The 576,716-nt window shown below is 45.8% G+C and overlaps 2 protein-coding genes across 2 annotated transcripts; one reads left to right on the top strand and one right to left on the bottom strand.

The window, feature by feature from the left end:
• Positions 1–304,807: 304,807 nt before the first annotated feature.
• On the bottom strand, positions 304,808–570,841 carry LOC138567115 (muscarinic acetylcholine receptor M1-like). Its single transcript, XM_069644999.1, has 3 exons — positions 570,611–570,841; positions 381,885–383,649; positions 304,808–312,144 (listed from the first exon to the last, which is right to left on the bottom strand). The coding sequence occupies exon 2, from the start codon at positions 383,567–383,569 to the stop codon at positions 381,920–381,922; it is 1,650 nt and encodes a 549-aa protein (XP_069501100.1). The 5' UTR covers positions 383,570–383,649; positions 570,611–570,841; the 3' UTR covers positions 304,808–312,144; positions 381,885–381,919.
• LOC138567845 (basic salivary proline-rich protein 4-like) lies at positions 485,549–486,775 on the top strand. Its single transcript, XM_069646337.1, has one exon. It carries the CDS (start codon positions 485,549–485,551, stop codon positions 486,773–486,775), a length of 1,227 nt encoding a protein of 408 aa, XP_069502438.1.
• Positions 570,842–576,716: the final 5,875 nt, after the last annotated feature.

Raw genomic sequence — 576,716 nt, 5'->3', positions numbered from 1 at the left:
GGCGCCTTCGGCGCCAGGACTGGGGTCCAGAATGAGCCTGGCGCCGAAGGCGCCAGGACTGCGTCCAAAAGGCCCCAACTTGGGCCCGCTGAGACGTCCTTGGGGAAAATGATGTCTGCCTCTGTGGTTGCTGGGCTGGGCCTGGCTCCTTGGAGGTAGGCATCATGACAGTACCCCCCCACAAGGCCCCTCCCAAGGTTGTTTCCTCCGGGGGTTTTGGCTTGTTCGGGAATCTACGGTGGAACCTTCGTATTAATCGAGGTGCGTGAATATGGTTACTAGGCTCCCACGATCTCTCATGAGGTCCATAACCCTTCCAGTCAACAAGATAGAAGAGTTTTGACTTTAACATTTTGGAGTCTAAAATGTCTTTCACTTCGATTTCTAATTCCCCATCAATTTGAATAGGATCTGGAGGCTTGGACAGTTGGGTTCCTGGTTGTACCGGTTTCAAAAGTGATGCGTGAAAAACGGGATGAATACGCATGTTGGAAGGCAAATCCAGTTTAAAGGCCACTGGGTTGATTATGGCTTTGATGGGGTAAGGCCCAATGAATCTGGGATTGAAAGTTTGTGGGCCCTTGAGAGATAAATGTCTAGTTGCTAGCCAAACCTGGTCTCCTAATTGGTAAGGAGGTGTTTTCCTTTGGTGCAAATCAGCGTTTTCTTTGTACTTTTTCTTGGCTTGCTGTAAATGAGTTGTAGCTTCTTTGAAGGCTCGGGTTATTGTGGAATGCAGATGATTTACTGCGGGCATTTCCAGGGTCAGAGGTGGATCTAGGTCAGAGGTTCGAGGATGGTGACCATACAAAGTATAAAAAGGAGTTTGACCGGTTCCGGAATGCATAGAATTGTTGTATGCATATTCTGCGATCCAAAGAATGTCTTTCCAATTGTACTCGGATTGGTGCAACATGCACCGAAGATATTGCTCGAGAGTCTGATTTGTCCTCTCGGTTTGTCCGTCGGTCTGGGGGTGGTGGCTGGTGGATAATCGCACATCTATTTGTGCTAGTTGGCAACACTTCCTCCAAAAATGGGAAATGAATTGACTTCCACGATCTGAGACTAGTACGGAAGGGAAACCATGTATTCGAACTATATTCTCCAGGAATTCCTTGGCCAGGATGGAAGCTGAAGGCAATCATTTTAGAGGGATAAAGTGGGCCATTTTGGAGAACAGATCCACGATTACTAGGATAGTGTTGTAACCACCACACGGAGGCAGGTCCGTAATGAAGTCCATAGACAAGGTGTGCCAAGGTGCCGGTGGAATCTCCAAGGGTTGAAGTAGGCCGGGTGGCCTGTTCCTTTGACCTTTATTTTGGGCGCAAACTCCGCAAGACATCACAAAAGACTTTATGTCTTTTCTCCAAGAAGGCCACCAGAATTGGCGTTTGATCTTTTCTTCCGTTTTAGCGATACCATGGTGTCCTTCCATTAACGATTCATGATAATGAGCAATAACTAGTTCTTGCAATTCCTTACTTGGCAGAAATAACCGCTCTTGGAAGTACGGTAAGTTATCCTTAACGGTGAAGTGGGGACCCTTTTGAGTCCATTCCAGTAAGGCTGAAGGGTCAAAAAGTAGTTTGACTCAAGTTTCAACGTCCTCAATGGTTTGCAATGAAGTCAAACCTAAGATTCTTTGTTCAGGTATTATCGGCACAGGTTCTAAACACGAATTGGGTTCTTCCATGCCAATCCGGGATAAGGCGTCCGCTTTGCCATTCTTGCAGCCAGGGCGATAGGTAATTACAAAATCAAATTCTGCAAAGAATAAAGCCCATCGGAGTTGTCGTGAAGATTGGGCTTTGGCCGTCTTTAAATACTGCAAATTTCTGTGATCCGTAATTACAGTGATGGTGTGTCTTGCACCGAGGAGGTAATGACGCCAAGCCTTAAAAGCAGATGTAATGGCCAGTAACTCTTTGTCGGTAATTGCGTAATTAATTTCAGGAGCTGAGAATTTCCTGGACCAAAAGGCTACAGGGTGTAGCTGGTTAGTTTTCGAATCCCTTCGCGACAGGACAGCTCCCATGGCTAAACTGGATGCGTCAGTTTCAACAATATACGGGAGATCAGGACGCGGGTGCTTCAACACAGGTGCGGAAGTGAATTTGGACTTTAGGTCTTGAAAGGCTTGTTCGGCCTCTGGAGTCCATTCAAAATGTTTATTCTTACGTAAGAGAGCAGTAATGGGTTGGACTATTCGTGAAAACTCCGGGATGAATCTTCGATAGAAGTTGGCAAAGCCAAGCATACTCTGAACCCCTTTCACTGAACCGGGAGATGGCCATTTGAGGATGGCGTCCACCTTTCGTGAATCCATTCGAATTCCTTTAGGAGTCAGAACAAATCCGAGGAATTCAACCTCAGTGGTATGAAAGACACACTTTTCCAGCTTGGCAAATAGTTTGTGCTGGCGCAATTTCTCTAGAACTGCTCGAACATGTTTTCGATGATCTGACTCAGAAGATGAGTACACCAGGATGTCGTCGATGTATACGATGACACAAACATCGATAAGTTCTCGCAGAACATCGTTCATGAAGAATTGAAAAGCTGCAGGCGCGTTGCACAAACCGAAGGGCATAACCTGATATTCGAAGAGCCCGTATTTGGTGCGGAAAGCTGTCTTCCACTCGTCACCTTCTTTTATTCGCACTAGGTGATAAGCTCCCCGGAGATCTAACTTGGTGTGTATACGAGCATCTTTTACTTGATCAAGAAGTTCAGGGATCAGAGGCAGGGGATAACGATTCTTTATCGTTATCTGATTTAAAGCGCGGTAGTTAATACAAGTTCTAAGGTCTCCTTCTTTTTTAGGCACGAAGAACAAAGCGGAAGAGACCGGGGACTTTGATGGGCGAATAAAGCCATTGGCAAGGTACTGATCCAAATACTGACGCAAATGCTGGTTTTCAGGTTCAGTGAGAGCGTAAATCCTACTACACGGCAGTTGAGCATTGGGAACTAGATCGATCTGGCAATCGTAAGAACGATGAGGGGGTAGCGTGCTAGCCTGTTCTTTCTGAAAAACGTCCTGGTATTCAAGGTATTCTGCCGGTAGTTGAACAGTGGCGGGGGTTACTGTGGCTAAACCAATAGCTGGATTTCTAGGGTAACAAGTGGGACCACAATCTGGAAAAGTTATTCTCTTTGCTCGCCAGTCTATTCGAGGATTGTGTGTTTCTAACCAAGGAATTCCGAGGATTACTTGAAATTGTGGAGCCTTGATTATATCAAACACTATTGCTTCCCGATGTCCATCCTGACTCACAAGTGTCACTTCTGTGGTGGAATGCGTTACCGGCCCAGAGGCTATTTCGGTACCATCAACCGTAGTAATGACATCCTGGTTTATTTTTGGATGCAGAGGAAGGTTCATCCTGGAGGCCAATTCGCGGTCCACATAGTTTCCGATAGCTCCGCTGTCGACGTATGCTTTGATGGCATGCAACCGTTGGGGCTTTTTTGGATCCACAAGCACCATTGGCAAGACAAAATGCGAGGTCAGAGAGTTTGTTTTCAAGCTCGGCAAGCGGACCTCTACGCTTGTCGAGCCAGGTCGTTTCCCGAAACAGGTTCCATTAAGTTGTTGTCAGAGGCACCAACCACCTTCCTAGGAGGTTTTACCGGACAATCACGAAGAAAGTGACCGGAAGCCCCGCAATAGAGGCATAGTTGCTTTTGTCGCCTTCTCTCACGTTCCTTCTGAGTTAACGGCCCCTTAACTCCCCCTATTTGCATAGGTTCCGAAGCTTCGGTATTCCTGGGGTTTAGGAGGGTTCTGATCGGTACTCGGGTTTCAAACTTGGACCGATCTGCTTTCCTATTCTGAAGTCTGTGATCCAGTTGTACCACAAAGTCAATATATTCTGCGTAGCCTTGGGGTGGATTCACTACTTGGGCCAGAATGTCTTTTAGCTCTTCGCGCAGACCCCGGTGAAATAAAGTGATCCTTTTATTTTCAGGTCATCCGGTTTCCACCACCAGTCTGTTAAAGGAGGCTATATAAGACAAAAGATTTTGACTACCTTGTCGTAGAGATAGCAGTTCGTTGTCAAGGGCCTGTCCCTGCGAGTGTCGAGCGAACAACCTTTCCATGCTGGCCTGAAAGCCCTGAAAATCCTGGAGAATTGGATCGTTCTGGTTCACCAAGGGAACAGACCAATCGGCAGCACAGCCACTTAGGTACGATAACACGAAGGCCACTTTGGTCCTATCATCAGGGAAGGCTCCTGGTCTGCATATAAAATGTAAGCGACATTGGTTCATAAAAATGGCATATTTCTTTGGGTCCCCCGCAAAACATTCAGGCGGTGCTAAAGGCATGGATCCCGGCAGATTGATCTGAACAGGGTTACTCGAACCCAACGAAGTGGAAATTCCCCCGGGACTAGGTAAAGGAATTTGTCCAGCCTGACTCTGTAGCAATCGTTTGGCCAGGTCATCAGTTTGTTCCTTGGAGAGAATGAGTTCTCTTTTGAGGGCATTAGTCTCTTGGCGAGCTGAGTGTACCTCTGCCCTTAATTCCCCCAACAGCTGGGCCAGCTGGTCTGTCTCAGAAGTCTCCATAGCGCCCGGGTGGGAAATTGTGGGTAGGCTTCGCGTTCTGTTATGCTCACCTGACTCTCACGGAGGCGCTGGCCAGGATCGTGCTGCTGTGACCTCTTCTAAGGTGTTGCGCGGGGCTCAGAAGATGGACTGGACTGGACTCTCAACTCCTGCTTGTCCGGCTTGCAAAAGTATCCTTCTGTAGGCGAGAATAAGGGATTAACTGTCTGCGGGGAATGCTACCAGCCTCCCCCTTTCCCCTCTCACCCTCCTCAAAACCCTTCTGTGCTTCCCGTGGCGTCTCACCTTAGGGTCTTGAAGGGCGAGCTCTCCTTCCTGCTTCTGATGCAGGGGCCCGTTGGTATCCAGTTACTTCACTGGATTCTTGGTTTTATGAGAACCAAACTTGCTTGGCTTCCAGGTAAGTTCCTTGAAAGGTTCCCCTTTTGTCCTTGCATCAATATGCTAATGTCAATGTCTTTTTCCCCATAGGGGCCGGGGTACGGAATGCCGGGGAAAAGGCACCGACCCGAGATGCGAGGTGCAATCCCTGTAGAAATCAGGTAAGTCTTGATGAGCGTTTTTGGGTAATGTCTTTTCATTTGCTCATTGACGCTAATGTCTTTTTCCCCATAGGGGCCGGGGTCCGGAAACGCCTGGATGCGGCGCGGACCCGAAATGAAGAGGGAATGACCCAACAGGTAAGTCTTAACATGGAGGTTTAGGTTTCCTCATTCCCTTCTCTCTCTCACCTTTGCTCTTGTCTTTATCTCCCTAGGCGTGGAAGCGTGGCTGCGAATCCGGGTGATCGCTGCTGAACATGGAGGCGCCCTGTGAAGGTGAGTGGAATGCGGCGCTGCGGCGGTCGATGCGATGTGCTTTTAAATTAAGTGTCTTCCTTTGCAGGATCGTCGGCGAGCTGACTCCGGAATGCGGATCTTGCAGGTAAAGTCTTTTCCTTCTCCTATTCTCTCTTTCTCTTCCTTTGTAGGTGATCAGGATGCTGGCAGGCGTGGCAGAAGTCCGAATGCAGGAGCAAACACGGTGAGCGTCCAGCTGCTAGATGCAGAACAACGCGAAGCATGTGCTGCTCTTCGGGTGTGGTTTAAATATCCTGTGAAGTAGTTCCAGGTATGTATCCTTCCACTCAGGTATGTATTCTTCCTCAGACCACACCCGAGTGATAAAGTAGTCCAAAAGACAAAGTAGTCCCATTCAGTCCTCAAGAGGGCCTGGATGTAGCAGCACGGTCTGCTTCAGGTAAGTGCACATTAAAACACTTACACACATGTCTTGCTTTATGAACCTGGCGCCTAAGGCGCCAGGACTGGGGTCCAGAATGAACCTGGCGCCGAAGGCGCCAGGACTGCGTCCAAAAGGCCCCAACTTGGGCCCGCTGAGATGTCCTTGGGGAAAATGATGTCTGCCTCTGTGGTTGCTGGGCTGGGCCTGGCTCCTTGGAGGTAGGCATCATGACAAGAACCTGGAGGGGCTGGAAACACAAGGGAGGTGGGGGAAAACTTATCTTGGTTGCCCAGTCCTAAGATAGTCTTCATTTCCAGGCGGAATCCCATCAACACTGAGACCACACCAGGGAATCATTGGGAAGGGCACCAACGACCAACTGGCTGGGTGGCGTCCCCGTGAATACCAGGTGGGCGTAACAGAACACGAAGCCTTACATAAATAATCCACCTGGGCGCCATGGAAACATCAGAAAACGACCAATTGGCCCAATTGTTGGGGGACCTTCGTGCTGAGGTTCATTCAGCCCGACAAGAGACTAATGCACTCCGGAGAGGCCTAATAGTGACCAAGGAGCGCACCAACGAAATCAGCAGACAATTCTTGCAATCGCAGGCAGGGCAGACTCCTCTGCCTGGAGGAAATCCACTGATGCAAAATCCTATCTCACCATCTTATACCCCCACACCAGTACAGATCACGCTGCCTGGAACAGTTCCCCTGGCACCACCAGAAAGGTTTTCGGGTGACCCACGGCAATATGCAGCATCCATAAATCAGTGTCGCCTTCACTTCCTTTGTCGCCCTGGAGCATTTCCAAATGACAAAGCTCGGGTAGCTTTCATCCTATCATACTTGAGTGGAAGTGCAGCGGATTGGTCGGTGCCGTTGGTGACCCATAATGATCCGTTGTTACAGGTCTATGGGGGGTTCCAGAGAGAAATGGAAAAACTGTTTGCTCGCCATACCCAGGAACAAGCAGTGGATAACAAACTTTTATCCCTCCGGCAGGGGAACCAAGACTTGTTAACATAGATTGCGACTTTCAATAGCCTGGTTGCTGAAGCCAGATGGCCAGAAAACAAAAGAACCACGTTATTCCATCAAGGCTTATGAGGCGAATTAAAGAACGTCTTGGCCCAGGTAGTTGTTCCCCCCAGAGACTGTACCGAATTCATAAATCTAGTCATGCAGCTAGACCATTGGTTGCAGGACCGAAAAGCAGACCGGTCCAAAGCAGACTCTCGAGTAGTTTATGTTCGGCCAAAATACAATGCTTCACGGGGGCCAGACAACACAGTAGAACCCATGCAGATCGGAGGGATACGTCCTCCATTAACAAAACAAGAGCGGGATAAAAGAAGACATCAGCAACTTTGTTTGTATTGTGGAAAACCAGGACATTTTCTGAAAGACTGCCCAATAAAACCCCCAAGGAGAACAGTCGGGCCACAGAAAAGGATGAAGTTAAGGAATCGGAAAACTACCAAGCTCGGCAACCGTAGAGGTCAGTTTGTCGAGTGATGAGAAAGAGCCACTGACCTCACACTTTGCGATACCCGTGATCTTAATAAATCACTGACAATTATCAAAGATGCATGCCGTAGAAGCGTACATCTGCAGCAGAGCAGTTGGGAACTATATAGATCAAGAGTTGGCAGCAGAGATGGGGCTACCTTTGTGTTCTAAGTCTACCAGGGACAAGGTGACTATCGTGGATGGGACAGAAATCGCCTCCGGACCAGTAACCCAGTGCACAGGAGTAGTAATGCTGTGCCAGGATGGACATCGGGAGTGTATTTCGTTTGATCTTATAAAGGCACCTCAGTTTCGGTTGATACTAGGGATGCCATGGTTGGTTGCTCACAACCCTTTGATAGACTGGCAGGCATGGAAATTAACCTTCTCCAGCAACTGCTCCCTGAATTGCTACTCTCCTGACCCGGAACCCGACTCCTGTGTCTCCAAGACTTCCAATACTAGAGCCTCTACGCTGGGAGTAACTAATACTTTGCCAGATGAATATCGTGACTTTCAGGACGTATTCCAAAAAAGACCAGGCTAACACATTGCCGCCTCATATGCCTTATGTTTGTCAAATTGACTTTATTCCTGGGGCACAAATCCCTTGCGGCAGGATCTACGCTCTTACCAAACCAGAAAACCTTCACCTGAAATCCTATTTGGACCAGTACCTTGCAAATGGATTTATCCGCCCATCTAAGTCCCCAGCAGCCAGTCCTTTGTTCTTCATACCAAAAAAGGAAGGGGACTTGAGGACCTGTATTGATTACCACTCAATAAACCAGATAACCGTGAAGAACCGCTACCCCTTGCCTCTTATCCCAGAAATGCTAGACCAAAGTCAAAGATGCCCAGATCTATACCAAATTAGACCTTCGCAGAGACTTACCACCTGGTCCGGGTCAGAAGCGTAGATGAGTGGAAAACCGCTTTCCGTACCAAATATGGCTTGTTTGAATATCAAGTCATGCCTTTTGGCTTATGTAACGCTCCCGCAGCGTTTCAATATTTCATGAATGATGTCTTGAGAGAACTGATTGACGTTTGCGCCTTAGTGTACATTGATGACATCTTGGTCTACTCAGCCTCAAAACAAGATCATATCAGGCATGTTAGTTCAGTCCTCACCAAGCTCCGCTAACATTGTTTGTATGCAAAGCTGGAGAAATGTTTTTTTCACGTCACCGAAGTAGAATTCCTTGGTTTCATCCTTTCGCCAAAAGGCATCAGAATGGACGTACATAAGGTTGACACTATTCTAAAAAGGCCATCACCAACATCTCTGAAGGGGATACAGAACATGCTAGGCTTTGTGAACTTTTACTGCCGGTTTATCCCAGACTTCTCTCAGGTTGTGCACCTGATCACAGTACTGCTACGAAAAAGCAATAAAAAGTTTGCTTGGACTGAGGAAGCAGAAAGAGCCTTTCAGGAACTGAAACAAAGGTTCACCTCCGCTCCAATCCTGCGGCACCCGCGTCCAGACTGCCCTTATGTCGTAGAAACTGATGCTTCCAGTATGGCAATAGGAGCGGTCCTTTCACAGAGTGACCCAGAAACTGGCCAGCTGCATCCTGTTGCCTTTTGGTCAAAATAATTCTCACCCCCGGAAATTAATTACACTATGATGGACAAAGAACTCCTAGCCATCAAGTCCGCTTTCAAGGTGTGGCGACACTATCTTCTGGGAGCTAGACACACCATTACAGTGATCACAGACCACTGGAACCTGCAATATCTCAAAACAGCCAAAGCCCAGTCTTCACGCCAGTTACAGTGGGCCCTCTTCTTCGCCGAATATGACTACGTGATCACCTTTTGACCAGGGGTCAAGAATGGGAAAACTGACGCCTTATCTCGAATAGGCATCGATGAAACGGTGTATACAACTCCAGACCCGGTACCCATCATACCTGAAGACAAACTCTTGGGTATCAGCGTTATCACAAGCCGAATTACGACACAAAATTTGACAGTCAATGAACCCGGATGCTTTCCTCGCATGGCAAACTCAAGGAGAACAATATTGCATCAAGGGTCAGTTACCTTATTTTAGGGACCGGCTATATGTACCTGAGAAGGAGTTACAACATCATATCATTTCAGGTTATCATGACTCTCTGATCGAAGGACACCCTGGAATCGCTAAAACTTTAGCCAAGGTAAAAAAGAACTTTTGGTGGCCTACCTGGCGTAAGGACATTGTCCAGAATGTTCAGTCCTGTGGCGTCTGTGCACAAAATAAATCACAGAAACAGAAACCATCGGTTCTCCTAATACCACTGGACATCCCTCCCGCTCCATGGCACACTCTTTCCCTCGACTTTATCACTGATCTGCCACCGAGTCAAGGCTTTAACACCATTCTTGTAATCGTGGATTTGTTATCAAAGATGGCACATTTTATTCCTCTCAAGGGCCTCCCAGACACATCCACCCTAGCAGAAGTATTTCTGGAAAACATTGTCAAGCTGCATGGCTTTCCATCAGTTCTGGTCTCCAATCGAGGCATCCAATTTGTATCCAATTTTTGGAGAAAATGTTGCGCAATGGCACAGATTGATGTCCAGCTATCCACCAGTCACCACCCCCAGACAGACGGCCCAACCGAGAGGACCAACCAAACCCTCGAGCAGTATTTACGGTGCATGCTGCACCATGAATTGAGAGATTAGAAGGACTTACTGTGGATAGCCGAGTACACATATAACAACTCTGTACATTCTAGCACCGGCCAAACACCTTTTTACACCTTGTATGGCAGACATCCACGTACATCAGAACTTGACCTTCCTGCCAGCTTGGAAATGCCTGCAGTAAAGACTCTTCATACAACCATCACTCAGGCGTTCAGAAAGGCGAAGGAACATCTTATTCATGCTAAAGAAAAACAAAAGCACTTCGCCGACCAGCATCGGAAAAAGGCCCCAGACTATCAAGTAGGAGACCAGGTTTGGTTAGCCGCCAAATTCTTACCCATCAAAGGGACCTGGACCTTCAATCCTCGATATTTGGGACCCTATACCATCAAGGTAATTATCAACCCAGCAGCCGTCAAAATGGATTTACCACCTAATCTACAAATCCATCCGGTATTCCATATGTCCCTCTCAAAACCAATGCAACCCGGTACACAAATCAAGACACCACCTCAACCTATACTAATAGATGGAGAACCAGAATTAGAAGTCAAGGGCATCCTGGACTCTAAGTACTCTAGAGCCAAGTTGTACTATCTCGTTGACTGGAAGGGGTTTGGGCCTCAAGATAGATAGTGAGAACATCCATGCACCACGTCTGATCAAGACGTTTAATCAGAACTTCCCAACTAAACCTGGACCTGGCAGGAGACACACCTTGGGAGGGGCCTTTGGGGGGGAGTGATGTCACGACCCTCAGCCCTGTTCCCCACTGGCAAGCCCATTGGCCAGGTGGAATCAGGGCTCGAATCACTAATAAGGCCTGGCATCCACTTCTCAGGCCCTCTTGGGGCCAGTCCTGGCGCCTTTGGCACCAGGCTCATCATTCGGCCCTCTTCTTCGCCGAATATGACTATGTGATCACCTTTTGACCAGGAGTCAAGAATGGGAAAACTGACGCCTTATCTCGAATGGGCATCGATGAAAGGGTGTATACAACTCCAAACCCGGTACCATCATACCTGAAGACAAACTCTTGGGTATCACAACAGCGTTATCACAAGCCGAATTACGAAACAAAATTCGACAGTCAATGAACCCGGATGCTTTCCTCGCATGGCAAACTCAAGGAGAACAATATTGCATCAAGGGTCAGTTACCTTATTTTAGGGACCGGCTATATGTACCTGAGAAGGAGTTACAACAGCATATCATTTCAGGTTATCATGACTCTCTGATCGAAGGACACCCTGGAATCGCTAAAACTTTAGCCAAGGTAAAAAATAACTTTTGGTGGCCTACCTGGCGTAAGGACATTGTCCAGTATGTTCAGTCCTGTGGCGTCTGTGCACAAAGTAAATCACAGAAACAGAAACCATTGGTTCTCCTACAACCACTGGACATCCCTCCCGCTCCATGGCACACTCTTTCCCTCACCTTTATCACTGATCTGCCACCGAGTCAAGGCTTTAACACCATTCTTGAAATCGTGGATTTGTTCTCAAGGATGGTACATTTTATTCCTCTCAAGGGCCTCCCAGACGCATCCACCCTAGCAGAAGTATTTCTGGAAAACATTGTCAAGCTGCATGGCTTTCCATCAGTTCTGGTCTCCAATCGAGGCATCCAATTTGTATCCAATTTTTGGAGAAAATGTTGCGCAATGGCACAGATTGATGTCCAGCTATCCACCAGTCACCACCCCCAGACAGACGGCCCAACCGAGAGGACCAACCAAACCCTCGAGCAGTATTTACGGTGCATGCTGCACCATGAATTGAGAGATTAGAAGGACTTACTGTGGATAGCCGAGTACACATATAACAACTCCGTACATTCTAGCACCGGCCAAACACCTTTTTACACCTTGTATGGCAGACATCCACGTACATCAGAACTTGACCTTCCTGCCAGCTTGGAAATGCCTGCAGTAAAGACTCTTCATACAACCATCACTCAGGCGTTCAGAAAGGCGAAGGAACATCTTATTCATGCTAAAGAAAAACAAAAGCACTTCGCCGACCAGCATCGGAAAAAGGCCCCAGACTATCAAGTAGGAGACCAGGTTTGGTTAGCCGCCAAATTCTTACCCATCAAAGGGACCTGGACCTTCAATCCTCGATATTTGGGACCCTATACCATCAAGGTAATTATCAACCCAGCAGCCGTCAAAATGGATTCACCACCTAATCTACAAATCCATCCGGTATTCCATATGTCCCTCTCAAAACCAATGCAACCCGGTACACAAATCAAGACACCACCTCAACCTATACTAATAGATGGAGAACCAGAATTAGAAGTCAAGGGCATCCTGAACTCTAAGTACTCTAGAGCCAAGTTGTACTATCTCGTTGACTGGAAGGGGTTTGGGCCTCAAGATAGATAGTGAGAACATCCATGCACCACGTCTGATCAAGACGTTTAATCAGAACTTCCCAACTAAACCTGGACCTGGCAGGAGACACACCTTGGGAGGGGCCTTTGGGGGGGAGTGATGTCACGACCCTCAGCCCTGATCCCCACTGGCAAGCCCATTGGCCAGGTGGAATCAGGGCTCGAATCATTAATAAGGCCTGGCATCCACTTCTCAGGCCCTCTTGGGGCCAGTCCTGGCGCCTTTGGCACCAGGCTCATCATTCGGCCCTCTTCTTCGCCGAATATGACTACGTGATCACCTTTTGACCAGGGGTCAAGAATGGGAAAACTGACGCCTTATCTCGAATGGGCATCGATGAAACGGTGTATACAACTCCAAACCCGGTACCCATCATATCTGAAGACAAACTCTTGGGTATCACAACAGCGTTATCACAAGCCGAATTACGAAACAAAATTTGACAGTCAATGAACCCGGATGCTTCCCTCGCATGGCAAACTCAAGGAGAACAATATTGCATCAAGGGTCAGTTACCTTATTTTAGGGACCGGCTATATGTACCTGAGAAGGAGTTACAACAGCATATCATTTCAGGTTATCATGACTCTCTGATCGAAGGACACCCTGGAATCGCTAAAACTTTAGCCAAGGTAAAAAATAACTTTTGGTGGCCTACCTGGCGTAAGGACATTGTCCAGTATGTTCAGTCCTGTGGCGTCTGTGCACAAAATAAATCACAGAAACAGAAACCATTGGTTCTCCTACAACCACTGGACATCCGCCCGCTCCATGGCACACTCTTTCCCTCGACTTTATACTGATCTGCCACCGAGTCAAGGCTTTAACACCATTCTTGTAATCGTGGATTTGTTCTCAAAGATGGCACATTTTATTCCTCTCAAGGGCCTCCCGGACGCATCCACCCTAGCAGAAGTATTTCTGGAAAACATTGTCAAGCTGCATGGCTTTCCATCAGTTCTGGTCTCCAATCGAGGCAGCCAATTTGTATCCAATTTTTGGAGAAAATGTTGCGCAATGGCACAGATTGATGTCCAGCTATCCACCAGTCACCACCCCCAGACAGACGGCCCAACCGAGAGGACCAACCAAACCCTCGAGCAGTATTTACGGTGCATGCTGCACCATGAATTGAGAGATTAGAAGGACTTACTGTGGATAGCCGAGTACGCATATAACAACTCCGTACATTCTAGCACCGGCCAAACACCTTGTTACACCTTGTATGGCAGACATCCACGTACATCAGAACTTGACCTTCCTGCAAGCTTGGAAATGCCTGCAGTAAAGACTCTTCATACAACCATCACTCAGGCATTCAGAAAGGCGAAGGAACATCTTATTCATGCTAAAGAAAAACAAAAGCACTTCGCCGACCAGCATCGGAAAAAGTCCCCAGACTATCAAGTAGGAGACCAGGTTTGGTTAGCCGCCAAATTCTTACCCATCAGAGGGACCTGTACCTTCAATCCTCGATATTTGGGAGCCTATACCATCAAGGTAATTATCAACCCAGCAGTCGTCAAAATGGATTTACCACCTAATCTACAAATCCATCCAGTATTCCATATGTCTCTCTTAAAACCAATGCAACCCGGTACACAAATCAAGACACCACCTCAACCTATACTAATAGATGGAGAACCAGAATTCGAAGTCAAGGGCATCCTGGACTCTAAGTACTCTAGAGCCAAGTTGTACTATCTCGTTGACTGGAAGGGGTTTGGGCCTCAAGATAGATAGTGAGAACATCCATGCACCACGTCTGATCAAGATGTTTAATCAGAACTTCCCAACTAAACCTGGACCTGGCAGGAGACACACCTTGGGAGGGGCCTTTGGGGGGGGGGATGCTGTCACAACCCTCAGCCCTGATACCCACTGGCAAGCCCATTGGCCAGGTGGAATCAGGGCTCGAATCACTAATAAGGCCTGGCATCCACTTCTCAGGCCCTCTTGGGGCCAGTCCTGGCGCCTTTGGCACCAGGCTCATCATTCGGCCCTCTTCTTCGCCGAATATGACTATGTGATCACCTTTTGACCAGGAGTCAAGAATGGGAAAACTGACGCCTTATCTCGAATGGGCATCGATAAAACGGTGTATACAACTCCAAACCCGGTACCCATCATACCTGAAGACAAACTCTTGGGTATCACAACAGCGTTATCACAAGCCGAATTACGAAAAAAAATTCGACAGTCAATGAACCCGGATGCTTTCCTCGCATGGCAAACTCAAGGAGAACAATATTGCATCAAGGGTCAGTTACCTTATTTTAGGGACCGGCTATATGTACCTGAAAAGGAGTTACACCAGCATATCATTTCAGGTTATCATGACTCTCTGATCGAAGGACACCCTGGAATCGCTAAAACTTTAGCCAAGGTAAAAAAGAACTTTTGGTGGCCTACCTGGCGTAAAGACATTCTCCAGTATGTTCAGTCCTGTGGCGTCTGTGCACAAAATAAATCACAGAAACAGAAACCATCGGTTCTCCTACAACCACTGGACATCCCTCTCGCTCCATGGCACACTCTTTCCCTCGACTTTATCACTGATCTGCCACCGAGTCAAGGCTTTAACACCATTCTTGTAATCGTGGATTTGTTCTCAAAGATGGCACATTTTATTCCTCTCAAGGGCCTCCCGGACGCATCCACCCTAGCAGAAGTATTTCTGGAAAACATTGTCAAGCTGCATGGTTTTCCATCAGTTCTGGTCTCCAATCGAGGCAGCCAATTTGTATCCAATTTTTGGAGAAAATGTTGCGTAATGGCACAGATTGATGTCCAGCTATCCACCAGTCACCACCCCCAGACAGACGGCCCAACCGAGAGGACCAACCAAACCCTCGAGCAGTATTTACGGTGCATGCTGCACCATGAATTGAGAGATTAGAAGGACTTACTGTGGATAGCCGAGTACGCATATAACAACTCCGTACATTCTAGCACCGGCCAAACACCTTTTTACACCTTGTATGGCAGACATCCACGTACATCAGAACTTGACCTTCCTGCCAGCTTGGAAATGCCTGCAGTAAAGACTCTTCATACAACCATCACTCAGGCGTTCAGAGAGGCGAAGGAACATCTTATTCATGCTAAAGAAAAACAAAAGCACTTGGCCGACCAGCATCGGAAAAAGGCCCCAGACTATCAAGTAGGAGACCAGGTTTGGTTAGCCGCCAAATTCTTACCCATCAAAGGGACCTGGACCTTCAATCCTCGATATTTGGGACCCTATACCATCAAGGTAATTATCAATCCAGCAGCCGTCAAAATGGACTTACCACCTAATCTACAAATCCATCCGGTATTCCATATGTCCCTCTTAAAACCAATGCAACCCGGTACACAAATCAAGACACCACCTCAACCTATACTAATAGATGGAGAACCAGAATTCGAAGTCAAGGGCATCCTGGACTCTAAGTACTCTAGAGCCAAATTGTACTATCTCGTCGACTGGAAGGGGTTTGGGCCTCAAGATAGATAGTGAGAACATCCATGCACCACGTCTGATCAAGACGTTTAATCAGAACTTCCCAACTAAACCTGGACCTGGCAGGAGACACACCTTGGGACGGGCCTTTGGGGGGGAGTGCTGTCACGACCCTCAGCCCTGATCCCCACTGGCAAGCCCATTGGCCAGGTGGAATCAGGGCTCGAATCACTAATAAGGCCTGGCATCCATTTCTCAGGCCCTCTTGGGGCCAGTCCTGGCGCCTTTGGCACACGCTCATCAGTAAGGAAAGACATCTGCTTGCAGAACTACTTTATTTAGGCTTTCAGCCAACATGGAGGCATCCACATAGCTTGGTTCCTAGAACTAAAGTATGCGGTCTAGAGTTTTGGGTGTGGTGGCCAACTTTACGTGGACTACTTTACAGTGGCTATTTAAACCACACCCGAACAAGACAACACGCTTCGCGTTACTTTGCTTCTAGCAACGTGACGCTCACCGTGTCCAGCTTTCTCACAAGCCTGGTGAATTCCGACCTGTAGAACATCGTTAGCAGCAGAATTTTACCTGCATTCATCATCCTTCACTGCTCTCAGCTCCTGGGCAGCTCTGTTGATGGAGTTCACCGCCCGGATCGAAGGACCTGAGAAAAGGAGAAAGACATCATTAAAGGAAGTAGTGGAGACATTACAACCACAAAGCGCTTAAAGACTTACCTGGTTGGATGCTTTTCGGCCGGCATAGCTCCGTAACTCCATCTGCGCTGGGAACTCACCGCGACCTACGAAAAGAGAAAAGCACAGGTCAGTGAGGACAAGACATTGCTGCGCTACGTAAAGCGTCTCCTTACCGCATCATAGCGCTATAGCGCGCCATCATCTCCCGGTGAGAAACAGCATATCCAGTTCTCCAAACAGACACTCCGCGCTACTAGGGAGATAAAAAAAGAGACATTTAGAACAGAGAAAAGGTATGCAAGAATTACAACGCCATCAATCGCAATAAGACCTATCTGAAAGACACTACAAGGGCAGCAGTTAGTGAAGTAACTGGACCGCCCGCGCCTACAAAAGACAACGCGCCCCTACCCAGAGAGCAGGACGGAGAGCCCACTGATTCCGACAACAAGGTGAGAAGAGAACCTGGAGGGGCTGGAAACACGAGGGGGTGGGGGAAAACTTACCTTGGTCGCCCAGTCCTAATATAGTCTTCATTTCCAGGCGGAATCCCATCGACACCGAGACCACACCAGGGAATCATTGGGAAGGGCACCAACGACCAACTGGCTGGGTGGCGTCCCTGTGGATACCAGGTGCATGTAACAGTAGCTGCGGGGGCCACCAGGGACAAGACCTGGTGACCCCCACAATTACTGCTGGGGGGGGGGGTCACCGGGCCTTGTCCTGATGGTTCCCCCCTCATTTACAAAAAACAGAAATGCAGGGGTGGCCAGCTCAAAACCTGCTGACCACTGCAATTGTTTCTTTGGGGGATGGGTGGGTAGAGGGGGGGTTGCCGGCCTTACCCTGTCAGCCTCCCACATAATGTAAAAAAACTACATGCAGCTGGGGCAAGGCCTGGCGACACCTGTTACAGAGTTTTAAAATACAAAACCATATGGGATAATACCCGATTCTACAATTGGGGGGGGATCGCCGGGACTTGCCCTCGTGCACCCTGTATTGTTTTGTATATTTAAACTATTCGGCTCTGGCCGAATACTTGGACCAACATTTGCACCAAAATGCCAATCTAGCCACATAATGACACTTCTGCTTGCTTTATCAAAGACGCCCAATACACAATGTCATGCCACAGTAAGAAATGGCTAGACTAGCTGCATTAAAATGCCAGTCTAGTTACATATTACATAACACTTATAATGCTTGCTTTATCATAGATGCCTGGTAAAAATTACATGCCTGCCCTCTGGGCTCTGAGCACCTTGCGGAAACACAAAGGGCCTCTTTATGAGACTGGCGGTAACTGTGCCGGTATCATTTTTTCCTAGCGCCTGCGAATGGGCAATTACCGGGTGATTACGGCTGTGCCGGACCCAGTAATTGCCCATTTGCAGGCGCCGGAATAAAATGCTCCCCATTCCGACCTCCCCATTCCCATTGAGCCCATTAGGGCTCAATGGGAATGGGGAGGTCGGATGCACCTGCACCATTCAGAATGGTGCCAGTGCTTCCGACATGCTCTGCTCGCGGGAGCCAGGACGCCCGCTAGGTCAGACCTGGCGGGTGGGAAGGCACCCGCGAGTAGAACTTGTAGTTTGCCAGTCCGGTAACAATGGTACCAGCAAGCTTACTGGTATCATTATTACTGGACCGGCAAACTTATAATGAGGCCCAATGTCATTAAGTGTACATGCGAGGAGCTGGAAGGAGGCCCAAGGGGTGGGCATATTTTTTTTAGTAGGCATCTACCATAATAATACCATGCCTGCCCTCGACTCCCCTGAGTGCCTCGCAAGGGGAGCTGATTTTGACTGGTGGGGATCGGGGGATGTGCAACAACCCCCCTCCCACCATAATCAGCTCCACAGGCCAGTACAAAGACAGGTGCACACACATTCACACAACCTTCAAAGCAGCATGCACCCGCTCATTCACACGCACACCAATCATCATACAATCACTCAAACACACAACACAAGCATACACACACACATGCATACACATTTAAATTAACATACTTTCTGCCCCAGTCCTGAGGTTTCCTCCAAGTGCTCCACCTCCCATGTAGCACGAACAGGAACCAGGAAGCACTTCCGGGTTCATGCTCATATGTGCAAAAGCCGGAGCGCTGATGACGAAGTGCTCTGCTCCGTTTGTATGTGCGGGATGTGCAGGAGCGCCTCTCTCGTGAATACAAACATGCAGTTCCTAAGCCATCATCCCCAATCCCTGTCCCCAATGGGCCATGCAAGGTTGAGGAAGCAAAACACCCCCACCTTTGCATGGCTCATTGGATATGCGTGGCAGAGGAACAGAACTGTCAAACGGAAACCACGTTTTCCATTGACAGTTCAAGAAAGCCGGGGAGCTCTCCTTAATCTTCAAAAAGCAGCTGAGGGAGTGCTCAGTGTTTGCACTGGGCTGGCTCCCATGCTCCTCCATAATGGTGTGCCCTCATCCATTATGGAGAAGCCCCCACTGGTACACTGCCAATGAATGTATGCATAGGGTCAGTGTGGCTGGATATTAAATACTGTTGACTTTGAAGTCATGCACACAAACTGTACTATTGGTAATGCAGTGATTTTGAATACATTCAGGGATCAATAGACATACCCTACAGTAGAAGGCTCAGCAGGTTCAGTGACTATTGCTAAGATATGATTTATTTAAAACTGGCTGTATATCATGACTTTTTGCAATTTCTTATAAAAAAAAAGTGCTATAAAATATGTTCGACCAGTGGATGGGGTGGACTGGTAGCTTGCTTACATTCAGGGCCAGGGTGGGGGGGGATTTCTGCTGCCATAGTGAAATCAAAAGTTGCCACCCATGAGCCTACAGTGTAATGTCCTAATAATTGCTGTCAGCGCAATAGGAGCATTTATTTGTGATTAAGCAGTTTGACAAGCATATAACCGCTTTCGAAATATATCCTAAAACGCAAAGGAAGGGGCACAAAAATCACAATGAAGAGTGTGGCAGTCTGACAAAAAAATAAACACATTTTAAAGAAAACGAGTGCATGAAGCATGTTTCGACAAGTGTAAGCTGTATATTGGAAAACATTAGTGTGCTCAGAATCTAGGTAGCCTGCTTTTAACAGTGATGGCCTCCACCCCAGTGTTATTCATGGCCCATTGAGTCCCTTTCAGGCCAGAAGAAAAAATACAGGCTTAGCAAAGAAGCCTGCGGTCGTGCGAATGACGGCTGAGACAAGGAGCACCTTTAAGGCCCCTGGAAAGAGTTGTATGCGGGCGTGGGGAGGGAAGGGGATGCATTATCAATTAGGGGCGAGCAAAGCAACCAATGGGGGGCAATTGCCCCCCCCCCTTTGGACGCTTATTGTATTTCACCAAGGTGCTTCCAGGCATGCACCCACTTCCTTTTGCGGTTTGCTCTCGTCTCCCGGGTTCGTCCCGCTGGCTCAGTCTCATGACAGTCCCTTTCTTTAGCAACCATTAACCTGTGTGCATAGACATTTTAAATGTTCCCGCGTTGAGCAATGGTTGACTGATTGGTGCGATACCCGCAGGCGGTAAGAGTATTCTCCTCTGTATTCTGTTTTTCGTCTGGCACCTAGAATGTCTCTTTATAAATACTTAGTGCCTGATTCACAGATGCATTTTATAATGGTGCAATCCCATTGTAAAACACTCTGTGAATCAGGCCCATAATGTGTTGGGAAGTCTGAGTAATAAGGTAAAGAGACCACCAGGGGGCAGCAGCAGCACGCAAAAAGCCAGTGGATTTGATGTCAGTCGCACTCATTGCATAGGAACGACGAGGCACGTTTCTAAATTATTTTGTTGTATTTTGTTTTAGACACCGACTTAGTGTTACAAATGAGAGTTCGTAGGAGTAAAGCTGAGTCGTGGATTGAGTAAGTTTAGCTCGCAAACATGAACCGGCTTCAGAAAGACCACCCACAGAGCAAGACTTCCTCAACACAAATAACAGGTACAGTGTGTGCAGGAGCCATCTAATGAAAGGGTGTCTGGCGGGGGGAGAGGAGACACAATCACAAGGCAAGGCTTTTATTGTAAAGCCTGGAGCTGTCGCGTGCAAGCGAGAACTTCAGGCTTTACAAGCAAAAAAAAGCATAGCTTTTAATTGCGTCTTCGACCCCCTGCCAGATACCGCTTTCATTGGAGATGCAGGGATCATCACCCTTGGTGAGAGGGCGATGATCCCTGCATCTCCAGTAAGAGGGGTGCCTGGCAGGGGGTCAGCGCCGAAATGAATACAAGGGAACAGTTACTCTCCTTTTGCAGAATGAGCCGGGGTTCTAATGGGGGCGTGGCCTAACAGGCAGCACTCAGTGGAGGTATTTCCACCTAATTACGGCGCCGACCTCCTACTAGGCCACGCCCCGTAAAAGCCCCGGCTCGAGTGTGCAGGTCACTTAATGCACTGCACTTGCAATTACATATATTAAGCGGCCCCCCCACCCCCACCCCACATGTTTAACACTTTGCCTCTGGATGCAGCACAAGTTTGGATCATGCTTCACCAGGCCGCAGACTTGTTTCTGCACGAACAGCAGTACTGCAAGCTATCCAAACACACGGGGAACCAGAGGCGTAGCCAGGATTATCTAACAAGTGGGGCCTGGAGAAATTGGAGTAGGGCCCACCCCATGGGGAGTCTGCAGGGGGAAGTGTGCTTGCGCTGCCCATGGCTGAATGCGCAGGAGCGGTCAAGCGTAGAGTGGAAGCCCAAACCAATCGTGGAGGCTTCATGCCCCCCACATACCCCAGAGAATTTTTTTTATTATAAATAATGGGTTAAAATGACAGATTTTACAGTATTCTTTCTGTGACAGATAAGGTAAAAAGCCACAATGTTTAGGAGCGTTTTTGTAGGGTAGAACAATAAAACAAATTGCATGCTTGGTTACCAACAATGCACTGGAGCATTTTTGAACACGTTTTGATAATGCCTTTGTCCACTATAAATCAGTACTCTGCAAGGGTAACACACATTTTCATACTCATTGGGCCTCGTTCTAAGTTTGCCGGTCCGGAAACAACGGTGCCGGTAATCTCACTGGCACCGTTGTTTTTTGGACCGGCAAACTACGGGTTTGCCTGCCGGAGCCGCTGCGCCTGACAGGTCTGACCCTGCGGGCACAGCGGCCACAGCAGGCAAAGCCGTCACGGAAACACTGGCACCGTTAACAACGGTGCCGGTGCTTCTGTATCCCCAATCCCATAGAGTTCTACGGCCTAAGGGCAGTCAGTGACGGCCGAACAACCTTGACGACATGGGTTGGGGGGGGGGCAGTTTTCTGGCCGGCCTGCCTGGGCTGGTTTTATGAAATTTTTATTTATCTTTCTATGAACATTACAAGTAGTTAACCGCACCGCCCCGGCTGCCACCCAGTGCGCAGACAGCGTGTTACTCACTGACACTGTTCTGTTGGGGGCCTGTGGTGTCCCGTGAAGCACCCAGTGCTTCATCGCGGCACTGTGTGCATTTTATTGAACATCACTAGTGACATCAGAATATGGTTTTAATTTTTTGAATGTTTCCCTTTCACGCTCACGCTCGGTGCTCAAGCGTGGCGCCGCCCGCATGCAAAGAACCTCTGGGCTGGCCGGCCCTTGAAACTTGCAAGTTGCTTTTGCCCACGCCGCAGGCTGCGGCCGCACCAGCAGCCAGGATGGCGTTGGTTCGGATGCTATGCAGGGGGGGAGGGTGCGGAGGGGTTGGGTTGGCTGGGGCCATAGGGAGGGCGGGCAGCATAAATCATCGAAGCAAGGTAACACTCATTGTTGTTACCTTGCTTTGATTTGCAGCATGCATGCTGATTTGTGCATCATAAATTATCCAATTATGCAAACAACAACAAGAGCAAAGGACGGTCCGGACGGTGCTCGGTGCCGGGCTCCCGCTCCATCGGCTCACACAGACAACAAGTGTTTCTTTGCAATTGCAAGGACGTGTCTGTGTGAGATTCACTCCTGGCCTCCTGGGCTGCTGGAGGAGCCTAGAGCCTGGCTGCCTGCAGGGCTGCTATAACAAGGGGGTTGTCCTACCCTCTATGAGTTAAAGGAAATGCAAAAAGGAATGCAATGGAAACTGGTTATGGACCCTTATGAGTGCCCATGCAATTGGGGCAGCCATCGTGGGCAACAGCACACTCACTGTTGTTAAACACCAGACTCTTACTCATATGGAAAGTGTCAGCTTTTTATCATTCATTGGCTGATACTTTATCTTTATAAAGCTGTTAAGTATTTATATATACACATAGCAGTACATGATAACATTCCATAGTGTACAAACACCTAGCTGTAATACATTCAATGTTCCAGGTTTTACAAATGGCCTGCAGTGCCAACAGTACACTTGAATATTTAGCAGGTGGTTTGTTTAGTAGGTGAGATGTGCCAATATAGTTTAAGTGCAGAAAACACAGGGTGAAAAGATGCGGTTTGTGGGAGACGTTGTTAGTAAGTCTCCTGAGCCCAGCTAGTATGACCTCATATATGGTCTACGTCTGAGTAGAAATGTTAGTAGTATAGGTGCAGCATTCAATGCAGCCCGTAGGAGTTTCCGGGTCTGCGAGCTGCTGACGTTTCGGCAGAGATAGATGAAAGCCTTCTTCTGGGGCCAACAAAGTCAGGAAACACTGTGTTAAAGAGACAAAAAAAAGGGGGATAAAATCATGAGAGGGTGGTGTTAAAACAGCAGCAGAAGTGCTGGATAGGGTCAATGTAGAGTACAAAATACTAAGGACATGTCCTATCTAGTTCCAGAAAGCAAATCCACTCACCACTTAGCGTACTGGGAGTAGAAACAGATGAGTCAGGAGGATCTCATCGCAGGGCTGGCTGAGAAGGAGAAGTCACGATGTATATTCGTGGTGACGGATGCCGCTGGATGGGCGGAAAGCTCGTAGGGGATCGGGTGGAGGTTTCCTAAAGAGGGGACCGTGATCCAGCTGGATCCAAGGTGAAGCGTACCTGGGATGAACACAATAGGAGGGCCAAGGGTCATGGAGTGTCCCAAGGTACAACAAACATTTTTTTGTTTAGCAGAGTACGGAATGGGGACCCAGTGAGGCAGGGACCCATGAAAAATATTGGTGATGGAAGAAATAGCAAAGTTACCTGAGTATAGTATGGGAGTAAAACCCAATGAGAGTCATGTATGAAAACTCTTCTCCGAGTGGGATGAAGTCATGAAGGCTGGATGGCACAGGTCCGTGAAGAAAGAGCTTGCCCTCGGGAAAAGGGAAGAGGGAGAGGCAAGTTAGTTGGGTTTCCCTGCAAGCCCAGGGCGAGATATTAGCGAGGGTTAAAAATGTCTGGAGGTTGGCCAGGGAGAGGGATCTTACCTCTCAAGTTAGGGGCAAACAGAGGCAGGAGCGGCGTCCAGTAATGGCGCCTGTGCTGACTCCAGTGAGGGAGGGCAGCAAAGATGTAAAGGCGTGCGGGTGACGAGCGCGCATGCGCGCCGCAGTAGTGTCTCGTGAGGACGGGACACAGAGTAGTGGCTTGGGGCAGAAGTGCGCATGGGCAGGGGAGTGGTGTCTCCCTGCGGCATCGACTCCGCACTGGTCATAGAGTTGGTGCTGTGCGGCCGTTGTGTGGGGGGCTCGCGATCCTCCCAGGCAGTGCGGCAGTATAAAGCTCACCCGGTACGTTACTACGGGAAGCTAATGGACAGAGAGGCGGGGGTGCGCAGTGCATAAGTGGAGGTCCGGATCCCTGTTTGGAAGTGCACAGTCACGAATGGCCTTGTGGGTGGAGAGACCCATGCACGGTAAAAAGGGGGAGCATGGAGAAGAGAGCATCAAGGCGCTGTGCGAAGCTAGGAACAGCTGTATGCGGTCTGACGAGCCGGACGCTGTAGACCTGACCAGGCTCACTGGCTAGAGGTGCCGATGAGAAGTGTTACACATGTTAACCCAAACAAGCAAAAACACAGACATGTAAAACGATTCATGTGAGACCGGGGTCTCAGTGGTAACATCCAATATACATATTCACATGTATGCAGCTTCTGGCAGTATGTTGATGGTAATGTTAGGCTACAGAAACCATAGTGCATAACACATCATTTTATGTGCGAACTGGCAACTATACAAGCCACCACACAGAGTCTAGTGATGATGTCATGTGCCCAGTGGTTACATAAGTGTTAGGTTAGTAGATTAGGCAAAGTGGTAAGAAGACTGTGGTCCTGGACGGGACCGGGGGTCAGTTTGAATACCAATGGCTGACAGACAGATGAGGTACAATCTCCCAAGTTGGCGGTATAACCGACTAACATTCTGTTAATGAGGTGATTCAAGACGTATAGGAGTAGCAGCTAATTACTGTATCCCCACAGGGGGCGCGGTGATTGGGAGAGCGTAGAGAGAAAAGACTGTCAAGGTCAGGTATTAGAAGGGTCCTGGAGGAGCCTCTTTGAGGCCGTGGTCGTGGATTTGAGTTTGTGCATCCACCAGGCTTCTTTGTGATTCAGAGTGTTGCTGATGTTAGTTTTTGAATGCACTTTGTCCACCACCCACCATAAGAAGGAGTCTGGATTGTGACGGTATTCATTTAAATGATGTACCAGAGGGGCGGTGAGGGTCTTACATCGGATCCGTGATCTGTGCTCGCTGATGCGTTTGTGGACGGGTCTGGCAGTTTGCCCGACATATCGTAAGCCACAGGGGCACTGGATTACATAAATGACATTAGTGGATTTACAGTTGGAGAAGTGCCTGATTTTCCATTCTTTGCCTTCAATGTTGAAGGAATTGAGTTTCTTGGTTTGACTGCATGCGGGGCACTGGCCGCAGGGGTGGTGTCCAATAATCTCTCTCATGTCCCACAGTGTTGAGCGAGTCAGGGTTTTGTTTGTTTTGGCGCTGGTGAGCAATTCCTTGAGATTTTTAGACCTCCTGAGTGCCATCCATGGTTTCGGTTCCATAGGAAGATTGAGTTGAACGAGAGGCCAAAATTTAGAAATAAGAGATTTGAGTTTGGAGGTGGTTGAGCAAAAGGTGGTAACACAAGTCATAATACTCTCAGAGGTGGCGTTATTGGCTTTGGGTGTCAGGAGGGCTTCTCTAGGAGTAAATCTAGCTCTTTTGTGAGTGTTTTTTATGAGGTTTTTGGGGTATCCTCTTGAAATCAGTTTTTGTTGTAGTTCGTTGGAATGTTTTTGAAAATCATCCATTTGAGTGCAGTTATGGCGGATCCTCAAAAACTGTCCATATGGTAGGTTGTCTCGTAGGCTCTTGGGGTGGTGGCTGTTGTAATGCAGGACAGTATTGCGGTCCATAGCCTTTTTAAAGATAGAGCATTCTAATTTGTTGTTCTTTGGCATGATGGTAAGGTCCAAGAACTTCATTTTCTGGTTACTTTTATTGATGGTGAACTGGATTTCTGTAGTGCGTTGGTTCAACTATTGGAAGAATTGCATCAGGCTGCCGTCGTCCCCTTTCCAGAGGAAGATAATATCATCAATGTACCTGAACCACAAGTTCACAGAGTCGAGGTATGGGTTGGCGACATTGAGGACGTGTGTCAATTCAAATTCAGACATAAAGATGATGGCCATACTGGGTGCAAAAACTGCACCCATGGCAGTGCCACATGTTTGAAGGTAAAAGGTGTTGATGTACTCAAAGAAATTGTTGGTAAGGGCTATTGCAAGTAGTTCTATGATGAAGTTGATGGTCACCCGTCTCTGTGTCATGTGCTGTGTCAGGTGGTGCCAGATACATTCCAGTGCTTGTTGTTGCGGGATTGAGGTATAAAGACTCTTAATGTCTAAAGATACCAGGAGGTCCTCTGAGGGATTGAATGGCTGGTTTTCAAACCGGGTGATGCTATCCATAGTGTCTCTTAAATAAGTAGGGGTGCGCTGACTCATGGGTTTGAAGGGCTGGGCAAGTGGCGTGCACATGAAAGTTGCTTTCAACTTTGCATTGCAGGAAGCAAGCAACAAATTTGTTACACACCACTTTGCAAAGTTGAAAGCAACAATGGCCAATGAAAAGGCGGCACTAGCAGGCGAGACTCTGTGCCGCCACCAGCCCTCACAGCCCGGCAGGCCGCCCCTATATTTTGCTCTGACCCTGCTGCCCTGACACTAGCTGAGAACAGGTGCTACACAGAGAGGACTTGGGCAGGGCTGGAGAGAGCCTCTCAGCAATGCACAGAGACAGAAAGGAGGAGGAGGAGGGCCAGTGCCAGGAGTCCAGGACAGACTACAGTCGCAGCCAGATGAGACAAGGTCCTGTCCACAGCAGTTCATCAGGAGTCCCCAGACCATTGAGGACCAAAACACAGCAGAAAAAGCAGCAGCAGCCAGAGAGGGCCACCCGCTGCCCCACCAGCCAGCCAACGAGGGCACAGAGAGCGGCACTAGTCAGGCAGCCACCCTGACCCATGCCGGCAGCCGGCACAAGACAGGCCGCCCACACTTGGAAAGGTAAGCTGGGAAAAAATGCGTGCATGCATGTTGTGAATACAACGTACGCATGTGGTGTGTGCTGTGCGTCTGTGTGAATGCGTGTGTCTCTGAGTGATGTATTGCAACACAATGTGTGCGAGTGTATTTGTATTTGGTGGCGGCGGGTGAGGACTACACTGATAGCACTGAGCGCCCAGATGGCAGATGCCCACTGCCTGATTGCTGAGGCCTGGCCCGCACTCAATGAAACTCCCCCATAAGTAACATACCATATATTGGATGCTTTGTGTAGGCAGTATGATAGCGCCTACGCAGTATCGATCTCACAGGGCAATGTTGAAACAGATTGGGTGAAGCTAGGCAGCAGCAGGTGAAATGTTATGCAGCTTGCTTTTTCTGAATCTTCCGTACCAATGGCACATCAATTACCCTCGTGTTTCTGACCTACCAACCCTCTTTCCCACGCACAGCCCAGCTCAGCCTCGCCCACCGCCACCCCATAGACGCCAGGCGAGCTGCTGGAGTCTGGAGATGCAACTCTTTACGCTATTGGCTTTCAAGACACTTTCAAGACACGTATTTGAACAGCACTGTTTGGTAGTGCAGTTATTTTGAGTAGTGCAGGGGCAGCAGAGGCCATGCTTCCCGCAATCTGCCCACTCCATTCCCACTTCCGGGAGCACACATTTACATGCTTACAAAGGGGGAGTCTGCCCTGCTTTCGTTCTTCAGTTTACAGCTTGATTAGTATTCTGTCGGCAATGGCGAATGTGAACAATGCTTTCTTATCTCTGCCTGGAGCTCTCCATTGGATCATGCAATTGAAGACTTTTGTTTGAAGATGGGACAATATCCTAGCCTGAAAAGTAGATTGTAGATTGCTGCAGGCCAGACATGATGCGGCCACATTTGCACCACACCTGCAGATGAACTTAACTGGTCTGCTGTTAAATCTCAGTTACCAGTTCAATAGTATAATCCACTACAGAATAATTGCTCATTTTGTTATGGCCGATATGATAGCTCAATGGGTTGCGCACTTGCTCCTGTGATGTGTGTGTGATCTGCAGGTTGCAGGTTTGAATCCCAGCAAGGCCATCTCAGTCTTTCATCCTTCTGAGGTCGATAAATGAGTATCAACACAGGTTGGGTGATATTGTATGCAGATTTGTTCTATAAAAAAGAGCTTAAGTGTAAGTGCTATACGATAACATTATCATTTGGCCTTGGGCGTCTGCTTGCGTTCACAGTAATTTGACAATATGGATCTATACACACAGATATTAATGATACATATAGTGATCCATTCTTGTATGAAATGTATATCACATTAGTGAAATCTAAGCATATTTTTCGTAGTGTAGTGAACAATGCTCTTTGATGTGTTGTCAAGGGGTGGAAGGTCGTGTCTCAAGTAGAGATTTCTCGCTTCACTTATTTACGGTGCCACTGTCCAAGTGCAAGAAATGAAGGGGCCTCACCAAATCTTTTGCCCCGGGCCTCACCTCACCCTGCGACAGCCCTGCCCCAGTGATATTCATGGCCCATTGAGTCCCTTTCAGGCTAGAAGAAAGGATACAGGCTTGGCAAATAAGCCTGCAGACGAATGATGGCTGAGACAAGGAGCACCTTTAAGGCCCCTGGAAAGAGTTGTATGCGGGGGTGGGGAGGGAAGGGGATGCATTATCAATTAGGGGCGAGCAAAGCAGTCAATGGGGGGCAATTGCCCCCCCCCCTTTGGACGCTTATTGTATTTCACCAAGGTGCTTCCAGGCATGCACCCACTTCCTTTTGCGGTTTGCTCTCGTCTCCCGGGTTCGCCCCGCTGGCTCAGTCTCATGGCATGGCCCTTTCTTTAGCAACCATTAAGCTGTGTGCATAGACATTTTTAATTTTCCCGCGTTGACCCGCGTTGAGCAATGGTTGACTGATTGGTGCGATACCCGCAGGCGGTAAGAGTATTCTCCTCTGTATTCTGTTTTTCGTCTGGCGCCTAGAATGTCTCTTTATAAATACTTAGTGCCTGATTCACAGATGCATTTTATAATGGTGCAATCCCATTGGAAAACACTCTATGAATCAGGCCCATAATGTGTTGGGAAGTCTGAGTAATAAGGTAAAGAGACCACCAGGGGGCAGCAGGAGCATGCAAAAAGCCAGTGGAGTTGATGTTAGTCGGAGCAGGACGATTAGGCGTGGCCAGTTCGGCGCGGGCTGATTCGCCGCGACCGATTAAGCGCGGGAGCCAATTGGGCGCGCCCATTTTGGCGCGACCGATTTGGCGCTGCGACGTTTGGCCGCGGGGATGTTTTGGCGCGGGGTGGGGGTTACAGTATTTTTTTATGTGATTTGCGCAAATGATGTTTTGGCGCGGGGATGGGGTTGCAGTATTTTTTTACAGTATTTATTTTAAAGCACATGCTTTAGAGTATTTTTTATTGTGAATTGCCCGAATACTTTATTTTTTTTTCTGTATCAATTGTTCAATCATGGGACTTAAATATAAATGTTTTGCTGCCCAGGCACAAGGCCATTTTGGTGTTGTGGTTAAGTTCAAAGCCTCACAATCTTGCAGGCCATGGTTCGTGGCTGGGATAAAGCTTTTAATTTTATTCTATTTGAAAAAAAAATAATGTGATATTTTGCAAATAGAATAAAATTAAAAGCTTTAGCCCAGCCACGAACCATGGCCTGCAAGATTGTGAGGCTTGGAACTTAACCACAAGACCAAACTGGCCTTGTGCCTGAGAGAGCAAAAGTTGCATATTTAACTCGCATAATTGAATAGTCCAATAAAAAAAAAATAATGATAAAGCATTTGGGAAAATCACAATGAAAAATTCTACACTTCACGCCAGTCACTTGACCCCAAATTATTTTCAAATGCAACACGTTGTCAGGCACAGTTCCTGTCAACCTGCTGCATTTGAAAATAATTATGCTTTTAAATTTGGCGTGAGGGAGTTTAGATGCGGCTGCAATGTCGGCCACGTCCAAACGTCCCTCGCGCCAAATCGGCGGCGCCTGAAAGGCTCCCGCGCCAAACGGCCCGCGGCGAAACGGCCGCGCCAAAAGGGGGTGTACCCGATGTTAGTCGCACTCATTGCAAAGGAACGACGAGGGCACGTTTCTAAATTATTTTTGTTGTATTTTGACGAGGGCACGTTTCTAAATTATTTTTGTTGTATTTTGTTTTAGACACCGATTTAGTGCTAGAAATGAGAGTTCGTAGGAGTAAAGCTGAGTCGTGGATTGAGTAAGTTTAGCTCGCAAACATGAACCGGCTTCAGAAAGACCACCCACAGAGCAAGACTTCCTCAACACAAATAACAGGTACAGTGTGGGCAGGAGCCATCTAATGAAAGGGTGTCTGGCGGGGGGAGAGGAGACACAATCACAAGGCAAGGCTTTTATTGTAAAGCCTGGAGCTGTCGCGTGCAAGCGAGAACTTCAGGCTTTACAAGCAAAAAAAAGCATAGCTTTTAATTGCGTCTTCGACCCCCTGCCAGATACCGCTTTCATTGGAGATGCAGGGATCATCACCCTTGGTGAGAGGGCGATGATCCCTGCATCTCCAGTAAGAGGGGTGCCTGGCAGGGGGTCAGCGCCGAAATGAATACAAGGGAACAGTTACTGAATTGAATGGTGCCAGTTAGGCCGTGGCCCCTGCCCTTTTGCAGAATGAGCTGGGGTTCTAATGGGGCCGTGGCCTAACCCCTAGATGCCCCTAAATGCGCGGTAGGCCCAGAGGCAGTGCAGGGGAGACTGATCATGGAGCAGCCTGATATCCATACCTGCTGGACCTCTGGGTTTTCCCTGGAGACTCCAGGTTTTTAGCCTCTTCTCCGGGTCTCAGGGAAGAGCCTGGAGTCTCCGGGTTTTTGCTGTGGGTCCCGTCCAATCCTCCATCCGATTGGCTAAATCGGGTGGAGGTGTGGGCGGGACCAGTAAGAAGGCAGACTTGAGCGAAATAAACGTGGTAATACTGCTTTCAATCCGCTGTCATTAATGACACCGGATTGAAGCAGTATTACTGCGTTTCTTTTTTTTTTGTTCAGCTTTCATTCTTTTTGACCAGTTCGCCAGGGCTTAAGTTGAGGGAACATGGAACACACATGTGGACTGAGTCACGGGGATTGAACCACAGCCATCAGGTCTGCAGGCTGGACACGTCACCACTGCACTACATCATAACCCGATGACAAACAACTAAGATGAAATCTCCAATTTCCGTACTGCAAGTTCCAGGGAAAACCTTTGTATTGGTTCTTGGAGTTTAAAACATGCACACATGTTAACGTGTTAAAAACACCATTTGAAGAAAATATAGTCACTTGGTTTTGTGTGTGTATTGATTTTATGGCAGGCGTATGCCATTCGTCCTATGCAATTTGGGTGGTTATGAATAGCCAATTTAATGAAATGTATTGCATTCCACTGTAAAGTGCAAACTGCACATTTTGAGATGTGAGCGGGGTGTGTGGGCGGAGCCATGTGCAAAGGGGCGGAGTCTTGTGTGGCTGTGGGCGGGGCATACATCTCAGGGTTTTTGATTTTCAGAGAGAGAGAGAGAGAGAGAGAGAGAGAGAGATTAAAGCTGAGTTTCCAAAACTTTAGATGGTCTGGCTCAACCTTGAGAGCGGCAGGGAGGCCGTTCCTGCAGAGGACTGAGATATATCCCCCACTCTCTGCCTGGAGAAGCATCTGACTATCAGAGAGCTTGAGGTAGCTGAGTGAAGGGCTCGAGAAGGAAGGTAATTTGGAAGAGAGAGTTGGAGCGGGTGCAGGCCCCTGCTCCAGAAAGCCTTGTGGACGATGCAGAGGGTCTTGAACTTGATCCTTGCGGCCGTCGGGAGCCAGTGGAGAGATTTCAGGGCTGGAGCGATATGGTCCCTGGGCTTGAGGCCAAGGACAAGTCTTGCAGTCCTGTTCTGGATAAGTTGCAGAGGGGAGAGAGTAGAGGAAGGTGGGTTGCGCAAGAGGCTGTTACAGTAGTCCAGCCTAGAGAGAACCAGGGCTCTGGAGACAGTGAGCTTCTGGGGAAAGTGAGAAAAGGAAGAATACCTCTGAGGAGGTGCAGCTGGTAGTGGGCCTTCTTGGCAAGGTCCGTGATGTGAGGAGAGAGTGGAGTAGAAGATGACACCAAGGTTTTTTCCCTCACAGGATGGCGAAGGAAGAGGGCCCAAGGAGGGCAGCTAGAGTGATAGAGGGAAGGCGGGAGCAGGATACCCAATGAGAAGGATCTGTGTCTTACTGGCATTAAGGCATAGATCGCTGGAGGCGCACTAACCCTGAATCGCGGATAGGCAGTCAGGAATGAGTGAGAGAGAAGAGTAGGCTGAGGGGAGTCTGAAAGAGAGCTGAGTGTCATCCACATAACACTGAAAGTTACCAGAGATGGTAGAGATCAGGTGGGCCAAAGTGGCCAAGTAGACATTGAAGTGCCAGGGTGAGAGGCTAGAGCCTTGGGGAACACCACATGTGGAGAGAGAGGGGGTGGAGAGAAAGCAACTAAGTTGGACCTTGGAGGGACGGTCTAGGAGAAAGAAGGCCAACCACTCCGTTGCCTGACCCGTGATGCCCAATATCTCGCAGAATCGATTGATCAGGATGGCATGAATAACTGTGTCAAAAGCAGAGGAAAGATCAAGGAAGATGAGGGCAGAAGGAAGGCTAGAGTCAAGATTAGCGAGCAGGTCTTCACGAGTGTTCAGGAGAGCAGTTTACATGCATATGGCTGCTCTGAAGCCAGACTGATGGTCATGCAGACAATCAACAGATTCAGTGTGGAGAGTAAATTCGGAGATGGGCAGCTTTAACAGAAGTTTGCCCAGGAAAGGAGTGATGGAGATTGGGCGATAGTTTGCCAGACAGGTAGGATCAGCAGAAGGCTTTTTAAGTAAGGGTGCACAAGGGAGTGCTTGAGGAGAGAGGGGACAGATCTGGCTGGACTGAGGGTGTCAATGTGGTCCTTGATGGTCCTGGAGCAGCAGGGAAGCACCTGTTTGGATGCCACTTTCATAGATCAGACTTGTCTAGAAACATCGTCAGGTGTTGTCGGAAAGAGGAGGACGGAGGAGGAGAGCTAGAGGCACCCAGAGGTGGGCCGAGAGAGGTAGCGGGAGAGGAAGAGGAGACAAAGGACAGGATGTCCTGAGTTTCAGTGGTGAAGTGAGAAGCCAGAGCTGTAGGCCTAGGAGGAAACGGGAGAGGTGCAGACTGCAGCTGGATTGGCAGCTCCTTGCAAAATTTAAAGAGTTTGGCCGTGTCGATAGAGGCTGCAGAGATGCCGGCTTGGATGTGGGCTCTTTTCTTGGACAGGACAGAGTCTGTATTGCCTTTGGAGCAGGTGGCAGGCCAGTTTGTCAGAGGATGCACCTGAGGCCCTCCACTTCCTCTCAGCCACCCTGCACTTTTGTTTCCCGGTCGGAAGGTCAGAGTTATACCAATAGTTGCACTTGGAGGTAGCCTTCAGATGGATTCTCATGACAGTGGCAAGGACGTACAGCATGTTGGAGATGGAAAGATGCAGGTTAGAGGGGGCTGTGTCAGAGTGTGAGTCAGCTGCAGGCGTAGGAGGAGCAGAAAAAGTAGCATCAAAGGCATCCACTAACACACGCTTCATGGGTTGAGAAGGTAGGTGGCAGTGCTGGGGTAAGCTTAGCCTGAGGGATGGAGAGTTTGAGGTGAGAGGAGAGCAGAACATGGCCAGTCCAAGAGAGAGTAACGGTGAGAGGTTTAGTGAGGGGGATGTCTGAGGAGATGAGAACATCCAAGGTGGGTCCAGAAGAGTGTGTCGGAACAGAGGGTAGAACAGAAAAAGAGTGTCACAGAGGATGCAGAAGAGCCCAGTGCAGGGATTAGAAGCATCCAGGTGGATGTTGAGGTCTCAGAAGAGGAGAAGTTGAGAGGTAGAGGCAAGGAGAGAAGAGGAGAGGTCAGCCCACTCTGAGAGGAAGAGGGTGACCTGGCCAAGTGGCCTGTAGATGATGGCCACAGTCAGAGAGAGGCCAGGAGAGATAGAGAGCCTGCAGACCAGGCATTCAAAGGAGGATTAGGCCTGAGTAGGAATGACAGAAGCAGGGACCCACTCTGGAAAGATCAGAGCTACCCCACCCCCCGAGTCGGTTGTTTCTGGGTTCGGAGAGGATTCAGTAGCCATCTGGGAGGAGAGTGTCAAAACTTGTGATAAAGCTGGCCGTGAACCATGTCTCGGTGAGATTGAGGACATCCAAGTAAAGTTCTTCGAGAAGCTGGCAGATGTCTAAGGAGTGTTTGACAGCAGAGTGAGAGTTACGAGTAGAGACGTGGAGCAGGTTGCCACATTTGAAAGACTTCTGGGGTGGGGTACAGGCTTGAGGTACACCCAGCAGAGGTGGTAGAAGGGCCAGAGAGTGGGCGGAGTTGGTAGTAGGAGGTGGTATAGTAGCCAGGGAGGAGGAGGAAGGTGCCAGAGAGGTGGTGGAAGAAGGAGGTGGCAGAGGAGCAGGAGAGGTGCCAGAAGGAGTAGCAGGAGAAGGAAGGCACTTGATAAGATGCAGGAGATGCCTATCGAAAGGATGAGATTGTGCTGGGGCCCTGGACCAAGATGGTGCCATTTAGATAGACATTAATGATGGTCTTGGAGGATTGGAAGGAGGCAGAAACAATAAAAGTTACAGGGAGCTGCCCAGTGTTAAAATGACAGTTTTCAGCACTGGACAGCTCCCTGCAACATATTCATGTATTCGATGGACCAGTTTCGATGGATATGCACTTTGCAATAGAATAAATAGCATTTCGATGGATTTATTTTCGGTGCTTTTTTTTAATGGATTTAATTTTCGATGAAACATGTTCGAGGGAAAGACCATAAACCGAGTGGAAGAGAGCCTAATGGGACACAGTTAACAGTACAAGAGTAGCCACAGCAGGAGGGAACCTAGAAAGTGTGAGAGCCTAATGGGACAAAGTTTACAGTACAATAGTAGCCGCAATTGAAAAGGTGACCAAGACGGTTAGGTGGAAGTACACGCAAAGGCCGCAAAGTTTAATAGAGAGCAATAGTGGCTGCTCCCACTTCCCGCACCTTTCTTATCTTACGGTTGCTGATGGTCGATGGCTGCGCCATATGCTCCCACTCTGCACTGCTATCCCATCGTCGCCAAACACCTGCATTGCACAACACTGTGGCCTTGTCCAGCGAGGGCTCTGCCGCCGAGGCTCCAATCCTCAGTTCTTAAAGGTTTGGATGCGTGGACATAGGTGTAATGTATTACGTACGGATGGACAGCGTCTCTTGCGCACCTGCAAAGCACAACACTGTGGCCTTATCCTGCAAGGGCTTTGACGCAGAGGGTCTGATCCTCGGTTCTTAAAGGTTTGGATGCGTGGATGTAGGTGCAACGTATTACGTACCAATGGAGCAGCATCTCCTGTGCACCTGCGTCACACAACACTGTGGCCTTGTCCTGCGAGGGTGTTAGTCATAGTACCAGTCATGATACTACAACAAAGCATGTTTGTGCTGGCTTAGCAAATGTGTGCCAGTATACCCAAGTAAGAACATACTGTTGGCTTTGCTGTAATGCCAGTAAAAAAAATGTCCTTGTTGACTACACAAATTCCGCCCTCACCATATAAGAATACTCATGCTGCATTTTCCCCTTAACGCCAGTAAAAAAATGTCATGCCACAGTTAGAAAACATTGCCTTGATGGCTGCGCAAATGCTGCCAGTAAAAAAATGCTATGCCACACTAAGTTAACATGCCCGTCCCTCCCCAATGTAAGAACACACATCATGTTGCCTTTGTCCTTAATGCAAGTACAAAATTCCATGCCACTGTAGTACTCAGCCACCCCCACTGTGGTACCACCCTCAACTCCAACCCCTCCTTCATGTAATAACACTCAAGTTGGCTTAGCTTTGTCCAAAAACGCAAGCAAAACATGTCATGCACCTGTTAAAAAATGTTCATGCTTCATTGCCCCCTTGGGCCACAGCTTCATGTACGCCCACACACAGATACACACACGCACACACAATTATACAGACACGCATTCATGCACATTCACCCACCACTCTCACACCCATACAGATTCTCTTTGATTCACACGAGCACTCATAACATTCACCCAGCATTCTCATTTACGCGTGCCCTTGCACCCATGTACACAATTGACACTGCATTCCTAATAATCGTGCACTTTCACACACCCCTTGCATACATACATACATACATATGCCCACTTACACACCCCTGTTCCTGCATGCACACATACATTCATACATACATATAATCCTTGCACAAACAAATACACACAAATAAAACGTTTTCTTTTTTTCCCTTACCTGTTTCCCTCCGGACTCGGCGCACAACGTCACCTCAGCTGCTCCGTAAGCCTTCAGTGCTCGCCTGCAGATAGAAACCAGGATGCAGGGAGTAAGTACCTCCTGGTTCCTGACATGTGCAAATGAGCGGGAGAACTGCCCCTGCAGCTCAGCCTGAACAGTGACATCGGTAATTCCCACGCAGCGCTGCATTTACAGATTTTGGGTGGGACTTGTCCGCTGAGACCCTACCCTGTCGACGCCTCTGTGAAGCACACAGGCCAACAGATTCTTCGGCGATGGTTGCACGAGAAAATAGCAACTACACCCCCTTGTTGAAGGTTGGAATATCGTTGTGGCCTTGATCGCTTTTCCACAACACACTAAGCAATTCAAAGATACCCGGACGCGATAGCTTTAAAAAGCTCTGCAATGCATTTCTGGACTCTGGCAAAATGGCCGACTCAATGTGGCAGCGATCAGTCGTCCCCAAGGCTGGTAAACACAAGCTGGAATGCACGAGCAGCCGGCCTAGTGCTATGTTAAATCTGGGCTGGGAAAACGCTGACATACCAACTTTAGATGTTGTTTTTGGAGAGGGAGAACCAATTGAAGCGCATGGGAATTTAAGGGGCACGGTGGGTAACAACCACCAAAACATTGTGCTTTGAGAGGTATGCATGAGAATATGCTTGGCACAAAAGCCTGGTGTCAAAGAAAAGTCACAAACCGATGTCGTTGTACAAAGCATAAAAATGGGCACTACAATATATTACACCACAACTATAAATAAGGCAGTAAACTTAGATAGGACCCTCGACACACAGTTGCAGGGCTCTCCCTGTACCCCATTCCACAATCAGTGGAACGATGCAGTGCCGTAAAGAGCTTAATCAATGAGATCTAAAAATATGTCACCCTCTCAACCAGCACTGCCACCAATCTTGCCACTGGAGGTTCACCTCAGGCAACAAGCTCTACATCATACCTATACCCCACACACATATGGGGAGGGTCTCCTTGCTCTGCTCCATCATCACACTCAAGGGCCAAGCGATCCAATCTGTCAGTAATATAATCATGAATATATATTCCTGCCTCTCAAAAAAGCAAACCTCGACCTGTCAAACTTTTGTTCCTTTACCAACCTTCCATTTCTGGGAACACCATTAACAAACAAAAATGTCCCTAATACTGGTCGAACAAATAACCAGTGCCTATTACAGCACTACAAGTCTGGGTTAAAGCCTAGAAGTGATACTGAGGCACAGGAGTGTTGCTAGGTCTGGAAAAGATCCGGGGCTACTCTAATGTCTAATGTCGGGACTGTGGGGACACGGGGCAGCTAGCCTTTTGGTTGTAGCCCCTGAGGTTCTATCCAGGACTACAACCAAAAGACCCGAAGCTTTATATCCCCCAACCCACCTAGCAACGCCTCTGCTGAGACAACAACCATGGAGGTCGTACACAACGTCCTTCACGCCATGCACAAAGGGGACTCCTGCTTCTTCATCAGGCTCACTACTTCGGCAGCATTTGACACAGCTGACCCTGCAACTCATCTCACACTTCTCGCTATACGATGTGCTTCCCAGTTGTCGAGTCCAGTCACTTCCAGGGACCCCCAAAGCTCCATTATATCACCAGTCATCTTGCTTGCCATGTTTATTCAGACAATACTCTGCTATAACTAAAAGTCAGCTCTTGAAGACATCTCACTAGCTAAAATGCTACCTTTACACTTTTCAGTCCTGGCTGACAAACTCATCTTAATCAGAGTTGCTGAATGGAAGTGGCAGACCTTGGGCTCATCCTCTGACAAACTGGGCTGCCATATGCTCCAACGGCAATATCGCTTCTGTATCCACTCCAAGAAGCGGGCCCACATCCAAGCCTGCATCTCTGGAGCCTCTAATAACACTTCCAATCTTTTCAAAATCTGCAAGGAACTCACCAATCCACGTGCAGTCTCCACCTCTCTCCTTCCTCCCCAGGCTCTTTGCACTGCCTTGGCTTCCCACTTCACATACAAAACTCAGGACACTCTCCTCCACCCCATCACACCTGCTCCCTTGCCTCTCCTGGCCCCCCTCCTGCCACCCCCATACTCTCCTCCCGCCTGCCCATAGCACTGGATGAGGTCTCTAAAGTGATCCGCTCTATGAAGGCCTCCTCCAAACAGGTGCTCCTCCATTTAGAAGCATTAAGGAAAACATCTCCTCTCTCACCCTGGCTCTTGCTAACTTCTGTAACCACTCCTTCACCTCTGACTCTTTTCCTCTAGCCCCAAGCACTCCCTTGTGCACCCTCTCCTAAAAAAGCCGTCTGCTTTTTTAGACCCCTTCTGCTTTTTTAGACCCCTTCTGACCGGCCATTTATGACTCTATCTCCACTACCCCCCACTTCCTCGGCAAACTCTTGGAAAAGTTGGTCCTCCCCTAACTGACCCTCCACACTGATCTTGTTGGTTGCTTTCATGAACATCAATCTGGATTCTGGGCATCCAGAGGCAAGGAAACTGCTCTCCTGAACACTGTGAAACCATGCTCACAAATCTCAACTCAAACTCTCCTGCTGTTCTCATTCTCCTCGATCTCTTCTCTGCCTTTGACATGGTCAACCATTCCATCCTCAGAAAACGGCTCTGTGACACCCTTGGCATCACTGACCAGGCACTGGATTGGCTAACCTCTTTCCTCACTAATCGGGCCTCTCAGCTGCAACTGGGCCCTTTCCCCTCCACCCCCATCCTCTCTACCTGTGGGATCCCACAGGGCTCTATCCCATCGCCATGGCTCTTCAATATCTATCTCCCCTCTCTTGCTCATATGATCTCCTCCATCTCTCCTCATTTAGAATGCTATGCTGACCACACACAGCTTTCCTTCAAACTTCCCTCCACTCCCCACCCCCTCTTCCTTCTCTCTCATCCCTGTCTGTCCACCATTCAGGCATGGTGTGCAACGAATGATCTCTGTCTCAATGCCAATAAGATGGAGATCTGCATCATCGGGACCCCTGTGCCCTCTTTTCCTCCTCCCTCTGGCCACCTTCTTTGGACCCCCTACCCTCACCATCTTGTGAGGCCAAACACCTTGGGGTCATCTTCGCTCTCTCCTTCACCCCCACATCATGGACCTTACGAAAAAGTCCCACTTCCAGCTCCACCTCCTCAGAGGCATTCTTCCTTTCCTCACCTTCCCCCAGAAGCTCAATGTCACCAGAGCCCTTGTCCTCTCCAGGTTGGACTACTGCAACAGCCTCTTTCTCAAGCCCACTCCAGCTATTCCAGAATAGGGCTGCAAGACTTAGCCTTAGCCTCAAGCCCAGGGACTGTGTCTCTCCAGCCCTAAAATGTCTCCACTGGTTCCTGGTGGCTGCAACGATCAAATTCAAGACCCTCTGCATCATCCACAAGTCCTTCTGCGTTGGGCTAGGACCATGCTATCTTCAACTTTCTCTCTCTAGCCCTTCGCTCCTCTAATTCCAAATCTCTAACTGTTAAATGCTTCTCCAAGCAGAGAGCGGAGGATCGGTCTCTCTCTTCGGCTGTGCAGCCCTTTGCAACAGCCTTCCTGCCCTCTCAGTCTAGAGCCGGACTTCCTTAAGTTCTGGAAACTTCTCAAAACTCTGCTCTTCTCTACCTCCTTCCCTGCTAATCACCCAATGCCACTGTGACCGGTGGCCTGTTCCTCATGAACATCACAGGATCTCAGGCCCTTCCTCCCAGTCAATACCAGCACCCCCCCCACACTTAGCTGGAGGCTCTCCTCCTGTCTCCCCTTTGCACAGCCCTCCAACACTTGTCCACTCCTCTGCTCCCCCCTTCCATCCCCTTCCCCCGCACTTCTCTTCAATGCACTTGCACGGCCGAATGCCACAAGGCCTAGTAGGACCACTACTGTATATATATTACTGTTGTTTTTTGCCACTGTCATTATTTCTCCAATTCCCTTCCCATTTACCCTTGTGGTGCTTTGAAACAAATTTCTGTTGTATAAAGCACCTTACCAAAGCTCAATAAAATGAAATTAAATAAATGAACTTAACCTGACTAAATTAGGTTCATGCTCCTCCAGAAAAATGGCCATCCAATCATGATTTGAAACCGTGATTCTCAAATAGTCAATGCCGAAGTTAGCCCTGAGCAACAAATCTCTAGACTTCACTATCGATTCCAACCTCTCAAACATCAGGTCACCAAAAATCCCAAAATGACTTAGCAGCTATTAACAGTACTGTGCAAAATGAGTGCCTTTTTTGAAACAATGGATTTCATAACCATTGCACAACCCCTGGTTATATCACACTCCTTTAAAGCATTCTGTGCACAACCATCAATGCGCATCCAGAGTAATCGCTTACATCTCCCATATTTGGAGGGAGCTACACTGGCTACCAGTACCAGCCCAAATATGATTTTAGATAGCTTGTATCACTCAAAAAAGTATTTGACAACTGAGGGGCCAATCCACAAACAATAAACTTATCATAACTGGAGGCCAGAGCAATCCCAGAAGCCGCAACATTGTGTGCCTGGAAACCAAAAATATGTTGAAAAGAAAAATAATCAGGAGACAGGCCTTCAGTGTTATGTGCCAGCATTTGAAACCCCATTCCAACTCACATCTGCATGGAGCCATCAATCTTATAGTTGAGTGTCAAGGCAGAGGGATTAACACAGGACTCAAAGCCAAGGTATGTTTCAAAGGTTATATTAAGAACAACCGAAATATAGCATTAGAGTTAACTGAAATCACTTGAATTGATAATTGTTACATAAACACAAAGGCTGTGTCCCTTAGTCTCTCCCTCTATCCCCTAAACTCCACCATCCAGACAGGAAAAGCTTTAAGTGCCCGGAACTTCTTTCTTGGCCTGCTGTGATGCTTTTCTTGGCATTGGAAGGGCTTGTCAGGATGTCACACGTTTTTACTTGGATCCAGCTAAACCTGGCACCATGACCACTACTGCATTGGACCATCTGAATTTGTGCCAGGCACAGATCCTCTGTCAGGCCTGATCTGCCGGGAGTTCAGACCCCTACCACCATGGTTGTCACAGAAGCACCGGCACCTTTGGCAACAGTGCCGGGGCTTCCGTGTCCCCATTTCCATGGAGTCCTACATCCATGGAAATGGGGATTAACTCATACCATCGATGCTTGTGATATCCCGGTGGCACTGGGATATCAGCTGGCGGTAAGGGTGTTACGGGGTTGACACCAACCCCGTTATGAGGCCCATAGTCTTTATTTTCCTTTTCTTCTTTTTGCAATACATTGTTGCATATTGAATAAATATACCTGTTCTGAACAGTTTAACATTCCAAGGCAAACTATATGATTTGACACACATTAACCTTGCAACATACTGAATGAAAGCTTAAGGGCCTGCTTTCTGGTTTGAAACGCAGTGGTCATATTCACAGAGAAATCATGCTGTTGTCTGCATGTTGCGATGTATTTATGATCGGATTTTATGAGGCCACCTAGTTATAGTGAACAGGGGAACTCTGAGAGATTAGCCAAACATAATCAGGGCAAGCATGGAGAGTGGTCAAGGCTTAATCTTAGGCGAGTGTGAGTACGGTCAGGAGTCCACAATGAGTCTACACAGTGAAGCATACAATGATTCAATTTAGACAGGAAAGTACAAAAATACTATATTATAGGCACAAAAACACACACTAAAAATGATAAAAGCAGGTAGTAATATCACACAATACTCGATTATCAAACATAAATGTAGTCACCTTTAGGTTCTGCATTCAATGACTTAGACAACAAAAGGAAGGTATATAGTGATTCAGGAGAATTAAACCAGTTCAAAAGAATGATGCCCTAACTTCATAAATCCAACCCCTATGATGTATGGGGCATTGCGCCAAAAGTAAAAACACTTATTTTTATAAGAGGGGGCTGATGTAGGAAGAGTTCTTGTGGTGGTGAACTTGTTCCAGAAGAGATACCAACAAAGGTACAGGTAGGTACAATTATATCCCTATCTTTCGGATACAAATATTTAGATCTGACGATCAAAAAGCGATGGAATTAAATAACCAACATTTAATCTAAGGTTTATTCTAAGGAGAATAGGGAGAGGTGACTGCATTGCAATTACTTACTCGCTGTCCCCGATTTTTCCAGATTACTAGGTGGGTCGACTGAGGGTCGCTGGAGGTAGGTTTTCCCACCATTGGTTCCAGTGAGAGGTGCCCAGGAGCTGCAGGTGCAAGGATTCTTCTGGTAGGTTACAGGAGCAGAGTGCAACCCTTTGCGAAGATGAAATGCAGAAGGCACAGATGCAGACCTCTTCAGGACACTTCACCAGATGTGGGTAGGCGAGTTTCAGCGATGGCTAGAGCACACAGGTAACAGCAGGCATCTTTCCAGTTTTGAAGTTTTTCGCGGTTGAAGACCTTCCAGACCAGGATCCCTTGATGCTGGGACACTGAAAAACATCAGAAAGGCGACCTATGTCACAAACTGGTGTGATGATTCAGTAGTGATTCCTCCCAGAAACCTGGCCTGGGACCCTTCTCATGTGGCCAGGGAAAGGCAGACGCTTCCTTATACAGACCCTGGGGGTGGTGTACTGCGGGAGGATCACATGAGAGGGGGGGGACAGTCCAGGAAGATTGGGAAACCTCCCTGTTTAACTCGCCCCGTAATCCCACACTTTTGATGGTTATTTTCCAAACAGCCTATCAATCTATGGGAAATTGGTTACCCCTCCCTTACTATTCAACACACTAATGTGTCAACACCGTTTGCTTGCACTACTGCTTACCACATTGTAAGCACACAGCTGAAGAGAGAGAACAGATCATCATACATTTTTTTTTATTTAAAAAGACACTAAAAGTGTGTGGTAAGTTAACAAAGGATACTATACAATACACAACACTGAAGTTGTTTGTTCCGTTTTATTAATAAGGGGACAATGGAAAAGTAGCACTTTGGCATTTTCGGGTAATTCCTCTATCACTCGCATGAATAGCAAACACGGCAAAAGACTCTTGTTAAACCCTTAAACCTTGTAAACCTTATGTAGATGTGGTCGCATGTCTCTCATTAATAAGGAAAAAAGTTATGAAAGCCATTGTTGAACATTTAACCTTTTAAAAACATATGAAGAAGAGGTCACGTGCGTCTAATTTTGATTTTTAAAGGAAGCGTGAACTCTACCTCTTTATTCATGTGAATAATCATTACTTATAAAAGAAGTCAAGTGGTTAAACATTGTATCTGCAGTTGGAGAGAACAAGCATTGCCCACGCCAAGAGAATCCCCTTATTAAGACTGTAAGGAGTCAGTTACTTTTTCCTTTCAAACAGCAACAACTGTAGAAACCTGTTATACGTGTTTACATTATGAGTGATCACTTTGGTTTCCTCTACAGTACGATTCGTAATAAAGTATGAGCTGCGTGATGACGTTAGATGTTTACATCTGATGTCATCACACGGACGTAGTTAGATGTCATTCAGGAAGCTGCAGATACGCTTCCTTGCGGCGGCTCTCCATCTCCGAGTCTTTCTACTGAATCCGGCCCTCTGCTGTGCATCAGTACCCCTCAGGTAAACACTGCCCCTATCAGTCCATTTTATTTTTTATTTTTATTTTAAAAAAAATATTTTTATTGGATTTCAACTAGTAAATGCAGCATTAACGAAATTACAAACAGTTGATTTTTCTTAACATACACATTTTTCCTCACTTCGCCCCAACAATTCATCAGTATTGTAACATATATTAGCTTTGAGTGACAGTACTTAATTCAAACCATTAAAACTGCTAAATTCATTATATGTCTTCAATTAATTACAAGGGGGTGGTATGGGAAAGTAGCGAGAAGAAGGAAAAGAGAATAGCGAGAAAAGGAGAAAGAGGGCAAAAAGAAAAAAGGGGTTTTACAAAGTTAAATTCATTGGGTCAGTCTCTTGCACTAAAAACGCATAAACATAAGTTAATTGGAGCAACATCGCATATCATAAATTCATAAACATGACTCCATTGGGTCAGCACTGCACAATAAAAGTTCATAAAAGTAATACCAGCAGGTCAGCAGCCATACTAAGGGTTCATAAAGTGCTTCAGCAGTTGTGGCTGGAAGAACATCTGCTCTCTGTCAGAGACATATTCTAGGAAAGGGTACCAGGTTTTCTGGAACCTCGAGAGCTTTCCTTCCAATATGGCTGTTATTTTTTCTAGGCCCAATAGCTCCCATACTTTCATCCACCAATAGGCTGTCTGTGGGCCCTCAATCGATTTCCAGAATCGGGCTCTTGTGATGCGAGCAGCAGTAAGTAAATGCAAGATCAAAACTGCCTTATGCCCCGACATAGGGAAGGTCCCATTTTCCGATACATCTCCCAGTAAGACCACTCTCGGGTCCATAGGGAGCAGAGAGCCTGTGATGTCCTTAATTCTTGACCTGACCTCCAGCCAAAATGTTTGGATAACCGGACAATGCTACCACATATGAGCCATTTCATTTTCTAAATACTATTTTGATGGTGATTAGTTTATGTACCCTTCATCACGGGTCTCTTTCCATAAATTGATGATATGTAAGTTCACCACTTCTAACATGTAAACTGATAGAGATCTATTTGCTTTATAACCTGCAGATACAAGCATTATAATTGCAGAATCTTTTAACGTACCCACAAGTAACTACTCCTGATGAAGGAAATGGTATTTCCGAAACACGTTCAGTTTTTAATATGAACCACCTCTGACGAAATTGTACCATTATGAAAGTAATATTGTAATTTTGTTTTCACATTTGGAAGGTTGTTCACTCCATTTCTTTGAGTTAAATTAAAAATGATGTTTCAACCTCAACTCTATGTTGTATTAAATTGACTTGTTGCAATGTCTGCCAATAATTAAATTTAGAACCATTTGGGACTCTTATTTGTGAAAAACAAAATTCTTAACATATTTTATAACCACATAGGATTGATTTCCAATCCAACAATTACTATTTGAATTATACTTATCTATTGTTCGTTACCATACAATTGTTCGAGTGTGCAGGGGATGCGAGTGATCCACTGACCGTGGACACTTCCTATTCGTTGTACTTTGTTCATCGCAATCCAGTGCCAGGGTTGCGCTACTCTCCTCTGCACCTCACTAACCTAGTCAATTCCATCTAATTTTCAATACAGATAGGTGGGCATCCATACAACCCTTTCTAAGCAGTCTTTCTCAGAGCTAGAAACCAATCTAATCAATGCTGTGAGCCCAATAGAAATTCAACCTTGCCTAAGATACAGGTGTGCAAGCATTACCTGAAGCCAAATGTGTAGCACCAAGGCTTCTGGGTAATAACTTTGGCTAACAGTTGGTAGAGAGGTTAAAGCAAAGTTGGGGAAGGGAAACTTGCTGCACATAAATATTATTTGTAGTTGACACAGCCTATGTTGCCAGAGACTATAAGAGTAAGAGAGAAGTGGGTCCTTGAGGCAAAGTCAGGTTGTTGTAGCAAACAGACAAGAGAGGCAAAGAGGCTGCCTCTTTTGAAGAGTGATATTCAGAGGAAGAGTGTCTTGCCTATTTGAAGATGTTGACGCACCTTAAGGTCCATCTTGTCAGAACCTGTTTTGAATCACACAAGTACCCCTAGCAGTGTCCATAGGCAAAGAGGCCGCAGACCCTATCCCAGTGCCCATTGGAGTACCCCAGGCTCCTGTTTGTCGCCTACCCTCTATAACGCATACACCAAGCTCCTCTTCTCAGCGCTAGATGATTTGGGTGTCATCTACACCAACTTTGCTGATGACACCCAAATCCTCATCCCACTTACAGGGAATTACACCTAAGACACACTGACTATCAATAATATTTACGCCATCATACAAAACTGGATGGCTCTAAACAGCCTCTGCCTCAACGATGAGAAGACTGAGATTCTCATTGTGGGGTCACCGAGCAAAAAAGGCACTCTCCATCCAGACTTCTCCTCCATCAACATTGACAGAACCACTATCCCTGTACTTAAGCAAGTAAAATCTCTAGGAGTTTACTTGGATGCCAATCTTACAATGACCAAATACATCAGCACCCCCTCATCCACTACCTCATATACAGCCAAGCTAATCGCCCTTAGCTGCCAATTTCTAACCCCAACAAACTGCATCACCTTGGCTAGAGCACTGATTTTATCTAAACTTGACTACTGCAACGTACTGCGCCTCGGCACTTCCACTACCAATCTGAACAAACTGCAACTCATCCAAAATAAGGCATCACGAGCCGCATCAGGATTAAAGAACCATGACCATATCTCCTAGACTAGAAGAGACTCTCATTGGTTAAAGTCAGAATCATCTTCAAAACACTCTGCATCACTTTTAAATGTCTCCAGGAAAAAGCCCCTCTCTATCTAAACAATGCTATAGCCAAAGAAGAATCCACTAGAACTCTAAGATCTAACAAACAGCATCTGCTAGCGACACCCTGCTTCAGGAATACCAGAACTGGGGGGAGTAGCTTCCAATATTTAGCACCCAAACACTGGAATTCCCTCCCACTCAGCATCCAAAAAGAAGATTCCTTCCTGGCCTTTAAAAAACGGCTAAAAACATGGTTATTCAACCAATACCAATACACCTTAACCCTAAACTCTGTATATACTGCGGCACCTGCTGTCTGTATTACTGTACTGTTTTGTAAATATGTTTGTTCTTTTTAAGTATGCTATAATTTGCTCACTGACTAATGTTTAAACAAGCTGTCTGTAACCTCGCCGTGATACCTGAGGGTCTGGGCGTGTAACAAATGTAATAAATAAAATAAAAATAAATAAACTAAAGCTGTGGTGGTATTATAAAGTACTGAAGCTATAGTGGTACATTTGGTTGTCAGTAGATGCAAGACTTCAGTAGCCCAGGTGAAGTATAATACTATCAGACAAAGTAGAATGTCCTCATGGTTAACTCTAGTAGAATTGATGTTGAAGTAGAAGCAGCAGCACTGTGTAGTCATCCTGACAGATATACCTACTGTGAATCCTAATCTTGTGATTAACGACATTATAACTTTTAACCAAGACTTGTGTTCCACTAACATTTATGGAAGTTGTACTCTTTCTGAACTGTGTCAAGTCTTCTTGGATAACTGGAAGTGGTAGCAAAGCATTGTGGCTGGGAATAGCACTGATGCTATTGTGAGGAAGTGGAAAGTCTTTATTTCACGAAGAAGAAGAGCTTTGTTGTTGTTGGGACTTTGGTTAACACAACTTTACCTTGACATTGAAACTTCAAGAACTGAATTGAGACTTTTCTTCCTATTGGATTTTCTTGTTTCTTTTTGATGAACATTAGAACTGAATTTGCCTTGAATCTTGGGGTTGGGAGTACCACCCAGGTAACTAAAGGTTATCAGGAACCGAATGTCACGGTTGATGTTAATTGAATTGCCATATATTTTCTTGGAGCATTTTATGTTTAAATGTGTGGGCCGGTCATCCTGTGTTAGAGTGTTTCCCTTTATTTTTGTTAGGCAGGGAAATCCTTAGCAGAGTAGGGAGGCATTTAATTAAATTTTTAATTTAATAAAATACATGTTTTGAACAATCATCAAAAGGTTGTACGCCTCACATTGCTGACCCCCCCCCCCATGGGGTGTCAGAGTGGGATTGGAGTCAATTGATATACATTTGGGAACCCTCAAGTTTGAAAACCTTAGCAAAAGAGATTCTACTCCCACTATACCTACTGAACACTCTATTGGGTTTGATATTTAGAGCCGTACGGGAGAAGTGATTCAACCAGGGGAAAGAGCTTTGATCCCCACAGATTTAATACCTATTCCCCCTAAGGGTACTTATGTCCGCCTTCCCTCTGAGTCAGGCCTGGCCTGCTGGTATGGCCTAGACGTATTGGCTGGTGTAATTTACCTGGACTATAGAGGTGATGTTAAAGTGTTAATGCAAAATAATGGAAAGAAGGCCTACCAAATCAAAGTGGAGCAGAGGATAGCAACAGGTATATTAGAACATGCTCTATTGCCAAAGCCTGAAGAAATTAAGAATTTTGAAGAAACAGAAAGGGGAACTCAGGGGTTTGGACAGGCGGGTTCTCAACCAAAAGTACCAGTACATGTAGACAAGGAGTAAGAAATTATTCCTGACTTAGCTTTTGCCCAGCATTAAGATCCTTTGCTGGCAGAACCTTTTAGTCAAGCGAGGGGGAAGGTAGGAATTTATTTTCAAAAGAATAGGTTATGATAGAGAGGGGACATAGATCCCTCTGGTAAACCCAGAACTTAAATTGTGATACCTAGGAGTCATAAAGATATTGTAATGGAAATGGCTCATGCTCATTAGACTGGGGGACATTTGGGAATAAATAAGACACATGCCCAAATTGTGAACAGGTTTTATTGGCCCAGTATTTATGCCGGTATTGAAAAGCTCATGGGTACTTGTGAGCTTTGATAGAAGATCTGTACTAAAATGCCACTGCTTCCTCCTTTACAACCTTTACCTATATTTGATGTCCCGTTTTCCTGGATTGGGATGGACATATTAGGACCATTAAAAACATCAAAATTGAGTAATAAATATATGCTGGTTATTTTAGACTATGCAACCAGATACCCTGAAGCCATCCCTTTAAGGAATAATACCTTCCACCAAATCCTGAAGCATCTATTACCATTTTTCTCCTGAACTGGGTTTCCAAAAGATCTAGATAGCATCTTTTCATCAGACGAGGGAAGAAGGACCAATACTTTCTATCTTATAGAGAAGGATCAACAAATAAATGATTCACAAATCGGTATTGTTAACTTGCTTCTTTAATAGTCAATTTTCCAGAAATTATTTTTCTTTTCCATGTCCAGAAATTATTTCTTTTTGTTCACCTCTACACTTGTTTCACCACCTAAAATTCGGTGGATAATCAGGAGGATTTGAAATACGTATAATAATTGTTCAATATATCTTAAGATTTAAACTCTGGTAGAGTCTTCAGAACTTCTGTACTCGTTCTGTTCTTTTTGGTATGTCTTTTCAAAATTGAACTGATAGTGCGTTATAAATGCCCCATAATAGAGAAATAAGTCTGGATTCAATTGTCCAAGACACCATCTTGCACCGCATGGTTTCCCCTACTTAGAGAGTGGAAAGAACCTATGGAGAAAAATACCTTTATCATGCTAACGAGTCTTCTATCAGACGAGAACAAGGATAACCAGCTAATTTCCCCTGAATTATCACAAAATCAAAACAGGATTTATTGGACCTGTTACAGCAGTTCCCTGATGTGTTTAAACCTGAGCCTGGGAGAATGAAATGGAGAGTGAAATGAGTATGCAATTATATACACATACTGTGAAGGCATCATGAATGAGTGAGAGACAGACAACGAGATAGAAGTTTAACGTATACACTTTTAGTAACTAAAAAGGAGGGTTGGGAAAATGCCTAACTTGCCCTGCGCTAAGGTGGGATTTCCCCACATAAATGAAACTAATGATTGTATGTGTCAGGAAGTCCAAAGCAAATGTTTGCCTGTGTCCAAACCCTATACTTGCCCTCACGTCTAACTGAACACAATGTGTAGGGATGTCAGCATCAAATGATAAGTGTTCCAACCAATAGTTCAGAGCTTCTTCTAGTTCTTAAGTGGAAAATGGTTTTCCTATCCCCATGATTCCAATAGTTCACTTAACAACAAATTGCATTCCCCTGGCTTTCAAGTCTTCCAATGTTTCAAAACAACACAATTCCTTGGGATAGTTAATGTTCAAACATAACACAGTTCCCTGGGATATTTCCCCAGCTCTTCGTGTTTGGTTACTTGTCATCAATTTCAAGATCCGTTCATCAATCTCAGTTCACATAGGCTTTCTTTATTTAATCACAATGTGGCTTTTCCTTAGGTGGGCATAGTCAGTCTAAGTGCAGTTGTCGGACCACACGGTCCACTCATTACAGGTCACGCAACCGACACACCTTGCTTGATTCTGTTTCATAGGTTTCTTGCCACTGTTTCAGCTTCAAAATAAGGCTTGCCTCAATGCCATTTAATGCGCATTTATGCTAAACTAAAATTACAAATCACATTGCATGGAATAAGGGGAGCAGGGGCTGCGGGGTGTCCCCTGATTTGCTTGTTCGGTGTGAGTCAGGGGTTGCGGGGGACGATAAAGTAAGAAAAAAGGACCATGCAGCACCAGTTCCGAGCCACGTTAGCTGAAGGCAACTGACACCGCAGGGACAAAAGGGAGTAGGCGTCAAACACAGAAGTGTGCCACCGAAAGTTAAGTAGGGAGGGGTATGGGAGATAGGTTGGGGATGTCTATGTGAGCACTGTGCTGCGCCATAATGGAAGTCAGCATTTTCTTAGTCGACATTATGGGCGGCGCAGTGATCACATAGATCCATGAAAGCCAGTGAAGGTCGATGAGGGCCGGCGTGATGTGGTCGTATGTGCGCAGACCCTTGATGAGGCGTGCAGCCTTGTGTAGGACATTTCCCTGGGGCACAAGCGAGAGTGACGGGAGGCCTTTGAGGAGTGCATTGCCTTCACCAACCTCATGCCCAAGGTAGGTCACTGAATCCTGACCAATCTGGCACTTGTTAGCCTTTATGGTCAGGTGCGCCTGCTGGCGAGCCAGCAACACAATTTACAGGTGTCACACATGTCCTTTCCAATTGGGCCTGAAACTGCTATAGCATCCAGATGAGCCATGCAGAATTCATCCAACCCATTCAGGACATGGTTGACTAACCTATGAAACGTGGCAGGTGCATTCTTCAACCCAAAGGGTATTTCCCAGAACTGGTAACGTCCCTCAGGTGTTGAAAATGCAGTCTTCACCTTGGCATGCTCTGTCAGGGATATTTGCCAATACCCTAAAGTAAGGTCAAATGTACTAAGGCACTTGGAAGCACCTAGCTTGTCTACTAACTTGTCCGTTTGTGAAAGGTGATGAGCATCTGTCTTAGTGACAACGTTAGGAGCTCTGTAGTCCACACAGAATCTCAAATCAGACTTACCTGATTTTGGCACCAGATCCACAGGACTGGATCAAGGACTAATAGAGGGCAAAATAACCCTTAAATCCAATAGTATGTTGACTTCAGACTTTATATGGGATCTCACTTTGTCAGAGGTCCTATAGCTCCTACCTTCGGTAGGCCCACTGTCTGCAGTGTCAATGTCATTCTTGCACCAAGGTGTGAAGCCTGGAGTGAGTGAAAACAAGGGGAACACTGCCTCAGTAATGTGTTCACCTCACTGTGTTGCTGTGGAGTCAGATGAGGGGACAATTTGACACATTCAATGGAAAGGGGTGCCCTGGAATAGGTCAGGGAGAGATTCAGATGTCTCTGTTTCTGAAACTAGGAGCAGGGCTCCCATTTCATCTCTAATTACGGAATCTCTCAATCTAGTCATAGGAAACTCTATGGGCGCCTTTATAGGACTTACAAGGTCCACCGAATAGTTCAATGTACAGAGTCTTTCAACTTTGTAATGGCCAGGCCACAAACTCATAATCAGGTTTTCCAAAAACAAGTATAGAATAAGGCCCTCCTGCCTTTTCTGGGGCTCCCTAAGGGCTCCAATAATACTTTGGAGAGTCCCAGAAAATCTCCTAGACCAATTGATTGTGGGGGATATGAGGTTGACAAATGAGAAGTCACCTCATCTTCTTTCCACAGCACCTGGATATAACTGGATTGGAAGCTACCACTGAAAAAATGTGCAGTAAAGATAGAATTACAGACTTGGCAGCCATTAAGAGTGGTTTGGCTTCAGGATACCTTGTGGTGTGATCAAATCCACTAAGATAATCCTATTGGCCGAGGATATAAACAGATTCATATATCTAACAAAGTTAGGCTCTGTATCATCAAAACATGCACCCACTGCTGGTAGTGGTGCCAATGGATTTTGAATCCCTGTTCCACTTTTGTCAGATTGCTGATAAGAGCTGTAACTCCTGTAGTGGATTCCTACTAGGACCCCCATCTTGGGCCAGGATTGTATGGATGGCTGCACTGGAGTATCTTGATATCATAATACACTGCCAGCGGAACCTCATGCACCAACTGCAGGATGAAGGTCCACACATCGTGACGAACCACCAACCTTTCATGCACTCCTCTAAAGGGCTCTGTTGGCTTAAACACTATCAACCCACCTTCCTGTTGGGTTCTTTGCTTCATAGGGGGCTCAGCCTTCAATTGGAAGCAGGCCTTTCTCCATCGGCCTTTAAGTGATGGACTTTTCAGTTGGCCCTTACTAATTTCTTCCTTGTGGTCGTCCTCTTCGGCAAGTAAGCTTGGCAGTGAAGGAGACCCATGGGAATAAAGAGATTCTTTCCATGAAAGTCTTATTACATTTTAATATAGCAAAAGACAACCAATAGAGTAGAGACAAGCAATTCACAGCAAGTACAGAGAGTGTTTGAGGCCATTTACAACAATCACAAATTAAGCAGGTATAGATCATACCACCCCAGTTATGGACAGCCACAAGAACTAATCAACAAACAAATACATATATGGGCATCCTCTAAATAGCAAATGTCCTGGGCTGATCTGGACAACCACCCAGCCAATACAAAATAAATAAACCACCCTGACAGTACCATGGGGTTCTTGCATCAACTAACCTTCATCACAATCAGGGCCATGCACAGAGGGTATTCATCTGCACATGGAGGCACAACCTATCCTGGGGCAGAGGCAGACTGGTCGGGTGGCCACCTCAGAGCTCCTGCAGATCACGGGAAAATTTAGCAGATCCACTCCCAAATCAAACCATTGTAAATGCCACCATGTTTTGTGGCCTATGGTGCATCATGGGGAAGTCATTACTCTGCACAAAATCTATAAAGGGACGCCAAGTTTCAAGGTAGTTGGGCAATTCCCCCTTATTCTTAGCATCAATTTTGTCCATCGCTGATGAAAACCAGATCCTATCCCAGCCTTTTCGAACATCCGGGGGTGCGCTCCCTTTGCAACTGTGTGCCAGCGTAATCCGGGCTGCTACCAACAGATGCATAATAAGTCGAGCATACTACCAGTGATCTTATTAATCCCCCACGGGACCACATTGCCCAGCAGTATAGGTAAAGGATCTAACAGGAGATCTAGCCCCACTATGCTCTTAATGTGGGCCAAAAGGTATTTCCGCTGGATGAAATGGCATAACCACCACATGTGCAGGTGGGAGCCCCCTCCCTGACCGCAATGCCAGCACATGGGTGGAATGGAAGGGTGCATGTGATGGACACGTTTGGGGGTAGGGTACCACCGGGTGAAAAGTATGTAACTATTCTCACTGAGGAGCATACATCGAGATGACTTGGAGGCTGTAGTCCAAATTTTAAACCAAGAAAGTTGATCATTATTTTGCCCTATCTCAGACTCCCACTGACCCATATAAGTATGTGGGGGACCAAACCGGTTCCCATTAAGAATCCTGTATAGAGTGGAGATCTTCTGAGATGGGGGGGGGGTCCCCGATAGGCAGATCCTCAAATGCAGTGGTGTCCCTCTTCCCCCCCATTTGTCAGATGGGGTGCACTGAGCCACTGCTGCAGCTGAATGTACTGATACTTTGCTGCCTCTGGGAAGAGACAGTCCTGAAAAGGAAGTGCACGCCCATCCATAATAATAGTTGGCTGATCCTCTGCAGCCCACCCGCTGCCCACCCACTGCCTTCGGAGCACAGTCAGGTGTAAAGGCTGGATTTAATAGAACTGGCGTCAGGGGGGAGGGAGCCGGTTATAAATAATACCGCTTACTGGACAAGTCCCACATCCTCAGCAAAGTCATGGTGGCCGGTAGAAGCAAAATGGAATAGCACCTGGTTTTACAGGGAATCCAACATCACTCATGTAAAGGCACCTCCATCCCTTCATGCTCAATTCCAACCCAGTGCTTCTGCTACACGTCGGCACTAGAATCAAGAAAAGAGGAAAGCTGGGGGGGCATAATAGTAGTTTTCCAGGTCAGGCACCCCCAACCTTCCGTTGGACCTAGTAGCTAGCATGGTGTAACGGGAGACCCTAGCACACTTCTTAACCCAAATAAACTGAGAAACCTGCGCTTGCAGGTCCTTAAGGACCATCCTAGGGATGATCAGTGGAAGGGCCTGCCAGACATAGAGAAGCTTGGGCAAAAAAGACATTTTAACATTAGTAATTTTCACCAGCCAGGAGATCTCCTGTCAGGACCATCTCACCAAATCCTCCTTGACCTGTTTACATAAGAGGGGGATATTACTGCAAAACAAAAGTGAGTGAGCCTTATTGAGGTTAATTACTAATAATTTATAGAGTCTGGGCTCCATTGAAAATCATACTGTGACTTTAGGGGCACAACTACCCTTTCTGGTTCCGTTATGTTTATAATATACGACTTAAAATAATTTATTTTAAAGCCTGAGACCTGTCGAAATAACTCCAAATTAGAAGCTTTGTGAGGAAGGGATGTGGCAGAGCTATGCATTAAAAAAGCAAATCATCTGCATATAGGGCTAATTTATGATGGACCTGACCAAACTTCATGCCTGCTATCTCGTTGTGGGATCTAATAAGCAATGCAAATGGCCGCATTACTAGGGCAAAAACCAAATGGGACGGGGTGCAACCTTGACGGGTGCCTCGGGTTAGAAGTTTGGAGACGGCTCTCCAATTGGATCCTTTTAATTATTATAATTGTTCTTTTATAACACACTTAATACTAGAGACCAGTTTCTAAGCGTGAGACCGGGATTTGAACCTGGGTTGCCATGCATTGTCTTGCTTCCAAGACAAACGACTTGCCCCTGAGCTATCCTCCCGGCCCTGTAGTGGGATGTATATAGTTAGCCAAGACCCATTTCAGGAAGTTGGTCTCAAATCCAAATCCTTCCAACACCTTCATGGCATACGACCAGTCAACTCGGTCGAAAGCTTTTTCCCCATCAACTGTTAGCACTGTCAGGGAGGAATTGTGCTTCCGAGCCCACTCTATAGCGTCTATTGCTTTTTGGATGTTATCATGGGTTTGCCGACCGGGAATGAAGCCTGTCTGATCAATATGGATTAAAGACGGCAGAACCGGGCCCAGCCTATTAGCTAAGATTTTAGAGTAATTTCGAGCATCGTTATTAAGCAAGGCAATGGGTCTGTAAGAAGTGTATGCAGAAGGGTCCTTCACTGGTTTCAATAGTACAGATAGTGTCGAGTGCCCCCATAGATGGCATGAGCACCCCTCTAACCAAAAAGCTATTAAAGAGAGTAACCAGTTGTGGGACCAAAGAAGTGGCAAACTGCTTAAAGAAGGTGGCTGAAAACCCATCTGGGCCTGGGGCTTTATTCGCCGCTAGGCCCCTGATGACCTGCGGACCTCTTCAGGAGATATCAGGGCTTCCAGCCTCTCTCTATCCTGAACAGAGACCTGGGGGAGAGCTGCCTCCCATAGAAACGCTTGCTGGAGTGTTGGGTCAAGATCTTCTGCATGAAATAACTCCCCATAGAACTGGGAGAGGACATGGAATTTACCCGCCTCTGACGTATTGGATACCCCCACTTTATCCCTAAGTAAACAGATAGTATTGCAAGACTGGTGAGCTTTTTTGACATTGTTCCTTCTGTAACGATTTTCCGAGTCCTCCAGCTTATCCTGCATGGAGTGAACTCTGGCTTCCAGGATCCGCAGTTGTTGGCCGAGTTCGCCCTGGTAAAAAAACAAAGATTCCAAATCGCAGATGCATTGTTCATCGGCCTGTGAGGCCAGAACCAGGTCAGAGATGGACTTTTTGATTTCCTGCATAGAAGATTGCATATACTGCTCGAGGGAGAGGAGTAGGCACTGGATATCCGCTTCAGTAGCGGGGGCCTCAGCCGATCCCAGGCTCCAGGTCAGGAGAAGGAGGCACAAATGATGGGGTTCCCTTCGAGGACTGTAGCATGGCTTTGATGGAAGAGGAGCCTGTGCTGTGCTTATTCTTAGAGAAGCTCATCTTTTCGCTACTACGTAGGGCTACCTGGTGCAGGTGAACTGTGAAACTGTCAGCAGGGCCTGTGCAATGTAATTCTAAAATGTAACAGGCCCAATGGAACTCGGACCTAGCACTCACAGAGGAGCCCAGACCCCTAACGGGGGACCAAGAGTACAAAGAGAGCTGCACCAGATCACAACAGCATACCACTTGCTGAAACGAAGACAAATGAGGTGCAACAGGATAGGCTGGGTATCCCTGAAAAGGTCTGGGTGAGTGTCAAAGCAGTTACCACTGGGATCCACCTGCAGTCAATGAACAGAGTAGTCTGACCTACACAGGCACATATAGGAGACAAAATCCTTCGGCTGAAGAAGTAAGTAAGGGGAGGGAGGTGGCAGCACCTAATTGCGGGTATGAACCTGGGACCATGACTGGGCCCCTCAAATCATGCATCCTGGGCCCCCCAGAGGGGCTACCAAGTGCTAGCATACCAATCCGCTGTAGCATGGCTCCAGCTCCCTATGCCTCCCTCCCCCCCCCCCTTATAAAAACTGAAGTCCACAGGGGCTATAACAGGGCCACAATCCAGCCACTAGCGGCAAACCCTGGGGATAAATGATGGCCAGGGGCACTCGCAAGAGAAACGCCAATGAGCAGGAACTGCTCGCTTACCCGCCCTTGACCGCTGCAGAGTGCTCCAGAAAACCCTCTTCCTCACAGCAAAGAGCCGGGCCGATGGACACCTCAAGCAGACGGGAAACTGGCAGGTCTGCTACTGGCCCTAAACCCTCTGTACTGGGACACCAGAGCCTGTTCATAAGAAGTCGCCAACAAGGCAGCCGACCACACACTGTCGAGTTGCATCAGACCGCTCCGGTGGCCATGTCAGAGTCAGGGCTCAATGGCCTGCGCCGTGCCGTCCAGACAAAAGCTAAAAAATGATCACTGCAAAAGTAACATCAAACCCCACATCAGGTACAGGGGACCTTCAGCTGTATCATGCTGGGTCCCAGCAAGGGAATGGGTGGCAGGAATCATGTATGGTCACTGTGGTGGCGCAGGACCTTGGGAGATTCACGTCTCTATCGAGCTTCAGTCAGGCCATGCCCCCGTAAAGCGGATTTCAACCATTGGAATAAAGAGTTTCTGACAAACCCTCTTCCTCGTCAGGTTCAGGGATTTGGCAAACTACCTAAACCTCAGTTGTAGGTATGGCAGGGGGAATATTTTCTTTCCCTCTTTCTTTATGTTTTCTCTCTCCTTTAGCCTTAGATTTTACCTTTGGATCAGACTTGCCCTTAGAGCTGGCTAAGGCAGCCTGATTTTGAGACCTAGTGCTTGAAGGGTCTGTAGAGTGTCTCTCAGGATGTAAGCCTTGGAGTCTGATCTCTGGCAGAAGTCTTCTAGGAACTCTCCTTCTCACACTGACAGGTGCCCTATGCACTTCACTATTCACAGCTACAATGACAGGTATTACTGGTATTACTGGTCAATTGAGAGAGGGGCCCTCAATCAACTGGGTATTCACCAGAGGAGCTCTGGCAAGAGCCTCTGGGTTTACCATTGTGGAATCTACCACAGTTGGACTGGGACCACTGTTCCTAATAGTAGAGGCACTTACACCCTCTACCTGTACACTATCCTCAGGAAAATAATTTTAGGGATGAACAGATATGCATTACCAGGTTCCAAGGAAACTAAATCTACTTCAGATCCTTCACCATTGGGCAAGGTATCTAAAGAGAAGGATACCCCTGTGATTATCTCTTCTTTTTCATAAGAAAATGCCAGATTCACAGAGTGGACCCTCAAGGTCTCAACCTTATATCTGGGGTCCCCCTTCAGATGGTCACTTGCTCAACAGTTTACACAAGATTTGGATTTGTGTATGTAGGGAAGTTTAGAGTGCCTACTCTCAGGTTTGGGATAGTTAGTCCCATTACCCTTTACATGCTCATGTGACTTATTTCCCATATGAAAGGTTTTGTGGGCCTTATGGGAAGACGCTTTATCAGTAGACCCACCCTCATTCTCGTTTTGCTTTTTCCCCTCCTCATGCTTACCAGAAGCATGCTTGTCCTGATGGGACACTCTATGGGAAACCCAAAGATCAGCAGCAATGGCCAGCTTCTTAGGATCATATTTGTTTGAATTTGCTAAATGCTGCTTAAGATCAGGGGAACAAGAGGCAAAAATATGTTCCAGCATGACCAGGTTGATCATGCCATCAAAATTGGTTACTTTATGGCCATATACCTAGCCACCAGGTTTTCAAGGAATCTGTAACAAAAAACACCCAAGTATTATTATTTATTTTCTTGTACTCTCTGAACGCCTTTAAGTGTTGGACAGGAGTTTTCCCAAGCGTTAAGAGGAGAGCCTGCTTCAATTTATCAAAGCCTATAATGTCAGCTGTCGACATGTCCACAATAGCACTGCAGTCAGAATGGGGTAGACAATCTTATCAGGCTCACCTACCTCTTGCACCTCACAAGCATACTCAAATGTTGTTAGCCTATCAATAATATCATTTTGTCATCATACATACTGATGTGATGAATCTGATGATTCCATCACTCCTTTCTTTAAGGTAACCTTCCCTCATGTGGCCAGGGTGAGGCAGACACTTTCCGATCCAAACCCTGGAGGTGCCATATGAGGGAGGATCACATGAGGGGAGGTGATCATCGGGGGAGAGCATAGCACATTGTTGGAGGGAGACACATACTCCCCCTTTCCTTTTAGGGATGTTCCTTCCTTTCCCCAGACTCTGATGGCCTAATGCAATATCCTCCCTCAACACCTTACCAACTCGAACTCCAACATACCCCCACGTGACATAGGGAATAATGCATCCACAACTGGGACCTAGGAAGAGAGAGGGAGCAGTGATGATTACTCCCAATAGAGTCCAACATCCACTTCATCAGTATTGTGCTAAAACCAATCTGACAACTGGGACGAGGAAGAGGGTCAGAGCAATAAAGATGACTAGGACCAGCAAACCAATGCTGCGGTCTAGTCTTTGGAGATTGCTCCGACAGGCTAGGAACTTTAAATTCGATACAGCTGATGATGAGGTGTGGGCTGCAGGAGTAGATGCAGACCGTAATGCACACCGCCGGTCAGATCGCCAAGCAGGAGCACGCCACGGGAAACTGCGAGTAGGCGAGACCCGAGACCACACAAGGGAGCTGGATAGCAGAGAGGCTGCCACCACTGAGCAGGAAGCAGCAGGAGCCGTGCACAGGTGAATGAGACACAGAGAATGCACAGCAGCTAATGGGCTGCATGCTAAGCCATCGGAGTGTAGGAAACAAGCAAACGGGTTACCAGGGTGCTTAAAAGTGTATGCTGCATTGTACAAGGGACACAAGAGTCTCAAAACAAAGTGTATGAAGAACCAGAAATATATGTGAATTGTACCATGAACGGGTTACTAAACCCATATTTCCAGGAGGAAAGCAAAATTAAGGCAACAGTGAATATTAAAGAGAACTTGGTTGGACAAAGTCTGACAAATCAACATTGGGCAAACATTGTTTCATGGTCAAAAGGGAAAATAACCACATATAAGTCCTGGCAGGAGAGTATACCAGGCAAAGCCAAGTATATAAGAAAGATTGCAAACCAAACAATTTCAGAAGCGCATAAAAGTCCTGGCAGGAGAGTATACCAGGCAAAGCCAAGTGTATGAGAAAGGTTGTAAGTCAAGCAATTTCAAGAATGCCTTAAAATCCTGGTAGGTGAGTATCCCAGGCAAAGCCAAGTGTACTATAAGTTGAATGATTTTCAAGAATGTATGAAAGTCCTGGCAGGAGAGTATACTAGGTAGAGCTAAGTATTTGAGGAGGATTGCAAGTTAGCTACTGAAAGTCTATACAAAAGACCTGGCAAAGGATTACACCAGGCATAGTCAAGTGTGAAATTTATATTGTTAGAAGCATACAACCTCAAGGAAGACTCATGCCCTCGAGGTTGTCAGTTGTTGGACAAATTGGAAAATAACCTGGCAGGGGAGTATCTGAGGTAACCCGCAAGTCTGAGACTCGCACAAAAGTTGTGATTTAAAGGAAAACTCCAGGGAAGGCCCATGACCTTGGGATCCTGAACTGTCTTGGGTGTGAAGAGGAGCTTGGGGAATGAAACCACTGCCCCGAGAATTGTGAAGCATCCAATGAAAGGAACCGCCCTCTTGGTTTACCAGGAACTTGGTAATTCTTTTGTTTGTGAACGTTCATATTGGTGAATCTGGGGGAAGGGAGTAATCCCCTGGAACTTTGAACATTTTTGCATTTGGAACTCTTAGGTTGAAGGTGAAATTGAGATGGAGCAAGTGCAGGGGAAGGTGGAAGGGGAAAAGTGTGGGGGGCAAGAGGGAGGGGGAAAGGTGCAGGGGGAAGGGGGGCAGTGCAGTACATGTGATTGACAGTAAAAATAAATAGAATAAATAAAAGCAATAAGTAAAAGTGCGGCCAGCTAGTGGAAAGTGCAAGGGTAAATGCAGACAACAGGTGTCAAGTGCTGGTAGGGGGGCTGTAGGGATACAGAAAACAGTCCCTAAGTGTGGGGGATGCCAGGGAGGCAGTGCAGGTGTGCAACTGGTGGGGGAGGGGACCTGGGCCCGAGATCAGAAGGTAGCCAGGTGACCAGGGCAGTTTCAGGCAGGAATTCAGCAGGGGAGAGGAGGAGAGACAGCAGAAGCAAAGAGGGGGGCTTTGAGGTGCTTCCGGAACCGGAGATGGTTCTCTTCAAGTTTCAGGGAGGCAGGGAGGCTGTTCCAGAGGGAGGCCCCAGCCAAAAAAAGAGATCTACCACCAACTAGTTGCTTGGAGAAGCGACTGACCCTGAGAGAGTTGGAGGCGGATGATCAAAGAGCTCGAGAAGGAAGATATTTAGGAAGAGAGAGTTGAAGTTATTGAGGCCCCAGACCTCAGAAGGCCTTGTGAACAATGCAGAGAGTTTTGAACTTAATCCTCGCAGGTACTGGGAGCCAGTGCAGAGATTTCAGTCCTGGAGAGATACGATCCCTGGGCATGAGGCCAAGGACAAGTTTCATAGTCCTGCTCTGGATGAGTTGCGGAGGGCGCAGAGTAGATGCAGGCAGATTTAGAAAGAGCCTTTTTGCAGTAGTCCAGGCTAGAGAGAACCAGAGCTCTGGGGACAGTGAGCTTTTGGGGGAAGGAGAGGAAAGGAAGAATACCTCCGAGGAGATGCAGTTGGTGGTGTGACTTCTTAGAGACGTCAGAGATGTGAGGAGAGAAGGAGAGTGTGGAGTTGAAGATGACCTAGAGGTTTTTAGCCTCACAGGTGGGAGCATGAAGAGGGTCAAGAGAGGCCAGGCGGAGAGTGACAGGAAAGGAGGTAGCATGTGTGCCAATGAGGAGAATCTCGGCCTTACTGGCACTAAGGCAGAAATCATTGGCGGCACACTACTCCTGGATAGCAGAAAGTCGAGATGAGAGAAGTGGAAGAATTGGCAGAAGGGAGCATGAAAATTAGTTGAGTGTCATCCGCATAGCAATGCAGTGGGCAAGAAGTGCCAGGTATTGGTTGAACAGCCAGGGAGAGAGGTTAGAACCCTGGGGAACACCAGAGCTAGAGATAAAGATGGAGGAGAGGAAGGACTCAAGTTGGACCTGGGAGGGTCGATCAGAGAGGAAAGAGGTCCGCCAAGCCAGGGCCTGATCAGTGATGCACAGGTTATCACGTAGACGGTTGAGCAGGATGGCATGGTTGACCGTGTCAAAGGCAGAAGATAAATCAAGTAAGATAAGGACACAGGGTCTGTTGGAATTGAGGTTGGAGAGCAGGTCTTCACAGGTGTTCAGGAGAGCAGTTTCCGTGCTTCTGGCAGCTCTGAAGCCAGACTGATGGTCATGGAGACAACCAACAGATTCAGTGTGAAGATTAAGCTAGCAGATGGCCAGCTTTTCCAGGAGTTTGCCCAGGGAAGGAGTGATGGAGTAATTTTGGACAGCTTGACAAACGACAGACCCATTCGTTTTGGTTGAGGTAGGGATATACCTCTTAGAGTAGGGATAGTGAGATATTTTCCCAACCCCTTTGGATTTAACAAAAGTCTTTATCCCAAAACATACATTCTCTGTGTCCGTCTGTCATGATTCACTGTTTCCACCCTTTCTGGACTTCATGGTCCATCAAGCACCGCAATGTCGTGTCCGCTATTCTACCAACATGGCCGGCACCATTGAGAAGCCCGCTGTCTAGTGTTTTCGCAAGACCTGCCACTTCCTAGAAAACAGACATGCCCCCGCGGCTCTGCACGTCTCAACGCTCCTTTCCAAGTATCTGGCAAGCGCGTACCTTACTTTTCCCTCTACTCCTGTGCTAATTCCCTTTTCTTGTCAGCGGTTCCCTAGAATCCTTCCTGGTATCATTTGTGCTACTCCTCGCGCTACCGCCTGAGGAAACGTTCGTCCCTCTTCCCTCCCGGTCCTTCGGTCCTGCTCCATTCCGTACTCGCATTCTGCCTTCTGGTCACTGCGAGTACCTCGACTACTTCCTGGTTCCTAGACCCATCCTGGACTTTAGATCACTACTCACCTGATCTTCCTGGAATATTGAACGCTTACCATCTTTCGAGGCAGGTACAGAGTATACTTGCCCATACCTGTACAAGTCCCGAACGACCAGAAAGAAAGAAAGACCTCAGAGAAAGAAGACTTCAAAAGACAAACAGGTGAGACAAGAGACAGAGTGTGACACTGTGTCTCATTCCTGGCTCCTCACACTCAGCAGATCCTTAGGAAATCTAGGATAGGAAGAGGATACAGAACCACTGCCATGACCTCTGGAGGAGCCTTGAGACCCTTGTAGTCTGGCCAACTTCAACTGGTGATGCCTGTCTTTCTGTTTTTCAGTTCTGTCAAACTCCAGCTCAGCCATATTAAAATCTAACTCTTTCTGTCTGAGCCTGTGTTTCTCTCTTTTAAGTTCCAACAAGGAAAGTTGACAGGGAAACATTGGAAGATTCCCCTTCTTTTATATTTACAATAGTGGCAATTACCCCAAACCCATTTTTCTTCCAGAGGATGGGAATCCTCTGTCTACACACAACGTTTTAAAATGTTCTACTTTAGGTGCAGCAAGAATAGACACAGTGAATGTTTCCATATTTAGGCAACTGTATACCAACTACTAAGTTCAAATCACAGTGCTCTGTGTAAATATAATTATGATACTACACCAGTGGACAACACTGGGGTGCCCAAGACCTTATATTCACAGCTGAGCACCAATTTGCTAAGATGGATTTCTAGGATCTGGCCTGGTGGGCAGAATTTAGGAGGCTACCCTAGTTGTAGTGAACAGTGGAAATCCGAGAGGTTAGCCAAACCCAATCAAGGTAAGCCAGGACAGTGGTCAAGGCTCAGGCTCAGGAGAGTGGGGTCCACAATGAGCCAACACAGTGAAGCACACAATAATTCAATTTAGCCTGATACAAAAATACTAGATTTATTATAGGCACAAAAACACACACTATGAAATGAAATAAGCAGGTAGTAATACCACACAATACTCGATTATCAAACATATACACAGTCACCTTTAGGCTGTTAGAGATGCATTCAATGACTTAGACAACAATAGGAAGGTAAGTAGTGATGCAGTAGATGAAAGTTCCCAAGAATTATGCCCTAAGTTTATAAATCCAATCCCTAACATGTATGGGGCCTTGTGCCTACAAGTCACAAAGCTTGCTCTTAGGAGAGGGGACTGATGTAGGAAGAGTTGTTGCAGTGGTGAAAATGTTCCAGAAGATATTTCAACAAAGTTACAGGTAGGTAAACTAACAAGCTTTTAGATCTGATGATCAAAAAGTGATGGAATGGAATAACCAACGTTTATTCTAAGGAGAACAGGGGGAGGTGAAAGCTTTGCAATTACTTACCCCTCGATTCTGTTTTTCTCAGATGACTAGGTGGGTCTATTGGAGGTCGCCGGAGGTAGGTTTTCCCGCCGTTGGTTCCAGTGAGGGGTGCCCAGCAGCTGTGGGGGCAAGGATTCTTTCAGTAGGTTCCAGGGAGAAGGCAGGAGCAGAGTGCAACCCTTTTTAAAGAAGAAATGCAGAAGGCACAGATGCAGGCCTCTTCAGGACACTTCACCAGATGGGGGAAGGAGTGTTCCAGCAATGGCTACTGCACACAAGTGACAGCAAGACCGTCCAGAGCAGGATCCCTTGATGCTGGAATGCTGAAATTTAGGCAGGGGGGGTGACCTATGTCCCAAGCTCGTAAACACTGAAGTTCCGGCGACGAACATGGAACGGCGATGATTCTACCAAGGTAGCCCACGGGAGAGCTGGTCAGTCCACCTGGTGGTCTAGGGACAATTCCGACAGCTCATGGCAGCTGAATCCAGATTATGGTGACTTGACGTGGTGGTTAAAACTGGGACTCACGCTTTCTATCTGCCATGCAAAATCACTCTCGGTAACCACATATGGCTCGGAAGCCTGAGGTCATGTTCATGCTCACCCTACTCATTTAAAAGAACATTTTTCTTTTGGGTCTTTCTTTTGCCTGTCACAGGGTGCCCTGGTACATAGGAGCTTATTTTGATCAGGAAATGAGCACGAAGGTGCATGCAAACAACCTGGTTGCCTCCTCTGCCAATCATGGAGGATAGCTCAGCGGCAACGTGTTCGCCTTGGAAGCAAGATGACACGAAGCAACATAGGTTCGATCCCCTGGTCCGAGCTTAGAAACCTCTGGGGTTTTAAGCGCGTTATAAATACGCAACTAAGACAAAAACAATTACGCAACAAAAAAAAACCAATTCCTGTAACAGCGCCTCGATTCTCGCGAAATAAATAAATAAATAAAGCTGATGAGTCGACTGTGACCCTTCTTAAACAAGAAGAGCACTGCGATCATTTCCAGAGCTATTATTGGGACCAAACTGGCCTAATGCAGCATCCTGCTTCAGGGAAAAGGCAAGAGGGAAATATCTAAACTGCAAATCATCCAAAAAAGTGCAGCACCTGCGGTGGAAGGTATTGGGAAGAGAGAGCACAGCTCATAGGCCAGAAAAGTGATTCACTGGTTGCTGGTGGAAACACAGATCTCTTTCTGGTTTCTTACTCAGACACATACATCTCTGTTTGGTAACAGTCTGGACTACCTGTCAAAAAGACTTTCTTGGTTACCCAGGATCTTGAAATCCAACAACAAGTACTTACTGTCTGACACAAGAACGAAACTGACTGTGGTTGGCCAGAGTGCTTTTCAATGCGCAGCACCCAAACTCTGGAATGCTCGACCTCCAGATCTGAGAGGTTGTGACTCATTGACTTGCTTCATGCATGCCTTGAAAGCGACTCTATTTGCCTAAGCTAATTCCTGTTTCTTTTCATTAGCTCTTTGTTGCCTATTTCACAATGATTAAGATAATGTTGCGTGTTTTCTCTTAGTTGTCTATTCTGGCACTATATATACATTATAAATAATAATAATAACCTCTTAGTGGGTTCATATGAAGTAACTCATGCCTTATCACACACCATTATTAAACTCAGGAAATATGTACCAAAGTGGAGACGATGCATAGATGACATTTTAGTTGTTTGGACTGGACCTTTGGATGAATTAAAAGAATAAATGAAGACTCTGAATCAAAATTAATTCAACATAAAATTATTATGTACCTCAAGTCAGAATTTATTTCCACTTTTAGAGCAAGATTAATGTGAAGAAGGGGAAATTGCCAAAACATATAGAACGTAGACAGGTAAATTATGTGATTCATGTTTCCATTGGTCACAAGAGAAACAATCAGAAATAGAAACATTTAAATGCAGATTTTGAGTTACATGAAATGATGCAAAATGTATTGAAGAAGCAGTCATAAAGCCACTAGATTTAATAAACATGAACTAATAAGACCAAGTGACAAGGTGACAAACTTTACAGATATGGAATTGGTGAGATTTATTTCAGAATATTCGTTAGAGAGTTCTAGGTTGTAAAGGATTTTGTTTTTAACATTGACATTGAGAATACCCCTACTATTGTGCATCATAGGGCACCCATTATAAAGGCTATATTGAGTTGTAGTATTATGCAATTTTTATCAAGAACATACATGCTTATCACATAATCGTATTGTTTTTTTTAGCGATGTGGACAATGTGCAATGTGTTGTTCTGCAATGCATAAAGTTCAAATGTTTCATACTTACACCAACAAGAAGATTTTTATTAAGCCATTCATGAACTGGTATAGTACCTATGTAATATAAAGTCTATGCAGGGAGTTCTAAAATAGAGCTCAGAGTTAGAATAAGAGTACACAAGTATGTTATTCGTAACCATAACAACAGATATCCACTTACACAGAATTGGTATAAATAACATCAACATGCTAATAAGGACATTCGTTTTTTTGGTATAGAGAAAGTTTAGAAGATGGACAGAGGAAATAATTGTCAATTACCTCTGTGGTCAACAGTAGTGAGGAACCTTTTCAATTTGAGAGCAATCAAAGTAGGACTCAATTACGATTATGAGTTTAATTTTGTTTTTAGTATGATTCAGATTTGCATTTCCTCAATATACATGGTGCATTGAATACTAGAGAAAGTGTCACTGCATTCCAAAATTATTTATGCTTTATTTAAAGTACACATTTAGATTTGTGTAACAGTTCAATGAATAATTAACATAACACGTGTAGACACAAACTGTGAGAATTAATGTGACATGTGTTTGTGGTGTGTATCCCTTTTATGCTTATCTGTTAATAGAATATTATACATAAGAATAATTACTTAAATGATAAGTAGGATAATGTAAACACTGATGATCATTTAGACTCACTTTTGACAAAATCAAAGATTATTTTAAAACAAACTTAATGAATTTGCCCAATCAAGGGTAAATCAAGGGTAATTCGATCTTACAATGGATGTACATTTTGAGTAACAAGATCGTAATTTTTCAGTTTTTAATACACGTGTAATTCTAGATGGCTGAACATTTCTTTGGGAAGGAGATAGTCCATGCTAGTTCTCAATATTTATCTGTAAAAAAGAGCATGGACGAAAGATGGCTGAAATTATTTTGGACGTTTCTAATCTTCATGTGTAACAAAAGATAGTTGAATATTTTTGCCAAGTTTCTAAGAGAGAAAAGGGGTATGCCCTTAAGTGCAATTTATGATGGAGGAAGATTGCTTTGGGAGAAAATAGTCCTTTTTAGTTTTGAATGTTCATGAGCAAAAAATAAAATGGCCAAACTGTTTTGCCAAGGTTATAGACCTCTTTTAATTTTTGAAACTCATGTATGAAAGCATGCAGTACATGAGCCTGCATGTCAGCTTATATGTAGGTGGGACATCTTTTCTCCCTTTGCAGAGAAATTACAATGAAAGAGCAAACCTAATGAAGGTGGTAAACAGTTCACTGTTGTAGTTGTATGTCACTGAGGATTATTTTGTTGTAGTTGTAGGTCACTGTAGTTTTAGATCACTGAGGATTATTTCTCGTTAGACTTGCACTAACCATACTAAAATGGGCTAATATTTTTTGTTTAAGAGATACTGTTGTAGGCTACACTAACTACAAGTAAAAATAATATAACATCAAACAACAATATTGTTGATTACAGTAGGGCACACTGTACCAATGGAGGCAAGCAATGTAACAATAGGATACAATTTTGATATTATAACTCTCCTTTTCATGGTGATAGGGGGATCTTTATATTCCAGATTCCCTCAGTGAAAATAGAATTTCAAAAGCAAAATGTTTGAAATAAGAATGCGATTAACATTTACCAAAGTGTTAGGTTGAGTGGATGTGGTACATGATGTCTTGAATTTGTAAATTCCTCTATCAGGTTTGTAGACGAGCAGCTGAATGCCTCTTCAAGAAGTCCCGCCCCCATCTTGCCTATATGTTGGAAACCAGAAATCGTGACATGCACAGCACCAGTGATGGCGCCAATTCCATGAAGAGCCTTTGAGACAAGGTATCCATTCAGAAGACCCTATATGATGTATCCCCTTAGAGATGATAATCTCTTGGAGGAGATCCCCGAAGGAATATGAAGATGCGAGAAAGGGAAGCTGGTGACGTCACAAGAAGCAAGCATGATGCACTGGGAAGAGTGGTTGAAAGAGAATGCATAGACCTTATAGAATCTGATGACAAAGTAAATTATCGAATGCACTTTCATATGCGGAATAAAGATTGCACGTGTGAAGAACACTGCCGAAAATGCAAGCCATTTTATAATTGTACAGATGCAGCAACATAAGTAGACTAAGTAATGTTAGAAGCTAGCTATACGTAGGGAATAGACTGCGGGCGATTGTGCCATTATGTAGAATCTGGACATCGGTGTCACATATTTAGTAAGCTCAAACCCACAGAGTAAAGAAGGATCGAAAAGCTGTGTCGCAGCAAGAAAACAGCTTAAGATCACGGAAAGATCGAGAAGGCTGTCTGGCCTGGTGTCAAAGGCTGGAGCAGCCAAGAACTGGTTATCTATTCTTGAAGCACAGTGAACGTGAGAATTTGAATCAACCCTTGTTAAAATGCAAGGAAAGGCCACCATGAGTGCCAAGTTTATTTATTCAAGACAATTAAATGCTGCAAACCAGGTCAAAATACGGTCTCCAGTCATGTGAGATATGGATGGAAATAGAAATTGGGCATGCATCACCAGACAGATAAGAACGTGGTCATAGCCCCGTGTATTCTCAGGAGCAAAGATACTTTGCAAGGCCAAGTTCAAAAACAAACTGGCAGAATGCATGAACGATGAGAGATGTTGGCCTAATTGGGTGGGAAGACATGGTCAAGTCCACCCACTGACACCTGGGGTACCAGATTAAATGCTGCTAGTGAGCTGAATGTTACAGAAGGGCACGAGCGTGCCAACCAATTGTAGCGGGCCATATAACAAAGGGCCTTATAGTTTGAGAGCCAATAATATACTGTGTATCTAATAGCTGATGAAGATGACTTGCACTAGGGGTGGGCATACATTGTCCTCCTGACTGTAGAGACCCAATTACAACCCGTCCCTCTAAAGAAAGTACACTTAGATATTCTCCTTAAGCTAGGGTGACCAGATGTCTGGGTTTTCCCGGGACAGTCCGGGGAAATCACTCGACGTCCGGAGTTGCCAGGAGTTTTTTTCTTTTAAAAACCCTGTCTGGGGTTTCGGATATGGTCCCTTTTTTTGCCAGGACCCAATTTGAAATCCTGAAATCGTTCCCGGCACAAATCTTTTTGCGCGCCTTCCCCTATCGCAAATCTTTTTCCGCCCCTTCCCCTCCCCGGCGCTCTCCTCCAAAGAGGCGCAACAGGCCACTGACATAGAAGTAGGACTAAAGTTGTATGTATTTACCTTAGTCCTACTTCCATTTCGATGGGCCGTCCAGGTTTTTTAAAAAAAAAATCTGGTCACCCTACCTTAAACGAACCGCAACAACCCATAGGTTTTCTCAGTTAGCCACGCAGTATGACGTCACGTATGATGAGTTTTTACTACAAAAGTGTACTTTTTTGTGAAATGCTTGGAGAGAAAGCTGTACAACGTTCGTTGATGTCCGTTGTAACTCCCTGTTTTAGACAATTGAAAATAAAACCGATGAGACATTTTGCCAACTTCCTGAGTTTGTCTTATTATTTGGTGCAAGAGTTATTCTGCATTCCCAACCATGCGTGACATGCTATTTTGATTTAAGGGCCCCACAAGGGTTCACGTTATAATTGCACTGAGACCACCTAAACCTGTTAGAATCTGATAATAAAACATTAAAATATAACTGCTAATTCTAAAAAATCTAAATGTAATAATGGAATGAAACAATGTTTAATGAGTCAGAGATATTTTGGCAAGTTATTACTATATAAATGTTAATTTATTATCTTATATCTGACACATTTTCCTTTTTGATGTTAATTTTCCATTATTTTCTTCAATTAATTTATAAAGATTCTTTCAGGTAAAGATTGCAAACGTATTTTATTTTCAGATTTCTAATGTATTATTCTGATAAATATATGCCCTGACGAAGTACGGCGGCACAAAACGTGCAGGTGTAGGTACTGGATTTATATTTTGTTTATGAAAAGCAAGTATCTGCTTAGTTCAAGTTCTTTATTTAATTCTGATTTCTCCATTAACAAACAACAATATAAGTACAAAAACATACATAAAACTATAAAACTATTATGATTAGACGATGTGCAGGGCAATAGTCATCCTTAAAAGAGCTCTTGAGACAAAGTTGTATAGACTAAACAAAAAGCAGCCTCATTGCATTTCACAATTAAAGAAAGTGCGTCACGCTAAAACCTGATAACATAACATTTCAAAAATTGGTTTAAAAATTCCTTGTGTAGATTAGAATTACCTTTGCAAAGAAGTTAAAAATGGCCCAGACTCTCCACCATTCCTGTACTGTAATGACATCTATCCCTGTCTTGTCCAACACCCTCTGAGCCCTTAAGGGAAGGAAGCTCAATCTACACAACACCACCAACCTCCTGCATTCAGCAGATGTAATAAAACATATTTCGCCACCGCGAAGCAGAGTAACGTATAGATGTGCATAAAGGGCAAGCGAGGGCAGTGTGCTTGCTGTCCTCATACTCTGTTCCCTGTACATCCTTATTGTTTGTTTGTTTTATTCACATTTATATAGCGCACAACAGCCCGTGAGCATCGTGGCACTTGCTCTCTGTTTCACTGTGGTCACCCAGTAGGACAGGGAGGAATGATTAAAGGGGGCCCTACATGGAATACCCGAAGAGCCTATTAATGTACGCCCCTCCCTGTTCCATATATATGTTGAGGAAGCAAGAGGCCCTTCAATTTTTCTTCAAGTTAGGTATTTCTGTGCGGCCTAGACATACCTTAAGAAAGTTACAGGCAAATTTAAGTTTTGACCGTATCTCCATGCTGGAAATCCCTAGTTCAACTCGCAAGGCACTGTTGGGGGCACCTTGGGGAAGGCCAACTAGTTTTTTCAAAGTTCTGTTTTGGATCTTCTCCAGAGCTGGATAGTTCGAATAACCCCAAATCTCACTTCCATGTAACAGCTGCATGCGGACCTTAGCTTTATAAACACTAAGGCATTTATTCAGCATGCGGTCGCTGTACATGTAACAAAATCTAAACATCCCCCCAACCTTGCAGCAGCAGTCGCGGCCATGGCCTTTATATGTCTTGACAACATGTCTTGTTCTTGGTAAAAAAGAACACAGGGGTAGCAATATGTATCTACTATCTCGATTTTGTTACCCTTAAGTGCCCAAGAAAAATTGATTTCGGCCCTTCCCAAAAACCAGTACCATGGTTTTAGTCAAATTTAATGTCAAACATTGGCAGAAAAGTACTTCTCAGTGTAGGAGAGCCTGCGTTGGAGCCCCCTCGAGACACATCGATCAAAGCTGTGTCATCAGCATACAGAGTGCTCCATAAGAAGCAGTGTGCAATGATGGGGGGCTAGCTCTGGGCCTCAAAGCCTCGGGATTGAAATCTGAAAACATATATACATAAATAGCAGTGGGGCAACCCGGCTTTACCCCTCTATTTTTTCTAAAGATTCCTGACAGCCTTCCTGTGCACAAGGAGCGCACTGATGCATGCGTGTCCCTGTAGCAAAGATGCAATAAGTTCAGGAGTCCTGCCAGTATTTTAAGTGCAGCTAATTTTTCCAATAGCATGTGCCTTGGAATCGAGTCGAAGGCCTTTTCTAGGTCGATAAATGCGACAAATACCTTTCCACCTCTAATTGCACATTATTTATTTATCAGCATATTCAGCACAAGGCAAAGGTCAATTGTGGAGTATCCTCTTCTAAATCCTTCTTGGGACGATTTTTAAAAATGGGGAGAAATGGGCCATTCCTCTGTTGTCGATAACAAAAATTTGGAAAAAACGACGATAACGATAATGGTAAGAGTCATTAGTGAGCACCCATGAGCAGGGTAAAACCACAGAATAGCTTATTGCGTTAAAAATGTTAAATAAAATTGCGAACCACCAATCTGGAAAGCCTTTAATAATATCGGAGTGCATCCAATAGGGCCCGGCAGCTTTCCCAGAGGGAAGGGTTTTCAGAACTAGAGCCATCTCCTCGAGGCTAAACATGATTTCTTTGGCGCTCAGGTCATCAGTAGATTCTAAGGCCATATTGCCGGCATCGAAAAAGACTCCCTCAAAGTGGGAACCCATTCTTCAGGTGAGAGTTGGTTGATTCTACTTTCTCCTGAGGCTGCAAAACCCCTGGCCACCAACTTCCAGAATTGTTTACTGTTGTTAGACTCGACTGCTGGCTCAAATTGGTCCCACTGCTTAGGCTTTCTTTAAGTCTCATAAAGGCCCAAGCTGGCAATTCCTCTCTTGGCATGCTATAAAAATCATCCACCTGCATTCTTTATCAAACCATGGGGTGTCTCTGACTTGGGTGAGATGCAATCGTTTCGGACAGTCATTGGGGGTACGTCTTAAGTTAATGTGCCTCATTATGAGTGTGCGGGTGTGCTAATAAAGTGCAGGCATTACTGCATACCAGCACATTACCGCACCGGCATACTCCAAGTTTGGCGGTGGGGTGGCTGGATTTACCTGCAGCTCTGAACTGCCGGTAATTGTGGCACCCCACCACCAAAAAATGCTGGTAATACCGGCTACTCCCGCCCATGGAGCTCTATGGGACTCCATGGAACGGGGAGTGACTACCCTTACTGGCACTTGGAATCTGCGGGCAATTCCAGCAGACCAAGAGCTGGTAACGGAAGATCAGTTTGGTAGTATTTCGGTGGATTTACCACTGAAATACCACTGAACTTGTAATGAGGCCCATGTCTTCTATCAGCCTGTCATAGCATGATACCACAGATGGGCCTGACTCTAAGGCTTTCGACAATGGGTAATTGTGTGATCCATTTGAATTCCTCCAGACCCAATTTGTTGAATTGTGTAATACTGTCACTAGAAACTAAAGGGTCCAGTGCAGCATTTACTGTGCCTAAAGAATGTATCTTCAGTGGCAGTGAGAAATTATCGCTTTCAACCTGATCTAGTATTTCAAAGCGCGCTATTTGAGGAAATAAATAGCAGTCCAGTATGGTTTAGTCGATTATTGAATAGGAACCTCCTCTTTTAAATATGTTTTTTGGGGGTCAATCATCAAGGCCCCTACCTTAAGCTCTCTTAAGGTGTATGCCTTCAAAAGGGAACCCAAAGCCCGTGTCGGGAATGTGATTCTGAGCAGCGCATGTCAGGATCCTGCATGAGTCCTCTGCAATCTGCTCTCTTCCTCAGAGTTAAATGTCACCCCTAGTTGGCATTGAAATCGCCCATCAAAACAATATGCTCTCTGGAATCCAAAATCAGCAGCTGTTCAAACAATTTTAATTATTGTGAGCCCCTGTACCTTTAAAACACAAACGAGGCTCCAAGCGGGAAGCAGTGAATTGGAAGGAAGGTGAGGAGTCAGGGGGAAAAGCTCAGTTCCTTGTTGTACGTGTGAGGAGAAGGAGAATAAACTGAAGGCTCACTATAACCTGGTGTCGCGTCCTTACTGTGGCAAAGGCCATCAACTGGCGACAAAGGTTTCTTCTGTGCACCGGTCTCCGCACCTCCTCCAGCTCCGGGCAGGTCATACCACCGCGCCCGCGTCAGGCAAGGTGATCCCGCCTCCACCCTGTGCTCCTCAGTTCCAGGATGATCCCGCCCCATCCCAACATAGTTGGTGCAAACAGCGATCCACCTGTACACCTTCTCTGTGGCACTCCACCACACTAATATCCTGACTGAGAGCTGTCCCGCTCTAAGAAACTTGGTGCACCCAGCGATCCCGCTGTGCACCTGCTTTGCGGCAGTCCGCTGCACTACAATTCTGGCTGCCAGCGACTCTGCTGCCTCCAGCAGTGACCTGCCGCCCACGTGACCAGCGCTGCTGAGGCTGCCTGGCACAGCAATCCCGCCACAGACATAATCAAAGCAGCAGGAGCTACTCCATGCAACGATCCTGGGGAGGACACAAAGCACACAGCCTACCACAGGTTGGTCCAACTGCACTGAGAAGATACAAAGAACGGACCTACACAGGGACACCATGCAATGGACCATCACAGGGGTACTGCATACATGCCACCCCAAGCCTAACCCAAGTCTCCACTGCCACCTTCAGCACCGGAACCCAAGAGTGCTAGAGAGCCATCATAAGCAGCGCAAGTTTCTGCAGTCCGCCTCCCGGAGCGCAGGCCCTTACCATGCCACCCATCACAAAAGTGGCCCACTTCGAAAGCCACTTCTCTTTACACTGATGCCACAAAATGACAAAGGGCCAAGAAGGATTGAGTGGGTGGAGGACTTGAACCACTTTGTCAAAGCAGCCAGTGAAGATAAATCCCTTGCGCTCTGTACATGTTCATCAGACTAGTAGGAGGAGAGATTAAAAACATCGTAAGGACAATACCCCCAGAAGAGAAAAATGACTACACCTCCCTAATAAACGCCCTCCACAAAAAGCTGATCATTGAACCTAACAGTGACTATGAGCGGTATGTGTTTAACCAACGCACACAAAAACCAGAAGAGACCATCGATGAGTTCATCACACGCCTCCGGTTCAAAAGCGCTCACTGCCAATTTCACCTATTCTCTACAGACGAGGCAATAAGACTGTGAGTAATTGAAGGATGCACATCACCCACTTTCTGGAAACAACTACTCAAAAAGCCACTGACCATCAATGAAGTAAGTAAACTGGCCAGGATATTCGAGAGGGTTGATGAGCATGCCGCCTCTATCGAAGGTAGCTCAGGACCCAAATACGACAAAAATGAAACCATTGCAGTAATTCACCCCCAATCACAGAAACCGGGAGACCGAAGGATACCCAGGAGAAGACCGAACAGCCAGACACCTCCCAGGACACACAGACAATGCTACCATTGTGGTATAAACTTCCCGCACTCATGGACTTGCCTGGCCCTCACTCAAAAAATGTTCCAACTGTGGGAGAGAAGGACTCTTTCAATCTGTTTGCAGAGAAGGGAGGCCATTTCCCACACCTTGAACGAACAACCAACCAGTCTATCCCCACTGCCAACCTACCCACCAAGGTTCAACCCATCACACTATCAGGTCCCAAGAAGATATGTAAGGGTGCTGGAAGAATCACCACGCCGAGACCTAGCCCAGGGATTTGACCCACACGACCCATATTCCTGATGAATACCACGAGCCCCCACACCACTATCCGCACTGCGGGGAGCAACAACAGTACTACCAGAATGACTACGGTTCTGAATACAACCAGACAGTACTGAACGAATATGTTAACCTCATCCAAGATGATCGTGAGGCATAGGAAGCACAGAGAATCTCTGTCAACGTGGGGAACAGGCTCTACTGTTTCCTGATCGATTCGGGCATGACGGTGAACATTATGAAGGAACAAGAGTTCCTACAGATGCTGGAGAGATCGATACTCATGAAGAACAACACAAGGATATACCAGTGGGGTGTGGCACTGCCCTTCACTCAGTCGGTCAGTTCCGGCGAAGAATGACACACAATGGTCTAACACTTGACACCACGATCCATGTAAAAAGAAGCCCAACGAAAGTTCGCTGCTTACTCAGCTAGCACATGGCGAGCTGTCTTGGACTCATCGGCATCCAATTCCAGGAGGGCAAGGTGATCCAGTCAACCACAACAGCAGCAGACAACTGAGAGGCCATATGGGAGGGAGATGGCGGTATCACAAAAAAAGTCATGCAAACCAATTTTCCCGACCTATGCAAGGGGCTTGGAAAACTGAAAGGCATGCTGGTCAAGTGACATATCGATGAAAATATCTGCCCAGTACCTCAACACCCAAGCAGAGTAGGTTTCCTACTCCAGAATGCCGTCTCACAGGAGCTGGACCAGCTACTCCAAAATGAGATTAAAGAACCTGCCACTTACCCACACTGTGGGTCTCACCGCTAGTGATCGTCCCAAAGGGAGAAGGATGCATTAGACTCTGTGTCGACATGAGAATGGCCAACATCGCCATCCAGCAAGAACGACACCTAGGCCTATATATCGAGGACATGATAGTCCAGTTGAACAGAGTGACCACATTTTCCAAACTAGATCTTCTGCAGGGATACTACCAGCTCGAACTGCACCCGGGCTCAAGAGGTATCACCACATTTACACCACATGAGGGACTTTTTCGCTACCTCCGACTAAATTTTGACATCTCCTCAGCAGTGGAAACCTTCCAGGAAGCCATCAGGCAAGTCATCCGCCCGATCAAATCGGCGCTAAATTACTGCGGTGACATCCTAGTCTTCGGCACGTCGCAAGAAGAACACGATGCAGCCCTACTAGAAACCTGTGCTGCTCTGCACAATGCTGGTTTGACACTAAACCTGGAGAAATGAAGGTTCAGCAAGAAGAAACTAGGTTTTTCAGCCACATGTTTTCAGACAAGGGGGTGATGACCCTATACCCGGATAAGGTCAATACCATCACTGACCTACAAGCTCCAAACTAGGTGGCAGATGTGAGATCATTCCTCGGTATGGCCGGCTACTGCGCCAGATACATCCTACACTTTGCGACCCACACTGAACCTCTGAGAAGGCTACTACAAAAGGACACTGAATTTCTTTAGTGTGAGGAATGCCAAGCCGCCTTTGAAAACATTAAAAAAGGCACCTGCAGAAGCTCAATGACTTGCATATTTTGATCCCACGTGGCACCCGGAAATCATTGTAGATGCTAGCCTGTTAGGACTGGGTCACATCCTCGCCCAAACCAGCAGAGAATACACACATCTCGTGCACATAGTCGCACAGGTGAGCTGGGCCCTCTTACATATGGAGTCAGCCTACTCCCAAGCTGAAAAAGAAAGCCTCACTGCTGTCTGGGCATGCAAACACTTCCACAATTTCATCATTGGCAAGAGGTTCACTCTGGTGACCAGCCATCAGGTGCTACTCTCCCTATTCAGGAACCCTCACACAAAAATGACACCCAGGATCGAAAGGTGGGGTATTCGCCTGCAAGAATACGACTATACAATCATCCACAGACCAGGGAAGTGACCAAAATCCCTGCAGACTGCATCTCACACCACCCGATTGGCACCTCGACAAGAAAAGGAGACACAAAATATATCAACTACGTCGCAGCCAAGGCCCTACCACTTGCAATTTCGATGGATTTCATTGCAGCAGCGTCGGCAGCTGACCCATCCATGGCACTAGCGATCGCCTTCACGAACAACAAAAAGTGGAGGGACTACCGCCACGCTACAAAGATTCACCCGGGTCTGAGCAAAGATGAAATAGAGAGACTGGCAAAAGTACACAATGCACTCTATAGTGCTGAGGGGATGCAAGCTAGTCATCCCCACCACACTCAGAGCTGAAGTCATAAGAACAGCACATGAAGGACATCGGGACGCTGATAACACAAAGAAATATTTACGATGTAACATCTGGTTCCCATTCATGGACTCGCTAGTAGACAGCTGGGTGAAGAGCTGCTTACCATGCCAATTCACCACGAAGGCGGAAGTTCCCACATCACTACAAATCACACACATACCGGACCGACCGTGGGACAGAGTGACTGTCGATTTCTGTGGACCCAAGGATTCGGGAGACTACTTAATAGTATTAATTGATGAGTACTCGCGTTTCCACATTGTAAAGAAAGGGGAGACAACAGCATACCCCCAGGTGGCAGCTGTCTTCGACGAAGTACTAGTGAATGGGGCATACACTGCACAACCAAGTCAGACAATGGGCCCCCATTCAACGGGCATCATTTCACAGCATCCGCAAAACACATGGGTTTCACCCACCAAATAATCACGCCCATTTGGCCCCAAGTCAATGGGATGGCAGAGCGCTTCATAGCCTCTATCAAGAAGACCATCCAAAGGGCATACATTGAAGCTACGAACCCACATCCAGCCTTATATCAGATGCTCAGGGATTATCGAAATACATCCCATGAAGCCACCAACAAATCACTGGCAGAAATAATGATGCACTACAAGGTACACACCAGGATTATGAGAAACACTGACGATCAAGCGAGAGATGATGAAGTCATACTGAGAGACACTATCGAGAAAGAACAGGCCAAACGTGACACAGATGTCAGAAAGAGAGCCATTGTCCTGATCTTGATGGTCGTGCAGATTTATTGCACCTCCGTCCCCAAGTACCGCACAGGCAAGAACAACCTACTGCCTGTGCAGTCTTTGAGGCCACAGGTGTTGTAGCCGTCAGTCAGGAACCGGGAACACCGGAAGAACCCCAGACCACTGTAAGGCAAAAGCAATGTATAAGCAAACAGGGGGCAGTAGAATGTAAACTAAATACAGTTGGAATAAGGCTTACCCCGATAAATGACAGGAAAAACCCTCAAAACGATGAAGAGTAGTGAATTGGGGGCCAGGTGAATAGGGTTCAATCTGACTTGCAGGAAGGCAACACCCGGGATCAGGATGGTGAAGATCCAAAGGTAAAGGATGCAAAACACAGGAGCAACAGTTCCAAAGTTCCAAGGATACCAAGTCAAGGGAACGTTCCAAACGTGTCCAAGAGAGCAGTCCAAGGCCGTGCCTAATAGTACTTAGAATTCCAAGAAAGCCAAAACCAAATCCGTTGAGCAGTCCGAGGTCAAGTTATCCGAGGTCTTGAAGAGCTGTACCAGAATCCGAGGAGAGAGCAAAAGGCAGGTCCGTGAAACAGTCCGAAGTCGAAACGAGGATGAAGTCAGCAGGAGCAACAAGAAACGCCAAAACCTCACGTGAAACAGCTTTAAGGCACTGCTTCCGTGTTTTCGAGTGCTTGTGACTCATTCAGGGCTGTCACGTGAGGAAAAAACACTGGAACGTGCGGCGTGAGGAATGTCACGTGATTCGGGTCACGTGATGCAGTTCATCAGGGTTGTTGTGGGGCTCTCACCGTACGGTGCCAGAATGAAAGCCGGGGACGATGTCGGCGTCGAAAAAGTCTCCATGGCAACTGCCAACAAGCGGAGGCGTGAAAGACACCCGGACTGCCAGGCAGCGTTTTCATCCACCGACGCTGCTTCACTGTTTTAGTTGCCTCTGCAGGTGAGTGAGCGGGAGAGACCTTTGGGATGGGAAACCTAGGAGACGTGACAGCCATGCCCAAAGAGTTCCTGATTGGGAACGAAGGCTTGGTGAGACAGATAAAAAATAGGAAGACGGATGCAAGGTACTCGCCAAACCCCTTTAGACTAGTAGCTCCCAAAGGATCCATAGTGAACGCACAAAACGCAACACATGAAATAACAAGAATGGGTTGCAGTTCAAGCACCTCATCAAGAATGAAGAACCTATGGCACCCCCAGTGGATTGCGAGCCGAAAGCGAAGGAACCCTGTGATGACCTCTGGACACCCCCAGATGGAGGGGTGCAAACGCCACTGGACCTGCCCAGAGACTCAGAGGTAGCGAAGCCAAGTGGGACATGGGCTCGCCCGCCACGTGCCATAAGAAAGCCCATGCACCTACTGGAGAAATGCTAAACCCGGTCTCAGAACATTTGTTCGGGTGATGTTGTGAGCCCCTGCACCTTTAAGACACAAACAAGGCTCCAGACGGGAAGCGGGAGGATTAGAAGGAAAAGGGAGGATTCAGGGGGAAAAGCTCAGATCCTTGTTGTACGTGTGAGGAGAAGGAGAATAAAGTGAAGGCTCGCGATAACCGGTGTCACGTCCTTACTGTTGCAATGGCCAACATTAACAACTCTCTGTTGATAGTGAGACCGCTTCTAGGCAGAAGATAGATGTTAATTAGTCTGAGACTTAGGTCAAAACCCTGGCCCTTCAGTTGGCAGACCATAGTTTGGTCATGGTCAGTGGAGAGCCTCAGAAAATTGATTGGTATTGAGGAGGGAATCCACGTTGTCGGACACATTTCTATTGTTCGTTGAAAGAGAATATTGATTTCAAATGCTGGCTATATGTCAATTGTGGTTAAATAAAACCACGAGTTTCAAAGCGTACACGAGTCTCTAATTTGAAAACAGCAAGATGTAAGGGTGGGTCAGTAGGATCCTGGAATGTCTGCTTGTTTTCCCATGGTCTAAGGATACAGGGAATTGCATTGTACCTAGGTCAGAATCAGCAGATATAAAGCATAGAACAGGCCTGAGCAAAGTAGGCCACAATCGCCTAAGTTTGCTTTTCTTGTAGTGTATGTATTTAGACACCTCCTAAAAAATGTGCTATGGAGGCAGAACTCACAAACTCAGCCGATTCCTCTGCTCCAGAGACGCACACAGCCTTATCGGGAAACACCTGGGGCAATGTTCCCAGAAGGTCCTTAAATGTCCGCTCCTTCTGCTGCAGTTAGGACACCTTTGTGGCCATGGAAGCAGCGTAACTAATGGATACGCTCACCTCCCACCCATTCATGCCACCATTGAGCCATAAACACTTTCGAGTCATTTCTTAAAGAGACACGCACTAGAGAACAACCCCACCTAGCACCCCTAACCGACAGCCACACCCCATACAGCGCCTGTAGTTTTATGAAGCAGAACATCTAAGATGTTTCAGTGGGCATGTCGGTAGAAATGCCCAGTCTGACATGCAGTTCTTACATGGAGCTCAGTGGAGGAACAATTTACTTGGCTTCAAGTGTCTGTACCACATAATGACCCTGCAGTGGTTTTGAAGGAAGGACACTTTAACTTGACGTCACATGTCCATAACTCCCTGATCTGCTCTTCTAGATGGCCAGCTGTCAGACAGTACAAGATTGAGTTGCCCCTGTACAATCCGTGCCCGATCATCGCCAGGGACTAATTCTCAGTCTATTACTGAGATGTTCAACTTTTTCAAGAGTCATTCTGATTTTGAGGAAGACTTAGAAGTTAGTGAGTCTGCAAGACCCTTCATGGCTATCTAAAGCCAGAGCAATGCTGCCTCCCTGCATGGCAGAATGGTCCACTCCAGATAAAACATCAGACCAATGAAATTAACCGCTAGGAGTGACGCCACTGTCATTACAGGAGAAAAGAAAAGGGTAACCCTCGGAGTGCCCGAATGCAGCCCCTGCAAAGGAAAAAACACGTACAGGACAAGCAAAAATATGCTGCTCCTCTAGCCCCCAAGTTAAGGGGGGGGCTAGAGGCATCCGCGATGACAGAGGGAACTATAGAATCAGTTCAAGGCAGTTGACTCGAATAAATGAGGCCCGTGCATTGGCTTCCATTCCCTTACTAGAGCTATGGTGACAGACCGCTATCTCATTCCAAGCATCTCAGAATGTGCACTGAAGTTGAACAAGCCCCGCTTTTCTTAAAATTGGACAGGAGCAATGCACATCCCCGGATAGAATAGCATGTGGGTTCTGCCATCTCCAGACTGTTTGAAACCGGGGCTTTCATCTTCTGCCTCGCTCTTCAGTGAATGATGGAACATGTACACCATGAAACGTACAGCAGGTGGGGCGGTTTCAGGAGATATTCTCATACAAGGGGCAACAGAAGAAAGTCACAACGGTAGGGTAGAGGTAGGACGTGCAGCTAAAAGACAGGAGGCTGGCCAGGAACCTGTGAGGAAGTGGAAAGCTATGGATCAAGAAGAGGCTTAACTGGGATGCACTGTCTGTGTGGAAGGCATAACCAGGGCCCTCTTAAGCAATACCCGGGCCCTGGGCACAGACAGCTTTGCACCCACCCCTCTCTACTGGACCAAAGAAGTTGTGGATTCCAAAATATCTGGTCGTACCCACTCTTGTCGCTCTTACAACCCATAGGTTGGTATGCTGCCTTGCAGGGATCAAATAAGCCTGGTACACCTTTCAGTTCCCTCACCTTCTTCATCCTCACTGGAATCAGAATAAAGTACAAGTGGCATTTCAAGGGCATGCTTAGTAGTCTAGGATAAGGGTACGTGTGTTCCAGCATAGGGGCAGGACACATTTTAACAACAGTACACACAAATAAGGTTCATGGGCTGTAATATAAACAAAGCGCACAGATCACTGACTGTATGAAAAAGGTGCACATACCACAGAATAGGCAGATGACTCACATTAGCAGCCTTGTGGAATGTAAAAGTGCCCAGGATTGGCTACAGGAGACCACCTGGAAGCAACGGGAAAGGTGCACGTACCACAGAATAGAGTAGAAGCTACCAGGAAGAGGCATATTTCCATACATAGGCTGAGATAAGAAGAGGGTCAGGATTTCCAAGAGCTGTTGCCATCAGAGTGCAAAGAAAGCAGGGGTCAAGTCATAAAAATTAAAGTGGGGAGACTCATCAACAAACGCAATGGGGTGTGAAGTCGCCAGAAAATAGCATATCAAGGTGAAATATGCAAATTTAATTAAATTGCCTTTGCATAATCAACACACACACAGAACCAAGACAGGATATTTTCTTCTAATAGTGATTTTGAAAAAGTTAAAAGGGGTGCATGTTTTAAACTCCAAGAACCAATACAAATGTTTCCCTGGGACTTTCAGTACCGAAATGGGATATTTCACCTTTAGTTTAACATCCAATGTTTCTCTTTTAGCTGGGGGGGACTGAGTCCTCCCTCTGAATAAAGTGAGTGGACTCCGTCCCCCATGTGTACCCTCGAATTGAGCCCTGAAAGAAACAAATGGCTTTGGTGCAGGGGAGTTGCTAGGTCTGGAAAAGACCCGGGGCTAAGCTGATGTCGGTACTGTTGGGACTGGGGGCTAGCTAGCCTTTTGGCTGTAGCTCCTGAGATTCTATCCGGGGCTACAACCAAAAGATCAGGGGCTATAGCCCCCTTAGCCCCCCCCTAGCAACGCCCCTGCTTTGGTGTAATATATCAATGATCACTATTATTACATATGAAGCAACACTATAGCCAGCTAAACCATGAGTCAAGCGCATATCTTGAGAACAAAATCATACTTAAGGGCTGACAATTTTAAAATGTTTAGATACTGGCAATTTTGACAGGTTAGCAATATGAGATTAAATATGTTTCCCAGGATCACACAATGGCTAAGAGTTGAAACCGTGATTTGAACCCAATCTGCAATTTCTGTATGGTACCACTTTGTTTCCGATTTCCGATCATAGAGCATGGTGACATTTTTTGGGAATATTTGACTTTCATGAACTAAAATAATCCCATTTTTTAGAACTGATTTGCAAAGTACACAAATCACATAAACAAACATGACCCGTTTTGAAAAAAAAAACATTATAGAAGCATGTTATGCAAAAAATGAATAATTCTAGCTTTTTTGTCTCCATCATCAAGGAAAGCATAGAAGTACCATAATACTAATTGATCGGAGATAAAATATTTCATCTGGGCAGGCATTTCTTATGTATTTTCATGCTTTAACCCAATAAACAGACGTCTGGATTGTTATTTATGATGTGCAGAAGAGCCTTTCTTTGTGCAGAAGAGCCTTTTTTGTACAAAAAAGCGAATCCTTTTTTGTGTCATACAAGCAGACTTGAAAATATGCTCGCCAGAGGCTTGTGGCATTTGGACCGCTGTGTTCTGTCTAGGGTCCCCTTCTATTCAAATGGCCTACATAAAAAGAAAGATCAGTCAGTGGGCTAAATAATGCCAGCAAGATGTGAGAAAGCCAACGTTTTCATGGAAGACTATAAATTGACATACCGTGATATTAGATAATATGTCCGGGATCACTGTATCCTCTGCTGACAAAGCCAGGATAAAATCATGGACTCTTTGGGTCCCCAGCCTTCAATTGGCTTACCTAATCACTGTTCCCCACTAAACCTTTATACGCATCATTGTAGGTGGCTGCATAGGTTTTCCAACCCATGTCTGGAGGAATTGAATTCTAGACGTTCACCATACTGATGCTGTGCTAGTTTTTCAGCTACCACTATCTTGTGCTGTGGGGTGTAATCAAAGGCCCCCAAACCAATGGAAAGGAAGGGCCATGTGAAAAAGGCCCACGTGTCACTACCAAAGGAAAAGCAGCATTTTCATTTACAAAGGCATAAGAAATTCAAAGGTCCCTTCCACACGAAGAACAGGATTTTTAACACTGACACCAAAACGGCTTTGCATGTGTTTTTGCAGTTTAAAGCCAGACAAAAGAAAAATGTTCCACTGCCAACATAAAGATGTCATGGAAAAGACATGCTGCCTGTAAACAAGATGTAATGTATATTGTGCTTCAGATTCAAAATACCGGCAACCGCGGAAAAGAAAAACTTTGTTCTATGAGTCACATGAAGATTTCACTAGGCCCAAGACAAACCCTTTTGGCTTGTTGGTGGGCAAACTTCACAAAGAACTCCCCCATTGCAAGCCTGGTTTTTACATCCCCCAGCTATTTACAACTGCAATAAAGTGTGGCTGCTAAGATGTGTTGAAAATAGACTTTCCCTAGACTTGGTATCTTTTAAAGGGCAGTTCTGAACAGGCCAAATGCCCTACCCGGCTGCATCTCAGGTCTTTACAACTTCAGGCAACCAACTTCAAAGAGACTAATTAAAACACTGACCAAGAGAGAAAAATGGCTTGGAGGAAGGGAAGCTCATATTTGCACATATGAAGATTCCCTTTCTTTAAAAGGAATATTATAATGTTAGTCTTTTTCTCAGCAACCACAAGACACACTGATTACATGTATGTTTCATTTTTTAGATAATTTCCAGGCAATTTTGGTGATATAAAATTCATCCACCTGCGACTCATGGAAGTGGAGTGGCCATCTAAAACGGGTTTCTGGCTGTTTTTAACGTGTCCCAAATGTGAGAGTTGGCTTGCTTGTGGGTGTAAAATTAGGTATGTGAGGAATAAATTGCATGTTCCTAGTGATTATGCTTTTTGTAAAAACGGCGGAAAATTGTCAAACGGCCATGCAACATGGTGCGGACCCAGCTGTTTTATTAAATTCCTCCTGATTAGCTGAATCAGAAAATACATATATTGTGGCAGTTTTTAGTAAATCGCAAAGTTGCTTACAGATAATTATTTTTTGCCAAAAATGTGACATGAGAACCAATGGGAATTGCAAATGGAAGCTGCCATATGTCTGCACTAGAATCCTAAGCCAATCCTTAGAGAGGGGATAGATTTGGGAGGAGATAGAAGGGTAACTGTCCAATCCTATTTGAGAGAGCTCTTGCAGGGTACTACCCAAGATTGTAAACTTGATGGTGTCATCACTGCTATATTAAGTGGATGTACTATGAGAAAAGGAGAGAGCTGCTGAAACCTACCATCTGACAGCCTCAGATAATCACCAAAGGAGATTGCATTTAGGTAGAGCTGCCTGTTGCTAGGAAGGGCTATAAAAGCTCACTGGACTCCATGGTGAAGAGCTGGGGAGCATCCTTGAGAGTGGAGTGACCAGACCCTTGACCTGTCCTTCCAGATGGCTCTGACATGCAGCTGTCTTTTCTGAACTTTAAACAGAGGTTTTCTATATCAGTAGAATTGAATCCTTTGCAACCGAAAAGGCGGGTGATCTGCTGGCCTTAAATCCTTTACTTTTATAGCGGCTGGTGGGGGGGGTTAACTGTGTAGATCCTTAGCCAATTTAACTAAAACAATATTAATTTAGTTAATTCCCCTTGGCAGAACACCACAGGGTAATTTTTATTAAAATTAAAAGTTAAAGCTTTTTCACGGGGGGTACTGAAAACTATAGCCTGTAATTTAATTGGGCAATCTTTCTGTTCAGCTTCCCCCACACAGGTCTTTAGGTGGAGGGCGATCTGAAATCCAAAATGTTCCAATCATCCCAATTTTTGCTATCCAGCTTACCCAATACAGGCCTTTAAGTGGAGGGGGGGTCTGAAATCCAAAATTTCCAAATCATTTCAATTTTTCTGTCAGACTTCCCCAACATAGACCAAAGTAGGGGGCTCGGAAAAACAAACTGCTAAATCACCCTGCGTTTCTTTTAAAGTGAAAGTGTAGGTGAAATAATAATTGCCATATGTATTTTGACAAATTTGTAAAAGTAAACTGCTAGGCTTTAAGCATGCAGGAAAATTGAAATTGCACAGCATTGCATACGCAGTTGTTTTTTTGTTTATTGATCAGTTTAGTTATTTCTTCAATTGAAATACGTAGAAAGTAAAGAATTGTGATTTGTGTTCTTTTCAACCCACTTGTGTGATTTATTTATTTTGAGAGAGGTTTATTGTGTTGTGCCACGGATAAAGTGGTGTTTGAAGTTTTAGTGCAATTTCTTTTAACAGCTAATTCAAACAAATATCAATATATTTCCTGTATACTGGCCTGGTTCATGACTCATTGGTAGCTCGGGGGGAGGGATCCAAGGGGCAGGATATGAGGAAGAGCCAAGGCTGAATAAAAGAACAGACATTAACCGTTTATCGTGTGACAATTGAGGAGGGAAGGAACTCTCTGTGTTGAGGATGGCCTCTCAATAAACCGTTAAAGTGCAGTGAAGTTGTCTTGTAGCATGACAGGTGTTAATATCATCAAAGTATACATACACACAGGTTGATCAGCTTGAGACATAGGAAAGGCTGAGCCAGCCCTGTTGGTATATGGTACTGTGTATGATCCAAAGGGTTAGTCCCCTATATCAGCAGGAACTGGTGATAAAGTATTTGGTAATATGATCTGCCAGTCTCGGGAGGATAGCTCACAGGCAACATGCTCACCTTGGAAGCAAGATGACACGGAGCATCACAGGTTTGATCCCCAGGTCCGCGCTTAGAAACCTCTGGGTGTTAAGTGCATTATAAATAACCTATCATATCATTTGGACATAAATCTCTGTAAAGAGTGCTTAGCACACTGAGCTATCTTTTGAATATCACAGCACTCACACTTATCATTTCAAGTTTGGTTATTGCACTTGATCAATACATAGCCAACAAAAAGGTGAGAATGTGCCAGGAATGGTGCTGTAGTGAATGCATAAACTTGTTATACCACAGTGAACACAGAAAGCTTTGCAGGAATAATTCATCAAACCAGGATGTACTTGTCAACAGTTAGGCAGTAGGTTTAAAGCCTCAGCGGTATGCCACAAAATATATTAACTTTTGTTATTTTTGTTCTGTGAACAGTGGGCACTGACAACTTTGATCAGCCAGCCATGTGGGGCCCCCTCCAGGTTGACATGGTCCCTGGGCATCTGCCCCTTTTGCCCTCCCATAAAGGTGTCTCTGGGCATAACACCGAAATCTGACCTCACAGATGCAGTGGAGTAACTTTGCTGAAAATGTTGGGGGGGGGACATGACAACTGAAAGAAAGGGGCAGGGTGGAGGAATGGCGGAAAGGTGGCTCTGTGGGATAACACTAGACTACTACACCACAAGAGGACATTGCCGATGCTCTCTTATAACTTTCATAAGACTGGTGGCGTATCTTTAAAATTCAATTCTAAAGACACGTCAGTCTTCTGAAACTTATAACACCACAGTTGGTCTTTAGAATTCACTGCATTGACAACAGTAAAAAAGCCTGCAACTCCACTACCTAAAGAGGGTCTGCAAGAAGGCTGAAGGGAGATGGTGTTTGACTATTGCCACTCAAACAAGCATATGAACATAATACAAAATGGATGCCTGCACGATTTTAAAACAGCACATTAGGTTGCTTATTCTGATTTCATTAATTCATTGCAACATTCTGACTCATTAAAATTAAGGTATATTTTCCTGTGTTCAAATGACCCCAGGCACTAGCGTACTGAACGGGAGGCCAGACCGGGACATTGGTCAGTGGGACGCCACTCCCGTTCGGCACCTCAAAGAGGGTGCCCAACGGGAAATGTGTCCCACTGGCAGGACAATGTGTGCCAAGCAATTCCTGCTCAGCACGCTTATTGTCCTGGCAGCAGGACACCTTACCCTTTCTGAACGGTAGAGGTGTCCAGCTGCCAATACAATGTACCAAGGAGCGCCGGGAAGCATAGGGTCCTCACGTTTCTCTGCGTCAACAGAGCATTACACTGTGAGCCATTAGGCACTGATGGGAGGAAGGGGGAGGTTATTAGCAGTGACTTTGTACCTTCAAAAATGTGTATAGGAGGTGGTGAACAGAAGTGAGAAGGGTACATAATGTTGCATGCTTTATGAAATAATGCCTATGGCTTTAAAACCCAAGGGGGATTTGTTAGGCTCACGTTAATCTGCATGATACTATTGTGACTTTGCATGCAGGATGGGGACAATAAAAATAAAGCCATACTCTCATTCCTCAACCTAGTTTATGACAATGTATATAGTGTACAATTAGTTTACTATGAAAGGCTAGTTTATTATGTAGTGTGGTTTGCTTCCAAGGCACTGCTATAAATAATTATGTGTGCACATGAAATGTAAAGTAAAACCTTAATACATATCTATATCAACTAAACCTGGGAAGATGTGCACAGTTAAATTGTCCACATCCCAGTTTTACCATTTAACCAAAGTGTGTGATTGGCGTTACGGTATGAACGGAGCCGGTACGGCACCAGCACCGTTCATACTGTAACGCCATACTACGAGTTTTCCTCACGGGTGCCTGGCGAGCTGTGCGGCACCCGTTTGGGAAGCCAGCAGATGCACCGGCACCGTTATTAACGGTGCCGGTGCATCCATGCTCCTCATCCCCACTGTGCCCTATGGGGTAGAATGGGGATCGGGAGCCCGGCCATACCGCCACCTGCGAATGGGCAATTACCGGCCCATTCAACTCGTAATGGGCCGGTTATTGGCCAATCGTGGGTGGCGTGGCTGGTAGCGAGCACGGCGGTAGCCGTGACTGCCATACAGTCACGGCTACTGCCATGCTCGTAATGAGGCCCATTGTGTCTTATCTGAAGCTCTGTACATGATTCTGATTCACTTGAAAGCTTATGTTAATATATCATGGTATTATAATAAAAAAAAGCCTAATGACTATAGAGTTGCTCCAAATATAACAATAGTGCATTTTAGGTAGTTTGCACCACAAACTTATTTGCCACTTGGCTTACTCATGGCAACTTATTCTAAAGTCACTACCATGGTGCCTCCACGTATCGAAGACTGATGATGCTCCTCGCAATGTCCTTTTTCTGTGAAGTCACTTCTGTTGGTGCAATACGTATGCAAATTTGGAGGTTTCCATGTATTTTGCCCCAGAGCACCTGGACAGAGCTCTAATAGATGAGTTTGCTGCATCTGTAATGATCCTGCAGTTTTATTTTTTTATGTGTAAAAATGCCATCTGCCACTAATGTTACCCAGAAAGTAGGTTGAGGAGGGTGGGCAGTTTGGGTGTGTGAATAAGACTATTACACACACTGCATTTTGTGCCTCACCTCACCCCCCACTCTTGCAATGCTGGATACTCCCCTGACCCCAAATGTGATTGCCCAAAAGTGACCCCTCACTAGGATCACCCCGCAGCCCAGCCCTCCAACAAACATACACGCAGCTGAGCCCAGCTCAGCTCAGCATTATGTAATGAGACAGCGCAAGCCTGGCTGGGCACCACAGCCCGGCTTGTGCTATCCAATTACATGATCAATAAATGCGGCGGCCACAATGCAACCCCCCGGCCCCCCCACCAAAAGTTGGGGGGGACAAAAAGTAATGCCACCAAAGTTAGGGGGGACTTGTCCCCCTGTCCCCCCGTATAATTACACCCATGTGCAGATGCCACACGCAATGCCCCACATAGAATCAAGCCGAGTCTTTCCGAGTATTGCGTAAAATACGTGCAACTGCTCCAATAGAAAACGAGCGCAGAGGATTTCCCTATGGAAAGGCAAGCAGTCACACCAGTAATATGTGAACTGTATTTAACGCAATAAAGGGGGTAATTCATGGATTATTTGCGCCGAAAAAACGGGATTTGTGCGCCATTCTGCCCGCAAATCCCTATTTGGTAAACAGGGATTTGCGGGCAGAATGGCGAACAAATCCCGTTTTTTTCGGCGCAGATAATCCATGAATTACCCCCAAAGTGAGACACTGTGCGGCCCACTCGCCTTAAACCTCCGACCGCACTCTCACCCGGTATATGTCAAAGGCGGGCACAAGATGAGTGATGTTTGGAGGCCCCTTTCCGACAGCTGGAAAAACCTGCCTTCATATGTTAAAAAAGAAAAACGCATTCATCTTGTGCAGTTTAAGGTTTTACAATGCAAAAGGTTAGGGATACATGAGCTGTTTCTCACACGGCCATTTTCAGTTGGCACAGTTTCATATACTTGAGCGCGTACCCATTATTTTAGTGGGAAATTGTTGTATTCATCGGTACATGCCGATGAATCAGCCAGTCTGTTCTGTTTAGGTAATGGCCAGGGGCGAGGTCTCCATACTGTACAACCGCTTTTATCCTTTTTATTTTTTCTATTTTATTGTCTTGTATTTGTTAAATATAACCTTTAACATTTTAAACAAATACAAAAACGTAATTTCATCTTTTACATGCATTTCCATCATGAACCGCAATATACCATTAAAACAAATCACATTTCAGAAACACATATTAAAACAGTCCAATGCTTACAAGTACATTTAAATCCAAGTGGAAAATGATTCTAAGAACAATAACTTCAACATTTCTTCCCAAATATAATAAATCGTAAAATTCATAACCGAGTTTCTACCTTCGTATAAAAAAGACTTACATTTACCAGAATGGATAAAATTCATATCTTGTACCAATTTCATATAACCCTTTTCATAAATGGAGATTAGTGCAATACAGTCGGTCAAAGGTTGCCTGGAGGTCTCAAGTTCTTTCCCGCGTAGTCTACAAATCCGACCTTTAAGTGGCATGTTAAACCCCCCCTTGGACAACGAAGTTATATCTCTTTATCGTTCTTCGATTAGATTTAATTGTTGTTATTTTTGTATCGGATAAATTGATAATTCAGCCAAGATTTGTAGAATATAGTTCCAAAGCTGTGAGGTTATGCTGTGAACCCAACGCAGTTTGGTCGAGGCTTTCCGTGTTGTCTGTCTATGAGAGCCAGGCCATAGGCTGTGTTGAAATGCGTGGAGGATGGGTATTACAATTTTTAAAAGTTTCTTCAAGATCTGCAACATATATGCTACTGCAACATACATGTTAAACAGCGCCGGGGCTAGTGTACAGCTTTGTTTTAATCTGTAGTTAACGGACACCTCATTGCTTAATGTACCTTCCTGATCGGTTCGGATCTGTACCATATTCTCAGTGTAAAAAGATTTAACAAAATATAAAAGTGGGGGTGAAAATTACCTTTCACCATCTTCTTCCATAAAACCTGTCAGTTCACCATATCAAAGGCCTTAGTAAAATCAAAATAGTATACATAAAGTGCATTAGTCTTAGAGGATAAAGTGTGACGGATAAAGTGCGTTAAGGTACAAATGTTGGATAAAGGGTTCTTTGCTTCTGCTTTCTCTCCTCCTCTCCCCTGCTGAACTCCTGGCTGAAATTTAAACTGCACTGGTCACCCGACTACCCTCTGATCTCAGGCCCAGGTCCCCTCACCCGCCAGTTGCACACCTGCACTGCCTCCCTGGCAACCTCCTCACTTGTGGACTGTTTCTGTATCCCTACAGTCCACTAACTGCACTTGACACCTGATGTCTGCCCTCACCCTTGCACTTGCCACCAGCTGACCGCACCTTTTACTTATGGCTTTCTATTTATTCTATATTTTCTACTGTTGATCTCATGTACTGCACTGACCCCTCCCCCTTTCCCTTCAGCACCTTCCCCCTTTCCCCTTTCTCTGCACTTGCGCGATCTTAATGTCACCTGGCCTAGTAAGATCGTTGTCTCTGTCTTCCCTCTGTTCCCCCTCCCTTGCCTCATCGCGCCTTGAAACACTTGTGTATAGGCGCGTTATAAGTGCCATATTATATCATATCATAGCCCTTTCGGAAACCAGATAATTGATTATCAAAAATCTTCTTGTCATCAATCCACAAATGAATGAAGCCCAAGAGTAGTTTGCAAAAGATTTTGGCACTTGAATCGATCATAGCTAAGATTCTATAATTAGCTGGGGAGTCTCTTGAGCCTTTTTTGTAGATCAATATCAGCACTGACGTACTCCACAACTTAGGAAGTCAACCAGTGGTTCGAGGGGGCTTTGAGTCTTTTATAATGTTTTCAATTTTAACAAATTCATAAACGAGACTTAAAAAACCTGAGGCTTGAGTCATAATCAACTCAGTGATGATCAGCGACACAAAATGGAGCACTGCCCAATTTGGGCCCCATATAGTGCGTGGGTTCTCAACTAACTTAAGCTTGTGAGTAGTATTATTTTTAATAATGGAATACGATGTATGAACTCGAGGGCATTAGAGCGGTTCAGAAAGGGGCTGGCAGAGGTAGCATGCAAGTCCACAATTTCTATCTTATTTGAGTTGATGTTAGTAAAAATTGAATCAAAATCTATCATTGTATTATTAGAGTGATCAATTTCAACAAAAGAATTTGGTTGTTTGATTGCAACCTCCAACCATTCGGGTTCATCCCTTATCTCAGGGAGATCCGGGATGTTCCCAGGAAAGGACACCCTAGTTCTACCTGTTATTGTAGTACCAGAGCAGCTCTCATTACTATGGTTAACTCTAGTGTTTACGAGTGATGCAAAAAAAGTTGTCTCTAACTGACACCTGTTCACCCAAAGTTTCTATAGAGGGATCTTTATGTGGTGCTAATTTAAGAGCCGGGATGTATCCATGGGGTTTATTTTTCTGTTTGTTGTATTGGTCTATTTCAAATCTCTTGAAAGACTGCTGACATGTCATGTCTTTTGGGAAGCTTGAAGCTATTGCCTGTGAGGGGACCGTAGTATTTGTATTGTTTTTATTACCCACGGCTAAATTTGAAGAGATGTGTTTCTTCTTTTGATTGTGTTTCCTACTAGGCATATCAGAGCCTGTTCTATTAGCCGGCTTCAATGCTGTGTTTAAACTTTTATTACAATTAGCGGATAGGTTCTTAATTACGTCGGCCTGTGCCGCCGGCTTTTTAAATGTATCCAGGATCTGGGGTTTCCTTTTACTTGCAAATCCTGGGTGGTTATTACTAAGCAATTTACCACATTTTCATTAATACTTCTTGCTCTGTAAAAACCTTTGCAAGAGAAATCAAATCTAGCAAGCTCAGATTTTAAATACGGCTGGTCCATGTACATACTTTTGGACAACACAAATAAAGCATTTAATGTGGGCAGAAATTCCGACTCCATGCAAGGGTCTTCTATGCATGATGAATTGGAAGAAGAAGAACTCGTTTGGCGTTGGGGCGATGGTGCGTAAGCATTGCTGGCAATCACAACACAACTCGATTAGGCGATTTAGACAAATCCGTAGATGGAATAGTATGCTGGTTATGAGATTGTGGGCTTTGTTCCGGCACAGAGTTTATAACGTTTTGTGCATTTGACTCTGCCTGTAGGCTCATACATACATCCATCAATGAGTTGTCACATGTAGCGCTCGTTGGTTGGGTTATCTCAGCCCCAAAATTAGTAGAAACTACGGTGTTATCAACCAGGGCAAAATCCATTGTCACAGCCTTCATTGTGGGTTTTAGGAAAGGGGTGATCGTTCCTCGTTCACTTTCGCTAATTCCGTTTAGTTCACAGATAGAACCTCTGATGCCTACAACAATCGATTTAACTTGTTTTGTCGGTCTCCTATTCACCCTTTTTGCCAGATGCGAGTGGCAGTTAGAACACTACAACAAGCAGCACGATCAACAGAGCGTAATGAGTCATTTCGGTTGGTTGCTTGCATTTCCGATAAAGCCATCAAATCAAAGCTGCAGTTCAACACTGAAATGTTTGAAAGACATATAGGGCAAGGAGCATATATTCTGAGGCTCAAAAGCTCAAGACCCGCAGTCGCCTCTTATGTTGGTATTGATATAGGCCTCTTATCCGGCACTCTGTTACGTGAGATTACACCGCTTTGCATTAATTGGGTCTGGGTCAGCCCTGCACGCAGTCAGTCAAACTGTTGTGGCCAAGTACTACCACGTATCACCAGTGACCACAGTAACCACTTCGCTCCACTTCTCGTTGTAAATGTTACACACAAGTTTTTTATTTGCTTATGCCAAAGTCAGCCGAAGTTGGCTGACTTCGCTTTGGCAAGACCTGCACGGGATGCCACATGCTTCGAACTCAGAAATTGGTAGAAAGTGCCTTTTCTTGTATTGACCAGTGACCCGTGGGCAAGTCCTACTACAGATGTCAGGATTTTGGATGGTTCCAGTGCTGCTGGGGACTTTGCCTGCTGACGTAGTTGGGATGACAGAGCCAAATGGTGTTCCTGGTAAAGCTGCTTGTCAGTCCGGGTCTTGGGGCAGCAGGAAGAAAGAACAGAGCCTGGACCGCGATCCAAGTGGAATTTTCATCATTTTGGAACAGGGACCCATGACATGATACCTCCCAATTCCGGCCTCCACACTTCAAGGGCTGCCCAAGGGCATCCATGCTTGCACTAATTCTAGTACTTCTTCCATGGCATCCGAGCCTCCAGCACTGGAAAGCGTTTGCTACCACGCGCTTTCTTATTTCCCCCTTCTAGAGATGCGCTCCCTTACACACCATTACACACACAGGAGGAAAAACGGAGCCGAAGGGCACTGTCGCGCTGCCCTGGATGAGAAGGGCATTTTGCTTCAAAAACTGTACTGCAGACCCAACCTGGATATGAGGTGGGGCGTTTGCTCACGCCTCATAATTTGTAATAAGCCCAAACGAAAGACATCCTCGATTTCTCTCTAATTTTGCAATCCATATTCATTATAGTGCTTGTTCTTTTTCTTCCAATTACTCAAAGCAGATTTGAAAAGATTAAAGAATGCTCAAGTATGGTTTATTTGCATCAACGTGAGCCTATGCATGTTTCGTGTCACCGTGCACTTTATCAAGGCTTTCATTAGACCTGCCCATACATAGTCTTAAGGTTGGCCATGCGTGAGATGGCAGGTGACCCTTATATGTAGCTTCTTCAGGGCTCCATCGGCCATGCATTTTTCTGTCAAAGTGGGTGGACGTGTGCTTGCGCTTGTTTTGCGAGCTGTAGTGTCTGCAAATCTCTTTTGCGTAGTTAGAAGATGGTTTGCAAAAGATCAAGCACCATAATGAATATGGCGCGCGAAGCCAGAGTCTCGGTTAGGATGTTTTTTGTTTGTGCTTATTCTGCACACTCCACTATATCCCTGCTACCACAATTCCACTGTATACTGCCAGCTTCTTCGCTCTGTGTGTCTCTAGCCTATTTCTGCTTTTCTCTACCCTGTTGGTCTTTCTTCTTCCTCTACAGACTATGGTCTGCTTTCCCCAGGAGGGAGGCACAATACGCCATTTTTTCTGAGCCGTAAGACCACTACGGTCGTGATTGGTGTTGTAGAAAACTTTATAACATAACATAACATACACGATCAAACAATCACCATATTATAAGGATTTGGAAGAGTTCATTTAGTGCAACCTAGCAAAAGGAGGCAGCTGTGTGGTGCACAGATAATAAGATGGACTATGTTTCCTAATGCACATTCCAGTGGGAGATTTCCAGGATTAATGACTGAGGTTGTCTAACGTGAATCATCTTTAATGTCTTTCATCTGCGGGTGCAAATACTGCCCTGCGCACAAGAGTTGAAGGCAAAGTAAAACATGTCTGACAACTGCTCATAACATTCTCTGAATTCCAATTACGCACTCAATGAATTGCTTTGAAATATCTTTAAAAAAAACTCCAGCTGATCCAAAATAATGCCCCAAGAGCGGCCCTCAACATCCCTAGGAAAAGATCACATCACCACTGCAAGACGGAACGCCCGCTGGCTGCCACGGCAGGATCGAATCTCTTTCAAAACTCTCTCCTTGACGCACAAGTGCCAATCCAATTCAGCTCCTAAATCTCTGACTAATAAATGCACCAGAAACTAAACTAACAGACCAGGCTCACTTGTGAACTATTCCCAGATACAAACGACGGAAAGCAGGTGGTTGTAGCTTCCCTGTGGGAGCTGCCGAACCCTGGAACACTCTACCACTGTCACTTAGAGCTGGACCCTCCTTTTGGACCTTTAGAAAAAGCCTGAAAACGTGGCTTTTTGCACATGAGCGGTGATTTGCACCTACTGAAATCTCTGTGTATACTTACACTGCTCGGCATATCTATCCTACTTCTACATCTGTACTCGTATTCTCTTTCTATGATGTAACTGCGTTTGTCCATGTGGAAAGTGTAGTTATCTAATTCGCTGCTGCTGTAACTGTCAAGAATTGCGCCCAGGTGCCACAGGGTTAGGTGCACTATACAAACGCATAAATAAATAAAACTATATCAATGACAAGTATTGTGCCATGCTTATTGTGCAATTGATTCAGAGAATGTTTTGATTCTAATGTAAGCTGCAAGAGATGCTTTCGGATGCTGAATGTCTATCTTAAGCAGTGCTACAAAAGCCTTCCAGAGCTTGGGTCCAGCACAAATAATCCCTAACGTCCGATCGCACCTCTAGTTCAAGTTCTTATGAATTGCCGCTTTTTTAAAGCTCTGTCCTTGGCCAGCAAATGCATGCTTATAGTGACACAGCCTTTAGTTTGTGAGATTCATGGCCCATAAGGCATTATATGAGCATGACGTCAGCCCCATTAGCTTCAGTCTGTGGCAAACCTCTAGACAAACACTGAAGTTTGTAGCTGCAGATTATCACAGGACAGGTCTTTTGGCCCATGCACAGCAGAACAAAGAAGCGCATACAGTGGCCCGCGGAAACCCTGAATGACCACTTCAGATATTACGTTTTCTTTGTCAGAGTCACAGGGTTGGGGGAGCCCAAGATGTGGGGGGTCCATTGCATTTGAAAGGGGTGAAATGCCCTAACGCCGGGCTGCGTATAACCTTTAATGCACTTGTTTTGGGGTTTGGTGCTCCCTAATGCAAAGGAAAGCATCATCGCATCTGCATCCGAGACACTGTCAACTGCAAAAAAAAGGTGTTCTGTACCTAATCCAAAGATGAAGCTCTGTGTGATTGCATGCCTTTTCAAACAAATGTCTGGGGGGCGTGGCGTGCCTTCCTTCTTATGGTCCACAGAGCCTTACTGCTCTGCTGTGCTCTGGGGGTGGGAAGGCATTCACCCCAAGACTCTCCAGACAAGCTGCCAAGATCCCACAGAGTTTTCAGTCGGCCTCACAACATCTCAGAACAGCCACGAGGATTGCTTGCTATGAGTACAGTACATAATTGGTCATTAGAATACATTGCCAAAGCATGGCAGCACCGGTTGAAGACACCGCAGAGAAAGCCGAGGGTAGCTCAAACAAAACAATGTAGACGAACAGCACCACAGAAAATGTCGCCTTACTGAGTTTGAGAGAACCACACTGTGTGGGTGCCCAGGTGAGAGTTGTCTACCCACTCATTGCCACTATAGGCAAAGTTGCTTCAGGGACATTTTCTGACGTGGACTTGCTTTTCAGGAATGCAAAATATATACTGCTCACAGGGTGAACAGAGGAAACCTAGCAACAACGGAAAGGAACGGCTGGAATTGGGAATAACACTAGTGGACAGGGATTGAAAGCTATAGGGACATAGCCGTTCTGAGCTATGAGGAGAGCCACCATAGCAACAAGTGACTTACCACCCAACAAGCTATCCTACAGAATGCCGAGTGCATGGAAAGCTTATGGGGAAAGCTCAGTCTCGATTTCCACCTTGATGTAATTAAAGGATATTACTAGGAACATTGGAATATTGACATTCAATTCAAAAATTGGTCCAGTACATTACTCCTGATGAAAGTCCAATAATGAAGCTCTTTGGGGGCAGAAACATGTAGGGAACTTTTTAGACACACACATAAGGATACAAGATATGCAATATCAACGCATAGCTTAGTTTTGTGAACGTCCAGAAAGGCCTCAGTGTTAATTGAGATAATCCACATGTCCATTAAACACCTCTGCAGGCCTTTGACAGGAGTTTATTGCAGAAAGAGCGAAAACATGTTATGATTTTTTTTTATGTGTATGGGTTTTTAATGTTCCGCAATTTGAGAACACCAGTTCTGGTCGTTCTGCACGTTTATCTTGTTTCTCTGCATTGGTATTTAATTGTTTAAAAAGGACACTTCGGAGGAAGGACTTTTTTGGCCTGAAACTTGGGTCACAAACGCCAGAGCTCATCACACATTACATTTGGGTGACATCTCAAGGTTGTGCTTAAGAAAATGCACCCCACAGTGCAACAGAGCCGCACTGTACTATCCGGCGACCAACACATGCGCAGTGCGTGCTGTAAAAGGCAGCCTGCCGTTGACTGCAGTTTAAGGACAAAACACACGCGAAGCCGTAACTGTGCACCGACTCACAGCCAACACTTTAGCAGAGGCGAGTTTAGCTCAGCTGATGGGGGGGATATCGAGTGCACTGGAAACTGACACACGCATGGGTACGGCGCAACGAAGCAACAGGAAAGGAGGAAACAGTCATTTCACGAACAGCGTGCACTGGAAGCACACACAATACAAGGCGACAAAGCAGTGGCGCAGAAAGGGTTTGTCACGAGGGTATGGCCGACACTCACACCAACAGAGCCCAATGTGCATTTTGAGCCCAGCTAACCTGCGTACAGACCTTTTCCTGACAGCATATGAGGGCGGCTATTTTGATTCATGGATTATTTGCGAAGAAAAAAACGGGATTTGTGTGCCATTCTGCGCGAAAATCCCCATTTGTTAAACAGGGATTTGCGGGCAGAATGGCGCACAAATCCCGTTTTTTCGGCGCAAATAATCAATGAATCGGCACAATTGCTCAGCTTTTTTGTTGAAGCAAATGTTATGCATGACATACGGCATGCGTTGTCAATACATTACTACAACCATGCAACTTTATAACATAGGATCTTCTGGGATGTGTCTCAGTCTTGATAGTAGTACAACCCATTGGCCAGAGCCTCAATGTATCCATTGTCATGTCTGAAATAATCACCAATCCTGGATTTCAGCAGCATATTGCATTATGGTACTTGTTGTCCTGCATTTTCAAACTGCATGTGAATGCAAAGTGTTATGTGCTAACAATGCCAGGGCTTATAGTACGAGATTTGAGAGCTGTAGTTCAGCAAATATTTGGAAAAATAAGAGTTTGCATGTGGTATTTGGGTGAGAAATGTGGGCCGTGTTTAGTCTACATTTCTAGGTGTATAATGTTCATGTTAATCAGTTGTTTTGCATTCAGGGTACAGATATGCAGTAGTGAGAAAACATTTACCTATATGTGTATTTATGGGAGGTATATATCTTATGATATGTTAAGTTGACTTATACCGCATGCCGTAACCATTGGCATAGTCTCCAGGTGCTCACGTGGTTCTGTAAAAAGTGGGTTGCTTAGGTTAGTGGGGGATGAGAGAGTAGGATTAAGGTTGTGCTTTTCTGTTGGTGCTTGTAGAACCCGGAGGAACTGGCGTCTAGTGCGGGTCTGCTTTCCATGTGTGTTTGGATTGTGCACATTGTGGCTTTTGTGTCCGGATGAACTGCGTCCAGTGATTGGGTGTTTGCGGCAGCTCGTTTTGTTGGTGAGATGTGGGTTTTGTGTTCCAGTGGGATTAGAGTGATCCGAAGGATCGTGTGGTGTATGCTTGAGAGGAGTCGGAAGCGGGGGGGGGTTAGTAATTGGTAGGTTGTGTCCATTTTATTGTTGGTTCCGACTTTGTACTGTCATCGGCTTTTCTTGGGTCCCCATTGATATCGCTGGACGTGCCCATTATGTGCTGATTATTGTGAGTTGAAAAGCCATGTTTTCATTCCTTTTCTGAAGGTTTGGTGGTCTCCTGTCATTCTAATCTCCTTTGGGATTGTGTTCCATAGATTGCGAGAATGCAGTTCTGTCGAATTTCCTTTTTTCGTATTGTTTTGTTTCGATTTGGAGGTCGTCGCTTGCTCTTAGGTCTCTTCCTGGTTGGTAGCGGTTGATTTTGAAGGGTGGCAGGGACAGCAGACCTTGCGGGTTGGGCGGTTCCGGAGTGTAAAGCCACTACCGGAGGCAGTTCTTGATGGGCAACAGGAGTTTGCTTGAGGTTCAGAACAATACAGGCCAGGCACAGGTCAAAGTGGAAGCAGGGAAAAGGTGGAAACAGAGAAACCCCTAAAAGACCCTCCCCTTCGCAGCAACATGAAAGAACAGTATCTTGGTGAAGTAATGGCCCAGAAAACCAAATACAGAAGAGTACTATGGTGGCTTGTCGCCCTCGGGCTTTGGACCCCCCTGACCATGTCTATAGAGAAGTCCTGGCTATCAACAACACTCATTCGTGCATCACATGGGAAATATTTTCAGAGCAAGAGCTAAAAGGGCCCAAGCAGTGTGCCCACCAAGAGAATGGCGGTGGCATAAGGTAGAAGTGGCCGCTTAAGCAAAGCAGGGCACAGAACTGCACAGCGGGAGCACCGGGACATTGGCGACGGCGACCGCGGTAGCCGTAACCGGAGTGCAGCAGATAAGGTACACTCAGGTAAGATGTCTGCAGAGTTTGCAGGACTGCTTTTATTGACTGTATGGGGCTCCCGACTGTGTGCATTGTTTCACACTTGTTAGGCCAACAAAATTGTCAATGTATACAATTCGCGGTCATGCGGACACCGGTCTGCCTCACCTACAGTTCTATACAAAGTGTTCCCCATCGGGACCTTCTGCTCTGTATCAACTGCCTAGCCCTTTTTCTTCACCTCGTGTATTCCTCCGCGCGTGGAGAGGCAGACTGCTCAGTCTGGGCACCAAAAGAGGCCCTGGAAATAATGCTTAAAGTGGCCCTGTATTACCCATTTTCAGCAAGCCCCACGATTTTCCTATGAGAACATTTGGAAATAAAGTAGGTTAGCACACAATAGAGGCCCAGGGTGCAGAGGCCTGCCGGGAAACCCCCAGCTAGGCCAGCCCACCCTTGGCGCAGGATCACGTTAAACCTCAGACCTCCTGGGTCCCAGGGGGAAATCCCATTTCTCTGCAGTACTGCGTGCCTGCGTTTTGTGTTCGGCACCGTGCATGTGTGTCGAAAGGTTTCTGATTACAGGACAGACGGGCAAGCCGGTCTCCGCGCCTTTTATTCTGACTAAATAGGGGAAGAAAACACAAAATCAATGGGGAGCGCGCGCCTTGAAAGCCGAGGGCAAATTGGATCCGGCTCAAGGCCGCATGTAAACTTAAACCGCGTAAAATTAGATTTTGGGTCGAAAAAGAATTCTCCAGAGTTTCAGTTAAAAGGTAAATATAAATGGAATAAACCAAGTGGAACGGGCATGGCGTAGAACGGGGAGTGATGAGCCAAAACGCTGGGAGACGGACGACCACAGAGGGGAGAGGCACGCAGGTGGGTCATCAGCGGAGTGTGCCATCCCAGGTTAGCATGGAGGCCTATTTTTATTTCCACGCCTCGGTTGCAGGGTAGCTCTGTGGAGGCTCTGGGCATCTTGGGTGGTCCACCAAATTAATCTGTTCCACCTCATCTGCTGTAACCGTGCTGCTAGTCAGTGTTTCAAGGTGCATCAAGCGAGGAGGTGGGGGTAAGGGATGAGGAAGAGGGGATAACACAAAACGTTCTTAAAAGGTCTTGAAACATTTGGAATGTGCAAGTGCTGTAGCGTGAGAGCAGGGGAGGGGGGGGGGAGAAGTGCAGAAAGGGCGGAAGAAGGGAAGAAACACATGAAAAGCATTCTGACTAATTTGGCACTTGCAAGTGCTGAACTTAAAAAAGGGGTAGAGGGTGAGAAGGGGAGTGCACGAAGGGGAAAAGTGAGAGGTACAAATTAAATGCAAAACAAGTTAAAAGTATACATTAAGGAAAACCAGATATGCGATTATGACAAGCCAGTATGAGTGACCACAGCCTGGACAGGCCTTGCGTCATGGAATGAGGGGCTACATCAGGCATGCAGACGAACAATTATGGCAAGTAGGTCTGAGTGACAGCAGCCTGGAAAATCCTTGCCTCATGGAATGAGGGGCTACGTCAGGCATGCAGACAAGCAATTATGGCACGTAGGTATGAGTGACAGCAGCCTGGAAAAGCCTCGCCTCATAGAATGAGAGAGCACATCAGGCATGCAGGCGAACAATTATGGCAAGTAGGTATGAGTGACAGCAGCCTGGAAAAGCCTCAGCTCATGGAATGAGGGGCTACATCAGGCATGCAGACAAGCAATTATGGCACGTAGGTATGAGTGACAGCAGCCTGGAAAAGCCTCGCCTCATAGAATGAGAGAGCACATCAGGCATGCAGGCGAACAATTATGGCAAGTAGGTATGAGTGACAGCAGCCTGGAAAAGCCTCAGCTCATGGAATGAGGGGCTACATCAGGCATGCAGACAAGCAATTATGGCAAGTAGGTCTGAGTGACAGCAGCCTGGAAAATCCTCGCCTCATGGAATGAGGGGCTTCGTCAGGCATGCAGACAAGCAATTATGGCAAGTAGGTCTGAGTGACAGCAGCCTGGAAAGGCCTCGCCTCATGGAATTAGGGGCTACATCAGGCATGCAGACGAGCACTTATGACAGGCAGGTATGAGTGACAGCAGCCTGGAAAAGCCTTGCCTCATGGAATGAGGGGCTTCGTCAGGCATGCAGACAAGCAATTATGGCAAGTAGGTCTGAGTGACAGCAGCCTGGAAAGGCCTCGCCTCATGGAATTAGGGGCTACATCAGGCATGCAGACGAGCACTTATGACAGGCAGGTGTGCACACATTTGGTAAGCCCCGCCCTGTGGTGCAGGAGGCTGCATCACTTTTGCAGGTATGAGTAGGTAAGGATCAACCTTGGAGTGCCACACCTCAGGAGATGGCGGTTACATCACATTTGCAGGTGGAGTAGTCCAGGGCTGATCTTGTCAATCCAGTGATCGAGAGAAAAGGTTCAAACATTGCAGGTACAGCAGGGAGGCCGAGTTGTCATCAATGGGGAGCAGAAGGACACACAAGCCACAGAGGGGAGGGGGGCACACCGGTAGGCAGATAAAGGTAGGTGAAGCAGAATGAAGATACATCGGAAGACGGCCATCATGTGGTAACAAGGACACGAGTCGCGCACATTACGGGGAATACTGTGGGGTGCCAGGAGGAAGTAGGGGAGAGGGCAGTAGGCCGGCTCATTTGCACAGAGCTTCTAGTGCGTGTGTGAGAGTGAGCCACAGGGTCCTTCACGTGCGAGTGAAAGTTGTGCGTTCACGCGGTAGGAGCAAAGGAGACCGGACCGAAGAAGGACGCTGAGGGAACAAGGAGGAGGGGTGGGCAGCAAGGGCACATGCCCCAAAGGGAAATGGCCACATGTCATTCCGTGTGTCCTTCCCAATTGAAGAAAGAGCACAGCACACATAACCATGATTCTTTGATATGCCGAGAGAGCAGTTTCACAACAGTTTTGGCGAAGTATAAAAGAGGCGCACCTTTTATACCTAAGAATCCGTATTATAATATGAAAGTCAATATGAGCAATTTCAGACCTTTGCAATGAGAGATGTGTGTAGTCTGTGCTTGTGTGGTTGGACACACAGCGGTGTGATCAGAGTTCAAATCCGCCCGCAGCCCTTGAAGTGGGTGAGGTTATTCCTTGATAACGCATAGGGGGGGGAGGGTCGGCGAATGCCGTCTGTCCTTTGTAAAAAGGGCGCGGACGCTGTTCACCCGTGTGTTGCTACGTCTTTAGCGCTGTTGACAGCCAATCCCGCCTGTGATCCTGACATGTTAGCATGCTCATGTCAGGCATGGCATGCCGGCCAGAATCTGGAGTTCCGAGTTTGTCGCCCCTCTCTCCTGGCACTACGTGGCATTCGTGACACAGCTTTGGCAGAACACCATACCAGGTTCAGGGGCTGGCATTCGTCTCTAACTACCTTGTGGCACAGTGCTGTGCAGGGGGAGACTACAGTGCGCCTTGCTGTGCTGAGCAGCAGTGCAGGGCCAGTGAAACAGGCCTGAGGCATTTCCCCAAATTGAAACCCCCCTTGCCCATTGGAGGCCTTTTCACAGACTCGCCCTAACCTTTCTCTCTTCCCAAGCTAAGAAAACGAGGAGCACTTTAGATTCGTTTAAATGTATCCAAAATAAACGTGCTGTGTAGTGTGTTATAGGTAGGTAAGATATTTAAATAACAAGACATTGCTATTGTTAAAGAACAGTTCATTCACGCTACTCGGATGTAAACAGCCCCTCTTGCCCCCCCCACCAACCCCGCCCCAATCAGGTCCGGCCCTAGGTATGGCATTCTGTGCGGTTTCGCAGGGCCCCGCTGTCAGTGGGGCCCCAGGCCCCAGTGCATTGGGCGGACTTTTCTGTTTGAGTGAGGCCATGGTGTCGCCTCCCAACCCCCTGTGACGCTCTGGAGATACCCCCCACCCCTATGTCCACCCCCCCCACGCCCTCCCAGATGCTACAGGCCCCATATTGACTGCTTACCACTGTCTTCCAGCAGAGCTTTGAAAGTAGGTGCGATTAATAAGTCATGACTCATTTAAGAGACCATTGTTTTGGACAAGACGTTCCTAACGTTTCCTTGTTAAGAAATGCAAAGAGACATTTTTATTCTGCACACACAGCACCTGTTAGCTGCCTAACGCCCTCCTCCAGGCCAATTTAAAATAGAAAACACAAAACAGTTTCAATCCAGGTACATTGCTTCCAGAGCTGCTTGTTTAACACACCAGCACCCCTTGTTTTTGGTAGAATGTAACATTTTCATCACGTTATAAACGAAGCCTGCATTTGGGAAGTAGTTCAACGCATGCAGGAAGCTTTTTCACACATTAACTTTTGATAGGAGCCTTTAAGTCTTGAAAGTATATTTTCAAAAGGCCATGTTTGCTTTCTACTAAATTGCATTCTGGTATTTGTAGTCACCCATTCAAGATGGAGCAAATCATGTCACAATTCTACACTTTTTGCCCAACATATTTCTATAATGATGTATATATTTGTGTGAGTACTTACCATAGTTTGTGTACTTTTCCGGTCATCTTTATAAAACAGAGCATTGTAGCAAGGCACACATGGAAGTGAGGGGGTGGGGGGGAATGAGCGGTAAAGTGAGTCATGCGTGTTTGCCCAGGATGTGGCAACAGAGGTTGCAAGCTTGGAGACTGGAGGGGTTATTTGCCCTGGTTGTGGCCCTGTGCTGCTTTTCAGGGCCCAAAGAAAGGCACGCTTGCTCAAGTGTTGGGCTGCCAGGTTTTCACCAAGGGTGTCATGTTCCCAGTACAGACGCTTGCCCGCAAGTCCACAAAACTGTGTCATCAAAGCACAAGACTGGTATTGGGATTTTGTTTTCCAGGCATACTGGACGTCACCGTGCATTTGTCTCCTGACTTATCCGTGGCAACATATTTTTATTGTAACGTAACTTCCCAGGATACCTTTATGATATGAAGGGTTATTTATAACGCGCTTAATACCGAGAAGTTTCTAAGCGCGCACTCGGGGATCAAACCTGTATTACTCCGTGTCGTCTTGCTTCCAAGGCGAGCACGTTGCTGCTGAGCTATCCTGTGCGTTAAAGGCTGATTCTCTGGCGCCATTTTCTGTAATATCTCTGATGTCACTATTTAGGCAAGTAAGGTGGGCCTGCAGATCGCTCACCGCCAGGACCCCGCAAGCCCTAGCACCGGCCAGGCCCAACCCATCAAATGAGGTTATTGACCTCTGTCCCAGCTGTCCAGAAGATCCCAGAACCCTCTGATGCCAGGCTGACCTCTGTCTAGGAGCACGTCACTCAGCAGACTATTACGTGTTGCGTCACGCTTGTGCTTACCATGTGACGCCCACCCTAACATTTCATACATTTTCGCTAGGAACGTGATTCTGATGTTGGGGGCCACAGGAGTCCGGGGTGGCAGCAAGGCCAGTGGGGGAGAAGCTGCAGCATGGATGGGGGTGGGTGTAAGCGTGACAGGGTGTGTGGGCTTGTCGAGTGGAGGGTGGCGCTGGGGCTCTGGGTGTATACACTGGACATCTGTGCCAGACCCCTTCCCAGAAGGTTCTCCTCTTTACACCAGAGAGAAGGCCATATATGTTCAGAATTGTTCGCAATGAAAACAAACTTTTCATAACCATATGGTTTCTTAGCAAAATGTTATCAGCACGTGGGTGTGATTGATTACTTGGTAGGGGAGTTAGCATCTGTCATAAACTGTGTTTTGGGAATCAGGACATGGAAGGAAATCGACACGTTCCGGCTTCAGTTTTTGCTGGTTCTTGCGTCATATATTTTTCCCTAGTAATGGCAAGGGAACCTGCCTACACTGGGCCTTGTAAAGTAGCACAGCTGGGAACTTTGGGCATACAGCAATGACTGCGAGTCCGGGGCGTACATGGCTGGTAACAGTCTGCAGCCCGACCCTAGCCAGGACTGAGCCAAGTGAGGGGCCCACTATGGGTCGTTACCGGCTATTACACACCCCCTAAGAGGGGGTGGAGGGATAACTATTCGCACCCCAGGGTTTGCCCGAGGAGCAAATAGTCAACATTTTTTGTTTGTTTACAGGAGATGGTCACTGTGCGTATTGTGCAAGCCCAATCTCCCATAAAAAAACCAAGACAGCCACTGCCATTTCCAAGGTGGCGCTGCGGCCGGGAGGAGTGCCGGGATCGTGGGGGGAGGTTGTGGGGAAAGGGAACAGGATCTCTTTGGGGGTAAAAGGGAGGTTGGGTACGTGGGGAGGCACCCGGGAGAGGGCCTCGGGTGGCTGGAGAATGCGGGCGGTACACTGTGTGTTCTTGCCCGCATTGCCAGCCACCTGGTTGGCTGAGCGCCCTTCCCCAGGTGCGAACTTTGTGTGTTTTTTTTCTCCAATCTGTTGTAGTTTCGTGCAGCGGCATGAGAAACTTCAGGCATTTTTCTACAATCTGTGCTAGTCTCACGCTGCCACACAAGAACCTTATTTCAAATCTGCACTAGTTTTGCATTACGACACGAGAAACTTTGCATGTTTTTTTTTAACTGTGCTAGGTTTGCGCACAGGCAAAAAAAAAGTTTGCACAGTTTTTTGTTTAATTCCTGGTCCGTGTAGCGCAATGAGGCACTTTGTGCTGTTCTTTTTGATTTGTGCTAGGGTCTCGCAGCGGCATGAGAAACTTTGCACAGTTTTTTGTTCGATTTGTACTAGGTTCATGCAGCGGCACGTGAAACTTTGTTCCACTCTTTTTGATCTGTGCTAGGTTCGTGCAGCGGTACAAGAAAATGTGTGCGGCTCGTTTCGGTTAGCGAGAAGGCATGAGAAACTTTGTGCTGGTCTCTTCGATACTCAGGGGTGGTAGAACAGCAGATTACGGCAGATTTAGGTTGTGGGTTAGGGTTATGGGGCTGGCAGAATGGAATTTAACCATTTTGCACAGCCCCACACAGGAGAAGGTGGTTGTGGGACAGGATTCGGGACCAAAGTAAACACGAAAGCAAGGCATATTATGTGGAGGGGAGGAATTGGCATTCATGTATGATCTTTTAGCAGGTGACTAGACTAATTGTCTTGTTTGTGGGATGTTTCAGGGCTATCAAATTAGTGACTCCATGTCAATTGAACTCAACTGGGGTTTCCTTTGAACATCACTGTGTTCTGGTATGTTAATCAATTGAGAGAAACAAATACAACTCCCAGAATGCATTGCTCTGTTACACAAAAGCCTAGGACTGGAACCACATGCCCAGGTGAGATACGCCACCTTCCCAACCAATGCTCTTTACTGGGAGGCAAACACTGTTTGAGCTTTTATGGAAACAAGCAATAGTTGTACACATTATGTTTGGTGCTGCCCTTTCAGTTTGAGCAAAGGCACCAGGATTTGGACACATGAAAGGGTTGAAGGCTGAGGGGATTACACTCAAAGGGATTGATTCCTTTGTTTCGTGGTGTGTGTTTTAATTACTGTCCAAAAAAGTGCCAAGGTAGAAAACAATGATTGTAGCAACAATGAATGGCAAAGTAAACCATTTTGACATGCATCGAGTGAAAAGGGTGTCTTTCTTGCTGTTCTAGGTATTGAGATCACATGCTCATGTACATTCATGGTGCGCCTAGCATCACAATTGCACGCCCAAGTTATTATTTCATAGGTTTGGCTGGCACATACTAATATAAAATCTATTACTGGTTTTGCCCACATACCGTAAGGAACTCACATCATTGCCGGGTGTCAAATAAATGGGCAGCTTTTTCCATTCGACAAGCTCAACTAGCACACTTTGCCAGGCCCTTCAATATGTTGGCATTGCACTTGCATCACAGCATTACTTTTTGGTGATTTTTATAGGGCGTCGTGTAGATAGACCACTTTTAAACTCAGTATTAATCAGTGTTATTATTATCCACTGATGGGACTAGATTCATTGCATTTAGAATGAAGAAGGGCCTAGCTGGTGCCACCAGGGTTTCAAAACTAAGTTGCATGGCATTGCCCCATTCAGGAAACCAGCTGGTTGCACATGAGCTATCCATTCGCAGTGCAACTATTTGCCAGAAGTTAAGATTATAATCCCAGGAACGCACAACATTAGGTAGCTGTTGCCATCACATGCATGCCATTTCCTAGCTATCGCCATTGAGCTTAGTTTGCTGTTTTATTATCAATTATCTAAAACAGGGAGTTACAACGGCCATCAACGGACGTTCGCTCGAGTCTCTCAGTACATTTTACAAAAAAATCACAACTTTACACAAAAAATTCATCACAAGTGACATCCTACTACGTGGCGAATAAGAAACACCTACGAGGGGTTGTGATGGGCTCAAGGGGAACATCGAAGTATACTTTCTATAAGGGGTGAGGTTGTGATTGGGTGTCTACTGTCAGGTGGACAACTTGTGCCTATATGTACTGCAAGTCATCTTCAACACATATTAAGTATGCTGTATATCATTGGCTCTCAACCTATAAGGGCCTTTGTTATATGGCCCTCTACAATTTGTTGGCACGCTCGTGCCATGTCTGGAACATTAGCAGCACGTAAGCTCTTACCCAGATTCCAGGAGGTGGACATGACTTTACCTCCCCACCCAATTAGCCCAACGTCTATCATCACCCATGCCTTCTGCCATGAAGATTGTCTTTGAACTTGGCCTTGCAGTGTGTTCTTGTTTCTGGGAATATAAGGGCGTGTGAGCATGCACTATTGTAGTTCTGGAAGTCCATGCCCAACTCTATTTTCATCCTAGGCTCACGTGACAGAAGACCACGATTCAGACCAGTTTGCAGCATTTAAGTTTCTTAAATGAATAAAATTGGCATGCTTGGTGTTCTTTCTTTGCACCTTAACAAGGGATGATTCAGCTTCTCACGTTTTACTACCTTTGAGAATAGGTAACCAGTCTTGGCTTGTTTAAACTTTGGTACCAGGCCAGACAGACTCTCAACTCATGTCCACAATCTCAGTTAATTCTTTGCTGCGACACAGCTCGCGGCCTTTCCTCTCCATGGGTCCAGGCTTACTAATTCATGACATCGATGTTCGGCTTCTATACAATGGCGGCTCCGCCTGTAGTCTATTCACTACGTAAAGCCAGCTTCTAAGATCACTTAGTCTACTTGCGCTGCTGCATCTGTACAGTTATTGAACGGCTAGCATTTTCTGCAGTGCGTCACACACCTGCAATCTTCTTTTCGCATATGAAACTTTACTCGATTCTTAAATTCGTCATCAGTTTCTTAAGGTTCTATGCATTTTCTTCAGCCTGACTTCTTAGTGCATCACTCTCATCCGTCAGACGTCACTAGCTCCTCTTTTTCTCTTTTTCATATTTCTTCCGGGAGTTCCTCCCTCCGATTGTCATCTCTTCAGGAATACATCTGGTGTGGTTTCGTTAGTGGGTACCGTCTTTCGAATATTCTCTGTGGTATAGTCACAACTGCTGATGTCTAGTATGGCACAATATCAGGCTCCCAACATACTGGAAGTAGGGGGCGGGACTTCCTGCAGAGGCATTCAGCTGCTCCTCTACACCATCCTATACTCAGGTACTCTCATTAGATGCTCATGCACTCACACTGTTGGGCAAGTACTCTTCTACTTTGTACACCGATGATATGGCAACATAACCACTTCCCCTCCTATCCTGTCTATTTCTGTGGTCTTCGTAGTGCTTTGAAGTAGTTCCAACTCATTACTATTTCCCTTAATTTCTCACCCATCTCCCATTCCTCTGCTGGAGCATTTAGAACGGCTTCTGAGCACAGGGTTCACCAATCGAGGAGAGCTGTTGGCTCGTGTTACACTTTTAGATAATGGTGAATTTGTTGGAAAGAAATATGATGCAGCAACAACAGATGCTTTTGTGGAAGCATCATCTAGGAAAATGCCCTTCATTTAGGCAACAAATAACATCATGAGCTAGAAAATGAAGGCCTGTTTAAAATGTTGTATATGTTGCATACTTATTACTTTTAAGTACAAGTCAATAAAGCAGTATTTGAATTGCAATGCTTACATTATTTTGGAGAAGGAGTGCAGTGCGGGAGCGCAGTAGAGGCCTAACATGAAGGGGGCGTATTTTGGTGTACCGCCTTGGGCGCAATATTGTTTAGAAACTGCTCTGGCAAAGACAAACCAAAAGGACACATGAAATAATGTAGTGGTGGACTTGGAGGAGACATTGTGAAAAAGGCACCTTTTGACAAGAGACTTTGGGGCAACGCCACAAATCCGCAACCTAGAGCCAATGCCAGGCCTCTTTCAGTTTGTCCTCAGAAAGATGCATTTCCTGGAAAGAAGCCATTGCACTTCCCTGACACTGCACATGTGACAGCTGCTATTGCTGCTGGTCCTGCATCAGCAGAACTGCCTGCTATGGTTGAAGTGACCAAGGGGCGGACATGAAAGCTGGTTTTACTGCACTAGTTTCCACAGGCTGCTGTGGGTCTGCCCACAGCAGCCTGTGGAAAACTAGTAGTGCTGTGGAAACTAGTCCATCCAGAAAGATGGAATGTCCCTGCAGGGGTGGGGGTGAGATTGGCCAAATGAACCTTACAAAAAAGGGGCTCCTGAGCTGAGAGGAGAGACCACTTGAAGGGACACAATTCCAGTAGCAGATGGGGGTTATTTTGAGTCCCCTTCTAGGGCAGGGCCCTGCACAAATGCCCCTTGTACTTCCCCCATCCCCGCTTATCCGGCCCTGTACCACATACATCTGGACGAAATGGCACAGGTCAAAAAAACACAAGTGAACAGGGTCACTCCTACCCATTCAAACACCCCAATGGTCTACCATATAGTATAAAAAGACACACCTTCAGAATAGCTGTACATGTTTTTAATCGAAGGACGGGACCTATTGGTCTAATTGTACAGAAGACACAGCACATTCCAATGAACAGCAGACATGCGAAAAATGCGTGATGCTGACGCACATGAATCTTCGAGACACATGGGACTCGGATTTCAATACAAACATTCTAGTGAATACATTGTCTACTGTTATGTTAAAACACAACAGGGGTAAAAAGCTTAGAGTACATAAACATAACACAATGTTGAGAAGTTACAGATGTGGACAGTGCTAATGATGAGCAATGTAACTGAAATTGACAAAAGGTCTACACAGGAGTGTTTTGGCCCTAATAGGTTGCAGTATCAGCCTTTCTTGAGTGGGCCTTCATCAGGACGGATGAACTCGAAAGTTGGCGAGTTCTATGTGTGTATAGCCGTGTTGGTGCAACGACTAAGCACGGTCCCAGAAAGAGCGGAGCACCCGTAACATATCAGGTGATCTCTTAGGAAACTCCATAGTTTCAATTGAAGAGGTCCAATCTGTGTGCGCCACAGTGTGCCTTTAAACTGAGGAATTGAAAAAAGTGGCTCAATGTTGTTCTAGCGCCTCTTACACCGCGGGTTGAATGGCACCCTGTCTGTTCAGTAGACTGAGACTCGGTGGGGAAACAGGCTAGTCGTCCTGCATTAGTCCCCTTCTTGCAAGGGTCATAGTCCCTCAGCGTCAAGTTGTTTATGGATGCTGCGCTAAACTCCACCTTTTAGATCGGGCGTCCTAGAGAATTGCACGTGTTGATCGTGTTCTCCATGAACAGATCCCCCAGACGTGACTATCTGAGGCATTGTGTTGGACACAGGTTCTCCCTTATGGAGCCGTGCACTCACTGAGCAGCCTCCGTTTACTGCATTGACTCGCTAGACGCCGTCCACCACTCTCCTCCCGGCCACCCTGTGCAGCTGTACCCCTCCACTGTGCTCTGCGGTATCCTACCCCCGCTGCATAGCTGTTCTGTTGTTAACTCTGAAAAGCCCTCTGTTATGCATCCGCACTGTTGTATACCTCTGTAAAGCGCTCTGTTGCTTCGCGAAGCAAGGTCCGCGCTCAATAAATACCATAGTAATAATAATAATAATAATGATAAATAATCATGTAATATGAACTTCTTTCTCTTGGCAAATGATTATTTGGCCGGTGCACTTTCTTCAACTGGAAAAGACAAATGGAATGAAATGTGCACATTCCACTTCAGGATATGCTCTCTTCCTGTGATGTCATTGCTTATGTCAGAGTCCGTGCACTTTTTTTAGGACTTGAGTCCTGGATCTTGGATTCATGGAATGCAGGACACAGGACATGTTCTTCACAATCTACCTTTCCTTCCTCTGCCTGCATATCTCCTCCTCCTACTTGTCCCACCATCTTTTTGCGGATGATGCTCAAATCTTCTTCTCCCTCCCCTCGTTCGTCCCTGACCTCTCCCAGAGTCCTCCGGCCATCTCACCACCATTCATTACTGAATGGCACTTTGACGTCATGCTCCACTCCTTCCAGGATTCCGGCAGCAGCCGTGCCTATATTACAGGCACGGCTGTCCGCCAGGGTCGTAATGGGGCCCAATGTCTGCGTGGCATACTTTTAAGCGACCAGTTGGAGCAAGGACGGGTGATCGCCGGGTTAATCCTTCCAGCCTCTAGCTCAGCTCCTCTCCACCCTTTCCCAATTTCCTTTCCATCTGACATCCTCACAACCTCTCCTAAAGTATGCAACACTGGGGTTCCCCTCAATCACAATCTAATACTTCATCACTGCAACACCTCCACAGCTACTGCAGCCAGGATCAATCTCCTTATCACCCACAAATCCCCCCTCCTTACCCACCATTCTAAAAAAACTCTATCTTTCCTCTGGTCATCAGCCACCTTATTGCTGCCTCCCTCGCGGCTCCTTTCCCCCATTGACAAAATCCTCAATTTCACCCCCACACCCTGTACTATCTCTCCCGCTTCATTCTTTCTCGCCCTACCACCTTCCTGCCGGTTAGCTATCTATGCACAACCAGTCACTCTCAGATTGCTTTTTCTTGTCTTTAACTCTGTTCACATGCTAGCCCCCCTGACCTCCCCTGCAGCCTCCATTTCCCACCACGCCCCTCCTTGCACATTGCAACCTGCCACCTCTTCAGTCTGTCTGTCCCTTGCTTGATCTGGGACCCCTTCCTCTTTCGATCACGGGTGGACTGGCCCATAGGGAACTCTGGAGATTTCCCGGTGGGCCTCTGCAGCCTGGGCCTCTTTTGTATGGTAATTCCTATGAGAATGACAAATGTTCTCATAGGAAAACGGTTGGGTTTGCTGAACATGTGTAATATGGGACCACTTTCAACATTATTTACAGGGCCTCTTTTGGTTCCCAGTCCACCTTCTGCTTCCTTGCCACCTTCTCTGGAATTACCTTCCCCTGGCAGGTAAAAAACACCACCAACATTCAGACATTAACATATTCCCTCAGGCTCCACCACCTGCACCCTGACAGAACAACCGACCACTGTAACATCATAACCACCACTTCTTGAACCTTCCATCCATATCACCACTGCACTAACTGCAATACCTCCCTAGCCATCACAGTATTGGCTTGCTCCTTATTTGTCCACGGCCAATGTTTTGTTCTAACCCCTGTGACAATGAGGTCAAGAGCCAAATGTTCCCTGCTTGTTTGTTCCTTTGTAAGTCACCTGGCTGCAGGACCGCACAGTCCACTGTCTAACACTCCATGTTTCTGTTTGAAACACCATGTCCTCAATAAACACAAAATACAAATACACATCCAAACAGTATAGTAGTTAGGACACTCTTTGTGTCAACTTAAGGAGTGCCTGCAAAGAATCTGGTTATGATGTAATATGATGAGTCATTTATCGCGCATGTACACAACTGTTTCTAGGCGTGACAAGACAAGGTAGGGAAGACAGGGGGAAGTCAAAACGAACGATCTTACTAGGCCTTGTGTCATTCAGATCGTGCAAGTGCAGGGGGGAGGAGGGGAAGTGCAATCAGGGCAGCATTGCTCTACGTAAGTGCAGCCGGGGCAGCGCAGCGCTCGGTAAGTGCAGGAGGCAGGAACGCTTCTGGTGACCAGGCAACTCAACAGGTTACCTAACACACTCCCTCACCACTCTCCCAGCATAGTCCCAAACAATTCCAGTTAAAATGACAATTTCTAGAATGCCTCTTACTATGGACCCCGAGAAACACAGATTAAGTGGAGAGCCGGCCCTGGCAAGGCAAGAACAACTACCGGCAGCTGCAGAATGTGCTAGAATCTGGCTAGAAAAAAATGGAGTGTGCACAGTAAAAACTTGAAAAGGGAAATCTGTACATACAGTTGTAATGCTTTCAGGACCCACACGCGTCTCCTCTCAATGGCCGCCAGGCCTGGTTGCGCCAGCGTACCAGGGCTCTAGGGAGGTGCACTGTGAAGCACATGGGTGCAGCAGTCTCCTCACCTGAAACCTCTTTTTCTTAATTCCGGGAACATTTCCATAAAACATTACATGAAATAAGTTAAAACCGTTTGCCACGGACATTCACACAAAACACCATTACGATAAAATGAGCATTAGAAATGAACACCAAGGAATGATAAAAAAAACAGAAAAATTCACGGCAGGAATTAGCTATGTAGGTTGCATGCCTTAACAAGAAAGCCAGTTATGACAAAATCACACGGTTCTCTATGGGAGACGGGTCCATGGCGATAAACTATCGTTCGAGAATTAAAACGTTTAAACAGGGGTCCAGTCAAGATCGACGACTATGGCTCAGTTGGCGGCACCAGAATACGAGATGACGCACATCCACGGAAGAGGAGTTACACATCGGGCATGTTTTATTGTTGGATGTATGCCAATTGCTTGTGAAACTGATCAGTGGTAGGATTCCTAATAAGAACTTGGTGTAAATAGTCCTCTCTTGGGGCACCATAAGCCAGGTGAAATATTTTTCAAGCCCCAAATGAGTTTTCAATCTCATATATTGGTTAGCAATGCTCTCTGAAATTGATCCCCTAACAACCCGTTCTGGTAAGCGTTCTTCACAGAATTTATGATTGAGTCTTCGATCATCTCAGGGTGGCCCCAAAGGTGGCCCATCCCTATTGTTCTTAGTTTTGTGTCTACTTACGTGAACCAGGTCCAGGTTTTAGTACTGTTATCCTTTAGTACATTTAACATGGAACCTTGGCACACTGCCAGCTCTTCTTTACACCAACGTTAAAGCCAAACAAGTACTGGTTTAATCCCAATAGCATAGCCAACTCCCATTTCGCCGAATTCCAGTTTGAGGGGAATAGTAGGAGTCCCCTGAGGCAAGGACAGACGTTTCTTGAGGAATTTTTTTCGCTAATAACTGGATTGTTGACACATGAATGGCCCCATAGTTCGGCTGCGTACAGGCTACGACACGTCCATTCATCGGCAGGTTTTTCCCGCAGACAATTTTCCTGCCGATTTTTGGCTGAAGAAACTCATCGAAAAATATGGGGGCATGGGTAAAGGGATATAAGGGGCAGGGGTGTGGGAAATAGGTAGTAAATAACTGGGAAGGAGGGGAAAACGCAACTTATTAAAAACCCGATTACTTTTTTCAGCCAAAATTCAGTAGCAAAAAACTCAGCAAAAAAAACAAACCTGGTGATGGAATGACATAGAGTCCTGTATAGGGCGGATGGTCAAGACTGGGCCATGTAAACATCAAGAGTTGTTTCTATTACTCGGCCTTAAAATATTTTGGAGAAGTTAAGTGTGACTCCTGGGTATCATTTTAGTTTGATGGCAAATTTGACTAACTGATTTATCCATGTTAAAGCGCAGCCCCAGATAATCAAAATGTGCCACCTGCTCTATCGGTACATTATTTAATTTCATATAAATGGGTGGTGGGCGTTTTCCAATTGCATGTCATGACCTTAGTTGTATTTTCATTTATTATCAGTTCTTTGGATGTACAGAGATCAGTAAATAAGTTGAGGGCCTTGCTTAAACTAAATGGTGAAGTTGATAGGAGAACAGCGTCATCAGCGAAGAGAAGAATACTTATCTTGTCACAGTGTGTACGGGGGGGGCATCAGAGGTGTTGCTAGTTCTGGAAAAGACCCGGGGCTACGCTAATGTCGGAACTGTTGGGACTGGGGGCTAGCTAGCGTTTTGGCTGTAGCTTCTGAGATTCTATCCGGGGCTACAACCAAAAGACCAGGGGCTATAACCCCTTTAGCCCCCCCCCTAGCAACGCCTCTAAGGGGCATCGACGGAAGAATTTAGCAGCGATACAGCAATGTCATTGATAAAAAGGGAAAGCTACAAGGGGGCCATAACGCAGTCTTCTCGCACTCCTCTGCCTACTGGAAAAGTGTTTGTAAAATGGGGCCGTGTGGGACAAAAAACAAACGCCTCATTTCCCTCGATAGAGAGACTCACTAGTGTGTAGGAGTTCCTGCGGGATGCCCTGGCGTTCTAAGGATGACTATAGGAGGTCCCGCTTAACATTGTCGAACGCTGCTCAGAGGTCAACAAACACTGTATAGAGGGTAGAGTGTTTTTGCATGACACATTTTTGGATAACTAGGGCTAATCTGAAGGATTGTTCAATGGTTCCCATTCCTTTGTGAAAGCCCGCCTGTGCATGAGAGAGGACTCTATTATCAGTGTCCCACCGGCTTAACCTAATATCAAGAATCTTTGCATATGTTTTCACCAGGCAGTCAAGGAGGCAAATGGGATGATAGTGAGCTGGGTCGTTTTGGTCTCCCTTTTTAAAAATCAGTGTGATCTCAGCGTTTCTCCAAGATGTTGGAGGTTTTGATTTAGCTGCAAAGGAATTAAACACAACCACCAGTATCGGGATCCATACGGTAGATTCTTGTTTAGGTAGATCAATAGGTAAGGTACCCAGAATTTTTACTGAATGTTGCGAATTTAGGGCTAATTCATCTTCTTCGATTGAGAACTCCAGATGGTTAGATTGAGCAGGTTCTGCGATAATAACACGATTATCAATGTCAGTGATAGAAGAGGAAATGCTACAAATATCATTGAAATGTTCGAAGCAAACATTTTCTGGCAGGAACAATGTCGGGTGCACAGAAACATTAGCGCTCCCATACGTCACTCTTTCAAGAAACATGATTGATCGCCTGTTTGAGATCATTCCAAACCTGCCTAATGGCTTCTTTCTTTTTTTATTATGATCATATTTCGATATTTAGATCCTAGATCTTTCACCAGTTGTGAATTTGCCTCTCTATTCAGCTTTAAGACAACAAGGAGCTCTCTTTTAGCGTTCCTGCAGTCACTGTCATACTATGGGCCTCATTACATGTTTGCTGGTCCGGGAACTACGATACCGGTAAGCTTGCCGGTACCGTAGGTCCCGGACCAGCAAACTACGAGTTGTCCTCGCGGGTGCCTTTCTGCCCGCCAGGTCGGACCTGGCGGGCAGCGCGGCACCCGCGAGCAGAGCATACCACATGCACCATCACCATTTACGAATGGTGCTGGTGCATGCGGCTTCCACATTCCCATTGAGCCCCATGGGGCTCAAGTGGGAATGGGGAAGAATGTTTTCTGGTGCCCTGGAATGGGCAATTACCAGGTCCACCAGGGTTGTAATACCCTGGTAATTGACCATTCCAGGGCATCAGAAAAAAAACGACTCCGGTGGCAGCTGTGCCTGTATTACAGGCATGGCTGTCCACCAGGGTCGTAATGAGGCTGCGTAGCATTACTTTTAGGTGACCAGTTGGAGCAAGGACGGGTGATAGCCGGGTTAATGCTTACTACTACTTTCTCATAAAAGGATGTCACATCCATGCTACTAGATGGGTCGTGAAAGGCATTCTCATTCAGCAGGAGAAGTATTCTACCTTATAGCTCAGTGATATGCTATGATAAGTCATTTATAACGTGCCGGTACAGAAGTGTTTCTAGGCGTGACAAATGTTCTGCAGTTGTAGGTGACCATCTTAGTTTACTTTTATCGTTTGAGGAATAGATAACTGGAATTGGGACTGTACCGTCACCATTATGGACTCTGATAGTCAAAGTCGTCACTATTGGGCCATTATCACTTTCGTTTCATTCGAACCACATAAACTTCCTTCAGTAGGGCTCAGTTTGCTAGGTCAATCAGGCAAAAGTCGATATGGCTGGATATGATATCAGATCTAAACTTCAGGGAGGAGGGTGTATCCCCAGAGCTGCAGCCATTACCACAGTGCCTCTGAGCAGCGTTCGACAATGCCACCTTTTTTATCTACTCCTTGCCCTCTTAGCTGTGGAGTTCCGCAGGGTTCCTCCTTGTCTCTGATTCTCTTTAACATCTATATCTGGGCACTAGTCTGTCTCATCCGCTCCTTCGGCTTCAGGTGTTATTCTCATGCCGATGACACTCAGATCCTGATACGTTTAGATCTAGATCAGGCTGAGATGGCGTTGTGCCTGCGAAGATGTCTGACTCCCGTTGGTAAGTGGATGAACCATAACTGGCTCAAACTGAACAGAGATAAGACTGAGGTTCTGGTGGTGGGGTGTCCCCCTGATCCCTCATTCTGGGTGTCTTCTTTCTGGCCTGCATCCTTTGGTACCCTTCCCACCCTTACAGGGAAGGTGAAAAATCTAGGTGTAACACTATCGGCTTCTCTTTCTATGGAGATCCAGGTTGCTGCCGTCTGTCAAACAGGACACTTCCAGCTGAAAGTCCTGAAAAAAGTGCTCCATCTAATTTCTGAGCATCTTCCTCCTCCGGTGGTAGCAGCCTTTATACTATCCCGGCTGGACTACTGTTATTCTCTATATTTGGCTCAACCGAAATCTGGCTGCAAGAGTGGCCACTGGCTCCCCCTATGGAGCCCACATCTCTCCTCTTTTACGATCCCTCCATTGGCTTCCTGTGTATCAATGCATCAGGTTTAAGGCTCTGTGTATTGTTCCCCGGGATGTACATAACCTGGGAGCAGAGTTTCGTCGAGCTCCATTGTGTATCAATGCATCAGGTTTAAGGCTCTGTGTATTGTTCACCGGGCTGCACATAACCTGGGAGCAGAGTTTCTTCGAGCCAAGTTTGTGCGCTATTCTCCTAGCCGCCAGCTAAGTTCTGCAACTACCGACCTGCTTATCGTGCCACCTTATCAACGAGCACAGATAGGAGGTTGGGCCTTTTCCGTGGCTGCTGCTACTTTATGGAATGAGCTGCCACCTCCTATAAAGAAACTATCTGACCATCTAGCTTATAGGAAAGCAATTAATACACTTTTGTCTTAAAAAGAGCCCGTTTTTTTCTCTGTCTTCCTGATATGGATGGTTGCCTTCAATCCAGCGCCAAGATGCCCTCGGGTGACCGTTTGCACTTAAGAAATGCTATTAACATAACATAACAGTGCAAACCCTTTTCAGCGAACAAAGTCCCCAAGATAGTAGCATACCCATGGCATTCCTTGAAGGGTGGGATTTCCATTTTAGGAATTCCCCAGAGGTCATCCCCTTCATCGAAGACACCCCTTAGACAATTGAATGGTTCAAACGGGGCGTTAAAATCCCCCAGAAAACCAATCGTAGTTCTAGGGCCTCTGGTACATTGATTTTGAAAAGTGTGTATCAAAAATGTTAAGGATTGGATGGCATTTTCAGAAGATATGCATTGGTGTAGTCTAATATAAGCGTTGAAAAGTATAATTAGAAACTCATCTGGAAAAACTATTTTGAGAATTTGGATATCTGTATTATCTGTTTTGTTTTACTCAACTCTGGTGTTTAAATTTAACTTAACTCATGTTAGAAGACCCTCACTAGGGCATCCTCTGCCAACTTCAATGCTGGATTAATGAAACATGAGTAACCTGGTCCAGATATGATATAGGAGACATGACCTATGTTTCTTGTAAGCAAATTATACTAGTGCATTTCTGGAAGAGGTCAACATCTGGGTTTGGTAGCATGGACTGTAGTCCTGCTACATTCCCCAATAGTATTTTCAGATGTTTTTCCCCTGCGGGCAGTTCTGGATAGTTGTTTAAGTACAGCTAGGTACAAAGGAGGAGGACGGTCATTGTCAAATCTGTGGGGAGGGTCCATTAGCTTGTAGGGGCAATTGTGCAATAATATCCTTTCTCCTTGCAACGTTGTAGTGATTAGCCCATAGGAGGATATAACATGAGTTAATAGTCAGAGGGCTAAAGAGGATATAACATGAGTTAATCGTCAGACGGCTACGCAACTGGATCCTTGAACCTGACAGTGGCAATGTTATATGGTCAAGAAGAGACAATTCCTCAGCTAAATAACTGAAAGCCACAGTGAGTTCGGGCCATCTGTGTTGTCATTTTGGATTGAGATTCTCCTGGCCTGAACAATATTGTCACGGATGATTGCCAAGCATCCGCGTGAAGTCCCTAGTCAGTGAGCACATTTTTAATTAATGAGACACCGTTCTCAAACACACCCTTTCTTAGTTTAGGAACCTAGGCCATAAACACTGCTTTGCATGCAATCCGAGCAACTCGAGGGCTCGTACTGGTGGAGTTTTGCACGTAAGACCGAGATGAAGGGTAGGGCTTCTTGGCAACTAGATGGATTTATATTTCTTTAATGATTTAATCTTCGTTTTGGTAAAAGTGTGAGACGATTGGGATACTTAGAATTAACCAATAAAAATGGTTTAAGCGTGGGACCATGTGATCACATTACAGGTGTCTCTATGGTGACAAAATGGGTTTCAAAAGTTGGCATAATGCAATTAGTGCCCATGATAGAGCCTATAATCTGTTTGCAAGCTCCCGGTTCCAAAATTGCTGGGGCATCTGGTGGAGAAATAATATTACAGGTAGCGGGGCATCCTGCGTTCTGATCAAGGTTATTAGTAAGAATGTCGACATCTGTATGCAGGATAGATACTAAATCAGTTACTGATAAAAGTTGAGCTTTAAGATAATCGACTTCAGATGAAAGTTGCACAGGAGGATCATGGGTTCAAAATAGTACGTAAAGATTACATGATAATATAACCTTATCTTCCTTTTGAGATGTAAGTGAGATACTTGGATGGGATGCAGATGGTTTTGTGGTTTCTGTCGTAAGGCCAACATCATCCTGATTCCATAGCAACAACAGCGGATCGAAGCGACTTGAGCAGGGTATAAAGGAGTCGTTAACAAAATGAGTTTGATCAGGGCCGAGATTTACTGCAGCCTTACAATTTTTCAAACAAGAGTTAATACTGTCTGGTTAGGGTAATTGATTCAAGAAATGCACAGCAACCGGGGGCGGGGCCTCAGCAGCGGATACCGCCATGGACAAACTCTGGCACGGACTTCCTCCACTGAGCCAACTGCGGTGGGGCTCTAACCCTCTTTTTCACTGTAGTCAACCTTCCAACATGTAGAGGGGTGTACAGGCTGAGTGGCACGGCCTAGTCTAGAAGATCCAGAATAAAACAGCTTTGTTCAGTTCAGGCGGCCCCAGAACAAGTTTGAGTCGAGCGAGCGAAGGCTTCAGAGAGTCTCTTTCCTATACAAACTCAGTGTTCCTGGCTGAGGTACAGTCCACAATAGCTATATTTTGCAGGGTAGTTCCTCACCTTAAACATTTTGTCCCATCTGGGAATGTTCCAATTCCATGCGGCCGGGGAATTCCATCATTCTCCCATACCAGTAATGGGGAATTAATCCCTTTCATTGAGGAAGTGAAGAGCACATTAACCAAACCCTAATTTTTTCAATTTTCCATCTGCCTAATCCATCATACATTTCAAGTATGGCATGCTCACACCATAGTTTTCACTTGACCAAAAACTGAAAAGATTGATTTAGAATGAGACCTGTGTGACCGCACAGAGCGGTCGTTCTAAATCAAACTGTCAGCCCCTGCCGCACACGAGTCCATGCAGGGTCTGACAGTCTGACAGGTGAGTGTCTGTGTGTGTGTCTGCATGAGCGTTTGTCTGTGTGAGTGTTTGCGTGTACGAATGTGTGGGGACTTGGTGCATGTTGTGCTGGGAAGGGGTGGTGGGTGGGGAAAATAGTCTTTTTTGTGTTTGGTCATTAAAATGCAGTAATATCACATACAACCGACAGATGCACAACGAATATGTAGGAACACTGGTGACCAGAGGCCGGGACATGGAACCGAAACTGCCTGGTTTCCGTTTGGGATGAACTTCTTCATCACTCAGACATGGTCCATTTGTCTCTCCTGTTGATCATTGACCTATCAGCTGCCTTTGATACAGTGGACCACCACATCCTATTGTCCTGACTTTCATCAGGCGTACAGGTCAAGGCCCGTCTCTAGATTGGCTCTAGAGCTTCCTTTCACATAGCAAGCCATCAAGATCGGTTCCTTCAACGCAGCATCTGCTTTCATGCCACATGGACTTACTCAGGGCTCTTCCTTGTTGCCGCTTCTTTTTAATATTTACATTTCCCATCTATTGTCTGTTATTTGGAAATTCTACATTAATTTCCATTCATACGCTGATGACCTGCAGTTGTTTCCCGGCCTCTGGCCCTCACGAAAACATTTTCCATTTGCAGTCTTGCCTTTCCGAAATTAAACTCTGGTTGAACAACAATAAACTTCAATTGAATCCAGCAAATAAACCTCAATTGAATCCAGCAAAGACAGAGGATATGCTGTTGCGTCTGACGCACCTTTTGAAGGATCCATTGAGATGTACATCACTCAATGTTATGTTTCATCTCCTCACCAAATTTGCCAAGAAGATAAACAAGCATTGGCAATGCCAACAGTTTGGGCTTTTGTGTAGGCATGGGAAAGGCACTTGCCAGGCACACCTGTAGTGGTATTAACTGGCCATTGAAGGTAGCAGGTGCAAAATGGTGTGAGCACCAGGGCATCTAATAGCAGTGCCTGGGAAATGCCTAATACTTATACACAAGCCAAAACATTTGGCCTTACCAATGCTTGTTTTAACAGGACTTCAGTGAAGGACAGGCATAGAGCTCATAAATCGAATGGCTGAAGGCAGATCTGCTTGACATTTTAAAGCAGTAGCAGGTTTACAACTTCAATTAGCACCCTGTGATGGAAGCCAGCCAATCAGGTGGCTCGGAACGTGGGCTTGAACCCCGGTTAAAGCCCACATTCCATGCTGCCTGACGGCAGGCTCCCTCTGCTGCCATCTTCCCCCACCCTTTGTTCCCCTTTTTTTTCCCTTTTCCCACCCCTACTTACCTGTTTGTTGTGGCAGCAGGCCACCACCGCAGTTGTTTCCCTGCTTCTCCGGCCGCCATGGAAAGGGAAGGGGAGCTCCGAAGAGCCCCGCCGTCCCTTTCCATGGCAGCCATCTTGGAAAAGGAATTCATTCATTTAACGGGACGCCTTGGGCGTCCCGTTCAATTAATGAAATCCTTTTTTTTCAAAAGATGTTTTAGTACCCCGGTTACCGCTTTGGTAACCCGGGGTGTTAATGGCGTTAAGCACCCATTCCAGCCCCTGCAACGGGTGTTAGCATCCCGGGTCCCTCGTTTTAACTTGGGTCACCAGACCGTTAACCCCAATTCCGGCCATTGTAACGGGTGCTTAACACCACATTAAGTTATTAACTCTCAGCAGACTGCTTTGAAAAACACTGGCAGGCACTTTGAGTGCAATGTTTGATGGTAAGGCATGAATAAAGCAAGCTCAAAGAGTTCTGATGATGAGGTGTTTTGAGCAGGGAGGATCATGGGAATTGCCATAGTGATTAGCATGGCCATGGGCAGTCAATGGGTGGGCAAATAACCAAACAACACATACAAGCTTTGTGTCCCTCCTTAGGGCCGTCATTTCACCAAAATGCCAGGTATAGCGGAAGTGACATCACATGACCCTTTCCCTCTGATGACATCACAGGAAGTGATGCCATTTGACCCCCACGCCAAAGTGACGTCACAGGAAGGGATGGAACATGACCTTTCACCCCTTGACAAAACAGGAATGTGGCATTGCAGAGCATTGTACCTAAGTGCACTACGAAAAATATGGTTACGATATTTCTAATGTGATATACAGTTCATTCAAGAATGGATCACCATACGTATAGTTAATATCAGTGTGTATAGGCCCATATTACAAAATTACTGTGGATGCAACCAGACGTCCAAGGCCAAATGATAATGATGTGTTATTATATAGCACTTACCCTTAAGCTCTTTATATAGAACAACTATACATACAATATTGCCTAACCTGTGTTGGTACTCATTTATCGACCTCAGAAGGGAGAAAGGCTGAGTTGGCCTTGCCAGGATTTAAACCTGCAAACTGCAGATCACACACACACATCACAGCAGAGAGCGCTCAACACACTGAGCTATCTTACCACCTATAGTTATCTTACCGGCTATAGTACAATGAGCAATTACATGTCTGAATGTTCTCAAATAGAAAAAATAGAAAAAATAGAGATTAGAGTATACAGCTACCTCTCCCTTTTCTGTACAGGTCTAGTGGTACCTCTCACAAAACAGGTGTATATACCTGTCTGGAATAGATGGGTATATTATTTGTGAAGAGTGTATTCCTCCTGGGGTGGGAAGGAAATCTGTATTTTGTATCCTTGTACAAGGAAGGGAAAGTTGTCTTATTAGCATATATGAAGAACATCAGAAGTAAAAGGGATTTATAGTGAATTCAATTCACATCACCTGCCTTCAGCCGGAAACCAGTGGTCTAAGGCTTTAACAAGATCTTAGGATAATATCCATTCAGGATTATCTTGCCACCAGAACGGCATGGACCTACCACCTGACCCGTTTCCCCATCTGTTGAAATTATCTCCAGATATGTATAAGTGAAAGGGTTAGACTATTGAACTAGTTCCATGAACAGATTTTACTTTTCGTCCTGATGAAGGCCCCTACACACGAAAATAGGTTATCGCCTGGATGAGCAGATCACCTCAAGAAGGGCTGAAACACGTTGTGTCGACAACATTTCATAGATAACATACCATAGTGGGCAATCGAATCATTTCTTGCATAACAGCAGGTTAATGCGTTGGAAGAACCTCTTGTGTACAATAACTTTCACCTGTTTGCATCAGAAATCGGAAAACAGGAGTATTGAACATTGAATTTCCCTAGAAGCATGCCTTGTTAGATATACTATGTATAAATCATCTTAACATATCCCACTGATGATAAGAACACTCCTTTACTAACCCCAGACTGTTATAAGGGTTTCTATGTTCTCAAAGTCAGAAAGCAAATTGAACTCTGTCGTGGATACCATTACACTGGTAACTGAGATTTAACAGGAGGCCAGTTAATCTGCAGGTCCGTTGCAAAGCTGGCCACATGTCAAGGCTGCATGGATCTACTTTTCAGGCTTCAGAGGTTGGCAAAATACATACTATTGGGAGGGTTCATAACTGTGTATTAAAGAATTTAGAGAAGCGCAGGGAAAGCAGCGCACTCATTACCTCATAAATGCAAACAAACATCCTAAACAGCATGCCATCGAGATGGGAAAGATAGACATATTACAACAAAGCATGAATTGTGGCACTATGAAATCAAGGGCCACTTTATGTGCTATGGTCAAACATTTCTACACTGTACACAAGCTTTTAGGCACACAGATTTTGTCAAGTGACCGAGGACACAGAGATGGAATGTCTTGTGATGATCGTAACAAAGACAAGGGCAGAAACAACATGCTATAACTGCAACTTGTGAAAAGCAAAATACATTGGGTCTCATTACAAGTTTGCCGGTCCGGAGACAACAGTACCGGTAAGCTATTTTCCGGCGCCCAACAATTGGCAATTAGTAGGTCCACCGGGGCTGTAATGCCCCGGTAATTGCCCATTGCAGGGTTCTGGAAAATGCATGACTCCGGTGGCAGCCGTGCCGGTAATTACCGGCACAGCTACCACCAAACTCGTAATGACTCATATAGTCTGAAAGGGATGCTTATTCTACTCTAAATGCTTTTTGGAAGTTTTTGTCTGCATTGTGAATTTGAGATCAGTGACTCGCCCCCTGAAGTGTGCCTGAAATAAACCTTTATTGAGTCTAGCAATTATTATATAGAATTCCAGAAAAACTAATTATTTGTTATTCCTATTCTTTCTTATTTAGGGTCACTGCTGAAAGTCTTACACTTATGGAACCGCCTGTTTTTTTTTTTTTTAAAGAGGTCTGAACAAGAATACCAGCCACTTGTAGGTTTAGGAAGGGAGAACCCATGGGTAGCAAGGAAGATCTCAGGGGTTGCATAGCCACCCTCAAATGACATCCCTCTTTCTCCTCAAATGACATTTCTCTCTATGTGTACACTAATGCAATAGTTTCAGCTTATAGGTGTCACGTTTACATGCAATGGTTGAACGTTGCGTTCAGTACTTTGCTTTAAATTAACAATTTAATCTCCACGGCGGGTAGCATTTCATTTGCATTGTCCCACATGCTTGGCAGTTATTTTGTGCTCTTCTATCCTAGTGAAGGCAAGATGGTGGGCTGCCAGACCAAATCTACAGTTATCACACTCTAGTGATATTGCTTTTCACTAGCATTAATAGCCAATTTCCATTATTATTATCAATAATAATAATAATAATGATAATAATGATGATGACAATGATAATAATAATGTCTCATTCTGTGCCGAAGCGCCAAGGTCACATCAGCTTTGCAGGCCGGCATGGTGGCCTGCCCCCTCACCACCTGGGATATGCCGACCATGCCCCATCCTCAGCTGTTGAGCCCATCATCAGTCTGTGTGTGGGGAGTACAGGGCTGGCAGCTGCACCAGTGGGATTGTTTGTCGGGTGTTTCCTAGCAGAAATAGTTCCATCATGAATTATACACCCTTTTCTGCTCTGTGCAAGATGATTCTGGTGGCCATTAACCCTTTGACTACCCTTAGGACATATGCATACATTTGTAGAAAATGCCCCCGTTTTGCCCTTAGGAAGCATACATGTCCTAAATTAGGGTGGGATGCCACACCCCGCCTCTCCACCTCCCACCCAATGCCCCAGGCAGCGCAGTCAAAACTTTGGGTTTGGTCGCAGAAGTCTGAAAAAACTGTTTTGAGTGGGCACCACTAATTAATATTTTTTTGCACTATTATGTGGTCCTACACTGGTAACCCCACAAGCACTTGGGATTACTACTATGCAAAGAAGAATTCTGACCAATAATCTGCCAGCAACCGGGAAAACCCCTAAAGGCACTGCCTTGTTTGCTATTAATGAACTCTTAAGCTGTACATCATATCTTAACACTTCTGAATATCCACAATAAAGTGATTAGACCATGTAATCACATAAAAGAGAACAGGATATTATTGTGCGTAGAGCTGATGAATTTTGGGCAAGGTCCTTTTTGAAGGATCTGGAATAATCAAAGATGAGAAAACATAAGATTTCTACAGGAAATCAAAAACATTGGACAACCATAGATTATCAGAATCCAGTAGGCAGCCTGCATATGCATTGTGTTAATTGCCTAGTCTCCCTAACAGTCATCATACATCATCATGTATCTGCAAACCTGGGAGTTGTTCGCCCCTGCTGAGCGCTAAAAATGGAGATCCTGACGATTCATTCCTTATCTGTTCTCAAACGAAGCGTATATCAGTACTACTAGAAGAACCAACGTAATGAAAGTAAGTCACCAAAACAACCATGAAAATATTACCTTTTCAGAAGAAATATGCTTTGTAGTATTGACTTAATTGCATGACACTTCTTTCTCGACGGTTCTGCAACAAAACAAGGACTTAGTGCTACAGAGAATGTACCACACAACATGAGAATAGTGGCCCATTCATTCTGCTGGGACAACTCCATCCTATGGAATACCGACTTGTAAGAAAGCTTCTTGTAAGAGATGCGACCAGCTTCATGGTGGACATGTTGTCCTCTAACTTATCTCTGTGTAAACCGCCATTATATGGCTCCGAACAGAGCTGTAGTGTGGTGACTTCTTCACGCGATGATGTCAGAGTACAAACGTACGGAAAGTAATGTAATGAGGTAAATAACCAAGACTAGTTCATCACATGCAATTCTCTATATCTCGTCACTTGTGCCTTATCTAGATAGGAAGGGACAACCAGCCCCCATTTGGTGATGCGCATAATAGAGATTCTTTTTTCTATCAACAGATCAAAGCTGAGGAAGCCAGCACTTGTTATTCATGCGTGGAACTGTAAAGATGTAGGAATCCCATATGTGGAATCTATGTGAATTTAGATGCGATGTGGTATTGTAATTGGTTATTTAAAACACGCCTAATACCCAGAGGTTTCAAAGCGCAGACCCAGGGATCGAACCGGTGTTGCTCCAATGCAAGCATGTTGCCCCTGAGGTATCCTCCCTACCCTATAAAACAGGTATCTAAGATAAAGCCATGAATGTTTGTACACAAAATTTATACCAAAGACACAGTGTATTCATTAGACATGCAGATGTGCAAACCACTTAGGTAATGGGTTCTACTCTTTCAAATTCTTCTTTACAATCAAGTGTACAGACAATGACATTTAGCCTATGAAACTGTTCCAATTGTTTTCATTGTTCATCCCTCATGGGACGAGAGACTTAAAAGTCTCTATCCAGAAATATTCTCTTTGATTGAGAATTTTGCCAATGTCCGTTCCTCATGCTCCCTTTTTGATTACCTCCAAAATCTGAAATTTCATCTGTGACATTTGGTGTCCCATTTCCAGAAAATGATGTGCGACTGGTGATTTCATGTTCTTTGTGCGCAAACTAGATTGATGCTCATTCCACTGGATCTTAGCTTTTTTTGTAAATTTGCCAATGACTCACCTGGGCACGTGATGCAGTAAATAATTAAGCAATATGCCCCGAGCGGCGGGGGCATTACCGACTCAGGTAATGCCCCGGGGCCCATAGTTATAGGCCCCGAGTGCATGAAAAGTAAGGTCCATTAGCACCCTGGAAAGGGGCGCTGACCTATCAGGAAGCTCAGAATGCAGGCTGTGTTCTCTGGTATAAGTCTGCACTCCGAGCGGCCTGAGTGCTGCTAGCCAGTGTCCACTTCTCTACTCTGCTCCTACTCACCTTGCTTGATCCCACCTCACTTCTTAACACTTGTTTAGTTTCCTATGCGATTGCTAGCAGGGTTTAATTAAAAAAATGAAACCTTACCTTGCGATGTGCCGCTTCGCTGTATCGCATTGCTGCACCGTACTTGCTGAAGTCCATGTCCTTGTTGATGACTACAGACGTAACTTGGGCGGCGAGCCGTTACTGGCAGGGTAGGCCAGCCGCCCCGGTGTATATTGCCTCAGTACTGCCAGTCAGCTCGGCTAGGTTTCCGATTAACTGTAGCACTGCCTTTATTTTCACAGCGTGTCCCGGGCATTCATTTTTAGTGCTTTCTCCAGCAGCTCAATCACATACCTTCTAAGATCTTTTCCAAGAAAAGTAAAACGTTTCCGCTTGTCATGTCCAATCTTCGGAACATCCCAGGAGCTGCTGAGCCCCACAGATCCACCAATATGCAGTGCTGTCATCTAACTAATTCACCGGCTGAGGTTGGTACACCGCAGAGGGGTAGGGGAAGTTGATAAAATAACAAACTCAGACACTGGATCTCCAAACTCGTCCTGGTATCTGAATGGGTGAGAGATTACATTCAATGTTTATTTATCCTTCTGCTTCCTTTCCTAAAATATTTCTTTTCCAACCTTAAAAGATCAATTACCTGAAAACTCCTCTGCAATAGCTTTGAGGATTAAGCTCATCTCCTGAACCTGGAACACCACAGCTAAGGAACTGATTAACTATTCCCTGCTGAAGTCAGTGAAGATTCTAGATTCTCTGTGGGAGTTACTTTTCTGTAAGAACTTCTTTGTTTTATTTTAGCACCAAAGGTTCCCAGTCTTTTTCCTTAAATTCCCAAACTAGAAAACAACCTGAACTCCTAAATTATCTATTTAATGTGAAATGTTCTCCATTTCTAGAAAGAGTAAGAATGCTTGTTTTTATCAAAAAAAAAAAAACCTTTCAAAGAATCAGCTCTGCAATTTCTATGGTTTAAAACAAGTACAGAACCTTATCAGGTACTGACCACAATTTATGTCCATGGATTTGCCACAGTGTACAAGAGTCTAAACCTCAAAGTAGCGTCAAGAAGTGAACAATAGTTTAATCCCTAAACTATTCAATGTCTAAGTTTCATCTAAACGAAGCTTCACAGTTTTGAATACAATCTTCAGTACCCCACTATCGCTGCGCGCAGCACGCATTCAAAAAGGAAAACGAATCCTGTCAACATTGTTTTCATGTCACTCCCATGTCTCCGCGCACACCAAGCAGCAAACAAAAAGCAGAGAAAATATAAATACACTGCGCAGAAAAAATGAAATGCCATCCGCTCACCTCAGGTTGAAGAAAGCTGGGAGCCCTGACTGGGAAGCCACGACGCCGCATCACGAAACACTGCCTGGATTCCTCACCCCCATCGCCCTCTGTCGACCGCAATGCAGCTTCAGGCCTCTTCCGGTCTCCGAACGGGCAAATTCAGTCAGCCGTCTGAATAAAGGTACATATGAGATAACGTTACTGCACAGCCAGTTTAGATTCTTTCATCTCAACACACGCGCGCACAAAAAGTCAACCCTGCTATAACCTTAAAACACTGAACGTAATAACTGGTTTCACAATAGTCTCCCCAAAGCATTCTAAATACATTGTTCAGAAGAGACTTTCAAAATCTACAGCTCAAGAAAATGCAATTTAGCTTTTAATGAAAGGTCTTTTTAAATTGAATCTTCTTCTCTTCAGCAAACGGTGTCTTCCTTTAAACTTCCTCTTCCTTCTGAAATTATTTGTTTCTCTGGGGAACCTAGGCCTAAACTCAGGAACAAAAATAAAACATGACCTGCTCACAAGGAAACTAAAACGAAAGGCAGTGAGTTTAGAATGTTCTGCCTTGCCCTTTGTCTTTCCATCCTCCAATCACAAACCTTGTTCCTTTCCTCCATCTTGGCTAGGGAGCCCACCAGCACTCTGAACACCTAAGTCAAGGCCCAAACCAAACTCATTGGAAACTTACAGAAAGATTGTAAATAATTGATCTCCAATTGTAAAAAAGGTAGAGTAAAGAGAAAGTGATCTAATGTGCATGTAATCTTGTGCATGTCATTTTCCAGGGAACCTAACTATGGTTTAATGTGTGGGGGCGTGGCTAACCGCCATGTGAAGCGGACGTGCCCGTTGTGAGCTCCGGTGGATCTGATAAATGAACTGCGTTGATGCTGCAGAATTGAAGTAAAACTAATAAAAAGAGAACGTGGGAACCCTGCGGCTGTCAGAAAGATGGAACAACTGGACACAAAGGCGCATTGCAGGTGAGATACTTGCCGCGGAACACTGTAAGCTGACCCTGGCCCGGAGAAAATGGCGGTCAGGGTGGTATGAGATGGAGGTACCTGTGAGATTGCGCTGCCAACACCAGAGCAGAGCGAAACCTTGCACGGTACACAACATGCACCGTTTGGAAGCGCTGCCCCGTCACAGCTGTTCCAGCGAAGAAGACGCAATGCGGACGTCACCGTGGAGGGGCATGACTTGCTCGGATGCGGACCGTGTCGCCAAAGCCCTGTGCCCCTTGATCAGGGATGCAGATGGGGAGCCTCGGAGGTGGCAACTCAAGCCTGTAGTGAGAAAGTGAGGCAGAGACTCGACTACACGAGCATAAGCACCCGGGAGTGGGCCGGCAAGTGAGAAGGACCGGGCCCCTAGGAAGATCTGGGGGAGTGTCCGGTGCGTACCGAAGAGGGCGAGAAACACTGTCGGAGTGCAGGTTGACAGGACCCGGAACCAGCGGAACTAACGGAACAGCAAAATAAGAAGACACAATGCTGTAGGAGCCAGGCAATAGCCAACGGTAAGGAGAGGGGGCAGCTACGGACTACCTGGCCCTTAGGAGAGGTAGAGGCTTCGCTGGCAAATCTGTGGCCCAGTGGCGCAGCTAGGGACTAGAGATGGGCTCTGGGGCACCTCCCAGCGGCGCCATAGAACATGGGAGGAACATAATAGAAAGAATATAGTGCAGGGTAGGTCCTGTACACAGTTACAAGAGCTCATGGGCCGGAACGTGTCTCTGAGAGGAGAATGCTGGTAATAACAACCCGCAAGGAACAAATAACAGCATCCGAATTGGCTTTGAATATCACTAAGAGGAGGTACGACACGCAAGCTGAGTAAAGGGAGACTCCAAGACCATATTGCTATAGAGGCAGTCCCAGGACATCTAGTGAATTGAGGGGTAATCACTTGGCAACAAGTAAGTGCATTAGGCCCATGGAAACTGCACACTGCGCTTGCATAAACCCCCTCCGGGTCCGCTGCGGACCAATGTGGGTACTTCTCTCTGCCTTCTAAGACAGCACAACCACCGACACCAGATCTGAGTGCCGTACAGAGATGGGGAGCACCAGAAGGGAGGCAAGCCAAGATCCACTAGAGATCAGAAGGGTCCAGTAAGCTTCCCAATTGTCTTAAAATGAAGGAGGCGGTTAACAGTGACTACTAAAACGAACGCGCGCATAGACAAAGCTGCAAGATTAGACAAGCCAGGTGCCACGGATGTGATATTTGTGGCTAAATAATCGATAGGGATCTGGCACAGCCTAAGGCAAGTCCGACGGGAGGAGGTTGATACATAAACATAGGAAATAGCCGGGGAAAGTGGCCCCGAAGCAAAGTACGAACCAGACAGGCGACCAAACAAGATTGCAGTCCAGAGGACACGAAGTACAAGTTGGTCGGGAAGGGAGCCTACTGTATTAATGGCAGTTAGACATAATAAAGTCAAAGGCAAACAAACCACCATGGAGTCCTATGCTAAGAGCCAGGAGAGCTCAGCGAATGATAAGGGAAAAAATGGAGATGCAAGAGAAACGAAGGATCAGGAAGAAGCCGCTAACCATGGAAATCAACAAATCCTAAATGCCATCGCTGCGCTTCAGACCACATTAGAAGCCAAAATTGATGGGGTCAGGATAGATGTTGGTTTATTGAGCCAAGACGTGCGTGGACTGGCCCAAAGCACCAGAAAACTGGGGACGCAGGTACAGGAGAATACTACAAAATTAGTGCAAACGGCCACAGAAGTGGATGTACTGCAGCAAAAAGTCAAATTACTAGAGGAAAGGGCCGAAGACGCTGAGGGCAGAGATAGACTCGGCCTGCCAGAGGGAATGGAGGAGACAGATCCCACCAATTACATTGAAAACGTACTGCTACAGGAGCTAGGCCCGGAAAATCTAACACAAGGGTTCACCATAGAAAGGGCACACCGCTCCCTGGTAAAAAGACCTCCACCGGGATCACCACCCAGGCCCATCATAGCAAAGGTTCTTAATTACAAGGATAGAGAAACGATACTTGCCTTCTCCAGAAATGGTGGCAACATACAAAAGTCCTCCTCCAGGCTGGCGTTCTTCCCGGACTATACCTTTCAAACACAGAAAAGACGAGCACAATTTATCACAGCAAAGGAAACATTGAGAAAGGCAGGGCTTAAATACATGCTGAACTATCCTGCCTGACTCAAGATCCTATACAACGGGAAGGCCTTGTTATTCGACACACCTACGGACTTGATGGACAGTGTCCAGATAACAGCAACACAAACCTAAAGACACAAACGAGTTTGATGGCCCTTATTGCGATACCCACAGTGGTAGGAAGCCAGCCAGGAAGTACACGGATAAGAGCTTCATCCCTGCAGCACTAAGAAATGGTATATTACAGGAGCAACATGGTTTGGACACGAAAGACTTGCAACAAGAGCACACCGAGGATGGTCCCTTTGGTACCCCACATTCTTTGTTGAGCGTACAGTGTTGTACCCACCTGTTGCGCACCAAGAGCCCTGCCAGCCGGTGGGATTTCGAGGAGCGAAAGCGGGAAGAGTCTAAGCATACGACGCATCGCTGGACAATTTAAGTTTTGGGAAGTTATGTTACATGAGTTGGGAGGGAGGTGTTCATTAATGGGAATGGGGGAAGCAGGACAGATACAGAAGCAGTAAGCAACTAGCAAGAGAAGAGGTACCAAATGGGGCTACAGCTCCCACCGAATTTGACAAGTCATATATACAATGGTTGGGGACATAACGGTAATGACCTGGAATATCCGAGGTCTGAACAACTATGGCAAAAGACAGAGGGCCTCATTACACGGTAGGCGGTGGACCAAGGTGCTACAAGCACCTTGGTCCATGCCGGTAAAATACCGGCACCGCCTTGGAGGAAATGGGAATTACCGCCCTATTCCAAGGTTGGCGGGGCGGTAATTCCCCCTTCCCCCATTGCCCTTCCCCATTCCCATTTTTGCCCCATAGGGCATAATGGGAATGGGGAAGGTGCTAATTACGGTACCGCAAATTGTGGTACCGTAATTAGCACCCTGGTCCCTTTGCGGGTTGGTTTTTAACTCCTGCTAAAAAGCAGCCGTTAAAGTACCAACCCGCAAAGGGACCTCGTAGTAAGGCGGTAAGGGTTAACGGTCACTGGTACCATTACCGGTTACCGTTAACCCTTACCGCATTCGGTGTAAAGAGGCCCAGAGGGTTATCACATCCCTGAGAAGACATAAAGTAGGCACTGCAATGTTACAAGAAACGCACCTGAGCAAACCGAAACTGAAGAAAGTAGCTGAAAAATGGGGAGGGGTAGCTGTGGGCTCGAATTATTGGGCATATGCAAGAGGGGTACTTACGTGGATCGCTCCCTCAATCCCCTTCAACGTTCTGCACACTAAAACAGACAATGAGGGAAGAATGGTTATTTTAAATGGTCTGCTCGAAAACAGGGTAGAGCACATAGTAAACACCTATGCGCCTAATCATGATGCCACAATTTTCTTTGAGTCACTGGACACAAGACTGGGTCCATATAGGAATGGGGTCATGATGTGGGGAGGAGATTTTAATTGTACTATGAATCCAATAATAGACAGATCTGACCACAAATTTAGAAGACCGGCCCTTTGCCAGCCAAAGTCCTAAACACACTACTATCTCAATTTCAATTGGCAGATATTTGGAGGACTTTTCATAAAGATGAACGAGACAACTCCCATTACTCAGCCCCACACAGAGTAGATATCGGACTAGACTACTTGTTCAAATGTATGGAGCACATAACAGAGTTTGTAGGGACAAAATACTCACCAAGAGTACTCTCGGATCAATCCCCACTCTTGCACAAATGGGTTATTGCGGCTCCGAGACCCACTATCCCCAGCTGGAGACTCAGGAGTGCTGCACTGTTAGACACAGCATTTATGTCAGAAAATGCATGACAGAGTTTTTGGAGGTCAATGAACGAAGCGTAAACCAAATAAGTACAGTATGGGAATCACATAAGGTTGTGATGAGGGCAAGGTAGGCGGAGTTAAAAAATCCATAACCACTGACATAGATAATACGTCAATTAATAATAATAATAATAATAATAATAATGATGATGATAGCCATAATAATAATGTCACATCAGCTTTGCAGGCCGGCATGGTGGCCTGCCCCCTCACCACCTGGGATATGCCGACCATGCCCCATCCTCAGCTGTTGAGCCCATCATCAGTCTGTGTGTGGGGAGTACAGGGCTGGCAGCTGCACCAGTGGGATTGTTTGTCGGATGCTTCCTAGCAGAAATAGTTCCATCATGAATTATACACCCTTTTCTGCTCTGTGCAAGATGATTCTGGTGGCCATTAACCCTTTGACTACCCTTAGGACATATGCATACATTTGTGGCAAATGCCCCCGTTTTGCCCTTAGGAAGCATATATGTCCTAAATTAGGGTGGGATGCCACACCCCGCCTCTCCACCTCCCACCCAATGCCCCAGGCAGCGCAGTCAAAACTTTGGGTTTGGTCGCAGAAGTCTGAAAAAACTGTTTTGAGTGGGCACCACTAATTAATATTTTTTTGCACTATTATGTGGTCCTACACTGGTAACCCCACAAGCACTTGGGATTACTACTATGCAAAGAAGAATTCTGACCAATAATCTGCCAGCAACCAGGTGAACCCCTAAAGGCGCTGCCTTGTTTGCTATTAATGAACTCTTAAGCTGTACATCATATCTTAACACTTCTGAATATCCACAATAAAGTGATTAGACCATGTAATCACATAAAAGAGAACAGGATATTATTGTGCGTAGAGCCGATGCATTTCGGACAAGGTCCTTTCTGAAGGATCTGGAATAATCAAAGATGAGAAAACATAAGATTTCTACAGGAAATCAAAAACATTGGACAACCATAGATTATCAGAATCCAGTAGGCAGCCTGCATATGCATTGTGTTCATTGCCTAGTCTCCCTAACAGTCATCATACATCATCATGTATCTGCAAACCTGGGAGTTGTTCGCCCCTGCTGAGCGCTAAAAATGGAGATCCTGACGATTCATTCCTTATCTGTTCTCAAACGAAGCGTATATCAGTACTGCAAGAAGAACCAACGTAATGCAAGTAAGTCACCAAAACAACCATGACAATATTACCTTTTCAGAAGAAATATGCTTTGTAGTATTGACTTAATTGCATGACACTTCTTTCTCGACGGTTCTGCAACAAAACAAGGACTTAGTGCTACAGAGAATGTACCCCACAACATGAGAATAGTGGCCCATTCATTCTGCTGGGACAACTCCATCCTATAGAATACCGGCTTGTAAGAAAGCTTCTTGTAAGAGATGCGACCAGCTTCATGGTGGACATGTTGTCCTCTAACTTATCTCTGTGTAAACCGCCATTATATGGCTCCGAACAGAGCTGTAGTGTGGTGACTTCTTCACGCGATGATGTCAGAGTACAAAAGTACGGAAATTAATGTATGATATTATGACGAAATTGAAAATTCTCTACAAGGTAAACAGCTATTTTTACTACTGGACAAGATGGTGATATATTCCACACAAAAGAATAAATGCTTAATGTTCAGTAAATGCAAAAAGTGTCTTAACATCACCCATCTTAATCTTAATGAAGTAAATAACCAAGACTAGTTCATCACATGCAATTCTCTATATCTTGTCACTTGTGTCTTATCTAGATAGGAAGGGACAACCAGCCCCCATTTGGTGATGCGCATAATAGAGATTCTTTTTTCTATCAACAGATCAAAGCTGAGGAAGCCAGCACTTGTTATTCATACGTGGAACTGTAAAGATGTAGGAATCCCATATGTGGAATCTATGTGAATTTAGATGCGATGTGGTATTGTAATTGGTTATTTAAAACACACCTAATACCCAGAGGTTTCAAAGCGCAGACCCAGGGATCGAACCGGTGTTGCTCCAATGCAAGCATGTTGCCCCTGAGGTATCCTCCCTGCCCTATAAAACAGGTATCTAAGATAAAGCCATGAATGTTTGTACACAAATGTTAAACAACTGTAGACATGCAGGTGTGTAAACCACTTAGGTTCGGGTTCTAATCTGTCAAATTCTTCTTTACAATCAAGTATACAGACAATTACATTTAACCTATGAAACTGTTCCAATTGTTTTCATTGTTCATCCCTCCTGGGTTGAAAGACTTAAAAGTCTCTATCCAGAAACATTCTCTTTTTTTTGAGAATTTTGCCAATGTCCGTTCCTCATGCTCTCTTTTTGATCAGCTCTGAAATCTGAAATTTCATATGTGACATTCGGTGTCCCATTTCCAGAAAATGATGTGCGACTGGTGATTTCATGTTCTTTGTGCGCAAACTAGATTGATGCTCGTTCCACTGGATCTTAGCTTTTTTTGTTAATTGGCCAATGTAATATATTCCACATGGGCATTTGATGCAGTAAATAATATTTGAAGTATCACATGCTGCAAAATTTCTATTTCTTAGTCTTATTTGTTTGCCCACAGAACTCTGGCCATTGGTAGAATGGCGTTGGCAATCAATTTCTAAAATCTAATTTTCAGTCTAGTTCTCTGTAGTAACTGGGAGATCCCCAATCAATGACAATTCAATGTGAGACATTATCTATATGTCTCAAAGAATATTAAGGGGGCAGTCCCAAGGCAAGCAGTTGCCCAGATGAAAAGTAAGGTCCATTAGCACCCTGGAAAGGGGCGCTGACCTATCAGGAAGCTCGGAACACAGGCTGTATTCTCTGGTATAAGTCTGCACTCCGAGCAGCCCGAGTGCTGCTAGCCAGCGCCCACTTCTCTTCCCCGCTCCTGTCCCTCTTTAGTAAGCATATCCACTACCACCAAGATAGCTGAACATCCCTGATCTTTAGGGAGATCTACAAAGAAGTCCATGGAGATCGTATGCCAGGGATGGGGTGGAATGGGTAAAGGCTCTAAAAGACCCATCGGCCTACCAACTTCAGACTTTGCTAGCGCACAGACCTCACACGCTTTTACAAAATTGAAAGTATCCACCCCCATGGTATCCCACCAGAAATCCCTCCTGACCCATTCTAGAGTCTTTCTAAAACCAGGATGCCCTGACAAGACAGATTCATGGCATTCCATCAACACCCTTTCCCAAAGTTTCTCAGAGGATAGGAATAGTTTTGTATCCAGATAGGGTAATCCATCCTTAATCCTCCTAACCGGATCGTGTCGCATCCAACGTTCCATCTGTTCTTGAGTCCTACAACTTTGAATCTCCTTGGAAAGACTTCCATCATCAAAAGTTCCGGAAAAAAAAAAAGTTGTGGAGAAATCAGAGGCTGTTGATCAATCTCATTTTCTTGTTCACAACCAGGAAATTGACGGGATACTGCGTCTTCCTTCCCATTTAATCTTCTGGGCTTAAAGGTCACAACAAAATCATAATTAGTGAAAAACAAAGACCATCTCAACTGTTTAGGCGTTAATGCCTTTGTTGACTTCAAAAAAAGAAGATTACGATGGTCTGTCAAAACTGTCACAGTGTGTCTCGCTCCCTTGAGATAATGGCCCCATTCCTCAAAAGCTGACTTTATTGCCAAGAGCTCTCGGTCCATGATGGTATAGTTTACTTCAGTTGAAGAATGTTTTTGGGAGAAATACGCCACTGAATGCAATTGCCCGGTAGTCTCATGTCTTTGTGATAAACGGTTCCCATTACAAGATTAGAAGCATCAGCTTCCAAAAAGAATGGCTTAGAAGGGTCTGTATGAAGCAATATCGGACCTGAAGTAAAACGATCCGTGCAAGATCGAAATGCAATTCCCGCCTCCATACTCCAGACGAACCTTTCTTCTTTCTTGAGAAGTTTAGTAATAGGAGTTATGATCTGCGAGAAGCCTTCAATAAATCTTCTATAAAAGTTGGCAAAACCTAGAAAGCTCTGCACTTCATTCACTTTCGTTGGAGAAGGCCAGTCCTTAACTGCCTGGACCTTGTTCGAATCTATCTCCAGGCCTCTTGGTGAAATCACGAATCCAAGAAATTCCACAGTGTCAGTATGGAACAGACTTTTCTCCAATTTAGCAAACAAATGATTCTCTTTTAACTACTTACAAACTAACCTGACATGATCCTGATGTTGTTCGAGGTTCTGTGAATAGATTAAAATGTTGTCAATGTAGACAACGACAGAAATGTCTAAAAAATCACAGAGGACTTCATTAATGAAGTACTGGAATGCAGCTGGGGCATTGCAAATGCCAAAAGGCATCACCTGGTATTCATATAATCTGCATCGAGTCTTGAAAGCTGTCTCACATTGATCTCCTTCTTTTACCCTAACATGGTATGCTCCTCAGAGATCCAATTTAGAAAAAATGTCTGCCCCCTGAATCTGATCAAGCATTACAGAAATTAATGGAAGTGGGTATCGATTCTTTATGGTCACCTTGTTCAGAGCATGATAATCTATACAAGTTCTAAGAGTGCCCCCCTTCTCAGGGACGAAAAATAGAGGAGACGCTAGCAGGGATTGTGAGTTTCTGATGAACCCCTTAGCTAGATTTTCCACCAAATACTCTTTACGGTAATCATTCTCCTTCTCTGTCAAGGCGTATACTCTGCTACAAGGTAAATTAGCGCCAATTCAATCTTGCAATCAAAAGGCCTGGGAAGACGGTGTTCTCCAGCCACAGCTTCATTGAAAACATCTTTGAACTCTTTATAACACTCAGGTAACTCCCCAACAACTGCCCCAATACTGTGTGAGTGCAGCAGGGTGTCTACCTCCCCCAACCTCTTAACTACTGAGTCCTCTAGTTATGCAGGAGATAATCCACAAGGAACACCTGGAAATTAAACTGGTAGACCTATTAAACATCGATAACTGCGAATCTCGTATCCTTTGCCTATCAACAAACCGCAAAACAAACCTGAAATTCATATTGGTATACAGAGCACCAACCTACGATGCTACCTTCGTAGACACCTTCACGGAAGCAATCACCAACCAAGCCATCAAGCACAATCACCTGATTATCCTCGGGTGACTTCAACATCTGGTTCGATGAAGAAACCACAACCACCCAAAAATCTCTAGCCAGCCAATTAACAACAATCAAATTGCATCAACTAATCGAAGGAGCAACCCACACGGCAGGACATACAGTGGACGCAATCTTCGCCAACAAAAACTCATTACAACAGCGCCACCAATTCAGATCCTCTGGAGCAACCACCTCATCATTCCCTTCGTAATCACACTGGCCACACCAACAATCAAGCAGCAGGACAAGCCACCGATCATCATGAAAAGGAACTGGAGAACCATCAAAAACTGCAACTTAACTGAACTACTGGAAATCAGCAAACCACAAGCAACAACTATGGTTGAAGCTGACCTGGATAAAAAAAATAGAACTACTTCACAACTGGGTCATGACAACAATAGACGAGATCACCAAAGAGAAACCTCTTACCCCATCACACAAAAGAACAACGGCAAAATGGTTTACCCCACTACTCAGCGCCATGAAAAGGAAAAGACGAAAACTTGAACTACAATGGAGGATCAAAAACGACTGCGAAAAGAAATTCAAATCCCAGCAACATACCCGCTCATACAAAAAGGAAATACAAAAAGCAAAAAGGAAATACTACGACAGCAGAATCTTCAAAGCCCCAAACACCCAAATAAACTAAATAAAAAACCCACCTGGCTGCAACAACACTCCAAAACCATTGAGGAAACAATGCAATGACCTTGCAGACCATTTAAAAATCAAAATCATGACCATCCACCAGACCATACAAAGCAGACCATGCAACCGCAATATGCAACCCACCCAATCCGACGAAGAATGCCCGAATAGGAAAATAACAATAATTTCTCTAACCTTGTGCTTTTTTCTAAAAATATTCTTCAAAAGAAAGGAGTAGATCCGGGTCAAGGATCCCGGTCAATGTTGTAGTCTTGTCTAGAGATTCTGAGGGAGAACCCTTGTCTGTAAGAGGGGATAGACATAGGAAACGTCTATTGAGAAACCTAAATGTATACAGTAGAAAAAATAATAATAATGTGTATTCTCTTACACATTATTATTTTCCTATTGATGTTTTTCAAATCTCACTTCAGTCGCATGAGTATACAGATGATTCTGTATTGAGTACCATTGATTAGTTAAAATCCACCTCTACTCCCACCTAAATATAATGATATTACAAGGACTGACATGATGGTGTTTACTTTTTTTCTTTTTAGTTTGTACCTTGAATTATGCATATTGAGCTCAATTAATGCTCATACACATAGACTATATATCAACTGATGATTGTTGAAATGACTACTCTACAATGTTGTGGATTGAAGTAAAATTCGAATGTAAATATTGTACATATCTTTCTCTAGAAATATTGATTTGCCCCTGATGAAGAGTGTTGTACCACTCGAAACACGTTGGGCCACCCACAGCTTCGACATCAAGAATAAAAATGAAGATTGGTTCTTGTGACCTGATTGAATGTTTATTTCCTTAACCATTTGCTTCTTTGAAATTGATATAAAACAAAGGTTCCCTTTTTAGAAACATTTTTAAAATAACAATCTAATTGTTAGTCTGATATTATAATAGTGACTCACATTATAAGAAACAGTAGTCATTTACACAATAGATAAAGTATAATATTGTTAACCAGTTAAAGACAATATAAAAGGTCATACTCATACAATTACCACTCACGACAGGTTTCCCATTTCATGGTCAGTTTTGAGCCCAAAAAGGACACATCGCATTTTACAAATGTACTTAGATTCCAATTGTCTTACCTTGAGTTGTACGACAGCAGAATCTTCAAAGCCCCAAACACCCAAAAAGAACTCTTTAAAATCATAAACTAAATAAAAAACCCACCTGGCTGCAACAACACTCCAAAACCATTGAAGAAACAATGCAATGACCTTGCAGACCATTTAAAAAACAAAATCATGACCATCCAACAGACCATACAAAGCAGACCATGAGACCACAATATGCAACCCACCCAATCCGACGAAGAATGCCCGAACAAACTCTGAAGCTTCCCCCAAATATCAGTGGAGACATTCATCAAACTGGTAAACAAAAGTAACAAAACAGGTCCCCTCAAAGATCCGAACCCCCAGACATATACAAATCAATACTCTCACAAGGAACACCCATGGACTACTACAGAAACGTCTTCAACCAATCAATCTCAACAGGGAAAATGCCACAATCCTTCAAATTCAGCATACATCAAGCCGCTCCTCAAGGATACAGCAGGAAACGTGGAGGACCTCTCCAATTACAGACCTACCTCCAAAATCCTGTACCCAGCTAAACTGCTGGAAACATACATATATAGAACAACCCAAGAATTCATAGAAGAGCACCACCTATTGGTCCAGGCACACATTGGCTTTAGACCAATGAGAGGAACAGAAACAGCACTTCTCTCAATCTGGGATGATCTAAAGGCAAACGCAGACTCAGACAATAGTACTGCTTTGATACTTCTAGACCTTTCCGCAGCATTCAACACAGTTAATCACGATATCCTCATCATGAGATTGGGAGAATTGGAATCACAGACCGCGCCTTACTATGGCTCAAACACTCCCTAATAAACAGAACAGAAACCATATGGATCAAACCTTTCAAATCCAACCCAAGAGAATCCTCATACGGAGTACCACAAGGACCATCCTTCTCCCTGCTATATTCAACATCTACCTGTCACAACTAATTAAGATCATTAAAACACTGGGCCTCACCTGTTACAACTACGCTGATGACACACATATCGTCTGCAAAATACAAGACACACAAGAAGAAAACACAACATTAGAGAGTTGCCTTTGCGAAATCTACAACTGGATACGCTCGAACGACCCCAAACTCAACCAAGACAAAACAGAAATAATGATCATCCCAAAAAAAGGAGGAGACAACCACGACATCCCCTGGCCAACAGAACTTGGTACAATCCCAGCCCCATCAATGATTGTAAAAAAACCTGGGAGTCCTGATGGACAACAAACTTACTTTAGAGCCACAAGTAAACACTCTAATCAAGAAATGCTTCTTTCTCCTGCGAGCAGTAAAAAGGATCCTACCATTCCTGTCATTCGCCAACAAAACACTCACCGTCATCACTCTCGTCATGTCCAGAGTAGACTATGCCAATAGCCTATATCTGGGCATGCCAGAACGACTTCTAAAAAAACTCCAACGCATACAAAATGTGGCGGCCAGACTGCTCCTCAAACTAACTCGAAGAGAACACATGACACCAGTGCAGAAAATGCTACACTGGCTACCAATAAAACAGCAAATCAAGTTCAAATCAATGTTCATAATGCACAGAGCAATCCACGGCCAAGGCGCAGAGTTCCTAAGAGAAAAATAAACATAAACCGCACAACAAGGCCACTCAGATCCAGCAGCGACATCCGTTCGGAACCAAAACAATACAACAAAAGAAAATTCAGAGGATCCCCTTTCTCTCACCTTGCCCCAAAAACTTGGAACGAGCGACCAAAGAACATAGTTAAAACAAGAGATCACCTCCTATTCAGAAAACTCCTAAAATCTTGGCTCTTCACCCCATAACTAGAAAGAGTGTCTATGGGGGCAGCTGAAACAATGCTGAGAGAGGAAACCGATCGTCCCTATTTCCCTAAGCTACCGCCCATCAACTGAAGTAAGGGAAGAACAATCTACGGCATATCAACTAACTAATTGAAAGACAGATAAGCAAGAATCATACCAAAGAACGATCATGCAGAGATTGGGATGGAAGGGTAAGGGCGCTATGTCAATAACACCTTGGCCAACAAAGTAAACACAGGCAGCAATGGATCACTGACAGGAAATAGATAGGAAGGGAGTGGGTGATTGTAAAAATACAGCACCAATACCAGAGTGGGAGACAATACATGCCTCCACCAGGTACACAAAGGTTGGTAATAACACAGCTGGGAACTTGCCACACCATCACTCCGAACTATTAGACAGACAGGAAAGAAAAAGAGAAAGAATATGCCTACTCCATAGGACAACCGGATTCATAGAACAAGAATTATAAGGACTAAGAGACATATAACTCACTATCCCAAAAGCTCACATTTCTGCATTCTTAACTCACACAAAATTCCACACAACCACCCTCTCGCACAGCAAATTGCACGCACTTCTCCACACCGCAACAACAAACAAACAACATATAACTCGCACCAACAGCACACGAGGACTCACATCGATCCGATATTCACACCGAAGCTCAGCGCACAGTGAAAACCGAACTGAAGGTGCCAACAGGACATCACTTTCCTCACTTTCCTACTCCCTCTTCACCCGATTACCCCACACCCCCTGCCTTCTTTTTTGCAGATCCTCCCGAGCGCCTGGGGACTAATTCCATTGGTGACGGTGCACAGTACAAATACCTTTAACATTAACATTAACAATGAATTCTGTCTGTATTGTTGAGCTCCATACTCTTATCTTCTGGTTCAGGTGCTTGTCGTTTTCTGCAGGGATTCCAGTCACTTAATCCTGCCTGATTTCTAAAGGAATTACAACATATTTGTCAGACAGTGTGGTGTCAGCAGAGACCCTAAGAAGTTGAAATCTATTCTGTCTTCCACCAGGCCTCACTCTCAAAACATTTCCCCTATAGAAGGCCATTAATTCACGAGCTGGAATATGTGACCTACTTGGGACCCTGTGAGGCTAATGGCACAGTAAATGGAGTCTTGATTACACTATGCCAAGGGGTTCTTAGAGACAGTAGAAGGTGTCTTCCATTCATTGTGTTTCACATAGAAATTCTGCTGCCCATCACCATACACCCTAAATATTCTGCCACACACACATCTAGTAGGGTGTCTAAAGGAAAGGCTAGTCTGTCTGATGATTTAGGAGCTTAGAGGTGTGAGGGTAGTGTTATGTGGGGTGTTAGGACAAATTTAATTTATGTGTAATTTCCCCTCCATTTATGGACCCCCCCAAACTTTTTGGTTTTGTTTGGCTATCCTAACCTGACTTTTTCCAGTGGAGCCCAGCCTTTAGCTGAACTCCCCTGTGCTTTTGCACATTTGTTGTGGGGAAACTGACACATCCTTCATACTGTCAGTACTGGGAAGCATTGTTTCCCTTAGACTTTGACTATGTTGCTATTTCTTGGTAACTTTTTAACAGTGCACAGTGTACCTTCCAGTCCAGTGCGCTGGGTTCCCTTTTTGTTTTATTGCCCTAGACACCCTCGGAGGAATTTTTGGTGATTGCATGAGTGTGCCCGGGATGAACTGGGGCAGCAGTTACTTTTCATAATGTTTGACTTCTTTTTACTGAGTTAAACCGCGTTTACTGCATTTGGCTCAAGACTGCAGCTAGGTCCCAAAATGGACGAGCCACAAAGTCTTTTGTTCTTTCCCATGGCCATTTTGTCCCTTGCCTTCACCGAGGTCGAGTAACCCGGGTTTTGCTTATTTGGGCATGCAGCCTCCTGCAAAATACGATCTCTTTTGAGGGTTTCTGCCTGTCACTTATGCATGCCCAGGAAGAGGGCTGGAACTGTCTAGTTCCAATCCACACTACTGATGCCAGGATGTATGTGATTGGCCCACGTCTGGGATGCCTGCAAGAGTGCAGATCTTCTATTGGAAGTCCTCGATTTTGGCACAAAGGTAGTCTTAGATACGAGAAGAGTCTCTGCAACCATTCCAGGTCGATCAACTGTATTCTCACCAAACTACAGAAGGAGCAAAGTCTCCTGCACGAAGGAACAGACTCATAAGACCGCCAGAGACACTTTCGAAGGTTTTGGCACCCTTTGCCCTCTGCTGTCCCGTCAGACCCCTGCTTTCTTTTTCAATCAAGAAGGCCTGCCAAGGCGTTTTGCCCCTTTGGAGTAGTGGGAACAACTAATCTCTGAGCCCCCTTTTTACCCACTGAACGAGCCCCTTCATAAGTGTTCCTGTGCCATCCAGTGAACTGTCCAGCTCTACCTCAGGGTATCCGGCAGCTCCGCTGCCGTTGTGAGTGCAGACCTGAGACTTGGGACATCGCTTGCTTGTGGTCCCATGCATTCTCCTGCCAAATTCCACAGGCCTAGCTCCTCTGAGTCCTGAATTAGGAGAGTGCGTAACGCTGCTGGCATCCACGATTCCTGTGTCACTACCTGGTGGTGACGGTCGCTACAAATCTCATGCTGTTCTGCTCTCCTGTGCCCTGAAGCCAGCTGCATCAGAGTTATGCTCATACCTCCTTCAGAAGCTGAGGAAAGGCAACTGTCCCGTCACGGACGATCGTCCTCCACCGCAGCCGAGGAGAGACGGAGCACTGCGAAACTGCAGAACTCGGACCTACTAGCGACCTCGACTAAACTGGCGAAGTTTTGTATGGACTGTGCTGAGGGTCGGTGAGTACTTGCATAACTTACCGGTGGCCCCTGGCACAGCCGAGTGTTTTTACGCATGAGTATCCCTTAAAGGTATTCCAACTTGGCTGGGATAGACTGCGCTCCTTAGCTATTCTCACCACTTGAATACTGACTTGCCGCCAAGGGCAGGGCCTACTTGAATAGTGGGAACTTATTCTTCATTGCCTCAATCCCCTTCCTGACTTGCTACAGTCCTACAAAGAAGAACTGCTTTTTGTTCATCTGCGCGATCGTGCGTTTTTACGCACAACTGTACTGTTGAGCACAAGGCTCCACTCTTCTTAGGGTTGGAATCGATAGTTAGGGAACGAACTCAAGGATTACCTGTTGCCATCTGTGTACTAAACTTAACCCTTTCTTTACAGGTTGTGGTTGTAGCTTATAACTACATTGCATAAGGAAATGTGTTGTACATAAACTGTATAGAATAAGGATTTGAGTGATAACTGTTTTTCCCATTACTAAAGTTACTTGTGTTATTTGGTCCGGCCGACAATAAATGTATAGATATTTTTCATATACACTTGTCTAAGAGTAATTTGTGGTTTTGTTACTGTGTGTGCTCACTGTGGGCTTCCGATCACTCTCACCCCTCCTGAGACTTCGGGCCTCATCACGAGTTGGGCGGTAACGCCGGCGCAATTAGCGCCGGTGTTAATAGCCCTACCGCCAAATCCCCCGGCGCTAATAGCGCGGGATCACGGGTTTGGCGGAACGGGTATTGCCCAGTCCCCACTGAGCACATTCGGGAATTCCCCATTCCCCATTGGGCTCAATGAGGAATTTTTGCGTTCTTACCGCCAGCGGATTTCCCGCCGGTGGTAATAGCGCAAATTTACGGCAGATTTCCCCCCAGCTCAGAGCTGGGAAGAAATCTGACGAAGCCCTGATTTGGCGGACCCTTAAATCCGGCGGTTATAGCGCTCCCGCCAGATTTAAGGGTTACAGCCAAACTCGTGATGAGGCCCTTAGTCTTGACTGCGTACCAAGCTACCGAGATTGGTTTGGCTTGTCCAGAAGGTTCCCCTGTTGCACTAAACCTTTGCCCACCAGGTCAGAGTTTAGAAATCCATCTTAACATGGGGCTTTATAGATCTTCTCCTTGATCCATTTCTAATGTTTTCTTTAGGATCAAATGAAATTGACATTGCACGGCAGAATGGCACAGAAGACACACATGGCAGATGCTGCCTTGACCTTGACAACTAAACTATTGACAGAAATTGAAGAAGCTCCCAATAGCACCATGACCTTGATAGGGTGCCAACCAGCCCAAGGACATGGGGCAAAATACCAGCTCTCTGCACAGCAAGCAGAGGGTGAAAGTGATGTTCAGGTGAAGGAGATGCTGCACTAGCAATAAATACAGGTCCAACACGTGGCACAGATTGAAACTCCTAAGTGGGTTTGGTGACGTAAGAATAGCACTACAAAATGTGATGCAAATTAATGTCTCACTGAGCAACATTATCTTTACTTTATGAGAAGGAAGTTTCATTAAGAAATATGCATTACGTAGCCAAAGTCAGGTAACTTTGAAAAAGAATATTCACAACTGGTCCATAAATTTCATCCTAGCTGCTAGAACTGCTGCTCAGGCCTGAACGCAAGAGACACTAAGCGTGCTGTCTGCCAACCACTGCTGACCACACCCACCTCAGGCTTCCATTAAGGCACACTAGCAGCGTAAGCCAATCTATCTAGCCACCAGCAGTAGATGCAGCGAGAGCAAGTCATGTGACCTCACTTTTCCCACCTTCTTCATGCCATCCACTGCTGAACATGCCCACCCAGGCTTCCATTAAGGGATAACAGGGGCGTAGGTTGAGCCAGTCTCCAGCAGCTGATGTAGTGATAGCAGGTAATGTGACCCCGCTCTTCCTGTCTTTTACCTGCCATCCACCGCTGACCACACCTGCCTTGTCTTCCATCAAAGGGCACTAGAAGCGTGAGCTGATACTTCCACCAGCCGCACGAGACCTCTCTCTTACTGTTTCTGCCTTCTATCCCCTGCAGACCACGCCCTACTTGGGCTTCCATTAAGGAGCACCTCTCATGTTAGCGAATCTAGCCTCCAGCAGCAGATGCGTCTACCTCAGGTCACATAACCCTCACTCTTCCCGCTTTCTGCCTACCATCCACTGCTGATGTCACCCACCGCAGGCTTCCATTAAGGGACCCCGTGCAGAGTAAGATGATCCAGCCTCCAGCAGCAAACACGTCGAGAGCAGGTCACGTGACTTCGCTCATCCTACTGTCTGCCTGCAATCTAGTGCTGATCACACTCAACTCGGGCTTCCGCCAAGGGACACCAGTGGCGTATACCGATCTAGCCTCCCACAGCTAATGCAGTGAGAGCTGGTGCCATGATTGCACACTTCCTGCCTTCTGTCTGCCTTTCGCTGCTGACCTTACCCACCCCAGGCTTCATTTAAGCATTCTCCCTAAGGCATCTTCATTGCTGCAAGACCAGTAAACTGCCTGTTTGTGTCTGCATTGCCCTCACAAGGCCAGGGGCTGGAGACTCTGTACATTGCTACTAGTAAGACATAACCACGTGTCTCACACAAACCCATCTCATTCCCAAACTGTACAGGGACTGCCTGGGCACACACACACGTGTCCACTATGCACATCTAACCTAGCCAACCTTCTCCCAAACCACCTTGTCACTGCTTGCCCTTCCACCATGCTTGTACACGCTCTTTAATGCGGATTGCTGCCCACTCAGCCATCCTCCACAATGTAGACATTTTGTACTTGGCCACCACCAATAAACTATCTTGATTACCGAAACCTGGTTCACACCAACCACGTCTCTTGTCTTCGATGTTCTTCTCCCACTGGGATACAACATCCAACATGTTCGCTGGTCAGAGAAAACAGGGAGAGGAGTTGCAGTGATCCACAAAATCAACTGGCCTTGTATGATACACCATTAATCACCATTAGAGTCAGTGGAGATTCTCACTTGCCAATTTCTTCAGACACACACTGACCACTTGATCTATAGACCAGCGCACAGGTGTCCTACCATCCTAGTTAAGATTACAGATGTACTTTCTAAAGCTTCAGTCTTTCACGTGTGCAAAATCTTCCTCAGAGACTTCAAATTCTCCAGGACGCAAGCAACCAAAACATCAGAGATGCATTCCTGTCCCTGACAGAATCGCTGGACATAATCCAATATGTACTAGCCCCCACACATATTAGAGGTAATACCCTAGACCCCATCTCATCCTATCTCCCCCTCCCAAGATGCATAGACCCCATCATGGTTGACTGGACAGACCATGAGGCCATTCCATTTTCCTTATTACACTCCCTAACAGCCCACAATGGTCAGGATAAACACCTCAGGGTGGCATGGTGCTCCTTAAAAAACCTTCCGGTAGTGGCTGGATAACAGTTTCTTCCACCTATGCACCTCTGTCAACATCACCTTACTGTTACAAACATCTACTCAAACCTCATAGGAGGTGCTTCAGAAACATTGTGCCATTCTAAAATCAAACTTATTTGTTTTATTTTTTTTATTTTTTATTTTATTTGTATTTAGTTCCAATAGAACTTTAACAAAAAACTGAATCACAATTCACACATATATATATATATATATATATATATATATATATATATATATATATACAAATTACAAATTGCAGGTTACAAAATCCCAGAATCCTCAGGGAAATCCTAAAATAGATTTGCAAACAAGGAAACATACACTCATCAGCACTCATATATTGAATATCTTGCTTTGTTAGTATTTAGCCATACCCAATTAACCATAATATTACATTAAAATCAAACTCTCACGTCATTTGATGCTAAAAAGAAATCAGCTAAAATCAGCTAAAATCGTCTAAAAACGAATATCTAGATTCAATCGTATTACATGGTCGCAGCATTTCTGTTTTACACAATACATAAAGTTTATACCAATTATAAAACAGTATTAGACGTTGTAAAATATTAAGTAATGATAAAATAGTAAAATTTCCTAAAACTGTTCAGATAAAATTCAATAATAGCCCTCATGCATCAATTGCCATTGGGCAAGCGTTTTTTTAATAATACACCATAGTCGATACAGTGCGATGTGTACACTTTCAGTCTCAGTGTTGAGGCAGTCATTCCAAAATGCGTCTTCCCTTATCGACTTATAACCTGACTGAGTGGGAGGGTGAGAGAGGAACTGATTGGACCTGGGGGTTTCACCACTGCCTACCACTAGTGTTTCACCACTGTCTACCACTAGTGTGCACACTCTGCAAATCCTCTCCCAATGATGCCGGAGGGTCGGGATTCTAAAATTAACCTTGAAGGGCCTAGGTGTACCATCACATTGCCCACCCGACCTGTTACCCTCAGGCAATCTAGGGGTTAATAGGGTTGAGGGTAAGGAAGGCGAGGGGGGGCGTAGGAGGCCCAGACAGGGCTCACTTGTCCAGGAGACCGAGAAGGGACAAATAGCACCTAGTGCCATCACTCTGATCCCTGGAGATAACTAAAGGGGTTTTTGCGACTCTTGAGGAGATGCATGATGGAAGTAACCCCATGCCCCAGATGGAGGGCGGGTAGGCAGAGTAGACCTCTCCAAAACTCTACCCTGCGACTCTCTTAATTGAGGGCAAGGCTTAAGTGGCTTCCATCATTGATATCTCGGCACATAGCACCTCAAGTGCATTCTCCTCAGATACAGCTGCAATGTTAACAGAATCTTGGGACATCCAAGACACAGCGGAGACATCAGAGACCACGATCATATCTCTCGTAACTTCCAAGTCTGCAGTGTCAGGCCCCTCCATAGGATGCTTCAAATTCCTCACTGCAACTCCTACAGAGTAGTTGTCCGAGTCTACTGGATCATGGGCGGCAGCAGCTGTCATGATCTCTGCTTCCAAAAGGTCAGGGTTTTCCCAACTCCCTTGGAAGCAGATCCATAACCCAGGTTCCGAGGGCCAACCAGTCCCAATTGGGACCTTTTGGACCCAGTCCTGGCGCCAGTGGCACCAGGCTCATAAATGTGCCCAGTCCCAGCGCTGGAAGCGCCGGGCTCATAATGCTTGGGTGGACTTACCTGCAGCAGACCATGCTGCTTACTTGCCTGCCAGCTGAGCCTCTGATCCTCTTCTGTTTGGGACTACTTTTCCTGTTGGGTGGGGCAGGAGCCACTCCCTAGATTCAGAACACTGGAACTCTTCTGGAAAGCAGGAACTCTTTTCTTACCTAGGCGTGGCTGTGGAAGGAGACACCTAAGCACTACAGGAGACTATTTAAACCACACCCGGTGGATGAATCTTGCTTTGCGTTATTCTGCATCCCCTGCAGCAGAACGCTCATCGTGTCTTCTGCATCGGATCCTGGGCCTAAGGAAAAAGGCTTACCATCCTGAATCCAGTCTTCAGCAACACCTATAAAGACAAGAAAGAACAGGTTAGCATTCCGGCATCTGAAAGACAAAGGCTTACCTACTCTTCGTGCGCTCCGGAGGTCTTCACACTGCATTCCGGCATCTGAAAGACAAAAGCTTACCGACTCTTCGCACGCTCCGGAGGCCTTCGGCGCTGCATCCTGCATCTGAAAGACAAAACACAAGGTGCGTTTAAAGACATTGGGGAACTTTAATACTCACGTGCCATTACTCCTTTCCACATCAACCCCAGTGGGTATTCCGGCACCCTGCAGCCACTCCGAACTCGTACCTGCAAAATAAAAGACAGTTAGAGCGCATCGTGAAGCAGGCAACAAGCGCTTACTTACGTGCTTCCAGGCGCTTCTATTCATCATACGGACTCCATCTTCAACTCACTTCAGCCCGTCATCCGCCATCGCCGGAACCTGCAAAACAAGAGACATCATTGCTAAAGACTTTAAAGACAATAGAATTACTCGAAACTTACCGTTCGTGCAGTAAACGACGGACAGCAGTCCTCTGAAGTCAAGAGGCCTGCGCTACCGATCCAGTGAAGAAACTGGTTACAGCACCCTGCCCCGAGGCAGATGGAGAGCTCTGCATTCACTTACCTAAGGTGAGAGCGTTAACCTTTGGGGGTCTACAGGAGAGCAAAAAGGGAAGAGATAGGGACACCCCAATAACCCCAGTTCATTAATCCCATATTTTCTGTCTGCAGACATCTTACTCTTGAAGTCAGGCATTCAGTGCACAGAGGTCCAGCCCAAAGAGCCAACCGGGTGCTACACATCACCTTTGAAGATACGGTAGTCGCCCAGTCAAGACCGGCGCCTCTGCGAGAATCAGGTGAGCGTTACAGCAGCCTTCTGAGGGGGCATGGGGAGTGGGCAGAGGCACCCTACTGTGCTCCAGCAATTTAGACATGTTATGTAGGATCCGCTGGTCGGAGGCTACTACAGAGCACAAGGCAAACAGAGCTTCTACTTTGGCTATTACCTCAGCCGACAAGTCAGGAGGGGCGGCGTCCTAGCCAGTGCCCCTCAAAACAGGCAATTGTGAAGATACTAGAAGGGAACCACCTGAGCCCCCCGTCCCATCTTGAGGAGACACAAATGCCTCTAGGTAAGGGCTGGCTGACAAATGAAAAAACTGTGCAGCATCCCGCACCAACTGTTGCAGCGGACCCAAGGATTTCCGCCTTATAGTTTTGACTAGTGTCAGCAGGAACCCGTTATTGTCCAGTGAGTGGGCCGAACAGGAAAGTTGGAAATCAAAATCAGCCTTAGTGGTTGTTACCTCCATATGTGCAGGCACTGGTATCATACCTGGAACTGGTAGTTCGCTATTAGAGCAAATAGTTGTTGGAGGATTAAGATAACTCCCACATCCTGAGAAATACCCAGAAATCCAAGGCTGGGTATTGGTCACCATCCTCCCAGAAGGTCCCCCTTCTTTCTTTCCTTTTTTTTGATTTCGGTCCATCTCTCAGAGATTTCCTCGATTGCAAAGGGCTCTGGTCTCACTACCCCTTGTGTATAGCATCACTCTGCAAGCCCAGCATCCGTGTGGGCTTTGGCTTCATTTCCACTGTGGATACTGGTGACTCTAACACAGCAGACACACAGTGGGAGAGTCCTAGTTAACGCTGTGCAATGAGCCGCCAAATAGAAACTTTATATTAGTAGAAGGAAAGAATGATCCACGGCCACGTTCCCAACGTAAGTCTGCCCTTATACCAGTAGAAGTTAACACATTCAAAGTCTCACTTTAGTGCAGAACCATAGCCATGAAATTGCAGAGTAAAGCTGAATATAGCTTACTTTCGTGGCTGACCTTCTTCCGAGCGTTCAGAGCAGCACACAGACTTTCTCAACAGCTGCACCATCAATCGGCCGGGCAACGAAAAGGCAAGTGTACACTGATGGAGCCTCAGAGTCTGAAGCCATGGTAGTTGATAGGGTGTGGGCACTGCACCGCCTCTGAGCCGACGGGAACACAGGAACACACTGCAGCACACCGCTGCGCTCTGCCATTTGGGGAGGCTTTGCATGGCAAGCCGCCTCCTCCAATAGGAGCCACTGGAGACAGGCTCCGCTAAGCTTAAAATGTTCGAGTGACAAGACTGGAACACACTGCAGCACACTTCTGTACTCTGCCGTATGGGGAGGCTTTGGATGGTAAGCCGCCTCCTCCAATAGGAACCACTGTACAAAGACTCCTCAAAACTGAAAACGTTCCAGTGACAAGACGGTAACACACTGCAGCACACCACTGCTCTCCGCTGTATGGAGATGTTTTGAATGGTAAGCCGCCTCCTCCATTAGGAGTCACTGTAGACAGACTCCTCAATTCTGAAAACGTTCCAGTGACAAGGCGGGACCACACTGCAGCAAAACCAAACCATCCACTCCCTTGTAGTCAAGAGCTCTCTATCAACAAACAGTCCACTAGAGCTCTTGACAAATGCTGGCGCAAGGCTCACAAACCGGAAAGCCATCTATACCTCAAATCCTTACACTCCACATGGTTGACCATCAATGAAATCAAGGCTATTTATTGCATCATTAGGACAGCCTTTAACAGGAGCAAAGCCCTTTTCAAAGCAGTCAAACACTGCTTGAACCCCACACCAAGCCAAGAGGTACCACAATCTAGAAGATTGATGCCATCAGGCTCCACCTATATGGCCAAAATCCACTGACTCACCCTCCTTACATTGCACATTTGTAATTGTTTATTGTATTGTTTAAAGCGCAGACCTAGCTCGAGAGCAGCAGCACACTGTACAGTTTGTGGGTAGCAAGAGTTTGGTCTGGCATCTATTAACAGTATCATAGTACTGTGAGTTGTGGTCTGTGCATCCATTGGGATTAGTCCATGGTCAGGTGTTGCTGAAAAAGCCACATTTTGTGACATTTGCTTAGCTGGAGAATTGCTGGGACCTGCTGAGCCCATATTGGGAAACAGTTCCAGAGGTTGGGTGCGTGACAATTGAAGGATTGCTTGTGGGTCCTCTCTTTGCAAATGAGTTGTGGTTTGAGCTGCTTGGTCAATTTGCTGTGTAAGGGGCATATTCTACCAGACATGCAGAGCTTAACCACCAGGTATGCCCGGGGTGCTTCTCAAAACTGCTTCATAGATTATACATGCAGTCTTGAACAGTATCCTAGCTTGGAGAGGAAGCCAATGTAGTTAACGTAGGATGGGGGTGATTTGGTCGAATTCCCATGCACCCATAATAACAGATATTGCAGCGTGATGGACTGCTCTCAGGGGAGCCAAGTGAGCAGCTGGGAGCCCTAACAAAATGGCATAACCCCCATCAATGTGCGAGAACACAAGCTCCTGCACTACAGTCCAGAAGTCCTGCCGAGGAAGGGTTTGATTTTGAAAAGGGTGGACTTTTGGAGCCAGGCTGTTTGGGCCTTTTTGGCTATGTTTTTCTGGAGGACAGGCTTGAGCCATTGTTGAAGAAGTTGTGGTTTGGCGTGGGGACTGTTGAGGACACATTGGATCTTGAATGGGTTATGTTTGATGTAAGCAGTCGACATCCAGGACTGAATGATGGCTAGGTAATTGCGAAGATGACCAATATCCTATGGGCTTTTAACTCATATCTACAACTGAATATCGGCCATGTATTGGTTGATAGCTATACCAGGAACTTTGAGGAGTGTGCCCAGAGGCTCCATGTAAAGGTTAAAAAGGATCAGTGAGAGGATGAAGCCTTCGGGGGACTCCGCAGGAGACTGGGAGTTGGTTAGAAAGCAACCTATTTATGTGGATGGCATGCTGTCTGACTGCAAGGTAGGAGGTAAACCAATTCAAGACAGCACCAGAGAACCTCATGTTGTTGGCGAGGGTGGAGTGGAGGATGCTTTGATCGACGGTGTCGAATGCAGCCGAAAGGTCAACTAGGACGAGGAGACATGAATTGCCCTTATCCATGATTTGGAGGGCATCCTCCACCAACTGAATGGTGAATGTCTCGGTGCTACATTTGGCACAGAGACCTGACTGGTAGTCGTTTAGGAGGTGGAGTTGTTTGATTCTGGCAAGTAGTTGTGTAATAAATACTTTCAAGATTTTGCCAATAAACGGGAGGTTCGAATAGGCTCGTAGTTGACCAGATTGTCTGGGTCTAGGGTTGGATTTTTCAAAAGAGGTTGTGTGAGACCATCCTTGAGGGTGTCTGGGAATGTGCCTTCTGTGATGGAGGCATCAATGATGCTGGAGAGTGCGCTGAACGCTACGACCATCAGTTTAATGATGGAGGCCTGGATGATATTGTCAGAGTAGGAAGTAGATTTGAGCAAGGTGATTGTTTTTAGGAGATCTCAGGGAGAGATAGGAGAGAATTTGGTCCAAAGGGGCAGTGCATGTGCTAGGGAATAGTGGGAGATAATGTTGTGGGAGGTTGATTCGATGATCTGTTGGATTTTGTCTAATTTTTCTATGAAACAGTTGTTGATTCCATTGCTTTTTCAGAGTTTCTGGCACCTCAGGATCCGGTAAGGGTTTGATACAATGCTTTACTACTTCAAAGAGGGCTTTCCTCCTGTTAGAGATGGTTGCAATGGTGGTGGAGTATTAAGCATATTTGAGTTCAGTAATCAGCCACCTACAGTTGGTGCAGAGAGTTTTAAGGTTTGTGATATCACCAGGGTTACGGTTTTTGCGCCACCATTTCTCTAGGTCTCTGATTGAGCCTTTGTTGGAGGGGAGCTCATGCACCAAGGGGTAGATGGTTTGTTCTGAGCATGGCTAGTTTTGAGGTGGGCTTGAGTGTCTGCCAGTTTCAGAACAGAGTTGTTGAATAATTGTAGGTGGACTGAGGAAATCCCTCTTTTGGGGATGTCTTTTGTGGGGAGTGGTCGAATGCATGATCAACAGAGGGACGGTGGCGTGGTCACACAAGTCGGTGGGATAGGGTCTGTGCGGATGATAAGGGTGGATGATGTAAAGACTGAATCTAGGGTGTTGCCTTTGTTGTGTGTGGTAGTGCACAATTTGCTTAAGGTCCATGGACCAGGTTAGTGTAAAAAGCATGCTTTGGATGTGGTTGTTGGCGTGAGACTGTGGGACGTTAGAATCTCTAAGAAAGACATTATTAGTGTGTGCTGTGGAGAGTAATATTAAGTTGGAGATGTCAGCAATTAAAACGTCACTCCTGTGTGCTTGTCAGTAGATGAGGTGGAAGGTGATGGATTTCTTGTGAGATAAAGAGAATCTGTAGGAGAATGAGCTTGTTATGGGAGAGGGGATGATGGAGCATGGCCAATCGCTCCTGTGGATGATTGCCACTCTGCCTCGTTTTATTCCTGGCTAGTCAGCATGTTGGATGCAGTACCCTGGGGGTAGGAGGATGTTAAAAACATAGGGGGAGAATGGGGCAAACCATGTTTCGGGGATGAAGAGGACATCAAGGTTGTTGTATGTGATAAGGATTTTGATCTCTGTGGTGTGAGCGACTTCTGAGTGAGCATTGATCAGAATGAGGGGGCGTGTGGTCTGTGGGTGTTGCATGGGGGCAAGGGTGAAATTGATGAGGTTCACAAGGGTAGCTTGCCGGGTCTGTCCAGGACGCTTGGCCATTCGAACCGTAACAAGTCTTGGGATGGGCTGTAGAGGGAGGAGACACTTGGTGATTTCTTTTGGCAAGGAGTAGTAGTAGCAGCCATATTGTAGGTGAAATGCAGGACAGCAGGACTTGCCATAGATGGTCACGTGACCAGCAGCCTCCACAATACTGTCTGCCTGGTGCTGGATTGGAGTCCTTAAGCAGCTGCTAGGAAGGCACGAAACCTGGTAGTGGGCAGAGCAGCTGAGTGGCAGGACCTGGTTGCATGACCAGAAGTCTCCTCAATACTGTCTGCCTGGATCTAGCCTGGAGTCCTTGAGCCACTAAACTCTGGACCGATTTCTCACCTTTCACACCCAAGAACCTACCATGTGCACTTGCATCCTTAAAACCGACGACTGGCCGCCACCCTTAAACAATTTACCAGTCTTGCCCTAGTGGCTCATTTTAGGATAATGAACAACTCCCTCAGTAAGGGTACATTGCTATACATCCTAAAAAAGGGCTTATATGTCCACTCCTGAAAAGAAAAACATCCTTGACAAAGATGCCTAACAACCTCCAGCCAATTACAAGCCTCCTGTTTATTTGTAAATTCATTGAAGGAAATTGTTGATCAAGTCATTACAAAAATTGAGAATCTCAGTCTGCTTCAAGTTTACCAATCTGGGTTCCATCCAAAATGCAGCACTGAAACAGCCCTCATCCAATCGGTCATAGACACCCTTCACATTATTGATAAAGCCGACTCATGCCTGCTAGTCCTCATGGACTACTTGACTGTGTTCGACGATCACACATTACTCGCCCTCTTTGCATATTGGATGGGCTTCTATAGCACTGGTCTGAAATGGTTCACATCCTACCATCTGGCAGACACCAGGCTGTCCAGATGGGCTACCTCAGGTCAAAAACTATCATGTCACCTGTGGAGTTCCTCAGAGTTCTAGTCTTTCCCCTGTGATCTTTAACCTCTATATGGAACTTCTGGCATCAATCCTGGATGACCCCAACTTTGTCATACACCAGTACACAGATGATACACAGATTGACATAAAGGTCCAGGGCCCACAAGATATTGCTCACCTTCGCTCATGCCTTGAAATCATTCCATCGCGGGTGGCAAGTGCCTATTTAAAGCTAAATCCCACCAAGACTGAATTTATACTCACTGGCAACCCCTCCAAGCAAGAACCTACTCAAAGGTGACTGGAAGAAATGCACTTGGACGTGCTCATCCCTCAACTCACCCACTTAGCAAAATCCCTAGTCTTCACGTTGCATACCAATCTATCTTTAAAACAACATAGCGTAAAAAAGGCTCACACAGTTTGGTACTAGGTCTCCCTACTCTACACGATCAAGCCCTTCATCATCCCGAGGACTTTGGAATAGTGGTGCAGGGCCTATGATCTCACATATCAACAGGGGTTGCACCCTTCTCCAGGTTCCGAGCTACTTATATAGCCCCCCCTTAAAGTGGCCTACCAAGCTGCAGCTCACCTGATCACTGGCTATAAGAAATGTAACCACTTCACACTCACCTTGTGCAAATCATATTGGCTCTCCTTCCTGGCTGTAGCATCTGGTTCAAAACCATGTGTCCTCAGCTACAAAGCAATCACCACCGGTAACACAGCCTACCTGATGGCCAAACTAAAAAGATTGGGATGGCCAACTCGCATTAAGCAAAACAAAAGAGGTGATGGCTGTAAGGTTAAGAATTAATCTTAACCTCTGGCATCGCTATGGGCAATCCTCCACACCATCGTTCTTCACCTGCCAAGCCATTACAGAAAGGGGAAAGACCATATGCAAATCAGGATTGGTCCCACCCCATAATGGGCAGTCCAGCCCGAACTGCTAGGTCACATCCCCTCTGCATGAGACCACAAGCATCCCCAGACATGTTTCGGCCTCAACGCACAGCAAGACCATTACCAGACTGGAAACTAGACTGGGGTGCAAGGAGAAAACTAGGAAAGAGTCCTTCTCATGCTAAGTTCTGGTCCTCTGGTATGCCATCCCAATGGCAATCTGGACTGCTCCGTGTTTCCTTCAGTTTAGGAAAGAACTGAAGACCTGGCTCTTCCAACAACATCTTTGTGAAACAGAGATTCCACCTATCTTCTGCTCATCCCCATTTGTACGTTGTACAGTGATAAATATTACTAATGACACACTTCATATCAATAAGCATTTGGCATTAATTTGTGATAAAGGCATTGGTTACTCCCCCACCCTTGCTTAACATTAGATTGGTAATACGATTGGGTGCTTATGAGATTATGACCCCCACCTGCATAGGTGAACAAACCCCCATCTAAAACTTTGGATTCAGGCTACTCCATTAATCCTTGGGTACCGCAAGGTCCACTTTGACACCTTGCCAATTACCCTACAAAAAGGGGTCCTAATTAATTGTCGACCTATTTATACTCACCCACCAATGTGATTTCTGTGCTCTATGCCTTTCAGAATGGTCACCTCGCCCTTGGCTCTCCAGGCCCTTCTTGCAGCCAAGTATGATTCGGCCAGTCTCTGCCAGGACACTGCCCTAGATTTGAATTACGGTCTTGAAAAGGACTTCCTCGGCAGCTACACTGTTCTGCCACCCAGCCAATGATCCCCACCAGACACAGCCACACAGGACCCCCCTCACCCTCCAGCCAGCCAGAAGCAGCACCTCTCTCCCACCCCAGGAAGCTAGCCTCTCCTTCTTCCTTTCTCCCTATTTTAAATCTCTCATGCAGCATCTCCTTCTCTATAAATTGCTGTACATTTCTGTAAGATGTCTTTAAGATTTCTCCTCCTTCCATGGTGTCATCTGTCACCGTCCCCCTGTAGAGGAGGTCCCGAGCAAGACCTGCACTCCAGTCGCCCATTTTGAAGTACCAGAAACGTTCACAACGAGATATGTGACGTATGATGAGCAAATAAACCAGCAGAGAGCCGCAGTAGGGCTCTGCCCAGTGCCTATCAGAAGAATAATACTTATTGAAGCACTGATAACCGGACAACCATGGACAGTAAAGTATCCATTGAGGAAATCCTATCAGCAAATGAAACGAAATGAAGATTGCTTAAGTACTGTCCAGGAAGGAACCAAAAAGTCCTTAATGGAAGATGAATGGTGACGTCACGAGGGCCTGGAATGACGCACTCATAGAAGATATGATGACCCAAGGATGACACAAAGAGACGAAATGCCATACAAAAAGATATTGTGAAACTGAAAAAAGAGAATGTTGATGAAAGACAAAGGAACTTAAACTGTAAGCAGGATGAAGATATTCAACCCGATAACGCCTGTACATATGCTTGTAACCATTGGAAAGCAAAGAAACAGTGCGGCTTGCTATGCTAAGTAGAAGAATAAAGCGGCAAGCACCATTATACACAATCTACCTCAAAACAAAGCATGTTATATAAGTGCAAGTCCACTTTACACAAAAGCAGAATTAACTTAGGTTACTAGAGGTCAAACAGGACAGGATTTGTATTCCAGCTAAAACGAGAAAAGATGGCTGAATCGAAACTCAGCAGAAGCAACGTGTGCCAGGAAAAGCCAAGGTCAGACCAATAGAAGGAGCAAACAGTAGCTTCGCGGAATCGAAACCTAAAAACAGAACAGCCTATCTCAGGAAGGCCAAGATAAGAAGGCCCAGGCAGGTGGCAAGCCGAATAAGAATTAAATGTGCAAATAGAAGGAAAACTAGGCAGATTCACGGTGTGAGCAGCACGTGACCATCCGAGCAAGAAGAGGCACGGATTCACACCTATGCCTGGCTGTCACCCAGACAGAGATATCAAAACATTTCCTGACAAGAAGGTACAGTTTCAAGGCCGACCACAGCCAACTAATTGACATGTAGCCACTAAAGTAATGATTGATGGCAGGGAGGCTGGGTGAATCTTGGGGCATCCTGCACCTGGCTGACCATTCTGCATGCTGCTAAGTAAAGTGGAGATTTATGCATGGGGTTGATGCCAACCCAATCACAATGGATCAAATGATCTAGGGTCCTATAGTTAGTAGAACCAATGGGACGTCATACTTTTAGTGACGTCTACCGTAGTCATTTTTGAAGGAAGGGCTTAGACGCCCACCTGTTAGTGTTTATCCAATCCCTGCACTCTGTTACCATATACAGATATATTACCTATATTAAAGTTACCTTTTTCCAACCAATACAATTGCATGTTAACTTTTGAGTGTTACACGTCAGATTATGACGAGTTTTGGGTATAAATGTTATTGTTTGTATGAAGTTTTTGGGAGTTGAAGGGAGACGGGCTATCGCATCACTGTTGATTTCCATGTTTCCCCGTTTTTGCACTTGTCATTAAACGGACTCCCCTTTGCCAAACCATAGAGTTGTCCTTATTGATTGGTGTGGAGTAAGAAAACCTGCACCCCCATCCATCTCAAGGTGCAGCTATCGCATTTTAAAGTACTGCAGAGCAAACCCCGACTCTATGGGCCGGCCGGGGGTCTCTCCAGTACACTTGGTAGCAGAGATTTGATGGTTTATCAACTATCGAGTATTTGACTATACTAAGACACCTATTGGCCGTCCACATAAAGTAACTCTAGGTCTTCGGCAATATCACAAATCCTTTGCCATTCGGCTGAGTAGACCGTGAAGCTCCCCGTAGACAATGATAGTGTAAAAGAAGTCTGCCATAAGGGCCTGAAGGGACCCGTTTTCCCACATATCCCTTCCCATTCCTACAGACAGCTGAGCGAGCAAAAAACTGAAGACGGCGGTAACAAAGGCGGTGATCCAGAGGGTCCAGAGAGGAACCATGAGAAAGGTGAGTGAAGAAACAATTTAGTGCTTTGGCAAACAGTGTATGCCTTAGAACAAGTAAAGAGAAAAGGTAACAGAGGGAGGAGGGAAAACAAAATATAGTTAGAAGTAGAATAGACTGTATATATATATATATATATATATATATATATATATATATAAGGGGATAATGACTCAAGAGTAATAAAGGGTAAATGAGAGATTACCAGGGTTGACACCCGAGAATAGAGAGATTACCAGGGCGGACAACTGAGAAGTGAGAGGATTCGCCTTATTCCTGCGCTTTAATATAGCAGCCAGAAGAAACGTGTACCCAAAGTCCCACATAATGGGGAATGAATAGGCTACCACAACGTTTAAAGACGTCATGAAAGGGGTTTGTTTACACTCCATGAAGGGGTAATGATTAGAGGCAGAGATATTTGTGTCCAGCTGGCATCTGTCTAGTCTGTTAAGCGTCTGTTTTACATGTTTTCTGTCATGACGTCATATGTATTGAACATTTTCTTGAGGAAATTGACTTAAAATTTCATGTGATTTGATAGCTGAGACATAATCATACGTGAATTGATGTTTTTGAACAAATTGGAGGTATAAAAAGTTTTTCATAAATAAAATTTGGATTGGAGCTTGCGATATTTGGTGCTCGCTCACATTATTTGTAGTGTTGAATTTGCATGAACACATTGACACGTGTTATATAAGAGGAAAGGGAACACATTTAAGCATGGAAGACTTTACTCCATTAGCACACTTATGCAAGCAATTTCCAAAACACGCACCCAAGCTAAAGAAATATAGCACCGAGTGGGTTAAAGGTACCGCCCTCAAGATGTTTATGCCGTGGCTCCAAAATGGGTCTTTATCTAAAGCTGTCTTACAGCATATGATGACATATTTGCATGCCACATATACAGGCAAGAAGTTAGAAAAATGCTTTGATGTTCTCGAGTTGTGGAAAATGTATGAACAGGTAAAGGAGGAAGAGCCACCAGCAGATTGGATACTTAATATATGCACAGAGGGGGGGTGAGACGCCTACCGTGCCACCTGCCTCACCCGAAACAAAAATCGAAGAAACTAAGGATGAGAGATTATACCCGTTAAGGGAGCTCAAAGCAGCCATGGGGTACAGCAACCCCGCATATGAGTCACCTACACATAGTAGTGACGAGAATCAAGGGAGAGAAACGGACAAAATGATTGTCTCTGTAGTCCCAAGGGACAAGGGGAGACACGATGATGAAAGGAAAGATCAGGCACAGAAAAGTGCATCTTTCGATAAGGAGAGAGAAGGGAAGAGATGGAAAGGGAGCAAAGACAGAACTGATGAGATAGCATTCGCAAAAGACGAATGGATGGGAAGACAAATCTTATTGAAACTCGATGGGAAAGTAGGTTATGACGTGAGACAAAAAGAGAGGTTAGATGAGACACAGAGAAAGGAGAAAGAGAATGGAGTTAAGGGACGAAAGGATAAGAAGGAAAAACAGGCAAAGGCGAGAACAGCTATATCGCGAAGAGCAAGAAAAACAGCTCGATCGCAACCCAAGAGCAGCCTATGATCAAGACAGACAGAAACAGCAAAGGTTAGAAGAAGAGCAAAGGGAATGCGAAAAAAGGATAAAGAGACAAAGAGATGAGGAAATTCGAAGGGCAGATGAATGTAGAAATGAAAAGAGAAAGGAAGAAGCTAGGGTCAGAGAAGAGGCAAGGAAGCGCAAAGAATTTGATGACGATATTGAACATAAGCGAAGACAGAGAGCATGCGATCTCGAATATTTGCAGAGGGAAGTTAGAAAACCCAATCCAGTTTTAGACTGGGAAGACATTGAAGAATTCTTTCCTGCATATGATTCAGTACCAGACACGTCTAGGCCAAATATTGAAGATGACTTCGACACCAGAAGCATCGGGGAAACGATCGATAAAATATATGATGAAATGGGGCTAGAACAAATACCCCAAGGAGTGGGGGAAGACGAGTGCCTGGAGAGCACTCAGCTGTATGACACTGAGGATGTCACCCGAAGTAGTGGGAATAGGAAACAATGAAGACACAAAAAGTTGTGTGAATTGGGGACAAACCATGTCCGACTCCGAAAGGGCGGGGCGCAAGGAAAACGAGGAAGGGAGGCGGAGTGAAAGACGACTCCCAAGGGAAAGAGGGATGCGATGGTCAGACACTAGCGAGTCTGCACCGAGGGCATCAGAGTCAGCCACGCAGTCTGACTGACATGAAGGAGTACCTCATGGTCAGAGGGGGGTGTCTTCACCGCCCTATGTAGACAGGCTAAGGACATTGCCAGGTAGACGGCGATGCAGGAATATTACCCCTGCAATAGACAGGAGAACTATGTGAGAAGAGAAAGAGGGATATGCATTCCAATTTCAGCTACTAGAGAAGGGGGGAGTAAGACCACAATATATTCCATGGCCATACATGGTTTGAGAAAACTTGAAAAACAAGCTTCCAGTGCTGACATCGGGGGCCGGAAAGTGGATACATGAGTTGGAAAAAATGGCAGGAGGAAACACGCTAGCTATAGGGGACATTAAAGGTCTCCTGATCGCCATACTTGGTGAGAGAGCAGACGATGTGTGGGCACGAGCAGGCTACCCTGGCATAACCACAATTAACACCACGCATGATGGAGCGCCATTTAACAATTGTAGAGCAGAAGTGTGGAAAGCACTAGGAGTACTTTACCCAGATACTTCCGATATGGGAGCTATAATGACTCAAAAAATGAAGGATTTTGAAGATCCGTTAATTTACATACAGAATTTACAAGACGCGTGGGTGCTCAAAACGCATGAATCTTGGACGAAATCAATATCTGTGTTTTGCCATATATTGTGCCAAGGGTTGCCAGAACCGGTGCAGAAACAACTCAAGAAATTGGTAGGAGTTGAGGCTAAACCTTGGCCAGCAATACAGTTGACTGTCACACATTATTGTAGACTGTTGCAAGAAAAGAATCACAAAAAGGAAGCAACTCGAAATGTTGAGGAAGCAAAATTGGTGCAGAAGAAACTATCAAAGTAAGCTCTTTAAGGAGCCATGCTAACTAGCGCAGCTGAACAAAGCATGCAGCAGGTGGCTAGTCCACAGCAGAATAATCAGGGTAACGTAGGATTTTACCCACGGGGAAGAGGATTTAGGGGAAGAGGATGTCAGAGCAATCAGGGAGGTTTCCAAAATAATCAAGGAGGCTTTCAAAATATGCAAAATGGAAACCTGAATATGTGAAATGGGCAAATAATCCGACCACCGCCAGTTTGTTGGCTGTGTGGAATGACAGGGCATTTGGCGCGCCCATGCAGAAGTCAAGGCATGATGCAGAACGGCCAAGCAATGGGAGCAGCCACAGCGAATCCACCTGCAATTTTACAACAGGGCATTGCACAGGGCAGACCCAGAACCCTGGCAGGGGAAGTAAACATGGGAATGGGGAAAATCCACAAATGCACAGTGGGCCAAACTTGTATATGAACTACGACAGCTCACTGGGAACCATGATGTGTTCTATCCTATCAGTGATACCAGACCCTCATAGGGAACCTAGAGTGGATTTCGTTATAGGGGGTAAAGAATATTTCTTCCTAGTGGACACGGGTGCAACACACTCGTGCATACGTGAAGGCAAGTTTTCCTTGTCCGGCGAGGCCTTAGATACTCAGAGTTTTACAGGTTCTCACTGTCGAGATCCCTTTACAGACGCACTTCCAGTCTCCATAGAAGAGTGCGAAATGAATGTACCTTTATTATATTCACGTCAGACCTCAGTAAACATTTTGGGTCGAGACTTAATGACAGAGTTGAACATGACAATTTCGTTCACAGTGGGGGGCATAGTATGCTCCACTCCAGGAATGCACTATTCAAATGTATGCATATGGTTAGAGCATACTCAGGACACATAGCCATGAGGGCCATACCATTAGAGCCCGAAATTTTTGCATATGGCATGCGAGTGCTTATGGTGGGATAGCCAGGCTTTGCAGACAGGATCATGAGAACCCCTGATGAGTTTTTATTCAGACCAAGAATACCTATGCATGATGAGAAAGTACCAGTATTTCCCTTGATGATACACACATCTGCAGTGCGAGGGAAAGTGGTCTTGGTTGATGGTTACGAAGATAAAGGCAGACAATGGTGCACGATTATCGTCATCAAAGAAGGATATTGAGTAACTGACGTCACCGATGACGATTTGTTTGAAGAACAAGCAGACATGGGAGAGACAATGGTGGAAGTCTCACCTTTTGGGTAAAGATGATCAAAAGAGAAGTGCCTCAGAAAATGATGTTGTCGCTAAAATGTCCTGAATATTTTGATGATGATATAGCTAAAGTGCCTGTCTCAGTGTGGCCTACGGACCCTATGACGCAGGCCTCTTGAAGGGGGTGGGAGAAGTGAAAATTAAACCAAAACCAGGAGCAATTCTACCAAGAGCCTGACAATATACCATGTCCAGAGAGGAAAACAAAGGAATTTCTAAGACAATTTCTGCCATGATGGAGCAGGGCATCTTAGTGACGCCAGAGTCACCATGTAATATGGCAGTCTATCCTGTCAAGAAATCAAAGGAGGGGTCTTGGAGGCTAATTCAAAATCTTAGACCGATAAACAATATTGTTGAGGCCGAGTTCCCTTTAGACCGAACCCGGCTACAATATTATGCAATATACCCGTTGAGGCAAATTATTTCACAGTGATTGACTTGAAAAATGCATTTTTCTCAATCCTGTTGCACTGTGACTCACAAAATCTGACGTGATTCATGTTCAGACAAATGCGTCTGAAAAGCACAAGGCTGCCACAGGGATACTGTGAGTCTCCGTCTATTTTCAACAGAGTCCTGCAGATGGATTTGAGCAATATTGCACTAGAAAGTGTCGTTTTACAATATGTGGATGACATCCTAATTTGCAGCACCACAGAAGAGCAATGCAGGCATTATTCTGTTCAGCTACTGACTATACTGGCTGAAAAAGGTTATAAGGTTGACAAGGAAAAGTTACAATATTGTCCACAGGAAGTGCTGTACATAGGCCAGCTGATCTCACATGAAGGCAAGAAAGTGACCCCAGAAAGGGCTGAAGCCATATTGAACACGGCTAAGCCACACACAATAAAGCAAATGCAGAGCTTTCTAGGCCTGTGCAACTATGTTAGGGGATGGGTTTTCGATTACAGCTCTTATACTAAGCCTTTACTTCAGGCCCTAAAGAAGGCCCAAGTGACAAAAGAAAAGATTGAATGAACGGAAGCCATTAAGAAATGGTTTGCTGAACTCAAGAGAGCGATTTGTACAGCTCCAGTTCTTGGAATTCCCAACTATGCAGAGGAATTTTTACCTGTTTTCACACACAGATGGCAACGTCATGACGGCAGTGCTCGCTCAAAGAACCACCTTGGGGTAAAAAGCCCCTGGCATATTACAGTGGGAATCTGGACCCAGTAATGAGAGGTCATTTTCCCTGCAAACAAAGTTTAGCTGCAGAGTTCGCCATAGAGAAGGCAACAACCATTGTAATGGGATGCTCCATGACGTTGTACGTTGAGCACTCATTATTTGCCATTCTAGAGAAACCAAAGGGCACATTGACCTCTCAGAGAGCTTCTGCTTATGAAATGATCATACCAAACCCATCAATTAAAGCAGTCTGATGTAAGATAGTGAACCCAGCTATGTTTATAGCAGAGCCAGTCACGGAAGGAGACCGATACATGAATGCACGAATTATGAAGAATTCTATGATGAAATTCATAGGGTAAAAGAAAATGCCTTAGCAGGAGGAGAGATCGTCTTTATTGACCGGTCTTTGAGAATCGAACAACGTGATGGGCAAAGATATACAGGCGTCGCTGTAATGAAACACACAGCGAATGGAGAGTTTTGAGTGCTTCTTAGTGCACGAATACCATCTCATTATTCAGAACAGGCTGCAGAATTATTGGCGTTGATACTCGCCATTGAGAATCACGCAGATCAGGAAGTAACGTGTAGAGTGACTCCACCTATGTAACGTCAACAGTGCACGCAGGCTTAGTGCGCTGGAAAAGGAGGGGCTTTCTCTGAGCGGATGGCACGCCAGTGCAGCACGTAGCCTTATTGGACAGGCTGATTAAGGCACTACAGCTCCCAGTGGGCATAGCAGTCGTGAAATGCGCCACCCACACCAAACGCAGCTAATGGAACTCCAAGAGGAGGCGCCGCAGGATGAGAAAAACCTGTGGAAACGTCAAGGGTGTTCTTTAAACCCCTCTGACAGCTTGTGGTGACAAGACAGCACTGGTAAACCAGTAATGCCTGTAGCCCTATTAAAAATAGCATTGGAGCAGTTACATTACTCGGCGCATATGACAAAAGAGAATCTAGCAGCAACGCTCACGGAAGACTGGTTCATACCGAATTTAGCTGAGCATGTTGCATTTTTTATGGTGAACTGCATAATCTGCCAGCAATTCACCGCTGGGCACACATTAAAAGTTATGAGAGGAGTCATCCCCAGGCCAAATGGGCCTTTTCAGCACTTGCATGTCGATTACGTCGACATGATTCAAGTATGCAACGGGTACAGATACTTAATTGTTGTGGTGTGTCCATTCTCTAGATGAATAAAAGCAGGTCCATGTACACACACAAACTCTACCTGTGCGGCCACATTTTTAGTGAGGGAAGTGTTCCCAAGGTGGGGGGTGTGTGAGGTCATGAGATCAGATAATGGAGCCCACTTTGTTAATGCAGTCTTTGAGCAGATTAGCTTGCTGCTTGGTATAAAGCACAAGTTCTCGTCGGCGTATCATCCACAAGGTAATGGGATCTGAGAGAAACTCAACGCCTTGTTGAAAGAGAAAATAGCCAAATTGAAGCTTACTCTAGAGAGGGGATGGCTGCACTGCCTTCCACTGGCACTGTATGCACTTCGGAACCAACCTGGCTCCGACCATCCTCTTACACCACACGGGATAGCCACAGGAAGAAGAATGAGAACCCCCTGATACCCTGAGATAAAGCTAGATGTGATGCTCAGTCAACAGGAGAGGCATTAGGGTCTGAAATGCAAAACTATCTGAACTGCATGATATCTTGCCTTGCTTTAATTTCAGACCAGCTGCAGCAATGACGAAAAGGGTGCAGCGCAGCACAGAACACATAAGGAGACACTACATCAGACTCAGTTCAAGGTCTACGTGTTCCACTCGTCTTCCATGGAGACGCCGTCTTCGTGAGGAATCACACAAGGAAAAAGTGGGATGAGCCAAGGCTCAACGGACCGTTCACAGTTGTAGACGTTACTCTTTCTGCTGTCAAGCTACAAGGAAGAAGAACTTGGATCTTCCTGAGTGATATCAAGGCATACATCGGAGGAACCATCCTGTCTGCAACCCACCGCAAAGAGACAACAGACAAGAACCACAGTACATGCAGACGATATCCATGATGAGGAAGAAGGACGCATGACCAGCAAAGTAAAGGCAAAGAACTTTTGCAAGTTGTGGCTTAACCTGGACACTTCCTCTAAGCAAAAAAGGGGATAAGGACATAAAAAATGGACACTCTGTGCATCCTAGTTGCAGGGTGAAGAAGAAAATTGTTCATATAAGCCACAACATGTTTTGTTGATTTGAACTTTGAACTGAGGCACACTTAAGCCGTGATGAGAAAAAAAACCATGACAAATTCTGACCAAGGATATTTACATTGGAAACAGATACAGTATCCCGATTCATCGAAAAACCGAGACTTTGTTTGGAAGCACTTATGGTGTCCCACAGTAGAGACATCACAAAGGACGTGGTCATCTATTTCAACTTAGTGCTAAAATCGTACCCGTCACTCGTAGGGAGGCTCACCAGTGTCAGACTTTCTCCAAGATCCTGAAAATGAAAAAATAATAAGACAACTCCTTACTGTCATTGCTGAACAATTCATCATACTCCCTGAGTACAGCGAGAAATAAGCAAATGCTCCAAACACAGGCGGAAATAGATGAGCTCATGAACACACTGTTCTTTCCAGACCTTCCAGGATTTTGCGGCATGAAATGGCAAATTTTGCGGCATGAAATGGCAAATTTTGCAGCACAAATCTTTATTTATTGCAGCATTTTTGCAGGACATTTTATATTAACTGGAGGGCGTAAGATGGCCACATTGCAGGAAAGAATCAGAGTGCAATGCTACAAGAGAGCCAGGGTATCATTATTATGTATCTTTTGTATTAATTTAATAGGAAGAGTCCCAGATGTCTCTGGCTTGGCAGAACAGTGTTTCATTTGGCTACATTTTTGGTTTAATGTGCATGCTTATTTAATAGTATGAACTAAATTGATCATTATCAGTTGTAATGCTGAAAATATTCCCCTTCTAGGTTCTCCAATCCCCCTAACACCCACAAACCTCTCTCACCAACTCCCCATCACAACTTGCGTTCCTGAACCTCTCTGTCATACAAATACTTGCATGCGATGTCGCACTGTCAAGTCACAATTTGCCCTCCCCAGCCCCTGCCCCACTCCAAATCATACTCCCAACTCACACCTTACACTCTACAATTCCTCCCGCAATATACAGTCCTTCATTCTTTTGTGCTGCTTCTGCATCTTGCATCCTTTCTCCCATTCTATATCCCTCATCATTTTTCCCAATCTGCAGCTCATTGTCTCTTTCCGGCCAACCGCTTCCTCTCTGCTTTCTGGCTCACTGACCACACGCTCCCTCTACTTTCTGTACCTCTGCTCGCTCTCAGAATCCTGGCCCACTGCTTCCTCTGCTCTCTTGTGCACTGCTTCCTCCTCTGACCCACTACTCTCCCTCTGCTATCTTGCCTATCACTTCACATCTCACTCATCACTCTCCCTCTCTCTCCTTTCCCTCTCATAGTGTGCCATTATTTTTTTTTAAAGTAGATTTTGACCCATATCCTCAAAAATGGGGCATTTAAAAATAGAGCAAAGTATATGCTATTTTTAGGCGACCCATTTTTGTAAAATGAGCAGGTCACCTTATTCTCAAAGGTGACCGGCGCATTTCCACGGGCTTGAGCTATAGCGCAAATTGTGCATTGGCCAGCTGCCTTGCATAGGGTTCTGGGTTGTTTGACCGAAGTGTAATTATTTGCGGCAGAATTGACCGTAGTCCATTTCGCCGCAAATTGATTTGCTCTTCAGTCAAACAACCCAAAATGTACCTTTCACCACCAACCCACTCCCTTCCCTACTTAACTGCTTGGTCGCTGCCGCTTCCCCTGTAACTCTGCAGAGTTAGATCCGTCCTTCTAACGCAGGTCGGATCCGAATCCGCAGGGTCGCTTTTTAGTGACTTTCTTTTTTTTTTTCAGTCCCCCGCCTCCAATTTTGAGAAAGTGGGGGACACCCCTGCAACCCCCAAGCCCAGAAATACTGAACATGGGGAGCAGGTGACACCCCCGCAACACATGTTCGGTATTTATAAAAATCGATCGAATGGTACTGGCCGAAATAGGTCAAATTGTACCATTCAATCTATTTTTGTCAGTCAAAATGGGTAGTACCTTGAATAGAAGCGCTTTTCCAACAGTGTTCTGCAAGCTCCCAGTGCCTTTGACAGGGACAGGCCCTTCAGGGGCATGCCACTGTAAAATGCGGCCCAAAAACGCATTTTTCCCCCCCCGAGTCCCACCAGTCCCGACATTAGCTTAGCCCCCAACCTTTTCTAGACCTAGCAACATCCCTGCAGGGTTGCCTACAATTTCTGCACATTTAAAAGTGCATCTTGCTTGGAAATGTGGGATACGCTTTTAAGTTAACAGAAACGCCATCTGATTTGCTCAAAGAGGTGAAAAAGGACATCTGAATGGGCACGCATATAAAATGTGCCCATTCAGGTGTCCATTGTGGATTGGGCTGCTCTTTTTTTGGGCGCAAGTGATGAGATGTCACATTTCATTTCTTGCGTAAAAAAAAGTTTTGAGAACATGGCACCCTGAGTATTATTTTTTTAAACAGTAGATTTTGCAGATTAATTTTTTATAAAAAATAAATTTAAAAAAGCAGTTTTTGCACAAAACGGCCGTTTTTGCAGCATTTTGTGCAAAACGGCCATTTACACGGCATTTTGCAGGATCGCAAAATTGCTATATGCTGGGGGGTCTGCCTTTCGCATAATCGAAGACTGTCCAACTATTGTCGGGAGAACAACAGACACTCTCCCATTCCTTCGAGACCCAGCAAACACTGAACATTTAAGCCATCTTTTAAATAGGATCGTCATTTCGGTCACACTCCACGCTACTGGACCGTGCAGACATTGTTTACATCAAGGAAAAAACATATGATTCTGAATCTCAACGAAGACTGGACAGATGTCCTTGTCACCAGAAGACAGCAGATTCGCATACAACGTCTTCTTTCACCTCATTGAGAACTTTCCAGAGCTAGTGTGAAGACCAACCAATGTTGACGTACTTACATTTCTCGGAGATCCAGTAAAGTGTACTCAGCTAAACATGCTCCTGCATGCTCTTCTAGCTCAAATCAAAACTTCCAATCCCCATCGAGTCCTTAGAAGAAGACCGTAAAACTTTCCGCGAGGGACAGATCGAGGGAGCAGAGTCGAGAACTCCATTTGTTATGTTTGTTGGTATTTGTTCCCTATTTCTTCATACTGACCAGTGTCCAATATGTCCTCCAGACTGAAGCAGATTCGAGGAGTGGACTGGGAACTCACGTACCTTGAACATGCACAGTAAACGTGACTCACTGAATTATTATTTTAATCTATTTATTCCATAGTCTAGCAAAGGAACTGTATCCTGAAGTAAAAGACAATTGTCGCTCGCAAGAGGGCGGACACTTGTGAAGCACCTGACACTTCTGACACAGAACTCAAAGAAAGATATTGGGTGGGGGAACAACAAAATTGACATTGGCTAAATGATCGAGATGGGGGCCCAGAGCAGTAACCTGGTCCTCCCACAAGCAGAGAGACACCCCCGCTTCTCTGGAAGAACATGCTGTCGCCTGACGTATAAGGGCATAATGTACTTATGTATTATAATTGCCATTATCTTTCTGTCATTAACAATCAGAACTGCATTCTTTATTGGCGCACGAAGCAGTCCAATTTCGGTGCACCCACCTGATGATACATGCATGAAGCCCACAAGAGCACCCAGACCCTCTATAGTTATTCCAGTCCCTAGAAAATCTAATGGTAGAGTAAATGAACTTGAAATGAACGTGATTAATAATGATATGCACATACTTATGGTACAGAATGAGCAGAAAAGGCAGAGACAGGGTCGGCATGAAATGAATGAAGAAAAAACATTGACAACTACACACACACACACACTGAATGCACACGAAACAGGCCTAGTGTCAATGACCACAGAACCACAAACAAAAGCATCTGAGATGAGACTGCCTACCATAAAAACCTTCACAGGAGATAGTGGGAGGAAACAAGAAGAATTAAGAGAAAGATCAACAGAAGCAGTCATATCAGAAACCCTTAAGAAAACAGAAGCGGCCTCAGAAAAACTCTCCACAAGGACACAAATATAAGTAAACTTACTATTCCCATACATAGCCAGAGCGAGGATACGACAAGAGGAACTGAAGAACAAAACCGCAGAGACCGTATTACCCAGCATACATGTTCTAACACAAGGGACACGTACCAGACCTACAATACAACCATATACCGGACCGGTGTCAGGCTGGTTGGCATGGGCACTTGCAGGCAGCAGAGAAAAGATGCATGAGGACCGGGAAAGAGCTGCCTGACTCCTGTCCACTCAAATGGCACAGATGGAGAAGCCTGTACCATGAGCTAGGATGCCTGAGGATCCTCCAGCAAGAAAAAGCCATACAGAGGCATTTAGAGATGTAGTTATAGCAAACTACAGAAAAACCTTAAGAATCAAGAGAAGCATGCATGAAGATAACAATGAACTAAACGATTACCTGGATAGCACAGCACACTTAGGTAACAACATTTGGTACCAGAACATGAAGGAAAATGGAATACGAAGTTCAGAAGGAGAATGCTTTGTCTGTGCACTCCTACCATACAGCATGGGGAAGTCCAAGATCTTTGTGGCTGTAGAAATTGATGTCCAGACAGCACACTGTCTCTTAACCCATTTAACCTGCGGAGGACACCCCCGCAATCCCTATATTATTTTAAAGGGAGCGGGGGACACCCCGGCAACCCCCACTCCCACGTACCCCAAAAATTATACCCACTAATAATATTGCCTATAGCCGTTCCAGAAGACCACATATATGGGGATATTATTGGTGGGGATAATATTAGCTGATACCCCACAAACATCCACCACAAACCAAATCAAACTCAACTTCCTCTGCTCTGATTACTCCGTAAGCTCCCTTCACAAATGATCTGCTTACTCCTCAGGGAGATTCTTTGACCTTGTCTTCCACTCTTCCTCACTCCATATCTAATATCACAAATGACCCCTCCCCACCTGACTAATCTATTCTCTTTAACAGTACTGTTCCCACTCTCTCACCCTCCCATCTCCTCCATCCCCAAACGAACCTTCAAACCTGACTCCTTACGCCCTACAGAGGAGAAAACAGTTACCCCCTTCTCTCTTGCTCCTTCCCAGCCATTCACTGTTGAACAGGACTTTTCTTATTTTAATCTGGCTCTCTGTTCCCCTTTGGAACAGCAATATCCCAATTTCACCTTCACTCTACCTCTCGCACCCAACCCTGGATCACCCCGAGATCTGCCTCCAGAAGACGGAAATGCAGCGCCATGTTTGTTTACACAGCTTAAAATCACTGATGTGGGGAGAGAGAGAGACAGAGAGAGAGAGAGAGAGAGAGATGGAAGTCGAGAGCACATGAGGAATCCATTCTGGAAGAGGCCATGTAATAATATATTATACATGGCCCTCTGAGACCTCTTCACGTGGGAAGATAAAATACAGGGAGACATATGTTGCGGGGAAGGAGTGTCCATGAAGGGGTGGCCAGGAGTGGTAGAGGTGAAGGGGGCAATAGGAAAGGGTGAGGTTAGAAGAGAAACGGGGGTGTCAGTGAAATCCGTCATTGACTTAGATGGGAGCACAGTGAGAGAGGATCCCATGGGCACCCTGGCAGCCAGTCAGTGAGCTCTGAAGGTGGGCTTTATTATCCGGTATTAGCCCGTGTTCAGAGCTGGTTGACTGCAGCACAGTGTCTAGCTGCCTGTCTCCCCTGCTCTCCTGTACATGCACCCTTGATTCTTCCACTCCTCTCACCCAGCCGTGCCTTCGCCAACACACGATGGCCACCAGGAACATAGAAAGGGTTGCGTTCTAGTGCTCCTGTTGCCTTTTTTCATGGTAGGCATCTTTTTGGGATGCCGATAGTGATTATATATGCCTCTGCGGTCCAACCCGACTAGTAACTGCTTGGGAGACAGGCTTGGACTGGCCTATAGGGCAATAGGGCAATGCCAGAACCAAAAACATCAAATGCTAGTATGGGCCAGTTTTTTCTGTCAAGGTGGGCCACTTTGTAGGCCCATGTGGGCCAGTTTCATAAGTTACTTCACTATGTGGCTAGTAGTTTCGACCAGTGAAACAAAATAAATATTCTTTAAAATGCACAATTTGCATCACATTTTATAAAAAACCTCCAACTTGGGTTCTACTCAAACAGTCTGTCACAAGAGGAATGAATGGCCATTTGCAACTGTGGACCACTTTTTCATTGGTGCCCAAGACAATGTTATGCCCCAGTCCGACCATGCTGCTAGAGTGGCCCTTCAGTGCCCCTGCGTATTTAGGTAGCAGGATTATGGCAGATACTCTCAGGATCCAATGTACACACGTCATCGTTCCAGCGTCATCATCAGAATCATTGTGCATGTGTCCCTCGTGTTTGCTGTGTTACAAAGAACTTCCAGGGATACCACTTGCAGTTCCACTCACGCCCAGCGGAATGGTGGGAGAAGTCGGGGGCGCGCGGCCATGCTGTACCTCCTCCGCCAGTGCCCAACCACACAAGATAGCATACACTTTCCTTGGGTTTAAAATAGGCTGCAACCAGCCCATTTTTATTCATGTTACCGGCCATATTAATAGGGAGAGCAGCTCCCCTTAGAAGAAAGCACCTACTTCTGCCCCCAAGATGGTGGCCACTTAAATGGATGCCAAGGGGCGTCTCTGGTATCCTTCCCCATGCCTCCATTAAGTTCAGATTTTGCTTAGTGTAAATTGGCTTCTTTTGCTTAACAAGCCAATTTATGATTCAATTTGAACTTGCCAAACTATCTTTGTTCTGTTCCGTTCATTGGGCACATGGCACGTGACACAATAAGAGTTTACAGACACCAGTTCATGGTGCTGCTTGACCTTTCGGTTCTGGCAACTCAACTTGCCTGCTCTAGTAGGTAGCTAAATAGGAGCCTACCAACTCTGGTGGCGTAAATGTCCCCAGGCGCCTCAACTGGGACAGCCCTGCTCCTCTCCAGTTATGACAAGTGAACTCACAACTGAGCAATAGCTCCAATTAATGTAGGTGGGAGGGAAACCAAATCCTTCACCATACATCACCGCAAACAGACCTTGGTGGTACTCTATATCCCCTTGATGAATCTGGCACACGGTTATCATACTAACAAATTGGGTACTTTCCCTTATTTGTTGTTCACGGGGGATTCGTTTTCAATTGGGAAGCGTCTAATGCGGAAAAACAAAGGGGTTTGGAAAACTGATTACCCCTCTCGGTGCCCAAAAGTCTGTGATTGGGGACACCTTAGCAAAACCTTTAATAGACACCAATTAGTCAAAAACAGTTAAATATTTACCAACTCTTTCCACCATGAGACAAGTGTTTGAAAAAATACATAGTTTATTAGTTTTTGTTTACCTTAAAACATAACTTAATTTCTAAAAAAGTACAAACAGATCCCTCAGAAAATTCAGATGAAACATAGTGGGGATAGCGGGTGACACATATCATGTTTTTCCACAGTAAACCAATAATATAACATTGTTGTAACACAGGACCTAATACATAGAAAACCAGTTCTCTATTCCAACAGAAATATTTTGTCTATATGTATTCCTTAACTTTAGGAATGACAAAACTCTGAATCCCAACTATTAGTCACCACAATCTAAACTGAACTTGGGCAGACTGCCAATGGTCTACGAAAAGAGAGAAGAGACTAGCTAGTTGTGGTCTCTTTGATAGTCGACATGTTTCGGCCGTGGTGTTAATGGGGTGCAGTGCTCTTTATCCGAATATTTTGAAAATGTCTAAGGGCAAATGGGTTTCTGCCGCCCCTGTCCTTTTTGTCATACAAATGCTCCAGCATTTGGGCCGGCAGGCCGGTGCAAACGATGAGGATTCCTATGGAGTCATCGTCGTTTTTGGACCAGCATAAAGCCGGCGGACTCCATAGGAATCCGTTGTAAATGCCACCTGCCATGCGGACATGATAGGTGGCGTTTACTGAATTTGTACTGCAGAGTGTAAAAAGGGCAGCGTGCAAGCGTTTACGCCACCTTTTTTCACTCCCTTTTTGCAATCCGTTCAGCGGCGGGGGCCTGTCTGCACTAAAGTAAAAATATAGCAGGACCCCACCGCCGAATTATGGCTAATTTTCCATTACCCTTGGTTGGTAAAAAAAAAAGTGAGAAAGACACGTAATATATGCAATTTTGTGCCGCAAAATATTCCATGCTGCAATATCCTGGAGGGTCTGACTGTAATGCCTGTCCTAATACCTGCTTCTCTGATACACGGGAATGGCATGATTCTTTCCAGGTGGCGTGGGAGCACGGACTGGGATACGCTTTCCCACTGTGCATTCCAGCTCTGTCTGCAGAACCGTTTGCTTTAACGCTGTCACGTCATTTTCATGCTGGTGTTAAACCAAACCCTTGGAAAGGCCGCCGGCAGTCGTTCTTTGCAGGCGGCATTTACGCTTCTTTGCGGTGAGAAGTGTAAAACACACGTGCTAAGCTGGGCCCATCAGGTTGGACGCTTTTCTTTACAATTTGCAGTGAACATGTTTAGAATTTCACAGAGGTGGCTGCATTGCCCGGAGGTGCATACTTAGGTGCTCCCCACAATGCAATGCACATGCCCTTTCCGTTTCCGTGCCCTGCGTCCTCTTGCCCCACCTCTGCTTTCCCGGCCTGTCCAGAAGCCTTTCTATGTGCTCGCCAACACTCTTGGGCTCTTTCTGCTTTACTTCAGATCTGGCTTCTAGATTGTGGGGTTGCAGCAGCACCAAGCACTGGCTCTTCTGACTCTTGCGGGATGTTCCTGCCAGAGGCAGTTTTATATTCAGTAGGCCCCCGAACCCCCCTCACCCCGTTCCCTGACCCTATTTCCCCTCACTACCATTAACTTACCATTCCTTGTCCTTCATTTCCTTTGTCATGGTCCCTCTCCCTGGTCTCGTAACTCGTCTTCAACCCGATAACTTCTGCTTTCCATGTCACGCTCTCTCTCCCCTGATTCTCCTTTCACTTTCCCAACCTCTCCCTCACCTCTTCTTTCTTCCTATGTCCGTCCCTCTTTCTTTCTTTTCTCGGCCATCTCTCTTTCTCCAGACTCACTCTTTGTCTCTCTTCCTCTATGACCTGTCTCCCCTCCTTATCCGATCTCTCTTTTCCTCATTGCGTTTTCATTAGTCTCTACCTAATTGTCCTCTCTACCCATATCCCCTCTCGTTCCCTTTCATGCTCCCACCTTCTCTTCCACTCCTTATCCTTTACCCTGTAACTCCCCAGCACCCTTTCATATCCCAAGGGCTAGCTTTTGTCACTCGTCCCCTTTTTTTCTTTGGCCTGCCCACCTCCTGCTCTTGAACTCCCCCAGCCCTGCCCTGCTATCTTCTCTTCCTGCGGCATCAGTCACCCAGGTCTGACTCGCTCACCATTCCGCTATCCAGTTCATTGCTTACCTCTCTTACCCCCACCTTCCCCCACTACTCCCTTGATCTTCTTCTCGCTCTTCTCCCACCAGCTTGTTTACCCCGTGTACCACCTTTGCTGGCCACTCCTCTGCTTGTTCAGTCTTCCTCCTCATCTCACTTAATGCCTGAAACATGGTAACATAACATAACGCGTGTATTTGTAGAGCACGTGTTCACCCCCAGAGTGGCATATAGGCGCTATTGACAGAGAACAGGTGTTTATTGATACCCAACTTAATGGTACTCATTTTATCAACCTTGGAAAGGATGAAGGGCTGAGTGAACCTGCCGGGATTCAAACCTGTGACCATGAGGTCAAACACTGGCCCCTGTAGTGAATGCATTAGCCCACTGATCCACAGACATAGTAGCCATCCCTTTGTTAAAGCTTCCTACATTTGGGCGTGTCTCTCCTGCCTTATCTTTTTTTCCCTTTAACCTGGCATGTCTGCAACCAATCTCTAATAAGCCAAGTTAAAACAGCCTCCTCACTTGCTCATCCTAATAAGTGGCGCAAAGGCTCTTCAAGTACACACTCCAATGAGGGGCGGGAGCTACTTCACTTGCCCCCTCCCAAATGCTCAACCAATAGACGTGCAGCATGCAAAACAATTTCAAAGCATGTAACTTTCAAGGAAAAAAGCACCCAATATCCTTTGCTTTGGTCTCTCAATTTGCAGACAACACAGTGCACGAACTGGTCAAAACGTTAATTCAATCTTCAGTAAAACCTCCTTAGTACAAACATTAATAAAACACAAATGGCCTCTTGGCAAAATCGTCGGTATTGCATCTTTTATTAAAGGAATAGTGCATTCAAAAATGTCGTTGTAGTAACTTTGTATCTTGTTGTTATATTGTAAAGTGCTTTGGATTAAAGCGCTATATACATCCAATAAACATGAACTGCCTAATGAATGTAGTCTGCCAATTCAATAAATTTCTCGCACTTTTGGGAAATCAGAGTGTTCATCTTATGTGTCTTTCACTTTTAACTAAGAAACAATATTTCTCTGTGCCCCAAACCTTATGGATTGCATGTGGGTTCACTTTTGTAATGTGTGTAAACTTCAAAGGCCAAGTTCTTTGATCCATGAAGTCAATTTTGTACGGACAACTATGCCATAGGATACAGGATGCATTTTCAAGTAAGGTTTGTACACTTATCATGCTCATTTAAATACAGTATGTATGTTTCTCTTCCACAGGTTGTACAGGCTGGTGGCCTACCGTTCATTTACATGGTGGCTTTATGGGAGGCTTGGATTCCGCGTTCGATGTGTAATACCCGCCTGTGTCGTTGGAGCCATTCGCGTGATATTCCCTAGTGACAGCGGACAGTACAGGGAATTTTCACACTGTGCTGTAACCCGAAGTATACAATTTGTAGTATATTTGTGCCATCCATATCAGCAACAAAATAAAATACAAATGAGCTTTTATGAATAGTTGTTTACATTTTTCAGTGAATCAAGGACACGCTCAATTGTCTTTGATATGATATGATATGATTGATATGGCATTTATAACGCGCCTATAGGCAACATTTTCAAGGCGCGACGAGGCAAGGGAGCCGGAACAGAGGGAAGACAGGGACAACGATGTTACTAGGCCTGGTGACATTGAGATTGTGCAAGTGCAGGGGGGAGGGAAAAGTGCGGGCGGAACGAGGGAGGGGGCAGTGCAGTATTGGATAACAATAAAATAAATGAGACAATACATAAAATAAACAATAAATAAATAAGAGACAATTAATAAAAGTGCGGCCAGCTGGTGGCAAGTCTATGAGGGACATGAAAGAATGGTTGCTGCCCTTTTACGCTCACTTACTCCGCAACAATCCATCCCCCCTCCATTATAACCCACTACAGTACTGGGGGTGGGAACCGCCAAAGTGCCAAACACATGTACACTTAGAAGGTATCTTCCGCACAGGCCCCATTGTTCACATGGCCCCCCCAGACCCAGTGTCTCTGGGCTCCCCTCTCTTTCAGACCCTGCAATCCACATAAGTGTTTCTCTCATCAGCAGTGGTCCGGGCCGCATCTGCATGCCTCATGCCGATTCATCCCCCCTCCTGTATCAATGGCAGTTCGCACCTGTGGCCCTGCGCTCCCAAGGGGGCTGGCAGGGTGGGAACGGCGAAGGTGCTAAACACCATGTACACTTCAAAGGTATTTTCCGCACAAGGGCCATTGTTCACACGGCCCCCCAAGATGCAGTGTCTCCAGGCTCCCCTCACTGGCAGACCCCGCCCCTGCAATCCACATAGGTGTGTCTCCCTTCAGCAGTCTCCCGGGCCTCGTCTGCACGCCTCTTGCCTATCTATCCCCCCTCCACTATCAATGGCAGTTCGTACCTGTGTTTCATGATGCCTACCCCCGGGCATCAGGACCAAGGCCCTCAGCTCCGGGAGCAGGCATCCAGACATTTGTTTAAACCTCAGCAGCCGTGGCTAGAGGCTGTCTGGGTTCAGTCCTGGCGCCTTAGGCGCCAGGCTCATCATAGAAATCAGTCCTGGTGCCATAAGCGCCAGGTTCATAGACTTTACTTACCTGATGCAGACCATGCTGCGAAAGAGTCCAAGCCTACATGAGGCCTGGATGGGACTATTTTGTTACAGGGCCTATTTTTTACTCGTGCGTGGTTCTAGGGAACTTCTTACCTGGAACTACTTTGGAGGCTATTTAAACCACACCCGAACAGCAGCACATGCTTCACGTTATTCTGCATCCAGCAGCGTGACACTCACTGTGCCTGCAGCCAGCATCCAGTCTTCTGCCACGCCCGCGTGCCTGCAGCCAGTATCCAGTCTTCTGCCACGCCCGCCTCGAATCCGGAGCTCCTAGAATAAAGAAGAAGAAAAGGACAAGGTTAGAAAACAAACTTATTTCAAATTCCTCACCTAATTCCGGAACCATTTCATCTCCGGACCTGGAAAGTACATCAGTCCTGCATGCGTCGCTTCGCCAGCTCCAGCACGGCGCCATACTCACCAGTTCTCACAGCATCTTTCGATCCGGCACTGTCTCCATCATTTCTTCACCGTAATCCGGCACCTGGGGGACACAAGAAAAAACAAGGTGAGCCAAGGGAATCAACAAATACAACCTCTCACCACCACAGACTTACCTGATTTACCACCGGCGGTATTATTCCATAACTCTCCACATTTCCATATGCTGCATCTGTAAAGAGGGAGAAAAACAACACGTTAACGCATGCAATAGTTACTGGACAGCGTTGGGTAACACAGACTCTTACCTGAACGCCAGCAGCAGCTACAAGACCTTCTTCTCACAAACTCAGTTGCAATTTAAGGAAGGAAGGGGACAAGAGTGAACATCGGGCACATTGAACTCTTTGAACTTGATACTTACCAATCCCGCCAGGGACTACAGAGTCAATACTTACCGGAACTCTCCCAACGCCTTCAAACCAGTGAAGTAACTGGTATCTACGCGCCCCTGTAAGACACGCAGGATGGAGAGCTCATCTTTTACGAACATAAGGTGAGGTTACTAAGGGAATATCGGAGGTGATTAGTGGGGGAGCGCGAGATCAGTTGGGAGGCCATCACTAAAACCCACAGGTGGTTAATCCCTGTCTCCACTTGCAGGAAAATACTTCTTCGGGTCCAGCAGACAAGACTAGGCGGGCCAGTCCAGACAGTCATCTCTGCACTACGCATCACGTTGAAGGAGACCGCAGCTGTCTGGGTCCGATCGACACCCCTGTGGGGTCCAGGTGAGCGTAACACTGTGGCGCTGCACTCCCAAGGAGGCTGGCAGGGTGGGAATGGCCAAGGTGCCAAACACCATGTATACTTCAAAGGTATCTTCGGCAGGGGGACCATTGTTCACACGGCCCCCCCAGACCCAGTGTGTCCAGACTCCCCTGTTGCAGACCACACCAGAAACATGTTACGCATTCCGATACACACCTACTTTTCTAATCCTTTATAAACCCTTTGATATTTTGCCGGATAACATCTCTGAGCACCGGAAGGCAACTCTTTATCGTGCCACCTGTTCTCCTGGTACTCGCTCCTCTGCTTGCTGAATCCAATTTTTTTGTTAGTCAAGGTAAGGCATGTCAACTATTAACTTCACCTTATTCATCTATTTCTGATCTCAAATTTTCTATTGATTTCGACCGAATGTATCCAATAGTGTAATGTTCATTCATCTCAATGACTTTACCATTCTCTAATGTTTAAAGTGTATTGATGTCGATATGCAGCACATGTAATTAATGTCCATTGTAATAGAATGGCATCTTTCTTGCTTTCTTCCATCAATCTCATGCATACAGTACCATTTTCTTGTAATTATTTATATTTCTTTAATACAGATCTTATGGATTTTTCAAGAATGTCTGCTTGTATGGTTTTCGGTTGCCATTCTAGGAGCCATGTCAGAAGTCAGGGCACAGTCCTGCATACATTCCCAAGGAATATTGTTTTAATAAGCAGATGGGTTCGATAATGTTGTTTTGTGGCGGACAAGATTGAAAGTAGAGCACAGGATGTCTTGGAGGACGTGAGGTCCAATCGATTCCGCATCGGCAGCCTGTACTGTACAGACGATTTGTAATACCAATCGAAGTACACAAAAAAGCGTTGACCCAGAATTTCTCGGAACTTTCTTCCAAATGCAATTCCAACTCTATTGATACACACGCTGCCTCAGGTGAGCCCCTGATGATAAATTAGCTGTAGGTGGTGGGGTACTGAAAAGGTAACTTCATGAACGGATTGGTGTAAATATGTCTTACTAAAGTTTGCATATTTACCAGATTGTATTACATTTTCACTATACCACATTTTATTATACATCTGTGCCTGGTTTATGGAGCATCAAATGAAGTAATTATGACCATAGAAAACAATGCCATAGTGCCCTTCAAAAGAAGCATAATGTTTTCATAATCGGTTGCTTGACATGTCCATTTCTTTAGGAGAGCATGCTGACGGAAGCACAGACCCCCACAAGTGATGAAACCACCTATACGTCCAGTATACCAAGGGTGAGCCCTACAGACATGCAGAAGTTTATATTCCCGACAGTTGGATCTTCCCACATATCTAACACAAATCTAATTTTCCCTTGGACCACTTAATGACAATGCACTGAAAATGAAGGAGCAAGATTCTGCACCCATTTCTGTTCCGAAGTCAACAACAACTTCAAGCGCCTATCAGGTAATTTATTTCACTTTTCACTTACGAGAATGTTTTATGCTTGGAATTTCAAATAATATGAAAAAGTTTATGTATCCTGTCGGTTGTTTACACTAGGTGGTATTTATGGGTTTCTCTTTATATGTACCATTGTCTGCATCCCATTGTCTCAGTTCCATTTCACTGTTTTCATCCGTACTAAAACAAGTACTGTGTTACAAGGGGATGCCGGTACTTCGACTACAATCACATCGTCCTTTGCAGCTGGTCCAGAGTATGAGGTATGCATACTTACAGTTCCCTTGAATGAAAGAAAGTAAACTACATAGTATTCTATTAGACAGTGACACACATATAAACGTGCAGTGTTTCAAACTTTTATGATTTCAATTCTAACATTACACTTCCTCCTTAATGCAGAATACATTACAAAATGTTTCAGGGCAAAATTAGGATCAGTATGTTTTGCACGGTGATCCCTGATTAAGTATAATTGCCATCTTGGATGGCTATCAGGTGAAATTTGAAATGTATATTTTGACTAAATGCCGTACACTGTTTGCAAGGGTATGTATGTAAGCGCTGAGGGTGACGAAAGATTTTAATTTCCAATACGATTGATTTTTTTCTTTTATTGAAGATTCTATTCAAGGAATCCACACAAGGTGTGGAATTAGAAGTGGAGGCACATGGATCAGAGGTGAACATAAACCACTATTGGATACAATTGGACATCAAATAGCATTTGTAATTCATTTTTATATAGTCATTTTTCAAATTCAATCTAGTTGGTTCTGCTTGTAGATATTTAAATATGTTTGTTTGCGTGTAAATGAAATGTGCTTGATTTAAACCATATAAAAACATTATTTATTTCTGCTTGCTTGTGCGGTTGTGAAAGAGAAGATCACGGTTTCACAGAAAATCAAGAAAAAAGGGGAACTAACAAACAATTTCGTTTTCTAGGTGTGTTTTGGACTGGTGTTTTCTTCATAACTTGTTTTTGTATTTAAATGGCTATCTGCTGTATGTGTGCTATACATTGAACATGTTTTTACAACACATCTCCTAGAGGCCCAGAAGGATAAGAAGTATAAAGACACAAACAACAAATGAAACCAAAGATGTCGTCGCTTGCCAAACATATTTCACCATGGATCAACTATTATTTGAGGCACAGCATGGTGCATTCAATAAGCAGACTCATGATGCTTATGCCCAATGGCCTGAAACTGAATGCAATTTGACCGGCAAAGCCAGCAAAGTGTTCTTCGACCATTGCTACAATGTGAGAACTTGACAAGATGAAACTGAATATAATGAAGATGCATTTGAATTCCTCGCAGACGACTTGACACAATCTATCCCGTGAAAAAAAGGTCCACCCAATAAACATTCGATGTTGACGTTTCTCCAATTCATGTCCAAATAACACACGCTGAACTAGCAGACACTGAAGCTTCAACACAATTGACTGAGGAACTTGACTGAGGAACTTGCCAAAGATCTCAACCACAGTTTGCCTAGTTTGGGTGAATTATCCACCACAGTTGAGTCACAAACCACATTCATGCAGGGCGATTGGCTAATAAAGGATCCAAAATACATAATATTCAACAGCTGCCTGGTAGACATTATACTGATGCTGAAATGTGTCCATACATTGAGGGGGAAAATATGCGGGGAGCCATTGGTGAATGTGCCTCATGTATTACAAGGCGCAAAGCTGAAAATCCAAGCCAGCTCTGTCCACCTCCATGATACATTTTCATGATCTGCTCAATCGATGCTGGGCAAAGTGCCAGTTAGAAATCTACTATGTTCTTCAGCTTTACTTTTCAGTGACTTTAAGTAAGATGTCCAGTTTCTGTCAATTTGTGGGAGTTCAGTTCCTTGCTAAAAGCTAGTACTACAAATATCAAAGGGAATTCTTATTCCCTGCTATTAGGCAATCCTGTAAAATTGAACATTTGTCAATCGAAAGCACATTCTCTGGCAAATAGTTCTGGCTAGCTGGTGACAGACAGTGTGACAGGCCCGGATTTTCACCAAAGTACTGTACATACCACTTTCAAGACATGGAAAGTAAAAGAATTGTGAGGTCGGAGATTGTGCAGCTGTCCAAATGTACATCTTCTGTGGCCATGGAGAAACATGGTTTCATCAAATCCCTCGAACATCTTCAATCGAGGGGAATGCAAATACAGATGGGAAATATCCATTTGCATATCAGTCTTTGTCCCGGCCACATGGGCAGTCCAGCACTGAAATGCTATGGCAATTCCCTTCTGAACAAGAGTACCAACAGCAGCCCCATACACATGTTTCAGCCTTGTTGGGCCTCATCAGTGAGGTGGAGCTGTGCCTCTCTGAGCACAGTGAGCAGGGAGTCCACGCCTGGGTCCCCCTAAGGAATTTAGGGTCATCAACCCCAAGTTCGTTGCGAATATTATGTTATAATGCTGTCTATATGTTGTTCAATTTTCCCATCACTTTCCGTATCCCATTGGGAGCTATACATACTCCACAGCTCTAACCTCTAAAGCACATCGTAGACTCAAACTTTCCCCAATGTTTTCTGTGAGTTTCCATTGTTTGTGGTTTGTGTTCATTATTAGGTTTCACCCGGTACAGAATTACAGGGTAAATGAATACATTTGAAGAACGGCTACTAAAATATATTTTTATTCTGTTTTCTACACAGCTACATTCTACAGTTCTGCGAATGCCATAGTTTGCAGATACTAACAGATGGTTTCTTCAGCCAGCAGTGTCAGATACGCCTAAACAGATGGATTTCCATTACGTTGATGTGGTATGATCACCCGGGACCGATATGCCCTTTGGTGGTACCAGAGACAAGGAGCAACCTTTCATCGTTTACGGTCTAGCAAGAAGCTGATGCCGAAGCCTTGCGATTCAAGGTGCATTGAATGCGCATCTTCTCCTGAAAGGAACACCATGTGCCTCATGATAAAGTTTTGATACTCTAACCCAATGACATTCAAAAATTGGTGGTTAATCGAAATAAGCGGATGTTCTCGGAGTGTTTATTGTGAAATAAAAGCACATTATAAATTGCAGAGTATTGATGTTTCCTTTAAAAATAGTGCTTTCTATTTCAATTTGGGACACGCTGTGCTATGAGAGGATGTGTGTGTTGATATTCCGGGATCTGCGTCAACTGGCGTTAAGATGTAGGTGATGACTGGGCACGTTTGGCTACGCTGCCCACTAACATCATGAAAATAGGTGGAGAATATCTCTAAGAATAGTGATGTCAGCTTCAGGGGCGGGTGATAAGATTTAGTGCTGCAGGGGCACTTGAACTTAGGGCGATCGATCCATGGATAAGATTAGCTTAAGATAGCTGCGCCCGACTCGTTGATTTTACATGTGTAAATGTGAGGAAAACTAAGGTAAGCTGCATGGAAATGATTTTACGATCAATCTCAGTTTGCTTCAAACCACATGCCCGAACGCTCGGGACAATGACATTTTTGAGCGCACTTTTCCACTAACTGTGTTCTTAATCTTTTCTTTCCCAAATCTCAGGTCCACTGGCCACATTACACCTTTTCAACCTCGATTTTACTGTCAGCCAATGGGCAAATGTGTTTCCATTGCACAAATTACCTGATGGTGCTTTGGTATTTTATTCCTTTATAATACATGCAGCCGGCAATATCCGTATAAAAGCCTGGAAATAGTGTTCTTATTACAGGTTACAGGTTCTGATACCAAAGGATTTTTAGTGTTAATGTGTATTTTATGTTATGGGATTTTGTATGTTTGTATATGTATTTTGTATTTTTATATATGTGAAAAGTTCCTTTGGAACTGAAACACATTACATTTAAATAAACAAATAACATGACAGGTTAGTTAGGACATCACAACTGACCTGTAATAAGAAAATGACATCACAACCACTTTGTAATCAGTTATTACGCTTCACTTGTGATGTCACATTGCCTGCTGCTTGAGACAGCACAGCGCAGAATTTCAGCTGTCACTGCAGAACTTAAGTGCTTGTAGAATAGTTTTCTGTGACACTTTACAGACAGTAATTGACAAAGCACGTTTTATGGTAGATTGTTTAATTTGTGTACTTCTGGAGTTTAACACATCTGAGCAAGAATCAGCATGTTTTTACTTATTTTTAAAGCACAAAACGAAAAAAAAGTTTTTTAATTAATTTCTGTAAACTGCTCAAAATATTTTTCTGCAGCATTTTACGAGCTGCATGGTAGCTTTTTAAATCCACACACATTCTACATTAATTATATGAAACAGCAAATAGAAGATCTCTTTCATTAGATTAAGCAAGAGGCCAGGTACTAAAGGAGATGTCAGTGTGTGCTTATTATAAGGAATGAAATACCCCCTACGGTATTAATAATGATATTTGCAAGTTACCTGGGAGTTCCATGACCTTATAAAGGAACTCGGTCTTCAGCCTTGTTCCTCTATTTGGTCACGGTAGTCCTTGGTGACTTGCAATATCCCCACTTTTCCCTCTTCACCCTCTATTTCAATTCCTACCAAGTTCCCCAGTGGTCCAATGGTTTCACTCCCCTCTGCTTACAGAATAAGAGGGAAGACCCTGTGGTCTAGAAAGCATTTACTCCTCATTTCTGTAAATTCCCTGGAACGCTACTGTCCCCTATTCCCCACCTCTATCCAGGGACGTCATTTCACCAAAATGCCAGGGGTAGCAGAAGTGACATCACACGACCCTTGACCTCTGATGACATCACAGGAAGTGATGCCATCTGACCCCACTCCGAAGTGACATAACGGAAAGCGATGGAACACGACCTTTCACCACTTGACAAAACAGGAAGTGGAATCACATAGCTTTGTTTCTAATTACACTATGAAAAATATGGTTACAGTATCACTGTAAAGTGATATAAATTGCATACAATAATGGATCACTGTATGTATCGTTAATATCAATAATGGATCACTGTATGTATCGTTAATATCAGTGCGTATAGGCCCATATTACCAAATTACTGTGAATGCAAGCAGACCTACAAGGCCAAACGATAATGATGTGTTATTATATGGCACTTACGCATCATCATCATCAAACTCAGCAGGAAGAAAGGCTGAGTTGATCTTGCCGGGAGTAGAACCTGCACCTGCAGATCACACACACATTGCAGCAGCGAGCGCTATACCCACTGAGCTATCTTACCGACTATAGCTACAAGCCACAGTCCAATAGCCTCGATAAAAAAAACGTTTCAAAAACAAATATTTTGCCTTATTACTTTTGGGCCTACTCTGCGGCCTTTTCATTGCATTTTTTTGTCAAAGTCCCCTGGTGCTCCAGGTGGGCCTTGCTATACCCTGCCCCTTACCTTACTTACCACTTTTAATAATATATTGCTGACTCGTATATTTACAATAAAGATTGCCTTGCATTTATGGAAACTATGAATTTCCTGCCACCCACATTGTCATTGTTCTGTCAGGTGTGCTTTAAATGCTCCTGTCCCTTAGACTTATTTTCTGCAATCCTGCACTACTGTGTTGTCCTTTTGCAGCCACACTGTATAAACAGCATCCGAGCTTAATCAGGCCGTGCACCTGCGGTGCGATCCCGCCACTCAGTCTCGTGCTGTGGTTTGTTTTTCTTTCTTGTGAGTTTCCGCCTCTCGCCTTGTCGCACCAGATCTTAAGTGTATTGCCAACCCACTTCTGATATGCAGTCATACCTTGTTAGTTTGGGCAATTAGCCGGTGCTCGCGACATCTATAAGCGGAAACTATTGCATTAGAGTGCAGAGAGGGAGAGATGACATATGAGGAGGGACGCGCTTCTTCTAGACGATGTTAGGTTATTTGCACGGTTTCATGTGATATTAACAAATCCAATAATAACAAATACCTTTTTAATGAATTTAAAATAACGAACACATGTCACATTTGTGTTTGTTTTTTTAATTCGGGGGTGGGACCGCCCAAGCCCCTGGTTTCCCCAGCTTTATTACCCCACACCACCCCCTGCCCACCTGTGTTAATCCCTTAGCCCACCCCATATATACTTTAATCAAACCATACTAATCCTTATGACCATTTCTACCCAGTTCCTGCCCCTCCCCAACCTTGCCAAAACACGTTTCCATAGGATCTCTTTGATCTCACTTTAATCAAGCCTTACCATCAAATGCTGCACTAAAGTGCCTGCCAGTGTTTTTTCAAAGCAGTCCTGTTAGTGGTAATGACTTAATTGTAGTTGTAAATACGCTTCTGGTGTAATAACAAAGTCTTACCCAGGTCTGCCTTCAGCCACTCGATTTGTAAGCACTCTGCGTGTTCTTCACTGAAGTCCTCTTAAAAACCTGCACTGGCAAAGCCAACAGTTTTGGCTTTTGTACAAGCATTAGGCATTTGCGAGCCACTGCTATTATATGCCCAGATACTCACACCAACACCAACTCCATCAATTGCCAATTAATACTACTATGGCTGTGCCTGACAAGTGCCTTTACCATGCCTACACAAAATCCAAACTGTTGGCATTGCCATTGCTTGTTGCACTACTGTATTGCCATATGTAGACACCACCTGATGTGACTCACACCATAAACTTGATAAACTCGCGAGATGGACTTGGGGAACCTGCCTGAAGTTATATTCGCAGTCCAGGGTCCTGCTTCATGATATATAACCTTAGCCCCCTTAGAAGGTCAACAAGTGTTTTTGGTGTGAGAAAGTCTATGCTTGTTACATGTATTCTCCTGTAGGAGGCTGCTTTTGGATGGGTCTGGGCTGCTTGCAGGCCCATGTACACATTTATCCTCATGTTTTGCTCCGTGTACAGGATTTGCATGTAACCAACTGCGGGGGAAACGAAACAAAAAAGAGCCAAACAAAAAGAAAACAAAATGAAAAGGAAAAAAACGAAAAGGAACAAAATGAAATATCCCCCGGCGTGTGATGAACACGGGGGCCCTTCCTTCAAAAGTAAAAAAAAATGTCAAGGCCCGAGCCTCACAACGGAGGGTTGAACTGGTGTTCCGCTCAGCGCTGTGCCCAACAATCACTGCAGCGGCCTGGGCTCAAAGTGTGTTGCTCCCCCGACAGGGAGGGAAGCGCCCAAAGAGATAGATCACCACTGCTGGGAACACCTAGGGTGTGCCAATACCCTACCTACCCACATACTTACCCAGTCATAGCTACCCCCTTTTCTTTCCTGTGCTTAGGGTCTAGGTTGCTAGTGTACGTTTCAGTTATTTTTTGTAAATACTTTTTTGTGCACATTTGTGGATTATGTGAGGGGTCACAAATGTGAGACAGACAACTTTGTGAAGGTTTCTCAACAAATGCCATTTTATGATATTATAAGGGTGGATGAACGCCCCACTTTCCCCACCCTGACGAGGATTTCCCTGCCTAAAATAAACTAAAGGAAACAGTCTAACAAAGGATATCTGTCCCTCACACTTACGCATACAATAAATAAACATGGAAATACATGGCAGTTCAAAACAATTATGACTGAGTTCGTAATGTAACCACAGACTCTCGTCATAACCTGGCCGAATTCCCCTTCCCCAGGTTTAAACAGGATTCTGCTCCACAGTCCATGAAAAGAAAATAAGGAAATCCTGGTTTGCAACAAAAGTTCCAACACAGTTCTATGCAACTTCAACTTGTCAACAGAAAGTTCCAGCACAGAAACTAGAAGGCTTTCTTCTTCCTTGAACAAATTCTCACTTCATCAATAGCAACAATAATTGGCTTGGTCGGGATGATTTTCCAGAACGAACAAATTCCAAAGAAATATAGCTGCTCATTAACAGCCTTACAGAGCTCTTCCTTTAGCACCACGAGCAACATAAATGCTCTCTACAGGACCACTTTGTAGCACATCTTCAACTTCCACCTGGTTTACTTCCATGCCAGGCACACTACCTCAGTTCACACCCGGTTTACTCCCATATCAGGTTTACTTCTCCAAAGGGTTGCCATCTGGGTATACTCCCCTGCCCGAATAACGTTTCACAACAACTGTGTTTTTGTGGTTAAGATCAACTGACAAGAGGTTCACAACAGCTTCACAATATTCAACAAATTGCAGCCTCAGAACTTTCACCAATTCTTCAGGGAAAACTAGGTTCACAGTGGTGCTCTTTCATACTCTTCTAGAAATGATGCTCCTCTCCCTCTGGATAACCTTTCCTGAGCCTTTTTGCCACTCTTGTTTCTCCACTACACCAACAACCAAAGACTGACAGGGATACGGTTTCTTTCTGCTTCTCCCTTGGCTTTGGCAAGGTGAGTTTATACCAGCTTTCATTGTATGTTGTACAGAGTATGGGCAACAGGTTTCAAAGCTTGGGGATCTTTCATGAACCCCTTTCTGCTGTTGGCAATATTGGCTAGATTGCATTTGCATGGGTTTTAGTCTCTCATGGATTGGGCAATGCTTGTAGATCTTAACTCTTAACAAAGTCACCCCCTTGGGTTGCTGGGGTTTCCACAAACGCACACTTTTAAAGTTACAGTCATTTGGCCTTGTTAAAACATGTTTTGGCTGCTTTCACTAGTTCGAAATTCGAAATTACCTTCGGAATCACTTTCACTCCTATGCGAGTGCTGCTTCTGCTGCTTTTCAATAGTCCAGTATTCAAAACTGTTTTCTGTGTTCTTTCACTTATATGCAAGCGTTGCTCACTCGCCGAATGCCTGCCTGAGACACGCAAGGGAGGATGGAGCACTTTGGGGTTACTACCAACTTGTGAATTTACCGGGTAAAACATGCGCCTCCATTCCCCTCGCTGCTTGCAGGACTTCTGATTCTGTGGCGACTCGCGACCCGGCAAACTGCTTCTTTAAGTCTGCCTTTGTCCGCGCCACCTGCATTTGGAGCTCCTTTTGCTCCGGAGGCCCTCTGAGGCATGCCAACCACCAGAAAACACGTCGAGGGCCTCGGGTGCATGGCAGCCACTTGAAACCGCCTCCTGGGAAGGAAAACTTCCCTCTCCTTTGTTTCCCACTGCGCAGCCTCTGCAGAACGGGTCTCCAGCAGGCAAGCTTCTGTCCTGGAAGGTTCCCGCTGCGCGACCTCTGCACTTCAGATTCCGGGAGGCATAGACCCTCTCAAGACTGGCAGCTGATATCTGCCAAACAAGGGTCCCAGCATCTTTTCTCTCCTCCAGCTTCTGTCTAGGCTGCCTGCACAAACCACACTACTGCTGCTTCTTGATGCTACTGTTCTTCCCCTTCTCTCTTATGGCCTGCACCTGAGGGGGCCTATTAAGCCCCTAGTCCCCCTCAGATGTGGTCATTTGAATTAATGATTTGATTACACCTGCAACATTGCACCTCTTCAGCCCTCTTCCTCGTCCCAGTACTTAAGGAATTCTGGGACTTGAAGTCTCTAATGGCAAAGTTAGGTTTCTGAGATTGATTTTTACTTCTAAACGCACGTGTGTTCCTCACAATATTCTTTAAAGGAATTTCATAAGAATTAGTCACCAGGCCTGATTGACAAGGGAAAAGCAATTCTTTTAAGCTGTTATTATTCATAGACTTTCTTTCACTGTACCTTTGGGCATCAGAAAGGTCTCTAGCTTTACAAGTCCCTAGACTTTTGGAATGGTTTTCATTTCTCCCAAGGCCTAGTAGATTGTTTTCACCCCTATTTACAGGTGTATCTTATGGAGCAGTAAGATGGTTATTAATACAAGCCATTACATACTTTGGCATTGCTGAGCTCTCCTCTCTAAAGGAAGATAAATACTGTGTCTCATCCCACTGAGTCCTCTCATGCCTCTGAGTCTTTTCTCGTCCCAGGCGATCCTCCCACAGAACACCACCCCCAAGGTCAGGATCATAAAGGGCCTTATCACGACTTCGGCGGTAACCCTTAAATCCGGCGGTAGCGCTATTACCTCCGGATTTAAGGGTCCGCCGAATCAGGGCTTTGGCGGATTTCGCCCCAGCTCTGAGCTGGGGGGAAATCTGCTGAAAATTCACGCTATTACCGCCGGCGGGAAATCCGCCGGCGGTATTAGCGCGAAGATTCCCCATTGAGCCCAATGGGGAATGGGGCATTCCTGAATGGGCTCAGTGGGGAATGGGGACTTACATTACCGCCAAACTTGTGATCCGGCGCTATTAGCGTCGGGGTGTTTGGCGGTAGGGCTAATACCGCCCGCGCTAATACCGTTACCGTTACCGCCCAAGTCGTGATGAGGCCCAAAGTGTCTACTTTTCCCTGTCTACCTGGGAGGAGGCTTTTGGCAGGTAATTAGTGAGGAGTCCATAGGATTCATCACAATAGGCTGATTTGTACATATCGTTACAATCATTGTTTGTGATTTCTGCTAGATTTGCCACCACACCTGATAGACTGGCACTATCTTTATGGATCATGGTCAGGTAGTCAATTGGGATGAGGGTGAGCGGATTAAACCTGGACACTGCTTTATAACAGGTGACATCCCATGGCGTACACCACTCCAACAGGTTTTCAAGTTGACGGCATCCTTAGAGTCCTTCATTGACCTGGTCAAGTATCTGGGTGAAGTCTATGCCTAGTAGGGGCCAGTATCCTGGTCTGCTTTGGCCCCAAGGAAGTTGACCCTGAGACATTGCCGCTTCTCATCCACGGGGATGCCCAATAGTGTCCTATTCTCATTGAGACTTAAACACCTGGACATGTTTGCAGGCTAGCATGCCACCGATTCCTAGCCCAAGTCCTGCCTTGCCCAGCGTTGGGCCTGCTCATCGCGCAGCATGCACTATAGGTGCCATCATAGCTGCGCCTGCATGCACCCATAGTTAATCAGGGCTTAGTGCATGTGCCATTTCTATACCAGAGGATCAATGGTGGGTGCTTTCGAGGGCGTGTTGCACAACGCCATCATAACACCATCAGAGCATGGCCCTTACGTCCATCTGAGAACCTTCTGAGGGGAGCAACCTACCCTGTGCGGTGAAGAGGAATACCAGTTATGGGCAGATCAGATAACTAGATGATACACGACTGGAGAGCTCCTGATAGAGAGAAGAGGTAATGCATCATCAAGAGTCTGTGAGGTCCTGCCATGAGTCATTCAGGTGCTCTGTGCCATGCATCGAGACCCAAAAGCGAAGGACATCATGTACACATAGGCACAGAGCTAATGGTTAAGTACTATGCCCCCTGGATGAAGTCTTTGGTGTCACTGAGTCAGGCACAAAGCTAATGGTTAACTACTATGCCACCCGCCTCAAGGAGGGTGAGTGGCTCGCAGACCAAGCTGATTCTGCAACTGGCTTTCCAGTGGAAGGGGGTTGAGCCAAACAGCCTGAATCTGGTCAGGCTGCAACAAGTCATGCTTGGAGCAAAATCAGTGCCGCTGATGCATCTAAACCTACGACTCATAGAATGGACCCGGAAACCACCTTAAATTGATGTACTGGTATGGGATGTACATACTATGAAAGGAGAAATGGTGGACACATTGTACCGTCTATCTAGTCAACTGGTGTCTCCATACACAACCACAGAGCATGAACTGAGACATCCATTGGAGGAGTTGTGCCAGACCATCCAGGCGATGCAGCTGCAGAGGGTATCGGCCGGGAGAGGTAACACAACTGCTCTTCTGGCACACTCACGAGCCAAGGCCTCATTGAGCTTACCAACAGCAAACTGCACCGCTCCAGCCCTGGCAGTCTTTCCACGGTTATGGGCAGGAGGGCCACACCTTCAGTATGTGTACAAACCCACCATGGAGCACCGGAATCCTCGCAATTACTACGCTCTGACCAAGTAGAGATAGAGCACAACAGTTCTGCTCCATCAGATGGGCCCGAGGCTGCAATGATAACACCAGCAAGCAAGTCATCTAGGAACCTGCATCCGCCTGACCAACTAGTCCACCCGAGAGGAAGATCACCTGTAGTCAGGATATGACTGACCAGGATATGCCAGCACATTATGCATACACCCCATGTGCCAACAGGCATACTTGCAGAGGGAGATCCTGTCCAGAGCTCCACCTGATGGGCCTGTTGGAGATGTTCGAACTACCCAGTTCGGGCAGATCCCGATCCTGGCACACACCACTTTAATAACTCCTGGCAGAGTTGAACTCAATGAGGAGCAAAGCCCAAGACGTCTGGTGATGGAGTTACCAGAATGCAGGGAGCTCCCCGGTTGTTTACTGGGGGGAGCGCTGGCAGTTGTGACCCAGGTTGAGCAATTGAGAGGGGCCCCCCAATTGCTGCAATTCAACACCGGCTGCACCTGACATACGCCGGCCAGTCACATAAAATAACAGGGACTCCCTTACGCTGCTGCTGGGTGCTGGGATGTTTTTGGCATATGTATCCCATCTTACAGAAACTTTAGGCACCCCCAAACTTCCCACATGCTGCCCTGCCTGCCAGAAAACTGCAGCCAAGTAAGGACCTTAAGACAGCTTGGCCAAGCTGTTTCTCAAGTAAGGGTTTTTAAGTATAATGTTTACAGTGCACTGTATAAGGACTCTTTGTATTTATATTTAAGGACTACAGTTTTATATTTTTAAATAACTTTTTTTATATTTTTAAAGGACTCTTTTTATTATTTGTATACCTCTTTTCTTTTTAGTAATGCAGCTGCATAGGTATGGTAAAAGTGTCTTGTGATTTCACCCTTTTTGTAACCAAACTTTAAAAAACTGCTGGTGTACTTGGCAAAAAGAAATAACTAATCTACCAACTAAATAAACTGTACACCAGTATTTCATTGTCTGCCTTTCCTTTTGTGTGTTAACAGTTATTATTGCCCAGTGTTTATTCACTAGGAGATTGGAGAATCTTAACCTTTGCCTTCTCATGCCACATCCATTTCCCACGTAGGTGCACCAACGTGATCCAGAGCTGAGGTAAGCAGGGGTTGGGGCAGGTAAGAGACTAGTAAAGTAGTTAAAAGTGATATATAGGGTTATCAAAAGTACATTCCTGTGCCCTCCTACGCCTGTATCCCAATAAGTGGATTGGGGCCATCCGCCTGCTACATACATCTATTCACTGGTAACAGACTGTGGAGGCTGGTGGCACCTTTTACGTTGGAAGGCAATGGTGTAGTCCAAGTGTTTCACAAGGTGGGTGTGGTTGCCAAGCCCATGGGAGGTCCATGTGAACGAGGGCTATTATTTCATTAATTATAGGAGGTTGTGGGATGGAGAACTTGTTACGAGAGGCAGATGCCAAACGACTGGAGCGAAGACTAGTTGAGAGGGAATTAGGAGTACACGTATCCCTCAGTTTAGTACACAGGCTAACCAAGTGGTAGAAGGAGAGAAAAGGGATGGAGGAAAAAGGAAAGTAGAGTTGAGAGCAAAATGATGGTACCACCCCTCTCATGTCAATTCCTCAGCCCAGCAAGGTATAGATCCCCCACAGCACTCTGAATGCAGATGAGCCTGTCCCCTTTCCTAAACAAGACCAATGAAACCATGTAGGGTTTGCTTTGCGCCTCTCCCCACCCCTCCGACCCGAGGTTGACAGGGAGCTGGCTCCCCTGTCCTGACTGGAGGATATCCCCTCCCACACATTGTTCAAGCATCCTTCGGGCTTGAGAGGGTTCTTATATGTTATGTAATTTGTATTGGCCTGCTCCTGAAACCCAACCCAGGCCTCTATACTTTGTAAGGCGCTGGGACAATAGAGGGCCACAGAAAACATGACCTTTAATTGGACTCAGTCTATGAAACCATAAAGCTTTCTATGATATAGTTGACGTGTAAATATGTGTATACAATCCACACGAGTAAGACACATACCCACTCTAATAGAAAAGGTGGAGGCACAATAATGCTAATAAGATGCCATAACACATGTTGAAAAACGGAGCTCCAGACTCCAAATGGATTTGGGGGCTCAGGGGGGATGTAGAAACTCAGGAGGGCAGTAAACCCACAATCCGTCTTCACTATTCATATCTCACTGGTAGCCCTTAGAAAAAGGGCAAACAGGGTTGCAACTGAATGCTACATTGCACCCTTTTAAGAGTGCTTTTGGGAAAGGGTGACAACAAGGATGAAATCACCAGTGTGTTGAGCAGCAAAATCAAAGCCCACCCTCACTGCAAGACTAAGGCACCTGACACAGTTTCGTGTTCCTGATGAAAGCCATCTTGGACATTCTCTCTGGCTCTGGCAGGGCCCTATGGCATACTGGCTGTGGCAAATGGAATACTGCTCTGCAGGGAAACAACTATTCGTTGTCACTAACCTGCCTACTCAGATCCACACTACTACTAAACCAGCAATGATGCCAATCATAAAAGTAAAACAGACACAGCCCGAATGGTATATAACTTCTTTGACTTTTGTGGTAGGCTATACACTCAGGGGGGGGGTGTGTGAAGTGATAACAGTAGCAACACGAAAAGCAATAGTACATAGGCCCCAAAATAAAAGAATGCCCAATCAAGGCTCTGTCAAAATAAATATGCTTTAATTAAACAATCAACAATGCAAATACTAACTAGAACAACAGTAACAAAACCCCACCTCTGTGGAAAGAGCACAGAAATTGAAGAACCTGTGTGTAATAGCACTCTGGCTACTTGAGCAGGCAAACAGTTGCAACAATGTGGCTTAAAAACATATGCCTTCTCAAGGAAAGCTGCAAAAGGGGGCTTATCAGTCACTATTGTTCCACAAGGTGGACCAGGGTACAGTGCCTCTCCACTGTACATTGTTCTTTATCTTGGGTGGTTCGGCAGGGTCATTCCAGGCTTCGTTGTGGTGTTCTTGTGGATCAAATGGGTTCAAGATGTGGCAAGCCTTGTTGATCCAGGCAGTGAGTCTACATTGATTTGGCTTTGAAAGGGCACACTGAGCCTTTAGATGCTGTGTTCGATGTGTTGCGGTTTGAAGGGTCCAACATGTTCATATGAGCAGTTTGAGTTGATGTTCGTGGCGAGGCAAAGTCCTGATTGGTCAATGCTGTGCATAAAGAAGGCAAAGTCGAAGGCAGTGGTGTGGTGGTGTGTGGATGCAGCATTGAACCAGATTGAAGGTTGGAAACAGAGGTTCGAAGGTGCAGAAGAGTGTCAAAATCAGCAGTGCAAGTACTTGGATGGTTGAAAGGCATCCAACATAGTCAAATCAGTTCAAAGACGGTTCAAAGCAGTGAAATAGGACTCCAGGATGCTTTGGATTTCTCAGGTTGCTGTGAGTCCCACGCTAGGGGTGCTAAGACAAGGTGAGTCCTTGCTCTGCCTTCTCAGTCCATGGAGTTTGGTTGGCACCTACAGGTATTCTTTCACCTCCAGAGAGAAGCATGGTCACAGTGCAGCTGGTAGAGTGGAAGGCTTTGGTCCACATCCATTCACTGCCACTGTTTCCTGAGAGGGCCAGGGGACAGAGCTCTTGCATGTCTTGGATACATCTGTCTTCACTTCTACGGCAGAGGACTTTCAAATGAACTGCACTCCTAACTGCACTCCAGAGATGTCTTCTTCTCAGTGTACAGGAAAGAATGAAGTAGTGAGTGGCAGATCTCACCCTTCCTTATCAAGGAAAAATGTCACAGGGAATTAGACAAAATAATGCTTGCCATAAGAGGTCCAATCCCTGTCACTGTAACAAGTGGCCCTTTTCTTCTTGCCTCGTACCAAGAATGCCTTGTTTATCAGGAAATGGAGGGAACAGGAAGAAAAGACAGACTGACAGAAAAACAAAATGGTGGAATCTCAGGTCCACTTTATTCTTGGTGGCTACACTAAGTCCACCCCCTTCTCAGGCCTGCACTTCAAAGAGCCTTTGGAGTACAAACACCTGGTTTGAGGCTAGAATTTGTTATGTGAGGTCCCCTTTGAAAGCAGGGTTCTCAGGAGATCTCCTGGTGAGAGCTCATACTTGGGAGGGTGTTACCCTTCCTCATGGGGGAATCAAAGCATGAAAGTGTCCTTCCTATTCTCTCACTTGACAATAAATAAGTAATAAAACACTATTCATCACCCAAAAAGCCTTACACGGACAAGGAGAGGAATTCCCACAAGACAAGATTAGCCACCACCAGCCAAGGAGGGACCTAAGATCAAGCGACGAACTACAAAAAGAGATCAAACAGTATGAAAAAAAAGATGGACATTTGGAGGAACAGCATTCTTACGTCTAATTGCTAACCTTTGGAAGATCATGCCCAAAGAAATTAGAAACAGAGACGACCACATCACCTTCAGGAAATGACTCAAAACCTGGTTACTGAACAGATAATGACAAGCACAAAGGAGCATAAACAGCAAACACATTGCGGATAAAAAGAAACACACTTAGGAATGAGGTCACGGACAACAGCAGCAAAAATCAAAGAGGATCACAACACTGCACTGCCCCTCTTCCCTCAGCCACACCCAGCAACAAGAGTGATCAATGAAAAGAAGGTTGCACAATCAATAGTGAGATTTAGGGATAACACCCACATGCAATGTGTACACCAAGGTAAAATCAGATAAGTAAAGCATCAACTTAAGCATCACCCTAACTGGCACACCCACACAACTAGGACTGCCTGGTTCAGCACCTCTTCTTCAATTATTATAACACCACCTCCGTACACATTCAGCAGACCGTACAACAGGTCCACACCAAACTTCCATGACTAACCCAGACGAATAACTAGGAACACACTAGGTACAGCCAATCCTTGGCCACCAAACCTGCAGGGGAGGTGTACAGGAGGGCAGAGCATCCTCTGACGGGCCCATAGGTCAGAACTCACCCTCTAGTACCTGTAAGATAAGATAGCTGCACCTTGAGGAGGTTAGGGTACAGGATTCATTTACTCCGACACACTTTAATAAGGACAACTCAAAGGAATGGCAAAAGGAAGTCCGTTTAATGACAAGTACAAAAAACGGGGAAACAAATGGTAATCATCAATGGTGCGATTGCCTGTCTTGCTTCAACTCTCAACTTCTTCATTCAGACAGCAACTTTTATTTGCAAAATTCATCATCATTTGATGTGCAAAACTCATAAGTTTGTCATGCAATTTCTTTTGGTCGGAAAGGTAACTTAAGTATAGGTGCTATATCTGTACATGGTAACAAAGCATACGGATTGGATAATTCTTATCAAGTGAGCATCTACGCCCATCCCACTACATCACTCATGATAGACGCCACTACAACTACGAAGTCTTATTGCTTCTACAAGCTATAGGACCCTAGATTATTTGGTACATTGTGATTGGGTGGGTTACACCCCTAGACATAAATCTCCACTTTAATTAGCAGCATGCAGAATAGACACCAGATGCGGAGTGCCCCAAGATTCACCCTGCCTCCCTTCCATCAATCAGTACCTTTTGGGCTATCTGTCAATTAGTTGGCTGAGGATCGCCTCGAAACTGTAGTTCTTATCAGGAAATGTTATGGCCTCCTCGGGTTCTGGGTGACATCAGACGTTGGTATCTCTTTGCCCTTGGCTGGTCACGTATCTGTTCACCGTGAATCTGCTTCTTTTTCCTTCTTTTCGTATATTTGATTCTTTGTTCAGCCCAGCCACCTGCCTGGGGCCTCTTATCTCGACCTTCACTGGCTGGCAGTCATGCTCTGACGTTTTGAGTCTTCAGAGTAGCCGCTCTCCTCCCATCCTGGAGTTGACCACAAATTCCCAAGAATGAGCTACTTCTTGCTGAGTTTCGATTCCGCACTTCCCTTCTGGCTTTAGCTGGAATATGAATCTCGGCCTTGGTGGCCCCCTTGCAGCCTGGGCTTAGTTCTGCTTTACAAAATGGAGTCACATTCATATAGCGTGCTTCTTTGAGGTAGAGATATAATTGGCGCATGCCGCTCTATTCTTCTACTAAGCATTGCAAACAGTGTCGTTTACCTAGCTTCTTGCGTTCCAAGCCTATTTACATGCATTCAGTCAGTTGCACGATTCAATCCTGGGTACATTCTTTGTGCTGCAACGTGGTATCTTCTTATACGTTTGTCACATCATTATTCTTTTAGAGTTCGTCCTTGTGTACTTTCTTTTGCTTGTCGTTTTATTGTTGTCTGTACATCACGTCTAGGCTCTTATATCGTCACCAATTGCCTTCCATTAAGGTTCTGTGGGCCTCTTCGGGGACACTCTGTAAGTAGTCTTCGTATCGTGTCATCTGCTGGTATGGTTGTCTCAGTGGATACCTTGCAGCCCACGGTTGTCTGGTTATTGGTGTTTCAATATGTATACTTGTCCCTCTGATGGGAACTGGACAGAGCCCCACCGTGGCTCTCTGTTGATTCATTTGCTCCTCATATGTCACATATCTTGGCGAGTATGCTTCTGGCATTTCGACATGAGTGGCTGGAGTGCAGGCCATATTTGGGACCTCCTCTACACACACCCCTTTGGTCAGTTTATCAACCACTTCTTCTTCTTCCTTTAAATTATTCTTGCTTTGTTCTTCCACATCCACTTCTTCATCATCTGTGTTTGTACATGATGGTGTGAACGTGTGCATCTTTGGAGTCCATATTTTTATCACTCCTTTCAAACTTCCTGTTGTTTTTACCTGTTCGTCTTTGTTCCAGGTCATTAGCTGGCATTGCTCATTTGGGCTGCAGTAAATCCATTTCCCTTCATACCTTCTTCGTTTTCTGGGGTATGCAAACTTTGTTCCTTCTGGCGCAAATTCGCTGGCCTTCATGAAGTTTGTTATTTCTTCATCTGTTAGGTCTCTGAGCTTCCATCCCGGTTCCACATCGACCATAATTTTCATCCCAATGGCTTGCTTCGCCGTTTTCTGGCATTGTGTTACGATTATCTTGATAACACAGAATCGTAGTAGTATCATTACTAGCAGGGCTCCCATAATTTTGAATATGTCTGCCATCCATTGTGGGACCCATAGAAACAGTGTTCCAAACCAGCTGTCATCATCCACTACGTCAGTTTCCTTGATCATCTGATTCTGCAGATCTGCCAGCATACTTATGGCTTCTGTTAAGGTTCCATTTTCTTTATCATGTGAAGGTATAAACGTTTGTTTGTTTGTTTGTTATCTTATATTGCGCACCAGACCCAGGGGTAACCGGGCACATTTTATAAGACAACTCAAGGCTTAGTTACAGGATCACATGGCAGATAAGCAAACAGGAAAAATATAAAGTGATAATATACAAAATATACAGGAATAAACAACAGGCGAAAATGGGGATGCATGTATTTACAGTCCTAATCAGAAAACTCCTCGGGATTAAAGAAGTCTAGGCAGTGGAAGATCTATTGTGTGTCTGCATTTTTGATCCACGTTATGAGGTTGTGTCGGAAAGTGAGGTAGGGTTGATCAGTCTTCAGGGTGGGTGGTAGGGAGTTCCAGAGTTGAGCTGCTTTCACCTGAAAGCTGCAGCCACCAACTTTAGTCAGTTTGACTCTAGGTATAGATATGTTGTTGGAGTTAGCGGATCTGGTGAGTCTTGTTAGTTTTAATCGTGTGAATCTCGCAGAGAGGTACTGCGACGCGGCGTTGTTAAGGCATTTGTGGATCAGAGAGGCGACTTTTAGTTGGATTTTCTCCTGAGTAGAAAGCCAGTTATTGGCTCGTCTAAATTCGGTGATGTGGGCTCTCCTGGGAATACTAAGTGCTGCTCTAAGTGCATTGTTCTGCAAAATTTGAATTCTTTTGATGACTTCCTTATTACCCCCAATATAGAGCAAATTGCAGTAGTCCAGCTTTGATAACACGAGTGCTCTCGCGAGTATGATGCAGCTGTTGTTTGATAGGAAGGGTTTGCCTGCTCTTATCAATTTACAGGTGTAGGCAGTTGCAGAAGCTATCGCATTGACCTGCTTGTTGAAAGAGAGGGTGGAGTCCAGGTAGAAACCCAAAGTTTTTACCGCGTGGGCGGTTGTAATTAGGTTGTAGTCAATGTTAAAAGAGGAGTAGTTGGGGCCCAGTTTTTTGAGGGTGGGGGGTGTGCCCAGGATGATGATTTCAGTTTTGTCATCATTCAGGCATAGTCCGTGAGTGGCCATCCATGCCTGGATGATGAGATACACTCTGTTCAACAAGGCCAAATCCTTGTCGTAATCACCGGTAAGTGGTAGGAGAATCTGAGTATCATCTGCATAATTAGTGTAGGTGATACCAAGAAGGTCCAGATCATCGAAAAGGGGCTTAGTGAAGATGTTGTGGAGTGTAGGAGAAACACAGGATCCCTGGGGCACACCACATGTGATGGGGATGGGGTCTGCTGCCGCAGTGGTGGAGAAAACTCTCATCGTCCTGTTATTGAGGAAGGATTGGATCCAGTTTGTGGCTTCTTCTGAAAAGTGCGCAGCTATATCCAAGTGTCTACAAAGGACCTTGTGGTCAACAAGGTCAAATGCAGCTGATAAGTCCAGGAGGAGGAGTAAGGCTGGTTTGCCTTGATCCCTTAGGTCATCAATTTGCGCCTTTAGGTCTAAGAGGGCAGTTTCGGTCCCATGCTGGGGACGGAAGCCAGACTGCCATACTCCTAGTAAATTGTTGGTTTCAAGGTGTTTCTGTATTTGTGAGTATGCCACTTTATCTATAATTTTTAAGAGAAATGGCACAGTAGTGATTGGGTGGTAGTTTGTGGGTATGGCAGGGTCTAGCGTCTGTTTTTTAAGCAATGGGAGTACTCAGGATTCTTTTAGGTTACTAGGTATGGACCCTGTTGCGAATGAGGCGTTAATGAGTTTTGAGATAAAGGGAGCCAAGTCTCTAGCTGCGTCCTTTATCAGTTGGGCTGGACATTGATCCTCCTGGCAGTTAGATGGTTTGAGTGACAGTATGATTTTTTCTGTCTCAATAATAGATACTTTAGAGAACTTAAAGCAAGGATTGTTGATGTTATTTTTGGGAGGGGTGATAGCTGTTTTGGGCTTACTATCTAGACTGAGCGAGGCTTTTCTCGTGGCAATTTTAGATTGGAGAGTTGTCACTTTGTTAGCTAGGGCTTGCTGAATATTGGTGCACCATATTTTATCTTTGACGCAGTTGTCAGGCACTGGGATGGGGGATTCTATTTCCTTTAGGATAATGAAGAGTTCCTTCATGCTGGAGTTGGCTTGGGCTATTCTAGTGTTGTAGGTTTCCCGTTTAGCCAACAGTATTTCCTTTTTGTAGAGGGTAGATATGTCTCTCAGAGTGCTCTTATTTTCTTCCGATGGTTGTAGTTTCCATGCAACCTCACATTGTCTTTTTTTGGTACGAAGGGTTTTTAGATGGGGGGTGTACCAGGAGTTGAGGTGGGCTTTGGGTTTGCTACGTCTCATTTTGAATGGTGCAATTATGTCCAAGTCAGAGGACATAATTTTGTTGTACTCATTCACTAGAGTTTCAGGGTCCAGGTTATCTGGTAGTGAATTAAGTGTGGGGAGGATGAGCGGGAGTAGGTTATCTGGGGCGATGTTTTTCTTGTTCCTGGTCGGGATGGCTGGTGCTGGCTGGACTGCGGTAGACGTAGGTCTGACCGTTTCTAGAGCAAATGTTATAAGGTGGTGGTCTGTCCAGATTAGTGGGGAGATCGATAGGATGGGGGCATTACAGTTGTGGTCTGCCACCCAATCAAGTATTCTACCCTTGTTGTGGGTTGGGTGAAGTACTTTTTGTGAGAAGCCTAGTTCAGAGAGTAAGTTAGCCACTCTGCTTGCCTGTGGGTCATTTTGGTCATTGAAGCCTAGGTTAGGATCCCCTAGCAGGATGACTTGTGATGATTGTTTTAGGTTATGCGAAAGAATGGTGATGTCCTCCTCGAAGGTTCCAATAGGGCCTGGAGGTCTATAGATAAGGTGGATGGTGAGGGTTTGGGAATTGTTAATAGCAAATTTAGCTGTTAGGCTTTCGCAAGATTTAAAGTCATTCAAAGGAGCTAGCCTGGTGGATAAGTTGGATTTAACAACAAGGGCAATGCCACCTCCCCGGGCTTCACTTCTGTCTGCTCTTAGGATGGTGAAGCCATTGGGGATTGCTAACATGATGGCTGGTCCTGCGGCGGCATGTAGCCAGGATTCCGTGATGGCCAGGAAGTCAAGGTGTTCGGTCTGGATAAGATCAGCAATCTCAATGGCATGAGCGATCAAGGACCTAGCATTGATTAGTGCGCCTTTTATGTGTGGGATGGTGAATGGAGATGTGCATATCTTTTCGTGATAGAAGTGTGCATATGTGCATTCTGTGTCTTCAGGTTTAGGCTGTGTGGTCTTTCTATACCCCTATTAGGAGTGGGTTTGCTACGGTTGGATGCGGTCAGCGTTCTTGCGCGTGGTTCATAAAGTTTTGCAAGTCTGGCTCAGAGTCTAGCGTTTCTAGATATGGTGTTACATGGTTTAGATTCGAAGGTCCTATATTGTTGAGGTTCTATAGTTTGGTCATTACGACTCATCAATGGTTGGGGTTGAGTCTGCGTCATGGCAGGGGCGTGGGCTAAACGTTGAAGGGTAGTGTATTCAATGGTGGGAGCGAGTCTAAGTATGTAGGCTAGGAGTGTTGTTAATGTGAGGAGGGCGAATGTGGCTTGTAAGGTTTGCATCTTGTGACGTCACCGTGTAGGGGTAGGCAGTTCGAGCTAAAGTAAAGCTGTGTATTCCAGCCTAATCACGGTTAGAGCATGTTCGACTAAGACAGATAACTCAAGTATGGTAGGCGGCACCTAGGTTTGAGGAGATGGCAATTGACTAAAATACAAGGGCAGTACATTTGACTCAAAAGCAGTAGGCATCACATAGGTACAAGGTGGCTCAAAGCAATGGGTCAATTGACTTAGATGGAGCGCCTAAATTTGAGATAGTAGCAATTGGCTAAAAATAAATGCAGCTATCATAGGCAAGCTAAATGCAACTATCATGGGCAGGTTGAATGCAATTTTTAAAATACAGCTTTCAAAGGCATGCTAAATGCAACCATCATGGGCAGGTTAAATGCAATTTTTAAAATACAGCTTTCAAAGGCAGGCTGGGTGCGACTATCATGGGCGGGCTAAATGCAATTTTTAAAATACAGCTTTCGAAGGCAGGCTGGGTGCGACTATCATGGGCAGGCTAAATGCAATTTTTAAAATACAGCTTTCGAAGGCAGGCTGGGTGCGACTATCATGGGCAGGCTAAATGCAATTTTTAAAATACAGCTTTCGAAGGCAGGCTGGGTGCAACTATCATGGGCAGGCTAAATGCAATTTTTAAAATACAGCTTTCAAAGGCAGGCTGGGTGCAAATATCATGGGCAGGCTAAATGCAATTTTTAAAATACAGCTTTCAAAGGCAGGCTGGGTGCAACTATCATGGGCAGGCTAAATGCAATTTTTAAAATACAGCTTTCAAAGGCAGACTGGGTGCAACTATCATGGGCAGGCTAAATGCAATTTTTAAAATACAGCTTTCAAAGGCAGACTGGGTGCAACTATCATGGGCAGGCTAAATGCAAATGCAATTTTTAAAATACAGCTTTCAAAGGCAGGCAGGGTGCAACTATCAAAGGCAGGCAAAAATGCTGTTGTCAAGATACATTATAATGGCAGGCTAGCTGCCGCATTCAGAAGGCAATGCACCTTTAAAAGATTAAATGCATTTATCATGTGTAGCGCAGTAGCTGGTGGGGGCATATGCATGTGGAGCTGTGGGTCATACAGTGAGTATCCCTGAAAGGTGGTAGTGTAGCAGGTGAAAAAGATTAGTTAGCAGTCGGCATAGTTTGTGTGCAATTGACTGGAGTTTACTGCCCAGAGGGTCAGCTGGTATTACATATGCAGTAGCAGGTACTCAGCGTTCACATGTGGGTTACCTGTGGTATAGGAACACCGGTTGGATATGGTGCGCAGCAGGGGTCAGGTCCAGTAGATAGTATGGGTAGGTCCAGGAGCCTGGGGGCGTGATAGTGGTGAACAGGGCTGATAGGGTTCAGGCGTAATGTCCTGCCACAGCCTGCAGCTCGGTCAGCTCAGTCAGGAACTGGAGCCTTTACCCGACACCTTCTCACAGGGCCGGCTCACGCCTTCTGGTTCACTGATTGGCCTCTTGAAGGTAGAGGGAGCCAATCAGGTTCCGGTTGCAGATGATTAGGGCTGGTGGCTACAAACACGGATGGCTGGAGGGGGTGCAGGCACTCGAGGCAGCCATCTTGGAATGGCAGGTAGCCTCGTGTGTACAACAAAGGCCAAATGGCATCCGGTGCTTTCTAGGGGAGATGCAGCACCCCTCCAAAGCTTGCGGGCTGTATGGCGGCCTGTAGATGCCAGGGATCATGTCGCGGATGAAAATTAGCAAATGCCGCAGATTTTTGGCATTTTTCACCCACGCTGGGCTGGGAGCGAGTGGGGGAGCGGGTCCCTGCTTCCCTGCATGTGTCAGAGGTTGGGATTGCAGGGGGAAGCTCCTGTGAGTGGCCCAGAGCTCCTGCTCTGGGAGGAAGGGCTGCAACTAGGCTCAGTCAGGAACTGGAGCCTTTTCCCGACGCCTTCTCACGGGGCCGGCCAACGTGCAACATGATTCACCTCCATCCATTGCTGTAATCATGTCAAGTACATATCTATTCTGGAGGGTCATCAATCGGATTGCTCTCAGTTCTTCTTTGATTGCATTGAATGCTTTTATGGTAGTGTTGATGGTCTGCAATATCCCCCATCTGGTTATCTGCAACCATTTAGTATTTACTCCAACTTGGACGTGGGGCAAGAGCAGTGTTGTGAATACTGTTGAGGTGAGGCTAAACAGCCTGCGATCGTATGGGATTGCATGGAATGCTTCTTCTGATTTGGCAGAAAAGTAATTCTCTCTCTTCATCCGGGATACCAATGCTATAGATCTCCTCTTCCTTAGATGAGCATCTGCTTTCGGGAAACTGTCAATACTCAGGTCATTTTTCGGGATCACTAGTGCAGGAACGTGGACGTTCACTAGTGTGCATATGCCTCCCCAATTTTTCGGTAGTCTTATGTATGCCTTGGATCCACATGCCCAGTAATGGTCCATGATTACTGCGGTCCCTTGCGTCATTCCTAGGGCTTCAAAGATTCATCCGCTGTTTTGATTCTCTCCCTTCTTCCTTGTGCCATTGTTCTTAAAGCATCATTTCGGGCTTTCCAGTGGCATTATCGGCAGGGGTCCACTTCTATCTTCGACCCATGTTAGTAACTTCACCAATTTTGGCCATAGGGGTTTGCACAGTTTTTTAGAGTTTTCTATTGCTTCCTAACAGGCTCCATGGACCATCCATGCTCAGCATATCACTACTCCTGCTTCCCATCCGTCTGGGGAAAGCACTGTTCCCCAAATCTGCATCTGGCCTCTATTACTCCATATTTGTGCTTCTTTTGGCGTTTTCCATTGGCCGTTCAGTCTTGGGTTTATCTCCCATCTTGTTCCTGTTCCTTGTGCTTCTGGCTTTGCATAGCTAATCACGTGATTCCTGGTGTGAGCTCTGTTTCTTGTCTTGATGTCTTCGATATAGTCGTCTTCATCAGGGTATGCTGTCTCTGTTGCCCATATCAGTGAGGCATCTCTTCCCATGAATTGTCCTCTTGTGTTACACATTGCTACGTGTGATAAACAGTGTGCAGTCGGGACATCAATTTCTACAGCCACGAAGATCTTGGACTTTGCCATGCTGTACGGTAGGAGTGCGCATACGTAGCATTCTCCTTCAGCTTTTCTTCTTCCGTCCTCTTTCATGTGTTGGTACCAAATGTTGTTTCCTAGATGTGCTGTGCTGTCTAGGTAATCGTTTAGTTCATTATTGTCCTCATGTGGGTTTCTCTTGATTCTTAATGTCTTTTTGTAGTTAGCTAAAACTACATCTCTAAATGCATCTATGTGACTTTTTCTTGCTGGAGGATTCTCAGGCATGCTTGTTGGAGGAGCAGGCTTCATTACCTGTATCGCTGTGGTAGGAGAAGGTTTTGTGTGTCTCTGCTCCTCTTGCATTCTCCTGTAGGGCTCCTTTAACCACCATCTGTGTATCGTCTGTCTGGGCTCATCGTAGGCCTGGTGCTCGTAAACTGATGTGCTTGCTGCGATAATCACTGTGGTCCTATTTTTCAGCTCCTTATGCACTTCCTTTGCTCTGGCTATAAACGGGAACAAATGGTCTATCAGCATTTGTGTCTTTGCAGCGAATTCGTTTGTAGCAGTCTCTGTCTTCTTGAGTGCTTTGATATATATCCTTTTCAGTTGGCCTTTAGCTTGCTTCCTCTTGGTTGCTTCCACTATTTTCTGGAACTGGTTGTTCGGTAGGCAGTCTCTTATTTTCTGTCACCATCATTCGAGGGTCTGTAGCCATTGACACTTGCCCTTGCCTGTGTGCATTCAGTGTGTGTGTGTAGTGGTCATTGCTATGTTTTCATTCATTCCGTGCTGACCCTGTCTCCAGTTTTTCTCTTCATTCATTACCTCAAATGTGTATGAATCACTGCTAATTACATTTAATTTTAGGTTGTTTACTTTATCGCCAGTTTTTTTTAGGAATCGGAATGACTATATAGGGTCTGGGTGCTTTCATGGGATTCGTACATACATTATCTGGTGGATGCACTGAAATTGGAGTGCTTCGTGCACCAATAAAGAATATAGTTCTGATTGTTAATGATAGTAAAACAATAATAATCATTATACATATGCACATTATCGTTCGATAAGACAATTTGCAGCATTTTATTCCAGGGAAGTGGGGGCGCCCCTCTGCTTGTGGGAGGACTAGGTTACTGTTCTGGGCCCCCATTTCAATCATATCAATGGTTAAGGTTCTATAAAGATCTCTTCTTTTTATTTACTCCATTATGGTCTTTCAGGAGGTCTTGGACGTAGAGTGTCTTGTGCTTCGTAATAGTCCCCCCTCTCGAGGATGTTGATTGTCTCTGGTTGCGGGATGCCGTTCCCTTGCTAGACTATAGAAAAGGATTAGACTAGTCTCTTTGGTGAGTCATACTCATTGAGCATATTCAAAATAGGTCAATTCCCAGTCCACCCCCCCGAATTTGCCTTAGTCCGGAAGAAATGCTGGAATCTTGCTTAAATGCAACAAAGATAGAAAAAATTAGAAACAACAGAAAAATGGAAAAAATGGTAAAAAATGGAAAACCTGAAAAACTGGAAAAATTGTATCGTTCAAATCAAATCAAAAAAGGAAGTCAAATAACCGAAAAAATAAAAATAAAATAAAAAAATTAAAAATAAAAACAAAACAATTGGTGAAGTTCCCTTCCCTGCTCTTCTTGATCTGTCCCATGGCGGTAACATGAAGAACTGTGCCTCTTTTCCTGGATCTGTCCCTCGGTGGACGGTTTCACTGGAATCTCCTCAGGTATTCTCGCTGAACATTGGATAGCTCCACCTGGAGCATGATTCCGTGGAGGAGTGTGCCCATGTGTGCGACATTAGCTGGGTCTCTGAGGAAGGTGATGACGTCAACATCTGCAGGCCTTCCCACCATTTCTGGATAGTCAGTGACTAGATGGAACAGGACATTGTGCGCCAGGCGACTGTCCTAGGGTGACAGGGACATTTGTCCTGCTTGGCTGGGTTCTGGATCACAGGCCTTTCTTTTGACAAGAACAGTCTCGGCACTTTCCTGCTGCGTGGATTGCGTAATTTAGCTTGACCCACACTTGGTTCAGGTATTCATTGTTTCTTGGATATCTGAGGAATGTTAGGGTATCCGTGGTTCTCCCTACGAGTCCTGGGCATTCCTCTATGATGCGAAAGAAAAGGGTGTATGTCAGCTCATCAATGATCACTTGTGGTGGAAGCATCTGTGTCCTTATCACCGTACTCGGGCAGTACAATCAAGGCTTCCGCGATGACAGTCAGTAGTTGCCAGATTATTTTCTTGTTGGCTGGATCTTGGACAAAGTCTGTGATACTGGTAACTCTCCCTACAAGCGATGGATGTATCTCTTGCACTAACTGAAAACAGGACAGCACATCCCTTGTGATATTTCTGTTGGGGGATGTCATACGTTCTGCAAAGCAAAGTCTGGGTGTTGGTTGATTCAGATGACTGTGTGATGTTCTTAACTTTTGCTCTTAGTTCATCAAAGTCTCGCTTGCTGAAAATGTTTGGATATGGCTTGATTCAAAAGTTCGTATTATCAGTGTGATGTGGCTTAGATGTGCGATTCTCTTCTTTACCCTGCAACTAGAATGCACAGAGTGTTCGTTATGTCCTTATCCCCCTTTGCTTGGAGAAACTGTCCAGTTTTATGCCACAACTTGCATCCGGGTTCTTTGTCTTGATTTTCCTGCTCATGCGTCCTTCTTCCTCGTCATAGCTCTCGTCGCCACATGCTGAGGTTCTTCCCCGTTGTCTGTAGGTTCTTCGCGGTGGGGTGCAGCTAAGGGGATCTCACTGATATAAGGTTTAATGTCATTTAGGAAGATCCAATTTCTCCTGTCTTGCAGTTTCACCGCTGAGGGAGTGCAGTCCTCCACGATGAACGGGCCGTTGAATCTTGGCTCGTCCCACCTTTTCTTTGTTTGATTTCTCACAAGCACTGTATCACCAGGGAAGATGATTGGCGTACATAATCCTTGAGCTGTGTCTGTTTCAGCATCTCCCTCTGGATCTGGTGTTGTGCTGCACCCTTTTCGTCGTCGCTGAAGTTGGTCTGAAATGACAGCGAGGCTTGATGTCATGTAGTTCAGATACTCTGACAATTCGGTTCCCAGGACCTCTCGGGTAGACTGGGCATCACATCTAGCTCTATCTCGAGGGGTAAGGGGTAAGGGGGGTCCTCATTCTCCTTCTCGTGCGGCGTGAGATGATGGTCGGAGCCTGGTTGCTTCCGAAGTGCATACAATGCCAGTGGTAGACAGTGCAGCCATCCTTTCTTTAGAGAAAGCTTCAACTTGGCTATCCTCTCCTTTAGCAAGCCGTTGAGCCTCTCGTATATGCCATTTCCCTCTGGATGATACGCAGACGCGGACTTGTGCATTATACCAGGCAACAAGCTAATCTGTTCAAAAACTGTATTTACAAAATGAGCCCCATTATCTGATCTCATCACCTCACTCACCGCCCATCTAGGGAATACTTCCTTTACCAGGAATTTGGCAGCACAGGTTGAGTCTGGATGTGTACAGGGACCTGCTTCTATCCATCTAGAGAATGGACACACCACTACAATTAAGTACCTATACCCGTTACACACTTGAATCATGTCGACATAATCGATGTGCAAGTGCTAAAATGGCCCATTTGGCTGGGGAATGACTCCTCTCACTACTTTTAATGTGTGCCCAGCTGTGAACTGCTGGCAAATTATGCAGTTCACTATAAAAAATGCAACCTGCTCTGCTAAATTCGGCATGAACCAGTCTTCTGCGAGCGTTGCGGCTAGAATTTCTTTTGTTATATGGAACGGGTAGTGTAATTGTTCTAGTGATATATTTAGTAGGGCTACAGGCATTTCTGGTTTAACAGTTCTGTCTTGTCTCCACAATCCGTCCGAGGGGTTTAAAGAACACCCTCAACGTTTCCACTGGTTCTTTTCATCCTGTGGTCTCTCCCCTTGAAGCTCCATCAATTGAGTTTGCCCCATATTACTATAAGCCTCTGGAGTGACTCGAGTTATCATCATACGCTCATGGGTGCGTGCCACTTCTACTTCCACGATTGTCTCATTTTTGGATGCCATACGCTTGGCTTCCGTGTCTGCTGCGTGATTTCCACGTGACACGAAATCTGTCCCGTGAGTATGAGCGGTGCATTTCATGACCGCTATGCCCACTGGGAGCTGTAGTGCCTTGATCAGCCCGTCCAATAAGGCTGTGTGCTGCACTGGCGTGCCGTCTGCTCGGAGGTAGCCCCTCCTCTTCCAGCGCGCTAGTCCTGTGTGCACTGTGGACGTTACATAGGCAGAGTCACTGTACACCATTACTTCCTGGTCTGCATGATTCTCAATGGCGAGTATCAACGCCAATAATTCTGCAGCCTGTGCGGTATAATAAGATGGTATTCGTGCACTAACGAGTACTTGGAATACTCTGTTCGCTATGTGTTTTATTACGGCAACGCCCGTATATCTTTGTCCGTCTTCTTGGTCGATTCTAGAAGAACCGTCAATGAAAACGATCTCATCTCCCGCCAGGGCATTTTCTTTTACCCTGGGGATTTCATCATAGAATTCTTTGTAGTACGCGCAGTCATGTATCGACTCACCTTCAGTGATTGGTTCAGCTATGAACGTGGCTGGATTCACTGTTTTACATTGCACTATTTTGATCGATTGATTCAATATGATCACCTCATAGGCCGAGGCCCTTTGAGATCTCAATGTACCTTTTGGTTTCTCTAATATGGCAAATAATGAGTGTCCAACATGCAATGTCATCGAGCATCCGATTACAATGGTTGTTGCCTTCTCTATGGCGAACGCTGTGGCAGCTAAGCTTTGTTCGCATGGGAACTGGCCTCTTATTATTTACCCCAGATTCCCACTGTAATACGTCCATGGGCTTGTACCCCAACAAGGATTTTTGAGCGAGTACTGCCGTCATAACATTGCCATTCGTGTGCAAGAACAGGTAGAATTCCTCTGCATAATTAGGAATCCCGAGAACTGGAGCTGCTCAAATTGCTCTCTTTAGTTCTGTGAACCCCTCTTCCATCGCTTCAGTCCATTCAATTTGTTCTTTTGTCGCTCGGGCCTTCTTCAGGGCATGGAGCAAGGGCTTGGTATACGAACTGTAATCGAAGACCCATGCCCTAACATAGTTGCACAGGCCTAGGAAGCTCTGCATTTGTTTTATCGTGTGCGGCTTAGCCGTGTTCATGATAGCTTCAGCCCTTTCTGGGGTGATCCTTTTCCCCTCATGCGAGATTAGCTGGCCTATGTGCAGCACCTCTTGTTGACAATATTGTAACTTTTCCTTGTCAACCTTATATCCTTTTTCAGCCATTACAGTCAGAAGCTGGATAGAATCGCGCCTGCATTGTTCTTCAGTGGTGCTGCAGATCAGAATGTCATCCACATACTGCAAAACAGCACTGTCTACTGTAATGTTGCCTAGGTCCATTTGCAATACTCGGTTGAAAATGGATGGGGACTCACAGTACCCCTGCGGCAACCTCGTGCTTTTCAGACGCATTTGTCTGAACGTGAAAGGCGTCAGATCTTGTGAGTCACAGTGCAGCGGGATTGAGAAAAAAGCTTTTTTCAAATCAATCACTGTGAAGTATTTCGCCTCGATCAGTATTTTACACAAGATTGTAGATGGATTAGGGACTATAGGGAACTCGCCAATATCATTTAATGCTCTTAAATCTCGGATTAAACGCCACAACCCTCCCTTTGATTTCTTGACGGGGTAAATCACTGTATTGCATGGTTATTCTGACGTCACAAGGATGCCCTGCTCCATCATGGCAGAAATTGTCTTTGCAATCCCTTCATCCGCTTCTCTGGACATGGGATATTGTCGTGCCCTTGGTAAAATTGCTCCTAGTTTCAATTTAATTTTCACTTCTCCTGCTCCTTTCAGGAGTCCTACGTCATAGAGTCCTGTAGTCCGTACTGAGACGGGCATCTGGGCCATGTCGTCATCAAAGTATGCGGGGCGGATCAACGTCAACATCATTTTCTGTGGCACTTCTTGTTTGATCATTTTGACCCAAAATATGAGACTTACTTCCACCCTTGTCTCTTCTGAGTCAGGGTGTTCTTTGAACAGATCATCATCGGTGACGTCAGTTATCTCGGTACCCTTCTTCAATGGCGATAATTGCACACCATTGTCTGCCTTCATCATCGTACCCTTCGACCATTACTACCTTCCCTCGTACTGCTGCAATATGTATCGATAAGGGAAATACTTGCCCCTCTTCTTCATGCATAGGTATCCTTGGTCTGAATAGAAACTCATCAGGGGTTCTCATAGTTCTATCTGCAAGGCCTGGCAGTCCTGCCATAAGCACACACACGCCATATGCGAAGACTTCCGGTTCTAATGGTATAGGTCTTATGGCTATACATCCGGAGTACGCTCTGACCATTTTGCATTTGTTGGAATAATGCATTCCTGGAGTGGAGCATACTATGCCCTCCTCTGTGAATGATATAGTCATATTCAACTTTGTCATTAAATCTCGACCCAAAATGTTTACTGGGGTCTGGCGTGAATATAACAAGGGCACATTCATCTCACATTCCCCCCCAGAGACTGGGAGATTGTCCGTAAAGGGAACTCTACTGTGAGCTCTTGTAAAACTCTGAGTGTCTATGGCCTTGCCAGAAAAGGAAATCTTGCCTTCTGGTATGCACGAGCGTGTTGCACCCGTGTCAACTAAGAAGGAATATTCTTTCCCCCCTATGACAACATTTACCCTAGGTTCCCTGTTAGGTACTGTTGTCACTGATAGTATAGAGCACATCAGAGTTTCCTGTGAGCTGTCCTATTGTATATATAGGTGTGGTCCGTTATATACTTGTGGATTTCCCTCATTTCCAGGGTTGACTCCCACTCTGGAGTTAGTGCCCTGCGACATTTGCGGCGGTGCCTGTTGGGATTGCCCCTGTGGCAAATTCTCCATATTCGAGGGTTGACCCCTTTGCGGCGTACCTTGCTGCAAGCCTGGCACCTGCTGCTGCACTGCGTGATTCTGTGCACTGTCTTGTTGTGGGACAGCAGGCTGATTTACCATGCTTGTTCCCGTCCCTTGGCCATTCTGCCACATGCCTTGGCTTCTGCACATGCGTGCCACATGTCCAGTCCTTGCACACAGCCAGCACACTGGCGGTGGTCGGACCATCTGTCCATCTGGCGTAGCTGGACTGCCCATCTGCGCGTTCTGAAAGCCACCTTGATTATTCTAAAAACCTCCCTGATTACGCTGAAATCCTCCCTGATTACACTGCCATCCTCTTCCTCTAAATCCCCCACCCCTCGGGTAAAATCCTGAGCTACCCTGGTTATTCTGCAATGGTTCAGTCACTTGCTGCGCGCTTGGCTCAGCTGGGTTTGTCAGCATGGCTCCCTCGAGAGCATACTTTGAGAGTTTCTTTTACACCAGCTTCGCTTCCTCACCTTTACGAGTTGCCTCCTTTTTTCGTTTCTTTTCTTGCTTTTCTTGCAACAATCTACAGTAGTGTGCAATTGTCAACTGTATTTTGGCCCATGGTTTAGCTTCTACTCCTACCAATTTCTCAAGCTGTTTCTGCACCGGTGCTGGCAACCCTTGGCACAATATGTGGTAGAATACAGGGATAGATTTCATCCAAGATTCATGCGTTTCGAGAACCCACGCGTCTTGAAAATTCTGGATATAAATCAAGGGATCCTCTGACTCTTTCATTTTCTGAGTCATTATAGCTCCCATATTGGAAGTGTCTGGGTACAGCACTCACAGCGCTTGCCACACTGCTGCTCTACAGTTATTGAATGGTGCTCTGTCATGGGCAGTGTAAGTTATGGTTACCCCAGGGTACCCAGCCCGCTTCCATACATCGTTTGCTCTCTCACCCAGAATGGCGAACAGGAGACCTTTAATGTCCCCTATAGCCAACGTGACACGCCCCGTAATTTTTTCTAACTCGTGTATCCATTTCCCGGCTCCCGATGTCAGCATTGGAAGCTTGTTTTTTAAGTTCTCTCGATCCATGTGTGGCCATGGAATATATTGTGGTCTTGCGCCCCCCTTTTCTAGCAGCGGTAACTGAAATGTGCAGTCTTCCTTCTCTTTTCCCATAGCTCTCCTGTCTATCGCTGGGGTAACATTCCTGCATCATCGTCTACCTGGCAATGTCCTAAATCTGTCTATATAGGCAGGTGCTGGCTCCCCCCTCTGACCGCGGGGTATTCCCTCATGTCGGCCAGGCTGCGCAGAAAACCCTGATACCCCAGGTGCGGACTCGCTAGTGTATGACCATCGTACCCCTTGGTCCCTTGGGAGCCGCTTCTCGCATTGTCTCCCTTCTTCGTGTATCTAGTCCTCCATTTCCCCACTGTAGTCGGACGCTGATTGTTCCCAGTTCACGCAACTCCTTGCATCTGCTTCATTCTTACTAATTTCTAGCCTATCCAGGGCCTTCCCCTGCTCCCGCTACTTCGGGTGACATCCTCAGTGTCATACAGCCGAGTGCTTTCCAAGCGCTCATCTTCCCTTTCCCCTTGGGAAATCTGTTCCAGCCCCATTTCATCGTATATTTTATCAATCGTTTCCCCGATGCTTCTGGTGTCGAAGTCATCCTCAATATTTGTCCCACTCGTACCATGTACTGAGTCATTTGCAGGAAAGAATTCTTCTATGTCTTCCCACTCTACAACAGGATTGGGTTTTTTAACTTCCCGCTCCAAATATTCCAGATCCCGTGCCCTCTGTCTGCGTTTACGTTCTATTTCCTCATCTACTTCCTTGCGCGTCCTCGCTTCTTCACTAGCCTTATCTACTTCCCTCATCATGTCGTTTCTACGTTCCTTTGCCCTTCTAACTTCCTCCTCTTCTCTTTTCCTTACCCTCTTCTCATGTACTCTTTGCTCTTCTTCCAACCTTTGCTTATTCTGTCTGTACTGGTCATAGGCTGCCTTCTGTTTGCGATCGAGCTTTTTCTCTTGCTCTTCGTGATATATTAATTCTCGCTTCAGCCTATCCTTTCTTCTTATTCTTTCGTCCCTCATTTCCTTCTCCTTTTCTCTCTCCCTTCTTTGCGTCTCATCAGACTTCTCTCTCAGTCTCATATCATCACTTCCTTTTCCATCAAGTTTCAGCAATATCTGTCCTCCCATCCATTCGTCTTTTGCGAATGCTATCTCATCTGTTCTGTCTTTACTTCCTTTCCATTTCTTTCCCTCCCCCTCCTTAACGAGAGTGCACAACTCTGTGCCTGGTCCTTCCCTTCATCATCGCGTCTCTCCTTGTCCCTCGGGACTGCGGAGGCAAGTTTAATTTCCTGGCCCTTCTCTTTGATTTCGTCACTACTGTACGTAGGTGACTCATATGCGGGGTTGCTATACCCCGTGGCTGACTTTAGTTCTCTTAGTAGGTAGAGTCCCTCTGACTTACTTCCCTCGAAGACTGGCTCAGGTGGGGCTGGTGGCGCGGTAGGCATCTCACCCCCCTCCGTGCATAGGTTTAATATCCAGTCTGCGGGTGGTTCTTCCTCCTTTGCCTGTTCGAACATCTTCCAAAGTTCTAAAACAGCGAGGCGTTTCTCTAGCTTTTTGCATGTGGCATGTAGGTAAGTCGTCATGTGTTGTAAGACAGCTTTAGATAAGGACCCATTTTGTGGCGACGGCATAAACATCTTGTGGGCGGTACCCTTAACCCACTCAGTACTGTACTTTGTAAGCTTTGGTGCATGCTTGGGTAACTGCTTACACAGATGTGCAAGTGGGGTAACCTCCTCCATTCTCAATTTCGTTATCAACAATACCTATGCAGTTTTTTATCCTTCCAATAGTGTGAGCGAGCACCAATACGCAAGCTCCAATCCAGACTTTTCCCACCAAAATTCTTATATCATCAATTTACACAAGAACAGCAATTCATTGGCGATTCCCTCTTAGATACGGAATCGCGTAAAGCCCAAACTTCATCTCAAACAATCAATGATACAGTTCTTTATGTTTCACATATAACAGGACACATATGACAGACATTTCACAGACTAGACGGACACCAGCTGGATACACATATACCTGCCTTCTAATTAATACCCCGACATAGGGTTTAAACAAACTCCATTTGTGCGCCGTCTTTAATCGTCACCGTAGCCTAATCATCCCCGATTATGTGGGCTATGAGTTCACGTTTCTTCTGACCGCTGTATTAAAGCGCAGGAACAAGGCGAATCCTTACTGGTTTCTCTCTGGTGCCCTCCCAGGAACCTTACTTTTTCTCTCAGGTGTCCTCCCGGTAACCTTACTTTTTCTCTCGGGTGTCCTCCCGGTAACCTTACTTTTTCTTTATCATACTCGAGTCATTAACCCCTTATATATATATACAGTCTTCTCTACATCTAACTATTTTTATTTTTCTCCACCACCCTCCGTTACCTTTCCCTTACTTGTTTTGCCAAAGTAATGAGTTTATTGTTTCACTCACCGTTCGCATCTTTTCTTCTCTGGAACTTCGGGATCACCAGCCCCTCCGTCGTTAGCGCCTCTTGCTGCCCGTGGGAATGAGAAGGGTTATGCTTGGAAAGGCAGGTTCCTTCAGACCTACTGCAGATTTGATGGATTTACTTCTATCATTGTCCACGGGAAGCTTCTCAGTCTACTCAGCTGTACGGGCAAAGGACTCGTGATATTGCGGAAGGCCTAGAGTTACTTTGTGCCGTCGGTCTATGGGTGTCTTATTATTAATCAATCAATAGTTGATGGAACCATCCTCACGCTACCAAGTGTACAGGAGGGCAGAGCATCCTCTGATGGGCCCATAGGTCAGAACCCACCCTCTAGTACCTGTAAGACAAGATAGCTGCACCTTGAGGAGGTTAGGGTGCAGGATTCATTGACTCTCACACACTTCAATAAGGACAACTCAAAGGTTTGGCAAAGGGAAGTCTGTTTAATGACAAGTACAAAAAATGGGGAAACAAATGGTAATCTTCAATGGTGCAATCGCCTGTCTCGTTTCAACTCCCAACTTCTTCATTCAGACAGCAACTTTTATGGGCAAAATTCGCCATCATTTGATGTGCAAAACTCATAAGTTTGTAATGCAATTTCTATTGGTCGGAAAGGTAACTTGCATGCGGTTGGATAATTCTTATCGAGTGGACGTATACGCCCATCCCACTAAATCACTCATGATAGACGTCACTACAACTACAACGGCTTATTGGTTCTACAAACTATAGGGCCCTAGATTATTTGGTACATTGTGATTGGGTGGGTTACACCCCTAGACATAAATCTCCACACATACAGCATACAGAATAGACACCCAGAAGCAGAGTGCCCCAAGATTCACCCTGCCTCCCTTCCATCAATCAGTACATTTAGGGCTATGTGTCAATTAGTTGGATGAAGATGGCCTCAAAACTGTAGTTCTTATCAGGAAAAGTTATAGCATCCTCGGGTTCTGGGTGACATCATACGTTGGTACCTCTTTGCCCTTAGCTGGTCACGTGTCTGTTCACTGTGAATCTGCTTCTTTTTCCTTCTTTTCGTATATTTGATTCTTTGTTCAGCCCAACCACCTGCATGGAGCCTCTTATCTCGACCTTCACTGGCTGGCAGTCATGCTCTGACGTTTTGAGTCTTCAGAGTAGTCGATCTCCTCCCTTCCTGGAGTTGACCTCAAATTACCAAGCATGAGCTACTTCTTGCTGAGTTTTGATTCCGCTCTTCCCTTCTGGCTTTAGCTGGAATATGAATCTCGGCCTTGGTGGCCCCCTTGCAGCCTGGGCTTAGTTCTGCTTTACAAAGGGGAGCCACACTCATATAGCGTGCTTCTTTGAGGTAGAGATATAATTGGCGCATGCCGCTCTATTCTTCTACTAAGCATTGCAAGTATTGCCGTTTACCTAGCTTCTTGCGTTCCAAGACTATTTACATGCATTCAGTCAGTTGCACGATTCGATCCTGGGTACGTTCTCTGTACTGCAACGTGGTATCTTCTTATCCGTTTGTCACATAATTATTCTTTTACAGTTTGTCCCTGTGTACTTTCTTTTGCTCGTCGTTTTATGGTTGTAGCTAGGCTCTTATATTGTCACCAATTGCCTTCCATTAAGGTTCTGTGGGCCTCTTCGGGGACAGTCTGTATGTAGTCTTCGTATCGTGTCATCTGCTGGTATGGTTGTCTCAGTGGATACCTTGCAGCCCACGGTTGTCTGGTTATTGGTGCTTCAATAGGTATACATGTCCCTCTGATGGGTACTGGACAGAGCTCCACTGTGGCTCACTGTTGATTCATTTGCTCCTTATATGTCACATATCTTGGCGAGTAAGCTTCTGGCATTTCGACATGAGTGGCTGGAGTGCAGGCCATATTTGGGACCTCCTCTACAGAGGTCGGCCTCCAGGCCTGGAGTGGAGGCAAGATTGGCCAATGAAACACAACCAAAAATGTTGATAGATACCATTGAGCAGCAACCAAACACTTGCACAAGAGGCATCGTCAAACCAACCGACTTACTAACCCATTTCCCTCTTCACCTTTACTAACCCATATTCCTGCTCCTCCAACATAACAATGCCACTACGCATGACTAGAGGCTAGACACACTACACATAAATACAGAGAATGAATCTAATGTACGCACTCTACAAACCCTGAGACTCTGGAAACAAGACCAGAGGAAACCCCCTTCCACATAGTCCATAAATCCATCAACACCACAAAAATGCACACCAACACAATAAACTCATACACCTAACAGCTATCCGCGGCTCTGGACCCCTTATGGATACAACCAGTGTGCACACCACAAACCCCACCTTAACATCACAAAACACACACACTCATAAAAAACACTAGCACACATCTGAGGCACTGAGTTCTACCCATACGGTTACAGTGCACAGGGCCTCTCGAACCAACTCCCACACGCAAGACAATGCTCACAGATGCCAGTTCCTCCTGGTTCTGAACCTATCCATTCAGCCTACCTCCACTAACACACCCAGCCCTCGCGAACACCTGGAAACTGCCCTTGGGTGGTAGCGGTGCATGGTATAATTCAACATTACATAATATAACACTTGCTGAAATGAAGACAGACAGTCTTCCATGAATACACATTACCCAAACATGGCTGGGCTAGGGTCACAGGGCTGACACTGGTATGTTATCAAATTGGTGTGGCTTTAATAATGATGTGCTCTTATAAGTCACCATACCATAACTAGGATAACCAGATATGACTTATTCATGCGATTTTACCCTGCCAACAGACAGATAAGGCAACAAGTATTACATTTTGAATCAGAGGTGCAGAGGTTAAAATGCCACCTCTTCCTGCAGTGATTATGGGGCCAAAGCAGCTGTCAGGAATGCACATGCAGCCTTTGAACCTGCCCCTTACCACTGAAGAGCAGGTGCTGCAGTTGTCAGGATAAAGTTGTGAAGAGCCAGCGTTAAGTTCAACCTCCTATTTCCAAATGAGTGCTTCCAAATGGTCACTCTGAGATCCATACTTTCCTTTCTGCAGGAATTGGACTGCTTCTGCACTCTTAACTTGACACATGCATACTTTCATATATCCACATGGAAGCCCCACAGAAAATGTCTGAGGTTTGTCATAGGGATCTGAATTATATCCGGAGGAAAGCTCACGCGATAACCACTTGCTTCTGACATTGGGCAAGATTGCACTTTGCAAGATGGAATTCCAGCAGGGCCACTCAAGCACCGTTGAAACAGGTAATAATAATGGGTATTTTTATTGTGCTTAAAAGTTGGAAGAATCCAGCATGAAACACTACATTACAAAGCTGATATCTATTAATATTATTATTACTAGTGCTAGAGCCTTCCCTTTGGTCTGAGGTCTGTAACAGTTGTTTTCACGAAGGTGATGTTTGCAGTTGCGCCTCGGTAGTCGGGAATTTAATGTATACCCCTGGTGGTATGCTTGGCTGGTGAGCTCCCCCTTATCCCTCGGGATGTTGAACTCTATTCAGTGGTCTTTTTCCTGTAGTTCATACTACACTTTTCAACCAACATTCTGAAATCTTCTCATATTTCATCCATGCATCTCCCTATGCTTGCTCATGAAAGCATGCTGGCCTCCAGTTTGTTTTGCCCTTACAAGAATACATCCTCGGCTTGGCTTGAGGGTTCCAAAGGGCTCTCGTTTATCTTGCTGACAGTTTTGATCTATCAGTGGGGCTGTTGGGTGCCAAGGCAGAGCCTCATTACTCCAATTTCTCTGGTTGAAAGTGTAGTTATGGTTTGGATTACTTCTTGATCTATGTTATCTTGGCTCAGTAGAGATGGTTTCACAGGCTCAACGCTGTGATGGGCTGCGGGTAGCAGTCAAAAGGATTTGCAGTAATCGTAGCAAGCTTTTTGATCAGAGGATTGTCGTTCTGGCAGGAATTCCTGTTTAGCTGTGCTAGATGTTCATCCAACATGTCGATGCAAGACTCCCTGTGCAGGTCTGTTGTTCTCATAAAAAGTGGGGCTCCAGCTGGTATACTCAGGGCTTTGGTTTGCTCCGTTTGAAGAGTCCTCCGGTGTGTTTCTACACAGGTGCTCCACGCCAGAGGGGCATAAATCAGGGTGGGTCTAATAATCACATTGTAGCTATTGACTCCAAATACGAATGGACCCTGACTTCGAGAGTGGGTACAGCACTGCAAGCATGCTATAAGCATTCTGTTGTGTGTTTCAATGTGGATCCCCCAGGTGAGGTGCCATCCATAGTCATTCCCAGGTAACAGTGGCTGCTCTCCCATTTGATGTTCTCTCCACTAAGGCTGATGCGTGTGCTCTCTCATGATCTTTTTTGGTGAACCGCGTAGCAGTAGTCTTGCTGGTGTTCAGTGCAATCTGCCTGTCGCTGTACTATGTCGACATCCTGTCCAAGGATTTTTTTAATAACATATTTTATTGTTTTTTGTAAAAAGAAAAAACAAAAAACCAATACATGGTACATTATCGAACCCTCCTCGTGACCTATATGCGTACAGGACACATAGACATTAGTTTCCTGTGCTTCTCCACATTACTCGGTACTGCTACTCAAAATTCCCTCCTCTCTTCCCTGCCTCTTTTCACTTGCCCCAAATTTTAAGACATTTCTGGGGACATCCCAGAGACATGTAAACTTGTTCTTCCAGTAGCATACCAATATCCATATCTGATGACCATTTGCCGATTCTGGGTGTCTCTGGACTCCCTATAGCATTGAAATGTTCTGCTTTGCCATTATCAGACCAGTGGATAGGAACAGTTTTTCATGTAAGGTAAAGGACGTTTCATCCTATATTCGTAATATTATTACCTTTGGGCTTCCCTCTATCTCACTGTCCCCTGCCCGCCTTCCCAGGACCGAGTGCCAGGATCTACGTACCTAAGGGCATTTCCATAGTATGTGAACAAAGGCGCCTTCCGAGTTTTTACATTGCAAACCTTGTGGGTCCCTTTCTCTACCACATCTGTATAGGAGTGTGCGTGTATAATATGTTCTGGGTTATATTTTTTGATAGACCACCCGAAGCCTGCAGGATATTTCCACTTCATGTGCGGACATCAATGCCTCCATCCACTCCTCTACTTCCAAAGGCCCAATCTCTCCTGTCCAGGTATTTTTGAAGGTGTTTTCCCTGAAAGACCGTGAGATGACTGTGACGTCATCTGCATACAGGACCAGGTCTGTTTTGTGGAGATTTGTATGGATGTCATTGGTGAAGATGTTGAACAGGAATAGCACAATAATTGATCGCTGTGGCAGACCTGCTTCGATAGGGCATGTTGATGAGAGCTCTGCCAGCATGGTTATGTGGAAGGAGCGGTCATCAAAGTAACTTGCAATTAAGTTCACCAAATAGTTTGGAATTCCTAGGTTAATCATGTGCAGAAGTCATTTGTGCCATACTCGATCAAAGGCTTTGGCCATGTCCAAGAGACAATTCTGGTAGATTTGTGGATGTTGAATCCATGGGTAATTATGTCCACCACTCTTAGTAGCTGATGGTTCGTCACATGCTCTTTACGAAATCCAAATTGTTCATTGAGGAGAAGATTCCTTTCAGAAGCAAAGTTGCTGAGGCGGGCGAGCAGGGCCCTTTCCAAAAGCTTAGATAGCTCAGAGAGCAGGCTGATAGGGCGGTAGCTTGCAGGATCTCTCAGTGGTTTCCCAGGGTTTGGGAACACAATGACTCTGGCTTCTTTCCCGGGTTTGGGGAAGTGTTGAAGTGGCATGCATGCATTGAAGATTTCTGCAAGGCATTCCATTGCTGCAGGCGGGAGCACTTTGATTGCCACGTTGGTTATTCCATCACTCCCTGGTACCTTTATCATTTATCAGCTTCTCAGCAAGTACTGTTACTTCAGAGAATGTGCATTCCTCAATGCTCTCTGCTCCCATCTTCGATGGGCGCTCCGAGAGATGTTTGTTGACTTCTTTTTCCACATTTACCCTGCTTGCTTTATTTTGCATAGATGAAGCCTTGAGTGAATCTGTTAGCACCTCTGCCGTGTCTTTGTTGCTGCCTGCAAGGTGGGTCCGGCACTGGATGGGTGGACATGGTCCCTTCTTCCCTGTCAAGCGACGCGTCATCCTCCAACCTGAGTTGTCAGTTGAGACAAAATTAATTAAATTAAATCCCCAAAAGGGAATTAGGTTGCATACCTTTGTAGGTCCACGAAGGGGTTTCTCACCACGAAGGACAAGTTGTACATGGGCTCTATTTGCATTCAAGAGTGTGGCCTACAGTCTAATTGGATACCCATCTCAGACTACGCCAGGGAGGCTGTTGTGTTGGTCCCAGGAATATCATCTTTTACTGGAACATAACGTCAATTCTCAAGAGCCATATATCGCTAACAGAGCAGACTCTTTGTAGTATCAGTGTGAGTCAGCCCTGCGCCTCTTCAGGGCACACAGTCATTGCTCCACTCTGGACATGACTGTCCACATGAATAACCTAGAGCTGAAAGCTATAGTTTTGGCTTTAAATCACATGTGCATTCTTCAAAGAATGAGTGTTCACATTCAGATTAACAGCGCAACTGTTATGATGTACATGAAGAAGCAGAGAGTCATTCACTTGTGGCGCTTTGCCTTCTAGCAGATGGGCACTCAGTGACTCTCCCTAGGATCCACTTGGAAGTCTCCCTGGACTCCTAGCTGGACCAATGATCAAGCATGTCCACTCCCCTAAGGAACACAAACTGAACACTGTGCAGTCTTCCACCTGTTTCAATCTGGAAGCAAACAGGGCACATTTGTGATGATTTGGACTAGATCCCAACAGATGCACTGATGCCTGGATCTGTTGACATCTGGTCCAAATCCTCCCAAATGTGCTCTGTTTGCCTCCTGAACAGAACGTCTAGCAATCCTTTACAGATGTTTTGGAGTACAACTCCATTCAGCCCTAGCAAGTACAGTGAATGTGAGGGATCACGTGAGCTATATGTTTCAGACCTCACCTCTAGAAGAGGCCTTGCATCTGGACTGGAAAGAACTATTCATATATGCCTATGCCATGCCAAGATCACGGCGATGTTCAGGAGATCTTCAGGTTGGCACCTGGTTCTGTGGGCATCCCACAGGCCAGATTGACTTGACGGGTTTACACATGTGTTTCCTTCTGTTAGGAAGTCTCATACTGTTTGGAAACTGAATCTGGCTGTCTCAGCTTTCACACATAAGCTTTTTGAACTGATGGCCTCTGCACTTTCCAATTGGCTAGACTGGAGATTGGCCAGCTCAACCATTACCAAAGCACAGACTCTCTCTCTACGACGGCAACCCTTACACTATTGTCTACCAGCATAAACTGCATTTAGAACACACCACTTCCTTTTTTAACCAAATTTGATTTTGATGTCCCTGTTAATGACAGTATTTTCTTGTTGTTGTATAATGCTTCAGATTTCGGCATAATCTGCATACTCTGGATGTCTCTGGGACTCTCAAGATGCTCCTTCTATCATATAGGTAATTATTGTTTGCCTGATTGGTGCTGATTCTGTGGTCCACCTCTACCCGATCTACACTCAAACGGGTGGCTTTTCATAGCCATGGGGGCACAATTTCGTGTTGGGTGTTTTGCAGCACATATATTTAAATGGGGATAAGCCTGTGTTGGACTGTGTTGTGAATCTGTGTCACTATCGCCTGCATCACCGACCTTTTCGAGGCCAGCCTGTTCACCTATGCCCACTGCATGGTTCCCTAATGACTTTATTAACTACCCCATTCATTTGGGGTTAGTAAATGGCGTTTGTGCGGTGTTCTATGGCGTTGTCATTCAGATATCTTCTCATTTGCCCTGATGTAAATTGGATTTAAAGTGGACCCTGTTGTCGTTAACAGAATGTTGGGTAATCCCACCATCTTCAATAACTCATCTAAGAATTCTATATCCTTCCTTGTATCATTGTCGCTGGTAATAGTGAACTCTACCCACTGTGTTAATAGGTCTACTAACAGAATGCAATACATGGGAAACGCCCTGCCCGCTCTATGGACGGGGCTGACGAGGTCCATCCAGGATGGGGCAACAGTGACTCACAACCCTTTCTCACTCTGTTCGCAAAGGATACATTCTCTCACGGATCTTTTGATTTGAGTGTCACATCCTGGCCATCGACAGTCCCTACAGAAGTGCTCTTTTTGTCTTGGGTATTCCTTGATGACCTTTGTGGCCCAGACTCACAATGTGGTTGCACACCCCATTTGTGGAATGACTCTGTAGCTTCTTTTCAGGAGTTCCCCTTCTACGTAAAGCTTGTCCTTATTCTGCGATGCCGATTCTGAACCCAGTCTTTTCAATGTCACGTTGTTCAAAAAGTGTTCCTTCACTTTTTTGATGCTTTTAGACATAGCAGTGTCTTCCTGTTCCCACTCAGATTTTGAAATGGATTGTTCCATAGCAGTTTGCACTTGCTTTGTTTGATAGGCACTCTGTAGTCCAGTTCTTGATGCCAGGTGTGTATGCCACTATGAATGTGTGCTCTTACAATGCAGTTTCCCATTTCCTTATCTTTGTGGAGACTATTCCCAGGCCTTTCGTCATCTATGTTTGCTTCAAAGGCTTTTGATCTGTCTGTATTACAAAGGGCCTCATTATGACCCTGCTGGTCTGGAATTAATGTGCCAGTAATTCCATTTACCGGCACGTTTCTGGACCGGCAGAGTACAAATTTGCCAGTGGGGTGGCCTGATTTACCTCCAGCAAAGAGCTGGAGGTAAGTAAGGCCACACCACTGGCAAAAACCATCCTGTATCACCGGCCCGGTATTACTGGTACGGGGATTAACATATCCTTGCTGGCACCTGTAATCTGCCAGTAATTCCTGCAGATCGGGCACCGGAAACGGTATTACCATTTGGTGGTATCCCGCCGGATTTAAGTGAATACCATCAATGAATTGCCTGAATTTCTCTACAGCCAATCTTATCGCAAGCATTTGTTTTTTCGATAGTTGAGTATGACAGTTCGGCATCATTCAGTGGTCACGATGAAAATGCAATGGTAAAGTGCTTTCCATTCTCGATTTGAGGCAGGACTGTTCCCAGACCAACATTGATTGTATCTGTGACAATTTCTGGTCTGCTCCCTTGCTTTTCGTTCATGAGTGAGAGGGCTTGGGCTGCTACCATTTCGGCCTACTTAAACTCCCAATTGAATGCTTGTTTTCCATTTAGATGTTATTCCTTTTTATAATTCGTCTCAATGGACTTGCAGTATTGTCTACAAAGTTTGTCACAAATCAAGCCATTCCTAGGAATTATATTAATTGTTCCTTGTTCAGCAGGTGTTTTCTCTATGATATTGATAAGGTCTTGCCTAGGTTAAACACCCTTCTCTGGGATCACCTGCCTTAAGTGCTCTACTCATGCCTTAATGCCTTAAGTGGTCCCTATTCATCTTGCATTTTTCTTAACTGAGTGTCATGCCTTCTGTGGCTAATTTCTGCAGGACTCTCTTGAGTCTCTTGCATGTTCTTGGAGATCTTTTCTATATATCAAAATATAATCTTTACAAAATGGTAGACTTTTTTATTGAATAGTATGCACAAGATATTTTGTAATACTAAAGTGCCAGTCGTCAGGACAAATCTCATTTTGAGGGTACTGGTACAATCTCTCGAGTGTCATCAGGGCTATTAGATGGCACAAATCTTCATTTAGTTTGACCTGATGGTAGCCAGCCTCGAAATCTAGAGTTGAAAATGCATTTTCTGCACCCATGGTTGACAGTTGTTTACTTATGCTGGGTGATGGATGGTGGTGGGCGATGACCCACCTATTCAGAGCCCTGAGGTTGACGCACAGCCTTCGATTTCCTGTGGATTTTCTTCTTACCACCAATGGGGAAGCCTATACAGAGGTGTCAACTCTCTGTATCATTCTTTGCTTCTCGAGGTTCCCTAACTCTTTCTTCCCTCATTGTTATTGGGATGTTACTGTACGATGGGCTTTCATCTCGCTCATTCTCAAATTAGATGAAAGTACCCTTTAATGTACTTTAAGGCTTCTCTTATGGAGGTGCCTTCTCTGTCATTCCAACACATTACTATTTCCTTCTCATTTTGGTTCAATAACCCTTCCCTTCGTCTAATGATCCCAGCTGTGCCGAATTCTTAGATGTCGTCACTTCTCCACAAGGGGTTGCCACCTCCCATGAGATCTGGGCGGTGAGGCTGCTACCAGATAGTCCCCCTGGGGGTGGTACTCAGCAGGAGCATCTCATGGGGAGAGACTCTCCCTCTGGGGACAAGGACAAACATCTAGGGGAGACGTGGTACAATGCCCCTCATGCTCCACTCACTTCTTTTACCTCTCCTCAGTCCATGAGGCACACCTTACAATCCCTCACTTCCATACCACACACTTCCATGTGAGACTCACATATATGTGAGAATGGAAACCCTACAGTTACTTGGCCAAGGAAGAGAAGGGATGACTTAGTGAAGAATCTCCTTGACAGATACTGAGACAAGGAAGAGTAGGGATGACTTAATGAAGATCTCTTTGACAGGTACTGAGATGAGGAGGAGGTGCAAAACAAAGAAGAGTCCTCCTAAGAACTTGAATGAGCATTCCAGCTGTCATTGCTCATTCACCATAAAGAGGGAGGAAGGATGTACCTTTTTGTCAGACCCTCCCAGGAGGATCTGCAAGTCTGAAGGACGTCCAGTGTGAAAGAGAGAGGCTGTTGCAGACCAGGACGTGTTCGAAGGAGTCGAGGCATCCCTATCCAGTCCATCATGCCTGAGCCGACCAAGGAACTGGGAGAGCGGAAGTCCGCGTGGAAGCAGAGACCGGACCCTGCGGTTATTGCAAGACATGCAACTGGCCTGAGAGAAGTGATGCGGAGCCACTGCAGATGCTTTGGAAGCATCACAGGAGCGCTAGAAGCCGAACAGGATGTCGGAGAAGCACGCCACTGACGGAGAAGAACTGGCAGAGTCCCAGAAGGTACATGGGTCATTGGGATTGCGGAACGGGGCAAGAAAAACCTCAAACCTGGGGTCTAGGACCCAGATATATCCAAGGGGAATATCTTACACAATTGGCCATATGATAGCACCTAGCAGGAGAGTGAACCAGGTATATCAGGAACAGAACAAGATACAGAGGAGAAAACAGGGTCGGGGACCTACAACTTGAGGAGGAGATCCTCACTAGCCATCTTCTTTGTGGCAGTACCTGGCAGGCGAGTGAACCAAGTCTGCCCAGATGAAGCCCTTAAAAAATCTGGGTCTGGGACCTGCACCAACAAGTTTACATATGAGAAAGACCAGGGTAAAGGAGACATTCCCCCTGGCATTGTGAACTGTGAAAGTAAAGCCTAGAAAGACCAGGGGAAGGGAGTTTTTCACCCTATTGTCGTGAACTGTGAAAGTAAATCCAAGAAAGGCCAGGGGAAGGGAGTCATTCACCCTGGTGTTGTGAACTGTGAAAGTAAAGTCAAGAAAGGCCAGGGCAAGGAAGTCATTCCCCCTGGCTCTGTGAACTTTGAAAGTAAAAGCCAAGAGATTGTGGGAATGAAGCCAGGGAAGGGCAGGGGAAGGGAGTCATTGCCCTGGCATTGTGAAAGCGTGAAACCAAGTGAAAAGAGAGTCCAGGGGAAGGGAGTAATTTCCTGTGGCTTTGTGTGGGGAAAACACTGAGTGATTCTCCTGGTAATTGAGTTTAAACCAGTGATCCAGGGGAAAGAATCATTCCCATTGGAGGGAAGAAATAACGAACGTTTGATGCAAATCCAGCAATTCTTGTTTTGAAGTATTGAAGTCAGAGGAAGGGAGTCATTCTCCCTGGTGAGAAACTTGCAAGCAGAATTATGCCATCCAGTCCAAGAGGAGGGAGTCATTCTCCGGGACCAAGAACATTGGTAAGACTTTAATTTAGTTACAAGTGTTAGGGTCAGAGATAGGGACGTGTGACACAGGACAGTGGACTCTTTTTAGTTGCAAGAACATCCTGACAGATCCATTAGCATTTTTAGTGGAGGCAGGTAAACCCCTCTTAGAGTTAGGGAAAGTTAGGTTTTCTCTTAATTTTGATCTTAAATAAAAGTCTTTAGCAATCACTATGCTACGAGTGTGTCAATCTCCTCCTTCTGCACCCTTACACGCATAAGAGTGGGCTGGATCCTTTGTGCAATACAGATATCTTTCCCTATGCAGTCCTTCCTTAAAACTCTAGCTCAGCATGAAACCCTCCAAGTAGATGAATGCATGCTTCATTTTACAGAATGGGGTTGGTGTCTATTTTCCGTCCGATTTGTTGGCCAAATTTGTCTGCATAGTTCTTCTTTGGGAGCACTGAATACTTGGTTCCTGAATCAATCATCATTAGGATGGGTAATCAGTCGATGGGAATGATGACTCTGGGCTCATCTAAGTCATTGCGTCGTCCACCACAAACACATCCTCCTTTAGGTGCTAGCATATCCTAAAGTTGTGTCCAGAAACCATAGATTCCAGTTCATACAATTGAACATGATATACAGAATATACCTGACTCCCTGCAGACTGGCGAAAATCAATAGACAAACGAGATCCCACTGCCCACGGTGCAGAGCGGATGATGCAGACCTACTGCACACGTTCTGGGAATGCAACACGGTGCAATCTTTCTGGATGAAAATAAAGCAGACGTTTGAAAAAGCGGGCACTTTTAACTACCGGTGGTCCCCCGGGGAGTGCCTCCTAGGAATACACCCCAGACCAGCCAAACTTAAACACTGGGTCAGACTCATGGACTTAACTTGCATATTGGCTAAAAGACAAATTGCCATGGCGTGGAAAAAACCTGCAGGGCCAAACTACAATGTATGGCGTAACGAACTGGAAAGCTGGATCAACGCAGAAACAAGAGCATGGGAAGATAGTGTTGCTAGATCCACCAGCGAATCTAGCTCAACCCTGGAGATATGGAAAGAAATGACCAGCACCATGCTATATCCCTTAGATGATAAACCCCCATGAACAAAAACGAACTTAATCACACTGAACTGCAGGAATATGATACCCTCGATAGAGACATACACAGATTAGGCCGGGACCCCGGGGCTCCGGGATCCCCCCTTCCTGCTCCCGATTCCCCACCCTATTACCTACTAATAGTATGAGTGACGGACAATAAGACTTGGAGACAGTTGAACGTTGTTAAGTTAGTTGTTGTTTTTTGTTGAAAGAAAAAAAACGTTATTGTTTATTATGCAATACTGATAATCCTGGCACTGAAGGCACAGTCAGTTCGATAAGTGTAACTGTATGATACCAAATGCCAATAAACAGATTTGAAAATAAATAGGTCTTCACAAAACTCTTCTACCTAGTTCATCGTACTTGTAGATTTACAGCGCATTGCCATGTGTTTGCGGTTTCTAGCGTCCATGTAGGTGGCCAGTGAATTTGGACTGCTAGCCAGGTGTAGTGTGCTATCGGCCCAGAAATATCATTTTGTTACTTTCTGGTCATGGCGACCAATCTTGCTCCAGGACCTTAAGAGTGTATTCAAACTAAGCGTATTGCGCCTGTGAAAAGTGGGAGCTGAGCCTGTAGTTTGCAGTTCTAGCATATCCTCGTTGTCATTCGGTATCGCTTTTTGAGTTTTGGGCTCCTTGATTGGGCCTTACTGGATCTTCTTATGGTGGTTTGTGTACTACGCTTCCTGATGCGTGCCACCTCATTGAGGCGTGAGATACCATTGGACCACAGTTTCTTCCTTAACTTCCTATCCTTGCCCTCCAATGTAAATGTCCCCCTTAAGCATTCATCTGCCTGTTTTCCAGAGTTGTTTGTTCTGGCTGGACTCCTCCGAGCAGACTTCCCATCTTTTGGGCTCCACTTGAAAAAGTGTTGATGTTCCAATAGTGCTTGGACAGTTTCTTAAGCACTTCTTGTGTTCGTTGAGTCATGGGATACCTCTTCTGTTAGCTGAGGTAGGTCTTCGTAGCTCTCTGCCCAAGCAATGCATCAGGAGTGACTTTTTACTGTGTATTCCATAGTTTCCTGCACACAATGAAAGTGCGCAGTGTTCGAAAGCCTTCTTCAGTTTCACAAGTGGATTGCCAGTGGTAGGCAGAAAATGCCATGGAAACGCTTCTCTGCTCATCACAGCACTTGGCTGAAGAATGATGTGTGCGTCCCACGTTGTGTCCAGTGGTTGTTCATTGGCTTTTTGCACTGTTTTTTTTTTCTTTGCCTATGCAAATACCTTTATCCTTTTTTTTTCCAGTTGCAGAGTATTTCCTAACGCTGATGCTTATATTAGGCAAGTAACGGAAGCAGGGCTTTCGCCTCTTTATGGTGTCCCTTAGCAGAGTCAGAGGCAGCCTAACAGGCCTAGGAAAGCGTATCTTTATTTATTTAATGTTTGTAGGTCGCTGCTGCGTTCCCAAGCAACGTCCTTTCATTTTCCTGGGACTACAGTATTACGTCACGGTACACAAACATACACGTTAATAGTGTGCAGTCCCGTGTAGCCGACTTTCTGCCATTCCCTTTCTCCTCATTTTGGGTATCATCAAGAGTTGGACTCAATGGTGCATTTTCGGCACAATTACTGCGGCTGTAATTCCGCTGCGGTTATTGCGCTGAATATGGGAGGAAAGTCAGCAGATTTACCTTCAGCTCAGAGCTGAATCCTCCAACTTTCTGCCCATCTCAAAGTTGGGTGGTGCCGTAATGCGGCGGTAACGCTTTTACTGCTGCATTTTTACTGTACCACCCAACTCGTGATGAGGCCTGTGATGCCTTTACATTTTTTGTGCGCGCTGCCCAGTCCCTTTCTGGTGCCGCAGGGCAACGGCTTAATGTGGACTGCTTGCTGTAGGAGCTGCAGCGTCGCCTCAGCGTTAATCGGTTGGGGTCTTCTCGTTCTCATCAGTGGTCGAATTGGGTGGGAGCGGTTGGGAGCGGTGCATGGGCGTAATTTTAGGGGGGACAGGGGTGTTTGTCCCCCCCAACTTTCATGGCACACCATTTTGTCCCCATTCATTTGGTTGGGGCACCTGTTCTTCAGATGTCATGTCCCCCCCAACATTTTCAGCAAAGTTACTCCACTGGAGCGGTGCACCTCTGCTTTAAAAAGAAAACTGTTACTGTTCCCATATATATGTTGAACAGGAATCATGTGGCTGTGGAAAGTTATTGTTAACATTGTAACACACGTTAACAATAAAAAATTACGTTGTAGTTACAGGATGGACGCCAGAGGTAGGTTAAACAGTACTTGTTTAACCTACTTGTGCCATGGCCATGTCTCATTAACCGTTTTATCGCAGCCGAAAGAATCCACAGAAGAGGTCAATACCTGATTGGGCACACGTACAGTTTGGCTGGTAGACTGTTATGCATGGAGTGTGGTGTTGCATGTTGGGGGGCACATGCAGTAGTGAGCTTTTACATTGCTGCGAAGGAGGTCTCTTCAGCACGGAATCCTGCCAGTGAGATTTATGAATGCATTGTGATATGTTGGTGAAGCCAGCATGTTTTTTCGACAAGCCATTCTGAACTGACCTGAGAGTGTTGGGCCTCTTCCTTTGTTCTTGGCTTCAGCTCCACATTGGCACTGGGACTTTCCTAGCCCCATGCATAATTATTTTGCCTAAATAGGTTCAAGACAGGAATATGCTACGCTGTGGGTTTGGTGTACTTGCTCAGCCTCTTAGAAGTTTAGCAAAAGACAGACCCTTTTGTGGGTAGGCAAGCCTGACCAAAGCAGGCCCAACAAAGTAGAGGTTATTGTTCCATACTATGACCCAGGCTCCACCCAAAGATCTGTAGGGTGCAGGTTTTGATGTCCAGGTCACGGACATGCATCAGAATCATCATGGCCCCATGCATTCAGGGTGACCTGGTTGCGATTTGTCCTCAGCCACAGGTGTCAGGCCTTGTGAGGCAATGCAGTGCTGTCCTGCATAGTGGCATGGACTGCTCGTCCTCCTGTTTGAGGAGATTGACCTTTGCCCAAGGGGCTGAGACACGATACATGCTCACAGTTCTGTGATAATTTGGTTCGACCGGTCAAAGAAGCGTACTAGCTTTTTTGATCTTTGCCTTCTTTTGCCAAGCCAGCATGGATGCTGCATGCTGGCTGCTACATACTTACTCCCGTTCGCCTGGCCTTTGACTTGCTCCTGGTGTCCTTCAATGCAGCTGGTATCCTATGGATTTGGTCAATGTGGTGACTAAAGTTAATTCCTGAAGACATCCTCCAGGAGGTGGTCTCACCCCTTGGCCACTCAGGCCCATATTATAGTGTAAAGAAGGATCAAAGAGGCTTGGGGCAATCCGACTCTGGCAGGCTGCAACACACCAAAATCCTGCACGAGGAAATGGATCACATTCAGTGTCTGACCTCGGCACTCAGCAATTGTAATGCTATGGTGCTAATACCCCACAGTCTCTGAGATTGGTGGCCTGGGACATTATGTTTCCTTCTGAGTCCCGGCCTTCCACCCAATCGTCTTAAGCCTTCTGCCCCATCCAAGCACTTGCCTTTGGGCACCCACTGGCTTGTGTTCTCACAGGCCTGCACTTATTATTGGCAGGTGATCACTCTGTACCAAGCGATCTCTGCTATGCTGTTACTGCTGCACGCACCTGCCTCCTTCGCACTTGCCTCTGTGGAACTCCTAGCATTTACCCCCTTCCCGGTCTCTTCTCTCTCTCCCTGCACTTGCATGTTCTGAATGCTTACAAGGCCTAGTAGGACCACCCCTTTACTGTCCATCAGTTTGTTCTATTTGCCTTTGTTCTCGTGTCTCCCCCCCCCTTTGCCATGTGGGCACTTTGAAACACAATTTCTTGTTGTATAAGCGACTTACAAATGCACTATCAATAAATAAATAAATAAATAATAAAAAAACGTTTAAAAAAATGGTACCAACGTGGAAGAGTGAGAAAGCCTATGTGATAGTTGGAGTCAGCGTTAGGCCCACTTTTTCTTCTGAGAGTGTTGCTAGCCATTTTTCTGGAATCCGATCAAAATGAACGAATGACTTGTTTCATGTTATGTTGGCAGCAATTTACTTTTGAAGATGGGTTTCATGATTGGGCACCATTGCTGGCCCTGCGTTGGATATGTCCTTGGTTGCTGCAGTACATCTTGTTTGAGATAATTACTCAGGCACCTTTCCATCTAATGTTTCAGCATCCATACATGGAATTAGCTGTCAAAGAGGTATTGTGTGATTTTCAAAGGCATACCATGGACCTACTTACTTATGTAACTAAGTTTAAGCAGTTTGCCATAGAAAATCGATCACTTGAAAGGATGGGGAGCCCATTGTGTTGGAGAGGTCTCAATGAGAAAATTCAAATGAGTAGTCCAGAATCTCACGTCATCCTTCCCTACAGGGGTTGTTGACTGAGCTGGCAACGGAGATCAACTTTGTCCTGGTAGAAAGGGAAACCAAAAAGTAGAAGCGGCCGGTACCTGAAGCCTCTTACTCTCCCCATTGAAGGCTCAATAGGAGGAGAATTGTTGTGCACGTTTCTAAGGTGGCTAATGTTCTTGTTAGTGCCAGTTTGGTGCAATATTGGGTGAGTCTCTACTGAAGATTAGGGTAATAAAGAGGCCAGAGATGATGACTCTATAGAGCCCCACAAGGGCATTTGATGACGGATTTTGACTTTTATCCCATACATATGTCAGAAAGAGAGATCACCTGCTTACTTAATGAAGGATGGGTTTGGTGGTTCTCAATCAATCAATCAATCAATCACTCAACCAATCAATCAATCACTAACTTTTGGTGTAAAGCTCCATATGAGTACACAACACAAAGTACATACAATCACACATACACAAAAAAAGACCTCCTCAAAAAACACATGGAATATGTTAAAATACATCAGAATAGTATCAAAGTATAAACACCCTAAAAGAATAAAAAATACGGGCACATCTAAGACACAGAAAAAAATATAGAAATGGCCGACTGCAGTTTAAAATGTGTTACGCCTGGACCAGGCTATGTTTATGAACAAGTGTAAGGCCCATGACACATTTTCATCTGGAATACTTAGGAAAGTCATTAATGCAGGTTTACATTGTTGCTAATTCATCACGTTTAGTAGTGGTGATAAAGTTGTTTTTCTGACAATGATAAAAGGAGGACAAAGAACATGAAATTAACTCTTGATTCGATTACCTTTGGCATACAGGGCAAACTTTATTGACAACAGGCAACCAAGCAATTTCCTGTAACTTTAGTCAGTGTTAATACATTCAACCTGAGTTCTGTTTTAAAGGCTCACTTTTTTGCGGCCCAGCACCATGAAAAATAACTAGCAGCAGCTGTCAAGACAAGTCGTTGTAAGACAGGATACTTGCTTTCCTTTCGCCTCTCTCTTCGAATTGCTAATTGCTTCGGCATTTCATTAGCTAACACAGTCTACACATTGGAAGGCATCATGGCCGCCTCACTTAACTGCCAAGACAAATGATCAGAATGGGGAATCCCATCCACCTAGGACGAGCAATCTCGTCCTTAGCACTTAAGGGGAACGGAGAGAAGCCAAGGACAAGTATGGCCGAAGTTGCTCAGAGAGATTTCCCTAACGATTTCGCTCGTCAGATCTCGGTGACTGTTTTTACAAATTCCGCCCGTCGGATAACTGGGTTGACTATTGTTAGATCTTCCACAAAGTCAACACCAGTCTCCAGGTAAACTATGTATGCGGGTGCAGAGCTTGGTACACCCCAAAACACCTCAGTTGATAAATGACACATCCACAGACAGGTGACGCATTCATTGCAAAGGTGTGCACCTTGGCCTTAATAACAGAAAGTATTGGGTGACGAGGATGCGTCCCAAAGAATTTAGCATAACCTAAAAACACTCCTGCCAGCTTGACTCGCTAAAATATTCACGACTTCATGGGTGGGTCCCAACTTGAAGAATTTGAAATGATGATTTCCACAGAAGTAAATTCTGCAACCAGCTGCAATTTCCCACCATTTAGAAAGAAGCTTGTCCTTGCTATATTATTGCCCACGACCATGACCTTGGACTTTGAGCTATTTACCACTAGCCCTGATTTAGCAGATGAGCACCGTATGTATGTTCAGTAAACTTTGCAGTGGCCTTTGGACACGTGTCAGGAGCAGATAATCACCAGCATATGACAGAGCGGGGAAGATATTTTTTCATCCTAAAGGGTGTATATTTTGTCCCCATGATAATTTCAGATCACAAGGAGTGATGGTATATTTTTTGAAATGTAATGGAGCTAATACACAGCCCTGGGGTATCCCCACACCTGATGGAAATACTGACTGTCCATTCACCATTAAGTCCAAATCTGTCCATCACTTATAAAGTAGACCACAACAACCGTCTATCAACACAATCAAGTGCCAGGGATCAATACAATGATGCTAAATGCACACCTTTTCCCCTTTTCCAGGTGGTCATTTAGGATTTGCCAGTTCTTTTGTTGTTGGATCCTTCCTTAGGATAAGCTTTGTTTTGTCTTTTTGCTTTCAGGTTTCGGTGCTCTGGCTTTTTTTGGATTCTGGTGGATCTGGTGCACCTGGCATGCATGGGTGTCTCAGTAATGTCTAAACCTGGGATAGATATGGTGCATGTGGTTGATGGAAATATATTGGCTTCTAGGCTGGTGAATCCTCAGGGCAGACCCTTGGGAGTCAGATTAGGGGGGGCCATAAGAAAGTGCTTTCTTATGATCTGATTGCACCTCCAACCGTTCCCTTACTTTTGGGGATTTCTTGGCTGTAAAGACACAAGATATACATGTAATGGAGCGCCTTGTCTGTTATAACGCGGTCCCTTTTGCCACGAGAATTGTCTTTCTAGATCTCCACCGCAGTTTATGGTGATGCTCTGTTTAACACTGTTGCATCTAAGGCAATACCTAATGTTTCCAGTGCCCTATTTCAGTGAGTTCCAAACACCTGCATGTGGATTTATGGAGGTATGGATGCATGTACCCACAGGTATTAAGATTGTGACATCTGATTCTGGGATTTATTTAGCAGAACATTTTTAGAAAATATTAACAAATATTTGCAGTAAAACCTTCAAAATGGTTTAATTGTTCCAAAAGGAGATGTTTTACACTTCCTGCACACATGCAATAGTTGTATGCATTGATTGGTCCCTGACTTATAGTTCAGAATAAAAAGAAGCATGCTTGTGGGAATGTTTTTGAAATAACACACATATTAGATATACTACATATATACATACATATATTAATAACAAGAAACCTATTGATGGAATGATGGGGTGACTCCAAGTGTTGTGTCCATAGGCCAGAGGTGACTGGACGGCGCAGTTGCCTGCGCAGGCGTAGGAGCTGGTGTTGCAGGCAGATGACCCGATTGGTGCAAGGGCGCAAATATGCTGGACAGGGGAAGCAGGGGCCACATAGGAAGGCCAGCGATGTTCCGAAGGCAGATCAAGGATCCAGTGAACCTGGGCAGAAACTTTGAAAAGGCTCAGTCATGGGATAATGAAAAGCACATTCCTAAACAGCAAGCAGGGGTCCAGAGTTACTAATAGTGGGTGTTATGTATTAGTATCTGTTTTGTTAGATAATGGTATATGCTAGAATGGATAGAAATGAATATAGTATGTCGCAGTGGAATGTGGAGTGGGTTCGGGGAATCTAGAACGTGGGGAATGTATGAGTTCAGTTAGAGTTGGATATTAAAGGAATAAGTATTTATAAGACAGACTCTGGCGTATTCATATATTAACTGATGGTAAATACCTAACAATGGCGACGAGGGGAAATGCAACCGGTGAAAGAAAGGAACAAAGCTACTGAGGCAAGAAATAAAGAAACGGAACCAGAAATAAGCAGCAACAATAAGAAGGGACACGGAACGAGTGATAACGCTGTACCAAAAGGCAGACACTGAAGAATGAAATATCGTAAAACAAGAAAAGGAAATGGTAAGCCATACAAAGTGAGGTGATTGGTGTCGGAGCGAGCAATTAATTCAAATAATAGAGGACAATGCGTGCATGGAAATTATATACAAAGGGCTCTGCATCATTTGAAAAGAAAAAGAAGAGTTAACCGACTTACTTGTGTGGCGCGAGTGCTAACCTGAGTGAAGGGAGACATACCTCCATGCGCATGACGAATGCTTCTGTACGCATGAAATAGGAAGTAGGAAGCAGCGTCAGAGGAAAGGACCTAAAGACATCAGGAAAACGTGCTACCATTTTTTAAAAATACATTTATTGAGAGAAATTGTCACATCAACCCGGTACGGGTGAAAAGAAACAAACGAAGTGGTAAAGAAACTGAAACTGAATACATGGGAAATATATTAGAAAGAAACAACAAATGTTATTGTTGAGCATAAAAACAAATCAGACATAGGAAAAGGAAAGGAAAATAAAACGGAAAAGAGTAATCAAACAACAGTGACAAACAAGAAAGTACAACAATAATATTTCCAATACAAGACTGAAGTAGTAGGAAAACCATAAACCAAGAACAGTAATTAAACAATAGCAGTAAACAAATGTTTGCAACAATAAAAGTACAATTACAAATCTGAAACAACATAAAGTTATAGAACCACCTCAGAAAAGTTGAAGTGAAGTGTTGCACGACAAGGAAATAGGTAAACTGGAAAAATAAAAACAAGAAGAGTACAGTCAATACATTAACTACACAATCACAATTGTTTAACATGTCTTCTGAAAATGCAAGTGGTGACATAAGTTCACCTCAGGTCATCATGGAAACAGCCATGCCTGCAAATCCAACTGATTATTTACGCAGACCAAATCCATTCAACTTAGAACCAGCGGAAGATAAAGGACAGAGATGGCAAGAATGGCTGGATGAATTTGAGGAATGTTTAAGAGCATTTAGAAACCAAACTTGGTGGGGAAAGAAATGAAAACTATCATCAAAACAATACCTACGGAGGAAAAAGGAACATACCAACTTCTGGTAGCAGCAATTAATAGCCAGATTACAGTTCCGCCAAATCGGAACTATGAGAGATATATCTTCAACCAGTGCACACAAAGCCCACATGAAACCATAGCGCAATTTGCGCTGCACCTCCAGCGGAAAGCAACATATTATGACTTTACACATTTCAATAATGATGAGGCAATCAGGTTGAGAATTATTGAAGGTTGTGTATCATCTCAATTCAGAAAGCACTTACTAAAAAAATCCCTTCCATTAAAAGAGGTATTGGAATTGGCAAGAGTTTACGAGAGAGTCGACACACAAGCAGCGAATATGGAAAACCCAAAAAGATTAGACAACATTGCTGCCTTGAATCAAGGTCCAAATGCACAGTGACAAAGAAGATATTCTAATGTGTCAGCTGGGTTAATACCCCGTCAATAAGTATGGAACAACAATCGTAGAAACCCAATGGAAAGACAGTGCTACAAGTGTGGGTTTGAGTTCCCGCATAAAGGTCAGTGTCCTGCAATTCAGGTCATAAGATTCAACAACTGGGATTGGTTAGGGCTCTGGATAATATGCAAGTGGATGAAGTGAGAAAAGTGGAGCAGGAACAAATTAAAACCTCACAGTTATACCAAGGTCAAGGTCAGGAAGGAATGTCATACCGAGATCCATATGAGAACCCAACACTAGAAGAAGATGGCATGAATATGTGTATGAATAAAGAATACCCGGAATATCACAGGTACAGCAAAGAGTATGTGAGACTAATATATAAAATGTCAGATGGGAATGTAGCCATAAAAGTCACAGTGAGCCTAGGTGGACAGAACATACCATTTTTGATTGACACTGATGCTACAGTGAATGTGATGAGCGAAACGGCGCATGAGGGAATAGCTCAGTTATACTCATTGCAACCATCAAAGGCTAATATATTAATGGGGAGCAAAACAACCACTAACCTCAAAATGAAAATGTATTTGTGACTTGATTCATAAAAATAACTGCATACCAGTTGAAATACATGTCATAAGCAGGCCTGTGGAAGGGAGATGTCTCCTGAGTTGTAAGACTGCCACAAAACTAAAAATTATTAATGTCAACTACAATCAGTCAGAAATGATACAAGGAATGCCGTCACAATGTCACAATGTACTAACCATGATGAAAGGAATATTGGATTTGGAAAAACTGAAGGAAAAATTCCCTAATTTATTCAGTGGTGTAGGAAAGTTAAAAGGAGATGCAATACATCTACACATTGACCCCAAAGTTAATCCAGTTCCACAACATCCAAGAAGGACAGGGTTTCATCTCCAGGCGAAGGTGTTGCATGAACTGCAGCAACTGGTCACAAATGACATCATTGAAAGAGTGGAAGGAGGTCACACACCTTGGGTATCTCCGTTGGTATTGGTTCCAAAGGCAGATGGGTGTCTTTGTTTATGTGTAGACATGAGAATTCTCAATATAGCAATACAGAGAGTAAGACATCTAGGTCCTAATATTGAAGACATGATTATTCGATTAAATCAAGTAACAAGATTTACAAAACTGGATTTGAATCAAGGATATCATCAATTGGAAATTGACCCGGAATCCAGGCCCATAACCACATTCACTACCCATGATGGTTTATTTAGATATAAGAGGTTAAGTTTTGGCATATCATCTGCTAGAGAAATATTTCAAGAATCAATAAGGAAGGTTATAGCACCAGTAACAAATGCATTCAATTATAGTGACGATATACTCATTTATGGAATTGATCAGAAACAACATGATGAAGCATTAGAACTGGTAGGTGAGCTCTTACAGAAGAGTGGCTTAACTTTAAATGGATTTAAAAGTGTGATGTAAACAAACGAAGTCTGCGATTTTTTGGGCACATATTCTCAAAACAAGGAATAAAGGCAGACCCAGATAAGATGAATGTCATTCTTGGATTGGAGCCACCGCAGGATGTGACTGAATTAAGGTCATTTCTGGGAATGACTGGGTACTGTGCTTGATATGTGCCTGATTTTGCAACACTAACTGATCCTCTCAGACAATTGTTGAAAAAGGAGGTGGTATTTGTGTGGGATGAAAAATGTAATGAGAGTCAATTAAAAGAGAACTTGTCGACAGTTAGCTTACTTTAATCCAGATTGGGAAACTGAGATCATAGTGGATGCTAGTCCTGTGGGACTGGGGGCGATTCTAGCACAAGAGGAGCCAAGGAAGGAATGTGCACGTCACATTGTGACATATGCTAGTCGTGCTCTGAATAAGATTGAGCAAGCTTATTCGCAAGCGTGAAGGGACAGTTTAGCAGCCGTGTGGGCTTGCGAGACATTTCATCACTTTGTGGTTGGAAGACCGTTCACACTTGTTACGGACCATCAAGCTCTAATTTCACTGTTTGGGAATCCAAGGATCACGATGCCTCCGCGTAATGAGAGATGGGGAATACGATTGCAGGAGTATGACTATGTTATTGTACATAAGCCAGGAAAAGAGGCAAATCCGGCGGACTATTTCTCTCGACATCCGAGTGAAGAACCTGATGTAAAAAAGGCAAACGGAGGCAGAGGATTATGTGTCATATTTATCGTTCAATGCTTTGCCACCAGCGGTGTCCAAGGAAATGTTCATGGAAAAAAGTAGAAATTATCCTACAATGCAAGCAGCAGTTTGTCTCACCAGAAATGGCAAATGGAGGTGGCTAGGTAGAGTGCAAAATACTGAAGGAGGAGTGGATGTGGATATGAGGGATCTTCAAAGGTTGTAGGGAATAAGTAGGGAATTGACTGCAACGGATGATGGAATTCTTTTGAGAGGAAATAGGCTTGTAGCACCCAGAAGTTTGAGGAAAGATCTTGTGATGTTGGCACATGAAGGTCATCATGGAGTAGTAAATACAAAGAAGATATTAAGAAATCAAGTCTGGTTTCCTTACATGGATGTAATTATTGAAGATATTCTAAAAAATTGTTTTGTGTGCCAAGTGACTGCCTCAAAGAGTAATGTAATTCCTCTTCAAATTGTGCCATTACCTGAGGGTCCCTGGAAGAGTGGCTCTTGACTTGTATGGTCCCCTTGAAGAGGGAGGATATCTATTGGTGGCCTTGGATAAATATTCTCGGTTTCCGATAGTGAAACATGTGACGTCAACTGCATTTCATCAAGTAGCTGTGGTTTTGGATGAATTGTTCAGTGAGTGGGGTATTCCTAAGGTAGTAAAAACTGACAATGGGCCACCATTTCAAGGACATCAGTTTGGGAAATTTGCGGCACATTTGGGCTTCAATCATCAAAAGATTACACCATTATGGCTGCAAGCAAATGGCATGGTCGAGAGGTTTATGCTCGACTTGAAAATGGCCCAACAGAAGGCAATTGTGGACAATATGCCATTTCCACAAGCTGTTTCACAGATCCTACGGAGTTACCCGAATACCCTGCATTAAGTAACTGGATATTTGCCATCAGAGTTTATGATAAGGTACAAGCCTAGAACTAGACTTCCACAATTCGAGGACTATACCTTGGAGGAGGACAATCAGATTAGGGAGTGTGACAGAGTGAAAAGGAGAAGAGTCAAAGAATGGACTGATCAGAAAAGGAAAGCCAAAGAAACCAAATTGGAATGGGTGATGCTGTATTAGTGCAACAAAGGAAGTGCACAAAATTTGATTCAAGATATAGACCCATGATGTTAAGAGTAAAAAGGGTGAAAGGACCAATGGTCACAGCGGTTGGAGAAGATGACTGAGAATCACGAGAAATGCTTTGTTCTTTAGGAGACTGTTTCAAGAGGATCCTAGTAATGACTCTGAAAATGATGAAAGACCTGGTGGTGCATTAATGGATGATTCTATCTTGGATGATGCTGATATGGATTCAGAAGATGTCCCATGTGCTGATGTACATTCTGAACTTGTGTGTGGGGGTCCTGTTTCTGTGAGTTCACATTCTGGTAATTCTGGTGATGTTTCTGTCAGTTCAAATTCTGGTGAGCTAACTGGTTGTGAGAATTCTTATTCAAGAGACATGATCCTGAGAAGCCGTCTGTATAGGGTGTTTCGTAGACCAGATCAATTAATTGAACAAATGTAGTTTTGAATTCACCAATGTGTAAGTACAAATTTATATGATGTTTAAATACGTATAAGTGGTAAAGTTAGTAACATGTAAGTATGCAGTTAGATGATAAGCAAGGGGGGGTTGTTATATATTATTATCTGTTTTGTTAGGTTATGTTATATGTACAATGCATAGAAATGAATATAGTATGTCACAGTGGAATGTGGAGTGGGTTCGTGGAATCTAGAATGTGGGGAATGTATGAGCTCAGTTAGAATTGGATATTAAAGGAATAAGTATTAACAAGACGGGCTCCGGCTTATTCATATATTAACTGATGGTAAATACATAACAGTGGGACACCACAGAAGAAACTAGTAAAACGCAGGTCAAGGAGACAGGCCATGGTCAAGCAAAACCAGAAGACACGTAGGAAGGCAACAAACCAAAACACTACTCACGGATGGCCTTGGGAACAAATAGCTGGTATCACACATTTTTTTCCTGAGGAATTTCTGCATTCTGTGTGACGGCTTAATGCCATATGCGGCATTGTGAGGAGAGTGAAGGAAGATATTTGCACAGGACACAATATCCTAGGCGCCTTGGCAACCCCCAGGTTCCTGGTCTTCCTGGTCGTCACGTCCTGACGGCGTATGCGGGAATCCAGTGCTTAATTTGTGCCGGTGTTTGCCAGTGCCCAGTCCTAGCACTTATTTCCTCAGTTTGATTATACTGTGTTTTTTGGCAACTTTATCATTTTAATTCTCTTCAACAAGCACCAACAGTGAGCACTGGTCACAGTCTCTTCATCCTCGGCCGGCTCATCATTAATCATCAACATCATGACACAAGTGGCAGGACAGTGCTAGTTATCCCTGTTCATGGCTAGCAGTGAGCTGCAAGGTGACATTGCTGGTGACTTGTACTGGCCATGCCCTCACACTGCTCCACTCATCCTGCATAACAGTGCTGCAGCTCTGCTACAGTAATAACCAGCAACACTCCCACCACAGCAGTGTGGGCTAAGAACAAGGGGACAATCACCAGCCAACAGAACCATCACAAGGGCAATGCCAGGGAAAATACCTGTGCCTAAGAGTCGTGTCCGCCATAAGTGCTAACGTATACAAAAAGATTTTGCAGTATTTGACAGACAGGTTTGTCAGTAAGCTTACCGCAGCAGGAAAGCATGTTTGCCCTTTTTGTCTGTGGCAAGATGGACAACATTTCCCACTTGGCACTTACAGAATCCGAACTGTTAACAACGATGGTGTTTTTAAAGAAGCACTCAGATATTTGGATTAAACTAGTATGTTATGTTATTTTCTATTGATTGGTATTTAGAAATTGCACTTCTGATCTGGTTGGCACATCCTTCACCCACAATAGCTAGTGGAAGCTGCAGCTTTAACCCTACATATACCAGCACTTTGGGGAGCAGCTGTGGGTGGTGCCATCGGTGGGCAGCAAGTATCCGCCTGAGTGCTAGAAAATATTTGGGTCCTGGCACTTATTATTTTACAAATTAACCACTGACCAGACACTTCCATTCACTGTGGTGCGCCCAGGCGTTTTACTCTCTTTTACTAACATTATGGGCTTGGAAGCACTAACTTATGTTTCCAATACATTTTTGGTTACTGAGCAACAGAGCTAGCTCAAAAAGGCCCCAGGTGGTTGTGTTTTGGGTGGGGAATGGGTGGGAATGTCCATAAGGATTAGCAGGCCCATAAGCCGTCAGTAGGTGCGAAAGAGACAGCTAAAGGATGTGCGCCTGCTCACAGCCCTACCTCTCTCCAATCTGTACTCAAATGACAACACCTTTCGGTTATAGGTGGCACTCTAGCACCACCTAACCGTCAAAACTAAAAGGAGTGTGACAAAATAAAAATACTATTATAAAACAAACAAAGCGTATACATAGGAGCCGGGAGGTATTTAAAAAGAGGGCAAAGACAACGTTATCAAGGGGTTTTCAAAGCCTAATTAAAGCCAGAAACATTTGGAAAAGGTGAATATTACGATGCAGAGAATTCCAGAGTCATGGGGCAGCTGCTGAGAAAGGTCGTGAGAAAAAGAGGACCAATTTAAAAAAGGTCTCTTGTTTACAGAGATGTCGACTGTGAGGGATGCAAGTGCCTTAAGCAATCATTGATTTGTCAGATAAATAGCCATCTTGTCCCTTGCTAAGAGCTTTAAAAGTAAGCCAACAAATATTGAGCTGTTATCCAAAAGGAGAGGGAAAACTAGAAGAAGTGCACAAGTGTGGGAGTGATGCGACCGAGTCGCCAGCCTATCAGCAGTGTGGAGAACACCTTTATCTAGGTATTCAAAGGTGCTGTGACATCAGTAAAGGGAAATGGAACAAAGCTTCAAAGCAAGGTTTACATGCTACTGGAGCAGCCATCATTGTTTTCCACAGTGTAATCGGCAGTGGCCAGACCCAAAAAGACAGAATATAAAAGACTGAATGGGACATTTGGTCGAATTTCGGGCAAACGAAAATTTTGAATGCCTGGAAAATCCGTCCAAATGCCCCACCCGGTGGCATACTGCCCCACATGTTGTTCAATATAATGTCAGCAGGGGTTGCAGAGGTGTCACCCGCACCGTTCGCATAAAGTTAAAAAAAAAGGAAAGAAAAGGACCCTGCGATGGCGGTTCCCGATCACGGAGTGAACGGGAAGAGGCTTTGCAGGGACACGGCGAGTCGGCAGCACACAGTGGAGTGTGTTGCCGACGGGTAAGTTAGGGGGTGGGTGGTATCGGATTATCCGAAATGACTGCAGGAGACAATACTGAATGTTATTTTCAAACAGATAACATTCAGCCATTCCTTCCTCTGTCATTTTGGATACAGACGATTCACCCGAAGCTTGCCTCTAGAGGGGGCATCGCCTAGGACAGTTGGTGCCCTAAGGAGTAGCTGGAATACCATTATGGGGTGAATTTGGGATGTTTCACGGGTAGCGGGAATACACATATAAATAGAATTTTTTAAAAAAAATAGTAGAGTCTAGGCCCTGTCCAGGAAAAATTATTTTAGGAGGCAGGTTTTCAGATTTTCCTGAAAATCATGAGGAATGAGGTGCAGTGCAATTCTGGGGTAGAGAGTTCCAAAGTCCAGGGGCACGCCCCGAAAAGGATTGATATAGTGTAGTGTAGTATCTTATACATGTCATCCAGCTCATTATGCTTGTCATTTTCAAATGTGACGGAAAATGTTCGAAAAGCCAGTAAAAAAGTATGAAATGGCGTTTTTTTAAAAAACCTACATGGCATTTATTCCAATCAGTCCGATTGACAAAACCATGTCAAGTTCACCATGCCAGTGGCTCCAAGCCCCACACACCATTGACATGGAGGTGCTGCCTACGTAAAAGATTGCTTTTAATCGGAGGCACAATAAGGACGTTGGAAATCGAATTATAGAAATTGTACATGATTGTCTCGGGAGGACAGCTCAGGGGCAACACGCTCGCCTTGGAAGCAAGACAAAGCTGAGTAGGCCAGGTTTGATCCCTGGGTATTAACCGCGCTATAAATAACCCCCTACAATTTAAAATGTGTGCACAATATTTCCCTTTACTTAACGAAATCACGACCGCAATGTCCTGGGTAGTCCCTTGAAGATAGTGATGTCCAGCCCGAGCTTTTGATTGCTGCACAGCACAGACCCCAGGAACCTCCAGAATTGATGGGTGTGTCTGGCAGACTTTGGGCTAAGTCACTGCATGGCGCTTTGTGGTTCATTGTATGCTCTCGCCTTCAAACCCGCATCAAAATTACAAAATCACTTACCAAACATCTCTGCAAGAATTCAGCGACATGCCACCAGGCTGCCATATCCCCCATATTGAAGCTCTCCGAGCGATTCCTGGTCGCTTCACTGTAGACCAGTTATACCCAAACGACCAGTGATACCCAAACTTTTCATGCTGAGCCCCACTTGAGTAAAAATCTTTGCACTGGGGGCGCCCCCAAATGCCAAAAATGTTCATATTAGTTTTAGTGAAAAGCAGCCTCCGTCCCCCCATGGACATCCTCCATGAACCTCCTAGGTAGGCCAGCCTCACAGTTTGAAGACCACTGCTTGAGATTATACTCTACACTGGGAAAAAGATTCGCAAACACACTCTGGGGCTTGTGTTCATGGGGACATAACGTAGGAAACATGGGTAAAAGCCTTCCGTAAGGGTTTCGCCCATGTTTCTGATGTCAAGCCCCATTTTCATTCATTTGTATGGTGGAGAGTAGGGTCAGAAAGCAACTTGCATTTCCGCCACCTGCCTTCGTCTCCGCAAATGCTGGAGATCCCTATGGGGTCTGCCAACTTTATGCACCAGCATAAAGCAGGCGGACCCCATAGGGATAGATTATACACGCTCACTGCCATCCTCCTGGGTTTAATTGTAATTCTAAAAACTGCTTACCATGTGTGCATGGTAAGTAGTGTTCACAATGAAAATGAAATGCTCACCTGTCGGGCAGGGTTTAATTGTAATTGTGAGTGCCACTTGACACGCGAGCATGGCAAGCAGCGCTCACAATTCGAAGCAACTGCAAGCCAGGCAGCATTTACTGACTTTGCACAGCAGAGGGCAAAAGTGCAGGCAAAAAGGCGGTATACAGCGCTGTGCGCTGCCTTTTGGCCTGCACTTTGCTGTGTAAATGATAGCTGCCTACGTGTTTGTCAACACGCAATGGTTCCTCGCCGTCAAATTACGCATTTCAGGAACATGAGCTCCAATGGAGTTTTAAACAGCAGACGAACAGTCTGGCACATACTTTACATTAACATTGCAGCAGTGGAAGGGTAGAGAAGTGTCGTAAAATGTCAGCTGCAACAGTCATTGACGCGATAATTTGTGCCTTTGCGCCAAGAGAGTAAAGAATAGCTTTTTCTTCATTTGCCTGACTATAAAAATAGTTTCACAGGATAATTTGTGTAGGGATGTTAAGCGTGGCACCTGCCTTGTAAGTGCATTCCACGCCATTGCTTCTGAAGCCCCCTTGATTATAAATTGGTGTAATTGCTCATGTAAATGCGTTTCACTGCATTGTTAAATGTAATGTAACTAAATCAAATGTTTTTGACAGCAAGCTCATTTAAACTCACAATGAAATTGATGTCTGCCGAATGATTGACACTCAACGTATGTGCACATAGCAAGCAACCCCGCGATATGTATGCCACAGTGCATCCAGAGACGCCCGCGACAGGGCACGGGGGAGGGGGGCTTTCTTGAAGCTGGGAGCACTTGGAGCGGCCAATGGCAGCTCATGACGCTATGATTACTTACCATCCGCCTTCATTACATCTGGCCACTCACTCCCTTGCCACAAAGTCCATGAAGGCAATCTGTCTTCCCCTAGGTATTCTATCAAAGAATTCCCTCCCAGAAATATCTCTTTATTTGCAGGTCACCCATCTCCCATGATGCAAAGGGGATGACCTACCTATAATCCTCCCATACATACCCAAGGAAACAGGGAGATCAAGTACCCCCTGGGTGGGAGAGGTGGTCACAAGGACTGCGACGAGGAAGAGAGCGTCTTGGTGTAATGAAGATTACCGGTAAATAATCAGAGCATTGTCCCACGTCCTCCTTGCAGTCCATGAATTTGAAGTGTACAAAAAAGAACCTTCCCATCAAACTGCCAACCCATGATATGATCCACCATATGGTACATTATCCAGTGCACCTTTATCAGCCAAGCTTCCACGGGAGGGATGCCTCTAGAACTGAGAAAGCAGTCATAATCACTTCAGCCTGCCTGATGGCGCTTATGTAAAAAAATGAAGTTATCAATTGGTTGAACTAATTTATGTTTGAAGAAATCAGTCATGTTGTTAAAGTAATGTTTGTTTGTTTGTTTATTTATTTGTATAGCGCAAACCAGGCCCGGAGGCTACCGGAGGCATATCTTGAGAGCAATGGTTACATAGGTTGCAAACAGTGATTATATATCGAACAATAAATATAGCATAGAAATAGGCATAGGTAAGTAGTACAACGATACATAGTTTGTCGAATAGTACATCCATACATAAGTTGTTGCATCACGTTTTCAGAATGTAGCTTGGGCATTGGAAGTGACTAGCCAACATTTGGCTCTATGTTCGCAAAGGTTGAAGGAGGGGAGGTTTCTAATAGTCAAGGGGACAGCGTTCCACAATGTGGCTGCCAGGACTGGGAAGCTGGATCCACCAGCTGTTTGGAGCTTGTATCTAGGTATCAGTAGGCTCTGGTTCAGGGTAGATCTAAGTGAGCGAACTGGAGTGTACAGCGTGAATCGTGAGGAGAGATAGGTGGGGGCCAGGTTACTCATGCATTTGTAGGTTAGGGCAAAAGATTTTAGTGAGATCCTTTGGGTGACTGACAACCAATGAAGGTTCTTCCTGGTATCCGAAATGTGTGCAGATCTGGGGATGTTGAGGGCTGTCCTGATGGCGTTATTTTGTATGATCTGGAGCTTGTCTAGGTTACCCTGATTAGTGCCCTGGTACAATGCATTGCAGTAGTCCAGTTTGGACATGACCAGGGTCCTAGCAAGGGTAGTACAGTTGTGCGTGGAGAGAAAAGGGCGACATGCTGTGATCAGCTTGCAGGTATAGGTGGCGGCGGCCGCAAGAGCATTTGTTTGTCTGTGAAGGGAGAGGGTGGAATCGAGGTAGATTCCAAGTGTTTTGGTATCTTTGGAGACTTTTATTAGATTTCCATCGATGTTAAAGGAACTGAACATAAGGTTCAGCTTGTTTAGTCTTTGCTGAGTACCTAGGATGAGGAGCTCTGTCTTGTCATCATTGAGACAGAGCTCATGTTGGGCCATCCATGTTTGAATGACATGGTAAACGTCATTTAGGGCTTTTGAATCTACTGTGTAATCACCCGTGATGGGGATGAGTATCTGGGTGTCATCAGCATAATTTGTGTAGGTGACACCCAGATAGTCGAGCACATCAAATAAGGGTTTAGTAAATACATTATAGAGGGTAGGGGATACACACGATCCTTGGGGGACTCCGCAAGGGACTGGTGCAGGGTCAGCTGCGGAGGTGGGTGAGAATACCCTCATCTGTCTGTAATCCAGGAAGGATTGAATCCAGTTTGTGGCCATGTTGGAGAAGTGAGCTGCAGTTTTCAGGTGGTGACAGAGGATTTGGTGATTAACCAGATCAAAGGCAGCAGATAAGTCTAATAGTAGTAACAGGGCTAGTTTACCTTTGTCTTTGAGATCCTCAATTTGGGTTTTGAGATCGAGGAGGGCTGTCTCCATACCGTGCTTCGGTCTGAAGCCGGATTGTCTCGTGCCTAGTAGGTTGTTTGATTCCAGATAGTTCTGTATCTGAAGATAGGATGCTCTATCTAAGATTTTTAGCAGAAATAGGACCGTTGTGATGGGCCTGTAATTGGTTGGAACCTCCGGGTCTAAGGTTGGTTTTTTTAGGAGAGGAATAACCCAAGCATCCTTCAGGTTATTAGGGACCACTCCCGATTGAAAGGAGGCGTTGATAAAAGTGGTGATAAAACGAGCGAGGTCATGAGCCGACTCCTTAATGATCGGGGCTGGACAAGCGTCCCCTTGGCAGTTGGAAGGTTTTAAGTTGCAGATGATTTTTTCAACCTCCAGAACGGTGAGCGGTGTGAAGCTGAACGGCACCGGGGACTCAGGGGTAGTTATTTTAGGTGGCCTGGTATTGCTGAATATAGGGGTGTGGAGGGTATTTTGTTTGGCGTTGATTTTGGATTGCAAGGTGTATATTTTGTTAAGAAGGGCATTTTGTATATTGTTGCACCTTGGTGCATGTGTCCGGGGCAGATGAGGGAGATTATAACTCTTTGAGGATTTTGAATAATTCTCTAGTGTTCGATTCTGCCTGGGATATTCATGAATTGTAAGTCTCCTTTTTGGCTTGTAATATGGCCTCCTTGTAATTAAGAGAGGGGATTAGAAGGGAGGCTTTATTAGCTACGCTGGGGTGACTTTTCCAGAGGGCTTCGGCCTTGCGCTTTTCTTTGCGCAGAGCGTTGAGCTGCGGGGTGAACCAAGAGTTCAGGTGAGACTGTTGTTTGGCTTTGCGGATCTTTAGTGGAGCTATGCTCTCAATGGCATTGGTCATTAGGCTGTTATAAGTGTCTACTAAGACAGTGGGGTCCTTATCCTTGTGCTGTGCAGCAAGAGTGTTCAAGCAGATAAGAGGAAGCATTTTCTCCCTGGTGATATCTTTTTTATTTCTGGTAGGTATAGCGGGGGCTATGGTAGGTGTGGGCTGGGGGTTGGTGGCTGGCAGGAGGAAGGTAATAACATGATGGTCGGACCAGGCACAGGCATTGTTGGAAATGACATTGGTGTTACAGTTAAGGTCGGCTAGCCAGTCGAGTGTTCTACCTTTGATGTGTGTAGGATCATGAATGCGCTGCTAGAAGCCTAGGTTGGAAAGGGTGGTGTCTACTTCAGCGGCCATGTGGTCCTTGGGATCTGAGAGGCCTAGGTTGAGGTCGCCTAGTAGCAGTATCTGAGAGTTGGGCTTAGTATTAGTCGACAGGGTTGATGCAACATCATCAATGAACGAGCCCAGTGGGCCTGGAGGTCTGTATATAAGGTGGAGTGTTGCTGTGTTGGTAGGAGAGAGCGATAGTTTCACTGAGAGAGATTCTGCAGAACTAAGTTGTGTGTGGGGAGCAGCTATTTTGTCGCTGTGTATGAAAGCAACTCCTCCTCCTTTCGACAAGTTGCAATGGCGGTCGTTTCTAATAATGGTATAACCCTTGGGTAGGGATAGAGCGAGGAGTGGGCCAGAGGCGTCATGTAACCAGGTTTCGGTAATAGCTAGAAAGTCAAGGTTCTGGACAGTGATGAGGTCTGCAATGTCAAGGGCGTGAGCCGTGAGGGATCTTGCATTGATAAGGGCTCCCGTTTGTGCTTAGTTGGGTGAGGTGGAGAGTGGAGGACTAGGCGTTGCAGTTGAGTTGGGCAGTGGAAGGGCAGAGCGATTGTGCAGAATACAAGGTGGTCTTGGCAGTCTAGCTCTAAGTCTGCTATTCCTTTGTTGTAGAGTACATGGGATGTTTGGAGTGTGTTTGGTAGCAAAGTGCTTGAGCCAAAGGGCTGGGTCATTGAGGTAGGGGTTCGATGGAGGGTTGGGATGGTAGAGCATGGTTGAAGGGAGAATATGGAAGGTCTTAGTGTTGCTTGCACGGTAGCTGGCAGCAGTGCAAGCTGATAGTCCTAAAAGGACTGTGAATATAAGGTCAATGCTGACACAAGTTCTTAGCTGCATGTCGCAGCTTGTATTTCTCTAGGGACTGGGGATGTAATTAAACGGGCTCAGGACAAAGGGTATAAGGAGTTAAGGTGGCGCAACTAGGCAGCCAACAACAGTATAACTCAGGTCAATAGGCACAGTACAAGGACGTCTAGATTCGGACTGGAACAATTAGGCAGCCAACAGCAGTGCAAATCAGGTCAATAGGCACAGTACAGGGACATCTAGATTCGAAATGGCACAATTAGGAACCCAAACAATAATATGCTTATTGTTTGGGTTCATGTTATGCATAAGATTTGTGTTGCTTTGTTTTTTCTGTTTTATTGTGATAATACCTTGATCATGAATAGAAAGTTGTTTGATTATGAAAACAAACTTTTTTAGATTCTGTATCCACCGAATGTTGGGTGTTTACACACAGGTACGTAAATAATATAAAAAACACACATCTTTTTTTAACAAATGTATTAGTTTATATGAGGAAGATGAAGGTGCAATTCTAAATATTGATTTGTTCTTCCCCCTGGGGCCCATTCGTTAAACATAGGGGGCCAACTACATACACACAATAAGGTATAACGTTGTTTTCAATCTCGAACCCACTCCTGTATGCAGAGCTTGTAATTAAGCATTTAGAATGATCCAGCAGGCTTCAGAGGGTCTTAATGCTATTTACACCCAGGGTTGTCAATCCAGCAACCCAGGGTGCTGAAAGCATTGTATTTTGATTGAATGAACGGGACGCACCACTTATTAAAGCAAAATACTTTAGCAAGATGGCCGCCACAGAGCTGGTAGACGGAGCTCCATTTGGAGGCTCTCTTCCATTTCCATGGCGGCAAGCATGGACATCGGGAGGAGGCAGCAGCAGCGGCGATACCCACCGCCACTGCAGAAATCAGGTAAGTGGGGCAGAGGGGATTAAAAGAAGATGTCAAGTGAGGGTGGGAGGAAGATGGCAGGGTGGGGCAAGCAGCCAGCATGTTGCTTGGAATCCGGTAGATTCAGCCAGTGTTCCGAGTAAACCAAATTGGTTGCTCATCCTGCCCCAGGTGCTAATGATGCATGAAAGTGCCGGAGTAGCATAGGTGGCAGCCCTACAAATATCCACGACGGAAACACCTTTCTCTCCTGTTGAAGCAGCTGCCGCCTCTTGTGTGGATCTACCAGCAATGCCCTCATGAGAAGAAGCACATGACAGAAAGTAAGCCAGGGAGAACGTGTCCTCGACCCAGCGCCTTCAGAGTAAGGTATCTGTGAGGAATTCGACCATCCGCGCGGCGGGTGTGCCCCCGCCTGGACTTTTTTTTAAAGAAATTGGATGATAGGAGATCAACCTCGGAAAATATGTGGGGCTAATCTGCACACATTTTCCTATGCTCACTGCACAAGCACATTAGTCACGTGTACTCTGGGTGGACACAGCTTACAGATGCACTCCTCCTGTCATGTTCAGTTGGAATGCGACAGCCAGGAGTACATGAAAGCAGCAAGAGGAGGAGGGCAACACCTTCCACCTGACATGGCCAGACTAATCAAATATGAAAGGCTCCATGGATCCACCCTATCCTTTGTCCGTCTGCTGGTGGCAGCGCATACTGATGAGAGTTAATTGAAGCAGGCCTATGGGAGGCCTGGTCGGAGGACTGACATAGGACAGGATGCCCAACACCCTTTTAATATGCATCTGTGTCAACTTGAAGTCAGCTCCCACCCCTTAGCGTGAAGGGCAGTGAATGTCATGCTGGGACAACTGTTTACAGTACGCAACCCCAGCAGGGGGACCCCCTTTCAGAGGGAAAAAGTATGTGATGTGATGGAGACAGAATGTCTGTTCTCACCATAACTTCAAGGGAGACCTGCCCTGTGATCAGGAGCCACAGTGAGCTCAATTAACCATGGCTCTGCCCTGTCCTTTTGTGTAAGCACTGCAGATGGTGGCAGCAAGTAACATAATTAACATACTAATAGGGTATACTTCTTACAGGCCCACATGTGTCCTGGCTGCAGAGGCTTAACAAAAGACAGGAAAACCCCAACAACCTTTGATATGCACTGTGTCAACCTGAAGCCAGCTCCCGCCTCTCAGTATCAAGTACCTGTCATATCTGGGACTATGTGTTTACAGTAGGCAAACCCTGCAGCAGCACCCCATTCAGAACGTACGAGTATGTGCATTGATGGAGACAGAAAGTCTGTTCTCACCACAGCTCCAAGGGAGACCTGCCGCTTTCATCAGGAACCACAGAGATCTCCTTTAACTAGAGAGACCCTTTGATCCACAACAGACAGGAAGATGGGTGGGATTTAGTAGCACATGTTTTCTCCTCTTTACCTTTTCTGTTGCAAAGCACTCTGGTTATGACCTCACCCATAATATAAGATGGTTGGTGGGCACCCAGGATTGGTTCATTAAGGTAGGCTTAGTCTGCACCAATCACTGGGCAACATTTGGCTTTAAAAGAGGGCTGAGCACCTCTCTTGGCAGATCATCTGAAGACTTTGCAAGGAGTAAGAAGAAGGACTAATTTGGATCCTGGCTGAGGGGACAGTCTGCCTTAAAGCTTCCGCCAGTGAAGGAACACGTGTGTACAGGCACGTTATAAATGCCATATCATATCATATCATATCATATCATATCATATCAAGGAAGGCCATGATTTCCAAGAGGGAAGCAAGATCCCTCCCCTAAACATCTCCCTGGGAACAGAGGGAGATACTGAATCCAGAGGACCCTCCAGCAACTCCAGAACCGGTACCCAGTCAGCACACAGCGTGCCCTGCTAGGTTCTGCCAGCAAGCTAGGTGAGAAGTGCCAGAGAGTCTCTGAACCGCAATTGAAGTGCAAGTTTCAACTTCTTCCTACACCTTTGTTCTAAACCTAAACATTCCGGAACAGATTCTTTTTCAAATAAAAGTATAGGAACAGCAAAACATTTTAAAAAGTAGAGGAGCACCGCTCCCAAAGCTTCTGCCCACTTCGGCCACTGTTTGCCTCTCTTGCTGCGCTTGCAGCTGAGATTCTGAAAGTAGTCACTCGATCATCTCCCCAAAACCAGGGTAGAGTTTTTAAAAGGAAACAAAAAACTCTCTGGATGGGGGTATATGGAGGTAGGTGTAGAGTGCGTGATTCCGGGTTAGTCTCGACAAAACTGGTAACTCTCGCCACCCTACAGATGGCCTTGCCCATACACGGGCCATTGTAATACTCAACTGCTGCCAGTGCTTGGATTCCGAGCTCACAAGAGCTCCGCTCCAGATTCTTTTTGTTTTGCTGTGAAATTTAAGCGCATTAACATTAGCGGGCGACAGTGCCAGCAGCCAGTGGATCACTTTGAGTGGCTATTGTGTATTAAGCCGTGCAAATGGTGAGTGATTATAAATGGGAAGGATGCATAAAGCAGCATTCTGTGTCACAGGATGACTTAAATCAGGTTCCTTTTCTTCCACTGTGTTTCCTTGCAGAGGCAGACTTTTTCAGGCTCACATTAATCTGCATGCTGGCAATTTTAGACTTCCATTCAGGATACAGAAAATGAAGCATGCATCCTACTCTTGTTTGCACTTGCGCGATCTGAATGACACCTGGCCTAGTAGGATCGTTGTCTGTCTTCCCTCTGTTCCCCCGCCCTTGCCTCGTCGTGCCTCGAAACACTTGTGTATAGGCGCGTTATAAATGCCATATCATATCATATCATACTGCATTATCAGTTTGGGTTATTATGTCTTTTGTGCATGTATCAAGTCATCTCTCTAACATTGTTATTTTAGTCCTGTGTTTTTTTACAAGCCTGTCGGTTGCCTGCTATGACGCCACCCCTACCCTACCGCTTACTGCCTCTCCCCACTGTTTTGCGCACTGAGCCTTGGATAGTAAGTTGGTTGCGTGTCTCAAACATGCCAACGCTCCCGATTTAGGAGGGAGACTCCTGATTTTTCTGTGAAAAATCTTGTTATTTTTCACGGTCTCCCACCTAAAATAACTGTAGCCCCCAATGCATTCCTATGGGAAAATGTGGGGCTCCCGATTTCCATGTCGAAATCTCCCTCCAGGTGCGTCGGATTGGCATGTATGCGTGTCCGGTTATCTGGTTAGCATCAGTTAGCATTTAAATTCGAATTCTAAGGCGTGGCACAGAGACTTATTGTGCAGTTCACTCTTTTCTTTATTTTTCCAGCAGCAAGAACAATTTGTGTATTAAAGACAAAAATAACAAACTACTGCTCCCAAAACTTCTTTCCTTCAGCTCCTCCCCTTTCCAATGTGAAATCTACATTCACTTCCGTCCATTACTCCTCTTCCTCTTTTCTTGCTCCCCACACCGCCTCAGATAAGTATTTGCATCACTATTATTTTCTTTCATCTAGATGGACTTACTTGTTAAGTAATGGTGAACGTTTTTTATTGAACAGTGTTTAGTGTTGGATACCTGGCTACCAAATTACAGGCATGATTTCTGCTTTTCCGTGAAGTAGGTTAGCATACACAAGCCCAGTTGGCTGATGGCTAGCAGGGTCCACTGGCGCACCATAAGCCTTCTGTTCATTCTATGCAAAGGTTAGAGAAAAGGACCCACGGGAGCAACGATAACAAAAGAAGGACTGGAGTTCTCCTCAATAACAGATGGTGAAATGAAAGGGAAAAGGCAGAAGCTTACTAAAGTGGCAGAAAGGAATTAAGATTCCTGGGGAGCAGAGCGTGCTTCTTTTTTTACAGGAAACAGTGGCCTCTGCAGTAAATCTAATGTGGGATCGCAAGTAGATAATGCGGCAAGGTCTATATGGCAATCTTTCAGAAAGTTTTGGAGTGGATGCTTCTAATGCTGTATCAGAAGCCGTGACTAAATATAAGTAGGAGGTATTGAGGCAGTTAGTGGCGACATGGCACAAGCCTCAGAGCATAGAAAACATGCACAAAAAGGCAGGATATCGAGGTGAACCAGCAATTTGGTTCAGAGGGAATGACCCAGTCCAATTGCTCCAGGAATTATATGGTATTTATTTATTTGCTTATTTATAATGCGCCGAAGCCCGCAGGCATCAGGGCGCAACATTTAGACAGCAGACAAACATAAAGAGTCAACGGTGCAAAAGACAACAACAGAGATGGAACTCCTGCTCAAACCACAGGATTATTTAAAAATGGTGGTCTTCAGAACCTTGCGGAAGATACGGCTGTTGCCTTCTAATCTGATAGCAACAGGCAGGCTGTTACATGCTTTAGCCGCCTTTACAGGGAACGATCTACCTAGCCAATCCGAGCGTCTGAATGGTATGCTGGTGATCTGACCCAGGGTTTCCGAATGCGGAGATCTACCTGGTAATAACTGTGAGATGACAATGTTCAAGTATGATGGGGCAGACCCATTAAGACAGTGGATAATAGTCATAGATTTGAATATGGCACCAGGGCACCAGGTTTAGGAGACTTGGTATTGCCATGTTGTTCCCTGGAGGAGGGGGCAAACAGAATCTGTTGAAGAGAGTGAGGTTGGATACAGTTCTGGACTTGTCACCAGGGGTAGAGTGGTGGATGCTCCCCTATGGTCTCCCTAGTCAGTGTCCCTTATTCCTTGGACATTGATGATTTTGTGGATAATACACCTGGCCCAAGTAGCTATGGGTTTATCATCAACTGGGTGAACCCGTGTTCAATCTGATATAATTGACACACCTACATTCTTACAATTGGTTCCACCTGCCTCATGTGAAACAATTTGCCCATTATTGCCTAAAAAGCCAGTTAGATAATTCCCACAGAAAAAAGAAGTCACAGTGCTCTAAGCCTGCAGTGGCTGCCACACACCACCCATATAGGTGATCGTAAATCATCCATATTCTTCTCCGGTATGGGATAGACATTTCCAAAGGGGTGGACTGGGCCACCTGCCAGGACAGCCTGATAATTTCATGGGTCCTCTCCTGAAAATCTTAGATATGGCAATGGCATAAGAGGCAATAGTTATGGGTGATCCCCTGCATCCTGGCATAGTGAGTTGTAGGGCCCAGACGGTGTTGTGTTTTGTCAGAGACATGAATGGGTCAATTATATAAGAACGGAAGAAGGGGATACTGATGAAGGTGAACCCCAAGTTGATAGAACTGGCAGAAACCTAAGGGGTGAAAAGGACGTTGACCTAAAGGAAATCGGAAACATTTTGTCTACGTTTACATCTCTTGATAAGGCTCTATCATCTTTGAAGAGGTTGTTTCTAAGCCGGGTTTCGAACAGATTGGGCATAATCTCATAGACATCCTTGGGTCTAAGATAATGTGCAAGGGCTTTACATGGACTTCGTCACCTAGCCGATTCAAAACGTGTTGCCTCGTGCCTTCCAGTGCTCAAGACAACAGTCACAGGAGGTTTGGAAGGATATCCAACAGTTTTGAGACAAGAGAGCAATTCCGATTGACAAGGATACAAAGGAGAATTCCTACTGAATATTTTTTTCTAGTCAAAAAGGAGAACTGTTTTTCAACCTGATGTTTATGGACGGATTTGTGAAGAACAGACACTTGCAGATGGAGACGATTGCTGAGTTACAAGACGTGTTGAGGTCTGGCGATGCATGATAAGGCTCGCTGTCAAAGATGCTGACTGTTCTAATTGCCCAGGAACACAGATGGTTTTTGTCTTTTCACCTGCACAAGAGAGGATTTCAGTTCTATTTTTTGCCGTTTGGTTTGGCATCTGCTCCATGGTGTTTTAGAAAACTCTTGAGGCCGGTGTTTTGTTTTCTAAGAAGCACAGGTATTTGGTTGCTAATCTATTTGGGCATCTGGATTATGGCCCAAGATCTGGATACTACTAGTATGCATGGGAATATTACGATGCTACTGTTATTAGATCTAGGTTTTCTGGTTGATTGGATACATCTGTTAATCGTCCATTCTAAAAGCTAGTGTTCCTAGGGTTCATTCTCAATTGCAGGAAATCACCCTGCAGTTACCACAGCCCAGGATAGTGGCCATCAAGATAGAATTGAAAAGAGTTTTCGTAATACCAGTGCTAACTTTACATCACCTGGCATAGACTGTGAGTATCCTTTCAGCGTTCAACCAAGCAGGGGTGTTGTTAGGTCTGGAAAAGACAGGGGCTAAGCTAATGTTGGGACTGGTGGGATTCGGGGCTAGCTATAGCCTTTTGGTTGTAGCCCCTGAGCTTCTATCCGAGGCTACAACCCAAAGACCTGGGACTATAGCCCCTCATCCCCCCTAGCAATGCCTCTGCAACCAAGCAATATCTAAAGGCTCCCTACATTACAGGGCCATCCAGAGGTTGAAACTAACAACAGGTAAGGCAGTGTGAAGACTACTCAGATTGGGTCCAGCATAATTGGTGCCTCATACTTGTAGACTCCTGGAATGGAAGAGCAATGTTCAGTTCATCCCCAGGTGTGTCCTTAGCATACAGTCCCTGTCTCATCAGTTAGGGAGCGCAATGCAGTGGAGTTTCAACTGTAAGAAGGAAGTCTCAAGAGCATATCAGTTGTTTAGAAATACTTGCTGATACTGAAGGTTCATGTAGAATTCCTTCCTGGGAAAAACATTCTGTAGGCTGATTGGTGTTCATGAATTTGGAAGGAACTAGCAGTTTGGCAACAAACCGGGTTGTAGTTTCTCAGGCTCCTCCTGGCTAATTACACAGCTGCCTGAGTTTTTCAGTTAGAGGACGAAACCAGAGGCAGTGAAGACAGATGTCTTCTTTCAGGTGTGGCATCAAGGAGTTAATGAAGCTTTTCCTCCATTTGTTATGATCCAGAGATACAGAGGGCTCATGTAGTGTTGGTAACCCCTTATTGCCAAATCAAGCCTGGTTCCTGTTAGTGATGTAATTGTCCATGAATGTGCCTGTTCTTCTTATCCATAGGATGGATTTGTTGATGGGTGCTCAAGGAGAGCTTCATCCTTTAGCAATTCAGGGCGCGCTACAGCTGATGGTGTGGCAGATCTCAGATATAGATGGCTGGCAGTTGGTAGTTTGCGCACAGCTGCAGAGCTAGTGGACACGTCGTCGGCTCCCAGTACATGGCATACAGCATGAAGAGTTTTTGCAAGTTGGTGTGAGCAACAAGGTTGTAAGCCCATTCGCACAGGAGTGGTTCAAGTTGTCAATTGTTTGGCAGTGTTGGCAAAATCGTCACCGTATCGTACTGTGAACTTGTATCAGTCAGCTATACTGAATTATCATAATTTAGTCCATGGTCCTATGATTGGGCAAACCTCCTTGGTACAAAGCTTCCTGAGAAGGGTTATGATTGCAGTTCCAGTGTTACCAAGGTATTCCCAAATGTTTTGATCCTGGTCACACATTGAGTTCTTTTTCCTTAAGCACCTATTAGTGAAACTAGTAACTTTATTGTGTCTGATGGCCTTTCGCAGTGTGTCAGATGTGCAAGTTGTAGACATAAAAGATAGTATTTAAACCACCAGGGTGGTCATTTTGTGTTACAAAATGAATACCAAGTCGATACAACATTATGGAGCTCCCCTCATTTGCTGAGAATCTGGCATTGGGTGTGGTTGTCTAAAGTAGCGTGAGGTGTGTAACAACAGACTTGAAACCATCTCCCATTTCCCTTTTCTAATGAGTCTAATTTCCCCCAGGCCTTTCTAGGTTATTACCAGCCCCTTCCCTATCTTTCCAGTAAATCATCTCCCAGTAAATATCACTTTGGTACTGGGATGAGGAAGAGGCATCATGCACTGAAGAAAGACTGTTTGTTTGACAAGGAGCGGTCTAGTCTTTCTAAAACCTAATGTGACGCTGGCAACTTTAAAAGGGAAATGCGATGTCAAGAAGAGGACTTATTCGTCATTGGAACACGGTGGGACACAAGACGCGGAGACCCAGAGAAGCTACAGTAGTAGAGGAGTGGGAACCGTAGATAAGCCAAGCAGGACTCATGGGTAAGCCAGGTGAAGTGGAACTGGTATTGTGAAATGCTGCAGAGATGCCGGGAGCAGAGGGAAGCTTCCCGGGCATTTGCAACCACACACCAGCGAGGTCAGTGCTTAACGGTGCTCCAAGGAAGGCAGCGGGGTCAAGCAAAGTCCTTTGAAAGGGATCCCGAAGCTGTGGAAAGGTGTCACGAAGCAGCGAGAACCGATGGAGGTTTTCCAGTGCCGTATAGAGCCAACAGACAGGTGACTGGAAACCGGTGAGTCTGCCCAGAAGGTGCATGTTGATTGCACAAAGGAAGCTAGGAAAACTTGACTACATTAAAGTCAGAGTAAAGGGAGCAGAGAACTGTTAAAGAGGCAAATATAAAGAAGCCATTAAATTTAATGAAGAAACAGTTGAATAAATCTTGTCTAGAGCTAAATTAACATTGTCAAGAGGTAAACCAGCATTGCCAAGTGTCAAGCAAGCTTTGCCAAACGTCAAGCCGATATTATTAAGAATTACTGAAAGAATGGTTGCGAAAAGAAAACCTGTATACAAGAGTGAAGTACAATGAAACCAGGCAAAGAGCGCCAGACACTTTGATAAAGAGAATTGAAACAGTGAATACCTTTCCTAGCTGGAGAGTGTAATGGGAAATTTATGTTGCTCTTTGTAAGTAAAAGCTATTGAAAAAGTGAATGGTGACAAAACAAGCAGTGATCAAGAGGATGTGAAATGGGAATAAATCAAGCATCACTGTGAAGCGGAAACCGTGGCAAGGTGCCTATGAAGCAGACACAAGTAAGGTGTGTCGGTTGCGTGATCTGTAATGGGTGGACCGTATGGTCCAACAACTGCGCTTAGACCTTTTACACCCACCTGAGGAAAAGCCACCCAAGTCACCCACAAGATTGCGATTGAATAAAGGAAAGCCTGTGTGGACTGAAATTAAGGAACTGATCTATATAAAATTGTTGAAAGGTAACCAAGCCAGAAGAGCTGAGAAATATCCCAATGAATTGTGTTGTTTTGGAAAGCTGAGAAACTTGAAAGCTTGGGGAAGGGAAACTCTCCTTCTTTTTTTGTAACGTGAACTATCTTTAACCGTGAGGAAGGGAAATCCCCTTTTCCAACCAAGAGCTGGAAGAAGCTCGAACCTTTATTTGAACACTTCTCATTTTTAAGATGACATCACTGCACATTATATACAATTAGATGTGAGAGTAAGTATAGGTTTTGGACACAGACAGACATTTGCTTGGGACTTCCTGACACAGACTATCATTAGTTTTGTTTAGGTAAGGAAATCCCACCTTGGCATAGGGCAAGTTAGGCCTTTTTCCAACCCTCCTTTTGAGGTAATAAACGTTTATAGCCCAAACTGTATTCAGTTGTCTGTGTCTACTTCATGATGCCTTCGCAAATGGTGTCATGGTGGGATCAGGCTCGACCAATTCAAGTTGGTGAACCCTAAAGTTTGAGACGTTAAGTCCCAAAGCATCCGACCCCTCAGTAGCCACAGAACGTTCTAATGGGTTTGATATCTGCAGCAGTAGGGAAGAAAGTATTCCCCCAGGTGAAAGAAGACTAATGCCCACTTATCTGGTCTTGATTCCACCTCTACATACATACATCAGGTTGGCTCTCAAGTCAGGGTTAGCATGGAAATTTGAAAATGATGTGTTAGCCGGGGTACAGATCTAGTCTTCAGGGGGGACATAAAGGTGTTTCTACAAAACCATGGGAAATATCCTTTCAGATCCATCAGGGGGATACAATTGTACAGGGGGTGCTTGAATGAGCAGTGTTTCCTATAATACAGTAAGAGGTTGGGAAAGAAGCAATAGAACGAGTAACCTGAGGCTTCAGGGAAGCTGAAGAAACACCTGACACCCCACAAAAACCCAAGCTCAGAAGGGTTATAGAAGAAAAACCTGAAACTCTTCCCAACCAAGCCTTTGCACAAAGGAATGAGCCTTGTTAGCTGAAGCCTTCTTGCAAATCATACCAGAACGAGGGGGCCCTGAGAAAGGAGGACCCTTTTTTCTTTTAAATCATGGGTTGATGTACAGGGTAGACACCACTTCAGAGATCATTATGTAGAGAAACAGAGGGAGGGTGAGGCGCGCACTCTAGTTCCCAGTGTTGAATACCTGCTGCATTTCAAGTTGCTGTTCTCCTCCAAGCGCTTTCATGTCTCTAACAATCTTCGGGGAGGTTGTCTTTTCAGGTGTTACAGATTAGTCTCAATTGGTCTCAAGGAATTCTGGTAGCTGTAGTCTAGTTTGGTAACCAGGAACCAACTTCAGAGTTCATGGTTAGACCACAGTTGGTTTTTCCGAACAGTCACATACAGATTGCCCTGGAAATAGCCCAGCCCCACTGACGGGAGGTCACATAGGGCAGACAAAAACCCAGGAACAAATCCTCAATAAATTCTACTGCCCAGAATTCACGCAGATATTAAGACCTTTGTTCAGTCTTGCGCAATCTGCCAAAAGACTAGCGCCCATATGCCACCACCAGTACCCTTGCAACCACTCCCAATCATTGTAATGCCATTTTCTAGGATTGGCATGAATAGTATAGAACCGCTGGAAACATCTAAATTAGGGAACATGTATATACTTGTAATAGTAGACTAAGCCACTCCATATCCAGAAGCCTTTCCACTTAGGGCTAACACAACCCAGAAGATACTTGGTAATCTCTGGGTAAATTGAGAGAGACCTGGGCGAAAAGAGAGGTAGCCCCATCCCACTCTCCCAAACCGCCCATTCTCTTAAAGAACACATGACTGTGGTGAGAGCTTTAGTCAAAACACATATGGCCAAGGCACAAGAACAGCAGAACATTTCATACAATCAAAAGGTCACCTTAAAATCTTTCTCGGTAGGACAAAAGGCATTAGTGTTATTGTCAACCTCCAAGAATAAACTAATAACCAAATGGCACGGGCCTTATGAGGTGCTAGAGCATACAGGACCCTGTAACTACACAATTTCCCAAACAGACCACAGAGTGACAAACCAGGCATACCATTTCAATATTTTAAAAGATTAGAACGAAAACCCTACAGAGTCTGCTACCACAATCTTGTCATGTTTATTACCTGATGACTCTGATAGAAATATACTTATCCCTCTTGAACTTACTAATAACCAGAAACAAGATCTCTATGACCTCCTCCTCCAATTTACTGATGCATAGCCAGGAAGAGTGAAAGGAATCTATCACCACGTCCACACCCCTGAAGGCAAAGTGGTACACCTAAAACCTTATAGACTACACAAGGCAAGGAAAGTGACCATTATCCAGGAAGTGAAGCAGATGCTTGAAGCCAATATTATTGAACCGTATAATACTTCCTGGTCTTCCCCTATCATATTAGTGGCCAAACCTAATGGAAGCTGGAGGTTATGTATTGACTTCAGGAAAGTCAAAGCCATATCTGACTGTGATGCTGTCCCGATGGTCTGTATTGATGATCTCATTAATCGACTTGGTAATGCTGTCTATACCTCTATGATAGACCTTACCAAAGGCTATTGGCAGGCTTCATTCCATGGCACCGTAATGTCCTGTTTCTATGTTTTCTCCCTTGTCCCCTGTCTATGTCCCCCTGCCTTCGAACGTGGGCAGTGCCACGAGTGGGGGAATGCTCAAGTCAGAGCAAGAGTGGTCACAGAATAAAGAAGATTGCCTAACACTAGCTCTGTGTCCGTGCCGTCATTTGCCTTGTGACTATTATTATAAGATGACAACGGGTATGAGCCTGTGAGAACCTAACATTGCCCCGTGTGATCCTGAGGTGCGTTGTTACTGTGGCAGCATGCACAGGGCCGCGCTTAGCCAGCGGTGCCGGCAGGCCTTGCACGGTTTTGATCCTGTCCCTCCTCTGACGGCCTCACACTGGCTGGGTCTGTCTGCCATGCGTTGGAATTGGCAGATAGAGAGCACGTTGGTTGAGTGCCTCTCCCCGCTGCCTACGCACCTTGTGAAGAGCCTATTTACAGTGAATGCAGTGTTGCGTTCACAGCACGTTCTGAAGGCTAGCAGCCTAGGTCATCCGTGCTGGTTGATAGACTTTTTCACTACCCACAACACACTGCCAGTGGAGATCTGAGTAGGGCGGCCATATTTCACACTGGACACTGGACCACTGGGTGCTGAACATGTTAATTGGGCACACATACCTCACGCCACACGAAACTTGTTCGGTTTCATTCTTCCTTTTCTTCCTGTTTTGGTTTCCTTTACATGTTAAATATTCTTTTACACATCAGAGGTCTCTAGAATTTGGGTGATGGGATACTTGGCGGTTGATGTATTTGGTTTTAGCTTAATTTTCTGTTTACTTACATTCTGAGCTTTCTTATTTTAATTCCGTTTTTTATTGATTCTTCATTTTAATGCAACAGTAACACCTATTATATCACATCCACAGAGCTCCAACTTCCCTTGGGGTCCTGAAGAAGGCAGTGAAATACATCTTCTGACGACACGTCTTGTTTGTACAACCGTGGCACTAAATACATCAATACGGTAGTCAAAGTATTTGGGACGCAGACCTGGGATGTGTATCTGGTTCTAAAAAAATATTGTTTTATGTATCAGCCACGTGGTATTGGCATATATAGAGCTTGCTGAATATTAGTTAGATAGGGTCAGCAGTACAGGATTAGGACTGTGCATTTATGAACTAGATTGCCCTATATCCACAGCCTTTCCCGTGTTTGTAAAATCTCACTTCCACCTTCCCATAACAAATAAGATTTGTTTTGCTGGTTTTTGACATTCTGTTAACAAACATGCAATGTTATTGACTGTATTATCAGCCTGTCAACCTGCAATGTTAGGTGTGGGGTATAGGTTTCAAGTGGGGATTTATGGTTCTTGATATTTATTACACCCAAAAATGTGTTTGTTTTATCTGTGTAATTGAAAACAGATCAAATATATTTTTTGCATGCTATGTTTTTAAACCCATGGGCCTACCGAATAAATACTTGATTTTCTATATCAATTTGTGTGCCATCTAATAGATTCATCAACTGAATTGGTTCATTTAGGGCACCCCCTTTGTGTGTTAGATATTTCATATCAGGGCAACTCAATCCACAGGCCCAGTGGCAAGAAAGTAAACTTCATAAACGCGTGATTCAGAAGGCATCTACAAGGCATGATATCATCACAGCACTGTAAGTAAAGCATACAATACAGCAATCATGTTTGAGAGTGAAGACCCTAGCGTTGATGCCACCCTGTCCACACTTTCCCCTAGCCTGCTAAGAAGAGTGGACGACTCTTTGCAGCTACAGGCTGTCCCACCATTTTACATTTCAGACTTCAGCAGTCTGGCAACACACTGGAATAGATGGCTAAAAGAGTTATACATCTATATTGATGCTACTGGGGTAGGGGAAGAGCGACATTTGAGAGGAATACTCATGCATTCGCTAGGGACAATAATATGAGACATTGTATTTGAGATGCCAGAGTGTGCCACAGACACATTTACAGGAATAATTAACTCACTAAACACCTTTTTTGCTCCACACAGGTTGTTGATTACGAGAGACATATATTTCACACTTCCAATCAAGAGAAAGGTGAGACCTTGGATACATTTGTGATGAGATTACAAAGGAGAGTCAAATATTGTGATTTTGACAATTATTTAATGGATAAAACTCTAAAGTCACAAGTAATCGCAGGCTGTGAATCTGCTGAATTCTGGAAAAAATGACTGCAAAAAAACAGATCTTTTGAGGAAATTGTAATTCTCGCAAGGGCTGACATGGCAATTTCCATGCAGGCAGAGTCCCTGGGCACCATGTAGCGCCCATATGCCAGGCACAAGCGACAGACACATCAGTCAACAAGGAACAACGCAAATGTTACTGTTGTGGCTGCAATTTTCCTCATGTCGGCACATGTCCAGTGATTGGTCACTCGTGCAACGGCAGCAGAGGTGAACATCATTTTCAATCCATGTGCAAGAACATGAAATACATCCAGCAATCTGCAGACCGCAGAAGCTGTGGCAGAGGAGCAGATAGTCCTCATTCTAGAAAATGGCAGTCTCCCACCTCCAGGCCGAAGAACTCCGCAGACAGATGACAAGAGTCGCCGCGCAGGACCAGGAGATACACAGAAAAGGGAGATGAATACCGTAGAGAGTCCGCTCCAGAAGAACCAAGAAGAAAGTTGATGCTTCAAAAGATAAGATACATAGCAACCACACCCACACGTCAAGATGACTCTGATTCAAATTCGAGTGGTGATCGCAAGAGAGGATATGTTCATGCCATAGGAAATAAGACAGCAATAGAATATAGTCCAACGCTATTGCTTCAACTAAATGAAAGTGCACGAGAATTCCTAAATGACACATGTGCCATGGTCAACGTGATAAGTGAAGACACGTACTGAGGGCTCGGACACACTGTGAAACAGCAATCTCCTGACATTAATATATATACCCATGGATCTAACACACCACTAGAATGTAAAGGGATGTTTGAAACCTCCTGCTCATACAGAGACAAATCTACAAAGCTGGTCATTTATGTCGTCAAAGGTGAGGTACCAGGAGGTAGCATCCTCAGCTTCAAATCAGACATGCAAATGGGGTTGGTACACATGATGTATCAAATCATGTCAGCCTACACCACAAGACCCCTAAAGATGACACCATTGCCTTTGAAGATGTGGGGTGAAATGGCGGTTGACATGTTTGGGCCACTGACACATGGCAAATTCGTCTTGGTGGCGATCAATGAGATGTCTCGCTTTCTGGAGCTACATCTGGTCTCCGCCACCACTGCCCATGCTGTAATTCCAGCTCTGGACAAAATGTTGCTGACTATGGTGTTCCGTCAACAGTGAAGTCTGACAATGGCCCTTTTTTCAGAAGGCAAGAGTTTGCCGTGTTTGCGGAATATTCACGGTTCCAGCATCGCAGGATCACCCCACTATGGCCTTAGGCCAATGGCATTGTCAAACGGTTGATGGCCAACATCAACACAATCTTCAAGTATGCTCCATCACCCATGGGTCGTCTATGCAAGCCATTTGCATGCTGCTATGAGACTACGAGACTACCGAAACACATCACATTTTTCAACGGCAGAATGCCCTTCAGAACTGATGTTTGGCAGAGTAGTATGAACACAGCTGCCACAGGTAGCAGATTCAGTGAGCTGTCCCGACCTGGATCTGAAGGCTCGGTTAAGGGACAACGCAAGTAAAAGGAAAATTAAGAGGTCTGCAGATGGGATGAGAAGAGCCAAGGAATCGAATATACAAGTGGGTGACTCTGTGCTAGTACGTCAACCTCAAGGGCAGAAGGATGCTTTTGATATCAGTTTGTTGACTGTGACAGCAGTTCAAGGGTCCATGGTTTTGACTGAAGGTCCTGGTCATTCCATCACCAGAAACTCATCGTTCTTCAGGAAACTTGCAGAAGGTACGCTTGATCATGAAGAACCAGTTTATTCAATGAGTTCACAAGAGAGTTGTTCCGATTATATGAATGGTGACGTAGATACTGATGACAGTTGCAGTGGTGGAGATGGTGAAGTGACTGTGCCTCAGAGAGGAAATGGAATAGTGCGACATGTAATGATTTATGTAAGGGAGAGATGTAATGTCCTGTTTCTATGTTTTTTCCCACATCCCCTGTCTATGTCTACGCATCCTCGAATGTGGGCTGTGCCACGTGTGGGGGCCTGCTCAAGTCAGTGCAAGTGTGGTCACGGAATAAAGAAGATTGCCTGACACTAGCTCTGTGTCCGTGCCGTCATTTGCCTCGTGAATATTATTATAAATTGACAACGGGCATTACCCAGTGAGATCCTAACAGGCACTTCCTGTGATGGCATTCGAGTCAAAGGTCAGGTGAAGTTTTTACCACCCACCAGGCTGTGCCCACACTTTTCTAGTGACTATGAAAGGTTGAGTTCTGTGCAATAATAATTGCACCTTTAATTGAAATGTCAAGAGTCAATTCAGTTTGCTGTGCTTTCACTTATATTAAATGATGGGGCTTCTTTAAAACACCAGACATTGGAGAGGGCAATTCTAAACTTGAAGTAATGTGCTCTGAGCTTAGGATTCTTCAGTGCCATTGATTAAGTTACAATAAATGTGTGGAAAATATATGTCCAGATGGTCAAAGCCAACCCTCAACAAAAAGTGAATAGTTCACTTTCTCAAAGTGTTCCTAGTCATTGAGGTAGAACTCAGAAGTCACAGATAGCGAAAGGCTGCTCTTCTTGTTCCTTTTCTCTTAAGGAGAGAGAGTAAGTGCATGATCCTAGCTCCTGCATGCGACATCTTGTACATATTCCGCCTCGCAAGCACCCCGAATCTGACCAAAGACGCAACCAGCGATATATGGCAGTGAGTTAAACCCCCACAGATGAGAAGCGTTCACCCTGCAGTCAGAAAGCCTACAGGGCCAACTAAGCCTTCCATGTGTCCGGGGTTCCTAGTTATCATGTTTCACAGTCATAACGGAGAGACCATGTTCACCTGTGATTGTGGGATGAAAGTTAAGGGACCAATGCCAGCAAAATCAACTTGGAATTGTATGTGGAAAAAAGAAAATATTGAGAAACACACCCTCATGTGTTAAATAGTAAAGCTACGACTAGGCAAAGGTGTGACGAACAAGGCCCAAAAACCAGTTCTCTGGGATGTACTCAATCAGAAGGGCCTTCTTCAAGTTTTAGGCCTGTGCCATAACACAGGAGAAACATCCATGTGTACACCATTTGGTTCCCAGCAGATGTTAAAATGCTTGGGCTTTCTCCCTGAGTTTCTAAGGATAATCCAGAGGGGTGGTGGGGTAGGGTGGAGGGGAATCCCTTGATCTCTGTGCCCGGAGTGATGCTGCCCATCAGCCATAAGATGCCTGGGCTTGCATGGGGCACTCTTTCTCAGGGGAAAATTGCCTGGTATTTCGATGCCGCTCTGTCCTTGGTGGGACCATTCTGATAAACCAGTATGGATGTCTCTTTTGGTATGGCGTAGAAAAGGAACCGTGATTGCAGACACTTGCACAGATTGCAGGCACGAATATTCTCAAAATGGGGCGCTCTCACATTTCAGGCAAGGGTACCCTCCTACGTTACACTGTATGCAACCCAAAGTTTCTTAAGCTTGGCAACTGCTTGAGGAACCCCCAGCATTTTTCGCAAGAAGAATCTTACTACCGGTTGCAAGCATCTAACCTGGGATGGTGGCCACAGCAGAAGAGACTTTGGTGATAACACATGGGAAAGGTGACATCGCTCCACCACCACGAGTGCACACCCTGGCCGAGCCCTGCCTACCATCCCTTATCAGAGCCCTTTCCATGCCCAGCCCACACACCCCATTTGCCTTTTGAGCATGTGAGGCGGCATGCACAGTGGGTAGCTTCTTTGTCTTACCCCCTTTAGATTGTTCTTCAGTTCTGCTTTGCTCTCCAGCTGCCACAGCCAATGGAAGGAGGTTGGCCATACCATGGGAGTCACCTTCTTGCACCAACTCAACCAGCATGCCGGGGGCGTTGGGCAGAGGGGGTACACAGGGGTGTAGGAGACCCATAAAATCTGGGTGGGACAGGGGACACCTTGGCGACATTGTTTTTTTAAAAATGTATTCTATTTTAGTCAAAGAACTCGCCTTTTCACAAAATGAAAACAGCAGTACGTATTAAATTACATATATCATCACTATAAAACAAGAGAAAGGAAGGAAAGAAAACAAGAAAATTAAGAAATAGAAAAGCAGTTAAGAGTATAAAATCCTCCCAGCGATGGACCTTTAGCGAGATCTTTCATAATACTCTCACCTGCGCTTTAAGTGCAGATTCTTTATGGAGTTTCGCCAACCCATCCTATCCTATTCCACTTGAACCCTCAATGATGGAACATGAGTGTGCCCCTTTAGAGCAGTGTATGGGCTGCAATCATAACTCGGTACCAGGGTATTCACTGGATTTACATGGATAGCAGAACAAGTGCTGTTTTGAATATCAAGACTCTGCTTTATTTTTTTCTGGGTCCCCCAGATGGCTTATGGTGGCATCTATTAAAACTTGTTACAACTCATTATTCAGCTGGTGGTGGGTACCAAAAATGAAGTTGCATCCCTATTTTAAAACAAGCGTTGGCAACACCAACCATTTGAGCTTTAATGTAGGCATGAAAAAGGCCCTTACCAAGCACTGCCATAGTGGTATTAGATACCCACTGATGGTAGCAGCTGCGAAATGGTGCAAATACCTGAACATTTAATAGCAGTGCCTGGCAAATGCCTAATACGTACAGACAAGCAAACACTTGCCATTGCTGGTTTTTAGCAGGACTTCAGTGAAGGAAATGCATAGTGCTAATAGAGTGATTGATTTTTGATTGATTGATTGTTTATTTGTGTAGCGCCTATGCACAATGTGTTTCAAAATGCTTCAAAGGGGGCAGGGAGCCTGGGAGAAATACAGTTACATTCCTACAGGTCCTTGAAACAATAAAGAATGTGAAGAATAACTATCATAATCAGCCTGATGACATTTCAGATAGTGCAAGTGCAATGAACTATTAAGGAGAAAAGGAGTGGATGAAGGCATCCCTGGATAAGACATTTGTATTACACCAGTAGTATGTTCCCAGCTCCAATTAAGTTATTAACTACACAGGGCTTTGTAGTAAACATCCCTAAATTGGTGGCTTATCTAAACCATAACTGGCACTTTACATGCCCTTTATAGATAATTCTAGTGTTTTTTAAAGGAATAGGTTATGGCGTAAAATGAATCTGTGGCCTGCGTGGCATCCATCCACCAAAAATCCATGAAAGTTGCTAAAATAGCCCAAATAACATGATGCTGTGTCGCAAGGCAAGATGCCACGCACCCTGGCACCAGCTCCCACTACAGGACAGGTCAGAGGTGAATATATACCTCATTTAAGGTTAGTCCTGACTTCAGACCTGGGCTGCAGGTAGGATTGAGTGAAAAGGGAGTTGATGCAGGAGCAGCCTGCTGTGGCTGTCTCTTCCTTGAGAGGAACCAGACAGCAGCGCAGATGACGCTGGGGCAGTGGGAGAGCGCCAAGCCCGAGCTCCCACGTTCCCTCTAATAAATCCTCCCCATGCCGGCCTGCACCTGGGAGAGGGGGGCCACTTTGTGTATTATCAAGCCCAATCAATGTACAGACAGACATTGTGTAGTGTATATATCTGCAATTATTTCAACAAACGACTTCTAATCGTCCTCGTGCAGGCCTCTTGTACATGGATCAAGCGTTAGAAGAAGACGCATTTGTGACTGCACCCTATATCTGGGAACATGAGGCGAGGCACCATTCTTCCTTGTGCAAATCTCCCCTCTGTACCCTTCTCTACTCCACATTCTCATCTGCTGTACACCCTTTTCTCCCAAGTCCCTTCCCTGCACGCCACACCAAGTCACTCCTCTGGCACACTGCCCTCTGCACTTTCTCACTTGTATGTACGTCTCTCACATTTTCAAAACCCGAAGCACCTCCTATGCCATTTCTGCCCTACACCACTCTCCCTGTGTTCTGGTCTTTCCTGCTCCCCTCTCTCCCTTGCACACACTGGTCACCCTGTGCTGCAAACCATCCCCATCTTTCATCTGCACTGCGTTCTTGTTCCCATCTCTCCCCTCCCTTGCTCCTCTCTTTTTCTGTACTCTGTGCCCTTTCTAACATTTTTCACTTTGCAGTTCCACACTCTACTGCACCGCAGTCGCTTGCTTCCCATTCCCCCATGGCCATCACCCCCACAACTCTCATCTACACTTACTCAGCTCTTTCTCCTCAGTCTTCAGAGTACCCTCGATATCCTGGCTTGCATTTCACAGGTTTTCTCTTGCACGCCTTGCATGACCAACCACTCTATATAGCTTCTCAGAATAAGCTGAAACAGGCATGCCAGATCAATGACCTTAAAAGGGCCCATTGATACCTGCAAGCATTAACTCTTAAGAAATAGTCAGGAGCATGGATATTTGCAAGGGGGGACAGACACAGAAGTCACTAAATCCACATACTGCTGAGGCTCTACCCCCAAAATCTGATCGCACTGCAACCACTCAAATACGCTGACAGAAACAGCCAGGCTGAATAAAACAGGGTGAAGCTTAGACAAGACCTACAGAAGATTAGCGCTTTATTTATTTTAAGAGATGCACAGCATAGGCACCAACAAATGGTTTATTTCGGGCTGGGACAGAGTTCAGGTCTGTGCTGGTAATAGTTTGCCTTATGGACTATAATAGCACTTTGGTCATAGCGCTTCATGCTAGATGCTTTCAGCTTCTAGGCAATGTAATAACAGGTATTATTACCTTCATTTGAACAACACTGAATTTATGAAAGGTTAAGTGGACCCTGCTGCTGGGTTTGAACTAGCGAAATGCAGGTAGGCCTCATGTCAGAGACCAAACTTTAGGTGTGGTACCATCCAAATTTCCAGCAGGTGTGAGCTGGCGGGAAGATGTGGAGGGGTGTGCCTTAAGTGAGCCCTACTGATATTAGAGTATACATCAATTGTTTCCCCTTGCCTACCTTAGACATTACTTTGGAAAAGAACACACATCCCACGTAGCGGCCCTTCTTGAGATTGGCTCATCCTCATTTTACTTTATATGGTTTCATGAGGATTTCATATGCAATGTCAGGCTGATATCTCAGGCAGTGTCTGCACTTTGCAAGCCAGGGCTGGGGTACAGGGACATCTGGGAGAAAATTCAGTCTTCGCCAGATTGTGTGATCCTGGGCAAATCGTGTGACTCCCCCACTGTGCATTATTTTCTATATATGTTTACTTGGGATCACCTAGAAGTGACTCAGTTGGCAGTGTACACTATAACTAAATGCCTCAATCGTAAATGTTTTAACAGAGTTTCTTGTTGCTCCATGTATGCTAAGCATGTTGAGTGAGTGTGAAGAAGGACAAAGTGTCACAGCAATAGATGTCACCTCCAGCTGGGGGACCGGGTCTCATTTTGGGAAGCAGTTATAGATACATAGAATTTGTAATGTATTTTTGGAGAGAAACGTATCAGGTGCAGTCAACATGATCCAACTCTAAGGAAATAAACTAGAAACAATCTCAAAGTATCCTGACGGTTTAGGGGCACTAGTATAGTGTCAGCAGCAAAAATAATCGCCACGCCCTTCTCCTTAAAAAAGGCAATACATAGTATATTAAACAGTGTTGTGGCATTTGTATAGAAACTGCATGTACATGTCAATATATACCGGCTCCTATTGTGCACCCTTGATCCTCTGCTGTATAGGTGAATGGCCTCCGTATTTTTTTGTGTGAACTTGCAAGCCTGTGTTGGCCAATGATTGCAGCTTAAATGTGAGCCGTGGTTGCCCATCAGTAAGGAACGAACAAAGAGTCATTCCGAATGATGTTCCTCTTTGGCAGGGGCTTTGGCACACTTTCATGAATTGAAAAACATGAGGGCGGCACTGGCAGGGCCTCAGGTTTTTCAATTCAAGAAAGTGTGCCACTGCCAATGTCAGATATACAGTTTATAAACACGCGCGGAACATTGCAAAATGATCAGGGAATCCTGGTCTCTTAATGTTTCATTAAAACCTTAAGAAGCCAGGATTCCCTGATGAGTTTTGCAATGCACCACGCGTGTTTAGAAACTGTATATCTGCCATTGGCATATTGAATTGACCCCAAATAAATCCACTGCCAACGTCAGATATACAGTTTATAAATAAGAGGCAAGGATTCCCTATCAGTTTTGCAATGCGCTGCGCATGTATATCTGACATTGGCACAGCCACACATTCCCTCCAATAAACCCTCCCCATGCCGCCCTGCACCTCGGGGAGGAGAGGGTGGCACTTGACTAACTTACCTTACGGTAGCTGCTGCCTGCTCAGCCTGTTCTCACTCTGTCTCCCTCGATAACACACACACTGTCGTGAGCAGAGTCACTGCAGCATGCGTCGCTGCCTGGCTTCTCCTTTGTTCTGAAAAACGAAGGCTGAGGCTGCGCAGCAGTGTACTGCGCAGGCAGGGCACGTGCAGTTTGTTTGTTCCCCGGCCAGGGCACGTTCATTATGCACAGGCGCGGGGCAGCAGCAGAAGTTGCAGACAGTCAGTGTACTGTAAGCTTGCAAAAGTAAAACTAGACTCTACTTTAATTTTTGCAAGCTTACATGCAGTGGCTTAACACTACATTTGGGGGTCCCCATGCAAGCCATGCTGAGGAGGCCCCGTCCAGTTCGGCAACAAATCATGGGTCGAGCCACACTCTGGGCTGGCCTAGAGTACCATGCTTGTGCAATACGCACGAGCGTGCTGCTTAAAGGGTACGCTGCACACTGTGCTTCGAGCAGCATACATAGGTGTGTGTTTTAATGCATTAAACAGCACACTTTCTGAGAAAAATTGGCTAAAAAGCCAGAGCATTTGCAATTGTTTTGTAGGGTAACACCAGTCCAAAAATCAAATACATGCATGTCACCAACAGTGCACAGGAACATTGATGCTTTCATTAATGGAATGCTTTGCTATTAAAAATGACATGCTACAATGAAAACATGTCCAACTGGCTGTACAATGCAGACCCGTCTAGACACGTAATAACATATTACAGTAAAGCATGGCAGGCAACATTTAGACATACCTAGACTGGTTGCACCAAAATGGCAGTCAAAGCAATAACACTCATCATGGTTATTTTATCGCAGATGGACCTTATTGAAACTGACAACCAAGTAAAGAATCGAGTAAACTTTCATATGCAAAAAAGAAGATTGCATGTGTGTGACGCACTGCAGAAAATGCAAGTCATTAAATAACTGTACAGATGCAGCAATGCAAGTAGACTAAGTGATCTTAGAAGCAGGCTATACGTCGTGAATAGACTGCAGGTGCAGCCATCATTGTATAGAAACTGGACATCAGAGTCATGAATTTAGTAAGCTTGGACCCATGGAGAAGGAAAGCCAAGAACTGTGTCGCAGTAAGAATTAGCTGAGATCGTGGATATGAATGGCGAGGCTGTTTGCCCTGGTATCTAAGTCAAAGCAGTCAAGGCCAGTTATCTATTCATGACGGCAGTGAAAATGAGAAGCTGAATCATCCCTTGTTAAGGTGCAAAGAAAGAACACCAGGCGTGCCAAGTTTTATTCATTTAAAACATTTAAATGATGCAAAATGGTCCAAATCATGGTCTCCTGTCATGTGAGCCAAGGATGGAAATAGAGTTGAGCTTGGAGTTCTAGAACAGCGATAGTGCGTGCTCGCACTCCCTTATATTCCCATAGTCAAAAATACCCTGCAAGGCCAAGTTCAAAGACAGTCTTCATGTCAGAAGGCATGTGTGATGAGAAACGTTGGGCTAATTGGGTGGGGAGGTAAAGTAAAGTCCATCTCCTGGCACCTCGTTATGAGTTTATGTGCTGCTAAGTGAACCGAATTTTCCAGACATGGCACGAGTGTGCCAACCATTTGTAGAGGGTCATATAACAAAGGGCTTATTGTTTGAGAGCCAATGATATACTGTGTACTTAATAGTGTTGAAGATTACACATATTAGACAGTGGACATGCAATTATACACCCATCCCTTGTAGAAAGTATTCTTAGATGTTCCCCTTGAGCCTATCACCACTCTTATTTGCCATATAGTATGATGTCACTTATGACACATTTTTTGTATATAAATGTGTTTTTATGTGAAATGAGCCGAAAGATCGAGCAAACGTCTGTTGAAGTCCGCTGCAACTCCCTGTTTTAGACAATTGATATTAAAACAGCAAATTTTGCCATCTTCCTGAGTTGGTTCAATTATTTGGTGTCAGAGTTATTCTGCATCCCATCCATTGCATATGCGCTACCCAAAGGGCTCTAAGATCATGTGGTAGCACTGCGGATGGTTGAAAGATACAAACTAGTTTGTCTCCAGAGTTTCGGACGATCGGGCATCCTCCGCCACTAGTTGGAAGGTCGCAGGATTTCCTGTTGAGAGCGGCCGAATAGAAATAGACTTGCAAGAAGAACGGAGACAGTGGGCAGGTCCCCCTTTGACGAAATCCCTGACCTGTTTCCACAGGCGCTTTGCGGATGGAAGGCGAAGTGGTCGATTGGAGGAGGAGTCGATACCGAAGGCCTCGAGTCGATAAACAAACTACTGGTTTGTAGACTAGGGGGAATGGTAAATTAAGGGGATGGGGTTATGATCATTTTTGAGTAATGAGAAATATTGTGTGAAGAAGAATAGTGCCTAGAGTCCTAACTCAAAGCAGTTCAGAAGAAGACGTCTCACATCCCAACAGGGGTAGAGCAGAAAAATATAACGCATGAACAGGTTCATGTAAGGTGACGTCTCAAACCCTGAATAGGGTATTAAGTAAAGGTGAAAGAAAGGAAAAATGTGATCACTGTGTTTATTAATGTGTAAAGTCAACTACTCTGCATGTGTTTTTAATAGAAATATCGAAGAGCAATAAAAGTTGTGAAGTCATTGAGGAAAAAGTGTAGGAGCTATAGTGACTACCCTAGTGAAGTGGTTGGTACCAATCCGTAGGTAGAGATAGCTAATTGAGAAATTAGAAGCTTGAGTGGTGGTTGATGGAGCATGATCATATTTGTTGTTTTAAAGAGTTGAAAAAGTGGTGATATATGCAAAAGTATACAGGGTATTTCATAAGTATGGTAAGTATTGAGAGTCAATTGAGACTTGTCATTATGGGAGACACTCCTGTGATGCACTTATGCAAGCCACTGCCAAAGCACATGCCCAAGCTCAAACAGTATAGTGCGGATGGGTGAAAGGCATGGCAGATAAAATGTTCATGCCATGGCCACAAGGGGGATTGCCGTCAAAACTGTATTGCACGCTGTGTACACGGGGAAGAAATTCGAGAAAAGATTAGCAATTTTAGAGCTTTGGAAAATTTACCAGGAAGAGAGGGAAGATCTGCCAACTGAGAAGTGGATGTTTAGTCAGAGAAAGAAGGAAGGTGTTGAGCCCTCAGCTCCCCTTACCGCACCTGAAGGAAAAGGCGCTAGTACAGAATAAATAGGGTTATATCCTCTAAAGGAGCTGAAAGCAGAGACAGGGTATAGTAACCCAATATATGAACCTCCTGCCTATAGCAGCAATGATAGTCCAGATGAGAATAAGAGAAAAGAAGCGATCTGTAAAATCCTACAAGACAAAGAAGAAAAGAGTGAGCGATCAAATATATTGACAGAAATAGAAAGGGAAATTAAAAGATGGAAAGGAGAAAAGGACAAAGCTGATGAGGTAGAACTTGTGTAGAACAAATGGATGGGAGGACAGATATTACTTAAAATTGACGGAAAAAGCATTGGCGAAGTTAGGCAAAGAGAAGATAAGGATAAACAACAAAAAAAGGATAAAGAACGATAGAAGAGATTGAAAGAAGACGAACAGAAAAGAAAGAATAGGGAGTGAAAAGAACAGATGTATCAAGAGGAGCAAGAGAGAAAAGAAGAAAGGACAGAAGAACAAAGAAAATATGACAATAGACAGAGAGCGATAGAAGATAGGGACAGAAGAGAAAGGAAGAGAGAAGAAGAGGAAGCACAAGGACATAAGAATACAGAGATGAAGGGAGGAAGAGGAAAGAATGGAAGGAGTAAGGAGAGAAGAACAAAGGCAAGAGGAAGAAAGATTTAGAAAACAAAGGGAATTAGATGAAGAAATAGAACGGAGGAGAAGACAGCATGGTTTTGTATACCAGTGTCATTTGAAAAGAACCAGTAGGGCCAAACCCAGAAATACGATGGGATACAACAGAAGAGTTTCTTCCGATAAAGTAAGCAACATCAGGGGCAGCTAGAGTAGTATTGGAAGGAGAAAACTTTGATGCAGAAAGCATCAGGGAAAGGATCGATAAGGTCTATCAAGAATTAAAGGAAGGTAGCAACTATGAAAGTCTATGGAAGAGGGATCAATCCCTAGCATTTCAGTTACGGAGTGAAGAAGAAAATCTGTTCTGTCTCGAACATAGAGCATTGTCCTTAAGCAGACTGAACTTAGACAAAGGTGAAGGGGATGATAGTCACACTAGTTGGGGACAAGACATGTCATACGAAGAAAGAGAATCCATCCTCAAGGTAGGAGGAGGAAGAGTGTGCGTCCATGAGGGAAGCTTGCAATTAGATAAAGAAGTAAGATGGTCGGATCTGGAATTACCTAAGGATAGGACACCAGATCCCATAGCATATCCGAGGACAATCGTATAGTGAGAAGGGAGAATCGCCACCATATGTGAGCAGATTAAGGTCAATACCGGCACAGAGATGGACAGGGACTATCGTCCCTGCCATGGATAGACTAACGAAGGGAACCGACTGTGGGTTGGGATTTACACACTTTTCCTTATTGGAAAAAGGGGGAGCAAGACCACAGTATATCCCATGAACGCAGATGGAAAAGGATAATTTAAGGTGCAAGCTCTGAGTTTGACTTTGGCTGCCGGGAAATGGATATATGAGTTAGAAAAAATGACAGGAGGAAACACGCTGGCCATTATTTTACTACATTTTATGTCAGGGGTTGCCTGAGCCAGCGCAGAGACAGATGAAGAAAAAAGTGGGAATGGAAGCAAAACCGTGGGCGGAGATACAAATGATAACAGTGCATCACTGTCGGTTGCTACAAGAGAAAAATAGGAAGAAAGATGAGACTACAAAAATCGAGGAAGCCAAGTTAGTTCAGAAGAAATGGTCAAAATTTGCCATAGAAGGTGCGCTATTGACAAGCGGAGAAGGATTGGGAATGAAGGAAGCAATGGGTACATCGCAGGCGAGCATTCAGCACCTGATGGACCAAGGTGGATATGGGTTTGTGCCGCGAGGCAGAGGTATGTGCTATTGAGGAAGAGGAGGAGGAGGAGGATTCTAAAATAATCAAGCTGGGTTTCAGAACACGCAGAATGAGAATCAGATTACCCAGGGAGGATTTAACCAAGGGGGACTTGTCAGACGGGCACCCCCAGTATTTTGGACTTGGACTTGTGGAATGACCGGGCACATTGCATGCCTATGTGGGAGCCAAGGGAATGTACAGAATGGGCAATTTTCAAGAGGCACCGTATAGCACATAAACTAGGGAAGGGTTTCCCCAAGATCACATAGTGTATCAGACACAAGCGCCGTGAGTGTAGCAAGTACAGCAGCAAAAGCGAGTGCAAATGAATCCACCACAAGGGCAGTCACAACAAGCCCTTATGGAGGCACACCAGTGCACAAACACAGGACAAGTGCTGACACCCAGTATAGCAGCTGTCACTGTGGTAGGAGGAAACCCTTTCACAGGGATGGGGATGAGCCTGTACCCACAAAAGGACAGCTCACAGGGTGACTTGATGTGTTCAGTATTATCTGTGACACCGCACCCCAAAGTGGAACCAAGGGTCGATGTGACGATAGGAGGCACATCTTTTTCTTTTCTAGTAGAGACTGGGGCTACTCTTTCATGTATATGAGAGGGAAAATATCCAATGTCAGGAATTGCCATGAATGCTCAAGTTTTTTCTGGAGCTACGAGTCAAGTTCCTTTTACTGATGAATTACCAGTCTCCATAGAAGAGTGTGACATGTCTGTTCCTTTGTTATATTCACGACAGACACCAGTTAACATTTTGGGAAGAGATTTAATATGACGATTTCATTCACTGATCAAGGGATAGTGTGCTCCACACCAGGGATACTCTATTTAAACATGGGAGAATGTACACTGGCGTTCACAGGGCAAATGGCTCTGCGAGGCGTTCCAGTAGATCCAGAGATTTTTCTATATGGAGTGAGCACTCTACTGACATGGCGTCCTGGCTTAGGGGGAAAAATTGTGAGGATACCCGACAAGTTCTTGTTTAGACCGCAAATACCTATGTATCAAGAGGGTTGACAGACAATTCCTATTGAATTGGTAGCAGCTATAGTACTGAAGGTAAATGACAATGCTCAAAGGAGTAGATGATGAGGGTAGACCATGGAGGACAGTAATAGCTCTCGAGGAAGGGTATATATTGACTGCCATCACTGATGATGACACGTTTAGAGAAGACCAAAAAGACGACAAAGTAGTGTTCTTTATGAGCATCACATTCTGCATAAGAATAGAGAAAAGGGAAGTCCTACAGTGAATGTTGATAATGCGGAAAAACCCAGTATATTTTCAGGAAGACTTGGAAAATGTGCCAAGTGTCCTTTGGACCACAGGCCCTTATGACATTGGTTTATTAAAGGGAATAGGGGAAGTTCAAATAAAGCTGAAGCCAGGAGTGATTTTACCTCGAGCAAGACAGCACCCCATGTCTCGAGAGGCTGATGAGGGTATATTTCAGACCATTAAAGCACTGTTGAAACAAGGAATTCTGGTGCCATTGGAATCATCGTGCAACACTGCGGTGTATCCGATTAAAAAATCTAAAGGAGGATTGTGGAGATTTATACAAGATATGAGACCGATTAACCAGATTGTAGAGGCAGAGTTTCCTTTAGTTACTAATCCGGCAACGATACTATGCAGTATCCGGGTGAAAACTTGATATTTCACGGTGATCGATTTTAAAAATGCATTTTTCTCAATCCCGTTGGACAAGGATTCACAAGACTTGACTTCCTTTATGTTCCGCCAAACTTGACTGAAACATACTCGTTTGCCCCAGGGGTACTGTGAGTACCCATCGATTTTTAACAGAGTCCTACAAGTGGATTTAGGCAGTATTGCTCCTAAGAGTGCGGTGATACAGTACGTGGATGACATTTTAATTTGTAGCACCACAGAGGATGAGTGTAGACAAGATTCTATTCAGTTGATGACTATTCTAGCAGCCAAGGGATAGAAAGTAGACAAAGGGAAGTTACAACACTGCCAAGAAGAGGTGCTATACATAGGGCATAGGGCAGTTGATTTCACATGAAGGAAAGGAAGTAACGCCTGAAAAAGCTGAGATGATTATGAAAACCTTGAAGCCAAATACAGAGAAACAGATGCAACAGTTTCTGGGGTTATGCAACAATGTTAGAGCATGGGTTTCTGATTACAGTTCCTACACAATGCCCCTACACAAGCTTTAAAGAATGCACATTTGGATAAGGTAAAGGTCAAATGGACTGAGGAAATGGAGGACGGGTTTGAGGAGTTGAAAAAAGCAATTTGTACTCCCCCTGTTTTGGGAATTCCCAATTATGCAGAGGAACGTTATCTGTTTTCGCAGACAAATGGGACAGTCATGACAGCAGTGCTTACATAGAGAACTACATTGGGATACAAGCCTTTAGCATATTTCAGTGGGATCTTAGAACCAGTAATGAGAGGACACTTTCCTTGTGAACAGTCATTGGCAGCCGCCACATTCACAATTGAGAAGTCTACAAGTATTGTGATGCGCTGCTCTATGACTTCATGGAACATGCTCTATTTGCCATTTTAGAGAAACTCAAGGGCACATTGACTTCCCAAAGAGCTTCAGCGTATGAGGTAATGATTTTGAATCCAACGATTAAGATTTTAAGCTGTAAAATAATGAATCCCGCCACGTTAGTGAAAGCAGGCGAACATGTGCATGACTGTGCTAATTATGTTGAAATTTATGATGATATATACCATTGAAGAAAAATGCTTTAGCAGGAGGGGAAATTCTCTTTGATGGTTCTTCATAAATGTATCAGATTAGTGGGGAAAGGCATTCAGGCGCAGCAGTAGTAAGACACAGATTAAGTGGGCTAGCTCTGTGCGGATGGCACTCCAGTGCAGTACGCATCCTTATTGGAAAGGCTTATTAAGGCACTACTACTCCCAGTGACCATAGCGCTCATTAAGTGAGCAGCTCACACTAAGCAAACAGATTTTATCTCTTACGGGAATGAAGCCGCAGACAAAGAAGCCAAAAGGGTAGCATATTCTCCAGATATTTTGAGTTTTGATACTGAGAATATTAAAGAGAAAGTAGTCACAACCATGTTAGTGCAAGAAGGGTTTAATAAATTGTCGATAATCCAACTAATGGAGATTCAAGGGAGTGCACCACAGGAGGAGCAGCAATTATGGAAACAAAGGGGGTGTGCTTTATCCCCCACTGAAGCATTATGGCGACAGGATAGTACTGGAAAGTCGCATTATTAAAGGTTGCACTTGAACAGCTGCATTACCCCACGCATGTAACAGGGAGAGTCTTGCTTCTATGATTGCGGAAGACTGGTTAATTCCGAATATGTTGCACTATTTATAGTGAACTGCATCATGTGTCAAAGGTTTACTGCTGGGCATACAATGAGAAGAATTAGAGGGGTAATAACTCGATCGAATGGTCCGCTTCAGCATTTACATATTGACTATGTCGATATGCTGCAGGTGTGCAATGGATATAGGTATCTATTAGTGGTGGTGTGTCCCTTCTCTAGGTGGATCAAGGCAGGTCTGTGCACAAACCCATATGTCACTTGCGCAGCAAAGATTTTAGTATGTGAAGTTTTTCCGAGATGGGGTGTGTGTGAAGTGCTGAGATACGACAATGGGCCACATTTTGTGAATAAGGTGTTTGAACAAATAGGGCTTCTCTTGAGCATTAAACACAAGTTTTCTTCTGCTTACCACCCGCAAGCAAATATAAGGTGTTTGAACAAATAGGAATTCTCTTGAGCATTAAACACAAGTTTTCTTCTGCTTACCACCCGCAAGCAAATGAGATATGTGAGAGACTCAATGGCCTCCTTAAAGAAATGATTGCCAATATTAAATTGACTTTAAAGAAGGGATGGCTTATTGTCTTCTCTTAGCTTTATATGCCCTTCAGAATCAGCCTGGCTCAGACCATCACCTCACCCCTCATGAACTGGTGACAGGGTGACAGATGTGATGCCCAGAGTGTTACTAAGACGTTAGGTGATGAATTGCATGACTATTTGTATGACCTCTAGTATCTCTGTCATTTCAGATCAACTCTAGCGCCAGGGGGGTCGGTCTCAGAACACAGATGAAGATAATTCAACAACCAGCCAAGTTGAACTGCTATCAGCACCCAAGTTGTATGTTGGTGATCTAGTATTAATTAAGAACTTCACTAGGAAGTGGCATGAACCACATTTTAATGGCCCCTTTTGCATTGAAAATATAACCCCTTCAGCTGTAAAGGTCCAAGGAAGATGAGCTTGGCTTCACTTAAATGATGTAAAAGCCTATAAAGGTGAGACCCGCCCTCCCACTGCTGCCGATCCAGAAGTAAGACAAGAAGAAGAATTTCAGTGTGTGCAGAATCGATCAATGACAAAGAAGAAGAAGGACGAAAAAACACCGATTTGTGAATGATGCAGACTTAGTTTGGACTAAAACTCAGGTGATACTCCTTATAGATCTTTTAGCAGGAGTACAAAGACTTGCGGCAAGTTTTAGTAGGCCAGAAATGAACTCTAGAAGCACATTGAAACATCAAAATGATGCCTAAACGTGAGTTCTTGATCAGAAATTGGAAACGAGATCAATATCCAGATTCATTTTGTGGTGCATACCTGTTCTAAGAAGTTAGCTCTATGGTACTCACTGATAGTGATGTACATAGGCTTGTGCTTGCTGTTTTTGTATTAATACTTCAAGCTTATCCTGCTCTTGTCAGAAGAGACATTTATATTCACACTTTTTTACAGGATCCTAAAATGGCCCTGTGATAAGAAGGCTTCTCATTGCTATCACTGAAGAGATTTTGCAATTGCAAGAGTATAATAATTTGACAAATTGTATTAAAGATGAGACATTTGGAAGCTGGCACAGTTCTAGAGAATTAACAACAAATACCAGAATGGTGAAAAAGGTGGTTGCCTATGTTTTGGTGTATAATGTATGCCTGCGCAATTACACTTTTTGTCTTTCTGTTTCTCCTCTTTCACAGTCTCTATCACATTAGTACTCTCACTGAGACAGTGGTCCTTATAATTCCCTCCACTGCAGCAACTGCTTTTAACTTATTTACATCCACTGACACAGAGGCCCCCAAGGTTCCCCCATTGGGAGAACTGCTTTTGATTTGCTTCTTGAGTATTACACAACTTTTACATATGGAAGACATAAGAGAAGTGAAGAGGAAGATAATGAGGGGATAAATACATATCTAGACAATGCAGCACACGTGGGTAATAACATGTGGTATCAGTGCATGAAAGATGTGGGAGAAAGAACACCTAAGGAGAGTTGCTATGTCTGTGCTCTCATACCCTATGCCATGAATGCAGCACATACTTGTATTTATAGAGAAATTCAAGAACACGAGGCCAGGTGCCTTGTTCATCTTACAGCATGCATGACCAAAGGACAACTTCAGGAACGTTGGTCTATTTTGCGATGGAGATCAAAATGGTAATTTCCATTTCTGGATGATTATATCAAGACTTCACAGATGGAAAAGAAACCTGGATGGGGGAGCAAGATGTTTGAGTATACTACAGATGGAGAGGAAGAGGTGGTCATGAAAGACATGAAGAGAATGGAATGCCATGATATAACAGAGATAGCTGGATTGCCAGGATGTCGGGAACAAACTCAATTCTTAGTCTATGGACAAGTGAAGTCCAAGAAGGGATGGGAAGGAGGACTGATGTCTTGTGCAGCTCATCTACTGAAGTCAGAATATGTGCATGAGGTACAGCGAGTAAACAATGGGTGTTTGAAGTCATAGGCGAAGCATGCCAAACTGCTGACATGGGTAGAAAATGAATCAGGTCCAAGGATTGTGATCCCGTTGGTGAATGCAACATTGTGCTTCTGAAGAGAAGGAAGGAATCATGTGGGAGATAACAAAGGCTGAAAAACTACAGTTGACGTTTCCAGAATGGGAGCAGGGACAGCCGTTCTGATATATCAATATTGGACTTGTGGGCGCAGGGCCTACATGAAGTTGCCAAAGGATTGGGGAGGAACGAGTTCTTTGGTGCTCATCCATGTTCCAGCATTAGTGATTCCTCAGAGTGACTTGAACATTGGAGAATTTCCAAAAGTAGATGCCCATTTGAGAAAGAGAAGAGCGCTTGAATTCTTCAATCGAACCAGAAGAGAGTACTACTTCTCAGCTAAGTAAATAGAACCCTTTGTGGCCATTCCTTATGAGCACAGGTTGTTCAGCCAGACTGCTTCAATATTCACAACTATCCTCATGCCTGGGATCCAGATGATGGCCAGTGCCAAATGTTTTCTAATCACCAGATGGGAGCTCCTGCAGAAAATTAACACCACCATTAAGGGATTCAATGCTATCGAGGAAGATCTGAGGGCCATACGACTGAATACCCTACAGAACAGATATGTCCTTGACATGATCACAGTGATGGAAGAAGTTTGCACCAAAATCGGGCCATCATGTTCCACATTCATACCTTCTCATGATGAAAAGAATGGGACCTTGACAGAGCCCATAACGCTGTTGATGAATCTGAATACCCAGATGAAATACGAGACAGAGGACATTCCAGATGACAGTTGGTTTGCATCCATATACTCTTGCATGCCACAGTGGATGGCAAACATCTTCAAGTTTCTTGGAGCACTATTACTCATGGTGATTTTTGGATTCTGTGTGATCAAGATAATAATTGCCCAATGTAAGAAGACAGCAAAGAAGGTAGTAGGAATGAAGATCATGATCGATGTCAAATCAGGGTTTGGACCCAAGGATTTAACAGATGAAGATGTCAGAAAATACAAAGAGGCCAGCATCGTAGCACCTGATGGAACGAAGTTTCTGTATCCAAAGAATCACAAGACATAAATGGGACGATGGGTCTATTGTAATCCGAAAGGGCCGTGCAGCTACATGAATTGGAGTGTGGATGAACATGTCAAATCAGCCAGCACCCTGAAGGGGTTGATGAAGATCTGGACTCCGAAGAAGCACTTTTTCAAGATGTGGAAACCGGTGAGGAGGTGGTCGAGTACTCGACCAGGGGTGGGCGGGGGTGTAGAAGAGCAGCTGCATGCCTCTGCAGGAAATCCTGCCCCCCCCGCCCCTCCTCCTGTATGTTGGAAGACTGAGATTGTATCATGCTTGACACCAGCAGTTGTGACCATACCACATTGAATATTCGAAAGAAGGTACCCTGTGAGAAAACCATATCAAATGTATTCCCAAAGAGACGACAATCTGAGGGAGGAACTCCCTGAATAAATATGAAAACGAGAGAAAGAGGAGCTGGTGACGTCACGAGAGACTAATGTGACGCACTGAGAAGACTGGCTCCAGATAATGCATGGACCTTATAGAAACTGACAATGAAGTTAAGAATCGAGTAAACCTTCATATGTGAAAAGAAGATTGCATGTGTGTGACACACTGCAGAAAATGCAAGCCATTCAATAACTGTACAGATGCAGCAACGCAAGTAGACTAAGTGATCTTAGAAGCTGGCTATACATAGTGAATAGACTGCAGGCGGAGCAGCCATTGTATAGAAACTGGACATCTTTGTCATGAATTTAGTAAGCTCGGACGCATGGAGAAGGAAAGCCGAGAAATGGGTCGCAGTAAGAATTAGCCGAGATCGTGGATACGAATGGCAAGGCTGTTTGGCCCGGTATTAAAGTCAAAACAGCCAAGGCCGGTTATCTTTGCATGAAGGCAGTGAACTTGAGAAGCTGAATCATCCCTTGCTAAGGTGTAAAGAAAGAACACCAGGCGTACCAAATTTTATTCATTTAAGACATTTAAATTTTGCAAAATGGTCCAAATCATGGACTCCTGTCACGTGAGCCAAGGATGGAAATAGAGTGTTATCTGGACTTTCCATCGAAAGAGTGTCCAACGAAACCCTTACCATCGAATTTTTTGCAACTAATTTTTTTTTTCATCAAATGTATGCGTGTGTGGGATAAAGGGTTAATTTTGTTTGGGGTGGGTTTGTAAAGGTACAAAACGGGGGATTATGGTGGGAGACCCCCCAAAAAAGAAAATACTAAAAATGCATTTATCCCACACACACATACATTCGATGGAAAAAAATGTGTTGCGCTTGGAGTTCTACAACAGCGATAGTGCGTGCTCGCACTCCCTTATATTCCCAGAGGCAAGAATACTTTGCAAGACCAAGATCAAAGACTATCTTCATGGCAGAAGGCATCGGTGATGAGAGGTGTTGGGCTAATTGGATGGGGAGGTAAAGTCAAGTCCACCTCCTGGAACTCGAGTATGAGCATACATGCTGCTAAGTGACCCGAATGTTCCAGACATGGCACAAACATGCCAACCAATTGTAGTGGTCCATATAACAAAGGGCCATATAGTTTGAGAGCCAATGATATACTGTGTACTTAATAGTGTTGATGATGACACATGTTAGAGGTAGGCATACGTTGTCCACATGACAGTAGATAACCAATTATAATCCACTCCTCATAGAAAGTATACTTAGATGTTCCTCTTGAGCCTATCACCACTCTTCATAGGCTTTTCTTATTTGCCACGTACTATGACATCACGTATGATGGATATTTAGTATATAAATGTGTTTTAATGTGAAATGAGCTGAGAGCTCCAGCAAACCTGTTGATGTCCGTTGCAACTCCCTGTTTTAGACAACTGATATTAAAACAGTAAACCTTGCCATCTTCCTGGGTTCGCACGATTATTTGGTGTTGGAGTTATTCTGTATCCCATCCATTGCATGCACGCTACCCAAAGGGTTCTAAGCTCAACAACGTAAATCTGAACTGCATAGAGAGGTTTGAGGGTCCCCAACTTCCTGCCTTACCTTCTTTGAATCCCACTGGTCAAGAGCTACTACATTGGGACCTGCTCATCTTTTTAAAAAAGTTCTCCCAGGCCAGGAAAATCACTGACCCCCAGACAGGTCAGTATTGGCATGGCTTCCATTCCAAGTAAGGGTTTCCCCGACCCAAGCCCCGCCTTAAGTAATGCTTGGTCTTTTGCAACCTTTGACAGTGTGTTCTCGTTACCACAGTGCTCTTGTTTGATGAATGAAAGCTGACTGAGCCTGTATGTACTCATTTATTTGTGTAGCTACCTGTGCTTCTGTCTCGTGCTGCACTACCTCTGGCCTGGGCATTTCCACAGCAGTAGACAAGAGCAACGCCCAGAAAGTGCTAGAATTTGGGCTTGGTTTTCATGGATCTGGAATCCAGCAGAAAATGACTCCTAGAAAAAAACAATTGCCAGCCTTCAGTTAATTAAGTGCGTTTGGACTTTGGGCCTCATCACAAGTTGGGAGGTATCCCAAGTAGGATACAGCACAACCTTATTAGCGCTACCACCCACCCGTCCGACAGTATAACTGCCGGATCACGAGTTGGGTGGTAGACATTATTACTCATTCCCCATTTTGTCCATAGGACCAAATGGGGAATTTCCAGTGCAATTACCGTGTATTAATACCGCCAGCAGTAATTGCACCAAAAATTACCATTTTCCTGGCAAGTTTACCCCAAGCTCTGAGCTGGGGTAAACTGGCCAGGCTTGAGATTGTGCGGAGCGGTAAATGCGGCGGTAACCCCATTATCGCCGCATTTAAGGTCTACCATCCAACTCGTGATGCGGCCCTCAGACACAAAACCAGGATGCCTGTGAAATCTCTTCTTAGGATTGTGCTCTGGAGGGAAAATGGAAATACAACTTTTATACTTTGCCACCAAAATTATGGGAAATGGGTTATTTCCCAGCTGTTCATGATTAATCTGCGCCAACCCCCTGTCCTTGCTGAGATCCCGCAGTAAATAATGGCCATTTCCAGCACCGCACCCAGAAGAAACAAGAGCCAGCTGGCAAGAAAGGACGCAGAGGGTGTTTGAATGATGCAAGCGGAAGCTATAACCTGTGGCCTTCTTGAACGCTACCTGTGATATGTTACGCCAGATGGACAGAGGACAAGCACTATGTTGTGGGTTTTTGTAAGAAGGAGCCTCAAAAAATTGGAAAATGAAATGTCGTTTATCTTGTGACAGGGACCGTTTGGGATATAAATTACATGACTTTTCTCTATCATAATTTGCCAAGAAAGCGGACAAGCCTTCAAAGAACAGCAAGAGTATCAAATGAGTGTCACTGCTTTCCAAGGTTACAGCCACCTCTGACCAATAGTCACCTGAGGCAACTGAACATCAGCTACCTCCAGCAGCAGCTGGCATGCACGGCCAACCCCAGCAGGACTACGTCAGATGGCGACTGCTCATATCCTCTGCAGTTCCCTTGCAAGAAGGTTGAAGAATTGCACTGAATTCCTGTTGAAAACCACGCATTGGCAAAGCCAACGATCTTGGATCTTATGCCCATGTACTAACCACATTTGCCAGCTGTTGCCATTTTATGGACAGGAATGACCGTTAGGGCAGTGCCCAGAAAATGTCTGTCCTATCCCTACACAAAAGCCAGCACTTTTGGATTTGGCAATGCTTGTACAAAATGATTTTCAAAATGGCATTTGTTGTGGGGTCGTCTTGCCTGGTGACACAAGGAAGGATGAAGGCGGAGACCCAAGCGTGATAGGGCAGAAGTGCGAGACGTGCAAGTGCAGTTGTGTATTCAGTGGCAGTTGGAAACGAAGGAAAGGATCAGATACCCAGAGGTCTATATTCACCCACACTTACTAAATACTCATTATCTTTGCTTTCTTTTCGTAATTCAATCAGCCGACTCCTCTCGGTCTAATTTTCGAAATATCCCCCTGTAAAATGGGGATAACCACAAAATCAGTAACTCCTTCCTAATCCTCCTCTCCAACAACTAATCCTTCCAAAAGCGTGGGTAAAATGTCTACGTACTTTAAAGGCCATAAAACGTGGTGACCTTCGGAGGTGCAAACGACCCAAACCTCGATGATTGTGAACCGGTGGCATCTGAGCCTATGCTGCGAGAAAATCCCCCTACAACTGAAAGACCTCTGGAAGAAATGGAAACATCTTTTTTATTGTTATACCACAACTTGGAAAGGCAAGCGGAGCAAGAAAACAATTTCTTTGTGGAACCATCACCAAAACCATCCAACTCAAACTTACTACAGTCTTTTGAGCCATCAAAGTTAATACAGTCTTTTGAGCCATCTGAGTGTTTATTGGATAAAGAATGAGTACCCTGCGTGCCCAATTCCCACTTAAAGGCCAAGGGTCAACCTCATGTTTCCATCATGTCTTCCATCCCACTTGAAATACACTCGAGAATGGCTCTAAACCTGGCTTTGCCATCACTAGTTAGGATGTATGATATCATAAGTACAGAAAACAAAAACCACTCGCGCCTTTGGCTGAAAATTCGAATATATTCTGGAAAAACATCCTGGCATAAGAGCCAACAACAGCGCACCAACGGAGTGCACTGCTGTGTGCTGTTGGCTACCTGCATTGGACTATTACCGGGATCCTGTGGAAAAGAGGTTTACGGTGAGGGATATTTTAAAGGGAATGTTTGCAGCCTGGAGGCGGCGGAACTAACATTCTAATACCTGTATTCTTTCTTCTTTTCCGCTTTAGAAAGCTGGAAATTGCATTATATTTGGATTATTTGGATGCCGCTTTTAGCCCCGCCTCCTTCCCACCAAACCGCCATGAAACAGGCAGCACGCACCAATGGAGTGCACTGCTGAGTACTGTTGGCTGTTGGGCGGCGACGGTGAGGAGTTGTTTTTTTTTCTTTTAAATTAGTTTTGCCTCACATTGCCTAGCTTTGCTGTTTATTTTCTTTTTTTCTGAACTGGACTATTGAGGTTGTGTCTGACCCCTCAAGTGACTTCATGACACACATTTACACTTTAAAAACCGCAATGCTCGGGAGAGTGGGCCTGCATTGGGGAAATAATTTGAAGGGCAAACCACAAATTGAAAAGGATCTAAGTAAGGGGCTGCTGCCTGTTTTGGTGGGAAAGAACGTACAGAGGCAGCAGGATAAATCTCTACACAAGACCTCTGGGCTAAGCCTAGGCACCCTATTGCAGTGGGTACCACCCAAGTGCAGTATACTGACAAATATGGAAGTGTACTAACCGATTATATGGATATATACATATATAAATGGATGAGAAACCTAACTCTGAGCTAACTGGGGATTTGACCCCTGTGAGACCCTGATTATTGTGGAAGCCCTTGCTGTGGCCCCTGTGACAGAAATTGGGGCTCCCCAAGTAACCAACGCCCACATTCACTGTGGGTGAGATGATGGGAAGGGATTTGTTGATCCCCCGCAGGTGAGGGACCTAACACCCAAAGTAACAGCTGATTTGCAAAATGAGCTGCGCTCAGAGGGGGAACAAAACATGGAGTTAAACGGACCTTTGGCAATGAACTTGGTGAACCTAGCTAGGCCTCCAGCCCCGGTGGGAAACCAACTCTCCTACGGAGATGGGTGTAGTTGATGGGAAGGAGGAACCGGAGACTCTGGGTCCCTGTGCCCCTTCGCGATTGAATCTCTCGGAATCCCTTATCCTGTGCACAGGCTCATCGGGCCTCTCCCCTTCTGAATTGTCCATAGCATTTGCTAATCCTACACCTAGAAGATCCTTGGGACAACTACAAGGTCACACATTGGCAACTGATTTAACGCTAGCAAGCAGCCATGAATACAGCCCTGCTGGCTCTGACAAAATTGTATGAGCGGTTGAATAAAAATCTGCATCAACAATTACGAATCGCTAATGAAACATTGGCTAAAGTACTAGCTTGGGAAAATCATACATACAATCTAAAGCATTTACTACACAAAGTAATTGAAGTAAAAAAGTGGGAGGTTGTGTGTATCCACGACTGCAGAAGGGAGGAAAGTGACTTCCAACAGTGCCACCCTTTGTAGACGAAAGACACAAACGTTTATACCATCTCCCCAGGGGATGATATAAGAGATCATCATACTAGAGGGCATGTCCCTGTGGAGGAGGCTCCAGATACAGTGTTGGCACCCACTCAGTTGCAATCCTTGCCTATTCCTCCCTCTCAGGGGAGTGGTAGGGTTCAAACGGCCAACCAGCTCCCACACCCTTGGACTACTGTATTGCTTCCAGTTAGTAAAGTATCTTATTTTCCCCAAACTTAACCCCTCATCCTTTTCGTGTACTCCTCCCCCCTCCTTCACTTTGACCATGCCGCTTCATCCTCTCCCCCTTACCCATCCTCTTCCCCTCTACTCAGTCAATATTCAAGCACCCATAACCCAAGAAACCCAAAAACCAAAGGCCACTTAAAAATCTGTGGCATTTGGCTCAAGGGCTTTTCTGCGAAACTTGTCGAAAGAACATTTCCAAAAGATTACATGGCAGGGAGGGGTCCTTGATACAAGGGTCTGTAATTATACGGAGGAAAGATGGACAATAGGTGATGAGGTGGTTGATTCGACAGATAACTTTAACAGTTCAAGATCTAGGGATTGAGGATCTACTAAGAGAGGGGGCCCTGCTTGATCTGACGGCTCACTCAGATCAAGAGATATTGAGTGTTGACTCAGAATGAACGGCCTATGACCAAATGATCGAATAAGGAGAGAAGGACGAGTCAGACATTGATGAGAGGGAGTCGACTGTAAGCAGTTGCCCTCCAAATGTAGAATTTGGGGAATCTGAAGAGAATGGAAGAAGGATAGACTATCATAAACACAAATTAAAGAAGATGAATAAGTTAAAGGTACCATCATATCATTGTGACACGGGTTGGAAAATTAACCTCATTTACCTTGGGTTGTAGAAGAGGGCCCTTTCCCCAATATGTTATGAATAGATCAAGTATGTTGAACCTATTTGTTGATATACAGGGTTTAGAGGAAATCCAGTCTGTGGATATCGCACATATAGAATTCTTGAGTGAGAAGAACTTGGCAAGGGCGAGGTTGATCATACCGTCCAAACTGGTAAGAAATATTGTGTGGAGGGCCAAGAAAAACCTCTACAACCAAGGATTTGATTTAGAGCAAGAGTATGACCAAGAGAGATTAAAGAGTTCGAAGGATAACATTTTAAGATTTTATGAAAAATACCCTCGACCATAAAGAAATGTGCAGCAGACCTTGAGGGGTGAACATGAACAACATGGAAGAGAGGCGCAAATCTTGGCCCCCGGTAAAAATGTTTGGAACCACCCCGAGAAAGTAGGGGGGGGCAGGCGCATTCTCAGACAAGCACTGACTATTGAGAACGGCAGAGGGGGCACAAGGAAAGCAGTTTTTGGAAAATAGGATGCTGCAATACTAGAGGGTTTAAGCACCTCCTCACTGCTGAAAACAACCCATTCTTAGATCTTCATATAGTGGTTTTACAGGAGACATAGCTGGTAGTCCAACCGGTGATCTGGGATGGCTATGTATGAACGGTAGTCCCAGCAATTAAGGCAAGTAAAGGCCGACCATCAGCAGGACTCCGTTCAGCATGTAGAAAGAACAGAGGCTGGTCCTTAACATGTTAGGCATCACCAAACCCCTTTACACAGCCATCTAAACGAATAGTTGATGGTAGACAAGTGGTGATTCTTAACCTTTATTGGAATCATAAGGCCATATACATATAAGATAGTCAATTTATTGAGGGGGTGGAGGGTGTTCTGGGTTTAATATGCAGTGACAGAGCGACGATGCTCATTATGGGGGATTTAAATATCCAGGTAGACGAGTCTCTAGATTGTGAAATGGGTACTGCCAGGAGCGGCTGGGCTCATTTAATGCAAGAGCACAGCTTTATTAAGCTCAACGGCTCCCTAAAGGGGGATGTGCTAAAGAACCCCACATGGTCCCGTAACAAGCAGTCATCGACAATAGATTATATCTATGTCGACAGTAGGAGCTTTCTGAAGGCTGAGACACTGCAGGTGCTGCCGCAGACTCAGAGTGATCATAGTCTACTCCTATTGTCCTGGTGGGCGCTATTAAAGTGGACAAAGGAAATTATTCCTATAAATATGATCTGCAGCTCAATGGGGGCCAAAACAGGTTTAGGTGGACAGCTTTGGCTGTGAAGGAACTCAACACCAGTATTAATAGATTAGACTGGTTGGTAGTCCCAGGGATGAAGGAAGATGAAACTTTGTATGAGGAAGCGTTGGCTTTATTTAAGGAAATATGTAGAGGAGGAAGCAAACACAGCTTCAAACATAGACATACCTTCGATCTGGCCCTAATAAATAGGAAAACTCAGCTAAGGCAGAGCATAAGAGCCTTAAGGTATCTGAGTACGCCGGAAAGAATAGCCTCAACAAGTAAATATAAATTGCAATATGAAAACTGGTTAAAGGCTCGAAAAGCCAAGACGTACCACATAAGAAAGAATGCTGCATACAATTGAGTCTAAGAACAGTGCGCAGATATTGTACACCTTGAGTGAGGGAATTAATGTTAAACAATTAGCACTGCAAACTAACCCGATCCAAGAGCGTGTCTCGATGGAGTATTATACACACTTATACGCCAAATGTCCAAATTTGGTTCTTAGTAGCGATGGGAATTGAAGGGGACGTTTCAATCTACAGTTTGACCAGTGTGATATTTTGTTACAGATAAAAAGACTGAGCTCATCAAGAGCGCCAGGCCCGGATGGCCTGACCAACCTTATGTTGAAGGAACGTCCACAGGAGTGGTCAGGGGTAATCTTTTCCTTTATTAAAAAGGTGGTGAGGAGAAGGCAGATTCCGCAGTCTTGGAGGAAATCAATTATTGTCCCGGTATTTAAGAAGGGAGATAGAACAGCACCCCAGAATTATAGACCAATACCCCTCTTGGACGCTCCGGGCAAAATGTTTGCTCAGTTTTTACTAAGAGAGTTGAATGATTGGATGGAGCAGAGTGCAATAGGGGACTGGAAGCAGTCTGGATTTGTTCCGGCCTAGGAACCTCAGTGAACCTGCTGACCTTCACCCAGATCAAAGAGTCATTCGAACAGGCCAGACAGTTTATCTTGCCTTTATCGATTTCAAGGTAGCATTCAATACGGTATTGAGAAAGCTGTTGTTTTTGAAACTAGAAAAATCAAAATGTCCATTGCATATGCTTATCAAACAACTATATACGGGGCGTATCTCTGCTCGAACTCATAAGAGGATACACACCATAGGTAAGCACTAAGCGCAGGAATTAAACACAAATAATTCCTTTGGCTAACACATTCTCAGCAAGGCGGCACTTTACTTTGGTCGGATGCAAATGCTGGAGAGAAATATAGATGTAATAAATGTATTCCCTGAATTGGAGTATTTTTAAGTGCAGTGGTTAACATGTTGTACACCATTTACCAAATATCACAGGAAGTTACTTTAAAGCAACTCTCCTAAAGTAAATGTTTGTAACCCACACGATGGTATATATTATGAGTCCAATACACGTGCAGGAACAGTACAGCAATTTATGTATGGTGAGATACTTTCAAAATGACGGCACGCCATTTTAAAAACAATACGTTGATTCCGAGAGGGGTCAAACAGGCAGGGGCCATCACGTATTTGCTCGTGGACGCCAGGCGAGGGCTGGGGTCTTTCAATGAGGAGGGACCTGACATGGATTAAGCTACATACAATACATTTGTGGTAAGAGAATATGAGATCAAGTATCAGTAAGTACTACTGTTAGACGATATGGAGACATTTACTTAATAAAGGAGAACACTTTAAAATAATTGTATTTTTGTAGGGAATCCTTCGCCAATGAGGAAACACTTCTTAATGATTGAGGAAAGAATGAATAAAAAACTGATGATTCCATTTGACTCTACTACTTAGGGAAGACACTGAGTTCAGTATAAGGTGAGTAACTTTGGAAGCATCTACACGCCATTGTATTTCATATATCACATGATTCTTTATGGACACTATAAACATATGGGGTCCTTATTTATTTATAAATCTTGCTCATTATTATTATTTTTTAGACTCTCTAAGCTCTGGTAACAACAGTTTAACATATACGAGCTATGGGATGAGAATCATTATTACAGAACCATGGTAAGAAGCTATTTAGTTATCCGAGATATGAGTTTGTATTTCTCTAATGTTAAATGCGTTTCCTGCTTTCGGGTATATCAGTTATATCGAGGCTATAAGATCATTATGCTTCTTAAACCTTATGGCGAATGATAAGCTAGTGGTGCAACAGTTGCTGAAAACTTTCAGATTAACCTTATGTTAAGGGAAGAAACCTCTTTTCAATGATCACTGGAACTGTTTTCAGACTAGTGTGTGATTAGACAATGAATAGTTATTGTTAAAGCACTGAATCATATATTAGTTTGTCAAGAATCGTCTCATTACATTGTGAAATTATCTACACAAGAGGATCTCTGTCATGCTAATATGTTACCAATTGGTAAGACCACGTGGTCTAATTCTCGGATGTGATTATGAAGTTGTGATTGGTCTTACTCTAATGCTTGCTTTTCTTTTTATTCTTTCTTTTTTCTTTTATTTTCTGTTCCCCCATTTTTTGTCTCCCTTCATTGGACACAAGTTAATTTATTTCATATGATGGGTTTTTTGAATAATGATGATTGGACATTTTCTGACATGTGTAGATATTTTAGATTGACTTTGATCAAATTGGATATTGTGAGAGTTTTGCCTTGAAGAAGATCGAGTTGGTCGAAACACGTGTTGGAAAATCATCATAATTACGAACTTGTTTAGACAAATTGTTGAGGCAAATGGCCAATTGTCAAAATTATGAATTTGTTTAGGCAAACTGTAGGAAAAACGAGTCTGTTGATACATTTGAAATACTTATTTACTTGTTTAAATAAAATAGGCTAATACTATCAATATCATGAGTTTCGTGACTAATGTGGTAATAGCACTGTACTGGAGCGAGCACATTGAGCTTTGCACGTGTCTTGTTAACTTATATACGTGCACCTCTTCGCAAAATAGGTCAAACACGGCAGGACATTTGACATGCCCAACTCCAGCGGCAAGGGGCTAAAACAAGGTTGTATATTGGGGCCAGTCCTTTTTAGGGAGATTCCTGGAAAGAATAATTGCAAATCCCCCTAAATTGGGTAATATGCGTCTGCAGTGGTTGCTCTATGCAGACGACTTGGTTATTATGGACAAAACACCAGTCGGACTCCAAAGGTCATTGAGGGCGCTGTATGTGGCTGCTAACTATTTAGCTATAAATGTAGATAAAACTAACATCTTGGTTTTAAGACCAAAAAATGCAAAGAGGTGTCTTCTGAAATGGAGTGTCTTTAAGAAACCCCTAATGGTGGTAAAACATTATCGTTCCTTGGGAGTGAGTACTAATAATAATAATAATGAAGAAGCTCCATACCTTCTAGATATCAAGAGAAAGATGGTAGTGGTAGCCCCACAGACTTCCATTATACACAGAAAGTTTGGTAAATTCTCTTGTAAGACCCTAGTCACTTTTTATAATCAAAACAATACGCTATCAATGATTTATGGGGCAGAGACAAAGATGACACTCTGTGTGCCGAACTGGAGGAAATTAGAGGGATAATTTTGGAGGAAGTGTTGACTCTGCCCAATGCCCTCCCTGCGCAACTAATATGGTTTGAGCTGGGCCTGCTGTCTCTTGATATTATGTACAAATGGCGGCTCATTAGCCTATATGGGAAGTGCATTCTTTGTGACCCAAATCATACATCTATGCTCCCTAAGATAGCTACTTTGCTTGAAACCACAGAGGATCGCTCACTCAAGGGTTGGAAGCAAACATGCATTGAGGTAATGAGTGCAGCTGATATTGACCTCAAGATATTGCTAGAGAACCTGGATACAAGGAAACTCAAATTAAGGCAGCATGAATGGAGGTTAACCTCGGATGAGTGCAATAAGTCTGACATATTTAAAAGGGGACACTGTTATATAAAATCAATAAACAAGCCCCAACGATATTTGATGACATTTTGTTTCCGCACCAAAAATAAGGATGTTGTTTCTAAGATTACGTTTTAATTTGTGGCCAACACGAGAAGTGCAAGGTATTAGATTGAATTGGACAAAGCAAGAGAAATGCTGTTGGTTTTGCAAGAACACTAATGAAATAGAAACTCTGAAGCATTTGCTGGTAATGTGCCCGCAGTTACTTCCACACGAAAATTCTTCTTGCAAAACGTTTTTAAGGAGTACAGAGACATCACTCCTGAGTTTTTATGGGAAATGATTTTTACTGATCAAAGACAAATGGTTATTTTATCAGCAGTTAGATATGTGCTGTTTTTAGATATTTTAGAAGACGGAAAACATAATCAAATTTGAAGCATGCAATCCAAATGGAGGCCTAGGATAGACTGCTTTTCAGGATGTCTTTATTTCAATCAAAATATAAAAATAAATTCTATATAAAGTATATTTACTTAATGTATTATGGTGTATTTGCTTTTATAATGGTTGTTATTGAATGAGCTTGTTTGTTTTAATGTATTGAAAGGTTGAATTATTGAATATTCAGCCAAACAATAAAAAAAAAAAAAAAATAAGAGCCAACTGTGATAACATGCCATTTATCACAAATAACCCTATAAAGGTACCTGGTACCACAAGCATGATTCTGGCCGAGAGAGTGCCTATTTCAAACGCTAGAAATCTTGAAGGATCTTTCAGAAACATCATAAAGGTAGATCCAAGCTTAGAGTTATTGGAACTGTGCTCCTCAAATTACATACCATCATCACAAGAAGCGAGGCAACTTTTGAAGAAGTCTTCAAAACCAAAGAAGAAAATGTGTGTGGAAAATAAATCAGAAATTGCCTTATGTGTAAAAGTCTAATCGGGAGTGCGGCAGGAAATGTTTGCACTCAATTCGAATTCGTTGATGGTATTAAGCAGGTGAGGGCCTAAATATGACTTAAGTCTAAAAAGAAAATAGAAAAAAAAAAGTAAAGCCAAAGCATAGACCCAAGATAAGGAGGAAAAGGCACCACAGCAAGTGCCTGTTCAAAACATCATGTTGTGGGAAGCCCAACCATACACTTTAAACCAAATGAGCATTTTCCCATTTTTAGGCTATCATAATTCTTCTACTAAGAGGCCTTCTGTTCAGCAACTTTCAGTATCATGTATGTTGGCGGAATCGAGCATGGCACTGAATATGCAAGCTGGTAACAACGATGTTGATTCATTACCAAGTACATTACCAAGTCCTTCTGAATCAACGTCTTGTAAAGACCATCTGTTGGGTCTGAGAGTTGCTTTTAAAGGCTATGACTTAGATGCCACTATGTCTTTATCAGATCAATTGAAATGGAAAATAAATTCTACTCATTTACAGAATTCCTATGATTTGAAGAATAGACCTGTGAACCGTGATGTTTTCAAAATGGAATCCGTATTTAAGGACTTGTGTGAAACCCCCCCAAATCAAGCATTGTTAGGATCATTATTCCAATTAATTCCATCTCTTTGTGCGATTGCTTCAGCAGACAAAGCGCACTTTGAATGTGTACACCCCCAAATAACAAATCTAGGATCAGTCGACTTTCATTCAAGACTAGTTTTTAATCTGATTGTAAGTGAACTCGAAGTCTTTTTGAGTTTGTGTGTGGACATCTTCAAACGCTATGGAAGTGATCTTAAAAATCGACATGCAAACAATAATGAATCATCATTCTTGACCCACTCCTTTGATCAACGCAGAAGAGGTCTGAAAAACAATTCTTGTACAATTCAACTGGGTGGCGCTAGAAGAGTTCAGTTTTATTAAGATTCTTCCAACCAAACCACTGATGTAAAATAATGGTCTTGGTGACCTGATTCTTTACAGCAGGCGAGTATAACGAAGACAGCCCGACCAATCTTTAGTACACTTCCGTTGGATATACTTTCATGGAACTCTCTGGGCCACACAGGTTTTTTGAAACATCGGGGAAAATGTCAAACTTTTATGGATTATTTTGTTTTTATGTTACAGGAGGTTTGACTTCTGAAACCTGCAACTTTTGACGGCTACTCAATTTTCCTAAAGAAATGCAAAAAATAACTGTAAGATCGCCCTTACGGCAGTCTCTTAATAGGAACTAAAACCTCAATTTTCCCACTCATTTAAGAATGGGTGAGGACTACCAACAGCATACTAGAAGTCAAGTTGATTGGGAATAATAATGAGGAGAGAAAAGCCATACATTTTCTTTTCTGATCAGAACGTATTGGAATCCCTCCAGTGAGACCTTAGAAGACCTCCTTTATGCTTCGGGGCCACTTTTAGACTCTTGCTTTATCAGGTACATTATGACTCAGGGACTCTGATTTTAATTTTATCTTCATAATGGGCAATTTTAAGTGTGATTGCTCAAATATCTTAATTAATAAAGACAATGGTTTGGGATCACAGGAAACAGGCCCCAATAGTATAAACAGAATTCGAAGGGTGGAATTTATGGTTAGTTGGGGTATGCTTGGCTTAATTGGCAACATCCAAGACAACGTTCCAAGTAAGTGGACGTGGAGTGATGAGAGACATTCATCCAGAATAGACTATGCATATGGTTCATCTTCTCTATGGCCTTTTTGTCACTCTCTTTTCATTCAGGAATCTCAACTAAGTGATCGTTCTTGTCAGTCCATTTGTATGACCCTTCCTATATTGCTTACAAAATGTACTATGGGAGGTTGGCTACTTGTAACCCAAAGTGATTTCAAGGTTTAATGTAAGGTTCAGTGTAATGTAATGTTGCAATTACTCCATGATGAATCAAAAGGGCCCTTCTCGACACAGCTATGATGCTATATTAACTGTCAGAAGAAAAGCTTATAGGAAAGATGTGCCACGTCTAACTAAAAGGAATTCTATACTAAACAAACATGTACTGAATTGCCTAAAAAAAGTGAGACAATCTTATAAGAATTGGGTGAAATTGCATAGAGCCCTTATGTATAATAAAGATTGTGAACACATGTTAAGAGCTGTAAATTCTAGATCTTCAAACTCTTTTTGGAAAATAGTAAATGGCACAGAAAGAATATCCTCAACTTTGCTGCTGAATCTAATTTAAGAATCTGATTGGCACAGCTATTTTTATAACAAGCTGCTGCTCTATGAAGACTCCACTCGCCTTTCCAGTTGTCTCAATGGCACCATGGCATGGCGAATTTGTGTTACTTTTGATTAAGGGAAAAATTACTAAGTATAACATTTTAGAGCAGGAAGGTATACCCAATTTATTGTTGAAAGGCAATACAACGCTATGGGCCTCAGTTCTCTTTAATTTATTCGCTGATTTTAAAAACGAGAACTGTTTCTTTCAACATGACATCAGAGCCATTTAGTGCCCATTTACAAAAAAGGAGACAAACTATTGACTGATAGCTCTGCTTGATTCACAATCAAAATGTTCGCCTCTATTCTTCTCAATGAGCCAAAACAATGGGTGAGAATCATTAATAAGGCCTCTAAACTATAACATGGATTCAGACCCTTTGCAGGCACAACTCTTAACAGCGTTATTCTTCACTTAATTCAACAGAACTTAAAAATAAATGGACCCCCCTATGCTTAGCATGTGTCGATTTAATATCCACATTTGATTGCGTAGACCGCCACCAACTTTGGAACAAACTTTGGACATCGGGATCCCTGAGGGTGTGTTATAAAATATAATGACCTTACACAAAGACACTTTTATACACATTCAGCTTAAATCAAATGGTATGCTGAGAAAAGATATTTCAAGAAACGTCAGGGCTACTTTAAGGTTGTGTCTTGGGTCCTGCCTCATATAAGCAAGCTGTATTCAGCTGTCTTGGATGAGGAGTTGAAAAAAATATTTAAATTTCCACCTAAACTTGGTTCACTAAGAGTGTTTGCCGATTACATCATAATATTAGACAAACCCCCTTCTGGATGGCAATGTTCTTTAAGCTAGAGGTTCTGGTTGTTGGTACCCCTCACCCTCTGTCCTTTTGGACCCCTAATTTCAGGCTTGATGTCCTTGGTCCCCTCCTCTCTCCTGTAACCGTTGTGAAGGATTTGGGGATTCAAATATCTTCTGACTTGTCAATGCGTGACCAAGGATCTTTCATCTGCCAATTGGGCCATTTCAAGCTCAAAATTCTCTGCAAGGTTCTACCTTTCATCACCGCTAAATTTCATGCTCCTGTGGTAGCTGCCCTTGTGCTACGCAGTATTGATTACTGCAATACACCTATTTGGCCCAGCCTGCTTATCTCTTTCACTGCTTGCATCTTTGACAGAATGCAGTGGCTAGAGCCGTACTGCAACCTACTTCTGGTGCACATATGTCGCCCCTTCTTCACCAGCTCCATTGGCTTCCAGTCGAGAAGCGAGTACTGTTTAAGTCCTTGTGTATCGTCCATAAAGCATTTTATAAACTTGAAGCTGAATACCTTCAAACAGCATTTTCCCTGTATGTACATCTCAGAGATTTTCTCTCTCAATCTGCTCTGACAATACAAATATCTTGGGTAAGACTTTCTCGTATGGGCGGTCGTGCCTTCTCTGTAGCCGCAGCAAAGGCCTGGAATTCCCTTCCCTTCTCCCTGCAGGAAACCACCAATCATCTCTCTTTCGTTTTGCTTTGAAGACGTTTCTTTTTTAGGAGTACTCCTGTTGTCTCTTCTCTGGCCCATATCTGTTAGGTGATTTCCATGATGCCTTCGGGTGAACGTGTGCTTTTTAATTCTCATTAACATAACATAACATAACATAACATAAGCTGTTTGCAAATGTATATGAGTTCAAATAATTTAACTACCAATTCATCTAAATCTGCGGTACTAATAAATAAAGACAGGAAAAATAACTATTCCCATTTTTGAGAATGGTTTGCAAATGAGAGGGGCCTTGCCATCTACTAGTAGTCTTAGCTAAGTAAAAGATAAACGTACTCCCTAACTTGTCCAAATGAGAACATTTTCAGGAACTACCATGGTTATGCCATGCTACCATTAATTAGATTTTACAAAGGGAACGCGATTCCATCTGTAATGTACGCTCTTGAATTTGCAACATCTCTAGGTGCGAAGCGCTTGGATCAATTAGAAGGTATGTTTTGGAGAGCTTTGCTTAGACTACCTAACTCCTTGCCTCATTGCAATCCAGACTGAATTGGGTCTACAGTCATGGCAGCAATCTTTGATTAATTGGAAGAAATTAACAATCTTCCAAAAATCTCACATTCACGTACCAATTCACTTTATACAGATCTGAATGAGTTTATGTTTAATGTTCAAAGGTTTTGTTTGCTTTTGTACATGATTGTGATTATATTTGAAGGGCTCTGGACACCAACCATTGTTGTTTATCTGAGAATCCTATTCAAGATAAAATGAAATTCAGGAATTCCAATTGTCTTCAACAGTATGTTCATATGGCTAGCTTCAAACTACTAATGGACTACAGCAACATTTACAAAGCTAGGACTGTTCTTCCAAAATATGTTTTATGCTTTTCTGACATAAAATTGCACAATGTCTAGATGCGATTGCGCTTCAGTCTTCTTGGATCATTAGATTGTTGGGGCCCCTTAAGGTGTATAGGTCCAAGTAATCGGTTTAGTTGATTATGTAAGAATTCTCGAACATTGGAAACACTAAAACATCTGCTATTAGAATGCAAAGTAGCCTTATGTTGGAGAATCAATTTCTTTGTTAAATTTGTCAATAGCCTCGCATGGGTTAATCTGGATGCCTTTTGGTCTCAATTAATGGATGGTGCTTAGGCAACATTGATTATAGCCCTTACACGATTTTTAAAATGATTGCATGAATTACTTGGTGAAATGTGTTATGAGGATGATTATGCAATTTTCAAAAAACTAAAAATATTCTATTAATTGTATCATCTATTTGACAAGATATTGTACGATATATTTGTATAATGAAGTTCTTAAATTTGTATTTTGATATTCTCTCTTGTTATTACATGTGTAGGATTGTGACAAATGTAAGTAAAATTATATCACAGAAAAGATTTCCTGTCTGCCCATTAGAGATTAAAGAAGACCTTACTTTTCCGCACTGTGGAAGAAAAACTGTTTCTCAAAGCTATGGAAAGCAGCTTGTTGGCTTAAAGGTGGAAGATGCTTTCTCTACAATCTTCTCCTCTTATGCAGTCCTTTATCCTCCCTTCCCGCCACCGTGGTCGCACGCACAATCCATCCTCCCCTTTTCCTTCACAGGGGTTCTCTGAAGTGGTTTCATGACCTTGCAGTCTAGACCATTGCAAATCATCAATAAATACATAAATGAAAGGCAAGAACAAAATGACGTTTAACCAAGATCATTTACTCTTCTTCCTTGAATTTAATATCCCCTCCCCACTGTCCCTTATACTGTGTGCCCAATTGATGCTTTTATTTTCTGCAGGAGGGGGCATCATCCCAGTTTGGATCAGATCAAGTTCTGTGGAAATAAATTCCATCCATGGGACAGAAAAATTGATTGAGAACAGACTCCTAAAGGAAGGTGAAAGAGGTAGACTCCCTTCATGGACAAGAGAAGACATAGAATAACTCAAGCTGGTGATATTATTTCACATGATGTGCTTCCAGGCACATGTAGGCATTTTTGTATTCCATTATAGGACCCAGCCATCCTTGACCCTGAATCGTCTACTTTTACTATCTACAATATCTGATCTTCTTGGACATTTATGTGCTACATTATCGCCTGTGAGAAGGGAGTTCCTCAGAATTTCCAGAGCTTCAGTCTCATGTTTGAGAACTGGGGCCCTCTGGTCTGTCCAGAGCCTCAGTATCACCCAAAATGAATGTGTTTCAGTCTGAAACTCCCCTGTGAGAACCCAACCCATTGGACATTGCTGAGCCTCACTCTCACCTGTGAGAACTAGGCTTTGCGGACAGTCCAGACTCTGAAGCTCACATGTGAGAAATGAAACACTGGGACATACAACCTTCTAATTCTCCATTGAAATCATTGTTTATCTGACATTACCAGTGCTGCAATTCCACCTTCAAGGTCATCTGTGAGAACCGGGCCTCCTGCACCATTCAGTCTTAACCCCACCTGTAAAACCCAAGTTGTCCAGATGTCCCAGATCCCCAAACTTACCTATAAGAACGGGCACACCTAGATTTTGTCAAGGCCTATCTCACATAAAAGTACCAGTCCTCTGCACCCCCCTCCCACAAAATTTTAAATCAACAATCTTATCTGCAAGAAGCTGGCCTCACTGACCTCATGGACACTCCAAAAGTCTTAATCCCACCTCTAGAAGAGGAATCCAACCCCGTGAGGATTAAGAGGTTTAATTTCATCTATTGGATGTGGGGCTTCTTGACCTCCCTGAAGCTCAGTCTCACATCTGGCCTTTACTCCTGATAGGTTACTGCTGCAAAGGCTGAATGCAGAGGGATGCCAATGAGGCAATGAAGCTGTGCATTATTGATGTCTAGACCTTTTTGTATGTGGGTTTAGCCCTTGGGTGTACAGGTGTGTTTGCCTCGAAATAGCCCCCTCTTGTTTCATGGAAGGTTTCCCCAGTCTACTTGCTTTATAACATGATTACTTTTCACTGAAATTAAATGCACGTGTGAAGGCCCTCACAGCTTAGTTGCTTCATAAAGGGAGGACCAGTCAGCTGGAGCACTGATCCTCTTGCTCTGCACATCATCAGAGTGGGTCCACCCGTCACTAACCGGGAATACATAATCATGGACAGAGCAGTAGCGGGGGAGGGGAAGACCCCCAATGGCTCAAAGATGGAGTTTTAAGTGACTTTGATAGATGGGTTTCTGGGTGCAAGTCCCGCACAGTGTTGTAATATGATACTAAAGATCCCATACACTCTTTACCCCCGCTAGTTGACAATACCATACAATTATATGTGATGCCACCCCAAAAGGTTTGCTTTCATTCCTGTTAATCCTTAATGTACATGATGACTTTGGGTCACCCCTCACTTGAACGTCACTTGTCGTGAAATATATGACTTTAGACGTGTATCTTGATTGGTTTTCGGAAGGAACTCCAAGACGTGGATTCTGTGATTCCACAGAACACAACACAACTTTATGTACAAATAAAGGTTGCAAATCGAAAAGCACACAGGACAGCGTGGGGAAAGAGCTACTGACATTACTATGATTCCCTGCATAAATAAAGTAGGTGTACAAAAGAAAAACATAATGGCTCTAACTGTGTCTCCCGACACACGTGCAGTGCAATTCACCAGTCCGCCGGGACTCAGAGGAAAATCCCACACCCAGTTTTTTTCGAAAAACACTCCATACACATCTAAGAAACAGCAAATGTACACAGCATATACATAGGTTGAGATGGCCGATACCATCTGAGTGTTTTAGTCCTGCGCAGCCACGCCAACCGCGGTGCTTGAGGTCCATTGAGGCAGGAGATCCTCTGGACGCAGATGGTCAGTGTCGATCACCATTTACTACACTCTCCGGACAACTTTGTCTCCAAACAGATAACTGATGAGGCCTGGTGTTGGGAACTTCACATCCTAAATAGCTTTAGTGTTTCACACGTCACACAGGTTGCATGATTATGATTTGTTTTGTTATCATTGTTTGCATTTTTGTAGTTGTATGTCAACATTCACCAGGACACAATTTAAATGGAGTCGAGGGAAACACTTAAATATATCGCTGACAAGGTTCCTGGTGGCAGGGCGTTTTGCTCAAAAGTTGTTGCCCATGATCCTCTTGGGGTTCCCACATCCATCTGCACATCCGATGGCTGCCCTTGCCGAGGGCAGGTCGTTCAGTGGTTCGTACCCACCATCCTTTTCTTCCTTCACAAGGTCTTCAACCTCTTTTTTCCTCCTCGTCGTAAGGTGACCCGGATCTTCTCAATGTGCGATCGGTGAGGGGCCTGAACCTAGGGAAAAACAGCAGGAACAAATGAAGAACAAGGTCAATGGAAGCCTGCAACAAGGAACCTGCTGCCAGCTCAGCGTCTGTGTACGTAGCTAAGACAAAAGGTGCCAAGGGCGAGAAAAGTAGAAAACAGAAACAAAACAAACATTCGGCATGACAAGATACACATCTACAAGGAACTGGCGTTCTATGCCAGAAAGTTTGAATGTAGACTTGGAAGAGGCCTTCTGAGTTCTTGTGTGTGGCTTTCTCCTGAACTGCTGGAACATTCTAAATTAATAATGCTACAGTGAGAATGTACACCAAGTCTTTGTGTCCAACTTTCGACTGTGCTGCGGGAGCTACGGGTTTAGTCATAACTTCATCGGGGCTGTTACAGAAACTAGTGTTGGGAGGGACCCTGCACATCCATGTTTCAAATCTTCTGTGTGTGAATCCGCGCCTCGCAGTCTTAACGCCACGAATGATGCTTAGCAGGAAGTGGATGCCTAGAGCCTACTGATTGACTCGTGCTAGGTTGCGGGAAAGAATCTCTCAGTCCATTGCTTTCTTTCAGGCCGTTCAGGATCTTGGATAGGAAGCAACAAGTTCACATTGTAGACATTCGGACAAGAACAATACTGAAAGCCATTCCTAACAATTCCAAAGCCAACAGGTCCCTGTTGAAATAGTCAAAGAGATCCTCCAACACTCAACGTGGAAGTACAATGACAACTACCAAGCACGTATGCTAGAAGATTTTTTAATACTTCTTAAACCAAAGTTGACATGGGAATGTCTTAAATGTCACCATATGGCCCTGCCGAAGTTCATTTGAGAGGAAAACACCTATTGGCTGGAGTGAGTACAATTGAGATTACCTATATTGGGTCATTTATAATTCAAGGAAAAATCAATATACAAATATCAAATTGGTGCCTCTGGTCAAAATAGCTTGTTACACATCAGATTCTCGTCTGTCTCGAAAAGTATATTAAACATATCACAAATATATGTAGATTTGAGTTTTAATGGTAATGCTTTTATACTTTTTTTTATCATTGATAAGAGAGACCATTTTCAATTTGCAACATCATTATACTAGGAACAAACTCATGCCTTTATGTCAAATATTGTTCTAAGGGTGCGGGTCAATATTAAAACATCTTCACTCTTTACAGCCAACCTGATGAACATTTTTTACTGTGCTAACTGTAAGTCACTTCCCCTTGTGTACCCCTCTTCTATATGCATAACTCTTTCTTTAAACAATGCTGCCGTCTTTTCATCTCAGTTTCACATACAATATGACACAGTTTCCCGGCAGAGACAAAGATTTTTAAGAAATTGTCCCTGTGGCTGTTATATTTCACATTGGAGTTCTTGAGTATCTTTTTAGTCTTTATTTGTTGCTCATAAGATGATGTGTCATTGTGTTTCACTGATTGCTAGGTCTTGGGGGAATAATACCATTACGGCGCCCCCAGGACTGCGACTGCCGGAAATGTCTACTTTTTTTTCCCCCCGATCCCCGTTACACCGCAAATATATGTGTGAGGGGGTATGGTATATAATACAAGTAGGGGAAGTGTGAGGGGTCTCCCCCACATATATATGTGGTGTAAAAGGGGTCGAAATAAAAAAAGTCGTCATTTTCGAGGTCACAGTAATGAGGGTCGCAGTAATGACATAGATTCGGTCATACGTTATGATTAAGCAATAAACCGCGAGCTAGAGGGGGCAATACTGGGTCAGGTAATGCCCTAGGACGCAAGTTACAGGCCTGAGCAAAGTGAGTGCATTAACAATAGCTCGGGGGCATTACCTGTACAAATTAGTCCCCCACCAGCGAAGGGTTTATTGCTATTAGCATCCCAGCATGTTATACCAGAATGCTAATACTGTTTTTTTTCCAAGTTGAGAAACTGCGCGTTTGCCGCTTCTCAACTTGAAAAAATCTACAAACCAAGGTGGTCGCCATGGATTAGGGAGAAGGGAACTACATGTAGTCCCTTCTCCCTTTCCATGGTGGCCATTGCCGCAACGGAGATGTGCCCCAGCCCTGGTGAGGGACAAAGGAGTTCAATGTAATTTGGGCATGTGGAAAATGGGGTTGAGCGGTTGGGAAGGAGGGGATAGGGAGCGCGAAGCGCACTTACCTGAATCCCAGCAGGGAAGCTGGTGGCCTCCCGCTGCAAAGGAGCCTCGGAGCAGGGGCTTTACCATGAGGTAAAGTCCCCCTTCTGGGCCTCCTGATTGGCTGGGAGGCCTCCACCCGACCCTGCGTCGCGCTAATAAAATAGTTTTTAAAAAACGACAGGTTTTTCAAATGACCAAAGTAACCAGGTGATCAAAAAGTATGGCCGTCTATTGAAGAAAACTATCATACTCAATAAATGCACAAAGCAGTCCAATTTCCTATTGGCACAGTACAGCTTTAATACCATAGAGAGTGGAGTACAATGGGGATGGAGATCTTCACCGAAGCAGATAAGGGGATGGATGTGACCATGCAGGAGACGTTTCAAGACCTACAGTCGCCATAGAATCGATTTTTACCATGAGTCTAGAGATACTGGCAGTTTCTGCTGCAAAGCCATACTCCAAGTGTAACCCAAGTCTATTATCTCTGGCTCAATGAAAGGCCTTTGCCACCAGGTTAGAGGGGTGCACACAAGCCAGCTAAAGCCCACCCGAGACCGGCTGAAATGTGAGGGTTAACGATAACATAAAGAAACCCGCTGAGAGAGGATTAGCAACGGATGTGTCCAGCAATGGAGAAGCATGGATGCCCCACCGAGTCTGCCTGCGCTGGGGCTGCATGTCAGATAAGGGTAACCTGGTAAAGAGAATGGTAACAAGTGTGGGCCACATCCCAGGGTACTTAGCACATGGATGTTGCCTCTCCTATAATGCAAACCCCAAGTCCATACCAGTAAACAAACAACACCCGCTCCCAATACCATGGTTCCCCTTTTTGCTTTACACTCATTTTGTATGAATGGAAGTGCGATCAATCAACTTCCGGGTCAACAGTGGTCCAGGGATGAATATCAGTTTCTGAACCATCAATCAACCCCACGCCTCTAGTACACCAGAAGGGATCCAAACAGATTGGAAACAGAAGTCAATTATAAACCTCCTTGCCCAATTTTGGTAACGTGGATTGGATTGGCAGGCTTATCTCTGCATGGTCGTCGTTGGATCGTTGGTTAGTTGCAACACAGAAAAATACTATTATTACCCAATGATAAAAGGGACTGTCCAGTCAAGGTTGTATAAACATATCTACGTTATTATTATTGCAACAGACAGTTCTAGCACACTACAAAATACAACCCACCCTGTAAAGGAACACGGAGGACATGACAGTTTCACGAAGGAAAGGGATGCACTCTGGATACTGACAGAAGTGTCATCGGAACGCAATCAGTCTTAACTAGTCAAGGTTATTTGGTTTCAGCATTAAGGGAGCATGGGGTCGTAAATGTCACTAGGGGCCTTCGGAGAAGGACCAGGGGGACAGAACCACAATGTGCCTGGTGCTGGAGGCGAGGCACACTCCCCATGTGGATGGTCGAATCCTTCACAGCAAGATTGGGAAGGAAATTAACCTTAATCTACATCATATAAGTTTCCTTGGTGACACAATACCTTTCATGATAGGACTGTTTTAGCAACATGGTCTCACTCAGGTTATTTCCATCAAGTCAGTAGCATCACAAACAGAGGGCTCAGGAAGAGCGCATGGGACTCAGGGATCAAGTCAAAGGTACACGCGGTTGGGAGTCACTCAGGGATCAAGTCAAATGTACACGCGGTTGGGAGTTACTCAGGGATCAAGTCAAATGTACACGCGGTTGGGAGTTACTCAGGGATCAAGTCAAAGGTACACGCGGTTGGGAGTCACTCAGGGATCATGTCAAATGTACACGCGGTTGGACAACCACCTGGTATTTTACAGACCGTGTCTATGTCTAAAACAGATAAAACTTAACAATTTTATTTAGCTTCTTTGGAATGCAACCTTTATTAAAAAATTAGAGGTGTTGATCTAATATCTCTCAGCTACTAAGAAAATTATATAAGTCGAGAGGTAGACTTCATGAAGCTGTTTCATAAGTCATATTTGTTAAAAAACATCATTTGGAGTTTGTGGACCAAAGGTAGTCAAAAACAACTCCTATTTCTTTCGATTCGGATATGTATTTCTTGGTCAAGACTCCGAATCTACAGTTTTAGTAAAATTTATACGATACCTTTTCGTGTTGAGATCAAAAAATATGACTTGATTGAAGGATTTCTCTGATCCGTCATTGTTCAAATCTAGTCACAAGGAAGCCGACCGGTTTCAGTGGTATTGAGGTAATTGGGACCACTTTCTTCAGGGCTAATTACCAACACCCCTTGTTGCTCCTAAAAAAAAGAGGGAACCTTTAGCTCCTTTCAAGTGTTCTTGCACCAGTGAATAAGGAATGTGTGATCATCTCGGATACGGGAATTGGCAAATAATCTACCTACCCGTGCCCAGGACCCCGACATTTGGGAGTTGCTTCACCATTAATGGGGCAATCTCCTATTCTGAATTTTGAGATTCACCACTACCAGCAGAAGTAATTAGACCACACACCAAGGGGTGTCGGTCATTAGAAGGGATTGTATAAATGTTACTAAAACATTAGATTCGGAGTCTTCACCAAGAAATACATCTCTGAATCGAAAGAAATAGGAGTTGTTTTTGACTACCTCTGGTCCACACACTCCAAATGATGTTTTTTTTAACAAATATGACTTATGAAACAGCTTCATGAAGTCTACCTCTCGACTTATATAATTTTCTTAGTAGTTGAGAGATATTAGATCAACACCTCTAATTTTTTAATAAAGGTTGCATTCCAAAGAAGCGAAATAAAATTGTTAAGTTTTATTTGGGAAACAAAATATTATGTGAAAAACCTGGAAGGATAAAGAAAAATCAGGAACTCAACACTGTGGAGTGAATCCCCCATAAGAAAAAGCAATACTCGAATAGAATGTACTCAAACTAAATTGTGATATGATGATAGGGAAGATTTGAGCTATAGATCCCCCAACCAGGTTCCAATATTGTGGATACTATGTCTAAAACAGAACACTTTGACTGTCTTTTTCAGAGTTATTATTTTAAGTGTGACTTGGGGATTCTACCCACGGTCGCCAGGCACTTCATCACTGCTCCATATAGATGGTGAAATATATCCAACAACTAAAGGAGAAATGTCACATTTCGGCAGTGCACTAGGGAAAACATGGTCATTGATTCATGGGGTTTAAAAAGTGCAGCCTTTTTTACATGTTCAAACACCGTTAGAAGACAATGGGCCTCATTACATGTGTGCCGGTCTGGTAACAACGGTGCCGGTAAGCCTACCTGCACCGTTGTTACGGGACCGGCACATTACGGTCTGCCTGTCGGAGTCGCTGGGCCCAGCAGGGTTGACCCTGCCGGGCACAGCGGCCACTGTAGGCAGACCTTCACGGAAGCACTGGCTCCGTTAACAACGGTGCCGGTGCTTCTGTGTACCCATTCCCATAGAGTCCTACGGGACTCTATGGGAATGGGGAATGACAAATATCCGGCGCTTGACTTCCCGGGAACGCTGGGGTTGTAATCCCCCGGTGATACTGGGTAGTCAGGTGCTGGTCATTTTTTTCAGGTCTGCCGGCTACCCGTCGGTATCACCGGCAGGGTTACCACCAGACCCGTAATGAGGCCCAATAGGTTTGTGTTGATTTTATGAAAGGCAAATGCCCATTAGTCCTGTGCAATTTGCATGGTTATGCAAAGCCAACTGAATGAAATTTGCATATTTCACCTTGAAACAGTAATTTCTGGTGACGTCACACCCCATTGCGTATATTAAAGGAGTGTTCCGGGACTTTTTTTTTATTTTTCCTATGGTTCGGCCATGTGTTTTTAAGCATAAATCGGTAGATCGTAGAAAACTTTCCTATGGACCTTACCCGACTTTTCGTCCATTAACGCACTCAAAAACAGCCGCCATTTTATGATAATCCTATAATTTCCCCCCATCGCCCTGGATCACCTGCTTTTGCGGCACTAAATCAAATCCCCCGCCCCTGAGCCTGACATCAGCAGACGCGTACCGCCCATTTCCCAAAGCCAAAGCACGTTTCGTGTCAACAATCGCTGCGCCTCAGCTAATGAAGTGTCGCCATGGAAATGGCAGGACGCCTCTTTCCTCTATAAGTATAAACACACCGTTTCACAACATACAGCAGCAGATTTTCGATTCCATTCCTCTCTCTGTGTTACTTTGAGTATTCTGTGACTCGTTTCTGTGCTCTGGTCAGTTACCTTCGCCGCTTCTAGGCCTTGTGAACACCTGTACCATCTCTGTAAATTATTTTACTTTCTTTACCACACAATGGCTACAATAATGCCGTATATGTACGAGCCCGAGTACACCGAGGAAGAACTACTGGAAAGGCAAGCACGCGAAAACGATGGGGATTCGGACGGCAGTTGGGAGGACCAGTCAACGGATGAAGAGCCTGGACCATGTCGCATGGACGGCGTCTCCACCTGGTGCACGTGCAATCGGTGCGAGCTAATGCCAACTGAGGAGGAGAACTGCTGCTGCCGTGAAAATTCCGGGTGCTTGGCCTACATTTCGGAAGGCGAGCCAAGTCCGCAATGCATCACCGAGCTGCCAGAGTTCAGGGAAGCCTGCCTCTCACGGACCGTGTTGAGGATGATGATGGTGCTTATGCACGAACTTCGCGGCACTGTTCGTCCGCGTAATCCGAATAACGAGTAAGTATACTCTGGTTGTGATGTCAGTGATGACACTACTATGTCATGGTCGTCTCCCACACATAAAATTACATCTACATATCATTCGAATGCATGTAAATTGGTTCCATATTGTCCATTTTCTAGGTAGAATTTTTTTCAAAGAAGAATGACATTTTTTACCTGAATCGACAGTGATAAGAAAGTTTTGTCATTTTAATACAGTTTGCGTCTTTCATTTTCACAGGTGGTACAGGCTGGTGGCCTACCGTTGCTTCACTTGGTGGCTTCACGGGAGGCTCGGACACCGCGTTCGGAGAGTAATACCTGCCTGTGCGGTACTTGCCATTAGACAACATTTCCCCAGCGACAGTGGACAATACCGCGGATTTTCCCTGGATGTGCTGCAACCAGAACTTTACAATGTGTAATGTTTATTATTTATGTTCAATTGAAATTAAGATCTAAAATAAAACCCAACATATATTTTAACAATGGTTGTTTTGATTTTTTAAATCAATCTAGTGTGTCTCCATTGAATAGTCTTCCTGTGCCTTGTCTTGTCACACCACATGTCTCCGGCCAGCATCCTCTTCCGCAGGCCGCCCAATAAATCATCCTTTTGGGCACCGGGTACAGAGATGACCCCCTCTGGCCCGTGCCGCCTTGCCACCACAGGCCAGCCTGCTGCTGACTAACTGCCTAGGCATCCAGGGTCTCCAGGGTGAACTGCACCCATATATTCTCCTGGGAGGGTGAGGTATTTATAAACTCACCCCCTGCCTTCCATGTACTAGATCCTGCAGCCTGCCTTTTACATGCAGTTAGATGGCCTCTCCTTGGTGAGGCCCTGCGACAAACGAGTCAGTTCGCACCGGGGTACTTGCGCTGGCAAGTGGAGCTGTCAGGGAGCGATAAAGGCCAAGATGTGCCAAAGACCATGTACACTTCAAAGTGGTCTATAGAGCATGGGTTGTTGTTCCCATGTCTACCTCCAGACCCCGTGTCTCCTGCCAAGCATCCCCCCTCACGCTGGACGCCCCCCTGCAATCCACATGAGTGTGTCTCCATTCACGAGTCTTCCTGTGTCTTGTCTGCACGACCACCGCCCCAATCCACCCCCCGCCCTATCAAAGGCAGTTCGCACCGGGGTACTTGTGCTGGCAAGTGGAGCTGTCAGGGAGCGATAAAGGCCAAGAGGTGCCAAAGACCATGTACACTTCAAAGTGGTCTATAGAGCATGGGTTGTTGTTCCCATGTCTACCTCCAGACCCCGTGTCTCCTGCCAAGCATCCCCCCTCACGCTGGACGCCCCCCTGCAATCCACATAAGTGTGTCTCCATTCACGAGTCTTCCTGTGTCTTGTCTGCACGACCACCGCCCCAATCCACCCCCCGCCCTATCAAAGGCAGTTCGCACCGGGGTACTTGCGCTGGCAAGTGGAGCTGTCAGGGAGCGATAAAGGCCAAGAGGTGCCAAAGACCATGTACACTTCAAAGTGGTCTATAGAGCATGGGTTGTTGTTCCCATGTCTACCTCCAGACCCTGTGTCTCCTGCCAAGCATCCCCCCTCACGCTGGACGCCCCCCTGCAAACCGCATAATGCCACGACATATACACGTCATTCATTCACAAACACACCCCAGTTTCGAATCCTTTATAACCCATTTCATATTTCTAATGAGCACTTCTTTGCGCTTTGCTTGTCAACCCGTGAAGGTGCTGGTTATCTGCTGTTCGTCTCTGTGAACTTCCGTGACCACTTCGAGGAAACTCCTCAGTTTGCAACCTGTGAACTGCTCCCTGTTCTACGACAAGAAACTACTCTGATCCCTGCATCTAACTGTTTGTTCGTCAAGGTAAGGCCATGTACCATAATCATTTTGCGTCCAATTTCTTTTCGTTCAAGACAGTACATGCAAGGAACTAGTCACATGTTCTGAGTTTACATTGGTATTCATAGAGAATTGTTGATATTTACTTTTCAGAACTTTCCACAATGCCTGCCTGTTCCATTGGCGGTTGCCCTTCGAAGACCCATAATAAATCTGAAGGTACTATAATGCATGTTTTCCCTAAGACAATAGATCAGATAAGAGAATGGGTCCGATATTGCGGATATCCACCGTCTGAGCTTGAAAGTAGAGTCATAGAAGTCTTTGCGGACAAGAGGGGTGATCGATACCGCATCTGCAGCAGGCACTTTACCTCTGACATGTACTCCACATCATTGCTAATAAAGAAGAACACACCGCGAGCGAGGCGAAAATTGCTCTCAACCGCTATTCCCACTCTATTCGTCCACATCCCTCCACTGGTGAGTCAAGTTTACGTATTTATCTCTCGGCCTTGCGGTAGTGTGTAGCATTAGCTAACAATAATTTCCCCATTTATGTATCCACTCAATATGAAGGCGGAAGATTCTCCATCCGTGTCGTTATTGCAGTCATCAGCCACTTCAAGCGCCTATCGGGTAATCTTACTTGGCTATTCTGCCACTGACTTGTTTTAGGCATGTAAATCAATAGTTTTAATTTATCGTGTAATTATTTTACCTAATGGTACACCCTTGTACTAGTCCTCTAGTCTTTGTTTTCAGTTATAATTATAGTTATCCATAATAATGCAAGTACTGTCTTTCAGGCAGATGCTGAGGAGTCCAACGTATTGACGACTACCGTTGATGTCACTCAGATGCTCGAGGTACATTTCCGGACAGTTCCATCGATGGAGATCATCAGATCTTGCATTCTTGTAGCGTGATTGTTACACACAATGTTTCTTTCGTTTTTAGCCATTCATATGTCCTTCTGTCGTCGCCCTCCTATGTATCTTCTTTTTTCAATATTGTGTTCATTACTAATGAAAGTCCTATGTTTCAGGTAGTCGATGGAGCATTAGTCCAAGAAGAAGGGGGAGCATGCAGTTACGGGTCGGCGCAACAGCTTGCAGAAGTGTGCACCGCAGTTACATCGTCCCTTGATGTTCTTATGCATTTCGAGGTATGGATACTGACAGTGCGATCAAGCGAAATCATATGACGTGATTACATCCGCTATACTTCCTTCTTTATTAACGCAAGTACTATGTTTCAGGGAGATGACGGACCTTCTTCTACAAGAACATCACCCCTAGTAGTTGATGCAGATCTCTGGGTGGTGACACTTACAACGATCGAGCAAATCGAATCATATTTACATATCCATTATTTATTTTAGACAACTGATCATTTGTGCAGGTCTATTTAGATGAGCCGTTGACGCCTGCACAAAGTTTCTGTTCTTTTTATCAAAATAGAAAACCATACTAATGCAATTACTGTGTTTCAGGGAGTTACTGAAGCATCATCTTCAATAATATCACCAATGGAAGTCTATGAGGAGCCCGACGTATGGATCTTGACAGTTCCATCTAACTAGATCAACAATGCGTGAATAATTGTCGTTTGAATGTTCTACACAAAGCGTTCATTTGTGTTTTGGTATTGAGATGTACGTGGGTATTGGTCCCCAAGTACATTTTGTGTTTTCGATATTATTATACATACTAATGAAAGTTCTATGTTTCAGGGAGTCGATGGAGCGTCAGTGCGTGACGGATGTGCTTATCATGAAAATATAGTCGTTGCAGCGCAAGAGGAAGTGGAGACATGCACACACGAGTCGGAGCAACAGCGTCCTGATGTTGAAGTTCGAGGCAAGAAAGTTTCAAAGAAAAGAAAGCAAAAGAAGGTTAGTGTCCTGGTCACTATATTATGTTGTTTTTCACTGTTAATAGTTCAATACTGTAAGTTGTGTTTAAACTGAACATCCCTTTTCCAATCTGTCCTCTAGTTGCGAGTGGGTGTACGAACTAGATCTACACAGACAGTGAAACGAACGAGAGATGTTGCTTGTCAAACCTTTTGGCAGGGACTTGAGACTGGAGATGCATCGTGCCAATGGGAAGAATATGAAGTGATTGACAACGGAGCTATACCACCACCAGCCATTGATATTGAATGTCCTCCTGGTAGTTCGGATGCAGTCGGAGATCAATTCACAGAATCCACACCCGCAAAAACTAAGACCGCGAGAAAGTTGAAGAAATTGTCTTATTCACCCATCGCCGGAGAAGGAACAGATGTTGCAATGGAAGAGAATGAAGTGGATTACAATGAAACACCATCAATATCACTGAACATAGCGGAAGACGATATCAGAGATTCTACCTTTCGTGTGAGTGACATGTCCTCAACGTTACAGGCCGAACCAGCTGGGATGCAGAGTGACAGTATAAGGAAAGAGGCCAAATTCATTGTATTCGATAGTTGTTTGATTGATATTATTATTCGGATGAAATGTGGGCATTCGGTAGGTGGGGAAGTATGTGGGGAGCCATTGCTTAATGTGACTCGTGCAATTCGAGGCACTAACCTTAAAATACATGCCACCTGTACAAAATATCATCCTTTCTCATGGTCTGCACAACCCATGCTGGGGCAACTGCCAGCAGGCAATCTACTTTGTGCAGCGGCTGCACTTTTTAGTGGTTCAAGTTTTAAAAAGTTAGAGTCTTTCTTTCAGTTTGTGGGAATCCATTTCATTGCGAAAACTCAGTTCTACAAATACCAAACCGATTATCTATTTCCAGCCATTAGCGAAGCTTGGAGAATGGAAAAAATGTCTATTGATAGTACATTCGCAGGCAAACGGTTCAGGCTAGCCGGTGATGGACAGTGCGACAGCCCAGGATTTTCAGCCAAGTACTGCACCTACCACTTTCAGGACATGGAAAGTAAGAAAATTGTGAGTTCGGTGGTCGTGCAGGTGTCACAAAGTACATCCTCAGTGGCCATGGAGAAAGTTGGCTTTGTAGCATCATTGCAAGAACTACAATCGCGGGGAATGGTGATCGACCTGATAGCCACGGACAGACACGTTTCAATTGCCAAGACAATGAGAGAAGAGTACAAAAATATAAATCACCAATTTGACGTTTGGCATCTTGCAAAAACAATCAATAAAAAAATGTCTGCTGCAGGTAAAAAAAAAGAAATGCAAGGTATTTCACAGTGGTCCAAGTCAATCAGCAACCATCTTTGGTGGAGCTCAAAAACATGTGGAGGGTCGTTGGAAATTCTACTGGAAAAATGGCGGTCAGTAATGTTACACTGTACCAACGTTCACCGTTGGAACACAAACCAACATTTCCACAATTGTGAACATGGCCATTTGTCCACAGAGGAGGCACGGAAGAAGAAGTGGTTGATTCCTTCATCACCCACTCACAAAGCCATTGAAAAGATTGTATTTGATAAAACTATAACAAGAGATTTGAGGGGACTCACGGAATTCTGCCACACAGGAGATTTGGAGGTGTTCCACAATATGTGCCTAAAGTACAGGCCAAAACGATTGCATTTTGGCATGGAGGGCATGATAAATCGGACTCTTCTAGCGGTCTTGGCACATAACCATAATGTTGGCCGTCAACAAAGTAGGACGACCGGAACTTTAGGGACGCTTCGCTACAATAAGGCCTTCACTAAAAGAAGTAAACAATGGGTGATCAAACCAGTGTTTGAGGATATGCAATATGAGTTTATTGAGAGACTTATTGTTGACGTCCTAGATAGGCACATAAATGGAGTTGTGAACGAACCTGTGCAGGGGACAACTGCATTGCCACCCAACATTGCCTCTGTTCCATGTCCACCTAAAGAAGAGCTCATTGAGAAATACACATCACGGTTTAAATGATTGTAATTTGATTGTCTGTTCTCTCGAGTCTCCTCATGTCGCAGGCCCATTGAATATGTGTATCTATGTAATGTGTAAATAAAAGTGATTGCTCAGTGTACATGCAATGTGTCTATCCAACCTTGTTCATTTGCGCATTAAATTAAACCAAACAGTATTATAAATAATTTTTCAAAAAATATAGAATGTCTCCGTATTTATGGTTCTCTGGGGCTGCAAAGCACGCAGACAAAATGCAAAGATGGAGTGTAAATTTCAAGTCCTGTGAGATGGCCTTACACTGAATGTAGCTAACTAGGAATGTGTGCTCGTTCAAAGTGAAGGTCAGCTGCTTTGATTTTTTGCTCGGCTGCCGGAATGGCCCACGACTCAGTATAAGGTTCTATTGTTATTTGACCTTGACAGGCCGGGACCATCCCGAAAGACTTCTTTTTGGGGGTGTGGGGCAATAACGTAAGAAACGATAATGAATATAATTTCAGACACGAAAGCCATTTCATGTTCGTTCATTAGAAGAAATAATGTCGGCATAGAAGGAGTGGTATTTCGGGGCTGCCCTACGCACAGACACAATGGAAAATGCAAATATAATGCAAGTAACTCTTTAGATGAGTTCATACCGCAATTTAATTACTATACAGTAGCTTTAAAGACGGGTTAAGTTGTACTTGTTCGTTCTATGTGGCATATTGTTTTGTACGGCGCACTATCTTGAGGGGAACCATCTCCTTTTACGGAAGCACCTAAAAACCTTCCTCTTTGCTTCTGCTTTCTCTCTCCCTCTCCCCTGCTACAACTGGTCCACTGTCTGCGACCTCGGTCCTGGGCCCTTCCACTCTCCACCTGCACTGCCTCCCTGTCAACCCCTGCACTGGGGGACTGTCTCAGTATCCTACAGCCCCCCTTGACGTATAATACCCAGTTGCACTGTCCTAGCTATGAAATCATTTCCCGAGCTAATATATAAAATGAATAATTTTAATAAAGATCTGATGGTGAGACTAATTTCATTTTTTATGTTTTTCAAACAGGTACATCATCCATTATTGTCTGTGTCACGAGTACCAGACACCGGCGGATGGATTTTTCAACCGCCAGTTGCTTCTCCGCGTGAACAACGTTACCACCCTGACCATTTTATGGGACGATCTCCAAGTACAAGTATGCCCTTACGCGGTACTAACGGCTAGATGCAACATACAGACCGTTGTGGTGGCCTAGTTCCTTGTTGTTGGAACAGCCATGCGATTATCAGTGCGACCGAAGAGCTTATTTTATCGTAAACCAACACCCTGTGTACTGCACACGAACATCGCTTGCCTCGAAACGAACTTTTTGGAACGTGAGCAAATAAAAATGCAAATCGCTGAATATTCTCAAAACATTTGATGTCAAATAAATGTACTTTGCCAAATGTACAATCTTGCCGTTTGCTTTTAAACCGCAGTTTCATATTCCGAATTGTGGCGCTGTATTGTGAGATGATCTAAGACCCTGTGTACAGCAAAGGAACATTGTGTGCCTCGAAACGAACTTTTTGGAACGTGAGCAAATAAAAATGCAAATCGCTGAATATTCTCAAAACATTTGATGTCAAATAAATGTACTTTGCCAAATGTACAATCTTGCCGTTTGCTTTTAAACCACAGTTTCATATTCCGAATTGTGGCGCTGTATTGTGAGATGATCTAAGACCCTGTGTACAGCAAAGGAACATCGTGTGCCTCGAAACGAACTTTTTGGAACGTGAGCAAATAAAAATGCAAATCGCTGAATATTTTCAAAACATTTGATGTCAAATAAATGTACTTTACCAAATTTACAATCTTGCGGTTTAATTTAAAAGTACAGTTTCATATTCCCAATTGTGGCGCGCTGTGTTGTGAGCTGATCTGTGTTGATTTCCTGGTTCTGTGTGGAGTCGCGTAGAAGACGCCTGGGCGCGTTTGCCTACGCAGCTCAGTCACGTCACGGATAGAGGCGGGGAATATGAATGTTTTGATCAAGTCTGTTTCAGGGGCGGGGGATTTGATTTAGTGCCGCAAAAGCAGGTGAGCCAGGGCGATGGGGGGAAATGATAGGATTATCATAAAATGGCGGCTGTTTTTGAGTGCGTTAATGGACGAAAAGTCGGGTAAGGTCCATAGGAAAGTTTTCTACGATCTACCGATTTATGCTTAAAAACACATGGCCGAACCATAGGAACAATTAAAAAAAAGTCCCGGAACTATCCTTTAATGAGTCCCCCCACTTTAGTTTAGGACTAGACTTCTGGAGTCACTCTTACATTTTTATTCCGGCAGCATATTATAGATTTCATGGCTCCAACCTACCAGTTCTGCAGCTCAGAAAGTACAGTTGCTGCAGAAGTAAATGCTATCTCTACTAAAGGCTCTGTCCCCACTCTCAAGAGTGTCTTAGTGACCCGCCTACTTCATTGGTAACATATGACCGGCATAACTTGGGGTGGATTGGTCTGGGGGGTCACATTCCCCCTCTTGCCCGAGATCTTATAATCGGGCATAAAGAAAACAGCACAGTCTGGGCCACAGGAGCACTGCAACCCCCACATGATCTTTCAGAAACATCAATTAACCTTACTCCATGGTTCACCATTGATCTATCACCCTATCGCTTAGAACGAATGAGTCCCCTAATGTGTAGATTGCCTTTTCGGAGCGGTCTAGCTCTGCCTCATATCACATCCACCTCCCACATGCCCAATCCGCCACCATTCTATCCTGCCACCTAACTTGAAGACATTCAGGTGCTGTCCTTGGACCCCTGCTTGACGGCAAATGGCACTGGGGCTCCACATCCGCCCAAGAGGTGTCTCCAGTATGGCATCCCTGGGTCCCGTTGCCATGCCTTTCTGCCCTCCTCAATGATTTCTCTTCAGATGGGGGCCGGACGGCCCCTAAGCGAAACAACCCCACACTCCAAGAAGAGCACACTACCCGCAGTATTTGATCCGTTGCACACCCTCTGGGCTGACAAGCCTGATCGCGGATTGGCCGAGTCCTTTCTCACTTTCACCTAAATTGTGACCACATGATACTCTGGCAGGGTACCTTAATAACTCCCAGCGAGCTCACCATTGGGCCAGAACAACAGGTTTTCATCGACACCTGCGATGCAACACTCTTGAAGTCTGTCACAGGATCCATGGTCCTGGGCCTCTCACCAGTCCATAGATTTCTCAACTCAGCAGTCAGGGCTTGCTTGCCGCTATCTACTCAGAAGGTGCTGCCTGCAGCATCTCTGCGTGCAAACTTCCTCCAAGCTCTCTCTCATGCCGCGTGAGACTGTGCAAGCTGTGGGAGCTTCCATCCGCTGGACCTATTCTCTCCCTGCAGGTGGGGGAGTAAGTTACAGCAGAGGCCCTGTAGTGACTAAGGGCAAGGCCCACTGGCCTAATGCAGCCCTAAATGCCCACTTTGGGGTCTGCACAAGGTACAGGCCCCTGCCGAGTCCTCCTTTCTCCCCTGACAGATAGAAATGTTTCACTAACCATCCTGGAGAGCAAACCATTCTCTGCCGTCACCAGGGGGTTACCAGTCCTTTTGTCTACCAGCAGTCAGTGGGCCTCATTCTGATACCGGCAGATGTAGTTACTGTTTCCAGGACTCGGCCCGGTGGCATTGCGGCCAGATTTCCGAATGCCAGAGTGACAGTGTACATTCTCATTCATGGAGGACTCCATGAGGGGATTTGCTGGCATTGCCGGTGCCGGTAGTGGGCCTTTTTCGCCAGTAGGGCGCCTGGCTTACCTCCAGCTTTTGCTGCAGGTAACCCAGATGCCCCACTGGCAAACCCGTAGTCAGCCAGTCCGTAAAAGTGCCGGTAACCATGAATACTGGCATTTTTCTACTGGAACGGCAGACTCAGAATGAGGCCCAGTGTTCCTTAGGCCCCGGTACAAGGAAGGCATCATTAAGTCAGGCTTTGAACAATCATCGTTAAACCAACATTCCATGTGGTCCCAAACACAGCCTGAACCATTAATTTTCTTAAAGTACATATGATACAATCAATTGTAATTGTCTAATTAAAATGTGTATATTCCCCATTAGTTGGTGTGTGGTTTAATGTTTTTTTTCAACATAAGTGGTACCACAAAAACCACAAAATGCAGGGATCATTCGAGTCAGGGTACGACGTTCATTAATCGCCTGATTTTATTTCATAGTATTTTGCAGCTGATTTTTTATTGCAAAAACTCATTAAGAAATAAGGGTGGTGGTTAAAGGGATATAAGGGGTAAGGGTGTGTGGGGAATCGGTTGTAAATAGCTGAGAAGGGGAGACATGGGGCGTAACCCCCACAAAAAAATCATTGAGTGTTTTGCAGCAACAAATCGGAAACCAAAAACGCTGTGAAAAAAAACTGGCGATGGAATGTCATGGAACCGGAGCCAGGAGCTACACAAGTATCACATAATCATTGTGTAGTTCTATATGTATTAGGTTACTGTAAACACTTACCGAGAGCCCATCACTTGTGATAAATAACTTAACTATATCACAGTTTCAGCTTCATCAATCTTTCTGATGTCATGAGGTCTAGGATTTAAGACCATATATATAAAAAAAAAGAAGGATAATGTTACAAAAAAGAGGCGATTGAGTTATGGTACACTAGATAGAAACCTAGGAGCGTAGCCCATCATCCCACTGGGTGCCCGCAAATCAAAACATCAATCACAAGATACTGTACCGTAGATAGAAATCTAGGGGCGTAGCCCATCTTGCCCACTGGGTGCCCACAAATCAAAATATAGATCACAAGATACTGTACAGTAGATAGAAATCTAGGGGCGTAGCCCATCTTGCCCACTGGGTGCCCACAAATCAAAATATAGATCACAAGATACTGTACAGTAGATAGAAATCTAGGGGCGTAGCCCATCTTGCCCACTGGGTGCCCACAAATCAAAATATAGATCACAAGATACTGTACAGTAGATAGAAATCTAGGGGCGTAGCCCATCTTGCCCACTGGGTGCCCACAAATCAAAATATAGATCACAAGATACTGTACAGTAGATAGAAATCTAGGGGCGTAGCCCATCTTGCCCACTGGGTGCCCACAAATCAAAATATAGATCACAAGATACTGTACAGTAGATAGAAACCTAGGAGCGGAGCCCATCTTGCCCACTGGGTGTCCACAAATCAAAATATAGATCACAAGATACTGTACAGTAGATAGAAATCTAGGGGCGTAGCCCATCTTGCCCACTGGGTGCCCACAGGAGGTTCTATGTGATTCCATCATGTTTTTTACATTGTAGGAAAATTCAACGAATTATTCTTTTCTTTTATGACATTTTGCCCCAAATGTATGCTGAGGGAGACCCCTCGCAGCCCTCCCCAAACTCCCTCAACCTTTTTTATTACCCTGTACCACCCCCCACATACATTTGCCTCAAAACACGATGAAAAAAAATGAGACGAATTCTCCTACGATGGAAAATCCGCCGAGGGAACCTCCCTCTCCCATCACAAGATTCAATTGGATGATGTTTACATGTGATAGTTCCAGAAAGAAGATCACTTCACTCTCCCCTGAGCACAGACCCCCGGCGCGTCACCTGCGCATCATCAGGGGAAAGGCCCACTGCTCTAGTCTAATGTTTCCCCAGTGGCGGTTTGAGCTGAGAGGATGTGAAAGCAAGAGGAACCGACACCGGCGTAGACAGGAATAGCGGGGAACTCCGAGGAGCCTGCTGTTGGGTAGCACTCCCTAAGGAAACCATTAGCAACTATTTGCTTTTCAAAATGTCATATCCTCCCGCTGTAATGCCAAAGTGGAGGGTTATGAAATTCATTATCAACTGCTGCGATGTCACGCTAGGGGGCCGAGGGGGTATCTTCCCTTTTTCCTCTGGCCTCCCAAGCCCCCAGGGAAATCGAGAAAGCCCAGCTCCACAAATGCACCAATTCATGCTTCTCCCTTAACCCTCATCTACACCACGTGCAATCCTGGTGCCAGGGGACTGCGTACGCACGGGAGGCCATACACAACATGAAATGATACATGCACAGGGTGCACTCCACCTCAGGGTTCAGAGGAGAATATTTCTCCACAGTCGGTAGCTACCCATTGGGTATTCTATCAACTTTGGCAAAGGAGCTGGCAAAATGGAATTTGGGCATACAGTCCCACCTTCGCCTGAGGCCTCACTTCACTGAAGTATGTCTGCTTCTCGCAGCTTGGTAGGAGCACCAACAGTATTTGGAGGAAGTGTTGACATTAGTAGAACAGGGTAAACAGCATTTCTAAGGTTGTACTGGTCAGGTCTCTGGCATGTTTCATTGACCAGCTGCCTCCTGGGTTTTAACTAGTTTCCTCTAACCTGAGGTACTACCTGAGGACAGGCGTTGGGGTGCATTTAATTGGATGCACGCTTTATTTGTTGGCCTTCATATCACACGGAAATTGGACAAAAGGGGTGATTACATGTTTGTCAGTAATACCGTTAAACTGAATTACCCTTACCGCATCCGGAAAGCCTGCAGTAACGCCCCATTTATGAGCGCCACGGGACTGCGCGGGGAAATGTTATATTGCTGCGTCAATGCTTATCGCCACAGGAAAGCAGGCGAAACTGAAGAGTTTCCGTCGTTCGGCATGGGTGTTGAACGTGTGATCATCGCAAATACTACGTGAATTACTGTTACTGACGCCGCCAAACTTGTAATGACCCCCTTTCTTGATGGAGACTGTTATCACAGGTCTTATAATATGGCGACCAGTTTATGTCCGTTTTTGGCGAGGCTGTCACACACCGGGTACATACCAACTGTGTGACTTCTCTGTCTCGTGCTGCCTTTCCTGTGCAGGTTGTGCACAGCAGTTGTAGACATAAGGGATGGGCTTATTAGGTATTCGTTGGAATGCCCCTTCCAGCAGTGCCCGCTTGATTTGAGTAAAGGGCTGGATGGTAGGTGGCGGGGTCTTGCCTGGAACTTCCTTACTAGTACACATGCAGGAAATAAGTTTATTTATAGGGGCATTTGTAAGGCGCTAATACAGCAAGTGACTTGTGTTTCAACGTGCCATTAGTACCCGGGACCGGGGCGCAGCCAATCGGGTTCTGTGGATCTTAGACTGAAATTTATAATCTCGGCCCGCGTTCCACAGAACCACGCGGCTGCCTCCGCCACCATGCAGCACCATCTTCCTTCCTCCTCCTTCCCTCTGTTTTTATTTTGTCCTATTTTCCAACCCCACCGACCCCACTTACCTGAGTGTTGCAGCGACAGCACCCGCGGCCGCCACGGTAATGAAAGCGGGTCTCCGCATGTCCACGGCGTCCCGGTCAATGAATACAAATCTTTTTTTTTAAACCCCCCAGGGTACCAAAGCGGTAACCCGGGGGTGCTAATAGCGTTATTACCCTGTTCCAAGTATTGCAACAGGTAGTGGGGGAAGGGGGGTAATGTCCCGGCGCCCTCGTTATAGACCCTCATGGCTGCCTGGCCGTTACCCTCATTATAGCCCTTGGAACAGGGCGATAACGCCATATTACATAAGGTGTCATTCATAACAACTGTGGCCGTCATTCTGTTAGAATGTTAACATGTTTACCACTACCACCATGCAGTCCCTCGGATTTACTGCACAATTACAAGTGGGCAATGGTGGTGTTAATCCCCATTGTTGGAGTCTGAAGGACTGCATGGTGATTGTCTTATATCTCCTGTGAGCGGTAATTCCACTGCAGTAAATATGACGATTTTTAGATGATTTACCTTCAGCTGTTTGCTGGAGGTAAATTGTCCACTTTACCTCCATTCTCAGGTTTCGGCATTGCAGGAAAGTGGCAGTAATAGAATTACTGCCACTTCACTGCTGCTTTTACCAGTAACTTCAAACTTGTAACGAAGCCCATAGGGCATCATTACGGGTCTGGCAGTAACCCTGCCGGTGCTACCGGCGTGTTGCCACCGGACCCATAATATTTTACCAGCACCTGACTTTCTGGTGCCACCGTCTGATTACAAGTCTGGCGGCCTGGGAAATCAGGCGCCAGTTAATTGTAAGTCCCCATTATGGGAGTGGGTACACGGAAACACCGGCACCGTTGCCAACAGTGCCGGTGCTTTCGTGACAGGTCTGCCTACCGTGGCCACTGCGCCCAGCAGGGTCAGACCTGTCGGGCACAGCGGACACGGCAGGCAGACTCAGTTTGCCGATCCGGAAACAAGGGAGCCGGTGAGCTTGCCGGCACCCTTGTTTCCGGACCGGCAAACTCCTAATGAGGCCATAGTCCTTATTCAGTCATTTTATGAGGACTGTGGTGAGTGCATCTGCATCGTTGGCCTGCAGTGCAGTCAGCACTGTGCACCAAGCCTCGCCAAAGAACACTGAATAGCAGCAAGTCATAAAAAGGCAGCTTGGTATTCATCCAGCCATCCGCTTCATAATTAATCTTAATTGTGAAAGATAAAACACAATTATTAAAATTTGAAGTCATCACACAAAGCATTGCGCATAACCAGGTCACGCAGATTGTGTATTTTTTAAGAGCTTAACAAAACCCATTTCAGCATTCAGGTGTCGTAATTTCCGGAAAACCCAATTACAACATTAGCATTGAAAAGGTTAGCCAGCTGCTACCTTCTATTAGTCTCCTTAAACAGTATATAATTTCTGCATACGCCAGATGTTGGGCTTTCGAATTCTCTCTCGACTGCTGGACACAGGGAACCATATTTAGAGCAGCCATCGTTCTCCATACGCCAGTAACCAACTTTACTGCTCAATGCTGTGGTCTTCGAGGCTGCAGCCATGTTGCTTTCTTGGCTTCGTCAGTGGTCATTTGCATGTGGAGGGGCCACAGGCAGATGTGTTCTGCCCCAGCTCTGCCAGAACCTCCTTAACTGCTGAGCTTTAATCAAGTCTATGCAAAAAGGACGAGCATACACGCCCTTAGCTCTTAAGGAGGTATGTCATTTTGGCTTAACATGATCAGTCCCGGTAATTGAAAGAATGGACTATGGGCCAAAGATCGCGCACATAAGAATGACAGTGGGCAAGGCTGCCCGGCAGGGCTCGAGTCCTAAAAAAAAGTGTGGGCACTCTGATGTATGCAGTGGGGCATGATGTCACAGGCAGTGAATGTAAAGTGAAAGAAATGTGCATTTTTAGTATTAGGGTGTCTTTCGCAACTCAAGAAAGTGCGCAGGACAAATAAGCATTTGCCAAGATGACACGTTTTCTTAAAACATTGCTTGCTAAATAGAAACGGTGTGCACCTTTTGTGGTACAATGTATAAGAAAAGTATCCTGTACAGCAACGCGTCAATAGGCATGTCATACAAAGATTTACATAGCTATTCTAGTGGTCTCATGGCTACGTTTCTTGTCTTTGAACTGTGAGACCTTGGTTTAAATCCCAAACACTGCTCTCTTTATCGTGTAGGGGGAGCATTTTAAAAAAATGGTTTTAATTAATTGGAAATAGTGTACACCCTTTCAAAAATGTGGGCAGACGCCGTGCATCGGTGTGTTCCAGCACTTGAGGCCTGCTGCCCAGTGAAGGCTGCACCTCAGAAGGTTACTCTTTGTTTTCACCCAGCCGCGTGCTCTTTTCCAGGGGTCCCCTCCTGATCTCCCCCTTCATGCTGTGCAACTCCCAACTCCCCCTGCCCGACTGCGTTCCTGCTCCTACACCAACCTTTTATTCTGCATATCACAATTGGAAAGAACACCCAAATTAAGACCACCTTAGTTGGTGTTGGCTGAACTACCTTACACCCAACGGGTTGTGTCAGGCCGTAAGGGGCACAGTCATACACTATGGGATCGAGGGTAGCTTCACATGTCCCTGCTCCTTCGCCATAACCTCTTTTTTTCATGCAGCACTCCACTGGAACGTCTGGTGAAAATCCTTTACCGTTCCTCTCCTTCACGCACGCACAGAACACTGCCCATCATCTCGCTCATCATGTCCAGGATAGGCTACGCCAACAGGAATGCCGGATTATCTTCTGAAGAAACTGCAACGTATACAGAACACAGTGGCCAGACTTCTCCTCAAACTCTCAAAAAGGGACCACATCACTCCTGTGCTAAAGATGCTACATTGGCTGCCAGTCAAAAAATGAATCGCATTCAAAACAACGTGCATAACACACAGAGCAGTCCACGGCCAAGGAGCAGAATTCTTACAAAAGAAAATCACCATTCACCAGCCGACCAGAACACTGAGATCCAGCAATGACATCTGCCTGGAACCTAAACCGTACACAAGGAAACTACTTGGTGGATCAGCATTCTCTTGCCTAGCCGCTAACATTTGGAGCTCCCTCCTAAGAGAAATAAGAAACATGAAGGACGATCTCAAATTCTGATAACTCCTAAAAAACTGGCTCGTTAACTCAGAACCAGACGAAAACGAATGAGCAACACCCACAACCCTCGGAATGAACACACAAATGGCAAGACAGAGGACTAGACTGAACCACGACAAAGTGCGCGGAGGTGAAGAGATGTCCGAGTGGGAGGGAGACTCGGGTGCACCCATTCCCATGGAGAGCCCTACCTGAGGCTAGGGAGAGAGATGTGAGAATCCTAGGTTGAACCACAGACAGAGGGCATTAGAGTTGAAGGGGAAAGAGTGAGGACTGAACAGATACCACAGGGTCCAGGGAGCTCAAGGTCACGGGAGGAGCCACCCACCCTCAAGGGGCCTAGGGAGGCGATGGTGGCTGCACACCAGGATATGGGACAAAGCTGTGTAGACAAGACATTCATTAGTCTGAACACGGGGGAGGACGCATCACCACTAAAGAGCTATGCTGACAACCCAGAACACTGCACAGAATATAGGAGGGAGACCCTCCTAGCACACCACAATGCACAACACTGTCAGGGACACAAAGCGGATGGGGTACGATGGAGCGCCAACCCTAACCAACCCACTAAAAAACTCCTTCCTCTGCTTACATCTCTGAATCGCTAAACAAAACACAACCATACCTATACAGCACAACAAACTGCACGCACTTCACTACACCACAAGAACAAAACAAGCCCCACATAATCTCGCACAAACGCACATGACAACTACCAACGGAAAAAGCACACCTATGTTCAGCGAACAGTATAAACCGAACTGAAGCTGCTAACAGCACATCACAGCTCTCTTGATGCTTTTTCCTGCTCAGTCCTACTAACTTACCCTGCCCTCTTGCTTTTCAGATCCACCAGAGCGCCAGGTGACCACTCAGGTGGTGATAGTATGCAGTATAAATATCCTTTAACATAACAAAATTAGGCTCCTTGTGAAATCTGATCCCGCCCACTGTTCACAGCAAGCAAGGAAGTTGTTGTACCTGGCAGAATAGAAATCATATTTGCTAGGATGGATGGCACTTGTAGCCTGCTAGGCAGAAAACTCAATTCTTATACTCAGGTTACAAGTGCCAAGTAATCTTTCCCAGAGTCGTAGGTCAACCCCTTCCCAGTCTTAACAATCTAGAATTGACATTAAATTCACTATTTAAGGCATCTTTTAGAAAAACATTGGGGCTTATTACGTTGCTGTAGCGTTTTCGAACAGCTACCTATAAGCCAGGGGATGCATATGCGGCACTGCTGCATGAAGATACAGCAATCTGCGGGGAAAGTTTATACCAACTAGATTGGTCTAGGCCACGCCGGTCAGCGGTCATCAACGCACAACTCATCGGACTGGGCTCGAGATTTTGATCTTCCGTCACCTCTCATCCATCAGTACCCATCTACAACAATAGGAGGGAATCCGTGGAGTTATCCAGTAACTAAGTAATGCGGAGCCTGCCATATTTTAACATCGGACTTACCCGCTGTTGACAAGTAGAGACAGCTAATTCTCCAGCTTAGAGGGATGTTGTCAAATGAACATTGCTTAACAAGAACTTAGACAAGACAGGGAAATTAATTGGCCAAACGATTCAACACACACCAAGGTGATCCAAAATGAAGGTTTCTTCATATTGTCCTGATGAGGGTGGTGGTAGGAAACTCGAGTCGACATTGTAACAGCTCGTTACATTTAGGATCTTGATTAAAATGTTACCATGCATTGAAGGTCTAATTATATGACCTGTTGTTTTTTTGACAAATTGCTTCTATTGCGTGTTTTGCACAAGCATGACTGGTTTTTGAAAGTGTATGAATGAAATTGATATGGATGAGTTAGAGTGTGACAATACGATGAAATTGTTTGATTATAGATTTAGTTGCATTGTTTCACCAATGTTGTAAATGATTGTTATTCTAATGTACACCGTCTTTACACATGATGATGATTTCTAAAGAATAAAATAATAAAAAGAAGAAATTGTAAAAACGAATCAATTCTGATGACAAATATTTTTATGGACAGGGATTGAAGTTGAACATTTTTAAATAATTCAATGCTATGAGAGTCTCTACATGCCTCTGGCAACTGTATTTTTTGTGATGCCTTTATTACAAGTTTGGCGGTAATCTGGTTCTAAATCCGCAGGATGACTGCCAAATTGGTTTACCGCTCCCACCACACAGAATTGTGACATTACCACAGGAGCATGAATGGTGGCATGGCAGTGTAAATCCTGTTTGTTGTCATATGTTGGCTGAAAAGCCATTGACCTATTGATGGCCATTTTCAACAATTTTGTTTTGGCAAGAAATTGTCCAAAAGTAGGCCTGGCTAAGGGACATGGGCCCATAAACATCTTGAAAATCTTTAGCAACTATCAGCCTCCTTTTGAGTACCGCGTACGAGTAGATGTTAAGCGTAAAGCAGTTATCGCCATTGCTCTCCCTCTGATGTAAGGCAGGTAGGAGAGGAAGGGGTACTACTTAGACTGGAACTGCCTCAAGGGGTTGCGGCAGAACCTTGACTTTACATGCTGCCTACCGCGGCTTCAGCACTAGTCCCTAAATACTATTATAACTCATTAGGCTGCCATTGAATGAGCAGCCACCCAACTCTGGCCGGGCTTGTAAATACATCACTTTATTAGCCACAGTACCAAATAATGGTACGGGTTTATCGGTCCTTAAAGACGTCCATGAGACAAGTATGTGTATTGCTTCTTCTGTCAGATCTCAGATATTTCGACTTATATTTGATGATTTGGACATTACATGGGGTATGAGATGTGGTCGGGAAAAGGAGGGAGGAAGAGATAGAGGGGCAGCTAGGGGGCCTCTGATCTTCAATTTGATTTGCTTTGAGCAGTGAGCACTCCCGACTAATCGTGAATCACAGCGCCAAGACTTAAGGGAACAGAAACAGGAGAAGGTGAGGTTTGAATTGATTTGATTTGCATGCGTGTCGCTCGCTTGTGGAGATCTTAGAGAAGTGAAGGGCAAAGTCATTGAATGAGAGGAAGAGGTGGGGCTTGAATGGGGGCGGGGATGGGCCAGCATGGCCTGACAGATACTGGAGTGCTTGCATAGGTGGGAGCGGATTGACAATATAAGATCCGTAATGTTGCTGGATTAAGCACCACCCAGCTTAATGTGCAGAGCGGAGAGGGAGTTCTTTTAGGTGACATGGAGTTAGGGGTGGCAGGACATACATCATATTTAGTTGCCAGATCTGGGAGGAGATTCAAGCTTGGGGGTGGGCGCAAGAGGGCGTAAATGTGTAGGCCGACTAGTAGCATCTGAAGTGAGAACAGAGATAGAATCCAGGAAGCCCGGTCTAAATGAGCAGGCCTTGTATGGAGAGTGGGCTACGAGACAAGACGTGGGGCCTCATTACGAGGCTGCCGGTCCGGTAACAAAGGTGCCGGTCAGCCTACAGGTACCGTTTTTACTGAACGGGCACACTACGAGTCTGCGGTCCCGTCTGCCAGTGTCAGACCTGGCGGGCGGAATGGTGCCTGCCTGCAGACTTTCATGGAAGCATCAGCACTGTTGCACATGGTGCCAGTGCTTCTGTGCTCAATAGCAAAACAAAAGAGTTGATGGCTGGAAGGTTTAGAATAAATCTTGACCTCTGGCATTGCTCTGGGCAACCCTCCAGACCATCGTTCTTCGCCTGCCAAGCCATTACAAAAGGGGAAAAACCATGTGCAAATCAGGCTTGGTCCCACCCCCAAAGGGGTAGTCCAGCCCGAACTGCTAGGTCACATCCCTTTTGCACGAGACCACAAGCATCCCCAGACATGTTTCAGCCTTGTTGGGCGTCATCAGTGAGGAGTAGCTCTGGTCTCTAGGCCCAGCAGGCAAGGGACCCACGTCTGGGCATACCCTTCCCACTCGGGGTGACAATAGCAAAACAAAAGAGTTGATGGCTGGAAGGTTTAGAATAAATCTTGACCTCTGGCATTGCTCTGGGCAACCCTCCAGACCATCGTTCTTCGCCTGCCAAGCCATTACAAAAGGGGAAAAACCATATGCAAATCAGGCTTGGTCCCACTCCCAAAGGGGTAGTCCAGCCCGAACTGCTAGGTCACATCCCTTTTGCACGAGACCACAAGCATCCCCAGACATGTTTCAGCCTTGTTGGGCGTCATCAGTGAGGAGTAGCTCTGGTCTCTAGGCCCAGCAGGCAAGGGACCCACGTCTGGGCATACCCTTCCCACTCGGGGTGACAATAGCAAAACAAAAGAGTTGATGGCTGGAAGGTTTAGAATAAATCTTGACCTCTGGCATTGCTCTGGGCAACCCTCCAGACCATCGTTCTTCGCCTGCCAAGCCATTACAAAAGGGGAAAAACCATATGCAAATCAGGCTTGGTCCCACCCCCAAAGGGGTAGTCCAGCCCGAACTGCTAGGTCACATCCCTTTTGCACGAGACCACAAGCATCCCCAGGCATGTTTCAGCCTTGTTGGGCGTCATCAGTGAGGAGTAGCTCTGGTCTCTAGGCCCAGCAGGCAAGGGACCCACGTCTGGGCATACCCTTCCCACTCGGGGTGACAATAGCAAAACAAAAGAGTTGATGGCTGGAAGGTTTAGAATAAATCTTGACCTCTGGCATTGCTCTGGGCAACCCTCCAGACCATCGTTCTTCACCTGCCAAGCCATTACAAAAGGGGAAAAACCATATGCAAATCAGGCTTGGTCCCACCCCCAAAGGGGTAGTCCAGCCCGAACTGCTAGGTCACATCCCTTTTGCACGAGACCACAAGCATCCCCAGACATGTTTCAGCCTTGTTGGGCGTCATCAGTGAGGAGTAGCTCTGGTCTCTAGGCCCAGCAGGCAAGGGACCCACGTCTGGGCATACCCTTCCCACTCGGGGTGACAATAGCAAAACAAAAGAGTTGATGGCTGGAAGGTTTAGAAAAAATCTTGACCTCTGGCATTGCTCTGGGCAACCCTCCAGACCATCGTTCTTCGCCTGCCAAGCCATTACAAAAGGGGAAAAACCATATGCAAATCAGGCTTGGTCCCACCCCCAAAGGGGTAGTCCAGCCCGAACTGCTAGGTCACATCCCTTTTGCACGAGACCACAAGCATCCCCAGACATGTTTCAGCCTTGTTGGGCGTCATCAGTGAGGAGTAGCTCTGGTCTCTAGGCCCAGCAGGCAAGGGACCCACGTCTGGGCATACCCTTCCCACTCGGGGTGACAATAGCAAAACAAAAGAGTTGATGGCTGGAAGGTTTAGAATAAATCTTGACCTCTGGCATTGCTCTGGGCAACCCTCCAGACCATCGTTCTTCGCCTGCCAAGCCATTACAAAAGGGGAAAAACCATGCTCGTCTTTTCCATTGAGTCCTATGGGACTCAATGGGAATGGGGATTTTTACATTTTCCGGCGCCTGACTTCACGGACCACTAGGGCTGTAATTCCCCGGTGTTTCCGTGAAGTCAGGCGCCGGAAATATTCACAAGTCCAGCGGAAACCTGCCGGTTTTACCGGCACCGTTACCGCCGGACTTGGAACGAGGCCCATGATCTTGGATAGCTTGAGAGCCAGTGAATTAGGTTTGAATTTGTGTTTAGTTAGCAGGGTTGTAGGCGTTGCAATTGAAGAAAGGGTGGTCTGATTCAGAGGGGTCAATGAACAGAACAGACTTGGTGTCATGGAATGACAGAAGGATGAGCTCTAGAGAGCTACCATGGCTATCTATCAGTCTATTGTAGGCCGGGAGGATAGCTGAGGGGCAACACGCTTGGCTTGGAAACACCACAACGCATAGCAACGCAGGTTGGAATCCCGGGCTCACGCTTCTAAACTGATGCCTAGTATTAAGCGTGTTATAAAAGAACAATTATAATTATTGTGGAGGGTGGTCAGCGAGGAACTCAGAAAACATGGATTTGAGTACCCATCAGTGGGCATTTGATCTTTTAGGAAGATTGAAGTCTCCTACAAGGACACAAAGGGCTACAGTGCGTAAAGAAACGAGAAGGAGGTCAAAGTCAGGGAATGTGTTGGTGAGGGGTCGAGAAGGCCTGCAGATAAGGAGAATGGTAAAGCAGTAGAGGTGCAGAGTTTAATGACAGTGTATTTGAAGGAGATGGCCAAAGGTTGGATGGTGGGAAACGGAAGATTGGCCAGAAGCAACAGAAGTAACAGTGGGTGTTGTGTCAAATTACTTCATGCGATCTTGGGCACATGCACCTCACCATCCTCGAGCCTGGCCTGCTGATGCAGCTGAGAAAGGGAGGTGGGCAAAGCCAGGCAAAGATGTGGAACAAGGGCTGAAGAGAACGGGAAGTAGAGTAATCAATCAACATTTCACGTTTTGTGATTAAAAGAACCGTGGTAGTGAATGACCTGCTCTATCCCTCTAGTCTCCCTCCATTCCATGTTCGCACCAAGCCTTGTGTAAGATAAAAGACAAAACTGGAGACTGAGAATGGTCTATTCTGTTCATGCTGATTTTGGTACTATTTGCAAGGAAAAGCATATGCAACTAGGGGATGGGCACCTTTGATCCTGGGCATAGGCAGAAGGGCCCCCATAAACCACCATGAGTTTAAGTGTGTGGTTTGGTGGTGAAACGCTGCATTTTGGAGCGGATGTTGCAGGAAATTGCCTGAATGCTCCCACTTAGTTCTAAAAAGTACTTATTTCGCCACTGCGCGCTCATGTGTGCGCGCTCACAGCAAGTGTGTGGTTTGGCGGTGAAACACTCCATTTTGGCGTGGATTTGCAGAAAATTGCCTGGACACTCCCACTTTGCTCTAAAAAAGTACTTATTCCGCCCTTGCACGCTCGTGCGCGCACGCTCACAGCAGGTTTGAGTTTAGGTGTGCAGTTTGGCGCTTCGGCAGCCGGACAGCTGGTAAGACTCTTCATGTTTTTCATTTTTGTTTCGTCTACATAAAAGATAAATGCTTTGGAATCAATATCCATCCACTGTGATCGGCAGTGCTGACTTTTCTATCTCTCTGCTGTGAAGCTTCCTCAAACATCATTGTGAAATAATACTGCCATTCTCATTACTACTGTGGATATGAGTGCTGTTGAAGAAAGACGTTTTGCTATCTGTGCTTGCTTGGTCAGCAGAGACTGCGTGCCTCAACTTCATACTATATATTACAGAATGGGTCAAGTGGTAGTGACTGCACATTTTTTACCTTTGAATCCCCTTGGACATTATTGACGACGTGACATTGTATCTTTTTGTACTCACTTTGCTAACAGAGAGATAGGTGGTAATTGAATCCTGACAGTGTTTACAGTTTCTGCACCACTCCTGCAGAGTGTATGTATGATTTGTGAAGCGGGAAGCAGCGGGTTGGTGGTGAAAGGAAAATCAATTGCATCTGCACATGCGCAGGTCGAAGGCGCCAAAACTCTGAGATTATGCCTGCTGCTGCAACAGGCTCTCACGGGCGGCCTACTGAAACTATTTGGGATTGTGGGACTGCCCGTCCCTGCTTCTACGGGCGACTGAATGGTTGAGGCAACAGGGCACGCTCTGTTGCTGCTCAGGTAATTACCCCAGGACATGTTACCGGCATACCAACAGGAGACGTCTAACTCAGCGCTCCTGTCATGCAGTTCGAAAATGATAATTGTTCTTTTATAACACGCTTAATACCAGGGATTGGTTTCTAAGCGCGGGATCGGGTTTTGCACCAGTGTTGCTGCGTTGTCTTGCTTCCAAGACAAATGCGTTGCTCCTGAGCGATCCCCTCTCACAATGCAGTACGAAAATCAAAAGTCTAATACACATTATAAGAACTGAGACGCCTCATGATAAAAAAGTGAATCTTCTGAATCTGAAAAAATCTGTAACTAAATTAATGTTTGCATCAGCTGATATAGATGAGGCATTGCCAGTTTTCACAGTAGCGCTCACTCAAATCCCTGTTCAAACTAATGCCCAAGTCCATCATAAGCCAAATGACCAACCTTTAAAATATCTGGCTGTACAACCAATCTTGTTGGTGGGACATTTCAGGTACAACATCTCCCAAAAAAATTAAAGACTTCTTTCCAACATTAGGAACAACATTTACTAATAGAAAGAAGTTCTTGTTGAAAGACAGTTTGGAGCCTGCTCTGGGAATCTCTGATAGATGTTTCCTGGAGGCACTTGCAAGAGTGGAGAAAGAATTGGAGTAAATTGGGGTGCAGGAATTGTTATTGATATTAGTGAAATAAAGTCTGTGTGAGAGGTTGGAATTGATTTGGTAGATGATCCGGCCTCAATCTAAAGAGAACATCTAACATTCAACTCAATCAATTTTCCAGATGCCTAGTCACAGGTGATCTTCATGAAACTATGAAAGTCATGGATGATAGGGTGAAACTTACCGCTCCGTCTATCGGCCTTGAATCTTGTCTTGAGTTCTTTTGTTAATTTATATGAGAACATAAAAGATACTCTCTCTGCAAATGTCTTACAATGCAGTGAAATTAAGTTGGCTATCGCCACGTCAAAAGCTTTGGTGGAGAAACAGGGAAGTAAGATTACAACACAACAAACAAAAACATTGCATCTTTGGAAGATTTAAATCAGAAAATGGTAGCAATGGCAAACACTATGGAAATCCGTCATAGTCTTATTACGAATCATTTGCAATCAATTGTGGAAAAGGGAGATCTGGGAGTAAAACGGGCCGAAGTAAGTAATGAGGCTCAAATAATCACCTCCTGGTGATGTATCACAATCATTGCAATTAAGAAGTTATGGGGCTGAAGCCAAAGAATCAGAAACAGCAACTTCTAAAATGTCCTCGGCTCAAATAATGAGTATTGAATTGGTGAATTAATCTATAAAGGAGTTGGTTGCTGAAGAAAGTCTTTGGGCATCATCACCAGTAGGGCGGTATGCGGGTGATATTTCTGCCATGCGGAAATAGGCTTACTGCCGTGACTCGAAACAGCACTGTATCACAGCCTTGCGAGCATGCACACCCGGCTCCGGCTGTAACATTATTTATGCCTGCCGGAAATAGCATCGAAACAAGGGCTATTACCGAAAAACCCCAATGCAAGTAGCGCTATCGCCCGTGGCTGGTGCTATTAGTGCCGGCGGAAATTGCGTCACCGCCGAACGGGAAGCACTGTGGTGGCCATTTTTAAAATCACAAACCATCAAATATATAAGCTTCCTGTAACCATCCAGACCTGCAAACAAGACAGAGGGCCTCATTATGAGGTTGGAGGTAGCCATGCAGTTTATACCGGCATTGCTAGCCCCAAACTCGGGTCCGGCTCCGGGTCCTGCGAAAGGGGAATTAATGGGCCATTCTGACCTCGGTGGGCCAGGTAATTCCCCTTGCGCGGGACCCAGAGCCAGTACGTACCCATTCCCATTTGAGCCTCAATAGGGCTCAATGGGAATGGGGAGGATGGTAGCAGCGGTACCGTTCATAACGGTACCATTGCTACCATCCAGTTCTGCTCGTGGTTGCCGCCCTGCACACCTGGTCTGGCGAACAGATCTCGTAATGTGGCGGCATGGTAACAACGGCGCCGGTAGGATTACCAGCGCTGTTTTTGCCTTACCGCCACAATTGTAATGAGGCCCAGAATGTCCCAGGAGAGGGTCAGAGGCAAGGGCGCCCAAGATCGCCTAAGAAAGCCCAAATTTAGCAAGGGGGAGCTGGTTGTGCTTGCTGATGAGGTGGTTGCACACCATGTGGAACTGTGTGGCCCAGGCAACGCAAGACATCAGCCCAGCCATCTGGCATTACATCAGCCAAAAGGTGACAGTGGTGGCCAGTGTACCCTGTGAAGGGGAAGGCTGCCGTAAGCGCAGGAACGACCTGAGAGTCAGGGTGTGTGGACTGCTCTCCCAACATCAGCAGGAGAGCATGACTACCGGAGGAGGGACTGTAGAGCCACTGGTCCTCACCACATGGGAGAAGTGCAGCATGGTGCTGGACATGGAGGGCATCCAGGGAGTTGGAGGTACAGAGGCAGGTGCCATCAGCCAGGAGGCAGGAGGTGAGTCACCCCCATTCCCCTAGCACATGTGCATGCATCAATGACAGCCTAACACAAGATGCCCCAGTGGACAGACCGAGGAGACTGGCATGGCGACAGAGTGCAGTGATTGGGTACCACGTCAGCCACCTACCACAGCAGCCATGTGCCAGTGCACCAAGGCCAGAAATGTGAGTCAGTGGAGTGGGGAGGGGAGGGGAGCCAAGGGGCCCATCAAAGTGCCATGCAGTACACACCCATGCTGCCAGCGCAGCAGTTCCCCATAGGGACCTGCCAGTGCCATGTGGCAAGCCACCCAACCCCCAATTTGAGTGCCACCTGTGGAGGTGACGTGGGTGCATGGGAACCAGAAGCATGCATGCTAGACAACAGCTGCCCCAGCACAGATCCCTTGCTATCCCCACACACAGGCCAAATACCAACTGGCCATGTGGCACACACCCTTATCCGCACCAGTCCCCATCATTGGGAACCCACTTGCAAACACCCCTGACCAACTATGTCCATCAGACCAAATGTCCGGGGTCATACTCAGCACCATGTAATGAATGTTTTGCATGCCAAAAGACGTGGGGGATTTAAACCTGATGACATCTCCTATGTCCCCTACAGGCACACAAGCAACGCCAGAGACATCTGAGGATAACGAGGTGGCAGGCCCATCTGTGAGTGTGCTGTCCCGGCACTCAGAAACTGCCAGTACCACTACCACCCCGCAAAGGGGCAGACAGGCCACGCAAACCCGGATGTCATGTCATGACAGACCGCATCACAGCAGGACCAGGAGCACCACCCTGCCCCACAGCCCACCAGGAGAGCACGGCAATTCCAGCTGCGCCCACACATGCAGCTATGTGCTCCACCATGGAGGCCGCGGCACCTCGCGGAGTGACTGTGGAAACAGAGGGAAACAGCAGCCCTGACACAGCACATGCAGAAGTGCCACCAACTCCTGGGCGCAGACTCCACCAGCAGCCCACCACTACACCTGAGAGCCCACCCCGCAGCCAGCAGCGTGGACAGATCCCTGGGAGCCCACCCCACCACTGGCGTATGCGTACACCTGACCCGGACACCGACACACCATCACTTGGCTCCCTGTCAACAGCCCATGCCAACAGCGCACCGCCTCTCCACCACAGCCTTCAGCAACACTCATTATGCTGCTGCAGAGGCTGGGGGACATGGAGCAGAGACAGAGGGAGATGGAGGCCATTAGGCACACCCACTCAGTACACTTGCAGGCAATACGTAACAGTATCCAAGGGGCCACAAGCAGGATTACGCGGGACAACGCAAGAACCCAAAGAGTGGCAACTGCCAGTATGGCCGTACTGACAGCATTTAGCCAAAGAGTCGGGGAGATGACGGAAGGCATCCCTGCTCTTGCAGAGGCCATCTGCCAAAGCAACAAGCTGGTATGCCAACAGCTCCTGGGGTCTATCTCCATCCCTTAAAGTTCCACACCACCAACAGGGGACTACCAGACGAACACACCAAGGCATCAGTCCATGCGCCATCTGTGCTCCAGATCACCGGGTGCTGGGAGTGGGGGGGGAAGAGGCCATGGACATAGTCAATGATGTGACAACAATTGCCCTGAGTGGCCATGTCGTGGAGTTGGTGGTGGGAGGTGGGATAGAGTGCTGGGGAGTTGGCGGTGAGAGGTGGGATAGAGTGCTGGGCAGTTGGTGGCATGGGGGATAGAGTGCTGGGGAGTGGGTGGTGGAAGGGGGATAGAGTTCAGAGGAGTTGGTAGGTAGTGGGAGGGGGGATAGTTAGTGCACAATATTTCATTAAAACAGTTGAACTTCATCAATGCGAGGACATTCCTGATTGTTTTCATGTACAGTTTATTCACAGTGGTGGAAGTGTCTTACACAAGGGTACTGCACTAGAAAAAATTGTCTATCAGTGCCTGCCGGGCCAGTCTCCCATCCCTCATGTCATCCCTGGCAGTGGTTCTCTGTCTCCTGCCTCATGCAGTTCATCTGCGTCTTCCTCTGGGAGTGGCATGTACGCGTCTGGGGCTAGTTGCACATTCCTCCTCAGGCAGATGTTATGTTGCATTGTGCACACTAGCATGATTTTCCCAACTTAGTCAGGGGCGTACATTAGTGCTCTCCCAGTACAATCTAGGCACCTGAATTGTGCCTTGAGGAGTATGAAGGTGCGCTCAATGTACACATGGATCAGGCTGTGTGCATGGTTGTAGGTGGTCTCGTGCAGTGTATGTGGGTCATGCACAGGGGTCATCAGCCACGCCAGCTGCGGATATCCGGAGTCACCTGCATGGGGTGATGCACAGACATGACTTTCTTGTGTCATACTTGGGGATGGTCCATGTATGTTAGATGTCTATGCAGCCTTTGTCAATGGTGTCATGCATTCCTTTACCTGCAGAGGCCCCCTCTGGCATTCTGGCGGTTGTTCAGTGGTGGGTTCTTGGTGGCTGTCTTGCGGCCGTGTGCTGCTCTCGTGCATGGGGCATGCTGGGTTGCCTTGTGTCCTACCCTACTCCCCTAGGGGCAGTGGGTCAACATTCCCAAGTGGCTGCATGTGGGCACATGGCTGCGGCACTGGCTGGCCTGTTGTTGGGTGCTGCATTGTGCTTCTTCACTGTGCCACATTCCTGATGCATTGTGGTACATGTTGTAATTGCTGCGGTATGTGTACGTGAGGATGTGTGTCCAGGTGTGTCCAACTGTCAGTCTAGAAAAATGGATACCTCTTATGATTGACGGCAAACGTATTTTGGTGGCCGTGGGCCAACCGTCTCATGCACGATATGATAGAAATACAGGTTTCCGAGTTTACCAATGAACGGCCATTTTGATGTAACAAGGATCGCCATTTTGTTTTCTAACAATTGCTCATTGCTTTCTGTTCAAATTGCTTCGCAGCACATTTTCTGCTTACACTGCTCGACTGTTAATATTGTTGTCTGAACGTGAAAGGACAAGGCCGCAGGGCCGCGAGGCTAATAAGAGTTCGTTGAAACACAACGTAGGCAGCGCCGGGAAGGAATGCCCGGCTCCCTCCCGAATGTAGCCTTGAAGCAGAGCCGCAGGGCATTTAATCATTTCACAGCTGCCAGCCAGTCTCGTTATATGGTAGAATATGTTGAATTATGCTCCCTTTACCGAGCCCTGTAGAGCGTGTCGGCTCCCAGGACACAAATAGCACCTCATAGATAGCAAGGTCTGGAATGTGACTCTTCCCCCGTATGTAGCTTGCTTCCAAGAACAGAAGCACTAAGTTCTGTTCAACAAGTAAAAGATGTCTCCGCACTTGTAAAATTGCATATTGTTACTAGAATAGCTATTTGAAGGTGTCATATTCGTTGAAAGTGTCCATCATCACACCGAGTTCAAAGAAACCCAATAAAGGGGGGTGTTAAACATGTCACAGCTGATTGTATGATATGCGTTTTGTATATATGTAACTGATGTACGTAATTCGCTCTCTTGTGTCCCTCGAGGTCTAGAGATACACGTCGCGGGGCGTGAGACCGAGTTGGCCAACTGAGACTATTTTCTTTGCAATAAACCCTAGCTTTGGGAATACAACCTCGTGTCTGGCGTATCTATCGTGTGTGTTGACTTGCCTTGTTTCCATAGATGTGAGGGACCCTTAGGGGCCCCTTTCAAGATGGCCCCGAATAGGGACCCTCCCCCACTTGTTCCCTAGTGTACATTGTAATTGAGTAAAGGCGGAAATCAAGAGGTGTTCGGGGCACCCTGTAGAAGTGATGAGAGATTTCTTTGCAGATCTGCACACATCTGATCCCTGATCGACGTACCTGGCTAGAGAACAAGGAGGCGAAGGTCCCGAAACGAGGCGGGAGCCAAGAAACGCAGACACAACGTCATTGGTTGCATCAGTATACAGACAAATTGTGTCCTAGAGGACAAATTGATTTATCAGGTGATTCATTCCCCGATTCAAAGTAATCCTGATATTGGTTGAGAGTTGACTTTGCAAAATCAAACGCCCTAGGTAAGGTTGATTAACCAGGGGGAAGGTTGAAACATGCCTGGGGTATTGTCCACCCTAGCAGGGTTTTTCCGCTGTGGTAGACAATCTTTGGAAGATGGCCAAATTGCACCACATGGGGGAACGCCGGCGTATGAGATGTATGTGAAGTATGGTGTGGGAGCGATAATATTCTGTGAGACTTGGCATAGGCAAACCAGAAAGCAACAAGACCATCAGTGGCCGATAAATGGTAGTTTTGAGATAGCGAGAATATATAACCGGGAAAGGGTGTTGATAAGAAAGAAAGCGCGTCCTGCAGCATTTGATATCGTTAAGGACTGGAGAAGGACTGGAGAAGGGAAGCAATGCTCCGATTTAGAAGTAGAGCGAAGCATGCCCGCAGGCATAAATCGAAAGGTGAAGTAGCAGAAGAAAAGGAGGAGGAGGAGTGGACTGAGAGTCTAAGGAGGTCAGGTAGACGTGACCAGTTGAATATAGAAAAAATATACCCACAACGAGAATTGCACATAGCAGATGAATTGATAGGAAACATACTGATCCATACGAAACAAGGCCCAAGATCAGAAGCGAGGCCAAACACGTCAGTAATTATTGCCCAAACCCCTCCCGAAGCTCAAACTCTCCCTCCCGTAGCTCAAGCCCTCCCACAGCCACAGACCGTGCACGTAACACTTCGTATTAGCCAACCACCCTCCCGCCTTAGATACAGACTCGGTATCGTCTGTCCCTCCCAGGGTTGAAGTTGAAACCACGGGGGCGAGAGGCGGGACTGAACAAAGTAGATGCACGAGGGTAACTCGCAGCGCGATCAGCAAAGAAAGGAAGGTGGAATTGCAGCAACAGGCAGAAATGTATCTAGACAGGAATGATGGGACGCCAGCTTCGGAAGTCGATGTACGACTTCCGAAGAAGCAACGAAACAAAGGTAGTGTTGGAATGTATGGGTGAATATTTGGTGGAAAGATGGAAACAGTTAATTGGGAAATTACCACCGCAGCGATTGTTAGATTTGAATGCACTAGCACGCTGTAGAGAAAGAGATGAAGAAGTAAGGGAACATGTATATGGACTTTTTGAACTTAAAAATGAATTGGATAATGATTATGCTGAAATGTTTACTGCACCTGGGTACAGGGGTAAGGATATCGGGAGAGATAGGAAGGCAATGCTAGGGCCACATAATCAACGGCAACAGTTACCATCGCCGGGGCGAAAGGCGATGGTGGACGAATTATTGTTGTTAAAAGAGGTGGGGGAAGACTTGAAAGCATGCATACTAAAGACACGGGTGCAACTGCAGCAAGTAGCAGGGCATAATGGAGGGAGAGGGAATGCACAAGGAAGGAGTAATTCGAATATGCATGGGGGGCCATTGGGACCAAATCAGTGTGCGTACTGTAAGGAGGAAGGACACTGGCGAGCGCAATGTCCACATCTGCAGAATAGAAATGGGTCTGGTCAGAGAAGACAGCACAGAGGGCACCAAGGAGCGAATGGACCAAATAGGAATAGTATGCAGCAGCACTACAATAATGGAGGTAATCAAAGCCAAACCCAAAACCAAAGTGCTCCTAACCAGAATCAGGGCCAGCAAAACCAACAGTATGGAAACCAGAGTGGGGGAAATAGAGGGAAGAGTGGGAACGTTTTCGAGACAGAGCCAAATACGTAGAGTAATAGTAGTGATTACACATCGGATGATGTGTTATTTCCCCAATAGGACAGCCCAGGGCAGGGGTAGGAACCAGTGTCTATTCCCGTGAATCAGAAAGGACCCTACGTAGAAATGAGAGTCGGGAATGAGGAGCACCGCTTCCTTGTAGATACAGGAGCGCAAAAGTGTTCAATAGACCATCACTTGGTTCCGGATATACCACTGTCAGGGCAAAAGAATGTTTTCGTAGGGTTCGCAGGTACACCAGTCATAAACCCAGTGTCCCAACCAGTCCCAGTTACCATAGGACCATTCACTGAACATTGTCCTTTTCTCCTAACAGAAAATTGTGGGGAGAACCTGTTGGGATTAAATTTATTGAAAAAGATAGGTGCGATTATACATTGTACGTCAGACGGGGTGTTTCTAACGATTTGGCCACAAAATGCCCCTGTGTCAGAATTCATGTCTGAAGCTTTACCCGGAGAATTAAGTAAAGTGCCAACCTGTATATGGGCAATGCATGACAACGATGTAGGATGCTTGAAAATAGAGCCAGTAAAGATCATTTTGAAAGAAGGGGTTACACTGCCAAGAATTCCCCAGTATCAAATTTCAGCTAACGGAGAGAAAGGATTGAAAAGTAGTGTTTCGGATTTGGTGAAATTAGGGGTAATTGAAGGAATTACAGGTAGTACATGTAACAGCCCGATTCTTCCAGTGTTTAAGAAAGGAGGCAATGAAGTACCATACCATTTCATAATTGATTTGCGCGTGCTGAACAAAGTAGTAGATCCACAATTTCCTTTGGTCCCAGACGTCACTACAATATTGACAATGATACCTGTCTCAGCAAAATACCTGAGTGTAATTGATCTAAAAAATGCTTTCTTTAGCATTCCGGTGGACAAGGACAGCAGATATTTGTTCGCGTTTACATTAGGAGGACGACCATTTACATTTACGCGGATTCCGCAAGGATACACGGAAAGTCAGAGTATTTACAGTAGAGCAGTAGGTTGCGTACTCTTGCAATACATAGATGATCTGTTAGCTGCTGACACAGAGGAGATTTGTAAAGAAAGCACTGTATTACTATTGTCACACCTAGCGGCACATGGCCATAAAGCTAGTCTGAAGAAATTTCAATATAATCGAAAGGAGGTGGCCTATTTGGGCTACCTACTTTCGGAAGAAGGCTAACACCAGAGCGGATAGAAAGTATTTCTTGTATGCCTATTCCAAAGACACAGAAAGGATTCAGAGCCATAATAGGCATGGCTTCGTATTGCCGACAATGGATCGGTAATTTTGCGTTAATTGTGAAACCGATGGTGAACTTGACTAGAAAGGATGCGGTCATGCCTTTACAGTGGGATGAGGAATGTCAGAGCATTTGATCAATTGAAAACTGCATTGTGTTCTGCTCCAGTTTTGGGCACACCAAATTTTGAAAAGGTTTTTAGACTGTTTGTGTGTGCAAGTGAAGGATGTGCATTGGTGGTTTGACACAGGAACAAGGTGGAAGAAATAGGCCATGCGGTTATTTCTCTTCCGCGCTAGACCCTGTAGCGCGCGCACTACCACGATGTTTGCGACCTGTCGCGGCGGCTGCTGCGTCGGTGAAACAAACGGAAGGGATGGTATTGGGGCATACTTTAATTCTGATGGTGCCACATGCCATAGACGTTCTATTAAATAGGACACAGACGCAACACCTCACCTCTGCTAGACTGACAAGATACAAGATTACCTTGTTCGCACCCAATATCCAAATTATGAGGTGTAGCGCTTTGAATCCTGCAGAATTAATGCCACTGCCCATAAAAGAAATTGGTGACAATGAATCACCACCTCATGATTGCTTAATGGTCACTGAGGAAGAAACGAAGGGGAGAGTTGATTTAAGTGACACCCCACAAAAAGAGCCAGTTTGAGAGTTATTTTGTGACAGCTCTTGTTTTAAAAAACCTGATGGCACAACAACTGCCGCCTATGCTATCACTACCCTACAGAGCATTGTAGAAAGCAAAAGAATCCCCTACAACTCGGCACAAGCCGCAGAAATAGTAGCATTGAGCAGAGCCTGCGAGATTTCTGAAAATTTGAATGTGAATATGTATACTGATAGTCAGTATGCTTTTGGGGTGGTGCATAACTTTGGTCGACTGTGGGCTGAGAGAGGTTTCTTGACATCACATGGTGCCAGAATTCAACATGGCCCTTTGATTTTACGATTACTGTCTGCACTCACGTTTCCAAAGCGCCTAGCAATAGTGAAATGCGAGGTTACATAAAAAGGTAACATGCAAAGTGGGAGAGGGAAACGCATTTGCAGACAGAATTGCGAAACAAATTGACACTGATTTCAACAATAAAATGATGACAGTTCAGATTGAGGAAGTACCCTGTATGATAGAAGATGGAATTGCCACCGTCAAAGAGATGCAGGCCGAAGCCACAGCCGATGAAATACAAGGGTGGGCTGAGGGCTCTGCTGAATTAGATCTGGAGGGTTGTTGGGTGGACAAGGGAACTAAAAACTGGATGTTGCCAAATTCTTATGTGACTGCAATGGTCACAATGGCTCACAGCCCTACTCACATCTGTGCGAAAAAAATAATACAGCACCTGTCTACGGTATGGCAGAATGTAAACATAAAGACGAATGCCGAGAGGTTGGTGCAGAACTGTATCACGTGTTTACAACACAATGTAGGAAAGTGAACAGTGACTCCAATAGGCAGTTTTGGCTCGCCCTCTATGCCTTTTGAGGTAATCCATTTTGATTTCATAGAGATGGAGAGATGCCAAAACTTAAAATATGTCTTAGTGGTGATCTGTGCATTCAGCAAGTGGGTGGAGGCATATCCCTTAAAAACTGCACAGCGATGAGTACGGTAAAAGTAAGGCATAAAGAATATTTTTCCCATTTTGGCTTGCCCCGTGTCCTATAGTCAGACAACGGTTCAAACTTTGTGGGCACAGTGATATTACAGATATGTGCAGGTCTCCAGATTAATAAGAGATTTCATAGTTCAAGACATCCGAGTTCGGCTGGTCTTGTGGAGAGGCACAACGGGATCCTCAAGTCAAAAATAAGCAAGATATGTACAGGAAGCAAGTTGAGTTGGGTGGATGCATTACCAATAGCGCTATTATGCATGCGTACGTCTGTACACGCTAGAACTGGGCTCTCCCCGTACGATATCATAATGGGGAGGCCGGCAAATGTTTGGTGCGCACCTCAGCCAAAAGGACTTAGCGAGGTTGAACATCCTGTGCTTAGTACTTATTGTGGCCTTTTAATGCAGAAAGTGTGTTTAATTCATCAGCAGGTGCAGGAGGCTCTACCAGTTAGATACACCGGTCCGGGGCACACGCTGGAGCCAGGCGACTGGGTGCTGCTTAAGAATTTTGAAAGAAAATCATCATTAGCACCCAGGTGGCGCGGCCCCTATCAAGTACTCTTGGCAACGCAGACGGCGATACGGGTGGATGGACGGAAGGCGTGGATCCATGCCACCCATGCCGAAAAGATCCCATTTTCGCTGAAAGACTTGCCTGACCCAGACGACGGAAAGAGACAGCGGTCCCAGAAACGAAAGAAACTGTTGCCAGTAAACTGCCACCAAATCTGCCCGAGCGAGAAGTGAAACTCGAAACGAAGCCTGAAAAGATTGCCAAAAAGGGGAAAGGGCAAAGAGTGCCCCAATGTTGCCCAGCAGAATCTACATCACTGTTGGCTGACACGAAATCTGCATTGCAAATACCAACAGACTGTAACGCTCACCTGACTCCCACGGAGGCGCTGGCCTAGTTCGCGCTGCTGTGACCTCTTCTGAGGTGATGCGCAGGGTTCGGAAGACGGACTGGACCGGGCCCCCAAATCTGGCGTGTCTGGCTCGCAGAAGTATCCTTCTGTAGGCGAAAATAGGGGATTAACTGTCTGCGGGGTAATGCAATCAGCCTCCCACTTTCCCCTCTCACCCTCCTCGAAACCCTTCTGTGATTCCTCGTAGCGTCTCACCTTAGGGTCTGGAAGGACGAGCTCTCCATCCTGCTTCTGAAGCAGGGGCGTGTTGGTATGCAGTTACTTCACTGGATTTTCGGATTGGTGAGAACCAAACTTGCTTGGCTTCCAGATAAGTTTTTTTGATAAGAGGTTCCCCTTGTGTCCATGCATTAATGTACTAATGCTAGTGTCTTGTAGAAATCAGGTAAGTCTTTAATGAGCGTTTTTTGGTAATGTCTTTTCATTCGCTCATTAACGCTGATGTCTCTTTTTCCCCTTAGGGGCCGGGGTCCGGAAATGCCAGGATGCGGCGCGGACCCGAAATGAAGAGGGAAGGAATCAACAGGTAAGTCTTAACATGGAGATTTAGCTTTCCTTATTCCCTTCTCTCTCTCACCTTTTGTTCTGGTCTTTTTCTCCCTAGGCGCTGGGGCGTGACTGTGAATCTGGATGATCGCTGCTGAACATGGAGGCGCCCAGTAAAGGTGAGTGGAATGCGGCGCTGCAGCGATCGACGCGATGAGCTTTTAAATAAAAGTCTTCCTTTTCACGATTGTCGGCGAGATGTCTCCGGGATGCGGATTTAGCAGGTAAGGAATTTTCCTTCTTCTGTTCTCTTCTTCTCTTCCTTTGCAGGTGATCCAGGATGCTGGCAGGCATGGCAGAAGTCAGGATGCAGGAGCAGACACGGTGAGCGTCCAGCTGCTAGATGCAGAACAACGCGAAGCACGTGTGGCTGTTCGGGTGGGGTTTAAATAGCCTTGGAAGAAGTTCCAGGTATGTATCCTTCCTCCAATCAGGTATGTATCCTTCCCCGACCACGCCCGGATGGTAAATTAGTCCCACAGGTAAAGTAGTTCCTTTCAGGCCTCAAGGAGGCCGGGATCCTGCAGCATGGTCTGCATCAGGTAAGTGCACTCAAGCACATCCATAATGAGCCTGGCGCCTATGGCGCCAGGACTGATGTCTTTTATGAGCCTGGCGCCATAGGCGCCAGGACACTGTCCAAAGGGCCCCTCTATGGGATTGCTGGGTCCTTCCTTGGGGACTGGATGTCCGCTTTCAGGAACGCAGGGCTTGAACCGGCTCCCCGGGAGCGGGCATCATGACACAGACACTAAACGTGGACCCTTTTGGCGCCCACCAGCACTTGCCAGCACACCAAAGGCCGAATCAGCATCACTGGCGCAGCGCACATCAGCACCTGCCATAGCGCCACAGGCTGACTTTGAGCCTGGATCTGGAAGTGCACCAGCACTGTTCACGGATCACACAATACCAGGAGTGAGGTGATATGATTTACGGCCTCGAAAGACAAAGTGATCCACAGTTCTTTGGTGCTTATGTTAACCTCTGGTTCTGCTCATGAACGGAGAAGGAACTAGAGGTGTAGAGGAGAGAAGTGTGAGAATTGTGCAAATCGGACAATTCAAGACTCGCGGCTCCTCGGTGCGATCATAAAAAGTACATGTGTCCAGAACCAGAGCGGACAAGCTGGGCGCACATGGTACTAAGGCAATAGATAACTGATCAGAAGTCCTCTGAGCAGTATGAGAAAGGACAAGTGATCTTGCCTAGAACAAATAAGCAATCCAGGTTGCAAAGGGCTGGCAGACTGAACTGTGACAATTCGGTTGAACTTATTGACATCAGGACAAGTGCAACGAAGAGAGATATCCACGACGAACTTTAATCAGGAAGAAGAAGGACAATGAGAAACATGTCGGGACCGGTTCCAGCCTCCTCCTGCAGCGCTGCTGAGAATGAGTTAATTATAAAGACTGTAAACTTAAGGAAAACGCATGGTAAAAAAAATTGTATGCTGGCATTGACAATAATCATGTACTTCATGAGTGTGGTAGCACCAATAACGACAGCGTTAGTGCTATGGTATGTGGAATCTATACACCCATTGGGAATGTTTTTACCAATAATTAATATATCCACTACTGAAAGCCCGGTTCAGGTGATTACTTATACCTTGTCCCGAATGGAAGAAAGACACAGAGAAGGGTATGGGAACAATACGCTGTTACTCATTATGAATATGACGCATGCAAATCTAAAGAAAACTAATTGTTGGGTATGCGCCCATTTACCGCAGCATGCTGGGAAAGGAATAGGTTGGTATGTACAGCCATTACCATTAAGTTCTGCATGTAGTGCATCTTTAAGTGCAATGTTCTATGGGAAATGGAATAAGAGTGGTACGGGTCAATTAGACAGAACAAACATGAATGAGTTTGAGGAAATAATTATGAGGCCTGTGGGTTATTCCATAAAGCATGAGTGATGATCTCAGAACCTACGAGAAAAAGTATGCGAAAAATAACACGACAAGATAGATTGTCCCCACCAATTAAAACATCTGTGATGACGTTTCGTGTAAAGAATAGACGGGAACAAAGATGCAGTTCCCCCTTCTTACACGGTGAATTACAACCCGAGAACTGTCCCTTTTTGTCTACAAAAGAAAGGCTCCTATTCAGTAGGAACATTTACTGGATGCATGAATACAGTGGTATTAAAATGGGAAATAGAACCAGTATATGTGGGAGAGCCAGTCTATTTTATATGTGGAGAGAAAGCATATCCTTGGTTGCCCAGAAACTGGGGAGGTACATGTTAACTAGGTCTACTGTTCCCGGGAGTGTTCCTCTTAGAAAAAGCAGACATGGCCAGACTATCCAGATCTAGAACCAAAAGGAGTAGCGAAGGTGTTTTGATAGCGACTGATGTAGCAAAATCATTCATTCCATTCTTGTCCCAGATAGTGAATTCCTATAACATAAGGCAGCTGTCCAGAATACTAAAAGATACCATAAACACAACGAAAGATATACTATTTAACATGACATTGGAAGAAAAAGGAATCAGGTTAATGACGCTGCAAAATAGAATGGCTCTCGATGTGATCCTGGTTGATCGTGGGGGAATTTGCAAGATTGTGGGATCAGCGTGCTGTGTATTTGTAGATGACCATTCCCCTACGATTTTTGAAGCAATAAAGAAAATGCATGTCCTAAGCTCCGAACTCCCTACTGGAGAAGGGGGCTGGGGAATAGAGTCCTGGTTTTGGGGAATACTGCGTTCTTGGGGATGGAAGTTGAACTCTATATTAGTAGTGGTGTTTGGAATATTCATAACGTGCTGTTGTTGCATACACTGCCTACCGTTAGTTTGCACTGAGGTAACTGAGGGATGTACGAAGGGATGTATGCATATGATAACAAAAAGAAAACAAACTTATGGCCGGGATGACAGAGACACACAAGAAATAAAAACAGTGAAAGAATTAATGGCTATAGATATTAATGAAGATGATGATGCTTATGATAGCATGCAAGATTGCGACATAAGTGCTTCGGACTTATCGTCATCAGAGGAGGATACAACAGATGAATGAGACGTTTGGCATATGGCCAAAGGAGGGTCTGTCAGTCTAGAAAAATGGATACCTCTCATGATTGACGGCAAACGTATTTTGGTGGCTGTGTGCCAACCGTCTCATGCATGATATGATAGAAATACAGGTTTCCGAGTTTACCAATGAACGGCCATTTTGATGTAACAAGGATCACCATTTTGTTTTCTAACAATTGCTCATTGCTTTCTGTTCAAATTGCTTCGCAGCACATTTTCTGCTTACACTGCTCGACTGATAATATTGTTGTCTGAACGTGAAAGGTCAAGGCCGCAGGGCCGCGAGGCTAATAAGAGTTCATTGAAACACAACGTAGGCAGCGCCGGGAAGGAATGCCCGGCTCCCTCCTGAATGTAGCCTTGAAGCAGAGCCACAGGGCATTTAATCATTTCACAGCTGCCAGCCAGTCTCGTTATATGGTAGAATATGTTAGAATAAAGCAGCTAAAGGCTTGCATTATGCTCTTCTTACGGCCCCCTTTACCGAGCCCTGTAGAGCGTGTTGGCTCCCAGGACACGAATAGCACCTCATAGATAGCAAGGTCTGGAATGTGACTCTTCCCCCGTATGTAGCTTGCTTCCAAGAACAGAAGCACTGTCTTCTGTTCAACAAGTAAAAGATGTCTCCGCACTTGCAAAATTGCATATTGTTACTAGAATAGATATTTGAAGGTGTCATATTCATCGAAAGTGTCCATCATCACACCGAGTTCAAAGAAACCCAATAAAGAGGGGTGTTAAACATGTCACAGCTGATTTTATAATATGCATTTTGTATATATGTAACTGATGTACGTAATTCGCTCTCTTGCGTCCCTTGAGGTCTAGAGATACACGTCGCAGGGCGTGAGACCGAGTTGGCCAACTGAGACTATTTGCTTTGCAATAAACCCTATCTTTGGGAATACAACCTCGTGTCTGGCGTATCTATCGTGTGTGGTGACTTGCCTTGTTTCCATAGACGTGAGGGACCCCAGGGGGCCCCTTTCACAACGTGTGCATGCTCCCTTGGATATCCCCTGACGTTGGTGCGGGTGCTGACCAGGTGCTTCTAGTGCCATAACTTGTCATGCCATGCTTTATGTCAGTGTTAATGCCCCCTCCTCACCCCCAATTTTGGGGGTTGGGTGCATATGTGGCGGCAATTGTACTCACCCAGCGGTTGTCCTCACCCACCAGTTGTCCTCTATGGCTCTCCATGTATCCTGGCAGTGTGCTGTTGCGTAGGACCATGGAGCCGTGGGTGGAACTTGGGTAGCGGACACAGCAATGTGTGATGATGAGGTCAGGGTTGCAGGTCACATGCATGTTGAGGGAGTGGAAGTGCTTCTGGTTCCTGTATACAGACTAATGGGCCTGTGGTACCACCAACGCCACATGGGAGCTGTCAATGGCTGCAATGACATTAGGCAGTTGGGCAGTGGCATAGAACCTTGCCTTCATGATGCTGACCTGGGCGGGGTGGAGGGCATTCGAATTTGGTGGTTCACATGCCGCAGGAGGGCATTCAGCACCTGGACCAGGACTGCACAGAATGTGGGCAGTGCCATGCAGTGCATCATGGCCACAAAGTTCTGGAAGGTGCCTGTTCCCAGGAACTGCAGGACTGCCATCAGCTTGACCAGTGGGGGTACAGGTGTCTGGGTGTTTATCCTGCACCCTATGTCTTCCTGGATTGTGGCCAGCAGCACGGTGATGGTCTCCCTGTTGAGGTGGTGACCGACTGGCTGGGGTGAGGGCCCACGGTGATGGCCTGACCTTGGGCATGGGTGCTCTCCTTGCTCGGCTAGTTCTCCTCTTCCTCCTCCTCCTATCTCTCCCTGTGCTCCTTGCACCCTGGCCTGATTGTCCAGCATTTCAAGATCCAGGCACAGCATGATCAGCTGCCTGTCCCAGCTCACAGCAAATAATGGCAGCATGCTGTTGGAAACAGTGTTTGGGATAGGGGTGTGCCTTTTTTTTTTAAATTAAAATGTCTATGGTTTATATCTTAAACCTTACATTTATCTATACATGATCAGTTTTTGTTCGAAGTATGTCCAGGTGGGGTATGAGATCATCGTTGTTCAATTTTCTGTGTAGATCTAATTGCTTCCATGTGATGACAGATTGTAATGATTGTAGGGAAATTCATATCTTATACGCGCAATGGGGGTAGCTTGAGGTAGAGATGGCACTTTTCTCCAGAATGTTCCCTCAGGTTTTTGCCAGATACGTGGGTCGATGTTTATCATAGTCTTGCCACCATAGATCAATATAGCTGCCACCTTTTGCCTATAGAAGGTTATCACTGGCTTGAGAGAGAACTTACCAAATTTCTTATGGAGAAAGAGACCTTGTCTTGCCAACGCATGGGCTTTCGATTTAAGATGTGACGCCCAATTCTGTTCTGTATGAGATTGGTTTATCCATATTCCAAGATATTTGATGGATTGAACCTGCTAAATTTTTTGATTTTGGAGATAAAAAGAATGTTGACTTTTCTTTTTGCCATGCTGCTGAGTTAATGTCATGGTTCTATCCTTGGTGATGTTTATTTCAGATCTTGTGTGTCGTTCATAAAGGGTGCAAGGTGTTGTCTGTCATATTTTTGCAAATTCGCCTGTTCTCTTGATGTTTCAATGTTAACTTCATGAAGTTTCATGTAGGGAATCTTGGTCTGTGTAGTCACGGCAATCAGCATGTTCTGTAAGTCTAGCATCATTGTTGGAATGACTTCGGTCTTGCGGGGTTCTGAATGCTGACATGAGCATTTGGAATGCTTATAAGTGGTTTCTTTATTTTGCATCTGGATATTCTGGTCCTTGTCTGTCCTTGCTTTTCCTATTAAAGTAGGGGTGCTTAACAAAGGGTCTTGTTGTTGTAGCTTCGCTACATGATGTGTTTGGGTGAGAAGAGAAGCAGATGGAGCTTCATAGTTGTCAATTTGCTTTGCTCCGATCTTGTGTCTTGTTGCTTTCCTTCTGAGTGCCTCAATTTCTGTTAGATCTAATAACAGTCTTTCGAGACATTGGTAAGTCGCTAAATTGGGCGGAAAATCATGTAATTCAGATCTTGTGTGTCGTTCATAATGTGTTTTCCATCTTCGTTTTGCTAGTTTAGCTTTGCCTTTTTGTGTAAGAATTGGTTGTGAGCATGGTGATTTATCTTCATGTTCCATTGATTGTGACAATATTTTTTCAGGCTTAAATGGTGTTACTTGATTACTTGCAATACGTGCCAAAAGAAGAGTCTGGATATCAGGCACAGACGATATGAAGTATTCTGCTTTCGAACTTCTCATTACTTGTTGATTAATCTATTGTTTTTATGTTTTGCTCTACAGTAGAGTTTTCTTCGGTTACGGAGTCGGTTTTAGATATTTCCTTCGGGTTTGTTGTTTCTCTGCATGCTTTTAGCTGCTGTTAGTAATGTCGTGACCTTTCTTTGGTGTTCTGTTGCGTGTGCTTCGTTTCTCTCGCTTTGCACTGTGCACGTAGTATCAGTATCACTGTTTTGTGAGAATTGCTGATTTTCCTCTGGGTTCCGTGTCTTTCAATTGTTAATTTGCAATAATTCATCCTTAATTGAGGATGTTATACTTTTTTGGGCAGGGACGTGCAGTTGCACAGAACTATTTTGCCCAGTATTGACTGCTGTCTCTTGCAGTTTCTTCATGTGTTTCTTTAAAGATGACAATAGTTGTATTTGCTCATTACTCTCTGCCATGCATGCGTGATACAGAGTGGATTTAGCTTGATGCTGTGTGAATGGAGCAGCCGATGGTTCAGGCTGCTTGTTATCCCTGTAGGCTGCCATTTGAATCGTGTTAACCCTTGCAGGCTACTAGTGTCTTTCCAAGCTAGTTGTAAATTTGAGTGGGGCCGTCAGCTGCAGAAAAATTCTGCCCGCCCCTCGATCTCTCAAGCGGTCGCTTAGGCGCTATTCAGAAAGTACACGGCACCAGGGCGAGCCCCTCAACACCGGGCACATACGTTCAGTCACTATCCCAGCGTCCTCACGAGACAGCTGGTAAGTACTGCGAGGAGTGCCAGGGGGGTGCGCTTCTAACTCACTAAGCAGATGGAGCTGCCGAACACCAACCGAAGGGAATCTCGCTGGCTGAAGGAAGAGTTTATCCCAGGTACGCTGTATGCAGGTGTTTGGAATGATTTTTGAGACTGTTTATGTACGATTTCTTTGTGAACAGTGGGGCGCTTCTGTGCGTTCCTCTATGCCTTACAGTTAGCGGGTCTCCAGCGAGGCTCCAATGGGTGGGTCAAAGGATTTCTCCGGCAGTCCCCACTCGTTGTTTCCTCGTAAGTATTGATTATACTGAGTTCACACAGAGCTTATATAGGTTAATTCTATGAGGGTAGCCCTTAAATCGATCAGTTACCCGAGTTTCCGTTTCGATCTGTTGCCTCAATGTGGCTTTTCGGCTCGCAGGCCTCGCATGGACTGCAGTGACTGCCACACTCTACAGCCACACTCCTCGGCCGGTGTAGGCTGTTGTAAAGTCTCCAGAAAGTCAGCTCCTCCTCAAAAATAGACACTGCCAAAAGACTGCAGTGACTGCCACACTCTACAGCTACACTCTGCGGCCCGCTCTGCGGCTGGTGTAGGTTGTTGTAGAGTCTCCAGAAAGTCAGTTCTTCCTCGAAAATAGACTCTGCCAAACAGTGTTTGGGGTAGGGGTGTGCCTTATGCAGTCCTCTGGTTTGCATTGTGTGCACCTGTGGCTTCGCTTCTGGCACCTGTGTTCATTTACCTCCAGCTGGAGGTAAATCTCAGCTGTATTAGCGCCGGTTTTCAGCGCTAATACCGCCGTAAATGGACTTGGGATATGGCTGTAACTGCGCCTTGTGTTGTCAGTGCTATTAGCACCGGCTGTAATAGCTCGGGTTCATTTTGTGGCCTGCAGTATTTGCTCCGACCCGTGATCCAGTCGAGCGGTATTGGCAGAGCTAATTGCGTTACTGCCGGATTTAAGAGATACTCTTTTCGATAATATGCCACAAAATGGGGAAAAAGAAAAAAAGAGAAGAAACAGGAAAACAATTCTAAAGGATCAAGAAAGTATTTGGGATTTATCACATGAATTAGAGCTGGCTGAGGACCAGGTGTTAACTGGTCCACCTAAGAACAATACTTCCATTCAAACACTTAGGTGGCATTTACCTCAGCAGAGTGAACCCAAAAAGAGATCTCGGATCGTTGAAACCCATGGGGTGTTGAATTGTGATATATCTCTACAAGTTACCAAGCCCCAAATTGGTGAGAATATAAATAAGAACAACACCCACACAATGAAAAATGTGGAGCAACAAACATCAGGAACGTGATAAATGATCAAAACTCTGAGAAGAAGTTTTGTTCAAACGTGCAAACCCAAGTGACAATCGATCCTGAGGATAGCGAAGGATATGCCGGACCTATGTTTACTATACACATGACACAGATTACATTCATTTTCCCTATAAAAAGTCAACTGATATAGTGTCAATTGGTCTTCAATCCCGCGTGGGGGTAAATGCTTTGCTGGCGGCGGAGAAAGCACTGTTAGAAATGGGGTTTAAAATGTCAACAAACAAACCTAAAGAAAAAAGGAGTGCGGGAGATAATAAGCGTTATAATATGCAGAATGGGGCCAGTAATCCAATCCAAGGTCAAGAGTTGGTTAGGCCAACTGCAATGGAGAACGAGGGAGTTGTGAACCATTAGAATAATGTTTGGTCTTAGCTGCCGGGGATTTCGATGCAGGTCTTTCAGAGACTTGAGGAAAATAATGCGTTGCTTTAGTGAATGGAGAGCTCAATGTACTACTTTGGAACACGAAGGGTTATCGGAGCTTCATAAAGGAGTACACTAGCAGTGATATTTTTGGTTCATTTGATTTGGTATTGCTGTAAGAAATCTGGCTGCAAACTGAACTAAAGATGAATGACTTTACCGTGTTAGATCAATTGGCTGTTAGCAGCAAAGGAGGATGCCCGTCAGGCGGTCTCATAATCGCTTCAAGAAATGCTAAATTAATTAAAATGGTTAAATTAGCTAGTATTCATTATGGCAATCTTGCAACTTTATTACCACTCTAATAGTTTGCTGAAGAGTTTGGTTGCTATAAATCTTTACTATAACCCTGGTCGTTCCACCTTGGAGGAGTGCATCACGGAAGTGTTGTCAGATGCAGTCTGCTCGGGGGATTTTTTTTTAGTATCCCAATTACAGGAGATTTGAACTCATATTATCTAGCCCCGATACGCATGTAGAATGGTAATGGCCTGGTCGTGGAGAATGGCAAGAAGTGGATCAATTTCTTCAAGGAGTGGGATCTAGTTCTTTGTAATTGGAGTGTGGAGTGGGACCTAATTCCCACCTTCATGTGGTAAAGTGATAGGACCAAATCTATCATAGATTATATAATCTTGTCTAGAGATTTGTTTGACAGTTGTGTTAGGATAGAGATTAGACGCCTCAAAAACGTGACAATAATAGCTCACTGCAAAATTACTCTGTGGGAGAAATTTGGCAGTAAGGGGTCACCAGACAGAACTAATAGTGAATCTGAGGTGTGACAGATTAGCCCATTTAAGTAGAAATGGGAGTAGACTGATTATGAACTTGAGAGATTCAGTAGTGTCTTTAAAATCAGAGCGATTGACCTTAGCTTGCACGCCGGATTATTTTATAAGCTTTCTATGGGAATTAGATACTCCTCAAATGGGAATGAAAAAAGATGCCATCAAAGCATACATATCAATTTCATCAGGAGACCTGGCAATGCAAAAAAGAACTCTGAAAAAATCTTAGAGATCTAAATAAGAGCAATATGACTAGCTCTATGATTCTGAAGAAGAAGATTCTTCAGGAAGTCTATGAGAACTGGAATAGGTCTAATAGATATTTAAAATTGCAACGTCAAGGAGAACTTATGTTCGACAATCTTTTTACAACAAATACTTGTCATTTTTGGTCCCTAGTGAATAGTGGGAAAGCTTTGCAAGCTCATTGCCAGAGCAATTGTGTGTCGGAGGATTTGTGGTGTACACATTTCAGGAAGCATTTCTGTAAACCCACACAGGAAGTGGCCAGTGAATTTCCCAATGTCCCTTGGTCCCAATGCTCTTCTCTGGAAGTGGCTGCAAAACTCATTGAAAAATCATCTACTTCGAGAGCATCAGGTCCAAATGGACTGTCTAACTCAATTCTAAAAGCATATCCAGCTACCTGGACTACGATTCTACAACTGCTCTTTAAATATATTATTGAATTGTGGCAATGTCCTGATAGCTGGAAAACGGCAGTCAGTATACCAATCTATAAGAAGGGCGATCGGACTGATCCTACCAACTATCGTCTGATCGCTCTTCTGGATGCGGAAAGCAAGGTATTTGCCAGAGCCATTTTAATAGAGTTGGAGTGTTAGGCAGAGAGCAATGGTATCTTAAATAAAGCACAAATTGGCGTTAGGAGAGGTATGTCTACCACCTTAAATGGCCTAATAGTGAATATGCTGAGGGATAATTCCTGGAAAGCAGTTAATCTCCCTCTCTATGTGGCCATGATTGACCTCCCAAAAGTCTTTGATACCATAAATAGAAACCGTTTATGGGAAAAATTGAGAACATGGGGCATCCTCACTGGTCTTTTGGCAATTCTGGAATACTTGCATCAAGACACAACTATCCAGGTCAGAACAGACGCTTTGGGATATCTATCGAAGCCAATAAGTACGGAAATGGGAGTGAGGCAGGGTTGCATTCTTGCACCTTGCCTCTTTCATCAAAACCGGGCCGAACTTAATGAGGCCCTGTGTAGACAAGCCTTTGCTATTCCTAAAATTGCTACGCGTAAGATCAGCTGGATCACGTACGCTGAGGATATTCTACTTTTAGATTTTACACCTCATGGAATTCAACAACTATTGAGAGTGATAAGTGGATATGCATTAACAAATAAGCTGCTTATTAACCCTGAAAAAACCAACATCATGCGGTTCTGAAACCTGACTAGAAAAAAGGATCCATACTAGGTGGTCCATTGACACAAAATCTATTTCTCTGATGTTGCAAACTATCTTGGCTTTAGACTTTCTGCTCACCCAAATGTGATGTAGGTGGAGAGCAGGATAAAGAAACAAGATAGACCAGTTAGCTCCCCAGATGAAGAGTATTGAGGGTGCTTATTGTACATTTTCAATAATACCATTGATAACATTCTATAAGGGTAAAGCCATCCCTACACTAACCTATGGCATGGATGTTGAATACCAGGCTTGGAATTTGGAGTGGGAGCTCCCTATAGCTTTGCTCCGCTATGAGCTGTGTCTGAACTCAATAGAAGTCCCCCAGACAATCTCCTTATTTACAGATGTGAACCAAGAGGAAATAAGGCAGTGTAACACCTTCATGAACAAATTGACTGAAAGGGTAAAACTTGTTCTCTCTATAATATCAGGGTCGGTGGAGGATTTAATAACTAATCCTATTAGCATTCAGAAGGACATAATGGAGATGGATTGGTTAACAACGATAGATGTTATGTGTTAATTAAAGCTCCATGGTAGCTTCTCAATCTTGGATAAACCTAGATGGGTTTTACAGGCCTACTTGACAAAGTTCCCCGACTGTAGAGGAATAAATGTATTATTACGATTTCAATTAAATCTATTACGAACAGGGGAAATTTTGTCCAGTAGGACTACGGTGAAGGCCCCAAAGGAGATATGTGTTCTACGTCGAGGTGAGATCAGGCAATCACTTCGACATATTATGATTGGGTGTCCGGTGAACGAGAGAATTGATGAGGTCCTCGTTCTGTCGTTGTGTTCATGATCAGGAGCGGCTACAGACGGAAGATTTCTGGTATAGATTGTCCTCAGGGCATGAGACATTTCTATCAATTGAACTTATAAAAGTATTGAAAATACTTGAGCTGTATAAAGATGCAGTGTTGTATTGAATTAGAAACCCTGTTTGTTTGTGTTGATCTGTCTTGTACAGCACGTTTTATTGAGAGGATGACATATTTTGTATTATGTGAAAAGTCAAATGAATGACTCTAAACCATTCCTTTTCTTTTGCCCTTTATTTTTCATGTTTATCATTTTTCAAGCGTACAGCATGCAAGAAAATCGAAAAAATAGTGAAGTGTCAATCCCTGCTGACCCTCTCCCCTACCATACACTCTACTCAAAGTAATGTCAGCCACATCAGGTCTAGGCAAACAAGTAGGAAGCAAACACCACGCCATAACCTCACCGAAACATCGTACTGGACTTTCAGGAAACAACTCAAAACCAGACGGGTTAACTGAAGATCAACGTTGTTCAACTGAAGAGCTACCTGTATCCTCTTATCTGCTGCCCTCACCTCCCCACGTTCGCCCCCCCCCGCCCTCAAATCCCCTACCCTTTCTTTAACCAGCGCCTTGATGCCCGTGGGGTTTGCGCACTTTATAAATGCAAAAGTAAATAAATAAATAAACAAATAAATGAATAAACAGCGCTCTGTGAAGTTGTACTTCTAAGAACCTAGACCCAATCTCTCTCGTTTTGCTCTTCGGGGATTTTAGCATCATCTCTTCATACACTGACCCTTCAACTATCGGCTCATACACACTTTGCACATATCATTACCGGCCTGTTTCTGATGCCCGAGTAACCGACCCCCTGACATTAGCCAGCGCTACCGATCCCCACTGTGCCTCTCGCCCCTCTAAGGGCTGTGCAGAACTCGCCACGCCCATCTCCGCCAACTTAGGCACACCGTACATTAGATCTGGCAAGTTGGTTCCGATTGGTTGAACTCTTGGGAGCAGAACCGTGAAAGCTGCGGGCAGGGACAAACTGGGACAAGAAAAAGGAGGCCCGCCTTTGGGGCCTCTAGCAGAGATCGAAGTGAGAGGGAACTAAAGGGAACGACTTTCCTTTCCCTTTATGGAAATCCACTATTTTCACTCCCCTCTACTGGGAATTGGAACCCTAGGCCAGCCCACAACACTCTGCTGACTCCTCTTGCGGAGCTCGCTTGCAGGTTTATTTGACTAGTCTTCTGGGGACATAGCACCCCATCCCGAGCCGGACCAGAGCCCTACTTAGTTGCAGAAAACAAACACTTATCACTGCGGTGTGCCCAGTTTGTGCAATTGAGTACGATTAACCTGACATTGCTGCAGCCACATCTGTGCGAGCAGGTAATAGGTGGGGTGGAAAGGTGTTATAATCGTGGGCCTCGTGCTTAAGAGGTGTGAATGTTGGTGTGGCTGGTGGGTGACTGGAAAGTGGAGCGGGGGGGTGCATGCATGCATGCTGTGGGTGGGTGGGTGGAAATGCTAATTAATGCTGGTTATTTTCTTTCAGTGTTTATGGTACAGTTTTAAAACAGTGTCGGGGCGTGGAGTGGAGGGAAGGCAGGGCCCATGTGTGGGGTTTGTATTGGGGGTTCAGGGTAGGTTTGGGGAGACCGGCAGGGGTGGGTCAGAGAGGAGCACAGTTCCAGTATTTCTTTTGTATACTTCGGCCCCTGGTAGCCAGTAACTATGGTCACAAATTCCAACTGCACCGTGCGCTAAACCATCCAACTTCCCTGCCTGGGCCCACACAACTGTCCTGCCGAGCCGACCCTTCAGGCCAGTCCGAGCCTATTCATGGCACCCAAGAAGGGTGCTCATGGCAGTGAGTTTCGTTTCCAGAGTAACGGGTAGTTTTGCTTTTAAGGGCTATGGTTTATATTATCACGTTTTCTTTTTCAAGAGCGCAAACCTGACCAACTGATCATAGACATCACTCACAAAACATTCAAGAACAGAAACAAGAGTGAGGACTAAAAAATTACGTCATGCCGTGACGTGTGCATGACAGGTACTTCAGTCCCTGAGCTTTACCCTGACAATTTACCTATGAATATCACTAATTATGTTTTGTAATTCTCTTACCACTGGAAAAATAAGTGCATACAGACGAGACCTTGCTCACCCAAAGTCACTCAATAGGAAGGAGTTGGCAGACATCGGTGTCGCTCTGCATCAAGGGAGTATCCGAAGTGCCAGGAGTGTGGGGGGGGGGGCAAACCAAGGGAAAAGTCTGTTTCAAAGGGGGTACCAGGTTCTCCCAAATGTTTGGTCAAGGAAGGGAGCAAGACCTAACCAGCCATCTTCCGCGCCCCGACACTAACTTGTGCACAGGAGCTGGACAGCACCTCCTTGCACTACTGTTCGCCTCTCCTAAAATGCACACATCACCGTTGGGAATAAGGCGCATTTCTAAAAGTAGCGTCATTGAACGAGCATTCTGGGTGCTCCTTTCATTTGTGCTCCTTTTTGAGAATCGGCCTCAATACACCATTTTTTAGTGGTAGCAGCCAGGGTGGTAATGCGGTGTGATGTGGTGGGTGGTTGGCGTTGTCCATTGCTAGTTCATGGTGAATGCCCATCTGCATTTTCCCAGAATCCCATGCAAGACTGAGCGGTGCTACAGCTGAAGTGACTTTCAGGGGACAGTGGGCAGTCAGAAGGACGGTCCTGGTCCATTGACTAGAAACTGTGGGCCCTTCATTTGAGCAATGGCGTAGAGTCACCTGATGTAGCAACACTTAACAACACATAATATGACATACAGATGGGATTGTCACAAGGCCAATCTAACCCTGTTTAGTTCTATTTCTTTCTATGTCCCCGCCCGCCCCTCCCCCCCTACTTGCCTTGTGGTGCCTGGAAACACTTGTGTTTAGGCGCCATACAAATGCTCAATAAATAAATAAAAATAGCAAGGCATTAACATTGGAGAAATCATGTTTTGCAGGATATAAACAAATACATGCAACTTACTGTGATGTTTCCAAAGTATCCCTTGTTTTTGGGTGGACTGTTGGGCAAGACATGATAACAAGGACCACCTCAAAATAATTCTACCTCCCACCCTAACCGACAAAGCATCTCTATACACAACTCTAGCACAGAACCAACCCATTGCTCAATTTTTTCGCACACCACCCAGATATGTGTCTACACTAAATTTCCCAGTGCACCACAGTAATCCACCACATATAGACCAACACAACTCCCCACACTCCTTGAACACCTCACACACAGACACCACACCCAACCACGTACTGGCTGGCGAGACTATCTAGCTGCCTGTCAAATAAAGTGATAAGGGACCAAGAGAGAACCAGTGCAACAATAAATCAATTCGAGGTGATGGCCTCTGGGGCTGATTACAGAGGACCACGAGGGGGACACCATTTTGTCCCTAAAATCTTTACATCTGACCCATTGTAAGGGGGTATTTTTTCAAATATTGAAAAAGTAATCGCTAATTACTTTACATTCTTCAGTTATGTTGGAGTGAGACTCAGTTACGTGCCCAGGATCACACACTTGGTTAAGCATTGAGGGCAGGAGTATATCGCACGCTGATATTTAGGCACTTGAACACACAGTTTCTGAACTTTACTTAGTACGAATATGTAGGTTTTGGCTTTCAAAGACTGACATTTTAAAGTCTTAAAATGCTCACTTGCAAAGTACAAAACTCACATATTAAAAAGCAACCTGACAATATGTAAATACCTATAGAAACAAGTTAAGCCAAAAGAATATCGTTGTTGCTTCACATACTGAATGGAAACCTTTAAGGCCCAGAATGCAAAATAGGGCAAGTCTAAAATTCTCCCTTTTAGCACCACTGCACTTTAAGCACTTTAAGACACACTAAAATAAAAGGTGTAGTAATTCACCTAGGTATAGAGATTGTTTTCGCAAGAGTCCACCTTTCTATTAATTATGATGTTAAGGAAACGTGAGTATTGGGATAGGTCAGAATCAGGACTCGGACAGTGGGGCATATTTAAGAGTTTCATTTTTTCTGCAAGTCAGACCTACTATTTCCCTAACTCTACAGCTCAGGGCCCATTCTTTAACAACAGAATTAAAAAAAGGATGCTTGTCGGGAGGTGAAGATGTCTCAAATTAAGTGCTCTTTCCGGAATCCTACTCTGACCTAATCACTTTCCCTATCCAATAACAACAAAAACAAAAGAACAGAACAAAGACTGCAGGAAACTACCCAGGGGAAGGGATGGCTGCTGGCTTCAGACCCTCAACCCTATCCACCTTTGTCATAGGCCCTAGCTAGCCTATGCTTATAGATCAGGCGGTACAGTTCTTGGGGGCTGGAATGTTGTACAGGGCCTCCGCCCAGGACTCCTCGTGTCTTGTCGCACTCTGGGTTTCTTTCAGTGTTTCTCCCCTCTGGGATATTGTCCCTCTTTCTTGCTTCCCACTCCAGGATCCTTTTTCTCTGTGCCACTCTGGTGCTACTCTTCTTCTGGCTCCCCGCAGGTTCTTTCCTCTGTGGCTTTCTTCTTTCTTAGTCCTTACTTCAGCGGTTTCCTCCTTTTCACGCCTGGTTCTCCCCACTGCAGTGTTTCTCCAGTCTCTCCCCTCTTTGGGGCGTTCCTCTTTCTCACCTCCCTCCTCCAGGTGGTTTCTTCCTTCTCTGTCCACTCTAGGGATTTCTTTATTTTTATTCCCCACCCTGGGGTTCGTCTTTTTCCCGCTCCCCACTCTGGGCCCCCCAGAGGCGTAGCTAGGATAGTCTAACAAGAGGGGCCTGAAGTGAATGTAGTTGGGCCCCACCGCGGTGACATTAACAACTGTAAATGCCCACACAATGCTGCTGAGTGGGCATTTACAGACTTTGGGTGGGCCTTGTCCGCTTAGCCCCTACCTCAGTGGTCTTCAAACTTTTTTGGCCTGGGCACCCCCCGAGCAAAATTTGGGCAGGCCGGACCCCCCCTAAAATGCCAAATGGACAGTATGTACAATCGGCTATGAACTATTTTGCGTTTTCACCGCAGCCTACTCCTAGTATAGCCCCTGGGCTCCCCCACCTGCTCCCATCACAGTCGCTGGCCTCCCTCATCCCCCGCACCAATCAAGTGGGGTTCGAGGGGTTTTCCACCGTGAATTTTTTTAAATAATGGGTTAAAATGTTGCATTTTTTAGCATACGTTTAAAATAAAATTGGTAAAAACCCAAACAGTTTACAATTGGCGCTGGGGGGCGAAGGGGGAAAGCATGGTATTTTTGACTGGACATCTATGATAAAGAAAATCAGCTCAACGGACCAAAACAAACACACACACTTTCACACAGCAATCACTATCATTCATACGAGCACCCGTCACCTTACACTCACTCATAACACAAGCATACATGCATCCATACACTATTTAAATAAAAAAATAAGTGAACATAAACGTACCTTCTGTAGGGACTGCTCTGTCTGTATGTGCGAGGAGCTGCAGGAGCTCCCCCTCACACATACAGACATGCAGTGCCCCAACCAGCATTTCCAATGAGCTATATAAGGCTGGCAAAGCAAAACGCCCCAGCCTTGCATAGCTCAGTGAGCATGTGTGGCTGGGGTACTGCCCTGTCAAAGGGAAACAGTTTTTCCCTTTGACAGTGCAGCCAGCCCAGGAGCACTCCCTCAGCTGGAAAAAGCAGTGTTTCACTGGGCTGGCTCCTCGGCTCCTCCATAATGGGTGAGTGGGCCACTGGGTTGACAAGCCCATTATGGATGAGCCGCCAGGCTCGGACTGGCCTATAGAGTATTAAGGCAACTCCCGTACCAAATACACAAAATGCTAATGTAGGCCAGTCAAAATGGGTCACTCTTTTGGGCCAATGTGGGCCAGCTGGATGAGTTACTTCACTATGCAGCTAGTAGTTTTGACCATTGTTGCTGAATAAATATTCTTTAATATCACAATTTGCTTACATTTTGACAAAAAACACCCCCTTGGGTACTATTGAAACATTCTGTGCCTAAAGGAATGAATATCCATTTGCAACTGTAGGACACTTTTTCATTGGTTCCTGAGCTGTTTTATGGTCCAGTCTGACCATGTGAGCCGCCCCTGCCCACATCCTGCAAACTAAAAAAAAAAAAAAAAAATACAAATGTGTACTTAATTTTTTTTTTTTATTATTATTATTATTATTTTTTTTTTTTTACACATTTCATGCTGGGCTCTGGCGCCCCCCCTGGGGGGGTGCACGCCCCACAGTTTGAAGACCTCTGCCCTACCCTGTCTACGCCTGGGGTTCTTTCAGTCTCTCCCCCACTCAGGGGTTCTTTCAGCCTATTCCGACTCTGGGGCTCTTCCTTCTTTTCCTCGCTCCTCTCTCCTCTGCCTACCTCTCTCTTCACTGGAGCCGTCGTGTACCCGATTGCTGTAGGCGGCGCTCCCCGGGAGGGGCGTTGGGTTGGTTCAGTAGACCTCTCTTCGTGGAGCTGCTTACGTGACTTCAGCTGGGCTCCACTGTGGCCTTCAGCGAGTCTCCTCTCCAGTTCACTAGGTGCGGGGTCGGTTAGACAGCTTGTCAGCCATCTTTCAGTTCGGCCCGCTGAGGTGCTTTGTCTCCGGTCTTGCCGCATTCCGAGGTCTGCTCCTGTCGCTTATTCCCATGACTTCCGCCACTGTCCCAGAGCACAGCGCGGAGCTGCAGACTGCGACTGGCGCTCTCACTCTCTCGCCAGCCTCACCTCCTGTGGAATCCTCAACGCGGTTGAACTCTGCAGTACCTCCGGACTCTCTCCTAATTGGTTCTTCCCTGGACACTCCCCAAGGTGGCTGATTCACTCGTCTTTTGTGGAGATGGGACAAAGGTAGGATCAGATGCAGAGTCAGCCATGATTAAAGGGCGTGTGGGTTTGTCATACCACTTAGCCCATGTATAATCCATAAAGATGTTAGTGTCTGGGGGCAGGGATATTGACTTGTACTCCTCTCTGGGGTTTTCCTGTCCCCTAAGGGGGAGTCACCTCCAGAGGGATCCTGCTTACCTTGTTCTCTAGGTGGGGTTAAGGGAAACAGGATCAGCACCCTAGTCCCAAAGGGGGTGCCCCCCCCTTCAGAGAGAGGTGCTGATCTCCCTGGATTGGTCAGAGAGAGCTGATGATCTCCCTGGATTGGTCAGAGAGAGGTGATTTTGCTGTATTGGTCAGAGAGAGGTGCTGATCTCCCTGGATTTGTCAGAGAGAGGTGATGATTTCGCTGGATTGGTCAGAGAGAGGTGCTGATCTCCCTGGATTGGTCAGAGATAGAGGTGATGATCTCGCTGGATTGTCAGAGAGAGGTGCTGATCTCCCTGGATTGGTCAGAGAGAGGTGATGATCTCCCTGGATTGGTCAGAGAGTTGATGATCTCCCTGAATTGGTCAGAGAGAGGTTATGATCTCCTTGGATTGGTCAGAGAGGTGATGATCTCCCTGGATTGGTCAGAGAGAGGTGATGATCTCCCTGGATTTGTCACAGTATCCACATGTAAGCAGGCCCTTTCTTGCATGCGACGCTAGTAGACATCATGGAGATAAATTACTCTTTAAAAGGAGCTTTTTAAGGCGATTCACTTTAATTGTCTTCGAAGCAGACATAGGGGGTCATTACGACCCAGGCGTTAACCATGGCGCTATTAGCGCCATGGTTGACGCCAGTATTTTAACGATTGCACCATGGTGGATGGCGGAATTACCGCCCCATTCCAAGGTTGGTGGGGCGGTAATTCCCCATTCGCCATTGGCCCTTCACCATTCCCATTTTTGCCCCCATAGGGCTCAATGGGAATGGGGAATGCGGTAATTACAGTACTGCAAATTGCGGTACCGTAATTACCTCCAAGGTCCCTTTGCGGGTCCAATCCTTAACGGCTGGTCAAGACCAGCCATTAAGGTAGGGAGCCGCAAAGGGACCTCGTAATTAGGCGGTAAGAGGTTAACGGCGCCACAACCTTTTACGACACGGTTAACCCCTTACCGCCTGGGTCATAATGAGGCCCATACATCTGGCAGGTGACTAGCACTGTGTGGGCTCTTTCAATAGACTGTCCCATCAGAGTGCCAACTGACTACCCATTCAAGCATAAGAAAAGAGCGGCTGATAACAAAAGCCAGATACTGTGGGGCCGTTATTTTAGTGTCAGGACACTGCTTATCATCTGCATTTGGTCCTGCTCATGGATAACGCCGAAGGGGAGCAGGTGCCTCCAGCAACAGCGCAGAATTTCGTGGAGAGGGTGAGGGCGGAGTCTGCAGTCATTCATTGAACTAATGTCCATTATTGGGGTATTTCTAGAAACAAAGAATAACGTGAACAAGTTGCTGCACAGGGCGTGACAGCCGCAGGCCCCCGTGATGCGGCAGCAGCTGGGGAAAGAGCCCTTGACTGCTCCAAAATGTCCCAAATTCCGCACCATCGAGCTCTGTGCAGGGCCAAGCTGCCTGCCCCTCTCGCCCTCATGGTCGCGACTCCACTTCTCTGCGTATTGTGCTGCCAGTGTGTAGCTCGTGGGCACTAGACAGTCAAAGGCAAAGCCACGAGCGCCGCCGGGGCACATGGCGTATGCACAATTGGGCATAGGTGTGTAACAAGGCTAACATTGGTGGGGGTGGTGAGGGCGAGGGGGCTAACCCTTCAAATGTTGGGAGAGGAGCTAACTTCAGAGGCTGTGGGGGAGGGGCAAACATAATTGTGTTGGTGCATCTAACGTCTTTACACGTTCCAATGAGCCTATTCTAGGTCAGCTTTCATGTTTCAAGCAGTTAACTCTTGTCTGAAACCACACCCTTAAAATTTGCTGTGAGAATGAGCTGTCTCCTGCCCCTCCTACACTTCCAATCACTCCAGTGACACGCAAGTAGGAACACCCCATCACCATTACAGTTGCCTAAAAATGTATATATCCAAATACAGGCGCTAACAATGACATGCTTTACTTTAGTAATTGCTGTGCCTTTGTTAACTGTGCAGCTGCAGGTACCGTTTCGCGTATGTGTCCTGTTTTACCCTGCTACTGTTCTGTAGGTCAGGTCAAATCCTCATTACCCAACATTTCGGGGGCGGGGTGGGGTGTGAAGGGTGGGGGAGGCGCTGAAGCCCAGTGTGCCCAATGGCCATTGCGTCACTGATTGCGCATGTGTTAAAGAAGACATGAACCTCTGATTGTTTAAATAAATAAGCCTGGCCTGCCAAAAAGGTGTGAGTCCTTACAAGCCATCCCCACCCTTCCGTTGTCGCCGCCCTACTTTGGGATAAGCTGCCTCGTTCTCTTCGAGCTATCAAGGACAAGCTTTAAGTGTGCCGGGGCCAGCCGTGGGAGTCTCCAAAAAGTGGGGCTGAGCCGGGGCCCTGCCAGGGCCCACGGTCCCACCACAACATTGGCGGCACACATTATCCCGCCACAGCCGCGACGGGAAATGCGCCTGCAATTAAGTCAGACAAGCTGACAGAAGTGCCAGCCAGCCACAGCGTTGCTGAGCCTGGCTGGCACTACTGTAATCATTGTAAATTCCTCTGGTGACCCCTCAGGTGAGGGGTCACCAAAGAAGTTACTGTCCCTTTGCTTCCCCACCCACGACCCCAGGTCACAGAGGCGTCTTTAACCCCTGGGGAACCCGGAGATTCCTTGACATATTTCGAGGTTTATAAATGATGGCTTGAAAGTACACAATTTAAGCCATCTTTTATAAAGCTTTGCCGACGGACAAAGACGCCTCAGGCTTTGTCCGTCATCAAAGCTTTATAAAAGATGGATTGAATTGTGTACTTTTCAAGCCATCTTTTATAAACATAGAAATCTTTTTAAAAAGATGGCTTGAAAAGTACGCAAACCGTAAGGTACGCACACAAATATATATACATGTTATATATATATTTGTGTGCGTACCTTACTTTGGTTTGTTTACTTTTCAAGCCATCTTGAAGTACACAAACCATAGTAAGGCAAGCAAACATATAAATGTAAGCATATGTTGCATATGTCTATGTTTATAAAAGATGGCTTGCATAGTAAGGTAGGCACACACATATAATATTTATATATATTTGTGTTGATGTCTTAAGTTTGTGTACTTTTTTAGGCCACACCCATCCCACAAGCCACACCCCCAAATGAGCCCATCCTCGATTTCTTACCCCACTTACAGCACTGATCGAGGACCCTCTGATTTTCCACCGCTATCTCAAGGCACACTCATTTTAGTTCTTGCTAGTGTCAGCTTTCCTACTCCGCGCCATGCTGGCTTTGGGTGCAAGTGCGCTTTATACATTCTACTTACATAACACAACACGCGTTCAGCATCTTTTCCAGCAGTAACGGGCAACACACTTGCCTTTCGGACTGGCTCGCTAACTGGTCTATCAGCTTCGATCTTTAGCAAATGCTGGGTTTTCCAGACCAAGCCTGGCCATGGGCTCCTATCCCATCTCTTGTACAGTAGCCTAATGCAGAAATATGGGTCCTCTGTCTCTTACGTTGTGCGTCACCTATTTATTATCTCGAGCCACACATACATCTGTTTAATAATTAAAGCGACCAATAGGTAACCTAGACACACGTCTTTCATTTCATCTAATGGCAAGAGCGTGTTGATATGGTATAATATGATATGGCATTTATAACGCGCCTTTACACAAGTGTTTCAAGGCGCAATGCGGCAAGGGAGGGGGAACAGAGGGAAGACAGAGACAGCGATCCTACTAGGCCAGGTGTCATTCAGATAGCGCAAGTGCAGGGGAAGGGGGAAGAGGAAAAGTGCGGAGTGGGAGGGGGGTGTGGACAGTGCAGTACATGGGGTAGTTAAATAAAACAATACAAGAAGTAGGGCCAGCTGGTGGCAAGTGCAAGGGTAAGTGCAGACATCAGGTGCCAAGTGCTGATGGGGGACTGTAGGGATACAGAAAACAGTCCCCAAGTGCAGGGGTTGCCAGGGCGGAAGTGCAGGTGTGTAACTGGCGGGGAGATTGGACCGGGGCCCGAGATCAGAGGGTGGCCAGGTGACCAGTACAGTTTCAACCAGGAGTTCAGCAGGGGAGAGGAGGAGAGAAAGCAGAAGCAAAGAGGAAGGTTTTGAGGTGCTTCCGGAACCAGAGGTGGTTCTCCTCAAGTTTCAGGAAGGCAGGGAGGCTGTTACAGAGGGAGGCCCCAGCCGAAGAACGAGATCAACCACCAACTCGTTGCTTGGAGAAGCGACTGACCCTGAGGGAGTTGGATGAGCAAAGAGCTCGAGAAGATATTTAGGAAGAGAGAGTTGAAGGTATTGAGGCCCAAAGAGAGGAAGGGATGAATACCTCTGAGGAGGTGCAGCTGGTAGTGTGACTTCTTAGAGACATCAGAGATTTGAGGAGAGAAGGAGAGTGTGGAGTCGAAGATGACCCCGAGGATCAGAACACAGACCACTGTTTACTTGAATGATCCGCATAAACTGTTTATACATTGTCATAAAATACGAATATACAAAACAAATTTCACATGAACAAACAATATTATGTAAACAGCAGGAAAGATATTTCACAATTATATTGACTCCAGTGTTTTAAGTGGCATGGGAAATCGAGCCACCATGTCAAGGGGGTGTGGCCAACGGGCTGCGTTTGCTTGCAGCCCATTAGGCCATGCCCCTTTAACAAACCCCGATTTAGTGGACTAATGGGCTGCAGGCGACCGTCGACACTGCCCCTTTTCTTCCTCCAGCCCCTGCCAGGCATCATTGCGCCTTGAAACAACTTTTGCTATATAAGCACATTATAAATACCCAATAAGTAAAATAAATAAGAGATGTAGTGATCACCCCTGGGTGATCGTTGCATTTCTTAGTTAAAGGGATGCCTGGCAAAGGCCAGTGCCACCATTATGAAAGGAAAGGTGAGGCCAAGTCACTTTTTCTATAGCCTGAAGCTCTTGCTTCAAGCTTTAGAAAAAAATGTCTTGGCTTCTAGCAGCGTCACCTTTGCTTAACAATTGGCCACTGAGCCTGCGCCACAATTATGGAATAAAAAGCATCGTTTTCTGCAGACTGAATCTCTCACACATGAGCGAGAGCTTAAGGCTGTAGAAAAAAAACCTTGGCCTCTAGCTGCCTCATCGGCTGGGGCTACTGGGGACTTTAGGGAGCCCACGCAGTGCCCTGTTTCAGGTACATTTCTCGGAGACATCCAGGGCTCTGTCCCGGCCCACTTAAAGCCCCGATTGACTCAGAGTAGAGAATGTTCTGCACCCAACAAGTTTTAGTCCCTGTGTCGGTGCAGGAGTTTATTCAGCAAGGAGGGGGAGGGTTCGGGGATGGTGATCTGGAGGTTGTCACCTCGAAAATGAGGGCTTCTACTTGTAGTTGTGAGTAGTGGTCCCCTGTTAAGCTACATCTGTTTGTGGCTTTAGAGAGGACAACTTCTGGGGACTGACATTTTTTATAGAAAGTGTTTTGGTTGCTTAATTGGTAAACAGATGTATATGTTGCTCAAGATAACAAATAGGCGACACACTACATAAGAGACAGGGGCCACCTAAGTGTTTGCATTGAAATAGTCTCTTGCCCGCACTGTCCCTTGTTTCTTTAAGCGGTTGCCCTCTTTTTAGTCATGGGGTAAAATGACTTGTACCCACAATATGCTGTGTTTTGTTGTACCCAAAATGTGACGGGACACCGCTCACCTTCACCCTGGAGCAGGGCGGGCAAGGGAGGAGGCAGCAGTCTTAGGATGTCCATCTGGCTTTACTTTGCGCTGGTCTGATGCTGTGAAGACGGTCTAAAGTACATTACTGTCAGAAGAAATCTTAAAGACCCCAGACGAGCTGCTTACATGTGTCTGATACAGCCCACTGATATGCTTTGAATAAGTTAGAATTGACCAACTGCACTGGCAATGATAGGGTTGAGGTGGTTTGATGTTGAGCTTATCTGTAAAAAGAAAAGTCAGCTAAAAAGCAAATGCAATATCTACGGGAAAGTGTCCCGTGAAGTGAGGCAGAACCAGACGGTGTTATGTGGCATGCAATAATATCATTTGTAATAGAAAGAGAACACAAATCATTAGGTGGAGAATGATAAACAGTGGAATTGACCAAGAGTTGACAAGGCCAATAGTTTCAGCTGTTGTGTTTTAGATACAATGGAACTCATGCTGAGTTTGCCGGTCCGGAAATGAGGGTGCCTGTAAGCTCACCGGCATCCTTGTTTCCGGCCCGGCAAACTATGGGTTTGCCTGCCGGAGCCGCTGATCCCGACAAGACTGACTTTGCCGGGCACAGCTTTCACGGTAGGCAAAGCCATCACAGAAGCACCGGCACCGTGCTTCAGTGTCCCATTCCTATAGAGTCCTATGGGACCAGTTATTGTGCATGCCATGTTTTGGTCAAACTGTGCCCGAATCCTACTAAACCATCCCTGCACCTCGCTACGCTGCGTACGCGCACCCCTAAAACAGATCTGAACTCCGTCTGCATGCACGCACCCCTAAATCTGTCATGCAAACTCACCTCCGCACTGCGAATCCTATGCGCAAGTGTCTGTACGCTTGTCTTCCGGTGGTGGAAAGATCGAGGGCTTTGCGTGGGCATTATGCAGGCAAGATGTTGTGCGGTCACATCCATATATACGCTTTGTTGTGCGCATTTCTGGGCGTGCTATGGACTGCCTGCGGCCCGTCCCTCGTAACGCCTACCTTTTCCCTTGCTCTTCCTCATTCTGCGTGTTCCGCCCCCTACTCCAGTCCCTGTGCCGGCCACGTCAACCCCCTGCATGGAGTCTCGCGCAAGGCACTCAGCCGATCGCAGAGCTGTGCCGAGCCTGCACAAAGCCAACACAAAGTATGGAAAACTGTTGCGCAGATTATTCCATGAATCGACAAAAAGAATATTGCACGCGGTTTGGCGTGCAAAGTCCCTATTCACTGCACAATATAATCCATGAATCAGGCCCTTTATGGTATCCTATGAGTGACTGGGTTTACTATTTTAAAGCAATAACATACCATAAATATATATAGATTGGAAAATACAAGTGGCAAGCCACTTCGCCTGGAAGGATGCATTTTAATACGCCTTATGGTTTAAGCAGCTTGATACTCCCGCATCATCCCTGGGTGAACCATTATGGTTTGTTTCTATTTAAGACAGAGGTCTGCAACCTTTGTCTTTCCAGATGTTTTGACCTTAAATATCATAAGCCCTAGCCAGCATATTCAATAGCGAGGGATCATGGGAGTCATAGTCCAAAACATCTGTATATCCGCAGGTTGCAGAACCCTCATGTACGACGATGCGCTTTGTCGTGCAGGGGTGGTTAATGTAGGAAGGTTTGTGGACTCCCTTCTGCACTATGGAGATGCAACGTTGGTGTTCTGGATAGGTTAAAAAAGTGGCACAATTTAATTTACAGAACTCCTCTGAAATAATTAAGCTGTTACCTTCCACAAGTCACAAGGGAGCATTAAATAATGAATGGACAATGGGAAATATTTCCGATGAATTTATGGAGGAGGCCATTTCCTAAGACCCAGCAGCGGGCACCATGCTTCATGTTCAGAGAAAGGATATCTCTGCTTTGTTTTCCCGCTATTTTGTCCTCCGTCTGGCACCTAACTTGTACAAACTCACTCCCCTTTGTGTCATTCATTGAGAAAAATCTTTTCATACTAAGTGGATCTATAAGGCTGAGGTGGAAAACGGCAAACAGAAAATCCTTGCATAATAGAGCGTTATATTCAATTATGCTGTTTCTTCTCGCTTGTAATATATATTTACATATTAATGAAATCTTAGGAAATTGAGTTTTTTTAATGTGGAATTACGAATGATTGCTTTGCTACTCAGGTGTGTTTAAAAGATCACAATTGTCAAATGTAATACCAATCTTACACATGCACTACTTTCCTTCCCGCCTTCTAATTAATCCCTCATCCTGGCAATAAAGAGCATCAGAGAGACTGCCTCTGCAGAGATCACACGGTGCCAGTAACTCACCATAAAAGGATTCGCTCACAGCTCGCTCTGTCAGCTCAGTGTGCCGGTGTCCTGTAGCAGGAAGCCGAGCGCTTGTGCGTCTTCCATTTCCGCTTGTCCCAGTGGCAGAGGAGCAGCATCTTGAAGGTGTTGCGGAAGGAGGTGTTGCAAAGGGCATAACACATAGGGTTTATGGTGCTGTTGACATAGCAGAGCCAGTACCCCAGCTCCCATAGGCTCGTGGGAACAAAGTCTTCCCCGCAGAAGGTGGACACCAACACCATGATGTTGTATGGTGTCCAGGTGAGGATGAAGGCCAGCAGGATGGCGCTGAGTGTCTTGGCGGCCTTCTTCTCCTTGATCAATGAGATGCTCTTCCGCTTGTTGATCTGGTTCTTAGTGGTTGGTGTCTGTGTCTTTTGAACCATCTTCTCTTTTATGGCAGTGGAGTTTAGAGTAAGTGCCTTCTGTTTTGTGGGCCGCTTGTTGGCTTTGACATCATTGGCTTTGGGCGGGGTGCCCTTCTGGACATCGCTGGTATTATTCCTGCCAGTGTTGTTGGAGGAATTTGTCAGGGCACCCCGTGCTGACCTAGGGCATTCTTTGTCTAAAGTCTCGTTAGACCCCTCTGTAGCTGCTGAATTTGGCGACCGCACCACTGAGTTTATCATGGGGAGCTTAATCACAACCGAGCATATACTCTTCATTTCAAAGGGCTGGTCCTCGCCCTCTGAAGATGTCAGAGAGTCTGCTGACCCACCTTCCTCTGTGTTATTCCAGCTCCCATTGCTGCTGTTCTCCTGCTGGGATTTCTGTGCCAATATGGGTTGCTTCCATTTTGGGAAGCAGCAAACCCTTGGCCTCTGCAGCGTTGGGGCCGGCACCTCCACTGCCTGTGACTGATCCGAACTACTAGTGCTTCTGAAGCTGTTCATGGCTGGCTGAACAATGTTAGTCGTCTCTGAGCCTGTGAGGGCTGCAAGCTCCTTTGTACGGTTCTCGGTCTCCCGGTAGATCCTCCAGTAGAGGATACACATTATTGTGACTGGCAGGTAGAATGCGGCAATGGCAGTGCCAAACGTAATGGTGGGCTCCGAAAGGAACTGAATGTAACATTTTCCAGGGCCTACTGTCCGTTCTCCAACAATGTATTGCCAGAACAAGATGGCAGGTGCCCACAAGACGAACGAGATGGTCCATGCCATACTGATCATTATAGCAGCCCTCTTAGGAGTCCTTTTTGCCCTGTAGGTCAGGGGCCGTGTGATAGAGAAGTAACGATCGAAGCTGATAATCAAGAGGTTCATGACAGAGGCATTACTGGCTACATAATCCAGAGCCAGCCACAGGTCGCACGATATACTCCCCAAAGGCCAGTAGCCCATGATAATATAAGTGGTGTAAAGGTTCATGGACAGAACCCCAATGATTAGGTCGGCACAGGCCAGGCTCAGGAGGAAGTAGTTGTTGACTGTCTTCAAGTCGCTGTTGACCTTGAAGGCCACTAGCACCATCAGGTTGCCAATGATGGTCACCAAAGAGAGAGTGCCAGTGGTTAAGACGATCAGGATCACCTCCCATATGGAGTGGCCCCCCAGAGGGTCTGGAGTGATGGTAGCGTTCGGGGGGTCTGAGACATTCATGGCGGGCGGCCAGGTGCTCTTGAGGTCCTGCTCTAAGAAGCCATTTTGATGTAGAAGCCACATTGAGGTCTGACTTTCAGGTACGCTTTGAGTTGGAATTAATAACCTGTACAAATTTGGGTTCCTCAGCCCCACGACGTTACCTGGCAAAGAGAGAAGTAAAATGTAGGGGTTAAAGAACATATTGCATCTTATAACAACATTTCAATACCTTTATTTATTTAAATATTCAATAGGTTTTTTTCTATCATAGACACCCTATAAAACTCATGGAACTTTTGAAACATCAGTTTTAGGACATTGCTATTACCTCCCCACACAATTCTTCTTCCTAACGAGTGAGGAGGAGTGAGATGTTGGGAATAAGAAGGAAAGTTGTAAAGAAAGTTCCCAAAGGCGCCTCAAAGTTGTAATTATTCAACACAAGCAACACAATCATTTGATCATGTTCTATGAACATACACCACAGAAAGGGGAAATTAAGTTACTTTTTGAATAATACAGAAAGGGGAAATTAAGTAACTTTTGGAATAATATACATTTTTGGTATTTCTAACGTTATGTTAACTTATGTTATGTTAACTTACTAAGCGCTCACTCGGCCGAGGGCATCATGGCGCTTAACGGACAGAGAGAGGAATTAGGGGAATCAACTACAGTCACAGTCCTAAAACAGAAAGGTTTTCAACGCCTTCCTGAAAGTAAAATGATTTCGAAAATTTTTGGAGGGCCAGCGGAACACTATTCCATAGTCGAGCAGCAGAGAAAGCTCGCCCACCAATGCGAGAGCAGCGAAATAAAGGAACAACAATTAGGCCTGCAACAGTAGAACGTAAAGGGCGCGCGGAAAGGTAATGGGTGAACTTGTCGCACAGATATTCAGTGCCTTGGCCATGCAGGGCCCATTGTACCAGGTAGAGGGCCTTGAAAGCAATACGCTTATTGACCAGCAGCCAGTGCAGGAAACGAAGCACAGGAGATATATGGGCCCCATAGGGAGAGCCAGTGGCCACATGAGCAGCCATATTCTGGAGGAGTTTAACATAGAAATGATATGTCAGATTAACAGAGAAAAGTAATTGAATAATAGATACTCAAAACAACCCAACCAGGATGTGAAAATAGAAACAGAATGTGGCAAACATCTAAAATGAAAAACACAAACATAAAAACAATAGGTACATTCAAATTGCGTCGATGGGGTCTTGTGTCAATAAAAACACCAGATGACCAAAACTAGCATTTATTTATATGAAGATTGGTTACTAAGCCTGTGGTACATTGTAATACCTGCTATGAGCCAACCAGCCTCTTGCTGTTGTAATGGTTGACTCAAATATTGGTTTTAATGGCTAAACATTGGTGGCTCGCCTTCTTCAAGGCCAGCAAGACCATGAAGCGAGTCCCGAAAGTATGGAGTGGTTCTAAACAATCAGAAAAAACGAATATACATATGAATCAATGAACCTAGTCTTTAGGTACATTTTAAATTGATTCTGCATTTTGATAATTTTGAGGGTAACTGTAGCCACGTGGCGATTTGGGACGCAAATTGGAGTTATTAAAAAAAAACTTTGGCACCGTGAGATCCATTTCGGGGAGCGTTCTTTTTGTTTAAAACAGCATCAGAGGGAATTACCTTTTTTGATTCTCAAAGCACCAATAACATACAATTGTGCAGTAGAACAAGCGTTGACAAAGCCAATAGTTCTGTCTATGCAAAGGTACAGCATAGGGATTCTTGCATGTAGCGGTCCGGGGCAGCGGCGCTGCGCAATGGTGGCAGGAGCCATTGTACAAGTTACTGGGCGGGGAAGACCGCCCCCTTTTATTTGCTCATTTATATGGCCGTCACCTGAGCCGGGTGACGGATCACGCCATAACATCCCCTCCAACTTCCCTCCTGAGGCAAACAACAACATTAACATAAACTTCAACATCACCATAAGGAAATAGCAACATAGTCACTGATACTTGCGGGTCCCGATGCTCACGCAAGTACACAGTCTCTCAGTCTCTCAGGAGGGCGGTGATCCTGTAATCAGTGGTATCTCAGCTGGGCCTGGTATCAGGACGCACTGGTTTTAGGACCCCTGGCTGAGTTCCTCAGTGGCGACCTCATTCCCCGGCAGGCAGCCACTCTTGTCCTGGCCATGGGAGACAACGGGACTGTCCTCAGTCACATCCTGGCCACTCGGGGCGTCCCAAAGGCGATGGAACCAGCTGCTGTTCCGGGTGAGTGATTCTCTTCCCTGGGTCACAGTGACCATAGTCCCCTTCCGGGCCAACACTGTCACGGGATTGGATCATGTGGCAGGTGGAGCTTGTGTGTGGGGTTTCTCATTCTGGCGAGCACTCGGTCTCCGACCTCCGGTGGCTGGGCCACCAGCCACCGCTGAGCAGACTCCATGCCATTGGAATGCTCATGCCTCAGATGAACTGCAGGGGTCTACCACCCCGAGCCTGGATTCGTGTTCGGGGATGGTTGACTTGACCTTCCTGCCGAAGAATGCTTTGACTGGTGACACGCCCATGGTCGAGTGGGGTGTGGTCCGATACGCCAGCAGGCAGTCTGTGAGAGCAGGTCTTCCAGGGCAATGTGGAATGCCTTGTTGAGGGTCCGCATGAACCTCTCAACGTCCCCTTTGGCTCGAGGCCAGCACGGAGTGATGCAACAGTGTACCACCCCATAAGATGACAAGAACATGGCATGTTCCTCGCTTTGGAAGGGGAACCCATTGTCCGACCAGACCGCCTTGGGGAACCCAAAAGTTGCAAATACTTCTTTTGGTACGCGGATGACCGTCGGGCCCCTGTGGAGTCCACAAAGCGTACCACGGAGAACTGCGAGAACTCGGCCAGCACCACCAGGTAGTGCTGCGATACGAGAATGGTGCCAAAATCCAGGCTGAGTGCGTTCCACAGGATTCACCAGCTGTTTCCCCCTCATAAGGACTTGTTGCGAACCCAGGGCTAGCTCATTCCTTACTCTCCACAGTCAAAAACTCAGGTACTGGGTAGCCTGTGAAACTTTTGTGAGCCTCTCGTGGTATACTGCCGCTTCGTCAACTCTCACTCCTGGATGCTGATAGTGATGCTCTGGACGAAGCTTGGCCATCCATGTCATCTTCCTGTTCTACGTCCCCCATGATGGCATAGATCTTCTAGCACCGGGCGACAGTTCTACGTGAAGATTCGACAGGCAAGACTGTGGGGAACAGACTGTTACTCCACGGCCGCACAATCACCCCTTTTGTGTTATGGTAGCGGGCTGCTGGACGGGACAAGCGCTTCTCTCGCCCTTCCCCACGTACTAGCAGCATGAGCACCCTGAACCAGGGCCGCTTGCTGGAAAGGCGCTCCCACGTCGTTTTCGGTGGGGTCCAGATAGCCCTGCTCAGTCTTCCACAGCTACCCGGGGTGATGTAGAGGAAGCGGGTGGTCACATCCTCCTTTTCCACTAGCTGGCGAGCTATCCCCTTCTGTGTAGGTGTCAGGCTTTCCCCATTGGACAGTCTAACAGCAGTAACTTCTTCCCCTTTGGTTTTATATATATGTTTGTGAATGAGTTTCCTGCACGCTGTTGCGCTCACTCACCATCCTTCTGTTGAACTAGAGAGGTAGCTTGTCGCATTTCAACACCCTGCTGCCCACCGGGGCTCTGATCGGCATGTCTGTGCCTCGCAAAGCTTTGCCTGATCAATGCCGGTGGGTCAGAGCGAATTGTGCACACTCTCCGCGCTGTTCGGTGGGTCCAGCCTGAGACATAGGCCGGCATGCTATGCCACGATGGACCCTATCGGCAGTTGTTGCATGTAGTGGGCTGGGGCACCGGCGCTGCACAATGATGACAGGCGCCGTTGTACATGGTACTGGGCGGAACCGGCTGGAGCGGGAAGACCACCCCCTTTTACATGGAGCCAGGAAGTTGGTTACCCTACCATAGGCACGCAGCAAGGTCTGTGAGGTCTGAAGATCCATGCCTGCTCTTTTGGTGCTTTGCTGCTCTGCCCCTTTTTCCTCCCATAAATCAGCAGCGTCATGCCCCACCTTATGTAAATGTGTGGACCGCCACCCTTCTCCAGTGCAGGATTTTGGCGAGCAGAGATCCCACAAAGGCTTTCACATTTTCCAACTGTGCCTCCTTCTATATGGGTCTCTCCCACTTACTTCTTTGACCTATCAAAGTGAGCGACCAGCATTGCAGTCTGGAAAACCACACTGCCTTCTCCACCCCTGCACTTCCTGAGGCGCAGGGCGAGGGACAACGCTTCACCACGTCCTTTCCCCTCTGCCTTAGTGCAGGTCTGGGCACACACCCTCCACCACGCCGACCACACCACAGGATAGCAGTCAGTGCTACAGGTGCTCGCCTATTTTCACCATATTGTCAGAGCACAATATGGAGGAAGGGAGGAGGAGCAGTGAGTTCATCTATGACAGGAAAACCTCGCAAAGGATGCTTTCCCAATCACTGCTGCCTCAAACTGTTCGTGCTCTTATGAGGCTAGATTCCGGTCTCCTGCCTACATCAGCAGTATAACAGAGTTTTGAATACAAACAGCCATCTTTTATTACAAAAAAGCAACACATGCATTGACAATGTGGATGTATTGCCTGACCCTAAAAAGGCCAAGGCAATAGGAGTATTAGAGATATGCCTAAAATGGCTGTTCAGTGAGACACACAACAGTGCAGCCAGATAACCTTCAGAGCCTGCATCTGCCTTCGACTTTCCAATCCTATCCATAGCAATGCTTTTCTCTCACAAAAGTGGTGCTTTGCGCCACCTGTGCGACCAAAAATCTAAACATTGAAAACATTATACTGGTGGTGTGCAGCACTTCTATATGTGTCAGGCAAATGAGAAGCAACATAGAACAATCCCACTGTTGGAAATGAAAGGGCTGTTGACATACTCCTGAAAATTAGTGGCACGGGAGAGTAAATCATCTGCCATGGAACTGGCTTTTGCTAGTCTAGCAAACATGCCATGCAGGTTCTGGACTGCCGGGTACTGTCTGTGCTGCATCTGTTCTGTGTGTAAGGGGAGCTTGTACTTCTCCTGTCTGTGCTGTACATGGCCTGCTGTGTGTGTAAGAAGCTTGCACTTGTCTCTGCCTGTCCTGCAACTTTGCTATAAGAGTGAGGAGAGCTGTTATTGACTGCTGCATAAGGTCTCAGAGAGAAACCTTTACACTAGCCCTGACTGTACTTTACCTGGTCAGTGAATGACTGAAGCGTGCACTGCTCCTGTCTATCTTGTCCTGCCCTCAGTGTGTGAAACGTGTTTGCTCTGCTCCTACCTGGATTCATTTAGGTAGCTTACACTGCTGCCCTTGGCTGTGCTGTACCACTCAGGCCTTATTGCGTAAGAGAAGACTGCCTTACTGGCCCTGCTGTCTCTGTCCTCGATGTGCAATGGACGATTGCAGTTGTGCTGCCTGGGCTATACCTCTTCTCAATGCTCCTGTCTTTGCTTCAACTGTTCAGTGAGTGGTGCCTCAGCATGTAAGACGTGCTAGCTGCTTGCACTGGTGCTGCCTGTGCTAACTTTCTCTCTGTGTGGGCGATGTAAGCATGCACTGTTCAGTGAGTTGAAAAAGCTTACACTGCAGCTGCCTGCAATGTGCCTGGCTTTGGAAGCAACAGAGCCTGCTGAAGATGTGCGAGGGCCCAGATCAACATGATGGTTGGGAGCCCCCTCTGCTTAGAGCGGAAAACAGTTTGCTGTGTGGTGCATAGATTATAATGAAGACAGAGCAATACAGCCGGAGGTTACAAGCTGCCGATTATCAAGAGACGGAAAACCACACTGCCTTCTCCACCCCTGCACTTCCTGAGGCGCAGGGCGAGGGACAACGCTTCACCACGTCCTTTCCCCTCTGCCTTAGTGCAGGTCTGGGCACACACCCTCCACCACGCCGACCACACCACAGGATAGCAGTCAGTGCTACAGGTGCTCGCCTATTTTCACCATATTGTCAGAGCACAATATGGAGGAAGGGAGGAGGAGCAGTGAGTTCATCTATGACAGGAAAACCTCGCAAAGGATGCTTTCCCAATCACTGCTGCCTCAAACTGTTCGTGCTCTTATGAGGCTAGATTCCGGTCTCCTGCCTACATCAGCAGTATAACAGAGTTTTGAATACAAACAGCCATCTTTTATTACAAAAAAGCAACCCATGCATTGACAATGTGGATGTATTGCCTGACCCTAAAAAGGCCAAGGCAATAGGAGTATTAGAGATATGCCTAAAATGGCTGTTCAGTGAGACACACAACAGTGCAGCCAAATAACCTTCAAAGCCTGCATCTGCCTTCGACTTTCCAATCCTATCCATAGCAATGCTTTTCTCTCACAAAAGTGGTGCTTTGCGCCACCTGTGCGACCAAAAATCTAAACATTGAAAACATTATACTGGTGGTGTGCAGCACTTCTATATGTGTCAGGCAAATGAGAAGCAACATAGAACAATCCCACTGTTGGAAATGAAAGGGCTGTTGACATACTCCTGAAAATTAGTGGCACGGGAGAGTAAATCATCTGCCATGGAACTGGCTTTTGCTAGTCTAGCAAACATGCCATGCAGGTTCTGGACTGCCGGGTACTGTCTGTGCTGCATCTGTTCTGTGTGTAAGGGGAGCTTGTACTTCTCCTGTCTGTGCTGTACATGGCCTGCTGTGTGTGTAAGAAGCTTGCACTTGTCTCTGCCTGTCCTGCAACTTTTCTATAAGAGTGAGGAGAGCTGTTATTGACTGCTGCATAAGGTCTCAGAGAGAAACCTTTACACTAGCCCTGACTGTACTTTACCTGGTCAGTGAATGACTGAAGCGTGCACTGCTCCTGTCTATCTTGTCCTGTCCTCAGTGTGTGAAAGGTGTTTGCTCTGCTCCTACCTGGATTCATTTAGGTAGCTTACACTGCTGCCCTTGGCTGTGCTGTAACACTCAGGCCTTATTGCGTAAGAGAAGACTGCCTTACTGGCCCTGCTGTCTCTGTCCTCGATGTGCAATGGACGATTGCAGTTGTGCTGCCTGGGCTATACCTCTTCTCAATGCTCCTGTCTTTGCTTCAACTGTTCAGTGAGTGGTGCCTCAGTATGTAAGACGTGCTAGCTGCTTGCACTGGTGCTGCCTGTGCTAACTTTCTCTCTGTGTGGGCGATGTAAGCATGCACTGTTCAGTGAGTTGAAAAAGCTTACACTGCAGCTGCCTGCAATGTGCCTGGCTTTGGAAGCAACAGAGCCTGCTGAAGATGTGCGAGGGCCCAGATCAACATGATGGTTGGGAGCCCCCTCTGCTTAGAGCGGAAAACAGTTTGCTGTGTGGTGCATAGATTATAATGAAGACAGAGCAATACAGCCGGAGGTTACAAGCTGCCGATTATCAAGAGACGGGCTACCAGCCAACGGGAGGTTGAAACACGAAATGGCCATTCAAAAGTTATACATCCTTCTTTTTCGGCAAGTGGCTGTTGTAGATTAACCAGTGTTAAGAGGCAACAAGTTGATAAGACTTCTTTATAGCCCGAGGGAACTGACAGCCGAAGGACACCTGCAAATGCAGCTAAAAGTGCAGATTTTAAGCCCCAGAATGTAAGTGCAGTGTTATAAGACTGCTCACTGGCAACATGGGGGCAGTTGCTAGGTCCCTCCCCCCTCGAGGCCCCTTTCAAATGAAACAATTGAAAGACCCCGAGGCTGTCCCTCTTTGCAAGAAATGCTAGCACTGCTCCTGAAAGTATTTTTCCTGTCCAGTGTGGGTAAGAAGACTTAACAGCTCATGTCTGTGCTGTACCTGGCCTCAGTGTGTAAGAGGTGCCTGCCTGGCTGCAGGCCATGCTGTGGCTATCCATGATGTGTAATGGAAGCTTACACATTTTCTTTGTGCGATGAAAATGTAATCTGCTACAGACTATGCAAACCATGTGTAGCCCGTGGCCCCACTGGGTCAGGCTAGCAGGGGCTACACGGTTGTCCCCCAAGGGAACACCTACAAATAAAGACGCAGACACCAGAGTCATTAAAATCATTGTATTTAATGTGTAGTGTGCTTTATGTATGTGTGTGCTGTGTATTTGTGTATGTGTTTGTTAAGAGTACAAAAAAAGAAAAGAAAACAAAGGAACATAGCTCCCCTGACCAAGAATGGGCTGGGCAGGGGAGAGAAAAATAATCCAGTGAGGATTTGGAAAACAAACGGTTGATAAAAGGAAGGTTGAAAAAAAGAGCAGGCAAGAGAGATGCAGAGGGGGGGAAGGAGAGAGACTAACCTGCGAAAGTCACTGCTCGAGAGTACTCCCGCCCCCCATGGTCATCATCCATAAAATGGTGCAAGGAGGCGTTTGGGCCTACCCCAGAGACTAAACCAGGAGGCCAATCTGCTTATGCCAGGGGCAGCTCGGCTGCCCTAGGGCCATGGCAGTTGTCGGCCCGCCCGGTGGCCAGACTGGACGGGCCCAAGCGTTTCAAGGGCCCAGGCAGTGTGCAGGGTGCTGCCGGGCCGAAAAAAGACCTGCCCGGCATTTGGGGGCCGATCCAGACCAGGATGTCCAGCCGTACCCCCTGATGGCCTGCCTTGTGGCCACCTAAATAAAACACCACACATTAAATAAAATGCTCTGGTGTCTGAGTCTTCACTTCTCTGTGTTCCCGTAGGGAACAAGCGTGCAGCCCCTACTAGCCATGCCCTGTGGGCCACAGCTACATAGACCTCTGAGAGTAAAAGGGAAAGGCCTATACACCAGTTAAAAGTGTGGTTTTGGAAGAGTGGTTCAGTTTGTACCCGGACAGGGAAGGGGCTAAGATTTTGGGGGAAGGTTTTTGCGAGGGTTTTTGGTTGGGTTATCAGGGTCAAAGGATGCAGCGGTGGGTGGAACATTTGAAGTCTGCGCGGGAGAATGTTGAAGTGGTGAGGGTGAAGCTGCACACAGAGGTGGCAGCTGGCAGAGTGGTAGGGCCGTTTACGGATTTGTCAGGAGACTTGGTGGTGTCCCCGTTGGGGGTTGTGTCTAAGAAGGTTGCAGGAGAATTCAGACTAATTCATTAGACCGGAGGGCATGTCAGTGAACAATTTATTTTGCTGGAAGATTGCGTGGTGCCCTATGCCAGTGTGGACATGGCAGTGGGTTTGGTGAGGTTGTGGGGCTTTCATGGCCAAGTGCGACATCAAGGCAGTGCTTTGTTTGTTACCGGTGCATGCGGAAGACTTTTGGCTGCTTACGATGCAGTCTGAAGGCCAAATTTTTGTTGACAAAGCTTTGCCTATGGGCTGTGCAATTTAATTTGCATTGTTTGAGCGTTTTAGCTCCTTTTTGCAGTGGATTTTTACTTACAGTTCGAGTTGTGAAGGAGTGTTGCATTATTTGGGTGATTTTCTTTTCATCAGTGGGGTGGGTAAAGAACAGGAATGTCAGAGGATGCTGGAGGCTTTTCAGACATTGATGCAGGAATTGGGTGTGCCATTGGCAGAGGATAAAACTGAGGGGCCAGCGGTGGTGTTGACCTTTCTAGGAATAGAGTTGGATTCGGTGGCCATGACCTCACGCTTGCCACACAACAAGGTGAGCAGGCTTGTAGGTTTGCTGGAGAAGGCGACAGTGGCTCGCAAAATGACACTGGTGGACATGCAGGGGTTGGTGGGGCATCTCAATTTTGCATGTCGGTTAGTGGCCCTGGGTCGCACTTATTGTAGAAACATGGCACGGTCTATGGTGGGGGCTAAGTACCCACATCACAGGGTGAGGTTGTCAGGAGCAGTCAGGGAGGACTGCAGGATTTGGCTAAGATTCCTGGAAGAAATTAATGGGCTGTCCATGTGGTTGTAGAGTGACCCAGTTTTGTGGGAGGTTCAGTTTTTTCAGACGCGGCAGGCTCAGGAAGTTTGAGTGTTCTGGGGGAGTAAGTGGTGTGCTGAAAAGTGGCCTGACCAGTGGCAGAGAGGAGGAAGGAGCATAGCCTTTTGGGAATTTTTCCTGTTAGTGGCAATGGAGCTGTGGGGTGAAGAGTTGCAGAAAAAGAAAGTACATTTTAATATCGATAATGGGGCAGTGGTCAATGTTGTGAACAGGCAGTCAGCTAAGGACCAGAGGGTAGCCAGGTAAATTAGAGAATTTGTACTGCGATGTATGAAGTTGGATGTGGTGTTTAGAGCAACGCACGTGCCAGAGAAGGATAATGGCATCGCTGATGCATTATCTCATTTTCAGTGGCAGAGAATCAGTGGAATGGCACCAGAAGTGACGTGGGCAGGCATTGGATCCCAGAGGAGCTGTGGCGGCTAGGAAACAGAGCACTGTGCTTAGTGGAGGGTTTGTTAGCCCCGGCGTCTAAGACAGCATACAAGAGGGCATGGTTGGATTTATAAAAGGGGGAGCGCGCAGATGGAAGGGCATGGAGGACACGGAGGAGAGAAGAAGGGATGATGTGGTCGATTTATACTGGGGTGTATGGACAAGGGCTGGTCAAGGGCAACGATAGCGGGAACATTGGCAGGTGTTGGTTTTAAGGGAAATAGTTTTGGGGTTTTCAGCCCAGTGGCAGGGAGATGGCAAGGAGAATGTTGGAAGTATGGGCAAGGGAAAACAGTTGGGGTAAGGATTGCAGGAGACTAGTTTCAGTGGCTGTGTTAGTGAGGTTGTGCAAGCCTTTGAGGGGTGTGTTCTGGTCATCATGGGAGAGGGACATGTTTTTGGCCTGCTTCATTTGGTTGTTCTTTGGGGCATTTTGGGGGTCTGAGCTGATGGGGGGGGGAGAAGAGGTGAAGGAAGTCTACAGTGGGGAGATGTTCATTTATCAGAAATAGGAGTGGATATATAACGATTGGCAGATCAAAGACAGATTAGAAAGGAAAGGGCTTTTGGGTGCTTCTGGATAGAGGTAGTAAAGAGTTGTGTTCAGGGGGTGCGGGAGTATCGTGGCGGGAGACATGTAGGGGAAGAGATGGTCTGGTTTTCTAGAATGAAAATGGGTTAGCAGTGATGGCAGCTCAAGCTTTGGGGGTCATGAGGAAGGTTGTGTTGGCTTTGGGGGAGAGAGAAGAGCATTTTGGAACTCATTCTTTCAGGATGGGGGCGGCATCGGAGGGTAACAGAATGGGTCTATTGGAGGAGGAGGTCAAGGGTTTGGGTGGGGCGTTGGAAATCATGAAAATACAGGGAGTACAAAAGAGAGTTGGGGAATGAGGCCGGTTAGGTCAGGAATGAGAGGGGGGCGGTATGGCAGTGGTGGAGAGGTAACTCATAAAATATTTTCTATTGCAGATGTGGCACGGCGGAGTGGTGAGTTGCCGGAGATATGGATATGTGGACATTCCATTGTGAAATGGGCATGGAAAGATGCGACAAAAATAATTTTCGGGACACAATTGGGATGTAGCTATAACATTGCTTTAGTGAGGTGGTCAGGGGTAGGGGGGCTCAGGTGGGCCCAGTTGCTGCCCATGCTAGCATGTTTGAGGGAGCGCCATGGGGTTCCGGCGACAATAATTCTGCATGCAGGAGACAATGATCTAGTTAGAGATACAGGGGTGTCACTGCTAAAGAAGATGAAAAGGGACCTGAGCTGGTTAAGGGAGATATGGCCCAAGGTGGGACTAGTTTGGACCAAGTTGTTGACAAGGATAGTATGGTGGGGGGGCGGTGAACAAGGGGGCAGTGGAAAGTACAAGAAAGAAGATTAACAGGCAGATGGTGCAGTTTTGCGGCTCATGGGGGGGGTGCAAGTGCTGGAGCACCAGGAAATAATTTACGAGGATTTTCAGTGTTTCGGGCGGATGGCGTACATCTGTCATTATTCGGGAGCATGTATTACCTGGGGGATGTTAGGTTGGTGGTGGAGGACATTGCAAAGAGTTGGAGGAAGGAGAGGGGTAGGAGGGTGTGGGGGCAGAAAGAACACCTCAGGGGAGGGTTTTTCTAGTTCCAGGGACATGGTCCTTTGGAGCAGGGCTGGGGGAAGCACAATGGGGTATTAGTGCGGTAAAGGAGGGGGGGTGGTGCTGTTTGCATGAAGGGGCTACCCCAGTAGTACAAAGAGGGGGAAGAGGTATTGAAGATGGAGGGGCGTGGCCTCGGGAGAAAATGGGAGAAAGCAGGAATGAAGGTGGAGAAGAATTTAAGGGGACGGGAAGGAGCAAGGGACAGAAGGGAGGCATTTTAAATGGTTTATTTATTTGTGGGGGAATTGAAATTGTTTATTTATCTTATTGTTTGGCAATTTGTTAAAATTGATGTTAGTCTGTAAGAGAGCCAGGTTAGCATTTTTTATGAGCTGTGGCCTGTCACATTAAAGCGACCTTTTCCACTTATAAGCGAGTCTGGGTAATTTTGTGCAGTAAGCCCAAAAGTAATTTTCCATTCACTAGATTTCTAAACACTTCAATGTAAAGGTCTTCTGGAAATGTCAAAACGTAGATCTCCACAACAAAGAACTCTGTGCAACAGCTGCTGACATTTTGCTTTTCTCCACCTCCTTGCTGAATACTTGCCATAGTTCTGAAATGCCGCTGGAGCCCAGGGCCATTCCTGTACCTGCTTGTGCACACCGTTCCTGATCACCATGCCTCTGTAGCCAGCATGCTCTTAGGCCTAATGTGGGGACATTATGGCTGTGAGCAACATAGAAGGGACTGAATTAAGCAAGTAAGAAGGAAGAAAACAAGTAATACAATAATGGAGGGTTTATCATCAAAGACTGAGGTGTATGGGAACTATGGGGAACTGAGTCACGCTTCCTTTTAATTTTGACTGTTAATAATAGTACATCCATTTTTTACAGTTTGCAAACTTTTCTTTTTGCTTGAATTATCTCTAGAAAGCTAATCACTTTGCTTAGTTCCCTCCTAAACCGGTAAGAAGCAACACAATGTGTAAGGGTGCCTGAAGTGCAGTTGGCACGTGTCTGTTTGCGCGCGTGCATGTCTTTTTGGAGGGTTTGTGGGGAGAGCTTTGTAGTATAAAGCTACTCATTGTGAGAAGTATGCTATATAAAGGGAACAGCTGTATATTTATCTCTTCAAAAAATATGCAAGACCTGACGAAACCTCGATAGGAAAAAAATGCAGCTAATTTCTTCAATCTGTATAGCCTGATGGATGCCCTTGTTCCATGTTTGCAGATGCAAGGTGCACGCGTGCATTGTCCACATAAATACCAGGGACGACATTTCACCAAAATGCCAGGGGTAGCATAAGTGACATAACGTGACCCTTGACCTCCGATGACATCACAGGAAGTGATGTCATTTGACCCTACTTCAACGTGACATGACGGGAAGCGATGGAACACCATCTTTCACCCCTTGACAAAACAGGAAGTGGCATCACATAGCATTGTTCCTAAGTGCACTACGAAAAATATGGTTACGATATCACTATAATGTGATATACATTTCATACAAGAATGGATCACCATATGTATTGTTAATATCAGTGTGTTTAGGCCCTTATTAGCAAATTACAGTGAATGCTAGCAGACGTCGAAGGCCAAATGATAATGATGAATTATTATATAGCACTTACGTTTAAGCGCTTTATATAAAACATATATACATACAATATCACCAAACCTGTGTTGGTACTCATTTATCGTCCTCAGAAGGATGAAAGGCTGAGTTGAGGAACAGACAAAATCAGTGACTTACCCCCTGTCGTGTGCCTGAAATAAACCTTTAATGAGTCTCACAATTATTGTATAGAATCCCAGGAGGACAAATTATTTGTTATTCCTATTCTTTCTTATTTAGGGTCACTGCTCAAAGAGTTACACTTGTGGAAACCCTGTTTGTTTTTTTTTTTTAAGAGGACCAAACAAGAAAGACAGCCACTCCAGAAACAAAGAGCCACATGGTGCTGGCTGTAGCCCAGGTGCTTACATTTACACAAAACACGTTTTTTATAAGGGGTAGCAAGGGAGACCACAGGGTCTGCCAGGGAGACCTCAGGGGTCGTAACCCTTGGCGAGCCCCATATGACGTCCCTGATAAACACAGCTCCACCGTGACTACTTGGCCTTATTATCAGCATTTCCAGCAATATCCACACAAAGCCTGTGGCGAAAGGAGGGTAGATTTGGCAAATCATTTGAACTGCATTAAAATCTGGTCTGTCCCTCCTCCACCTGAATTTCCTTTTTGGAAAACATAAATCCACTAATTTCCTTTACACTTAAATTCTTGTAAATTGTGGGTCTGTGGAACGTTTGTACAATTATATAACGTACAAAGTCAAGGTTGACAAAAAATTCAAACACAAATGATCTCCTTCACTGCAATTTCTACTGTATAATATTCCCTTCCCATTTGACCCTCCCTCGCTCCCCATCCACATCCTCCATTTCCACCTTAATGGCACCCTGATTGCTGTTTTCACCACCCATGCTTTTTACGCAATCTACACTCAACTACTGCTTCATCTCCCTCTTCATCCACCACCCCCAATTCAGCCTCTGCAATGGCCAATCCCCCTACAAGAAAACCTCTCTCACCGACCACTTTGACTGCCATCACCAAACTCTCTTGTGAAGACTGGCACCTGAAACCTGGACCCCTCTGAAACTGCCACCGCAACTTCACACCACAGTAATTTTCCTATCATTTCCCACTCCCCTGTCTAACTCAAAAAGGTGCTAGTCTTATGAACAGTAAAGGCACACAATCAGCCCACCTCCCCCCTCTGATGTTATTCCTTCCTCCAGGGGCCGCCGAGCTGCCCTTTGCAAAGCAGCATGCTCCCCCGCTGATAACAGTCTCTGGGGGGCTCCCCCATGTCCTGCCGGGGACTACTTCAAGGATTACAGACCCAGAGGGTCGCTCGAGGCAGCAACCCCCCCACCCCCTCCAGGTAAGGTTCTCTCTTCTTTAACTGTCCTTTTCAACTGTTCTTTTTTCAAATCCTTCTGGATTCTTTTCCTCTCTCCCCTGCCCAGCCCATTCTTGGGCAGGGGAGTTCTTTCCTATTGTTTCTTTTCTTTACTTTTAACTTTCCATCCAGCCCCATGATGGGCTGGATGGTTCAGTCCAAAGCAAAACACGCACTCACAAGACACATGGAAATAAACACACTACACTTTCAAATGAACTTTTATTACCCTTGGTGTCTACATCTTTCTTCATATGTATTCCCTCAGTGGACAAGCATGCAGCCACACTAGCCGTGCCCCGTGGGGCCACGGGCTACAAACGTTCATCCAAATCCAGAGGCCCATGTACAGTAAAGGCAAAGGCAAACATCCAAGTCTGCAACTTTTGTAATCATCCAAAAAACCTTCTGTAGTCCAAGAAAAGTCCCACGCATACTCCATGCGCATCAGTCAAAGGACCATCTTTATAAGCAAAGTAAGCGTCAAGGAATGCAAAGCAATCACTGCTAAAATACTTCGATCAATGCTATCAAAAGCAAAAGGAAGGAAGTTACTTGAATGGAACAGAATTTATACGCTACAAATGTACAAAACGGATGATACCAACAAGTTAAGTAGACACACAAACCTTTCCTCTCACTACAGACATCTGAACAGAAACCAACTGGTCCTAATGCCTCAAAGAACCATTAGCTCACCATTACAACAAATTCAAGCGCCTACAAAAATTGTGTAAAGAAAAGAATACATACACAGAAGACAGCGAAATGGAGCAGCTCAGATGAAAAGCATCCCAAACACTAAAGAAGCACACAACCGATGGGACTGTGAGTGTAGCGACATTCCACAATGGAACAGTGAGTGATGTTACTGCGCGACACACACGAGTGTGTGCGATAGCAAAGTAGAAACAGGAATAATATAACTAATAAGGATAATAAATAAACATATAAAAGAAAATCAACAGAAATCACTCAAAAGAAAGAAAAATTAGGCAAAAAAAATGAAAGGTAAGAAAAGAGGAAAGATAGCGCAGAAAAAAACAGGTATTGACAAATGACAAGTGAAAAAATAAAAAAAACATACTAAAATATTAGCAATAGCAAAAATACAAGTCAAAAGTCAGTGACAGATAAGATAGAAATCATATAGCAAAAATATCATAGGAAACCTTCATAATATAAATGACAAGCAGAATGCAATCAATTAATCACAGAACATTAAAGATTCTATTAACATATGGATGCTAATCAAATGACAACAAAGCATAATATTTAAAGAAAGGCTCTGTTCATCATTAAGAGCCAGAAGGGCCAAAGATAATAAACACTACACAAATTCTTCTCTTTGGACAACACTCTATGTATTTTCCTCCTCCATGGTGTTGGGGATGCACAATCTCTAAGATCTGAAAATGCTTTTTCAAAATATTATGGGCCTCATTACGACCCTGGCGCTAAGGGGTTAACGGCCCTGTAAAAGGCTGCAGCGCCGTTAACCCCTTAGCACCTAATTACGAGGTCCCTTTGCGGTTCCCGACCTTAACGGCTGGTCTGGACCAGCTGTTAAAGTAGGGACCCACAAAGGGACCTTGAAGGTAATTATGGTACCGCAATTTGCGGTACCGTAATTACCGCCTTCCCCATTCCCATTGAGCCCTATGGGGCAAAAATGGGAATGGGGAACGGCCAATGGTGCATGGGGAACTACCGCCCCACCAACCATGGAATGGGGTGGTAATTCCCCATTGCACCATGGCGAATATGTTACAATACCGGCAGCAACCATGGTGCTAATAGCGCCATTGGTTACCGCCGGTGTTGTAATGAGGGCCTATGACATTAAATCAGTAGTGTGCAAGTTGGAAGGAAGTTTGTGCCAATGCACACGAGCAGGCTTGCTCATCTGATAAACATAGTACAAGCCACTCGGGCAAGATATATGGTCATGTAAGGTCTGTTACATGTAGCACAATCACAGACTTTAATGGCACAGACTTTAATGGCTTGTCCATTCTAGGGACGCAGAACTACTTCACCCTGTCACAATGTTAGGATAGTTTTGACATTGAAAGCGCAAACACGTTCCATGGATGGGTGAACCCAAACTTCTCAGAGTATGTGAATCTTAAAATTCCGCCCGTATAAGCATGTTCTTGTATACAGTACACGTGTAGGATGTGAGAAAAAGCTCAGCAGTACGATGGTCAAATTGTAATATTACCGAATCACTATGTATGATGTGTGCTAGTCGAAAACTCTGCAGAGAACATATTAATACAATTCAACCAGGGAGATTCATGATGTGACTGCTTAGGCAAGAGCTGGTGTTGGGGCATAAACCTGACTTTGAGCTAATTGGTGATTAATTAACGTAGAAGGATAGCCTTGCTGTACACATTTCTTAGCCATCTTTATCTGCTGCCGAGGCAGTTCAAGTTTGTTGGACATCAATCTTTTGACTTTCCAAAATTGAAAGCATAGTAAATTGTCAATAAGAGGATGATGAAATGTGTTATGGTGATGTCTTAGCATAGTCTTCTATTATTGTGCTTAGTGGAACTCTGGTGAGAGGTGCTATGACACGATGCTATGACATGTAAGTTCTGGAGCATTGCTTATAGAATGTTATTGCTTGACTAACCAGTCAGTTGATGTTACACTGTGGAGATGGTTGGGGGTCTCTACTACCCAGTCTTCCTTGTAAGCAATAAACCATCCGTCTAACTCATGTTGCGTGGTTCTTTGCTTCTACAAAAACTATGAAATGACAATAGGCCATTGTGATGATCATGTTACAAAACAATGTTGTATCAAATAAATCATTATGAAAGGAAACTCCAGCATTTAAGCAAAGATCTGCGCAATCGGGAAGAGTTCAAATACTGGAACCAATGTTCTAAATCGGATGTGACCTGTACCAGATTCCAAAAATGTCATTGATATACCGATGCCACCAGAGTAACGGGTGGTGCTATGTATTGTTTGACAAAATATGGTGACATTCGAAATATTACATGAATTTATGAATTTATTGCCAGATGCTGCGTGCTCCTGGCTCATCTGGCATCCCATTATCTCTCTGCCAATACCGAACAAGATCTGCTTAGGGCTCTAGATTTTAGGAACAATAGAATAGTGATGAGTTATGCCACTTGAGGTGGACTTTAAGATCAGATGACTATAAAGGTCTTCATATGCAGAAGCATTGCAGAAGCAATGCAATGCATATCACTGATTGCACTTGTGATGTAGGTTTAGAGGGTAACCGAACATAGGTATTAGTATGAGGAAGTGACAACAAACACCCAGTGTCATATCAGCGCTGTTTATGAGAGTAGAGTTCCCCCTCTGCTGGTGTGTACACAATAGCAGACTTGGCTTAGAGACTAGATCCTTCAATACCTTCAATGGATTTCTTGAAAGATTACTGCAACTCTTAGGTCTGCAGTTATATTTACGGAAATATTTCAAGGTTTTAATATGAACGTTATCTAAAGCAGTGCACTGAACAGCCAAATCTACCTGGATGTTTCAATACTAAAAGACCGCATTGGGGAGGCTGCTGGTCACGTGACCAGACCCTGCCTCTCAGTTGCTCTACCCACCACCAGTTTACGCGCCTTTCAAGCCTCTACTTAAGGACTCCAGGCAAGGCTGGCAGCATTGAGTAGGCTGCTGGTCACGTGACCAGGCCCTGCCACTTAGTTGCTCTGCCCACTACCAGTTTTCGCATCTTCCAATCCTCTACTTAGGACTGTAGCCCAGTTCCGGTCAGACAGCATTGAGTAGGCTGCTGGTCACGTGACTAGGTCTTACCACTCAGTTTCTCCAACCACCACCTACTTAAGGTACGTGTCCTCATCACTGGCATCCTCAGCAAAGGACGGGCAAGGAGCTCACCTGTTTGTACCTGTTCGAGCTTGATAGGGCCAAAGGCCTGACTCGCAATCCTGCATTTCACCTACAAACTAATAGCTACTACTGCTATTCATCAAAACACATCACCATGTGTCTTCCCCCTCCAAAGCCCATCCCCACTCTCACTAGGGTTCGAATGGCCAATTGCCTGGGCAGCCCCGGCAAGCTTCCATAGGGAACCTCATTATTATTGCCCTTTCCCCCGCCCAACACCCACGGACCACATGCACACGCCTTCTCATGTTGATCAGTGCTTGCTCAGCAGTTGGTCACACAGTAGGGAGCACTGGCCCCATCTCGTACAACAACCTTCATGCCCTGTTCATCACTGAAACATGGTTTAACCCATCCTCTCCACATGTTTTCAATGTCCTCATACACGAAGGCTACTGCATCCAATATGCCGACTAGCAAGGAAGGGCAGTATGCGGGGTGGCAATCATCCACAGTAGCGTCTGGCGTGCTCCATCATCCCCTCTCCCAGAACAAGCTCATATCAATCACTCACCTGCAAGTTCCCTCTGTCGCTCAAGGACTCCAACACCTTCCACCTCATCTACAGACAACCTCACAGGAGTGACTTTTTTTCAGTGCAGACCTCTCCGAACTACTCACCTCTGCCAAATTAGCACATTCAAATAATGTCTTTCTTTGTGATCTTAATGTTCCCGAGTCACAGGTTGACAACCACACTCATAGCACGCTTTACGCACTGACCGTTTCCATGGACCTTAAGCAAATTGTGCTCTCCCCCACGCACCACAAAGGCAACACTATAGACTTAGTCTTCACCTCATCCCCCTGCTTCACCTATGCAGACACTATTCCAATTGACTGGTCTGACCACGCCGCCATCCCATTATCAGTCATCCACTCGAAAACTGCTCACAAGGGTCAGGCTAAATGTCCCCTCACTGAATGCCGCTCATTCAAAACACTCCCAGTCAATGAGCTGGAAGCAAACTTTGCTGACTTCCCCACTACAGGGAATACCACGGGCCTACTGAAATGATTCATCAACTCTGCTATGAAACTGGTGGACACTCATGCCCCTCTAAAGTCCAGCCAGGCTAAGACCAAACCATCCACCCCATGCTACACCCTCGAGCTAGCCTCCAACAAACGCTCAATCAGAACCCTAGAGAAACAGTGGAGTAAAAACCATACCTCGGGAGACCTCACCAACCACAAATCTCTCTGCTCATACCATAGGATTCTGATTACCGAGGCCAAAGCTGCTTATTACTCCAACACCATTGCGGCAGCCTTTAACAGGAGCCAAGTCCTCTATGAACTAGTAAAGCATTGTACCAAACCGTCACCCGACCCTGAGGTACCAGCAACTCAGGAAAAATGCGACGGAATCAACACATTTCTTTCTGAAAAAAATAGACAAAATCCGAGAGACCATCAAATCAACCTCTCACATCATTAGCATTCTCTACCCCCTGGCATGCACACTTACCCTCTGGTGGAACAAATTGTCTACTCTCTTTCCCCCAGATCTCCTAAGAATGAATGCATTCTACAAACCTACTCCTTATTCTGACAACATAATCCCAGCCTCCATCATTAAACAATTGACGGCCCCGGCACTCAATACGCTCGTTAGCATCTTTTAAATGAATATCAGTTAGGGTTCCTCCCCAAGTGTAGCATCGAGAAGATGCCCTCCAAGTCATGGAAAAGCGCGACTCATGCTGCCTTCTCCTCCTTGACCTCTCAGCTGCATTCAACACCGTTGATCTGCTCATCTTTCTCTTCCTCCTGCTGATGGGATGGGATTCTCTGGCACTGTCCTGAATTGGTTTACCTCCTACCTCTCAGGCAGACACTAACTAGGCTGTCCGGATGAACCTGTTGTGTGCTAACCCACTCCAGGTCTCCTGCTGAATCCCCCAAGGCTCCACCCTGTCACAAATCCTTTTTAACCTTTACATGGAGTCTCTCTGCACTCTCCTCACAGATCCAAATATAGTTATACACCAATATGCAGACAATACTCAATTGTACATGAGAGTAAATAGCACACAGGGCATCGTTCATCTCTGCAATTACCTACCCGTCATCCAGTCCTGGATGTCTACTGCCTAACTCCAACCAAACCCATCCAAGACTGAATTGCGCCCGCTAAAAACAACTTGCCCAACAATGGCTCAATGATATGCACCTAGAAGGATTTGATCCACAACACTCAGACTCTGCAAAATCCTTAGGCTTGAAGGCTTCACCATTGTCAGCAGCCTGTCCTTCCAGAAAAACAAAGCCAAGGAGGCCCAAGTAGCCTGGCTCAGAATATCTATCCTTCGAAAAATCAAACCCTTCACTCTGCCACAAGGCTTCTGGACTGTAGTGCAGGCCTTTGTGGTCTCTCATATTGTGGAAATGCTCCCCTGGCAGGGCTTCCAGCTGCTCACTTGGCTCCCCTAAAAGCATTCCACCACGCTGTAGCACATCTTATTACCGGAGTACAGAAATTTGACCAAATTATCCCTGTCCTACGCAAACTACATTGACTTCCACTCCAAGCCAGGAAATTGTTCAAAACTTCATGTATCATCTACAAAGCAGTCACGTGTAGCACACCAGTATACCTGGTGGCACACGCTCCTTGCGCAGCAAACAGACCAACCAGCTTGAATCACAACTCGCCTGCAAAGAGAGGACCCGCAAACAATTATTATTATTATTTATTATTTAATACTTATACTGCGCCACAAGCTGTGATGAATCCTAAAGACTCCTCACTAATTACCAACCTAAATTCTCCTCCCAGGTGGCCAGGGAAAGACAGACTCTTTCTGATCCTGACCTTGGGAGTTGTGGTCTGCGGGAGGATCATCTTGCAGGCGAAAAAAGGCCCAGGGGAGTGAGAGGAATCAGTGGGATGAGACAGGATATGTGTCTTCCTCTAGGGAGGATGGCTCAGCAATGCCAAAGTATGTAATGGCTTGTTGTAATAAACATCTTGCTGTTCCACAAGATACACAAATAAATATTCACTCCTAGACCTTGTGAGGAAATCAAAACCCTTCTAAAATTCGGAAGACCTGTAAAGCTGAAAACCTCCTTAACACCCAAAGGTGTAGCGAAAGGAAATTTGTGAATAACACTGGTGCAAAAGAATTACCTTTCCCTTCTCAATCAAGGCTACTGACTAATCCTTGTGATGTTCCTTTAAAGACCGTTATAAGGAACAAACTGGGGGTTGCAAATAAAACAACAGACATAACAAAACCTAGTTTTTCCATTAGGGACTTCAAGTCCCATAATTCCATAAGTACGAAGAAGAGGATTGAAAAGGTACAATGTTGTAGGAATGGTTAGTACATGAATGCAGATGAGCCACACCTGAGGGAAACAGAGAGGCTTAAAAGACACCCTCATGTGCAGGCCATACAATTGTCGTCGTTGGTGCAGAGTAGAAGAAGCTAGAAGCAGAAGCAGCATGGTTCATGCTGCAGCCCAGGCAGAAGCTGGAGGAGAGAGTAAACACCAGGACCACTGCTTGGCAGATATCAGCTGCCGGTCCTGAGAGGGTCTGTGCCCCCAGAAATCTGAAGTGCAGAGGTCATGCAGCAGGAAGCGTGCAGGAGGAAAGCTTCCCCCTGGTCACCTGTTCTGCAGAGGCTGCACAGCGTGTAACGTGCAGGAGGCTGTCTCAGGTGGCTGCCGGGCACCTGAGGTCCTCAATGCTGTCTCTGGTGGCTGGCATGCACCAGAGGGCCTCAGGAGAAATTCGAGCTCCAATTACAAGTGGCATGAGCGAAGGCGGACTAAACAAAGCAGTTTGCCAGGTCGCAAGGAGCCACAGCAGCAGAAGACCTGTGAGCGGCGAGGGGAACAGAGGCGCACGTCTTACCTGGTCAGGTCACAAGCTGTCAGTGACCATGGCGTGTTATGTCCCCGCTCATGTGTTTAAAGCAGGCCTTTGGTGAGTGAGCAACACTCGCATAGAAGCAAGAGTAGTGCAGAGAACGGTTTTGAATACTGACCTATTGCAAAGCAGCAGAAGTAGCACTCACGTGTGAGTCAAAGTGATTCCCAAGTTAATTCTGAATACCGAACTAGGAAAAAGCAGCAGAAACCTATTATATCAAAGCCAAATGACTGTAACCTTAAACGTGTGACTCTGTGGAAAACGCAGCAACTCGAGGGGGCCACTTTGTTAAGAGTTAATGCCAATAAGCATTGCAAAACCAGGGAAGAGGCAGGAAGACACCCTATCCCTGTCAGTCTGTGGTTGCTTGTGTAGTGGAGAAACAAGAGTGGCAAAAGGTTGCCCTTCTGGGAAAAGATATCTAGAAGGAGAGGAGCATTATTTGCAGAAGAGTATTAAAGAGCTTCAATGTGAATCTTGTTTTCCCTGAAAAGTAGTTGAAGTTTTGAAGCAGAAATTTCTTGAATGCAGTGAAGCTGTTGTAACCTCTTGTCAGTTGACTTTGACCACAAAAGCACTTGTTATTGTGAAATGCTGTTCGGACAGGGGAGTATACTCTGATAGTAAACCTTTGGAGATTGTAGGCCTGGCATGCATGTAGTCCAGGTGGAGGTTGAAGGAGTGCTATATGGTGGTCCTGACAGAGGCAGTTTATGTTGTAAGTGGTACTAGAGAAACAGAGCCGTGCAAGACTGTTGTAGAGAAGTTGTATTTCTTTGAGTTATCAGAGTTGCAAATCATCCTGACCAAGACAAACATTGTTGCTATTGAGAAACATAGAACCTGTTTAAAGAAGAAGAGTCTTACAGCCTTTGTGTTGGAACTTTCTGTTGACAAGTTGACGTTGCATTGAACTGTATGGGAACTTTCTTACAAATCAGGATTTCCTTGTGTTCTTTTCTTGAACTGTGAAGCAGAATAACGTTTAAACCGAGGGAAGGGGAGTCCGTTCAGATTATGAAGCGAGTATGTGGTTAGTTTGTGAATTCAATCATTCTCTTGAACTGCCAAGCATTTCCTTGTTTATTTTTTATATGTATAAGTGTGAGGGTTCGATATCCTTTGTTAGAGTGATTCCTTTAGTTTATTTCAGGCAGGGAAATCCTCATCAGGGTAGGGATAGTGAGGCGTTCACCACCCAACCTTATAAAATAATAAAATGGCATTTGTTGAGAAAACTTCGCAACATGGCCCACCTCACATTTATGATCCCTCACAATGCCCACAGGTCTCAAGGCACACATTAAACATATATACAGAAGCCAGCAATTAGACAAACAAGATGGGCAGAACCAAGATCCCCCTTGTTAAACAAATGCATTTTGACTGCTTTATTAAAGTGAGTCAGACACGGACTAGCATGTAAAGTTGATGGGAGATCATTCCAGACACTAGGAGCCCACACCTCAAAAAACTTCCATTTAAATGTCAGCTGTAGGATCTTTTTATGGTCATTCAACAGAAGCAGTATCCTGCACGGGGCAGACTTAAGTCGGTCAGCAAGATATTTAGGAGCATCACCAGTTCGACAGTTGTGACTCAACATAGTTCTTTGCAGACTTCTGTGCTTGACTGGCAACCAATGAAGGGATTGTCTGGCTATGGTGACATGATCCAGCCTACCAAGGCAACGGATGGCCATCACTGCCCCTTTTGGGTGGTCTGAAGTTTTTGTAAATTGGACAGGATAGTGCTGCAAACAAGCGGTTGCAATAATCCAGTTTTGAATGAATAGGTCATAAGCCACGAGGGCTGTGTTTCGCACACAGATAAGTATGGTTTAAGCTGTCTCAAGAGTTTGATGTCGTAAGCAGAGGAATACCGCAAATGTGCAGTGTGCTTCTTCATGGAGAGCCTGGAATCTAGGTAGACTCCTAGAGTTTTGACAAAGGGGGCCACTGCAATAGTACAGCATGCAATCACAAACCAGTTGTAACTGGGTGTGAGCTTTTTTAGCCGAGGGCCCGATCCCACAACCATAGGTTGGGTTTTGTTATCATTCAAGGCTAAGGAATTAGTAGCATTCCTCGATTGAATTGATGTATAAATCTGATTAATGGCATCTGAGTCCTGGACATAGTCACCCGAAATTTCAAAAAGAATCTGGGTGTTGTCCGCATAGTTTGTGTAACAAACACCCAGACTATCCAAGAGATCAGAAAGGGGACGGTGTAGATATTATAAATAGATATTATAAAGAGTCGGCAAGAGACAGGAGCCCTGGGATGCCCCCCCACATCAATGGAACGGTTCCATGTGATATTTTCGCCGCAAAAATATTGCAATGCAAAAATAGCGCCATATTTTTGCGGCGTAAATAACACATGGACCCTGCGGGGGACACCCCCGCACCTAATATTTTCACCACCAAAAATATCGCCTATGGCCGTTCCCGACGACCATATGTACGGCGATATTTTTGCTGGCAAAAATATTACCTGATACCAATGGAACAGGGTGGGCTTCTAAGTAGCCCACGGAGACCAAAGCAAAGCTAGGTCCCAAGAAAGACTCGATCCATGCCACAGCGCTATCAGAACATCTTGGATTCAAGGACACAGCACTCAATTGGTTTTGTAATGGTCAGCCGAATTAAGACTAAATAATTAACTCCATGGAATCTACACAACTGCCCAACCCTTTCCCATGGTAGCTCCTTGGATCTCATATCTTTCCTCCACTCTTGGGTCCTCTGCATTCTCTTTTAACCCCTCCACTTCTGACCACTGTCTCACCCACTGCAAAGTTTCTGTCCCCTTCCACTCGTGTTCACCCTCCCTGTTTTATATCTAAACAGACATTTAAACTTAACACAATGGTCCCATAACTTGGCCAAATCATGGTTCTCCCTCCAAGCGGCCTCTCCTAACACTTGTCCATTCTACTTAATTAGCCTTCAGTGAGTGCAACACATTATTGGCGTTTCCCTTTGACAACTCGAATTCTGACAACTCCTTCATCCCCTCCCACTGGCAGCTGCAATCATGGATCTCCTCAGCCATTAAACACTTGCTGCGTTGGTCAAGAATTGTTCCCTCACTTTCTTACTGCCTATAAAGTCTCCAGTCTTACCCTCACAATCACTTTTGATTCTGCCAAATTCTACTTTTACACTGATTTTATATCATCCCTCCACTCACACCCTTGCAAACTTCCATAACCTCCAAGAGCCACACTATTTCCTCCTCTCTCACTGCTGATAACTTTGCCTCCTACTTATCTTCTAGAATGACAAAAATATGTAACTCCCTGTCCACCCTCCCTTATTTCCCACGCCCGCACTCCTCCTCCCCACCTCATGTCTCTTCCACTCTTTTCTCATTATTCCACATACCTTTACCTTCCAGCTTCTACTCAGCCAAACTATTCTGCACTGTTACTGACCCCTTCACAACCCAAGCAGTTGCCTCCTCTCACTTTTACCCTTCATCAAACTCTCCTTCCCAAATAGCATCTTTGCAGCATGCTCCAAAATAGCCATAGTCATATCCATACTAACTATATCCACTGCTGACCCCTCATTGCATAGAGGGGTCTTCCTCCAGCCCCATGACACAATAAATCTTGAGAGGTGTCTTCAACTGCATTACCAACTATCTCAAGCTAAATACACCCTCTAACTGCATAGAATCTCAATTCAGGTCCAAATCACTCCATTGAGACTGTACTGACCCATGGCTCCAACTCCCTGACTACTGCTCACTACTTTCACCTGTCCTCCATATTCACTCTACTTAATCTCTCCACAGGATTTGTCACTGTCTTTGCTCCATTGGATTCAAGGACACAGCACTCAATTGGGTGGCATCCTGTCCCTCTCACAGCTCTTCAGCGATCAGTTCTGGCCCACTAACTGTCCCCTGCTACAACACCTCCCTCACTAAACATATCTCTTCCTTTGGCTTCCATCACAACCTTTTCTCTGAAGACAATCAAATCATGGTCTCCGTCCCCTCCTTTACCCCTGTTATTTCTGAATGCAACCCCACTTTCCCTTCTATCCTCCTACCCCCGATTTCCTCATTCCTCACCCCTTCACCTATGGCTCGAAAAGAACAATCACACTCCTTTTGTTTAAAATATTTCTGTACGGAGTTAATAATGCCTGCCAAGTTGGTTTATTATCAAATGGGCACTTTTAAAGTCATTTCTATCAAACAGAGCATACTTGAAAGTCAAACATGAACACATATTTCTCCCAACAAAGGCTGAAAAGGTGTTTGGTCAAATGCCTAAGTTCACAAGTCTAAAATCCCAGCTTCACCTCTTAACTGAAATGCGCAACCTGAGGCAAATCATTTTATTTCACTATGCCTCATTTGGAGTTTTAATGTGCATATTCTCTAATAATTAAACAGAACAAATGTGCACAGTTGTTTTTAATTATTAACAAAACAGCAAGATATGTAAGCAAATGAAATATGTAGTAAGTTGCAATCGCTGCGTTTATTTATTTTCTGCATTGCTCTGTAATGTTCTGTTGGCATGCGTTTTTGTGAATGAATATGTTTAGTGGCAAAACTTTAGTTAGAAGACAATTATAATAATCAAGTTTATTGCAACACAGCTCATGAAATTCAGCGGGTGTGGCAAGTGATGACACTTTTAACGCAGAACCCTCTCCTTTGATGTTATTTCTGATCTCATTTTTTATTCCTGCTGTGATATCATGTGAGTGTTCATGAGCTGGACAACATCGAGGGTTCCAATTCAGATTGCCATCACTTTATTTATTTTTGTTGCTTAAAACATAAACCTAGCTCAAGAGCAGCAGTGCACTTTACAACAGGATTCTGCCAGAATTGGGCTTTTTCATTTCATATAGTAATGCAGTACTGTTTGTGGAGGGAGAGAGCGATTTTTATTCCTCTGGCAGGTATTGTTGAAAGAACCACGTCTTTAGTGTTTTACCGAACTGGATGGTAAGGGCGTTTCGAGCCTCTACCAGGACTGAGTTTCAGATGGTCAGGCGTGGCAGGAGAAGGACTGCTTGCAAGTCTTCTCTTGGCAAGCTAGTTTTGACCCAATCATTTAATAGTTTTGCTACGTGAGGTGCAAGAGCCTCCACGTGTGTGGAGCTTAGCTGCCAAGTATGCTAGCGTTCCGCTTGAGACTTCTTTGTCAGTGATAAATGCAGTTTTTAATATGATCTTGGCGGGGAGGTGGAACCAGTGAAGCCTGCAGAGTGCTGGAGAGATAGGGTCAATTTTTTGGGCACCTGTAATGAGGTGGGCTGCAATGTGGTGCTCTGCTTTGAGGGGAGCCAGGTGTGCAGTTCTAAGCCCAGTAGGGAGGGCATTTCCCCCATCGATGTGTGAGATAACAAGGGCTTGGAATTCGTTTGGGGGAATAAAGGGTTTGATTTTGAGGAGTGTGTGGATCTGTAGCCATGCGGTTTGTGCCTTTTTGGCTATGTGCTTCTGGAAAGAGAGGCTACTGTCAACAATGAAGCCCAGAGATTTAGCTGAGTTTTATAGCTGAGTGGTGAATTCTTCGAGGCACCTGCCATCCAGCCATTGTTGCATGAGTTGTTGTTTAGTGGGGGTACCGATGAGGACAAATGTGGTCTTTGTAGCTTTCGGTTTAAGGTAAGCGTTTGGCATCTATGTTTGGAAAGTAGCCAGACATTCACAGAGGCGAGCAGTGTCCTAGGGCCACTGACCTTAAGGTACAGCTGAATGTCCTCAGAATACCGATAGATTGCTATGCTGGGGTCCTTTACGAGAGTTCCCAGTGGTTACACGTATAGATTGAAGAGGATTGGGGAGAGAATGGAACCTTTGGGGACCCCACACGTGACTGGGAGTCGGTTGGATCTGAATGAGCTCCTCTGTACAAGCTGGTGCCTTCTGGATAAGTAGGATGCAAACCATTTTAGGACAGTCCTAATGAAGCCCATATCCGTTGGTGTGGAGGGAGAGGAGTATTTGGTGTCGAAGGCCGCTCAGAAGTCTTTGAGGACTAGGAGACACAAGTGTTGGTGATTCTGAGCGCATCGTCCACCACTTGCATGGTTGCAGTCTCTTTGCTACATTTGAGACGGAAGCCAGACTGGTAATCGTGGAGATCAAGCTGGTTGATTTTAGCAAGTAGTTGGGTAGTAACTACTTCCTACACCCTCTGAATTGTATGGGTTTGGTTGGGATAAAGTAGTCTACCTTAACTTTCTCTTTACTAACGTTTTTTCATTGAATGTAAAGGGTTCTGTTCTGGTATAACTTAACTATGGTCCACTTGTCTATGGCCATGGCCAACATCCCCCTCACTAGTAAATAATAAGGTCTCACCCGCAATGGTCTTCAGCCATGGCCAGTGGCCACAGCCTTCACCTTACCTTTGGACATGACCGATCCCCATTCCCTTTTAGTCTCTTTCTTTTATTCACACACTTCCCCCGCCCCCTGACAATTCCCTGCTTGAACATATCCATGATGACCCCCGGATGCTGACTTGTATTGGCGAGAGAATCGTTCCTATGGAAACAGTGTTTTCCCATCCCTGAAAAAAACTTCACCAAAGCTAAAAGCAAAGATATGTGAGGTCCTGTCATTAATTGTTTCCAGAGACAATTTCAAATAAACTCTGAGGTTGAATTCATGTAAGGTTTAAAGAACATTATCCTGTTCTTCAACATTGCTGAGAATTAAATTACAAGATGATAAAATGAATAAAGTGACTCTGTGCTGTGCTTTTTACAAATAATTAATTCCTTTGGAATATTTAATTGTGGACCTAAGACTTCTAAATTTTAAATACCATTGACAAGCACATGAAGACGCAAATGTCTTCAAGTATAATCTCAATTGTGTACATGGTGCATATAACAAACCTTCATTTTTATATCGATTCAGCCTCTGAAGGTCATCAATGCCCCGAATCTTATCCCATTTTTCAATCCTGTTTTTCAGGGCCCATTGAGAAACCGTATCCATGAACATCATGAAATGAACACATCTTTTGCTGAAATTACGTACAAAGACATTCAAGTTCATAGTACATGTACAACAATTGTTTTAAAATTCCACGCTTTTCTATTTTCAGAAAAAGGGAAATGCATTTGTAAATATATTGGGACCACCAGGATTGCAGTCCCAATTCAAGTCGAATCACACTGACGGGGACCGATTTAGGAAGACCCAATACTTCCTTCAGAATTTGCCCCTCTAATCTGTCCAAAGGTTTACTGTTTGGAACTGAAAGTAGTTCAATTCCATACAGTACTATTGGAGAGACCTTCATTCTGTAAAACTCAATCAAGGGAATTAACGAGAAAGCAAAGAGTCGACTCCACACAAGATTCAATATTGAGGTGCAAGCTCTCAATTTTACATGTAATCTCTTTATCTGCATTTCCTGTGATTTTTTTAGCAGTAAACAAAAAGCCTAGGTAGCAAAATGAGTCGACCGCCTCAACTCTTATGTTGTTAATTGACCAAGCATAACTCTTTCTATTGCATTTGTTAGATATCGTCAATATCTTAGATTTCACCAGATTTTAAATTAATTAATTTAATCTTATAAGAAGCAACACCATTTAAAGAGCACTGAAGACCTGCAGGTGTAAAATCTAAAATAAGCAAATCATCAGCGTACCCAATACAGTTTGTTCTTACAAGTCCACATTCAGGGGGATAACCGTTCCAGTCCCTAATACATTCCCATAAATCTGCCATGAATAGATTGAAAAGTGTAGGGGCTAACACACATCCCTGATGTACTCCTATGTTGACCGAGATACTTCGCAGGGTCACCCTCAATATTGAGTCTAACTCTAACAGTGTTATCCGAATAAAAGAGTTGTAACATCTTTAACAGACCATGGTAAATACCCCATTTAGATAACTTCCCCCATAGAATAGTGTGGTCAACATTATCAAATGCTGAGGAAAAACAACAGCGTATAGTGTTCTAGCTGTTTCACGACCCGCATGAGCTAAACAGGACAACTGGGTAAAACCACTAAGAGATGTACTTATTCCTTTCTTGTAGCCCATCTGCAGAGGGCAGAGTATCCCAGCTGAGTCGGCCCTCTTGGCAACGTCTTTAAACTGTATATTTGCTAAAATCTTGGAGGAGACATCAATTAATGAAATAGGTCTGTGACTCAGAGGGTTATCCCTAGCACCTCTTTTAAAAATAGGAATGATTATTGCTTTCTGCCAAAACACAGGTGAGAGGCACAATCTAACAACCTGGGTGAATAGTTGAAATAAAATCTCAGACCATAGTATTGAATTATTTTTCAATAGACTGTTTATCAAACATCCCACCCACACACTCAGGAATTCTTTTAATTGTCAATAATGCTCTTGATTTCATCTTTATCAAAGTCATGTTCCCAGTTGATCCCTCCGTCCAAATTGATGACTATTCCACCCACCTTATTTCTGTTCGAATCACAAAATGTGCCAGAGAAATAATCAACACATGTATTTTCCTCAATACTAGAGGATTTCTTATTTTTCTGACTCTCATGTTTAAGATTCGATTTCAAATGTATATATATTATAAGATGGCAGCCGCAGCCCTATAATTAAGGTGAAGGCTGCATACATAGACTTTTCACAACATTCTATTGCTAATAACTTTTGACTTGGACGGGCATGGATGGAATTTGACAAAAATAAATGTTGGCCTGGCCACCCCCAAACTGAAAATATTCAGAAAATGTGTTAATAGGTGAAAAGGTTATTAGGAAAACAAAAAAAGCTGTTTTTCTGCATACTCCTGTTCATTTTCCCATACAGAAAAAGTGCATTGATTTTACAACCGTGGAGCGTAAACCCCTGGACGTATTTCAACCAACTTGGCACAGAGCGCCACAGAGGTGCCTTTTGCTGGTTTGGAGCATATCCGTCCAGTAGTATTTAAAATGTTCAACGGCGAAAGGGGTACCTCCTGATCCCGAAACACTTTTATAGATCTCCTGTAGTGCTTTGCAGCAGAGAGACAGAGAGAGTTTCAGAAATGAAAACCTCCCATTTTTCTTTTGCCCAATTCGAGTGAATCCTGCGGTAATACGAAGGGAAGATGACAATGAAAAGAGATTAAATTGCTATTTGGACGAAGGAAAAGGTGTGTATTCACATCAGGTTGAAAGTGGGGAGGTGGAAAAAATACAGCATGTAAACGGTAGAGTTGGGGTGAAGCGTCCTCTTGTGGTAGAACATTTTTGGTTTATAGGGGGAATCTCACAAGATTACCACGTTAACATCGCAAGAGGCGATTGGAAAAGAAAATGCATCACACAAACTGACGATAAAAATGGGTAATGCAAGAGGAACAGGGAAGGAGAACACAGTGGTGGGAAAAGGAGTACCAAGAAATGGGGAGTGGAACACATGGTGAGTGCGGGGAAGACTTTTTCATTTTCAATAGTTTTCCTTTTACTGCAGGAATCGGCAAACGTTATGTTACTGAGGGAATCGGCATACTTGGGGATGATCCCCAGGGAATTATCATGGCAATAGGAAGAAAGGGGAAAAAACAAAAGTCACTTGCTCAGTCTTTTAAAACTGCAGAGATCACATTTACTAGGCAGCGGATAAGGGTTATTTTGGGACACATCTGTGGCAGAGGACTACAATGCCTGGACATGGCCGTTGACGTTGGTCCCCGAGACCATCAACCATGACTAGTGGACCAATAGAAATGGCCGATGGGCGGTGGATGCAAAGGTTGTTAGGCAGTTATGGGCCTCAGTCGGTGGGCATCCTTTTTTAAAAAATATTGGTGCAACAGGTACAGTGGCCAATGCTGAAGGCCAAGGCTAGAGCGCCACGAAGAAACAATAGCATGATATACGTCTTGAAGTTCAGTGGAAAATGTTAGTTAAGAGAGAGAGTTAAATTGAGCAGATTTACTGCAACAAAACTCTTGAAATTCATCTGGTGCAGGAAGTGGGGACCATCTTAACTCGCCCCCTGCAGGAACCGGGGACCATCTTAACTCTCCCCCCATCCCCTCCGTCCCCGTTGGAAAGCACATCAACACATACATGATATCACAGAAGGACTTCCCCATGGCATATACGATTACATCATAAGGATATCAACATCAACCGTGGTGGGAGGGTGGGGGAGGGGAGTAAAGATAGTCATCAATTCCCACAGCAGTGAAATTTCAAGGGTTTTGTTGTGATAAATCAGATCACCTTAACTCTCTCTTACCTAAAGTATTCTCATTTTATATATATGCATATACATACATGCAGACACACACACACATATATATCCTTTTTTAACATGGGGATGAGTAAAGGGAAGAGGGTCCAGTACTTTATGCTTTAATGGTCACAGGTAGGAACGTGCAGAGAAATCTCAGGTTTTGATTTTGGAAGTTAGGCAGGTGTGTGCAGGAGACATACTTCTCAGCGCTCTCATCACACTTACCTAGTAAAGAAAAACTGTTTCGAACAAAGAAGAACATGGAAAACAATCTAGGAGAGACACCCTACTTGTACTCACCCCAACCCTTTGACCTTCCACCCGCACTGCCCCATAACCCTTGACGTGCCTCAGCATGCCCCACCTCCTTCCCCTCCTCACTAGGGTCCAGGTCTTCCTGTGCTTAACATAGAAGGATGGACATACGATTGTTATGTTGTGTTAGGTTATGTTGCTTATATGCTGCTTTAGAACATGGGAGGGGCAGAAGAGGGATGACAGGAGAGCTGAAAGGAGGCAAGCACGTCATGTTGGTCACTTCCCACATGCAAGCTATGCGCAGGGTAAGGCCTAGGCAGGGCTCTGCAACCTTTGTCTTTCCAGATGACCTAGACTTCGAATCCCATCAGCCCTAGCCAGCATAGACGATTTCGAGGGATATTATATGATATGAAAAGTCATTTATAACGCGCCTGTACACAAGTGTTTCTAGGCGCGATCATGGCCGATCACGGCATTTGTAACCCAAAACATATGAAGAGTCACAGTCTGCATAGTCGGGAGTAAGGGATATTTTGAGTGGGGTAAGACGGAATAAAACATTGTGAAATGTCAGTGTTTTGGAAGGAGTTGACAGTAGGTGTCAGAGGGGGCTGATGGGCTGAGCCTGCCCACCTATCGCCTCAGGTGAGCTGTCAGGCCTCCCCTCTCCCGTTCCCCCCACACTTTTCTTCTTTTGGCACTTTTTATCTCCTTATTTGCAAGATCCTTTTTGGGGGACATGGATGTGTTGTAGCTGGAGGTAAGTGAACTAACATCATGTGTATCATATGTCACTGATTACACCTCTCCTCCTATCTTATCCTTCAATCGGGTAAAGCAAGGAATCTTAAAACAAAGATACACAATGCCAGCTCGAATTGTAGCACAATGTATGAGGGGGTGCCAAGTAGGCTAGATGGAAAAGTGAAAGACCCAAACATCATACCTTTTGGGTTAACACATATTTTGTTTCCTTGGCCATTAGGGAGACATGTGCTCCAGCTTCAGGCAACAGAAACCGGTATCGCCTTATACCCGAACAGAGACCAGGCACGTACACAGTGTTATGTTGATTTATGCCAAGCACCGCTGAGAATTGCATGGTCTCCAGGTGCTCACGTGGCTCTGTCGAAGAGTGGGTGGGTGGGTAAGGTTAGTGAGAGAAGACGATAGGATAGAGGTTGCTGGCGTCTGTGCGTGTTTGCTTTCTGAGTGTACTGGGCTTGTGTCTGGAGATGTAACGTCCAGTGTCTGGGTTGTTTGTTTTTTGCAGCTGTTCTTGAGGCGGATGTGTGGCTTGTGTGTTTTGTGTGTAGTATGGCTAGCCCTTTTGGGAATGTGTGGTACTTGGGAGGTGTGCAGGAGAGGAGCAAGAAGCATGGGGTGGTTAGTAGGTTTTGGCTTAGGGTGTGTGGTTATTTTATTATCAGTTCCACGATCCGTACTGTCCCGTGATTGATTTAGGTCCTGGGTATCAGCTGTGGGGGGCCCCTTTTTATGCTCGTCTCTGTGAATTAAATGGCCTGGTATTCAGTCATTTTGTAAAGGTTAGGTGATCTTCTGGTGTTCTTATTTCCCTGTTTAAAGAAACTTCATTTACAGTTCGTAAAAGGAAATGATGTCCATAGCATGCAACTTTAGTAACTGCAGGAAAAAAGAAGGTGTGTTGATTTCAGAGAGATTTTGTGAACAGGTATACACAATTAAAAGGGTTACTAAATATGCTAAACCCTATATCTGCACTCTGCCAAAAATATAGAGTGCAAATCTCTCTCTGTATATAAAAACACTTAGGTATGTTTCCGTAATCATCTGATGCAATGTATCCATGTTAGGTTGCCCTTTGCTGTCCAAATGCCAAAGTACACCCACTTCAACAACAGCTACCATTTCAACCAACAGAATGAGCACAGCTCTACGCGGTGACCTACACCTTCCACTATCGCAAACATTTTTAAGTTACTTCTTTCCACCCCCACTTCTGTTCACACAGGGCACGGTGGTTCCAGTATCAATGAACAGTTAATTACTGAGTGCGATCGACCGAAAAGGGACGCTGTACTAGCTGGGAGGCGATCCCACAAGTAGGTGGATTGAGCTACAATATCAAGCAAAGGGGACCTCCCCTGAATGAATCAACAGGTGGTACATATGCTATTATAAATCGAATTGCCTTGAAAATGACCTGTAAGGTCAAAACACTTGTTGGCAAATCCCAATAAAACACCAACCATGATTCACTACCAAGAAACCACTAGTTAGTTTCTTTGAGATTTCTCTCATGACACCAACTAATTGTCCAGCGCAAACATGACAGGCCTCGAAACCGCAACTCATATCCTCAACCAGGGACAGTAGGACACTGTCCCCAGGAGACCACGTCACTCGCTGCAGGGCACCTTATATACTCACGTGGCAGTCCCGCAGTTCTAGTGTCCACCTCAACAGTACCAACAGTTAATTACTGGCTCAACGTTTAAGTCTCCAAAGAGTGAAACGCTGTAGGATGAATGCCACCTCACTAGCTAAAACTGAAAGTAGGTGCTGTAAGTATGCTAGTACTCAATCTTATGCCATCACAGGGGCTCTGCAATGGAACAAGGTTGACAATTACGGGTCTACACAGACACATCATAGAGGCCTTTGTGATTGGTGGAACTTAAATACTGTTCTTAAACCGCGCATACCTCTCATTGCACCTGATACGTTTAGCCTTTTCAATGACCATTAATAAGTCACAGGGACCTACGCCTCTTCCTGGAAGCGATCACTGGTAATTCCGATATTTAAGAAGGGCCATAGAAGTGACCCTATGGATTACCGACCGATATTGACCTTTAAGATATCCTAGAACAGCGTATGTTACACAGTCAAAAAGGTTAATTCCGTCAATCCTATTGTTTTGTCTCTGCCCCTTTTTAAGCGTAGATGGAAAATACAGTATTGACGCAGATAACCATCATGGCAAAGCTGTTTGATAACTACTTAATGGAGGTATGCCCCATGTGGGTGTCAATGGTGGCAGTACATAGTGACTTTGATTCAAGTGTAGCGATCATGTTCTATGGGAACAGTTTTCTGTTTATCTGTATCACCAACGCATACTTGCATATGGGTCATTAAGAAGAATGGTGGCGCCCGTCATAGCCATACATGATCGATGGCTGCCTTGTGAGCAGGTCCCAGCATTTCCTGTGGCCTGGAAAGGCCACTTCCAGGGAATGGGGGTGGCACGCACAGGAGTTAGGGGGCGTGATTTTAGAGTGGTACTGTGTGGAAATGAGGCGTTATCTTATTTCTTGCGTCCTCCCTTTAAGACTTCACAAGGCTATCCATCTGGTTGTTGTACTTGTCTGCATAAATCTAGGCCACACACAAGTGCATTCACTATAGTCAATGTTAAAATGAAACAGCAATGGAAGTACTTTTGTCCTAGGCCAACTGAGGCATGGGCAGTTTGTGTGTCTGATAGGGACCTGCAAGCTCCAGCTGCCCGTCTCCAGCATATGAAGTAATATTGCTTTTCAGAGGAGCTGTGCTGCGTCCCTGTACGATGCTCTCTTTTTGGTTGGCGCTAGTGAGGCAACATGTCACCTCTCAACCTCTTGCTGCAATGCTCTCGAGAGAAATACCCTCCCCCTCTTACCCCCATGGGCACACCAGACACTCTGGGCACCGTCTTTCTTCTGGCTGAGCACGTGGGAGCGATTTCCAAGTGATTGCTCATTTAGAAGGCCATTTTTGGGGACAAGATGTTCTTCCGTGTTAAGAACTGGAAAGTGGCATTTTTGTTTTAAAAACACCTGAAAAGTGCCAGTTAGTTGCCCACATCTATGCCCTCCTTCAGGGCAAAACATATTTTAAACTATTCACCTATTTTTTAGATGTTCATATTTAACACACCAATTTATTTTAGGTAGAATGTAACATTTTCCTCGCATTGTATATGAAACATGCTTGTGTCAAACATTCAAACACAAACAGGTAACCTTTTCACAAATTACCTTTTGTTATGAATTCAAAAAAGGCTCAGTACTTTCTTAGAAATTTTAAGAATTTGGGGTTTCACCCTAAGTTACCCAGGGAAATACAGATGTGGACCCCTTGCTCACTGGGTTTAGAGAGGCACAGCTTCACCTGACTAGGCCAAAACATGTGTCTGGGGTAGCTGTTGGTACTCTTGTTCAGAGGAAAATTGGCTAGCATTTGGGTGCGGGACTGACCAAGTGGGTGGGACCAGACTGATATGCAAATGGTGATTTCTCCTCTGTAAAAGGTACAGTGAGCTAAACCATCGTTGTAAACCCTCCCGAGTGGGCATCTTTCTAGAGAACAAGTATTTTTCTCGGTAGAGGGGCTCCCAGACCTGTCTTTGACCTTTTATTATGAGTCTTTAAGTCTTGAAAGTACCTTTACAATATCCACAGGCGATTTTATGCCTTCTGCTGAATTGCATTCTGGTATTTATAGTCTACCATTCAAGGTGGCGGAATGCCATAACTGTACACTTTTTGCATAGAATATTTCTATAAGTATTTATGTATTTGATTTGATGTTTGAACTAATATAGCGCATATCATGTGGAACCATGCAGGATCTGTATCTGGGCGCAGATGATAAAGTAGTGGAACAGAGAGCTTAGACACATCACAGCGTTATTCAAAAAGTTATGTTTTTAGCCTTTTTCTAAAAAGACAGAGAGACGATTTTTTATAAGTTAGTTGGCAACATATTCCAAATCCATGGAACCTACTTAGGAGAAACATCTTTCTCCCCAGGAAACGGACCCGGATAGTGGAACCAGCAAGGGACTTTGTCCCAGAGAACGAAGTGGCCGATTTGTATGTTAGACTGCAAACTTTGAAGAGAGATAGGAGGGTGCCAGGCCATGAAGGAATTTAAAAACCAGAAAGACGGTCTTAAACAGGAGCCTTTGCTGCAGCTGGAGCAAATGAAGGCTCCTACGGAACTGGGAAATGGACGATTCCCTGGGCAAAGAGAAAATTTGCCAAACAGCTGAATCTGAGCAACTTGAAGTCTCTGTATTTGGCTTTTTTAAATGTCCATATACAGGGAATTACAGTAATCTGACTTCGAGTAAGCTAATGCTCCAACTACCACTCGACGGGCACTCTCTGCAATGAGAAGTAGCAGAGCCTTCAACAGTTTGAGTTGAAAGTAGACCGATTTAACCGTTTGATTGACCTGAAGATTGCAGCTCAAATTTGACTGCCAAATGCAGGCAAGGTTCTCAAAAAGTGCTGGACCTGGACCAGATTGAGGGATGTTGACAAGTCCCTTATTTAAGATGAATACAATAACTTCTGTTTTCGAAGGATTTAGTTGAAGTTCGTTTTCCAGAATCTGCTTAATTGCCTGCGTCCCATGTATTACATATGCAACGCTGCTATATCACCTGTACTTTTTTAACTTTTGTAACCACGTCTGATAACGCGTTTTGTTGCCTCTAATCAAATCTTCTTACAACTTCATGTAACAGCGCCTCGATGCCTCTGTGGTGCAAGTGTGCTATCCAAATGAAAATAAATAAATAAATAAATAAATAAATAATACTGGAGACAAAGAAGAACCTTGGGGCACACCACACCAGGCTGGTAGAGAGTCAGACCAGTGCAGATCCAGCTTAACTTGCTGGGATTGATCAGTTAGAAAGGAGGTAAACCATTTCAGGAAGTCGTCAGACACCTGAGCCACTGTAGACAGTCTGAAAATAAGGATGTCAAAGTTGGCTGTATTGAAGACTGCCAAAAGGTTGAGCATGACCAGCATGCTAATGCCATCCCTTGTTGGTAGCCCTCAAAATATCCTCCCAGACTGATAAGCGCTGTCTCAGTGCCGTGCCGTGTCTTGGCCTGAATCCTGATTGATAAACATCCAGAATATCATGCTTTTCCCAAATCCTTTGGAGTTGCACAGTGACAATTCTGTTGAGAATCCTTGCAGGCCATAAAAGCCCTGAGATACGGTGGTAGTTTGAGAGCACGTTATGATCCAAAGTGGATTTGTTTAACTGTGGTGCGAGGTATGATTCTTTTAGGTCCCCTGGCACAGATCCCTGGACTAGCGAGGCATTTACCACTGATAGAATAGTGCCAATCGGTGCTGACGCATGTTGTCTGGCCAGGTATGCTGGGATAGGTTCATAGCTGAAATTAGCCAGCTTGAGTTTGCAAATAAAATCAGAAACTGTCAAGATTAACAGGAGCGAATGTAAACAGGGGCAGAGTTGATTCTGCTGCTGGTGTAACCTCCATATTTGGTGCAGTGGCCTGTTGGTCAACTGGCTGGGAGTCAATTCTAATTCATCCAGAAAATAAACAATGAATTCATTCACCAGATTAAGGGATCTAGGAAGACTATGAATAGCGAATACAGGGGAGGCAAAGTTCCTTATGGTTGCAAATAGTGTTTTAGCTCTATTTTCAGAGAGGTCACTCTGCTTCTGAAGGCATGAGAATTTGGCTGATTTTATTACTTTTTTACATGCTTTCAGCACTGACTTTGATTCCTGACGGTCATTAATGTCTCTAGCCTTTAACCGTTTTTTTTTTCTATAGTCTTTCTTGAGTGTTTTTAACACCTTAACTGCTGGGCTATTATGCATGTCTATGAAAATAGGACAAGCATACTCGTTCGCATCACTTAAAGGCATGGTCTAGTAAAACATTTTATTGTCCCTACGGGTCGGCCATGTTTTTTTAAGCCTAAGTGGCTCGATTTTAGAAAACTTTCCTATGGACCTTACCCGAGTTTTCGTCCATTAAACGCACGCGAAAACAGGCACCAGGGAGCTGCCATTTTGTGATAATCCTATCACTTGCCGCATCGCCCTGGCTGACCTGCTTCTGCGGCACTAAATCAAATCCCCCGCCACTGAGCCTGACATTATCAAAACATTCATATTCCCCTCCTCTCTCCGTGACGTTTCTGTGCTGCGTAGGCAAACGCGCCCAGTCGTCTTCTACGCGACTCCACACAGAACCCGGAAACCAACACAGACCATCTCACAACACAACGCGCCACAATTCGGAATATGAAACTGTACTTTAAAATCAAACAGCAACACGGTACATTTGGTTAAGTACCTTTATTTGACATTAAATGTTTAGAGAATGTTCAGCAATTGCCATATGAACTCCGAAAGCCATTTCTTTTCTTTTATCTGTATCCGCAAATCCGTAAAAGTTTATATTGAGTCACGCACTGTTCCTTTATGGTACACAGGGTGTTGGTTTTCGTTAAAAGAAGCACTTTGGAAGCACGGTGAACCGCAAGGCTGTTCTATCAACTAGGCACTAGTCCATCGTAAAGGTTGATATGTTGCTTCTAGCCACTAGTACAGCGTAAGGGCATGTGGGCCCTTGGCGATCATCCCATAAAATTGTCAGTGTGCTCCAGTTGTTCACACGAAGCTGCAGGTGTCTGTTGAAAAAACCATCTGCCGGTGTCTCAAACCGATTACAGTAGCAGAACGGGATCAAATACCTGTTATGAAAACAAAAAAATGATTTTATTTATTACGGCCGATCAGAAACTATTTGCTTGCAAGGATAGTTCAATGGAGTATGTTCGGCTCTAAAATCAATGCGAAAAGTAACGAAATAAATCGAGGCCAACACACAATGAGAAACAACAGTTTGTCTACATGCGTGTGGAATGATATGATATATGATATGGCATTTGTAACGCGGCTATACACAAGTGTTTCAAGGCGCGATGAGGCAGGGGGGGAACAAGGGCAGACAGACAACGATCCTACTAGGCCAGGTGTCTTTCAGATCGCGCAAGGGGAAGGGGAGAGGGGGGTAAAAGTGCTGTACATGGTTAGTAGAATATAAGATAAGTAATAGGGCCAGCTGGTGGCAAGTGCAAGGTAAATGCCGGGAGAAGGGGCTGAAGGATACAGAGACAGTCCCGTAGTGCAGGTAGGCAGTGCAGGGAAAAGTGGCTGGGCCAAGGACCGATATCGGTGAGACCTGTGGACCTGCATGCCCATGTGCCCACTACGAACAAGTTTTCCTTACTTTTCCGAGCTCTTCATTCATTCATTTATTCATGCATCCATTCATTAATTCTTCATTCCAGTATAAAAGCGTCTAAAGATTTACTCACATTATATTTGAAATTTCCATTGTGTCTCTGCTTAATGCAGTCTGTAAATCCGACCGTGCTCTTGACAACGATTTTTCGTATACTGAACCAAAATGAAACTCGGTCTAGTTTCTGAATTTTCTGCCTTATCGTCTCTTATGTTATTGCGCACCCACTTCAAATGAAGTTCTTTCGGCATGGTCCCTGTCTCACGGTCAAAAAGCAATAGAACCTTATACTTCCAGTGCGACTTGTGGGCCTCTTCTTGGCGCGAGCTGAAAATCAAAGCCGCTGTCCTTCGCATTCTTTATTTGCAACATCCCGTAGTAAAGGCATCTGTGAGAACTTGAAGTTTAGAATCCCTCTATGTAGTGCACCACAACGTGCAAATGCGAACTGGCTTCTCTCCCAAATGCCATGGCCCTCTTGGCGCGTTCTAAGGCCCCCAATGTTGTCCCCGTTGTCTGCGACATTTGCAGCCCAAATGGAGACATTTAAATTTTGGCGGACGGTCAGGGAAAGTATAAAGTACCACAGGAGTTCAGTTAAAAGTGAGATTTATTGTTTGTTTGTTTGTTTTATTATTTGCAATACGCAAGCCTCCCCTCCGTTAACAGTGCGCAACAGTGCGGAGCATTTACATTTACATGAGATGAGACATGAGAAAAATATATACATACACATATATGAGGTGAATAGAGAGAATTCAAAGATGACACCCAGCTTGTTCGCCACCCATGATGGTGAAGGTTGGGGTTAGGGTTACAGGTACACTGTACAATAACATTTATTTACAAAAAGACAATCGTATTGCAATTATTTAAACCGGGATTTGTACTTCACAACCAGCTCTGCTTCGGGTGGACATGACACAGTTGCAATGTTGGGTGGCAATGGATCACTGCTCTGCACAGAAACGTCCAAAATTCCATATCTGTGCTTCTCTAACACAGCAACAATAAGGCTTTTCACAAAGTCGAACTGCATTTCATCATAGACTGGTTTGATCACCCATTGCTTACTTCGTTTTGAAAACACCTTAGTGTAGCGAGGCATCCTTACTTTACCCCTAGTCCTAGATTGTTCACGTCCGACATTGCTGTTATGGGCCAAGACCGATAGTAGAGTGCGATGTTTCATGCCCCGAAAGCTAAAATGCAAGCGCTTTGGCCTGTACTTTAGGCACATATTGTGGAACACCTCCAAACCTCCTGTGTGACAGAATTCTGTCAGTCCTCTCAAATCTCTTGATAGAGTTTTGTCGAAAACAATCTTCTCAATGGCTTTGTTTGTCGGTGAAGATGCAATCAACCACTTCTTCTTCCGTGCCTCCTCTGTGGACAAAGGGTCATGTTCACATTGGTTGAAATGTAGGTTTTCTGACCAGCGGTGAACATTGGTACAGTGGTGCATCAGTGACCGCCATTTTTCAAGTAGTATTTCCACTGACCCTTCACAAGTTTTTGAGCTCCACCAAAGATGGTTGGTGATAGACTGGGACCACTGCAAAATACTTTCCAAACCTTTTTTTTTTCCTGCAGCTGAGATTTTCTTACTGATTGATTTAGCAAGATGCCATACGTCAAGTTGATGATTAATAAGCGGGAACTGCTCTCTCATTGTCTTGGCAATTGAAACGTGTCTGTTCGTGGCTATAAGGTCGATGTGCATTCCCCTTGATTGTAGATATTCCACTGATTTTATAAATCCTAGTTTCTCCATGGCCACTGAGGATGTACATTGTGTTACCTGCACGACCACCGAACTCACTATTTTCTTACTATCCATGTCCTGAACGTGGTAGGTGCAGTACTTGGCAGAAAATCCAGGGCTGTTGCACTGTCCATCGCCGGCTAGCCTGAAACGTTTCCCTTCGAATGTACTTGCTAGAGACAATTGTTCAATTTTCCAAGCATCACTAATGGCCGGAAACAGATAATCATGTTGGTATATGTAGTACAGCGATTTAGAAATGAAATGGAGTCCCACAAACTGAAAGAAAGCCTCTAACTTTCTAAAACTGGAGCCACTAAAAAGTGATGCAGCTGCACACAGTAGATTGCCTGCTGGCATTTTCCGCAGCATCGTTTGTGCAGACCATGAGAACCTATGATTTAATCTACAGGCGGTATTTATTTTGACGTTACTGCCTTTTATTTGACGAGTCACATTAATCAATGGCTTCCCACATACTTTCCCTCTAACGGAATGCACACATTTCAGCATACTTTTAATATCCATCAAACAACTGTCGAATACAATGTATTTGCTCTCTTTCATTAGACTGTCATCCTGCGTCAACGTTGTTTCGGCCTGTGACGTTGCGGAGATTTCAACACATTGGAAAGTAATATCGCTGATATCAAGTTCTGATGCGTCTCTGGATGCTGCGGCTGGTTCATTCTCTGTCATTTCGACATCTGTTACTTCAACATTGATGGGAGAACACAACAATGTCGACAGGTTTTTGGGTGGCAATGTTTTGGCGGGTGTAGATTGTGTGAATTGATCTGCAACTACTTCAGAGCTATCTTCAATACATTCAATATCATCTTCTTGTGGTGGTGCGGTCGGACTGTAGCAATGGTCCAATGCAACTTTGCTGTATTCTCCAAACACAGTTAATTCATGTTCTGGCCATTGGACATGAGCATCTCGACCCTGAACACGCCTCGCCTCAATTTATAGTTCCTCCATAGTGTACATGGTCTGGCAAGCAACATCTCTCATTCGCTTCACTGTCTGTGTATGTATAGTTCTGACACCCACGGGTAACTAGAGGAGAGATTGGAAAAGGGATGTTCAGTTTAAACACAAGATAAAGTGTAGTCCAATTGACTGGAAAAAAACATAAAATAGTCCCCAGCACAAACATTTTTTTAAAGTTATGAACTGTTTGTAACAAACCTTTTTTTGTTTTTTTTTCTTTGCAACTTTTTTGACTCGACCTTCAACATCTGCATGCTGTAGCTCTGATTCGTTTCCGCATGTCCTCCCTTCCTCTTGCGCTGCAACGACTATATTTTCTGTATCCGAATAGACAGCACAGAATGAGGCTCCATCGTCTCCCTGAAACATAGTACTTTCATTACTATGTATCAAAATATTGTAAGCATAAAACACACGTGAGGACGAACACACAGGTACATCTCAATAGCCAAACACGATTTAAACATTGTGTGCAACAATCAAACAACAAGTATTCGACCTGTGATGATCTATTTTGATGAAACTGTCAGTATCCATACCTCTGGCTCTGCATGGACTGCCATGAATGGTTGTATTGGAGAGGAGGCATCAGCATCTCCCTGAAACACAGTACTTGCATTAGTATGGTTTTCAATATTGGAAACATAACACACACTTGGGGTCGACGGCACAAGTACATATAAAGAGATAACCACAAATGATGCATTGTCTAAATCAATCAAGGAAAATATAAATATGCAGATTTCATCAACTTATTTCTCCGATTCCTTTACATCTGCATCATCAAAATGGGATGTTGTGATTGTAGTGGAGGCTCCGTCGTCTCCCTGAAACACAGCACTTGCGTTAATAGGGAAGAAAGTATAGCAAATTGAATCACGTTATACGATCACGCATGATGGAGCTGTCAGTATCCATACCTCGTGCTGCTGAAGAATATCTATGGATGTTGCAAATGTAGTGCGCACTTCCGAAAGCTGTTGCGCTGATTCGTATACGCATGGTCCCGCTTCCACTTCCCCTGGAATTACTTGAATGTCAGGCTCTGCATCAAGTGCAGGGGTTGACGCTCCATCAACTGCCTGAAACATAGTACTTGCATTAGTGAGGATTACAATAGTGAAAACATAACACACACCTGGGGTCAACAGCACAGGTACATATCAACAGCTAACCACGAATGAAACATTGTGTAGAACAATCAAACAACAAGAATTCCAGCTCTGATGATGACGCTCGATGGAGCTGTCAGTATCCATAACTCCTGCTGATGAAGAACATCTAGAAATGTTGTAGATGTGGCGGACGCTTCAGCATCTCCCTGAAAGACAGTACTTGCATTAGTATGGATAACACTAATTATAACTGAAAACAAACACCAGTGGACGATAACTAAGGTGTATATCAATTGGAAAGCACTAACCAAACATTCGGTAAAATAATTACACGATAGAATAAAACTATTACTTGACATGCATAAAACAAGTCTGTAGCGGATTAGCCTAGTAAGATTACCTGGTATGCGCTAGAAGTGGTTGATAACTGCGACCACGTCAAGGATGTAGAATGTTCTTGCTTCAGATTCAAGGGATAGTCAAGAAGTTGTAAAGGTAAATTAATGATTGATAATGAAATGCCAATATTAAAAATAGCCATGTAAGGCGACAGAATACTTGAAAAATGCTCAATACAGCACAGTTCCCTGTTCCCATATATATACATTTCGTTTGTGGGTTATGAAATCGAAAAAGAATATATTGATAAATGTCATTATTCAAAAAGCTATACACTCATCAATATCGAAATTATTACAAGGGATAGAACACCTACAATATCAATTAATCCATTCGGCTACCTACACACTACCGCAAGGCCTAAAGCTAAATCCAGACACTTGACTCACCGGTGGCGGAATGTGGACGAATAGAGTGGGAATAGCGTTTGAGCAATTTCCGTGTCGTTCGCCGTTTATTCTAAGCAGTTTGCGTTCGATTTTTTCACAATTTCACTGTACTCGCTGAGAGGTGGGTGGCAAAGATATAGAAGGGACAGCCCAAACACGGGAATAGTTTGGGGTTGCGCTTCACAAGTCTGGCAGAGAGAAGCCGTTAAATGCGAGTGGTGTTTTCTGTGCAACTCCTGCTCCTCCTTCACATCTACACTCCTGCAGAGAGGCTTGGTCTAGGCGGCTATTGGAGCAGTTTATGGTACAATCTTCCACATCAACCGTGGTAACCCCTTCAACCTGGAAACGCTGGTGGACGCCTGGCCAGACTTCAGAACCGTGATCACCCGGCCTCCGCAGCAGAATACACCATACAGAGTTATTGGGGTTTTTTTTTCCCCCTGGGACAAAGGAAGAAGACTGATTCCAAAAGAAGTGCTACACGTCATAAACAAATGATGAAACAAAACAGAAATCTGTTTAATTACATTTAGTAGGAACCCCTCCTAGTGATTCTAGTGATCTTTATCTGTGTGAGAGTCAAGCAACCCCACCACTAGAGGGCCTTGGAAATTGGTTTAAAAAATCAGAAGGACCCCACAAAGAAGACACACTAAAAGGAATCAGCTAACTAAAGTTTTCCCTTTGGGAAAGTTGGACCCTAAAGAAAAGTTTGATGGAATCCTATAGAAAGCGGTTTCCCACAGAAGAATAAGTCTATAAGAAGACTATTATGATTGTACATTTGATTGAATGTTGCTTAAATTTTTACCCCTGAAGAATTTCCTTGTGATTAGTGTGTAAGTGTGGAAGGAATGAAACATGTCGGGTATGGTTCGAATGTGGTATGAAAGTAAGCATGGGTTTTATGAAGTTGAAGTGAAAGGTTTTTACGGACTAAGCTGCTTGGCTGTATGATAGAGGTAAGCACCTTTGAAGATCCAGGTTAAGAAATTAATTTTGTGAAATGTTAAATGGTCAAATGATACATGAGATTAAATGTACACAGCGATAGTGTATCGCAATGTTGTAGATTTTGTGATTCTGTATAAACACTTGAACAACTCTCCATAAAAATGGAGTGGTGATAAAAAGAAAAAAAGAAAAAAAGATAAAGTTTTTTTATGTGTTGAAATATGAAAAATAAATAACTATTTTTGATAAAATGCAGCCTATGAGAATTTAATGGTGACTAATCTCATATAATAGGGTTAAACTCTTCTATGGACTTGGGGAAGCAAGGGACCAAGTGAACATTGTGTATTGTTTAATAGTTCTTGTTTTTAGAGGGCTGTTCACTTTTGGTCGTAAAAATTATTACCTCTAGTCTCTCTGAGTTGATTGTGAGTTCGCCGTTTATTCTTCTTTGTTACCCAAGATGTTATGTACATGTCCAAGGAAAAGTGCCGGCTGCAGATGCGGTATCGATCACCCCTCTTGTCCTGTAAGACTTGTTGGACTCTACTTTCCAGCTCATCTAGTGGATATTCGCAATGTCTGACCCATTCTCTTATTCGATCAACCGTTTTCGGGAATACATGCATTGTAGTGCCTTCAGATTTCGCATGGGTCTTCGAAGGCCAACCGCTAATCGAACAGGCAGGCATTGTTGATAAATATGAAAAGTAAATATCGACATTATTATACAATCTTCATGAATAAAGATTTGATACAAAGTAAATGAATCATACAATGATCAATGCAAGGTTTGTTTTGGTCGCAGGAACTATAACAGTTCATTATGTGTGGCTTAGTATTTGCATAAGTTGCAGAAATGTATAAATGATGTGACTAAAATCTGAACATGTGACTCATCCCTTGGATGTTCTGTCTGGCACGAGAAGGAAACATGCTTACATTATAGACTGGAGCCCCGAAGGATGCAATTCGATGACAATAGACACAGATGAAAATAAATAGATCTATTGATAGCATAGCAATGGAAACTCAAGTCAATAGCAATGAGACCAATGAACATAGCACTATTGTGTACTCTACTCGCAAATAGATAGAAATTAAAAAATCTGCGAAATATGACTAGGATACATGGCCTTACGTTGACCAACAAACAGTTGGATTCAGCAAGCAGAGCAGTATGTTGCAGGAGAATTGGTGGGTGGCCACAGGTAGCACACTGATGGGTTTGCTCTAAGCGGTCACATAAGTTCACGGATAGCACGACGACAAGCAGATTAGCGTAGATCTCAGTGGTTGCCAGGTAGCACAAAGATGAGACATATCAAGTGGTTTATAAAGTATTAGAAACAGGGGTGTGTTTGTGAATGAATGACGTATGTATGTCGTGGTATTAGGGGGGCGGCCTGGTTGAAGGGGAGGCCTGGCTGGAGACACAGGGTCTGAGGAGGCCATGTGACCGATGGCCCCTTGGCGTCGGATACCTTTTGAAGTGTACATTTAGTTTGGCACCTTGGCCTTTAGCGCCCCTGACAGCGCGTATCCACTGGCGCGAACCACCTTTGATAGAGGGTGGGCGGGATGGAGGGGCCTAGGGCGTGCAGATAAGGCACAGGAAGACTGCTGAATGGAGACACACTTATGTGGATTGCAGGGGGGCGGCCAGCTTCAAGGGGAGGCCTGGCTGGAGACACGGGGTCTGAGGAGGCCATGTGACCGATGGCCCCTTGGCGTGGGATACCTTTTGAAGTGTACATGTTGTTTGGCACCTTGGCCGTTCGCGCCCCAGACAGCCCCACATGCCAGCGCTCATCCACGGGTGCGAACTGCCTTTGATAGTATATCGTTGCTTATCAATAACAAATGCCACATACCAGAGATTCTTGTGAGCACAGACCCACACTTCAACCGGTGTATTATAGTGGTCAAGACCCTTAACCTAAGGCCTGTATAATCCAATGGTAATTGTAAGTATAGATCTATGTGTGACTTTTATAGAGACATAACCTACTGAAAGACTTTGAACAAGTGTTATTAGTGCATGCATTATCGAGAATATTTTATGTTAGCTTAGATAGATAGTGACCACCCTGCTTCACAGCGACCAGACCTTCACCCATTCGGAGCACAGATGTCTGACGTCCATCCTTGAATGGAGACACACTTGATTCATTTAAAAAATCGAAACAACCGTTGTTAAAATATATGTGGTGTTTTATTTTGTATCTTATTTTCATGACACAAAAATACAAGACTTTAAAGATTACACAGGTCAGGTTGCAGCACAGCGAGAGAAAATCCCCTGTACTGACCGCTGTCACTCGGGAACGTTTCTCTTATGGCACGAACGGCACAGGCGGGTATCACTCTTCGAACGCGGTGTCCATGCCTCCCATGGAGCCACCATGTAAAGGAACGATAGGCCACCAGCCTATGCCACCTGTGAAAAGGAATGAAACAAACTGTTTTTAAATGACCAAGATAAGTTTAATAAACATTTGTTGTCAATGACAATTCTTGTAACTAATGGCATTCTGCACGGACAAATGCTATCTAGACAACGCACACTATTAAACAACTTTCATGCGTTACTATGATATGAATATATAATTTTGGATATAGTAGAAGAACATGAAATAGGAGTGGCATGACAAGCAGAGTATACTTACTCGTTACTCGGATTACGAGGGCGAACAGTTGCGCGAAGTTCGTGCATAAGCACCATCATTATTCTCAACAAGGCCCATGTGAGGCAGGCTGCCCTGAAGTCTGGCAGCTCGATGATGCATTTCGGTCGTGGCTCGCCTTCCGAAATGTAGGCCAGGCATCCCGAGTTTTCTCGGCAGCAGCAGTTCTCGTCCTCGGTTGGCATTAGCTCGCACTGATTGCATGTGCCCCAGGTGGAGATGCCATCCATGCGACTAGGCCCAGGCTCTTCATCTGTTGAATCGTCCTCCCAACTGCCGTCCGAATCCCCATCGTTTTCGCATGCTTCCCTTTCCAGTAGTTCCTCCTCGGTATACTCGGGCTCGTACATGTAGGGCATTATTGTAGCCATTATGTGGTGAACAAAGTAAAATAATTTACAGAGATGGTACAGGTGTTCACACGGGCTACAAGCGGCGAAGGTAGCTGACCAGAGCACAGAAACGAGTCACAGAATACTCAAAGTAACACAGAGAGAGGAATGGAAACGAAAATCTGCTGCTGTGTGTTGGGAAACGGTCTGTTTATACTTATTGAGGAAAGAGGCATCCTGCCATTTCCATGGCGACACGTCATTAGCTGAGGCGTAGTGATTGTTGACACAAGACATGCTTTGGCGTTGGGAAATGGGCGGTACGAGTCTGCTGATGTCAGGCTCAGGAGCGGGGGATTTGATTTAGTACTGCAGAAGCAGGTCAGCCAGGGCGATGCGGCAAGTGATAGGATTATCACAAAATTGCAGCTCCCTGGTGCCTGTTTTCGCGTGCGTTTAATGGACGAAAACTCGGGTAAGGTCCATAGGAACGTTTTTGAAAATCGAGCCACTTAGGCTTAAAAAAACATGGCCGACCCGTAGGGACAATAAAAATCTTTACTAGACCATGCCTTTAACAAGTTAATGAGTCATTATACCATTGATTATTTTTTTCCTTGAATTTTCAAAACATTTAAGAGGGGCAATAGAATCACAGTTTTTTTGTAGACATTGCATGTAGGTCTGGTAAAGTTTGCCACATTTTGAATCCAATGACGGGGTCATATCACTTAATAGGTGATCACTAGTAATGAGATCAAGTTTTTTTTATTACTGCGTACCAGTTGTGCATTAGTATTCAGGGCTTTCCCAGATGGTACGTGGAGTGCTGGGATAGTAAAGGTTACCACAAAATGGTCTGACCAAGAGACAGGGATATTTCCCTGATGGAGCAAGCTTTTTCTCCTAAATATCACAAGATCCAGACAACGGCCGCCTGTCTGAGCTCCAGATTCAGTCAGAAAATGTATTTAAGATTGATAGAGTACAGGTCGCTGGGCTTATTACACACTATTTGTGTGAGTACCTTACTATGGTTTGTGTACTTTGAGTCATCTTTATAAAACAGAGTATTGTTGAAAGCCAAACGTGGGGGTAAGAGGGGAAAGGAGGGGAGAGCAAGTGAGTCATGAATATTTGCGAGGGATGTGGTAGGAGAGGTTAGAGTCCTGGAGACGGCAGGGGTTATTTTCCTTGGTGCTGGTCCAGTATGCTAATCTTCAGGGTACAAGTCAAGAATACATATGGGTGGACAACGTCTAACCACTTTTTTCGGAGAGCGGAAGCAACCCCTGTTGGGTGTTTGAGGCCAGCATCAAAAAATGTGTTCGGCTATACTAGAATTTCACCCGAAGTACTAGTGTTTCCAGTGCAGATGCTTACCCACAAGACCACATAAAAGTGTCACTGAGGCACACATCTCATATTTGGATTTTGATTTCCACAGAATATTTCATTATAAATTGTTGGGTTTGAAAGACGGGCACCTTTTATACTTTGCCAGCAAAGTTATTGGCAATTCTCTTCTCTCTGATTATTTTTCCGGGTTGATACATTGTTTCGAACGGCAAATGCTCATTTGTCTTGTGCACATTCTTCTAAGGGAAAAGGTCAATTGAACTAAATGTGTATATTTCACTTTAAGATGTGTTCTCTTACTGTGCATATATTAATGGGTGGCAGCGTTTGATTTTTGCTACATGCCAGAGATTCTCACACTGAGTGACGCGAGGGAGCTGTCACCATCCCTGGGTGGAATAACACATTTTAGAGCACATTTTGCAGCAGGAATAGAAAGAAAAGCCATATGATGTGCAGGAAGGTCTAAACGTATACCATCTGAGTAACAGTCAGCTAACCTGCTGGGTTGTCTTTGCAGCATTCTGTTTTAGGATCCCCCGTTTTCCCCCTTTTACTGCCGCAAAATAGATTTGGCCAGTCCACTCACTCAAATCAAGGTTCATGTGGCCCATTAATGAGGCTCCATTCCCATTTTCAAGTGAGCAGCACTTGTTAATTTTGCAAGATGCATGCCAACACGTCACCAGGCCTGAACCTGGCAGAAGAGCAGACAAACCCTGCCACAACCAGTGACTTAGATGAGCATGGAAAGGAGAATGGGTGCGACTACACTCTCTGCCCCCATGTAATCAGCGCCTATGCATATGTTATTGAGACCCCCACTCCACTTTTCTTTTTAGGACTTGAGGCCTGATAACTTTGTTAACATTTGAAGGTCTACAAAATTGCGTACTTACCTACCTCAAGACCTCCTGGGCAAATAAGTTCGATCACACCATAAGGCAATACTATAAGGTAGATGCAACCTGCCCTGTCGACCCCCGAGCCAATCCCTGCCCTGACATGACATCCTTGGGACGTGCTTGGTGTTTATTTCTGTTGACAGCCAAAATAATCTTTGTTTGTAGCTTCTGAAAAGAAAGGATATAGCTAGTTTATGGCTTTCAAGCCCTTCCAGGAGGCAGACATGGCCTTTAACGGCCCGCTAGCCAGAGCTAAGATTAGGCCCGAGTGAAGCAAAGGCCTCAGCTTGGGCTGTGGAGCGTTAAAGGACATGTCTGCCCGACTGGCAAGGCATGAAAGCCATAAACTAGCAACTAGCAATCTGCACTGCTTGTGTAGATGATCTCCCGATGAAAAATGAAAATACAAAACGAAAAAGATGGCCGCCACCATATGGAGAAGGGACTAAGTCCCCTTTCCATGTCTATTGCGGCAGCCAGACGGGAGGAGCACTGGTACCAGAGCGCAATGCTCTGGTCCCGTGGGTAAGTGTAGGAGGTGGCGGGGGAATCATGTCATTTTGGGGGCAGGGAGGCAACAGGGAGGGGCTCCTTGTTGCCTCTGTGCATTGAAGAAAAAAGAAAAAAACACTCTGGAAGGGCCTCGGGTGACTGGGACAGCAGACAGGGACTGTGTATTCTTGCCATTGTTCCAGCCACCTGATTGGCAGAGCGTCCTTCCCCAGGTGCGAATGGACACTATGGCCAAATATATACAAAATACGAATTAAAACAATACGGGAAATTCCTGCAAAAAAAGTAGTTCAGTTCAGTTATTAACAACAATCACCATATTTTTGTAATGCTTTCCACAGTCAGGTGGTTTTTTCAAACAAAAGTTTCAAAAATACCTTTTACAAACAATATTTCTACCTATTACATCTGGGAAGAGATGTGTTCAAGTCCCTGAATTGCAGACTGGTCTCAAATCTCGGCTTCTCCACTTAACCAAAGTGTGCGTGCTCCCAGGCAAATCCTTTCATCTCACCAAGCCTCTTCTGCCAAAATTAAACGTCTATAGAAGGTATCCAGCTCACACTGTCTGATATTTCAAAAAAGTCTCACTCCTGATATTTGCCACATTGGTAAATATTAACAGTGATAATGTCCCTTGCCTTATTCAAAGCAACGTGTTTGCAATTTAACTTCCCATGATACCTTTGCGTATTGAAGACTCATTCTATAATATAATGTTATGTTATATCACTGATGTCCCTATTTATGCAAATAAGGGGACCCCACACAACTTTTGCAGCCCAGGGCCCTGCAAATTCAAGCGGCGGCCATGCTTTTGCATTCTGGACAAGGCAAACAGAATTAAAAATGTTCCAAGATTTTGTTGTTTGGAACAAAGCACTGTATTGGCCTTTCCTCAATCAGTACCCATGTATCATGTGTTGCTTTCTTTGATAAGCGAATGAACGTGTATAGTAAGGTAAAAAGCACATGCAGCAGCCCTGCACCCTCTGCCTTTCCCCATATCGCAGCTTCACATATTGGATGCAGGCAACGGTGCAGCCAATGAGGGCTTGACTATTTCTCAAATGCGATACTTCCCTAAAGCTAGCACGATTACCAATAGCCTTTGGGCACCTGGCTGAACCCAAATGCCCGCTCTGGATATTTAAATTGCCGTCTTGGTGTCTTCCGTGTCGCTGCCCCTGCTCTCTGGAACCCTCTACCTCTTCACCTTAAGAGTCCCACCTAACTGATCAATTTAAAAAAAAATCTTAAGACCCATCTCTTCAACACTCCTTAGTCTCTACTAAACGGTCTTTTTTCAGATTTCCGCTCCTCACTTTTTCTCTCTCTCCGTCACTGTCTTGTTTGTTTTATGAGCACTGTGAGGCCTCTGGGCGATTTTGGCGCGTTACTAAGAATTGAAATAAATAAATAAACAAATTGGTGGGCACTTCAATTCTCTGCATTCTTTGCTCATGGCCGAACCGTGTCAGTTTTCGGAGTCGTACTCTCAAGACTAGATCACGCCGACAGAGCTTACCTCGGGCTCCTGCAATACAAACCCAACCGGCTTCAAAGTGTCCAAAACTCATCAGCCAGACTGCTTCTGAGAGTCAAAGGTTACAAACACTTCACCCCAGGCCTCCGAGCTCTGCACTGCACTGCACACCCAGTCAAATGGTGGATTCTCTTCAAAGCTCTGCACATCGCTCAGTGGGTCTTCCAGGACAGGGGTACGGAATCAATCACTAGGAATCTCATCCGATGCCAACCATCGAGAGCACTCTCATCCAGCACCAATACCATAGGAACCGTCCCAAGCTTTTAACTGGAAACGCCAAGCAGGGGTTTCCTTCTCATACATCTCAATGTCCAACTCTCTGGCCAAACACTGTTGCCCAGAAAAAGACCACCTGTCCTTTAGAAAACAACTAAAACGATGGCTATTCACGTCACACCAGCATGAGACCACCCTGGAAACATCAACCAAAGAAGCCCACGTATGATCATTTCAACATGAAGGAGCTTTGCTTCCAAAATCATATGAACATACCACAAGCTAAACTCGCCTGCAGAGGTCTATTGGGGAACGGACTCTTTCGGGTTGGGGGCACCTTGGTGGAATCCCAACACATCCACCGTTGCTCACTATGTAGTCCTAGTATGTCTACACCCACTTCTTCTACACACGCACACGCACCCCTCCCCCACCCCGAATGTCACTGCCATACCTATAAAACCATACCAGCACTCAGGATTTGGGTACCTCTGGCCTGCACCCATCAACACCACATATTTTGCATCTGCTTCACCCTCTATCAACCCGCATATTGTAATTGGTTATTTATAACACGCTTAATAGGGGATCGAACCTGCGTTGCTCTAAGTGATCTTGCTTCCAAGGCGAGCACATTGCCCCTGAGCTATCCTCCCGGCCCTTCTTAGAGGGTCATTGACAGCATGGCCACCAAAAATGGTAGAAGGGTTCTATACAAGACTTCTTTACATTACATATATTATATAACTACTGCTTTATGCTTCTTACTCATAGACGAAGTGGTCTGCCCCTCGGTCAGTGTAAGCCATAATCATTGGTACCACTAAAGTATTGTCGATGCCCAGCATGATAGTTTGTTTCTAAGTAGAGGCGATCTCCAATTAAGCGGGGATAGTCATTGCCATGGAGGTGCGCATCACTTGCCGTCAGCAACATCCATTATAGTCAATAAAACAGTGGGCAAGGAGGATGGTACTGGGTAACCCTGCTATAGTGCGGACAAACTCCTTGCAAAATATGTTGCGTTTCAGTTTGGATGTCTCCATCACGGGTGGCCTTACATTGTACAGTTCCAGTTCTATACAATTTCATGCTGGGCTGTGACTTCTATCATACTCCCCTATGCCAATTCCCAGGATTCCTGAAAATACATGTTGCACCTCTGCTCTAGCATTCAATATGGCATACACTGTGGCCATTAGGCCCCTCATAGCCATGCATTACGTTCTATGGCCCCTTCCTTATAAGGTGTGTACACGACAAAGTCTAATCTGTTAATAACTCAATTTGTTGTGCTATGAAATTACAAACCACTGCTCTCATTGATGAAACGACTTTATTTTGCCCTTGCAAAACATGTCCACTGTCACCTAAACTTGACCATTCCTCTGTTTCTCAAAGCCCTTAACCGCTTGGACAAAAGCAAATTTACTGTTCTAATTTGACAGGTGAGTGGTGATGGGAAGGTTGTCAGCCTCTTTTTACCACCGGCGCAGTCCATATATTTTGCGAGGATATAGTACACCTGTATAGTTTAGTGATTCTCTCCTGTTTATGAAACAGCAAATCCCACAGAGTTCAGCCCACAATTCCCTGGTCCAGATGAACCTATACATTTCAAACTGATCCATTCCCTTAATAGTGCATATTGTTGGCATGCCTTAGAATTGGTTAATTATAATTGTTTATTTCTAACCCACTTAATACCCAGAGGTTTCTAAGCACGGACCGGGGATCAAACCTGTGTTGCTCCACATCGTCTTGCTTCCGTGGCGAGCGTATTGCCCGAGCTATCCTCCCGAGACCTCCCGCCTTAAACTCCGATTCCAGTGGGGGCCCTATGTTTGGTTAGCAATCCGGTCCTTATTGCCACCCGCCACCCAACACACAGTCCACCGTCCTCCTCGGTATGCCTAGCAGAGGGTTGGATGGCATTGGTAAAGGTGGTGTCTGAAGCAGGAATAGCAGTCTTGGGGTTATGTTTATGTTCTCCACAGCTATACGGCTAAGCTACAAAACATAGATTTCCATTCATCATTTCAACAAGGGTGGGCACATTGTCTGTCACTTCAATATGCATGGAGTTGGTGATTATAATGACCAGGCATAGTATAGATTTAGTAGCTCTTTTGAAAAGGGTGATCTCTTTCAGTGCAAGGAGCCTATCTGAGATTCGGGGTCCCAGATTTGTTTGGGCTACTTTGAAACCCTATACTATGAGTCGGATGAAAGAGCTTTGGCATAGACATATCTGGCTCTCCCCGAGAGGGAAATATCTCATTCGAAAGCAAGCTAGCGTGTGTTTTTGGGAGCCAAATGAGATACCTTAAATGCCCTAGTTATCCGTAAAATGATTAGCCAAACGTTTAATTGGCAGGGCATTCCAAAGGGATGGAATCAATATTGGAGATACCCCGCAACCTAGTTGGTTGTTCCAGTGATCCTGTTCTCCACCCGCTAGTGGAGCATATTGACATGCTCCAAGCATTCCTCTAGCAATTTCAATTCTGGAATGCCCTTATCTTCCAGGGATCTGCTTGCGCCAGATCCCTAAGTGGTCTGAGTGGCCTAATGTAGCAATGAGATGCAGCCTAACACCCTAAGAGTGAGCCCCACACATAAGTCCTGTTTCATCTGCATTAATGCTCAGCAAAATCAGCTGATGTTGGTCAAGTGTAGTAGCTGGAACATTATCCGTAAATTATATCTTCAGTTAAGCACTCACACATACCTAGGTTTGTCTGCGATGAGACAAGAATGACGGTGCACATCTGTCTGTCAAAGGACGTGTCACGTTTCTCATGCATCTGTAGGAATTCAACAATGTGGTCCTCCATTTCCTTCCAACACTCAGGATCCTTAAGGACCCCCTGACCAAAGGTCCATTGGAACTGCCCATGATGCTACGAGGAAAAGGTCCACATATACCGCGGCATGCCAGGGGCTATTGAACATGTGCAAGGCCACAGTCATCACTATTATGCGGATGAGGGTCTCGTGTCACATTTACCAGCTCCACCTCTCTCATGATTCTTCTGAGCATTTTACTTGCTTTTCTCGCGGTGGAAAGCCTGCAACACGTTTCATTTATCATCCCATCCCAGAGTATGTTCAACTATCCACTGGCCATTGCAAAGGCAGCGAGTGTGTGTGTGTGTGTGGGAACGATGCAGGAAATGTATCTTGTTATGTGGGCGGGGGAGGAGGGGTTGTAGAGCTTTTCACAATCTGTTTCGCATCCCTCCATGTGCCCAGTGATGTCAATGGTATGTCCTGCCCACCAAAATTGCCAGAATAACTGTGGTTAATGCTTGATATATTGAGTGTCAGGATTTGTGTTTAATTAGAACCTGATCCTTCAATTCGAGGTGCGTCTCTGGCAGCACCAACACCTCTGGGCATGCTTGTCAATCACACTCCCCTCATGCTTGTCAATCGCACTCCTCATTCAAGAACATCACTTTGACCAGTGCCTACAGGATGCATTTGTCAGATGATCCTCAAATAACATACTAGTTGCATGTTTCATGATTCTCCAAACAGTGATATTTGGAACCAATGCCTTCCCACTGCTCCCCGCCTCCCAGCCTGAAAGCGCCCCATTGATCAATCCCCAGAAAGCAGCTGACAAATGATTAAAAGCATAAACCTTAACCATCTCCATCATCACGTGTTATCGGACTACATTTCCATCACACAGCGCTACAAAGGAGATGATGCCTGCCTTAGAGCCCAGCCCAAGACATACCCGATTCCGTGCATCTCTATGTTTTAAGGCTCATAGTTCCAGCCTCACTCCTGACCAGCCAACCACCCATTCACCCACATAGCTCCAGCTTCCCTCCTGACCAGCCAACCACCCATTCACCCAAATAGCTCCAGCTTCCCTCCTGACCAGCCAACCACCCACTCACCCACGTAGCTCCAGCTTCCCTCCTGACTAGCAAACCACCCATTCACCCAAATAGCTCCAGCTTCCCTCCTGACCAGCCAACCACCCATTCACCCAAATAGCTCCAGCTTCCCTCCTGACCAGCCAACCACCCATTCACCCAAATAGCTCCAGCTTCCCTCCTGACCAGCCAACCACCCACCCACTCACTCACGCACATAGCTCCAGCTTCCCTCCTGACCAGCCAACCACCCATTCACCCACATAGCTCCAGCTTCCCTCCTGACCAGCCAATCACCCATTCACCCAAATAGCTCCAGCTTCCCTCCTCACTAGCCAACCACCCATTCACCCAAATAGCTCCAGCTTCCCGCCTGACCAGCCAACCACCCACTCACCCACATAGCTCCAGCTTCCCTCCTGACCAGCCAACCACCCACTCACCCACGTAGCTCCAGCTTCCCTCCTGACTAGCCAACCACCCATTCACCCAAATAGCTCCAGCTTCCCTCCCGACCAGCCAACCACCCATTCACCCAAATAGCTCCAGCTTCCCTCCTGATCAGCCAACCACCCATTCACCCAAATAGCTCCAGCTTCCCGCCTGACCAGCCAACCACCCACCCACTCACTCACGCACATAGCTCCAGCTTCCCTCCTGACCAGCCAACCACCCAGTCACCCACATAGCTCCAGCTTCCCTCCTGACCAGCCAACCACCCATTCACCCAAATAGCTCCAGCTTCCCTCCTAACCAGCCAACCACCCATTCACCCAAATAGCTCCAGCTTCCCGCCTGACCAGCCAACCACCCACACACCCACATAGCTCCAGCTTCCCTCCTGACCAGCCAACCACCCACTCACCCACGTAGCTCCAGCTTCCCTCCTGACTAGCCAACCACCCATTCACCCAAATAGCTCCAGCTTCCCTCCCGACCAGCCAACCACCCATTCACCCAAATAGCTCCAGCTTCCCTCCTGACCAGCCAACCACCCATTCACCCAAATAGCTCCAGCTTCCCGCCTGACCAGCCAACCACCCACCCACTCACTCACGCACATAGCTCCAGCTTCCCTCCTGACCAGCCAACCACCCATTCACCCACATAGCTCCAGCTTCCCTGCGACCAGCCAACCACCCATTCACCCAAATAGCTCCAGCTTCCCGCCTGACCAGCCAACCACCCACTCACCCACCCAAATAGCTCCAGCTTCCCTCCTGACCAGCCAACCACCCATTCACCCAAATAGCTCCAGCTTCCCGCCTGACCAGTCAACCACCCACTCACCCACCCACATTGCTCCAGCTTCCCTCCCGACCAGCCAACCACCCATTCACCCACATAGCTCCAGCTTCCCTCCTGACCAGCTAACCACTCATTCACCCACACCTTCATTGAATGACTGCAGGCATTCATTTGCTCAAAGCGCTTTTGTTTCTGTAATGACTTAGCAGATACGCCCTAGAAGAACTGGGATTCACTAAGTAGGTAGGGACCATCGCATCGGCCTCTTTCAAAAACGTTTAGGAATGAGGACATTGCCATAAACATATATCCCTGTGTCCCCTGGCTACTGTCAGCATTCTCCTGCTCACGATAGGCACCATTGAAAAACAGCATGGGAAGTCTTTGGCTTATTGCAAAATATCTTTAGACAGTTCCCGTGAGCAAGAGACAATATCCTCCCTCTTCTAGTCCACTTTAAAGTTCCAGATTTGGCTATAACCGCACTTGGACCTTATTTTGGTGATTGTGAGACTTGTTCTCAGATACTGATGGGTGTAGTGTTAGTGGACAGATTGCTTGCAACAAACTTTGGTCGGTCTCCAAGGGACTGAATCTGGTGCTCAGTGATCTCCATGCAGTTGTTTACACCCAGCAGATCTTATACGGGTTCTAGTCAAAAGGCTGGTAACGTTTCTAAGGAGACACTTGCCTGACAAAGCCCAGAGACTGGAGAAGTCTCTGAGGAAGCACTTGCCTTCCAAAGGTAAGAGTTTGGTGAAGTCTCTGAGCAATGCTACTCTACAAAAACCAAGAGGTAGGTAAGTCTCAGAGAAAACTGGCCTGCCAAAGGCAAGAGGATGGTGATGTCTTTGAGGAAAAGCATGCCTGACAATGGCAAAGGGTTGGAAAAGTCTCTGAAAAATTATTGGCTGACAAACCAAAGACTGGCAAAGTCTCCAATGAACCCTTAGCTGACAAAGCAAGCTGCTGGTGAAGTTTCTCAGAAACCACTTGCCTGACAAAGCGAAGAGTCTGGTGAAGTCCCTGAGGAGCACTTGCGTGACAAAGAGGACAGGTCAAGTCTCTGAATCAAAACTCTTAACCTGACGGAGTCGGGAGGCTGGCAAAGTCTCTGACACACACTTGTCTAACAAAGCTAAGAGGCTGGTGAAGCCGGAGGAAATGCTTCCCATAGAAAACCAAAGGACGCTGAGCTTTCTCAAGTTTGTTTGCATGGCAAAGCCAATAGGAAAGGAAATCTGCCTACCAAGTCCAAGAGGCTGCTGAAATCCTGAGAAGTAGCTAAACCCTGCTAAGTTGTAGTGGTCTGTGGAATCAGATAGATTATAGAAACATCTCTAAAAGACAACCAAAGAACATTGTCATGGGGCTAGAGGGAGAGTTTTACACACATAAGGGGGTTAATAATCGGCTCTGAAATCCCGAGACAGGAGCACCTTGTAAGGTGGATAAACCTCCAGACTGTGGGCCAGATTCTCACACTCGTGCCTTTTTTCCCCATTTGCGCATATAAGGGGGCGTTTCAGGGCATTTAAAAGAGCATCCCAAATTCACAAACGGGGTGCGCTTCAAAATGGCCTGAAACGAGAGGCATCCCGCTGCGCCTGTTCATAACAGGCGCAGGGGGGGGCGCAAATAATGGCAGGGACCTTTCGGACCCTGCATGGTTTGTTTTTGAAGTGTGACAGCCGCGGGTTAAACAGCGGCTGCCATCCTAGCAGTTCCATCGCCCAAAGGGAGATGGAAAGGCTCTTTTTATTTGTCCAGCAACCACGTGGTTGCTGGAACCCTATCATACATTAGTGTCGGGTGCGCACTCCCGCCACTAATGTATGCAACGCGGCTGGACAGCGCATCTTTGCGTCACTGTCCAGACCCTCCTGAAATGTGCAGGCCACCTTTGAGGATAAGGTGACCTGCGCACTCCAGCAATGAGCCCAAATGAAAGGTGTGCATTCTCTGCGCTCCTTTCATTTGCGCTGATTTTTGCGCATCAGCCCCAGTCTCTCTTCCAATAAGCAGAGGCGAAATGCATTTTTTACAACAACAAAAAAAAAGGAAATACAACTTGATTTCTCCTGGTCTGCACTTGTCTACCTAGCCACGATTCGCTAGAGCGCCCATAGGAGCATGCGAACCGAATATGTTGCAAGCTTTGCCCCGATCCAGCCAAACCTTCACAAACTGGTTTGTCTTTCATTTCTGTTGATGCTGTGCCAATGTAGTCATTATGCCTCCGACTGCCTTTGCTCTCTTGCCAAGATGGCACTTGCACATTTTGTGAACTAAATACGAATTCAAATGAAGGGGAGGAATCAGGCTTGGACCTTCAATGTGGACCGGAGCTCCCGGGCAGCCATTGCCTCTTCCGGAGAAACTCGAAAGCCTCGCTGTTCCACAAGGCCTCCCCGCCACAAGACTCCCCACGCCACCACTCTTCCTATCACTGGCTAGAATATGCCTATGCACAAAGACTATCCCCGCCGCCAGTGTTCCTATCACTGGCTAGACTATGCACAAAGACTAACCCCGCCGCCACTGTTCCTATCACTGGCTAGAATATGCCTATGCACAAAGACTATCCCCGCCGCCACTGTTCCTATCACTGGCTAGACTATGCACAAAGACTATCCCCGCCGCCACTGTTCCTATCACTGGCTAGAATATGCCTATGCACAAAGACTATTCCCTACGCCTCCACTGTTCCTATCACTGGTTAGAATATGCCTATGCACAAAGACTATCCCCGCCACCACTGTTCCTATCACAGGCTAGAATATGCCTATGCACAAAGCCTATCCCTGCCGCCACTCTTCCCAGCCACTCTTCCCATCACTGGCTAGAATATGCCTATGCACAAAGACTATTCCCTACGCCTCCACTGTTCCTATCACTGGTTAGAATATGCCTATGCACAAAGACTATCCCCGCCGCCACTGTTCCTATCACTGGCTAGAATATGCCCATGCACAAAGACTATTCCCCACGCCTCCACTGTTCCTATCACTGGTTAGAATATGCCTATGCACAAAGACTATCCCCGCCACCACTGTTCCTATAACTGGCTAGACTTTGCCTATGCACAAAAGACTATCCTCGCCACCACTGTTCTCATCACTGGTTAGAATATACCCATGCACAAAGACTGCCTTCTGGAGACTCGAGGGGCCCCTCCGGATGTGGCTCTCCTGTTGGCATACTTTCCCCCAGTTTGCCCCTTCCTTCCTCACTTTCCACCTTCCCTCCTACTGTCCCGAAGCGGTCCCTTATGCATGCCTGCGCTGTACATAACACCTATTTGAAACTTGCATTGGCAATGCCAACAGTTTGGGCTTTTGTGAAGGCATGGCAAAGGCAGTTCCCAGACACTGCCGTAGTGATATTAACTGGCAATTGATGGTAGCAGTTTCAAAATGGTGCGAGTACCTGTGCATCTAATAGCAGTGCCTGGCAAATGCCTAATACTTAAACATAATCCAAACTGGCTGGCTTTGCCAATGCTGGTTTTTAACAGGTCTTCAGTGATGGTCACGCATAGTGCTTATAAATCGAGTGGCTGAAGGCAGACCTGGTTAAGACATTTTTATTACACTCGTAGTGGGTTTACTGGAACAATGAAGGAATTGGCCCTCATTACGAGGGCGGCGGTTGGCGTGCTGGTAAAACCGGCAGGCTGCCACCGGACTCGTAGGGATTTACCAGCGCCAGATTTTTCGGAATCACGAGGGCATTACAGCCCCACTGGCATTCCGTTACTCCCCATTCCAGTGGAGTCGGGAATGGGGCCCGCGAAAACACTGGCAACATGCGGTAATGGTGCTAGTGTTTCAGCGTCCATCTGCGGCCGGGGCGTTACGCCCGCTAGGTCAGACATGGTGGGTGTAACACCACACGCCCCCAGAACTCAGGTAGCCGGTCTGGAAAACGATGCCGGTACGGTTTTACCGGCACCGTTAAATCTGGACTGGCTACTTGTAATGAGGCCCATTAACTTTCAGAACAACACTTTGAAAAAACACTGCCAAGCACTTTGAGTGCAAAGTTTGATGGTAAGGCTTGCTTAAAGCGAGCTCAAAGAGTCCCCCCCCCCCAGGAGGTGTTTTGAGTGGGAAGGGCAGGAAATATGGCCATAGGCAGGTAATTGGCAGGCAAATAACAAACACCACCTACAAGGTTTGTGTCTCTCCTCATATGCCGTTTCTCCGTATCTGTACTTCAATGCAATAGTTTGGTATTAGCCCACACTAAAAATTGGGTCATCCACACTAATAGATGTGCAGGATCACGAGCCTGGGTTTTTGACTATTCAACACTTTTGTGATATGGTGTTTGTGTCGGATTCTTAAATGTGTGCAGAGCTTTTGCATAATTTGTGGTTCCGGGGGTTGGAGGGGGGGGGGTCCAAGGTACCGATTGTGAGGGTGGCGAATCTACGTTTAACAATCATTTGATGCAGATCTTTGCTTGTCTGGGGGTGGCAGGAGAGCTTCTTGCAAGACTTCCTCAGTCTTTCTTGTCGCTTTTGTATGCTGGTGTAAGTGTGTGCACAGTTTTTGCATAATTTGTGGTTCCGGGGCGGGGTCCAAGGTACCGATTGTGAGCGTGGCGAATCTACGTTTAACAATCATTTGATGCAGATCTTTGCTTGTCTGGGGGTGGCAGGAGAGCTTCTTGCAAGACTTCCTCAGTCTTTCTTGTCGCTTTTGTATGCTGGTGTAAGTGCGTGCACAGTTTTTGCATGATTTTCTAAATATTGTAGTAGATGAAAACCAAAGGAGCTGGATCAGTGGATCCGTAAAAACTAGGCACCCGTAGAAAGGGACAATATAAATAACTTATAGGTATAAGTTTTAAACTGATAAAGTGAAGCGCAAGTGGAGACTAGGTTCTAGTGCCCAAACTTTCTTTCCAGACATATACGACTTGCCTGCCAGGGACAAAGAAGGCTTGCCAGCCAGGCATACACAGGGCTTGCCAGCCATGCACACATTAGGCTTGCCTGGCAGGGACACAGAAGGCTTACCTGCCAGGGACAGAGCGGGCGTGCCTGCCAGGGACACAGGAGGCGTACCTGCCAGGGACACAGAACATTTGCCTGCCAGGGACACGGAAGTCTTGCTTGCCAGAGACACAGAAGGTTTGTCGGCTAAGGACACAGAAGGCTTGCTTACCAGGGACACAGGAGGTTTGTCTGCCAGGGGCACTGGAGGCTTGTCTGCTAGGGACACAGAAGCCTGGCCTGCCAGGGACACAGAAGGTGTGCCTGCCATGTAAACACGAGGCTTACCTGCCAGGGACATATAAGACTTGCCTGCCAGAAACATACAAATCTTGCCTGCTAGACACACAGGGGGCTTGCCTGCCAGGGCCATAAGTGACTTGTCTGTCAGCGACTATAGAGGCGTGTCTGTCAGGGTCATTGAAGGCTTGCCTGCCGGGGACACAGGAGGCTTACCTGCCAGGGACATATAAGACTTGCCTGTGAGCCAGGGACACAGAAGGCTTGCTTGCCGGGTACACAGAATGCTTGTCTGCTAGGGACTCAGAAGGCTTGCCTGCCAGGGACACAGGTGGCACACCTGCCAGGGTCATAAGCGACTTGTCTGTCAGCGACTATAGGGGCTTGTCTGTCAGGCACACAGAAGGCTTGCTTGCCAGAGACACAGAAGGTTTGTCAGCTAGGGACACAGAATGCTTGCTTACCAGGGACACAGCAACCTTGCCTGCCAGGGACAAAGAAGGGGTGCCTGCCATGTAAACAGGAGGCTTACCTGCCAGGGACATATAAGAATTGCCTGCCAGAAACATACAAGGCTTGCCTGCTAGAAACAGAGGGGGCTTGTCTGCCAGGGGCACAGGAGGCTTGCCTGCCAGGGAGAGAAAAGCCTTCTGAAGGGTAGAGGTGGGGTTTGTTCTCTGCCATGTACCAGGGGTGAATTCCCAACATCTATCTACAAATTTCATAAAAGAAAAACCTACTGCTAGGCAAAATTGAAATTTAGGCTGAGGTGGGAAACTCCCCCATCCTCTGCCTTCGGAAAAAAACAGGAAAGACTGAGGACCTGTATTTTAATTAGGTCACGAAAAAAGCCTTTACAGATATATCAATTATCTGAACCATTAAATAGCTGACTAAATAATCAGTCTACACTATTCCAATTTTTTCAAAACTAAAATATTCATATTTAATCCAAACATTTTTACACACATGAACATGTTATAAATCATTAAACATAATTCATATATTGGTACATAAACTCAATTTTAAATACTGAGAACCAAAACCAACAATAAAGGACAAATAGACATTACATAAATGTGTGAATAGATCAAAAAGACAATCATATGAATCAAACCAACATGTAATACTTGTAAAATAACATAACGTCATAACATAAATTGCATAACTTAAGAGCTCTATGTAAATGAGTTGGACCATTAGACCATTATTTGCCAGCACAACATGAACATAAATCTATCTGCGGGTCTACATCAATAGGACCTAAACTAAAGGCAATATAGGATGTATTGCAAGTCCTTATACAGTGTCACGCTAATGTATACTTGTACTGGGCGCACAATATTGATATTGGGCAACTTCTCCGTTTGATGGATTGACGTTTCCGCTGGTGTCTAGAATTCTATGACCGAAGCCTTCTTCAGGACCCAAAAACCATTGCTTTGCGGGGACCCTTTACACATTTCTGAACTGGTCTGCAGACATTCAGAAGATCTCAGGGGAATAACACCCAGGGTAAATATCTCCAACTGTGAACAAATCCGGACGAGACAGATGAGTCTACAGAATGGATGACTGTTCAAAAATCCAATTGTAAATTTATACACAGTCTGGCCTCTGCCCTAACTCCAATGGGGCAACAATTCTCTGCATTGAAAGGCAGGAGGTTCAAACTGTTCATAAACCATGATGTGGCAGGGCCATGCTTGTTAGAGATCATAGAGCAGTGCCCATGGGCTCAAATACAACGTGGCATACAAAAAATGAATGCCTTAAGAGCCAAATAAATGGCGTTCTATCCGTGCACTAATCGAAAAAAAAGGGCTACGTGAGCAAGTGAAAGTAACACGAACAAAGTAACTCTGGTCAGTTATTTGTGGGTATTGGCTGATGTTTGTACCACAGGGGGGCTCAAGGAGGAGGGGCGACAAGCAGAACGCCCTCCAATGGTGACCGCCTCAGCACATGAATGGGGGAATCCTGGCATAGACTGTGCCTCAGTACCACTCATTCCAAAACTGGGAGCAATTCAGAACAGGTAAACAGCCAGTTCTGAGCTGTATAAAACTGACAGGTGTCTAGGCACAGTATTCATGAGACCTTAAGAGCGGCTGGCACAACTCTTAGACTGCTACTTCTCTAAGGATGGTGAAGAAAGATGGTTTGGCATTAGAAGTCAATGTAGAGGAGCAATTGTTTGGATGGTGATGGCCCTATCCTATTGTTTTCCGCCACTAACCATTATGTTTATCTTATACTTTCTTGGTGGGGAGAAACATGGGTAATACAGCCAGAGACGGAATACAGATGGACCAGTCAGCTTTTGCTAAACAAGCAAAAAGTAGGAGGCAGTGGAGGAGGGTAACACGAGCGTGCCCACAGATAGCATGCATTATTTCCTGGCAGCGCTCAGTCCTCGGCAAAAGTCTCCTTAGAGGGCCTGTGCAGTAACTGGATTGGTAGTTGAACAGCAAACCAGCAAGTTTGCACCAGATCATAAAGCTGAGTTTGCCACTGGAGCAGATCTATTGAAAAGTCCATCAAACAATGAAAAGCCGAACCAGAGACATCACTAGACATAGCACAGACCACCCCCATCATTAGCCTAAAGTGAAGGGAGGATAGCTCAGTGGCAACACATGGGTCTTGGAAGCAAAACCACAGTGAGCAACACTGGTTTGAATCCCGGATCCATTCTTAAAATCGACCTCGGGTATTAAGCGCGTTATAAATACCTGCACTTGCACGATCTGAGTGTACAAGGCCTAGTAGGATCGTTACCCCGCCCCCTTACCTTGTTGTCCCTTAAGACACACACGTGTATTGGTACATTACAAATGAACAATAAAAGAAATTTAAAAAACGAACTAATCCTACTAAAAACTGTCTAATATGCATAATGACCCTCAAACATCAAACAAAACACACACCACGACTGCAGCAGAAACGTGAAACCACCACAAACTGCACACAGCTAAACCTAACACTACAGAAAACTAAACCACTAACACCAACTAAAAACAAACCCAGCACACAGTGATTGTTTTTTTCTGAACTGAAGCTAACAACAGCACAACGAAACTCTCTTGCGCTTTCCCTCTCGATCTCCCTAACTAACCTTCTTGTGCCCTTCTTTTTCTGATCGGCTAGATGGCGGGGACCATGAAAACGGCAGCAGACCAGCAGTGTTTAGTTTAGTTTCTTCATTTGTACCGTGCACTGAACCCTCAGGTAACTGGGCGCCCAAGCCTTCTACAAGAGTTACAAGCAGTTTAGAGAGTTCAGACAGTGTGCGATATAAATCACAATGCCATAACATAACCTGGGAGGGGCACACCCCTGAAGTCTAAGGGAATGGTTTGGACCATGTGGAGCGCAACAGTGTTTTCAAAGAGGAGAAACCCGACAAATAGGGTCAAAGTGTGAAGGAATAAAGAAAATGCATAGGAAGTCATTTTGTTCGCTATACTGATAGGATGCAGGGGACCACCAGCGCTACACTTACCTGAAGTGGAGAGTAATTGTGTAGCGTAAATCAAGGCAGAGCCGCCTTTGCTCTTCACTTTAACTCCACGCTATTAGAGAACCATAACGCTGCCTGCATATCACCCTTTATCACTCCAATGGAATCTGCCTGCCATTTACCAGGTGTAAAGGAGAGGTCGATTCTATTGGAATCCTTTGGTTTTTAGCCTGGGCAACAATCTCCGGCAGGCCTCAAACGGTGTGCTGCTTTTCCGAGACGGGGGAGGAGAGCAAAGCTGAGCTGCAAACTCCACTTTACTGCCCACCTAGTCCTTGGAAAACCACTAAAAGGAGATGGAGAGGGAACGAACAGCGTAAAGGTGTGTTTACGCTTTCATTTTGCTCTCCGGTCACTCTCATTCACAAAGCTCAGAAGGAGTTCTGAAGACCTTCTGGTTTGCAAATGTTACCAAAACACACCCTGATTCATGGAATTATTTGTGCGTAAAACGGGGATTTGCGCTACCCGCAAGTCCCTATTTAGGAATGGGGCACGCAAATCCCTATTTTCCACACAAATAATTCCATGAATCAGGGGCTTATTGCATTGTGGTGCCTTTGTGATATCATTACACACATTACCGGTTATCTATTGCTAATCTATTATTTGGTCTTCTCATTGGCAAAAATTGATGACTCACAAGAATCACACTATTTGCCCCTGATCGACAGCCCATAATCAATATCATTACTGTAATTTATGCGATTTGAGAGGTTTTAAGGTTTGGCAATAACAATAGTAACATGTGATATATGTACATTATAATATATAAAAATGTATGTATTTGTTTCTGTGCCTATATTTCAGTTTGTGTTTAGGTGTTTTGTATAGCACTTCACACTGCCTCCAGGCTCCTTCACCCCACTACAGGGGAAGAGCAGAAAAGGAGAATAATGGGGGAATGGCAAAGAGGGGAGCGAGGGGAAGATGATGGGATGAATTGAGAAGTTATTATATAGAACCTTTGCCAGAGTGCACTACATAGATCATGCTTAAGTACAATGATTATCCAACCCCAGAAGGCTGAAAGGCTGAGTTGGCCTTACCAGGAATTGAACCTGCAAACATCAAACACTTTACCTGCTGAGCTATCTTACCGGCTAGACTGTGGGAAAGTAAGACAGAGTACTTCTCTCTTACTTCTATACTACTATTACTGTACTTCTGCTCCCTATATGGTAGTGTAAAGGCACAGAACACCCCAGCAAGGCTCTCGATTTGGTATAATGTGGTGAGCAGCCGGGCTTCAGCCGGGCTTAAGCTTTCAGGAGGTGAGGTGATGCAGGCAGGTTCTTAAGTACAGCGTTTCCCCAAAGCCACCAAAAAGGAATGTCCACACACTATCTTAGGTGATAACACAGTTTCTTTATATAAAATAAGGTCGCTACTTCTACCAAATATACATAAAAACAATAACACTTTGTACTTGGAATACTTATTCGAAGAATGGTAAATAGATACATTCTATGTGGTACCACACATAACTTAAATCCAGTAATAGATGCACTAAATGCAGACAGGTTTAAATAGACAGGTGGATTCTTAAGTTAGGTATAACAGCATAGAATAGGGAGAAAGACAGATTAGTTATGAACAGTGGCCGAAGACTTTCTTAAGTACTTCTGAGTGAGGATCTCCCCACCTGGGAAAAGTTAGGGAGTAACTTATATTATCTTTTACAGCCCAGTCCAATAATGTTCAATAACCCTGTGCTTTCTTTTAGAAGGTTCTACCACCTCAAGGTACCTGAGAGGCCACAGGAGAACTGGATCCAAGACGAATCTGGGTCCCCTGGACGACTCCTGAGGCTAGAAGATGCTCTTCCTCGTCACAGTACTGTTGGTGCCTTGGCAGGCGAAGTGGCAGAGTCTCTCAGCTTTACTCGATGATTCCCTCCGAAGATAGACTCCCTTTGGAAGAAGGAGCCACTGGGATGCTAAGTCCAAGAATACAAAGTACCTCACATTTGTCTGAAGTGCAGCAGTTTGGATCTTCGCAGTGCTTTCCTTTGGTGAACGATTTCTCTGACTGTAGAAGTCCTGTGAAGATGAAAAATGCTGTGGGCTCCTTAAAGGCTTGGCAGCTGAAAGTAAGTCCTCTGGGACCCTTCGATGACTTCTGGCGGTGAAGGGTCCATAGGTCACTTTTGGTGTTGGGTTTTGGAATATTGCAGTTTTCCGACTTTAGGTTCTTCAGTGCCTCAGCCGCAACACAGACGTCTGGACGGCTTCTGGCAAACTTGACTCGACCATTGGAGTAGACCTCAGACCCTCACCAAGTCTGGACCCTCAGGACATCTTTGTTAGCTTCTGGTGGTGGGAAACCCACCGACAGACCTTCCTCTGCTTCCAGTGACTCTGGACTCACTTGGGTGGGAAAAAGTGGTCAGGGGTGATGCTGAGGATGACTTTGAAATGTTCTTAGGGAGTTTGGAACTTTTGCAGTTCTGGGTGTCCAGCAGTACTATGCCAGGGTACCCCCTCTTCTGGGCGGTAGACTGCAACAGCTTTTAGCGGTCATGAATTGCACCTTCAGAACCTGGGCGACACCAATGGACTTCTTTGGCTTGAGATCTCCGGCACTCCTCTTCTGAGCTTCGAAGACCCCTTGTCTGGACGGCGGGAACACAGGACTGGCTTACAGGATACTTTGATGAAGAGCAGCAGCTTTGCACAGGTTAGAGGTCTCCTTCGCAGGACCTCTCTGGGTCAATTCTTGGGAGACACAACAGCTTTCGGATTACTTGATGAAATTGCAGCGGCAGACTTCACCTCCAGCTGGGCTTCAAGAAACAGCTTCTTCTTCCTTCAGCTTCGAGTTCAGCTTCTGAACAAATTGGTAAGTGAGAGGTCCCGAGAAATACACATATGTTACCCATTTACTCTGGCTGAGCCAGGCTCAGTCAGCCAATCACACAGAAGGGCATTCATGCAGACAGGCAGCCAATCAGGCTCACAGGCATTCAGGCCATTCACTCCACCCAGACACACAAAGAATGTGGATTGGGCAAGTACCCAGCTTTTCAGCACACTAAACTGCATTCATGTCAGTTTCAGTCAGGGCTGTGTCATTCATTGTGTCACACACACAGAACCCAGACACCCACAATGGAGAATGTGAGTTGACTCACAACTCCGTTCACACAGATCGCACCCTCGGGTGTACCCACAACAAAGAAAACCAGGGAAGGCTCCAGTCAGTCTTACAGGAGGCATCCCCAGATCCATATATAGTATTTTCACCCAACAGCAAGTCAGGGGGAAAGGGAACAACAGAGACATATATGGTGTTTCCACCTGTTACGGAGAATTCTCATGTATGGCTAATTGCCCTCACCTAGTGAGTCCCTCAGCAGCTTTGCTGGATTTCTGGGGTTTATTTTTTCCACCTGGTAAGAGTGTGAGCCTTTTTCCCACTCTTACATGTGTTTACCATGTGTATTTCTGCTTTTTGTGTGATCTTGGGCTCTGGAGCAACACCACTCCATGAGCCCCACTTTTTGTGTCTGTTACAAAGCACCTTCAGTGCAGTGACACAGGGTTGTCTGAGACTTCCCACTGACTCAATTTTTCTGGGGCTGACAACTGTCCCCCAGAAACAGGTAAAGTTGCCATTAACTTTATATAGTCACTCTAAACTACAGGCCCAGTACACCCCATCTTACATGGAGTATTGGAAAGTGTTAATTCCAACCCCTTTTTGTCTGTACCTCTCTGAGCTTTGTTTTGCTCTCTTAACATTAAGTCTTGGCTGGGGGCAGTGGTATCTACCCTAACTTTTCTACCACGATTATACAATATAAACGTGGTACTGTTTTAGGCTATTATATTAGCCTCGAACATAAACCCGCTTCACCAAATACTTTTTATTTTGGCTCCGGTCGGGTTTAGTCACCATTTCTTTTTGTTAAAGTCCATCTTGTGTTTTACTTTTCGCGGAAAATCAGGTTTGCCTTCTTTGTTCGCCAACCTTTGGCGGGCTTCTGTCCAGAAAGCCTCCTTTGGCATCTGGCTGTCTAGGTGGCCTGAATGTGAGGGAGGGGTTTAGTCACCCCCTGCACAGGGTCTCCTTGGACACCCAAGTCGCACTTTGTCTCAATAGGCTGAGGTGGTTGTCCAGGCCGGACAACCCCCCTGCTGAGTGATTGACAGCCAGGATGTGTGAATGGGGGATTTTGGCATAAAAGGCAGGACTCTTAGGCTGGAAGTCAGAGTCGCCACTGGAACTGCAAAGAACCGAAGAGAAGTGGAGAAGAAGATGGCTGCTGCAACTCCCGAGTCCCGGTGAAGCCCTACTGTAGTCTTGAGCTATCTACCCTTCAACGACAAGAGAAGATCCAGTCCGGAGTCTTCTTCCCTTGAGCCTGGTGGGATCAACCAGCTCATCTTCCACAGCCAGAGGATCCTCTTCGTGGTTGAAATTGCTGCACACTGCTGTAGTGGTCCGGAAAGCCATCTGAAGAACCTCTCCTGTTTTAAAGGAGAGCAACTTTTATTCACCGTTGTTTCGCTGCTGCTGGCCTCATCCCTGGGTAGTGCAGATTGCTCCAGACATCCTCCTTCTCATCTCCATGACTGAAGCTCCAGGAACCGTGAGTCTGCAGGAACTACCAGGAACAACTGCCGTGGCACCAGCTTTCTTCAAGTTATAAGGTACGGTGTCCAACTTCGAGGAATTGGGGTGAACCCTTCTTCCTCACCAAAGGCTTGTCCTTTTCTTCCTTCCCTCTTATAACTTTTGCCTCCCTTTCGTGACGATATCCAAGTACTCCTGGCAATCTCGAATCGTGAACTATACTAACCGTGTGATCCTCGGCAACAGGACCCCTGTTACACTCGACACTGGCGCAGGCCTATTGACTTTTATCTACTGGTTAGAAGGTGTCCTCATATTCTATCTGCCTTGACAAAAGTATTGCCTATGATTTTTATCCCCAATTTTCTTGTGTGAATTCAGGTGCTAAGTGTGTTTGACTACGGTTACATTTCTTCCCACGGGTACGCTTATCTTTAGTAAGACCGAACTGTCATTACTGTCAAAAAGTGATCGCACATGTACTCCCGGTAACGTCTTTGTTTCACAACACTGGTCTGTCAAAACCCAATGTACTTACCTTGAATTTATCTACACAAGGGGAATTGGTTGTGTGTAGTGTATTTGAAGTGTGGTTTTATTTTAATAGAAGTGAAGTGTTTTGTGAAAAGATGGTTTAAAAATAAATGTACTTAGATTTTTTAACCAGGAACCTGGAGTCAGTGTTTGCTTGAGTCACAGTAATTGTAGTCCTTTGTGTAATCTTTACTACTGCTCATTTGCTCTGTAGATAAGTCTGGCTGCTCAGCCATTGCTACCACTCTTTCTGTGTAGTACAGGCTTGTACCAAAGGTGAAACTGTATTACCACTTGTAGTCTTAATTTTGTGTTGTGGTCCCTAAGGGCACTGCTCAGGATTCTGCCTAACACCACCCAACAGTGATTGAGGAGGAAGGGACAGAGTCAGGGATTCCCTGGACTTTGGGAAACAATGTAAATGGCATTAGAAACCAAGACGCCACAGTGGCCATCTTGCCTTTGTGTAGGAATCCATTGATTCCTATGGCAGGGCCTGGGTATCCCAAAAATGGCAGACAATCCGAGCCATTGCCAAGTCAGCATGTAGCTGCCACCAACCCATAATGTGCTCTGTGAGCAACACACAGGTGCCCAAAAACACATAAGAGGTACAAGGGTGTACCCCCACCCATGGGTGCCATAAGAGTATCCCATGGGTGTTATTCACCAAAAGATAAAAGGAAGAACTGCACTGGCAGAGGTCCAGACTAGAACTCAGTTGGAGAAAACAGAGAAACCACACACACAAGTGGTAGGACAATACAGGAGGCCCTGTCCCTCCATAAGGCATTTCCAGCATCACATTGTCACCATTTACTGGGACAGTTTGCGGGTCTGTTTTCGCTGACTCCAGGTGGCACAGATTGGTGCACCCTTGATGTGGACACTGGAGACACTAAGCCAGTAAAGCACAGGATTCACTGGATGTCCGATAAGGTCAGGTACACCATCAAGGAGGAATTTTCCAAGATGCTGGCCTTAGGAGTGATAGAGCCATCTCACAGCCCCTGGACTAGCCCAGTGGTACTGGTCCCCAAAAAGACCAGTGGTGGGATGACTAACGTCTGCTTTTGTGTGGACTACAGGGGGCTCAATTCTGTCATGAAGACAGATTCTCACCCCATTCCTCAGGCATATGAGCTCATTGACAAGCTGTCAAGTACATGAGTACTTTTGACCTCATGGCAGAGTACTGGCAGGTCGGCTTGATAGACAGAGCGAGAGAGAGGTCAGCATTTTCAACCCCAGAAGGACATTATCAGTTCACTGTGATGCCCTTCGGTTTGAAGTATGCCCCTGCCACTTTTCAGGGGATGGTTAAGCAGGTTTTGTCTGAAAACCTCAGTGTCACCTATTTAGCCGACATTGGTGTTTTCAGCCACACCTGTTTTCAGAAACATGTGCTTTAGGTGCTGAAGAATGCAGGTCTGACCATCAAGCCCACAAAGTGTCCGATAGTGCAGGGCCCAGTGACTTACTTACACGGACACAGGTGAGAGCCTTCCTAGGTCTCACTGGGGAATACCGGTCATTGATCAAGGGCTATGGCATGTCCCTGAATGATGTAACTTCAAAGAACATGTCAAAGAAGGTAACTTGGGCCCAGTCTGTCAAACCTCCTTTCAGGATTTGAAGGATGGATTGTGCAGGGACCGAGTTCTGAAAGTGGCTGACAGATGCCTGTGATTTTGGGATTGTATCATTGTTAGCGCAGCTGAACTCTCAAGCAGTAGAGCAACCTATCGCCTACATTAACAGGCGATTAACAAAAAGTGAAAGGAACTGGGCCATTGTTGAAAAAGAAGCTGACGGGGTTGTGTGGGCAGTGAAGAAGCTGAAACTTGAATCTTTGGGTCACACTTCACTATCCAAACAGACCACCGGCCACTTAGATGGCTAATGGCCATGAAAGGGGGAGAACCCTAAGCTTTTGCGTTGGGCCATATCCCTACAAGGATTAGATATGACATCCAGCACAAGCCAGACTCGCAGCATGGGAATACAGATGGCCTAAGCCGGTACTTTCACCTAGATGACAAACCATTCGAAGAAGACATTACGAACTTACTCTCTGACAACACTAAAACCACCTCACAAATAGTCATCCTAGGAGATTTCAATATAGGAAACAAAGATCCGAATGACCTGCCGGCAGCCTCACTAGCCACTACACTGATTTAGCATGGATTTACCCAAAAAAGTTACCCGATCTACTCACGAGAAAGGTAGGACCCCCGACTGGGTAATAGACAAACTGCAATGTCTCAGTAAATGACATACCTCAAACCTGGACTGATATACCTCATCACATTTGAACTTAAGTTTGACTTGGCACACAACTAAAACTGTCTTGCAGCACCATCATGTCCCACCAGAAACAAACGCAATATTACGGCCGAAGCAATTATGCCCCTTCTCATCCCTACACTTATTGAACTTTCAAACACAAACAACCCAAGCATCCTTGCAGACACATACAATTCCTCCATGCGCAAAGCTATTGACCTAGTAGCACCTCTCAAAATACGCAAAGGCAAACCAAGAGCCCACATCAACTCATGGTTCACTCCTGAGTTAAAAGCACTCCGCTCAGAAAAAAGAAAACTCGAAACCCTTTGGAAACACACACCTTCACCAGAGAACAAAACTAACAAGTATCCATCTCCGCCAAATACAAAAAACAAATGATCCGCACCAAACGACACACTTACAATAACAGAATAAACCAAGCAGGCTCCAGTACGAAAGAACTCTTCACTATACTACGAGAGATGGAATCACCTAATCCACTCCCGGACACATGCCAAAAAGACAAACTCTGGTGCACGGACATCCAATCCGCCCTCTACTGACCAAAGTAGCAGACAAACGTAGACTACTCACTAACCACGCCTCCATCGTACCTTCCACCGAAGTACAAAACCACTTACCATCAACACCACAGCACCTTGGCTTTAAATTCTCTAAGGTCTCAGTACCGAAAGTACAGAAAATGATAACCTCCTTGAAACCATCGAACTGTCAGGGCAACAGCTGCCCAGCTCAGATCATCAAGGACGCGGCCAGAGACCTGGCACCATTCTTCACCAAACTTAATAATTCCTCATTTTCCAGTGGCATAGTACCCAGTAACTTGAAGGAATCCTTGGAGCTTCTGCTGCTCAAAAAACAAACACTAGACCCCTCCATCCCCACAAACTACAGACCGATTACCACGATTACCACGGTCCCGTTTCTGTTAAAGATCTTGGACAGGGTTGCATACTTGCAAATTTAGGACTATCTCGAGGTCAACAAACTCTTGGGAACCCGACAATCTGGCTTTAGATCACAACATGGGACTGAAACCGCCCTTGTTGACTAAAAGTCAGATTGACGACCTTAAGGACAAAGGTAAACTCGCCGTCCTGCTCCTATTGGACCTTTCAGCAGCGTTTGACCTTGTGGATCACAAGGTCCTATGTGACCACCTGGCACCAGCTACCTACTTCTCCAAGTCGGCCATCACCTGGATTGAATTGTTCCTCAACAATAGGACCATGCGGTCTACTGAACCACTGCAGCAGCTGACCCCATACCCATTACCTGTGGTGTGCCCCAAGGTTCTTGCGTCTCGCCCACTTTGTATAATATCTTTACAAAGCCTTTATTTGATGTACTGGATCGTCTGGGTGTCACCTACACTAATTATGCAGATGACTCCCAGATGCTCCTACCCCCCCTCAGGCATCTATGACACAGATGTACGTTGTGTAAATGAAATTTACTCCATCATTCAGGCATGGATGGCCACTCATGGCCTATGTATGAATGATAAGACGGAACTACTACTAGTAGGCTCCACAGCCAATCTAATCAAATTAAGCCCCAACTACAATACTTTCAACATAGATGGCAATAACATTACCATTGCCAAAGCAGTAAAAACACTTGGTTTTTACGTTGACGCAACTTCCAACCTCAGTAAATAAGTAAACTCAACAGCCTCAGCCACTGCCTACACAGGCAAACTAATAATAGCCTGCAGACCCATGCTCACCACAGACAATTGCCTCACATTAGCCAGAGCTCTCATATGCTCTATACTTGACTATTGGAATGGCCTCTACCTGGGTGCCAACAAAACAATAATAAACAAACTCCAGACTCTACAGAACAATGCCCTCAGAGCTGCATTAAACATACCCAGAAACACACACATCTCAGTCACAGGGAAACAACACAAATGGCTCTCTATAAACGAAAAGATTGATCTCAAGACACTATGTCTCACCTTCAAAACGCTGAACCACACAGCCCACCCCCCATCTCTCTGAAAAATGTACCAAGAGATCCTCCACAAGAATTACCAGATCTTCAGACACCTTCTGTTTGACGGTCCCGATATACAACCTAAAAAGATCTGGTGCCTTAAGTTTCCCGGTTCTAGCCTTGCAACTCTGGAACTCCCTCCCTGCTGACATCAGAGCTACACAAGTATTTGATAACTTCAGGAGTAGCATCATCTCTTGGATACTCAGCAGAAATTAACTCACAGTCACTTAGACCTACTGGACCTCCTTCCGCACCCACCTTCTGGCTCACACCCTCCTGTCTCTCCCTACCTCACCCTTACTTTCCTCATAGTATCAACTATCTACCTCTATCCTCTATAGTAAGCCTTCCTCATGTGTACACTTCAAATGATACCTATCTGTGTTGTGCCTTGCTCCCATTTTTACGATGCATGTACCATAAATTCGGCACTATCTGTATGCCCTGTATTTGTTACCATGTATGAAAAGTGCCCAGATACCCCTGGGTCAGGCACGCTATATAAATAAAATAAACAAACAAAACAAACAAAACCCGACCCTCAGTAGCGTGGTGGTTCACATGTTGAGGCCGGGGGGCATGTGAAGAATTCAACCATCCACATGGTGGAGGCGCACTCGCCTGGGTGTTTTTGAAATTATTAAATAAATGGAATGATGGTAGACCGACCTCAGGAAAATGTGAGGGGCTAATCCATACAGATTTTCCAATGTGATGGTAGACCGACATCACGAAAAGGTGTGGGACTAGTCCACACACATTTTCCAATGCTCACACCACAGCCCAAGCATAGACCGTGTGCTCTGGCCTGCACAAACCCTACAGGCACAGTCCGCCCTGTCATATGATGCAATCCCAAGCAGGGGGAGGACAAACATCTCCCTGCTATGGTGAGCCTCCTGCCATGGTGAGCCTAATTAACTAACAAAGGCTTCAAGGATCCACCCTGCTCTTTTGTTAGGCCCTGCCCCTGGTGGCAGTGATTGGGGGCACTTCAAACAGAACCACACTGCGCTGAAAACACACATTTTGGAAAACAAAACAGAATTTTAATCAAAGAGGACAACCGAAAAGTGTTTCAACCTCACGCTCTTCTTCCAGGCTGTTGTGACAACAGTTTGGCAAAATAAGACAAAATGATTTAAAAGTACACACATTGGAAATGCCCAAATTACATAACATAAAATTGCATCATTAGGAAACATGAAGCACAGACATAAGGGGCATGAAGGTTGGAAAGATAAACATAATTGCCATCACAAAACATTCCAACCAAACAAGATGTCAAAATGAAATATAATGAATATTCATCAACCGTCCATTAGTCGGACATGCACATAGCAAATGTAAAAATACCACCAAGTCAAATCAGAAACAAGGAAAAGAGCAAAGAGACAATCAAAAAAGGGGGAGACAAAAACAAATTTAGATCAATTTGCATAATTCATGAAGATAAACAATCAGTTTGCTGCACTTAGGTGACATCTGAGCCAAGTTAATGATTGGCACACTCAATCATGCATGCAGGCAAGTGCCCCCACAACCTGCGTGCAGTGACAGTTTAAAAACTCACCCTTAAATTTGGCAAGAATAATCCTGATTGGTGATTGTGGGCATTCAAAAACTAGGAGGTTGTGACCATTTTCCAAATTCCTCAAATAAAGCACACTGCCTGTTAGTCCACACAAAGTAATGACGAACAATGTCAGATGGTTTTCTTTGAGCAAAAATTAATGGGTTGGTGAATCCAACTACCATAAGTAAGCCAGCACCTTGTAGTTAAATAGATGCAGACCTGGGAAAGTTTCTGCAAGTTCTACCCATAGGTTGGGTAATGGTGAGGAACTGGAAGAATGGTGGACAACTATATATAACGTGTTATGGTGCATGTCACCATTGCACTTAGAGTAAACCCGCCGCACACCGCGTGCGAGGTAAACATACCTGCAATAGTCGGACCACAAAAACAAACAAGTAAATTATAACAGGATCTATTGTACCGTATAAACAGAGTTTGTCGAGACTCACATTTGTGTATGCACACATAACCTGTTGCTAACACCTACCTCTATTGAGCAGCCTGTGGCATATCTGTGCATCCCCTTGGCGTCTTGCACAGAACCATCGATCAGCACTGAGACAATGATTCCGGACCCAGAGCCACTGTGTGGGCAAGCCTGCAGCCGTTCGTCCAGCTTCGCTCTCCGAACCTTCATACCACCTGATACCCTCAGCGACTCCTGCCTCAAACTGTCACAGAAGCCTGCAAAGTGCCCTGAAGCAGACTCAACACTGTCAAACACCAAGAACATCTACGGCACAAGGTATATTGTGGTTCTGTCCCCATTGTCCTACACAGAAGGCCCCTAGAAACATTGTAAGATCCATTGCTCCCTTTGTGCGAAAGCCAAGAAACCTTAACAAACTGTTGTGGTTATTAACCATACCAACTACCCTCCTTTCAGTATCCTGGATGCATCCCCTTTCCTTCTTTGAAACTGCCTGTCCTCTGCATTCCTTTTCAGGTTCAGTTGTATTTCGTAGTGTTGTTAGACTGTCCGTTGTGATTAATAAAGAAGATATTTTTAATACAACCATGACTGTACACTCTTTATCATTGGGTAATAATTGTATATTCTCTGTGTTGCAACTAACCAACGATCCACAACCTTTCGGAGATAAGCCTGCCGTTCCGTCCATGTTACCAGAATTGGACAAGGAGGTTATTAATTTGCTTGTTATTCCAATCTTTTCAGATTCTTTCTGGTGTGTTAGACATGTGGGCTGATGGTTTAGAAACCAATATTCACCCCTGGACCACTTTTACCCAAGAATTTGATTCGTCACAGCTAAGCCACCAGAGCCCCTGCCCTGCGGACCTTACAGTCACTATCAGCTAGCAGCCCTCCTCATGCCTAATAGATTGACACGCAGGAATACAAAGTTCACTACCGACTTACAGCTGGAGTACGGTGTGGAGGACGGAGGAGTGAACTGGTCATAGCTTGTTTGCTGCCTCTCCTGGCAGAGTGCCCTGGTATCGCACCTTTGACACAAAACCTTGGCACCACATGATTATGGCAAGGACAGAATCTCCATCTTTTTATTGAACAGATGGTGACATGTACTTCTATGATATGGCAAGTCCCCCTGACCCCCAAAGTCTGTAACCATTGGTGGCTTGCGACTACTGGTGGATGCTGACAACGTTCAGATTTCCTTTGCCATTTGCTGGGTACCTGCTCAGCATGCTGCCTTGATGAACAAGGTGCTTAGAATCAGGAGGGAAATCCAGGGTGCACCGGGTTATGAATCTAAACGTGCGGCCTCTACCTCTTCCCGGAATAGAACAATAATATTAAACAGTGAGGTAGAGAAAATCTGCAGCCTATAATGTAGCGCAATGGGTCATTGTACAAAAATACCAAAAATAAACTTTACTGTATAGATGTTAAAATTAATTAACAAATTATTTAAAAAACAATACATTCCAATACTTAAATAACGCATACAGTTATTTAAATAGTGACTCTCAAGTGAAGAGACTTGAAGCACAACAGAAAATCTTTCAAAATGTATTAAACAAATATTACACTAATTGCAAGACAGTGACTCGTCACAAGTTATCAATTTAATAAGAATCCCTCCCAGCCACTGGGAGCCAGTGCAGAGGTTTCAGTCCTGGAGAGATACGATCCCTGGGCTTGAGGCCAAGGATAAGTCTCGCAGTTCTGTTCTGGATAAGTTGCAGAGGGCAGAGAGTAGAGGCAGGCAGATTTAGATAGAGGCAGTTACAATAGTCCAGCCTATTGAGAACCAGGGCTCTGGAGACAGTGAGCTTCGGGGGGAAAAAGAGGAAAGGAAGAATACCTTTGAGGATGTGCAGCTGGTAGTGTGATTTCTTAGAGACGTCACAGATGTGAGGAGAGAAGGAGAGTGTGGAGTCGAAGATGACCCCAAGGTTTTTGGCCTTGCAGGTGGGAGTAGGAAGAGGGCCTAGAGAGGCTGGCCAGAGAGATGCAGGGAAGGAGGGGGTAGGTGTACCGATGAGTAGAATCTCAGTCTTACTGGCATTAAGGCAGAGGTCATTGGCAGCACACCACTCCTGGATGGCAGACAGACAGTCAGAGATGAGGGAAGGAGAGGAGGAGGCATAGGGCAGCCTAAAAATGAGCTGGGTATCATCCGCATAGCACTGAAAGTTGGGGCAGAGAGAGGCGATGCGGTGGGCAAGGAGTGCTAGGTATTGGTTGAACAGCCAGGGAGAGAGGTTCGACCCCTGGGGGACACCACAGGTAGAGAAAAAGATATCAGAGAGGAAGGACCCAAGTTGGACCTGGGAGGGTCGGTCGGAGAGGAAAGAAGTCAGCCACGCCGGAGCCTGACCAGTGATACCCAGGTTATCACGGAGACGGTTGAGCAGGATGGCATGGTTGACAGTGTTAAAGGCAGAAGAGAGATCAAGCAAGATGAGAACACAAGGGGTGTTGGAATCAAGGTTGGAGAGCAGGTCTTCACAGATGTTCAGGAGAGCAGTTTCCGTGCTTTTGGCAGCTATGAAGCCAGACTGATGGTCATGAAGACAGCCAACAGATTCAGTGTGGAGATTAAGCTGGGAGATGGCGAGTTTCTCCAGGAGTTTACCAAGGAAGGGAGTTATGGAGATAGGGCGATAGTTAGCCGGGCAGGAGGGGTCAGCAGAGGGTTTCTTAAGAAGAGGGTGCACAAGGGAGTGCTTCAGGGGGGATGGGAAGACTCCAGTGGCGAAGGAGTGATTGCAGAAATCGGCCAGTGCGGGAGCCAGGGAGTCGAAGTGGTCCTTGATAGTTTTGGAGGAACAGGGGTAAACCTGTTTCGACGAGACTGTCATAGATCGGACTTTTCTAGAAACCTCATCTGCAGAGAAATGGGGAAAGGAAGAGAAGATAGGAGGGGGGTTAACTGCAGAAGGGCCAGTGGAAGAGCAGAAAATGGAAGGAGGGGGCGATAGGAGGAGAGTGAGGACAGGATGTCCTGAGTTTTAGAAATGAAGTGAGAAGCCAGTGCCGTGCAGATGGCCTGGGAAGGGACAGGAGAGGTAGAGACTGCGGCCGGATTGGCAAGTTCCTTGCAGATTTTAAAGAGTTCAGCTGAGTTGTTGGATGCCGCAGAGATACGGGCTTGGATATGGGCTCTCTTCTTGGTTAGGACAGAGAGCCGTTATTGCCCTTGGAGCAGGCGGCAGGCCAGTTTGTCAGAAGGTGTACATGAAGTGAGCCATTTCCTCTTGGCCACCCTGCACTTGCGTTTTAGGGTGGCGAGGTCTGAGTCGCACCAGGAGTTGCACTTGGCCTTGGGCTTCAGGCGGATTCTCATGACAGGGGCAAGGATATCAAGGGTATCAGATATAGCAGAGTGGAGCGTACAGTGGGCTGCGTCAGGGTGAGAGCCAGCCAAAGGTGGAGGAGGGGGAGAGAAAGTGGCGGCGAAAGCCTCACCTGACACGCGCTTCATGGGTCGGATGACCGAGAAGGTGGGTGGCAGTGATGGAAGTGGCTTGGCCTGAGGGGTAGGGAGGGTGAGGTGGGAGGAGAGGAGAAAGTTATCACTCCAGGAGAGATGAGTGGAGAGAGGGACAGAGAGGGGAAGGTCTGATGAAACCAGAACATCCAGAGTGTGCCCTGCAGAGTGAGTTGGGAGAGAGGGGAGAATGGTGAGTGAGAGAGAGTCGCAAAGGTCACAAAAAAGTACTGAGGGAGGACAGGAGGCATCCAGGTGGATGTTGAAATCTCCAAGAAGGAGGAGTTGAGTGGTTAAGGCCAGGAGTGAGGAGGAGAGGTCCGCCCACTCAGCGAGGCAGGAGGAGAGTTGACCAGGTGGCCGATAGATAGACACCACAGTAAGGGAATGGCTAGGGGAGAGAAAGAGCCTGCAGACGAGGCATTCGAAAGAGGGGTAGGACTGCATAGGAATGACAGAGGTGAAAATCCACTCTGGGAAGATCAGGGCTACACCTCCTCCCGAACGGTTGGACCTGGGTGCGGAGAGGATCTTGTAGCCGTCTGGTAGGAGCGTGTCAAAGCAGGTGGCAGAGCTGGCAGTGTACCATGTCTCGGTCAGACCAAGGACATCGAGGTCGAGTTCCTCCAGGAGCCGGCAGATATCAGAGGAGTGTTTGACAGCAGAGTGAGAGTTAAGAGTGGCAATATGGAGGGGATTGTCAGCCTTGAAGGACTACCGGGGAGTGGTACAGGTCAGAGGTACGCCTTTCGGAGGTGTAGAAGGAACCCGAGATGGAGCAGAGAGGGAAGGAGAAGGCAAGATAGTGGAGGAGGGGATAGAGTGGGGGGGCAAGGTTGCCGAGGAAAGGGGAGAGGGGACTGCAGGAGAGGAAAGGAAATTGATGAGACGCGGGAAGCATCTATCAAAGAGGTGAAGGTTAGCCTGAGGGCCTTGGACCAAGACTGTCCCATTTGAATGAACATTAATGATGACCTTGGAGGAATGGAAGGAGGCCAGGAGGGCGTCCCAACGGGTGCCACCATTAATGGCTTGCTCGATTGCACACATGCAATTGCGTGCAGCAATCAGCTGATAACCGTGTCACGAAAAAGTGGCATGACCAAAAGGATTCTTGACTATTTTTAAAGTCACAGTCACAATGTCCTTTTAATGAAGTCCAAGCAAAACGAACAGCATAACAGGCAAAAGCAGGAAGCCTCAGCCAACTCCTCCATAGCGCTCACTCGATGGCTCACTTGACTGCTTTTTATAAATTTTCACATGTATAAATAACGTTTATTTGTGCTATTTTTGTACAATGACCCATTGCGCTACATTATAGGCTGCAGATTTTCTCGACCTCACTGTTTAATATTATAGATGGACATGGTACCTTTGGAAAGCAGACCTAGTCGCAATGCTAAAGTGAGCTAGAATGTGTACGGGTTCAATAAACAAAGGACTTCAAAGACACAGTGGCCAAACATTTTTATGAAAAACATACGTTAAACAATGTAGGCTTCTAGATAATGGTGGTGTGGAGGATGTTTTGCGACTGAGTGGAGGTGGTGACTGTAAAGAAAGAATCCTACAACTCAGTCATTTTTGGATATATTTTCTTATTCCAGACAGCCCCATGGATTGAACGAAAAACTTGGTTCTGGCTGTCACAGCTAAAAAAACACATTTATTTGTGTATCTGAAAGTGAAGACTCTGCACCCGTTCACACCAAGGAACATTTGAAGTATTTGTAAGCAGGGGGCAGTGGTGGCTTTGCTGAAACAAATTGGAATTTAAATAGAATTACATAAAGAACATCTGACACAGAGTTGTTGCGATAAAGTCATCAAGGAAGAAAGAGGGACATGCCTCCGCTGCACCTAATTGCCTGGATGGATCTGGTTCGGTTTTGGGTTGCCATTTAGAGCACCACCTCAAGAGACTTAGGCCCTTATTCAGAAGGCGTTTTTCAACAGGGTTTTGCCATGATAAAAACACTTCTGTGAATTAGGCCCTAAGACTGTTAAAAAACTAAAAGCACCTTCTAAAAACTATTATTTACTGCACAGATATTTCCTGTTGAAATGTACAACTGGGGAGCAACTTATACAACCAAAGTTCTGCTCAGGTTGTACTTGTTTCACTGAAGCTATATTTCAGAACACGATTTAACTATCAATTGCGGGTGTGTTTTTTTCCGTATGCTGTGGGGTTTGCTGCAAGCCTATTTAGGGATTAACATTGGCTATCGGATCCAAAAGTTACATGGCAAGAAAAACTACAATGAGAAGAGGACCTTTGAATGAAAGACTACGTTCCTGATTAAAATTATGTCAAGATCGTGGACTTTGGTAATGGAAATGAAAGAATGACTGAAGCTTTCAGCAAGGCTTCTCTAGTTCCAGGTTGGCAACTATACTGCAGGGAGAGAGGACTGCCAGAACAGGATTGTGAAGGTGAGATTTAGCATGGTAAAATGATGCTGCCCACAGGGTCGGACTAGCCCTTCGGCCGTTCGGCCCATGCCCAGGCCGATCCAAGGCCCTGGTGGTTGGTCTACTCTATGTGGGCTGGCGTTCGTGTGGCTCAGGGTTGGCTGGCTTGCCTGCGGGCAGCAGGCTGCTGCCCACTCAGCAGCCAGCTTGCGCCTCAGCACAGCAGATGCATTCATCAAAGAAAGGTAACACAAAAGTGTTACCTTTCTTTGATGAATGCATCAAATAGGCGTGATGGCTTGGCAGTGGCCTGGGCCCTGAGCGGATCCGGTGACAGCGTGGCACCAGTTGTAACCAGAAGCCGCTCTTTCTGTTGTGATTGATTGCATACATTTAGCCTATTGGGCCATGGGGATAGATTTCAGCACATGACTGCTGTCCTAGGAGACCTTGGCTTTGCAGAAAGTGCAGGCTGGAGGTACAAAGACGTTTCCCTTCATGGCTGTTTCTCGCTTGTGCATGAGTCGGACTCGGTAGGTGAGGGTGGCAGCTGGTGAGTGGGCCATCGTAGAGACCCTAGCTTTAATTTGCAGTTGTGATGCTTCTGTTCAGTCTTGCTTCGCTTTGGTTTACCAGGTAGCTTGTTGCTTGAATTGTACGCAATAGAAATGCCTGATTGTGACCGGACACTGCATCCCTGCGCTTGGGTTTCTCTGCGGTGTCCAGTGTACAGTATGGTGAGGTGCCCCAGTCAGACATGCTCTCTGCGGATACTATTTCTGCGGGCATAGACTAGATGCCACAGAGATTTCTGCAGACGTGTACGTGAACTGAATGGATTTACCGGGTGTGGTGGGATTGCATAGCTCTTAGTATGAACAGGTCGTAAAAATCAAGCATTCGCAGTCCACAGAGCTAGCTTTTGAGGTGGCAGTTTTCTTTAGAGTCATTGTTTCACACCCGATCATGTCCTGTGTGCTTTGGATGACAAACCCTGTGCCCCTTTACAGACTATGCTAGCTAGCTTGCAACAACAAAGCTGGAGGACTGCACTCTCAGCTCGTGGCCCGAGGCACGGGCGGGGAGCAGGAGAGGCTGAGGAGGACACCTCAGGCAGCAGCATGGACGGAAATGCCTGTATCGCCTTCCCCACATAGCAACGAAGGGACTGGAAGGGCTGCGCTGTGCGTTTTGACGGATTGACTCCAATGAAGATGGTAAGGAACTGTCCCTTCTACCAGGTTCATCAGCAGTGGCACTCAGGTCAGAGTCCCAGCCCCCTCTACTTAGTCCTCGGTGTCCCCTGTCTTCGAGATGCTTTCCGAGGCACCTGAATAAGCATCCATTTCAGACTATGCATTTTGCTTTTCGCAAGTTGCAGCAACAGCATGTTTTTTTCTGCCGTTGTCTCTGTTATGATCATCTCAAGACATTCCATTTCGGTGTCCTCGGTCACTTGACAAAATCCTTGTGCCTAAAAGCTTGTGTGCAGTGTAGAAATATTTGACCATAGCACATCAAGTGGCCATTGACTTCATTGTGCCACAATGAATGCTTTGTTGTAATGTGTCTATCTTTCCCATCTCCCTGGCATGATGTCAGGATGTTTGTTTGCATGTATGAGGTAACGAGTGCTCAGCCTCAGAGTTTGGTATGTCCTGTGAGTGTGTTGCTTTCCCTATTTTGTCAACCTCTGAAGCCTGAAAAGTAGATGCATGCAGGCTTGACATGCGGCCAAATTTGCACCAGGCCTGCAGATGAACTTAACTGGTCTGTTGTTAAATCTCAGTTACCAGTTTAATGGTATCCAGTGGATAACAATTGCTCATTTTAATATAGTCGATATGATAGCTCAGTGGGCTGAGCGCTCGCTGCTGCAATGCGTGTGTGATCTGCAGGTTGCATGTTCGAATTCCAGCAAGGCCATCTCTGCCTTTCATCCTAATGAGGTCGATAAATGAGTACCAACACAGGTTGGGTGATATTGTATGCAGATTTGTTCTATAAAAAAAGAGCTTAAGTGTAAGTGCTATACAATAACATAGTATAATTTGGCCTTGGACGTCTGCTTGCATTCACAGTAATTTTACAATATGGATCTATACACACAGATATTAATGATACATATAGTGATCCATGCTTGTATGCAAAGTTATGTTATTTTATGAGTTGTGTTGTAATGTAACAGACACATGAACCCTCCATAAGTAGCATTTTCTGTAAAGTTGTGAATTGACGATTCATGGATGATGGTTTGAGGGCCACTTTTTCTGAGGCGAGGGATGGACCACTTTATTGAGGCGAGGGGTGAGCTCCTTTTTTTGGGTGTCCGGGCCTATTTCTTGTCCCAGTCCGACCCTGGATGCCCACTGTTTGTAATTCTTGAAATGGGGCGTGCACAGTTAGAGAGACGACGTGTGATTTCAATCACAACATTTTGGAGATAAATTGATTGCTTTTCTAGAAGAAACTTTTTTTTTTTACTAGGCTTCAATCAAAGCACACACACCGTTACTGGTGTATTGCAGCGTCTGCGGTACAATTGTGCGGCCCTACAGTATTTGTATAATATCCTGCTCCCACCACGGCCAAGAATCTTATTGTCTGAAAGGCATAATCCTTCAATAGTTCGCTGAAGTAGTGTGAACACACCTGATAAACAACAATCGCAACTGCCTTTGAACTATTTCAACCTAGCCAGTGCGCATGATTGTTAAATGATGCCCGCTTTCCAGCATTAAATTAATATGCAGCTAATTCTCTAGCCTAAACCCACAGCAAGGTGAACAGCTCTTGCCACTCCCCTGAACGAATCATTACAGAATGTAGGAGATTTTGTGTATCCTTCTATGAAACAGTTCTACTGTGGACCCTTCTGAATTGTTAATATTAAACTGCTCTCAGTTATAACCACCTGTGATGGACATTGGTAGTGTCGTAGCTCTGATGTTTCTGTGTCTATCAGTTGTTTAGTTTGGGCTAGTAGGTGGCACTTGCTACAAGCTGAAACTTTTGCATTAGAGAACAGATAGGGAGAAATAGCATATGAGGAGGGACACAAAGCTTGCAGGTGCTGTTTGGTTATTTGCCCGCGCATTGACTTCCCAAGTCCATGCTAACCCCTGTGGCCATTCCCACCCAGTTCCTGCCCCTTCCCGCCCAAAAAAACTTCTCCTGGGATTTCATTGAGCTTGCTTTAATCAAGCTTTGCCATCAAATGTTGCATTGAAAGTGTCTGCCAGTGTTTATTCAAAGCAGTCTTCTGAGAGTTAACGACTTACACCCCGATTCATGGAATTATTTGCGCGTAAAACACACATTTGCACGCCAATCTTCCCGAAAATCCCCATACCTCAAACAGGGATTTTCGGGCAGAAAGGCACGCAAATGTGCGTTTTACGCGCAAATAATTCCATGAATCAGGCCAATTGGAGCTGTAAATGGGCAACTGGAGCAATACACATGTCAACCACGCCGGTCTTCAGCTACTCCATTTATGAGCACCATGTAAGCCCTTCACTCAAGTCCTGTTAAATACAAACATTGGCAAAGCCAACGGTTTTGGCTTGTGTATACGTATTAGCCAAGTGCCTTTCTGATGCCTACACAAAAACCCAAACTGCTGGCATTGTCAACGCTTGTTTTACTTGTGTTCCTCACCTATTCACCTATTTAATCTTGGCTTTGGAAGCGCAAAACAGGGCTACAGTTAATCTTTTGAAATCAAAGAATTGTACTCCCTGTTTTCTAAATAATTTTTTAGGCATAATTAATGTAGATAGATTTCAGTTTATTAAAACAAAACAAAAAATAATTTTAAAAACGGTATATTTTGTAATCCTGACTTCTTTGCACATAGTAATTCAGGGGAATTAAAAAGATGTGCTGTTACCTTAAAGTTCCTCTTCAGGTCAGGCAGTAATGGTATTAGAGCTCCTGCGTGTGACACAGCTCTGTGGGTAGCAGTGATCCCAACATATCTATGGAGTATTTGCTGCTTACTGTGATGGCAGCATCTGGTTCTGCAAGTGATGCCTTCTACCGTCTGTAGACAAAATAACATCATTATGGCGATACACCCCATGGCTTTCTAGCAGAGTGCAAGGGCTGTTTCTGAGAGCTCAGGGTCGTTAATGTGAAGTCCTTCGCCTGTGTCGTCCGACGCAGGCAGGGATCAAGGCCTTGTTTGGCGGCCACACATAAAACACACCAACATTCTTGTAAGTGCTCTACTCACACAGTGTCCGTTTCGGCGCACGTGCATCCTTTACTTATCTCCCCTCCTCTTCCTCACACCTCGTGGGTCGGGCTGCCCCTCCTATCACGTGATGCTGGGAAGTGGACTACACTACATTACCCTAAAACCTGCATTTGTAAAAGAATACTAGTATAGTAACTCAACAGTTCACTGAGCGATCTCCTGGGGTCTCTAGCATGTCCATCACCGTGGCCCTTCCTCCCGGTAGTATACCCCATTCAGTACATACCCTCGCAGTCAGAGGCTGTTCTCTCTTCTCCTCCTCTTCTCTCTGGGTGGCCAGCTTCTTCTTGGGGTGCTAGGACTGGTCCCTTCATGCACCTCCAGAGTAACATATATCTCGGCCGTTCCTTCACCGTCTGTGGCTTCTTCAGGGGGAACTGGCCTTTCCTCACCCCTTGGGGTTTCTGCCACGCTCTCTTTCCACATTGTCGGTGGCACTTTTCGGAAATGGATATGTTGCGGGTGACAACCTCTTGTGCTCGGGTTGCGGTCACCGTGGTGTGGTTAGTCTCTGTGACAGTCCAGGGGTGGGACTCGTATAACATTGCCATCTTATTGGGTGGGGTTCGGTTCTTACTAAGACAGGGACTCCTGTTTTGAGTTCTGTGTGTTGGGCCCGGCTCTCCTTGTTGTGCTGTCTCGATGTCCTCTCGACTTGTTCCATGTCTATCTCGGGCACCACCCAGTTTGAGTGTACAGGCCATTCTGCTTGGATTGGCACTCTGAATATCAGTTCTGCCGGGCTTATTCGAGTGGCCGTGTGAGGGCTCTGAGGATAAGACCACAGGAAGCGATACACCGCCGGTAGCCACAGCTGTTTTGGTCCTCTGTGATTTGTATGACTTTGTTTAGTGATCCCATGAACCTCTTGGTATCTCCATTAGCCTGGTGCCAGCACGGGGTAATTCTATGGTGGCTTATGTTGAGGTTCTCCCAAACGTTCCACAGCTCACGACTGGTAAATGGGGGTCCGTTGTCACTGTTCACTTTACTAGGTTGGCCGTTTGCTGCAAACATTTTCTCTATGGAGGTTATAACTGAGGATGCATCTGTGGACTTCACGGGTTCTACTTCTAGATATCGGCTGAATTCGTGAACAACCACCAGTAGATAGCTTTCGTTTTATATACTGTGCAAACGTCCACGCTGATTGACTCCTATCTTTTTGGGCTTCTGGGGGCACTGGCTATGGGTTACTGGGCCATTTGTCACAGGGAGAATTTACATGCTACACAGGTCTCTATGAGGGCTAGGACCTGCTTCTGAATCCTGGGCATCCAGACTCGGGATTTGAGGTATGCCTTGGTCTTCACGACTCATTGGTGTCCTTCGTGGGCCAATTGGAGTGCCCGTTCCTCCAGCACCTCGGGCATTATGATGCAGAGTTTTAGAATGACCCCTTCAGCTGAGATAGTTAATTCATTTCGGGTCCCAAATAGGGCTTGCAACATTTCTTGCGCTGCTGTAGTGTGGTGCGCCACAGCTGACAAAAAGTTCTTCCAGTCTCCTGATTGTATTGTTTGTTTAGCTCGTTGCAGACACAGGTCTTTTCCCGTTTCTTCCACTATTTCAGGTAGCGTCATTGCTTTTGGGCAAGCACAGGTTACTATGTGGTACACATGTTCTTCAGTCTCTTGCGCGTGTTCTCGCTCTTGTTGTGTTGCTGGTCGTGGGTGCTGGGACAGATAGAGGGGTTGTCTGCTCCCGCTCGGTATTTTACTTTTAAGTCAAATGGCTGCAGTTGTAGCATCCACTTTTCCAGACGCGCTGGTGGGTGCAATGCTGGTCCCTTGAATAACAGGGTGGGGCCAGACGCTGTCTCGATGATCCCTATGTTTTCTAACTTCTCCAGTTCTGCTTCGACTTCTTTGCGTAGGTGAAATGGGATGCAACAGTGTGTTACTGCTTGGGCTCAGTGGTCAGGTCAATGTGTTGCTTGACTGTCCGCCGTTTTAGATGCCCAATCCCTTGCAACAACTTGCCATGTTTTCCCAATAGGCTATCAATCTTTGGCGGAATTCGAAGTGCATCAATTTGAGTTTTTCCGCTGTACTGCAGCTTATGAGGGTCTCCATCCCCATTTCGACCACGTAAATGCGGGTTCTACATGTATCCCCATTTCGACCACGTAAATGCGGTTGCTGCATGTTACCGGAATGACCCTACTACAGGCAGGGGCTCCTTGCATCCGTGGGTCAAAAGCTGTACTTTCGTGTTCTGTAATTGAGGTAAGAGTTTGAAACCTTCAAATCCCACCATGGGCTTTACGTTTACAGTCGCCCCAGTGTCTATCACTACCTTTGTGGGGATTCCGTCTACTAGGATCAGACGCGTTGTTTGTGTGGTTTTCTTCTTGCCCTGCACCTTCCTGTCTGGCTCAAAGGTTCGCTACATTTTTTGAGCTGATTGCTTGGCCTTTCAGGTGAAGATTCTTCTGATGCCTCTTCTTCTTCACTGTCACTGAATTGCTTTGGATCTTTTGCTACTGCTCTTGATTATCCTTTGTCACATCGCTTGTACGTGTCAGTGCTTGATCGCTCCCGGCCTCCTTCTGAGGGGGTGGGTTCAGGCAAACGGCTGAAAAGTGGTTGAGTTGTTTGTATTTTTGGCAGGTGGCTCCCAGGACCGGACAGAGTTCCCCTCTAGGGCAGGGGCCTCCACACCATTTGTGGGATTCTTGTCGCCTGTCCTGCCGGCATGGCAGGAAGTTGATGGTTCTTTTCCATCCGGGCTTGGATCTGAGGGCTGCAATGTTTTCTTCTTCCCTGGAGTTATCAATCGGCACCCTGCTCATGGCTACTTCTTTTGCTGCGACTTGCTCGTCTCTGTGTTCCATCTGTCGTCCCTTCGCTAAGATTCAATCTTTCAGATGGAAGCGTTCATAGTCTGGATTTAATTCTGGTTTGAACTTCCCATTAAGGGCCGTCTTCGCTGCTTCATAGTCATCAGCTTGTACTGTTTGGTAGGGCGTTAAATAACCTCAGTGCAAATGTACCTAGGTTGAGCATGAGTAGCATCCAAATCTTTTCTGCGTCTGATTTTCTTGGCCTTGACATGCAGCTCAAACTGCAGTAGCCACAGTTCCCATTGCAGTTCGGCCCCTGTTCCATATGGGTCAAACAGCTGCATGAAAGCGCCATGGGTTGCGTCCAAGCCTGGGACGGGCCCTTCGTGTTCTGTGGACACTCCTCTCGCTCTCCTAGGGGTACTCCCCCTGGCTGAGCTATCCATCAATGCTGCGTGTGCTTCTTCCTCCACGGATGTCAGTGGGTTATCTGTGGTCGTTCTATGCTGCCCCTTGATGACTCGTGTTTTCCACACACAGGACGTGGCAGCTGGTGCGCTGAACTGATGTACTAGAAGTCAGCAGGTGTTCCTTGGCCTAATTCACTTCTCCAGCATGCGCTGTTACTTGGGGAGTGCTGCTTGTTCAGGCTGTGCACCAGTGCGGCCGATTGTGATTTCAGTTGTGTCTGTGGGCCTCTCTTGTCTGCTGCCGGTGGATAACCCTCCTACGTACTTGCCGTGGGCCTCCCTCTGCCAATGTGCTCTTGGCTTCTTCATGCAGGTTAGTCACCCACCTTCATGTTGAGGTTCCTGTGCGCACCCAGGTGTGGTGGGGGAGGGGGCAGGCAGCTTAGACCGCTCTGTCTAACTGCGCAGTGCTGCGCTCAGTCTCTCCTCCCAGTCGTGGCGTTAAATCCATCTGCGTTGTTCGCGCCAGCGTTACCGTTCCTCACTCCGGCTCCACTGCAGTTGCAGACTCCTCCTGGGCCACTGTGCTTCTCCTACGTTGTGTCTGTGGTACCTTAGGAGCCTCAGCTGACAATTGCTGTTGTGGGGGTGCCTCACGGCGATGCAAAGCTGGCACTGGTGTCACAGCACGGGGTCAGACACTAATCCTCGTCGCCAATGTGAAGTCCCTTGCCTGTGTCGTCGGACTCAGGCAGGGGTCAAGATCTTGTTTCGCGGCCACAGATAAAACACACCAACGCTCGTCTAAGTTCTCTACTCGCACTTTGTCCGTTTCCGGCGCAAAGGATTCTTTATTTCTTATCTCCCCTCCCCTTCCTCACACCACGTGGGTCAGGCTCCTCCTCCCATCACGTGATGCTGGGAAGTGGACTACACCACAGTTAGCAGCTGACGCAGCCAGCCATCATGGGGTTTATTACAATTAGCATCCTGGGATAACATTTGTGGAACTATGGCCCAATTAGAGAAAAGAGGGCCACAGGGTACCTCTTTTCTCAATTGGGCAAAGTCTCTCTCATGGAACTGGAGACCTGAACTCCACGTGGAGCCCCTCTTATATTTCTATGGAACGAGGGAAGGAAGGAGAAGAGAGGAGGAGGTGACAAAGAGGGCAGGCGGGTGAGCGTGCCCAAACAGTCATGGGCTTGCTTCAAACGCATGCTTACAGCATCAGGTGCAGCCTGTGTGTGGGGCAACCCAATTGGCTGCGTCACCCACTCGAGTGCTAAAGTACATTCAGCGGATTGCAGAAGGCAGGACTCTTTCCAAGACTGCAGTGGCTCAACTTCTCCTGTAGACTCTGTCTAGTGCCAAGAGGCCACAGGGCATTGAACATCGCGTGACACAAAAGCTTTTTGCATTACATGCATTGGCCCTTTCCTCTATTTACTCTGACCTGTGCCAATCTCCATCTTCATTGTTTGTGTTCTCAGAATAGGGTAATGTAACTGCAACCAACGCTGGACGTTTTGTTGGCTGCTTTCAGCAGTGGGCAGATTGTGACTTTGTTGTTCTGCGACTATGCGTCACAATTACTGGACCTCCTGTCAAGTGGACATCTCTTCTGCCTGTGGGTAAATCCGAGGTTTTTTTACCAGCAGGAAAAGTGACATTTTGTGCCACTGTATATATACCTTTTTGGTGGGCCTCAGTCTGCAGACTACATCGGAATTGTTGTGTGCTGCTCTGGATTTTATGTCTGGGATTCTGTGCCCAGTTCTGCATGTCTCACCTTGAGTGCTATTCCCACTTCTGAAGGTCATATCTGGAGTACTGTCTACAGCTGTGGAGGCCTCATCGGCGGCCTTCTCACTTCTGTCTAGCTCCGAAGCCATGAACTGGAGTACTATGTCCCGTTCTGGAGAACTCGCAAAGAATATTGTGTCCAATTCTGAAGACACCAGCTGTAGGTATGTGTCCAGTAGTAGAGCCCATATCTGCAGCACTCTGCGTATCTGATAAAAACGTCCACTGTTGCATTGGGTCCAAGAAGAGAGTCCACATCCAAGTCTGCATCTCTGCGGCCATACTCTTTAATATCTGCAAGGAGCTGGCCAATCCTTCTGCAGTCTCCACCTCTCCTGTTCCCTCCCAGGCCCTCTGTACGGCCCGGACTTCTCACTTCACTACCAAAACTCAGGACATCCTGTCTTTGCTCTCCTCTTCCTCCCCCTCTACCACTCTCGCCCCACCCCCCCTCCGGCTGACTCTCCCTCTCCTCCTCCTTGCTCCTCTTTCTTTCTGATAACACCTGATTATGTTTCTGGATAAGTCCAAATAGGTGCTCTCCTGCTCCTCCAGAACCATCAAGGGCCACATTGACACCCTCACTCCAGCCTTGGTCGATTTCTACAATTACTCTTTCGCCACTTGTGCTTGCCCCTCTCTCATCAAGCACTCCCTTGTGCACCCCCTCCTTAAAAAAATATTCTGCCGATCCTACCTGTCCAGCCAACTAACGCTGATCTCTAGCACTCCTTTCCTGGGCAAACCTCAGGAAAAGCTTTCCATCTCCCAGCTTACTCTCCATGCAGAAACTGTTGTCTGTCTCCGTGACCACCAGTCTGGCTTCAGAGCAGCCAGAGGCACAGAAACTGCTCTCCTGAACACCTGTGAAGATCTGCTCTCCAATCTCGACACCAGCACCCCTTCTGTCCTCATCCTCCTTGACCTTTCCTCTGCTTTCAACATGGTCAATCACACTATCCTGATCAACCGACTACGCGAAAACCTGGGCATCACAAATCAGGCCATAGAGTGGCTGACCTCTTTCCTCTTGGACCGACCCTCTCAGGACCAACTTGGGTCCTTTCTCTCCAACACCTCTCTCTCTCTCCACATGTGGTGTTCCCGCATGTCTCTAACCTCTCACCCTGGCTTTTCAATCTCTGTGTGGCCCCTCTGGCCCACCTACCTCCACCTTCTGCTCTAACTTTCAGTGTTATGCAGATGACAGGCAGCTCTCTTTCCGGCGCCCTACAGCTTCCTCTCCTCTCTCGCACATTCCAGAGTATCTATCCGCAATTAGGAGAATTGCGCCTCCAACGATCTCTGCCTTAATGCCAGTAAGACAGAGATCCTTCTCATTGGGAACCCTGCTCCCGCTTCATCTCGCTCACTCTGGCTGCCCTCCATGGGCCCTCTTACTCCTCCTTCCTGTGAGAAGACTGGTCACAGCCAAAGACATGTGTTCACTATATTTACAGTATGGAGCATTTATAAAAAGGGGCGTGGCGGTGTGATTAGAAGGCCTCCCTTTTAGGAACATAATTACTGGCGTTGTTTTAACATTGATAACACAAAAGCGAAGGCTTCCACACCCTGGCAGATGGCATCTCGTCACATTGACGCTCTGTCTACCTACAGAAATAGCCACAATGGATAAGTATGAGCATCATGGTAGCTTGTTGCCATAGCAGGCAGTTGATATTGATATTTTATTTGTATTGCGCTCATACACCAGTGAATCAGACCGCGACAAGGCAAGGGAGGGGAGGGGAACAAGGGAGAACAACAACAATGATCTTACTAGGCCCGGTGACATTGAGAACACGCAAGTGCAAGGGAGAGGAAGAAGGGGAAAAGTGCTGAGCAAGGAGAAGAATAAATAAATAAAAACAAAATTAAAACAATAAATAAATAAGAGCAACAAAACAGAGGTAGTTCAGACAGCAAGTGGGAAGTGCTAGGTATAGGGCAACTGACAGAATGTGCCAGATAAGTGCAGAAAAACAGGTGGGGGAACTGTAGGGTTACAGATACAGACACCAGTGCAAGGGATTGCCAGACGGCAGTGTGGGTGGGTTGAAAGGGGGAACAGGTACCTGGGCCAGAAAGTCAGAGGGTGACCAGGTGCACGATGCCAAGAAGGAACAGATCAGCAGGGGAGAGGAAGAGAGAAGGCAGAAGCAATGAGGAAGGTCTTGAGGGGCTTACGGAACCAGAGAATGGTTCTCCTCATGTTTAAGAGTGGCAAGGAGGCTGTTCCAGAGGGAGGCCACAGCCGAAGGCAGAGATCAACCCCCAGCTTGTTTCTTAGAAAAGCGACTGACCCTGAGGGAGTTAGAGGTGGAGGAGTGAAGAGCTCAGGAGGGAAGGTATTTAGGGAGGGAGAGCTGACGGTATTTTGGGCCCAGGCCCCAGAAAGCCTTTTGGACAATGCAAAGGGTCTTGAAAATAATCCTTGCAGCCACTGGGAGCCAATGGAGAGATTTCTGGGCTGGAGAGATACAATCCTAAGGCTAAGGCCAAGGACAAGTTTCACAGCCCTGTTCTGGATAAGTTGCAAAGAGCGGAGAGTAGAAGCAGGTAGATTTAGAAAGAGGCTGTGGCAATGGTCCAACCTAGAGAGAACCAGGGTTCAAGAGACAGAGAGCTTCTGGGGGAAGGAGAGGAAAGGTAGAATACCTCTGAGGAGGTGCAGTAGGAAGTTGGATTTTTTTGAGACATGGGAGATGTGTGCAGAGAAGGAAAGCGTGGAGTCAAAGATGACCCAGAGGTTCTTAGCCTGACAGGTGGGGGTAGGAAGCGGGCCAAGGGAGGCCGGCCAGAGAGCGACAGGAAAGGAGGGTGAAGGTGTGCCGATGAGGAGGATGTCCGGCTTGCTGGCATTCAGGCAGAGATCGTTGGCGGCACACCAATCCTGAACGGCAGATAGGCAGTCAGAGATGAGAGAAGGAGAAGAGGTGGTCGAGGGAAGCCTGAAAATTTGTTGTGTCATCCGCATAGCACTGGAAGTTGGAGCAGAAAATGGCAATGCAGTGGGCAAGAGTTGCCAGGTATTGGTTGAAAAGCCAGGGAGAGAGGTTAGATCCCTGGGGAACACCACAGGTAGAAAGGGAGATAGATGAAAGGAAGGGTCGGTCAGAGAGGAAATAGATCAGCCAGGCCAGAGCCTGGTGAGTGATACCCAGGTTGTCACGGAGACGGTTGAGCTGGATTCTATGGTTGGCCATGTCGAAGGCAGAAGTGAGATCAAGTAGGATGAGGACAGAGGCGGTGTTAGAGTCAAGGTTAGAGAGTAGATCTTCGCAGATGTTCAGGAGAGCAGTTTCCGTGCTTCTGGCCGCTCTAAAGCCAGACTGATGGTCATGGAGATAACCAACAGAGTCAGAGTGGAGGTTCAGCTGGGAGATGGCAAGCTTTTCCAGATGTTTTCCCAGAAAAGGAGTAATGAAGATTGGCCAATAGTAAGCCAGGCAAGAAGGGTTGGCTGTGTGCTTTTTGATAAGAGGGTGCACAAGAGTGTGCTTAAGAGGGGAGGGGAGGGGAAGGCTCCTGACGCAAAGGAGTGGTTGCAGAAATCTGCCAGGGCAGGAGCAAGGGTGTCAATGTGGTCCTTGATGGTTTTGGAGGAACAGGGAAGAGCCTGTTTTAATGAGACTTTCATAGATCAGACTTGTCTAGAGACCTTGTCAGGGGGAAAAGAGAGGGAAGGACGAGAAAGTGAGAGGGGGTGGCTGTAGGAGGGCCAGAGTTTACAAAAGGAGAGGGGACGAGGGAGGGAGGGGACGAGAGTGTGGACAGGATATCCTGGGTTTTTGAGATGAAGTAAGAGGCAAGGGCTGTGCAGAGGGTCTGGGAGGTGACAGGAGGGGTAGAGACTCCAGCAGGATTGGCCAGCTCCTTGCATATTTTAAAGAGTTCAGCCGAGTTGTTAGATGCCGCAGAGACACGGGCTTGGATGTGGGATCTCTTTTTAGTGTGGACAGAGAGTTGGTAATGCCTTTGGAGTAGGCGATGGGCCAGTTTGTCAGAGGATGAACATGAAGTCCTTCATTTCCTCTCAGCCACCAGTTATAGCTGACTGTGCCAGCCTGGTCCTGGGTAAAAGAACATTGTCCTACAAGAGCAATGATAGTAAGACACATGTCTGTGAAATGCTGATGTCTCCCCGCCTTTTTTAAAGCATAGTGTTGTGCATGCCAGTGCTGAGTCAAGACTTTACCACATTGAGGTCCTAGGCAGAGCAATCTGCATCAAACAGAGAATACACAACACATCAGTGCTGCTCAGATGCCGATGGGGTTGTGAAACTGTTTTCAGGAAGTAACACATGGCTGACTCTGCCTCAGCCCTGCTGTCATTTCAAAAGCACTGGACTATCAGAACATCTCCCACTTGGCCCCGTACGGGAGCCCCTTTCTTGATGGGTCCATGGTAAGGTTCCACGGGCTGGGTTGCAACTGGTGCAGTTTATAAGTTGTCTCATTTCACAACCCATCACACCACGCAACGTATGATTCGTAAGGATCCATGGTAGTATTAAGAGGTCTGCTGACCAGAAGGTCTTTTAGCAGAACGTAGTATGGTGCTCTGCTAGAAACAGGATTAGGGAGATAATCATGTATATGCCTTGTATGACTTATTAGTGTTTGTAAACCAAGAAGCCTATACCAGTGGAGACAAATGTGGACTGCCATTGCCAAACGGGGGTCTCAAAAAGGCTGACACACTGGTGTACCTTGGGTAAGAACTAAAGAACTAGAAAAGTGAGCCAACACCATGCCAGCAAAGCTTCCAGCTCTGTGATCTAAGGACCAGTTGTAATGGGCTGTGTCCTCTCCTCCTATGCACCTGGTGCACCTTGCTTTCCCTCATTAAGAACTGGAGCACTAGCATTGTGTGCCTTGGAGGCCCTGGACACCAGTTGCCAATGTGTCTGCTTTCTGCATGCGCACTATCATTACTACACAATGTATTGACAAAAGAAAAACTCTGGTTCTCTCCTTATCGTACGACTGCTCTTGACATGAGTACATTTCAAACCTTTTGGGATCCAACGCTTCTTTTGGACACAAGAACAAGTCAGGCCCTTCCTGCCTTAAACACCATTTTGACATAAGTCAAAACAAGGCCTATCCAGCCCTTACAACTGCTCTTCACCCATGTTAAACGTATGCCCCTCTCGGAATGAGTAAAAAAGCAGACCTCACTGGAACTTAAAACTCCCATTGAAACAAAACGTAGGGCCCCCAGGCACTTGCAACTCATAGTGACTTATGTAAAACTAAGGCTTCTCCAGCTCCAGTACCTCCTCTCAACATATTTAATATTCAGGCTTTTCCTTACTCTTAAGTTATTTTCAGCATAAATAAAATGCAGGTCTCCTATCTTGACATATGTAACTCGTAGCTCTCCAGGCGTTAAAACACCTATTGACAAAACTCGGGCCCCTCCATCTTTAATAACCCCTCGCTACATAAGTAAAACTCATGCCCCTTTACCCACAATAGCTCTTCTCTACTCCTCTCTACATAGGTAAAGCTCGTGCCCCTTTATCCCCAATAGCTCTTCTCTACTCCTCTCTACATAGGTAAAGCTCATGCCCCTTTATCCCCAATAGCTCTTCTCTACTCCTCTCTACATAAGTAAAGCTCATGCCCCTTTATCCTCAATAGCTCTTCTCTACTCCTCTCTACATAAGTAAAGCTCCTGCCCCTTTATCCCCAATAGCTCTTCTCTACTCCTCTCTACATAGGTAAAACTCACGCCCCTTTATCCACGATAGCTTCTCTTTACTCCTCTCTACATACGTAAATCTCAGGACCCTCCAGCCCCAATAACTATGTGCTACATATGTAAACCTCGGGTCCCTCCAGCCCCCATAACTCATCTCTACTCCGCTCCACTTACGTAAACCTCGGGTAGCTCCAGCCCCAATAACTCCTCTTTATATAGTAAAAACACAGGCCCCAACAACTCTTCTTTACTCCACTCTACAGAAGTAAAACTCAGGCCATCTAGCCTCGATAACGCCTTTCTACATAAGTACATCTCATGCCCATCCTGACTCAATAGCTCCTCTCTACATACGTGAAGCATGAATACCTCCAGCCTCAATAACTCTGCCTCAATATATTTAAAACTCAGGCATTTCAATCCCCTTGGGATTTTTTTAGCATAAGTAAGGCTCTCATCTTGACAGATGTTAAACTTCGAACGATCCAGCCATTAAAATTCCTCTTGACAAGAGGAAACCTCAGGCCCTCAGCCCCAATAACCCCTCTCAATTTAAGAGAAACTCAGGCCGCTCCAGCTCTACAAACCCATCTCTACAGAAGTAAAACTCCGGCCCCTCATGCCCAAATAACACTTCTATACTCATCTCTGCATAAGTAATACTCAGGCCCTTCCAGCCCCAACAATTCCTCTCTACATATGTAAAACTCATGACCCATCAGCCCCAATAACTCCCCTCTACTACTTTCTACTTAAGTAAAACTCATGCTCATCCAGCTCCAATAGCTTCTCTCTACATAAGTAAAACTCGGCTATATCCAGCCTCAATAACTCCTCTCTATTCCTCTCTACCGAGGTAAAACCCAGGTGCCGGTAACCCCAACAACTCCTCTATGCATAATTAAAACCTGGGCCCCTCCAGCCTCAATAACGCCTCTCAACATATTTAAAACACAGGCGTTTCAACCCCCTTGAGTTCTTTTCAGCATAGATGAAAGGCAGGATTCTCTTCTTGCCATATGTAAAACTCAGAGTGGTCCCGCCTTTAAAAGTCCTATTTACATGCGTAAACCTCAGGCCCTCTAGTCCCAATAACCCCTCTCCATTTAAGTGAAACTCAGGCCCTCTCTACAGAAGTCCAACAGAGGCCCATCCAGCCTCAATAACTCCGCTCTACTCCTCTCTACATAAGAAAAAAGTCAGGCGCAGCTAGCCCCACTCCTCTCTACAGTTTCTAAGTGTGGGACTGAAAAAGCTCCTGGAAACGTCAACATTGATGCAATTTAGAAAAGATGGGTTTTCAATGTTCTACGGAAGAATAAGAAGCTGTCTGTTTTAAGGATACCAACAGGGGGAGGTACCATACTCTGGCGGCAGGGATGCCACTAGATCTGCCATAGGCTCTGGAACATTAGAATGGATGGATGGATGTACATGGTAGTGCTGTTACAAGATCACTGAGGCCTAGAGGAGACCTGCTGCTTGTGACAGGCTTTCAGATAATGAGCAGCAGGGCCTTGAGCAACTTGAAAGTAAGTCAAAATCAGCCATCTCGGGAACTTAAATCTGCTCTCAATGCAAGAAAACTCAAGGATCCGCTGGTCCTTCTACCTCCTCTCAATGCAAATGAAACGCAGACTCCTGCATCCTACACCTCCCCTGGCCTTCTACCTCCTTTCAATGCAAATGAAACGCAGCCTCCTGCATCATACACCTCCGCTGGCCTTCCACCTCCTCTCAATGCAAATGAAACGCAGCCTCCTGCATCCTACACCTCCGCTGGCCTTCTACCTCCTCTCAATGTAAATAAAACGCAGCCTCCTGCATCCTACACCTCCGCTGGCCTTCTACCTCCTCCCAATGCAAATAAAACGCAGCCTCCTGCATCCTACACCTCCGCTGGCCTTCTACCTCCTCTCAATGAAAATAAAACGCAGCCTCCTGCATCCTACACCTCCTCTGGCCTTCTACCTCCTCTCAATGCAAATGAAACGCAGCCTCCTGCATCCTACACCTCCGCTGGCCTTCCACCTCCTCTCAATGCAAATGAAACGCAGCCTCCTGCATCCTACACCTCCGCTGGCCTTCTACCTCCTCTCAATGTAAATAAAACGCAGCCTCCTGCATCCTACACCTCCGCTGGCCTTCTACCTCCTCCCAATGAAAATAAAACGCAGCCTCCTGCATCCTACACCTCCTCTGGCCTTCTACCTCCTCTCAATGCAAATGAAACGCAGCCTCCTGCATCCTACACCTCCGCTGGCCTTCCACCTCCTCTCAATGCAAATGAAACGCAGCCTCCTGCATCCTACACCTCCGCTGGCCTTCCACCTCCTCTCAATGCAAATGAAACGCAGCCTCCTGCATCCTACACCTCCGCTGGCCTTCCACCTCCTCTCAATGCAAATAAAACGCAGCCTCCTGCATCCTACACCTCCGCTGGCCTTCCACCTCCTCTCAATGCAAATAAAACGCAGCATCCTGCATCCTACACCTCCGCTGGCCTTCCACCTCCTCTCAATGCAAATAAAACGCCGCCTCCTGCATCCTACACCTCCGCTGGCCTTCTACCTCCTCTCAATGAAAATAAAAACGCAGCCTTCTGCATCCTACACCTCCGCTGGCCTTCTACCTCCTCTCAATGCAAATAAAACGCAGCCTCCTGCATCCTACACCTCCGCTGGCCTTCTACCTCCTCTCAATGCAAATAAAAACGCAGCCTCCTGCATCCTACACCTCCGCTGGCCTTCTACCTCCTCTCAATGCAAATAAAACGCAGCCTCCTGCATCCTACACCTCTGCTGGCCTTCTTCCCCCTCTCAATGCAAATAAAATGCAGCCTCCTGCATCCTACACCTCTGCTGGCCTTCTACCTCCTCTCAATGCAAATAAAACGCAGCCTCCTGCATCCTACACCTCCACTCGACAAATAATGTACAACTCGGACCTCTCCAGTCCGTGTAACGTCCCTCAACAAAAGCAAATCTGCGGCCTCTCTGACCCCAACAGCACATTTTGTCATGGGTAAAGTTCAGCCCCTGCAACTCTCCTTTTTACTTAGTAAACTAAAGGAGCCCCCTTTCCGAGAACCTCTTGCATAACGGGGTTAAGCTCAGGTCCCTCCGGCTCCTAGGCCCAACTCCGTAGCGTGGGTTCCGCTTTTCCTTTTCTATAGAAGAATTGGAGGACTAGACATCCGCGCAAGATGGGTCCTGCCCATTTGTTGTCACAGGCTTCCACTGACTGCATGAGGCCTGCCAACTCCTGGAAGCCTTATTGACCCAAAACAATCCCCAGCGTCTCTCTTCCCCGCACCTCCTCTCGAAATGTCATCTTAGTAAGTATTTGTATTGTAACGCACAATGTTTGCCATTTGCCTGGACGCTTTGGCACTTAAGCCAGTATGAGTCCGCGGCATTACCGCGTCTGCTACATTTGTGTTTCCCTCCGGAGCCAATTCTCGGAGGGGTTTCCAGTGTTGAGGCCTAGTCTACTGGGATTTGTCCTCGTGGACTTGTTTCCTCAGGCTTGCTGGAGTGGGATTGCTTCTACAATGCGTTTCTAAAAGTGTGTTCTTTTAAGCACCCTGCTTGACATAAGTAAAACCCTGGCCTCTTTGTCCCCTTGGACCGATTCCCGTTTACACTGGAGGGATTTAGCGTTTCATTATGAAGAAATTAATTAGTGATGCAGTGCCCCGGTGCCCTGCTTGGCACAGGTGCTCGCTTCCTGCCACGAGTTTCACTGCGTCAGTGCCAGTTGCGCATCTGGCGCGACCACCTTGCCTTGTTTGCCCTGGTCTGTGTCTTGGGTGCGTTTCGCTGCTTTTTAAGGGCACAAGACGGCGAGCTCGGCTCCGCGGCTGATGTCAGAAGACATGGGCCTCAGGCAGCGAGCGTACAAGAAGGTAAGTGTGCTGGCAGCTTCCCCTCGCTGGGCATGCCTGTCACGTCATGTCACACAGCCCATTCCACAGAACCAAGATATATTATCCAATAAAAGGATTGGCAGCGAGCGCGCATTTGTTTGTCAAGGAGCGAGCACACTATTTTTAGTCATAATTGTGCCCAATTCTTGGCTATAAAGTAGCCTGTTCCTTGCACTCGCGGGGCTCAGTTTCCGGATGCGCGTCGTGTCTCGCCCTTCCCTTTCCAAGAGCAGCCATTTTGCATACCTGTGTGGCGGTCTCCCAGTCTGTCTGGCCATGTATGCGCACAGCTTTTTACCCAGCAGTCTATGCGTGTGGCTCTGCATTCCTATGTACAAATGATACACAAGCATGTCCGGCTGTATCTCCACCTATGTCCTTATATTCTCATCCAGGCCATTAACACAGAAACCACTCAAGAATCACATTTCATAGGCACTAGGCCATCATGTCAGAGTTAACTTGATCATTTACTACGTGTGTCTTTTTCAGGTGGGGGGGGGGCGATGAGGGGTTGTCGGGCCCAACGACAAGACTTCTGTGAAGGACGAGGGGAACTGGGAGGGTGAGAAAGGGAGAAGGTCAACAATCATACCTTTTTAACCATATCTGTAACGTTAAAGTGGGCAATAGCAGTCATATTTCTTGTAAACGCCAGGAGGCAAAGGAGAGAGTGTTGGTGGGCACGGCCACCGGGCAGCATGCCTCTGTGTGGGTATCCAGTCTCTGCCCGCCGACCTAGTCAGCTGGGAAGGGAGAAGGCGGGAACCATCGCAGGCTAGTCAGCTGGGAAGGGAGAAGGCGAGAATCATCGCAGGCTAGTCTGCTGGGAAGGGAGAAGGCGAGAATCATCGCAGGCTAGTCAGCTGGGAAGGGAGAAGGCGGGAACCATCGCAGGCTAGTCAGCTGGGAAGGGAGAAGGTGGGAATCATCGCAAGCTGGTCAGCTGGGAAGGGAGAAGGCGAGAATCATCGCAAACTAGTCAGCTGGGAAGGGAGAAGGCGAGAATCATCGCAAACTAGTCAGCTGGGAAGGGAGAAGGCGAGAATCATCGCAGGCTAGTCAGCTGGGAAGGGAGAAGGCGGGAACCATCGCAGGCTAGTCAGCTGGGAAGGGAGAAGGTGGGAATCATCGCAAGCTGGTCAGCTGGGAAGGGAGAAGGCGAGAATCATCGCAGACTAGTCAGCTGGGAAGGGAGAAGGCGAGAATCATCGCAAACTAGTCAGCTGGGAAGGGAGAAGGCGGGAATCATCGCAGGCTAGTCAGCTGGGAAGGGAGAAGGCGGGAACCATCGCAGGCTAGTCAGCTGGGAAGGGAGAAGGCGGGAACCATCGAAGGCTAGTCAGCTGGGAAGGGAGAAGGCAAGAATCATCGCAGGCTAGTCAGCTGGGAAGGGAGAAGGCGAGAATCATCGCAGGCTAGTCAGCTTGGAGTGGAGAAGGCAGGAATCATTGCAAGCTGGTCAGCTGGGAAGGGAGAAGGCGGGAATTATCGCAGGCTAGTCAGCTGAGAAGGAAGAAGGTGGGAATCATCGCAGGCTAGTCATCTGGGAAGGGAGAAGGCGGGAATCATCGCAGGCTAGTCAGCTGGGAAGGAAGAAGTCGGGAATCATCGCAAACTAGTCAGCTGGGAAGGGAGAAGGCGAGAATCATCACAAACTAGTCAGCTGGGAAGAGAGAAGGCGGGAATCATCGCAGGCTAGTCAGCTTGGAGGGGAGAAGGCGGGAATCATCGCAGGCTTGTCAGCTTGGAGGGGAGAAGGCGGGAATCATCGCAGGCTAGTCAGCTGGGAAGGGAGAAGGCAAGAATCATCGCAGGCTAGTCAGCTGGGAAGGGAGAAGGCAAGAATCATCGCAGGCTAGTCAGCTGGGAAGGGAGAAGGCGAGAATCATCTCAGGCTAGTCAGCTTGGAGTGGAGAAGGCAGGAATCATCGCAAGCTGGTCAGCTGGGAAGGGAGAAGGCGGGAATTATCGCAGGCTAGTCAGCTGAGAAGGAAGAAGGCGGGAATCATCGCAGGCTAGTCAGCTGGGAAGGGAGAAGGCGAGAATCATCGCAGGCTAGTCAGCTGGGAATGGAGAAGGCGGAAATCATCGCAGGCAGGGCGACTAATAAAACAGCTGATCAGTCTGGGCAATTAGTGTTTAAGATGTGTTGGAAGGCATGGTTAAAAGAGGTGAGCCTTTAGCAGTCTTTGGAATTCAGGGCGTTTCTCCTGGAGTCACAGGGATTCTTTGAGTCATTCCATAATTTGGGGGGCATTGCCGACAGCAGTCTGCTTCTGGATCAGCTCTTCTTTGGGGTCTTGGTTGAGGCGCCAAAGTTACAGATAAGCCTGTGAGTGATGCACAGGACCATAGGTGCTCCTGAGCTTCACTGGCATCCAATGGAGGGCTTCCGAGCCAAGGGATACACACTCTTGCTTCTGGCGATCATGTAGGCCACTCTATGCTGGTGGAATTGCAGTTGCCTGGTGAGTTTCTTTGAGGCTGTTTCAGAAGTGCAGGAAAAGGAAAGCGAGAGCCCTCGTTAGATCTGCCTTGCGTCGATGTTCCAACAGGGGTAGAGCCATCTTCCACTATGTTCACCTAGGTGATGAAGGAGGGGTTAGAGTCAAAGATGACTCTGGGGGACCGGGCCATGTGGCCCTAGGAGGCCTTTTTCATGAAGATCTGTGCAACTCTGTGCAACACAGATGTTGTTTTGCTCCTCAGAGTCAGGCAAGTGGGCAAATTGTTCAGGTAATGTTGACCACAAATGTGACCTGTCCGTTAAGAAGGGCTATGTGGGCAGCGCCTGCCACTTAGATATTCCCTGCTCCCAGCATCAATGTCATGTAGGAGCGGGATGTAGCCTGGTGGCAGAAGAATCTTGTGGATCTCCCGTAGATCCCCACTTAGGGGGACACAGACGGAGCCCAACCCATTTGCACTAGTTCCGAAGGTCAGCTGTGGTTTTGCCTTTCAAGGGCAAAACAATGCCACCAAGGTTGCGCGTACTGGGCCAAGATTTCGATCGATGCCCTTGTGGTAAATTCTTCCAGAGTCAGGTGACTTTACGCAACCCCCTGGAAAAACCGGACGTCCCTCACCCGACTATCACACTTGGTGCTGGCGCTGAAGAGTATCTCTCTTTACCCAGAAAGAGGTGCCATTTTGTAGATTTATCTAAAAAAGTAATAATTATAATGTCCTGAAACTGAAGACCACAGTGTCAGATTTTTTTTATTTTTTATTTATCACTCATATTGGGTTCCATCCTATTTTGCGACACTTTCAGTGTCCACTGCAAGGTAATTATGACGTCACATAAAGTTAGGGCAAATACAAACTGAAGAGTGTGACATTGCATTGGTGGGCAGGGGGCGGGGGAATCATCCGGGAGGATAGCTCAGTGGTAACGTGCTTGCCTTGGAAGCAAGAAAATATGCAACTAAGACAAAAAAATAATCTGTAACAGCGCCTCGATGCCCCCGGGCTCTGTTAGCGCTTTAAAAATGCAAATAAAATCAAAACAAGAAGAAACTTTGTTGCATGATTTTGGGACTATGATTTTTAAACATTTTGGAATTGAAAATATCTTATATGAATGGTGAGAAGTTCTTGGATTCATAAGAAGAATTTGAAAGATGTTTTCTTTACCAGGCACAAGATAAACACTGTAGAACGTATGTTGAAAAAACGCCGACCTCGCCTGTACTCTATCTCCCCGTCTCTCTCTTTCCCACACCTTCTCCGCCTTTCTTTCCCACCCTCTCCCTCTTTCTTTGCCTGTCCGCCCTGCACCTGTTGTATCTTTAGCCAGCTACTACCCTTGAAAGCCAGCCTAAAGCTCCTGCCCCAACAGGTTTCACAAGGTAAACATACGCTCATGAGACCGAGGGCCTGCGTGCTTCCGTTTGCACGGGCGAGTTTAAAGCCCTGAAGTGAGCGCTGGAGTGGGGCACCGTCGGAACCGAGGAGAAACGCGCTGCCGCGACTTCTAAAGCCCTAGATTGCATCACGTGTGGGCAGAGATTAGGAGGCGAGCGCGCTCTAGGTTGGAGTGATAACAACCCTGCGCGTGTGCCACTCTCTGCAAGGATATGCGCGCGCTACTCGGATCGTCCTGCTCGCATCGGCCATGCTGATCGTGTATAGCATACTTACCAACATTCTGGGACCAAACCGATGTCGGATTTTTCAAGTTTCAAAAGTGATCATTCCCACAACAATGACATCACAGGAAAACACAAAACATACATTGTTTGCACCATTGAAGCATTCTAAAATACACAACCTATCAAACAGCACAACATGGAAAGATGTTCAAATGTTAAAAATGTATAATTCTGAATGGTAACTTAACACCAAATTTAATTACCTAACTTCACAGAAGGTAATCACACAGAGCTGGTACGCAATGTTTGCGACTGCTCCTTAGCGGCAGCCCAGGCAGTACATATTTATTGCAAGTTGAACACTGAATGACATGGCGACTGATACCCCCTCCCCCTCAGTCCGATAGTCAGATGCTGGGTGATGGTGTTACTCTCTGCCACTTGCCTTCACTGGTGGTTCACCTAAGGGTTGTCCCGGCAAGAGTGCAGGACAGATTCAAGCAGTTGTCAGGCCAGTGGATTGGTCTGAGCCCTATCAAAGTAATCACCTATCAGTCCACTATATAGACAGACTAACTAATGTGTTGCATGCTTTGTCCTGCAGCCTGCCTTAAAGTCACATGAATTACCTGCCACTGTAAAAAGCAGTAGGATCTGTCACTGAAATCTGTAGGCGGTAGGACTGCTTAAAAAGCACTAGCCTACTACTGCCTAAATCGGTAGGGTTGGCAAGTATGGTATAGTAGCAATTGTGCTGCAGCGGTACAAGGTAGAAGTGTAGGTTCCCTGTCCTGCTCATCCGTTCAAGCCCTCCCCTGCATCTGGAAAGCACCATAACAGTGCATCTGACTCTGCTGTGAACTAGCCCCCAGCCCCCCCGCTCGCCTCTACCCTTCTGCAAGAGAGAGAAGCCCCTCTCTCTGGTCTCCTCTGCTCCCTGGGTCCATCAGCACCAGAATCAGCTTGGATCGGAGCAGCTCCGGTTCCTCTGCAGCCTTCGCCTTCTTCACCAAGCTCTCCCCACACCAAACAGGAATCGGCCTTCCGCCAGGAGGATCCAGTCCAGGCCCGGTGATTACTAAAGATCCATTCACTCTCTGTTAAAACTCAACCAAGGAATACTGGACAGACCGTCTCCCAATTCCCCATGACTGCCAAACATCCAAGTGCGACACCCACTGGTTCAAACGAACCAGGGCGCAAATCCTCTTCATTGGTGATTGCCTATTGGCCAGTTTATGAGAAACAATGACTTTGGCGCGGCAAACACCACCGTTAACACCCACCATGGCACTGAACTCAAAGATAAAATGCTAATACATGTCGATATCCTTGTGCATGTGCTTCTTTGATTGAGGTTCTTTTGCATTTTGCATTCCTGCACCCCATATAATCTTACTTTCAGGAACAAATGGCTGAAGGAGGCATGCATAAGGAACTTGTGAGGATCCATAGAACTGCCCGTGAGATTGTAATGTTTGCCTTATATGCAGAGTGTGGGAGTTCAGAAGAACTAGGGCAACCAATGTGGAGAGTTTTCAGACAAGCTTTCTAAACCTGTAATACCAGCTACGTGGAATGGGGTTTAGGGGATGTCAGGGGCTATGTTAGAAATTGTCTGGTTTTAGTGTTTGTTTTTGACTTCTATTTTTGTAATATTATCTTACTGTTCATTTACTGTCTGTATTTTATAATTCTCTGTCAAAGTATGTGATGCTAGCTTGACAAGATTACATTGTCTAATTCTGCTTCCACTAGTCATGTTTTTCAGACCACTCGTGCAGTTGAGCGCTGCACGTCTGCACAGACTTTATCTGAAAGTCGTCCTTTGCTCAAGAGCCCAAACTCAAACAATGAAACTGTCCAAAGCTATACATATGTCTCATGTTTTGCACACATTTTACTGTCAGGGTGGCTATTCTTACAGAGGAAATGAGCACCATACCAAGTGTGCATTGCATGCTCAGAAGGAATGCACATCTGAATTACTAGCACAGACATTTTTGATAAATTGGTGGTCATTCTTATTGTGAGGAATTCGACCATCCACAGAGGGATTGTGCGCTCGCCTGGGGGTTCTTTGTTGCAATTTTGTAAGAAATGAAATGATGGGAGAATGATGAGAGAATGATGGGAGATCAACCTCGGAATGTGTGGGGCTAATCTGCACACATTTCCTATGCTCGCTGCACAACAAACACATAGTCAAGTGTACTCTGCGGGGGGGGGGCAACAGCCTACAGGCACAGTCCTCCCTGTCACATTTAGCTAGAATGTGACAGCCAGGAGTACATGAAAGCATCTCAGGAAGGGGGAAGGCAACACCTTCCACCTGCCATGGCCAGCATGATTAAATATCAAAGGCTCCATGGATCTGCCCTGCTCTATTGTCAAAGTTCTGTGTGGTAGCAGCGCATACCAATGAGGATTAATTGAGGCAGACCTGCGAAGAGGCCTGGTCACAGAACTAACAAAAGGGACAGGAAACACCAACACCTTTTTGATATGCAATGTGTCAGCTTGAAGCTAGCCCCCACCGCTCTATGAAGGGCAGTGCATGTCATTTCTGGGACAATGGTTTACAGTAGGCAAACCCTGCAGGGAACTCACTTTCAAAGGGAAGTAGTATGTGATTTGACATAGACAGAAAGTCTGTTCTCGCCACAAACTTCAGAGGAGACCTGCGCCTTGATCAGGAGCCACCGAGAGCTCAATTAACCAGAGATACATTTTGATCCACAACAGACAGGGAGATGGGTGGGACTTAGTAGTACATGTTGTCACCCCTTACCTTTCCTGTTGCAAAGCACTCTGGTTATGACCTCATGCATAACAGAAAATTGTTGGTGGGGACCCAGGATTGGTTAATTAAAGTAGGCTTAGCCTGCACCAATCACTGCAGCCCATTTGGCTTTAAAGGAGGGTTGGGCCCCTCTTTTGGCAGATCATCCGACTTCGAAAGGATTAACAAGAAGGACTCATTTGGACCCTGCCTGAAGGTGGAGTCTGCCTTACAGCTTCTGCCAGTGAAGGAGGGCCAGGATTTCCAAGAGGGAAGCAAGATCCCTAACCTAAACATCTCCCAGTGAACAGAGGGAGATACAGACCTCAGAGGACTCCTCCAGTAGCTCTAGAACTGGTACCCAGCCAGCACACAGCGTGCCCTGCTAGGTTCTGCCAGCAAGCTACCTAAGTGGGAAGTGCCAGAGTCTCTGACCAAAGGACAAGGCCGTGGCATGCAAACACTCTCCTCAGCTTTGGGCTGCCACCTTAAAGGATGACACGTGCCCAGCGAAGAAGCTAGGAGGAGTGCCAAAACAAGCATCAACCAGCATCCATCTTTTAAGGACATTTTCGAGGCAGTCGAGCCCTCGAACTGCGACCGGTTGCACCACTGACTGTAATCACGCTGCAGTCCCTAAAACCATTCGGGACGTCTCGACCAGTGTTCCAGATCCACCAACCAGCACCGACAACGATTCTTGACCCTGAGCCACCCGGCAGGCCAGCCTGCAGCCGTCCGTCCAGCCTCGTTCGCCGAACTGCATGCCGCCTGATACCCGCAGATGTCTCCCATCTTGAACTCTGTCGCAGAAGCTGCAAAGCATCCTGGAACTGACTCGACGCTGTCAAGCATCAAGATCATCTCAAGCACTAGGTACATTGTGTTTCTGTCCCCCTGGTCCTACTACGAAGGCCCCTAGTGACATTTACAACTCCTTGTTCCCTTGGTGCTGAAACCAAATAACCATCAACAGCTAAGACCGATTGCTTTACCGACTACCCTCCTGTCAGTATTCAGAGTGCATCCCTTTCCTTTGTGAAACTGTCTGTCCTCTGTGTTCCTTTACAGGGTGGGTTGTATTTTGTAGTGTGCTTGAACTGTCTGTTGTAATAATAAAGTAGATATTTGTATACAACCCTGATTGAACAGTCCCTTTTATCATTGGGTAATAATTGTATCTTCGTTGTGTTGAAACAAACCAACGATCCACAAGCTTGCGGAGATAAGCCTGCTGTTCAGTCCACATCACCAAAATTGGACAATGAGGTTTATAATTTACTTATGTTTCCAATCTGTTCGGATCACTTCTGGTGTACTAGAGGTGTGTGGCTGATAGATGGTTTAGACACCGATATTCATCCCTTGACCACTGGCGCCCTGGAAGTAGATTTGTCACACTTATGTTCCCAAAATTCACTTTGTTTTAATGCAAAGCAGCCAGCATCCTATATTCAGGGCACGCACCTCAATCGACACCTAGCTCCGCCCCCCAGTCCCACCCACAGCACTGAATCCAACCTCCCAACCCCATTCACACGTGCGAAGGCTGGGGGTCGGGGGGGGGTCGTTCCCCCAGTAAATTGTGTCCATTGCCAGCACTGGATGTGATGTGCACAAAGCGCAGCTTGAGAGATTTTGGACTGCTCTCGGAGTATAAAGTGGGTAGGCAGCAGGGTTGGCTGAAATTTGTATTGGTCAATTTAAAAGCCTTAACACTCACCGCGTGCTGCTCATTTCTAGGTGTCTGAAAGACTGGTAAACATTTCCGAATATTTTAAGTTGGGCTAGCATACACGGAACTGGCCATAACGACTGAGCTTAATAGCCCGAATGCGTGATTTGGCCGATTTTCGAAAATTCCAAACGGCCGAAAAGTTTGACCATATCAAGCATTCGGTGCTGGGAGCTCCGGGGGTGTCGCTATATTGTGAGCAGGTGTTGCGGCGGTGTCCCCTGCAGCCATCCCAAAAAGACTTTAAAAAAAAAAAGGAAAAGGACCCTGCGACGCAGCTTTCCGATCACGGAAGGGAACAGGCGTTGAAGGGACACAAGGTAAGTAACGGTGTGGTGGGGATGTGGGTTTGGTGGAGGTGTTGTGGGGGTGTGGGCGGGGGCCAAGTTGTAAATGTTCAGGGGAGAAAAGACAGAAGATTTCTGAAAAATAATCTTTGGTCTTTCCTCCCTCGAACATTTGGATCGCGGGCGGGCTTTCAACCCCGATCCAGCCTACACATCAACATTTAGCATAACATTGCATGTAGTTCATGCATAATAAAGCCAGAGATTAATTGGCTCACACCATCCACGTGGGTGGAGGGCTGTAGCCTGCTGGCAGCATACTGGGCGTGCTGGCAGCGATGCCGCCCTTAAAGGGCCCATAGCGTGGAATTGCAGAACTGGATGCAATACATTTGTCCCCAAAAAAATATGCATTAACATAACATTACAGGAAGAGCCTGCATTACATAGTGACAACACGGGGGTCTAACCCTGACCAGAGCTGGCTGGCACAGCAATGCTGCAGGTTGCTATGTGCATGGTGGCAGTGTGGTTGGCTATGGCAGTTACTACTAATCTGTGTCATTTATACCACGTGTTTGTTTGTTTTTGCATTTATATAACGCTACGAACCCTCGGGCATCTGAGCGATGTTTATTTTTACCCACGCTGTGTGGTGCTCATTTATCGACCTCGGAAGGATGAACGGCTGAGTTTGGCCCTGCCGGGATTCGAACCTGCGTCGGCAGGCTATCAGGCCAGGTGCATAATTGGAACACTTATATGAAAAACGGGGGTAGGGCACGGGAAGGGAAAAGGCAGCAGCAGCAGCAATACGTTGACGTTGTTTGGTAGAGTGGCCGACTAATATCACAACTGTGGACAAGGCATTAGGCATTTGAGACTTCTATCATCAACTGCACAGAAAAAGCAAGCATCAGTGGCATACCTATATAGCTACTGTTGGGCAAATATCACAGAATCATTATTGAGATATAATGCCTTGGAGGGGCCAGAATCGTAGAGCTGTATGGGGCATATTTTATAAGGTACAAAGCTGTGACAGCATCGGAGGTAAATTTACATAATTTGTAAGAGTTTTCGAAGCACCACAACAAGAATGGAGGGAAAATAAGAGGTGGTAAAATAGAGGCCCATGAGGGCAAAGGTGATTACTGGGGGGGAGGGAAGCGCGGAAGGGAGGGGGGAGGAGGAGAGAAGAGAGAAATAGGAAATAGATATTGATCTCCGGATCTACCTACTGGTGGGGGGCATGGAGGAAGTGGCTAAGAAGTTGGTGCCAGTGGGTATAGGAAGATCTTAAAAGTTTGGGCAGAGCATGTAAGTCAGATGGGAGGAAGTTTGATGCATTTTTGCACCAGGTTAGTTTGCCCTACTGGTAATAGCATTTCATATTAGCACTAGGGCAAACTGTGCCCTGGTGCAAAAATGCAGTGAAAGTGCATCCTATTTGCACTAGGGCAACTTTTACCATGGTGCTTATACCATGCCAAACTGCACTTGTCATGGTGCAATGGTTTTCTAAGATTTCCAAGTGTTTATATAAATGGGGCAAATATTGCCCTAGTGCTAATACCGTGCAACTTTGCACTTTCACTGGTGCAAAGTGTCTGTAATCTGGAGCCAGAGCAACACATGCACACTTGATCAGTCAGCAATCTCTCAAGCAAGATTTCTCCTGTCCTAAGCCTCAAAATCTTGGGTTAATGAGGATAATGCACTTTTCTAAGAGTAAAGACCGCCATAAGATTCTCAGAAACAGGAAACATGACCACAGTTATTTTAGAATATTCATTTGCCAAACGTGGAGTACATGCGCTGGATTACTCGGAATATGAATTTCATAACTGTGCACATTTTGAGGATTCGACACGACAAAGCGCAGGATTGACAAAACATCTCTGTATGACAATGTCCACAAGGAAGTATTTGCAGAGCAAAACATTTTTCAGCCAACTAAGCAGAATGGAAACTTTTCTTTGAAAAAGCGAGATCACAATATAATAACAGCACATCCCTGTTTGATTATTAGCTTTCACTTTGTTATCCGTTGCGAGGGCAAATACATCAGCAAAGCACACCAAACCAACCCAGAATCCTTGGGACACTAGACAGGAGCCCCTTTGCCCAATACGCTAGTAGCCCAGCTAGGGATGTACCGAATAACATATTTAGTATTCGGCTGAATATGCAAATGCATAATTATTTTATTTAATAAATCATGTTCTAAATCAGAAAAATTCACTTTAAAAAAGAAAATTACATTTTAAATGTGTTTCTATGTTTCATTTATTTATTTTACTCAACATCTTATCCTTATTTACCACACACATACCAGAAAATAACAGATTAACAAAACGAGCGATCATATGTAGGGAAGGATGTTGGACACTGTAAAGGATCAAGAGTAAGACTCGGATACAGTACCATGTTGGGTGCTGGCTAAAAACTTTCATTTATCAAAAAGAATAAGAGGGTTGGGGGAATTCCTACCTAACTCTACTTCTAAGAGGGGTTTCCCTGCCTCAACAAAACTAAGGAATGTCTGTGTCAGGATGTTCAACAACAAAAACAGTGTCCGTGTCCAAACCCTAAAGTGACCCTTACATTCTAAACTTAATATAATGAGTACCAGGGGTTACATATAAACCATTACTCATATCTTTCCGTACACGTTCTGAAACACTTAGGGTTTTAATGTGTAGAAAGAAAAGAATAACAAAGTTCCACCAGGGAAGGGGGTTTCCCTTCGCCTAGATTTCCTCTGGCAATCAAAAAGTCACTCAATCGTGGTTCACATTCACTTTCTCATATTCTGTATTTTCATTGGGTTATAAGGATTTCTCTTGAAACTCCGGGTATACTCTCTTACCAGGATATTTATGGCTTTCTCATGTATCTTCCAAAAAGGGGTATACTTCCTCTCTTCAATACCTGTTTACAATTTTACATTTTCAAGTTTACTTTGCTTTCCACTCCTGGTGTACTCCCCTGCCAGGATGTTGCTATTTCACATGGTTTAAGTTAGCTTTCTTTCTCACTCCTGGTTTACTCTCCTGTCAGGATATCACTGTTTCATAAATGCAAATTCACTTTCTTTCTCATTCCTGTGTGTGTGAGTCCAGCCTCACTGTTTGCATGGTTCTCTAACCTGCCAGGGCTTTTCTCCTCTCCAATGATGCTTTCTTTTATCCACCATATTATATTTGTCCAATATTGGGTCGCGGACCCTCTTTTACCAAAGTTTGTAACACTCTTTCATATCTTGGGCTACTGGCCCCGCTTCACCATTCTTCGCATTCACATTAACGTCTCTCTTCATGCAGTGGGTCGCCTTCAGTATTATTTGCAAAGATACCAATTTCCACAAAGGCCTCGCTTTGCCTTCCTCACCCTACTTCTTTAAAATGGTATTCACTTGCAGGCGCTTTGCTACTCCATTTGGCTTTCCTGTGCCTACCAGACGTCTTTTGTGTCTCTCGCATTTCGGTTTCTCTGTTTTCTCTGGTTCGCTGACTCGATGTGTGTCCTGTCAGCTGAGTGGCCCTCGCATTGCCTCTTCCTGCAATGTACGGCTCCCGCTGCTGTTGGCAATCGGACAGTGGGCTTCCTTCGATCTTTTTCCACACGCCTCTCGTGTCAGCCACAATCGTTCTATTATTTTGCTCACATTCTTCCCTTTTCCTCAGCAGCAACACCAGTCACCAGTTCATTTGGTTTCTGCCTCTCTCTCTCTGATCTGTCAGTGGTGTCAGATTTAAACTTCCTGGCATTGCCAAACAGCTTCCATAGACTAGACTGCTGTGTTGGTTTACCGGTCCTAGTTATTTTCATTGCTCTGTCGTTCTTTCTCGTCCCAGTACAAAAAAGGGGGAGGGAGGGGTAGATTCTGTGAATACCTATGTATACCTATATATTATTGATCTACATCACAATAGGCCCCATAGGCATGTATGTCATCAGAAATCATCGATACTGGGTTATTTTGATTGAGCATTGTCTTGTCCCTCTGGAGTTTGTCTCCCACGTGATCCTCCCGCAGGTAGCCACCCCCAGGGTCAGAGTCAGGTAGCTTCTGCCTTTCCCTGGCCATGCAAGAGAAGCTTGCTTCCAGAGGATTAGTGACGAGGTTGCTAGGTTTGTCAAAATACGCAAAACCAGTGCTACTCAAAGTGGCAGGCTTCATGAACCAAAGTGCGAGGTTGCAATGAACAAAATGGTTACTGCAATTTGCAACTACCTTTGCAAATCACACACATCGCTATATTTTGCGAGTTGCAATGTAGCTTAGGTGGAAAGTGAATTCCAAACCTTCCTTCTAGCTCACACAGAATTGTAAAAATGGGATATATTTGCTCATGCAGGACACAAGCTGAAGGTACATGTGAGGTGATTGTACCCAATCGCCCTACTATTTTAAAGAGCGGGTTCCTTCCCTGATACAACAAACATGGGTTAGCACTCTCCCAGATAGCTCAATAGGGCTGGAGCAGGGGGTTAATCGCACGCACCCAACCCCTTCAATCTCCAAGAAAGGACTTGCCTGTTAGGCAGTCACTCAATTGCACCGAATCTCAGTCTGCATCCACTGAACACACCTCCTTCTATCACTACCACACAAAAGGATGCAAAGATCTACTGTTTTTCTCCTGTCACTCTTCAACCTTCCTTTCCACAACACCAGTAGGCACTGTGCTCTCTGTGTCCACACAGAAAAGCTCCCATTTCTCACACCTTTCGTTTTGGGACACACTGACCTATAGTGTTATTCAAGAGAATTACCAATCAGCAAGTTCTCCCATGAGGCAAATATGGGTTGGGAAACATTGCGTCTTTCACTGCCCGACATATAACGGACTCAACCCCAGCCCTATGACCTCAAAGAATTTCCAAACCTCCTCCCCTCCTACCAATTTCACCCACAGAGCAAAGCTCTTTGACTATGTCACATGCAGAGTCCCTGCACCTATTTCTCTGTAACACCTCTGACAGACTGGCTGACAGGCAGAACTGGAGAGATTTCCCAACATGAAGAGCCTCTGAGAGGCCTGTTAGGCGCGGACATGTCATTCTACTACCCCAGCCCTACTTGTCTATCTTTTATGAATTAAACTTTCTGCACTGGCATTTCCCATAGAAGGAATCAATGCTTACCTCCGACTCATCCTCACCACTCCTCTTCTCCAAAAGACAGCCATACCCACTTAGTCTTATATTTAATCTGGAATGCTTCCTGGCAACCTTTTATTCGCCCCCTTTTGCAATCTACATCCTATACTTGCCTCTCTGAGTTGTAATATTGCATTAAAATGAAAAGGGAAATTATTAGCAAGCAATTATTTGGCCGGCCTACGAATAGATATTTTTCAGCAGGAAATGGGCTGAATACTTACTCAAAGCTGAAGTTCGGTACACCCCTAAACCCAGCACCAACTACTTTAGAAAAACAACCATCACACATAGTACATCTGCCTCTCACACTCACAGGAAGAAACAGAGGTTGACTGAGGTAAGGCAGGTAACAGGCACTAGGACTCACTGCTCGGTTCTTGCTGTCACGCTCCAGGTGCCTTTGTAGGCATCCCAGGAAGATGAAGGGAACGTGTTTCCCCGGTGGGGAGCTTGATCTGTGGGGAGCTTGATCTGTGGAAGGGGTAGATGGCTGGTGGACAGAGCAGTCAGGACCTTTGGGGCCTACCTGTAAAACACCTTTTGTGTGGCCATCATCGCTGGCTTCTCCTGTTGGACACGGCCGCGCTTTCCGGATTAGAATCAATTTGGAAAAGGGAACCATCTAGAAGGAAACGTCTGCACCTTGGATTTTCTGGAAAATAATATAGGTTATGAGCCCACACAATCCCTGCTAGAAGGTGCAGGGTTACATTTCCTCTGTGGCAGTGTTATTATTTTGATAGGGCTCTGCCCACCCTGACTGTTGGTTTGGGCAAGGTGCAGGGTTAAATGTCCTCTGTGGCGGTGTGTACACACTGTCCTAGTGCTGAGAGCCCTCGGTTTATTTTTCCTCCATGGCAGTGTGAGTCTTTGCTGGACTCTGCGTAGGTCCCCCCACCTGGGCGAAGTCAAAGCACCCAGCCAACGCACTCCACGATGAGCCCCAGCCGCTTAGGATATAGCGGCCGGAGCTCTAGGTAAGTTCTGCTTCCTCCCACTCTCCCCGTCTGGCCCCGGGGAGAGCGGATTGCCGCCAGGCTCCCGTGCGGAGCTGCGGCTCTTGCTGGTGCCGCTGGGGTCTTCTTTTCTTCACCGGCTGACCCGCCCCTGGCATGGCCATGCTCCTCACCAGGGCCGAACCGCGCACACGCCCAAGGACTTAACCTACCTCTGGGCTGCCCGGATGGCCCCTGGGTGGCCGGTAGCCACCAGGCAATGCTACAGTTCAGGTCGCAGCGACACTCAGCCCGGGACTTTCTCTTTTTTTGGCCCACCCGGGTTGGCCACTGGACGGGCCATTGCCTCCCAGGCAGCGTTCTTGCTCGGGGGTCTGCCCCGCACCCTTGGCCCTGGGTGTTTTCATTCACCCATGCCGAACCCTGCACGTGGCCTGGGCTGTTTCCTCTCCCCTGTCGGGCTGCTGCTGACAGACACAGCTTGGCTCAGCAAGTTCAGAGAGCCATAGGGGGCCGCTCGAGGCAGCGACCCCACCAGGCAGCGTTAATCTCTTTTTTTCCCCTTTCTTTCTGTGCTTTGTCCTGCTTTCTTGTCTATGGGCCTCATTATGAGTTAAGCGCAAAGGGATACCGGGCACTGGTAAGGACAAAGGACACCGGTGCAGGTAATCCCTTTGCGCCCTATTCCGAGTTCCCTTAGCGGTTCCCTTCCTTAATGCCTGGTTTTACCAGGCGTTATGGACAGGACCCGTTAAGGGACTTTAGAGCTAATAACAGTACCGCAATTTGCGGTACTTTTATTAGCGCCTTCCCATTGAACCCTATGGGGGCTCAAATGGGAATGCGGAAATGGCTTTTTCAATGGGGACTTACCGGTCCCGCAAAGGTCGGAATAGACCAGTAAGTCCCCATTGAACCAGGGCGGACTCAGTACCAGTATTGGAGGTAGTCATGGCGCAAATAGCGCCATTATTATCTCCATACTCGGAATGAGGCCCTATCTATTTTCACTCCCTCCTTCAACTGTCACTTTTCAACGGTTCTTTTCCTTCTCCCAGGTGAGTCCAGTCCATGTCTCTGTTGGTTGGCAGGGGAGACCTGCCATACTCCTCCAGCCTCCAGTGTTCCATGTGTCCCCCAAGGTGGGGAATATGGTACAGTCAGGTAAGTCCGTCTACATAAAACACATACACATGTAATAACAGCTTCAAACAAACTCCTAACGGTTCCTGTCTTTATCTATCTATTGATTTATGTACTCCTCATATATACGTACGACCCCCTTCGCTAACCGTGGTACCTGGATAGACTCACTTGCTGTGCTTCACACCTTGAAGCACTGTCTCGCTCACCAGGGGCCACTCCCACTTATTGAGTCTGAACTGTATGCTTTGGAGAGTGCCCCTCACTGATTGGCTTTTGGTTTTGCATCTTGGCAAACAGTCTCGTCGATTGTGTGAGAAACTCAAACATTGGCAGGCCGTCTTGCGCACAGGTGCAAGTCTTGCACCTTGGAGTATAGTCTACATCACTCTATGCGGGTCTAGTAGTATGGAGCACAGGCATTGTCCCTGGACTAAAGTCTTGCAGTTTTCAACATTGTTACACCCATCAAGGATGTCTCGCACCTGGGAGCACAGTTTACTTCACTGGTGTCACTCCCACTTACTGGGAATAAGTCTCATGTTGTGGTAAACTACGTCACTCCTTGGATGTGAGTCTCAGATCCTGGCGCGCAGTCTCGGTCACGAAGTGCAAATCTCACACGTTGCAGCCAAGTCCCAATCTTGGCCATCCTCGATACATGTCACTCTCTTTTATACTTTTTATACTCTGGAGAATAAAGAACTACCTCACTCCTTGGATGTGAGTCTCAGATCCTGTAGCGCCATTTCTCATTCAGGGAGTGCAAATCTCACAATTTGCAGAACTGTCTCTCCCTTCACCAGCCTCGATGCATGCCTCTTTTATTTCTCATGCTTTGGAGAACTTCCTCACCCCTTGGATGTGAGTCTCAGATCCTGGAGCGCAGTCTCATCCAGGGAGGGCAGATCTCACACTTTGCTGCACTGTCTCTCTCTTCGCCAGCCTCGATGCATGTCTCTTTTATTTCTCATGCTTTGGAGAACTTCCTCACTCGTTGGATGTGAGTCTCAGATCCTGGAGCACAGTCTCATCCAGGGAGTGCAGATCTCACACTTTGCTGCACTGTCTCTCTCTCTTCGTCAGCCTCGATGCAGGTCACTCCCTTTTATTTCTCATGCCGTGGAGAACTTCCTCACTCATTGGATGTGAGTCTCAGATCCTGGAGCGCAGTCTCATCCAGGGAGGGCAGATCTCACACTTTGCTGCACTGTCTCTCTCTTCGCCAGCCTCGATGCATGTCTCTTTTATTTCTCATGCTTTGGAGAACTTCCTCACTCATTGGATGTGAGTCTCAGATCCTGGAGCACAGTCTCATCCAGGGAGTGCAGATCTCACACTTTGCTGCACTGTCTCTCTCTCTTCGTCAGCCTCGATGCAGGTCACTCCCTTTTATTTCTCATGCCGTGGAGAACTTCCTCACTCATTGGATGTGAGTCTCTGATCCTGGAGTGCCGTCTCATTCAGGGAGGGCAGATCTCACACTTTGCTGGCATTGCTGCACAGTTTCACTGTTGGCCAGCCTTGATTGCCCTTTTGGCAGTAAGGGCTCTTTTGGTGCCCTGAGATCTTTCTGCTATTTTCAGTCCCATTAGAAAGCACTTGGCAGAACTCACCCAGAGCCGATTCAACTGGCTCCGGAACCAGGCCCGCCCTCCCCCCCTTCCAACCCATCATCCACTTCCGACATGGACGTTCCAACCCCTCCTAGGTTCAGTTAGTCCTCGCCAGTCCCTCGCCCCCGGGTCTGTACCATACCCTGCATTGTTCCTTGTTTATATGGCGCCACTGACGAACACGCAGATGTTACACAGACCCATTTTTGTGCATTGGACCGGTCCTCCTAGAACTCAACTGCTGCGTACAGAAGATGATCTGGTGGCTTCCAACACCCTCTCAGCCCAAACCACGGCCTTAGTAACTGGGCCAAAATCCCTCTGCTCCAAGCAGCGCAGTGCTCACCTTGCTGAAGGCACCGCCAAAAGGCAGATCTCGGCTGCAAAATGCGAGGAAGCTTAAATGCCATCTCCTTGACCCAGATTCAAGACTCGCCCAAGAATCGCCCATCCTTTCTCTTGTCTATGGGCTTCCACTCCAGCTGTGTACCCCAAACACTGTTGTCCAGACTTCAAGGGGTGTTCTGTGCTGGGTAACTAGACCCTGGTCCTAGGCAGTCTTCTCGCACGGTTAACTCCGATACGGTTCCATGTGTTAATATCCCCGCAAAAATATCGCCATACAAAAATATTGCCATATTTTTGCGGCGATATTAAGGCATGGAACCTGCGGAGGACACCCCTGCAACACCCACTCCCAAAACCCCCAAAAATTATCCCCCCCAAAAATATGCCCTATGGCCATTCCAGGCGACCATATATACGGCGATATTTTTGGTGGGGATAATATGCAGTGATACTCTGCGATACTTGACCACCACGTATCTAGCTTATGTTCGGGGAAAACAAGTAAACCGACTGGGCAGTTGGGTTGGGTATGATCCTTTCGGTGTAGTCAGATGGTGCTTTTTTTCTGCTGTTCTTGGGCAACATTGAGCCACGTTTATCTTGTTTTCCTTAGCAGTGTCTTGCCAATTGACCCTGGTAGTCTTTGGCAGCCTTGTAGCAACTATAGACGAAGACTGGTCACTTTCACATCACAGATTAGGAACGTTCACAGGAAGGTTCACAACATTAAGCATGACAAGGCCGCTCCCATAGCTAAACGTTCTTTGTAAACTTTACAATCCTGGGGGGGGCCAACTCTATATTTCATCCTGTCGTGATTGAAAAAATAAGTGCCAGTGGGGGGTCGGGGTATTAGTGATAATGGTATCAGAAACATGAACATCCCAACGATTTAGATTGTGAATATGGGTGGGCACAATTACCACAGGCGAGGTGAAATGGGTGAAATTCTCCAATTCAGTTTCATTTTTGGGGTGGAATTTGCTACTTTTTGGGCGAATTTCCCTTTTTTCCCGAAATTTCGTTTTTATCCTGAAATTTTATTTGGTTTTTGCTAGAAATGTTTTGAGGCCCATAACAAATTAATCTGTTTGGGAAAAATCAGATTTTAGGTGAGAAAATAGTCTGAAATGCACAATTTCATTCTGCGGGTAAAATTGGCAAAGCGGGCGAGTTTTGCCTGAAATTCGCCAGTGTCTCCTGGAAGTCGTTGGAAGCCTTGTAGCACCTTTTTATTGTGGTCAACACTAGTCTTCCACCGTCATTTCCTTCTGCTACTTGACAGGCATGTGCCAGATTTTCCTGATGGTTCTTCCCTGCAACATGTTGACTTTTTCACAGGTTTTGTGGATTTTGTCAAATATTTGGTAAATAAAAAAATATATTAAAAAAAAACAAATCACAGGTTAAACCAATTCAGAAAAATCAATACAGACTAAAACTGCTCACTTCCAGAGCACAGTTGAGGAAGGTAACCATCACCACATTAAGCAGGACCAGGCCACTAGGATTGCTAAAAGCTCTCTGTAAACTCTGCATTTCATCCTCCTGAGGTTGATAAAATAAGTGCCAGTGAGTTGGGTAGTACTGATAGCAGAAACATGAACAGCTCAATGATTTAAGTAGTGAATCGGGGTGGGCAAAATTACCACCGGCCAAACTAAGTTGGCAAATGTTGCCTCAAAATCCGTTTCATTGGTGGGGCAGGTTTTAGGTGTATTGACACTTTTTATGGCGAATGTACGCTTTTTTCTCAATGTTGTTTTACCTCCAAAATGTAATTTCGTTTTTTTACCGGAAATGTTTTGAGGCCCATAAAAATGATATTCAGGAAAAAAATTACATTTCAGGTGAAAAATCATCTGAAATGGCCAACCTCGCTGTGGTGAAGCAGGCAGGTTTGCCTGGAATGTGCCAATTTCCCCATGAAGCGAATTTTGTCTATTTTGCCCACCCCTAGTCATGAATGCCTTTGTTCCCACTAGGCCTTTGAGTGGATAGTCACCCCCTGCGTCGGCAAAAGATGTCAAGCCCAGTCCCCAGTCCCCATCGTGCACCATTCTCATCACTGAGGCCAAGGTATTGACAGCAGGTGAGCCTCAGCAGGTGAGCCTGTTTCAGAGTGGAACCACCACAAGGGAGGGGATGCAGGGGTTCTGAGTGGCTGGTAGGTGCAGAGTAAAAAAGTGAAAAAATATCACTGCTCACAGAAAAATTTCAGGAAAACAAAACATGATATGCGGGTTGACAAGAAGCAATGTATATTATGTTTCACCTACCAAAATTCCAGTGACATTTGAAGAGCCACTTTGTCTTCATGGAAAATGTCAGCTCAAGGCAGACCCTTGTGCTGGCTGTGGACAAACCTACACAAGGACATCTCCCACTTCCAGTCTGGATGTCACATCTCCCATCTAATCACCAACTGCAATAAAAAATGTCCTGCTGAAGGCGTCGAAATTCAGTGTTCTGCAGATCTGCTAGCTCTGAAAGTAGGGACTTAAAAACAACTAATATGTGTGAAAATGGGTCACCCACTAGTGGTTGAGGTGAGCGGGAGCAGTCAGGAGCAGTGCTCCTCTACTTTTTAAAAATGATTTACAGCTCCTAAACTTTTATTTTAAAAAGAAGCCATTCCGGAATGGTTTCGTTTTAAAATAAAAGTGTAGGAAGAAGTTGAAACTTGCACTTTCAGTGCACTGCACTGAATGTTCCCTTAAAAAGCAGGTGCACGTGTCTGGGTGTGTGTATTGTGTGTGGGAGGGTATGTGATGATAGGGTTTGTGGGGAGTGGGTGCAGGCCAGCAGGGAACATAAATCCACTACTTCTTTTCGTACACTTCGACCACTGGCACCCACTTGAAAGAGCAAGCTTCCAACACAAAGGAGACTGATAAAGGAACAGGCTGACCCAGGGAAAACAAATGGCCGGAAGCAAGAGCAGGACCATTTGTCCCACATGCACATTCACAATTTATTTTAAAGGACATTTAGGCCTTTTTCTCAGCCATCATAAGGCGGATGCATTTCATCTATGTACCATTTTTTATGTAATTTCTAGGCAATTTTGGGGATATGAAATTCATCTTACTGTGACTCTGGGAACTCTAAGGGCCAGTTAAACTAGGTTTCTGGCTGATCGGAACATGTTCCAAATGTGAGAGTTGGTGAACGGGTGGAAATTGAAATTGGGGATATGCTTAATAACTTACATATTCATAACTGCTGTGCTTTTTATGGAAACGCCGAAAAGTGTCACATGATACAGATTTGGGGTTCGGCTTATCTAATTCCCCATGATTAGCGGAAACACAAAATATGTTTCGTCTGGCAGTTGCTAGTAAAATTATGAAGTTGTGATACATAACTACTTTTTGCCAAAAAGTTGAAAGGAGAACAAAGCATGATGACAAATGGGAATTGCCACATGTTGCTCCAAACCCTTAAACCAATCCTGACTTGGAGGTTGGGTTTGGGAGGAGAGATAAGGGTAACTGTACAATCCTAGTGGCAGGGATTATTGTAGTGTTCTTCCCCAAGATTGTATTGGTGGCGTCATCACTGCTATGTAAGAGGGACTGCACTAGAACGGAGACAGAGGAAAAAGAAGGAGAGGAACAGACAGGAGACAGACCATCAGGAAGGCTTACCATCTGACAGCTGTAAGGAGACACACGATGAGATTGCTGAGAGTGCATCTGGGTGGAACAGTTTATTTCTAGGAAGGCCTCACAGCTGATTCGGTCCTATGGTGGAGAGCGGGAGGCTATCTTTGAGAGTAGGGTGACCAGACCCCTGCCCAATCTTTCCAGGGTGTCCTGAGATGCAGCTGGCTCTTCTGAGACTTAAACAGAGGCTTGCTATGTAAGTAGAACTGAGCCCTGGCAAACCAAAAGGTCGGGTAGTCTGCTTGCCATGAATCCCTTCCCTTCATAGTGGGCAGGGGGGCAAAACTATGTAGATCCTTAGCCTATTTAATGAAAAATATTAATTTAATTAAAATTCCCCATTTGGCAGAACACTACGGGGTGAATTGTGTTAACAATCGAAATTAACAAAGCTCACTTCCCAGTGTGCGCTGAAAACTATAGCCTATAAATTAATTGAGTAATCCTTGTTGTCCAGCTGACCTTGACTTCTTTAAGGGAGAGGGGCGTTTTTGTTCTTAAATCAGTCCAACCTTTTTATCCAGCTTCCCCAACACAGGACTTTCAGTAAGGGGGGTCTGAAATCCAAAATTCCCCAAAGAATTCTAATTTTTCTGTCTGACTTACCCAACATAGACCAAAGCAAAGGGGTGGGGGGTCTGAAAAACAAACCGAGAAATCGCCCTGTGTTTATTTTAAACCAAAAGTGTGGCCAAAATCATAATTACCAATCTTGAAATCCTGCTTCTAGCCTTTTAAGCCTGCTGAATAATTCTAAATCATACACCATTAGATAAGGGCCTTCGCTATTAATCGTTGTAATAATTTTGTGAAGTGAAATTTGCAGAAAGTGAAGAATTTTTTCTGTGTCCTTCTTCATTCAATTTTGTGATTTATTTATGCCGATTGAAGTTGATTGTGTTATACCACGGATAAAGTGGTATTTTGACCTTTTCATACTAATTTCTATTACTTTTAATTTAAATAAATACCAATATATTTCCCATACACTGGCCTGTTCTGCCTCATTGTTAGCTCAGGGGAAAGGGATTCAAGGGGCATGATAAGTGTCCGAGATAGGGCTAAAAAAAAAGAATCTGTTAAACAGTTTGTTGTGTCACCACTTGAGTAGGGAGGGAAGGAACTCCCTGTGTTGAGGATGGCTTCTCAATAAATTGTTACAAATTGGCGGTTCGTCTGGGATTTAGCTTCCTATTCCTGTCCCATGACAAGTATATTGTGATAGTCTATTCATTTTGATGCAATTGCATTAAGGTGGAGGGAAAGTCATCTTTGTTTTGTCGCTAGGACTTGACTCCTGAGTTCCAGGGAGGTGTATAGGTAAAATAATTAAGAGTGTATAAGAATTTATTTAAGTGAGGAAATCAAGCAGGAACAGGGTGAGTTTGCCACTGCATAAAGAAAGTTTTATTAAAGTGCAAAAATCCAATTGTGAAAATGACTACTGTACAAATTGGGGAAGCCAGGGAGAATCTCGTAACTAAATTATTTCTCAAAGGAGAATGGGTTGAGGACGATGCAGGAAACTGGCAGACCAGAATTTTGCAGAAGGTTACCTCAGTAAGCATATTTGGCTTGAAGCTGGAATATTGCACAAAGCACTTGAAGCATTTTATATGACCACAATTGCTTTTGATGAACAGATACAAATGGCTCAGCTAGCTGCTCAGTTACATTTTCATTTGCTGTTAGTAGAAAAAGCGTTGCCAAAATAGTGAGGCTAGTAGGAGAAATCAAGCTGGAGACCTGTCACAGGGCCAGGATCTTGTTCAACAACTCGAAGCTGAGTTAAAAACACTGCAGGAGTGCAGAGCGTGAAACCCAGTTTTTTGCACTGAAAAATTCACAAAAAGAGTGTGTAGAAAATCTGAACGCACTGCAGCACAAGCTAAATGACCAGTCTACTCTTAATAGTGTCTTTTTGCAGGACATTCGCATTACAATCAGGATTTAAAACAAGTGAAAACTGAAAATAGTAAATTATCAAAGGGGTTGGTGCCCAAAATGACTTTGATCAGATACATCAGCAGGTAAGTACTCTGAAACAACAAAGGACACATCTGGCTCAGGAAAAATACCTCTTGAATCAGGAGAACAGCGTCCTATTACAGAGGATAAATCAGTTGGAAATGGAGGTAGAAAAGAAACAGTCAGGTTCCCGGGAACTGACCAGAATTAAAGAAGAGTGAGCTTGTAGAGCGAGTGAAGCAAATAGAAGCTGAACTATTAGAGGCAGCAAAATGTAGACATGAACAAGAGAAAGTGATTAGTCAGTCTCCTGAACGTGCGCAGCATACAAGGCTCACAGAGGGAAAATGAATCACTTCAGCAGGAAGTGCAGCAAACAAAGGCTTGGTTGGTAGCTCAGATCAGGGTGCATGAGATTAATCAGGCTTTAGTGTCATAATTAAAAAGCCAGCTCTCGGACTACCATCAGCAAATAAATAGAGACATAGGTGTGTGAGACTCACCAAGGAAAACAAAAATTATAAACAGGACCTGAGGCATCCTGACCAATTAGGATATGGAACAAGGCCCACTGATCAAGGTGAGGCGTGGTCCCAACAGGGGCCTCATGCCAGTCATTTACAATCTCTCGTGCACAAATGGGAACCGACCTCATGCATGCCACCTATCAAGAACAGGGTGACATGAGGCAGTTAGATTTACCCAGGCCTAGCCCAACTGATCAAGAAGGCAAGTCCCTGTCTGATATTGATGAGTATTCATCTTTAACACACAGAAGGGAAAGTGGCCGGACCAGTTTGTCCTGGGAAGTAAGGAATAACACGGTAAGTACTTCAGACCATGAAAACTTTTCTGAGGAGAAAGTCAGGGTGTAAGGGCGCAGGGCATGGGGGTGTACATGCTGGGTGTGGGGATGGGTTTAAGGGGCCACCATGGAGACTCCAGGCAAAGGCAGTCAAGGAAACAAACAAAACAAAAGCCCAGAAAGAAGTTCCAGTCTTACAGAAGGCTTCTCTGCCCTCATTGCAGGAAAAAAAAAGACCTGCAGACTACATATCCCAGCAGCCTTTGGGCCAGGAACTACAAAACCAAACCCATGCTGGGTGTGGCACGTGCGCACGCATGCGCCTGACCAAAGCATGGGACTTGTGCTCGAGGATTCGACCTGAGCAGACACACCAGCAAGAGCTCCGGCCAGGGGGATCAGCGCGAGGGGCCATGCCCCAAGGAAGCACCATTCCGGCCACTCGCCGGCATAAGATAAGTACTGCTAAGGTTAAGGGGGAAAAGCAAACTTCAGAAAACCACGCACAGCATCAGGGAAGCAGCGCTGAGGCAAAGGGGGAAGCGGAGCACCTAAGAGGCATGCACCGCATTAAGGGGCATGCGCAGGGGGCACAGCCCAAGCCGACCACGTCCCCCTGCCCCAGAGAAAGCTAAGTGTTCCACGCATGTCGTGGTTTGCAGCGACCCCCACACTCTGCATAGAACGCCCACTGGCACCCATAGAGACAGTCGCTTGTCCAGCGAGCACGTCCTACATGCAAAAGTCGTTGCCATGTGCGGCTACTATAAGAGCCGCTTTCTTTCAGCCACGTGCGGCAAACTGCCATTGCTGCACGTTTTAAGCCACTTGCGGCGAGGGCAACCGTGCATGTGAATTAACACAAGTATTCATTGTGCAAGCTAAATCCGGGAGCACTCAGACGTTTGCTTTGGCTTATGTTGCATGAACCTGCATTAATCCTGCCCTGGGGGGGGCATCAGTCGTAGCTGCATGCACAATAATTGTCTTGGGAGCCACGTGTGGCCATCATGCAAATCACTAATACAAGCTCTCTTTGCAGCATCTGAACTGCTCCAGACAACAGACCAGAGAGTGCGCAGGCAAGAGGCCAGCACTCACAACCAGAGCTAAGTGCCTTCCTGGTTACCTAGTGTTGTATATTGAATGCAGTGGGGAATGTATGCAAGTGGGAGCATGTGTATGCTCATTCTGTACAGTTGCTAAGTTTACCCTGTGTCCACCAACCCATCTACTACCCTCTCCTAACTCTCCTTTGGGTTACCCTCATCACCCGTGCCCATCCAACCATCGTGTCCCTAACCCTCTTTCCATGCTGGGGTCGCGGAGGCCGGTGTGTAAGTCTAGTCTTGCAGGCACCAAGACCGCAGTGGGGGTGGTTGGCTCGTGCCACTCCTGCGCCTGGAAGCTTGAAGCATGACACAGGGAGTTAGATTGGTTGAAGATGCGATTACAAAGAGACCACCTTGCCCATTTTGCTGAAGGAGAAAAGCCAGACCCTCATCATATGAAGGGCATTCTAAAATCCTCTATGTTCAGGGGGAGGGGGAGAATTCCCCAGACTGCCTGGTAAGAGGGATGAGGAAACTGGGTTCTATCCTGGGCCTTAAAGGAACTCCAGGGAGAGTGACCCTAAGAGTACTCTTTGGTCCGGGTGAGAGGAGTCCGAACCCTGTGTTTCTGGGAGATATTCTTAGTCTCATAGAGATAGGGAGCGCCTAGAAGACAGGGAAGGGAGTAGCTGTAGCAGTTCTGAGTCAGAAGGTGAATGGGCTTGGGTGCAGAAGAAGAAATATACAGCGAAGCAGAGCAAGGATTTTGTGAAAGACCCAATAAGACAAATCAAGGCCATAAAGAGCTTCCTGACCCCATACCACAAGAATGCCAAGTATTTGGTATGGGAGCGCCTGGAACTTTATGAGCAGATGATGGCATCATTCCAGATCAGCAATGATGTGAATTGTATAATATTTGCTAAATGGACTCATCTGACTACTTCAGTTTATTTGCAGGACTGTAGGACCAGGATCATCATAAATGGTCCACTTACAAGGCGGCCATACTGAAACATGTTTCCACCCATATGAACCCACAAGAGGCCCGTAAGGCTGCATATAACTTGCAGTATGGGGAAGATCAGGCACCAAGGGAGTTTGTGCAGGAGTTAAAGCGGGTATTTGCTCCGACTTCCCGGAGGGTGAACACCCATAGTAGGGAGTTCATAACTACATATTTCCATGCTCTCCCCAAATACATAATGACTCAGTTGGTGCGTGACTTTCACGAGCATAGGACTCTGGATTGGGTGATTGAACAGGCCATCAGAATTTAGGAGGTCCAAAAGCCTCAGAGTAAAAATACTGTAAAAAAAAACCCAAACCATCTAACACCCCTGCTGCTGCAAAAGTGGCACAGGTAAAAACGACCCCTCCATTGGATCTGGTAACGGGGGGCCTAAATGTAACCCTCCTGCACACAAGCAAACTGGAAAGAAGAAGGGACCCCTCAACCCGGCCCAATCGAATGGTAGTCAAGCAGGGGGCCCAGAACAAAGATCCTCCGACCCTGCCAACTATATCAGTCCTAGGTACAAGGGTACTAAACCAAACCTGAGGTATGTATACACTCCCACGGCCCAAGGGGGGAGGGATAATCCGGTAAGTACTGCCCCGGGAAACTTCTCTTCAAACTTACCTCAGGAGAGAAGTATCACTCCACCTCCCAATCTGAACTTTTTCCCAGATATCCCCTAAACCAGAACTTCCAAAACAATCCTCCTCTCTCTCCCCGGTTCCAAGTCATTAGATCCCTGAACCCGGGAGAATGAAGATTCAAGATGGAGAATTATGGGGGGAATTTCCAGTACCCGAGCTACTCTGGGAGAAGGGCCAGTTACCCCTTTCAGGAGCAGCAGAGGTCTGACTTGAGACCACTATACCACCCAGACAAGGTCTCGTAACTGGAGCGACATGTCCAGCAACTGACCAATGATCTGGGGCACCTGCTGAGGGCTCAGTTCAACTCTCAGCCTAACTCTGCTTCCCAGAATTCTCTAACACCCAGGTCTGATGCCCCAGGGGGGAAATAACTAGGTGAAACCTCTGACAAACCACAGTTTCCAGAGGAGGGGAGATGCCAAGCCCTTGAGGAAGCTTCCTTTCTCACCCATGCAGAACCCCTAAAAACCTCTCAGCCTGAAAGAGTCTCTTCAACCCCAGGAATGTTAGAACCCAACAAGCAAAGGGTAAGTAGGAGAGGCCAGAGAAGAACCCACTTTGTGTAGGAACTCTGGATTATCCCCTTTGAAAGAGAAGAATCCCTAGAGGATTCAGGTAAGCAGACCTTCTCTTTCAAAAACAAGGGGATCCCTCCCAAAGAAAAAGGGGTCCCAAAAGACCCTGAGTGGGACATATGAAGACCGACCCAGAACCAGAAACTATTCAACCCCAAACATGTGAACCACGCAGAAGTGAAACGGAGCGGGTGTCCTTTCTCCAAACAGGTTCTGAGAACTGTTGCTAGGTAACGGGAGACAGCCAAGAAGCTGGGGAAAAGGAGCATCCCCAACAACTCCCATTGCAGATTGCAAAGTTTTTTTTACAGATTCCCAAACTCCCACACAGAAAACTGCCCAAGATCACACAGTTTCGGGGTTCAATATTAAGAAAATAACCACCAGACTGTCAAATAACTCACACTTTCTTTGCACCTTGGAGGAGAAAGAAGTCCTTTTTTCTGCACCGGTCAAGATCCAGGGTCAGTGTGAATTAACAGCTGTGGTGGATACCGGATCCCAAGCCACCCTCCTGTCAAAAAGGGCCTTTGACAACTAAACTCAGAACGGGGGGAGGGCCACCAAATTCTACTCACACCACTTACCGGACAAATCCAAAATTTCGACGAGAACGATATTTCCATCGAAGGAACTGCGGATCTGGCCATATAAATTGGACGGCACCAACTGAAACATCCGGTGATCGTTGTGGCTCCAGAGGGTACACCGTGTTTACTGGAAAACGATGTGCTGAGGAGGTTATCACCTCTGATCAACTGTATAAACAAGATCCTCTGGACTCAGACTAACCACCCCATCAAATTAAAAATGAGTACCAATTATGTAAGCCGGAATAGTACCTGTCACGTAATTGATTAACTTCCTGAGAATCTAGAGTTCCATTTAAAAAATAACCATGTCCCAGACCTCACTGTCATCTCTGTAGGATAACAAACAGGTGATGGGAACCCTTCTCCATTCTTGAAAATCAACCTTCCTCCCAGTTTTAAGTGGCAATCCACATCAGAAAGGAACACCCTAACATTTTACCCCAGTACAAAATCATTAGAAACCTTGAGTCCCGTGAAACCAGACAAGGAAGAATCCGCTCAAAGTCTGACAGACATTCAGAAAAAGAGCGACCAGTTGATTTTCCCCATTCACTTATATGGGGGGAGGAAGCAGTGCTCACCAGAGTATGCCTGAATAATGGAAGGAGCTTCATCAGAAAAGAATTATTCAGGAAACCCCCAAAAGATCAGACCATTCCCACATTTAAATTGATTGGCAACGGGAAGTAGGTCTAGAAACCAGAAGTTCCAAACATCTCCTGCATAGCAGGTGTATGCTAAAAATGTCAATTAGCAATAAAAGCATAGACCATGATTGTTGAGTCGTCAGCCATTGATCTGGGAAGTGACATTCTCCACCGATTCTTAATCAATTTGGACCTAGCTAATAATAAAGAATGGACTTGACTGGGGAGTAACCCCATGGGCTTTGACAACACTGAAAAAGCATTCCTGGAAGCTCAATTGCTGCCTCATGCAGTTGAAGTTCATATGCGAGAGGAGGTTACCATCCCAGTACAAGTGTGACAATGTACTCTTGCCCTCAAAATTAAGAGAGGACAGAACTTCAAACATCAGGACACATATATAAATCGAAATTCCCATCTCCAACAACAAGATTTATATTAAATCTGACACCTCTAGTAGACCTAGAACACAACACCATTCAAATATAGGTGGATAACAGCGACCCTCAAAGTATCACTTTGGGCGCAAATACCTTTATTGGAATGGCGGTTGATGCCCAACATTATTCTATTGATTTAGGAAATTAAATCATGGGACCAATCCCAAACGATTGTTTCCTCCAGAAAAGATTTTTACTAGGCATGGGGGGAATTTTCTGGTGTACTCTTCCTGCCCCTACGGTGTGGAAGAGGTGACCTGTGACATTAGGAGGGAGGAGGTAGTATTCAGGCTCAAGGTCCACTACTTCGACTCCCCTGTCCAGGTCAACATCATCAAAACAGATCTCGCCACCCAACTGGTGGATACCGCTGAAATTGCCAAACCCGAGGTCTTTCCAGGTTTCAAGCAGATGGTCGAGGAAATGATCAATCTGGCTGATGCCTGTGAGACCGAGGAGCAAAGACAAAAGCTAAAACAGGTCTTCCTGGAATTCCAAGATATCTTTTCAGTGGAATTGTGTGTCCAAAACCACCATTCCCACGGACCCTGAGATGGCTCTCGTATTTGTGTAACAATATTAGTTAATTCTCACATCCATGGAGACACTCACTAAGATTATTAAGAATTTAGAATCCCGTGGGATAATTCGTCCGATCCCCAGTACCTTCCACAACCCGGTACTGGCGATCCTCAAACAAAACGGCCAATGGAGACTATGTGCAGACCTGAGGGAGTTGAACAAACAGGTCCATATGTCAAGATTGCCCCTTCCCTACATCGATCAGGGACTGGCCCAGATCCAGGGGTCAAATGTGTACACCGCCATTGACCTGACCAACAGTTACTGGACAGTACCCGTGAGTAGGAAAGCCCAGTACAAGCTTGCCTTTACCTTTGGGGGGCAGCAGTACAAAACCTCTTCGGATACATAAACTCCAGCACGGAGTTCAACATATTCCTACATAAGGCCATGCCCAAATTGGAGGACGAAAGGGGAAACCTGGCCTATGTGGTTGATGTTTTGATCAAGAGCTCAACTGCAGAGGAATATATAGCAGAAATCTGCTATGTTCTTACCCAGTTGCAGAAGGCCGGAGCAAAACTGTCCTTTCAGAAGGCACAGAGGTGTAAGACCCGAGTGAACTTCTTAGGGCATGAGATCACACCTGAGGGTCTTAATCCCCAGACGAAGAAGGTGGAAGCCTTGATAAAATTATAAGACCCTACCACTCAGAGAATTAAGAAACCTTCGTGGACTTACTAATTATAGTCGAAAGTTCATTGAAGACTACGCAGAGGTCACTCGACCCGTGGTCCTTTCATTAAAGGCCGGAGTCAAGTGGGGTCCAGAACAATCTGAGGCAGTTAAACAACTGAAAAGAAGCCTTTCCCAGACTCCTTGTTTGACTTACCCCATAAAGAACAAGGAGTTCTTCTTGGAGACGGGGTTCTCAAATACCTGCCTAAAAGTGCTGTTGTGCAAAAAGCATGACGAGGTCAACAAAGTCATCTCATGCGAAAGCAAGACTTTGTCCTCTGTGGAGGAAAAATTCAATGACTGCGAGAAGTCACCCCTGGCAACGGTGTAGGTGCTGGAAAATTACTGCCCATTCATACAAGGGGAGCACATCATTGTCGAGACTCCTCACCAACCCTTGCTGTATCTACAAAGTGACAGAATCTGGGGCAGGGAACGTTAATAATTCCAGAATTACTTCCTGGATTCTGTCCATGCAAGGGTTTCCTGTGGAGGTCAGATATGGCCAAAACAAGAAGAGTCCTCTAGCGCAAGCATTGGCAGACTTGCATGATTGTGCTCAAGAAAACTGTCTCAAGGACAAAAGTCTAATGACCAACAACAGCATGGAGGCGTACTTAACTTCGCCACACAAGGTCTATGAAGAAAACACGTGTCAGGGGATACACACAGTGTATGTGGATGGGTGCTGTACTTTGTTGATTGCAACGGGGAAAAAGGACTGGTGGCTGGCATTCGGAATGCCTGGGTGAATGACACCACAGAACCGTCTGCCGGTTATTAAATAGGACCACCCTGAAGTAGTCAGGTTGCAGAGTTGATGGCTGTTTATCAAGCCATCCTCCCTGCAGTGCACCGCCAACTCAATGAACTGGTTATAATCTTTTGACTCTGATTATGTCAGGAATGGGTTTGTACAGCACCTGATTAACTGGAAGAATCGAGGCATGCTTTGTGCCAACAACAAACCCCTAAAGCATGCCAAACCGATCCAGTCAAATCGACGATCTGGTGACCTCCCATGAGATGACCATCTATTGGAAGAAGATAAGAGGTCATTGCAAGATAGGGGGGCCAGATAAGACTGGGAACGACCTGGCTGATCAACTGGCTAAAACCAGAGCTTTGCAGGGGGATTTCATAGAAACGGAATCCCTGCTGGGTGAAATCCACATGGCATCTGTCACCAGGTCACAGTCTCGGGCTAACAGCAAACCCTCAACAGCCCAGTGGAGTAAAGATACCCCAGATGAAGATTTGATCACTGCACAGAAAGAGGACCCAATCATTGGGAAATGTTATCGACATATTCAAGACCCTGGAAGCTTTCCTCTAGCAGAGTCGGATTACGCTGGTAAAGAGGATCTCTGGGTGTTGAGGAAGTTTTCCAAGATGTTCCAGATCCAAGACGGTAGGTTGGTAAGGAGAGCCAGGTCTGGCTGTGAACAGTGGGTGGTACCTACCTCATTCCGATGCCTGATGTTGAACCACACCCATGACGCGGCCACTGCCGACCATAGGGGGTTTTATACGACATTGGAAATCTTGCGCAAGGTTGCCCACTGACCACACATGGGCCAGAGCCTCGACACTTACCTAAAGGGGTGTCTTGTGTGTGCATAATTCCAACCCAGTTCACTCACACAGAGCTGCCATACAAAAAAGGAATCTATGTCATTACTGCAACCCCCATTACTGCGACCTTGAAAATGCTGACTTCTTTTTTTTACCCCTTTTACACCACATATATATGCAAGGGGAGACCCCCCGCATCCTCCTCTACTTGTATTATATACCATACCACCCCCTCCCACACATATATGTGGTGTAAAGGGGTAAAAAAAAAAGTTAGCATTTTCGGCAGTCGCAATTCCCATGCTGCAGAGAAATGCAATGACGTCTCCGATGGCTTACAGGCCGATCCTGTTTTATCTCCTGCAGCACTGACTATGCGTGCAGTCTCATTTAGGGAGTACAGTCGGCAGCTGAAAAGTGCGACAGGTCTATGGGGGCAAAGTGTGCTTCCTGCCCAGGTTTCTGCAGAAGTATGCGGGCAGTTGCCCTCTTTGACAGCCCCTGTACTTGATGCCTCTAAATCCCAGGACATGGCTCAGCCTCATTGGGCATCATCAGTGTGATGCAGCTTGGGTCTGTAGGCACAGCACAGCAGACTGGCGGTGGCGTGGCCTGGGGTGGCACCTGCTGCCCCTGGAATATGATTGGTCACCCCATTCTCCTAAACTATGATCATTAAGTGTGTGTGGACGCTCATACTTCATGGCATCCCTGTCAGTGCCCCCACTTGTGCCACCACAATCAAAAAGGGATAAGGAATTACTCTGGGTGCGATATTTGAACGCAGGCTTTTTTGGGAAGATTGGTAGAAACTGCCTTTGCATGCTCTATATCTACGAGGCCTCATCCAGCAGAAGACGTGTCTAGATTTTGCCAATGGGAAGGGAGTGGAACTCGAGGGATCTGGTGTGTTCCCCCGCCTAAGGTGACCAGACGTCCCGGTTTTGCAGGGACTGTCCCGGAATTTGGAGATCTGTCCCCCTTTGTCAAAATGATGTTTTCATTGGAAACCGCAGTGGTCCCCGTTTTTGGTAATAGGTCTTCATAGCTGGCAGGAATGCACAATCTCACACAAAAAAATGCTGCATTTTATACCTTAAAATAGTGTTATTTTGTGATAAATTAATTATGTGTTTATTTGAACAGTAACACTTAAACCCCCTTCTCCTCCAACTGCCACTTTCAAGAGTTAGTCCTACTTTGATGTTAGTTGCCCTGTCCCGGTTTTTTTACTTTTTTAATCTGGTCTCCCTATCCCCACCCCCGCCAGTTGTGCAGCATCCAGCTTCATATACGACATTTTAAAGGTGTCAATAAGTGCAGGCGGGATTTTTTTTATTGAGCAGAGTTCACAAAAACGTTGTTTTAACAGTAAATAAGGCGCTGGACACGAGCGGCGGGTTTTGACAGAGGCCTGGCCGTGCAGATGAGCTTACATGCACCCCCTGTGACATCATTTTGCAATGCAGTTGAACTGCTGGCTCCAGCACAGACACGCCGACTAGTTGGAGCTCAGGCTGGGCGGCATCCTGCTTTGCTGGGCGCCGGGGCACTGCACACGGCACCCAACATCGCAGTACGTTTCAAATATAGCGGCGCGCTGGCGTCATAAAGAAGGCTCACTTTTCGTTAAATCACCTTAATATTCTGTTGGGCTTATTCAGCGCTGTTCATTGGGGTGGAGATCCTGCAAAAAAATTGCCCCCCTGGTCTCGGAAAAATATTTGCGTCCAGCAATGCGATTAATCTGCTTTTGCTCCCCAGACAGACTCGAACTCGGGTCACAGGAACCATATCAGAGTGAGTTACCCAATGGACTAGGGGAAGGTCTACTTGCAACGCTCTTTAGTAATCCTGTCAGGATTGTACTCTGCAGGAAATAGTCTTTGGAAAGATGTGCACCTTTTCTAATTTGCCTAAAACATTATGGAAAATGCATATCCTTTATTTAATAATGTATGCATTAATCTCCTGACGTGCAAATGTTTATTTATTGAAGCGGGGTTAAGAAAACCCCCCCGAGTTCCCCCTTCCTTACAACCTGTGCCCACCTAAGCACCCCCACAGCAGGGGAGGTGCTAGATCTGGAAAAGACCCGGGGCTAAGCTGATGTCGGAACTGTTGGGACAGGGGGCTAGCTAGTCTCTTGGCTGTAGCTCCTGAGATTCTATCCGGGGCTACAACCAAAAGACCAGGGGCTATAGCCCCCTTAGCCCCCCCCAGCAACGCCCCTGCCCCACAGCAAGGTCACCACAAGAAATCCAGTAGTGGTGTGGAAGGTACAGCATAACAGGCTCAGAATTTCAACAACAAAAATAGGATCTGGAGATTCTCCGTGGATTTTTAAGACCTGTCTAAGCCGGCCACTACAGATGGGAGACCCACCCAATGGCAACATTAAGTCAGCTTTTCGGGGTCACCACAATGGATGTGTATTACGTGCACTTACAACTCATTTCTGTATAATGATCGTTGTCATCCTGAACACGGCTGGATGTTACTGCTCAGTGGGTAGACGAGCCCTGCCCTCGAGAGGTCCAATACAATGCACTGTATATGACACCATTCGCCGGCCTTCGAGCCAAAGCCGCCTTCCTTGGCTAGGCTTCCGCGCTCTTGCGTGTAAGCAGCAGTACCATATGCCCCCTGCCTGGAGGGGATTTATGCTGCAGCCCACCCAGATCATTCTGCTGGCAGGGCCCAGGGGTCAGGGTCGGACTGGGACAAGATATAGGCCCGGACACCCAAAAAAAAGCGGCCCACCCATCGCCTCATGACCTCGGATTGACCCCACCCCAAAGTGACATCCTGGGAAGCGATGAAACACGACCTTTCACCCCTTGACAAAACAGGAAGTGGCATCAAATAGCATTGTTCCTAAGTACACTACGAAAAATATGGTTATGATTTCACTAATGTGATATACCTTTCATACAAGAATGGATCGCCATATGTATCATTAATATCTGTGTGTATGGATCCATATTGACAAATTGCTGTGAATGCAAGCAGTCGTCTAAGGCAAAATGATAATAAAGTTATTCTATAGCACTTACGCTTTTTTTTTTTTTTTTATAAATATGCATATAATATCACCCAACCTGTGTTGGTACTCATTTGTCGACCTAAGAAGGATGAAGGGCTGAGATGGCCTTGCTGGGAATCGAACCTGCAGATCACACACACATCACAGCAGCGAGAGCTCGACCCACTGAGCTATCTTTTCGGCTATAGTAAAATGAGGAGTTATTTCTGTAGTGGATACCATTAAACTGGTAACTGAGATTTAACAGCAGACCAGTTAAGTTCATCTGCAGGTCTGGTGCAAAGTTGGCCACAATGTCAAGCCTGCATGCATCTACTTTCAGGCTTCAGATATTGGCAAAATAGAGAAAGCAGTGCACTCACAGGACATCACATACTGTGAGCCCTCGTTACCTTATACATGTAAACAAACATCCTGAACAGCATGCCAGGGAGACGGGAAAGATAGACACATTGCCACAAAGCATTCATTGTGGCACAATGAAGTCAATGGCCACTTTATGTGCTATGGTCAAATATTTCTACACTGTACAGAAGCTTTTTCGGCTCCAGGATTTTGTCAAGTGACAGAGGACACCGAGATGAAATGCCTTGTGATGATAGTAACAGAGACAACGGCAGAAGAAAAAAAAACATGCTATTACTGCAACTTGCGAAAAGCAAAATACATACTCGGAAATGGATGCACAACAAGTTGCTTTCAACTTTGCAAAGTGCAATAGATGTGTTGCTTCATCCAAAGTTGAAAGCAACTTAATGTGCGCACCGGCGCCGCTGTGGTGTGGGCCCAGCCAGACCCAGCCCACCCCTGCGGGCAGCCTCCAGGCTCCAGCCTGCCCTGCTGTCCACACAGGTGTTAGTTTAAATTGCACACTGGCTGGGCCCTTGGAGTGGCTGCAAGGTGACAGCCGCCGGCCCGGCGGCGGCCCCGCCCTCAACTTTGCATGCTGCAGCAGCATGTGAATGATGCATGCATCATAATATATGATGCACACATCATGCATGCAAATCAATTATCAAAGCAAGGTAACGTGGCCAGCCCCACCCCCTGCCAGAGTGCCAGTTCCGCCGTCCTGGGCCTGGGTGGCTGCTGGCGTGGGCCGCGGCACACAGTCACGCACTGGTGGACACGGTCTTGCAGAGGTACGTTCTCTAGCCTAGTTTGTGCCTGCCATGACACTGTGTGTGCAGGGAGCTAGGCTCTCCTATGTGCCTGCATAAGCAGGGACTTAGTTGCAGTTGGTATTTTACCTGTGTGTGCGTGCAAGGAAAAGACGCTGCTCCTCTCTGTTACCACAGAGGCGCAACCGCTATCTTCTCTTCTCTGCCAGTGTGTGTGTAGGGGATGCCGGATCCTCTGTCCCTGTGCAGAGGCAGGGACTCGCTCCTAGTCCATTTCTTCCCTGTCACTCTGTGCGCCTCGGGGAGAGTGCTGGTTTTTTCCCTGTCCCTGCAGAGCCAGGGACTCTCTCCGAATGGGTGTCTCCCCTGGTACGGCGTCAATGCGCAGCTCACACGTGCCGTCGCAACGGCCCTTGGCATGGGGGGCACATGTCCTTCCTTCCTCTGAGCGGTGCTATGCCCTTTCCTGCACTTGCTGTGCCCAGCATTAACGATTGCGCTTAGGTCTTTTGGTGCGCTTCTAAAGGGGTGTCAGAGCTCCCTGCATTAATCCAGGCCAGGTTTCCTGAAGTCTTTCAAGGATTGTGGGAATAAGAACCCGGGAATACGCCGCAACTCGGTAGCATATGTGCATTTGAATGGCATTATTTCCGAGCAGCACAGTGCCCGCACTTCTCCAGTGAGTAACTGCGCGGGGTGAGGGGTGGTGTGCTCTCTCTCTCCAGTCTCCTCTGTGCCAGCAGAGGCCAGCAGTCTGTGTGCCGGGTGGCGGGGGCTGGGCTTTCCGCTCTTCCAGCAGGGGCAGGCCCTCTCAGTCAGTGTCGGGTGCCCTCAGTAGCGCAGCCCACCCCCCTCCCCCCCCCAGGCTCCCGCATTGCGCGCGCAGGGGCGCGAGTGTGAAATGAATAAACGAGGCATCGCTGGTCGACCGACACGAGGGAACCACAGCAAGTAAAGGGGGTCTTCGGAGATTTCCAAACCCGCCCTGCATTGGACGCTCAGCCGACGGCGCCAGCAGCAGTGGTCGCAGCCGCTTCACGGGGTCAGGAGAGGCGTGGGCTTGTTCTGGGCTAATCACTGCGCACGGAGATCAACTTGCACTCCATGCATCGCCCAGTGTAAAGGCTGGGAGCCACGGTTCCGAAAGCACTGGAGGGGGGTGGTGGAGGGGTGGGGCGGGAGGGGAGGGGGCAAGCTGGAGTTCTAGGAATTCACTGCTGATGGACGTTGATGTGCTAAGCGGCGAGCACTCCTTGCTCGGCAACAACACATCTTGCCACGCCGCCCAGGGTGCCTAACTTGCCACGCCGCCCTGGGTGCCTAACGGAGCCCTATTTTACGCTCTCTTATTCATAACGTACCTTTCTCTTGCCACACCGCCCAGGGTGCCTAACTTGCCACACCACTCAGGGAGCCTTAATTGCCACGCCGCCCAGGGTGCCTAACTTGCCACGCCGCCCAGGGTGCCTAACGGAGCCCTATTTTACGCTCTCTTATTCATAACGTACCTTTCTCTTGCCACACCGCCCAGAGTGCCTGCCTAACGTGCCACACCGCCCAGAGTGCCTAACTTGCCACACCGCCCAGAGTGCCCAACGGAGCTCTTTCCTAAGTTCCGTTATCCCCAAGAAGCCTGCATTTATTCAATTTTATGACTCTCACCTCACTACCTGTCGTGCTTAACGGGGCACTAACTTTCCCCCTCTTTCCTTATTCCATCGCAAAGCCATCATTCCTCATGCCGCTCAGTTTAACACACAATGGCGGTGCCCACCTTTTGCACAATTTGACCCCTACAGGATGCCCGAGTTAACAAATACGCAGGCAACCTTATTCCAGTCCCCTTTTGTTATAGTGCGTGCTTCCTTACCGCCTGTCCTCAAATCCCGGCGTCACTTAGTTAAAGTGTGCGATCTTGGGCAAATACATATCTCCCAATGGGTTTTAGCTGCAGTTTTTGCAGCGCGCTGGCTAAAGAGGCGGAGAGCGCAGCTGAACAGCGAACATCTCTCCCTGGATCTCGGAACCAGGAAAACCATGTGCCCTTTTATGCACATCAGCGTTTCCGATTTGCTTTTGCTGCCGAACGGAATTCATCCTTGCGCGATTGCGACCAGCGCTGCGAGACTTGACCAGCGCTGCGAGACTTGACCAGCGCTGCGAGACGTGTCCACCAGACGAATTGAGCGTCTAGCAAGGCTATGCTTATGCTGTTTATGCTTAAGCTATTGCGATAAAGCGTGTATCTTTGTCAACCGATTTAATTATAATTTCTGTCCCCCCTGTTCTTTTTAAAAAAACCGTACATTCCTGGAAGCCAACCATTAACCCCTACTTCTACCAAGTGCACCTGAGGAGTTATACAATGAAAAATGCTTTATCCCTAGTGGTCTCCGATCCCGGCGTCCTCACTTAACGGCAGTGTGTGAATCTGGGCAAATAATCAGCTGTCAGTGCGCGAGCGACAGCTTTCCACGAACACGTATGACCATGGCTTTGACCGCCATCAATCAATATTTAAACCCAGACCTGATTTTATTATTACCAAACACAACCTGCAACCTTACCCCAGTGGCAGGCAATGCATCAGAGCTGCTGATAGCAGGCTGTCCTTCCTGTGTTATTACCCCAATGCGAAATATTCTCATGGCGTCGTCTCTAAGGCACCCCTGGAATGGGCCTGTGTGCCACGCACTTCGTCTGCGGGCCTACTTCTGAGTCCCCGGCGATACGGGGATCGTGAGGCAGCCCGTTCGGTCTAGTCCCAGGAGTAGAAGGTTCACCAGGGATTGCAATGCTAATGGGTGTTGCGGGCGGTCACGGCGGACACAATTTTCTGTCAGCTGAACAGTCACTTCACCTGGAGAATGTTCCAAGTTATTACGGTATTGGAAACATCTGCATAGCGCACGGCAAGGGAGGTGCCCCTGGGCGCTACGTGCTCGCTGTACTTGCGTCTGCGTGTCGCAGGCAACGGCGTGTAATGCCACATGGGCTTGCGCCCCCTCCCTTTTGCTAGTGCAGTTCAAAAAGCGGTATGTATCGTTAAACTGATACGCAGGGGTGTTGCTAGGTCTGGAAAAGTTCCGGGGCTATGCTAATTTTGGAACTGTTGGGACTGGGGGCTAGCTAGACTTTTTGGTTGTAACCCCCGAGCTTCTATCAGAGGATACAACCAAAAGACCCGGGGCTTTAGCCCCCTCAGGCCCCCCACCCCAGCAACGACTCTGATGATACGTACCTGAGTCCACTTTACCCAGTTGTCGCCGAAATAAAAACTACTGTGCGAACCTAAAACCAGTCCGCCTTGGACTGGCGCGCAGGGCAATAGTGCAATGCAAGAACCCAAAATGCGAGCGTGGGCCGTTTTCTTTTTTGTGTGCTTAAAGCGGGCCACTTTTGGCCAGTTTGATGAGTTACTTCGCCATGCGGCTAGTAATTTTGACCAGTGTTACTGAACAACTATTCTTTAAAATTCACAACTGCATCACATTTTATCAGCAAAAAAAAATGAGACAAAATGATGGAAATACATTTTGTCTGCAGGGCTTTATTATTTACAAGGATTCTAACAAATCCAAACATCAGGTGTGTGCTTTTGGGCACAACGAGGTCAGGAGGAGCTATGCCCTAACGTGCCAGTGTTACTGCTTACCTTCCCAATGCCAGGGTGTGTGGAATGTGAACATCCGTGCGGTGGGTGGGCGCTCGCCTGGGCTTTTTTGATATTTTTAAAGAAATTGAATGATGCAGAACAACCTCAGAAAATGTGTGGGGCTAATCTGCACACATTTTCCTATGATCACTGCACCACATACCCATAGACCTGGGGGGACACAGCCTACAGGCACAGTTCTCCCTGTCACATTCAGTTGGGATGTGACAGCCAGGAGTACATGAAAGCATCTCAACAGGAGGAGGGCAACACCTTCCTTCCTCTGGCCATGGCCAGCCAAATTAACTATCAAAGGCTCCATGGATCAGCCCTACCCATTGTCAATCTGCTGGTGGCAACGCATACTGATGAGAGTTAACTGAAGCAGGCCTGCGATAGGCCTGGTCAGATAGGCCTGGTCGCAGAGCTGACAAAGGGGACAGGAAACCCAACACCTTTTTGATATGTATCTGTGTCAACCTGATGTCAGCTCCCACCCCTTAGTATGACGGGCAGTGAATGTCATGTCTGGGATAACTGTTTATAGTAGGCAACCCCTGAAGGGGGGCCCCCCTTCAGAGCGAAGAAGAATGTGATTTGATGGAGACAGACAGTCTGCTCTCGCCATAACTTCATGGGAGACCTGCACTTTGATCAAGGACCACAGAGAGTTCAATTAACCAGAGAGACCCTTTGATCCACAACAGGCGGGAAGATGGGTGGGACTTAGTAGTACATGTTTTACCCCTTACCTTTCCTGTTGGAAAGCCTCATACATAACAGAAGATTGTTGGTGGGGGACCCAGGATTGGTTCATTAAGGTAGGCTTAGCCTGCACCAATCACTGGGGCCCATTTGGCTTCAAAAGAGGGCTGAGACCCTCTCTTAGCAGATCATCGGAAGATTTCTCAAGGAGTATCAAGAAGAACTAATTTGAACCCTGGCGAAGCCTTACAGCTTCCATCAGTGAAAGAAGGCCAGGGTTTCCAAGAGGGAAGCAAGATCCTTCCCATAAACACCTCCCAGGGAGCAGAGGGAGATACTGAATGCACCTGAACCGGTACCCAGCCAGCACACAGCGTGCCCTGCTAGGCTCTGCAAGCAAGCTTCCTAGGTGAGAAGTGCCAGAGAGTCTCTGAACTGAAAGATGGACAAGGCTGTTGCCTGCAACACTCTCCTCCGCTTTGGGCCATCCGCCGTATAGGACGACACAAGCCCAGCAAAGAAGCTAGGAGGAGTGCACCGACAAGCATCAACCAGGGTCCGCTTTAAGGAAATTTTCAAGGCAGTCGAGCCCCTCGAGCTGCAACTGACTGCACCCCTGACTGTTGTCATGCTGCAGTCGCTCACACAGTCCAAGACACCTCGACCAGTGCTTCAGGCCCGCCAACCAGCACTGAGACAATTATTCCTGACCAGCTGTGTAGGCGGAGACAATGATTCCTGACCCGTTGTGTAGGCCAGCCTGCAGTTGTTTGTCTAGCCCTGCTTGCCGAACTGCCTGCCGCCTGATACCTGCAGCTGTCTGCCATCTTGAACTCTGTTGCAGAAACTGCAAAGAGCCCTGTAACCGACTCAATGCTGTTGAGCACCAAAAACTTCTACGAGCACAAGGTACAATATGGTTCTGTCCCCCTGGTCCTTTCACCGAAGGCTCTTTGGGACATTTTGCGACCCCTTGCTCCCTTTGTGCTGAGAACAAGTATCCTTGAACATCACAATTGATTACTTTACCAACTACCCTTCTGTCATTATCCAGAGTGCATCCCCTTTCTTTCTTGAAATTGCCTGTTATCTGTACATCTTTATACACTGGGTTGTATTTTGTAGTGTGCTAGAACTATCTGTTGTATTAATAATAAAGTCGATATTTGTATACAACCTTGACTGGACAGTCCCTTTTATCATTGGGTAAAAATTGTACTTTCACTGTGTTGCAACTAACCAAATATCCATGACCTTGCAGAGATAAGCCTGCCGTTCCATCCACGTTACCAAAAGTGGACAAGGAGGTTTATAATTTACTTGTGTTTCCAATCTGTTTGTATCCCTTCTGGTGTACTAGAGGTGCGGGGCTGATTGTTGGTTTAGAAAACGATATTCATCCCTGGACCACTAGTGCCCCAGAAGTTGATTTGTCACACATGGTCTGTGTAAATGGGACCCTGTGGCAATTATGGCTGGCACCTTCTCTTTTTTGTGCCGAGGGTAGCCTCCTCCCAGACCCTGGCTGCCACATCTGAGTGGGTCTGCGGTCCCTTAGGTTCCCCCCAAAAGTACCTCAGAACCATCTCTTTCTCTTAAGACAGAACCAGAATCAGACTAGTTGGTAAAACTACGCCATGGGGAGAACCTAGTACCTCTACCAAGTCCTGCCCATCATCATCAGCAATAACATTATTCGGCCAAACGGCCATCAAAGTGCATTCTATCAGTACAAATCTAAGACATTCATCAAGAAAGAAAAGGAAAAAAGATCAGGAGACGGAAGCAACACCCTCTGTGAGTACCCCAGTACAGATCTCAAACCGAGTTTCAGTGCTCCCACCCCCATAGTCCATTTAGCTCCCAAAACGTCGGGGCCCCAGAGCAGTAAGATTTGCTCCAGAGAGAGGGTCCTTGCTTTTAAAGTCATCATAGTAGACAGCGGGACCAGGAGTATTGGATGTGCTCACTGTGATATCACTTCTTCTGGACCGCCCCTGCCCATTACAAGTTCGGAGAACCTCCCTTGCCATGTAATCATCCCCAAATACCATTTTGACAGAGTCCGACGACATTTCATTGGGCAATCTGGTGCATTCCACCCTGGCGTCCCTTGTTACAAATACACAGCCCCCCACGTGATGTAGCCATTGGAGGCATTTATTCTGCAGGGCATCCCTTGGTTCTCTTCTGTCAAAGGGCAGATTTGGTACCGTGTGGAGGAACACAGTGGTTCTTCTAGGACCTTCAAGGGCATTACATCTGGATAGAGTCCCCCCAGAACCCCGATTGTGTGCGTTAACTGCCCTCCCCGCCGGATGCTTAGTGCCCAGGAACGTTGGGGCATGGATCTTTGAGGGATGGGTCACCTTGGGTAAAGTCGCAGGCCCCGGAATATGGACCTTTGGGGGCTGTCTTAGAGCGTTGGGGGCTGGGGATTGAGTTGGCTCTTGGAGACACAATGATTCAGGACACCGGCAGAAGAAGGGGAGACAGAGACACCGGGGTTGTGGGCTTGTGACCGCAGTTGGAACCAAGCCTCCAGACCCATCCCCAAGTGGTTCGACTTCAGCCATACAAACCCCTTCCCTCCCCAACCCCCCTGGCCTCTGTCACACCCTTAAACACAGCCACTAGTAGTGTTTTGATATTGGCCAGTTCGGAGGACACAATCGCAGCAACAGCACGGGATGACAGTTTGAGCCTTAGGTGATGAGACTGGCGGGGACCGATTCCCTTGAATAGATGACTTGGGGGCCTTGAGTGGGGTTAGGCATAGAAAGGAGCTGCCCCTGGAAGGTGCAACTGAAGTGGCCTCGCTCCAAGTGCTGCAAGTGGGGCTTGAGGAATGCTCTCCCTCACAGGAACTTTCATGACCCAGGTCCATTGGGTCCGCTGGTAGGTGGGTAGAGGCAGGCGGAGGATGAAAAGGCTCTGTAGCCAGGGCAAATCGTAGATCTGGGGTCAAGCGTGTGATGCCAGACCTTATGGACAGCTCAGGAAAAGTTTGTGGCGCTGACTGAGTCAACGGTGGAGCCAATGGCTCAGAGCCCCCAATGAGCTTTGCAATCCTTTCACAACCATTGCCCAGGGTATTAAGGAGATTAGCAGTGGCAATGCAATCAAAACCACCTCCGGGGGTCAACAGGTTGGTACTGGGCGCAGCTTCTACTGGTGTAAAGGCAATCAGGGAGTTTGGTGCATAAACTTGCATAGACCCAGGGGGCTCCCCCTGGGAGAGATGGCTGTGGGTACTCATATGTTCAAGGTCTGGTCTCCCCTTCACTCCCCCCATGACTTGAGTCAGGGCAATAGTCGCTGGGGCCAATGCCCTAACTTTACAGGTTTGCAGTTGCCCCCCTGCCCCCTCCTTTCTTCAACCTGCTTTTAATTTGTGGTCTGCTTTGGGAACGGGGTGGCTTGCAGGTTAGACATGAGGACATACTTAGAGAGAAATAAGGGGGGGGAGGGGTGGGAAGAGTTCCTCCACGTGTACAGATCCAGCCATTCCTGCAATACTGCACAGCACAACCTATTCAAGTCTCTAGTCTCTAGTGAGTGGGCTGATGCTTTTCTCACCTTTGGCACAATCCGGGTCCAATGGAACTCTATGGAGGAACCACTCGGCAGCAGCATGTTCCCTTAGTGGCTCCACTTGACGGTGCCCGAACACCCTGGCGACAGCAAACATCCGCACCCTTGCCTCCCGCGGGCTTACACCCTTGCAGGTGCTTCCTGCACTATTATGTCTGTGAGGGGGCAGGGCCAAAGTCCAGCAAAAAACTGAGGGGAAACAGACTCCCAGCAGGTCCCCTGTGTAGCAAGCACCTGCGCCCTCGCCTCCTGCGGGCTTACACACTTGCGGGTGAAGCCTGCACCATTATGTCCGTGAGGGGGCGGGGCCAAGGTCCAGCAAAAACAAGAGGGAGAACAGACTCCCAGCAGGTCCCCTGTGCAACAAGCGCCTCCGCCCTTGCCTCCCGCAGGTTTACACCCTTGCAGGTGAAGCCCGCACCATTATGTCCGTGAGGGGATGGGGCCAACGTCCCGCAAAAGAAAAAAAGAGGGGGAACAGACTCCCAGCAGGTCCCCTGCGCAGCTGCCACGCCTTGCCTCCCGCGGGCTACTATGACCTCTACCAAGTCCTGCCCATCATCTACCATCTGCCCACACAGCTACCCGAGCCAACTCCTCAAGGCCACAAACCGTGTGAGACCACCACCAACCACTGACCCGAATCAGCTACTCTCAACACCCGCTTCTTTACACACAGAAAGAAAACTCATTAGGGATCCACCACTGAAAGGAAACCAACCCAAAACCAACAAGGCGGACAACCACGAGGCAGACAGAAACACAGAATAATGAACACAGGAGGGTCCATCCCCTGTAACCCCCAAACAACCCCAGATCACAGGAAGCCATTTGCAACCGCAGGGCAACCGGAAAAATACCAAATGACCAGACCATGCCACTTCAGATAATCAGCCGACACATGAAAAGGCAACAAGAAAGGATATCCACAAAGGAACCACAACAGAACCCTATACAGACAGCTCCAGAATATCATCAGAACGCACAACCACTACAGGAATAAGAGCCACCCCGAAAACAAGACTACAAATCGCTCTACCATACACCATACCTTGCAACAACTAGATCAACAGAACAGATGCCCATACACGACAGCGGGATACCAGGGCCCCATAGGAAAAAGGCAGAAACAACTGAAAGAATAAGAAGCTGCACCCTAACTCCATATATCAGCAAACCCCAAGAGAACCACCAATATCATTCTGAATTGGAAGAGGAGCCTCAAATGGCCCTGAACCCAATTAGAAACCTAACCGACCTATTCAACGACAAAACAAGAATGACTGAACAACCCAAAGACGATAAGGAGAACCCCCAACAAAACCACCCAAAGATGCAAACCAGAACAAGTCAATTGACTACAAAGAGAAAACTGCAGTGCAACCTAATTAGACGCCAGCTCTACGACCTACTCTTCGACGTGGAATTGACATCCTATTCATCACAGAAACCTGGCTAGCTGAAAACTACAACGTCATACTAGGGGTGAGGTAGAATAACCCGGAGAGAGACTGCGCCTAGTGTTCAAAAAGAGGTTTATTATTTTACTTAAAGTGCCCTTTGTGATGACACGTGTTTTGGTCTCCCTTGAGACCTTTTTCAAATCAGGGCTTGGTTTCTCTAGTGCCCCCATTAGGTTTAGCAGAGCTGATCCGCCCCCTCGAGAGATAGGAAGCACGCAATTAGATGCAAAACAACGTTCGCAAGGGATCTAACACGACTATTGATGAGCGGATCAGCTCTGTTAAACCTAATAGGGGCACTAGAGAAACCAAGCCCTGATTTGAAAAAGGTCTCAAGGAAGAACGAAACATGTGTTATCACAAAGGGCACTTTGAGTAAAATAATAAACCTCTTTTTGAACACTGGGCGCAGTCTCTCTCTGGGTTATTCTACCTCACCCTTATGTATAGGTGGTCTTTACTTTGCTAAACCACAAACCCGGTGAGACGCGACCTATTTTTATTAGTGAAGCTTAGTGCAACTGATAGGACTGGAAAGAACATGTCGCCATGTTAGACCAGACCGCTGTAGCCAAAAGTTTTTGAAATACAAAGTCATACTACACAGCTGCCTACCTGGTAACTTCAAAAGGCAAGCAGGCGAGCAGAAAATGAAAATGAAGTGGAGGACTCACAGTATCCTACAAACAACACCTACAAATTAAAACTGTGGAGCCTTTAAACATCCAGAACTGGGAAGCCCTCATCCTCCACATTACCACGGGCCCACAATCAAACCTTACATTCATACTCGTCTACAGGCCTCCAATGTACGACGCAGCCTTCACAGACACCTTCATAGAAGCAGCCACTAATCTAGCCATTAAACATGATCATATGATCATTCTCAGGGACTTCAACATGCGGTTTAAAGAAGAAAACAACTCGTAGAAAACCTTAATCAAGCAACTCGAGATCATGAACCTTCGACAGATGGTGAAAGTAGTGAGACACACAGCAGGACACACCTGGTTGCAATCTTCACCAAAAAAACCTGATCACAACAGCACCGCCCATCCAAATACTCTGGAGTGACCACCTCATCATCATCCCTTTTGTGATCCAAATACCATCAAACCCATCAAAAAATCTGCTAAAATACCCACCAATTTGGAAAAGAAACTGGAAAACCATCAAGAACAGTGACCTAGAAAAACAACTAGAAACTGCAAAGCCAATGGCCATATCATTGGATGCAACAGACATAGAAGGAAAAGCAAACTTGCTCCAGAAATGGATTGAAGAAACAATAGATGTCATCTACCCGGGAAAGCACCTCATCCCATCAAGAAAGAACGCAGTGGCCAGATGGTTCACCCCCCACCTAAAAGCAATGAAAAGAACTAACCGTAGACTAGAACATGATTGCAGGAAAAATTACGACCAAGACAAAACAGTAAAATACTGACTACAAATTCGATCATATAAATTGGAACTTCTCAAAGCAAAAAAGAAGCACCACGATGACCGGATCAGAAAAGCCACCAACACCCAAAGAGTTATTCAACATTGTAAATGAGATGAGAAACCCACCTGGATGCAACAACTCACCAGTACCGTCACAGATCGCTTCAAGAATAAAGTCACCAACACACACCAAGTCATACAAAGCAGAGCAGTCGACCAAACAATGCACCAGCTACCACCAACCCCTGGACCACAAAACAAAATGTGCTGCTTCCAGCAGACGTCAAGAGAAAAACGACTAAGCCTGGTTGAAAAGAGTGACAAGGCAGGTTCCCCAATGGACCTCTGCCCTCCAGATGTCTATAAATCCATACTCGCACAGGACACACCATTGGAATACTACCTAAACCTCTTCAATCGATCACTTACTACAGGGAGAGTACCAAGAGCATTCAAAACAACATTCAACCTCTGCTCAAGGACACAACAGGCAATGTGGAAGACCTCTCAAACTATAGACCAATCTCAAACGTCCCATACCCAGTGAAACTATTAGAAACCTACGTCTACGAACAACTACTGGAGCACGTTGAAAATAACCATCTACTGGACCAGGCACAAGTAAGCTTCAGACCCTTGAGATGAACAGAGACAGCACTAGTCTCAGAATGAGATGATCTAAAGATAAACACAGACTTCAAAACCAAATCAGCACTGATAGCTTTGGATCTCTCAGCTGCCTTTGACACAATCACAACATCCTAATAAAAAGACTGGAAGAAAGAGGGCTCACTGACACAGCACTGTTCTGTGTTAAGATGGATTTCTGAACTCTGACCTGGTGGCCAGAGGTTCAGAAGGCCAGCCTAGTTTCTTGGAACAGGGTAACCTTCTGGACAAGCCAGACCAATCAAGATAGCTGGGGGGGAGGGTCATTACGAGTGAGGCGGTAAGGGGTTAACGGCACTGGTAAAGGTGCCGGAGCCCTCAACCCCTTACCGCCTCATTACGAGTCTGCTCGCGGGAACCCGCTAAGGACGCCTGGCTTTACCAGGCCCCCTTAGCGGGTCCCGCGAGCAGACCAGGGTGCTAACAAAGGGCCCGTTATTAACGAGCCCGTTGTTAGCACCCTCCCCATTCCCATTGAGCCCTATGGGGGCTCGAATGGGAATGGGGATGGGTTCCTTGAATGAGGAATTACCGGGCCCTCCAAGGTCGGAATGTCCTGGTAATTTCTCATTCAAGGAACCCGGACCCAGTACCCGCTAATGGGGTAGCCATGCAGCTAATAGCAGCATGGTTACCTCCTAACTTGTAATGACCCCCAAGGTCTCAGGAGGGGTGAGGGTGACTGAAAGACCTCAATGAGCACACAGAGTAAAGGACACTTACAAATCACTCCCAGTCAGGTACAGATATATTAAAAATACATATACATTTATTTCAAGGCCTTTGAGTTTCAACACACAAATCAAATCACAGTAATACTATTAAGCCAACACAATCCTATTTAAATACATATATACAAGACCAATGGGGTCCAAAGGGTTAATGCACAAAATGGGTTCACAATCTAAAAGGGGAAGGACACATGTAGTGCAAATAGTCTTTAGTCCCTTCTGCATCCAACACACTCCTATCTAAGAGGCAGTCCAATCCCTAAGAAGAGGGGAGCCTAATGCTCAAATGTACATGCAATGCAAGTGCACACAGTACTTCAAAAGGGCAAAACAGGGTCTCTTCAAGGGTCTGCAGCAACTCAGTAAGGTGGGTGAGGTGATGAAGAATAGGTTCCCACTATCCGAGGAGGGTCTCCACTTGAGGGCAGAGTCGATTCCAAGAGTTGGGAATAGTTCGCACTAGCAGTGGAAAGGTGAGGGGCCATCAGGGGCCACTCATGTGTAAAAATGGATGGAGGTGCTAGGGGCCACCAGCTAAGGTTGCGATTACTCACCAACCCCCAATGCACTCTGGACCAAACTTCAGCAGCCGAGTCCACTTCGGTTGCAGGTTCAAGTGCGTCAATTTGGCGTCTCTGCAGCTTTCAGCGACGAAGATACCGCGATAATTCCCAAATGGGACAATGGCGATTTCTATGCTCCTGGTGGATGGATCAGGCCAGTTTCACTGCAGCAGGCTTTCATGGGAAAGAGGGGCACACATGCAGTGCACCTGCAAAGGTAGTCACCACGGCTGGGCGACCCGGTAACCGCGTATACTCTGGTTCGGGTGTACTCGTCTCACTTCAGACCTGCAAACGCCAAGTATATGAATTTCAGTGTGAGGGTGCCGTGAACAGAGCACTAGCGATTTACGAAGTTTTGAGGACCTCCTCGAAACAGCAGCTGTATCAGGGCAAAGAATCTGCGTAAGCTGGTCAGCCCACTGGTTGGCCCAGGGACACTTCCGAGAAGGCTTACTTGCAGGGTTTGATGAAGGTGCCGAGAGTAGTTGGTCCCACTATTCCAATGGGTCGAAGCGTCATCGTAGACCTTCTAGGACGACCAGATGCAGAGGTGTCCCACGGGCCAACAGCGGTCTCAGGGTGCCAAACCTTCCTGCGGGTCACCAGCGGTTCCTCGACTCGGCTTCTTAGCTTCAGGATAGTTGGATCCTATCCTTCGTTCAGTGAGAACTACAGAGATCGACATGGTATGGGTGTTTGGGGGCTTCTCTTATCCAGAATCTCCTTTGTGCCAAAACGAAGAGGACCCAATGGGAGATCTGCTCACATACAGGCATACCATACGTGGACGAGTCACGGACCACAGTGGTCCCAGGCTTTCACAGCACTCCAGACTCTCTGGCACCCAGGATGTGTATTGGGGACAGATACCCCAGCCCACATCCTGGAGGCACACACACAAGGCATGTAGAAGCCTGCGAAAGCTTGGTGTTTTGTGGGAGAATGCATGCCCAAATAAGGACTGACCCGGGTCGGCTCGACCTGGGGAAGGCAAAGGGGCAAGCTGGCCAAAGGACAGGACAAAGAACTTCGTGGCATGGGCCATTTTGGAACCAGGCCACCTATTCATGCCAAATGCGGTATTCACGGTTTACCTGACAGGAAAGGGTTAAACATACATGAAAAGATAGGCTGCCACCAGCCCTGTCCGTGACACATCTGCACATCTAAAAAATCCTTCAGGAGTATCTATGGCCTTTGGAAATGACTAAGAGACCCATGTGTACTGTATTGGAAGGTACATTGTACACTTGTTACATGTTGCAGAAAAGAAGCACCATTGGAAAGGACTAATGGAAACAAAGTCTCCCAGTACTGACTGTCTTAAGGGCATGTCAGTTTCCCCATTAAAAGTGAGCGAAAAGCCCAGAGGAGTTCAGCAGAAGGCTGGGCTCCACTGGTAATGTCAGACTATGGTGTTAAACAGACAGCAGCAAAACGTTGGGGGGTACCCAACTGGAGGGGAAATTACACATAACATGGAAATCTTTCCTAACACTCAGCATGAAACCTTTTCTCTCTGAAAGAATGCTAACAGTTTGGTTAAAACCTTTAGAATCCGCACCACGGGACACCACGTGCGGAGTACCCCAAGGCTCATCGCCATCACTGTTACTCTTCCACATCTACATGACACTGCTAATCAACTTCATCAAAAAACACAGACTAACATGCGACAACTACGCAGATGATACATAAATCATAGTCAAATACAGTGACAAAAAAAGAAGAGAACGCACCCCTAATAGAGTTTCTCAAGGAGCTCTACCAATGGATGAACATCAACAAACTCCACATTAACTCAGACAAAACTGAAATCAGGATTACACCTGAAGACAGAGGAAACAATCAGCAGATCCCATGGCCCATAGAACTGGGAAATCCACCGACACCATCTGCAGCTGTAGAATACCTTGGAATCATCATGGACAAAGAGCTAACACTAGAACCACAAGTTAATATGATAATCCAGAATTGCTTCTTCCACCTAGAAACAACGAAAAACAATCTATCATTCCTCTCATTCACACACAAAACACTGCCCATCATAACCCTCATCATGTCCGGGATATATTATGCGAACAGAGTATACCTTGGAGTGCCAGACTAGCTACTAAGGAAACTGCAACAAATACAAAACACGGCAGCCAAACTTTTCCTTAAACTCGACAGAAGAGATCACACCAGCTCTAAGGATGTTTCATTGGCTCTCGGTCAAAAAAAGAATCCCTATCAAAACAATGTGCATAAAAACTGGGTGGATCAGCATACTCCTGCTTAGCCGTCCAACTATGGAACTCCCTTACCAAGGAAATACGAACTATGGAAGACCATACAAAATCAGAAACGTCTTAAAACCTGGCTCTTCAGCTCCGAACACAATGAAACCGATTGAACAGCACCCACATACCTCATAACCGGCAAAGCATTGAAAAAAGAAAAGTAGCCCAAGAACAATAGAGGAATGAGCGACAGGACGGGGAAGAGAGACCTTAAACAGGGACGCACCCTGAAGAAAGACTACTAAGAAGCAGCAGAAGCTGGTAGGCTGATATGATTAGGCCAGAGAAGGAGGCTCAAGGGAAATCGGAGGATGCAAAATCAGGGAAGGGAGACTCTCATATTAAGCATCCCCCCACTAAGGACCAACAAGTGAACAGGAGTAATGTACCAGACCCTCCCCAATAGATAATAGATAACGCCTGCAGTGTATCGAGGAAGACGACTAACCGTTTCCTGCCGATTCCCTCTAGGCCAGTGAACATATCACCTTGCTAGAAATAGGGCTTGTACTAAGAAATCAGACAGCCTAACACATTCCGTAGATGCTTAGTAATCATGACCGCTGAGGCGACAATTAAGGCAACACCCAGAAAGGGCATGTCAGGGGGAGACAAAGATCATGATTGCCACAAGCTATGCAGCTAGATGAATATCAAGGGTAGGAAATGGGACGCAATTAGATGGATTTCCGGGGGGGGGTGGGGTGAGACACTCAGCTTGATTACTGGGGTGGGGAAGAGTGATGCACTTGGATGGATGTCAGGGGTGGGAGGTGTGAAACACTTGGATTGATTCCTGGAGTGGTGGGTGGTGCCCTTGGATGGATTCCCAGGGTAGGAGATGTGGTGCACTTGGGTGGATTTCAGGGGATGGAGGGGTGGGGCACTTGGATGGATTTCCAGGACTTTCACCAACAATCCGTACTAATAAACTCACTTCTCTGCATACACCTCTCAAAATCAGGACTTAACACAACAAGAACTCTACAGCACCACAGCATGTACTTCACAAAACCACAACAACAAAACAAACCACACATAATCTCGCACAACAGCACGTGCCGGACAACTTCCAAAAATCACTTTTGTGCCCAGTAAACAGTGTCTCCGAAATGAAGCTGCCAACAGCACATCACAGCTCTCTTGCTCCACGCTCAACCCTACTAATCAACCACCCTCCTTCTTTGCATTACAGATCCGCCTGAGCGCCTGGAGACCACCGAAGTGGCATTGGTGTGCGGTATTAAAACATTTAACGTTAACACATTAAAGCTTTTATCAAAGCCTGTTAAGCTTGGCTCCATGCCTTTCAAGGCTGGAAGCGCGCCATAACGCGTACCTATTTGGGGTTACTTATTGCCCCCCCCCCCAGTTTGGCAAAATTAAAGCCCTTGCTCGTGCCATCTTTTGATACCCTTATGAAGTATAATTTTTGATGCACTGTGAGCCAGGTACCCACCTCCTGTTTATTAAACCTACTAAGGTACCGCTGCAAGGTGTGTTACTGTCCAAATGTTCTTTTTTCATTTTGCCTAAATGCCCCTAAATGCCTAAATTTTACCCAATTCTTCTTCTGTTAATTTACTGTCCTCCTCAATTTTAAAACCTTCCTTGCAATTAATAAATAGTATTTTGTACTGCTTATCTGTCTTTGGGGCGACGGCTCTGTTTGCCAATTCCCCTTTTTGTTTTCTCCCAGGTGTTTCATATTTGGATTTTCTATGTATGGCACCTGTCCCTGGCGCGTGTTCTGCTGGGGCGCAGTCTATGAAACCAACCAGGGGTTTCTATGCATGGTGCCTGTTAATGACGCGTGATCTGCTGTGATGCAGTTTATGAAACTCGCCCCCGCCTTGTAGTGAAGTATCTTCATTTTCCTTTCTTCCTTTCTTGCATCTCTAAAATGTTCCATTCTTTGCTTTGTACTGTGGCATTAAACCCATGTGTTCATTTTTCTTATTGTGTTTTAAAATCCGCAATCTTATCATGCCACACCATCCAGTCTGCTTTGCGAAACCATATTTATCTTTTCTTTATTCCACTTTGGAACCATAATTCCTCTTACCCCCGGGCACTTTCTGATGCTCCTTTACACAGGATTTTCTTTTATTCATTCAATTATAAAACATACTGCATCATACCTCCCGTCCAGTGGCATAAACGTAGCACTATCTTATGCTCCTTCTAAACTTTTGCCATTATCCTCCATCTTACACATTCTATAGAACAATGATTCTTTCGGAAGGTTTAATTGTGGACCACAGATTGATAATAACGGTAGATGATTTATGAGTAACAATAAAATAAATCTCCGCAGGATGTGGACATTGAACTATGTAATTCTGAGGCCTCTTGTATTTATGTGCCACATAAGTGACCCGTTTGTATCCCTTCAATTCTACCAGATGCATGTAATTTTAATTCCAATCCCATATTTCCACTTTTCACACAAAGGATTTCATGACCAGCCGATAATTTTCATTTATTTCGTTAGGCGGGGCCCAATTTATTTCTTTGCAGAACTCAGAGACTACATTTTTTAAATGATAATGTATGCGCTATGGTTCAGAGTCATATTCAATACCTAGACTAGTTAACAGTGGACATACCAGAGATAGCTTTCTTTTTAACTATAACATACCTTGTTTCTTTGAAACTTGAGCACTAAGGGACACCAGACCTAATTCAAGCCGTAGATATTGCATTGGGATAGATGGCATTTCATTTAAAATGGTTTGCCAAAAAATCCCTCCTGTTTGTTTAACCATGCAAGATCTTTCATAGTTCGGGCTTCCGGGCCGTACAATATCGCAGGGCAAAAACACTGTTTGTAGAAGACATGCATACCCTCCAAAGTATAACCAGCAGACTGAGCAGCAAACCTACGGAACAAGAATGTAAGCTGCCGAGCTTTAGTACTCTTGGCAGATATTATATTTTGGTAGTATGCACCTGCACTCATAACTAAACCCAAATATGGGTACGTATCTGCATATTCAATAGTTTTGGCTGCAATAGTCATTTTTAATCTATTGATCTTTCTCCTTGAAACCAACATCAATTTGGTTTTTATCAAGATTAATTGACAGCTCATTCTCATCCGCGTATATCCGCAACTCCGTCAAAATTCTTTTCATACCAGTATAGGTATTATCAAAGAGGACAAGGTCATCTGCATATAACAGACCAGAGACCTCGTCCTCTCCCAACTTTGGTGGGCAGTTTGCAACCAGACCCAGTCTTCCTGGTAAATCAGATAAATATATATTAAACAGGAGGGGGGCTAGCACACAACCTTGCTTGAGCCCCTCCCAAACAATATTGGTGCCAATAATTGCCTGTCCTTGTTAAGGCGCACCTGGTCCCTGGTGTCAGTGTGTAAAGCCTCTAGGATGTCTAAAAGACTTATAAGGACAACCTATAGTTCTTAATTTTAACCACTAGTGTACGAGCACGATACAAATAAAATATCAATATCAAATCCACAGGGCGGCTCAATTTACTGTATCAAACGCAGTCCTGAAGTCTATGAATGTGACATACAAAGCAGGAGCACCTTTCATTCTTGAGCCCCTAACCAATCTGTCCAATAATCTTATGTTATGGGTTGTCGAGGAGCCCGACCGGAACCCCGTTTGAAATCGGTTCAAGATATTATTATCCCCTACCCATTTGCTCAAACTCTTCAACACCAGGGAGGAAAACAATTTCCCAGTTATATCCATCATAGATAATAGCCTATAATTACCTGGGCAGTATTGACTTCTCTTTTTATAAACAGGGAATACACTGTATCGTACAAAATCTTTAAGATTAAGGACCAACCCACTGGATCCATCTCAACTACAGTGACTGTAAGACCATTAGGACCCAGTGCTCTAAAATTTTTCAGTCTTTGAATACACTCCTCGATATCCTCCAAGGGGGCAATATTTGGCCATTCTAAATTACTATTTAACTTATACGCTTTTGATTTTTCTATACACATATTAGTAGCCATATACTTCTCCCAGGTCTCTGCCCTTATAGGAGTCAGCTCCAGGCCGATCTTACCGCCCTTAGATGTGGTAAGTATCTGCCAGATGGACCTTGTGTTTTTTGTTTTTAAATCTCCAATCATACGTTGCCAAGAAGCATTTTTAAGTGACCACTTCCACCACCAAACCCCCTTTCGATCCATATTTTTAAATTGTCCTTATAGCTGTAATCATACGAGTCACTGGTTGAAATACTTTTCTAATGTGTGTAATTTCCCTTCTCATCAATCTCTGTGCATCTGATATCCTTATCATATGGTTTTATAGTCTATTTGTTAAAAATCACAGCAACAGGTTTCTTACAAAAGTCATAGATATGGGTGTAGATGAGAGTGATCATCTACCCTTGTCTCTGTTATTTGCTGTCACAGACAAAGGTATAGTCCATCATGACTATGATGATACTGGGGTGCTCAGTATTAATGAAGGACATAATAGGATTGTCTGGCATAGTCGTAATATTGAACATGTCTCTCAATTGGTATCCACCCTATTACCGGAGTTCATTAAGGAGGGGGTGTCCGGTATGAATGCCGGTAATCAAATTTTGCATAGTTTCACTGAACTTATGCAAAATATTCAGAAACAAGTGGGTGAACGTCGTACATACAAATCAACTGGGGAACGTTCTAATATCGCTATCCCACGAAGGCCTGGGAATGACAAAAAGATCAATTTGGCTAAAAAGAATATGCATAATGAAATCGCATTGTTCTCAGAAACAATGACTCCCTGTCGTCAGAACGTGAGGTAGCATGTCTAATCAAAAAACTCAAAAAGAATTATAAAGTGTGGCTAAAAATCCATAAACGCGAATGTGAAACCAAACTATGGAAAAAAATTGCTCTGGCTGCCTTGTCCAACAATCAATAAGGGATTTGGCATCTCCTTAGCAAACATAAAAAACGCGATTTAACAATAAATTGTATCCCTGAAGACACGTGGGCCCATTATATCAACGGTACACTGGGCAAAGTTGAACTAGGTACTACGCTTACTCTTTCTCCTTCTCCCGAAGTTACTTGGGTCTGTAAATCCTCCGAATTTGATATCATTAAGATCATTGAAAACCTTAAGAACTCACGGGCCGCAGGGCCAGATGGGGTTTGTAATCTGGTCATAAAAAAGCAGCCTGAACTGTGGGGTGCTGCTCTTGTACTCTTGTTCAAACAAATAGGGACGCTAGGTGAAATACCCTTATCGTGGAAGACAAGCCACATCCTTACTGTTCATAAAAAAGGGCCATGGGATAACCCGGCTAACTTTCGAATGTTGGCAATGTTAGATGTGTCCTCTAAGATATTTACCAAAGTATTGCTCAAAGAACTTAATGATTGGGTTAGTGAAAATAATATCTTACCTCCCAACCAAATAGGTTTCCGTGACAAATCTAGTACTGTACATAACTTGATGATGTTTATATCTTTGATAGAACATGCCTGGAAAAAACGCAATCTAAATGTTTATTGCGCATATATTGATTTTTCTGCGGCATTTGACACCATACTTCGAAACCGACTCTGGAAAAAACTTAGTACATGGGGGATTCCCCAAGGTCTGTTAAAGATGTTAATGCTTACACTCTGATACATCAGTACGCATCAGACTCAATGCAGCTGGTAAACTTTCTAAATTTATGGCCACTAGCTGCGGTGTTAAGCAAGGCTGTATGATTGCTGCCATCCTTTTTAATCTGTATCTATCAGATATGATGAATGCATTCTCTATCCCAGAAGCTAACCCCGTGAGAGTTAATGGAGTAACTATTTGATGGCTTGCCTATGCTGACGACCTGCTATTGTTAGATTATAACCCGGCGGGCCTCCAGCATATGCTTGACTCTTTGGCTATCTACTCTGCTGAGAATGGTTTAACCATTAACATCGATAAGAGCAAGATAATGGTCTTCTCTAATAAATGCAGACCGAAGAAATACTCATGGAGCTTGGAAAGCAAAAAAGTGGAACAGGTCAAATCATTTAAATATCTGGGAGTTGTTATTGATGAAAAGTTGAATTGGGAGGAACAGTGGTCATCTATCAAGAGCAGATGTACTGTGGCTGCAAACGCTTTAAGTGTTTTTATTGGTCGCAATTGCTGTTATTCGGTCATTGCAGTTCTCAACATTTACCTTGCAAAAATAAGATTAATGCTGCTCTATGCTGTGGAAATTTGGGGGCATAAGTTTGTCAAACGTAGTGTGGTCTTTGAGTCTATTCTCTTAAGAAAATGTCTACGTCTCCCTCCGAGAGGGAGTGTGGAATATCTGTATTTGGAATTCAACATCAAAAGTTATTTGTATGCATATATCTGCCAATGTGTTCTATCCTATGAGAAAGCTGCAACACTCCGCACTGAAACTATCTTTGTGCCATTTGTAAAAGCATATCTTAGTCTGGAAGGTAATGTGTTGATTGGTACCATTGGTATCATTCAAAGACTACACTGTACATGGACTAATGGGTCTGATCCAGGCACTCTTTCTCTACTATCTTTAAAAATGAGACTTAAGGTCAAGGTGCAGGACTATTGCCATGAACAAAATATTGTAAACTTAGCATCTAAAAAGCATAGTGGCAGGTTTCTTGATGAATATATGAGTAGAGTGTTGTCTCCCTCTTATGTTCTTGCTTATCCCAATGCTGGCATAATTCGCACCTACCTAATGATGAAATTTAATGTGACTGATGCACTAGAAACAAATTGTGCGAACATTGGCTCCACACATATGTTGAAGTATTGTCGCCTATGTGGAGTAAATGTAGTTGAGTCCCTTCATCATCTAATCATGTGCTGTGAAAGTCTAAATGATCTGCGAACTACATGTTTTAAATCTTATAACAATGACACAGTGATGACTGAGATCTCTGAGCAATGGATGAATTTTATGCGAGGCAATGATATTAACTTGATATATTCTATGGTGGTATTTTATTTGAAAATTGTGGCAATTTTAAACTGTATTGTATAGCACATGTGAAAATGTAATATGTTTTTAGATTGTGTGTATTTACGTTGTTTTGTTAATGTGTTATACAAAGCCAATTGGCTATATGTATATCTAATCAATAAATAAATAAATAAATAAATAAAAGATATACTAACCACACTGCTTACTTTCTCAACCTCATTAGACCAACCTCAACAAAATAACCGCTCTCTACAAAAAATAAATCATAATCACCAAGCAAGAGTCCTACAACTTGAGAATATCACAGGCTAACTCCAGCATAAAATAATTATTTACTATCCTCAAAGAGTTGGAAACACCCATTCCAGTTCCCGACATGTGTGAAAGACAAAGAGTGGTGTACCAGCATCCAAAATGCCCTTTCTAATAAAGTCGCTAGCCTTCAAGTCAAAATCAATAACAAGTAAGAATCCCTCTCCTGCACCACCCAGTAGCCAACACCATCACACCATCTCAAATTCCTACACCGAAACCCCCACTTCGCTTTAGCTTCTCCAAAGTTTCCACACTAGAGTTTGAAAATATTATTCTCACCCTCAAACCATCGAACTGCCAGGGTGACCTCTGCCCCTCAAAAATTATCAAAGGCGCAGCCAGAGACCTCTCACCTTTCATCACCTAGCTCATCAATTCGTCCTTCTCCTCAGGTACTATTCCCAGTAACCTCAAAGAGTCATGGGTTCTCCCTCTACTCAAAAAACCTTCCTTAAACCCTTTAATACCCACGAACCACAGACCCATCACCACTATCCCCTTTCTGCTTAAAATACTAGATAAGACAGCCTATCTTCAAATACAACAATACTTAGAAAAAAATCACCTCTTGGGAATCCGTCAGTCGGGCTTCAGACCTCAACACGGGACTGAGACAGCACTCATTGACCTTAAGGCACAAATTGACACACTCAGAGACAATAAGAAAACCGCTCTACTACTTCTACTTGACCTTTCAGCAGCATTTGACTTAGTAGACCACATAATTCTCTGCAACCACCTAGACTCAGCAGCCCACTTCTCACAAGAGGCTATCGGCTGGATTCAATCCTTCCTCAACATCAGGTCTATGCGTGTCTTTTCTACCTCAGCCTCCGCTGACCCTATCCCCCATCACCTGTGGTGTTCCCCAGGGCTCATGCGCCTCCCCCACCCTGTACAACGTGTTCACAATGCCCCTGTTCGATGACCTCGATGGTCTTGGTATCACCTACACCAATGATGCCGATGATACCCAGATCCTCATCCCGTTGATGTGAGATTACGACAAGGATTTGGCCTTGGTGAACAAGGTGTACCTCATCATCCAGGCATGGATGGCCGCTCATAGTCTATGCCTGAATGATGACAAGACTGAGCTCATTATCCTTGGCACCACCCCTAACTTAAACAAATTGAATCACAAATATGCTAGCTTTATCATAGATGGCAACACTATTAATGTAGCCAAAGAAGTTAAAATGCTAGGTCTCTACCTAGACACCACCCTATCCTTCTGCAAACAGGTCACCTCCATGGCCTCCTCCACAGCCTACACCTGTAAATTAATCAGAGCAGCTAAACCCTTCCTCTCAGCCCAGAGCTACACTACCCTAGCCAGAGCTCCCTATATGTTGGAGCCAACAAATATATTACTAACAAAATCCAGATTTAGCAAAACAATGCTCTCAGAGCAGCTCTGAGTATTTCCAAAAAAGAACATATCTCCAACACCAGGAGAGCTCACAACTGGCTCACCACAACAGACAAAATATTGCACACGGTAGCATCACTGACGCACAAATGCCTCAATAACGCAGCCCCTCGCTACCTTGTCGACAGATTCAAGAGATGCACCCACTACCGATCCACCAGAACTGCGAATTCCATTCTACTCACAGTGCCTAGATTTAAACGATCCAAAACTGGAGGAAATAGCTTCCAGTTGAAAGCGGCCCATCACTGGAACTCCCTGCCACCCACCTTAAGAACACCCCAAACCTACCCTCATTTCAGGCGTAATTACATTCAATGGATAAAGGATAATGACTGTTAACCTCACACTTGCATGCCCTCTCTATGTACATTCTGTAAATCGCTTTTAATGTATCTGCCTTGTTGTTACCCCTGTATTAACCTATGTACATAACTGTAAACCAATGTACAGCAATGTAACCAAGCTGAGAATATCCCTGTTGCTCCTGTGGCCTGATTCCCTTGGGTCTGGCGCGCATTACAAATGAATAAAACAAACAAACAAACAAACAAACAAGAAATCATGTTATGAAACATATCGATATTATATAGACCACAATAGGTTACAATATTAGAAGCAGCTTCGATATTCTTAGCAGTCCAACTAACACAATTTCCAGCATGATTAGGTCAACTCCCGCACACTAGTTCTGGGTCCTAGAGGAATTTGTCTATCTTAAGTGAAAGTATTAGAGCACTATGGTCGCTAAACTCATTTGATTTTATGTCAAGTGAAACTAAGTTCTCCAGAAAAACATTGCAATCCATTTCTCCAAGTACAATTGCCAGAACAATCACCCTTAGCATGACCATCTCCCATTCTCGTAAATTGTCAACCCATAACTTCCCCTGGTCATTACTATTAGTCTGTAGAAGGGAACTTTTTCATTAACATTATCATAACCAGGACAACAATCCCTACCTCTACATCGGGCATTCAGATCGCCACCCATTACAATCATTTCATGGTTGTCAGGTTTACACCAGTCCATGAAAACCCTATCTATATATTCAAAAATCTCCTCAGTGCTGCCAGCGCCCGGTGGATAATACACATTCAAGAGCAATGCATAGTGTCAACAATTAACTTTAGCTTCTATGGAAATCACATTTCCATTAGGATCTTTCAGGGGGAATTCCAAACTCATCATGTCTTTCTTAACTCCCAACAAAAGGCCACCATGTGGTCACCCCTTTGATCCCTTATTTGCCATGACTTGATAGATCTTATACCCATCCATGAAAAAGGGAACCATCAACCAAGTCTCCTGAAACATGATAATATCATGGTTTGATAAAATAGCCATAGAACCAACTTTACCATATAAATGGGTATGACCATGGATATTCCAGTTCACAATTATATATTATCATTTTTTGACAGGTAGGACAGGTAAGTAGCTAAGCAGCCACACTCCCAGCCACGGATATTGTCCATTTTTAATAGACCAGCAGTTTTTGTTTCTTTACACTCATTAACTATCACCCATTTAGAGTGACACAGACATTTTTCAAAACAATCTCTATTTACCTTCACTCTAGGTTCCATGTCAAGGTTATAACCTAAGTTTACAAAAGCTGAACAATGGAGATGTATCAATTATACTGTATCCGGGCTTAGACAATGAATGCAAGACCATTTCCCCATCTCCAATTCTATGGGTTCGACAAAGTCAAAATCCCCACTATTTAAAACTCTAAGTGTGGGAATCTTATTGATCAACTTTACAAAATCTGATCAATGTATTCCACCCTTAGGGCAGTCAAGATTTAACGTTCCAACTGTAAATGTCATTGGGTCCGACCTAGGGATGGCTTTCTCTTTAACTGCATCCTTCACCTCAAAAATATTTTGGCCTCTCTGCTGACCATCTCCATCTGCAACTTTGTTTCTCATACTGGCAAATGAATTATATCATTATTAAACAGCCTGCAAATTTCACATACCTGGGCTATAACAGATGTAATTCCTCTTCTATAAAATATTGACTAGAGCATTTGAATGAAAAAGTACATCCTTTGGCATCACAAATGAAGATTATTCTTTAAAAAATTGCACATTTTCTCTACTTCCGGTAATAGAAGGTTGAACCCATGATTCTATACTCAATTGATATGTGTCTTCTTAATATAGACAGTATTTTAAATTCACTCCAGGGATGACTGATGAAGTCAACACTCGGTCTAGCAATGGCAATCCCCAAATCTGTTATACGACATGAATTTGGATTACTATCACTTGCAAGGTTTACAGAGGGAGCCTTGCCGGTGAGTGTGTGACCAGGATCGTGGGCTGACCCTAACTTCTGGGCATTCCGTAGGCCTAGAACCCCTTGAGCCCGTGTTTTTCCCCCTCCATCCCTCCCCACTCCCTCTTCCAGTCCCTCAAACTCCCCCGCCCCCCAGGCCTCCTCGAGCCCGTTTTTCCCCCTCCATCCCTCCCCACTCCCTCTTCTAGTCCCTCGATCCCCCCCACCCCCCCAGGCCACCTCGAGCCCCGTGTCTTCCCCTCCATCCCTCCCCACTCCCTCTTCCAGTCCCCTCGAGCCCCCCGCCCCCCCAGGCCACCTCGAGCCCCGTGTCTTCCCCTCCATCCCTCCCCACTCCCTCTTCCAGTCCCCTCGGGCCCTCCCGCCTCCCAGCCCGCCTCCCAGCCCGCACCGCACTCTGATTGGGCCATCCGCTCAGCCTTCCGGGTCTAGCGGTCCGCCCGTGGCCATCGCGCTCTGTTTACAGAGGGAGCCTTGCCGGTGAGTGTGTGACCAAGATCGTGGGCTGACCCTAACTTCTGGGCATTCCGTGGGCCTAGAACCCCTTGAGCCCGTGTTTTTCCCCCTCCATCCCTCCCCACTCCCTCTTCCAGTCCCTCGAGCTCCCCCGCCCCCAGGCCTCCTCGAGCCCGTTTTTCCCCCTCCATCCTGTTAAGACGGATTTCTGAACTCTGTCCTGGTGGCGCAGAAGTTCAGAAGGCCAACCTAATTACTTGGAACAGGGTAACCTCTGGACAAGCCAGACCAATCAAGGTAGCGATCGCGGCGGTCAAGACTAGGTCTCAAGAGGGGTGAGGGTGACTGAAAGCCCGCAATGAGCACACAAAGCAAGAGCGCTTACAAACTACTCCAAACAGTTGTTATATCAAAAATATAAACACATTTATTTTAAGGCCTTTAAAACAACGACCGTAGCGAGAAAATCACAATATCACAATATTAAACCAACACATACCATATCAACACAATCTATATACAAATACACTGTCGCAAGCGTTTAAAGCACGAAATATGTAGTCCACCTGAAAGGAAAGGAAAACAGGCAGTGCGATAACGCTTTAGACTCAGTTCGCCTTTAGAGGCACCTAACTAGATGGAAGTCCGAGCCCTGCGAAGAGTGGAGCCTTGTGCTCAAAGTACCTGCCACGCCGGTGCCAACGGGCAAAAGGGGAAGCTCTTCGGAGGAAGTCAGGCAGTTCGGGTTAGTGCACAGCAGAAGGAGAACAGGTTCCGCAACTCAAGCGCAGCCTCCACAGCGGGCAGAAGCAGAGCGCGAGTACGGCCAAAAGGGTGCTGTTTTTACACAGCAGGGAAAAGCAATGGGATACTGCAGGAGGGCGACCAGATCCTAGCTAAACTACTCACCGGTCCCCGAAGCAAGCAGACCCAGGCTTCTCCACGTTAGTTTCAGCAGCTGGCAGGTTCAGAAGAGCAGGGAACGCCTCGTAGTCGTGTAGAGCAAAAAGACGTCCCAATCGACGAAACCAGCACAGTTTTGTTGCCGCAGCAGGACAACGGAGCGGCTGTGTGTATTCAAGCCAAACGTACACTCCTCCCTTCAGACCTGGGGACGCCAAGCGTACGAAGCGTGGGAGAGTGACAAGGACCCGAAATACAACACAACCTGGCGGCAGTTACAGAGCAGGACTCCCTTGTAAGCTGGTCAGTCAACTGGATGGCCCAGAGACACTTCCGAAGGCTTACTTGGCAGGAGATGATGAAGTCGCCGGGAATAGCTGTTCCTGCTATTCCAAAGGTCGAAGCACCAGTACAGGCCTTCTGGTTCGATCCAAGGAGGAAAGGGCTTCACAGGACGACAGCAGTGCAAAGGAGGATTCCTTCAGCGGGTCACCAGCGATTCCTCGGTCCAGCCTCTTGGTTGCAGGATACTTGGCTCCTGTATTCCTTCGTTCGTGAGAACTCAGGAGATCGACATGGCAGTGGTGTTTCCAGCTCCCTCTTATCCACGGTTCCCTTCGCGCCAAAACGGAGGGGAGCCAATGGGAGATCCGCTCATCAACACACATACCATACGTGGACCAATCACGGACCACGGTGGTCCCAGGCATTCACACCACCCCAGACTCTCTGGCACCCAGGATGTGTATTGGGACCAGACATCCCAGCCCACACCCTGGAGGCACACAAACGACATGTAGAAGCCCGCGAAAGCAACCACGTTTCGCGGGAAAGTACATGCCCAAATAAGGAAGGCCCCGGGTCGTCTGACCTGGGGAAGGTGAAGGGAGCAAGACGGTCAGTGGACAAGACAAAGGAGCCTCGCGGCCTGGCCATTTTGGGAGCCAGGCCACCATTTTGGGTTCAGTGCAAAAACGTGCTCAGAACGCCAAAAGGAGCTCAAAATAAACAAAACGATCGCTGCCACCATTCGAGTCCCTGAATGACTTGCACCGATCAAATACCATCCTAAAAGAGTATCTAGGGTCTGTAGAAGGCTAGAGACCCAAGAGAGCTGTAACTTAGCTTACAGTGCCCTCTTGTGTCGTGTTGCACTAAAGCTGCGACACGATAAAAGAAACTACGGGAAACCACGTTCCCCGGTACTGACTGTCTTAAGGGCATGTCAGTTTCCCCGTAAGAAAGGAGCGAAAGCCCAGAGAAGTGCGGCAGAAGGCTGTACTTCTCTGGCAAAGTCAAGAACAAGGTTAAAAACAATAGCAAAAAGTTTAGGGGTTGCCACATGGAAGGAAAATTCCCTACAATTACGAAATCTTTCCTAACACATCCCTCCCCACTCCCTCTTCCAGTCCCTCGAGCCCCCCGCCCCCCAGGCCACCTCGAGCCCCGTGTCTTCCCCTCCATCCCTCCCCACTCCCTCTTCCAGTCCCCTCGAGCCCCCCGCCCCCCAAGGCCACCTCGAGCCCTGTGTCTTCCCCTCCATCCCTCCCCACTCCCTCTTCCAGTCCCCTCGAGCCCCCCGCACCCTCAGGCCACCTCGAGCCCCGTGTCTTCCCCTCCATCCCTCCCCACTCCCTCTTCCAGTCCCCTCGGGCCCTCCCGCCTCCCAGCCCGCCAGGCACTCTGATTGGGCCATCCGCTCAGCCTTCCGGGTCTAGCGGCCCGCCCGTGGCCATCGCGCTCTGTTTACAGAGGGAGCCTTGCCGGTGAGTGTGTGACCAGGATCATGGGCTGACCCTAACTTCTGGGCATTCCGTGGGCCTAGAACCCTTTGAGCCCGTGTTTTTCCCCCTCCATCCCTCCCCACTCCCTCTTCCAGTCCCTCGAGCTCCCCCGCCCCCAGGCCTCCTCGAGCCCATTTTTCCCCCTCCATCCCTCCCCACTCCCTCTTCCAGTCCCTCGAGCCCCCCACCCCCCCCAGGCCACCTCGAGCCCCGTGTCTTCCCCTCCATCCCTCCCCACTCCCTCTTCCAGTCCCCTCGGGCCCTCCCGCCTCCCAGCCCGCCTCCCAGCCCGCACCGCACTCTGATTGGGCCATCCGCTCAGCCTTCCGGGTCTAGCGGCCCGCCCGTGGCCATCGCGCTCTGTTTACAGAGGGAGCCTTGCCGGTGAGTGTGTGACCAAGATCGTGGGCTGACCCTAACTTCTGGGCATTCCGTGGGCCTAGAACCCCTTGAGCCCGTGTTTTTCCCCCTCCATCCCTCCCCACTCCCTCTTCCAGTCCCTCGAGCTCCCCCGCCCCCCAGGCCTCCTCGAGCCCGTTTTTCCCCCTCCATCCCTCCCCACTCCCTCTTCCAGTCCCTCGAGCCCCCCGCCCCCCCAGGCCACCTCGAGCCCCGTGTCTTCCCCTCCATCCCTCCCTACTCCCTCTTCCAGTCCCCTCGAGCCCCCCGCCCCCCAAGGCCACCTCGAGCCCCGTGTCTTCCCCTCCATCCCTCCCCACTCCCTCTTCCAGTCCCATCGAGCCCCCCGCACCCCCAGGCCACCTCGAGCCCCATGTCTTCCCCTCCATCCCTCCCCACTCCCTCTTCCAGTCCCCTCGGGCCCTCCCGCCTCCCAGCCCGCCTCCCAGCCCGCCAGGCACTCTGATTGGGCCATCCGCTCAGCCTTCCGGGTCTAGCGGCCCGCCCGTGGCCATCGCGCTCTGTTTACAGAGGGAGCCTTGCCGGTGAGTGTGTGACCAGGATCGTGGGCTGACCCTAACTTCTGGCCAATCCGTGGGCCTAGAACCCTTTGAGCCCGTGTTTTTCCCCCTCCATCCCTCCCCACTCCCTCTTCCAGTCCCTCGAGCTCCCCCGCCCCCAGGCCTCCTCGAGCCCGTTTTTCCCCCTCCATCCCTCCCCACTCCCTCTTCCAGTCCCTCGAGCTCCCCCGCCCCCAGGCCTCCTCGAGCCCGTTTTTCCCCCTCCATCCCTCCCCACTCCCTCTTCCAGTCCCTCGAGCTCCCCCGCCCCCAGGCCTCCTCGAGCCCGTTTTTCCCCCTCCATCCCTCCCCACTCCCTCTTCCAGTCCCTCGAGCCCCCCCACCCCCCCCAGGCCACCTCGAGCCCCGTGTCTTCCCCTCCATCCCTCCCCACTCCCTCTTCCAGTCCCCTCGAGCCCCCCGCCCCCCCAGGCCACCTCGAGCCCCGTGTCTTCCCCTCCATCCCTCCCCACTCCCTCTTCCAGTCCCCTCGGGCCCTCCCGCCTCCCAGCCCGCCTCCCAGTCCGCCCCGCACTCTGATTGGGCCATCTGCTCAGCCTTCCGGGTCTAGCCTCCCACCCCTTCCTGGTACCACCCACCCCCCTGCCTCCTGACCCGCCCATCCCTCCCTTCATCACCGGTCCTCCCAGGGCAGCCCCCTGCCCGGCAGCCCCAGCGGCTAAGGGCCCCGAGCCCAAGGGCGACTCCAACAGAGGCAACTCCAGGGAGTGTCAGCCGGTGTCCGCAGGGGACGCCAAGGAAGCCAACAGACACCAGGCACCGACAAAACTGTAAGTACTGGCTTGGGTGGGACGTAGTGCAATTACTCTGCTCCTGAAAGCTCCTGCCACTCTAACCTACCTTTTAATAGCCTGCAGTCTAATGATAACTAGTACAGTAGCCCGAAAGAACCACACAAATTAGCCTGCGCCACCTCTGAGCAGAAGTGTGAATGTTAGCATATGCCACACTTGATGGAATCTCTAATAGCCTCTCTTTGAAAGCGAATCTAGAAGTGTACCTCTCCGCGAAAGTTGATTTTGAAGTGCTTTAGAAGCTGAATTCAGACGTATACACAATTGCATTTAGAAGTTGTGACCAATAGCCTGTCTGAGAAAGTTGAACCCAATTGCATTCAGGAGTGTACCCAACTGTATTTAGAAGTGGCTCCCAAGTGCACTTATAAGCTGTGACCAATAGCCTCTCTGAGAAAGTTAAATTCAAATTGCACCCAGTTCATTAGAGGTATGCCCAATTTGCCTCTCGGTAAAAAGTTGAATTAAGAAGTTCATTTAGAAGTGTGCCCAATTTGCCTCTCTGTAAAAAGTTGAATTAAGAGGTTCATTTAGAAGTGTGCCCAATAGCCTCTATGTGAAAGTTGAATTTAGAAGTGCATTTAGAAGTTGCATTTTAGAAGTGAACAGAACTCGAGAAGTCCATTTAGATGTCTGCCCAATTTACCTCTCTGTGAAAAGTTGAATTAAGAAGTTCATTTAGAAGTGTGCCCAATTTGCCTCTCTGTGAAAAGTTGAATTAAGAAGTTCATTTAGAAGTGTGCCCAATAGCCCCTATGTGAAAGTTGAATTTAGAAGTGCATTTAGAAGTGTGCCCAATTTGCCTCTCTGTGAAAAGTTGAATTAAGAAGTTCATTTAGAAGTGTGCCCAATTTGCATCTCTGTGAAAAGTTGAATTAAGAAGTGCATTTAGAAGTTGCATCTTAGAAGTGAACAGAACACGAGATGTCCATTTAGATGTGTGCCCAAAAGCCTCTATGTCAAAGTTGAATTTAGAAGTGCATTTAGAAGTTGCATTTTAAAAGTGAACAGAACGCGAGAAGTCCATTTAGATGTGTGCCCAATTTGCCTCTCTGTGGAAAGTTGAATTAAGAAGTTCATTTAGAAGTGTGCCCAATTTGCCTCTCTGTGAAAAGTTGAATTAAGAAGTTCATTTAGAAGTGTGCACGTATTTGCCTCTCTGTGAAAAGTTGAATTAAGAAGTTCATTTAGAAGTGTGCCCAATAGCCCCTATGTGAAAGTTGAATTTAGAAGTGCATTTAGAAGTTACATTTAGAAGTGAACAGAACGGAAGATGTCCATTTAGAAGTGTGCCCAATAGCCCCTATGTGAAAGTTGAATTTAGAAGTGCATTTAGAAGTTGCATTTAGAAGTGAACAGAATGCGAGAAGTCCATTTAGATGTGTGCCCAACCTGCCTCTCTGTGAAAAGTTGAATTAAGAAGTTCATTTAGAAGTGTGCCCAATAGCCCCTATGTGAAAGGTGAATTTAGAAGTGCATTTAGAAGTTGCATTTAGAAGTGAACAGAACGCGAGAAGTCCATTTAGATGTGTGCCCAACCTGCCTCTCTGTGAAAAGTTGAATTAAGAAGTTCATTTAGAAGTGTGCCCAATTTGCCTCTCTGTGAAAAATTGAATTAAGAAGTGCATTTAGAAGTTGCATTTTAGAAGTGAACAGAACACGAGATGTCCATTTAGAAGTGTGCCCAATAACCCCTATGTGAAAGTTGAATTTAGAAGTGCATTTAGAAGTTGCATTTAGAAGTGAACAGAACGCGAGAAGTCCATTTAGATGTGTGCCCAACCTGCCTCTCTGTGAAAAGTTGGATTAAGAAGTTCATTTAGAAGTGTGCCCAATTTCCCTCTCTATGAAAAGTTGAATTAAGAAGTGCATTTAGAAATGTGCCCAACAGCCTCGCTGAATCTAGAAGTGTGCCCAATAGCCTCGCTGTGAACTTAGAAGTGTGCCCATTTGCCTCTCTATGAAAAGTTGAATTTAAAAGTGCTTTTAGAAGTGTGCCCAATTGCCTCGCTAAATCTAGAAGTGTGCCCAATTGCCTCTCTGTGCATTTAGAAATGTACCCAAGTCCCTACCTGTAAAAAGTTGAATTAAGAAGTGCTTTTAGAAGTTGCATTAGAAGTGTGCCCAATAGCCTCCCTGTGGAAAGTTGAATTAAGAAGTGCATTTAGAAGTTGCATTTAGAAGTGTGTCCAACAGACCGTCTGTGGTAAGTCAAAAGTAGAAGTGTACCCAATAGACTAAATGTGAATTTGGAAGTGTGCCCAACAGCCATTCTGTGAAAAGTTGAATTAAGAAGATCATTTAGAAGTGTGCACAATAGCCTCTATGTGAAAGTTGAATTCAGAAGTGCATTTAGAAGTTGCATTTAGAAGTGAACAGAACGCGAGAAGTCCGTTTAGATGTGTGCCCAACTTGCCTCTCTGTGAAAGTTGAATTTAGAAAGTTACCCACCCCGAAAGTTACATTTAGAAGTGTGCCCAATAGCCTGTCTATACATTTATAAGTGGACCCAATTGACTATCGGTGATAGTTGAATTTAGAAGTGTGCTCAACAACCTGTGAAACTCAGATTTAGAAATAACCAACAGTATAGCTGTGTAATGTAGAATCTAAATCGGTGACTAATAATCTACAAAGTTGATTTATAGCCATGCCTAATACCCTCCCTGCATAAAGATGAATTGAAAGAAGTCCACCACTACCGTGCCCTATTCAATCCCAACAGTATAACTAACAGTATATCTGTGTAATATAGAATCTAAAACTGTGACTAATAATCTAATACCCCCTCTAAGCAAATTGAATCTAGAGGCTGACCGAATATCTTCTCTGTGTACAGGTGAATTTAGAAGTGTACCCAATAAACTAAAATCACCTCTGTTTACAATCTAGAAAACCACCAATAGTCTAGTATCATCTTCAAGCAATTGAACCTTGAGGTGTGCCTAAAAGCGTGTCACCACCACCGCGCCTCAGAACTACAATCAGAAAGCCCTCCTAAATCAACCTAAAAGCTCGCACCAATCATGAGTGCACCCACTCCTCAAGAGTCAGTCAGAAACGAACCCCGTGGACCACCCCCACTCTCCGATCTGCCTTCCCTCCTGCCCCCCCTCCCAAATCTCTCCAACCTCCTTCGCACTCCCTGCCTTTCCCCTCTCCAAACACCAAGCCAGGGGGGCACGATGGCGAGCCACTCACACCAAGACCACTCATCCCCTGAACCCCACCCCCACCCCACCAGCATTACCCATACCCACTCCCCTCACTATAATTCCTGGCACACCCCACCCTGCATTCTCCCACCTCCCACCCTCCCCTCATACCCCTGCCACCCTCCCCCCCGACCACACCCTTTCCCCTCCCTAAAAACTGCACGCCTAGCCCTAGCAAGAACCGAAGCTGCATCCCTCTCCCCCTCCGACCCCCCTACTCTCTCCCACACACCAGTCGCAGCAAAGAAACTAAAGAGGAAACATTCCTTGTCCCTTTCAATCTCTCAGCACTCCTCACCTCCCTTGTCTCGACCCATCACCTCTATCCCGCAATCTCCTCCTTCCCCCATGGCTTCTCCCTGCCTGAAACCCCTCTCCCTCGACTTCACATCACCTGCAACTGAAACTCCTAACCGCCAACACCCCTCCTTCAAATCCCCCAACCCAAACCCGATCACCCTATCACACGCAGCCTTCCAACCCCACCCGAAGCCTGCCAATCTCTCTGCTCGCCCTCTATTCCCATCTATCATCACCCACCCTACCCCCCTCCGTCCACCCGCTCCTCCACCGCCCCAGCCCGCTCCAGCACCAAGACCATCCTTGGCTGCCGATGTGAACTGCATCCTATTTAACGCCCGATCTGTGGCAAAAAACAGACATTGCATCTTTGATCTCCTCGCCTCAGTCAAACCAGACCTAGTTTTCATCACTGAAACCTGGTTCTCTGACGACTTCGGCCCAATCGCTAATGAAGCCTTTCCGCCTGACTACTCCCTCATCCCACTGAACCGTCCGTCCAGGGGAGGGGGGATAGCATTCGTCTTCAAATCTCTCTTCCGCGCCTCAATCATCGACAACCAACCCTCCATTCCATCCTGCGAATCTCTCCTCGTTAAACTATCCCTCTCCCCGTCGCTCTCACACAGCTTCCTAATAATCTACAGGCCCCCTGGCTACGATAGACACTTCGCAAACAACCTTTGCAATTCTATTGCCACCCTCCAACTAAACCATCCCAACCCCATCCTTCTTGGAGACTTCAACATATGGCTCGACATCCCCACCAACCCTATGACATACTCCCTGGTTGACGGTTTAGATGCAATTAATCTCCAACCCCACATAAACGGCCCGACTCACTATAAAGGACACACCCTTGATGCCATCTTTAGCTCCAACTCCCTGACCCATCTAATGCCACCCACCCCTGTCATCTGGTCCGATCACTTCATTCTCTCGTTCGCCATCCACTCACCCGAACCCCTTCCCGTACTCACATCTGAACCTCCAAACATACGCAAATGCTGGAAGAAACTAATAATCATCCCGGACCTAGCCGAGGCACTCCTCCAGTCTCCACCACCTACCTGCTATCTTAACAACCAACTAACCCCTGAGGCCTTTGATTCATGGCTCAACGCATCTCTGATGCGGCTCACCCCCTCGTACAAACCATCAACCCGCCGTGGCCTTTTCCCCAGATGGTTCACCCCTGAGCTGAAGACCACTAAACGACAATACAAATACCTAGAACGCAAATGGCAGAAAGAGAAAACCCATGAGAGCAAGACCTCCTTAGCCCGACACCTGTATCGGTACAAAGCCTAAATCCGGAAAGCAAAAAAGGCCCACTACAACTCCCGAATCCTAAACTGCAAAAACCAAAGCAAAGAACTTCACAAAATTATCCCCGAATTCACCAATCCGGCTTGTAACACAACCATCCCGACCGCGTCACAATCACTGTGTGACTCTCTCTCCCTCCACTTTTACTCCACGGCTATCGAAAGGACACAAACTCTAACCACCAAACTGGCTCTCTTACAGCCACCTGGCAATCCTCCGCCCGTACCGGCCAGCCCATCAGCTGCGACCTCTACGCAACCAACGTTCGAATCCTTCAGTCCAATATCACCAGAACAATTTCTTAAACTCCTATCCGCCCGCAAACCATCTGGATCACCATTGGACCCCTGCCCAGCCACAATCCTAAAAGAAATCTTTGCCTCCACCTGCGCAGGAGAACACGCAAGATCTATCATAAATGCCTCCCTTTCCGCCGGTATCTTTCCAGACGCATTCAAATTGGTGCACGTCAAACCTCTAATTAAAAAACCTTCACTCGACCCTCTCGAGCCCAAAAACTACCGCCCCATCTCAAACACCAAGTTCCTTGCCAAACTCATTGACCGAACCGCCTACTCCCAACTAAATGCCTTTGTTGAAGCCAACAATCTCCTGGACCCCGCCCAATCAGGATTCAGAACCCGTCATGGAACTGAAACCACCCTAACCTCGATCTGGGATGACCTTAAAATGACAGCTGACTCCGCGGGATGCGTCGCACTAATCCTTCTCGACCTATCGGCCGCCTTTGACACGATCAACCACTCAATCCTCCTGGACCGCCTCCACTCCCTAGGGATACGTGGAACCGCCCTTAAATGGATAGCTTTGTTCCTCAAAGACAGGCACCAAATAACGACACTCTCTGACTTTACCTCCCAAGCCCGACCAGTCGACACAGGAGTCCCACAAGGAGCATGTCTATCCGCCCTCCTGTTCAATCTCTACCTGATCACCCTCCCACCAATAATTCGTTCACACAACATCCTGTGTTACAATTACGCCGATGACACTCAACTAATTCTAAAAATCCTGAACGCAAAACCCAACTCCCGACCTGATATTGCAACCTGCCTCCTGAACATAGAACGCTGGATGACCCAAAGCCACCTCTTGTTAAACCCATCCAAAACAGAAATCATGGCTTGCGGCAACTCTGATCTTCTACCGCACCCACTACCCTGGCCACCCGCCATGGGCAACTCACAGACACCCTCCAACACAGTGAAAAATCTTGGATGCACCCTTGACTCCGACCTAACACTCTCGCGCCAAGTCAACAATGTCTCAAAGTTCTGCCACTACCACCTCAAAAACCTTAGGCGCATCCTTCCATATCTCTCATTTCCCAACAGAGTTTCCGCGGTCCAATCAATCGTCATATCAAGACTGGACTACGGAAACCCCCTATACCTCGGAATTCATGCCTACCAACTGAATAAACTCCAAAGAGCACAAAACGCGGCGGCCAAAGTGCTACTCGCGCTCGGTCCAAGAGACCACGTATCCCCAGCCCTCAAGACACTGCACTGGCTTCCAGTAGCCCGTAGAGTGGCCTTCAAAACCTTATGCCTCACCCATCGAGCACTACATAAAACTGGACCGCAATATCTTCAAGAAAAGTTAATACCTTATCACCCCACTCGCACCCTTAGATCAAGCTCAGCCGGCCTCCTAGTAATTCCCAAGACAAACTCAGTCAGGTTAGGCGGAGCATCATTCTCAGCCCTGGCCCCAACCCTATGGAACTCGCTCCCTCCCCACATCCGCCTAACTAAGGACTTAACGGCATTCCGCAAACTGCTAAAAACCTGGCTCTTTCCCTAAAACCAACCGGTTCCAAACCAGCAACATCAATCATCACAATAACACCGACCCAGCAAACCACAAAATAAATAAATAAAGTACAGCTAAACTAACCAGACTGTAACCTACAATGACAAACAGAACTAAAACGAGTAATGTAGATCTAAAACAGTGAAGTGGACAATAGGAATAAATCACTGGGAATGTAGAAAGTGCAGAGAGCGGATGAACGTGGAGACCGGACGAGCGTGGAGAGCAGAAGAGTGTGGATGGCGTGATTGGACGAGTGGGGAGTACGAATGACTGTGATGAGTATAGATGAGTGTGGATGAGTGTGGAGGATGAATGCTGTTGGCGGATGAGTGTGGAGGGCAGTTGAGTGTGTAGGACGGTTGGTGATTGGACGAGTGGGGAGTACGAATGACTGTGATGAGTATAGATGAGTGTGGATGAGTGTGGAGGATGAATGCTGTTGGCGGATGAGTGTGGAGGGCAGTTGAGTGCGTAGGACGGTTGGGTGTAAAGAGCGGACGAATATGAAGAGCAAATGAATGTGGAAGACGGATGAATGTGGAGAGCTCATGAATGTACAGAGCGGTTGAGTGTAGAGAGCGGAGGAGCGTGGAGAGCGGATGAGTGTGGAGAGCGGATGAGCGTGGAGACCCGATAAGCGTGGAGAGCGGTTGACTGTGGAGAGCGGATGAGTGTGGAGGACGTGAGCGGATGAGTGGGGAGAGCGAATGAGTAAGGATGAGTGTGGATAAGTATAGATGAGTTGTGGATGAGTGTTAGAGGATGAATACTATTGGCGGATGAGTGTGGAGAGCGGATGAATTTGAAGAGCAAATGAATGTGGAGGACGGAAGAGTGTGGAGAGCCGTCGAGTGTAGAGAGCAGTCGAGTGTGGAGAGCGGCTATGTGCAGAGAGCGGAGGCACGTGGAGAACGGAAGAGCGTGCTGAGCGGAGGAACGTGCAGAGTGAAGGAGCGTAGATAGCGGAGGCGCGTGGAGAGCAGAGAAGCATGAGAGCGACTGAATGGGGGAACGACTGAGTGGGGGGAGCGACTGAGTGAGGAGAGCGACTGAGTGGGGAGAGCGACTGAGTGGGGAGAGCGGTTGAGTGTGCAGAGCAGTGGGGGGAGCGACTGAGTGGGGGGAACGGATGAGTGTCGAGAGCGGATGAGTGTCGAGGACGGATGAGTGTCGAGGGCGGATGAGTGTCGAGGGCGGATGAGTGTCGAGGGCGGATGAGTGTCGAGGGCGGATGAGTGTCGAGAACAGATGAATGAGGAGGGCGGATGAGTGCGGAGGATGAGAGAGCTGAATAGGAGACCGAATGAATATAGATGAGTGTAGATGAGCGTGGAGGAGGAGCGCTGCTGGCGGACGAATGTGGAGCGCGGATGAGTGTGGAGGTTGGTTGAGAGTAAAGAGCGGACGAATATGAAGAGCAAATGAATGTGGAAGACAGATGAATGTGGAGTGCACATGAGTGTAGAGAGAGGTTGAGTGTAGAGAGAGGTTGAGTGTAGAGAGAGGTTGAGTGTAGAGAGAGGTTGAGTGTAGAGAGAGGTTGAGTGCAGAGAGGGGAGGAGCGTGGAGAGCTGAAGAGCGTCCAGAACAGAGGACCGTGCAGAGCGGAGGAGCGTGGAGAGCGAAGGAGCGTGGAGAGCGAAGGAGCGTGGGAGCGGCCGAGTGTGGAAAGCGGCTGAGAGTGGAGAGCGGCTGAGAGTGGAGAGCGGCTGAGTGTGCGGAGAGCGGCTGAGTGTGCGGAGAGCGGATTAGTGCGGTGAGCGGCCGGGTGTGCGGAGAGCGGCCGAGTGTACGGAGAGCGGGCGAGCGTGCGGAGAGCGAACGAGGGTGTGGAGAGCGAACGAGGGTGTGGAGAGCGAACGAGGGTGTGGAGAACGAACGAAGGTGTGGAGAGCGAACGAGGGTGTGGAGAGCGAACGAGGGTGTGGAGAGCGGACGAGTGTGTGGAGAGCGGACGTGTGTGTGGAGAGCGGACGAGTGTGGAGAGCGAACAAGTGTGTGGAGAGCGAACGAACTTGTGGAGAGCGAACGAACGTGTGGAGAGTGAACGAGTGTGTGGAGAGCGAACGAGTGTATGGAACGAACGAACGTTGTGGAGCGGACAAACGCATGGAACAAATGAGTGTATGGGTGAATAGTGCATAGAGCGGATGTGAACCAAAACACATAGAACGGACCTGACCGCTCAGAATTGCGCGACGTGCATATTTTGTTTTGGAATGCAAGGAATCTTTGAAAGAGCATACTGCATATCACACCCCACGCTTACTCTTTCCTTACACCACCTTTCAACTAGAACACAGAGATACTATGACACCATTCGGTATAACTGTTCTCATATCAACATCTGCCGCTCACCCCCCATCACTCTAAGTAAACATGGCTGGTCTCACACCCCCAGCCAGGCGTTTCTCCTCAGGCCTAACGCCGCCACACTCGGTCTGGATAATTCCAGCCAGACCGAACACATATCCCTGATCTCTCAACCACCACACCTACCGCTAAGAAGCAGCTACCACATGAATTCCGCACCAGCTGCACACATACCGGTGCGCACACACACCTTTGGACTCTCTCTAATCTTTCCACTGACCCGAACTTCGGTTCCCAAGGGCGTTCAACCTACCAGCGCCTTCAGACCATACCAATGGTATATAAGGCGCTATACAAATGCAAAATAACAATAACAATAACAATAACCAGTGGCGTACCCTGTGTAATTACTCTAAAATATTGGAACCTCCAAAAAACTCAATATATTGTGACCTACATTATATGAGTTCTGCCGATTCATCCAAAACTTTGACAACTTATTTTTATCACATGAATAGCATATTGGTTGATTTAGAAGTAACACGGGAAGATCTTATCATCCGTCCTGCATATGTTAAAAAAAAGCTTTATGAAAAAGACTCGATACAAACAATCGAAGCTCTATCCGCTTATAAAACATACGCTGATTATGTAAAGTACACTAGAAAGAGAATTCCTTATAATTTGTATATTGTTTCCTTTCCTAGTGAAATTGTACGGCACATGTATTTAAGATACAAAGTGAATCAAATAAATACTTATGAAAAAGTATCGCAATGGTCTAATGTTCTTATTGTGAGTGGGAAGACAGAGTGCAGATTCCCAGGATGTGATGCAAGTGAGTCACTAAGACATATAATCTTAGAGTGTACTAATTTCAAAAACGAGATAACTGTGTTTTTTTCCAAATTTGCAAATCCTGTATTGGAAGATTGTCATGATCGATTATGGAATAGAATGATGGAAGGGTCTCATAAACCATTCATTTATGCTTTGTTCAGGTTCACTGGCTACATGGAGTTGCGATTTGAGATACATAAACCATAATATGATACTACCAGTGTTTCTAATTTCTACTAAGTAAGAAAAAGACTGATTAAAATAATATCTTATTTTTTAGTTTTATTATGATTGAGGGTTTGGCTAATATGAATCGTAATCTCAAATATTTAATCTTTTTTATTGTTATCATTGTGATTTTAATTGATGTGAAGATTTGTACGAAAATTGAAAAAAATGTTTATGTTATTGCTATTCTATGATCCTTGTATCTGACAATTGATAATGAACGGATTCTATTATGACTTTATGTATTATGACTTTATTTTGACTTTCTTGTAAAGGTTTATTTTAAACCAAGAACAATAAAAAAAATGTGTTTCTCCTAGTAGGCCTGTTACTTAAGGATACATGGGAGCATATGGAGTCTTTATCTTCTACCCTATCCCTCTCATTCTCCTTTTCAACATCATAATCCCTTATTAACCAGCTTGTGAATGTACCTGATCGCTTCATTTGGCGCTTTTTACAGCGTTGATCTTTTTTTCACAAATGTCTTAGATCCCATTTTTATAAGGGGGTCAATGGTAGAGTTTAGTGGTTCCTTTTCAATAAGCAGTCCCTACTGAATATGTTTATTCATTCAACGCTGCTGCTTTAAAAAGTACCTTTGTTTAGGGGTTTGATAGATACTCAGGTTACCCGATATATCATTAACTTCATCCTCTGCTTGTTGAGGGGTGATTACCTGATGTACCACCATCAGCAACAGTAGCTACCTCAGCCTCAATCACCTCCTCTACACTTGGGACAGTAGGTGGGTTCATTCTGTGGCCATTTTCATGTTCAACCAAGCTGACCAAACGCACCCCCAATTTACTCAGTGCCTTCAGTTCTAAGTGCATTTGATCACACAGCTTGAGCAAGATTTTAATTGCAAATCAGAGCACATCTAGGCTTGGTTCAGAGCTCACGTTTACCCCATGGCTCACCCCACCTTTGCCGAGTTGATCCAGCTGTGAGCCATCAGGCTGCTCATCCTCAGAGGGGGGTATACAGTTGGTGTAGCAGACATTCTTTAAGTTTTTGACTGTACAAGGTTCGACACATTGATGTCAGAGGAGGTGTGTGTGGCTAACATGTTAATCTCAGGGAGACCACTCGCACACCCTTGCAAAGAATAGCAGAGGTCAAGGAGAGAGTTGTTATCAATGCCTACAAACATGCAATTTGCCTCTTCACTTGCTTCTCTAGTTGCCACATCATTTATTAGTGTCAACCTCTTCAATCACCTGCACCAATGATTTTTGCAGATTTACTTTTATACTAGCATTATCCTTAACTAACCCATCTGGTGCAAAAAAATGCAGTACTCTTTCCTCTTGGATCTTTATTTCCAACAGCGACAACATTCTCGGGGTCACAAGGGGGGAGATTTATCAGATAAACTTGCCTCTGGACCTTCAGCCAAGCTTTTTGATTTGACTGCACAGGCCACTTTATGGTATGGTTTTGCTGCTCGCAAGTTATAGGTTCTCATGTCTGTGACAGTCTTTGCAGGCATTTTCCGAATACCTCCAAGCGATCCACACAGATTATATCACTGTCAATTAGTACTTCTGTACACTTTCAGGCAGTTTATAGGGGCGTTTAATGCCTACAACATTTATCTCCAAATAAATCAGACCAAAACACTTTGCTACCACCAAGCCCAACTAGAATTTAGGGCCAACCAGGCCTGAACCAGACACGAAGAGTCTTGATGACACTCTACTTTTGGTAGCTATGACAAAATGTTACGTCAAATGAAGTAACGGTGGGAGCGACTCTACCCAAAAAGGTACTGGGACAACGCAGTATGTTGTTTAGGCCACAGCTGCTCCAGTTGCTTCAGTTAAATTGGGAGGCACTTTAACCTTAAACAGGGGGAGATTGAGATTTTCTACTTGCCGCCACATCCAAAATGTTCTCAATAGTATAAAGAGTTACCACTTTTCAGAGCCAAGGTGTAGTTGTTACTTCACATGAGGAATGTAGAACACCGAACACAAGGCTGCACACTGCGCGCTCCGCGTGGGCAGCAAGTTTTCAAGGACTTGTGCTGGCTTTTGTTTTTTTTCAGTTGCCATGCCTCTTGCAGATTGAAAAACAGCATTTCAACGTAGGTCTCCTCCACTAGTAACACCAAACACACAGCTGCACACTGTGTGCGCTCTGCGCGGGCAGCAGGTTTATAAGGACTTGTGCTGGCTCCCGTTTTTTTCTGTCGCCATTCCTCTTGCAGACTGAAAAACTGCAAAACCGCTTTCCAAAGCAGGTCTCGTCCAGCAGGAACACCTAACACAACTGCATACCAATGTGGCCATCATGCATTATGTCTCACCTTCCGGTGGCCTCACGGAGCACTACTTAAGCTCTGTCCGGTGACATACATGGAGCACTAGCTCATGCTTCTTTTAATATTTCTCATTTCTTTATACCATTATGACCAACATATATCATGCTTCACAGTCCGTTGGCATAGCCAGGCACTATTTTATGTTTCTTTTAAGTGTTTTCATTTCTGTAATCCATTGTGCCCTCATTTTCATGCCTCCCTGTCTGGCGGCATAACAGAGCATCAGTGACGTTCCTTTTAACTTTATCATTTATTTACTCCCTTTTAAGCCCCCATTCGTGCTTAGAAGCGCCCAATCTTAGGGTCCCTTATTTATTTCACCGCCCAGTCCAATTCCCCGAGCATTTTCGTGTGCTCCTTTGTTCATATATTGACTTTTTTAAATTTCACTATAAGGTCCAATTTATCTTACCTCACCGTTCAGTGCGCTCAATGGACCACTATTTTATGCTCATTTATTCATACTTATCCTTCACGTACTCCATTGTAATCCAGACCCACATCACGTCACTGATTAGTGTGATTAGAGGTGCTTAAAAGCGTCTTTAATCCATTTTTATCAAGACCTAAAAGCTTCAACCACTTCCTCTGGTGTTCCTCACATCCTTCCATAACTTCTAAATTGCCGCTCCCCCCCCCCCAACAGCTCCTTGGACGCTCAATCAGTTAATTGTGTTGTTTCCTTCAAAGATCAACCTCTACTTTCAAAAAGTGCCTAGGGCAAAGCCATTGGACGCAAAGTGCAAAACACTACCCTCGTTAGTCCTCTTCCCTTTCTGACTTTCTCCCCCCTGTAAACCGTACCTCCTCGTCCCTGGTTGCGTATAATGCTGCCGACGGACCGAGCTCCACCTACTGTTCTTAAGCTAGACCTTCATACTTCCTATACACTTCCTATATCTTCCTTCAACACCCAGTTTACTTTAGCAGGGTTTGGAATGAAGCTGCCATGAGCAGGCACTAACGCCCATCTCCGGGGTCTCGGGCATCACTCAGTGGGCAATAGCTGCGACCACTGGAGGACCAGACGCCGATACCCAAAGCGCTGCAGACACAACTCCCCATGCACCTGGAAAGGCATGGTAACCATTGGCAGGATCACAGGAGTGGCCATATATAGAGACATTTACCCAACAATTATAACACTTATGTTTATTATACTTTAGCCATTTTGCATTAACCAACTGGGAGATGGTCTCGAGCCCCCACTTTTTGGGTTCACAGCAATGTGCAATAACGGATCGTGCCACAGACTACTTCTGCCTGCCCCTGGGTGATAGCTGCTCATGGTATAAATAAACCATAATATCACATAACATGAAATAAGCACCTTTTCGCCTACGTTGGTATGTTTCTACACCACCAGTTGGTTTGTGGAGCCAAACATACCACCTGGCAGATGTTGGTCCTAAGGCTAAGCTAACCCGGCAATCCCATGCTAAACATTTGATCTCTGCCGCAGGTGCACTAACCCCTTCAGCTAGTTGGATTTTAAGGTTTACTGTAATAATGTCTTATAGAGTTTACGTACAAAACACAACAACATGTAAATCCCTCTAGCAACATGTTAAGCTGAAATAATATCATTGGCTTCCATGTTCACATCCTGAATGGTAAAATATAAGTCCCAGAGTGCAAGATTATGCCACCCTGACAAATCTAGTACTTTCAGGGATTTAATACATGCAATAAAATAAGAATTGCAATAAACAAAATAGATATGCAGATTCCCTGTCACAAACTTCCAGCTCGTTGTTATTCCTGACGTTGAAAACATTTGATTAGAGACTTAAAACAATGTATTTTCTATGTCATGATAGCAGACACCGTGGACATGAACACCTCTTTTTAATGGGTGCTTTGTGTTGCGCACTTTAATTATCAGCATTGCCAGTTACTGGCGCTTTGCGAGCTCTTTGAGTGGGAACTGTTATCACGCAAATGAAAGGCTCTACTGCCGATAAAAGAACGGTGTTTGCGCCCCGAGCACCTTAACGACCCGCAGAGCCCTGACACTCATGGGAAAGAAAACGTGTCAAGTTTGCGTTTCTCGAGCCTTTGCACTAAAGGGACAGTGGCAGTGCTGGCCACTGATTCGTGTGGCACTTCCATCTCTGTGCATGGGTCTGCGGAGCCGGGGTTCGGTAGGGCACGCCGCATTTCCCCACAGCAACACCCCAGTGTGTAAGCACGCGGGGTTTCTTCTCGTCTGCCCGAAACAGCTGCCCCAAGGCTCGCTCTCGCCAGGACTCTGTGAAAACCCCGTGCTCTGTCTGTCTACGTGGTATTGTGTTCGTGCGATGCACGCACGCCCCTTCGTTTTGTCTATTTGTATTGCACCAGCAAAAGTTGGCTCCACAGCCCATAAATCAAGTGCATGGCGTTAAAGCAGTGCTGTATTTACAAACAACAAAACAACGACATTTGGTTACAAAAAAAAATGCCATCTCGCATGTTCCCGTAATCTCTATAACCCACTCATCTTTCTAGCAAGCAGAAAATCTTAGTGCGGTTTTTAAGCTACTGCTAGTGTCTTGCTGAGCGCAATCCACACGATGCCTGCCAGTGGCGGGGGCTCACCCTCTGCTCCTGCGGGCGCTCCTGTTCTCGATCCTCTGCTGGACCCTCCTCGATCATCCTCGGGCGCCCGAAACACCAACTACTCCAAAGTTTGCGCTCCTTGCAATATGCTCGTCCTCGGCGTTGCCGCGCTCTCCTCAGACAGGCCGGTGTTGTAGGGTATTCTGCATCCCCATGGCAGAATGATGGACGGCGCTCGGCAACCTTCGGAGCCACGCCCACCCAGTAGCCCGCCCCGGGAGCTACCAGGTGGGCGTGGCTTCGGGACCTTCACTCCGTCATGGGGAGCCCAATATCATACGATACAAGTGCACCTGAGGAGTTATACAATGAAAAATGCTTTATCCCTAGTGGTCTCCGATCCCGGCGTCCTCACTTAACGGCAGTGTGTGAATCTGGGCAAATAATCAGCTGTCAGTGCGCGAGCGACAGCTTTCCACGAACACGTATGACCATGGCTTTGACCGCAATCAATCAATATTTAAACCCAGACCTGATTTTATTATTACCGAACGCAACCTGTAACCTTACCCCAGTTGCAATACATCAGAGCTGCTGATAGCAGGCTGCCCTTCCTGTGTTATTATCCCAATGCTAAATATTCCAATATCCCTTCGACCTGAGTCATGGCGTCGTCTCTAAGGCACCCCTGGAATGGGCCTGTGTGCCACGCACTTCGTCTGCGGGCCTACTTCTGAGTCCCCGGCGATACGGGGAGCGTGAGGCAGCCCGTTCGGTCTAGTCCCAGGAGTAGAAGGTTCACAAGGGATTGTAATGCTAATGGGTGTTGCGGGCGGTCACGGCGGACACAATTTCCTGTCAGCTGAACAGTCACTTCACCTGGAGAATGTTCCAAGTTATTACGGTATTGTAAACATCTGTATAGCGCACGGCAAGGAAGGTGTCTCTGGGCGCTACGTGCGCGCTGTACTAGCGTCTGCGTGTCGCAGGCAACGGCGTGTAATGCCACATGGGCTTGCGCCCCCTCCCTTTTGCTAGTGCAGTTCAAAAAGGAGTATGCACCGTAACATGATACGTACCGGAGTCCTCTTTACCCAGTTGTTGCCCAAATAAAAACTACTGTGTGAACATAAAACCAATTAGCCTTGGACTGGCGCGCAGGGCAATAGGGCATGGGAAGAACCCAAAATTCAAAATGCGAGCGTGGGCCGTTTTCTTTTTTGTGTGTGGTTAAAGCGGGCCACTTTTGGCCAATGTGGGCCAGTTTGATGAGTTACTTCGCCATGTGGCTAGTAGTTTTGACCAGTGTTACTGAACAACTATTCTTTAAAATGCACAACTGCATCACATTTTATCAGCAAAAAAATGAGACAAAATGATGGAAATCCAGTGTGTCCGTAGGGCCTTATTATTTACAACAAGGATTATAACAAATCCAAACACCAGGTGTGTGCTTTTGGGCACAACGAGGTCAGGTGGAGCTATGCCCTAACGTGCCAGTGTCACTGCTTAACTTCCAAATGCCACAGTGCGAGGAATGCGGCCATCCGCACGGGGAGTGTGCGCTCACCTGGGCTTTTTGATATTTTTAAAGAAATTGAATGATGCAGAACAACCTCAGAAAATGTGTGGGGCTAATCTGCACACATTTTCTATTTATTTATGTGCATTTTTAAAGTGCCCACACAGCCCGGGGGCATAACTGATTTATGCCCCGCCCACAGCCACACAAGACTCCGCCCATTTGCACATGGATCCGCCCACACGCCCGCCCACCTGTCAAATTTCAGCCAGCAATTCTGTCAAATACTTTAGCTGGCGCATCTAGCATGGCTAATAATATACAGTAAGCAGACATCTTGTGATCTCCCTGGTGTGTATTGCTAGTATTGTACTTTTTGTCCACGTTAGAGGCATTTCGCCTAGACGACTAATAATGGGGAACCATATGTGCAATGTTATACACCAGGCATGAAGAGAATATTAAGAGACAAGGGAGGTTATTACAGTGGCGGCACTGCCTTCATTTTGCTTACTATAGCACTGAAAATCATTCATTCAATGCTACAGGAAGCAAAATGAAGGTGGCTCCGCAGCCGAAATAATACTGCTTTCAATCCAATTAGATGGATTGAAAGCAGCATTATTACGGCGGTCAGTGGTCGGATTGATTTAAAGTAAAGAAAAAGTCAGTGAATGCTGGCCGCTAGCAGCGGCCTCATATAGTAGCGCAGGCAGTGGGCACAAACATTTTGCGCCGTTTCCGGGTCCCGCCCACTTCTCCACCCGATTGTCTACCGGCGGCAGCCAATCAGGAGGAGAATATGACAGGACCCAGGAAGAAGACAAAATTCCTGAGATGGCAGGGTCTTTTCCAGAGACCCGGAGAAATGCCTAAAATTCCAGAGTGTCTGGAAAAATTCCGGAGATTAGGCAGGTATGCCCGGGGGCATCGAGGCGCTGTTACAGGAATATGTCTCTTATTTGCGTATCTATAATGCGCTTTATATCCCAGAGTTTCTAAGCGTGGACCCGGTGATCGAAACCTGTGTTGCTTCCTGTCGTCTTGTTTCCAAGGCGAGCACGTTGCCACTGAGCTATCCTCCCAGATGACAAACTCACAGACCTGTGTACTCTGGGGGGACACAGCCTACAGGCACAGTTCTCCCTGTCACATTCAGTTGGGATGTGACATGAAAGCATCTCAAGAGGAGGAGGGCAACACCTTCCTCTGGCCATGGCCAGCCTAAACAAATATCAAAGGCTCCATGGATCCGCCATGCCCATTGTCAATATACTGGTGGCAGCGCATTCTGATGAGAGTTAATTGAAGAAGGCCTGCGATAGGCCTTGTTGCAGAGCTGACAAAGGGGACAGGAAACTAAACACCTTTTTGATATGCATATGTGTCAACCTGAAGTCAGCTCCCACCCCTTAGTATTGTCACGGGTTTATAAGGGGCCACACTCTAGCCAGGGAATCCTTCCGCTGACAATGAATGTGGCGCACAATAACAACGCTTTTTATCTTTAATAAAACACAGGTTCTTTTATTTGATTAGGCCCTCAACCCGTCTCGCACCCAACCTTCACAAACACCCCGTGTCAAAATGGACTAGTAACCAGGCCGGTGTGTATCAATAAGATATTTATTAATTTATAGTTTAATGGGAAGCAAACTCAAACAATTTTCTAACAGCCACCAATGTTGTGGCAAAACAAATGCAATCATTCCTACAGAACAATTGGTTCAAAATCCTAACACAATTCACATGGATCTTTTATGGCAAACAGGAAAAAAACAGTTTTAAACTCAAGGGATAGCACCAAGGTTAAGCACTCCCCCTGCAACACTCACTGCCAAACATCAACTGACCTAATTCCTTTGAATGGAAGGCAGTGTCAAGGTGTAATGATAGAGAGAGAAAAGTTGGATTCAGAATAAAGCCCACCACCCCAAGATGGGAAGTCAGAAAAGAAAATGAAAACCTGTTTTTAGAGCAAAACGGCAGAATCGGATTTTGCTTAATATTCGCACAGTTACTCACAACTGCTAGGGACAGCTAGAAAGGAAATTCGTGTTGCTACATTTGAGGAGATAAGGAAGCTTAAAGGCGGCTAACCAGCACACCAGGGCTACGTGGAAACAAGGTAGGAAAATCGATTTTGGGAAGAAAGCAAATGCAAATGGAAAATACAAATGGCAAATGGAAATTTGTTTTACACAGGATTTGCAATGACAGGTAGCTAAGGTAAGGCGTTTAGCTTTCAAAATCAGAAATAATTTTTTAAGGACAATGACAGAGGCCCATAACAGATAGGATTCTAGCAAAGGGATTGCTCTCAATGGGACTACGATTTGGGGTTCTTAACAGGAAGATGCAAGTTAGGAGTTTGTGGGGTAATGTACACAATACACGGGCACATTCGGTTTTCAGTTATAAGGAGACTACTTCTGTTGAGGCTTTATTTTAATGACTATAGTTAGTAAAAACACTCAACAGAATTGTTGATTTCGAATCGCAACAATATTGAATGTGAATTTCAATGGGGGAATTAATTAAGTTATTTAAAAATAATGATACTAAGGACTTATACAGACAACTGAAAGATGTATCAAAGGAATACACTAACATACACAGGCTAATACAGATTCTTCTATGGAAAGGTGAATGAATTATACTGGCAATTTGGGATTTTCAATGGGATTTTCTATGGGATTATGTTGCAAAAAGGGAAATGATTATGCAATTTAGGGCTGGGGTTATTTGCTACTTACAAAGTAAGCCTTGGTTTGGGATTCTGGACAGCCAGCTGGATCTCAGGACTCTCTGGACAGCTAGGCAAGGGTCTGGTCTCTGCACTATCTTGGATGGGATCAGCTGCCTCCTCTCTGTCGTCCTCCTCCTGTCTCCCCGGATTCTTGTGTCTCCCCCATCTAGTACAGTCCCCCCTTATGTAGGCCAAATGACATCATTCATTTTACAATCTGGGGGAAGTACTTTAGACTGACTCCTATCATGGGATAGGACAACCTACCATTCCTCTCTATGCCCCCTGGCCTTATTGATTCAAGGGAAGAGAGCATCATCTGTCTGTCATTTATTATAGTTCTTTGTTCTCTGGTCAACTTTTTAGCAAAACTGAGTTATGTGTCATAACTTCGAACTTATACTAGCCACCGCCATCTGAAATAGATATGCGGTTTAAGTGGGGCATAGGGAATTAGACAAGCCAATCACTGACTCTGTGCGAGGTAGCTTGGCCCCTTGGCACGTTTTGTCCTTTCCATGAAATGCATAACAATTATAATTCTGCAAATGATTACGCTTGTTCATACTCTAATTTTCCATCTTTCCACCAATTTTCATGTTTGTTCAATTTATAAATCAGCCAGATGCAAGTCTTTACTGGCCATTTCGATCCACAAAGTCCTTGGAATATGCAATTAGTCTCTTCAGAACCCCCTGGAAATCACATGGAAAAATATCATAAAACAACGTCATTCCTTATTCTGAGTTCTGGGAAAAATTGCTAAAATGAATAAATCCTTTATTGTCAATTTGGAAGATCTGTCACATATGGGAGGGCGGTGCTTCATCCCCCACAGCCAAATGTCTCCCCCTGGCTCTGCTTGCAACAAAAGACTTTTATTACAGCCTTTGAAGTTCATCAGTTTGTCCTTAAGAGTGAGTGCTGGAGGAACTCACACTTCTTGGTCAAGCACTAGCCACACTTGCTTTCATTGTCTCCCTGCTAGTACTGCCTTCTAGTCTGGCAGAGCAGAGGATCATCACGCCCTCAGCCTCATCACATGACATTGTGGAATGGTTCACTTATTGGTGCGACTTCCAGTGGGAGGCCACGCTTTCAATTGAGTTTTGTGCCTGAGCCCAAAAACTGGTTTTCATGATATTCTGGGCCCTTTTCCAAGGTGACTGAAATCTTGTGGGGACAAACATAATGTACATTGCATAGCCACACCCACCACCCACACATACTCAATGACATTTCTGTGCAAGCAAAAGCTATCGTTTCACGTTGGCTTGTAATTCTTCTTATTTTCCTTCACATGTGTGCAAGCCGTATTTCACCTAATGTTTGAAATGAGGTTCTGTAGTTCAGGGGATTGTCTTTTGATTTGTCCTTTTGGGTGGGTTGGCATTTACTGTTGGTCCATGTGCTTTTGATTTGACACAGGATAAGAAGGAAAAACCAAGCCGTTTTTTTTCCTTTGCCGTGTTTTGAGCGCTGCGGTTCATATGAAAAGGAAAACAAAAGCTATGTTGGGTTGCAATGTAGAAATCCTTGCCCCTCATGTGAATTAACAATAAGACGAGGCCGTTTTGGATGTATTGCATACTTTTTGTTATTTGGATGCAAGAAAAGCAAATGCAGAGCCGTTCTGAATGCAGGGCATGACTTCTTATTATTCAGATGAAAGAAAAGCAAACAAAGACGTTTTTCGTGGCAACGTTGAAATGCGTTTTTTAGGTGAAGGGGATATCTGTTTTGGGCCTGTAAATGCACCCCACAGATCCCCCCACTCTTCTGTGACTTTTTGTTGAGGATGACTAGGGCAGAGTGGGGTTTTCTTCAATGTAATTTTCCTTCATCAGGGAGTGGCACTCAAGGATCCCATTACA

Source organism: Ambystoma mexicanum, chromosome 2p, assembly GCF_040938575.1.
Source record: "Ambystoma mexicanum isolate Mex_15411 chromosome 2p, UKY_AmexF1_1, whole genome shotgun sequence".
Lineage (NCBI taxonomy): Eukaryota > Metazoa > Chordata > Amphibia > Caudata > Ambystomatidae > Ambystoma > Ambystoma mexicanum.
This window is presented reverse-complemented; position numbering and strand designations above follow the sequence as displayed.

Coding starts and splice junctions, on each gene's coding strand:
- LOC138567115 (XM_069644999.1), bottom strand. CDS start 383,569: ATGTGGCTTCTACATCAAAATGGCTTCTTAGAGCAGGACCTCAAGAGC.
- LOC138567845 (XM_069646337.1), top strand. CDS start 485,549: ATGGATGTACATGGTAGTGCTGTTACAAGATCACTGAGGCCTAGAGGA.